The 576,716-nt window shown below is 42.6% G+C and overlaps 17 protein-coding genes, 1 non-coding gene and 2 pseudogenes across 26 annotated transcripts; 11 read left to right on the top strand and 9 right to left on the bottom strand.

The window, feature by feature from the left end:
- Positions 1–9,926: 9,926 nt before the first annotated feature.
- On the top strand, positions 9,927–31,001 carry LOC138612634 (protein inscuteable homolog). Its single transcript, XM_069685998.1, has 11 exons — positions 9,927–10,286; positions 11,036–11,088; positions 11,177–11,300; positions 11,660–11,773; positions 17,957–18,082; positions 22,803–22,974; positions 23,426–23,604; positions 23,829–23,895; positions 25,534–25,689; positions 27,018–27,094; positions 30,045–31,001. Exons 1-11 carry the CDS (start codon positions 9,927–9,929, stop codon positions 30,171–30,173), a joined length of 1,557 nt encoding a protein of 518 aa, XP_069542099.1. The 3' UTR covers positions 30,174–31,001.
- A 25,324-nt stretch (positions 31,002–56,325) lies between these two features.
- On the top strand, positions 56,326–86,911 carry LOC138613302 (ethanolamine kinase 1). The gene is made up of 8 exons (XM_069686943.1): positions 56,326–56,466; positions 61,385–61,647; positions 64,580–64,732; positions 71,850–71,998; positions 72,478–72,561; positions 73,593–73,753; positions 77,509–77,582; positions 86,842–86,911. Exons 1-8 carry the CDS (start codon positions 56,326–56,328, stop codon positions 86,909–86,911), a joined length of 1,095 nt encoding a protein of 364 aa, XP_069543044.1.
- Positions 86,912–101,275: 14,364 nt separating this feature from the next.
- Positions 101,276–234,286, bottom strand: LOC138612511 (transcription factor SOX-6-like). The gene is made up of 16 exons (XM_069685818.1): positions 234,028–234,286; positions 215,428–215,497; positions 190,943–191,162; positions 186,362–186,572; positions 166,578–166,667; positions 153,003–153,175; positions 148,301–148,369; positions 137,868–137,988; positions 136,570–136,649; positions 126,332–126,481; positions 124,955–125,132; positions 120,873–121,072; positions 113,508–113,616; positions 111,464–111,634; positions 107,477–107,690; positions 101,276–103,979 (listed from the first exon to the last, which is right to left on the bottom strand). Exons 3-16 carry the CDS (start codon positions 191,159–191,161, stop codon positions 103,637–103,639), a joined length of 2,328 nt encoding a protein of 775 aa, XP_069541919.1. The 5' UTR covers position 191,162; positions 215,428–215,497; positions 234,028–234,286; the 3' UTR covers positions 101,276–103,636.
- A 2,316-nt stretch (positions 234,287–236,602) lies between these two features.
- cunh11orf58 (chromosome unknown C11orf58 homolog) lies at positions 236,603–239,840 on the top strand. Its single transcript, XM_069685819.1, has 5 exons — positions 236,603–236,745; positions 237,408–237,491; positions 237,641–237,701; positions 237,928–238,037; positions 239,205–239,840. The coding sequence occupies exons 1-5, from the start codon at positions 236,692–236,694 to the stop codon at positions 239,433–239,435; spliced, it is 540 nt and encodes a 179-aa protein (XP_069541920.1). The 5' UTR covers positions 236,603–236,691; the 3' UTR covers positions 239,436–239,840.
- Positions 239,841–242,033: 2,193 nt separating this feature from the next.
- Positions 242,034–251,864, top strand: LOC138612510 (NLR family CARD domain-containing protein 3-like; annotated as a pseudogene).
- Positions 251,622–417,521, bottom strand: plekha7a (pleckstrin homology domain containing, family A member 7a). 4 transcript variants are annotated; one of them, XM_069685813.1, is made up of 28 exons: positions 417,376–417,521; positions 417,168–417,244; positions 416,951–417,008; positions 326,293–326,376; positions 305,652–305,769; positions 296,841–296,945; positions 294,623–294,695; positions 289,977–290,077; positions 277,589–277,770; positions 275,025–275,576; positions 274,351–274,906; positions 272,016–272,099; positions 269,270–269,323; positions 266,510–266,575; positions 264,805–264,885; positions 263,257–263,406; positions 262,719–262,820; positions 262,320–262,431; positions 261,531–261,661; positions 261,240–261,434; positions 261,020–261,116; positions 260,306–260,397; positions 259,645–259,917; positions 254,283–254,453; positions 253,873–254,006; positions 253,360–253,493; positions 253,069–253,109; positions 251,622–252,217 (listed from the first exon to the last, which is right to left on the bottom strand). In XM_069685813.1, exons 1-27 carry the CDS (start codon positions 417,456–417,458, stop codon positions 253,084–253,086), a joined length of 3,891 nt encoding a protein of 1,296 aa, XP_069541914.1. In that variant the 5' UTR covers positions 417,459–417,521; the 3' UTR covers positions 251,622–252,217; positions 253,069–253,083. The 4 variants fall into 4 exon arrangements, with proteins under 4 accessions (XP_069541914.1, XP_069541915.1, XP_069541916.1 ...); XM_069685814.1 differs by lacking the exon at positions 253,069–253,109; XM_069685815.1 differs by lacking the exons at positions 416,951–417,008; positions 417,168–417,244; positions 417,376–417,521 and adding an exon at positions 371,088–371,987.
- A 17,109-nt stretch (positions 417,522–434,630) lies between these two features.
- LOC138613355 (protein phosphatase 1 regulatory subunit 15A) lies at positions 434,631–439,367 on the bottom strand. The gene is made up of 3 exons (XM_069687019.1): positions 438,888–439,367; positions 436,436–437,799; positions 434,631–435,552 (listed from the first exon to the last, which is right to left on the bottom strand). Exons 1-3 carry the CDS (start codon positions 439,048–439,050, stop codon positions 435,343–435,345), a joined length of 1,737 nt encoding a protein of 578 aa, XP_069543120.1. The 5' UTR covers positions 439,051–439,367; the 3' UTR covers positions 434,631–435,342.
- Positions 439,368–440,360: 993 nt separating this feature from the next.
- rps13 (ribosomal protein S13) lies at positions 440,361–443,528 on the bottom strand. The gene is made up of 6 exons (XM_069686157.1): positions 443,483–443,528; positions 442,911–442,959; positions 442,726–442,804; positions 441,544–441,713; positions 441,049–441,149; positions 440,361–440,437 (listed from the first exon to the last, which is right to left on the bottom strand). The coding sequence occupies exons 1-6, from the start codon at positions 443,503–443,505 to the stop codon at positions 440,404–440,406; spliced, it is 456 nt and encodes a 151-aa protein (XP_069542258.1). The 5' UTR covers positions 443,506–443,528; the 3' UTR covers positions 440,361–440,403.
- LOC138613713 (small nucleolar RNA SNORA19) lies at positions 440,688–440,817 on the bottom strand. The gene has a single exon (XR_011309846.1). It is a non-coding gene; the product is annotated as a small nucleolar RNA SNORA19 (small nucleolar RNA).
- A 1,169-nt stretch (positions 443,529–444,697) lies between the features above and the next one.
- pik3c2a (phosphatidylinositol-4-phosphate 3-kinase, catalytic subunit type 2 alpha) lies at positions 444,698–497,096 on the bottom strand. Its single transcript, XM_069685954.1, has 33 exons — positions 497,012–497,096; positions 491,226–492,474; positions 478,277–478,374; positions 476,220–476,380; positions 470,820–470,940; positions 468,671–468,782; positions 468,346–468,425; positions 467,471–467,534; positions 466,640–466,786; positions 466,528–466,558; positions 465,954–466,194; positions 461,306–461,428; positions 461,020–461,187; positions 460,627–460,744; positions 459,829–459,968; positions 457,229–457,420; positions 456,894–456,987; positions 456,675–456,769; positions 456,235–456,415; positions 456,041–456,145; positions 455,088–455,180; positions 454,696–454,825; positions 453,222–453,358; positions 452,513–452,682; positions 451,285–451,441; positions 449,527–449,636; positions 448,800–449,007; positions 448,592–448,716; positions 448,132–448,249; positions 447,950–448,031; positions 447,208–447,314; positions 446,972–447,097; positions 444,698–446,452 (listed from the first exon to the last, which is right to left on the bottom strand). The coding sequence occupies exons 2-33, from the start codon at positions 492,390–492,392 to the stop codon at positions 446,270–446,272; spliced, it is 5,184 nt and encodes a 1,727-aa protein (XP_069542055.1). The 5' UTR covers positions 492,393–492,474; positions 497,012–497,096; the 3' UTR covers positions 444,698–446,269.
- Positions 497,097–499,186: 2,090 nt separating this feature from the next.
- LOC138613030 (nucleobindin-2-like) lies at positions 499,187–508,078 on the top strand. Its single transcript, XM_069686595.1, has 13 exons — positions 499,187–499,295; positions 499,819–499,956; positions 500,198–500,305; positions 500,399–500,531; positions 500,892–500,995; positions 502,268–502,453; positions 502,751–502,841; positions 502,948–503,006; positions 503,118–503,210; positions 505,081–505,170; positions 505,472–505,642; positions 505,873–505,927; positions 506,786–508,078. Exons 2-13 carry the CDS (start codon positions 499,819–499,821, stop codon positions 506,893–506,895), a joined length of 1,338 nt encoding a protein of 445 aa, XP_069542696.1. The 5' UTR covers positions 499,187–499,295; the 3' UTR covers positions 506,896–508,078.
- On the bottom strand, positions 507,894–513,885 carry LOC138613032 (uncharacterized). Its single transcript, XM_069686596.1, has 7 exons — positions 513,674–513,885; positions 513,473–513,597; positions 513,320–513,386; positions 512,532–512,685; positions 511,762–511,904; positions 509,439–509,549; positions 507,894–508,484 (listed from the first exon to the last, which is right to left on the bottom strand). The coding sequence occupies exons 1-7, from the start codon at positions 513,824–513,826 to the stop codon at positions 508,305–508,307; spliced, it is 933 nt and encodes a 310-aa protein (XP_069542697.1). The 5' UTR covers positions 513,827–513,885; the 3' UTR covers positions 507,894–508,304.
- A 288-nt stretch (positions 513,886–514,173) lies between these two features.
- On the top strand, positions 514,174–520,508 carry LOC138612633 (patatin-like phospholipase domain-containing protein 2). Its single transcript, XM_069685997.1, has 10 exons — positions 514,174–514,360; positions 515,477–515,709; positions 516,726–516,791; positions 517,994–518,203; positions 518,758–518,818; positions 518,952–519,053; positions 519,087–519,152; positions 519,229–519,349; positions 519,565–519,672; positions 520,196–520,508. Exons 1-10 carry the CDS (start codon positions 514,174–514,176, stop codon positions 520,506–520,508), a joined length of 1,467 nt encoding a protein of 488 aa, XP_069542098.1.
- A 1,383-nt stretch (positions 520,509–521,891) lies between these two features.
- Positions 521,892–525,946, top strand: LOC138613473 (patatin-like phospholipase domain-containing protein 2; annotated as a pseudogene).
- Positions 525,947–528,088: 2,142 nt separating this feature from the next.
- Positions 528,089–535,151, bottom strand: tdg.1 (thymine DNA glycosylase, tandem duplicate 1). 2 transcript variants are annotated; one of them, XM_069686381.1, is made up of 11 exons: positions 535,046–535,151; positions 534,327–534,401; positions 533,104–533,270; positions 532,579–532,880; positions 532,425–532,494; positions 531,349–531,484; positions 531,010–531,092; positions 530,818–530,912; positions 530,306–530,477; positions 529,840–529,992; positions 528,089–528,852 (listed from the first exon to the last, which is right to left on the bottom strand). In XM_069686381.1, exons 2-11 carry the CDS (start codon positions 534,383–534,385, stop codon positions 528,725–528,727), a joined length of 1,365 nt encoding a protein of 454 aa, XP_069542482.1. In that variant the 5' UTR covers positions 534,386–534,401; positions 535,046–535,151; the 3' UTR covers positions 528,089–528,724. The 2 variants fall into 2 exon arrangements, with proteins under 2 accessions (XP_069542482.1, XP_069542483.1); XM_069686382.1 differs by lacking the exon at positions 534,327–534,401.
- An 848-nt stretch (positions 535,152–535,999) lies between these two features.
- tdg.2 (thymine DNA glycosylase, tandem duplicate 2) lies at positions 536,000–542,017 on the bottom strand. 4 transcript variants are annotated; one of them, XM_069686466.1, is made up of 11 exons: positions 541,932–541,982; positions 541,626–541,693; positions 540,381–540,712; positions 539,723–539,925; positions 539,476–539,545; positions 537,906–538,041; positions 537,647–537,729; positions 537,440–537,534; positions 537,182–537,353; positions 536,894–537,052; positions 536,000–536,402 (listed from the first exon to the last, which is right to left on the bottom strand). In XM_069686466.1, exons 2-10 carry the CDS (start codon positions 541,679–541,681, stop codon positions 536,946–536,948), a joined length of 1,254 nt encoding a protein of 417 aa, XP_069542567.1. In that variant the 5' UTR covers positions 541,682–541,693; positions 541,932–541,982; the 3' UTR covers positions 536,000–536,402; positions 536,894–536,945. The 4 variants fall into 4 exon arrangements, with proteins under 4 accessions (XP_069542567.1, XP_069542568.1, XP_069542569.1 ...); XM_069686467.1 differs by lacking the exon at positions 541,626–541,693 and having other exon boundaries at positions 541,932–542,017; XM_069686468.1 differs by lacking the exon at positions 541,626–541,693 and having other exon boundaries at positions 541,941–541,971.
- Positions 542,018–542,563: 546 nt separating this feature from the next.
- uqcc6 (ubiquinol-cytochrome c reductase complex assembly factor 6) lies at positions 542,564–544,972 on the top strand. The gene is made up of 3 exons (XM_069686966.1): positions 542,564–542,668; positions 543,276–543,402; positions 544,453–544,972. Exons 2-3 carry the CDS (start codon positions 543,295–543,297, stop codon positions 544,570–544,572), a joined length of 228 nt encoding a protein of 75 aa, XP_069543067.1. The 5' UTR covers positions 542,564–542,668; positions 543,276–543,294; the 3' UTR covers positions 544,573–544,972.
- A 448-nt stretch (positions 544,973–545,420) lies between these two features.
- On the top strand, positions 545,421–546,921 carry efcab10 (EF-hand calcium binding domain 10). The gene is made up of 4 exons (XM_069687138.1): positions 545,421–545,523; positions 546,031–546,195; positions 546,375–546,465; positions 546,555–546,921. Exons 1-4 carry the CDS (start codon positions 545,421–545,423, stop codon positions 546,592–546,594), a joined length of 399 nt encoding a protein of 132 aa, XP_069543239.1. The 3' UTR covers positions 546,595–546,921.
- Positions 546,922–547,509: 588 nt separating this feature from the next.
- Positions 547,510–553,990, top strand: samm50 (SAMM50 sorting and assembly machinery component). 2 transcript variants are annotated; one of them, XM_069686497.1, is made up of 15 exons: positions 547,510–547,599; positions 548,969–549,079; positions 549,165–549,266; positions 549,352–549,439; positions 549,589–549,695; positions 549,833–549,963; positions 550,240–550,327; positions 550,639–550,767; positions 550,899–550,970; positions 551,071–551,157; positions 551,307–551,377; positions 552,609–552,676; positions 552,769–552,915; positions 553,157–553,298; positions 553,804–553,990. In XM_069686497.1, exons 1-15 carry the CDS (start codon positions 547,579–547,581, stop codon positions 553,847–553,849), a joined length of 1,410 nt encoding a protein of 469 aa, XP_069542598.1. In that variant the 5' UTR covers positions 547,510–547,578; the 3' UTR covers positions 553,850–553,990. The 2 variants fall into 2 exon arrangements, with proteins under 2 accessions (XP_069542598.1, XP_069542597.1); XM_069686496.1 differs by having other exon boundaries at positions 552,609–552,678; positions 552,762–552,915.
- Positions 553,991–554,540: 550 nt separating this feature from the next.
- Positions 554,541–563,853, top strand: api5 (apoptosis inhibitor 5). The gene is made up of 14 exons (XM_069686340.1): positions 554,541–554,821; positions 556,081–556,242; positions 556,454–556,547; positions 556,725–556,790; positions 557,321–557,472; positions 558,609–558,815; positions 558,991–559,095; positions 560,048–560,137; positions 561,176–561,357; positions 561,487–561,580; positions 561,705–561,761; positions 561,993–562,072; positions 562,204–562,346; positions 563,222–563,853. Exons 1-14 carry the CDS (start codon positions 554,750–554,752, stop codon positions 563,299–563,301), a joined length of 1,584 nt encoding a protein of 527 aa, XP_069542441.1. The 5' UTR covers positions 554,541–554,749; the 3' UTR covers positions 563,302–563,853.
- The last annotated feature ends 12,863 nt before the right edge of the window (positions 563,854–576,716 follow it).

Here is a 576,716-nt window from a genome sequence, read left to right as displayed (position 1 = left end):
ACCAAACTCACTTAATTTAATACTACCCCTTAAGGTCAGCGATGTCTTATGGTCGGCAATGGTTTTATACTCTTGTAGCACCCAAAACAAAGAGTAGAGTACTTCAATTAATAACTTGTGTAGTGTGCTATGAGTGTCACATGGCTGTTTACAGTAGTTTTGTTCAGTTTTTACACATTGTATTGTAAGTGACGTCAAAAGACAGACAGCTTCCCCAGCCAGTAGATGGCTTTATAAGGCCGGGAATATACTTGCTTTTTAACCTTGCATTCACACACACAACTGTCTACATCTTAATTGTTCACATACTTGTCTATGCACTCAGCGTGCTCCTTGAGGATACCTCTAGAGGGCATGCCAGAGAGCTCAGGCCGTGTGCAACTACCGTATGTGCGGGATGTAAACAACAGACACTCGAGGAGGATGTTAATTCTGAGATCATGAAGAGCACAGTCGGCACATTCCCTACTCTGTCTCTCCAACATGTTCCTCCCTGCACGCACGTAACGCTCCCGCACTTGTTTCCATTTAGTTCTGCAGGTTTCCACGGCGCCTTCTAAAACAGAACTTATCCGTCTGCAGCTGTTCTGACAGGCATGTTTGTCGCCGTGCAGTGGCAACGACACATCGTACAGATGTGGATAATTGTGGACAGCTTGTCTTCAGAACTTTCTGCCCTTGTTGTCCCTGCTGCTGTGTTGACCCTGTCACATCCCCTCTGTCTCTATGCTGCCCCTACTCTTCATGTGCATTTGCATGCTGCACTTACGTGTAGCGTTAATTTTTGAGGACGTGCAGAGCAGACGCTTCAAACAGATGTAGGACAGGCGTGGCAGCAATCATACGCACGCAAATGTGCAGTTAAATGCAAGTTTATCTCTGGCCTAAGAGTGTAATTTGTCCCAGGAGCTCAAGACATTTACATTTTTTAAAAAGGTGCCACAACAGGCATCTTAGGTCCAACAAATAACATTGAAATCCTGGAGACTATTATCTTGCTCTTGCAGTAGATGAACTTTATATCTCTGGTTCATGTATCAGGCATGCGTGAGGGCAGGAGTGTGAGTCAAAAGAGAAAGAGAACAAACAACAGAGAGAATTAAGCCAGATTTAGTCAGACGGAGAGACAGAGAGCAAATAGAAGCAGACTCAGAGTGTTCTGATTTAGGTGAGTCTGCTCTTGGCTGCACATTAGAGGCCGTCTGAAACATCTGGAAGTCAGATGTCTGCCTCTGCAGCCAGGATTCAGCTGTACCAGTCAGGGGCCACAATATCCCCTTACCAGGCGCTACTTCGGGAGGAACGCAGACTCGACCTTCGCTCGGAAAATCAAGGCGTGACGACACATCTAAAAGTACCATTAGCCATCTGCTTTTACCATTCGCTGAGCTCATCCGTCACCTCTTTACACGGCGAGGCAGCATGTTGGTCCTCCCTGAAGTTTTTAGCCGAGGTTCTGCTCAGCAGTACTCTGGTTTCTAAGCAGAAGAAGAATGCCTCAAAATCCCATTTGGTCTCTTTGTATATCTGCCTCAATATTTAATTCTTTCTGGGACAAGAGCGTCCTTGTTTCTTCCTCCAGCTGAAGCCAAAGCCACAATGGTCTGGTCCTCAAAATCTCGCAGCTCATTCTGCCCACATTTCCATTCCATTTCCATTCACTGTGCAGAGCTGCACTGCGGTTCTGTGGTGGTATTTGACAAAGATTTCCATTAGTTCAGAAGTGACATCAGGCGTCAGACTGTGAGATCCATGAAAACCAGACACTGGACGACATTGAAGGCCAGCTTACATCGTGCTGAATGACTTCCATATCAGAAAACTGTCGGGAATAAACCGGACACATTGAGTCAGATCGGGAAAATGAAATAATAGCATGAGCTAAAACATGATGTTCATTTTCCAAAACAGCTTCATGACGTCTGTGGACGATTGAGAATTGAAAACATGTTTGAAAACATTTGGTGAGGCCTTAAATCCAAACAGCGTTGCTCTGAAACTTAGAGCCCGCCGACCTCCTGTCTGATAAAAAGTGTTTGTTGGTTGGCACATTTTGTGAAGATGTGTTTTTTTTTAACATTAAAGATGACAACAAACATTGGTCAGCCATAACATTATGACCACCTGCCTAATGTTGTGTAGGTCCCCCTTTTGCCACCAAAACAGCCCTGACTGTCGAGGCATGGACTCCACTAGACCTCTGAAGGTGTGCTGAGGTATCTGGCACCAAGACGTGAGCAGCAGATCCTTTAAGTCCTGTAAGTTGCGAGGTGGGGCCTCCATGGATCGGACGTGTTTGACGATTGGATTGAGATCTGGGGAATTTGGTCAACAATAAGTCAACACCTTGAACTCGTCGTCGTGTTCCTCAAACCATTCCTGAACCATGTCTGCAGTGTGGCAGGGCGCATCATCCTGCTGAAAGAGGCCACTGCCATAAGGGAATACTGTTTCCATGAAGGGGTGCACTTGGTCTGCAGTGATGTTTAGGTATGAGGTACGTGTCAAAGTGACATCCACATGAAGGGCAGGACCCAAAGTATCTTCCTACCACAGTGCACCCTGGTGCCATGTCTCCCCCAGGTAAGAGACGCACATGCACCCAGCCATCCACATGATTTAAAAGAAGACGTTATTCATCAGACCCGGCCACCTTCTTCCATCGCTCCGTGGTCCGGTTCTGATGCTCATGTGCCCATTGTAGGCCCATCGGCGGTGCGCATGGGTCAGCATGGGCACCAGGAACACCCCACAAGAGCTGCGGTTTCCTTGTCCGAGCACAGTCACACAGAAACTGAGCCACACAGGGCGTCTTTACTTTAATTCAAAACACCAGTATGAAACCATTCATCAAACAGCCGACTGAGAAGAAGCAGACATTCCTCAACCTGTGCTCCTGATCTATGAAGTGTTGTGAATGAAGCCTGAATCACTTTCAGCAGGTAAAACACGCCTTGTTATGTTCGGCCACCCCTGAAGAACTAACTAGTTCCTGCTGTTCAGTAAGCGCCACACACGAGTGACAACAGGTGCTCCGCTGCTGTTTCAAACCTGCCGTCTGCCGCTCGCTAGCTAACGTACAAAACACACGGAGCTGATTCAGCGTGTGAGGCAGAGATGTGGCTATCACTGCGGGTTAAGGCTCATTCACGGTGTCATTTATTTTCCTTCTCTTCATGATGCGATTAGCAGACGAGCCACGCTAACAGATTAATGCTCACCGTGTTTTCATGCGGATGCTGTTGCTGTTTTTAGCCTCAAACAAACTGACTCACCCTGACATGGAATTCTGTGAGAGGTCCACATTTCTGCGCGTGTTTGCTTTCCCTTTACTCAGCGAGGTTTTCCCTCAGAGTAGAAACTCTGTCAGGAGATGATTCAGTCTCTAAAGCAGACGGATGTCACAGAGTGAAGGTGCACAGGGTTCCCCTAAGGTTATGGTCTGGAGGATTACTGAACGTTAATGTGTGTGTTAGCGCTGTCGCCTCACATCTAGAGGGTTCCTAGTTTGAACCCCCGTTCGTACGTTGTGGGCCTTCCTGTGTGGAGTTTGCATGTTCTCCCCGTGCATGCGTGGCTTCTCTCCGGGTACGCCAGCTTCCTCACACAGTCCAGAGACATGCTCGTTAGGTTCACTGGTGACTCTGGAATTGCTCGTGACTGTGAAAGGTTGTCTGTCTCTGTGTGTCAGCCCTGCGACAGATTGGCTCTGAAGTGGTGCAGATAATGGATGGATAGATGATCGGACGTGCTGAATGAAAACTACTAAATGAATCATAAACTTCCACAATAATGTTAGAAAGGGTTATAGACACGCTGGATGTGTGTTTGTCCTTTTGTTAATAAAGTTTATGGAAAAAGTAGGCGAGAGGAATACGTTTGCCTTGAACAGATTAGATTGCAGAGTACGAGTACTGTTTCCACTAGACAGCCCCTCCAGGATTGTTGCAGCCTTAAATTCTTGATTTTGCAGACGCTTTTTAAAAAAGTGCAATGCAAATGCAATTTGTGATGTTTTAAGGCTTTTTTTTTCTTTTTTACACATGACACATCCACTGTGAGCGACTGGGACTAACACTCCAATAAAACATCTATTGGCCGATTTAGCTGTTTGTCTTCTGACAGCACTTCTGGCTCATTTTCGTGTCGAGATGTTAAAAGAAAAAAAGTAAAAACTGAGAGATACGAGAGAGAAACAAGACAGTGTGCGCTTTTGTGGGCAATGTGTTACAAGGACTGTCCTTATGAGGCCGATGACAACGTGTTTGAACGCTGGTGCGCGCTGCAGACGTAGGTGAGGACAGCGGAGGAGCAGCAACGCCTACTCCCCGAACAAAGTATCCGGAGCCGTATAGACAGAGAGTCGTGTCAGTGGAGGTCCAATATGCTCCATGAACGGTATTGCGATGTCGCAACTCTCTCTCTCTACGGCTGTGAAAGTACTGTCAGTCAGTCAGTCACATACAGACCCGTGTGTAGGACAATATTGTTTTTTTTTTTTTTTTAAAGATTATTTTTTGGGCTTTTTTGCCTTTAATTGACAGGATAGCTGAAGATAGACAGGAAATGCTGGGAGGAGAGAGCAGGGGACGACATGCACCAAATGATCGGCAGACCGGGAGTCGAACCTGCGATCAGTGCAACGAGGACTGCAGCCTCTGTATATGGGGCGCCTGCTCTACCAACTGAGCCAAACCAGCGCCCCTGTAGGACAATATTTTGAATGTTTAAGAAGTTAGTTTGACGTGTTCGGGGGAATTAGGATGATTGGTTTAATTTGCGGAAAAGTTGCAGCAATTGGATGAATTTCTGTGAAATCGCAGGAACGCAACATCGCAGCTTCCTGTAGGGACTGACTAGGCCGTACCAGCACTGGTGCCACCCGGTGTGTTTTTAATTAGTCTGTGATGATGTTTGCTTTACAGATTAACCAAACATAATTTGGTTGTGTACCTACAATGACAATAAAGTCACGTGTTGCTGATAAAGGCCGAACCCATGATTATTGTGCCCTAAGGGGGAAATAAAAGCTCTGGATTGTTTGTATTTCATTAAACCAAATAGGCAGCCGATGGCACAATGCAAAGGCTATATCTGTGCAAAATGAAGGCGTCTGTAATCAATCCATCAGATAATATGTTCATTCTTACAGGCCTGCTTGTGTGGATCTTTTCTAAAAGCTCAGATATTTTGTGCTTGATAATATTAAAGTGTCTGACTACCCAAACACACATCTGCTCCACTCCGTGGTGACACACGCTCAGACAGACTTTCTCTTTTAGAGTGTTTGAATCAGAGAGTCGATTACGGAGCTGCACAGTCGGGGCAGCGGCCTCTCAGTGACTCATCCGGCAGAATAACTCCTCATGTCACAGACAAAGTTAAAAAAAGTGAATCATCTAAAAGCTCGAGTTCTCATTTTCTCCTGAAGTGTTGCGGGAAGAGTCGGATCGCTGTGACACAAACTCAGCAGCCTGATCGTTACGTAAATCTGCACACGTCAGACCGTCAGAGATCTGCATGTTCGGCATGTTTCCGTACAAACGTTATGTCATGCAGCGTGCTGATGTTTCTGTGTAAAGTTCAGGACATTACTTTGGGAAGGTTTATCATTGTTATGTGCAACAATGCTACGTCTTTGTAAGCTCCATATTTTGGGTTCTGTCAACAAACCCTGTGAAAAGACAAAAAACTGACGTGTGAGGATGTCTCAACTTTTCCGTCTTTCCTCATGTCGCTGCTTGCAAGACATGACGTTTTATTGACGGCTGTGTGGGATCAAAACTACAGGTTCCTTCACAAACCCCTCAGCCTTAGTTTGTTTGATCTGAAGTGTCATTTCGCGCGAGCATTGTAGGTAACTTTTCAACAGACACGCCCTTTGTTCTTAACATAATACAGTGTGAACATTAAATAGACGTCCTAGCTTGGTACAAACATGTTTAAACCTTGAAAAAGCATTAAAAAAACAAAGTGCATCTTCTTTTAAGCAGCTTCTGTCCCTCTTGTAGTCGTTACTCTGTTTCCTGACAGCCAGCAGCACATTTGAAAGCGTCATCTCTGCAGCATCCGTCTGGGATAATAGAGCTGCTGCCGCCTGACCCTCTCTCAGCCCTGCATGTAAATATTTGTCATTCCCTGCGAGCTGAAGAGCACCGCTTCCCCTCCTTTGGAAAACAAGCCTATTATTATCATCTTTGTCTCCCCCCGCGCGGTGAGGGGAAGGTTTTTGTGGCGTGATGGCCGCGTAAATCAAGACGGGTTCATCCTTATGTGCTGCAGTTATATAACTGTGGAAAATAGTTTGAATTGGCCGCGTCGGGTTTGCATATTGCTGCACATTTTAGATCAATTTGGTTTGTTTCCACACTGTCAAAATAACAGTGTCACTTTGGTGCTATTTAGTAATATATATATATATATATATATATATATAGAAGAGAAATGTATGATAAGCAAACGTGGACGCTTTCTGTGTGGGTTAATTGGGTGAAATGTTCAGGAAAATGAAGCCAATTAAGAGCTGAGAGCTTTATTCGTCTCCTCCTCAGCCGTGATCGAGCTCTTCGCGGCTCATTTGACTCACTTAATCTGAGTCACCGTGTTACTCACAACAGTGTGATTAATCCCCAACAACATGCACGGCTGCTGAGTGATTTCCAATGTGAGGAATAAAATCCTGCAGCATTAAGGTGATGTTAACTTCTTCATCATCCAGATTTAAACTAAATCTCATCTCTCATCCATTTTCAGTAAGAAGCCATTAACCCCACTTAGCAGAACAATCTCCATATTAATCATTACTATAATGTGCGACTGTGTGCAGTTAAATTTACAAGTCTACCTTCACAGCTAATTACATCTTCATCCTTCTCCAAATTGAGGGAGATTTACGAGGCAGAGAGTTTGAGCTTCCTTGCTCTGCGACCTACAGATGTGAATCCTCATCATTCCTCCTCCTCTCCTGACAGATGATTGACTGCGTGTACAATTTATGTTCATATATACAGTATGTGTATTTGTGCTCCCCGCTGCACAATTTCCTGTTTCAGGAAGAAGTGTGTTCTGACTAAATCTGAACTTTTTAAAACTTTATTTTGAGGTGAAGTCAGGTACCATGAACTGGTTGCTTATACGCATGAGAAGAGCTGCTTATTGGCTCTTTGTTTTAGTCCTAATAAAGCACCTCGTTCTGCATGACCGTATCTACACCTTCAAGGTAAATGGACTGAACTTATATAGCACTTTTCTAGTCTTGCAACCACTCAAAGCTGCTTTTACACTACGTGTCACATTCACACATTCACACACTGATGGCAAGGGTCAAGGTGCCAATCTTGGTCGATGGTTCTGCCACCGGGTGCAATTAGGGGTTCAGTGTCTTGCCCAAGGACACCTCGACACTTGGCATGTGACTGTAACAGTCAGGGATCGAACCCCTAACCTTCCGATTGAGAGACGACCGACTCTACCACTGAGCCACAGCCGCCCCAAGGCCTTCGAGGCTTTTCACTCATAACTTTATAATAACTACGTTTTTGTGACAATTAAAGAAGTTGTACATGAATTACCATCTTGATCATAATAATAATACATTTTATTTGTATAGCGCTTTTCACGGTACTCAACAACTAAAGAAACAAAATAAGAGGAACTATGAAAAAAACAAAATCAGCATCAGAGGTTAAAAGCAGTTCTAAAAAGGTCTTGATCAGAGATTTGAAGGAGGTCAGGTCGGTACAGTCTCGGATGTGTTGGGGTAGAGAGTTTCAGAGGGAGGGGGCAGCTATGGAGAAGGCTCTGTCGCCCCAGGTTCGGTGCTTGGTTCTGTGTGGCGGAGAGAGGAGGTTTGCATCAGAGGAGTGGAGGCTGCGGGAGGGATGTGCTTTGCTCAGTATGGCTCTTTTAATACCACAATAACTCTCAAGATTATGTTCTATTTTAAGGAAGCAAAGCACAAAACTACAAGTATTAATAGAGTCCAAATACATTTAAATTAAGTCTTTCTCACCAGTGTTAATTTTTACATGTAGTCTTTAGATGTAAATGTTGATTAGTTTTAGTCACATTTGAGTTTTAGTCTAGTTGTAGGCAATAAAAAGTCTTCTCTTAGGGCCCGGTCAGACAGAGACAAAAAAAAAGGCAGGGCGGTGCACCTCGCGTTTTACAGCCTGCAAACCGGAGGCTTCCTTCCATTCCTTCACGTGTCAGCTGAGTTAATCTGCTCCTTCATTTAATGAGACCTTTTTCTGACCTTAACAAAAACTCCGCATTGATTTCCTTCAGTAAACAGCTCCCCTCTGAATGGTTTGATTGTGGATTATACATAATTGGAGTTGTGGCTTTCTAATGATTCCCTCCAGTGTAAACGGCTCTGGCTAAAAGCTGAAACCAAATACCTGCTTTGACGATGTTGATATAATGATGTTAGCTCTTTTTGGTCGTTGACAAATCTTTGTTTTGAGTGTACGCGCGGCCACAATGCATCTCGTTAACCAGCTCAACAAACATTCAAGACCAGTGCAATATCCCGACTTCTCCAGTGAGCTGCCATTTCCCAAAATTACAGACAACAGAGTCAGAAGGGAAATATCAGGCGTCATTAGAGGCCCTTTCCTGTGTGTTGACTCAAAGCCGAGGTGTCTGTTTGTGTCCATCGACTCGTCCTCTCTCAGGGAGCTCTCGCTCACTGGGGGCAGGACTCTGGATTGCCCCTCTAAGCCTGCGTTCATTAGGGTCAGTCCTGGAGGAGGCTGCAGAGCGGGGAGTGTTTGCTCAGTGCAGGGTGTTGTTAAAGCCGCTTTCTCGCTGAGGGAAAATGTGGAAACTGGCAGTAATCTGTGCATAATTAACCTCGAGTACACATCATTGATTTTAGGAATACGGCTGTGTTTTAGCGTTTACTTTACAGCGGCTGTTTTATTGCCTGGCATAGATTAAATGTGACTTTAGAGAGGGTGAGAGAGGGTTTGATTTGCATGTATAAAGGCCCTAATGATGATTCTAGCAGGACTTCAGACTGCAGACAGAGAATTTTTGAGCAGAGAGATTAATTTTATTCTGATATTAAATTAACAACAAATCTCACTCAGATTAATTATTTTATAGCTGACTCTTTTCTTATCCCACAAGTTAACCATTACATCTGTTATGTTTCAAATTTAGTACTAAGCTAAGCTAAGCTAAGCAGCTGCTTTTCCGCTCTCTGCAAGTGTTGCGAGTAAACAGTAATCTACTATGGCTGAACAAACAAAGAAAAGATGGATGACTACAGATACAACTTCAACAAGAAGTGAAAATCCAAAGAAGAAGAAACAAACTCGACGCTCAGATGAAGCAAACAGTCTGAAAAGGAAAGCGACCGTCAGCCAGGAAAATCAAGAGTTACAACCGGAGCCAACCGTGGACGCCACACATGCAGCACTGTCTGGATATCTGGGAACTGTGCTCCCACAATTACCGTTTATCGCCAGTGGGTGGTGCTCAAGAGCACGAAACTGAAATCCTCAAGATTGTATCTTTAACACTCAAAACCTTTGGAAGCAGTGGGTCCTTGACTAAAGATAGCAGCCTTCTCACTTTGACTGAGCGTCTTCCATGATACCCAACTGTAACATATGTTTATTTTCTGTCAGCAAATAAATTAAATAGCAGAAAACAGATTTTTTTTCTGCATACACCAGTGAGTATAGATGAATGAGCTCTGATTATGTGGCTCAAAATGATGTCAGGTGGCACAGAGATAACTAAATACACAGTAACATGTACTGTACCGCATAGCTACGGTGGCTGACAAGGGCAATCTTGCTGCAACTGCTCAAAAGTCCAAAATACATGCAACAGACCTTCTGCTTTAAACACAATTTCCAAAGTGAATAACTCTGCTTTGCTTTCTTTTCTGTGCTTGAATCTCCCACAGTACCCGCATGCAGTCTCTCCAGGTGGACTCGGTCCAGCGCTGGATGGAGGACCTCCGCCACATGACGGAGGTGGAGTGTATGTGCGTCCTCCAGGCCAAACCCATCGGGGTGGAGGAGGACGCCCAGCAGGGAGAGCTGATTGTGGCCTCAGGGGTCGGTGCAGGCGACCACGTGGCGAGGAACAACCTGCAGACGCTCCTCCGCCGGGCGCTGGTGGTCAGCACGGAGCTCGGCAAGATGTTCCAGCGGCTGGAGAAAGGTCGCTGGCAGAGGGTGCACAGCACGGCCGTGAGGGCCAACTGCCATGTGCGCTCACTGGTGCACGAGTACAGCGCTGCCCGGAGTACTCCACCCGAGATGCAGAAGGTGACATGTGAAGCCTTATAAGCTTTTAAAACATCAAAGATACAAAGTAGGAATACGAAGGAGGATGTGACCTTAAGTTTCAAAAAAGACTCCCTGATTAAAGTATAATTTTCATGCTTTTTCATGCTGTGATGAAAAAAGTCTAACTTTAGAATCAGACCCATTTATATTACGCTCGGCCTCATCAGTGTGAAGATAGAACCTCTGAGAGCCATGACGTAGATGTGCTGTCACTGCTAATTAAACTTTAATTATCTAAACTTTTACCGAAAAAAAACTTGATTTCGCTCTTTACATTCATGCAGTTAAAACGCTGCAGTTACATTTCCTCCATCAAAATATGTCTGTTATCCTTCTTGTTCACTTTCACATTCAATTGGCCTTTACCTGTACTTATTCTTTAAACCCCAAATGTCAAAAATAAAGAGATACCTGCAGATTTGATCCCAAAGTGATCAACTTCTTGCAGATAAATAATCAGAAAGGATGTTTTCAAAGGGACAGTGAAAGCACCATAAGTTCATGACAAGAGGACGCAAACTTTTAAGTCTGAAACCAGTGTCGCTCTTTGAATCAAAATAGATCAGATTTTTGTTTGAAAATACTACTAATGTTTCTTTCAAAATATATTAATAATCAAGTTGTCATACCTATTAAATATGCTGTGACATAAAGCTCCACATCACACCTGGACACATTTATAGTTGATGAGTGCACCAGTTTAATTTGTTCTTTTGGTTTCGTTGCAGTATGAGAAATCTCTGCTGGAGAAATGCATGGAGCTCACCAACATCACAGAGAGGTATAACTAACTGAGCAGACACTCGTAATACATGATTGTTAAAGAAGGTATAAGTGGACTGAAATGCAAAATGTCCGTTCCCCCACAGGTGCCTTCACACTGACGACGAGTTCTTCCTGAAGTCCATGAGAGAGGCCATCCACGAGATCCTCACAGACGTCAGCGACTCCTTCAGCAACATGATTGACATGGCTTTGGCCAACGAGATCAGGGTACGTAACCACATCACAACCCTCCACTCTTGAAATACACCCTGCATCATCCGCCTGCATTTCTATTTGTGGTCCTCCACATGCGTTTCATCATATGTGGTGTCTATTTGAACACATGTTACACACATGTGAAGAGTAATAACAAGTGAAGGTCCGTGCGTACAGAAAGAAGAGAAAAAATGTAACAAAGAAAGTGTGCAACTGTTGTTCATTGACATCTGTATTGGAGCACTTTGAGTTTTTCTTTCTCTCTGCACACATTAAATCACAAGACGCTCAAATAAAACCATTTAAAAAACAACCAATCAAAGGTCGAAGCTACTTTCACCACACATTCAAAGTGTCCCTCTTTCCTGCAGGTCTTGATCAAACAGATCGAGTCATCGGACAACGTTCACACCATCGGCAGTGCCATCAGCAACCTGCTGTCCCTCACCCAGGACGGACCTCAGCTCTGCAGCATCATTGCCAAGGTACTGTGCTCACAGTAATGGAGATTAATCTAAAGAAAGCTAAAGCCAACATGCATCGTAATGCATGTGTCTGAGATGAAGCCGTCTCCTGTGACGCATTTCATCATGCACAAACCTGCCGTGGCAGAGATCCTGACGTCAGTGACGAGTCAGCAGCGTCACGTTTTTTATTCTCATGATTCTCCCACCCGGTCTTTGGCAGAGGCAGCTTCCTTTGATATCACATCTCCACCCCGTCCGTCTTTTAGACACTCCCCTGTTATGAGCCGCTCCGCCTTTTGCAGCCGACCTGCAGCTATCTCTTTACACCGCCTCTAAAAAGCTCTTTGACTGTGAGATAAGACCGGACGGAGCAGACAGAAAGTCTCAGTGCCACATTAGTTAGCCGACTGCTTCCAGGATGCTCTTGATAAGACTCTTCCTGATGGCCCACACACACACATGCACACAATTCCTTTGCTGCCAGATTGTCAGATCAATAGTGTCAGCTCCCATTAAGAGTGAGCATTGATCACAAGCGCAGGTTGCATCTTTACCTTTCAATCCGCTCCACCTTATTTAACTCTCTCTGTAGCGCCGTCAGCCGATCCCTCAGGAGGCGTCTGAATCAACCTGCCAATGGCTGCTAATGAATACCCAATACAAAACATCCTCCACCTGTTATCTGAATTAATTAGCTCGCACCAGTGTGTCCGTCACACTCTCACACACACACCCTGTACAGTAGTGTGTATCATCAGGGCCTTCACTCATTGTCACTTTCCACAGCTTCACAATTAGCCGTTTAAATATAAGGTAGTAAACAAGACATGTCCGCCTCTCCTTCTCTTTCACAGTGTTGCTGCTGACATGTGATGTTTAGAGTGATGTGACATGTATAGGGAGGAGAGGGGAGGTGCGTTAAACGTGTAGTAATGAAGATGAATCGTTGAACCCTCACAAGGCATAAAAAGACTTGAAGGTTTAATCCTGTTGCTTTTACCCTGAAGGAGGAACTGAACAATGTGAACTCTTTAATGGATACCAGAGAGTTTAAGGCGTTGGCAGCTCCTTCTGGGAAGTTAGAGCATTGTGTGATAATTAGATATTAACTTGTCACTTACATCCGTCTAACTTCCATCATTTGTTGCTAACACATTAGCATCCGTGGCAAAGAGGGTGTTAGCTCATTAAGTTTTCTGTCTCTTGGTTTTGTAGAAGAATTAAAAAGTAATGAACTGATAATGGAAGTTAAACTAATAAAGTTGTTATTAAATTAGAAGGGCGCTGGGAGTGCAGACCTCTGCCAAGGCCAGTGGTCCAGTATGCAAATCTACAAGCTCCATAACTAAATCTCGATATATAAGTTGGATCTGTTATTACTGCTTGTTTGTGAGTTGGAAAGCATGACCTCTTTTACAACAAACAAAAAGACATTAAACATTTTGACCGATTAGAACATAAAAATAAAAGTAGCTGTAGTAATAGTAACTCTCTTTCATCTCTGTTTTGGTCTCCACCAGCTTCAGAGGGAAATATCTCCCATGCTTAATGCGTTACTGTGTTCACCAGCTAGTCGCAAAATGTGTCTGCCGGCAGCCTGGTGGTAGCACGCTGCAGGTTAGCACACACTTTTTAGCACTGAGGGAAACTGCTGAGTCACATGCACTGCACTCCTCAAAGTTTCCTGACATTGTCCGTGTGGGCAGCATGTGTGAGCGCAAACGGCCGAATATTTCACCCCGACTTTATGCAGACTTTTTCCTGCCAGCCCCTCGTAAAATGTCCGCAAGGCTCAGGGCGAGCTGATGTGTGAACGCAGCAGGTAACAGTCAGGAACATTCACCGTGAGCGTGTGGGCTGGATGATGACATTTATATCGTGCAACCGCAGGGAAACCAGAAGAGCGATGACAAAGATGTCTGCAGACTGGAGCTTCTGGCTGTGAGTGCACGTGTGCACGTGTGTGAAAAGGGCTTATGATTGCCGATTTAGATGGTCTCTGTGTTAGATTAATTATTATAAAGTCGTCCAGTTTATCTTCTGATTTGGCTGTGAGATCTGACAGACCACCTGTCGGCCCCTGACCAATCACAGCTTGTTGTCTTTCAGAGTCTGTTTGACGTTTGAAGGAGCCGTTTTGGAGAAGCAGAACGTAAACAAACATCTTAATGTGTATTCTGGTATATACAGCTCATTTTACTAACAAGTATACGTTTGAAATACATAAAAAATGTCTAGAGCAGCTTTAAATAAACGTAATAAAATAGATTCTAACCAACTTTGGAAAGCAACAAAGAGAATCTTTTCAGAACTTTCTAAGGGAGCTAAATAAATCATATACTTTTAAAAGGTGCATTTAATTGTTTAATTTGTTTGCATATATTAAATGAAATGTATGCATGACAAATAAAACAAAATATCTACCAAAAGACGCGTACGTTCGGCCCGTGGAAGTGAACAAAATCGGTGCGTGACACCTCTCACCTCGTCTCCATTATGACTCATTTTTTAAAACACACCCGGCGTTATATTCTGCTCATGTGCCTCACATTGTATGTGTGGTTTATAATATTAACAAATGTGTGTGGGTTATACTTTAAAAAGGTTGTGGCTGCTTAAAGCACTTTGAAGTAATGGAGAATCAGACATGATCGTGACTGATTTGTCGTGGCTGAATGAACTGCAAACGTCTGGTCCACTGAGCAGGTCAGAACTCATCGTACAAGTGTCTGCTTTGATTTGTTTACCCACTCATAATGACAAAATAAAAACTTGTTCTTTAAGCCACCAAACAAGCAGGGCGAATCATGCTTTCAGTCGTTTTCACCTGATTTGAACGTCTTAGGACTTTAGGAGGAAGCAGAAGCTCATATAACTGACGGTGTTTAATACCGAGCCGTGCGCCGCTTCATAAATCAAACAGCTGCTGAAATATTAGAGAGCAACTGCGTGATGATGTACGCGAGTTTGCTGTCTCGCTGTTTACCTTCCTGTCATGATGGATACTGATCTGAGTGTGTCCGTGCTGGCAGGCTCCTCCTGTGCGTGTGAGTGTGTGTGTCCTTGTGCTTCTAACACTGAAGGGACTGCAGGGTGCGAGAGCATGACGTGGCAATGTCTCAGGCCTGGTTAGAGGCATCAGAAACATGTAGAGACACTGTGCGACAGATGAAGATGTCCAAGTGATGTCTGAAAAAGGCAAAAGGAAAGCGATCATCTCCGTCTGTAATTCTCTAGTTGGAAGAAAATCCAAAGGAAGTGTTTTTATTTGTCTAACAAGCGTCGTTGAACTCATTGAGGTCCTTGAGAGATTGGATAGAATTTAACCATCAGCCGTTTTGTTTGCAAATTAACAAGCCAACCGCCTGCAGCCTCTCACAACTCAAGAAGTAGAAGAGAGCAGAGCAGTGAGTTCAGATCAGAAAACTGTGAGATGGAAAGAAATTACACGCTGCGTAGGCCTTTACAAATGGCTAGAGAGGTATTTTTAGTCAAGTAGTCAAGTTTCACATGATTGTGTTTATGCAGCAAGTACTGAAATGCATGAGCGTGAGGATAAATGCATTCTGTGGGCTTCATTGCAGGAATGAGGATGAAGTCAGTGGAAACAACAGAACTGCAACTTGTTTGACGGGGAAGGGAATAAAAACCACCGACAAGCCCGCCGATGTGTGAAAGGGAAAAGCAAAATAGAGTCTGTAAGGAGGAAACAAACAGATAAAGACTGCCTGGTAGTCAGGCTGGAGGACTTGCTTTTCCACTTACTCATCTCGTATTTAGAGTGGAGTTAAGATCAAATTAGTTCACATCTTAAAAAAGACACGAGTCTGAAAGAGAAAAATGTCCACACAGTATCCATTTTATTTCTACTTTATTGAACTTTAAAGAACTGTAACTTTATCAGGTATGTCAAGGCTGAGTACTTCAAGCTAAATGCTAAGTTGGGCATGCTAACATGCTCACAATGACGATGCTAAAATGCTGATGTTTAGTTTAAAAGTTTGCTATTTTCTTACTGTCTTAGTTTAGCATATCCCCAAGCTAACATTTAGTAATTAGCACTAAATACAAAGTAGGTTGCTAGTCAAATTCCATATGTTTACATAGATGCTAGTGTAGCTAGTTTATCCATAACCACATAAATTAAGTACCTGAAACACCATGGTGAAGTAAAAACAGCCATCCAAGAATAGGAGTTGAAAAGGCCGTTATTTTCTAGAAACATAACAGAGTCAACAGTCATGCTAGCAGCTCATTGAAGCGTCTAGGCTTAGTACTTTGAGCTAAATGCTAAGTTAAGCATGCTAACATGCTCACAATGACAATGCTAGCATGCTGATGTTAGGTAATTTAAAAGTTTGCCATGTTCTTACTATCTTAGTTTCTTACATCTGGTAGCACTGAAGTAGGCTACAGCTAAGGCTAATGCTAGCTCACAGGCATTCTTGATTAACTACATAAAGGTTGTTGAGGTATTCTAAACTGGAGCAAAATGATGGAGAGAAAGACACGTCATCCATCGGCCAGGCCGCTAGTAAGCAAACAAATCAATAAAACATGAAGAAAAAAAAGTATGCAGTAGTTTTCCATTTTGATTAATTCTGCCAAAATTCTGCCAAACACTTTTCCCCATAACATTACGGTAATAACAAGAAGCCACTAGTGTAAAAATTTAAAATGTAGACGTCATGGTTATGTTTTGCTTCCTGGTTGTGTTATTGACAGTTTCCCTTGAACTCTTTGATGTCTCTGAGCTGTGTTTGTCGAACTTTTAAATTTTTAATCTCACAAATTATGAATAAATAATGTAAAGAACTGAAGCTCAAAAGTAAATGAAACTATTCAGAGATTTCCACAGACTCCTTTTTAAGATGATTTCTGAAAGCTAAAGCAACATTCGCGTCACAGAACTACAACAGGATCAGCAGCCTCTTCGTCAGCAGCCTGCAGGCCTCTCCGGACTTTTCAAAAGGTTTACTGAAAACTGTCTGTCAGTGTTCGCACTTCTTCCAGGTACGGTGGAGCAATATTGCGTAGGCAGCGAGCGGGGAGGAGCGGTCAGGCTGGAGGGCAGGATGATTATTCACTCCAAGCCCCTGCAGCATGGCCTTTACAGCATATGAGACATGCCAGCCCAGTATAATGGCCTTATTAGGATAATGGTCGGTAGTTACAGGCTTCGTCTTCCTCCAGGTAATTCTACCTATCTGCACGCTGAATAGGATTCAATACCTGCAAGTGTTTTTAGTCAGCGGGGCGCTTTAGCGTAGACACGGAGCCAGTACAGGAGCTATTTCTGTTTGTTTACACCTCCGCATAATCTCACAGAAAATGCTCGGCTATTATTGTAAATCATCTTTTTTTCTGCTCTGTGTTTTCCATTCATGAAATATGTATATTTGGGCTGTTTGTCTCTGACGTGATGGATTGTGTGAGCAATTTGATGGGTTCTGTGGTTGGCAGGCTCGCCGAGTAAAGCCGGCCAAATCCATCGGTCATTCGGGGTCTGCTGGACTCTCTAAAAGCAGCGCGCTGCTGTTGGCTTCGCTCTGCCGGACCTTTTGGCTCCCACAGCACAAGTCCAGCAAGGAGCATTTTGATCCGTCATTTTGCACAATCATGTATGCTTCAGGACAAAAGCTTGTTGTGACGTGTGGAGTGTAATTCAGTGGTATGAAGCCTAACATCAGGTCTGTGAAAGTACCAAAATAGTTCACAAAAAGTTTTGTTTGCAGATCTAACCACAGTTTGTCCTCTGTTATGATGCTGAAAAAAAACAGTCCTCATATGAGAGACAACTTTTTGTACCTCTTAATAACACAGCAGACTCTTATTTCACTGGTTGGTGGTTAACTGTATAAAAACAATATCACACTCGAGGTCCTGATGTGGCCTGCAACCTCGTGCCTACGACCAAATCACAGCCGTGATGATATTCAGTCACTCGCTTTCATGTGATATTGCTTACATATATAAATATGCAGCCTTGTCCCTTTATAAATGATGCTCTTATATTATTGGCCTTGTAGAAATACTAAATTAAATCACCTTATGTATCCAGTTCTTCTTCTTCTCTTTGGAGTAAAAGCGAATCAAGTCATAATTCTTTCCATAACAAAAAAATGACATCCACTTAAATAAATGTATCAATTTAGAGTCACAAATAAATACATTTTTAATACAGTTTGTGTTCCTCCCCAGGAAGGAGCTGTGGTGGCCTTGTTTAAGATCTGCAGACAGGACCGCTTCAGAGAGCTCTACGCTCACGCTCTGAGGACGGTGGCCTCCATCTGCTGCGTGGAGGAGGGCATCAACCAACTGGACAAGGTACACCTCCCTCTCTCTGAAATAAAGACACAGACATCAATGTGTTTTGTCTGTGAAGCATTTGTACAAATACATACCGAAGTCCAGATGTGTGTTAGTTGTTTAATAAAGGAAAATCTTTGTTTTTATTTCAGTAGAAATGGCTCATAAACACTCGATTTTCCCGTAATAGTAAAACTGATTCAGAAAGAGAGAGAGAGAGAGAGAGAGAGAAAGTGATGACATTAATCGTAAGTAGTAGAAGTTCTTCCAGTAAGGCTCCCTGCAGTCCACACACACTGTGTTCACTCGCAGCTGAAGCTGCGGCTCAGGCAGCAGCAGCAGATAGTCTGTCTACTGTTGGACACATTCAGCCGTGCTCTCACTTCTCATGTTATGACTGGGAGACTAGTTTATTTTCACTGGTGAATACGTGCCAACAATGGCAGCAGGAGGAGGAGGAGCGGCTGCACAGAGAGAAAGTGTGTGATCATGGATTTAAGGGATCAGCAGTTAAAAGAAAGAAAGGGATTTGTTTCTTTACCCGGCAATGAAATCATCTTTTAATTCTAAATATGTATACATTAGTATACAAAAATCCCTGAAACATGACACTATCTTGTTAAACTGTGATACACAAAGATGAGTCATGATTTACAGACATGAGATCATTATATAAGACTGGCAGGTCAAACATACAGTGACCCCTCCCTGCGCGTGTGTGTGTGTCGGGGAGAAACAGGGAGAGAGGAAGCTAACGATACCTCCTTCTTTGTTTGTTCTGTCGAGAATTCAACACAAAATAAACAGACGCACCTGTGTCAAGCGGCCGTTTACAGAGACAGATACAACCCGAATTGGGCGAATAATGATGCCACAGCGGCGTCTGTGTTCGCGTACAGAGCAGCTGGGACGGCGTGAATCATCCAAGTGTGAAAACTCTGTAACGGGAACCAAAGTCCGCCCCAGATTAGCAGCGTCGTCCCGGGAGAGGAGCTGTCAGGCTCCGCTCACCGGCGACCGCTCAGGCTTAAGAAACACACCTGTCACTGCTGGAGCTGATTGAGAAAAGAGGCCGGTACGCATCTGTGCTGCTCATTGGTGGATACACTTAATACCGCTTAGTTTTATCCCCAACTGGAACATTATGTAATCGTAACACGGTGAATGGGAAGAGTATTGATCAGGAACAGGCAGGAAAAAAACCTCCACATTTCATCAGACTAAAGTTTAACTTTGAGTTCATAGACTGAATGAGAGTGTTTGCCTGCTGGAAAGATGGTCGTTTTATAAATCTGTGCTTACGGCAATCTAAAAAACTAACATGTAATTTGACCAACACTAATAAACTGTGGTGTTCCCTTTGATTTAAAGGTACAACACCTACAAAAACCAGAATGCACTGGGTCCTTTGCCTTCCAAGGCCACTCCCACAACGAGACAGGCTTCTCCAACTCCGACTTTTGTTACGTTTAACTTAAATAGCACCATCTGGTAACAACCTGGGATAGTCTACAGCGGTGTGTCATCCTTAGAAGGACGTGTTCCACAAAGGATGAGTCATTCGTAGCCTGCGTAGACGCTAAGGCCGAACTGAAAAGAGACGTCCAGTTTGCGTCACCAGCTGTTCCCGCCCTTAACCCTGCGTCACCAAACGTGGCTTCTGACGCCTAGCAACAGGTAGCTAGCGGGCTAACTAGCAATCACAACTAAAGTCACATAACATAATTTATTTTAAGGCCGCTTTGGCTATTGGTAAAAGCAGGACGCATTTGTTAGCCGCATCTGAAGGAGCCTTCGAAATGGGACAGCCTTCGACATGCTGCGGCCTTCAAATGCATCCTTCAAAGGATGCAGCCCCTGAATTGGGACACAACCTATGTGCTAAGCTAGGCTTTTCCCTGTTTCTTTTTGAAATCCAAAAGTTTGTCTCAAGCACTCTCCTGTCCTCCTTGGCCTGAGTGAAATTTGTGGCAGCACAGCGACTCCAACTCTGTTTCCTTTGGTGCAGGTTGACTTCAGATGTCCCACCAGTTGTCCCTGGCACAGGGTCGTTCTTTGCAGCTATCTCGACCAGCTGGCACGACTTTATTCTCTGCTATGGTCACCTCTTCGTCCTCTTTATGCTGTAATTCCCTTGCGCTGTTTTCAAAGTTTCACCTTAAGTCCGATGCTAGCATTATAGTATAAAAATCTTAAATATCTACACTAACATCGACTACCAGTGGTTGTTTTGGACAGTGCCAAGACTGGTTTAGAGTAGAACTAGTGTCTTCTAACTTCAAATGAAATAAAAAGCAACATACTAAAAATAGGTCTCATTAACTCAGCTCTCAGTTGGATAGGGAATGTCGTGCTGCTCAGATTCAGCTCTGATGTCGTCAGTGATGTCGGCTGGATCACTTTCATCCTACATCGCTGATGACGCTGAATCCATGTAGCAACATGTTCCCCCTGTCCATCACTCTCTTTTATCTCTCTCTTTTTCTGCGTTTTATTTATCCAATCCATTTAGGATGAGATCGGTCCTGATGGTTAGGAAGGCGGTGCAATGATGAAAAGCAAAAATAATTATTTACCTCAAATGTATTAAAGTTAAAGTAACAATCTAGGTAATAAAAAGAGAGAGATATTTGGGTTAAAATGTGTTTTAAATGTTTATCCGTTTAAATGGTCCATTACACTCACAGTGAGAACTGCGTCCATAGCAACAGTTAACGCTGCCTTCTTAAAAAGAGCTAAGCTAGCTGTTTTTACTAACATTAAATGGAAACATTTGGGCCCGCAGGAATCAGCTCAGCACCTGATGGAGGTTTTATGTCTCGTCACCGTCAGAGTCTGTTCACCTTTTCTTTTCCATTCACCGTCTTTAAACACCCCCGTATCCCGTACTGTGTTCTGTTTAATGTTTACTTCCTGTGCCGTCTTCAGTTTTTTTTAGCGCTCTCTGTCTAAGCCTTCAGTTTTTGCATCGTTTATCCTTTATTGCTTTCTCTCCGCTGTTTTCGTCTCTTTTCTTTTTTCCCAAACAGACCGACGTCAAATTAACCGGATACTTTTGGTCGATTGATATGATTACAGTTAGTCCTCCGGATTGTGCGATCAGAGCCAAATCCCTAGCAACGGTCTGTTCTTCATAGCAACGGTCTGCTATTGAGAAATAGTAACCAATTAGAATCAAATGTTCAACACAGTTTTTTTAGTGATCAAATCACCCCAAGGAACCTTAACAAGGAAAGAAAGGATTTATAGGATAAAAACTACAGCCTTAACTAATAACACCTTTAGATTAAGTGCATAGTCACTGCCTCTGAAAGTATCCAGGTTGTTTCAGGATTTTAAATGCTACACTGACTCAACAAATAGAAATTGACACTGAATATTTCACCATATTTAAGCTTCTCACTTGCTCTAATTCTAACTTCCTGTGAATAGGCATCAGAAACTTTGTTATTACTCTTAAAAATGCAGAAAAGTTGCCTGGCATCGGCCCTGAGAATAAACTGAATGAGAAACATCCGGTAAATGAGGAGTTGGGGAATATCCTATTTTAGGGAGGAGGAGGAGGAGGAGGTGCAGGTAGGGACAGGAGGGGGGAAGTGGAGAGTGGATTGTTCCACGTCAGTGGGTCGCGCTGGCACACTGCTGCTGACGTCCACAGAGACAAAAATAGGGAATCGCCCTGCGAAGCTGAGCGCTGATGCTCGTCAGCAGATAAGACTGACAGGTGTGGCTGCCTGAGAGCTGACGGCTCGCCTCACTCTGACGCCTCGCTTCTAAACTTTGTTTTAGGAGGGTTTTGGTGGATGATGAATGAGCTTCAAAAACAGTCATTTGCTCTTTTTTTCTTAATGAGAGCAATAATGATTCTGACTGAAGAGTGTAAAGGAAAATCACACATCTGACACCAAGTTTGTTGTGGATTTTTTTGTAATTTAAAAAAGTAACTGCCTAAAAGAAACTAAAACATTTCTGATGAGTTTTTCACAGGGACCTATGAAGGAGCCCATAACCACCTCTCTAGATAAAGACTATGAATTTGAACTGATAGTATGATTATTTGTGTATGCTGATTTTTAACATCTGTGAAACTCCTGCCGACACACGCAGAGTCACAACCAGCAGCTTTAGTAAAGTCATGATGAACTGTGCAACACTGCCCCCAAGTGGATAAAGATCTGCTCTACATTATATCATTTCCCAAGGCCTCTTTATATAGGCCTCTGATATACAAACACACACAAGAAAACACAAACATGAGACAAATACACCCTCACGCCCCTGACTGAGCTCTCTTCAAACAGAAGCCCTCCTGCTCTTCTAAAAGTCTGAGCTCCTCTCTAAACCCGGTGATGCACTCACTCTGGGTCCATGCCAGCGGGAAGAGTTTCCAGGCGGCACATTCACCTCGGAGGTGGCCATTAAATTTGAGTGCTGTGTTTTAATTGTGATGGCTTTACGGGCAGAGCTGCGAGTTCCAGCCAAGCTGACACCATGGACACTTAACCGTCCGTCTGGATGGTAGGAGATGCTGCGGTTGTCTTGTCAGCCCTGCAGTGTCCAGAGAAAGTTTAGTCCAGCAGTCAGACCTCAGTGAAGGAGATTTGTACCTCTCTCAATTTGGTCATCAAAATAAAATCTGACCTGAGTCCTGAGGTTCTTACTTCTGGAACTTTTTGAGTAGTTTGGTGCATGTAACACAGATAAACAGTTCATATACTGATGTGTTTGTAATGTGTAGGTGGATGGGATCCTGTGCCTGGCGGACATCCTGACTGATGAGAGCAGCGTGGAAGCAGCGAGGGCGGAGGCAGCGGCGGTCGTGGCTCAGATCACCTCCCCTCACCACACGTCCACTCAGCACCTCGCCAGCTTCCTGGAGAGCATGCACGACATCGTCACCGCGCTCATCAGTGAGTGGACAGGACACTGATAATATTACCCTGACCTTTGACCTTTAGTAGGCCTGAACAACGAGGATTCAGATTTAAACAGTGCATTGGTTAGTGCTGTAGCCTCACAGCTAGAAGGCTCCTGGTTTGAATCCAGGTTTGGACGTAGGGGGAGTTTTCATGTTCTCCCTGTGCATGCGTTCCCTCCAGGTACTCCGGCTTCCTCCCAAAGTCCAAAGACATGCTCGTTAGGTTAATTGATGATTCTAAAATTGCCCATAGGTGTGAGTGTGAGCATGAAAGGTTATCTCTATGTGTCAGCCCTGTGATCGACTAGCGATCAGTCCAGATGTAACCCCGCCTCTTGCCCGATGACAGCTGGGATAGGCTCCAGCACCCCACGACCCTGAACAGGATAAGCAGAATAGATAATGGATGGATGTACTTAGTGAGTGATGTCTTTCTCTCTCAGAGTTGTGCGAGAGCGCCTCCTGTGGTGAAGTTTTCCTCCTGGCGTCTGCAGCTTTGGCCAACATCACCTTCTTCGACAGCATGGCCTGTGAGATTCTGCTGCAGCTCAACGCCATCCAGATCCTGCTGCAGGCCTGCAGAGACCGCCAGAGAGTCGACACTCCCTACTCCAAAGACCAGGTACGCATGTGGTTTATACAACACAAAATAGAAAACAGGAAAAAAAACACCAGATTTAAAAGTTAACATTGAAAATGTACATGGTTAACCCTGATTTACAAGCTGTTCTGTTGAAACCAGCAGAAGGTTGTGATCATGCAGAGCAGCTGAGACTGTGAACATGACATGCGTCAAACAAAGCTTTCATCATGTATTTTTTTTAATCACTGTTGCTTTAATCTCAGGTGGTGACGATCCTGGCAAACCTCTCAGTCTTAGAGCAGTGTGCTTCTGAAGTCCTGCAAGAACAAGGTAAGCTATTTTTCACTTATAATCTGTTTTTCTTTTTTATTAAATATAATGTTGTTTAAGTTAGTAATGTTTCTTTGTTTCACACAACAAAACACATGAAAATAAAATAAACTCACATGAGGGAGTGGTAGTTCAAAAACAACACATTATGAAAAAGTGCAGAATTTTTATCATAAAAAAAACAAATGTAAGGGAGCAACAGTATTTGCTGTACATAACTGTATGACCAAAAATGTCTTTTAGTGGTGATTACCAGTCTTGTGACCAAGTCAAGTCGAGTCTTTAGTTAAGGGAAGTCAAGTTTGGAGTCAAGTCACTTTTTTTATATAACCTGTTCAAAAAGTCTGACAGTGAATTGTATCTGTATTATCTTGGCACAGACGCAGCCATGATGATGGTCTGCTCTGAGACCGTATTGAGTAGTAACAAGTATGACTGATGAGGCTTCTATTTGGGGGCTTTGATGTTGCGTGTTGCCATAGCGAGGAGTTTGTCATCCAATCATGGCAATCACATACGGGGAGCTTTGTGAGTCGTCCAATCGGGATTGTTTGCGCTGCGTACATACTTGATAGTCAGACAGAAACTTGACAACATTGAATTTTATATTTAACAGATAACATTCAAACGTATGAACACACGCAAGTCATCCGAGTCATCATGCCTCAAGTTGAGTCTCAAGTCATTTATTTTTTGTCAAGTCACAAGTCATCAAAACAGTGACTCAAGTCGACTCAAGTCCAAGTCACCAAGTCTCAGGTCCATATCTCTGGTGATTACTGTTCCAAATGTGATGTTTTGGCAGTGATACAATGACACAGAGGAATTCATACAATTAGCATTTTCACTCTACAAGATTATAGGTTTAGCTTTATTTCATGCGTAAAACTACTATTGGATGAGTAAAATACACCAGCAGGTACTGACCTTATCACTGACACCCTTACTCTGATGTACAAAAAAGAAAACTGTGCAATCCTTCTTTATTCCTCAAGATGGCAGCATCAGATAAAATCTGTGACGCAGCCTGGACGAGCTTAAATAAAAGCAACAACTACGGGGAGCAAATATGTAACGCATGTTAATGTTCTGTTTTAATCACATTTCTTATTCTTCAATTTGTAGTTTCTGCTCTGACATTTGAGTCCACCTAGAAATTACATCCTGTTTTGATGTTTCCATGTCTTGGCCAATGAGTTTTTCCAAATATTGTGCTTAGTGATTATTTACATTATAAAATTATTCCTTTATAATCTGCACAATACATTTCAAAGTCAGTCTTTTTTCCTGCAATTGTCCTCAATCAGTGAACCTGAGCACTTGTGTAGACTAGAACAAATCTGAATGTATAACCACCTGAAGGCCTGCGTGACTGCTATTTTTATCTCTCTTAATCCTTTCTCACAGTGATGTGTTTCATGTCTGTTTTTTTCTATTTCACCTGAGCACTTTACATCTTTATTTCTACCTTTCTGTTTCCTGTCTTCATTTTTACACTAGTTTTTATTCTATTTTTAAATTTAGACGCTTCTTTTTGTCTGTGCTGTTTGTATCTCTGTTCCTGTTTTATCCATCCTCAGACCTTTGATTCTTTGGTTTCTTGGCTGGCTTATTAATACTAAATATGATGTCTTTTAGGAATAGAGCGCCTGCTGCTCCTGCTGGGAGAAAAGCCATCCTCTACCAGTCCATCAGAGGGCGCTGCCTGCGAGCGTGTACAGCAGAAAGCTGCTGTCACACTGGCCCGTCTGAGCAGAGACCCTGATGTGGCCCAAACAGCCATTCAGCTAAAAGGTAGTGCTGAATTAAAATTTAATTACAACACTGTTACACTTTTTTTCCTTCATGATGTAGTACTATTGACAGGTGCAGAACAATGAGAGAATTAAAGTCTTGAAATCTTTTTGTTTTTGGATTAGAGGAGTGAGGGGTTAGCCAACGCTAATAAACATGTACTAGCTTGGTTTGCTGGTGCATCAGTGATTTAAGGTTACTTTGATGTATCTGTTGGTATTAAAAAATTTGGCTTGTAATAAAACAGGCTTTAAAGAAAATGAACTTAGGGAAATATACAAATTGAACATTATGCTTTATGGAAGGAGACTTAAACTAGCGATTGGGACCATTAACTTTAAGTATGATGTTAGTGGAGGTAAAAAATCCAGTGAGAAGAAGATAAATTTTCTCATAGACTTCTATACAATCAGATTTCTTTTTGCATTCTTTTTTTAGTGGACCAGCTGATGAACAAGGGATCAAAAGAAAACGGTGTGAACGGCAGCACAGAATAAATATTTTAAATGAGAACAATTGTAGTCAACTCAAGTTTATTTTGACTGAGGCAGCTTGTGGCACCACAGACAGCAAAGGGCTCCTTAACACAATACCCTCTGTTCTGTTTTTGTCACTATTTACCATTATGTATTGAAGAACCCTAAGGTAATTATTGAATCTGATGGTTATTTTATGGTTTACCTGACTCTGATAAACTTTGAGGTAAAACAAATTTTGGGTCCATTAAGACGTATGAGTAAGAATACCATGAACAAAGAATTGGACAAAGGAAAATTAATGTAGGTACACAATTATCTTTTAGAAATTCTGAGAATCTTTCAATTGAAATAAATCTTAAATGATTTGGCCTACAGGAAGGTTAGTTTATTTCTAAGTATAATTACAATAAAGCTGGGCCTCAAATTGAGCCTTGAGGTACTCCGTTTGTAATTAAAAACAGAAAGACAAAACAATTGTTAATAAAATAATAAAGTTTCAATATCTATCAACTTTAAGGACAGAAGCAGTGTTTTAGATGATAAGACATCACTGGACAGAAAAAAACAATTCAAATGTACTTTATGTCCATCCCCCAGCAGACCTCGTCGTCTCATGGGAAGCAGCCCTCCATGAATGCTTTATGAAACCACATAATTTGATTGACTGGGTGGAAATTAACATATTTTATATATAAAAAAATAGATGTGATAGCAATTCTGAAATAAATCTATATAAAACACACTGAGTTGCTTCCCACACACAACCGCTCAGTACTACTGTTTATGGTAAATATCAGTGTCTAATAATGATACAAGCTTATGACTGATTCTGTTCTTTGCTTTCTTCAGCTGTTCCTCGTCTTATCGAACTGTGTCGCTCCCCTACTGAGAGAAATAACAGCGACTCAGTGCTGGTCGCTTGCCTGGTAGGTTTAAAGTGTGTGTGTGTGTGTGTGCAGAACCTTAGACACGTGTAAATGACTCCATGTCCTGAATACAAATATGTCATTCAAAGATTCAAACAGCCTATTTCAGTCATGCCCCCTGAAACACTATACATTCACAGCTGGGCTTGCGTTATGCTACACACTCTTTATATCACAAACCTGCACATGTAACATCAGTGCACCAGAGGACTGTCTAATTTAATGACATCCACAGGGCAATATCTGAAAAATGAAAATGTATCACAACCTCAGTGTCTTCAAGCTATGTTGAGATAGCTGACCGGTGCACATCATCTCAAACGTTGCATGATTAAATATGTACATCTCATGCATAATATCCCTGCGCGTTTTTTATCACTCTCATTCTGATCATGATTATTAAGACCAGTTCTTAGGGCCGATGAGGGGATTTGAGGCGTTATAATGGTCAGGAGGAGCTTAATTGGGCTGCCTCGCTGCACCGAGAAAAGCCCCCGTCTGCACTGTAACCACACGTGTCAGTCTATTCAAATTAATGTGATTCTATTTTATCCTTTTAGCCGAGGGTTAAGTAGAGCATTTGTAGGTGTTGATTTTTAACTTCAAAGGACGCTGAGCTTTCACAGATCCTTTCACAGATCATTTTTAATCTTAAATGTTAATGTTGGAGGCTCTCCTGGCTGAAGAGGTTTGAGATGTCACACGTATTAATTAAGATACTCACAAAAATATCTGTGTGTAATTGAAACAGCTCCCGGTGTGTTAGACCTGAATTAAGTACAGTATCACCTACAGCTTCCCCCTAATAGAGGAACAAACAGTCAATGAAAAGAGTCTGAGCAGACCAAGTTTTCATTTGGTTAGTAGTCAGAAAAGAGAAATGCACTCAATAAAGCACCTGCTTTACTCAACAGCTGTGTCTCACTTCAGGGGCTGCATCCTTTTGAAGGACGCAATTGAAGGCGTCACAGCGACGCGTCGAAGGCTGTCCCGTTTCGAAGGCTCCTTCAGATGCAGACGACAAATGCGTTCTCCTTTTCCCGGGCCACGAAAGATCCATCGGGTGCATCCCGAGATCCATTGCGCGCCAATTAAACGAGATGGCGGACTCTCAAATGGTCGAGGAATACACTTTTAAATGTTAAAGTTTTGGTTTCAACTCAATCAAATAGCAGCGATACAAAGAATAAAGAAAGGGGCCTCGAAATAAATTATTTTTAAAATAATAGGTTGTTATGTGACGTTGTTTATGATTGCTAGTTAGCCCGCTAGCTACCTGTTGCTAGGTGACAGGAGCTGCGTTTGGTGACAGAAGGTTAAGTGAAATCCTCTTTAGACCAGACCGTCTCATTTCAGTTTGTCTTTAGCGGTCTACGCAGGCTGTGAATGACTCTTCTTTCGTAGAGCGCGTCCTTCGAAGCCGCCGCATTGAGACAAAGCTACACTCTCACAACCATTCTACACTACTTAGCTAGTTAGCAGCTATGAGCTATGTCAAAGCCTATTTAATGAGCCTCAAAAATCAGCAGTCTTCCTACTATGGTTTGGAGGACTTAAGTGATTAGGGGCGAGGCTGTTATATTTCTAAATAACTGAATTCTCCTTGCTGGTTTTTCTGACATATTCAGAGTTCTGTTAGAGAACTCATGCTACGACCTCATCACTTCTTGCAGATTTGTTTTCACTTGCAGAAATTTGAGGTGTGATGAGATCTTATCTTAAGCCCCCATAGCCGGAGCCTGCAGGTGGATGCTGGGGTGGTGGTGTGGTTGAAAGTATGAGCGCAGTACTGGTGCAGGTCAGAGGTGGCAATGACAGACAGAGGAAGAGACCGGAAATCTTATATCTTAAATAGAGCAGAGGAAATGTTTGTCAGGTGACTGTGGAGAATGACGCAGGTCAAATGTGAAATCAGATTGACTCAGTTTAGGTCTGATGTTTATGTTGCTCTCTGTTAGCGTCGGCTTTGGCTGCGAGTGTATTTTCGGCATGTTGTTATACAGTATGCCTTTCCCCATAACTTGAGTCCCGTGTGGTTTTGTTCTTCGCGCTATGAGATCTCGTGGCCAAATCTCGTGCAATTTGAAGCCCAGTTTGTTTAATCAAAACCATGAGCCAGATGTACAGACGGAAGATCTGAGATGGAAAAAAAGTTAATAATCTGTCTAATTCATAACATTGTTAATATTGTGTTGACTGCTGTGTGTTTCTCATGTTAAATAAAAAGTACATGATGTAACTTCTTCAGGGTCAATTCTTATTGTATACATAAAGAATGTGATAATGCACCAGGTTAGAGGTGCAGTGATATTGTAAGTGAAATACCCCAAACACAAATCGAATTGGGACCCTGTGAATCGGAATCGAATCGAATTGAGAAATCCTTATTGATACGCCCTACGTTGCTCCATTCATTAACGTAACCATTTTTGATATTAGATTTTGTATTTCTTTGTAAAAGAGCCCAGTTTTAACTATGTTACTAATAATTGAAGGAGCTTTTTGGATTAGAAGTGTCAGGTCTTCAAGAACTTAACGAAGTGCAGTTGCCTTTTGGATTAAGCTTCGAGTTACTTAAAGCATTCTTTCCCTCAAAATATACATCAAGATACTTAAATCAATACTGAAACTGTGCTAGAATTAACCTCTGACTAATGTTTTAAACTTTCGAACACTTGTTGACTGTAAAAATCTTTAGTCAGTTGCAGCACAAGAAGGTAAAGTATGCTGCTGTTTTTTTAAACCGGGGTTAAATGTGCACCGATACACTTCCTCCCAGTCGTCTGCATGTGTGAGAACATTTACATGACTTCAATGTCTTTGATTTGTCATCACGGCATCATCTTGATATGTCATAATGCATATGTGTGTTTTTTTTCGATCCATGAACATGCATATTAATATAAATGTGTGTGATCTTGTGTTTGTGTGTGTGTGTGTGTGTCTCCAGGCTGCCTTGAGGAGGCTGGCAGCAGGGTGTCCAGACAGCATCGAGGCAGCCGACCACCAGCAGCTGATCAAACCGCGGCTAGTCGACTCTTTCCTGCTGTGCTCCAACATGGAGGAAAGCTTTGTATGACGGCCTGCACACCGAATACTGAGAGCTGAGAGCTGAACTCGTGTACAAGACCCTGCAACTTTACTGTTTCAAGAAACACGGGGGACTTATGAAACAGTTTCACTCCAAAATATCGCATCTATTTCAAGAGTTGAGTTTTGGTTTGTCCTGGGAGGATGCTGTCTGGATTTCGCACTGGACATCAAGCGTTTGGACGGATGGAAGGACATAAGTTTGTAAATGTACATAAATGTTTTCGCCTTGTGTAAGTCAGTGCTCGCATTAGATGCAGTGAATGTCGACAGTCTCCTAGAAAGAAGTGTATTTTATTCATGTGGGAATTCATTTCAGTAATAATATCAGTGATTTTTTGTACAATAGGTGCTACTTTTGAAAATGAAAGTAGAACCTGTTCTGAAACACTTTATATGCTTCCACTGTGCAATGTTTTTTTTGTTGTCTGAATATATTGTATCAAAAGCATTTCGGCTCCTTCACACAGCAGATAATACAGCAACATGTCCCTGACACTGATGATCCTCTGAAGTATTCAGTGCCGAAATACCAAGATTTTTGTCTGCTAAATTCTTCTCAACTTTTTTATTGTTAAAAAAGAATTAATATTGAATGTTTTTAATCAGCAGCCACTTTATTTGAAAAAACATGTACAACTAAATTATGAACGTTAGTGTTGAGGCATATGGCAAAGTGACGTTTTTGTCCTGTATATGGTTATATATATATGGTTTATAGTATGTGATGTTGAGTTATCCTTTGGAATGTTTTAATCTCAAAAATTCATATTTGCCACTGGAAAATGAATCTATAAAAAAATTTGAATATAGAAATGCTTTTTATTTAAAGAGAATTACCCTTATTGTATGCCATGCATGGAATAAAGGCAATCATCTATCGATGTATGCTTTATTTTACATGAAGTAAAACCACTGCAACAGCACGAAGAACATGAGGAACTGATAAGAACACAGAGTTGACGGTGAAAAATGTTCAATCAGCCATGAAAGTAAAATCAAAAGTGCAGGTCAAAAGAAGAAGCAGCCTTTGTAGACTGATCCTGAAAATGTGACAACAGCTGTGTCTCAATTCAGGGGCTGCATCCTTCGGAGGTCGCGGTCTACGAAGGCTGTGTCATTCGTAGCCTGCGTAGACTGAACTGAAATGAGACGGTCTGGTCTACGGAGGATTTCCTGTTTGCATCACCGGCTGTTCCCGCCCTTAACCTTCGCAAAGCACCGCTCTGGTTTCCTAGCAACAGGTAGCTAGTGGGCTAGGTAGCTAGCATAACTAACGTCACGTAACGTAACCTATTATTTTAAAGATAATTTAAAGTATAAAGGCCCCTTTCATGTTTTAATATTTCTATCTCTAGCTATTCAATTGAGGTGAAACCAAAAAACATTCAAAGTCGAGCTGAAACGGTATCTAGCTTCCGTATGGTGACGTATTTCTGAGTGAAACAGGACGTGCAGGCGGGACATATCATTAGAGGGATTTGATTTGATCGTTGAGAAGTGGGCGTAGACAGACGTTCTCCACAGCACAGTAGCTAGCTAACTGACCGAGCGTTCTTGGCGCTCTGCGGCTAAATGTTGCAGATTGATTGGTTGAAATTGTTTGGTGCTAACTTGCGTAAGCACGCGTGAGATTTAGTTTTACCGGAAGAAAAAATGATCGGATTTTGATATGAGAATACGAAGAAATGGATTTTCTGTATTTCTTTTGGTCAAATAGATGCACAATATTACCGGGGATGTGATCTAAAAGGATTAAAATTACATTTTTCATTTCACCTCGACTTTAAAGTGTATTCCCCGGCCGTATAAGAGCCCGCCATCTCGTTTGAATTGGTAAATAAATCTCGGGATACGTTGGGCCAAGAAGGATACACCTGATGGATCCTTCGTGGACCAGCCAAAAGAAGGCGAATTTGACGGACGCATCTGAAGGAGCCTTTAAAAATGGGACAGCCTTCAACGCATCACTGTGACGCAATCAGCCTTTGAATTGAACCACAGCTAATGTGAATCTAAAAAGAAAGCCACGCCCCTAATTGGTCATAACCATCACCCTGAATATTTAAATATGTAAGTAATATAAATAGTCCTACCCTTTTGTTTCAGGCTGTAAACGTATTCATTTCTGCTTCACAGCACATTTTAAAATGGGGCCTAATTGGGATTGACTCGCTTTTGGAGCCAGCCTCTAGTGGCCTCTGGAGGAACTGCAGTTTTTGGCACTTACATGTTGGCTTCATTTCTCAGCCTTGGAAATTTCTGCTTTGGTTATACAGGCAACTCACCTCTTCTTCCTATTCTCTGATGGACCAACCACTCCTGGGTGATTGTGTTACATGCTACAGCTCTTTTGATGTTTTACTCATGACAACATTCTTACTACTGAACTTACTACTGCTCTTTCACCATTGCACTGACATTTGACGTTTATTTAACTGAAATTCTTCGACATAATTTGAATGCAGTCAGCGTCCATGCAGGTTCCTTGTTGCCCCCCTTCCTCCAGCCATCTCAGAGGAACTGAGCTCACATATTCTGTCTGGTAACAAATGCAGGCACAGGGATGAGAAAGGCCTTTGGATGGAGCTCACAGACACAGACAGAGGCTAAGAGAATAAGAGGAGGTGGACCCATAGGTCTACCTGTTGCTCCTCTGTGGACCACCACAAACAGGAAGAACATTTGCTATTTAGGCCTCCAACTTTTTCCATAACATCGGGTCTCAGTGGGAGGACTATCGGTACAGAATGTACTTAAACTTGTCATGAGAATATTCAGAATGTATTCACTCACAATGGTTTGAAAAGGTTCACAAGCCCAAGTGCTGCAGAGTTTTTATACAATGTTCTCAGCCCACGAGTGTCTCGGACATGGTGCAGCAAGTGTTTGCAGAGAAATATGTGAGGGCCTGTGTGCAAAACTTCTCCTTTGTATTGTCATGTCTTTGATTAAAACATTCTCAGGTTTTTTTTTATTCCTCCATCAGCCTTCCTCTCCTTGGAGAGACAATTGAGGGTCTTCTTGCTTTCTCTGTAGCCTCTTTTTCACCTAAGGGCACTTATGCTGAGCCTGGACTTGTAACACTGCAGCCCAGCGTTGAGACAATTGAGCTGCTTTGTGTGCGCGCGTGTGCGTCGTCCAGCATACGCGTGGGACTGGCTTCAGAGGCCTTTGTGATAGAATATGCTCCTGCCTCGCTTTGTTGCGAGCCGATGAAATATGTATCGACACAGAGGAGAACTAAACAGACAGCCTAAAAAACACAGGTTCCTTTGATATTGTTTTGGTTGGACCATCACCATGACACAAGTGCTGCAGCTCCGAGTTCTCTCAGTTTCTTTCTCTCATGAACTTCCACCCTCCTCTTTCTTCATCATCCTCTGCATGTGAGCCGTTTCTGTCCTCATTGTTCTCATCCATTGGCAACTTGATCAAAGCTTCAAGGACGTGGGCACATCATGAAAATCAACCAAACAACTGAGTTTAATCCTTTCAGTCTATCAAAAAGATGATCCGTGCTGCTGCTTTAAAAATGGGAGATCAGAGTACAAATGAAGCTGAGTGTTCGCTAATGAAAGCGGCACTACAGAGATGTTTTCATCTTCACTGTCCCAAACCATAAATCAGAGGAAGAAAAGGATCTGAGGACGTGCAGGCTAATGCGAGAGGACACTTCTCTGTGACTCTCCTGAGACTTTAATATTTAATGTGTCACATCTTTTGCTTCTGCACCCAATTTTTTGGAAAAGTTTTGTCTGACTTTTTATTTCAGAGTGCTGAAAAAGACTCGTAGTCATTTGAAAATGCTTTCAGAAGTTGATACACTTTACTTTTGCAAAACTCACAAATGAGTGTGAACTGATTTGACCAAAATAAAACAAATTAAAATTCTCCTGGACAAGAGACAAAAGTCCGGACATGTTATTAAGGTTTGCACAGAGCAGTGTGGCCTCTTGTTTCCACTGTCTGCTGATGAACTGCACTTAAGATGCCCAAGGACTTCATCATCAACAAGGGGGTGAAGGTTGTTTTCAATGGGGCCCGAAACAGGAGCAGCTCATTTGGCTCATTATGAATAAATCTAATCCAAACGCACTGAAGGCAAAAAATGTGAAGTTGTGTTCTTGATGCGAGAAGAACCTGATATATTTTATTCACTTTGTCACAATATTACGTTTAGAATCTTATTAGACGTTCACGTGCAGATAGAAAGAAGAGACATCGCCCTCTGCACTGCAGCACATCACAGACTGCACATAGAAGTGGACGTAGCCACCGTGACTTATCGGTCAGAGGAGTGCAGTTTTGAAGCCAAGAGTTTGTCATTGTGGCAGTTTGCTGTATTTGCTCTCAAGACAAGTTTATTTATAAAGCACCGTTCATACATAGAGCGATTCAGAGAGCTTCACACAGTTAAAATATAAAACAGGTCCGGTCAGAACAAGGCAACAGTACTTCTACTGAACTATAGTTCCCTGAACTTTAATCATAACTCGTTAGTTAAACTTTTTCTTAGTATTACGAGAATTATTTTCCTCTTGGGTCCCAGACTCCTACTGCTGCAATATTCAATCTCCCAGTATATTTTAAAGACAGGAAATAGATTGAAATGTAAATCAATTAGAAATAACTAAATATTGATTATAAAGGTAACAGATTTAAATATATAATACATTAAAATAAGTCATTAATATTAATTGAAATAGTAGAAGTGCAGACAAAGGGTGCATAGGTTAAAAAATAATTAATCCATTAGAGAGTAAAGTAGGCAGTAAAGTAGCTTTGACTTGAAGGTGGTCAGAGTCGGGGCTTGTCTAACATCATCTGGGAGATTATTCCAGGTCTGTGCTGCACGATAACAAAACGCCGCTTCACCGTGTTTTATTCTAACTCTTGGGACGACCAGTAGGCCAGCCCCAGGTGTCCTCAGAGTCTTAGATGGTTCATATGTCACAAGCATATCAATGATGTATTTTAGGGCGCTTTCAAGGCCAGAAGTTTATGAAAGATTAGAGATGAGATCAATCAGGCTAGAAAAACCTAAACCAACCGTTTCTATTTGTCTTAAACAGTCAGTGTGATCACTGTTAGAATTTAACATGAGCACAAACTATGCATGCAGACTGTACCAGCGTCTGTCCGTGTGATCATTCAGCCTCTGACTGATCACAAATCGACAGACTACATCTTCCCTACAATCCGGGGAGGCATCTAGTCTGGGACCATGTCAGGTACCAATGTTCGGCCCAGATTATCTGTTAATGTGACGGTTTTACAGATCCAGTCTTTTTTGGGGGGCCTTTTTATGCCTTTATTTATAGAGAGGACAGTGGATGGTGTTGGAAACAGGAGAAGAGAGAATAGGGGTTGACACGTGACAAAGGGCAGAAGGTGGGAGTTGAGCCCAGGGCCACCGCATCGAGGACTGTAGCTTTTGTACTTGGGCCGCCGAGTTAACCACTGAGCTAAACCGGCGCCCTTAGATCTTTAACCTCCCCAACGGCTCGCAGACTCACCAGGGCTGCCCCAATATTTCCCCAATATGATAAACATCACTATTTACCCAGCTGGACAGCCAGTAGTGGTGATGGTGTCTCCATGCACGGCTATTCTAGCCCTAAGGCTAACGTTAGCTAGCATGCCACTGTTGACATAAAACTGACAGGTACAATCTCACCTCCAGTTCTCGCTGAAGAACAGACAACTTGTGTTAAACATGTCCCCAAACATTTGCTCATCTACATTTGTCAATCATTCTTCTTTTGTTTTTCCTCTGTGCAGAGCATTACTAAAGCAAGGCACCGTCAATCTTCGTTTCTGCTTCATTGTGAGGCCCATCAGATCGTACGAGTTATCGTGAGGAGGTGCGTTGTTCACCCTGGTGCCCACTATAAATAAAACATCTAAATTACATTGTTTTATTTTGTTAAGTCTCTCCTTATGTGTGTGATGCAGCCTGATAGATTAATTTAATTTCTTAACAGGAAGCGAAGTTGTTTCTGTTTCTCAAGTCCCAAGAAGAATTTCTTGTCTTTTATGTCTTTTTACTGACTTTATATTCAAACACACTGCCTCTAAAATTCACGTTAAGCTCGGTAAACTTTGACTTCTTTCTTTAAACAGCTAAACACACCCCAGCCCCACATTAGTATCCCCCTGCAGCGCATATAGACCTCACAGCAGAGAGACTAATTATGACTTAAGTGCCGTCACCTGTTGGACAGCCAATTAGGAGAGTAACACTCTTGTTTACTGATGCCTCTGGTGCAGTCCCCAGCTGGGCCCCATTACAGCGCCCAGTGGAGATTTTAATTGCTGAAATAAAACCACAACATTGGGTGTAAATTAATTTCAGCACTTTGCGGTCTCAACTTTTGGCCAAAAGTCAGTGAAGGGTAAAAGCTTAATGCCAAAAATGTTCAGGAGTTTGTGTACAGCGGTCACATGACTTTATGCTGCTGTAGCTGCCATGCATTAGTACATCATAAAGTGTAAAACCGCAGGGCTGAAAAAACCTCACTTCATGGTTTTATTCTGTAGGGTATGGGAAAAATATAGTGCATAAATACGATGCAATAAAACAAACGATAACTTGAATTTTGTTGTGTCAGGAATTACATTTAACAATTAATAAAAAGGATATTTAAGGTATTTAAATAAAATCATATAAAACATTAAATTAATATTGTTTTGTAATATTGTCACTGCCTTGAAAACACTAGACGGCATGGGACAGTCAAAGCTGCTTGTATAAACCGTATAATAACAGAAATAGGCACATTATATAGATACAGGTGACCCAAACTTACCAATGGTTTAACACTATGGGCCTTTCTCAAACCTCCCACTACACCTTCTACCTACACACTTCCACTCCGGTGGGTTCACCACATTGAGTGACATCCCAAACCCCTGAGTGTGGAGTGGGTGTGGGCTGTTAAACCCTCCACCAGTGAGCCTACACCCAATCCAAGTCCCGAGTGCTCAGTGCTGTCCCGCTGTCAGATCATCACGTGCGTGAGGGCTCTGATGCAGACTTTTCAACGCCAAATTGCAGACTTTCCGTGACTCTGTATGCCTTCAGACTTTCGTTTGGTAGTTACCCAGAGTTCATAGCAAACTTGGTGACGTATACAAGCGTGATTGTCCAGCCCCACATTAACTGTAAACAAATGTTTGTATTCAATAAAGTTTGATGAAAAAAAACAACAAAAATAACCATGCGCAGATATTTTTATCCGTGACAACTTGTAGTTAATCACGTTTGTGGTTATTTATATGACGTGTTTAGAGATGTTTGTGTTTCTCAGTTAAATATCTGCAAAGGATCAACATTGAGCCTTTCAGACTTTTGATAGTTTGTTTAAATATATAAACACTGTAATGCATGACACACAAATCATACTAGAGGTTTCTTCTTACTAGTTTTAAACTTGTTTTCAGGCAACGTGGTGTCATTAGTGTGTGTTTTTATGCAGTTCTCAAACCCTCAAGCACTGCACGCCTCAAGTCATGAAAGTCCATGGGGGTTCAGTGGTTAGGCTTTAGGGTGGAGACTGGGATTGGGCCAAAGAACCTTTGGACATCCTGCATGCACAAGTGACCTACACCTACCTATGGTCTGACACTATCTCATTTGTATTCTAACCACCTACAGATGGCAGTATTGTGCCAAAAAGTGCAGGCATGCAGGAGCAAAGGCAGTAAAGAAGAAGACTACAAGCTGGTTAACATGGATGAGAAATATGCTGGATTGCTTCAAGAAGAAGTCATTTAACATCGACAGGTAATACAGATCTTAAGAGAAAATAACTACAGCAGCTGTGTTCAAGTTTGCGATGCTTCTGTGTGTGCTTTCTCTACTGTTGCTTCTCACTACAGCTCTACAGTTTGGTGCTTCTTGTTGGTTAGCTAGCAGTCCTGTGTCCTGGTGTTAGCACCTTTTTAATGCAGCTTGGGAAGTCTTTTTTATTAACTTCAACTAAAACATTAATGAAACTAGAAAAGGAAGTGTGCTTGGATTCTCTGCCATTTTGTTTCTCCTGTTTGACGCCCAATTGGGGAGGCAAGAATGGTCTTTTGCTTCACTGAACAAGTTGAGAGAATTTATTTTCCAGTAAGCGTGGGATGTTTATTTTATTGAGACCCTGATGAGTTTTTGCTTTCAATGCTTTATTTTTTAGCTGATGTACTTTTCTTAGTCATTTTTAGTTGCTTATAAATGCTTCTTTTTATCCTTCTTTAAGTGTTTTGGCAGCATTTTCATGATTGGAAACGTATTCTTTTAATTAGCAACATGGTTTAGCATAAAATCTGGTAACTTGGAAGCGGGGGAAGGACACAAATGCAGAAGAAGGAGGCAGCAGAATTATTTTAGTAATTTATTTATTAAGTTAGCTCGAAGGACAGACACAAAGGAAGTGGACTGGTAGAGGGAGGAGTTGGCTGATGAGGGATTGAGGTGTAGGTGGGTCAACGTAATTTCATTAACAAAAATTTTGACATTAATGTTGGTCAACAAAATGACGAAGATGCCACGTTGATGAGCTAAAACTAGATCTTTGATAATAAGAACTCTGACGTTTTGTTTTGTTTTGGTTGACGAGACTAAAATGTTAGTGGTGGGCTGTCATACATTTAAAATCCATGATATTTCCTCCACTGTGCGTCTAATCTGTCCGTCAAAATACAAGAAATTAATTCCTGTAACAGTTTGAATTGGTTGAGGGGCGTGCAGATCCCCCTGAATCCAACCCAGAGAGAGGTGATGATGTCTCAAAACGGCAGCTTGACAACAACATGATCGCATCCACGCAAAACAACAGATGGACCCACTTTATTTACTTAACGCAATGCGCTGTATTAACGGGAGACGGAGAAACGCCCTGGTTACAAATTAGGTGGAAGAATCGGTGTGAGAGTCCAGATTATCAAAGGTAGGGAATCTGGAATAACGGTTAAAGTGTTAAGAGAGTGAAATGTTAATGGTATGACCTGTCACCTTGGTATCAATTTCTGAAACCTGTATTAGGCTCATTGAATTAGTTTAAAGAGAGAAAACGTTTTGACTAAAAGTAAAGACTAAAATGTGATGACTTAAAAGACTAAACTGGACTTAAAAAGTTTTCGTCGACTAAAACTAGACTAAAACTGTAAAGAGTAAAAAGGACCAAAATGTGACTAAAACTAATCCGCATGTTCGTCAAATAGCTGCTATAATTAACAGTGAGGTGGGGAGATGGCAGTGTTACTTTTAGTCGACAAAAACTTTTAATCATTACTTTTAGACAAATGTGGCCCCTCCTCCAGTATCTCTCTTTTCGTTTTTACCTGTTTGCTTCAGTTAAAATTAGCACTATAAATTTCAGCAGATCATCCGTACAGTAAAAGAACGATGAGGACACCGCATCTAAAGATTACTGTTCTTCATTGCTTCTCATTTAAACAGACTGACTGAAGCAGACCACCGATGATCGCTCCTTTTTGAGCGGAATGAGCGTCAAATGACGTGTAAAACGCCCCCTTTTCTGTGCGCGTGCAGAAAGCCTGAGGCAGAAAGAGTTGGCAGAGAAAGTTCGGGACCACCTTCATGATACCCGACAGATTAGACACACAGTAGGGGAAGATATGCATTTTGAATGTCCGACAGCACCTCTAACATTTCAGTCCCGTCTCGTTAATGAAAACAAAACATACGTGACGTCAGAGTTTTTATGATCAACAATCTATATTTAGCTCGCTAACGTCTCGCCTTTGTCGTGGAAAAAGATTGTTGACAAACATTTTTGGTCAATTTTTTCCTCAACGAAATTAACACTGGATGGTGGGAGTGACAGGATCTGAAATGAGAGGGGAAAAGTCAGATGACATCTAGTGGACAGGTAGAGAATAGCTAAGAGAAAAATTGTAAAATAAATCAATATTACATTTATGAACTCCCTGAAGGAGGCATTTCAATCTCAACATGAATGTAGCCTTTTTATTTATATATTGTGCATATATTTAAACACATACAGTTAATGATATGTGTTGTTTTCTATGTTACATTTTGTCATATTTTGCCAGCCTTGGTTATCATTCCAAATAGTTTTAAAGATATCAATACAACTAAAGTGAGCAGTAGTTTAAGAAGTGTTTGGGTTTGTATCAACGTAGTTACGATGGTTCAGGTTCAGGGCCTGGAATAAATAATGTCAGTAACGGTCCTCTCAAGTTTAGAGTTACAAGCGTGTTCAAACGAGATGTTGAGGGCAGTTTTTCTCTGCTGGAACTGCACCGGTCCCTAAAGAGCAGCAGTCCTCCCTCTCTCTGTGTCTCTCTAACACACACACACACACACACACACACACGCACACTAAAATGTTAAAATACAGACTTAATAAAAACACCCTTTGAAACTAACAAGACTGTGGCTGCTCAAATTTTAATCACCACATTTCATTAATGCATTCCTGTTTTCCACACGCACGCTGCTCTCCGTCCACCGAGCTGCTGCACGCCACGCTGCAGCTATTTTATCATGGAAAAGGATTAGAAATGTTCATTTTCTGTTAATGAAAATTAATCACCATTGTTTGTTTTGCACTTTATGCCATAAAAATTGAACGGCAGCCTTGAATGTGCTGCACATCCGATCAAGGCTGCACATCGTGGGACAGAAAGGAGCAGTGTGAGCCTCGGCGAGCGGCATTTATTTGAGAGTCAATTGTGACCCGCGCAGAGCGACCTCCCGCCGTCCTGCCTGGCATGAACAAATTAAGGTGCACTCAGGCAACAATGAACACATTCTTGGAAGTCGAGCAGGAATTCTGTCGAACACAAAGAAAAAGCTGATTTTGTTTTATCTTGAAGGTCTGTTGGAGTTGCGTACTGCCCTGCACAAATCAGCATGCAGATGCCTCATTTACTACGCTTAACTGATCTAGTTCAAGAGATGCCAGGATAACGTCATGATTTCTGGCTTTTGTTGAGTGGATGTTGGAGAAATGCTAACTGGGAAATAGGCTGCAAAAACACAAAAAAATGTAGTTTTCCTCTCTGAGTCCATTATCTGTTATATCAGAACACCAAATAGTGCATTATAGTGTTTATACCACAGTCAAGCAGTCTAACGAACAAAAACAGAAACATGATCGGTCTCTGCCAGCAGGTTGCAGCGCAGGAGACTGAATTGAGTTGCAAAGTTGGAGGCTTAATTTCAGGTATATCATTCGTATTGAACATTAGCAACTGCAATACATAAAGGTAGAAGGTAAGGTAAAAAAAAAACATGCACAACTACCAGTGTGCATTCAAGTAGGAAACAAACACAACACTTCACCGTCAGATTAAAATTCAGTTGCCTTGTCGACTGCAAGTACAAAACATCAGGCCACGTTAACTTGACTTACGAAGTCTGGGTCAATTTTGGATCAATTCTGCAACTGTAGTGCAGAGATCAACTCTCACTTGTAACAACAAAGTGATCAGATTTTTACACTAGACCTGCAATGGTGTCTGAGACTCAAAGATATCAACGTGTTTGAGCCGGAAAACAGCAAGAAAACCTTGTATATGATGTATGTGTGACTTTCTGATCCAACCACTTGTCTACTCCTGTGTATTTATTATCATCCAACATCCATTTTCCTCCATGCTACGATGAAGGCCACTAGGTGGAAATGTTAGCATGTTTGTCTGACACGGTCAGAGTAAATAGTTGAAATTGAGATAAATCAACTTAATCCTGTAGATCCGTGTGTGTGCTTCCTTTGACATTTCACCAGCTGTTGAAAGAAAAGATTCCTTCTCAGACACGGCGTTGAAATAATTAAAACTGATCACCACAGTAGTTTAAAGACTTAATATAACACGGTGACTCTGGTGTTGTGAAACACTGATGTAATCATTCAAATAAAAATCAGAGCTGCGTCTCCCTTTTTGCTCCTCCTCGTCCCTGAAGGAGAGCTGGAATGTTGGAGGAAAACGCCAGGAAGAGGCCCAGATAATAATAATACTTTTTTTTATAATATAGCGTGTTAAAATGTTCTAAAGGACACTTAAAAAACAACAGAGGCAGTAAAAAGTACAGAAATTGCAGTTAAATATATACTGTATGTATAAAAAGAAAACAACAATGACATAATGAGAGATCACAGATTAACAGCAGATTTAAACAGGTGGGTTTTGAGTGCAGTTTGAAAGAGGGGAGTGAGTTCCAGAGTGAGGGGGCAGCAAAGGGGACGGCTCTGTCCCCCCAAGTCTGGAGCTTGGATCGAGTGAGAGGGAAATATAATGGATCCTTTCCAAAAGTTTAGTTTATTGTTTAGTTTTAGTTATTGTTTAGTTTGTCAGGGACCATGTACGACATGCATTCATTTCAATTAATGAGAGGAGATGCATTGCACCAGATTTAACTAATTAGCTAACATCCTTCTGCAGTGCCTGGACAGGTAGACACACAAGCAATACAGAATACAATACACAATAAAAATAAATACAGAATATAATTAAGAGATAATAAAACCAGATGACATCATATCCACATTCCCTAACCTGAAACCTACCACCCTCCCAAGCATACTACCATATGTACCCACACATACACTCTCGCTCTCACACTCGCACACACTAAAAATGGTCTTGTGTGTACAGTACGAAATCATGACAATGGCAAATGGATACCGAGACATTATCAATTAAAATGTAACGCACACATGATTGGTTTTCTCAGAATCCACTTTTTCGTTTCACAGGAAAAAGTTAATAATTTAATTTGTACAAGTTTGTACAAGTTTTCAAATCTGTGGGGTTAATGTTCCCAACACTTGGAATACCTTAGTGAGCCTCTTTTATTGGACGTACTTTGATTGGGATCAGTTGCCACAAGGAGTAAATTGCAGCCCGTTTTATAGCTGCTAGCATGAGACGTCCTACAGGAGCAATTCCATAATGCTTTTTTAGTCATGCCCAAAAATGTAAAACAAATATTATAATAATAATATAGGGCAACAGGTTTGAAACTACTCTTTAACTATCTAACCTTTGACCCTTAAATTTCTCTTAAAAAAATGATTCTCAGTCCCATAACTTTCATATTAGTCTGCAAATAAAGAGACGTTCTAGGGCACACAGGAATATCCACCAGTCACGACATGGCAGCTACTTTGCACTGTTTTCCTGTCTATGCATATCTACTGTAACATATTATTATAGTTTAATATCATACATTGGTACATATACTGCATTTTTATTACCTCATCCATACTGTACAATTATGTAAGGTTATGTGCAATTTCTTCTCCTGTGCAGTTGTTTATTTTGCAATTTTACTCATTTACAACTTTACTCATCATCAACCACGTCTCCATGATACACACCATGTGTTTTTCACTTAACGTAACCATCCACAATAAGTGAAAGGTAGTGTATATATTTATTATTAATATTGTTACTGTATTATTTTTGACTCTTTTTACCCAGTCCTTTACTTTGAGCTGTTGTGAAGTGAATTTCCCCCAATGGGGGATCAATAAAGTCCATCTTATCTTATCTGTTATCTTAAATATCCACACACACTTTTACCAGCACATGCATGAAAAACACACTTTTACTAGCACAAACATACAAATATGAAAATGCACATATAGACAAAAAGTAACATTCAAATAGCCACAGACTCTTGCTTTCTTCTACACATGCTACACGCACACACAAAGTCTGTTCAGATCATTAAAATTAATCTCTTTTCCATTGTCTCTTTTAAAAACCATCAGGCCTGTACAGAGCAGCCTTACTTAACCCTGTTTACTACGTCTGTTAACACACTCATCTGTTCTTCAGCACACACACACACACACACACGTGCCTTCCCCTTTCTGCTCCTCTGAGCCCCTCTCTTCATTAACAGGCCACCGCAGCAAGCCTTCTCCATATAGGTCCACCAAACCCCCCACCCTTGCGTACACACACACACTAAACACAAACATTACACACACAGTCTCCTTTTTCCTCTCTCTCCGTGCAGCGTCTCAGAGGATCTTTGGACAGATAGTTCTCCTGCAGACGAGTGGCTGTAATAGTTTTTTCTGTCGTGCTGCCTGTAGCTGCAGACAGTAGCAGAGCGCCGGCCTGTGTGTGTGTGTGTGTGTTAACTGTCTGTATCATGTAACAGAGGATCTGTGGCCTTTAGCTTTTATACGTCTAACATCCTGAGTGTGTTTGACACCGTTTTGGATCGGCAGCAGCAGCTTCGAGTCTTCAGGGTGTTTATTTCTTCTGACTGACATGTCGTGTCAGGCTTTGTGCCTGCATGTTATGTGTCTGTGCTTTTTTAACCCCATTCACATTTCAGTTGTCATCTGTTGTTATTTGAGTTCCATTAAATTTATGATATTGTAAACAGATATTATTTATTATATTATAATTACAAGGTGACACCGACATTGTAAAATAGTTTTAATTGTCTTTACCTGCCACTAAAACAAACACAGTTGAAGTGACAGTTGGTCCCTGAATCTCTCCTGAAGCTGAAAGGTAAACACAGAGATAGTGTCACGTTTGTAACCTCCCGTGTCCTGAAGTGACACCTGGTTAAACATTAAGAAGGTGGCTGATTGAGTTTGCCCGGTTGGAGTGGATGTTTGAGCATGTGTGACTCTGTGTGTGCGTGTGCAGATATTTTAACTTGGAAACACACACGGAGTTTCCCTTTTCGAGGCTGCATCTGACTGTCAGACGTGACTAGAAACACAGACATTGTCTTCACATTAGCAGGAATATGAGTGGTTCAATTAAACTTTATTTAAACAGGCGGAACATTACAGCCTGAAGAAATTATGTGTGTAAGCCTGTAGAGGTTGTGCAATGGCTTCATGGTGTTCATGTATTTTATCACGTATCATTGCTGTGCATTATATGGAACATGTTATTAGTAGTTAATATGGCTGAAAGATTAAAAAGAATATCTAATTGTGATTATTTTGACTTATATTGGAATTTCGATATGATTTGTGACATTAAAGTGAATTATATTTTTTACATATGTATTCTCATTTTCATTGAAAACTATATTAAAATGATTACGGTGAGATTTCCTGCCGGGATGTGGACCAAAGAAAGATAATTTAAAGAATATTTTAACGCGCATTTGACCTTTAAAGGGCCAGCTCTCCAATTTTCTACCTCAGGTCTACCAAAAAAAAATTTGGAGGTCGGATCCACTTCTCCAATGGGCCCTGGAAAACCTCCGCCAGACGACGTGTTGTACCTCATCTGGCGGAGGCCAGGGAGCTCGCTAAACTAAACTTCCTCAATCTAGGATGCCCGCCTCCGAGGTCACGTCTGGTTCAAAATCATCAGGTTTGAAATGTAGACTGCAGACCCCAAGATTTTTGAAGATATTCTCGTCGTATTTCATATTCTGTATCGCTTTGAGCCATTACCTGCAGCGATCAATGTCCTTGACTGGAAAACGGCAGTATTTCACTCCAGCGTCTCTCGCTGGGCCGTTCCTTTCAGAGGGAGGGGCGTAGTGCATGCTGGGTGAATGTAGGAATGTAGAATGGGCGAAACCAGGAGCTGTTTGTACAACTTTCTCCACAGCTTCAGGGTGAAGCTGTGAAACATATCAGTCTTGTATCATGTCACTTAAGACTTTTATCGGCATTAAACCAAGACCACTTTCTTCGTCCTCGAGTGCTTTAAGTGCCTCTGCATGCCTTCGCTGTATTGATTGACATACTTCAGGCATATTTCTTTGAATAGCATGTGCTGTGGGAGAGTTATAGAAACATGCTTTCTAGGACACACCGTCGCAGGAATAGAGTTGCATCATGACATGACTTAAGAGAGACATTAAAAAACGTTCTCAGGGGCCGCTCTGAGTCAGGTCGTGGTGATGGAAAATTTCGATGGTTAATTTGGTGCAAAGGAGAAAAACATGCAAATGTTTTAGACATTAAAAACTGCTTTGAAAGCGCTCTTTTTTTAACTTTCTTATCCAAACTGCAGTGCAGCTGTACTGACTTAAAGAGCCTTGTTTATCCTGGTATCCCCCTACACTTTTTTAATCCCACTAAGAGCTATTTTTTAGAGCACCAACATAGTTTTTGACAGTGACATGTTGACAAACCTCAAATAAAAATGAGAAACAAGACCACTAAAATATGGTCTTAAAATAATAGTAATAGTAATGGTAACGCAATAAAAGGATCAGTCTGTCATAGCAGTAGGATCACATTTCCATCTCATGTTCAAAAATAATTTCTTTGGTGCATTTAACTTAAAATCCCTAATGCTTCTTTTATTTTCACTCCCGCTTCCCTCTCTCTCGCTCCGTCACGCAGACTTCATGTCACTCATCCCATTGAAACGTCTCTGTCGTTGGCGTAGCTGCTCAGCAGAGAGCGCTGAAGCCGCTGCCTCCTGCGCCGCTCCGTTCTGCTCCGCTGCCCTCCGATCTAACATGGCAGCGACATTACCATCTCCATGTAAATCTCTCTGAGCGTGTTTGTAAAACCCCCTCCTCCTCCTCCTCAAACACTCTGACAGGCGAAATTACAACAGCTGCCTTACTGAGGACTCGCTGGCCTTCTCTATTAGAGACTCTTGAAGACAGAAGAGTCTTTCATTAAGAGGGGAGGCGAGTGACTTTGTGTGAGGAGATTCTGCAGTCTCACAGGCCAGGCCGATATAAGATGCCATAGACTGTCCGCACCTTATTAGCACAAATACTACCCTCTTTAACTTTAACCCTTTTCCAGGCCTCTATTTAACAAGAGAAACACATGGATCGAAACCAGGTAAAGACGAGTCGTTATTAACGAGACAGAGCACTTGACAGATGTTTTTCAAATACAGTACAGCGCTTCTTCCCCCCCCATCAAACGAGACCTAACAGCCGCACAGAGGGCAGATCTGTGTGATTTTCCAGCAGATGAAAGTGAATATGTAATTAACACGCTGTAATTGCAGGCAGTCTCTCTTCTTTTTATTTCAAGATGAAATGATGCGAGCTCTCTCCCAAGCCAAGGTCAGAGGCCCGATCCTATGCGATACATATTTAATGCAGAGAGACAGAATGTGAACATATGTGACTGGATACTTCAGCTATACTGTAATTTAAATATGCTGCTGCTCATTTTGGGCCTGAGAAATAAATTGCGCAGTCAAATAAATCACTGTGTAGCATCTTAACACTGCATTATTTATTATTTTCAATGTGCCATTAATAAGACATGTTTTTTCTCTCGGTTTGCAGGGTCTCAGTTCGGAGGATGATTGTTCATTTCCTCCACTCCCAATAGCCAGACCACAACTAAAACACAGTGTGCCTAACATAAAAGTAAATGGGCTACCTCTGCCTCGTGTGCTGACGCGGTTTGGTGGCTCATTCTTCATTTTTTAATTGTCTCAGCGTTACTGCCACGCTCTGTGAACGCTCTCCCAGCCACCACGCTGCTCACTGCAAACAGCATCTCACGCACACGACCTCTGTAGACTTCAAACGTATAAACTGAGGATGATTTAGCTTCACGATGAATCCGCGCTGGCTGAGACAAGACAGCATTGTTGGATGGCGAACGCCCTAAAAGAGAGAGTGGTGAGCCGTCCCTGCCAATGGGATCAGATTAAGCCGGGCTTTCAGGGTCCGTCCGGTGCCGCCTTCGCGGATGACCTCATCACATGTGGCTCGGGTGGTTTGGAAGCGAGGGGCCGCGTGTAAGCTGTGGCAGGAGATGACAGAGAACACAGCAGAGACATTTTCTGCAAGAGGAGCGCGTTGGTGCAGACACTGGCAAAGGTTTGATGCAATTAAGTCTAATGCTTTGGAAGCATTTGGGGGTCTGAATCCTTGAGAATCAACGACATGAAGAAGTATTCACTTACTTGTTTCTACAGTTTATGGAAGTTTGTGCAGAGTGACAGTTTGCAAAAAGATACGTCACTTAATTTTTATGTTCAGTGAGGATAATAGACACATTTCAGCATCTAACGATGTTAATAATATTAATCTAAAAACATATTTTCATAAGACTGCAGAATCTGTGGACAAGGGAGAAGAAAATGTTCTGGTTTGTTTCCATTTATAGTCACAGTAGTACTGACCAATCAGGACTGAGGTTTCTTTGGTTGCATGCAGGGAAAGCGAGCACAAGAGGAGAAATGCACCGTCACTTTGTAATCCCTGAATCCATCAGCTATCTGACAACAACAGGGCTTTATAATCATCCCTATCAGCAGACATCTGCATATGAGTGCAGTCCTGTCGTAGACGTTGTCTGAGAGTTGCTAGTCTGACTCTAAACAATGCAGTGCACCTCAGATCCAGTATCCAGATATCAAACTGGCTTCGCGTTAAGCCTTGAAATATTGTCCATCGCCTGCAGAGATTAATTTGTCATCAGATGAGAACAGACGGGTTTTAAAGGGGACATATTTTAGCTATGCAATCAATTTTCTATTATCCTAATGTGTGATTGAATCACATTAGTAAAGTTTGTTCTACACAGAAACCTGCAGCTGTTCTGAACGGCCCATTTCAGAGGCGACCTTTTTTTAAAAATGTCATTCTGGAAAAACACAGAATTATGCAGTTTTCACTTTTTCACTGTGAACAATAAACACCCAAAAATGTGAAACTCATGAAAATATGAGAATATCCATTAAAAAGATATGGCCCCTTTAAGGTTGAGCAGAGACTGATCAAAAACAGCTTCTTGTGCTCAGAGGTTCGGGTCAAAAAGGCCTATAAATGGACTACTGTCATGTCTCTTGTGAGAGGTTACTCTTTGTAGATTACTTTAAAAAAGATTGAATTAGTCTTACGAAGAAAAAAAGTATTTTCCTTACCTACATTAAAAAAAATACCAGAACAAAAATATGCAGTGTTAAACAAATTACAAAACACTTCAATTAGAGCAAAAACATAAGTACAACGTGATTGCAATATTTCAAACCCTATTAACCTGATGAAAAGAAATCTTTATCCTGCCGTACAATTACATCCTGTAAATTGTCTCTCCTTATTCAGATATTCCCTCACGTAATTTAATGTTAAATTTTGAACACTTTTCAAGATGAATACCTCACACTGAAAGGTGCTCAAGGTTTGACATTATCATCTTGGTAAAGGAAATGTGACTTCTTAAAGCAGGGACTACAAAGGAAATACGCCCAGGATGTGATTATTCTACAGTCTGGTAAATGTTGTTTTATGTTTATTTACAATCAGATATTGTCCACAAAAAAACATCAGAACTTATTTATCAGAATTTAAACAAAACAGTGAAGTGGAGAATTGTTATTTTGATATGTTTGATTCTGAGGTTATTTTGACTTCACAAACCTGCAGCACATCTCGGAGACCGTCTAAAGCGCAGCGGTAAACAACACTTGAATGCAGTGACTCCTCCACACGTCACAGCATCTGATCCGTCATTGCTCGGGAACAATTAATTGCAGTTGCAAAGTATTTTTTTCTCCTTCATGTAAATCAACAGTGTCTTTGGCAATTAGCCCCCCTCCCCCGGGCTGAGGCCTGAGTCCTGCATGTCACCCTCTTCACATAATGAAGAGACGGCGGGTGTCATGTCTCGACTTGGCAATCTGCGAGTGACATGAGAGTTAGAGTATTAAATGGACTAACTGCTGGCTTTACGACGGAGGAACACCGGAGTCTGAGCCCGATGATTACCACCACCCCAAACAAAAATGACATTTGTCTGACAATAAAATTGGATACTAACCTGTCTGAAAGCAGTCTCCATTTGCCTAGAACAAACGTTGGCAAACAGTTTGACACACTTTCCCCTTGAATGCAAAGAGAAGGCGAACCATCCTCTGGCTCACGGTAATGGCCCCTCATTGTTGGCCGCAGAGGATGTGCCGCTATTCATACCGGTGGATGATTGAAAAGAAAATTGAATCCCTTTTGATGTGATAAATGTGTCTATTACTGCATTTGCACACAAAATGTCGGTGGAAATTATAGTGGGGAGGCAGGGCTCAGAGGAGAAAATACATAGGGATGGCATATTGGCTAGCTTTGATTGGAGCTGAAATATAAATATACTGTACCGGTGGATGTAATGAGTCCGAGCTCCCTGATTTTTCCACAGGAACTTCACAAATGAAAGGCCTTGACAGCCCCAATTGTAAGACTATATAAAAAGGTTAAATGTCTGCATAGCTCTCTCTCTCTTTCTCTTCAAAGAGCTGTTTGATAAAGGACACCAACAACTGTTTGCCTCGTGAGAAAAGGGAATTTTCTCTTTTCAAAAACTTGTGAAAGACAGCGAGAAGCCCGGGGAAGAAAGGAGCCACGCTTTTTAGTGCTGCATAAACGCTTTCGCTGCGAAGGACAAATTTATTCAAAATTGTTAAGTTAGTTGATGAAGTAGTTTGATGTACACATTTATCAAAATGTTTCTAAGTGGGAGAGGATTCTCTGTTTTTTGGCCATTTAGGAAACACTGAGTGCAGATATAAAACCCAGTTGTCCGAATGTACAATAACTAAACACCTTTCATCCACATATTGTAAAGCACACTGAGCTGACCTGTAATGAAATGCTTTATAAAAAAATTGCTACTGCTATATTGAAAATAACATCAATATGGTTCATTTCTGTTTGAAGGAACACTTAATGGATTACCTAAAATCTGTTCTTTTTCAACTAAAGATGGCTAAGCTTCTGTTGATAAATGGTATTTTAAAAAATCCCTATCTTAACCAAAAGTATTGTGCTGACTTCAGAACTAATTAAAATGTAAAAGACAGATCAAATCGGTAGAACAACAGGAACTTAGACACCATTTTCTAAAGAATGCGTTGCAACAATTCACAACAAAACACGATGTAGATTTGACTCAAATTCCTCAACTAACAAGCGCACTCTTTTAATACTTGGTATTGAAAGATCAAGGTCGGCCTCCATACACTGTAAAGCTCTGCCTCCCATTATGGATATGACAAGGCTGTGTTAAATACGTGATTCGAATTGGTTAATTACGGCATTCTAAGGTCTGTTATTTCTTGATAGAAGACCGTTGCTATGAAGAACAGACCGTTGCTAGGGATGCGGCTCTAATCACACAATCCGGAGGGCATACTGTAATCATATCGATATGCCGAAAGAAGTCAGGTAAATTTTACGTCGATCTGTTTACAGAGGGAAAAAAGAAAAGAGGCGAAAACAGCAGAGAGAAAGTGATAAAGGTTAAAAGAAGCAAAAACTGAAGGCTACGACAGAGAGAGCTACAGAACTGAAGACGGCTTGTGAAGTAAACATTGAACAGAACACAGTACGCGATACGGCGGTGTTTAAAGATGGTGAATAGAAAAGAAAACGTCAACAGACTGACAGTGACGAGACAGAAAACCTCAATCAGGTGCTGCGCTGATTTCCTGCGGTCCCGTTCACCCCGTCTTACTTCACCATCAGTGGAAATGTTTCCATTTAATGTAGGTAAAAACAGCTAGCTTAGCTCATTTTTATGTGATTAATAAAGGATAGGTTGGCTCATTTTAAGAAGGCTACAGTTACAATTGCTATGGACGCAGCTCTCATTGTCAGTGTAATCGACTAGCTTCAGGGTGAGACCTGCTCACCCGGTCAAGGTTCCATTCCGTGATAACAACCTGATCACTATACATTATCCCTTACGTATCCGACACATCCACTGCACACCGGAGAGGCAGAGGCTTTGTAATGGAACAAGTGTATTGTAAACATGCACATTTTTATTTTCTATTTCTCTGTCACAATCTTTTATTTTAATTCTTATGTTGGTATCGGTGCCTCTTTTCATCTTACAATCTTACACAACAGTTTGTAACATTAGGAGGACTTCTGTTGCTAACTTTATAAAAAAGGAAAGCCTTTCATTCTGTATACAGCTTTTAAGTTGCATCTCCAAGCATCACTGAGATTCTCTTTACATTCCAAACACTTCAATGTGAAATGTAAACAGAATTAGTTCCATTAAAGATGCCATTCACCTTTGTGAGGATCTTGCAGAGCACTAAGGATGATACAGTAGTGTCTGTAGGTCGTTAATGCATGTGCACATGTACACGTGAGCCCTAGTCATGATGGTGGACTATTTTGTTTAGCCGCCAAGGACGCGATGAATGCAGTATTTTTGTTGCAGGTATTTTGCGAAGCAGCTTCATGAAACTCTTTAGTACACTTTGTCTTCAGCACGACTGCTAAGTGTTCGCATACTGGGGTTTATTCAGAAATAGCTGTCATAATGTGCGACTAGGATGTCCCCTGTTTGTTTGCCCTATCCATTGGCCCTGACTGCTACCCTACGTGAACTTCAGTGGTCTTTTCACTTTGTTTCTGTTCTTGCATACTGATTCATGTGTCCACTATGGAGTAAGGATCCTCATTGACTTGCCATTAACATGTTTCCACTACACAGCTCTTATTGTCAGGTGCTACCAGCAGACTATTTACCTTTAAAACGATGTCAGGTATCTCTGAGAGCTCACTGTATTTGCCAGGATTCAGTCGGGACTCTCAGCTTGACAAGACAATTCTGGGACTGAAACTACAGAAACCAAGACTTACATGGTATGTGGGTAAACGTTAGCATGCTTGTAAGCTAATAAGCTAAATCTATTCTCAGCTAGCAAAGAAGTAGTTTTTAGACCAGAGGTAATTTACATCATGTGTTTTTATGGCTATTGTTATCAGTAGTAATAATACAGAATATCACCAGCCTTATTCTTTGGAATGAAAATGTGTTAAGGCCACTTCAGATCAATGACTCACAACGAGACTGGATGCAACTGCCAAAAAAATCCCTCGACATCTGAACGTTAACGTCCTAAAACTGGGCCGTTCACATCAAAGCAACGCAGCGCACACAGACGCAGCTGACCATCTCCATAGCAACGATGCACTGACATACCCCACTACTTCTGCATAATACTATAACTTTAGTATTAGGCCTAGATTACATGAATTATCTAGCTGGATTTCTATCATCGTTATAAAAAGAAGTGGACGACAGTGACAGTCACATGCTCACAATGTTAGCTGTAACATTGATTAATTAACGGCGAAGATGGAGAGATTGGAAAGAGAGGATCTGGAGCCGTCTTTGGCTACTGCAGCACCAGAGGCAGGGTGCCAACGCCAATTTATGCTGTTTCCTGATTGGCTGAAGTGAAATAGGTACATCTTTCAGTTCTAAAACTGCATTTGAAGATTTGGCAAGTCGAATCTTTTGCAACTCCACACAACGGCTTCAGACGCTCTGCAACTAACCAGTTCACACCGCTGCAATCTTCTCTGCAACATTCTAAAACTGTTTTGTTGCATTGCGAATCATTGATCTGAACTGGGCTGTCCCATGTCTTAAGTACAACCTGCTGATCCTTTCAACAAGAAGGTACGGAAGCCCTGAGTGGACATGCAACCATACAATGAATTTACTTAATTCATTGGCCCACACTAATGAGATAAGTTAAGCCTGTTTCCATTTGTTTTGTGCTTTTGCAGCCCTGGGGATACACGTTATGATCATCTGACGTTTCAGTGGTGCAGCGTTGTTATCTCGAGAGATAAATAAGTCGAGATATTTCGAAGAAACAACCAGGAATTTCTTCTTAACATGGACAAATGGAGTACATACAATGTATGTATGCATGCCCGCTTAGGGCTTCCATGAGAAAGAAAAATGGGTGTAACGGCAAGCTGCAACAGAGACATGGGATCAGTTTTGTTGCATTAAACCAACCTTACAACAGAAAGAAAACGTATTTTATCAGGGTACGTCTTTCAATGTCAGTTAATATATTTTGTGTTAAATGTTGTCCATCCTCTATTTTGTCAGATGACCTGTACTATATCTGCTCCGTGATATTCTGACCTCGCCCATAAAATATAAATGTAAAGTATTAATAGAAGTAATTGTGAGGACATATAATCGTCCACCAGCCCTAAAATATCATCATCAAATAATTAAATCTTCCGTTGCTCTGCTCGGCTTTTCTCCTTCCTCTCTTCTTATTTCCACATTTCGTTGAATAGCTGTAGCTCGTGTTTCTATCGCTCGACTTCAGTGAAAAAGACCCATCGTCTAAGCAGTGTCAAGAAGTCAAGAGAAACTCCAGCAACATTAACTCAGTTTTGTTACTCTTTCATGCCGTCTTCAACACAACCGGTACTTTGTTGATCCTTTTATAAATGATTAATTTTCAAGGCTCAAAGGCCCAAATGTTAATGTCTGCATTCTCCACATCAACAATCATGAGGAAGAAGAGAGAAAGGAAGCCAGACGTACAGTGAGTGAAGCCGTCTGAAAAGTGTCAGAACAGTATATTAATGCATGCATGGGTTATTGTCTGTGTCACCTCTTTTCAAGCAGCGCTCTTGTTCAGCCGTGCTTTTGAGGTACATGCAGCAACACAAACACTGACTCCACTACTCCATTCTCCAGCCTGACCCCTACATTTTTAATCTCGACACTCATCTCTCTTTCAATGCTCAACGTCTTTGATGATGAGACGCTCTTTGATGGCAAGTGAATTTCATTTGCGTCTAAAAGCTTGCAAAGTATTCGGTTCAAGATGATCACCGCGTTCGTGACTTCTAGGCAATTACTGTAATGATGCAAAATGGTAAACATTGGCCCTACTTCTAAATAATTTAACAGGCTGAAAACATGCTGCTCCAATGTTTATGAAACTCATTTTGTGTTTACACAGTGATCATGTTGAAATGTTCCGTGGCATTGAGCTAGCATAAGAGGTCATGTTTGAATGAGCTAATTGTATCATATTTAAATGGGTCCTTTGGATTTCACGACGACTCGGGTCAGACAATAGACTCCACCCGTGTAAAGTCTCTGCTGCTGCACGCAGGCCAAATGTAAAGCATCTGAAAATATTTACAGAACCAAAGCTCATCTTAATAGCCCCATTTTTTCTCGTATGCTTGCTTTAAAGCTCGAATGGAGTTCAATAAAGTAAACTGTAACCTAAATTCTCTTTAAACTCTGTGGGACTTTCTGCAGGGATGTTTGCAGCGTGCCCAGTTTTAATGTTAGAACTGCGTGGTGGGGCATTATGTATTAGAGAGCTAAGCTGAATGCCAAGAGTCAGTTTGAGGAGAGAAAATCTGCTGAGCTCAATCTGGAGTCAAGTGTCTCATCTTTGTGGCAGACAAAGTAGACATCTGTCTGAATGGGTTACAACATCCGGGGGTTGTAGGTTTGTTTTTTTGGTCTTGTAGTAGAAGATTTTTCGGGCCATTTTTTGCCTTTATTGATAGAACAGCTGAAGAGAGACAGGAAATGTTGGGATAAAGTGGTGGTGGTTAACATGCAGCAAAGGGCTGAAGACCGGAGTCGAATCTGTGGCCCCTGTGTCATGACTGTAGCATCTGTATATGGGGCACCTTTTCTACCCATTGAGCTAAACAGACTGTACATGACTATACTGATCTTGTTGATGTTGCTGATGATGATGATTATTATAACAAAACAACGCCCTGTACACTGCCTGTTTGCTGTGTGCTGGCACTTATTGACTTTGTTCCCTCCTGTCTTGATCGCTTGTGTTGTATTAACTCTCAGATGTACGTCACTTAAGCGTCTGCTAAATTAAATTGTAACATACTAACATTGTTGAAGTTATAGTTACTGGCATAATGGTTAAGTTAAGTCTGCTTAACTGAAGCAAAGTTATTACAGAGAATCAACATCAGTGTTATTTATCTCATTGAGATCTGTTTAGCACGTGCCTGTAGCAGAGCTCTGACCACCAGTGGTTAATGTTTAATCTCTGCAGCGTGTCAATGAAGATGCCCATAGGAACATTGGCCCCTGATAAGCAGGCCTGGCTGCTGAGTCACTGGACACACGAGTGGACAGTTTAGAGTGGACTCAAAAACCACTGATGGCTCTTGAATTATGATCTTAGAGCTTTTTTGTGGATCATTAGCGCCCGTCTGTCTACCTCATTTGGAGATTAAACTCACATTGGGCCATCCAGAATCTTGACAAATGTTTCATGTTTCATGTTTTAATGATCTGGACATAATTCTAGAACAGAGCAGGTTTTGGTTGGAAAGCTCCTGAACAAATTCTGGACTTCAGCGCAAAGGTAAAAATCTTTAAGACTTTAGAGCTGCATTGTTGGAAATGGACAGAAGGTCTGCTGGTCACGGGGAGCGACTTCTCCATGTGGACATCCACATTGATGAGCAGGAACCTCGCAGAGGAATTCTTGACCTCCTCAGCAGGCTACGTCCTCACTGGAAGGCAGAGGAAATTCAGATGAAGGTAAGTGAATGTTTGTTTTTCTGGGGCAATCTGTGATTCAAAACAGAATATGTATCTACATGAAAGAGAACTGCATTACAGTATGAAGCTTAACATATTCACACAACGGACATTGTCCTATGATGTTGCATGATGGCTGAAATCCTCAGATGTTCTTTTAACGTTGTACTGCTCTGTTTCAGGTTAAAGGTCATATAAAAGTAGAGAATCCAACAAGTTATCATTTCAAAGCTTTAAGATTCATCAGCAGCTATTAAAGGCAACAAATAGTGGTCAAGGTAAAAATATTCACAACAACAGTTTACTCTAACGTCAAACACTTCCTTGCTAACATAACTGTAAGCTAGGAAGTAACTCAATGCTTACATTACCATTTAATAGTGTTACAAGATCAGAAACAGAAACACTTTATTAATCCCTGGGGGGAAATTCGAGGTAAGATATGATAGCAAAAGCGTAAATCCCAAGCTAACAGTACTGTAAGCTGGAAGTGGTTGAATGCTAGCATTAACTAGTTAACATTAAACTTTCTCCAACATACCGTTAGATAGGAATGAACTGAAGAATACTGTTTGATGGTGTTAGAAGATGCGATAGCAAATGTGTGTATTCCAAGGCTAACAGTAATGTTAGCTGGAATTGGTTGAATGCTAGCATTAGCTGTTGTCTGACAGTAGGCTATAGCAAATACGTTTTCGCCTGAACAATTCCTAAGGTGTCACGCTCAGGTGCTCTGATTACATTGTTCTGCTTTGTAACAGTTTGCAAGTTGTGTAACCAAATAAAATTTGACAATTCTTTATCTAGCACTGCTTTGAGATGTATTAGCAACTTAAAAGTCAATAAATAAAGAGGAAAATCTTAAGGGACATCAGGCCATATTTCACGCCCACTCAACCTATTTTAAGTCATTAGCTTCAACAGTTTAGTGAACATTCAACTGTTTCCAACATACCGTTAGCTAGGAATGAACTGAATAATACCATTACTGTTTGATGGTGTTACAGGATGTGATAGCAAAGGTGTGAATTCTGAAGCTAACAGTAATGTTAGCTAGAATTGGTTGAATGCCATTAGCTGTTGTGTGATGTGGCATGTGACTTCAATAAAATGCAAAATATTTGATTATGCAAAAGTGAAATAATCGTTCTTTGCTGTGCTTGCTTCTTTGTAAAGGAATGTCAGAGTTTAGGGTTCATGTGTCGGAGTGCTGGTCTTCAATCAGAAAAAACCTTATTGGATTTGAAATGGGAACGCTTGACATCTGGATCCGGTGTTTAAACATTTTTACTCGACAACATTTAGGTTACAATATGTTTGAATTTAAGGGTCAATTTTATGCACTACATCACTATAGACCTTTATAGATTATTACATCTGCCGAGCTTTCGTTGACAATGTCACTGAAGAAGCAGAGGGCAAACTTTAAATGTAATACTTTAATTCGTTAATAATGTCAGAGCCCAGCTGTTTAAGTGCATTATTTAGCTTTCTGAGAACATTAAATGGATTTTTCTCATGTGTTATGTAGATACAAATGGGTCTGTAGATGAGACCTGCTAGGGAAGTCAGAGTAGTGAGAGAGAGACTATATTGCAGATTTGTTTTTGTCTTGGTGTATTGATAAAAGAAATATAACAAAAATATAGAAGATTACACGCTATATCCTTTTGAAATGTAAAGTGACCTTCTGAAGTAAAAACATAAAAAAACTGCATGAAAATTTGCATTTGCTTGTTGAATAGTACTGACACTGACACACATACCTTTCCTTTTTCAAAATAAAAGAACCCTGTGGAATAGATAAATTGAACGTGCACATGTTGATAAAATGAAACACAGTTTCCATACAGTGCCATATGAACAGAAGATATTTCACTCTTTAAGACCACCAGAAAAGCCAAGGTAACTGGACACAATAGTAGACGTTATTATTCTTTTAACCCTGGGAACAGATGGGCAGTGTTGTCAGAGCTTCTGTTCAGAACAGGATAATCCCTTTCTGGTCCCATGTGCAAACACAAGGTCCAATCTTTCAGAGAAATAGGGTTTATGTTTGTCAGGTGACAGAACATTGGGTGGGTGACCTCTCAATCTAAACCAGGTCCTGTTATGTACACAAAGGAGTAGATGTTTCCTTTCAGCCCTTAGATCCCAACTGTCCTTTAATGATGTATTGTGTTCATCTGTTTGGGATATAGAGGACATATATAGAGACTGTACAAGAGGAAGGACAGACAGCGTCTTCTGCTACCTCACTGCCGACTGTGTTTTTTAAACTATGTTTTATGTGAAAGTTGTGCTTTGAAATTACTTCCTGTTCTGTCTTGTTTTTCAAGTGTATATAATTTTGACTATTATTTCTTTTAAGCCATCTTATGAAGCACTTTGTCATCTGTTTTTGACAAATAAACCTAGACTAAAGGCCAAGTAAATACTTAATTCTGATTGGCGGCAGGGTGATACTTATTTCATGACAATTAGACACCTATGAAGCAGCAGAACTTACTGATATTTTAGATCAAATAAATGATCATCTTACATCCAATTCGCTAATAAACTCTCTACTTAAGTCTGCAGCCGACAGTAAATGAGCCAATGCTAACATACTGTCAGCTCTCCGGCTAATAGCTAAAGCATTCTACTAGAAATATTGCCAGTAGCCAAATTATAGTCATACTGGAGTAGTGAACAACATTTCCATTGCATAAAAACCTTACAGGCTGGTTAAGGTTTTTCCTGTGTTTACATTAATTGCTCGTATTAGCACTAGCATGAAACAGTTTAGGTGTTTAGGTAAACACTCCACAATATACAATCCTATATGATCAAAGAAGTGAGTACATCAGAAAACTTGTCTAACATGTAAAAACATGCATGTAAGAGACAAAAGAAACAGTGTCAAAGTTTCCCTTCATCCCTGACATAAATAGTTGATCGGATGTCGAGGTGCACATGTTTGTTCACTCTCCATCCTGATGAAAAGCTCTGCTGTGTGCAGAAACCATCTGAGGCTCAGAGAGCACCTTGGGGACTGTGGCAGAGAATGAGAGACTTTGAGAAACCACTCAATGACAACAAAAGCCCGATGAGGCCTTAGCAGGCAAACAGTGGTCACTGTGGTATTGTTGTGTACACACACAGAGCAGAGTGTGAGTGTGTGTGTGTGTGTGTGTGTGTGTGTGGGGGAGTTTGTTCTCTAACATCAACAAGTTCAGGCTGCAGCTCTCTACAGTTTTACATCTTTTAACTTTCATTAACTCATACCTGTGCTTTTTGTCTGTTTTTCAGCCGCCAGTAAAGTAAAGATTTTAATATTCAAGATAATGCATGTGCCTTGGTTTGTCAGGTTTAATAAAATAACTCTACAGCAAGATGTTATTCTCATCAAGAAAGAAATAAGTTAATTTTTTTTTTTTTTAATTTCTGCAGCCTGATGTACGTTTATTTTGTGCTGTTAACAACTGACTATATTTTAACGACTGATCCAAATGAATCTAGATCAGCACAGATTTACCTGTCCTTCTGTTTTTTGTCTTTGTTTATGTGCATTAATATTTCATTGTCATATTGGTGGTTGCATGTTTCAATATGTGCACATTTTTTCTCATTTGCATCTTCTTTGTTCTTGTGCGTGTTGCAAAGCCATTTGCTGAGCATGATCTTGTATTTGCACCTGTCAGCCCAACTGCCTCCTGCTCAGGTGTTCACAAATATCTGCATGTACTTAAGTGATAGCCTGTGAGCTAAGGGCTACACCCTGAAGAAGACTGCTTGTGCTGCTATGCGTGGGTTGTTACTCAGTCAATCGAATAAAGGCTTTTGACTTTTTTTCCCAGCAGAGGTTGTTTTTTTTTTTTCCACCTGTTTAAACTTCTGTTCCCCACCGAAGAGCAGCGTCACAACTCTTTGCTTAAACTTCTGAGCATTTTAGACTTTTTTTTACCCCATTAAACCACTTTGAAATTTTAAAATTAAAATATTTCAGTTCATTCACAAACACGTTGCTTCTGAGAGTTGTGTACTTTAACTTTTAATAGTACATTATGTCTTTCTGTACTGTGGTTTTGGTACCTTTTAAATACTTTTTGCCGACACAGTTGATCCCTCATGCGTTGCACATTTGGTTCCATTTTTACGTCTGTGAGGATCTTAGCATACTGTAGAAATTCAAGATTAAATGTGTTGTGTTACAAAGTACACAGGTATTTTCTCAAGTAAATGAGCCTCAGCGTTGGTAAATTAGCAGCCTGTCAGTTGATTTAGTACCAAAAGTTGTCCAGAGTGCTGAAACCAAACACAATGAATCTGTTGGCTGTGTTTATTTACCTTCTAAAGCCCAGAGTGACAGTTCTGGATAAACAGTAACTCAGACAGAGGATTAGTGGACTAACCAATATTTATATGCATATATGTCACTTGCACATTAGTGACAGAATATAGATATTACTGCCTCTTATACAGAAAGTTTGGCGCATGCTGTAATTGTGTTGTCAACATGTAAAGATTGCCATGAACTATGTCATAAAGGGCATTCCCCTCTTGTACAAGGTTGGGTTGTCACTGTTATCTGTGAAGTAACACATAATCACCAGTTGACAAAGTTCTTTGTAAATTAGTGTCAAGTCTTATGGACTCTGGAGACTATAGTAGGTGTAGATATGGTTTTAAAGTTATCTTAGGAATGTGCAGCTTCCACATTTATAAAGATAAATGAATGTCATCCAATGACAACACAGCTTTTCTTTTTTCTCCTGCTTTTATTTTGAAAGGTTCTGAAGCTAAATTTGATAGTTCAAATCAATAGTTCCTTAAGTCCCATTAGTCTAATTCCACTTTTGATAATCTAATACGTGATTCATCTCCTTTGTTCTACCTGAAAAGTCAGCTTTTATATCTCTGTGTCCTTCATCTCCAGACCTTCACAGAGGGCATCACCAACCAGCTGATCGGCTGCTTCGTGGGCTCTCTCCAGGAGCCGGGTTGTGTTCTGGTGCGTCGGTACGGCAGGATGACGGAGCTCTATGTGAACAGGGACCAGGAGGTGGAAATGTTCCAGGTGCTCCACGCCCACGGTTGCGGTCCTCAGATCTACTGCAGCTTCCAGAACGGCATCTGCTACGAGTTTGTGAGAGGAGCGGTGCTGGACGACGAGCTGCTCCGGCAGCCCTCCATCTACAGGTCTCTGCCAGAACAGCTCTCACAAGTTTGGTTTATTTCTTTATGTTCACATTCCTACTTTTTAAAAATGAGTGATTCTCAGTCTTAACACTTATTTTGCCTTTGAAATGATCTCTATTTCTTGTTGCCGTTAAAGATGTAAGCATTACAAAATGAGGGTTAAATAGTTTGGTTTTAAGTCTGACACTTAGACTAGGGTATTGGCCAATACAGAGTATCCCACTGATACCATTGCATGTGAATATACTTATTCTTAGTACCTGCATGTGAATATACTTATTCTCTTAACCTATTAAAACACAGATTAGTGCAATTTACTGCAATGTTATGCCTTGTTATTGTCAGATGATCTATAGCTGAAACCAGTTGATGTTTTGCTGGGTGTCTTATAAATGATGCTATTGGATTGACTGGCATACTCACAGATACCGCATTTTAGGCTGTATCGAGGCCGATACCGAAAACTGGTCAAATTAATTTATCACAATAAATAAAGTTCAGCTGTGTTATTTTCAAACGTCTACATGTATTTTGTGAGAGAAGCAAACAAGTAAAAATCCCCTTATAGATGAGTTCTAAAGTAGCTGCATCATTATAAATAATGTGCTTAGTTAAAGTCATAATGACCCATAAAAGTAATAATATAGTAAAATATTGGAATTAATTCAAAATCTATATTTTTCATGAAGGTAGAACCTAAAACATGTAGGCATTAAGACGTCAGCACTTGCTTTTTAACATCAGCTGAATGAAACAAAAACGTTTCAGCACGAGGAAATCGTCAGCGTTTCACAAACGTATGTGACCTTTTTAGACAATCAACGCCCGGTGACCGTGCAAAAAAATCATCATAAATGGCGCAGAAACACAATAGAAATAAAATACGGCAGATCAGTGAGCCATCACCAAGAAAAATCTTAAACACAGTTCTGTTTCAACTTGAAATGTGGCCTGAAGTTCCTCCAAATTTTCACTGTCCATTGTTACTTCAGTTTCTGATGAATAGTGGTAGCAGGAAAATAAGTGTTTGCCAGATTCCTAAATTACAACGTTGAAAACATAAATATATGACAGCGTTAGAGCTCCAAAGGCTGAGCATGACGTCCGAGTAAAAAAGCCTCCTCATATTTATTTTAAGTCTCCTCCATGGACTGCCTGTGATCCTAGCAAGAGTAAGAGGGCAATGTTATAAGAAATGAAAAGTATAAAATGCAAGAAAAAAGAACCACAAAAGCGATATGAAACAAGAAAATAAAAAGCTCCTCATTTAAGCCCAGAGGAAACTCTGTTTGTAGGTAATGAATCCAAAAGGCCTCCCTCTGGAGGAGATTCCTGTCTCGTCACCTCCCCTCAGTAGTGGCCCAACAGACAGACATCTTAAAGAGCAGCTCCAGTCAAGTTTTAAGACATAATAAATTGTGTCTGTTATGTTTTTTTTTGCAAATACGTTTAATTACCTTTAAAAATCCTCCCAAGGCATCTCCTCCTTCTCCCTCATTAAAAATTCTCGCTTTGTGCTACGTTTCTCCTTTTGTAAAATTACAGCCGGAAGCAAAACACGTCTCTGTCATTGTTTAGTGGCAACTTGTTGAAACTTAGCTAGCTTGAAGTGTAGTAATTAGTAGTATTAACATTAGTAGTCAGTAATGAGTTTGCAAAAATTACAATGGCTGTTACTGCTGGCTCATGCATCGCCGAAGTGGTTGCCATAGGTTACACATAATGATATGCATAGCGTCACCCCGTCCATTAACGGGATTGGCTCCTCAGGTTTGTGACGTCTCAAACCTGCCGATCTGAAAACGTGTTGTTCAGCCTGTCCTTGGTACACTGCAGTTTAAAAGCAGACAGGCTCAGCCATGGAGACGACTGCTCATGTTGTCCCTGATCGGTCTTGTAGCACATGAAGAACACCACATGGAGATGTTTACAAGGTTAAACACTGGATGTTCACTGCAGGTTCTTTAATGCTTCCAGTATTATCTTCGATGGCCTTTGTAGAGTTTTTGAGTTGAGCACAGCGGCTCGTTCTCTGTTTGTACAGAATTTAAAGAATTTGCACTTTATGCTGAATTATTTTGAAAATGTCTTGCTCTATAAAACATGTCTGTCCATTCATTTCGTTTGAGAAAGAAACCAAAACAAGGCACCTTTATAGATGAAGTATTATTAGATCATAAGGTAAAAACAGTATGTTTTGTAATCACCCTGAATATAATAATAAATCATAACATTGTAATTTATTACATTAACAGGGCTACTCATTTAAATTTAAATATTATAAGTTAACGCAGGATGTTGCATGTTGTGTTAAGGCAGGCCGCACGATGCCTTCAGTATCATTCTATATAAATAAATAGCTAAATAATATTACTGCAGGTCCATTCAGAGATCAAACTGTGTAAATTCATCAGGTTTATTGAGACTCATGTGAAACCTTGGACATTTGTTTTGTCAGAAAACAGCTGGTGTGTGTGTGTGTGTATGTGTGTTTATGTTGAGCATTTCAATTGTGCTGATGCAGGTGTTTTTTTTAATTATTTCAGCTGAGTCATGTTTCATGTTGAGCAATGTTGTTTAGCCGTGCCCCCGCTTTCATTCATCATCCTCATGATAACAGGCCGGCATCATAACTCTCTCTGCAGGACAGTAGGACACAACGCAGCCAGCCGGGGCTGAGCCGCCAGGGCCGCGATACGCATCAATCAGCCTCTGAGGGGAGACCCAGAGAACCGTATGTCGCTGCTAAGATGCCTCGAGAACAAACACTCAAGTAGTCAAAAGGTCACGAGTGCAACAAGGCCTATTTTTTAAAGCAGAGCAAGATAAGAGCGCTAAATGGAAAGGGAGTTGTGTTTCTGCTCTGATAATGGTTGTTTGTGCAATAACAGCGTCAGCCGGGCTCATCAGAGAAAATGTTTTCTCTCTGCAGATTGATCGCGGCAGAGATGGGGAGAATCCACTCCATCCAGCCAAAATGTGGTCGGCCTGTTGAACCTCTACTCTGGAGCAAAATGTCCCACTTTCTCACACTGGTGCAGAGCAGTATGAACAGCAGCCCGGCTGAGCAGCGCTGCACGAAGAGGTACAGCCACTGATCTCAATGTGTTTGTATATTAGTCGACTTGTAGTCAAGCGTTTCTGCATATTTACATTGCAATCACAACCTCTCACAGCCTGCCACTGAGCACCTCAGCTTTGATGACAAACCACATCTTGCAGGATTAGTTTTCCACTGTAAAAATAAAGGTGCATTGGATGTGGCAAGAACGTGGCCATCAAACCTAGTACCTGTACAGAGAAATACCATGATATAAAGCTAGAGCAAACAGCAACACAGCTGGTAACTTGTCTGATGTTAGCTAGGTTGAGGGTTAGCAAACTGTTGCTACAGTTGCCGCTGCAACGTTAACATGCAGGACGGCTGAGACAGCTTCCCAGAGCCAGCACAACACCTCCAGACAAGCAATACTCACAACTCTCCTGCTACTATGACTACAACTATAGTGGCTAACTCTGAGCTACTTCCATTTTCCATTTGCAGAGCCACAACTGTACAAACACCAGATTTTTTAGTGTGACTCTGAGCTACGTCGCCTGATTATCACCTAAGATGAATTAACAACGAGAAATCTATTTTAGTCAACCGTTCTACCCGCTCTGGGACATATCAGAGATTTACTTCTATCACTTTTATCCTTCTGAAACCAAAAGCATAGCATGGTCAGGTGTTCTTTCTAGTGGAGGAAAGGGTTCAAATACATGTATGAATGAGCTCTTAAAGTACGTCAAATACCTCTCGAGCTTGTGTCGGGAGTCTGATAGATTTTGTGATTCACTGTGATGGAAACCAGCAACGCTCTACACATCTTTATCTTTCAGGCAGCAGCTCTTCCACTGACGCCTTATCATCTTCTCACATGCGAAAAGCACATGTATCAAACCTGCTCCTCTCAGACCAAACCGACTCCTCGCAGCCTCGCTCATATTGTGTTGGCACATTCTCCTCTCCACACATGTGGACAAAGCCTGTCACAGCGAGCTGTCATTGGTCAGAGGGATGAGGCGGGGGCGTGGCCTCCGTGGCATTGACATTGCATTATCTCTGACAGAGGTCATGGGGTTAAAGGTGAGGGGGGGGATGGGGCTTCCAGACACTGCAAAGAAACAGAGCTGGAGCTCAGGCTTCCTGCAGAGCTCTCTCTTATCGGTCAAACGTTCAGACTTGTTTATGTTTGTGCAGAGGGGTCGGAAGTCCACAAAAACTCAGGCTCCAGAAACTTTTGAACAACTGCAGTTTTTTCTTTGAATTTTATCATTTGGACGAAGGCGTTCAGCTCCAGAGTGAGTCATCCATCACAGGAAGGGATTGTGAAGGAGACAGTCTCTTATGATAAGAGCTTTTAGGTTCCTGGATGCAGAGAGACTAAAGTCCCACAAGATTTAAGAGAGAGCTGGTTTAAGTTTTTAACTTTTTATTTAACTTTCTTTAACCTCTTTTTTACTGGAGAGAACTGGCCAAGAATAGCAGCAACACGTAGTTTCAACATAAACAAACAAACTACTGTAGGTTGAAGTAACGCTAAAATGATGTGATATTCATTTACACACAGGCAGCCTGGAGATATAAAAACATTCAGGGTAACTAGTTTTGAAGTTGAAGATCAGGTTGTACGTTGCAACAGGAAGTATGTGCAGAAAACCTGAAACTTTCTTCTCCAATTCGACAAGTTGCACAAAGTCAAGAGGAGGACGGTTCTGATTTGAATCCTTCAAGATTAACAGAGAAGCTGAAAGCAGGAATCAAATCTTAATTCAAAAGGAAACTGGACTTCTTTCACCTCTCGTCCGAAAGGCTTCTTCAGGTCTGAACTGACAGCTAGAAAAATAAGCCTCTGTAGGTAATTAATATGCTAATAGATGTTGTAATCAAATGAGAGTGGCTAACCTGGGCTGTTGACTCCGTATCACTGAGGATCACTCAGACAGAAGCTTGTCCAGCCAAAGGACAAAACACCCAGACACAAACAGAGTAATGAAGTTCTGTGGGCACCTGTACATCAGGGAGACAAAACAACCCCTCCACAAACACATGGCTCAGCACAGGAGAGCCAGCTGCTCAGGTCAGGACTCAGCTGTCCACCTACACCTACTCCTTTGAAGACAGAAGGGTTCCCAACCTGGGCCGCTGGTCGCTCTGTCTTCTATGTTAAGCTGGAGAAAGCATTCCTTAAAGGTGGTGTATTATGCTAATTACAAGCTTCATATGTCACTCTCTGATACCTGAGGAGTAGCTTAGCATAATTTACAGTTAAAAAGACAACATCGTTTTTCTCACACTGGTGCTCTGTGCAGGCCCTCATATGGCCTCTGCCTGAATTGACTCAGTCAGCTCTGTCCCTTTAAGAAACCCCGCCCCTACAAGCCCACTTTCTTCTGATTGGCCCGCTCTCTGAGGCCTGCTGAGGCTGCACTTTGTGACGTCACAAAGTGCAGCGTGTAGAATAAACTGTGTAAAACCTGGCGTTCACAGCAGCCTGCAGACTGAGCTAAGAAGCCCGGGGATTACTGCAACATACTTTTGTCTACAGATTTGAAAATTAACCCACATTTAGACTGGACATCCAACATTGTAACGCTAAATATATATATGTCATGAAAGGTGAGACTGAGAACCTTCACAGACTTGAAAGCAGGATCTACTTTGTTGAAACTTAGAATTTTACTGTATCATCTCAATGTTATATAAATGGATCATGTCAGGAACATAAAGTGATGCATGAAAGGAAACTGCAGCTGTAGAGCGAGTCAAAGACAATGAACTGGTGAGGAAGTGGACTATTACTTGAAATCTTTTGGTCAGAGTTTGTTCTTTATTAACCAAGGACTTTGTCAGTCTAAACTCCTTTTATTTCCCTTTGAGCTCCACTCTCACAACAGAGCCGTTTATAAGTATGACTCACAACTGCTATAAAAGCCTTAACTTGCACAATATGTTATTCTGTGCAAGCTACAATGTGACACCAGAAGTGTCGAGTTTATGGATGAATCAGGACGCTCTGTGATGCACTTGAAGAGGCAGACTGCACCGCATTAAGAGGCCCAACAGATGGTGCTATATTGTGAGACATTAGTGTGAATGAGGGGCTTTACAGTGTCCACCGCTGCTCAAACACAGACAGTCAGAACGACTCAAATGATCAGGGAAGTATAGATAATTTGGGTTCATAAAATAATGAAGAGTTCTGGAAAAGTAAAGAGCTAAAGCATCATTTATGAGAGGCTAATTTATCTATGGAGCGCAGTCTGTTTGCATTTTCACTGGTCTCTTGAGGGGATGTAAGACACACACACACACACACACACACACACACACACACACAGAGAAGCAGACAGAGAGGATTTAGAATGATACAAAAATGAGGTTTTAAACAGGCATCAGAGAAACTTTTGTACTTGAGAATGTATCAGTGCTCGTCTGAATGTGATCTTCAGAGGAAACGCTGAAAGAAAGGCAGAGAGAGAAAGCAGGAAGAGGCTGCACCTGCAGAGGAGGTCTTCAGCTCTCAAGCCACCCGCTGTGCAAAGAGAGAGCGAGACAGGGAGGAAGAGAGAGAGAGAGGGAGGGAGGCAGCTGCACGGTTCGGGGAGAGAGAGAGAGAGAGAGAGAGCACAGCCGAAGAAGTCAGAGATGGGAGAGAAAAGAGAGAAAAGCGAAGGAAAGCAAGAGTGCAGCGTCTCCTTCTGCTCCAAAAGGCCCCCTGCTGTGCCTCCCGTTTGCTCTCCCATGAATCGCATAAAACTGCGAATGGGGAAAAAAAATCAGCAGTGCTCGGCTGGTGTTTGAAATCATATGTAAATAAGGCACATTGATAATGAAGCGCCAGAGGAGGAAATTCCACTAATTACCTTACAGAGACTTGACAAGGAGCAGGAGGCGAACGCACTTGAAGCACTGTTCCGCATGAAAAGGACAGAAAAGAGAGAGGAAAAGATCTGATGGCAAGACGACAGGTCTCCATTTAAAGTCAATGCGACTCTTTCATTTAGCTTTTGACTCCGAGTAATCGTGGCTTTCTATGATAAAGTCAGTTTGTTAAGTTGAAGAAGAGGATCGGGTGAAAAGGAATCAGGGTGATTCACCGTCATACTGTGTGTTTGAGTTCATGTGAGAGAGCAGAGAGATGAATTATGCATGTCAGAGGGTCGATTTGGAAAACAAAGATTTCATAGGCAGTGAGATTTGAGTGGAGCACTCTGATAGATATATTCTGGGCCTCGATTTTAAAAAAGTGGAATTAAAATTGTCAGTTTTTGCACAATTAGCACAGTCAGAGAACTTTTTCTCAAGCAGAAAACTGCTGTTTTTGGCGCCGGTTAACTCAGCGGTTAAAACGGCGACCATGTGCAGAGGCTATAGTCCTCGATGCGGCGGCCCCGGGCTCAGCTACTTCCCTCGGCCCTTTGCCCCGTGTCATCCCCACTCTCTTCCCCTGTTTCCAACACTAGTCACTGTCTTAATAAATCTCTCAATAAAGACGCGAAAGGCCGAAAAAAATCTTAAAAGAAAAGAGGATACGTATATTTCTGCAGACTGGTTTGCAGGTTTACAGATAGATTTTAACGTGCTTTTATTCAATCAATCCTCCCTTCATCTGCTAATCCAGAGCAGAGAGGAAGAGTGAATGGACTGGGGAAGAAAATATACAGAAAATAGTAGACGAGGACGTGTAGGAGGGGTGGTGTAAAGCAGCAGAGCGTCTGTGTCACGACTATAAACACGTCTCGGCTCCTCTGCTTTTATTGTGCGTTCCTCACAGGCCTCACTAAATTATGTCTACAAGTGTGTATAATATCGGAGCGTCTGTTTGTTCTGTGAATAAATAGGTAGTGTTTAAATTACACTGTTTAAATTACCCTCTTATCGTGGACTGACGTCTCAAAAGGAAACAGGAAAATTAATTAGGAGACGGATGCTTGCGCAGCATTTATTCCAGGTGCATTCTGCTCTGACGTCCAAGGACGAGAGTGCCGTCTGAGATAGATGGAGTCATCAGTGGAGGGAAAACAAGCATGTGACCTCTCATCCAGGCTCGCTGCTCGGTACAACCATGTTGCTCCTGAAGGAAGAGTGTGCAGCTCAGGACAAAAAAATCAGCATCTGTAACTCTCACTCCCTCTCTCAGACAGTCTTGTCTCTTAGTCTCTTTAGCGTCTCTACACACGCATTCTTCATATGAAACCTTAGCTTTTTCTTTAAATTAAGAAACCATATCAACCCTGGGGGAATTCTTATGGTCAATATTTGAAGAGTCATGTCACTAACATAGTCTTTTGAAGTTAAGCATCATCAGATTTAAGAGTTTGCAGGACGTCTTTGTTTCCTCTGAAACATTATTTACAGTAACAACAGGACACTAACGCTGCTACAATCCAGACGGATCAAATTCTTTAAAGGTGACCAGGTCTCAGAGGCAGCTGAGTCACCGTGTGTCAGAGGAAACTCTGGCTAAATTGAGCCTTTAAAGGAACGTTTGGAGAAAAATAGTTTTGGTTTACAATGAGGCCCATTCACAAGTGTTTAAAATACCTCTGTATGAGCTTATGATGTTTATCTAGTCAGCATGCAATCATTTAAGTTAGTATTTAAAAATTCCTTACATTTATAATCTGCATGGATCATTTAAATGTGTAAAATGTCACTAGTAGGTTGGTGACTATATTGTTGCGTTCTATTCTGCCCCTTTAAGTGGCTTTGATCTGGGGGGAGAAGTGTGGAGAGTGGAGCCACACAGTTTTTTCACCTCTCTTTGCTCTCTTTTAGCCAACTTTAGAAATGGAGAATTATTCTGTACCAGCTGTTTATTTATCTAAGTGAACGGTTAAACTTTTAACCGAATGGTCCTGTGGATTTTTTGGTTTTGAATACAAACAAGGGAAACGTGAGAGCGTCAAGCTAAGACTTCATTCAGTGGAAACCTACAGTCTCTGGAGTTACTGTAAAGATTAATCGTGTCTTTTATAATTAACTTGGTGAACGTGCAACAGTCATTGTTTCTTTTTACATGAATCAGTTAAATTTTACATCAGATCAATTTTAAATATATTATAATATAAAGCATAATACTTGAAAGTAGCTCAAGCTTGACCAACTACAGCAGCAAAACATTGCTTCCACATTAATGCAAGAGGATCAATATTGCAACTCCTTTTTTTCATGACTTGCAATTTTTACTTTTCATTATGCAAAACTATCAATGTACAAGTACACATTATAAACTTCCCATGTAACCCCAAGAACAAGAGCATGGATTAGAGTTCCCTCAACCCGCCTATTTCCAACAAGATACAGAGTCCTTTAATCCGAGTCTGTGTAATATATTGGGAGCTCATTAGTAACAATGGTTAAGTGCATTCTGCTGATTATTATTCCTTCACAACTTTTACTCAAGTAAAATTCACACAAATCACAAATTTAATTGTAGAGGCAACTTTGAATAAAAACCTTCTTTGCAGGATGTGAGGTTTCTGACGCTTGCTCTCCAAAAGGCAAACTTCCACGTGATCCAAAAGACGAGAGAGACCGATATCAGACACGATAATAAACAAAAGTCGTCTTTCTCCTTACTTTCAACCTATAAAACAAAAAGAGGACAACAAGATGCCTGTTATCGTATTGGTAACTGTCAGGAAAACTGGTGCTCCCCGTCCTGCTCGCTTGAATGCGTCATTAACGGAGCGTGTGCCCACAGGTGCCACACACAGCGCTTTACCACACTTACGATAGCAGCATTAACAAATTAACAGAGCACAAATTTCCTTATGAATCTGCTTTGATACACATAAAAAATAAGAAAACAAATATATATACAGCTCAATGGTAAATACTACAGAACATAACTTACAGCTATACTCAAATGAGGCACAATCTCTTAATATAAACCTGATTTTCTCTGTGGCTCTGACATACATTTTGTGTATCCTCTCAGACTGATTCAAATGTCTAAATGAAAACCTTTCAGAGAGAACCTGAAGCTCTCGTGTCTTTGCAGCCTTTGTGCAGTTTACTAGCCTTGCCTTAAATGACTTCTGGGTGCCTTACACAGCTATGAATCACAGCCGTCCCTCTTTCATGTCAGATGATAATCTTTCCTTCTGCATTGTGAATAAAATATAGTTCCTCTGTCTTTTCCCTCTTACAGTCCCGCAGCTCAACGAGAGGTGCCCAGCTTTGAGACTCTGTCAAAGGAAATGGAGTCATTGAAGAGACACCTCTCGCAGATCGACTCGCCGACCGTCCTCTGTCACAATGACCTTCTTACCAAAAACATCATCTACAACCACAAAGAGGGTGAGGAGCGGCCGTGCACGGCGAGATTTGACTGATTGTAGCCGATTTCCATCATTCAGACGCTTTGAAATAAGTAAATGCTGTTAAAAAGCTGCAGTGAGTTTGTTACTGACACATTAAAATAGATGAATGTTTCTTTACATCAGAGTGAAATAATGCGACTCATGGAGTCTTTACACCGCTTCCTTTTATTTTACACACCCTTGGCAACCTTTGCACCACTGAAAACTGGCTCCTTTATCCAAATCTTACCTCATTTGTCGGCTCCTTTTATTACGTTTTCATTTCTCTCGCATATTTTACAAGGATGCCCGGGTTGACTCTGCGTCAAAAGAGACTCCTTGTTCCTTTGACTCCCACAAGGTTCTGTACTTTCAATAAAAGGAGGGAGACTTTTCAGTTTTTACGCCCATACCTAAGGAGTGTGTGTCATGTTGTCTTGGTAACGGCTGCTGCTTTCCCCTCTCCTCCTCTATCAGGAACGGTGAAATTCATTGACTACGAGTACGCCGATTACAACTACCAGGCCTTCGATATTGGCAATCACTTCAATGAATTTGCTGGTAGGTGTGTTGTGATGAAAATTTGCCTTCATGTTTGCCTAACATGAGTGCAGTAGAAGTTGCATGTGCAGAATCACTGTTTAGTCTGTGCCGATGATATCATTTATCTCTGCGCCGCTATGAAAGTGTGTCGTCCGTCTGATGCAGCCAGGACAAATTGCTGCATTCAGAGTGTTTTCTGCGCGCTGATAAAAGTGGCTTTGATGCACCAGCTGTGTCCCAGCAAAGCCTGACAGGGTTAATGTGAGCATGTGTGGAACAATCAGCAACTTCACCGTATAGTGTCAGATTTCATGTCAACACAACTCCAACTGATTGTATCTGAAATAATGAAATATTTCTGTGCAAACTCTCGCAGCTGAATTATTACGTGGCTGTAATGAGCCAAACGTCTTTCACAAGCACATGTTTTGCATTTTACTGTTAATAAAGAGCTAAAACAAACTTGGCTCTAGTCTGTCATTTGTGCAGAACAGATCACACATTTTTAGGTTTTCAAATACATTTTCCTGTGAGGGTTTTGTAGACTTCATCAAATGTCAATGAATCTTTTTTTTTCCTGTATTGTGTGCAGTTAAATGCACGGTTTGTGGTGGAGGAGGCGTTCAGGGTCAAGTCCTGCATTAAAAATTGTAAAAAAAAAGTATGTAAAAGTTCTCTGTCAAATCAATTTGTAGTGTAAAAATCTAAATAACCTGGTGTAGTAATTGCAGGAAATTAAACTACAAGTTCCTCAAATTTGCACTGATTCACAATAAATGTACTTGGAGTTATAAAACACCACCAACACTATGCCTTTAAAAATGAAGAATGGCATTTTTCACTAAGATTTTAAAGTTGTCGTCTTTTCCCGTGCTGCTTTGTCGTAACATGAGTTTTAATTTACGTCCTGTTCACACATGTAGATTATTTTTATGTGGTGTGTTAACAGAGGAGTTGAGCTGACGAAAAGCAGATCTTCAAATCCAAAATTAAATGTCATCACCGACAGTAGTTCAGCTAACGTACATTTGTGTGTTGTGTTTTTCGAGGTGTGAACGACGTGAACTACAGCCTGTATCCGAGCCGGGAGCTGCAGAGGGACTGGCTGACGGCGTATCTGGAGAGTTACAAGCACAGCTCGGGACGTGAGGTCACCGTTACAGAGGCAGAAGTTACGCAGCTCTACATTCAAGTCTGCAAGTTCTCTCTGGTGAGTGTCTGCTCCCTCTGCCTTCGCTGAAATGTAGAAATCTGTCATTATGTAGTGCCTCAAATCTTTGGAAAGAGTTTAAAAAGTGACAAATCTCTCAACAGTTATTTCCCTTTTTTAAGTTCTGCTCTTGGAGGGACTCAAATGTCTCAATATTATGAGATTAGTGTGTGCATTTCAACAATATCCATATGTGTGCAGAGCTCTGAAATGACAGGGCGGCTGCACCCCACCATCACATTTTAACAATTTACTTTTCCAGCACCCTGAAAAAAAACCCCGGCTCCCCAAAGAAAACTCGCTTGGCTCCACAGCTGACCCACCAAAGTTTGATGGACTCCATCTGAGTTGATTAAAGCTGCCGCAGGGAGAAATGAAAGACAGCAGCCAAAATTATTTCTCTTATGACCACAATTTTCATTCTTTGGTGGCTCAAGTGGTGCTGGCCTATCTGTCTGAGAGTGCTTTCATAGCTCAACACAATATGCAGAATTGCCCCACCAATTTTGGGCTGGTGTGAATGTCTCTTGAAATAGCCCATAAATGATGAGGAGGCATATTACTTTTTAAAATAACTCGCAGCTCGGCCAAAAAAACAGACAGGGAGAAGGGAGAGAAGGGAAAAGAAATAAAGGCTGGAATGGAAGCAGAGAGGCGATAACATCGTGTTGATTGAAATCAGATTTTCTATGACAAACCGAGGAGGACTCTCGACTCGAGGGAAGTGAGAGAAATTGATCACTGACGCCGAACAAGCCAAGTTTCCAGCCCGACTCGGTTTGACGAGCGGCGTGTCAAACTGAGGGAGACTGTTAATTGAGAAAATAACAGGGTCCATTTTTCATCATTCCAGGGAATTTATCTGGAGCGTCTCTGTTCAGAAATATTTACATGTAGCAACATTTCGCCCGCTAAATCTGTTTATGTGCTTTATTTAATTAACTGTCATCCTCAATTCTTTTCATGGCTTGTTTTTATTGTCACAAGTAAATGTCCCAAATACAAGAGACCAAATATGCAGAATCCAACATTTCTCTTCTCTTCTCATGATAATTAAACATTATGTTATGATTGTAAATCATACCACAAAAATCTCTTGTTCCAGCTTCTTAAATCTGCTTTTTCTTTGTAAGTGTATTATTTTTGAAGGTTATGAGAGTTTGAGGAAGAAAACACTGTGAGGCTCTGGGACATGTCAGTAATTCTGACATTTTATAGATCAGAAATTAAGCATTATGTTATTTCTTCAACTCTTTTCAATCCGAAGTGAAACAGTGTAGATTGTGCTTGACTTTTCACTTCCACCATACAGACTTCTGAGACTTGAAATGATGTTTCGGCACATCTGGCACAACCAGATGATGCACCGTAGTCGTTTCTGGATAATTGTCTTTGGAACATTTCCAAACCTGCAATAATTCTTGATTGTGGATTTTTTTTGTGTTCCTTCTTTTGTGAACAGGATTTTATCTCGTGTATCTCTGTCACGTCGCTTGGTAATTGCTTGCAATAATCACACGACATTGTATTCACACTATAGTTAAGTCTCAGTAGATGAGAACACAGATGAATAGTGAAAAAAACTCAGGAACCAATGAAAGCAGTGTGCTCTGAAGAAGCTGTGTGTCTGCGCTGTGTGGCATCCACAAAGCCTGGCCGGATGCCAGAGCTGTGCGGCGTGAAGCTGCCTCCTTCACATCGTAATCTCTGGCAGGCTGTGCCAAGTCGCAGTGGGGTCTTTACCACTCGTCCTCTCCTCGGCAGGGATCCCCCGTCATGTCGAGGCTGCAGCCCGCGGCTCTGTGATGTCACCCCCCACACGTCTCTCATCTCCCTTTTTCTCAATGGCTCCCTGTCACTGCTGGTCTCTGCTTAGTGTTAGACTAATGCTCTCTTAATGGAGAGCAGTTATTAATCATAATGGAAACACGCTCGATCTCTCTCCCCAACTAAAGACACAGATTAGAGATGAAAATCTGCCAGCGAGGGGAGAAAGCCAAGGGAAAACCGCACATCGCTCTTCAAGTATTTCATTCCACCCTTTATTTGATTATCAAATAAAAATGTGATTATATCACTGGGCCGCAGAACAGAGGCCTGTCTGGATCCTATTAGGACTTGCTATTAGTGGTCCTACCATGAAGATTTACAATAAGGGTGGAGAACAACAGAAATTTATGGACGCATGGAAGTCCGCAAGCCTAAGTGAGCAAAGCCATTAAGGAGGGAACCATTCAATACAGAGGTTTGTCATTCTGACTGAGCAGCGTGCAGCTGGCAGGCAGCAGCAGCAGTTATGGGAGCAGTTACACACGACAACTGGAGGTCACTCAACTGTGTTTTTACAGTTCTGCTCGATGGCACGGGAGAAAGTAGCACAGCATCAAAGATATCTGAAGTTAGGGGAAGCAAATGGCACCACATATTTTAAGACTTAATCCAGATATCACACTTTTTAGAACATGTCTTATGAGAGAAGCTGAATGCAGTTATTTTTGAGTCATTTAAAAAGATGTCTCCAATTCAGTCTCTGTGAGCAGGCATTTACCCCGCTGAAGTGTTCTTGAGAAGGACACTGACATCTGACCCGACTGTGACCCCCTCCCTGCAGGGGGGTTGAAGAATGTTCTTTTCAAGCTTTAATCAGATCATGAAAAAGCCAGTATGAGAATCGCATGTCAGTTACAGGTTCTTGTTAGACAACAGTATTGTACTGAGCATGCAAACAAACATTGCATTATCTTCTTTGATATCAGAGTTGTAGTTTTAGTAAACCACATACACACACACGGTAAAAAGTGCTTTTTCTTTTGACATTCTTATTTAATTACTACATGAAGTGCACTACTCAGTAACATTGACAACAATTACAGAAGCAGGGCTGGGTATTGGCGAAATAACCTCGTATCAAGTAGTATTAAAACTACTTTGGGTGTTTAATCCTTTAAGTACCCATTTCTATTTAATACACATATTAGATTAAATAAGATGTTACACACTTGCACTGCACACTATAACTTGGATTAAAAGTTATTTGTCTAATAGAAAACTATATGACTTCATTCCAAATTGCATACTACACTAGCAGTACGTATTGATTTGGCCAAAATATAGTATGCAGTATGCAAACAAAAGCCAAATTTACAGTACGCCAAAAATACCCAGACGTCGTACTGATTCGGAAAAAAATGTGAAGTATGCATTGGACCAATCTGCCTCGTCTCTACTGTATCCCACAATGCAAAGCGCTGCAACTTCAGCAGTTGAAATGGCAGACGACAGCAGCATTCGAGCAGAATAGCTATAGCTAAAGAAGTGGCGGTTTGCTAATGGCGGGCTATTGTTTATTTCTTTTTGGTGTACAACAAGGAAGCTGTTTAGGGCCACTGCTGTTCTCTATCTTCATGAATGATCTTCTTCTTGTTTCAGATCTAGCAAAAGCAGTCTGTATGCAGATGATACACCACTTAATTTACCAGCCCTATCAACTGGGGAAATGGAATACAAAATGCATTTGAGTAAAAACTATTTGGATTTGGAGGATTGGTGGTGGCGTTTTATGCAACTGATATCCAAAGAAGTAGAAAAGAAAGGTCTCAAATGATACTTGGTTGGTATCAACCATGCAGTGCAGTACAATTCAAAACATCTCAAACACTACAACATGCTTTGAAAAACTATTCTTAAGAATAAAAGGTCTTAAACAGCTGCTATGGTCCTTTAATGTTTTTTTCTCTCACTCTCTTCTCCACCAGGCATCCAACTTCTTCTGGGGTCTCTGGGCCATCCTGCAATCACGCTTCTCCTCGATTGACTTTGACTTCCAAAGGTTTGTATTTCCGTCAAAGGCTGCTTAAAAGTCCCGTGAAACAGAGAGGAAAAGCCCTCTCCATGTGGTGACCTCATGTCAGCAGTCGGAGGCGTGTGTCTGGGTGTCACTTTGCATAAACATTGTTCCAGTTTTCTAAAGCGCTCTGCTTCTGACATTTTGTACATTAAACGACATCCTCCTGTTGTGAAGCAACATTTACACATTAACACAACCTCAAAATATGTTGAAACACACGAAGCAACAAAGACTTACTATTTACTATTTAACATCATCAGACTTTAGTTAAATACTTTCAGATGGAAACTATATTCAAGCATTCTCTTCTTTACTGCAGTATTTAGAAATAAAGAATCTTCATTAGCATTGCTTGACAAGAATTATGTAAGATAAAAAATCTCTATCGACAGTAAACCTGAGCCCAGAGTGTGCAAATATTTGATGTTTTTCCACCAGGGTTGCACCCAGAATCTGGTATAAAAAAGTCTTCTGTTCTTCTTGTCACTTTAGAGAGCAGACATATTATTTAGGTATGGAATTCTCTGCGGTAGTTTCATTCATTTTTGAAAGTATTATGAGCCATACAAGGCAAGTTATCTTTAAACAAATCCAGGAGGAGACATTCCTCTCTTCCAGCAACCAGACAATAAAGTTCAGGAGGGCAAAATGTTTCCCTTCTCCCCCACTCTTTCTTCCTCTCCCCTCCTCTGCGCGCCCCACACCCGCCACAGTTGTGATCGTGATCCTAATCACTATTGACATACGGCACCCTCCCCTCTGTGTGGCTTTCTCTGCACGCTTGCTAGATCAGCGACAGGGCCCCCGCCTCATTTCGATCTGGACCTCGGAGGAAATGTGATCCAGAGGGGTGCCGAGGCACAGAGGCACTATTGTTCCCGTGCCGTCGGTCCTCCCTTACATATACGTCTCTCATCCCTGGCTGGGCCACATGCGCCTGCTAGACGTCTGCTCCTCTAAGCCGCCGGCTGAGGTTGTCCTAAAGTGCACGATGAGGGTCGGGTTACCTTTCTTCTGCTGGAGTGCTGAGCTGAAGTGAGCTCAGACAACAACAGTTATGTTAAGGAACCAGGTCTAACATTTGAATTACCCTGCCAACCTCTACAGCCCAACACACACACACAGACACACACACATATATATATATCTAATATCTAATTACGTCTGCTAACACTGCTGTGAGGATTCTTGATCTTCCAGGCTGAAAAGAAAGTGACAATGCGGATGGCAACGGTCAAGTTTGTCCTTGCTTTCATCCTTTCATTTAAATACATTTACAGAGAGCACACACCAGTCAGAGAACATAGTCTTTGGAAGCTGTCCTTGCCATTTGTTTAAATAGCATAAAGCAGCCGGCTTCATTTATATTGAATGGCAAAGCGGTAAGTAATGTTTCTTCTTTTTCATTTACAGGAAAAGGTCTTACAGAGGACGTTTAATTTAATTTATAAAGGGCAGGTCACATCAGGATTTACAATATAGTGAACTGACACTTCGCAGTTAGTAAGCTTGTCAGCTTTAAGAGTTTTTTCTGTTGTCAGTGGAGCAGAATGGTGTTCAACGGTGCACAGTACAGAGAAAGTAGAAAGAACCTGAAGGAGCTAACATGACAAGAATATCACGGCTGGTTTAAGCTTTGCTACACAAACACAGAAAATGATTGTCCTAATTGCCGTGTTTTCTCCATGTGTGAGAACGTAACATTAGGTTGTAAATTGATACGCAGGGGAGGGAAACGGTTACAATCTACCTGCTGTCCTGCTCACATTGGGGACAGTGATATGTGGAGCGCTGAGTAAATCGTCTGCCTAAATCCATGTGAATGCAGCAATAATGGCATTATAGAAAATGACGCTTATGGGAGTAAATATTGTAAAGGTGCGTTCGGTAACATTGGATATTTTTGTCGCATTAATTAACAAGTGGAATATTTTCCCAACTGTAGCTTCCATAGTTTTATGATGATGTCAGATCAGTGCTGATGGTGCCTACACGTCCCAGGATGCATTGGCCTTGTCTGCTTGTATACTCTTGCTCACATAAATACAGATAAATATGCAAAATAAAAGTCTAATAGAAAACAACATGTATTTATTCCAGCAGTTTTTCAAATGTGAAACAGTTACAATGCAGTGTACCACAAGGAAGCTGTTTAGGGCCATTGCTATTGTCTATCTTCACGAATGATCTTCTTGTTTCAAATCTAGCAAAAGCAGTCATGTATGCCGATGATACACCACTTTATTTACCAGCACTATCAACTTGGGAACTGGAATACAACATGTGTTTGAGTAAAAACTATTTGGATTTGGAGGATTGATGGTGGAATTTTATGCAACTACTATCCAAAGAAGTAGAAAAGTAAGTTCTCAAATGATACTCACAATCACTTTAATGGTGCTGGTATTGATATCGGCATCATCATTTTCAATCAGCCACTAGTGCAGACAGTGTAAAGACTAACTCCAAGCTAGTTTAAAGTATTTAAACTTTGCAATAATAAATACAGATAAATATGTGAATCAGCCACAACACTGTAGAATATATCCTCTTCCAGTTTGTCCTTTTCACTCATATTTGGGATTCCTTTATAGCGGTTGTAAACGTAGCTAGTTTGCAATAAAATGACACGACAAATCCAAGCTGTATTAGTCTTTAGTTGTTCCAGGCCACCATCTACATCAAATGATGGTACTCATTTGCATCTGCTCTGAGCTGCACCCCAGAGACACAGAGAGCATTGGCACCAACTGCAGCCACATTTTCATACTAGCCTTTAGCTAATTCAGATAGATATGAGATGCCTGATGCCAATGTTGGATTTTTTTATCCCAGACCTTTAATCAACAGTTTTATTTAGGTAGTGGGAGAAGCACAAAGTAACGGACAAAGATTCATACTTATAGCTTTAGCTTATGTTAGCTAATGTGTTAGCTCATCAGTTAGCCAATCAGTTGCATCAAAGTAACATTATTATCTTCTTGAGGATGTGTTTCAGGCCTTCTGGAGGATTCTAAGTCTCTCTATTTGTGACTCTGTTTCAGTCTTAAACAACTTCCCATAAAAAATAGCTGCTAAATATTTCACCTATGTCACCAGCCTGTTGTTAGCTGTCTCCTACAAAGGTGAAACATGGTTTTATTTCCATGTCCTGGGCCCATGTATGGTACCATGAATACCAACATTTGATATTTTCTTATTGTGGGGATAATTCTTCTCCAAAACGAGCTTAAACACAACAAGATATCTTGCTTATTAGATGCTTGGCTTTTTTTACAAGCTGTTGTTAGCTTGTAGGTGTAACATGCTGTGCAATTAATGTGTATTGACTGTCTGTATAAACTGTCCGCCTGCTGTTGAAATGAGCGCTGAGAGGCGGTGAGATTGAACACAATCGTAAATGTGCTATAAAATCCAGATTTGGGTGATAATACTCTGTGGCTTCATTACTGCAGGAGACCTTTTTCATATTAAACGTAGTCATTTGATTTGATTTAAAATATAATGATGAACGCAGCTTTAACCATAATTTACTTGTCATAACCACAGCCTTACTCACAGCTTAACCAAGCTGTTCAGTTCCTTTAAACTTGAGACAAAACCCAAAACGCACTTTTATTTATACACATCTGTGAAAAACAAAGAAAGGGATAGGAAGTTAGAGTTAAACCCTGAAAACGAGCGTGTGTGTGCGCGCGTGCGTCTGTGTGTGTTTATGTTTTCCTCCCACTGTTCTCTCCCTGAGCCAAATCCCTGCCGACTTCCCAACGAGTGACAGGCGTCGCTGAGGCCTTGTGCTTTAACCAGGGCCAGATGTAGAAGTGACAATAGGGAGCCACAGGGGGAATGCACGTCTCCCTCCCTCCGCTCTCATTATTTACTCTCTCATATGATTTTATTCATGTGTTGAAAGTGTCTGCGAGTCAGCGGTTTAGATTTGTGGACGCGTTGGCAAGGTGAGCCACTATTTGACAAAGACATTATTATGAGGAAATGAAGGAGGAGGAGGCCCTCTGTTTGGAGAAGCCTGACTGCAAAATGGAGGGAGCAGTGCACAAAAGCACATTGTGAAATGGAATACCTGCTTGGAGGGAGTTCAGTTTTCTGACTTCTGCTGAAGAGAGAAACGTCTCAGTTTCATCCGAGCTGATGATATATGTTAAGCACGCTAGTTTTAGGTGTCAGCCTTAATAAAAATTAGGATGAATGGGATCCCCTGTGAAGGTTGCTATTCTTTTAAATGACTATGACTCTCCTTATGGGTGCGGTTTGATGGGTAATTAGATTAACAGAGCAAAATGCTGGGACCTGTGATTAGCAATTTTATTTTATGTCTTTTTTGGAAACTCTGACATTGAAGTTCTTTTCGCTTTTTATTTTAATCAAGTGAATGTCCATTTAATGACTTTACTAATGATTATTTTGGATTTATCAAGTGCTGGTTAACTGTGTTTTTAACTTGCAAAAGTGCAAGACTCCAGCTACTCTAAGAGTCAATATTTTACTGTACATAAATATTATTATTATTTGACGTCTGAAAAACATATTTTTTGCATCTTTGGGTTTTCTTAACCAGTCGTCATTTTCTGCAAATAAAAGACCTGAATGAGAATATTTGATTTGGAAGTAGTGAGAAAACAGAAGTTCATTTCACACAAACACTGAAAAACATAGTTTTGCGGTGTAGTCCTGCTGTAGCTGTAGTCCCATTTAGGGCCGTGGGAATCTTGAAAAGTTTTGTCCAATCCATTTTTGCTTTACAAAACCATCTGAAAAAAAAGGATGGATTAGCAGAAAATGGGATTTCCCAATCCAGATCATTTTGATTAAACCGTTTCGAACAGCTGGGCCCAGATTGGCTGATAAATGCTCATCCTCAAAGTTATTATCTCAAAGATCTCAGTTTCGTTCTCTTTGGCGGCACCTATGGCGATAAGTGGTAATTGCAGGAGCACACTTCCCAGATATCCAGACAGTGCTGCACGTGTGACGTCCATGGTTGGCTCCGGTTGTAACTCTTGATTTTCCTGGCTGACGGTCGCTTTCCTTTTCAGACTGTTTGCTTCATCTGAGCGTTGAATTTGTTTCTTTTTCTTTGGATTTTTCACTCATTTTTGAAGTTGTATCTGTAGTCATCCATCTTTTCTTTGTTTGTTCAGCCATCCTCTCAACCAGGGTTGCCAGGTCTGTGTGACAAAACCAGCCCAATGGCCAATCGAAACAAGCCCAATACTAGAACGCAGAATGTACCCGTCAAACCATATACACTGCTTTTAAAGTGGAACAGTATTGCTATCATTGCCAAATGCATTATAAAATACACAGATTGATTAAACTCAGACGGTCATAGAGGTGGGTGAGAGGAGGATGCTATCAAAACTGGCATCCATCATGGACAACTCCTCTCAGCCCCTGTGATCTCGATTTTACAGTACTGACAAAAAGCTTTCGTAGTATCTCCAGCCACACGTCCTATCCATTCTTTGATCCTTTATCTCTTTACCAGTCCCTTGTGTGTTTCTTCCCGTATTTTTCCCACTTACCAGGCGTCATGTTTCTCCCGGATGCCGCTGCAGGTGTCACTGGGACAATAGCTGGCTAGCTGACTGCACACTGTTCACCGAACAGATACGGACTGTGTACAGTTTAAGTTCGCTAACTGTGTTGGGCAAAGTAGTGTGTGTGGCTTTGTTATGTGGGCATGCATGTCCCATGTCCATTGTGTGTAGTGCTGAATGATCTGGAGTCTGTTTAGTAGGATTAAGGTATAAACAAATTATTTAATATAAAATAATACTAAAAATTGAGGATTTCTATTTACAGATGGCCTATTATTCATGTAATTTGCATGCAGAACAGGTCTACCCAACCAGCGGACCAAAATTTCCACCCGCGGCAACACTTAAAAAGTAGCCCAGCGGGAAACACTTGCAGAGAGCGGAAAAGCAGCCTCTTAGCTCCGCCTACCCTCTCCCGACCATTGCTGGCTGATGGAAAACACGTCACTAACTGGGCGCCGCTTCAGCTTCTAAAGATGGCTCCAAAGTGAAGCAAAAAAAAGTCCAAAATGTTGCAGAGAGCAGACAACAGCAGCCTCTGACACAATAATTAGAGAGCAGTTTGCCCAGAGATGCAGGTGGGGAACAGAGTGATGGAACACAAGTAACTAAAAGGCATGTGTCAGAATTATCTTTTTGTCTCAGCGAGCAGAAAGAGAGAGAAAACTGATTTGGCATTGAGGAGTTCAGTGAAAGCACTGATTAAAGGACAAACTCCTCTCTGTGCCTCCATTTTCTGTGCTTTTCAAACTTCACTTAATTTCAAAGGGGATAGTATAATGGCCAAGGGCAACAGCGTACTCAGACATCAGATTTATTGAAGCCTTCGATAATATGGTTTGAACAAATACAAAACCACTTTTCTCACAGTTAAGTTCTGAAATGCGCTGAGGCTTTGACACAGCTTTCAGACTCTGTATTGAATAGAGACTTAATGCTATATTGTTATGCAAGTTTTGCTAATAAAAAAAAACATAGTGCCCACGTTGAGCTATTAGCAGGGTCGACAGTGTGACCTGCAGCTGACACAGGAAGCTGGAAACGCATTATTGTTAAGTCTGCAGCTCGTACTTGTGTGCATTATGTCTTTACATCTTTTATGTTAGAGACAAATAAGCTGACGTACGGATACAACGTGTGATGCATATTAGGTCTGCAACTAACAATTATTTTGATAATCGATTAATCTGTCGTGTATTTCTACGATTTATCGATTAATCGATAAAAAGAAAAAAGCTTTAGTTTTAGCATTATACTCAAAACACAAAAAATATGATATCTTGTTTTCTTGTACATTGCAATGTTAATATATCAATTATGTAACTTAATTAATATCTTGATTAACTTAACTACAATAAAAAAGGACATTGGGGATGCAGCCATGAACTATGAAGTATAATAGGGAAATATAACCAACCAAAATATATTTAATCAGATATTACTCAAGTTTCTGTTGTGAATAAATAAAAGATTCACTTTAATCCGTCTCTGACTAATGGCACGAAATCCTAAAAAACTCCATAACGTTATGTTACACTCCAGAGTCTCTCCCAACGCATTTCAGCTTATTAATTAATAAAAACGTGATGGACAGAAATGGTTTAATGGTTTAATGAAGCCAGACTTTAGCTTTATCAAGAGTTAGCGTTAAATTAGCTTTAACAGTGGCGTTCGCTTATTTTATAAGCTACGGTCTACTGTCCCCCGGCTATGGGCCCGTCACAAAACGGAGAGGAGAGACAAAAGACGGAGTTTCAGTCCGTTACGTTTGTTTTTAAATGAACGTTAGAAACGTAATCGTGCGTTTGTCCGTGTGAACAGACACTGATCTACCGGAGGCGGACACATCATCAGCACTGCACAACAAACGCATACTACTCATTGAAAAATAATTCATGTTTATCCGAAGACGGCGTTACTTCCTGTTATTCATCAAGTGAGCTACACAAGCCGCTTCATTGGCTGGCTGCCCCCAGTGACGTTTTCACAGTGCATGCTGTGCATGATAACATATACCCAACTAATCCATGATGAAATTCGTTGCCAACTATTTTAATCATCGATTTTAATCGATTTAATTGATTAGTTGTTGCAGCCCTAATGCATATTATGCGCCAGACTCTTTTGACATTAAAAATGTTCTCCCTCAGTGAATGGAAAGTTCTGGAGGTGACAGCATGTCAAAGGTCAGATACGGCAGAGAGACATTCAAGTACTGTAATTACCTGCAGCAGACATTATACAGACTGAATATTTGATTAATAGTATCCACTTTAATCACACTTCCTATCACACCTGTGGCAGCAGCATCTCTTCCTTTCTCTCGCATTCATTTATCAACCAAACTAAACATTAGTGAAGTTAGCTAGTTGTAGATGCAACTCAATATACCAAACTATCCCCTGCTGTAACAGTCATGTTAGTATAAATTAAATGCGACTACCACTCACCAGGTACGATGATAGCATCACTGTCACTTAACGTTACAGTAGCATCAACCTTACAACAGGTATCAGGCTCCCTTTCTGTACTTTCCGTAACGTTAGCAGTTTTAAAAACACACCTTAAAACAGACATAATAGGGTCACTTGAGACGGCTGCTTAAGTGTACCTTGAAACAAACACTTAATAAGATGTTAGAAATGAAGAAAACAGACAGTAGAGGGTAACTTGTCTCAACAGGGTACCAACCTTAAAACATAGAGGGTACCTTGACGAAGCTCCTCAATGCCACCTTGAAAAGTCACTAAAGGGTACCTCGAAACAGACCTAATTGTGTGTTAAAGGGGAAGGAAACAGACACTAGATGGTACCTTGAAACAGACCTTACAAAGGAAGAAAACATGCTAAATACTTATGGGTACCTTAACCTTGAAACTGACCTAATGTTTTAGATAGAAAGAAAACAGATCTTTCTTAGTCGCTTAAGGGTTCTTTGACGCAGCGGCTAAAGGATACCATCGACCTAACCACGTCTTAGAAAGCAGAGAACAAACCTTAACACGACTCAGTGTCACAGGGAGGTGTTAAGTTAAATCCAGCACACAGTAACCACAAGATAACATCCAGAATTTTGATGTTTGAAATGCTTCTTTAAAATCACAAAACTTCATAGTATTTAGAGAGGAAATTAAGAACATCTATAGTGATCAAGGTGACGATCACAATGAATGTTCTCCAGTCTTTTTTGAACAAATAGATAGATAAATAGACAGATAGACAGATAGATAGATAGACAGATAGATAGATAGATAGATAGATAGACGGATAGACACCGCAGAAGTCTATAAATGTAACATCACACTGGAGAGGAGAAAATGTTATTGAACTTTTGGATCGAAACTCTTTTGCTCAGATTCCATGTCTTCCTCTACCTGAGAGAAGTGAAGTAGTGATTCTGGCATCACCTCCATGAAGTAATTAATAAAAGGAGCTGCATGCCAGAGTCTGAACAAAGCTTTATCATCGCAGGTGCCTACTTCTCCTGGCCCTCACGAGTACAAAAAGGCCCTCCTTAAAAGTTCTGAATTTATTGAGGACAAACTTGTAGTTCGATGAAAGAGAAATAAACTTCATTGTGCCTTAGACGGTGATTATCATGTGTGTGGTAGACTAAACAATATGTCTTTAGATCTTTGTACAAAAATCTGATCAGGTTTTCTTACTCTGTTCTCTCCTCCCAGATACGCCAGGGCACGACTCAACTACTACTTTGAGAAGAAAGATGAATACTTTGGACTGACAATAAGCTAGAAACCGAGGATAAAGGAGCGGTGTTTCTTCAGCCAGAAGCCCCATTAACCAGCTCTGAGTCCAAGGAGACATCGTCCTTTGTCCCGTCGAACAACACAATTCCACAGTGGAAATGAAGGCATAGAAGAGCTCATGAATGTGCTCTTCATTGTTTGCGTTTCAGGCTGTAGTGTGAGTTCAGATGTTTTGCTATCACTGTGATTTTTAAAATATTTCTTTTAACCACATTCAGTATGCCGATAAGCCTATTTGGCATATTGAGACGAGGCTGATGCCAGAAACACATTAATTGTTCCCACATTTAGCAGAGTCGCATGAAGCCACAAAAACTGAGCCTGATCATAAAAGCCATGAGACGCTTATTTGCATGCTTATTCAGTGCACACCGCAGCTCTGATGGAAAACAAGTTTCAGCTTATTTACTTTAACTTGCCTCAACAACCTTTCTCTGTCCTGAGGAATAATGTTGTAAAGCTGCTTTTTATGTACCTCACAATCAGTCAGTGCATACGATAAAATATTCTGCAGATTCATCGTCTACTGGTTGTTTAAGTACCATCACAGTGTGTGTGTAACAACAATTGAAACAGTTCCAGCTCACTTCATTTTAACGGCGTGTGCATCGTCGTCTTCATATCAGTGTACGATTAAAATATAGGAAATGTAGCATGTAGGGGGGTAAATGGTAAACGGACTGCACTTCAAATGTCATGCAAGGCAACCAAGCAGCAACCTCCAGTGTTAAAAAATGAAACAAATGCTGAAGTGCAAAAAACACTGCAGTTCCTCAAGTGCCCACTTGAGGCTCCAGAAACCAAGAAATAACATTACAGCAGATGGGAAATTGGCCATTTTGACAGCAGAAATAAACATGTTTACAGGTACAATAATCGTTTTTGTTATTAATAGCTAATTTTACTGTTCAAGATAACTGTACGGGGGGGATTTTTTTTAATAACACCTGTTTTAATTATATTAAGCCTTAGAGGGGCGTGGTCACGTGACAGGTGGATGCTGCTGGCAGACACACAGTCACTGAACTTAACCGTGTTTGTGTAGTTGGAGCCTTTTGGGGATTTTTTCATTCAAAAAAATCGGAGAAACAATCTGTCTGTGATTTACAGGCCTAAAAGTCCATGAGAAAAGTTTGTGCTCAAGCTTTTCAGTGGCTTAAATTCGAGTAGTATGGTGTTGATATTTTTGCACGAAGTAGCAGGTATATTGTGCTCATGAAATGTTTATCACACATTTATTTATTCGTCGGCTAGTGCAGGAGACAGGAGTTACGGCAGACCGTAGTGATGAGAAAACCGGTTATTTTAAGTCGTTCTTTAGTCTGATAAATAAACACCTGCAGTCGGTTGCCACCACAAACAGAATCTCCTCTGTGGGAAACATGAAGTTAAACTAGCTCATTCAGCAGCTAATGGATCAGACACAGACACAGGCTGTTTAGCTTTGATAACTCTGCGTTTGCCAACCCCTCGCTCCTCTGCAGCATTACACTCGCATTCAAATTTGGTCACTTCAGGCTCCAGAAAACCAACATGGCAGTGGCCAAATCTCAAACTCAAGGCTTCATTTATGCAGTTGAGAAACCGATGGGTGACGTCACGATGGCTATGTCCATTATGTATACAGTCTATGGAGACAACTGATGACTTCAGGAGCCACTTGGCGTTCAGTATCTTGCCCGAGGATCCGTCGACATGTAGACAGGAGGAGCAGGGGATCAAACTGCTGACTTTCCGATTGGAGGGCGACCCACTCTACTTCTGAGCCACAGCCGCCCCATGCTGTAGTTTTTTTGGGAATCTTATATGGAATAAATATAAATATATATTTAAGCTATAGATTTCAGCTTCACCCTTTTACTTATAATTTAATGAGGTCACTGGGAGCAGCCTGGATGTGGTGTTTGTACAGCAGTCACAGCTGTACATTCTTTACAGTATAAAGAACTAAGTCATGCAGAGACTTTAGCCACATAGATCAATTATGCAACGTCTTATTATGAGCTCTTAATAAAACATGTATAGAATGTACTGTAACCACATCAGTATGCTTTAACGTGTGTTTCTCTTGCTTTTACATGTCAAAATATTTTCCATGAACGAGTCAATCAGATTAGAGGCAGATTAAAGATAATATTCTCACCACACCTCTGCCATCGGGGAAAGATGCCACAAGCTCAAGATCATGCTTGAAGCCTACAGATACAGTAAGTGATCCATACTTACCTTTGAACACACACCGACACCACCAACTGGATTCTGATTGGATGATGTCGATATGCGGCCGATATGCAGCAAACACCACGACTGTTGTAAATTAAAAATGCTTCAATTGTTACTGAAAAGGAATTACTAATTAACTAATTTCCCCTTTGGAGTTATGAGAGAAGCGTGCAAACTCTGAGTGTCCCTGAATCCCCTCCATCTCTATGTAACCTGATGGGAACTCGCATGTCAAAGCTTTGTTGCAGTCAGACGTTCTTCTTTCGGTGCAGTGTGTTGATGCAAATGAAAGAAAATGTTTTCTGCTCCAGGCTGTGAAATTAACAGATCTCCAAGAATTGACAGCAGGAAGAAAAAAACATTAGAATGCTTAACCTCTTGTTGAAAGTGGAGTTTCCTTCTAGAAATAATAAGTGTCAAGTGCTGCTCATAAGCTCCTCGTCAAAACAAATCTCAACTCACCTTCATATATACACTGTATAGCACCTTTCATACAATCTTGCAGCTCAAAGTTCGTCACATAGGAACAAACAAAGAATATACATCACAATTGCAACACTTAAAACGTATATCAGAATCTGGGTTAATTGCCAAGAACGTTTTTTCCACATACAAGGAATTTGTTTTGGTGTTTTGGTGCAGAATATCACTGAAACAATAAAATGTATTCAATAAATATAAATGAGTGAACAGTAAACATAGATTAAATAAAAACCAGGAAAAAACAATGTAATAAAACAAGACCCATGATGCATTCAGTGCTCTTCATTTTAAACAATAACCCTGTGACAAATGTCTTCAAACCTTTCTCTAAGTAGTGCTCTTAAAATGAGATGATCAGAATGAGTCACATTTGTATGCTTCAAACGCACGTTAAAGTGATGATAAATTATAAACAAATCAGCATTTAGAGACAGAAATGATCCGTGTAATTAAAAGGCTCCACACTTGTCAAATGTAACTTTCTACTAGAGGATCTGAGGCTACAAGACGTCTAAAGAACAAAGAGTTCTAGTCTTTGTTTGAAGATGGCTCACAGGGATCAAAGTTCTTTCTTATGTGGTTCATCCATCTCACCTGAATCAATAGGTGTGCGTATTTGAACATGGGGCAGAACTGCACAGGTGAATCACTGACACAACGATCTCTGATCCCATCGGCTGTAGTCTGACGACGATATAGCCTCTGGGCGAACATGGCGGGCGTGTAGCCAGCGGTGAGAGATAAACGACTTGTGCTTCATTGTCCACAGAAAAAGAAACCGTTTTTCTTGTGATTGACTTTATAAAACGGGTCTTACCTTCGCCGAAATTTCAACATCATGATGCAGATGAGTAAAAATGAAGCTCTCATTTGTTGAGTGGGGCTTGGATTGATCATCTCTGATGCATTCGAGGAAGTTGGGAAATATGAACGCTGAACGACTTTAATGACAAGCGAGTTTATCAAGTTGAATTTTAGACCTAGAACAGATTGTTAGCTGTTAGCATGCAGATGTCTGTTTATAGAGATTAATAAGAAGCTAAATCGTTGACAGACGACGCTGATGGGAGCCAGGATGTCGTTACGGTGCGTTACGTGACGTCTGCTGATGCTCTCCACACGGCCTGGTTGTCCTGCATACGCTGCAGCCTGCTGATACGTGATTGGTCAATTTTACTCGGACTACAAGTGTAGTACAAACGGAAACTAGAACAATTGCCATCCTTAAATCCCCGTCCCTGCCTAGAGATTACTGACACAATAACAATAAATGTCCATTACTGTGACACAACCACAACCTCAACAAAATCAGATAATTCACAAAGAAAACATTTAAGAGTTCTGTTAGTGCTGTAGCTTTTACAACATGCAAACAATAAAGTTCATCAACAAACGTTTCTGCAGTGCACGCTGGATTTTCTCTGAGTGTGCAGATTTGGAGCGTGTCCTGACAAGAAGAACAAAAGGCATTGGTTACTGCTCATTCAAAAATAACCAAAGTAAAAATAACCAATATTGCAACATTCAAGAGGAAGAGGAAGTGGCTTTAACTTCTAAATTAAGCAACATGACAGTCGACAACCATGCTAGTAGTTCCATGTTTCTAATGTTTACCATCTTAGATGAGAGGAAATTAAGTCATTCAAAAAACCCCTTTAGACCTGCACTTTATTTTTATTTTTTTAATGACTTCATTTCCTCTAAACTAAAATGGTAAACATTAAAAACAGAACTACCAGCATGGTTGGCTGGTCTGAAGGGGTAAATGACTAGCTCAGCTCTACAGAGACATAAACATGAAAAGTATGAGTAAATATCTAATATAGACATTTACTTAAATGTTGCATTGTGTTTGTTTCCTAACTAATTTGCATTTTGCAGAACATACGTCTTTATTATGTCTACTGAATGTTCTGCTTCGTTGCAAAATAATGCCTCCTTATAATACTGCTGAAAGACGTGGAGAGGACGGCAGCGTGGAAGTCTGAGTGCACACTGCTCATTAGTTTAACTCTCTAACTCTTGGAATCTGCGTTGACTTTTTCAAGACTGCTCCAACATCAAAATGTAACCCAGTGCGTTGGTTGCCTTCCCTTGTGATGTACTTGCCATCACCACAATATTTCCAAAGCCTTAACCAAGAGCTTTGAGTTGCCTAAACAGAATCATAAAGTCCTAAATCATGCTCGAGTTGCCAGGAGCAAAAGAAATGCTGCAGGGAAAACTCATGAAAAACTTTCACATTGAAGCGAGTTCATTCTTGACCTCTGGCAAACAGCAAGTCACAATCAATACCACCACGAGGTCCAGGGTTTAGTAGCTGCTCCACCGGAGCTTCTTGATGCCATAATGTTAACTTCATTACAGGATGGAGTTTGTTGTTTTGGCAGTGGAAACGTAGATTACGTTTCTATTATTCAGAGCACTTTGAGGACGTCTCATCATGTTTATTCTCACCTTTCAAGTTACAGCAGTTAACAAAGTGAATGGGTCACAACTTTGTCACATTTAGACTGACATGTTTCTCTGCTCTGCACACAACAATGTTCCCAGTGTGGCCTTGTGAGCAGAATGACTCATTGTAATTGCTCACTGAATGGTTAGGTACAAAATGCTTTGCCATCCTTATCACGGTAAGCAGTTAGCATACACGTACCATGTTATCAAGTGAGCATTTTTCGGTTGGTAAGATGTTTAAAAGGCGACTATGACCCCCGATGAAAAGACGTGAACGTGTTTTACCGACTATTTGAAGACGATTAAACATGTCTAAACTAGATTTCACCTGCTTCTGTCGCAAGATTCATCGCACATTCACACATATAATAACAGCGATTTTCGCATCTCATGTTTATTTAGGGGCTAAAATGATATATAATATAAGTGAGCAGTGAATCACAGTCACCAACATCAAGTTTCTTGCAAACACAGGAGTTGGATTCGATATTCAGAGAGCTGCATCCAAGCCAAGCAGTCACCCCTATCAGCCACTGAAATCTCGTAAGACTCATCTCCCCGTCAAGAATTAATCACCAACGTCAGCGTCCACGAGTCGTTCTGCCTTCATCGTCAGAGCTGCACAGCCGAAGTACCTGCACAGTCTACTTTTTCCTTCATCTGCGGGGAATGTTTTCTGATGACGTCTCTGAATCTTGTTAACATAACACAGCCCATAAAGCGCTGTATTTTTGATTTTTGTACGAAAAATAAAATGAGTTGAAATTACGACTTTGTGTAGACCGGATTTTGCCCACCGCTAGTGATTGATAATTTCCGTTCTCCTTTCAACCCTAAGGTGAACAAGTTAAAAGTACATTATAAAACAAAAATTAACGCAGAGTCGCTTCATGTTTGCAGAACCAAAATTAGCAGTGGGACACTTCTCCACTGATTTCAAGAGACGGACGGGAAAAGTACAGCTTGACTTTAACCTCCCGTTAGTTAAGCAGGTAGGTGAAGATAAAGGCTTAGTCCTCACAGACAGCGTAGGTTACACAAAAGTAAAATATGTGGCAGTGTCATGTTTGTTAAGTAAAACAAAATTTACTTTTTTACAGTCAGAAAGGGAGGAACATCTGATGAAAATGAAACATGCTTAATGACAAAATTCTGACATTTGGATTGGTGGAATGAGTTATTGAAAGTAATTGTTATTGGAAGTAATTTAAGTAATACTTTTAAAGCCTCACCATAATGTAAATAAGACCTAAATGACATATCTTGAGGAGTTAAAAACCTTCCAGATCAGCTGTCTGAAGAGGGGGATTATTGAGTAGTCCCAGCCCTACAGATTAAAACATTAAAAATATGATATGTTGAAATTAATTTAAATGTCACATTATGTTTGCCTCCTGTTTGCATTGAACTGAGATGAGAGTGAAACTTCCCATCCAGCACTGTTTGATCTGAAACCTCTTAACCCAAGGCTGTTGGTTTGTCTTGTAAACAAGCAGGTAAGCCTGAGGCATTCTGAAGAGTGAACAATACATTGGCACATCAGACGGTGCAAAATGGATGGATGCAATGTCAACGAGTCCGTTCCTCTGCATAACTGTGTCTCGGGGCCTTTGTCTATGAGGGAGGCACAAAGGAGAATGCGATTGTAAAATCAGTAGAAAGGATTATGGCGGGTGAAATGAGAGAGGACTGGCAACAATACACTTCTTTACCTCCTCATGGTCGCACACAGTTCTGCTCATCAAGGCTGCAGCCGTGTCTTTGAGTCAAACAATCCAGCCGCTTTCAAAGTGCATTTTTCGTTAAACATATAATATTTTAATTAGCGGACTAACGCACTTAGAAAGACCCAAGGACTTTGCCTCAAAAGGGAAAAATTGGCCTTTTGTCCATTGCCAGTCCAAAAAGTGCTGTAGATTCTTTCTTTCACGTCTAATTGCATCAAAAAAAAAGAAGCATAAGCCTTTATGCAATGTTTCAAAGACATTGAAACACAGACACAGCTAAAGCAACTCCTTTCAAAGCTTTTTCCCCCTTATGATTTCTTTTTATTCAGGTATTGCATTTAGCTTTTTAGTTATTGTTTAAGGCTCCCCAAGGCTGCTGACCCTTGGGATTCTAATAAGACCTTTTAATTTACAATTGTTATCAATTTTCTTTTGCTAAAAACTGTCGAACAGTGTATCCAAGGTGAGGCTGAACAATACACTTGCTAATGTACATCATAAAAAAATTAATTATTTAGTTTAATGATTACATGTACATTAGGAGAAACCTTTTGGTTACACATTATTCATTCAAGTGTTGCATTGAAAACTCTAATTAAAGCAAGTGCTTTATATTCCTGCTTTATATAAAATCCACCGTTTTAATTGGAGAATCTGAAAGCCGGCTGAAGCAAGTGCTAATGTAGTTACTCATAACTACCCAGTCGTGATTGTCTTTAGTCAGTATTAACTCCCATTGATGCTTCTATAAACTGCACTGTCTGTGTCGGAGCACTTCCAGCAAAACCAGCATCAGAGTCACTTTAGAAAGGAGACGCGCTCGTTGGGTCAATTCCTGTATTTGTTTCACGTTGGTAACCTGTAGAACACTGTGCTCCCAGAATGCAGGCCTGCTTTTGGTACCTAAATCCTCCCGGATTTCACGGCATTTTCTGTGATTGTTGTGGTCTAAAATGCCTGATTTCATAGCAGATTTTTTTTAAAAGTTCCGGTGCAGGTTGTGACGTTTTGAGACATTTTTTTCTGTGCAACTCATTACACATCCGCTGTGAGCGACTGGGACAAACACTCCAATAAACCCAACTTTTGAATAAGCGAACTGTTTGTCCTCTGACATCACTTCCGGTCGATTTCGAAGATACCAAATAAAATGAGTAAAAACTGACTACAGTCAATAGCCATGAAAAGTTTCGCACTGCATGTGCACATTTAATGTTACAATGTTACAATTTAATTTAGAAGACGCTTTTGTCCAAAGCGACGTACATCTGAGAGTTAATACGACACAAGCAACGATCAAGACAGGAGGGAACGAAGTCAGTAAGAGCCAACAAACAGCTTTGAGTGCGATCGGACACTGGTGCCAACAAACAGTGTGTAGGGAGTTTTTGTTTTGTTTTTGTCATCAGCAACATCAACAAGGTCAATATAGTCATCATCATCATCATAAATATCCTAGTCAACATAAACTACACTCTCAATGTCATCATCATTCACTCATGGTGGATTCATGTTGGGCCTTTCTTTAAATAACTTAACAAAGAGTCGGTCTAGACCTGCTCTTTCTGTCAAGTGTCTCGAGATAACCCTGGTTATGATTTGGCGCTATACAAATAAAATTTGATTTGATTTGATTTGATTTGATCATCTATAGCATCAAAATCATGAAGGTCAGAGGTGTTCAGAAAGAGCTGGGTCTTTAGCTTCTTCCTAAAGGTGAAAGGGACTCTGCGGACTGAATGGAGTTTGGTAGCTCATTCCACCACCGGGGGACGACTGAGGAGAAGGGTCTAGTTAGAGACTTAAGGCCCTCTTGTGATGGGAGTACCAGGCGCCTTTCATTGGCAGAGCGTAGTGGGCGGGATGGAGTGTAGACCTGGATGAGGGCGTTCAGGTAGGCAGGAGCCGTATTTGGAGTGGCGGCTGGGAGCCAGTGGAGTGACAAATGGATCATCTGCAGAGGTTTGAATGTGAATGCAGGAAGGCCTGCCAGTAGGGAGTTGCAGTAATCAATGCGTGATTTTTACGAGAGCCTGTACCAGCATTGTGTTGCATGCTCTGAAAGGTAGGGTCTGATCTTCCTGATGTTGTACGGGGCAAATCGACATGGCTGAGCAATCGAGGCCACATGAACCTTAAAGGTTAGCTGGTCGTCAATTATGATACAGTTGAGCTGAAGGTGGCATTCTTTCATCCATTAAGAGATATCGGCAAGGCATGATGAGATCCCTGTCGAGGCTGTAGTTCAATGGTTGTAGTACCCATTGAGCCTTTTTTTACAAGCCACGTAGCCTTCATTCTGACACTCTAATGGCATTTCTCAGATACCTAAATCAAGACAAAGTTTGCTAAAAAAAATTGCTCGAGACCTGTCTGTCTTTCGGCAACACACTCTTCCAAGATCTGGAAACACTCGTCTTCTCTCTTGTGCCATCTTGCAACCAAAATACTGTATACACAGAATCATGTTTGTCCTGTCTGTTGGTGTTTCACTGTCAGAACTATTTCTGTGGAGAGGAAAAAGAGACAAGGCCCTATAAGGAGACAGTAAGTATATTCCATTTCTTCTTATTGGTGTTGCCGGTAATGCTTAATCTTTGTTTTAGAGACTCTTTGCTTGCTGTAAAGCAGTACAGATGGCATCGTGGAACTGTAAAACACTTTGATCCACGCCAACATATCTAAACCATTAGAGAGCCAATCCTGTTTTTTTGTTCTCATGGTCCCCAGGGGATGAATCCTACTTTCTTCCGTGCCCCCCTGTTGGTTCTTGTACCATCAACATGAGGTTGAAATTTGTGGTGAAATGTCTCAACTTTCGGATGGATTACCACGAAACTAAGGGCAGAAATTTACTTTCCCCTCGAGACGAATTCAAAGAACTTTGTTTTCATCTCGCATCGCTTTGGTTTATGACTAAATACTTTCAAAATTAATGACATAACCATGAGCCTCAGCTGTATTTTGTCTTCATCGAGGATATAAGCGTTTTAGCACAAACTGGATTAGCTTTCAGTCTTTGTCCCAGCAAAGACCTACCAGAGAACAAAGGTTTCGTACAGTCCGTGTGTGTGCTGAGTAAATATGAAGTTTCAAGACTTATTATTTTTTATGAAGAATAAATGATAAAAAATACACCTAATGGAAAACACTACCGAAATGTACCATATACTTTGAACACAAGAAAAATTCACTGTGTGGCTGACCTCGACTGACCCCAGACTTTCAATGAACTTATTTTGATTTCATATAACGTCCACAAAGAATCCTGCCTCCTGTTGAAATGAATTGAAATACAAAACCTTGAAAAGACTGAAGTCTGACACTGTTTCACATCCAAACACACTTCAGTCATACAGTATTGGGTTCTACAAAGACGGGGTATCTTGCAGGGTCACTATTAATGAGACTACATTTAGATTCCTGTTCACATTATTAATATTTCCCATCCTGCTTTGGGTGGATTTTTACAAAATGGAAAACGAATAATGAATAAAAAACAGAGGTAGGTTTTGGCCACTGCTGCCCTTCTGTGCGTAGTGGTTTGCTTTGGTTAGCTGGGTTAGTATTAGAATCTAGCAAGCTGCTAGAGTGGCTTTTCATTCCTCCTTTCTTCAAACTTTCACTGTGTCTCAATTCGGGGGCTGCATCCTTCGAAGAACACGTTCTACGGAGTCATTACTAGCCTGTTCGGACCCCAAGGCCGACGGAGGACTTTCTGTTTGCCTCACCAGCTGTTCCTGCCTTTAACCTTAGGTCACCAATCGTGGCTCTTGTTGCCGAGCAACAGTTAGCTAGCTGGCTAACTAGCTAAGGTTTTCATGTAAATAAATGTCTGTTATGTCACTATCTGTCACTGAATGAGGCAACACAATGGTGACTTAGCCTATGGCCCACTGACGAAAGCCTTTGCATTTGCAGTATATCGTATTTTTATGGTCTGGGTGTCTGGTGCAAATTTCACAGAAAAAAATCATAAGAGGCGCCCAGTTAATGACGCTTTTCTATCACCCAGCAGTGGTTGGTATGTCCAGAGAGGGTAGGCGGAGCTAATGCAAAAACCGCACTTGTATGTAAAGCGGCAGTTTTTATGGTCTCTGCAAGTGTTGCGAGTAAACGGTAATCTGATACGGCTGAACAAACAAAGAAAAGATCGATGGAAGTCAGGACAACCGTGGACGTCACACATGCAACACTGTCTGGATAACTGGATAGCTTGCTCACGCAATTACGTTTTTTTGCCATAGGTGCCGCCAAAGAGAACGAAACTGAAATCTATGAGATTAGCACTTTAAAGAGAATTTGGTTCAAGGACCATTTAGTTTTTGGGTTTTTTTACATTTGTATAGCAAGTTATTGGAATAAGTTGAAACCAAAAACTTTTACATTTAAAAGTATTCCTGGGCAGAATTAGAGTCCACCATCTCGATTGAATTGGTGTGCAATGAATCTCGACGCATTTGTTGGCCGCATCTGAAAGATCCTTTGAAACAGCCTTCGATGCGCCGCTGTGATGCAATCGGCCTTCAAATACGTCCTTCGAAGGATGCAGCCCCTGAGTTGGGACACAGCCTGGTGGAGGTTAGCTCCAATGAAGCAGTAGCTATCACTGTGCACTAACAGCACGCTTACGTCCAATTATTGTGATACTTTCAGTAAGGACAGGGTGACACAAGCTCTTGTGTTCTAGTTTGTGACTCCATGGAGTTATTGGTTATTGACAATATTCATGTAATTTGCATGAGCTTAAACTAAAATCTATTATTAGATAATATTAAACATGTTTAGCTTTCACAGGATTTTATGACTCGATCGTCTTACACCAAATGATCGAGATTCAGATAAAACAATTGATTGAAACAAAATTGATAATAAAAACGTTCACTCTTAAATCAAAGCCAGATGCAAACTTTTAACCTTTAAATTACACAAGCAGCGCTCTTTGTAAATTATGATCAGCTAAAAATTAAGTACAAAGGTCAATTATACCTCTTTAAAGTCAAAAACATTTAATGATTAAGCATCATGAGCTCAAAGAGGATGGTAGCGTGTTGCTGCACTGTGACCACTCTGTGCACTTCAATGAGTAGTGGAGCCTCCGTGATCATAAACCAGTAGGCTTTGATGCCTCATTGAAAGAGCCTCTCCAACACGTCTGAAGGGTTCTCCTCCTTTGTAATAACAATTTATAATTCTCTTGATCTAACGGCCCGATTGGTGAGGACAAAAAAAGACAGATTTTGTTCTTTCTTCTCTTCAAGAAGGTTTTTAAGCAAAGCAAAAACTGAATGTGCCTGCAGGGCCTGAACGAGACCTTCCAGGAAGAAAGCGTGTCATTATCCCTCATCCTCCTCTAACACACCGAACCCACAAGAAGAGAAAGGTAAAATCAAAGCCTGCGTAATCACCGCTCGGTTTATCACTTTGTCCATTCCTCCCTCCCTCGAGAAGAACAATTAGCACGTTAGCTCGCCTAGCTGTACAACTCTGCAGCCAGAAACACAGTTTTAACTCTTTATTTTCTTTTTTAGCTGTTTTGTTTTCTGGTTTTAGTGATAAAAACTCAGTTTCACAAAAAAATCAGGGTCCAACCTGTAAAAGGAAACGTCTGATTAAATAACAGAAAGGACAAATGTCTTCTCTTAAGTTCTTCTAAGTGGTGCGAGTAAACAGTAATCTACTATGGCTGAACAAACAAGAGATGGATGACTACACATACAACTTCAAAAATAAGTGAAAATCCAAAGAAAAAGAAACAAACTCGACGCTCAGATGAAGTAAACAGTCTGAAAAGGAAAGCGACCGTCAGCGAGGCAAACAAGAGTTACAAACGGAGCCAACCGTGGACGTCACACATGCAACACTGTCTGGATATCGCGTGCGATCGTGCGCTCCCACAATTACCGTTGATCGCCACAGGTGCCGTCAAACTGAAATCTTCGAGATTACAACTTTACGACGTGTACATACCAGCATTATTTTGTACCATTGCAACAAATGTGGAGGCAAATCATTCTAATGTTTGTAAATTACTGAAGCTGGATGTGCAAACTTGAAATCTCTTGTGCACAAACCCTGAGAATGTAAATGATGGGCTGAATCTTGAAATGGTTAAAATAATTATTATAGATGAATTGTTTTTAAGGCTGTTTAAAGCGTTTGGGCGAAGCAAACCTCCCGGGACCTTCTTTGAACGATAGACAATTGGGCGCCAGTTTAGCTCAGCGGTTAAATCGCATCTTCATCTCCCACCCTCGGCCCTTTGCTGCACGTCGTCCCCAACTCTCTTCCCCTGTTTGCAACATTATCCACTGTCCTCTATCTCTTAATAAAGGCATAAAAAGGTCAAAAGAATCATTTTTAAATAAAAAATTAAAGAAAACTAAAAAATCCCTGAGTTTTTCTGACTCATTTCTTGCAACAGAACCTCACAGAACGGTTAGAATTATATGTTCAACTTGGGTCTGTTTGATTTTATGATGTTATTCAGAGTGCTTAAGTCTTTACGTAAAGCTTCCAGTAGCTTCAACAAACTGGGAAATCATCCTAACTGCAAGGAACATTGTGGATTACATCACCTCAGAGATGGATGAAGGTTCTATATATGTGTGTGTGTGTGTGTGTGTGTGTGTGTGTGTATTATTCAGTGAAACTATGACTGCACTATAATGAACTACGCGAAGGCGCTGAAAGCTTTGCGTTCACTCACACACAGAAACAATCTGTCAACGTGCAAACAGCTAAATGTTCATCCTGCAGAAAGCAAAAAGGAAATGTAAATTATGATGACTTATTTAACGAGATTAACATGGCAACAGCACAAGTATGATTTCAAACGCCCCTCCCAACGCAGAACTGTTGCACAGCGCACACACACACGTGCACACAAAGGAGTGTGTGATAAACTTGCCGGCGCCCCTCGCAGGGTGACGCTACAGTTGATTTGGGAATTACAATTAGATTTATGATGTGGCTGCATATGGCTGAGCTCTCTGTTTCTCTCTCTGAAATGCTGCTGGGATTGGCTGCAGCGAACACCGGCGCCGTGGCGTATACACCACAGCACAGTCAGAATGTGTGGCGTTTCCTCACACACACACACACACACAGACACACAATGGAACAATAGGCCACATTTACTGTAATGGGCCACCAAAATATAAAGACTGAGTGGAATAGCTCGGCGTAGGAAACAGAAAGCCTTGTGTTGGAAATTATTAGATCCCTGGAAAGTACGAGCTCCATTTAGAGCGATGGAAACTCGTGCAGCACTACCTGTAACTTGTGCACACTGCTTTCGCATGCACGACACAATACGTGTGCTTTTCCAGAAAAATATGCGACTCTCATCTTCCAACAAAAAGAGACAACACTTAAAAAGCAATGATGAAGGACAGACGTGTAAGGAAAATCTCAAGTCTTTACTTTTTATTTATTTATTTATTTTTTTGATTGTCTTTCTCACCAAGTTGTACTGACACGTTTTAGAGCCAAAGCTGGCTAATAAATACAATGAAATGTTAAAACGCACAATTGAATTTCAAATACAATACTCATCACAAAATATGAGCGTGACCAGGAGACGTGTGTTCTGCTTCTGCAGGTCACAACTGACAAGAGCATGAGGTTACCTTTTCAAAGAGATCAGAGGTGATGTGAGCCCCGTCAGGCGGCACGAGAGCTGCGGCAACGAAAACAAAATCAGTAATGAAATGCTTTTAAAGAAATGGCGATTTACTCGTGCCTCACGTGTACGAGGCTTCCTATAGAGTCTGAATATTTGACTTTTTACTGCTCTAATTTATCATCGTAAATCAAACAACTTCACATTAGTTAATACTAAAAAAAACATAGAATTTATATCCAGTGCTTAGGATGTGTGTGACACTAACAGAAATGTCTATGCATGAGGCTTTTTTCATGTGATGCAAGCAGTAACAACGTTCAGTCCCAGCTTGTGAAGAGAAATGTGGAGTCTACCGACTGAAACAGCGACTCAGAGCACCCAGAAACCACCCGAGGTCACAGGTGTGGGAAATGGAAACATGTTGAAAATGCAGAGCTGGGTGAAAAAAGAGAAAATATAATACGTCTTTAGAGAAAGAATGTGACATTTGAGTAAAATAGAGGAAAAAGCGTGCACACCCCGCGTGGTGCCGACCGCCGACTCACTTCAGACGGTGGAAAAACTTGTGTGCTCTGAGCTGAATATGAGAATTATGCACGTTTAATTTTTCCTCTATTCTTCTCTTAATAATTTACTCGTCTTCAAAATATACATGCAACGTAGAAAAAGGTACCCTTTTTGAAATAACAGACCTATTAAACCCACATTTTCATCTCTATAAACTCTTTTTTTTAAAACACAAGTTTGGTGTAACTTTCCCCCCGTGATGCTCAGAAGACATTTACAAATATTAACAGGCTGATAAAAAATAGTAACATTTTGTACATTTTTGTACCGATTCAAAACACAATTGAAAATACAGTGAAGGGATCCAGAACTAGAAACTCTTCTCCCACAGTAGGGCGCTCCTCCCCTTTGATATGACGCTGACTGAACAGAGTCGAAGGTTCACTTTTAAACACTCTTAAAGTCTCTGAGCACAAATTTAAAAAATAATATTTCTAAACCAGATTAAAAGGGACTGACTCGAATGTGTTTGGCTGCAAGGAACTATGGGCAATGTGGTTTGTGAAAGCACCGGTGCAGTGGAACTGAAGCTGTGTGAGTGTGTGATGAAAACACATCCTCCCTGAGCTCTGCCAGGAGGGGAGCCAGCAGTTAGCGAGAAAACACTCCTGTCATCAGATTGAAAAAGCTGATTGTGTAAGACTTTTTGCAGCATTGGAAGTTAAGACTACAACATCCCGAGTGAATGTGAATGTAGGTTTGGCACATTTGAAGTAAATCTGTACAACGCCTGGGTACTCACTTACTCAATAATAATAATAATAATAATAATAATAATAATAATGGTATATAAGGGATTTTGCTCCCTGTCTTTCATTGACGGTCTGAAAAGTCCTACCACTCCTTTTGTATGAAAACAAAACAAAAACACATTCACAAGCTGGCACATCATACCTGAGCTGGGATATTAAAAAAAGAAACAAACAGTAATGTAAGCAGTTTGTCAGAGAAATAAAAGATGTAGATGCACTGTATTGGTAAGAAACAAAAGTAAGACTATAAGATTACAATAGCTAGGATTTATATTAAAACTTTTCAGATTTCAAGTTCCGACAGTCCAGAGTTCGCACAGGCAGTGGCCTGTCAGAAGAGTCTATAGGACAAAAAACAAAGAGGAAAATAAAAACCCACAAAAAAAGTAAATACATAATGATAAAAACTAAATCACTCCTTAAACATTTAAGACCAAATAGCTGTTGAAGACCATTTCCTGATGCTTCAAAATCCATGCATGCTCTTTACAAACCACACAGCAATGTGTTCGTCGCTCGTCTCTTCTTTGTCCCATTCTCTCTCTCTCGCTCTCTCTCTCTCGTCTTCCTCTTATTCGCTTCTGTTAAGATTGTCAAAGTGTAGGAAGCTTGTCAGTTGGATGTCTTAATGTCTGTTCAGGTTCGGGTCACATTTCTCCCATCAGCCCTCTTCTTCAAACGGACTTCCATCAACGTACTCTCCAAGACCTTTCTGAGCATGTCCGCTGAGTGTGAATCCTGTGTGGGCATGCTCAGTGCATGACGCAACATGTCCTGAAAGTCTGCCTGAAGGTCTCTGTAATAAACTGTGTTTTTAAAAAGTGTCTCTGAGTAAACCAGGAGTTTGTTTTTTTCCTCTTTTTACAACAGCGTGCTCAGTTGGCGCTGACGGCCTCCCGCGTCTCGTGGTCGCTGCTATAGTCTGACTTGGGCTCGTCCTCAAAGTCCTCGTACATGTCCATGTCGTCGTCTCCGTTTGTGGGGTCGCTGGGCAGATCCAGCGCTCCGACCCCGCCGCCATTGCTGCCGCCGCCGGGCTCGGACTTCACGCCGTACGTGCTCTGAATGACGGGGATGGCGGGTTCGGGGCTGGCTGAGTTGCTGGAGCAGTCTGAGGTCAGGTGTGGCGATGGGGTGGCTGTCGTGGCCATGGTGATGGCGCCCGGGTAAACTCCTACACCGCCTGGGCTGCTGCCGAGAGGAATCGGGGGCTGCGGCCTGAGAAACGAGAACAGGGAAAAAAGGATTGTATTAAATGGATGTTTATTATTATGCAGCCTTTATATACAAACTACAATGAAAGGTATAGAAATGATTACAAATAAAACAGAACAGAGAAAGTGTCTAGATCCATGCTAGTAGCTCTGTGAGGCTGCATAGTGTTAAGCTAAATACTAGCATGTTTACAATCTGAAGACGACAATGCTAACATGCTAATATTTAGCAGCGTTTTTTCCCCCAATGAAGTTCTGATTAGTCCTATTTTGCTCTGACTGCTTTTCACGTCCACTTTGAGACCAAATGTTAACAGTGATTAAAGATTTTTACCCTCACATGATCTTGCTCAAACTTAACCCAGTAGTTTTGCTAGCTAAACCTCACCAAGCGGAGAGTTTGGGAAAGACTGGGGTGAGGTTAATGTGGACTTTGAAACAGGACACAGACAGGGGTCTCTGACACTCCTGGGTAACTCCTTAAGGCAAACATTAAGCTAAGTGTGCTGGCCACAGAACATTAGGGCAGGAATAGGCTAGCAGTTATGGCCGAGAATAGCCGGTTAGCATGCTAACATTTGCAAGCTAGCTCTAAACACAGAGCACAGCTTAAAATTTGGACCTCATGTTCGATGCTAGAGGATCAACAAGGTTATACCAATTTATCCTGAGGGGACGTTAATGTGTGTGACAGATTTCAAGGCAGTCCATCAGATAAATATTGAGACTTTTTATGCAAAAGAACAGACGTCAACCTCATGGTCGCCCGACAGGATGAGTCAGCTTCTGGTCCAAATTTCATGTCTATAAATAGCTGTTGAGATATTTCTGCCTGGGACGACTGACTGACTGAAAATGGTTTTGCAGCAATAAAATTATACGAATAATGTATGAATTGGTCAAAAGCAGCAGGTAAAACATGGACTGCTTCTGTACAAGGTGGATGGATCGGTGTTTGATTGATTCATGTAACCTCCTTTGAACAAACTGCTTTAAACAAAACATTAATTCTCAGGCCACTTAAGTTAACCGGCAGCTTGTTTCATCTGGCTGGGCTTGTCCTAACACGGATCTCTCCCTGCCAGCTCGCAGCAGCATCGGCTAAATAACCTGTTAAGATTTAGATGGAATGAGGCTAAACGCACATCACTCAAACGGGCCCTCTGGCTCCTCAAATGAGCCACATAAAGCAGGAAAACTGCTGTCACTTTTCTCACCTAACAGTTTCCCCTCCTCCGTCTCCTGAAACAATTACAGCGAGCGCTCTGACAGACTCATTTTCACATTAAACACTTTAAAAACAACACTGCTTCAGTTGTATGCAATGTGCCAGAAACTGGTAGCATAGCAGCTCCTGGTATTTGACTTTCGCTTTGATTGAAAGTCCAGGCGGAGAATTGTACGCTTTTTTGTTTTTTGCATGTGCTTGACCACACACAGTAAATGTGGCATTCAGCCTGTGACGTCGCCTCGCTCTGCTCCCTCTCAAACATCTGCTTACATTTCATATTCCACCATGTCTGTCTGTGTCCAATTTCAGTACCCGCAAGCGCCCGGCATTGTCCTAATTTAATAAATGACAAGCTATTAAAAATCGCTCCTATTGAAAGCCGTGGCCTCTGGTAAATCCATCTCAAACACAGGCTGCTGTGATGGCTTTAAACACATCCATGGCTGGTTCCCATTAAGACAATGCCACTGTTTTTCCCCTCACTGCACTGACTACACTGTAAAAAATATAGAGCGCTCTTCAGCGGACATTTAAAAGGTTTTGCAGACAGAAGCAGGGATCCAAAACGAAACCTTTAAAGGAGCAATTCTCCCCTGGAAAAAGCCTCTGTCACTCAAAGCTGGTGTTCTCTGTAATCGATAGAAGCAATAATATTTTAAATTGGCGCCATAGCTGTGGAGAAAGTTGTACAAACAGCTCGTGGTTTCGCCCATTCTACATTCCTACAACACCCAGCATGCATTGCGCCCCACCCTCTGAAAGGAACTGCCCAGCGAGAGACGCTGGAGTGAAATACTACTGTTTTCCAGTCAAAGACATTGATCGCTGCAGGCAACAGCTCAGAGCGGTACAGAATCCGAAATACGACGAGAACATACCGGTGGATCGTCTAAAAAATCTTCAGGTCTGCAGTCTACATTTCAAACCTGACGATTGTGAACGAGACATGACATCGGAGGCGGGCATCCTAGACTGAGGAAGTGTAGTTTAGCGAGCTCAATGGAAAGACTACGTAAAACGTGTCACCTGGTCGAGGTTTTTCCAGGGCCCATTGGGGAAGCGGATAGCGTCCTCCCAAGGCACAGAGCCAAATTGCATTTTTTTCCTACCATGATGGCATGATAGGACTGAGAACTGGCCCTTTAAAGCTGCTGTGAGGAACTTTTGGTTTGAGTCGATTTTGCTGCCCCCTGTGGACAAAGACGTACCTCTTATCTCTTTACTGATTTTGTCCTGTACATGCTTAAGTGTCGGGGTTTTTTTTGGTATTTGGCTTTTATGTACAGGACAGCTGAAGATAGACAGGAAATGTTGAGAGTAGAGAGTGGGGGATGACATGCACCGAATGATCTGCAGACCGGGAGTGGAACCTGCGATCAGTGCGACGAGGACTGTAGCCTCTGTACATGGGGCGTCTGCTCTACCAACTGAGCTAAACAGCGCCCCAAGTGTTGGGTTTCAACAAAAAATGTCATCCTGCTTTCTTTAACGGTCATATGTGTCGCTCGTTTTAAATGTCTGCCCTGGAAAATTTAAACAAAGGCAGTTAATCGCCTCGTCTGACACCTCGTCTGACACCTTATAGAGTCATAAGAATTAATTTCAGTCTGTTTCATAACCAGCGAAAACTCCTTACAGGACCTTTAATTAAAAAATGGATGGTCCATAACACCTGCTGGTCACTCCTCTGACCTCTAGAAAAATAGTTAAGACTATTTCATTTGGATTGATACTGAGAAACATTAAAAAAACTTGTATAACGTGCTCAGATGCTTGTGACCCATCTGAATTTAACACCTCCAAATCACCTTAATAATATATATATACATATGTATAATATATGTTGCCTCATCTTTTCTGATTGGGGAAACAGCCACAGTGAGGCCAAGGCGGCTCTCAGGATGGTGTTTTAGTTTAAGAGAAAGTTAAACAGAGAGGTCACAAGAGCGACATGAGTTTTTTAAAGGAGACAGTGAACCAAGACTTGAGGCTGTCAATGCACAAACGCTCCTCTTGAGAAATGCAAAAAGAAGAAATGCTAAATTCAATATCTGTAATGCTTCAAAGGACAGAAGTATGTCGAACAAGTTTCTCAGTGGAAATGTGCCTGTAATTACAAAAGGTTGCTGTAACAGAAATAATTCCTTTCCAAACGAGACACTTATCACTCGTTGTCGTTTTGCACATATTTTTTAACTTTCAAGATTCACTGAGATCTAAGAACCTGTAAAGAAAGTGTTCTGTGATGTTCAGGGACAACTTGAACTCACCCCACAAAGAACTGCCTCATCTCCTGGCGTCGTGACCGCATCATCTGCTTGTACTCTCCGATGCGCAGCTTCTTGCCGTCGATGATGCAGGTCCTCTTGGGCCGCGGCTTGTACTTGTAGTTGGGATATTTCTCCAGGTGGATCTTGCTCAGGCGGGCCTGCTCCTCGTAGTACGGCTGCTTCTCCTGGTTGGTCATGGATTTCCAGCGAGAGCCTGGAGGGAGTGATTGAGAGTTTAGTTTGTCATTGACTTTTGGTTTTTGCCGAAAATTAGTTTCAGTCACATTTTTACTTTATTACAGTGTTGGTCTTGATTTAGTCGACGAAAACCAAAACATTGTAGTCCCGTTTAAGTCTATAAAAAGTCATCACATTTTAGTCAAATCGTTTTCTCTCTGGAGTAAATAGGACCCTTCCTCCAGTCTCGTTTGCTTCAGGTGAAATTATCACTTTAAATTTCAGCAGATCATCCATACAGTAAATAAACAATGAAGACAGCCACAGCATGTAAAGATGACTTTTCATCATTGCTTCTCATTGACACATCAACTGTCACGTTAAAAAGCCCTTCTCTCTGTGAGTGCGCGCAGAGCCTGAAGCAGGAAGCCTGAGTTAACAGAGAAAGTTCACAACCACCTTCATGATGCCTGTTATCTCCAACCGGGTTACCCAGTTACAGGAATTCATCGCTTGTATTTTGACAGACAGATTAGACGCACAGTGAAGGAAAATATGTATTTTGAATGTCCGACAGTTTGTTTCGTTTTAAAAATTTGTACACATATTTTAATTTAATCATATTTCTGAGCCTCTCCTTCCTCCTGAAACAAACAAACTATTTTGCCATTCAAAGGTCGGACCTTAGTCACGATTGGAGTGACCGCAGGGCCCCTCCCCCACGTGTGTGATCCCACGTGGGAGAGCAGGCACGCTGCACTGTCACTCCAAAGTTGTAGAAAACATGGCTGCTCTGGGATCGGTTATTCGGCCTTATATGTACGAGCCAGAATCACCAGGAGGTATCAGAATGGTAAGCTGAAATCTTGACAACGACTTGAATACAAGCGAGTGCGAGAAGGCAGCCTGAGGTGAACGACGGTGAATGACGATTCTACGTAGAAACCTGCAGCTGGTCTGAATGGCCCATTTCAGAGGCGACCTTTTTAAATTATGCAGTTTTCACTTTTTCACTGTGAACAATAAACACCCAAAAATGTGAAACCAGTGAAAATATGAGAATATACATTCAAATGATATGGCTCCTTTAAGGGACAAAAATGTAAGGCTTCTTTTATTCAGGGACTTTAGGGATGATTTAAAAGGTTCTGACGTGTTTTTCCGAGCTGTTTCAATGACACCTTTGAGCACAAAGTTTGTGGTAAAATAAATGTAACGAGCTCTGAATCAGTCATCTGACAACGCTAACATGTTGTCATTCCAGCTGCACATTAATTCAATCACAAACGGGAGTTATATGGGAGGGTGGTACACACAGAGAAGCGTCAGTATTTCTGGTGGGCTCAGGTTTGATGTTGTCTCTAAGCGTGGAGGCTGTTTAAAGTCCGGAGAGCATCACACTCTGCTCCTCTCGGCCGGAGAAGAATGACACATTGTGTACTTCTCCTTTTCCCCGGTAAGAGGACCTTCTGAGCGAGTGGACAGGGCCATTACCGCAGGAACGCAGCACATCTGCGAAGCACTCTGACAGCTGATTATACACACTCCGCCTTGCCTCTCTGTTTATCAAGGTTTATCACAAACTACTCGTGTACTTTTGTGACACAGGAAACAGAGGGGAGGTTTTGTTAAGGCTGCCACCCACTCCTCGGAGTCCAGCTGTGTTATTATGTTGGAGGGACATGAATTGTACACATGACGGCACACACACAAACATTATTGTGCAGTTTGGATTCGACTTTTTGTTCCTTTTTCACCTCAGAGATTCAGAGGATAATAATCAGTTAATATCTGACTAAAAACCTTAAATTGCTCACAGCCAGAATGACTCATAAAAAGGACAAGTATTAGTTACATTTAGATCCTCTCTGTGAAACTTGCATGAAGAATAAATCATATAAATGCAGGAAGCATTTTGTCAAACACAATTGGCCCTCTATCAGAGCTCATTCAGAGCTCCTGCTCAGGAACACAGACCCACCTAAGAATCAGCAATTTGTAAATGTTGCTTTACATTCGGCGACCCTGCAGCTCCCCGCGTCGGACAGTGGAGGTCTTAAGAACGTTTCGCGAAACAACCGTCACGCTCGGCACCGTGTGAATGGCGATCTGTGTCGGGGAGGTTAGTATCAACACGGCTACGTTTTAACTGAATGCATCCATCACACTGGTGAGGCGGACACAGTGGAGCTCTGTGTGTGAAGCGTTCCAGGTTTTAAAGCACACTGATCCTTCTTATAGTCGGCTGCCTGTTGGTAGGAAACTCAGTGAACTGCAGTAATGTGCCGAACCAGATAGCAGAAGGAGGTGAAAGATTTGTGCCTCGATCTGTAAGGTGATGATACTCGGAAAAAAAGGGATAGAAATAACGGGATAATTTTCTGTCCATCTAGAAAACAGAACAGGCCGGTCACTGTGATATCACAGACCAGGACATGCCGTGCTGCCACTGCCCACACGAATGAGGTAAGTTAAAGGTTTAATAAGTAGGACTTTTCTAGAAAAATAAAATATAGACTTTTACAAACATAAAATAAATCATCACTTTTGGGCCTCTATACATGTGTGTTGGTGAGTGTGCGTGCAGACCCTTGTGAGAATCTTCCCTCTGCATCTATTCTGTTGCTCTGCTCTGCACGGGACGTTTTCAGGAGGAGCGCTGTTGTGGTTCCCTGAGCCAATCACAGCGAACAGGTGAGTGTGTGAGTGGTTCAAATTAGCAACTGGGCCCCATTCAGACCAGCGAACATGGAGAAAGAGCGATGCAGAGTTGGCCTTCTTTCTGTTGGACAGGTAGGTGCCTCAAACCGGGTAGGGCAAGCTAACTGGTGGTTAGCATGCTAGCGCAAAGGTAACCGTGATGCTATCTGTGTTGCTCAGCGGGGTGGGCATGTTTTGCACGAGATAGTGAGAGTGAACTTCTGGTGGCGAAGAGCCCAGGAGGAGGGGCCCAGTTTGAAAAACCCTACTTATTATACCTTCACGTTTGTTTTGTGCTTTTGCAGCTCCGGGGATACGAGTTATGATCATCTGACGTTACGGTTCATGAAGAGTTCACTATTATCTCATCTTAAAAATACCTGTTTCCATTGTTTTTACAGGCGCCTGGTTGTAATGCGGTAGGCTACTACCACCAGACGGTGGCTGTAGTGCATCTGAAAGCTGTTTGCTAACCGCCATTGGCCAGTAGCAACAGAAGACGAAAGCATTACGCTACAGCTGTATTAGGCAGCTTTAAAAACATGACAACAACACGTGACACAGCTTTACCTGGCTTCATTAGTTTTTATTATTTCATCTATCTGAGACTGATCAATTGTGGCGAGCAGGGTCTATACACACACATGATCTGAAGAGGAACGCGATCTTCGCGATCTTCTTCCCAGTGAATGTCGTTTAGTATTTTTGCTTGAAATGCCGATCCCTTGTTACGGTGGTGCAGCTTTGTTATTCCGAGATAAATAAGTCGGGATCTAAAGCCGCCAGAAATAACTCGTCATCACAGGAAATCAGAGTAGATAAAATGTCTGGATGCATGTCCGCTTGGGGCTTCCGTACGAACGCAGAAAGCGATTGCAGGTTGAGTGAGGTCCTCTTGTGCTCAGAAAATGCTTCAAGTAACAGAACGTTAAGAAACTTTTGAGCAAACAAGCTGCTGACTATGATCACTCTTTCAGTAACAAAGAGGTCATTTTATTTCTATTTTTGTTCTATTACTCAACACACACTAATAATAAATCCTTTGGGAAAATAAAACTATAAAACTAAAAAGAGATTGTGTTAGCACAGGTGTTGAAAACTTTCTCTCACCCAGGATCTTGCTGATGTTGGAGTTGTGCATGTCGGGGAAGGTCTGCAGGATCTTCCTCCTCTCGTCTTTGGCCCACACCATGAAGGCGTTCATGGGCCTCTTGATGTGCGGCTCGCTGCTGTTCCTGCCCCGTGCCTCCCTGAACACTCGCGCCTCTGTGATGTTATTCCCTGTGTGGCACAAAAGAAAGACACTCCTTACAGACCATCACTGACAGATTGATCCTTCATACCTACATGCTTGAAATGCAGGATATTGGACGGCTTGTTTCTTCACTCCTCAGGCCTCTTTGCCTCCTCGGGACAGGATGTACAGTATAACCGTTAGGGCGGTCTTGCTGGGATGCCCTAAACATGCTCAAACAAACACACCATAGTCCTTTTGCTTCCGCCTGATAATGTCCCAGTGCCTCTGCTGCCGTGTTTACTCCTCTGTTTCTAAACTAAACCACAATGAGCACTGCTCCACTCCTCAGCGCCTGTAAACAGTGGTGCTTTATGAGCAACAGGTGGGTTTGGAGGGGAAGAGACTTAAACACCAGGCCAGTGTCTGTAGCTGTTGTACTTCATGCATCAGTATCACTAAGTTTATGCAATACACAGAAAATTAAGTGGTTTCTTATTTGCTGGAAACCTCACGGAGCATTCAGGGCCTGTGTCCACTAACAGCGTTTTTTGCGCTGGCTGCACCCACGACCTTAAATTTCAGAGCGCTGCTCATCGGCGCTTACTGTTGCTAGGTTACGAAGGTTGGACATCGTGTCCTGACATCAGCAGCAGATCTACACCTTGAAACTGTTCCCTCGAAGAAACGAAAGGATTAGCTTCTCCTCCACCATTGTTGTTAACAAGTTGAAATCAAAGTCCCGCCCCTCCTTGATTTTGATTGGTCTGTGAGGGAGAAGTGACATTGACGAGCGCGGAGCTGTTCAAAAAGTTGAACTATTTTCAACTGAGCGCTGAAAACGCTGAACTGCACTGGTTATGTAGAGAAAATAGGCGCTGCCAGCACAGAGAAAAAGCCAAAGAAAACTTGTTCAGTCCATATACTTTTATGGCACTTTAAGTTTCTGTAAACTGTCTTGATGATGGGTTTAAATTAGGTGAAGTTAAGCTTGGATATTTATTATGAAAATTTGAGGAAAAGAAAAGTAACACAGCAGCTGTTTGGCTGTTTACACCGAGCGTTAGCGTCCTCTTCCGCCAAATATTGATGTCTATAGATAACTACCGGTGTCTTTTTTCAGCTGTGGGAGTTGTTGATTTATTTGTAGCGGCAGGTGTTCAGCGTCAGCACAGGAGTTTAGCTCAGCAATGATCGCACTAGCTAACAGTTCAAGGCAATCATTTACTTTTGCATTCACAGCTTTGAGAACAAGTGGAAGCATCACAGCTTACATGTTGCATGTGTATGTTAACTGCTGTGGATTGCTGCTTAAACGCGTTCGGTCTGATCGGGCCCTTAGGGCAGCACAGCGCTGATTGAGCTGCTGTTGTGTGAGGAGTTGGGAAGGACACCCCCCACGCAGTGTTGCGAAATGTTCGTAAGACTTTGATATCATATATGCACTTTTACTTCTTCAAGCTTTAACTCACACAGTTGTTTCCTGTGTTCTCCGGCTGCCGTTTGCATACTTGCACTGGATTGGATCTCTTGTCACAAACACTCGTCGTGTTCAGGCTCTTGTCATGTACTTGCAGGAATAATAACAGTGTGAATTTTTTCAAGAGTGTAATATGTTGACATTGACCGCTGTGTTTAGCTGTTGAGGGTGTCCTTCAGCGTCGCTTCCTGAGGAGCACAATAAATATTTGTGTTCGCTGAATACCTGCATGTTCTGGAAGAAGCCTTCTTCTTGTTTGAGAAGCGAGACCTCCATGTGAAGGAACCAATTTAGTCTGAACAGGATGCGACCGCTTCTCCTTCCTTTAACATCCCCTTAACCTCCTCTTTTGTGTCATCTGTATATCTGCACACATTTCTCAACTACCACGATTGTAAGCAACCAAAAGAAGGAGGTCCAGAGAAAGTGTCGGTGCTCACCATCCAGATCCTCTGGTCTCGTCAGGTCGATGACTCGATGGACCATCTTCCCAGCGTCCTCCCCGAGCTTCCCCAGGTGCTGGCTCAGCGTCTCGTAGTGCAGCCGCTCCTGCAACACATGAAGTGAAGAGAGGTCATTTGAAGCAAGCTGCGAATATGATGCAGCTGCAGCCATCGCTGAAGACATGTTAAAACCTTTAAAGTTCAGTTCTTATTACTTAATGTCTGGAGCAGGTCCCTGTGTGTGCCTGGCATCTGTTTAATTGGGTCACTGGGGATGACTTTGATGGTCGGGACAATAAAAGTAATGGCTGGGTTGAGTTGGCATGGAGGACAGTCCTGCACAGCCCCCCAGAAATGGCCTGGTGAATGTGTTCTTGAATGCAGCATTACTACTTTTCTTTTTTTGCAGGGTCTATGTTTGCTATGCGATAATCTAACGCACAAGTCATCTCTCCTTCCAGGCCATGCAGTCACCATCTTGCTCTCATCCTGATGCTGCTCTCTGCCTGCCACTCCACTTCTGAGACGAATCACTTCTACCAGCGGCCTGCCTCGGGGCCGTCCGGCTAAAATTACCCCACCACGCTCCCAAACTGCGGTGGAAAACATCGAAACCCTCCGCACAGCCGCCGCACAGCTCCACTCCTCCTCTCCTCTGCCCAGCCGTCCCTCAATCCCTCCCTTCCTCCCTCTCTTTCGGCTCTCCTCCTATTTTCTGGTGACAGAGGCATTTTGTTTGACGCAAGGAATGGTTGCCGGGTGAAGTCATGCCGCGGTAGCCGCTGGCAGAGTTGGTGGAACTTAGGGGCCGGCGTGTATGCGTTCATATGAGTGTGTGTGTGTGTGTGTGTGTGTGTGTGTGTGTGTGTGTGTGTGTGTGTGTGTTTATAGATGAGGAGTCGGCGCGGGCCAATGTCAGCACTACGGCAGGGCTGTAATCAGGCCCACCACAGAACATGTGCCTGGGCAGTGCCATGCTCACCGCAGGAAGCAACCGCCTAACAAAGGACTAAAGAAAGGAGAGAAAAAGAGAGAGACAGAGGAGAGATAGAGAGCGGATGGAAAACTCGTCCGGAGACAAGAATAAGTGCACCGAGAAGTCCTTTTTTAAGCGTGTGGTGCTAAACAATAGCCTGGGGGAAGAGCTCCTGATGATGCCTTCAGATTTCTGGAAGGCAGAGTTTGGTGCTCGAGGTTTAGCGTGGATTTGTTTTCTAGTTCTAAAAATGACGCTACACATGCCTGCTTTTCCCCGTTTGGTTAAATGGTCTGTAGGGATATTAGAGGAGAATAATTCCTACACATCCTGAGCAGTTAGAGACGTAGAAATGTTCCTGGTAAATGGGAGGAGACCGATGGAAAACCAGCACGCAGCAGCAGAGTTTGGAAAATGCAGCAGGACAGCATCAATAGAGGTGGACCGATCCAAAACACAGATTAACAGCAGACCTGGGTCACAATTTGCAAATGCTCCCTGCGGTTGGTCTACTTTTGGTCGACATGAAAGTTCTTGTGGCAGAGTCAGTAAGGAGCTGTCTTTGTTTTGTTTAGTTAGATTGAAATAGGTTTGGCCTGTGAGCCTGCTGGTTTGATGCTGGACGGCTGCCTCTTGGAGCAGCTTCTCTGGGAGTCCTTTTGTGTAAAGTGTTGCATTGTGCTCCTCTTCTGAAAACGACCTGGTTTAAAGTAATCATCTCGAAGATTTTCATGTAAATAAATGTCTGTCAAGTCTCTGTCTATCGCCGAATGAGGTAACACAATGGTGATTGAGCCTATGGCCCACTGATGAAAGCCTTTGCAGTATTACAGACTGGGTGTCTGTGGCGACTTTCACGGAAAGAATCACAAGCGGCGCCCAGTTAGTGACGCGTTTTCCATCAGCCAGCAGTGGTTGGTCTGCCAGAGAGGGTAGGCGGAGCTAAGCGGCTGCTTTTCCGCTCTCTGCAAGTGTTGCGACTAAACAGTAATCTACTATGGCTGAACAAACAAAGAAAAGATGGATGACTACAGATACAACTTCAACAAGAAGTGAATATCCAAAGAAGAAGAAACAAACTCGACGCTCAGATGAAGCAAACAGTCTGAAAAGGAAAGCGACCGTCAGCCAGGAAAATCAAGAGTTACAACCGTGACACAGGGAGCCAACCGTGATGTACTCGCGCAACTACCGTTTGTCACCAAAAAGGACAAAACTGAAATCTTCGAGATTGAATCTTTAAAGAAACAAGATCGTCAGTCACAGTAAAACTTTAACCCTGCTCTGCAGAATCTGAGCGGCTTTGAGACCCGACAATCGCACACTTGACATCACGTTACTATTTAACCCAGGCCTGAATTGGAGCAGAAACACGAGTGGCACTTGACTTCAGAGCAGACTAGTTGACTAAAAGAGGACTTTATTAATTAAACTCAATGAAGGACATGTGCAGGGGCAAAGATAAATGACGACAAGCAGACAACTGACGACTAATTAAAAATTAATTACAAAAAAACTGCAGAACAGGAGGGAACATCATTCGCTGCTATTTACTGAGCACAGAGGAAACAAATCACCTCCGTGCCGCTGCAGTGTGTTTAACACAGCGATGCTTTCACTCGCTCTGAAGTCCAACATGCTGCTGGATGTATATTTCTAAATTTAAGAGACACCCGACTCCTTTCGTTCCGCCTGGTCTCTCCTCTTCTTGGCGTTTCTGGTCTCTCCAGCGTTTCTACGGTAACGCTCCAAACATTTTTTTTTTAAAATCCACACCGTATTGAGCTCATTACCACAGTTACAACTCGCCTACCGCCAGCACGGCGTGCCTCCAGCTGACCCGCAACCGTTTACTGTCTCCTCCCGGACCAATCAAGTTTGGCACCCTCCTCCGTCCCCCCTCCCGCCGCTCTCCCTCTCTCTTCTGATTTTCTCCATCTTTCTTTCTCTTTTTGCCTCTCCAGACTTCGCCGTGCGCCGATAGAGCTGTCAGTCAGCCCCGTTCTGTTTTCTCCCCTCCTCCCCTCCGTCTCCTTTTCACCATTCCTCCTATTCATAGCCCTTAACACCCCGCCACCACCAACAGCGGCCCTCCACCCGCTGAGGCTCCAGCTCCATACAAGTAGACGCTCAACAGTCTATTTGCAGGTGCCAGACGGAGCTTTGTAGTGTACATTATTATAATGTATATCATTCAGGCTTCAAATCCAGCCACATTACGTCGACCTTTAATCAAGACTTGGAAGCGTCTGAGCTGTCGGTTTCACAGGCTCGCTTCCTACAAAGAGCGAGCTCACCAGCGGAGCCAATATAAACGTCTATACAACTGTTTCCTGCCTCGTCGCCGGCTTCCAGACTCACTCTGCTCCAACAACACAAACTGCAACTTCATTCAGGAGGGTTCAGACAAAACCCTCTGTAACGCGCAGCATTAAATTCAGAGGTCTGGTAAATTTCAAAACTGCAGAAAAGTTCAGAATAAACACAAAAGTATACAAAAGTTATCCTGAGAGGAGTGAGCATGCTCAGGAAACAAAGTTAAAGTCTATAAAGAAGATTGATACTTTCGTTAGCCTGGATTTAATTGCTTTCTTTTTCTTTTCTGTCATTTACAAACAAAAAGTACATATTTATTTATCTAAAATTCAAAGTGTCTAAACTCTAAACCCACTTCTTTTCACAGCTGCTGAGGAATCAAACATCTTTAGAGGAATACAGAAGATTTCTGCACATCCGCCAATCATATAAACTCTAATACATCCCTGTATCCACGTCATTCAGAGGTTGCATGTTTGGAATCGGCTGCTGAGGGATTGTTCACGTGCAAAGCACCATCAAAACCGTCGTCCTGTAGTTGTACCTGCTCTCAGTCTTTCATCACCCTCCTCTGGAAACAGGAAAAGTCGTCCCTCGTGGTTCAAAGCTGTTTATTATTTTGTCAGATTTCTTTTAAACTTTACGAAGCTCCTGTGCAAAGTTGTCACAGACTGACAACGTCAACATGTTACATTTATTTTAGATTTAAATGAGTGGCAGTCGGACTGAACGTCATGTCATGTGCCGATCTCCCTTTTACTCTAGGTTTCCCTTTAAGTGGTCTTCGGGAGAGTTTTGTGACCGTTTGCATGAAAATAAAATACACACAGGCTTTTTGCACACACACACACACACACACACAGACATACATGCACACACCCACACAGTCATACACAGTGGCTATTTCAGTGAGCTTTGGCAGCCGCAGGCCAGCTGGAAGCAACGTAAGCGTAAGGTGATACTCAACAATGCCACTAACTGGCCAGGCCTCTCGTCTGTACACCAGCTATAATGACATTAACATGGCCAAGGCTAGTGCAGAGCCAGGACACACACGCACACACACACACACACACAAACGCACACACACACACACACACAAAGGAGGCCAGGATCACTTTCAGCTCTTAGGGAAATGTCGTCTCTGCCTTAAATGAACGCTGCAGGACAAAAATACACAAACAGAAAGTGAAATAAAACTCAAACACGCGCTCAGACGTCAGTGCGCGGCTCCCTTTGACTCGAGTCAGCGCTCAACATTCAATATCACACTGAGATACTGTCTGCAGCACTCGTCTCATTCCCTCCAAAGAATATGCAGCGTTAGTACAATGTCATAAAACAAACAAAAAAAAAGGCTCGGGCAGAGACTCAAAGTGTCTGAGAGGAGGATCTGAGTAACAGATTTATTCGACGGACAGAAAAACACCAAACAAATCCAAGGTAAAGAGAGAGCCGCTCTCGCTGCCTCCCGAGGCGGAGCGGCTGAGTCACACTCGCAGCATCCAGCAAGTTCCATCCATGAATTGTTTAAGACAGAGCGAAGCCTTTTGCGCACTTGAGAAAAAAAATCACACACACAAAAAAACGTCTCGGTCCCGAAGAAAAAAATGATTTAAAGTGTAGAGAAAGAGTCTTTGAGCTGCAGTTGTTAGGTAACGAATAACAAACTGACAACAAACAGCGAGGCCTGCTGCCGTCCTCTAACCGGAAACAATTACTTTGAGACTTTCCAAATGAGCTTTTTATTAGCAGGCACTGAGCTATAAACCAAATTACTGCATTGCTTTGGTTTTGTTCTTATAAAGTTGGAAAATATAGAGCTTGAGAAGCACACAGGACTCTCCCTGTAACACACTCACCTTAATCTTTCAGCAAGAAGCTGCTTAAAGCACAAACTTATTTAGGGTTTCCTTTAAGACCAGACCTGTGGCAGACAACTCACATTAAATCTTAATTAACAATTTATTAGTTTAGGCTGCTGTATAATTTATATTTATGAGTTTCTCAGTGTTTACGAGTATAATGACTTATAAAAAAGCAACATGGGACTTCGGAGAAGCGCCGCAAATATATATTTTGCCAGATTTTGGGATGTTTTCCTCCTGAAGATGCAGCGCAAACAAGTCCAAAAAATTAAAAACAGCCTATCCTTGGAGTGCACCAATCATGACCTACTTGGGGGTTGGTGGGTTCAAAGTCTCCACCCCTAAAATATTCATGAGCTCCTCTCCTCCTCCGTCTCCTCATCCTCGCGAGCAGCATGGGATCGACTGGGCAGGAGAGGCGGTCTAATCACGTTCCCTGCTTTAGTGAACGTCTGATCCCTGGAAGCTGTGACGGCCTGATCAGACTGATTGAAGATGTTTTGGAATATGGATTTCCCTCTGGATACGAGATCCGGGTACAAAGGCCCTGTCTCCTTCAGCCCGGGGGGGGGAGAGATGAGCGAGGGGGGGAGAGGTGAGCATAGACGAGGGGGGTCCCTTCCCAGAGAAAGACCCTTTAATTGGGCTAAAACCCCGAGGCCGGGATCCCCCCTCCAGGGCAAGTGGAGAGCTGGACTCCATTATACACACACACACACACGCACACACACGGAAACACACTAATGTTAACACAATCTCCAAAAAAAACCCTCACCCTGTCCCAGTCAAGGCGCACACACACACACACACACACACACACACATACACACGCCAAAACCATCACTTGTCATTGGCCCAGCTGCTCCCTCTTCAAAGCTGTGGGCTTCTGGGTGGCCGTGTGGACGAGAGCAGAAAAGAGAAAAGTCCTCAAGAGCTGCAGCCCGGGCCAAACAACACCAAATATCATCCACGCACGCTCCCGGACTCGTGCACGAGCTCTGCAGGAACCCTGAACGCTCGCCTTGATGAAGTACAGGAGGAAATGTCGGACAAGGAGCGAGGCGCGATTCCTCCTCCTCCTCTCTACATTATGCTGTGTGCTCTTCTTGCTGTTTGCTGTTTGTTGATGTGATCACATCTTTAATTGAAGGAAAAGTAGTGATACCATAAAAATACTGCATTACAAGTAAAAGTCCTGCATCCAAAGTTATACGATAATAAGGATCCAAGAAGGCCGAATCAGAACTTTAAGTTCTTAAGGTCATATCTCGCACAAACCTGCACATCTGTACGGCTCTTTCATTACACCACATGTTGTATTATGTTGCTTTTTTATATTTTTATTCTATTTTTTATCTTATTCTACTTTAGTTCACCGACAGTAAGAGAACTATTGTTAAATAGCTTTTTACTTATTTGTATTCTACTTCTGTTTATTGTTCTGCACCTAAACAATGAGACACATTCTTTGTGTGTGAACCTACAAGAAACTTCTGATTATATAGAGCTGTATATTTTTTTTATAGCTATTTTTTTGTGACTGTTTTATCTCCGTTTTTTTATTATACTTTCATTTGTTATATGATTTGTTTTGTGTGCTTTTACTTTGGAAATTTAGCAGCTTCCTTTAAGTGTTTCTGAGCTGTTAAAATAAGTGAAAGTACAAAATAATGACGAGCAACAAATATTTAAGGATCAAAAGTAACTTGTTATTAAAGGCATGTCTCTTTCAAGAGGATTAAATAACCACTGATGAGGTATTTGGCAGTTGAACCTTGTCAAAATGAAGGTACTTAACATTTTTAATCCACCTTTGAGTCATTTTAACCTGAATGTGCGTCGGGTTTAAAAACTAGTCTCAGTTTTGGTTCTAAAATCTAAATATGAAAAGAAAAAACAGAGAAAAGAAAGAAGAAGGAAACTAACTGTTGATGAGTGTCACATGCATGGACAGTATGTACACCCTTTTGTGTAGCTCATGTGTGTGTGTGTGTGTGTGTGTGTGTGTGTGTGTGTGTGTGTGTGTGTGTGCATCAGCATTTCAATCAGAATTCTTTCTTCACATGAAAGAAATGCCTTTGAAAACTGCATTTAGACCATGTGATTCTTATCAGTCAAACATGTCCGTGCATCTTCTGATGTGCACCCACATGTGACCTGCCTGTCTGTCTGTCTGTCTGTCTGTCTGTCTGTCTGTCTAACCTTGTTGCCGTTGTTGAGGCTCATGCTGCTGAGAGCCGACAGCTTGGCTTCCAGGCTGTGGTGTCCCGGCTGCTGCTGCTGCTGGTGGTGGAGCTGCTCCCTCTGGATCTGCTCCCTCATGCTGCGCGCCTCCTGGATGGCCTTCATCACCGCGTCCTGGTCCCCGAACAGCGCCGTGGAGTTCAGGCTGGACAGGATGTCTGCGAGGGGAGGAGAGAGGAAGGGATGACTCGTCTGTCACTTTGATTGTCACTTAATTTGTGTCTCCTTTTCAAACCCAGATCTTTATTCTGTGGTTTTGTCTGTTTGCTGTATTTATTGTTTGAAAACTGCCCCCTGTGATGACTGCATTGCAAAATATCCCATTTCATCTGTGTTGGTCCAATGCTTTGCTGTCTGTTATACATGTTTGTAATGTTTTAAAGTTTTATATGAATGAAATGATTATGTATAAATACTGTATATATATTTCTTAACTTAAAACATTTGAGATTTAACCAGATTTGATGAACAAATTCTAGAAAACGTGAGCACCAACCGGAAAAACATCATCAGATTCAGACTCAAATGTTGCTGTAGTTCTGATTGGTGTACAAATGTGTCCGTTTATACCAATTTTTTTTTATTTAAAATAAAAACAGCAAAACTTTGGCAGGAAACTGTCAGTTATTGTGCGACTCTTCAACCTAAAACCAAGAATAAAAGTTTGCACGGCTTTTAAGCATCTTCCCCTTATGGAAGCCCAAAGCAGCATCCAAACATTTTTTACTCCGTTTTCCCGTGATGACGAGTAATGTTCAGTTGTTTTCAAGAGATCTTGACTTATTTTCCTTGTCACTTCCAGATAACAAAGCTTGTTTTCTCATTATGACTGGATAATTTTCTGTCGATCTATAAAACACACCAACAGGCTGCTCACTGTGATGTTACAGAGCAGGACATGCCATGCTGCCATCGCCCACACTGATGAGGTCCATTCAGCCCGTTTCTATGTTTGTTTTGTGCTTTTGCAGCTCTGGAGATACCAGTTTAGATCATCTGATCTCGAGATAAATAAGTCGAGATCTCGAGAAAACAACCACAAATGACTCGTTACCGCGGGAAAACGGAGCAAATAAATGTGTGGATGCATGTCTGCCGAACAGTTTTATTATGGTAAGGGGACATGTTTTAGTTATGTTTCTATTGTTATAATGTGTTTTTGAATCACGTTGGTGAAGTTTGTTTCGTTTTAAAAACTGTTTTGCCATTCAAAGGTGAGACCTCAGCCACGATTGGCTGACAGTACTAGCGTGTGTGGCCGCACAGCACTGTCACTCCAAAGTTGTAGAAAACATGGCTGCTCTAGGATCGGTTATTCGGCCTTGTATGTACGAGCCAGAATCTCCAGGAGGTATCAGAATGGTGAGCTGAAATCTTGTCAAAGACTTGACTACAAGCTCATGCGAGAAGGCAGCGTGAGGTGAACGACGGTGAATGACGATTGGTCGATTTCAGTGAAAGCGAGGTTCCACCTGCAGCTGTTCTGAACGGCTCATTTCAGAGGCGACCTTCACCTTTCCTTACAACAATAAACACCCAAAAATTTGAAACCCGTGAAAATATGAGAATATCCATTTAGAAGATGTGGCCCCCCCTGAATAATAAAATCCTTGTTATTTTCTGAATCCTTCGGTTATCTCGACAAAAAAGTACCAGAAAATGTTTCTTTAGACTTGTACCTTCACAGGTAACCTTCAGGGAAGTTTCATATGCCTCAAGTCTTAACGTTTCAGTATTCTTCATTTATTTGGTTTTAAAGTAACAGAGGAGTTTTCAGTTTTCAGACGGTTTGAAAAGTAAAATACAGAAGGTGCTGAACTAGAAATCTTACAGCTGCTTACACATTTAAATGAACAAAAAATTGTACATTTTATCTGGTGTTTTTCCAGTTTCTTATGGTGGCCAAATGTTATCAAAGTTGTTTTCCAGTGCACACAACGACAAAGCCTCCTCCCCCTTGTTTACGCGCCGTGCCTCACACTTCAGAAGCCGATGCACGCTTAAAGAATGAGGAAAAAAATAAATAAAAGGATGCAAAGTTTCCGTCGCCCTGCTCGTTTAATTAGCAGACAAGTAGGAAGCCCTGTATGCTTGGGTGGCCGTTAACATGGGCAAAAAATAACTTAGCAGGGAACACAAGCGACGCGTCCTCAAAGCCACTCCAGAGGAGCTGGTGAAATTGTTTTCTGGGGGGATATAATGAGAGGGTGTAGATTGGCCTTAATAACAGATAGCAGAGGTAGGGGCATAAAAGGTCTAGCGCGGGCAGACAATGATGTGAGGAAGCTCTTAAAAACCAAATAACGTGTGCTGGGTTTCACTGCTTCCGCTGCCGGGGTTTTCATTGGGGCTAAATACAGGGCTTTGGACTCCTGTAAAACACAAACACACACAGACACACACACAGACACACACAGGTCTCGTCGTGGGGTTGAGGTGTCTGCAGTCTATCAGGCGCATGCGACGCCGCTCGGTTTGTCTGTGTGTGGCGGGGAGGAGGGAGGTGTTTGGGTGGGTGATGTTTTTGTTTTTCCGGTCGAGGGGAAGGAATGGTTTTACACCGGCGCGTACAGTACAGACGGGAACAATGCGCTCGTGTATGAGAGTGTTTGTTTGTGTGTGAGAGAGAGCATGTGTATGTGCGTCAAACTTTCCCCTCCAAATTTGTTTTTGGCATGTCGAAGCAGCATTTAAACCGAGTGATTCTTATTGAACATGTCAGTGAAGCCAAAGTTAATGCACTTCTTTTTGTGAGGGTAACATTGCTTATGCTTTTAACCCAGTGGTAAAGGAAACACTGGTGTTACAGCTCATGTATAGCTGTTTCCACCGCAGGAACTTTCCCCAGTGACTCGGGTTTCTTAGAGGAACTTTGTGTGCTTCCACCGCAGGCACAGGCTCTAAATAAAGTCCTGGATGCCTAATTTTACCCCCTAAAAGGTTCCTGCTCTATGGGTAGTACTTTCTAAAAGTACAGGGACTTAGTTTTTGGCCTTGCAGTGCTAAACATGTCTGGTTGGTGGAGTACAGGTGTGGCTTTTTCACGCTTTAGGGGGAGACTTATTTGGCAAATCTTCACAGATCCTTAGACCGCGGTGGATATGGAGACAACAGAGGGATGGAGGAACCTTTTAAGCTGCATTTGCACCAAAAGGTGCTTTTCGACAGCAGGAACTTTCCCCAGAAACTAGGAACTTTTCAGTAGCAGGAACCAGGGTCTAAATTTAGTTCCCGGGTTATCGATTTACCCCCTGAAAAGTCTCTACTCGGGGGGGTAGTACTTTCCAAAGCTTTCACGGCGGGGCCTGCAGTGCTGATCGTTTGTGATCGGTCGAGTACGCAGCGTTTTATTTCACCCGCCATGTTTAAAAGACTGATCATCTTTCCAGTGTTGATTCAATGAATCTATTTGCAATGCAATAAAGAACGATCAAAAACAGTGCAAACAGCCTGTAGTGTCGCACAACTGGTGATAATGATGTCACGTTTCATGGCGTCATCTTTGTTGAATGGCCTTCATCGTCTTCTTACCGCCACCTACTGGACTGGCGGTGTAGAGCAGTCATTGCTTCTCCATACATCATTGGCCTGATTTGCATAATCTTCCCAGGACTTTAGGAGACAACAATGGGCCACAGGAACCATTCAGTTCCTTGTAGAGAAGTTCCTGGAATTAAAAGTTCCTGGTACTTTAATTCTAGTGCTAGAAAGTAATTTGCAAGTGATTAAAGGTCCCTCCAACCCAATACTGTCTGTGAGGAACTGTGAAGTGAAGGCAAATAAGTCTCCTGAATGCCGCAAGTACTCAACCAAGTCCCACCTGTACAATGAGAAAGTACTCCCCTCCTTCTAGCCCTTTTGCAAGGCTTAAAAAAGAACTTTATTTAGACCCTGGTCCCTGTGGTGGAAACACACAGAGTACGTCCCTGGAGAAACTTCCTGCAGTGTAAACGCAGCTTTAGTCCCTGGAAAAAGAATCCTCTGGGACTAAAAGTCCAGGTAGTTTTGGTGGAAATGTGGTTTTTGTGTTTGTAACGTACCCAGAGAGGTGTTCCTGCCCATGCTGGGGATGGGGCTCGGGATGCGGCCCTTGCCCATGCCTGAAGGACTGGACTTGTTTCCGGAGAACAGACTGTGTGTGGGGGACGTCGGGGAGCGAAGAGGGTCGGCTGTCTTGGGTCTGGCTGAGAGGTTCAATGGCTGTGTGGATCCCTCCTCCTGTTGGTAGAGCAGACGCAGCAGACATGTTAAATGGACATGCACAATATTTAACTTCTCCTTTGCACATGCACAGAAACAGGAAGTTCTCAGCGATCATAAGTTCACCAATATAACTTTTGCTACAAACAGCTTCAGAGAGTCCACAGTGCGACACAGACACATGTTTTCTGCTGTGAAAATGTGTCACCATTTAAAGTGTAACTGACTGAACGCAGCAGCAGATTTTAAATGATGTCCAAAGTCTCCCTTTAAGTTCTCTCAGCGACCGATGAGCAGATATCCCTGTCAGGCTTGTTCCCTTCAGTAAATGAATTCCTCTGCTGACCTCTGTGAACCTGACGGGGGGAAGATGCAGTACACCGTCTTGTTGTAACAATGGCACCTTTGTTTGTGCGACTCCTCTATTTCTAATCAAAAGCTCATGATCATCGATCCACTTAAAGAACCCCTGGAAAAAGTAAGACAAGAAGAAAACTCCCGCTGCACGAGCGTGGATCTGTGTGTTCAGGAGGAACATGGAGCACGGGGAGGGGAGTGGGGGCTGAGGCTGCGGGTGGCACGCCAAAGCATCGGTGGGTAGTCTGGGGGTGTGCGGGGGTAAGCGGCGGGCGGGGAGTTTGGAGGGCACAGCACTACTGTTTGAGTGCGGTGAGCTCTGACGCCGGTCTATTGTGACGCCGCTGCAGCTGTGCCCCACACACACACACACACACTCACACACACATGGCTTCCATTATTGCCTCGTCGTTGAGTAAAGATGAGGCGTACGCTCTCTCCAGTGAAGGGCTCTGGGCTCCTGCCAAACAGCAGCCAGCGCCAGTGTCAGTGTGTGTGTGTGTGTTTGTGTGACTTTTAAATAAGCTGTTTTTAATCGACTCCGCGCCGTCACGCGCTGAGCGTCGTTTCACCAAATTTCCAGCCTCTAACTTTAACTCCGCTGATCGTCGTCATTATGAATCTTGTGTGTTTTCCTTTCATTAATAACCTGGACTCACTCTTTCCTTTGTCTTATTATGTTGTCTGTTACTGTATACACCATAGAGACTCTGTTTGGTCCCATTAATATCCCTTGTGCTTGAATCTACTCACATTTCCTCCATGATGCTGCTCCATGATGCTGCTGTCTTTGCCGTCACAGAGACGTCCCCTCACTTAATTTCCACTCAACACAAACCACCCTGCAGCCGTGGACTCACCTTAATCTGAGCGACAGGACTGGATGCTCGCTTCTCGCTCTTCAGGGCGGAGGGGGAGAGGGGACCGGAGGAGTTGGGAGCCTGCGGGAGGGGAGTCATCTTGGCTCCTGGGGAGATCTGCATGCTGGCCAGCTGGGCGGCGTACAGCTGCTGCAGAGAGAGGAGAAACCAGCAAAACCGACAGGCTATTAACATCGCTCGCCAGCAGCTAGTCAGTGGCTTTCCTCTTTCATTCTCTCTCCTCTCTTCTTCTTCTTCTGAGCCCCCCCTGCACACACACACACACACACACACACACACCCTTGATCCTGTTGTATGTTTTATGTTTTTGGCTGCGTCCTCTCCCTGGTACCGCTCGCATCGTGGCGTGTGTCTGAGCCAAACACACACAGAACTAACGTGGAAAGAAATGCACACACACACACACCTCGATCTGAAACAGACAGGAGCGTCCCAAACAAATGGGAGTTTCATTCCAGCTAAACATTTTTATTTTCAATTATGTGCAATCCATCTCTGACACTTATTCTTTCAGCAGATGCTGGGAGCAGCTTGCATATCAATTTGCATCCACAAATACCTCCAGACAGAAGAGAAACTCTGCTCGTGTCCTCCTGAAGTTCAACACTGACCATCGATAAAATATGAGATCGTGTGTTTGCTTCTGCAAATTAACTTTTTAGACAATGTCTGGCTCAGGGATGCTAACAAAAAGGCTGCTTTCTTTATATTTCAAAAATCAACATGAACCACAAAGAAATGTTTTTGTCAGCCTGACAGTTTTCCAAAAGGTTTCCGAGCAGAGCCGCACTGATAATAGTCCAATAAAGTCAAGTCAAATTAGGAATGCAAACAATACTGAAGAGTTTCAAAAACACTTGAGGCTAATCTTGTCATATTTGGTTTGTCCTTGCATTAAGAGTTTCTTCACCGACTTCCATCTCTGAGACAATGGCGGACAATCGCGTTTAAGTAGGGTTAGTCATACTGCAATTACATCTCAGGCATGAGTCAATTGAAAAACACTTGAAAATAGCGTAAAAATAATAGAACACTTAAAAAAAGCCTTGGAAAGTATAAGTATGAACCATCTGCCTTCAGCGTTGGACGAAAACATTAAATGTAGCAAAGGAGAAAAAAATTGTAGCGATTTTCCGTCCAACAAAAATCAAAGAGTCAAATACTCGGCCCACAGTCCAGGGTCTTCTAAATCAAAGCTAGCTGGCCAGACAAACCGCTGCCTGTAACCACTGTCAACCCCTGTCTGAATGCATTGGAGTGTGAGTGTCGGAGTATCAAAGAGCCTGTCCTCAGGAAAACCACCCAGACGTGGCTGGCCTTCACTTAGACTCCCTCTTCTTCCTCTTTCTTCTCTGCTTTCCTCTCGTTCCTCTCACCTCATCTATCCCCCCCTCCGTCTACGTCTCTGTCTTAGTTTTGTCCTCCACCCGTTTGATCTCTCTCTCTCTTTTTCTTCTGTCTCTCAGATTTGCTCCAAAATCACTCTGCTCTGTTTTTACTCTCTGCCCCCTCGGCCTAAACGGCCCCCAGTGTTGTGAGATCTGATTTCCCTGTAGTCAAAACTGCAAAGCCTCCTGGGAGCAGAGATCCAAACGCAAAAGAGTGTGCAAAGGAGAGAGAGAGGGGGATAGAGAGCGCTGTTCTGCAGACACACGAGACCACCGTCGCTTCACCGCCGGAGCGCCAGGCTCAGCGGTTGAGGCCATGCAGAGAAATTGGCTGGCCCTCTTTCCACTTCTCTCGGAGCGATATTAAACACAAACAGAAGGGGCCTCGCCGCTGAAACAAAGCCCTGATGTCACACCGCTTATTTTCCTTGGAAGGCACCGGGAGTGCTCGGGCCAACCCCTGGTGATATGAGATCCTCGTAAGAATGTGCCTCGAATGGCTGCTGGTGAGGCCTCTCGCGTCAATCAAGCCGACCGCAGAGTTACTTCTGGTGATGCCTGATATTCTTACAGCTCAGAGGGGAGCAGACACACGAGTCTTTGAGGTAAAACGCACAGTTAGGGCCTCACACCCGCGGACCTGCCTGTGTGCAAACGCACCCACCGCTATTGTGCTGCTAGCAGCGATTCCATCAGCAGTAAGGAGAGGGAAATGTTGAACAAACAAAAGAGCTTTTACCTGATTTTCTCTGAGACACTCTGAGATTGATTGGCGACTGGGGAGGCCAATGTGCAGCGTAAACAACCCCAAGTAGAGCGCTCGCCGTCCAGACAACCCTCAAGGGAAGACAATGCCGCAATTTCCTAAATTACAAATTGACAAAGAGGGATTCAAACTACTCCGCAGCTGTCCGGACTATCTGACTGAGCTTTGGATCTTAAGTGCTAATTTGACCAAAATCCAAACCATTAGTCGCTCATTTCTTTACCCTGCTGATCCTCATCATCAGGCTTCTGCCCAAACTTGGCCTACTGCTTAAAAACACAGAGCAGGTGATGTTGTTGTTGCAGTCGGGGTGTGGGCAGCACTGTCTGGACTTTTGTTCTGCAGCCTCCTCCGTGCTCAGGCCGGCCCGTCCCATTAGGACCGAGTGGAGGATCCCTCTCGCTGGCCTCTTTTAGTGCCGGGCTGCTATCGATCTCAGGAGTACACAAACAAATGAGGTTTTGTCTTTTTCAGCAGGTTTGCAGGAGGAGGAGGAGGAGGAGGAGGAAGTGGTGAAGTGGATGGACTGCCACTGAGCAGGCCCACTCAGAGAACAGGGGTGGTATACTGCACTGGGAGGGTGAGACGGTGAGCGGCCGGCTGCATGAAGACAACCATTATCTCACTTCCAGTTCACAGAACAGATGCTTGGTTTTTTTAAGTGGAGGCATCTGATTGCCATCCAATCATTGTCCTCATTCTAAGACAAAGAAATCCATTCTGGCCTCATTACTGTATGTTGGCAAACAGGGCAGAACTCTTGGCTCTGGGGCACCGAAGTTTGTTCCTCACCGCCGTCTCCCCCCCGCCCCCCCCTGCCTCACACACAGCAGCAGACTCGCAGCGAGAAATGTCTTATGATTGGGAGAAGAATGTCAGCTAAGCAACTGTATTTCACTCGCATTAGCCGTGACAAAGGGGGGCTTTCTTCAGCAAGAATCCACTGTTTGTGTCGGGGGTCTGGAAACAATTGGCCTGATCAGGTTCCCACGCTGATAGCGCTGCATTTGTGCCATCAATACTGCGAGGTCGGGTTATGATCGGTCAAGCAGCCTGCGCCAAATATGTCGTCCTGCCGCTGATTTGATAAGTTTATTCAATTGATTAAAGCATAAAACTGAGGAAATTACTTCCAAGTGATGTAACTTTCTGAACTTTTCACCGACTCCTCTTCAAGCTTGTGCAGGTTCATGTTTTCACTGCCTGAGAATACGCTCCCACCGTGCGCCACATTTTGCCCGCTTGACCGTCAGTGCCAGCCAGCTGTCTGAATGCACGCTACAGGCAGAAACATCTGGAGGAGTCTGGCTACAACATCTGTCCATCCTGCACTCAGCACAGATCTGGCATTGAGAGGACTCGATGCCAGCTGGTGTGTACTCGACTACGGCATGCAGGCGAGGAGGAAGCTAACGTAGAACTAACAGGGTGTAATTGAGTATTAACAATGCTGTTTGAGAGGCTAATGCACAGTTTGGCCGCTGTGGAAGGAAGCGTAACTGAGACTAACACTGAGAGAACACATGAAAAAGACAAGATGTCTGTGGGTGCACTGGATCGTCGCCTTTACAGTGGAAGCTTATTTAAATCTGGACTGACTGAGGGAGAGGCCGAGTCGTTCGCTGAACAAGTAGCGTCTAATGATCAATGAGCCATTAATGCATGCAACTACTCGCACCCTACAATGCACAGGCCATAATGCAGACTGTAAGTGCATGTCTGATACACTAACAGAGTTCATCATCAACATCAGAACCGCCAATCAAAGGGTCAAAAGGCCAGAGACAGTTTCCATGCAGAATAACAAAAGCCACCAGACGTTTGTTAGCAAGGCGCCGGGTTAATGGACACTCACACGGGTTGTGAGAAATGCAGTCGTTGTCCCTCACCTCTCAAAGGCAGAGCCCATGAGGAAAGCAGAGCCCGAGCTGAGACGGAGAGAGAGAGCCACTGTGGCACTACAGCGTAACCGCCATGGCTACATGCAGGCCAGAGGGCTTAAGATAGTGCGGGGTGTGGAGACATTAGATGTCCCTGTTGTATCAGAGTCACATTAGTTCAGGGTTTCCTGCAGAATAATGGCACACCTATCATGAAATAAAGACCTCTGCCAACACTGGGAGAAACTACCGTAACATTCGGTGTATAAGACGCACTTTTAATGGGCTGCGTCCTAGATACCTCTTATTTACAATATGCTTGAGTGCTGTTTAAAGCGAGGAAAACTAACCTGATTGTTGCTAACGCTTCGTCACAGACATGCGGCGTCATGATCGCCAGTGCGGCCGCCACCCTTGCAACAATCAACGGTACTGTAGGCTGCCAGCTACCGCTAGCTACTGCACCGGTAGCTAGCATGATTGCAAACTCTTTTTTGAATTGAACTTTGAAAATGAATTGAAATAGTTTTGTAACTTTATTAATACATAGCTATAGAAAACCTTTTTCTCTCTGGGATACCCCCAAAAAAAGACTGTGTCTTATATTCTGTATTTTACCGTATATACCACGTGGTAGAATGTTCCTTATTCAGGTGTTTAAGTAACAAGATATTGGTTAAAGCATCCGCTGAGGCCTCAGAAGATAACGGACAGAGGTCAGGGGCAAGGGGGGATAGTACTCCCAAGGCTCAGGGTGACCCTATAACACTGTAGATCGTAAATCCTCCTGTGTGCTGATGAAGATATGCACCGTCCGCAAGTTGGCCTTCAAGTTATCTGTTGTTATGGACAGAGTGGCTCCGTACCCAGATGACTCCTCCTAACACTTGTTCCCGTGTCTTGCCCGTTTGAGGCTGTCTGTCTTATTTAACTATAAGTAAAATTCGGAGCATGAGGAAAGGTCTGTTAGAATTGACTTGGCATTACAGTGCTCCTCCATGTGTGTTGTTTCTGTCACTTAGAATATAAACTCTTCAGGTTAAGACACCTGAGTCTCCTGAGTCTTCTTCTTCATCTGGTTCATCAAGCTTAATGGATTCCATCACAACAAGCACAGTCCTGATCTGTCATGAGTCTGTTGTTTAGACTTTACTTTATATTCCACCTGCGCCACAGTATGTAACCAGAGATGTAACCGACTCATCAGGTTAGATCATTACACAACCTAACAAAGATTAATACTAGGCCTTTCAGAGCTCGCTCAGCTTCAGCGTCTACAGTTTGTCTGACGAGATCCAACAGTTCTTCATTTTTCCTGCTCACGTGTTGTTGTCGTGTATCTGCTTTTGTCCTCTTAAAGGATCAGTTTTATAGTTCAGAAACAGATATTTCCACAAGATTAAAAAAGTAAAAGCAAATAACTGATAGCTCATTTCCTGAGGGAAACCCTGTAGTTGTCACAGACGAACAGGAAGCTCACACACACACAGCAAAGACACTCCAAACACATGCAGCCTACATGATAAAAGTCTGTTAAGGAGCCGGGGTAATGGGGGAGAGGTTATTCACTTGTACAGCAGAGCTCTGAGCAGGTGTCTTTATTATTATCCAGATCCTGTTCTGCTTTGTTTTTTGCATCGAGCAGCACCACAGAACAAAGAGAGCTACTGTCTGAGATAAAGATACATAACTGAACAAGTTAAAGTCGTAAATCTCGTCATGATTGCTTTTGGCGTACGCATTGTTGTCAAAACAATGTCCAAACATGTGCTGGAAGCCAGCGCCTCCGTCTCGCAAAAATTCCTCAGATAATCACCCTTTTTTTCTCCCATAAACACTTCCCCACGCTGCCTCTCTGTCTTCCTCCCACTCCCAGGCTCCTGCTCCGTTACAGACAACGGCGTGATGAGACGCTTCCTCTTTCATTCAGGTTCCCCTCTGCCGCTCGTTCTCCTTGTCTCAGGCAGTGTTTAAATGTGAATGAGTTTGCATCTCCGACATCATTCATCCTCTTACCTCTCACAAGAGAGAGAGAGAGGTAAGAGACTCTTTTGATCATTTCAAAGCCAGGAGTGGAGACGGGCTGCGCCGGGGCTCCCATCCCCTCAGCGCAGCACGGCGCTTTGCTAAGTCAATAGCTGCTAATGAGGGCCTCGATAAGCGAAAACCACAATACAAATTGAATAAAGTGAGATAAGGATTCTTGTAACATCCAAAAGCCATGCTACGGTAATGACTGACATGATGAAGCAACATTGTTTGCAGTGAAAAAGCTTTAGAGGGCTTTTGTTCTTTGTACTGAGAGAAGGTAGAGCAGGAGGGGCGGCCGGGTCGGGTTGTGAAATTCCAAACCGCCTTCAGGGAGCAGCGATCTCAATCTTCTCTCCCTTTTGCTGTTTTTGTTTCGCTTCTTTTTTCAATGCAAATATGCTCTATGATAACCATTATGGGTAAGTGCTATTCTCCAACTACAGGTGTCAAGCTGCAATAAAATATTTGATGAATTGCCCGGGCCAGGTGTTGTGCTGGTGGGGCGGAATTCCTCTGTGGTTCATCATAACAGCTTTTGTCTGACACAGCTGACAGGCAGCAGATACGTATATGTTAGCGTCGCCCTATAGGGCTGCATCTTTATCCAAAGCGTCACGCTGTTTTATTGGGAAAGTGAACTCCATTATATCCAATTAAGAAATGAGCGTGTGATCTGAGCCGACTGATGTACGTATGCTGGGCCTCCTCCGGCTGTGTTCTCCTTTAACGACTTATTTCTTCTCTTATGGGTGTTTTTCTGGAGTTCTCGTGCACGTATATGCAACATGGAGAAGCTGAGAATATAGATTTGGTACACAGCAAACTAATGTAAAGAAATAATGATGCATGATAATTTTATGGCCAAGCATTTGCACGTTTCATCTGCAGACAGAGATAGGAAGTAGTAACTCGAATCGAGAGTTCTCAGGTCTCTGTAGTGTTTCACATTTGACTTTCACCATTCAGTATTTTCACACAAACATCTGTACATTGTACTCCAGGCTTGGGGAGTAACGTAATACAACAGTGTTACGTAATTAGGGTACAAAAAAAGGCAACTGTATGCTGTTACAGTTACAGAAATAAAAGAGGTCATTAGATTAGATATTTATTAAAAATGGGGATAACTATTTTAAAATACATTTTAAAATGAAGACGAAAGATGCTCTGTAACATCTGACTTCTCATTTCTGAACCGTCCGTCTGACCGTCTCTCTACGACACGTCAAGTCTCACAACACCGCTCCTCAAAGTTGCCGCCAACAGTCTACGGTTGCCACGGCAACTGTGGTGAAACAAATGGGTGGAAATGGGAGCAACATCGCAGTACAGCGCAAGTTAACAGCTTCCAAGGACTCGACATCTAATCTAAAGAAACGTTTACAGGTAAGGCCAACCGCAAACGTTAGCGGCACAGAATCCAGTTAGAGATGTTAGCTAACCTGTCGTCTTCTACTATAACTACTGAACAATAGTTTGTGACTCTGGTGAAGCCGTGGTCAGGATGGTGTAAAAACACAAGCCCCAAACTGGAAGAAGTTGATGGAAGTTCACTTGAAGTGGTGTGACCAGCAGAGTTAACAAAGTGCATTTAAATAAGCATAATTAATTTAAACGAGCATTCAGACATTACAAAGTATTGAAATGTCTTTCTCTCGTCTTTATTTGCAGATTTAGTGTTGAAGTCGTCCAAAACTGAATTAATCAGTGACGTTACTTTAAAACTGTGATACCTGGTTATTGATGACATATTTTAACAGGTAATTAGTAACCGTATCAGAGTACATTTTTAAAGTCACCCTCCCGACCCTTTTGTGCTCCTGACGATTTAAAAACAGCCTGGTTAATTGAATCATTGCACTCCGCCTTCCCAACCCCAATGGATGGAACAATAACACATGGGAAACATTATGTGTTTATCTCTTCATGCATATGACACAGGACGGACGTAACATCACTAACAGGAGAAAAAAAGTCGATCAAGACGAAACAGACGAGAGAGAAAGTTGACCACAGAAAAGAAGCGTCTATAGAAAGGGATAAAAACGTCCACACGTCATTACACTGTAAAAAAAGGATTTTTGAGGGTAGTAAATAAAATCCATGCAAATTGTGTAAATTATACTAAAAATAAGTCAGCAAGTGAAATATATTGAAATGAGTTAAGTTACAGTAAAAATTGCAACCCAAAATAACATTTTAACAAACGCTTGTTCTTGGCTGCAGGTTGAGGTTGGATTAACTGGTGTTCGCCGGCGTCGGTGTGCCATCGGGGTTGAAGTTAAGATTCCTGTTTTGTTGTGTATCATAAAATGAATGAAAGTGTTTATTTATTTATTAGTTAGATAAACCAGACGATTTGTAGGCGGCGTGTCTGTACATGACAAGACCTTTAAATGTGTAGCTCTCTCTTAGCGGCTGCACTGGCCGACTTAAATGAACACGAGCAGCGATGTTGATGATTTGAATTTATTTTTATTTGAGCATATTGAATTCCCAAAAGGCTGCACGGTGGTGCAGTGGTTAGCGCTGTCGCCTCACAATTAGAAGGTTCCTGGTTCAAATCCCGGTACCGATGAAGTGGGCTCGAGTTTGCATGTTCTCCCCATGCATGCGCAAGTTTCCTCCGGGTACTCCGGCTTCCTCCCGCAGTCCAAAGACATGCGTGAGTGTGAAAACTTGTCTCTGTGTCAAGAGTTTTTATTAAGTAATTAGTTGTGTAATGTAATGAGAAATGTTGAGTAGAATTTACCTAATTTATTTGAGTCTATCATAGCTGTTAAATTTAGGTACTCTTCACTCAAAACATAAAATGTACTCCATCAAATGAAGTGCAAACTGTTACCTCAGTTTTATTGAGTGGATTCTATAGGTCGTTTTTTATAGTGCACAGATGAAGCTGCAGGTTCAAGCAAAGCTAACGTTCATCGTTCTCTCGTTTAATATCTCGTTTCCCAAACATGACGTGACGTTCAGTCATCTCTGCACAGGAACAGCACAGGTAGAAACGTCCTTCAGAGGAGCCTGTGCTCTCTCTCTCTCTTCCTTCCGGGGGCTTGACTCGAGTCTGTTTCACACGTGTATCTGTACATCTACTTGAGTAAAGAATGTGTGTACGTTTGCGACATCTGTAAATCACACCGTGTGGCATTCCTCTCTCTGATTGTCTGGTGTTGTGTTGAGACCTCGGTCACGTTATATATCAAGCAAAATACCTTCCTCCTCTTTTTTATTAGAACACACTCAAGTTGGTTTTATAACTCACCTTGGCCTCCGCATTGTATGCAAAATACAAAAGGTTTCATGCACAGAGCATACATGTAACGGCTATTGTGCAGCTTCAGGTCGGGTATGGATAGGGAGCGTTAAAGGTTTGTTTTTTTTAATGGAAATCTTGCAAGTTTGCCCACTTCAACTCAGGGCGAGGTCATAAACAAGTAGGAGTTTCATGCAGTTTGCCAATGCTTCTTATCTTGACTGTTCTATTTAGCTCCTGCGTTATCTTCCGCTCTGGCCTGCTGGTTACATCCTCAGGATTAGATGTGTGCGTCCTTCTCAGTGTGCAAGCCCCTCACCGTTAGGCGTCTTTGTTCCCGTTGTGGGTCTGAACCTTGAGTTTATAATACTGCTGTTTATTTGGATGTGAAACTCCAGCCTTCATCAGAGTTAAGAGGCACGTCTTCAGGTTGCTCTGCTGGCATTTACTCCGTCTTCATAATCATGTGACCTCCTTTTTTCCCCAACGCTATGATAGGAGAAGTTAGACATTTCCTTTCGTTTAGTTTGAAGTGATGGAACAACAGACAGAGTTTTTTCTGAAACAACAAAAGCTATTTGAGGTTTTAGTTAAATGATGGAGAATGAAATAAGTTTCCTGGCTGCACGGTTTCTCTGTGTTACGGAGTGAACGCAGTAGCTTATAACACCTGCCTGCTGAACACCCTTACCTGTCACCACCTCATTGTCTGTGTCTGCTCGCTTCCACAGTGTGATCCTGTTGTCAGACATCGCTCGCTCTTTTGTGCAATTTCAATTCAAAAATATCGGTTCACGTTTAAACGTCGTCTCTGACTCATTTAGTGTCAGCCGCGCAGCTACTCCCGGCTTTGTTCGATGTTGTTTCAGGAGACCAGGTGTGCGTTTGAAACTTACCTGTAGCTGTAACGGGCTGAGTCCAGATGCCGCTGCAGCTGCCATTGTCGATGGAATGAACTGCATGGGGTAATTCTCACCTGTTGAGAAACCCAAACAACACAGGTTGTATAATGAGGAGAGACGTTACTGCACAAGAACTAACCTGCTCTTTACTTCCAGCCTCCCTCTCTCTCTCTCTGGCTCGCCCTTTGTCTCCTCTTTGCTCTCATGTTTTTATTCATGCCGAACAAAGGGTCACAAGTGTTTTATTCGAAGGTTAATAACGCGTATTGTTGGTACACATGGGTGCTTGAGTGCAGCGCTCCCTCATTGGGATGCACTCATGAATTCATATACGAGCACCCACTGTTCGTCCCTAAAAGGCTTTCCATGTCCGAGCCTTTGTTGCAAACGGACCAAAGTCAGAGGAGAGCGGACAATAATGGCTTTTTAACCCTTTCCTGCGTGCCCGCCTCTCTCTGCAGCCTCTCGGGGGTGCATGCTCATGCAGCAGGAATAAACACGGATTATTCTGTATGAAGTACGGGGCGGGGCGGGGGGGGTCAGCGGTGAGCGGCGTCAGGCGAGCACCTGGAGGAATGCATGCAAGACAGGAATGTGTGAAGGACGAGGAGGGAGGGAGAAAGCAGGTGGTGTCGCCAGTCCTGCAATAAGAAGACGACTGTGTGTGTGTGTGTGTGTGTGTGTGTGTGATTGTGTTTACTTGTTGTGCAGAACCCTTGTCGACTCCTGAAACATGCATGCAAATCTTTATGTGTGTTTTTGTGAGCGCATGCAATTTGTCTGTCTGCATCATCCCAAGCACTGTTGGGTCCCTGCGTACCAGGAGAACATGCTGGAGTGTGTGTGTGTGTGTGTGTGTGTTGTGTGTGTGTGTGAGAAAGTGTGAAATTCCATGTTGCAGATGTGTTGTGCAACTGACATGCTTTCAGCACGCCGTAAAAGAGACATTCCAGACTTCGCTGTGTCCAATGTATTGTTCCCGACGTGAACAAGCAGCGCTTGTAAATCTCTCCGCTCATTTCCAGAACATTCCTCACCTGACACACCTCATTAACATAGACTGGGATCCCAGTGTTTGTGTGCGCGCGCGTGTGTGTGTGTGTGTGCATGTGTGTCCAAGAGAGAGAGAGAGGGAGCTGCTGTTTCTTTATAGTTAACGAGAGCTGTCAGAGTTGTACAGCTTTTGTCCGAGGGAGGTTGTTGTTGGTGTTTATCCAGAAAACATAGATTTCCTTACACTCTCTGGTGTGTTGTCTAGTTCAGAACGTGTGTGTGTGTGTGTGCTTGTATACCTGGCTTGTAGGACATGCCCGGTGGAAAGAGGAAGCCTTGCTGTGCAGCGGCGGCAGCGGCCAGAGAGCGCTGGTCGTGAGGAAACACTGGGATCATCAGAGGAGGCATGTGGCCCTGCACCTGAGAGCGAGAGAGAGAGAGAGATGTTTGAAGCCGTAACATGAAAAATGTTTGGACAAGGTAACCAGAAGCACCTTGAGAACCATTTCTATCTCTACAAAGGCTACGCACACACGCAGACTACACACAATACACAGAATCCTTAAACACCAGCGACGGTGAAAAAAGACGGACAAACGAGAAAGACGAAAATAAAAAATGTAAAACGTACAAAAATGGAAAGATTATAAAGGAAGCAAAAGCCTGTCATACAAAAGGACAAAGAAAGGAGGGAGGGAGAAAGAAAAAAGAGGGTCGGGGAGAGAATAAAAAGGGTGAAGGGAAAAAGCAAAGAAAGACTGGAAATGAAAAACAGAAAAGAGCAAAGACAGAGGGACACGATAGAATAGAAAAACTGCGAACACACACGAGCAGACGTCCGACAGTTCCCATCAGCCGGGCCGAGGAGACCAAACAACACATAAAGAGGCGCATCCTTGAGAGGCGAGTGCAGAAACGTGAAACAAAATGCCGTTAAAACAACAGAGAGGGATAAGAGGCGCTTTCATGTTGGCTTGAAAGACTCTTAAAAAGTGAGGATCGCCCGAGTTTAGAGGCCGAGGCTCCGACTGACGAGAGCAAATCAAAGATGAGCCTGCGGGAGGCTATTAGCACTGTTCGTACTGTCTCACTCTCTTCCCCTCCATCTCATCCCTTCTCATTTCACTTTCATTTTCTCTCTCTCGTAAAAATGTTTGCCTGCGTCCCCCTCGTTTGTCTTTCTCTGCTCCTTTTCTTTTTGCTCGTTAAGCTTCTGTCTTCATGTTGTGACTTGATTTAAGAACATGCCGTTACTTTGTTTTAATGGATTTCAGTTCATATGTTTGCATTTAAAAAACAAGCAGCCAGCTCTCATTTCTTTTTAATTCTTCCCTTTTTATTAATTATATTTCCTCCACCTCTTTTCTCACGTTCTCTCATTCTTTGGCCTTTTTCTTGTTTTTAATGTCTCCTGGTTTCTCCAACTGACTCCTATTAGTTCTTATGAGAATAATGTCTGCTGCTTTCTTTGTCTGTTATCGTTCTCTGTCTTCTACTTTCTTTCTTCCCCTCACACTCTCACAGTTTTGCCGCTCTTCCTGTTTTCTTCTTCTCTCTTTCCTGTTTTAATCTCTGAGATGAAAGCTCGTTGATGCCTCTCTTTCCCTCTTTACCTCCGCTCAATGCCGTCCACCTCCATTCATCTCCTTTACTGCCAATTCATTAAGCGCGCTGACCCCTCCCTCCGTCCTCTGGGACACTTCATCATTAGAGCCCAAACTCATACAATCAGCATGTTGTGTGTTACTGTATTTCTTTGCATTTGCACTGCGCTGTTGAATTAGATGACTGTCCTGTGGGATGTTAATGGTGTGTGTGTGTGTGTGTGTGTGTGTGTGTGTGTGCGGGCAGTGAGGTTCAAAGAGCATGACTAAACAGAGAGAGAGAGATGAACAGGACCTCCCCTGACTGCTGCGTGTTTGCTGCAGAGCCGGACAGATTAGTCGATCTATAAGAAGATCAACAGGAAATTAAGGGACGACAAATTTGATAATTGATTAATTGTGTAACCTGTTTAGGAAGCAGAAAGAATTTCCTGCTTCTCTTCAAACGTGATGCTTATTTAGATATACAATTAAATATCTTTGGACGGCATCATTCGGATCTATGGCAACGTTAATATACGTCTCTCTTCCCGCATGTTCCCGTAGCGATATCTTATATTAAATAATGAGAGGCCTTGTGACCAAGGTTCGATGGGGAAGTTCAGACAGTGGTCAAAGTGTAAAGAGGTCGTTCTTCCATGTGCATCAATGTAAGCGTCTTACGTTATTCTTTGGCAGGTGATCAATGAAACAATTAATCAGTTTACCCAAACTACGACGGAGTCTGAGCGCCACGTGAAAGGAAAACTTTCCCTAACACAGTTACAAAGTGCTTGACAGAAAGATAAAAGGAAAGCGGTTAAAAAAAAGATACATTAGTTAAAAGTTAAAGGAGATCAGTTCCTGTAAAAGAAGGTTTTTTGTGGCCTGTCTTATTGTGATTGGCTGAGAGCTCCACAGTCCAGGGGCTCGGGTTGCAGAAGCTCCGTCACCTTCAGATACCAGTCGAGATTTAGGAACAACCAACAGAGCTGCATCCACCGATCTTAAAGAACATAACGGGTCAAAAGATCTATTATACATTTTGGAGCATGGCCATTTAGAGCTTTAAAAGTGAAGTAAAATCAAGACGTTAAAAGACGGGCAAGTACAGGAGTGATGTGCAGGTGTTTGTGGGTGCCTGTTAAAACTCGAGCGGCGGCGTTCTGGACCATTTGGAGTCGGTGGAGGGAGCTCTGACTGACACCAGTATAAAGTGCATCACAGCAGTGAACACTGAAAGAAATTGGGAGTGTGATTTACTTAGAAGAGAATTCTGAGTAAACTTAACAAAGGATATTCTCAGTGAAGTCTACATACGAATAAGCATTTAGTTTAACCAAGACTTTCTTGTGACGTTTACGGTGTTTATCAGTAGTTTTACTCAGACTTTTACTTACTAATTGCTTTAAAAATAATTGGTATTTTCCAAGCTTTTAACTGGCTGGATGTAGTTAAAAGTTTGATTAAGTAAACTACTTACAGAATTTAAGAGTACAAATTAAGTACATATTACTCAAAAAAAATGTGCTCATGAACACCGAATTTTGCTCGTAAACTTCACAGGAATGTCTTGGTTAAACGAAATGCTTATTTGTACGTAGACTTCACTGAGAATGTCCTCTGTTAAGTTTACCAGGAATTTCTTTGTGGAGATTGTTACCTAGGTTTAAATCACACTCCCAATTCTTTTCAGTGTAGGCCTGAAAAAATAAAAGCATGAATGACTTTTTGCGAATCAGTGGGAGACAGGAATGATCTCCCACATCAGAGGAGCAGCCTGCCGCCTGCACTCGTCGTGGTACTTGTGATGAAGCGGTGCTGATGAGCCAAACCAAGTTCAGTTTGTGAAACCTTAAGTATTGTCATGTAAAGCTGTTTAAAGAGCTTATGTAGGAGATCTCCCATGTTCTCACGAGGTACATGTATACTGTTCTTCAATGCTCAATAAATATGTGTGTTCAATAAGTGTAGCCTCAGCCTTCTGTGTAACGTATAACTTCACGAGATGCTCACTGTGAAGCTTCACACGTTCATTTCAGCGCAGGCGGCCGGCTGCTCTTCTGAGATTCCTCTTTAACATGTGCTAACAACAGAGGTGGGAAGTAATGAAGTATGAAGTATTTATTTACATATAACATTTTACTTTCACTCCCGACATTTGAACACAAAAATCTATACGTTCGACTCCTTACGTTCTCAAAACAGACTCATTAATTTAGTTTGAATTCACGTGAGGAGAATTATTTGTATCGTGGTCTCTGCACGCTGCCTTCCCAACAACAAGACTGATTTCAAAGCTGTAAAAAATGATCCAGGTGCTCATTTGGGACCTCAGTTCGGTTCAGTCTTTATTATTCTGTCTATAAACGAAGAAAACTATCCGAGTGTGCCGAGGACTGTTTTTGTTTTGCCCAGTTATCAAAAGAGGTGTCGTGTTGCTGAAGTTCAAAATTCTGGTGTTGTTACAACTCTAGCACAAATGTAATGTTCATTATTGGCAGCATGTAGTTTTATTCGTCTTTGAATGATTATTATCATTATTATTTTTATTGTGAGGTTTAGTTAGCTTTGCACAGAAGTCGGTAAAATGTCCTTTTTATTTTGTACACTTCAGAGCCTTTCTTACTTTTACTTGAGTAAAGGAGTTGAATCAGTACTTCTACTTTTACCAAAGTCTTTTTTCTGCCTAAGTATACAATGTGTACTTTTGCCTCCTCTCGATAACAATAGCCGAAAATTACGACTTTATTCTCATAAAATTCTGACTTTATTCTCTGATGACTTTATTCTCATAATGTTTTTTTCCTTTAATGTGGCCTGAACACTTCGTCGTACAAAACTGAGCTTCAACATCCCACAATCTCTAGCCGGGTTTACCTGTTTTCTAAGTCAATATGTATTAAAATTCAAGGCCAGTTAAATAATATTTTATATTTGTTTTAATCATTTAATATCCCCTTTTGGAAATTACAGCATTAGAATCCAAAACCAGGTTAAGGTAAACAAAGTCTCATCATTCAGATTAAATTCCACGCTCTTATTTTGAAAGTGCAGCACAAAGTTCTGTATATGTTCGGCCCTTTTTGAACATAAATGATAACTCTGAAAACGTATCTAATAATCACACTTAATGTTTTAGTTAGGTTTAGTTTGCTTTATTTGACTTTGAATTATAAGTAGTATAAAAAGAGGTTTGTAGTCCACGTCTCGTCTTGTATTTCTGTCTCTATGCGGACAAAGTTTTAGACCTTGATGTGAGGAGGTGTTTGCACATTTTGGTTGTGTTCTTTTAAGGGTCAAGGTCAGAGTTAGGGTCGTGTGTATGTGTGTGTGTTTACGAGCACATGATTGTGCAACAACAGGGCATCAGACATCTGTATTCTCCACAGCGAGCTTTGTTCAGTGAGCATGCCGTTACATGTGTTCATCACCTGACCGGCTCTTCAGACAACATTGTTTAGGTCACACTCGGAAAACGCAGATAGCATGTTAAGACTCACACACACACACACACACACACACACACACACACAAACACACATAGAAGAAGTTGAGGGTACGTTTGAGGCGTTCCCACACACACACACACACACACACACACATACACAAACTGTCCAACGTCTTGTGACACAGAGAATGAAGAGAGAGTAAAAACGAGTCTGTGTCCAAATTACTAAAAAAAAAGAAGAAGAAGAAGAGAGGGGGGGTTGATGTTATAGAGTGGGACAAAATGCTCCCATTCATTGTATTCCTTTGGGAACACTGGGACTGACTGGGGCTGCTTCACCAGCGCAAACACACAAAGATCTTCTTTTACCGAGACGAGGGGGGGCGCTGGATGAATGGACTGGTGAAGGTGGTGCTGCGGGGGCCCCTCTCTGCTCAGCCCCTAAGAAAACACAAGGCCCCTTCCTCTAACTGCCCACCAGACACATCGACATACACACCTAGGCACAAGGAACATGTGTACACGCGCAGACACACACGCACACTCAGAATTAATGGTGCTCTTGTGAGGGTGAGGGGGCAATGGGTACGTATGTGGTGCGTGTCTGTGTGTTGCTGTGTTTGAGGAGGAGAGAAGAGAAAGAAAGAAACGTCTGCTTGTGCAGGCGGCAGGTACGCACACATGATGTGAATGAGAGCGGCCCTTGTTTCTGTCCATCGCTGCACTCACACAGGTAACAGTCTGAACAGTCAAAGTCAACTACAGTCTACTAATTCTTCCTTAATGTCATACATGTAACATCTTCTAACCCTGCACTTATTTGTTGTTGCAATAACAGGAAAAATACTGTTAATGTGAACAGCCTGTCAAAGTCTCTCAAACTCCCACCCTCCACACCTTGCTGCGTGTCGTCCCCGTTCTCTCTGTTTCCGTCACTAACCGCTGTCCTCTCTCTGAAATAAAGGCATAAAAGGCCAAAACAGAAAGACAAAATGTTGGCACCCAACGAGCCAACTGTCATTTAATTGTAGCTAATAATGGCAGACCAAGTAAATATTGACATGATGGTCAAAAACGTCCAATTAATTCTCTTATTGCAAAGTATTTTTTTGTCTCGTGTACATTTTAACATGGCATTAGTATGTAACTGTTAGTTAAACACATGAACACACCTGAGCTGGAAGAACAACCTTCCTAACTTGGCAACTCTTGCCTTTTTTTCTTACCTGGACAGGGTGATTTGGAATTGTTTGCTGTTTTTGGAGCACCTATATGTCACTGCCTGGTTTTTTCAGGTGATTTTTTCCCCTACTTTTCCTTGTGTTTGTTTCTTTGCTTTAAGCTGTGTTTGAGTCTCCAATCTACCCAGTACCATTACAATATGGTAATATTTCATATTAGTGTTGATGCAGTATAAAACAAGTACTGTGTGAGTTAGCTAACTGTGATGCTCTTTCGGGTTTGGCTCATTTTTTCGTCACCATGCCTGCATGTTAGCTGTGTCTCAAATCAGGAGCTGCATCCTTTGAAGGAGACGGTCTACGGAGGATGAGTCACTCGTAGCCTGCGTAGGCGCTAACGCCGAACTGAAATGACACACTCTGGTCTACGGAGGATTTCCTGTTTGCGTCATCAGCAGTTCCCGCCCTTAACCTTGTGTCACCAAAACTTTTACATTTAAAGTGTCGCCTAGTCCTCGGCCGTTTAAGAGTCCGCCATCTCGTTTGAATTGGCGCGCAATGAATCCGTTGGGCCACAAAGGATGCACCCGATGGATCTTTAGCGGATTTGGGACACAGCTGTAGACTGTACTTTAGTAAAACTTTGCTCCAATAAAAAAACTACAGCCAGCATTCTGGCTCAAACAAGGCAAGCGTTCTATGGATATGGCTTAAAACAACAGCAGTTAGAAGTAACCTTGAAGTTGCTACTGAAGAAAGCGTCTTGCTAGCTTGGGACACATTTAAGCGTTAGCTTAAATAACAGTGCTAGTTAACAGTGGCAGAAACATGATTCCTGGATAGGATAAAATGCTGTTCCTACTTCTTGATAGCAGATGTCTAAATAGCAAGTGTTTGCTAGCATGTTAGCTAGCATAGCGACTTGATAAGCTTCCGATATAAGAGGCTTCTTTTAGATGTCGTGCTGGCCCCCTGCATCCTCGTAGTCAGACTTTGCTTAATGAAGCTTTAGGCACACAATATACCTACAAATAATTACTGCGCTCCATCTGGCTACGCCCCTGTGAACACAATGTAAACTCTCGAGTTAATTTTAATTGAAGCACACAGAGTTACTGTATGCTTATAGCATTTTTCTTTAAGCTAACACACAGGTTAATACACTGGAGTGAGGGCCATTGCAGAGTCAAGAGTTAGCCATTCTCCATAGCTGGTGAGTCCAATCGACGTTATGGGCCCTCCACGGCTTTCCGAGTCATTGTGTCTGCATCTGTATGTGCTGACGTAGGAGCTGCCTGTCGATCTAACGGCCATTTGCCTGCTCCATTAGCTCTTATGCATGTGTGTGTGTGTGAGTGTGTGTGTGTGAGGATTATTGTGTTTGTGTCTGTTTGTCCTAACACAGGTTTAGCAACCCAGACTATTTAGAGCCTTAGACAAACGTCAGCGCTTTATTGACAAGAGAAAAGCTTCCGGCTTTGAATCAGACGAGCGCTGATGAAACCAGAAGATACTGTAAAGAAGTTCAGCTGCGAGGATCTGATGTTTAAACCTCTGACTCATAAATACAACATTTTCACGTTGTCACAAACTGCCAGTTCTGTGTCCTAAACAACAAAAGCAGTGGGCTAATGACCTTTCAACAGGGGGCAGCACTCTGTAATTAAGGAACATGCTGTTGAATACATTATCCACACAAGAAAAGTGTACAACAAGATGAAATTAAAAAGTAAAAACAAAAAGAATACAACACTCTGGAGACAAGCGACTCAAAGAGAGAAGAGGAGGAGGGCAGGCGGAGGAGGAGACGGAGGAGTTATAAACGAAGAACAGAGAGAGGGAGGAGGAGGAGGAGGAGGAGTGCGGCTTTGCAGTCATTAATTAGCCTGTTAGCTAGGGCCCGGGCGGTGCGGTTAGGGCCTGTGCCTTTGTGGGCCCGAAGGAAATGGGCCACATATGAGAGCCATTATAGGGACTGACTTAACAAAGACACATGCCTGTCAGCCACCAGGCTGGGCTGGGCCGCTCTGCCTACGGCACACAAAGGGCCCACCACCGCTGTATGTGTGTGTGTGTGCGTGTGTGTGTGTGCTTTTAGAGCAAGTGTGTTTGTCAGGGGAATATATTTAAACTGTCCACATGTTTTGATTTATGCACAAATATCAACTGTCTCTGCTATAAGTTAACATCAGATGTCTGTTTGTGTGTATATATGTGTCTGCATGTATTTATTGTACTGATATCAGAAGCTCTGTCCTTGCGTGTTTGTGTGCATGCATGTGTGTTTGTGTAGCCATATCTATCGGAATGGGGCCTTCGGAAGCGTTCCTTTAACCCGTGGACATCCCCCGCTGGCCCTCCACACCATTTAAAACCACATGACAGGAAACCTGGGTCACTTTGAACTATGCCCCCCCTCCCTCCACACAACACCCTCGCTAACAAACACACTGACACCGTCCAGAGACAGACGGGAAAGAAGCAACAAGGCACGTCGGGGGAAACGGGTTGAAAGCAGCTCTCCGCTGGGTTTTCATCATCTCTGGTCATAAATCAGATCCCGATAAGACTCCGATTTAATGCCAGTCCATAAAACCTTCAAAACAGACGATAATAAGTCATAAAATTAATGCTAATTAATTGCTGAAGCTCGGTTAACTTTATTTGCAGAGATGATGCAACATATGCGCTGAACCCTGCGCATCGGGGAGTTGCAGCTTTTCCACTTTTACAGCAAAAAGGTTTTATTTGCTTTTCTTATATTTTCCATCTGGACAACATTTCAGGGTTTCAAATTAAGATATGAGCAACAACAGGCTCTTCTTAGAGAGCGGCTTCACCACACTGAGGCCTATTCTTCTCGGCTGAAACGGTAGCATTTGGTCAGCTCCTCAGAGTATTGGCCTGAGAGGAGCGCAGGTCTGGATTTGATAAGTGGAAACAGACCGGTGCAGCGCTGCCTGTGTGTTTAAAGCCAACACACATCCGACACAGCGTAAACAGCCCGTACCCCAGTGACTAAGCCCTGGAGCTTAGCCATAATAATTCCAAACCTCTGTACAGCAGATAGACCATATGCTCCTTACTAAGCCGGGTTTATTATCCAAGAAATGCTATTGTTTTAAAAATAACAAGAAGTTGTCGCACACCCAGCTGTTCTGCACATAACCTTCACTGAAAGCTAATTCTTTGTTTTGGTCTCTTTTGGGCATTAATTCCTTCTCTACACAGCAGATTTAAGTTAGCTAAATTAAATCATGAATAAGTGTGAAACAAGAGATACGTCGGAGTGGGTTTCACTTGAATTTACAGCAGATGCTTGTGAAGCTCGACATGATAACACGCTGCTCTCAGGAGCTATTTTCTGCGTGTCCCTTCATCCTCAAAACCAAACATGACACAGTATCCATGCTTCACAGCGTGGAAGAGGATCCGCGCAGGAGTAGGAGGTTTTTATGGTCTCGCTCTCCCCTGGGGCTCCGCGGCCTAATGAAGTCCGACTCGAGCTTTATTAAGATCCAAGGGTGGGGCCTCGCAGTAAAAAAACTGAAGAAGAAGAGGAGGGAGAAAACAAGCCCTCGTTAACTGGATCCCACCTCCGGAGCGCAGGGAGATCCAAAGCTCGAGACCAGTGGGGGGTGAAACAGGGAACTGGTCACAGGAGCAAGAGATTCACACACAAGCTGATTTAAATCTGCAAAAATACAACCACTTCAAGAAAAAAACAATGAAGCTGCCGAACTTCCCACTTCAGCCACAGCGTGCAAATTTAGCAGCACTGGCGCGCAGCCGGAGGTAGTTTTTGGTGAGAGCGACGTGCAGGGATCATGAGTCTCAGAGAGACTCTGAATGAGACAGAGAGTGATACTTAAATCTGCACGTCTCTGTCGTGGTGAACAATTTCCGCTTTTCTTTCTGTCAATCTGATATTGTTTTATTTTCCAAAGCTGCAAAAAAGATAAATAGAAGAGTCTGCAGAGGTGTAACAAGCGGACGTGTAAAGGTGGAATAAAACGCTTGATTGAGACAGACAGAGAGGCGAGAGCATGTCGGGCTGAAGAGGAAACGCATGTTGATAAATAGACGACTGGAGAAAAAGAAAAGAGTGGGAGGAAACCCAGAGGATGCTGGGATATTGATCCCTGAGTGATCGATGCAACAGTAAACGATCCTGCCATAACCAGGGCAATTACTGGGTCACTGTTGTGTGTGTGTGTGTGTGTGAGTGTCCGAGTATCAATGTAAGACTTGTGTGGTGCAACTGTCGAACCTCTCAATAGCAGGCAAAACATAAAAGAAAAGGTCGCGACCTCTCGTGTTGTTGTTGTTTTCCAATCAGGCAGGACTCAATAATAAAGGAAGAGGAGGAAAAAAAGACACTTAGATCATCCTGACGGACAAAAGACGAGAAGTTAACAGCCTCCTCACAGAGAGGGAGGCGGAGAGGACAAGACGATGGAAGACATGAGGTGTGTCTGCAGAGAGAAGAGGGAGTCCGTCTGTGTGTGCCCACTAACCTGGATCTGTTGTTGGAGAATGTTTATCTTGTGCTGCTGCTGCAGGAGCTGCTGCTGTTGTCTGGCAATCTGCATACGAAGAGAGAGAGAGGACATGTGAATGAACCATATCTTTTTCATATTTCAGAAATGGAAATATTTTTTTATCTTTTAATTTAGTTCATTTATGGGATAAAATTGTTTATTTTGCATTATGAGTGATACAGAAATGTTGATTAAAGTCGGATTATTCAAAGAAATCCCATTAAAATATTTATGCTCTGCAGCTATGTTGTTACACAACATAAGCAACATGTGAAAAATTCACATTAAAATATACAGTTCTTTCCCTGACACTTTGCTGCTCTTTAACCTACTGTTGCCCTTCATTACTTTTGATAAACCCCGCTCTCATCTGCAGTGAAAAACATGTTATTGCTCAACAAACAACTTTTGTTTACAAAAGTAAGTTTCAAAGGATCTGAATCTTCTAAAACGACATCAATCTTTTGGGGGAAGAATCGTAAAAATTAGAAAAAGAAAACATAAACGATATCGAATTTTGATTAAAAGAGTAAAATGGGTAAAGAAGTGATCAGTGTTTATTTTGGCAGCTATTTTAGATTTAGTCTTTAGACAAAAATGCTTATCAGTTTTAGTCACATTTTACTTATTTACCCTTCAGTTTTAGTCTTGCTTTAGTCGACGACAACTCAAAACATTTTAGTCAAAACGTTTTCTCTTTTTAAAGTAGTTCAACCAGCCTGATACAGGTTCAATCTGCTGTAAACACCTTACATTAATTATTTCCTTACGGTGTTCTCCATGGGTCATATAGATTCCCAGCAGAGGTTATATGTGTATATAAAAACTTCTGGAACGTAACGTTCTACATGTAAAGCCACAGAATGAAGCCGTGCAGTTACAGACGCACATGCTGCACATTCCTCTCTTACCCCTTTCCAAACTTAATTTACGCCGTTGACGCAGGTTTTTCAGACCCGGGAAGACCCGCTTATAAATGCGGATTGTCTCTGTTCCCATTGCCAGTGGAGTACACTCCTGTTGGTGACTGATGTCACAAACACTCATATTACTCATTCAGTCTATTTATCAAATTCAGCGCCGACACATTTGTAACAATGTTCGAGCGCTGCTCGGACTGTGACGGGTGGCAGCATTGCGCTGGAAAGGGCGCAGAGATTAGCGTGTCGCCCTGGGTTTCATGTTTACATCATTGCCGATCGGAGCCGAGGTGATAATTACCGATCTACTGCAAAAGTCGTTTCACCCGGTCTGAATGCAGATTGTAACCTTTCCCAGTAAGCAAAAAAAACCGGGTGTTAGCGGATTTTTTGACCAATGGGAAAGCGGCTTTATTTGCAGCAGCAGTGTTGTATTTTACCGTAAAAACGTTTTATATATTCATCGCAGCTTCTCATTTAAACAGTCTGACTGAAGCAGACAGTCGGTGTCAAGTGATGCGTAAAACGGCCCCTTTTTCTGTGAGCACATTTCAGTCTCCTCAGAACATACGTTTGTATTATCAGCGCTCTACTTTTAGCTCGTCAACGTCTCGTCTTCGTCATGGAAAAAAGGTCGTTGACTAACATTTAGTTAACGAAATGAACACTGCAAGTGATAGAGGAAAAAATGATCAGGTTACACATGTTGAAGGTCGTGTTGCATTCAAAGTCAAGTTCAGGAAGTATTTGACCCCGACAGGCAGAGAAAGTGGAGCAACCAGAGTCTGAGATAAAACCTGCAGTAAAGGTCAAACATGTCTTGACAGAGGAACAGTGGCAGTGAGTTAGGCGTCTGTTTGACCTCAGATTATTATCTCAAAGGGCCTCAGCGCAGTGTGATGGCTGCTACAAGGAATCAACGCAATTAGCAGCGGGAAAAGTTCCTGAACAAGTCTCTTAACTGACACTGAGTCTGTGAGATTGACATGTTTACTAGGTTACCCAGCATGCCTCTGGAACACCCCCTCTTATCAGCAGGAGGGGCGATTGTGTGTGTTTTCTTCCTCTGTTGTTTTGATGTAAAACGTCCAATGAAAAACATCTGAAGTCAAAAGTTAAAGGGCTACGTCTCAGCCAGTCGCGTGAGGTTAAAGTCCTTAAAGGGCCGGCGCGTCGACATTAAACCCCGCCCACTCTGAGTCAGAAAAGTAAAGCAGCTGCATCTCTTTTTTTCTTGAGGAGTCGTTTAGTGTATTTATTCTGAAATGTAATTACAGGCTGCTGAATGGGAGGCGGCGCCCCATTTGCACACATGTCATATTTCATTAAAGGCAGATTTCTCAGGGTTTGTCTGTAGGGCATTATCCTATCAAGTCTCAACAGCCAAATGACTGGCTGATATTGGAATCTGTCTTTCTTTTCACTCTCTCCATCCTCGCCGTTCCTTTGTGCAGCCGTGAGAGGTGGAATGTGTTGTGATGGGAGGTGTGGACTTGTCTAAACAGAGCCTGTCGTATGTCGACCTACAGTTACGTGTCAGAAAACCTGGAAAACAGAGAGCAGCTCACCTCAGTGCTCACGCTCTCTCTCTCCCTCTGTCACACTCTAATTACTTTGACACCTTAGACGCGTAGATTTCTTTAGGAAAGTATTTTTTCTTCTCAATTTGGGTCTTGTAGACGTCTTGGCCTTCATTAGTTTCAGCCATAAAGTCATTTCATAAACAAATAGCAACAGGACCACAGCAACATCACTAGAGCCAAGTCCATCAAGTTTGGACATGAACAGTCAGGAAGTCATACAGGTGACATATTATCTAATATATGGGGATATTGGATCCATACTCGGGATGGGTTATTATTTTTGAATATTCAAATAGTCATTAATTTATAAAAAGCTTTGTACCGGCACCTGGTTGTAATGCGGTGCTGCCACCAGATGGTGGCTGTAGCGCAAAAAAGCTGTTTACTAACCGCCATTAAATAACAAAAGAAGAAGAAAGCATTAGCACTAGGTGCCGGTTAAACGGGTGTAGGGCTGTGAGTTTCAGAACCGGAGAAAAATGCAGCCGTCAAATAGTTCTGTGTTGAACTACTTCAAAATAATTAATGAAAATGACGTTTAGTGCAACGTGCAAAGTCGACAACAACTGCAGAGTGAAATAAAAGCGACAGAGTAGTGAAAAAGTAAATGTGTCTCGCTCTCTCCTTATGTGCGGGTGTTTGCGCCACAGACTATAAAAAGATGGACGACATGACAGCTCTCTAAAAGTGAGTCCAAACCCTCTCTATCGCCCCCTGCTGACTGGCTGCAGCATAGGTCATAAAGCCCACCTCCTCCATGTTAACAGATGGGACATGAGTCAAACTATAAAATCAAAATACATGTCAAATACATTTTTCTCAAACATAGTTTCTGTCATTATAGTTCGTTCTTATCATGCTAATTTACGTCCAAGTGTTTATTTTTCTGACAAGTTTATTCTTAATTAGTTATTTGATGCTGTCAAAAGGATGATTGACAGCTCTGTTGATCGGCCGATCTGTTCCGGATTAGACTTAGACTTAGACTTAGACTCAACTTTATTGATCCCTTTGGGATGACTCCCTCTGGGAAATTCAGTCTCCAGCAGCTTATACAGTACAATACAATAGGAAAGAATCAGCACACAGAGGGTAAAAAATAAAGATCAAAATATATATATCTATCTATAGATAGATATATATATAAAAAAGTACAAAATTAGATAACAAAATATATAAAATATACACTCTTAGAAAATATACAAGTAAACAAGGATTAGCAGAGTAGAGGACGAACGGCGAGAGGAAGTTAAGTGTGTGTTTTGGTTAGCGAAAGTGGCTATGGCAGCGCCACCCGCCGATCTCTACTGCGCAGACTCTGGCTCCAAATGACGTCACCATCGCAAGATGGCAGCGCCTATCACGGGGGCTATTTTGGCATCACTATCGTACAATGGGAGCAGATGGAGTCATTGGTCTGCGCGCATGGGGGGTGTCTTTGAATAATGGTCGAATAGCTCCCAGTGAACATAGTATTTTTTCTTGAAAAGCCCATCTCTAATCCAAACAAGGATTTATGTGACAAAGCTAAAGTGGTTATGATAAAATTACCAGTGTAGAAAATAGGGGGAAAACAGATCTGGTAAACAAACAGGTCAATTTATACAATATTCTGCAAGAAAAAGCAGTGAGTTAAGTTTAGTTTTAATGCTGTATAGTCGTACCTGTTTCGGCCTTATGCATTCAGCTATCATAAGCTACTCTTATGGAGTCTTTTAAAGGCGGGAATGCTGTGCCTTGAGTCAACTCAGACAATGCAGCTACCGGTACTGCTGGAGCCATTTCTTATGAACATTTGAAGGACTTTTACAAATAATTAAGAACAGATTCCAACGGGAAAAATCTCCTATTTTTATGCATATTGGGTCTGAAAGAAACAGTCAGTCAAATTAGCAACGAATTTGAAACAACACGTCGAGTTGAAGCATCCGGCCAGTCTTGGGAAATGTCTGCAAGTGAATGATGACTACAAGAAATCATTACTACTACTAAAAGAGTCGCTTGGTGCTGCTAAAAACAACAAAGAACTGAATGTGAACCACTGATTTAAAAGTCTTTCTTAGAGGTCAAGACAATACTGACTGCAATAAGCACTGCTGTAGATTCCTAGGTCATCGAATGTGAACATAATATTCAAACATTTGCCCATCAGTTTCCTCATCAAATCCTCCGTACCTGCTCCTGCTGCTGCCTGGCCAGCTCCATCTGTTGCCTCTGCTTCTCCATCTGTGAGGCGGCCATCTTTTTCTGCTCGTCGTGGGCCGAGAGGAGCTGCTCCCTCAGACTGATGAGCTGACCGATCATGGTGGAAAGTTGGCGCTCCTTCTCCTCCAGTGACTCTGGTGTACCTGGACGTGATGCAGAAGGAGGGGTTATAATTCGAAAAGGGTCTGCTGAGACTTGTCTGTTATTTTTAAGAAGAGATACATGACACATAATTAAGTTATTCGTAATTTTCTTTGGCTCAATTGCCTCGGATATGTTTCATTTGTTAAAAGAAATCCCAAAATCGAGTGTTGGCCAACATACACGAGAAACCCTTTAGATCCCCACTTCCCATAAATCAGCCGGCTTGTACTAACATCTCACTACTTATTATCTCCTGTCTTGTCTCTACGTGCCATCAGCGTTTATCACTCTGTGTCTGCACCCAAGAACAATAAAAACACTTAGAGGTAACCTTTGGAAATAAGTAGCTGTTACAGGCTTTTGTCAGGTTTATGATTTAAACATTCTTGGGAGGTTATGGTTAGGAAGGAGGGGCGACGGCAGTGAGACAGATTAAGATCCTGTGGAATCAACTCCCCTCACATCGTTTCACAATCGTCACCTTTACACCAGAGCCGACTCGGACTACAGACAGAAACCAGAACAACGGGAGATATCCCTGTTGGATATCAGTGGAAATACTTGCTTTAAGTGAGGGCGAAGGAGGAGGAGTCTTCCGTAATTGTGACTGTTTCTAGGGTAATATCACGACATGAATACTGTTGTTTCCCCAAAACAAACACAAGAGTGGAAAACAATGTAGCTGCAACAGAGGAGAGCGATTAAGAGTGAAACTAGTGAACAACGTCATCATCCCGCCCACTCGCTTGCTGCGAATGTTCCTGCTGCATTCACACATCGGCTCACCCCGACTATAGTGTTAGTTTTGGCAGCTATCTTCAATCTTGAGACGGAAATGTTTATTTGTTTTCGTCACATTTTTGTCATTTACCCTTTATAGTTTTAGTCTGGTTTTAGTCGACGACAAGTCAAAACATTTTAGTCCAGTTTTAGTCAATAAAAAGTAACATTTCAGTCATTACTTTTAGTCTAAACGTTCCCCGAATCTCTCCTCGCTTTTTCTCTTTGCTTCAGATAAAATTAACACCAAATTTCCGCAGATCATCCATATGGTTATTTGTGTTGTGACGTTCGCGAACGGCTCTTTGGTGCGAACGAGGCCAATGAGGGCACAGCGTCTAAAGACACTGGATTATGTTTTTCCGCTTGGTCCAAACTTGTCATCATCGCTTCTCATTGAAAGAGTCTGACTGAAGCAGACAGCCGATGATAGCTCCTTTTTCTGTGAGCGCACACAGAGCCTGAAAGTTCACAACCTCTAACTGGTGCTCGAGGCTTTAAAATATCTTGAATGTCCGACGGACCACCGCGAACATTTTAGCTCCGTCTCATCTCGTTAACAATAAAAAAAACAAACGTATCGTCAGAGTTTTTATTATCAATAATTTATTCAACTTCAACGTCTCGTCCTTGCACGGAAAAAAACCTCGACTTCATGCAGACTTTTTTTACTCGGCTGCTGGCAGGAAAAAGACCGCTCAAAGTCCAGGAGAACTGATTCAGAAATGTGCGGCCACACATGCACCACTCCTGGACAGAGTCGGGAACTCCTCAGGAGTACAGTGCCTGTGTGAAAGGTGCTTAGGTCTCCATAAAACCAACACGATGATGGCCAAGATGTCGACCACAGACATCTCGGTGACTATGCCCATTATTCATACAGTCTATGGTGGGACCCAAGGCTGCCGGCGCTTGAGTAGGTCCATTTCAGATCAGTATGAGTGTTAAAGCTTCCAGCAGCATGAAGAGGGTTCAGTCATGTCTCCACCAAAGAAGCAACACGTTGTCTGAAGACGGAGCAGACGCCCTCTGAGGAGTTAGCATACACACGCTATACAGCACAGGCAGAACAAAACGGCCTGACCTGGAGCTACTGCTGCTGTGTGTGTGTAATTTGTCTCTTGTTGTGAGTGCAACGACCAACGTGATGAGGATCTCTTGATTGCCTGAGTGATGGTGTCTTCTTTATCGTGCTAATAGATGCTAACACAACATGCAAGTTAGTTTCGGTTGTTCGTGAGAGTGTCTGTGTGTGAGGGTGTAACATAAACTCCTACACATCCACTCTGAAGTTTAAGAAGTTCTCATTTTGTGTGTTTGTGTGTGTGTGTGTGTGTGTGTGTGTGTGTGTGTGTGTGTGTAAGGTCCTGCCCTGGGGCCATGTAGGGAGGTTGCAGGGTGGCCCCAACACTACCTGCATACTAACAGAGTCTCCATTGTAGTCCTGTCAGGCCCCTATTGTACCCCAGACTGGCCCCCGCACACACACACTCACACACTCACACACTCACTCACTCACACACACACACACACACACACACACACACACACACACACACACACACTCACACACTCACACACACACACACACACAGAAATAACCCCTCAGCACCCCTGTATCAAAGGCAACATTCTCCTCTTCTTGTCTCTTTTTTTCATGCTTTCATTCTTCCTTTTTTTCGGTTTTCCCCAAACAACCTCCCCATCAGTTACTCCACTTCCAAGTCCAGAGTCTCCCTGTGGCTCCTCCTCGTCTCCTGTTTCCTCTCCTCTTCCCTTTTCTCTTTTCATGTCTCGTCCTCTCCTTACTTATATCCTCCTCTTCACTCCTCCTTAACTTCTCTTTTCTCTCTTCTCTTAACTTCTGTTTCTTGTATCGCCTTGTTTCCCCATCTCTTCTCCTCTCCTTATTTCTTTCCTCGCTCATCACCACCCCTCTCCTCTCCTCTGTATCATGTCTGGCCTCCGTGTTTCCTTTCCTTTCTTGCTTTCCTTTCCTCTCTTCTCCTTTGATTTAATTTTCACCTCCTTGTCTCTCTTCTCTCCTCTCTTTCTTTCTTTCCGTCTTACTTTCCTTCTTCTCTTCTCTTCTGTTTTGTTTCCTGTTTCACATCCTTGTTTCCTCTATTCTGTTTTCTCCTTATTCCTTTCCTACTTCTTTTACTCTGTCTCCTCCGGTCCTCTCCTTTTTTTTCTCCTTTCCCAGTGCCTCTCCTTTTTTGTGTCCTATTTTGCCTACTTGTTTCCACTCATCTCTTGTCCTCTCCTTACTTCTTTCATAGTTTCCTTTTCTCTCTTCTCTTCTGTTTTGTTTCCTGTTTCACCTCCTTGTTCCCTCTCTTCTCTTGCCCTTGCCTCATCCCTTCTTCTCTTCTCCTCTTTGTTCTTTTGAGTCCTTCTCTCTTCTCTCATCTTCTGCTTTACGTCGTCTTCTCTACGACTTTCTTTTCACTTTTTTACATGTTTCCTCTCATCACATGTCCTCTTATTGTTTCTTTCCTCCTATCACTTTTTCTTCTCCCCTCTCTTCTCCTTTGCTCCTCTCTCTTCCTCTCATCAGCTTCCCATTTCCTCTCTTCTCAACACCTTTCCCATCCTTCCTTGTCTTCTCCTTGATCCTTTTCTTTCTTTACTTTCTTTTCATTTTCTCTCCTACTTTCCTCAATGTCTTTCTTATCCTCTCCTCTTAACTCCCCTCCTCCCCTTATCATCCTCTCTACCCTAAACCACTCATCTCTCCATCGCCTCCTCTTTTTTCCCCTTTTCTCTTATCACCTCTCCTCTCCTCCCTTCTTCTCTTTTCTCCTTCTTTGCTCCTCCCTAAGTCTCCTCGGCCAATTCAGTCTTAAGACACTGATGGATACTTCATAACACTGTCACGACACACACACACACACACACACACACACACATACACATTCCTCTCAGAGCAGTAAAGCCTATTGTGTAATAGCAACAACTGCGATTACAGCTCCATGATTCATCTGCGTGGATTACGGGTTGTTACATTCCGACCGCGACGTCTTGCGTTCCTTCAATGCTTCTGGCACCAAATAATCATCTCAGACGTTTTCCGCTTTCCATCCATCAGGATTATTCCCGACACCTGCTGAGGGCAGCAGCCAAAACACAAAGACTTTAACTGTTTTCTCCCTCTGCGTTTCCGTGATGGGAGGGATCTGTGTCTGAATCGAGGCCGTAGCACGATATCAGGAATCAAACTAAACCTCCTCAGAGTCACCCCAAAACTCAGGTGTCAAGTGTCTCCTCGGGGGAGCAGGGTACACAGATACCAAATGTAATCTGCAAACATGCAGGTTTACTGTTCGCTCACTCCTCCACAGAGACAGGATTATACATGAAAAATAAAAAGGTAAGATGTCTGATTTAAATGACGCTTGTATGACACTTTCTATCCATCTATTCTCATGAGGTTTCTGACCTCGTAAAAAAAATGTAAAGGTAAGAATTTCAAAATGTTTGTTGCTGCTTTTTGCTCTTACTTTAATTTAAGTAAGTGTGCAGAATTACATTTATATATGAACATTTAAATATAAGTGTGAATGCAGCCTTGAACGTCGGCTCTGCACACATACAATCAGCGTCGTGCAGCCTTTAATGTTTGAGCTGACTGAGTACTGAATACTTCACTTGCTCACTGTATTGTGAGCGACAAGATGCTTTGCCCTCCATATCATAGTTAGCAGTTAGCATACATAGTGTGCAACGTTAGCTGAAATGTCCCTCTTTGATCACAAAGCCACAAATGCAATGCTGAATGATGGCTGTGTCGCGTTAGCTAATGCAGTATTACTATAGAGCTGAAGTCCCTCTGCAGACAACATCAACAGCCGGTACGAAACTCCTGCAGCCCAGGAAAGACAACTGCTTTCTTAGGCAAGTCAAGTCAAGTAACAGGTTATGTCAAGTCAATGATATTATTGGCCAATTTATATAACCTGTTCAAAAAGTCTGACAATGAAGTGTATCTGTATTATCTTGGCACAGACGCAGCCGTGATGATGGTCTGCTCTCAGACCGTATTGAGTAGTAACAAGTACGACTGATGAGGCTTCTCTTTGGGGGCTTTGATGTTGCGTGTTGCCATAGCGAGGAGTTTGACTGACAGCCAGTCATCCAATCATGACAATCACATACCGGGGAGCTTTGTAAGTCGTCCAATCATGATTCCCAGTTTGCGCTGCGTACATACTTGATAGTTAGACAGAAACTTGTCAGCATTGAATTTTATCATTTTATATTTATCATTTTATATTTAACACGTTGTGACGTCACAAAGTGCAGCGTGTAGAAAAAACTGAGTGAAACCTGGCGTTCACAGCAGCCTGCAGACTGAGCGGAGAAGCCTGGGGATTACTGCAACATACTTTTACCTACAGATCTGAAACTTCACCCACGTTTAGTCTGGACATCCAACATTGTGACATTAAATATGTGTCTTAAAATGTGAAACAGCATTACACCCCCTCTTCAATCACATAATCAGATGGCTAATGAGGATTTAGGTTTCCATCGGCTTGTATTAAGATGTAGAGGCTTGAAATAGACTGCTCAAAGCAGAAGACAGAGTGGCTTAAACTTCTGTCAGCTAACAGCAGGATCATGAGGCCAAAGTGAGTAAATCATCACAAAACTGACGTGACGTGCTGACATGTCCTGCTGGAGCTGCACAGCGGTCTGCAGGAGAAGGCTGAAGTCATTCTGGGCTCATTCCCACATGTGTACGTGTGCAGCAGTGTTGTCAAACAGCATACGTGCAAGCCTTCCTTAAGAGTTAACAAAAGTTAGGCACTAAAAGTCGGGACACCTCGGTTAGTCCCCTAACTTTATGGAAATTAAAAAAAAAACAGGAAACCAAACACTGCATGCTGTAATGCTGCGGACCTTATTGTTGCTCCTCCTGTTTTTCATATTAGTGGGTGTTCAGTGCTTCTGTCAGCTGGATAACCCTTTGCCCTCGTCAGTAGTGAAAGAGCGGTGTGTGTACCACAAAGTCATGCCCTCTGCACACAAACTAACTCCAAAGCTCGACAAAGCACAAATACCTTGACCTCTTTTCCATTTGCAATTTCAAAGCAGTTTAAATACCTTGTTTTAAAAATTATTTAAGACTTTCTGTTTGTGGGGCTAATTTTCCAGTTTATTAGAGGGACAAAGTAATATGGTTAGAATGAATATTTTACCTACACTTTATTCTTATTTCAGAGCATTCCTATCCTCATCGATAAGGCTTTTTTTAAAGAAACTAGAATCCTAAATATCTCATTTTATCTGGAATGAAAAGACCCCAAGAATTAAGAAGGCTTTTTTGCAAAGCCCTAAAGGGGGTTTGGGATTGCCTTGCTTTCGTCTCTATTACTGAATCAGACCAATTGTACTGAAACCCGGAGGTTTTTTAAATTTGACTGATTAATAAAACAGCTCTTGCAAGTGTTTATAAAATTAGTTTTTTAGGTTTTTAAATTTAAAACGCTTTACTTTCACCTTTACTTTGCATACAAACAATAGTTTAATATTAGAAGTATGTGTGTTGACAGAATGTCCACAAAGTAGAGAAAGTATGGTCAAATGAGTGAACTCTTACAACACCTTATGGTCATAGTGCACTTTGCTCTGTTCAATTTTACAATGCATTTGAAAACTTTCCAATCAAAGTTAAAACAGTTGATACTCAGCAAACAGAGTATTTCATTCTATCATACCATAATACTTTTACTACATTCAACACTATGAGAAATACTTGACAACACTCTAGAAATCCAAATATACATAAAGAAAATATATTTTAAGAATTTATTTAAGTTTTGCCGAATTTATTTTATTTTATTTCAAATTTTTTAAAATCCAATTTTTGGTGTGGGATGGAACCGGAGCGCCCGGGGGAAAACCCACAAAGGGATGGGATGTGTGTGTGTGTGTGTGTGTGTGTGTGTGTGTGTGTGTGTGTGTGTGTGTGTGTAGGTGTGTGTGTGAAAAGGGGTTGGGGGTGGGGGGCGTTTTGGGAGGCTGGGGTGTTATTCCTGGGCCAGCTTCTGCCGCTTGTATTTGCGGCGGCTGTGTGGAGTGACAAACTTCTTAAACCTCCTCCAAAGAGAGATTGTTTCCACCCCCACTGTTGCCTGGACCATCTCAGGTGTTTCTTTTGCCATTTCCGGTGTCTCCTTGGCTATCTCAGGTGTCTCCTGGGCGATCACAGGTGTTAGCTGGACCATTTCCGGAGTTGCCTGGATCATTTCAGGTGTTTCCTGAAATATTTCCGGTCTTTCCTTGATGATCACAGGTGTTTCCTGGATGATCTCAGGAGTTTCCTGGACGGTCTCAAGTGCTTCCTGGACGATCTCAGGAGTTTCCTGAACGGTCTCAGGAGTTTCCTGGACGGTCTCAGGTGCTTCCTGGACGGTCTCAGGAGTTTCCTGGACCAGCTCAGGTATTTCCTGGACCATCTCAGGTATTTCCTGGGCCATCTCTGGTGTTTCCTGGGCCATGCTTGGAGAGTCGTCCTTTCTGGTTACCTCTGTATTGTCTTTTGGGAGGGAGGGCTCTGTGATCTGCTTTCGAAGCTCCTCCACCTCCATCTGCAGCACCTGACTGACCTCCTCCTGAGCTTTCAGTTTGGAGGCCAGCTCGAGGCCACTGCTCGTCTTTTCTTGCAGCTGATTTCTTAAGTTCTCCAGCTGCTTATTGTTTAAAATGTCTCTGTTGAAGACCTCTTCCTTGAGGAACTTTATCTCCTGCACAAGGGATTCGTTTTTCCTCTCAACGAACTTCAGGTCACTTACGGTCTTGACAAACAGAAGAGATCCTTTCAACGGTTCTTTTTGTTGGTTCTTCAACCTCAACATTTCAGCCTGCAGCTGTCCAGCTTGATCTGCAAGAAGATTTTGGAGCTTGATCTTATAATCATTATTGGACTTACGTAGCCCCTCCACCATCTTCTGCAGTGCCTGGCTGGTCTCCTCCTGAGCTTTAAGTTGGAAGGCCAGGCTGCTGCTGGTCTTTTCTTGCAGCTGATTGTTTAAATTCTCCATCTGCAGGGCGGTCATGATTTCTTTGTTTAAGGCCTCTTCCTGCAGGGCCTTAATCTCCTTCTCAAGGGCTGCTTTTTCAGCTGTTATGGTTTCATCCAGCTTTGGGCCACTTGAGGGTGTTTCCAGGAGCATGACATTTTGAGCTGCAATAATACCCATGAGCTCATCTTTTAATTTGTCATCATAAAACTTCATGTCCGTCATTATTTTGAAAGATGGATTCAGGTGCTTCAGCTGTTCTTTGAGCATCCTGTTCTCCTTTTCGCACTGAAGTCTCTCTTCACGCTCCACCCTAAACTTTTCACAGGCCTCCTTCGCCTTGCTCATGATGATGGCATTGTTGTGCTCGGCCGCATGCCTGCAGTTCCTCTCCTGTTGCAGATGAAAATGTAGGTCCATCAGCTGGGTGGTGCGCTCAGACTGGGTCGGGGGCTTACGCTGGGTGGTGCGCTCGCACTGGGTAGGGGGCTTATGCTGGGGGGTGGGCTCAGGCCGGGTAGGAGACTGCCCGTTCTGGTTTTGTTGGCAGCTGCTGCTGCTGGCCACCACATTGGCCCAGGTCTTGGGATTTAATTCGGCGTGTTGTTCCATCTATGTTCTTAGTAGAATCTTAGTAGAATCAGTGTCTCGGTGCTTCAGTAGTTTGAGAATGACTAGTTTGTTGAAGAATCTTACGAACAAATGTTGTGTTGTGTCTCAGATTGTAACTGGTAAACTGGTGAGTGTTTGTGGCTTGTCGGCTCTTGTAAACTTTTGGTTGTGTTCTATGACATTATTCTAAATGGCTTTCCATTCATAAGATGGACAAGGATCTGCTGGAACCAGGATCATATAGACCAATGAACTTATTGGATGTAGTTAATAAAATACTAGTACCCAAGCCTCGGTACAACAAGTAATATCGGTTCCAGTTTATCTCCCCTTAGTCGTTTTACTGGACAGGGATGCCCTCTGTCACTGTTACTGTTCGCACTCGCTGGTGAGCCTCTGGCAATCTCATTACATGCAGCAAAGGAATATGCTGGAGCTAAAAGAGGAGGGCCAGAAAAAAAGTGTCCTTATATGCAGACGATCTGTTACTGTATATCTCAAACCCTACAAAATCAGTACGGCTTATAATGACAATTCTGAAAAAATATTGTGCTATATAGAATCTGTAAATAGAGATTACAGTCATCGTAGTCCTTGCAAACTCACTACTGACTACTAACATTAACAATACTACTACTAATTACTATATTTCAAGCTAGCTAAGTTTCAACAAGTTGCCACTAAATGACGGCAGAGACGTGTTTTTTGTTTTTAGCTGTAGTTTTGCCTACACAGATGGAATTTTTAATGAGGGAGAAGCAGGAGATGCCTTGGGAGGATTTTTAGGTAGTTAAACCTATTTTGCAGAAGAAAACATATCAGACACAATTTATTATTTCAAGCAGAGCATTTTATATGTCATAAAACATGACTGGAGCTGCTCTTTAAACAAAGCGCAGTTTAAGTTCCACTATAATTTTTATTTTTTTTAGGCCTTTTTGCCTTTATTAGATAGGACAGCTGCATAATGACAGAACATGGTGAAGAGAGAGAGGGGGTGGCCAAAGGGCTGTGGATGGGGGTTGAACCCACAGCTGATGTGACGAGATCCGTGCCTCTATACATGAGGCGTCTGCTCTAATGACTGAGCTATACCAGCGCCCCAAGGACTTTTATTTTGAAAAGAACCCTCAAAATGACTCAAAGCTCATGTCAACTAAGGCTTGTAACTTATCACGAAAAAACCCGCAATACAAGTGTGTGTAGACAAGTCAGGAGGAAAGACGCTTTTGTGTTGCCTTATGGGAAATGTAGGATCCAGTGGTCTTTGGAGTTTAAACTGTATGTTGTATTATAAGCAGGCTGAAGTGCATCTGTGAAGACTAATGAACGTTCCAGTAAGAATAAAAAAAGGAGGTCATCAGTTTTCTTCACCCTAAAAATAACTGCGACTGAACAAATAGGTTCAGGTTGTTGTGTGAGGAGACACAGAGCAACAGTTGTGTTTGTGTATTTAGGTCAGCCAGGCCGGGCTTCATGTCAGCCGCCGAGACAGGAAAGAGTTTGACTCTTGAATTCAATCAGAACGTTCCTCTGGCCACGACGCAGCTGGACGAACAGAGACATCTGTGTGTGCATGTGTTTCCTTGCTGTGTGTGAGTTCAATTATGTGCATGCATGTACTGTTGCATTCTATATTTATGCATGTTTATTAGCGTCTTGAACTAACACACAAGAAATTGATATACTGCACATTCCAGCTTTATGAATAAGTCAGACACACAGTTCTCTCGGGTCTTGACATAACCTGTGACTGGACTTGACCTGCCCAAGAAAAAATGACTCGAGACTTGCTTGAGACTTGAGCAAAGATGACTTGGTCACAACGCTGGTCATGGCAGCGGGCTGCTGTGCTCACGACCACTAAGCGTTATGCAATTTAGCGTATGGCGTCATCTGGCGACTTCGAGCGACTTTTGGAGCTAGTGCTAGCTACATTCATTGGAATAAAGTTGTCAACACTGTTCTTTATGAGGCTACCTTTTTTCAAAGATATAGGATTACCAAGTTGTAATGTAGAGATATTAATATAAACTGTGTGTAGTTAAACACACAGACCATTAACGCATGCCTACCTGAGAAGCTAACCTCGGGGCAGAAAGTGCACTTAAAGACATTTCTTCCTTAGTTTCCTTCTCTTTCGGTTTTCAGACTTGGACTTGAGAAAACAATTTGAGCCCTGAAAATATGAGTGTTTTTACAAGCTAACTTCTGCTACGATGATGACTTCAGGGCCAACAAAGAATGCTAATTCAAGAGGGGAGAAAATGCTCTAAGAGGGTAGAAATAACAAAGAATGTGCTGTAAAAAATATGAAGTGATTTCAATTTTAAACTCATAAAGAAATAAAGTGTCATTGAATAATAATAATGTCAAAGGAAAACGACTTTTTATGAGCTGATAGAAATGAAGCAGTGAGGTACAAACTGCAAACAAAATGTAAGTCAAATACTGAAAGGCCTTGTGTGGAATAAAGCCACTATCAGCGTGTACGTTCTTTTTTTTGGATGAAGGACTTATCGACTTTTCCGATTCATTTCACAGAAGGATAAAGAGATATAAGGTGGAGGTTGAGAGGCAGAGGTCACCCGACGACAGCTTGTTCCGTTTGTCTTTTTCAAGAAGTTTTAATGTCTTCATGCCAAATGCACAGACATGTAACAATAACATCTAAAGGTCTGTGAGGAGAGAACTGATATCCCACTTCAACACTGTCAGCGGTTATTGACCCAAAGAGGAAGTGGAAATAGTTTGACTTGCTTCTGAATGAAAAGACGTCACATGAAGTGAGATTTTTCTTACTTCTGTATTCATGTGGAGCACTAATGCAGAGTGAGAGATCGCGTCGTTACAGATGCCAAGTGATACTCTGACAAAGTGTGTATGTGTGCGTAGATTCTGTGTGTAAATAGAGAGAGAGGGAGAGAGGAGTGGGATCTCTGTCCTGGAGTAAAAGTGAATGTCGGTGCTGTTCGGCTGCAGGAGCCTCTCTGTCCTCCCTCTTTTCCACTCTCCACAGAGGAAATGCTTTCCATTTCACCGGCAGACGATCTCTAACGGCTTCTCTTACCGAGAGGAGCTCCACTGCAGAGCCGTTAGCGACTTGTGTTACGGCACGCTGACAGAATTTTACCAGTGTTTCTTTCTTTTATTGAACAGGTGTTAGAGGGTTTTGAATCATTGAAGACGGCGTTCAAAACTGAAGCATTTTGTTTTTCTCTTTTAAAAACTCGGTCAGTCGTGGCTATGAAAACATGAACAGATATTGTTGCTCGTTTCGATCACTCGCCAACCAGACGTCTTCACTTCCCAAGGTTTTTAATTGTACAAATATTGATTTTCAGAACATTCATAATAATTCACAGTTAAAAAGTTCCTCTTGTAATAAGGACAGCACAGAATATGTTAAAAATGAAGACAGATGTCCTTCAGGTAAGCCGAACTCTGATGCAAATGACAGGCCTATTTGTTATCTTATCGACTTCTTTTTAATGCTAAATATATATATAATAGGCTCCTTTTCTTACATATAAAAAACAAAGATGATAATATGCCTTATCTGCAATATGATGATGAAAATTTGGATGATGAGGGACATGCATATAAAGTATTTATCATGTAAATAATCCCTATTATGTAAATCATTACTTAAAGCGGTGCTATTTATAAACAGAACAGTTTAGTTCTTACATTCAAACAGGGAAAGATTCTGCTTCCTCCTTTACTTTGAAAGGATGACAGGCCTCTCATTCCCTCCTGCTGCAGAACGACAGTTTAACATAAGATCCCCCACAAAGCTGCTGTTTGAATAGCAGAGCAGGAATACGTCTGCATCGCAATTTATAGCATCATAAATGCAATCGGAGCATGTGCAGCCTCTCCCTTCATACACACCCTTTAATCAAAGCTACAATTAGAACGTGTGGCGTGTCGAGCCGCTCTGTCTCTGTTGACAGGTAGGCCTGCCGAGCGTTCACTCCTCTGCTTTCATATGCAGAAACATGCTGAAAGTACACACGGAGGAGAATTACAGCATCTTACCCGTCTGTGTCTCTGTGTGTTCTGGTGGCCTTTTTGTGCTCAAACCATCGGCTGGTTTTATGTTAGCGCTCTCACTGAGTGTTTCCGCAGGTACGGATGAGAAAGTCTGACGAGATGGAAGTTTATGTTCTTTCTTTTTTTCTTTTCCACTTTCTTTCCTTCCTTCCTGTCTTTCTTTTTTTCAATTTCTTCCTTTCCCTCTTTCTTTCTTTCCTTCCCTTCCTTCCTTTTTTCTATCTCTCGTTTTGTCTTTGCGACTTTCTTTCTTTTTACTTAATCTCTTTCTTTCTTTCTCTATTTCTTTCTTTCGTTCTTTATTCCCCTCTTTCCTTCCTTCCTTCTTTTCTTTCTACCCCTCGTTTTGTCTTATTAAATTTCTTTCTTTGATTCTCTCTTTCCCACTTTCTTGTCTTCTGTCCTTCCCTCCTTTTCTTCCATCCTTCCTGTGTTTCTTGTTCTTAATCACTTTCTTTCTCAATTTTTTTCTCTTGCTCTCTTTCTTTCTCACTTTCTTCCTTTCCTCTCTTTCCTTCCTTCTTTCTTAATCACTTTCTTTCATTCCTTCTTTCCTTCCGTCCTTGCTACCTCTTTCTGTCTTTCTCACTTTCTTTCTTCCTCCCATTCTTTCTTTCTCAATTTCTTTCTCTTTCTCGTTCTTTCCTTCCTTTCTTCCTTCCTTTCTACCCTCGTTCTGTCTCTCACTTTCTTTCTTTCCTTCCTGCCTTCCTGTCTTTCTCACTTCCTGTCTTACTCGCCTCTTTCCTTCCTGACACACTTCCCTCTAACAGCCCACACGCTTCATGTTCTGCCCCTCTGCTGAAGAACACCATGCACAGTGAAGCTGAGAGTTTGTAACACACACAGCTGACCGTTTGTGTGTGTGACTGTGGATCTAGCTGCACTACATGCTGCTGTGGATGCCGGCCTTGATGTCTCTTACCTTTGACCTCCCCCAGCAGCTCGTTGGCGTTCAGGCGGTCCACACGCTCCTTCCACTCCTTGGAGAGGAGCCTTTCCATGCAGGTTGGTTCTGCAAACAGAGAGAAGACATCACCTTTACTTTTGATGCTTTTAACAGCTCAGACTCATCAAGAAATAAAGAGGTAAGAGGAAAAGGAGAAAAGAACCCACTCCTATGTATAAAAGTGAGAGCAGGAAGCATGCCCTGCTCCTCGGCCTCTCACAAAGCTCTGCAGCAGCGATGCAGCTGACCAGATGAGAATGTCTGCATTGTTCCGAGTCGGGCCGTCCTCTTTCTCACAATGTGTCTCATAGCCGCAGGATAATAGACATCAGCGACACGCGGTCTCATAAGATTCATAAGGTCTCATTTGTTCAATTTGGAGTCCTGCTGTGAACTTTACTCAGACAATGGGAACTTTTTAAATCCTCCAGCAGGCAGAGAGCAGAGGGACGAACAGGGAGAGATAGCTGCACGTATGCAACTAAAATAAAACTGATTTTTTATCTGATTGTTTGCATTTATTCTTCTTTGACTTTACTCAGCTTCAGATGGAATATTTTTTGCTCCATGACATTTATTTGACATAATTAGGATTTTACAGAACATATACAAAACAGATTTGTTTATAAGATTAGATAACAATGAGAGGATTCATTCTGCTGTACTTTTTCTTACTTGGACTTAATGTAAAGAAAAAGACTTTTAATACTCGAATGCAAGACTTAGACTACTTGTCTACTTGTACCTGCAACACTATTAACGATTTACACTCCTGTCCTTAAGATATATACATTATCAAAACCTTTTATAATCTAATTCATGTTCTAAAAATTGAAGTTTACAGTGTTTGCATTTCGTAAGTAGCTCACTATTAAGTGTTCTTTGCTCCTGGTGCCCACATCAGCCACAGCAGGATTCTGAGGACGTGCACATCCTGGATCCCGGCTGAGAGCCGGTGCATGCATGGACAGCATTAAAATAAAGTGTCTTCTTCAGGCCTTTTTTATGAAAACAACCTGACACCATGACTCCTCTGAGTCTGCAGTGTGTGTAGGAGAGCTGTAAAATGATGTTTAAGTCTGTCTTCCTCCAGTTTGACAGAGTAGTTGCTCATCCTGAGTTTGCTCCCCTCCATGGTCAAGTCAGACATTATTTCAGGTGAAGGCGGACCTGATGTTTCGACCAGTAACAACAGGTGAAATCAAGTTGAACAGGACAGGAATGTAAAAGGATAATTACTTAAAGATGTCCAGACTAAACATGGGTGACGTTTCAAATCTGTAGCTTAAAGTATGTTGCAGTAATCCCCAGGCTTCTCCGCTCAGTCTGCAGGCTGCTGTGAACGCCAGGTTTCACACTGTTTCTTCTACACGCTGTGACATCACAAAGTGCAGCCTCAGAGAGCTGGCCAATCAGAAGAAAGGGTTTTTTTTTTTAACTGTAAATTATGTTAAACTACTGTGCAGGTATCACAGAGTGAAACGTGAAGCTTGAAATTAGCCTCATACCCCACCTTTAATAAGAAGCAGAAACTTCCATTTTGGGTCGATTCTGGTGATACCTGCAGAACAAACTGTACGTCTTTTCTCTTCGCTACTCCCGTCCTGTGTGATATGTTAAGACAGATCTCTTCTTCTTCATCATCTTCTTAACCTGCTAACGTACTCCTCACTGTGAAACTCTGCTGGGGACATGGCAAAGCTTTTTTGTCCTGTAAGCTGTAAATCGCTTCGTCAGTCTTCTCCCTGATCGTTGCTTTTAATGGTTGAATAGAAGCATCAGTATTAAACTGAATCTGTATCACGGCCAGGTAAAAGCCCCTCACAGCACGTTGAAACATGAAATAATACTTCAGGTAAACAGTATTTGTATTATTGTGTCTGCATGAGAAACTGCTCCTTCCCCTGCCTGACTTTGTGTGTATGTATTCTTGTTTTGGAGGCCGCGGACGTGCCACAGATGGAGCCACGGTCACGCAGGGCCCCGTGCAGAAGCCTCAGTCACCAAGGACATCACAGAAAACACACACACACACAGAAAAAGGAGACATTCTTGGGTGCTGTGGAAAACATGCCCCTGAGGGCTCGCCTGATTTAGAATGCTTCAGTCAGACAATAGCTCATTTGTGGGGCCTTTATCCTGACAAAAGGCGCTATAGACATTCATAAGAGCACATGGCCTATTGTGAATGGCTTAATGTTTAGTTTGTGCATACGGGGCCATTGTGTGGTCAAGACATGCCGAACACAACTTCCTCATTGAGTCCATTAAAGCCGAGCGTGTTTACAGGCGGATTATGATTGTTGTAAATAAGCTAATGCAGTCTCCAGATCACATGTGATCCATGTAAACAAAGGGGGGGACAATGGCAGCGAGGAGGGAGCTACAAGATGAAGAAACTACTTAAAACTACAGGAACACATGATGCTCATTTTCTATATTTGGTAAAAAACTGCGGGAATTCCCAGACAGATTGCAGAAAAATACGTTAATTAAACGACTTCCCCGCCCTGAGGACAAAGGAATCCACACGATTCTGCACAGATTTATAGCACGAGCGGCTCCACTGGATATGTATTTGTGTATATTTGGTTCAGTGGATGATATTTACAGCCGGTAAAAGGGGGGAAAGCTGCAGGACGGGGTCAGGATGAGAGCCTTTCTTTTTCTCATCACAAGACCTAAAGACGGCGAAGTGCGCTCGCTCAGCGGGCCGCGAATAAAACAGAATCAGGAAGCGAGATTTATGGGAGCACTTAAGGAGGAAAATACAACCTGTAACTCCGAGATGCATCTGCATAAGTCAACCGTGTGTGTACTCGGCGCGCAATTTATACCCCCCATACCGGTAAACAGATGAGACGCAGAGACAGTGGGGGAGGTGGGAGAAGAAGAAGGAGAAGGATGGGGATGAGAGGGAGATGTTTTACCCTAGATGGCTCTCTATCTGTCCCCGCGACCGAGTCGGGGATCAAGTGCTGTTTAGATTGGAGGGTGGATAAAAATTCCTCGCTTGTCCGAGCACCGGCTCCTTTATCAAGTGGAGGAGAAGTGCGGAAGACGGGCGGTTTGAATAAGAGGAGAGGGAGAAGGGTAAATTAAAAGAAGAGAAGGAGAGACATTTGAAAGGAGGGAAGTGGGACAGATGTCGACAACGGGGAAGGAGAGATGAGGAGCAAGAGGAGGAAGGTTCAGGTTCATATTCTGTTAGCACAGAGGAATATAAGTGTGAATGGAAGGATGAGAGAGAGATATGGGAAATGTGGAGAAGAAGGAATAATAAAAAAATGAAGGGAAAGAGGAGATGAAAAAGGAAAATGAGAAAGCACGAGTGACATGTGGATCCACACTGATGATGAAAGTGTATCCTCATCTTCTTCACTCTGCTCCAAAATCATAAAAAAAGAGGACAAGCTAAAATTATTTGATGTTTCTAATTGATTCTTCTTCGACAGAAAGAGGCAGAGAGGATGAGTGTGCAATAAAATGAAGCAAAGGAGACACAGAAGGATGTGAGGAGGAGATAGGCGGTGGATAAAGAAAAGCGGGTTGTAATAAATCAGTGGCGTGGCAGTCGGAGCTGGTGTTTAGGGTAAACACACTTTTATCACCTTCTTCACGTCGACCTGCCAACACACAGTGTTTTGGGTGTTTTAACACGAGCCACAGGCAACTGATTCTGTGTGTTACTGTACGTGTGTGTGTCTGTGTGTGTGTGTGTGTGTGTGTGTGTGTGTGAGTGTGTGCGTGTGTGTGTCAGACAAGCATCAACCCTCCCAACCGTCCTCCGCCAACAACAACACAGAGTGCAACAGGCTTCCTCAGTCTGAGTCTCTCTTTTCCCTCCGTCTGCCTTTGACTCTCCGTGTTTGCAGACGTTAACTTCTTAATAAAATATATTTATTAGAGCACAGAGGGACTTTAATATTCATTTTAAAGTTTTCTTTAAATAGTATCCTTAATGTCTCTTAAAATATAAACACTGGACAATGATGCTACTATAAGGAACAAAATGTAAAACTGTGTTATTGCCACCTTTGGATTTTATTTCTACATGAACCATGAGCATGAGTTGTTTTTATGCCGGGTCATATGTACCTTTATCTTTTCCATAAATAATGCACAAGTGTTGTAGTTCAGAGTCCTTCCTTTTAAATTTCTTCTTCTGTGGTAATTCATATAAATTCCTTTAGCCCCATTTCCTCCCTGTAGGAAAGGTGAGTGCTATTTATTTAAGCTAATATATCTTTCTAATCCACCCCTGTATCTATCGTATTCTTTTGTATATTTTTATCACCCAGAATTACCCAGAATTCAGTCTGTCCTATTCTGTCAGCATTTAATAGTGATTGATAGCTATTTTCCTTGCTTAAAGTAATAGCAAAGTAAGCTAACTTACGTTTCGTTTGTTTATTAAATGTTCGTAGTGAAAGAGTGAGTGTGTTGGTAGTGTAAGGTGCTTAGGGTGATCAGAAGACGTTAGGTGAAGTCTGTTACTAAAATCACTTTTTTTGTTGCCTGTTTTATGAGGTTTCCTTGCAAGCGTTCGCCTAGCTTAAAAAAGCGGTTAGCTCTTCACCAAACTGACTTTAAGCTAGCTTACTGGATGTTAATGTTCAATGGGAGATGGAATTAAAGAAGAGTTTGACACTTTGGTAAAGAGTTAGGGCTCGAGCAGACAGAATGCGTTTTACAGCCTGCAAAACGCGAGGCGCACCGCACTGCATTTTTTGTTGAAGCCTACGGTTAAAAAAAAGAGCAGCTTGCTGCACCTTTTTTTTCTACTGTTGTTAGGGCAACCACCGAATCATTAGCTGTCATTAACCTAACCGTTATATTGTAAACTGACAGAAGGTCCGCCTCTCCTTTCATCCGATTGGACAATGAGAAAAATCACCAATGGCGTCGTTTTTTCCGCCAGCTGCTAAAACGCGTTCTGTCTGACAGGGCCGTTAGACTTTAATAACAGTCATGTCTGTATGCTCAACATGAAGCCAGAACCAGCAACTTAGCATGACAGCTAGCATAGGGAAACTGCCTACTGGCGCGTCTTAAGCTTATTAATTAACACATAACAGTTTGGTTGTTTAATCAATTTATTAACCAATGTGTGAACTACAAGCTGTAGTTCTACTGGAAGTTACTTTCTTGTCGCTTCCTGGTTTTGCTAGTGACCTGACAGTGACCTCAGTGCTACTTAAAGTCATAGCTCCCGGGAGTGTCAAACTTTCCTTTGACGTTCACCTTTTGATTTGATGTAAGCAGTCCTGTCTTTGTTTAATTAGCAAAAAATCTGATATTTTCTTGTACGGCTGCCTGTATTTTTTTTACTGATTATTCAACAGGAAAAGTTCAACATCCGTCCAAGCGCTGGAAATGCTCCAACTGTCATGTGACTTCTACATCTCTGGATATAATTTAAAGAAAGGTTTAAAAATGTCAAGAAATCATCACACATGTTGCGATCTTTATGTCCAGATAAGTAAAAGTCTTCATTGTGGCTGTGTGGTCAGATATATTTTTCAGTGTTTGACTAGTGAAAGTGCAAAATTGGAGCATAATTTAAACACACAATAGAACAATAACACGTCTGGAGAGAAACTTTCCATTTGTGTTCTGACACGCCGCGGGTTCTCCACTCAGGAAGCCCGTTTATTTGCTTTAAAGGAGCCTACTTAATTCACATTTTATATTTGATGACATTTCAAAAGTAGCCCTATAATTCACTTGACAGTTGGATGGAAACACAGCGTCTCTCTCACTTACTTCAACTCACACACACACACACACACACACACACACACACACACAATGTCGAGTGCCAAAGCTCAGGAACTCCTGAGTCTGCAGACCAACGCCAAGGTAAAGAGAGAGAAACATTAATCTGAAAAATTAGTTAATGTTAGAAATAACAAAGGCCAATGTTCTAGTGGGTGCCTGGTGTTTGTGTAACACATCGAGGGCTGAAAAGACCATTTCGTGCCTCAACTTTGCTACCGAACGTGTGTAAATGGAAGCTGACAGCTACACTTTGCACTTCCAAATTTATGTCAGTGGTGCGACTTCAGCTGCAGACCCCACAGCATCAGAGAGCGAGAGGGAGGGAGAGAGAGAGGGGAGAAAGAAAAGAAAATAGTACAGGAACCTGCAGAAACAAAAGACGGAGGACAGAGAGGAAGACTAAGTGAGGAAGGAAAAAAGAAAGAAGTGAGAGGCAGACCAACAAAAACAGACAGATAGGAAGAGAGAGAGCGAATGATAGAGCGAGAGAGAGAAATAGAGTGAGAGAGGCACAGAGGGAGCAGCTGTCCTAACAGCTGGCCAGCAGGATTGATGTCTCAGTGAAATAAAACTCAACATATGTCCAAACATGAGGAGACAGGCCAGCCAGGAGGAGGGAAACACACACACACACACACACACACACACACACACACACACTGATGTGAGAACACTCTGAAGCACTTAAACATACATGCACACCACACACACTGATTAAAGAACGCCGATACACTGCTGAGACGTTTAATTGCACAGAGAGTTTACAGCACACACACACACACACACACACACACACACACACACACTTTGAATGGCCTATCACTGCTCGCTCAGTGTTGTAAAACCATTAAACTGCAGAGTGGTTAGCCTGGCTGCGTGTTAGCACGGTGTCCGTTTCACACACACTATTTTCATCTGTCAGATGACACCCCGACTCTCTTGTCGCAGAACATGGCCTGAGAAAGCAGCCGACCCTGCTGGCACAGAGGGGGGGGGGGGGGGGGGGGGGGTTAGCCCTGTGTAACCCTCTTTTCATACATCAGCCCTTTCACACACACACACACACACACACACACACACCATCACACCATCACACACACACCATCACACACACACATTCTTTTGCTTTGCTGCCCAGTGACATTCCCAACCTACTCGTACCACCTGTAGGAGCCGCATGTTAGCTTAGCATTTAGCCTGCAGCATGTTAAACTGATGCTCTAATAAGTCCAATTGGCTTATGTAGATTTGACCAAAGGAATTAACTTTACAATTTATTTATTTATTTAATGTTTATCTGTATTAGACAAGTAAAGCGCTGCCACACGCTGCAGCTTTTATAGCCTCGGCTAATTTGCCCGTCTCTAGATGGGCCTTTAAAATACATAACAAGAGACAGTACCAAACAGACTCAACAATGACACAGATATAACAATACAGGATACAAAATATCCGACAATAAAACCAACCTATTCAAAAGATATGTTTAATTTTTAACACATTAGATGCAACAACAGATTCCTGTCGAATGAGAATGTGGCACAAAATAAGGAGATAAAGCTAAAAGCAACTTAAACGGACGATTAATAAAACTAAAGTAACAAAGAAGTGACGGCGTGAAGGGAAACTGAAAGTAGCTTTTTATTAGCAAATAATCTGCAGATTTTTTTTGTTTGTTTGTTGGAGTACTGGATCAATCAGTCGATTAATGAAACGTCACAATTTTGCAAAGTCAAAAACACATTTTTAAATTAATTGTAAATCCTTGGAGAAATTGGAAGCAGCACATTTTTGTTCTAAAAAATATTTCAGCTATTAAATGGTTAATAATATTCTTCCTGTGTTCTGGTTTTCTTTGTTTAAACTTTATAAACTGTAGACGTCCTTCATGTCATAGTAAGATTTTACTGCTGTCAATACTACTGTCCATTTACCTGACACAACTATTATCTATTAGGCTCTGTCTCTTTTGCATTAACCCACACTTTATATTTTCACTTAATACAAAAACACTTATATGTGTGTTTGTATTTTTTAATTTTGTACTTTATTTTTGGAGCGATCTGGCTCTATAATTTCCTTTGGGATTAATACAAATCAATCTTATGTTGAAGTGAAGAACGTCAGTACTTTTGGTTTTCTGCAAACAAGAGGAAAGCATGTGAGAACGAGGCGTGACCATGTTTCTATCCTGTCCTGACCACACCTGTGAGTCACACGCCGACTGCAGCACATCTCAGAGACTAAACTGCCAACGTGCTTCAATCCAGGTTCATCTGTAAAACCTTCAGAATAAATAAATGAATAAAACAACTTACTACAACAAAAGCAATAAAATATTCCATCACATTAACAGCTTGATGTATAAATCATAAAAGGGTAAAGGGCAAGTTATAAGCAGTTGTATTTTTTTCAGTCAATTAATAAAATAAAGTTTCTGCTTCTTCAACAGATCAAAGAAAGTTACTGACACAGAGAACGAAAAATGTCCACATTTTTAATTCAGAAGCAGCTTGAAGATCGCCTAATAGCAGCTTTCTCTTGCTCTGACCTTTGACCTTTACAAACAAAAATGAATGACTGTATTTCTCCTCACATGTTTGGGGATACCGTGCTAAAAATACTCCCTCCCTCCCCGCAGTGTGAAGTACTTTCTGTGATATAAGAAGGCGCCGGGTCGAAACCCTGCCGCCCTGAGTTAGACAAAGGATAGTGTTTCTCCTGAAGGTGTGAGCTTAATGCTCCAAAAGCCCGACTGCCGATCCCTGCTGTGCAGCCTGAGAGGTCAGGTCTGCCCCGCATCACAGCAGACAGACAGTGTGAATGTCAGGAGGCCGTGTTCGTCTTTAACACGACGCTCGCTGCGCTGATGGAGCTGCACAGTTACAGGTGAGGGGGCTCTAACTCGCTCAAGACAATCCTTGGACAGTTGATGCGTGCTATTATCGCTGAGTTTTTCTTATCGCTCGGTTTAAGAAGCAGTAAAAGCCCCAACATTTCTCAGATATTTTCCAACACCTCCGCATCGCCTCTTTGTGCGAGCGGCGGAGAACAATCGAGCGTGAGTGCGTGACGAGCTTTAAAAAGTCTACAAGCCTGGGCGTACGGTGCAGCGCGGCAGCAAGGTCACTTTGAATTTAATTAATTTAAAATGTAAAGTAAAACATCCATTCAATGGTTAATGACAGGCTTTTCATATTTATGTCTTTTTTGTCTCCGCGTGCATTTTTCAGGGTTTCATTTTTTCCTTTTTTTTTGTGGGAATAAACGTAAATGGTCGCTTCATGAAAAGAAATTACCTTCATCTCTGAAACCAAAGTTTTGAGTGATTTTTAATAGAATGAGAATCCATTTTATGAAATGTTTGATTTAAGACTGGATGGACCAAAAACATTAAAGAATGTTTTAATTTTAGTGATACGAAAAAAAAAGAAAGAAGCAAAATCAATTAAGAAAGACGCGCTCAAATGGCTCTGCATCGGCCAAGACACGTCGCTCTGCAGGAAGATAAGTGAGAAAAAATAAAGCAAACTGAAAACAACCAAAGCCAAGCTGCAAAATTACGTCTTTGTCAAACGCACGCTTCCAAAACACCGGTTCAAGACCCGAGCTTCTGGTTCCACTTTAGGCATGATATATGAAACCATACCCTGCTTAACACACACACACACACACACACGTACACGCAGCGCGATGTGTGGTTCAGACACAATAGGAGCGTTGTTTAGGCTCGGGCCCTCGGGGGAGAAGATGAGGGTGGACCCTGCGCTTTAGGTCACAGAGGGGAGATGTGGGGGCAAATATGAGCAGAGGGAGGGGGCTGTTGGCTACGTGAGCAACCGCTCCACATTTGACCGAAAAGGAGAGGAGCAGAGCGGATCCAACATGGCCGCCTGAACCCCCTGATCCCGATCCTGTCGTCACCTCCTTCAGGCTGAAATTGTGTGTGTTTCTGAGTGCCTCATTAATATAATAATATCATATTTTATCTTTTTACAAATGCACTGAAATTAGCTCTTTTATTACGGTTATCTTTTCATATATTTTCAGAAATATTTGGACACTTTTTCACCTTATTTTTCATGCTTTCACTCCTGCAAATGTTGCCGTGTTTCCTGCAGTCACCGTGGTTTATAGAAGAGAGCGTCCAGGGAAAAAAGCAAGAGAGGTTCAGATGATGTTCCAGTGATTTCTCTATCAAAAATAATCTATAAAAAAACATAATATGTGCTGCTATTTTCAATATTTTAGATAAATAAAGATACAGCTGTCAAAAACAAAAAATAATGACCTATAACTTACGAAGGAAAGAGCATTACAAAAGGCTCTTTAAAAATGATCAAACCAACTCTGGAGAAGTGGAAGGTCAATCAGAGAGTGTGTGTGTGTGTGTGCGTGTGTCATCACAGCAGATTAAAGATCACATCTTTGCCGAGCCGTGTCAAACGCGCTCCGCTGCCTTCAAACACGATCCTCCTCGTCTCTGGCACCGGCAGCATCTTTTTTTGTTCATTACAGTCGTATCATGTTGGTTTCTTCGCCAGATGCCGAATACATTTTCAGGCGAACAATTTGGCATTTAACTGCAATCCTAGTAAAAGGAGGAGAGCTCGATAAAATCACTATTTAATCTGATTCTTTTGGACGACATTCAAGTCTGTTCCGGCAAACCACACTGCGTGCGCCCGCACCATATGCCTGCTGGCCTGCAGCCAAAGTGAGCGGGAGAGGGCTACAGGGTGTTTCACTGTATCTGTAGTCAAGAGCCACAGGCTGTGGCTGATCATTAGTAAAGAGATCCCTATCGATTACACAGGAAGAGATTGAAACCAACCACAAAAGGTCCGGAGGGAGTCGGCCTGTTGGCAGCGCTGCGCTGACCACCAAACAGTCGGATATAAAAAGCTGATTAAAAGATCAACATTAAGAATGAAGTTTGTTTGGAACAAACCGAGCTTTCCTCCACACACAGCGCTGCCCTGTTGCCCCAAATACAGCAGGTTAGAACAGTGTTTTATACACCAGCGTCCCACATACTAATCTACACACACACACACACACACACACACACACACAAACAAAGCCTCTACCTGCACACAATCACAGCTCAAGCTGCCAATCCCATAGAGGAAGGCAAACATAGAGCCAGAGCCAAGAGCTTGTTAATTAGCCAATGAGCTTAACTCTCGGGCCCGACCCAACTCGCCTGTTAAGCTGTCATCACAACTACTTCCACCTGGGTGTATGAATACATAAGCCCTCACACACACACACACACACACACACACACACACACACACACACACACACACACACACAGACTCACTAACAGGTCAGGCACACAGGGCGCACGCTAGTTGGAAGTTCGCTCGTGCACATATAGCTTCAACTGCAGCTTAACCCTGCAGATGATTTAACCTTCAAACTGTGTCACAGACAGGCCCAGGCTATGAGCTAACATGCTAACTGGATCATTAGCCCCATTGTAACTAAACAAATCTCCCAGGTAATGTTTTATTTCAGGTGGAGCGTCACTGAATATCTGCCGAACACGGTGATTTGGTATGCGACAGGAGGATGCGCACCATTACGCATCACTCCCAAACCGCCACCTCGGCAGACCCCCTCCAGACGAGCACATGCGTTGCACAGTTTGAGTGGCGGGGGCAGCGGAGACGTTGAAACAGCCTGTCAGCAGTGCGAGAGAACAAAGTGAAGCCTGGCAGAATGTCTCTATTGTCACAGAGGAGCCGGGTTTAGAGGAGCAGGCTTGGCCTCGCTCTGACCTCCCCCCTCCAGCTGGAGAAGACATTATATGGGTGATTAGGTGCCCAGATCTGGCCTGGCCTCAGCTCAACTCAAGACACAGAGCAGACTCCTCCGACACCGGACAGCACGGGCTTAGACACGCAGCACCAGGACGAGGCTCGTAAAACGGTTGCATGCTGCCAGAGGATGCAGTCGGTTAAATGCAAACATGTTTCTGCTCACTGTATATTGGTTTTACCTGCTGTGTAGTGTGTCGTGTGTAGTGTGTGGATTATTTGTTAAATATACTTAAGACGCAGAGGAATCGACTCTAATAGGTAAGTTAAAAGTGAGCTACAAGATTTTAAAGCCCCAAAAAGAGTTGGAAAGTTAAGAACTTATTCAACCTGCTTCATCAGAGCCGTGTTGGCGCAGCGTGATCAGATTGGATTTGGGATTTCCTGGCAGTAACCAGCGCTTCAACATTTTCAAATATAAAGAGGTTGTTTTTTTTTTATCTCGTACCCCATTTCTCATTATTCCACTGTGATTGAGAAAACATGTTTACTTGGCCTTTAACCGAGCATCGCTCTCTAATCCGACATGTTTCCAGCTGAAACGGGACACCGGGCAGACAGAGGGGGAAAACGTCTTCAGTGTTTTGCACCTAATTTTGAGTTCAAGTTTCCGCAGAAATGAATCAATTGAAGACAGTCATGATGACTTCTGAAAGAGAGCTGGGTTCGTCGGATCCCAGAAATGCAGCGTCACATCGTGCGGCCACTAAAGCCAGATTGGAAGTGGTGATGTTTCCCATTTCCATGTGATGGGAGAGGCACGAATGTGAAACAGAATCATCTGTCGGAGGTTTGAGGGATACGCAGCGGCTGCTTTTAGGAAGCAACTGAAGCTGGTTTTCATTTTACACGTGTGTTTTTCTTCTGCTGCTTACGTGCTCTTTGCTTACTGTCCTTACATTAAAGTAATGTTCTCAAAGATTTTAAGTCTCTATCTATCACTGAATGAGGTAACACAATGGTGATTGAGCCGACGGCCCACTGATGAAAGCTGTGCATTTGCAGTATTACAGACTGGGTGTCTGTGGTGACTTTCGTGCGCCCAGTTAGTGACGCGTTTTCCATCACCCAGCAGTGGTTGGTCTGCCAGAGAGGGTAGGCGGAGCTAAGCGGCTGCTTTTTCGGTCTCTACAAGTGTTGCGAGTAAACAGTAATCTACTATGGCTGAACAAACAAAGAAAAGATGGATGACTACAGAAACAACTTCAACAAGAAGTGAAAATCCAAAGAAAAAGAATCAAACTCGACGCTCAGATGAAGCAAACAGTCTGAACAGGAAAGCGACCGTCAGCCAGGAAAATCAAGAGTTACAACCGGAGCCAACCGTGGACGTCACACATGCAGCTCTGTCTGGATATCTGGGAAGTGTGCTCCCGCAATTACCGTTGATCGCCACAGGTGCCGCCAAAGAGAACGAAGATTACATCTTTAACAAGCATTAGTAAATACAAATCAACAACAATTAAAGGAGCAGATTTACAATTACAGTCAGTCTCAATGCCGATGATTTAATCTATTTTCTTATATTATCATGTGCATAAAGCTGTCAGACACATGCCCCTCAAATATAACGGGAGACTGTCAAATAGTGTGAGTGTCTGTCGTCTGTGTGAAGGTTCAGTGTTCATGAAAAAACATGAGAGAGACGTCACATCACATCTGAGCCGTCCTGTCTGACGTGAATCCTCGTATCTATTCAGTCAGAGAGTGATATATTTATTTATTTATTTGGCTGTTTTATGCCTTTATTAGGACGACAGTGGATGGTGTTGGAAACAGGGGAAGAGAGAGCGGGGCCCGGCGCCCATTTATGTCATCTGTATTTGTGTGTAGCATGAAAGCTGATGTCACACACCACAGCGTTTATAACAATTAGAAATTGCTGTTAAAATAGATAAAAATTCAACAACAAATACCCAAGAGAGAGAACAAAACTGATTCATTATAAATACATGCATTGATAATAACACAGGACTCTGCAATGAGACAGACAGAACAATATGAGGGAGATAAAAGAACCGATGATGCAGCTCATTGTCCTGTTAGATGTTCCTCTTACGCATCTTGTGATTTAAAGATTACACAATAAGAGATGCATGAAACTATCTGCAGCATGAAACAGGAGACACTCTCTTTATCTCTGTGGATGTGTGTACATCTGCTTTTGCAGCCCTGCTCGTGCTTCTCGTATTTAAAGGGGTATCGTTCCTAAAATAGCAGATGTGCTTCTTCTATCCCCCGCAGCAGCCAGGAGATTCATCCTGAGTGATCTAGTTTTAGCTAAATTAAATGAAAGCGTCACACAGGTGTCCGTTTTATAACCCCTCTGCAGCCGTACAGTGCGGCGGTAATTGAGCTCGCTCATTTGCAAGTGAAACACGTGACTTGTACAGTAATTCAGACGGGCTCCGGTGTAAGCGGGGATTAGAGGGATGTTAAGTGTTTGCCAGGCACCAGAGCCGCTCTAGGCCCATTAGATGGCTGACTAAGTTGGCATGAGGGCACGCGGCCCATGCCAGGCCCCCGTTAACAGCGGCTCGGCCCCGGGGAGCCACAACAAAACAGATAATGATAATTTAGTCATCAAAACGGAGGCGGCTTGATTGCACACTTCACTGGCTTTAATGTCCATCAGGCTGCAGCCCATCCCAGATTAATGTGACCACTCCTCACTGCTTTGTACTGAGGGCTCGGAGAGACAAGGTGAATCCAGATTAATGGTTCCTAATGAGGCACCGATCACTGTTCAGAGACAGGTTATTGTTTGCTTTATTACAGCCTTTTATTCCCGTCCTCTCTTCCTCTTATTTTTAGCTCCAAAATGACAGAGAAGCGTTTCCAATCCACAGGATGTCTGCTGCGTTTTTCCCTCCGACGTTCCCCTCATCCTGACCTTGAGTGTTTCATTCAGTAACCAGCCGACCAGTTTAATAAGTGCTAAGTGCTTTAACAGTATATAGAGGAAGCCTTTTGTGTGCGGCGAGCCTTTGTGTCTAAACCTTCACACAATAAAGGCGTAACTCAACATAAATGCAAAATTGTCAAGAAAATGTGCGACCTTCACCCTCTGGGCTTGTGTGCTGTGAAAGTCCGTGTTTTCAGCGACCAGCTGTGTGGAGAAACGGCGAGCTGACGCCGTCTTGATAAAGCTTTAAGAGCTGAGGCGGCAGTCGGCTGAGGGAAAAAAGAAATCTCCCACATTGCAAAGCGAGGCCATGTCTATTCATTAGAACTGTCACAGGCACTTAGGGCTCCTGTGAGCGGCGGACAGCTAACAGTGTGCCGACAGGGGGTGAGAGCGGCGCGAAGGCTAACGGCGTCATCATCAACACTTTAGCTCAGGGCTGCGGTACACAGAGGGGTCAGCCATGTTAGGCTAAGTGAGCGCTCAGCGGCTAATAGGGTCTGTTCCATTTGATCATACAGCCGGTGTCACCTGGCAGAGCTCCATCGACTGAACTCTCTTCAGCAGGAGGCAGAGGACGAGGCAGGGACCACATTGTTCGGGCTTTGATGTGCTTGCCATTTGAGTGCCGATGATCAAACCTCATCATATACACCGAGAGGAGTCTGAACAAAACCATGTGTCAGGCGAAGTGAACACACGCCGCTGAAAAGACTTGTTGCAGAATGAACCTGCGGAGCGCTCCGCTGTGCCGCGCGCGAACACATGACCTCTCGTCACAGGAGAATCAGGATGCACGGCTGTTTACCGGGACGGCCTTGCACTCCTTAAACAAAACAAAAATCTGGAAAATGTGGATGCTCTGCGTTTACCAGTAACACACAACAAAGCTTAAAAATCAGGATGCGAGCAAGGTTGTCTGCTGTCCAAAAATGTGCCAGAACAGACTCTGAAAGGTTCCCGACGTTGCCGGAGAGAAAGAGACACAGAAACTGTCGTCAGCATCCAGCGAAGGACACAACGTTCGAGTGAAGCGAAGCATTATTTCATCAAATTAACAAACGAGACAGAGAAAAAAAGGTGTGGAGATTTATCGCTAAACAGTTCTGAATGTGTTTGTTGCTGAAGGAGACCTCACTTAACGAAGCATTCAGGCGCGTATTGATCACCTCGCCTCACTTTAACTCATTAGGGGGGGAGAAGCAGAGGTACTTGTCAATCTCCATGTGTGGGTTACATCAGGCTCTAAATGAACTGCAATACCACTGCAGCACATGAAAGACATTTTTACAATGCATCTTCAAGGACCACAGCAATTCACAAGAGCGTTTACAAGGCCCAGAGACAGAGTTATTATTCATGCGAACAGTGTATGATTCACTGTGCCTGGTTATGTTTATCTGCTCTGTTTTTGTCTCGGCTAAGTGTTTGCAGCGTGATCAATGCCACCAGTCCTCTGGGATAGCAGCCACGCTAATTAGCAAAGGAAGAGCCCGACTCAATGGTAAGCTGTGTGTGTTTTTTCTTTTCTCTTCTCCCAAAGAAAGGAGGGAATGAGCAGGATATGTGACGCACTTTTGGGCATCGCTGGGTGAAACATTACAGGCTGTATTTACAGAAGAAGAGCGGCAGTGCTGCTCATGAATCTGGGAGTTAAATCCACAACTAGAGCTTTTCTTTGTGGACACTTTACAGGGCAGAGTGCATGCTGTTTTCTATTTGTACAGAAATTAGAGCTGCAGAATATATCATTTAACAATTGCATATGTGTGCACACCGCAAGACGTGAAGCAAATGAAGTGAAACACGTCAAGCTGCTACTTTTCTGTTGCTCGGTGCAAAAAGAAAACTCACCGGTTTCTGGTTTCCCATCAGTGACCTACAGGGAAAGTCGTGCAGCTCTTCAGCAGAGCTCAGAGTGAGCCGGTCGCTGTGCTGCAGAGTCTGTGGCCCTGTTCACATTTGGTATTACGCATTTGTCCTGAGTGATCCGATCACAAGTGGTCAGCTCTAAGCCTGCCGTTCACACCTAACATTAAAGAGCCCCTCGAATGCGTCTTCAGTGACCACTTGTGATCGGATTTCACTGTCCCGCTCTGTGTGCAAATAAACACGGAGGCTCAGTCTCCTTCATTAGAGTCATCATATAATAATATAAAACATCATATGAAGGTAAGTGTGGTTCAGAGTCGCAGCACAGAGAGGGGGAGAGCTGCTGCGCACGAGCACAGAGGAGGGAGCGGGTGATGGCGGAGTGACAACGTGATTTAAAACTTAGAAAACGATAAAAAAATATTTTTCAGAGGCATGTCTGTTTGTATTTATGATATAAAGACATGTGTCGCTCCTCCTGAACTTGCTCTACTTATTCATGCCGGTGTCTCTGAACCAGGTGTGGTAAAAGTTTTGTTTTGCGAGAAGAAAACAGACTTAAAACAGGTATGATGTTTGTTTGACTGTTTATATGGACATAAAACCACGCTGCGTTTATCTGGTGTAACTTCCTGTATTTTGAAAAAATCGGAATAAAAATCTCAGAAAAAAAATGTCAGTGTTTTCCAATATCGTGCAGCCCTAATATAAATGTTGTTTCTGTTGCAAGAAGAAGAAGAAAAACACAAAACAGCAAATAAGAGAAGCTCTTATTCTGAATCTGAGGACGTCATGCCGCCTTCATTTTTGTCACACAGTGAATGTTTAGTAAAAAATCTCTTTGTGCGAAATTTAAGAACAAAAATAACTTAGGGCAATAAGAAAAACAAATTAACACAAGCTCTAAAAGAGGGAAAGAGTTACATGATCACTTCTCTTTAAAATATCACGGTGCAAAAAGAGACCTGGAAAATAAAATAAAAATAGGAGAAACCCTGAGAAAACTTGAAGAGGTTCTGTGCTTTAAAGCTGCACAAGAACAAACGGCAGCTAACAGGAACATTTGTGTTTTTACCTTTAACATACTGTAAGAGTAAAGACGCAGATTTCACAGCTTGTAGGCTCGAGCTGGATGGGAAAGGAGAAGACCTACATGAGATGGAAAAAAATGAAAGAAGACACACTGAAAGTTGTCCCCCAGCATTTCTTTCCACTCACGTCCTCTTTGATTTGACAGGAAGATGTCACAACACTTCTGAACACACACACACACACACACACACACACACACACACACACACACACACACACACACACACACAAGTTCCCTTTCAATCCAGTTTCCGTCGCGTAGATAAGAGGCAAAGCTTCCTATCTTTCAACTAGAGGCAGCGTGTGCTGCGTTTGGCCTCTGGCTGTCCCGTCCTGGCCCACTTTACTGTATCAATAACAAAGTAAATGAGAGAGATCAAGCGCTCCTCTGATATCATCATGATTACTATGTGCACATAACAGTCAAGAGGGGTGTTAGATGCTGTTAGATCTGGCTTGCTGTGGGGTGGGAAGGGGCAAGCTGAGGCATGCTGGGAGACCTGAGTGCTTTCCTGTGTGAGAGCTGCAGATCAGAGGAGCGACAGGAGAAAGGGAAACCTGTGTTTTCACTGATTGATATTGTGATCTAACGAGAGCGAGAGTTCTGCTGGTTGTAATTTTAGATGTTCAAAGATCCTCTGGAGAGGATGTGTTCAGAAAGGGAAAACAAAGTACAGGTGAGGCTGCTCTCGCTTAATGTGAGAGTAGAGGAGAGACAACGGCTTCCTGTCGGTCACATCAAACTGTTCAGAAAAGGCCTTCAGTCATTTTCTATACAGAGACACTGCAACTGTTTTGATTTCATTTATGAACACTGTCCTCTACCCTCTTTGTTCTGATGTGCAGTTGAAGTTATCTTATGTAGCATCAAGAGCACCAACGTCTGCTTAAGTAGGAGACAAATATAAACAGGACTTCTATCTAAGGGCAGTTTGCTTCCTGTGTTACACCAATAATCAACAGCCCTTTTTACACTGCGGTTCCGCCTCAGCGCCGTAACGAAGCTCCGCCATCATGCAGCCTTTGTCATTTTACACTGGACAAAGCAACGCCGGCGTAAAGTGGAAGCGGAAGCAAATGAGCACGAGGTGTAAACTGCCGGCTCGCCTCTGTTACTACCTCCAATGCCGGCTCAGAGGCAGGAACGACTTCGCCCCACCACTCAGCCTCCGTGTGGTTTACAGAGAAGACAGAGCGTAACTGAGGTGTAATAATGCTGCCTTGAACTGACTGTGTAAAAGGGGCTAATGTTTATGTAGTTATGTACGTTATGTACGTACCTTAGTTGTGTAACTACCATACGTACATTAGCACTCATTCAAACCCACATGATGCCTTTTTTCCTAAACATAACCAACCTGCGCCACACACTGTTAAAGGGGGATGTGCTATGCTAACTCAAAGCTTCATATTTCACTCTGTGATACCTGTGGAGTAGCTTAGCATAATTTTACATTTCTTTAAAGTCTTACCCGAAGTTGCAAAATTATTATCTTTAAATTGATCGCTTTATTTTGAAAGTCTAACCTGCATATTTTTTATTGCCTGGAAGTCCTGCAAAGCCCTGCCTGTGCACCTAGCTCGTCATGTTTTGAAGCACTGAGCCGCTGAACAAGCTGCTGTTGGGATTTTAGAACTTGTTGCTCCTGAACAGTCAAATGTTTCTCTGCTACTTCAGTGTGCAAATTAATCACTTCAATCAATGACAGTAGAAGGTTGAGGATATACTGATGCATGTAGATTTCTGTTAACACAACAGCATGTGATGACAGTACACGCTCTGCTCTCTCTCGGCTGTCTCTGTTGTACGTCCAACATCAGTTCAATAATGGATTTCAGCTGCACTTGAGACGTTTCCAAACAGCTGCAGCCGTCGTTTGAGCCGAACACAAGGACAAAGAGCTCTCCAAGACACTACTGAACAATCAGCCTTTCTAACACTGATATGACAACTGGTTGCTCCCTTATGCAACTATTGCACAATAACTTACTCAACTGAAAATGTAAAAAAAGCTTCCTGCTCTATTAGGTGAAAGGGTACAAAGAATGAACAAGTTGTCCTTTCCTTAAGCGCAACAGACCCTTTAATAAAGTATCAAGCCTCAAAGATTAATATCCAGTATGGAAGTCGATTATATCCCTGCCTTTTGTGGGGTTCATACAACTTTTAAATCCATCCCTTAAAGCCACTTTAGACAAATTCACAGCTATTCAACAAAAACACATTCGCGTATATTTTAGAGCTCCTTAAATCCAGGTCTCGGAGCCACAGGATAGTTTCCTACCGTCTTGCTCCGTCTTGGTCAGCTCCACGAGTTTCTTCTGTTTCAGTGTGTCCACCACGTCAGCCAGGCTTCCCTTGCGGCGCTCCGGCGTCCCAAAAGCGAGGCCGATCATCGACTCCCCGCGATCCCTGGAGTACTCCTCTGGCTTGGGTGGAGAGGTAGAGTTAGTCCGGTAGGAGTAGACTGAGCAGCCTTTGCTGCTCTCGTTGTCCTGAGAAGAGAAGACAAATAAGAGAGACTCGGTGAGATGTTTTGGAGAATATCAGCACAGATACTGGATTGATTGCTTGCCTTTGTGAGTTTATGACAAATGCATGCAAAGCAAAATCCTCTGGAGCTGATATGAAGCCAACATGGAAGTGCCAAAAAAGGTGCAGTTCCTTGAGTGGCCACTAGAGGCTGGCTCCAAAAGTGAGTCCATCCCTCTTAGACCCCATATTAAAATGCCAAACTTAACAGTTGAATTAAACATGTTTACGGCCTGGTACAAAAGAGAGTCTTTATTTCTCAGTTTGTAACAACTGTACAGGAGGTACATGTTTATATAACTCACCCATTGAAATGATTTAAAGGCTTAAAGTTATGCATAATTAGGGGCGTGTCGCTTTGAGTGACCAGTTCGAGCTTGTTGCTAGCTGTCTGCTAGGTGTTAGCTAACTCAGTCACTGAACGTTAATCAAAATATCCGTTCATCTCAGTGCTCACAAATCAAAGCGATCTGGTGTTATTAAAAAATGAAAAACATGATGTGTAGATGAATTTAAACGCACCATAACATTTGTTTTTCTTTGCTCCTCAGAGCCTGGACGTCTGATTGGCCTAGATTTAAAGTTTTAAAGACCCGCTCCAGTGAGATCAAGTGTTTAACCTTGTGAACATCTCCATGTGGTGTTCTTCATGTGCTACAAGACACATCAGGGACAACATCAACAGTCATCTCCATGTGGTGTTTCTCATGTGATACAAGACTGATCAGGGACAACATGAGCAGTCATCTCCATGGCTGGGCCTGTCTGCTTTTAAACTGCAGTGTACCAAGGACAGGCTGAACAACACGATTTCAGATTGGCAGGTTTGAGACGTCACAAACCTAAGGAGCCAATCCCGTTAATGGATGGGGTGACGCTATGCATATCATTATGTGTAACCTATGGCAACCACTTCAGGGACGCGCGAGCCAGCTGTAACCATCATCGTAATGTTTTGCAAACTCACTACTGACTACTAATGTTAACTTTACTACTACTGAATACTACATTTCAAGCTAGCTATGTCATGTCTGCACCTCGTCCCTTCCCCAGTCGTGTGCTCACCTGACTGTCTCTTCCCCAGCTGTGTCTAATCGCTCCTCATTACCTCTTGTATTTAAACCTCATGTCTCCCCATGTCTCATCGCCAGTTCGTTGTACCTTGTCGTCACGTTCCAGCATTCTCATAGCATTCTGATTCATGTAAGCCTTGACCTCGTTTGTTTTCTGACCTGCCTCTTGCCTCACGATTTTGACACTGTTGCCTTGTAGGTTTGATTGCCCGTGTACCGAACCTCGCCTGTTATTGTTTAAATCTGCTCCAATTGAGTCCTCCTTTCTCTGGTTCGAGTTCTTAAAAGTTTCAACAAGTTGCCAGTAAACGATGGCAGAGACATGTTTTGTTTTCATGAAGGAGGGGGCTGTTAAAAAATGTGCATAGTGGGCGGGGCCTATGCAGATTAGGGAATTTTTAATGAGGGAGGATTTTTACAAGGTAATTAAATGTAACTTTAAAATACAAAACTTTTTATTTTTAAAACTTTTATTATTACTGCTTTGTGATTTTTTGTTTCGTCTATAGGAAGAATCGTGAAATCACAGTCAGGGAAAACGTTTAAACACGTAGGAAATCCCACAGATCAACAGAAACCTTCCTGTTTGCACAGTCCTCCCCAGCTTTCCTCCTGCTCTACACTTATAGTCAGGTGTCTTAGTGCTAATTTACTGGGAGGGTTAACTCAACTGTATTCATCTCTCTTTGATCGATACTTGTTGATACTGCCTGATACATATCTAATGGGCCTTTTCCATGTCGTGCTGCATGACCGCTGTGTCTCCGTCCCACTGCTGTTTGCTCTGCAGGGTTATGAGTGGAGCGAGAGGCACAGGGATCTATATTTACAGAGAAGATAAGCCCTTGAAGACGACCACATTGTCCCACACAACAGACACTCCAGCACAGGTGTTCTAACACCGGGGCTATTTCTGGACGCTTTCTCCTCCCCTTACAGAGTGGGGGGATCTCCAGGAACTTTAGGAGGCTTATGTTTCAAAGACAAGGGGCTTTGGCTAACAGCGGGATCTTAAGACGCCCTTGAAATGGCTCCAGGAGGCCCTGTTGTGCACTTTGTCTCTAAGCGGAAGATGCCTCCGTAATGAGGATTAGGAGATAGTGTGTCACTCTTGGATTGTTCAGGTGTGTTTTTTCGGCTCCGTATAATGCCGCTCAGGAGTTACACAAGCAGCCTGATGCAGGCAGGAAGGCCTAATGGTCAGATCATGTTATAAAGCAAAAGGTCACACATTCATCATTCAGGAGACAATGAGTGTCCATGACGACCCCTGGGACGGTGTAAGTCGTCCTTGAGCAAGGCACTGAGCTCTGAGCCGGTCACTTGGAAGTCACCCGGCATACAAAGGCACCGCGCTCACAAGTACAAACAGCATGTTGGAGTAAGTGCTTTAAAAGTGAGGCTTGATTTGTTTCTAAAAGCTTTTCACTGCGACGTGAAGGCTTTCTTCACATCCAGGACTTTTTTAGGAGAAAATGTGAAACCTTGTCGGCTAACGAGCTCAAATGTTGTCCTTCACCTTTGTGAAGTTGGTGACAAGATGGAGAGAAACAGGATGTTGTTTCACCTTTTCATCCCCAGCTCCTCCCTCTTTTCTTTTCTTTTTAGCAGTATGTAAGGTGTTCTTACTTTACCCTCTTGCCAATCTCGGATCCCATCAGCTATACCTTGATGAGGACATAGCCTCTGGGGACATGCCGGGCGTGTAACCAGCGGTTTCCGGACAAGACTTTCTTTTCCGCGTGCTGCATTATTTACAGAAAAAGAACCAGTTTTTCTTGTGATTTACTCGTTATTAACGGCTCTTACCTTCACAGCAATTTCAACATGATGATGCAGATTTGTGAGAAGTAAAAAGCTTTGTCAGGTCTGTCCTCAAGAGGAAATGAAAACTTTTAAAATGAGAAGTTTGTTGAATGGAGGTCGGATGGATCTGATGCATTTGAGGAAGTTGGGAAATCTGAACGCTGAGCGGCTTACGTGACACAGCGTCAAGGGAATTTATCTCAAGTTGAATTTTAGATCTAGAGCAGATTGTTAGCTGTTAGCGGGCAGGTGTCTGTTTATAGGGATTAATAAGAAGCTAAATCGTCATCAGGTGACGCTGATGGGAGCCGGGATGTCATTACGGCGGATTACATTCCGCCTGCTGATGCTCTCCACACGGCCTGTTTTTCCTGCATACACCGCAGCCTGCTGATACGTGATTGGTCAATATTACTTGAACTACAGCGTATTATTTCTGTTTGAACAACGGAAACAGAAGAAGAAGACTTGCCGTCCCTAAACTCCACGTCCCTGCCTACATATTCTACATTTCAACAGAGATTACCCTCTTGCTAACTTTCTTAAACCAACTTTTTATACTCAACCTCTAAAAATCTCCTGTTCTCCTTCACTTGAAAAAAAGTACCTTTCATAGGTTCCTACCAGTCTCCTGTGGTCCCCCATGAGCAGCCACTTTCTGAGTGTGTACAGTGTGTGACAACTTAACAAAATACAGGTCCTGCTTAATGTATTCAGAAACATTCTGAGCCTTGAGGCCACTTTGCACCCTGACACGAAGTTAAGTGAACCAAAGTATTCAAGGATTTAAAAAGTAGTAAATAAACTGAGAATGCTTCTATAGATTTGGTTACGATATCAAATAATAGAAGCAAATATAATTTGTATAATCAAACAATCCAAGAGTAAAACGGCTAAAAAGTGAATGGGACTTTTGAATGGGAAATGTTAAATGTATTTTGCACTGATACCCGAGGAAACTTTCCTCTCAGAACTTTCACTTTCCTCAGAGGCTGAAGTCAAACACCGCTCTTACATTAGGGACCAACAGAACCTGAAGCCAAGCAACTAAAGCCTCGACACACACACACACACACACACACACACACTCACACACACATGAAAACAGGCTGTAGAGATGAGAAGAACCAAGGGCTACAAGTCTCTAGAGGGAGACCCTCGCTGGGCTGCCCTAAGCACTGCCTGCAGCACGCAGACCGGAGGAGACCACTGGTGAGTGTGCGTGTGTGTGTACATGCTTTCACGTGCGTGCACACTCAGTTGTGCACAATCATCATTATGCATGAGAATTTGCACACTCTGTGTACTCCGGCATGTATTTCATGAGTGTTTTATGAGTGCTGTGCCCTGAGTGTGTACACTGTGTACACACACTGACCACATTTGTTTTATAGATTTGACTTATAGCACATATCTCAAGATAAGATATGGACAGAGCGTAATTCACGTCTCACCATCGCAGCAGGCACCACGCTCTCCCACTCTGCATCCGTCAGCTTCTCTCTGATTGGCTGCAGCTCGTCCGGGTGGGGTTGGTCATGCGAGGAGGGAGATTGGGTCTCCTTTGGGCCGTCTCGCTTGTCGCTGGCCCAGGCCGCAATGTCCTGACCCATCGCTTCCTCTTCCTCAGACGGTGGGTGGAAGGGAGGCGTAGCTCGCATGGAAGACATCATTCTGTGAAGGAGAAGAGGACAGGGCGTTTTATTTTGTGGCCACGGAAGAAATCATTTCAGGCTGCTTAGGGAAACGGAGAGCAGAGAGACTTTAACACACTTTGTCAACCCTGACAAGATGAGACACTGATATCGATCGCTTGTGAGACTGGAAGCAAAACTTCTGAGGAACCATTGTTGAAGTTTTCAGGCAAAAAAAGCTGAAAGAAACTCTTATTTCTTCATATAAAGAACATTTTGTATGAAACGTGTGTAAAAAGTCAAGTCTCTTGTAATGTGTTTCCTTGCACTACATAAGAGTGCACGCAGCACTTAGAACGTAGGCCTTCACAATTACTATCATACTGTTATCGTATACGTTTCCTATTCTATTAATATTATACACTATTATTATTTATATTGCAGCATGCATTTAATTTGCCCTATCAAAAGCATGTTAGTGTTTATGCTGGTTCATTTCTATTTAATATGTTTGAAATGCAGAGTACACGCTGCACGGCGGTGCAGTGGTTCAGTGGTTCATGCTGTTGCCTCACAGCTAGAAGGTTCCTGGTTTGAATCCTGGCTCAGACGTAGTGGGCCTGTCTGTGTGGAGTTTGCATGTTCTCCCCGTGCATGCGTGGGCTCCCTCCGGCTTCCTCCTGCAGTCCAAAGACTCGTTACCTTCATTGGTGACTCTAAACTGCCCGTAGGTGTGAGTGTGAGCAAGGTTGTCTGTCTCTATGTGTCGCACCTGTGATTGACTGGCAATCAGTCCAGGTGTAATTGTTCTATATATATTATCTATTACTTATTTTTAATGTTATTAAACATTTTCCAGATAATTTTCTACAAATGTGCACTTTTTAAAAAGTTAATTCCTGCCCTTTTTTGTCCATAACTGGAAACACAGTTGAGCTTTATTATGTGCTGTTGTTACCAACAATTAGTTCACATATTAAGTATAATATCTATAAAGTTGTAACCCAGAGTAACGTGTCAGTGTTTCTAAACTGCTTCCTTAATCACAGCTTTAAATCAGTACTCACAATAATAGCACAAAAAAATGTATGTTGCTCTTCTCCTGGCATGTTAAGTCATCTAAAAACTGTGTCCAGCACCGTCTGCGTACTGAAACCACACAAGAAACGGTTTCAGGTTTCAGAATCATGTATTTGAATAGTTAATTTAAGACCGCAGCCTCATTTAAAATGCAGACACATGAATGCTGAAGATGGGATTACAGCTCACTCTCCCACAAGCCGTTCAAAGTACATCTCATAGTCCTGGCATTTAGCGGACACACTCCCTCTGAGCAGCTTACAAAGACTGCGACACATTCATGCTGAGTCTTCCTCACACACACACACACACACACACACACACACACACACACACACACACACACACATTAAGCACATACAGCCGCGGGATAATCTATTAATCTATTAAGCAGCAGCAAGGCCTCTCATCACCTCGGAGCTGTTAAAAAAGCAGAAGCTGTGCTGCTGAGGTTCAGTGGAAAAACCTCTCTTTCTCTTTGAGACGTACGCCTCAGGCTGGGAGAGTCATTAGGCTAATACATCATTTACTGTAATTACTTCCCTTTGTTGCACTATAGTTATGAGGACGTTCATTGACCGCATTTATTTCCTTAACCCTCCTCCTCCCCTGTAGCCAAACGTCCGCCCTAAATCCTCCTTTTGCATCCAAACATAAGCGCACTTTAAGGGATTTTTTAAGACATCTTTCTGTCTTTAAACGGCTAATTGTTGTTTGTAACACACTCAAACAATTGCAACAAAAGCACAATTAAGCTAGGTGATACCTGACGATGCAAATTGGAGCAAAAAGAGAATGTCCTGTCCCACCCGAGAACACACACACACACACACACACACAACTTCTGTGACGTACAACAGATTGCTACTTCAGTGTTAGCGCTCGGTAAATCACAGCAGGCTGTCCATCTCTGTAATATGCAGCCCCCCGGGTGCCCTTAAACATAAATCTGACCCACAGTCGAATGTCTGAAGAGGAGGAGCGAGGCTGCAGAGTGCATGTGTGCAGGGAGGCGGGGAAAGGTCAAAACACAACACAAGATAACTGAATGAAATCTCCTGTCGCCGTGAGATAAAGTGAGATGGAGAAATGAAGATGAGGCGCAGGCATAGATATCAGCCGAGTGTCTCATTTCCATGTGGTTGAATGCTGTAAAGTGACTCTGAGGGTCATGATGTTCTGTGCATGCCGTCTTTTACTATCTGTGTCAGAATGCAGCTTCCAGTCACTCTGTTATGCAGGTTAAATCAGAGGAGGGCTGGGCAGTGTCATGGCATGAAAACTGACACGCACTCCCCTCTGAGGACAAACATTCGTTTTAACCAATGTAACATCACTTTCTGTTGACATCCAAACAAATGAAATGCTTGTCTGATTCACTCTTTTCTTACGTTATGTGTTTCTCTCTAACATCTTCTGTACAGGAGCTCTGGATGGCCGTGGTTCTGACCTTTGCAACTTATGATAAGAGGATTAAAGATTATTTCACTATGATCTCAGTGTCAACTGGTCCGAATAAGAGCAAGAGCTAAATAATTCAATAATTTGTGGATCAATGACATGTTCTACAAATCTACAACTCAACTTTACTGTTTATTTTAACATCTTTAAGCAACTTTACTGATCATCTTAGCGTCCTTTAGCAACATTACTGATCCTCTTAGCATCTTTTAGCAACTTTACTTTACATTTTCGCATCTTTTAGCATTTTTACTGTTTACTTTAGCATATTTTAGCAACTTTACTGTTCATGTTAGCGTCTTTTAGCAACTTTAGTTTTCATTGTAGCATCTTTTAGCATTTTTACTGTTTACTTTAGCAGCTTTTAGCAACTTTACTTTTCATTGTAACATCTTTACTGTTCATTTCAGATGTTTTAGCATTTCCACTGTTTACTTTAGCATTTTCTAGCAACTTTACTGTTTACTTTAGCATCATTTAGCACTTTTACTTTTCGTTTTAGCACCTTTTAGCAAATTGACTGTGCCTTTCAGCATTTCTAGCAACTTTGTTTTGCAGTTTTTGCAGCAGAAAAGTTTATCTATAACAACAAGGCTGCAACTCCTGCTAGAAATCAGCCACTTGTTGAAATGATTACAAATGGCGACTATAGTTTCCTCCAGTCTAAGAGTATTCTGAGTTTGCCTTTGCAATTGTTTATGCATGTTAAGCATAGCCTAAATTGACTGATAGGAATAGATAGAACTGTCAGCCTGAGGTTTAAATTTCTCCAGACCTTTCGTTGTTCTACTCGGTGGTATGAGTACATGAGATAATAAGACCCCAGACAACCAACAAACAGCAAGTTTCTAATCCATGATCCACTCCTGCAATCCACACCGGAGCGATGAGAGAGCGATGGGGCGGGAGATGCAGCAGAGAGCCTATATTTAGCTGACAATATTGCTGGTGCTGTGTTTACAGGGGAGCTTAAGGAGAAGTTTCTTGGAACTGGTGTCTCATATGGCCAGGAATGCCCAGCCTCATAACTCGCTGCCACTGATACGGTTTCATCATGCAACAGTACGGGGGGTTTGTTGGTAAGGATGCCCCCGAGGCCCTTTGTGATTGGCTGGGACAGCAGCTCCATACACTCGTCATCACGCGAGAATCACATACCTTCTGTTGACTCCATTGTTAAACTAACAGAATCGCGTTTATAGACAATATGGAGTTTAGATGCATTCGTTTTTGTCACATGACCTGTTAGGGTCAGTATGGATGGTGTGGATTTGTTTTCAGTCATAAACTGTTAGAAGAAGTCAATGTAGCCACCGTGACGTCACCCAAAGGTTTGTGGACTACCACTTTCCAACATCAAGTTTGGCATTTTAGCTGCCGCCATCTTTGGAGCCAGAAGTGACCGTATTTGGATGAGGAGGTGGAGAGGCAATACTACGCCTTCATTCTCAGTGACAGGCCAATCAAAGATGGCCACATCCTCAAGCAAAACTCGCAGAAGAAGAAGAAGAAAAATACCCGAGTGTGAAAACAACTTTCTCATAAAACCATGTAAGAATGAAATATCCAAACATCAGGTATGACAATAACGGGCTGTAGAGGAGGGCCTTCCTTTCAGCCCATTCACATGTGACCATCAGTCTGCAGCTGCTGCTGCCATGACCTGAAGAAAACCAGAGAGGAGCGGAGCTGTTCTCTGGGATGTCAGCCTTCCCTAAAACCAGACATCTCTACATTCACAGAAAAACATTATCACTGCTTGTTTTCTTTACAGACCGAGAGTTTAAACATTTTAGACAAGCATTTTATGGTTACACGATGGTCCCCTTTTAAATCTCCAAAAGAGAACACTATAAAGATGGGCATGACAAAATCAGCATAGCTGTCTTGATGTCTTTGCTTGGCAATAATCGGGTCCTTCTCTGCTGAGATGTAAAAAGAAATGCAGTGAGAATATCTGAAAGAGGGCCATTCTCCCATGAGACAAAAGAATGACTTTAACTGTGTGGCGTCACTCTGTGGAAACAGTAACATGACGATAATGTTTCACTGATAGCTGAAAAGCAAATTCATTTGTACACACATTGCCTCCAGGCTCTTTAAAGCCTTTTTGTATTGTTCCACATGTAGAAAAACATCGGCCCTTTCCCCTGAAAGCCGTTCCCTGTCTTAAGACATTTCTTGGAAAATGACACTGGTGAGATTCCCTGCTTGCTTAAACTAAACAAAGCATGCTCTGTTAGGTGGGGAGTTTAAATTGTTCATGCTTTTACAGATTTTTATGAGCATGAAGTCAGGTTGGGAAGATCCACAAGGTTAACATCTCAGTTGGATAAGACCAGCACATGCTGTAACCTAATGTCATTATTAATCAGAATGAAGGCATGCTCAGCAAACTTGCTGTTCTCTTTGAGCATTATGGTCTAAGCTCCTTCCCTCCTGTGTTGCTTATGGAATTTCTAACAGCCTTTAGCTCAGAGACACATTCAACAAACAAACTGTTGCTGCTGGACAGCTAGCTAAGTCCTCTTCTTAATCGTGGACAGTAACTTAGAATCCCTTTGTGAGTGGAACAAAAACAAAAAACCGGGGTCGGAATTTGGCAGGAAAGCGTTGTTCAGATCTGGCCTGGAACCTGGCGACTTGGCAGAAACAATCAGGCATTGTGGAGCGTGGACGGAGAGGGACCTGTGACAGATGAGAGCGGGAGAGAGAGGGCCCCCTCTTAGAAAAACAGTACACAAAGCGCCATTCACAACCCAGGTCCCTTCTGCCACTTGTGGAGCGAGAGAAGGGCTCCGACAAAGGCCTTCGACTCGACCAATTGGGTGTAAAATCTCCAGCCGTCCCAGCTGGATAGAACTGAGGAAGTGGAAAATACCAAAGATAAAGAGAGACAGAGAATGAGAGGAGAGGAAAAACAAGAGGAGAAAGAAGATGGAGGACTTTCTTTGGAATTGTTTGTCTGTTGGACTCTCCCAACAAGAAAATACGGTGAAAGAGAAGCAATGCGAAGCTGGAGGTTCAACAGGAAAACAGAGGAGTGCTCTGTGTTAGCAACAAGAAAGATGGCACTTTTGATGGTATCCTTAAAATAGCACGCAACAACAACTACCATTCTGTGCCCTGAAGTTTTGTGGTTATTTAATTTCAATCTGCTCTGAAGTGGGCGATGGGTAGGGCAACCGCACCGTTCCCTGTAGCATATATGCTTATCTCAAAGCTTCAGTCATGCATGTCTGAGTACACAGTGGGAAGAAAGAAGCTGTCAGTTAGCTTAGCCGTAATATTAACGACTGCAGACGGGGGTAGAACAGATATGAATGCACCAACAACTCACGAGAGACAGCTCCCTTTAAAAACACCAGAGGCGGAGATATCCTGACTTTGGTCCTTTGAATGGCTCACGCTTAAAGACCGCTGTATCCTACACTTCCCATAATGCAGCGTCACGCTGTCCATCATTAGACCCCCTTCCTCCTAAATAGCTACTTCATTCCAAGCTAACTGCTTCAGAGAAGTTGTTTGGTCGCCATCAGTGAATGTTTGTGGTTGTATCGGGCCACTCCCAGGTGTGAATGAGTAGCAGGGCGTTGCTACAGAGAGCATGTGTGCTCCTGGATAAATAAATGAAAAAGAACTGGCCTTATATGAGAACCGCTCCGCCAGCTCCTAAATTTTGCGTCTGTCTGGACTTTCATTAGATCATCGCAGAGCGCTGCAAACAGAGGGCACTGTCATCGGTCAGACATGCGGAATGTGAGCACACACACGCTGCCCTGTTTTCTCCCAGAGATTCCCTCGTCCCGGCTCTTTGGCCCAAAATAGAAACGTTAAATACCAACGCCAGTTACCCCCAAACCAGCCCGTTCCGTCACTGCCTAAATAGCAAGAAAAGCAGTTTTGTTTTCTGAAATTCCAGCCCATTAACATGGATTTCACTGTAACAGGCAGCTCTGTTGCTCTGGAGCCAACAAGTAGCTGCTCTATTTCAAAGCTGTTCCTGCTCATTGCATGCGACTGCAGGTCTTTCTGACCTTTTCTTGACTTAAGTGGAACAATGAAGGGAGGTGAGCAGAAGGCGGATGCTGTGCACGATGGTCGGGTCAGAACCGAGCGTACATCAATCAGCTGTCACGAACAAATCCCTCCACGATTCCCAGGTAAACAGAAGTCATTGTGTGACCATCAGTGTGTTACACTGAAGAGCTCTATTGTGTTTACCTCTGTGGAAAGTATTTACAACTACCAGGCACGCAGAGGTGATGGCCAGGGGCAGCTTTCAGCCAGGGTACACAGTCAAACTGAAGAAACTCTGGTTGAAATGAGTTCTTTCATTCCAAAACAGCTTCCAACTTTTATACTCGGAATAGCAGAATTCCAGACATAATTCATTAAAAACATTTTATAACTCACAAAGATCACTTCAAAATGTGGTCGTCACGTTGGCCGTCAGGCGGCCGCAATACTTTTCATTTATTTAAAAAAGGAGTTTGATTTTCTGTGTCCATCATCAACTCTCCAGTCGCTGGTTTGGACTAAACAAGTGATTGATTTGGGGCATTTGTACGAGCACTGACTGTAAGTGTCGACCATTTGGCGAGAGCTGTTGAGTTCATGTTCAGGAAGCTCTAAGAGGCAGGCAACGTCACCAATTTAAGCACAATAACAAGGATTCAGCTGATTTTTGCACCAAGTATACCTTCATATGTCCAGTATGATACCTAATTCAAGCGTTTGTCCACCATTACTGTCTCCACCACTAACAAGACAAAGAAACAAGCCCTAAATCAACAGTAGAAAAGGTATGAAAGTATCACCTAAACTGTGTGACTGAGACGTGATCTCCTGGAGTTGCACTGAACCACAAAATGTTAGTCAGTGGGTCAGTGGTGCAGTGGTGTTGCACCAGATCCCACTGAAGACTGGTGATCACCTGGTGAGTAATTGGCTGACCTATCAGGTACAGTACATTGATAATCCTTGGTAATCAGTCTGGAGATGTTGGCGTCAGACTAGTTCAGATTATACATTCAGACCTTTTTAGACGATCCACCGGTACAGCTAACTGTATTATTTCACTCCAGCGTCTCTCGCTGGGCCTTTCAGAGGGAGCGGCGCAATGCACGCTGGGAATTGTAGGAATGTAGAATGGGTGAAACCACCAGCTGTTTGTACACCTTTCTCCACAGCTATGGCGCCAATTTCAAATGTTATTGCTTCTATCGATTACAGAGAACACCAGCTTTGACTGATAGTGGCTGTTTCCAGGGGCGAACTGCTCCTTTAATGAAGGTAGTTATTTTGTGAGAAATTGGTGGTAAAAACATACTCTTTCTTTAGAATTAATGTCTTAAAATAGGAAATTGCAAAAACATAAGACCTGGCTTCTACATAAAGAAAATGTAGATGGAAATTCCTTCAGAGTATTTCAGTACTCACAAACGTTGCAATTTTAAACATGTTGTCTTTCATCAGATGGACACCTGGAGCAAACAGGGGGTTTGATGTCTCCATTAGCCCTGCTGATGGAAAATCTCAATCAAACCAATGATGGGACACTGAAAAACTGATGAATGCATCGCTTGTACAGTGGACATAAACACGCAGCACCATGCAGGGTCTCTGTGTTCAGGGTCCCAGACCAAAACCACAGACCCCAAGAAATCCAGAAGTGGCCTTATTGACCAACACCCTCCCTTGTGCTTGTTATTTTTCCTGGCACGCGAACACACCCCTAGCTAACACAAATACAGTACACATATACATTTATCAACTTCATGGCAAGGATACAGAGCAAACCATTGAAGAAACCATTGAAGACCAAAGTCAACACGGGGGGCTCAAAAGGACTGTTTGTCTGCTACCTCTCGCCCAAGCTAGTTAGACGACCTGGTCAGTGTGAATATTTTATGTCTTAATCCTTAAAGTCAACCACATTGTCCAGGTAGCTTTGCCGTCATGTAAACAGAGAAATTCTGCCAATTAAACAACAGACCTAAAAAAAGTGCCTATTAGTAATAAAACAATAAAAGTGTAACTGCGTACTTTTGTATGTTGACAGTTACACAAGACTTAAACAATCAAGTAAAGATTGACTGGGGGTTACTCTACATTCAAGCATCTACAGGCCATTTTGTAATATTTGGTCATTTTTAAGATGCATAACCTGCTTTGTTTTTGCTTAAAGCCAAAAGACAATTGGTTTTCATTAGTATTTAAAATTATGAAGTTACTGCGCATCTAAAGCATGAAGTATGCCAGGGAGGTTTCTCTTGCAGAGACAGAAATCTCTATAACCTCAGCTTCTAACCTCTGTAACACTCTCGAACAAGAGGAAGCATAGGTAGACAAAACAAAGAAGAGGACCGAGAGCAGAACCCTGAGGAACTCCACAAGTCGCTCTGCTATTTGTAGACGTCTACCTTAACTAATAATGGCTATTTCCTAATCCAGTAATAGTTTCCAAGCCGGCAGAAAGTGTTTCCTAAACAAAACATTGACTAAATGTCTGTATCTAACTGATGATGACACTTGTTGTCTGCGCTACTTAAAGTCAACTGACAAACCTTGGCAAGTAAGGTGTTTATTCAAAGTCTTAACAACAGCTGAATTAGAGACGTTACCTTTGAGGATTAGGAGCCTTTATAAACAACAAACAAATGTACAGGTACTAAAGAGTATTTAGTGAGACGAGCAAAGAATGGAGCTTTATTTTCATTATTAATGATCTAAATGCCCATGAATGTCTTCATGTAAATCTCTCCAACAAAACTCACTGAGCAGTCCTTCCCTGTATCGTCTGTTTCACCTTACCTTATTCCACCTGTGATCTATATGCGCTCAAAGCACATACAGCTTGCCACTTGACAAACACCTTCCAGGAGGTAATACGCTTTTTATCAGCAGGAGCTAATGAAGCAGCGCACCACATGTCCTCTCACCTCAAGCCATTATCCTTATTATCCTGCTCGTTACCTTTGACCTCGTTGGGGACAAACATAATTCCACTGTGATGCGCAAAGAAGCTTGTTACACAAGTTTTAAGCCTGTTGTGCTTTAACCTCTTCATATAGGTAACAGTAGCTGTAAACAAGGAGAAAGCCTATCATCTTAAGAATATACATGAACTGCGGGTGCCCTTTTGTCATCAAAGACGTTTTTAAAAGCCACTTTCTATGTATTAAACGATTCCACACAATATCTGTCCAAAATTATTCTGCAACTTATAAAGTACGTAAGGAATTCCAATATGTTAACTGAGCTTTACATCAAATTAATTAAGCAGATTTAGCAATCAAAGCGGGTTAATTTTCCAAAGGGTTACGTTTCAAAAGTCTATTTCAGGGTGACATCAACGACGTCATGATGGAAGCCTCTTGAGATACGACAGCTGCCCTCACACATTTCTCACAGTGATTGCATTAGCCCTGAGGCTAGCAGCAGACAAAAAGTGAGCTTCAATAAGTCATAACGGGACTCAGGGGTCGAACTGCAGCATAGAACAATCATCAGACATCCGTGTTGAGTGTTTTATCTTCAGATGTTGTTAATTCATCGCATTTGTTTTCCTCTTTTCACATTTACGATGCAGAAAATGTTGAGCTGAGAGGACATGAAGGCACAGTGGGACAAACTTCACAAAGGGGGGAAAAACAGGGAAAAGGAAAAGAACAATTATGCTACATGATAATTAGTTTCAGTTGTTTTGGCGACACAGGCAATAAAATGAAAAGACATTATAGACCGTGCACATGTTCCGAGTTAGACTTCAAATTCTGCAATCTTAACAACAATTTCTGGGTGGCACTGTCACAGACACACTGACAGGAAATGTGATGAACTATGAAGCCCTGCAAAGGACCAGATCGACCAACCTTTAAAATGATGTATGGTTTATTTACAAACTATTTTTAAGAGTAGATTTCAAAGTTAGATTGTACCCTCATAATGGAATAAGTTAAATCACTTAAAAGTTCCATGTAAACAAAAGAATCAGGAGCAAACAAGGAGCTCTAGAGGGTAACATCATCTGCAGGAGCGTCCAAACAGGTGGCTTTTAGAGCGCCCAGGAGGCGCGAAAGCCTGCTAATCCCAGATTAAGACTGACAAGTCGTTTCACTGGATGGCCCCATTGTAATCCCAGTTGCCTCTCTATACCCTGACAATGAGCTTTGTTCCCCATCCGAGCAGCAGCTTTGAGGATTTCCTCAGCTTTGTTAGCATGAAATGGCTGCATTATTCATTGGCATGCTCCTTTCGGTCGTTTGAAAAACAACATATTTTTATTCAATTATTGACCGTCCTGAATGTGTAATGTGTGCAGATGCTTCGAACGCGTCTGAGCTCAGAGCAGAGGCTGTAACTTCTGCTCGGCGCGGCTGTGTGTGAGTCTGTGTGTGGGAATATAATCACGTTTTGTAACACACCAGGTTTTCATGTAACACTCTTATATGAGTGCAACTCTCCAGCAAGCTTAAATTCTTACTCCCAACAAAGGTATAAATAAGATTTGCAGAAAATCTTTAATATGACGTGTTTATATTAATTACAGCACTTGTGTCCATGACAGATTTATTCCCAGCTTGTTGTTCACCGTGAGGTCACTCTTTAATCGATTGAGACATTTCTATTAAAGTTTTGTATTTTTACTTATATGTAACTTTAATGCACGCTGATTTGCTGAATAAGAAGTGTATTCATAACTTCTTTCTAATTTGATTCTCTTCACCGTGAAGATAAACAAACCACAAGTTGTTTAAAGTAAGAAGTCGAAAGAGGAAATTTCCCCCAGAAGCATCTCGATGCCTCGTTAAAGAGACTTTTGATATTTTTTTCTTATTTTAATAATAAATGTTTGCATGTTTTCGCCGAGTACAAAAAATATTGATTTCTAAATCAGATTTTTCTTCGCAGAATTTTCACATCATGCTCCGTTGAAGGTCAGAATAAAAGTTTTGGCCACTTTGAGCTGGTTTCACACAGATTTATAAAAGGTGTTTACTTTGCACTAAAGCACATGTTGGTGATGTTTTCTGAGTTATTGTCTGTCCTAAGATCCAAGGAAGATCGCGGTGATCTGATCGATGTTAACAGAACATAACCGGGTCTTGTGTCTGCAGCTTTCGTGGTTGCTGATTAACTGATAAATTGTCTCATTCATCAGATCATAAATCTGGTGTCCAGATGTTTTGACTACCTCTTCTGAAGCTGCTGCATTCAAACATTTCAGATCCATTTATTCATTGATCTTAGACTGGCTATTAAAACTATATGCAAATCATGCATAAGCAGTAACGGTTAATGACTTGCTGTAAAGGAGGCACAGAGGAGAGGAGAGGGAGGTAATGCTGAAGCAGCATGAGGAGAACTTCTCCTCCCCTGCAGGAGCAGTTGTCTTGTTTGGCAGTCGGAGGCATGTCAGTGTCCCCCGGCATGTCGAGCTGTCACAATCCACACTAATCCTTTCCACGGTGTGTCCCCTGCTCTGCCCGAAGCCACTCGTCACAGAGTGCAGTGAGAGTGTGCGAAGCTGCGTGTGTGTGTATTATGGGAAACAGGCTGGCTGATTTGAAACAGTTATGTGTGAGTGGATAAGGTAAATCTGATACCGTAGACGAGTGGCCTATATTCAATAAACGCCGGCTGAGATGTTGAAGAGGCCGCTCTGTGGCCGGCTCGTACTAGCCGGGGCGAGGAAAGCGAATAAGTCACGCTCTACCTTTCTGCGGAGAACGAGCACAAGCAGGAGGATGTAAAAACACATGTACACATGCTCACAGTCACATTCTTCAGCCTGGAGAGGTGTGAGTGTGCGCTACGAGGTCAGAGCCTCTCTACGCCGCACAAGGTTTCCATTGTCCTTCAGCGGCCCACAGCGAATATACATTGTTCAAGACGCACAAGGCCTCTCTTCAAACCATGAAGGGTGTTAATCTAGCCAATCACAGCAGCCGCTTTTCACATGGACTTAAGCTCTTGAATCAGGGCAAATATTTAAGACTCAGGTGGGGTTGTTCAGTCCAACACGAGTGACGTCGAGCGTGGAAAGTCTGGCATTTGTGCATCAGGCAGTAAACCTTTCATATAAATACGCTTCTATTTTTCTGCTCGCTTTCACGACTTTAAAATGAAGCGTTTAAAGCAGGAGCGAATCTTTTGTGCAGACGTACAAGCTGCTACATTTGTACTGAAGGGCTGACGGTGCTCGGTGAGGGACAGCGTGGAGAGGAGGCGTGCAAGGCTGGACGCCTGAATAAAGTCTGGTCTGAGACATAAGAAACATTTTCACCTCTGAAGAACTACACACGTCCTCGCAGCTAACACACACCAACTATAGACATAATGATGGCACCAGAAATGCCTTCAGAGAGCGCTGCATGTTACCTTTACTTTAAAGACAGCGTTAAACTGGACCACATTTATGCTACATTTAAAGAGAGCTGAATAGATCTGTTACGTGGATAATGCTTGTGAGGTTAGCTTAATTTTTAGTGTGCAAAAAAACAATAATAAAACTGGAATACATACAACAACATATAAAAAGAAGGGAAACCGTGAAGGGGTGCTGGTTCAGCTCAGTGGGCAGAGCAGGCGCACCCTCTGCCCTTTGCTGCACATCCTCCCCTCCTCTCTTCTCCTGATATTTCCTGTCTCTCTTCAGCCGTCCTACAATTAAAGGCCAAAATATAAACCCTGAGGCTTGTAAAAGGAGCCCACCTTACATTGAAATCAAAGCAAAATTGTGATAAAAGTTAAATTACTGTCGAGGGAGGGAAGCCACCGACCTTTCCTCGGGCACACTCGCACCGAGCCGAGGATTTAGTTTAAAATGCCTTCATTGAATCGGGGCATCTCTCGTGATAAACATCAGTATCAAAGAAATAAACGCAGACCGGCTGTAGGAAGAGTCATGAAACAGTGAAGTCATCTTATTCCTTTTGTTTAGTGGACGTTTGGGGATCGTGTGATGCCTGTATGTCTGGTCCTGGTTTGTTTTGTGTGGGCGCCCAGAAGAGTAGCTGTCACTGCTGCAAAATCTAAGAGGTCATAAGTAAATCAATACATTTCTTTTGGCCTTTATTTATACAGAAGACAGTGGACAGTGTTGGACGCAAGGGAAGAGACACACAGCAAAGGGTGGAGGGTGGGAGTTGTCTCTGTGGACGGGACGCCGATCTAACCTGAGCTCAGCTAAGCCAGCGCCCAGTCAATTAATAATTATCCTGTCCCTATTCTGACCCTTTTTTGGGGGCTTTTTATGCCTTTTGTTTCAGAGAGAGGACAGTGGAAGTTGAACCCGGGGCCGCCGCATTGAGGACTGTAGCTTCTAACTGCTGAGTTAAACCGGCGCCCTAATCTGACCCTTCTTCTAATGTTCGGAGCAACATGCCGAATGTTTTCAGTTAAGAACAGAAACATGCACAGCGTAAAGAGAGTACAGCGCTGCTTCCTGGGACGAAGCAACACGACAGCAGCACTAAAAGAAGCTGGAACGGCTGGAGCTCCGTGTTGCTGGTCGGGCTGCGAGTGCGACTCGGCTCCGCGTCCAGCTGTTCTGATTTTTATCGTGTCAGACCCTGACAAACCTCTCAGGAGACTCACGCAAGAATTTCAGTTTCTGGAAGAGAGCGAGGTTTTTAATCCAGCTTTCTTCCTCCGCTGGACGAGGATACGCTCGTCCTCTTCCTCTCTCTCTCTTCAGCTCTTGCAGGCTGTAAATCACAATTAGGGGCTTCATTAGATATGGCTGATTTATTAAGTCCCGCTGCTTGTCTCTGGGCCTTTCAGCCATATATTAGCTGCCTACAAGATCTCATACATAGTTATGAGACATGCTGTTTACTGTATGGCATATAGGGTCATATGCCAATAGACATTAATTATTGAGTAAGACTCCATAGGTTAAATTAATGGCATCCAGATGATAAATCATGTGTGTATTTCTCTCTGCACGCGGCATATCTAAACGCTTCTCTTTCAATAACGACAAATTGGCAACGGCATCAAAAATCTGTCTCTATTATCAGCGAGCGATCCGGCGTTTGAAAGGGTGCCAAGCATTTTGGAGCCTCATCCAAAGGCTTTAACAAACACACTCCGGCGCTGCTCGCACTCTTGAACGCGCTCGCATAAATCTGGCCTGTGTTCACATCCCAGTTACTCCAGTCTTTAAGTGTCCCTGGCTCGCACAATACCGCTTTGTTCCCCCTGTAAATCAAAGTGCATTCATCACGCGGTGTATCAGCTACTGTCAGCCTGAGAACACAGGACGCAGATAAGCCCGCGTATGTCCTCCGTCATTCTCTCACCTACTGCTCCTGTTCTGTGAAAGCCTAATCCTTGAGTTTAGCACTGAAGATGAGGAAAAAAAACATCCTTAAAAACTCAATCAATCTTTTCATCTCACAAACATTCACATGCCGGGCCTGCGTCCAACATCATTCGTTTCTCTCTCTCACAAATACCAGCACTGCCTGCTCATCCGCTAGCACCTTATGGGCAGGATCATTGTGCCTCAAGGGTACGTAGAAATAGTTCTGGATTAGTTACAGCTTGAACAGGTGAGCTCGGACTTGTTCAGGCCTATTTATAGGGAGTGTGAAATCCTATTGTTAAGAATAGAGGAGGGTTTACAGACACCGAACAGAAGGGAGGAAGAGGAAGAGAGAAAGACAGTGTTCGATAACCCTTCCTGTTCTTAATCTCGACACTGATCTGGTCAAAGGAAAGATCAATTAGAGCGAGTCTGATAACTTATGCATGCTGGTGAAGTGACGTCAGATAAACGTCACCTCGCCGTCTGCCTCAGGTGTGTGTTTTTGGAAAAGCTTGTGTAAGAACTAAAATAAGGTGCCAATACTTTGATTTTAATCTGTTATTTTTAGCTCACCTCACAGAGAAGAACGAACTTTAATTAGCAAACAGATCCGCCGATTTTAAAGTGACAGTGTCAGATATTTTCCCTCTGCAGAGCTGGATAAATACTGCACCTAAATCACTTTCATTATGTATTTGTTCATAGAAAACGCCAAAGTTAGCATCTTTAAATAGCTTGTGTCTGATGTGTTTTTTCTGCAAAATATGTTTAATTACCTTTAAAAATCCTCCCAAGGCATCTCCTCCTTCTCCCTCATTAAAATGAATCTGCATAGGCCCTGCCCACTGCGCAAATTTCCAACCGCCCCCTCCCTCGCAAAAACAAAACAAGTCTCTGCCATCGTTTAGTGGCAACTTGTTAAACTTAGCTAGCTTGAAATGTAGTTATTAGCAGTAGTAACGTTAACGATGGCTCGCGCATCTCCGTAGTGGTTGCCATTGGTTACACATAATGATATGCATAGCGTCACCCCGTCCATTAACGGGATTGGCTCCTTAGGTTTGTGACGTCTCAAACCTGCCAATCTGAAAACGTGTTGTTCAGCCTGTCCTTGGTACACTGCAGTTTAAAAGCAGACAGGCCCAGCCATGGAGATGATGCTGATGTTGTCCCTGATATGGAGATGTTTACAAGGTGAAACACTTGATCTCACTGGAGGGGGTCTTTAACAAAACATGTTTGTTTATATTTAAGTAGCTAGAAGCTGTGAATTTATCGGGACATACTTTTCCATTTAAAATCACTTAAATGAATATTAATGATCAAATAATTCACATGTTGACAGTTACAGCTTCAGTTCACACGCCCATGAACTTCTAAGACACATATTTGCACAGAGCAGAAAGTGTAATCAAGGTGTCCAAGCCCCGGCTTGTATCCTCACACACACTTTCCTCTGCTCCATGACTAATTGATGGTGACAGAGAACAAAGGAGTAGATTAGGGGATTGAGCGTGTGACACACAGCCACAGGTCAGAAGGAGGTTTAGTCTCCAACTGATTACGGCGAGTGTCACCGGAGGACGCGGCGTGCGCCCGACTCCGCGACACCCCGCAGAGCCGCTCCATCCCGTCCCAGTGGGTCAGGTCTGCGGGGTGCACGGTGAAGACGTGAAAGACGTCGCCACCACATTCATCGTGTGAGTTCACCAAGAAGAAGAAGGAGTTCAGTGTAGACGTGACAGGCTCATGCTTGATTAACCCAGAGAAATAAACCAATTAAAAGCTGGCACCTCGTTTCGCTGCCTGTATTTTATTTTGAAAGGAAGAATCTCGCCGTGTTGTTTCCTGCCTTTCTGTTAATGAAAATCATTCTAATTAAGAGCCTTTAATAATCCTTCTTTCTGGGCTGAGTGTAAAAAGTTATTGGCTTAACAAAGTAAATAAATGACAGCTCAATTGTCCACTTGTTATGATGTGAGCCCCGTGAACACTGTGTCATTACTTTGAGTCGTCCGGCCTCTTTATCAGCGTTGCCTCTAATTGCTCGACGGCTCGGTTGATTTTGAAGCTAACCAGGAGCGATGTCATCCCTCCGCTCTCCCCACAATGGCGCTCATTGGATTAGGTTCGAGCAGGCTTTGTTAAAAGCTGGTGCAAATCTAATCAAGGAAGAGACCTCAATTATGCTAGCATGTACTTAAACTATCAGATCAGTGGGGACAGAGGAGGGGGTCGGCCAGTGTGGGAATGCAATCAGCGGCCATTAAGGCCGGTTAATTTTGGCTGATGGCAGCTTTAAAACCAGATGCAGCGTTTTTACTGTAATGAGAATACTGTAATTATGAGGAGGTGATGTCGCTGGGGTTTGGAGCTGTGCTGCGTTCAGGGTCAGTAAAACAGAGTTCATAAAAGGGAGCAGAAACAGGTGTTAGCACTGAAGCAGAAACAATGGTACAGAGGAGGTGCTTTGTGTTCTTTCAGAGGCATCTCTTCAGTCAAACACAAGCTGTTTAAAACTGTTTGTTAATGAAGTGTTGAACGCAGCCTGCTGACAATAACCGCTCTCCAGCTACGGCCTGTCGGAGAATGTGAGAAGGTGCGGAAGCGTATTGTTTGGAGAGAAGAGGATCACCGTGATCTAAGGACCAGGTGGCGTCCCCTGTAGCCCTGAGCACAACAGCTGAGATTGACCCTGACCTCTGACCTCCGTGACCCATGACAGTTAAAACAGGAAGCAATTATCCTGGATGTCAGCGCGTTTGGTGGCATTCCTCAACAGCAGGCCTGACGATCACAGTTGTCACCAGAGAAATGAGGAAAAGAGCGTTGCGAGTGTAAAACACACGAGCAGAAACACAGGCTGCGTGTGCGTCCAGCTCTTTGTGAGCAGCTGGAAACTTTTCTTAGAATCATTTCTTTTACACTTGTTTCTGTCCATAAAAGAATTCTAAAATAACTCAAAGACATTGAATTATTTCTTTTGTCATTTCTCGGAGCTGAGCTGCTTCTCACTGTTTCCACTTTTTATGCTAAGCTAGGCTAACCACGTCCTGACATAATAAATGATTGGTTGATTGAATAGTGAAAGAGGAGTTTATCTTGTCTGTACTGATGGAACTTTGCATTTTTATCTTGCTTAACTTTACCTGTTTTTTTTACTAATGTTAAATCTTTTACCTGGTTTTATTGACCTTGTTTTTACTGATGGCATATTCTTCTTATCTTTATTTTGTTTTTCGTCAGGGCTGCCCTTTTAGTTTTGAGCACTGTCGTCACTTGATGTAGCATGTTTTACAAGTCTGTTTTGTGCTGTCTATTGTGTGTGTGTGTAAAAGGAGGCCGACTCACTCACTGTAAACCAAATCTACCTACGGGTACAAATAAAGTAACTTACCCTACCCTGAGTCACTATCGCTGAATGAGGTAACACAAGACTGGGTGTCTGGTGACATGTTTTCCATCACCGAGCAGTGGTTGGTCTGCCAGAGAGGGTAGGTGGAGCTAAGCGGCTGCTTTTCCGCTCTCTGCAAGTGTTGCGAGTAAACAGTAATCTACTATGGCTGAACAAACAAAGAAAAGATGGATGACTACAGATACAACTTCAACAAGAAGTGAAAATACAAAGAAAAAGAAACAGACTCGACGCTCAGATGAAGCAAACGGTCTGAAAAGGAAAGCATCTGTCAGCCAGGAAAATCAAGAGTTACAACCGGAGCCAACCGTGGACGTCACACATGCAGCACTGTCTGGATATCTGGGACGTGTGCTCCCGCAATTACCGTTTATCGCCACAGGTGGCGCCAAAGAGAACGAAACTGAGATCTTCGAGATTACATCTTTAATGACTGTTCAAATATTTCTGTTAAAACTTTTCCTAAAGCAGTCAGGACACTTTTCTAATTGTTTTCTGGCATTCATGAACATTTCTGTAATGTCGGTCCATTAAAAATATTCTAAATATGATTAATAGTGATTCATCAGTCATCAGTATGTTACATAGTGAAAGAATAAGTCATAACTCAAATAACAGAGTCCTCGTCACCGCTCTCTCTCTTCACTGCAACATTTTCCCCGTTCTCCTCCAGTTCCGCTCGAGCCAATTCCCCGTGTACTACACGTCCCTCCACTGCCAACTCCCTCATTCGGCCTGGCCTGAGTCTGTATGTCATGTGCTTTTACTAAAGCAACATCACCAGCACTGAAGTCGCCTGCCATTTCTGTTCATCAGAAGGTTAATCCTTCACAACAGAACCGTGGTGAGAAGTTTCATGTTCCTGGTTAACAGAACGCTGGAGGATTGAAGAGACACGCTCTCGCGTCAGGGAGCAGAGGGAAAGTAATGCATGATTTCTCTATCTCTATCTATCACACACACATCAAGAGTCTAAACACAACTTTAGATCTTCCGTCTCGCTCCCCACACGGATGCTTATCTTCATGAACTTTGTGGAAAGCTGCAACCGTAACTAAAAGACACGTTCAAAATGAGCTAGCTTCACATTCAGTAGGCAGACTGTATATGCCCCGTGGTAACAGCACCTTTAAATGTCATCCCAACACTGTCCAATGTTTTTACTCTGCCCCATCAGATCCACATTTTACCTTCAAAGTTATAATCCCTCGAAGTATATCTTCATTTTTACTTTAATGGTTGCTGGTTTGAAAACAAGATCACTCAGGAAAGTCGCACAGCAACGACCTCTCCTGCCTCAGCTGTCGATGAGCCCCTCATCAAGGCGCCCACAGGTGCCGCAGCGGAGACAAGCCTCAGGCAACAGTTGATAACCAGTTGCACCAGTGACCCCTGAGTAGGTTAGTGTGTGTGTGCGGCGGCCTACACATGAAGCAGGGTGTTGCTGAAAAAGAGCATGCACCCCAGTGCAGCACCCTCTCCTCGCATAAATCAAAGGTTAAAAATATAGATCCGTCCTCACTCTGCCTCCTCATCCCGCCTGTGCATTACCTCATGAGAGGAGGATCTGCCTAAAGCCGCAGCGGTCGCACAACAGACAAAAGCGCTCATCTCCAGGAAGCCGCTGCCGCTGCCTGTGGTTTTGGAGAGCGGAGAAGAGAGGGGAAAAAGTGACTCAGCCCCACGGCTCCTTTCTTCTCCCTGCCGACTTAGGGATAAACGGAGGGATAAAGCACAGGGGGAGATAATATTTAGAGCAGGCCCCATTTCAAGGGCAATAGAAGAGAGAAAGTGGGGTATGAGCTTGGGTGGTTTGGGAAGTAGCCACGAGGGCCGCTCTATACTGTTGCTGGCAGAGGGCCTCGCACCGGGGATTAATGTGTAAGTGGGGAGGAACCGCTGCTGGCCCGGCCCGCCTTAAACTCCTGCACCGCTGCAGCTCCACGAGCCTCTTCAAAGCAAACCAGATGGGCCTCAGACGGGATGTTGATGAGGCATGAGTGTGCAAAACACAAACATGCATGCAAGCACAAACACAAATAAATTGACGCAGACACAGGCTGGAAAAATACATAACACACAAACATATGTACTTGTTGCAGATGTGCTGGCGAGCTGGCACGCATTAACGAATGTGCTGCGGCCGTCGCAGAACATTTTTCACTCCTCGTTTCCTGCCGCTAAATGAAGCTCCTAACCACAAACCTGCACTCTGTCCCCTTCAGACCAAAGTGGACTTTTCATATGTGGACAAATCAGATCAATTAACTAAACGTCCGATGCTCAGGAGGACAGTGTAGCTCACTGTTAACTGAGAAACGACACTAGATTCGGTTAGACGCTGCCCATTAGCGGCGCGGATCGGTCTCTCACCGCGCCGCAGGGAAGGTCACGTACAAACCTGCAGAAAACAGCAGAGAAGGTTTTTCACAGGAAGCCAAACAGGTCACCTCAGTGAGTTCATTAGCTCATTAGCTCATTAGCTTACCACAAATCAGCCCAGTGGCTGCTTGCTGTCTGGTCACTGTTCTAACTCTTTGCAAATGACTGCCATTACAGCGAGCATGTGTAATAACAGAGCTCTGCAAATAGGCCTGTCATGATGCATGAAGTCTTCCCCACTGCTGATTACAGCCGTATTTAAGACTCTGGAGGTTATAGCATACATATATATCTCTTTATGTGTAAATGACATGGCTGGGTAACACACAGGGCTAAATAAGCTGTGATCTTCGCAACACAAATATAAATCTGGAGCTCGTTCTCGATGCTCTGCAGGAAACCAAAAAGCTCCTGTTTTATTGTCGGATCATGTAAAACATTCGTCACAGACACACCCCAGCTCCTCTGATCGGAGCCATTAGATACAGCATGCACTGTTTAAGAAAAGGCCTTGAATTTGAAAGTCCTCCAACGCACAGCGCCCTCTTCAAAAGCCCCATAAAACAAAGATACCACTAATTGTCGCTGTCACGACAGGATAGGTATCCATTGAAGACTGTAATTTCGTTAGGAGGGTCCACTTGTCATCTCACCGCCGTGTAATTAGATTTGAAAAGCAACTCGCATGTTAAAAGACACAATAATGTGATTTTAAGTTTCCAGATGAAGCGATGAAATTAAAGGAATTAAAAGTGGTCCGGTTTTCCCCAAACGTTTAGGATGAAGGGCATTTATGAGGCCTGTTTTAATAACCTCTGTGTTTGCCTTGTTTTACGGCTGTCCGGTCATAAATTATAATCTTTGAAAGCATCAAAAATGATCTGTCACCAGATGTTACGCCAGTAAGATGTTCTAGAGCCGGGAATCCAGGAATTTTTGACTTGTGAACGATTAATTCACAGGCAGCAGAGGAGTCAGGGGGCTGGGATCGGGGGAGATACAGGGGGCTAGCTTGTTTTCGTTTTGTACGGAAGCCCGAAGTGGACATGAATCCATATATTTTATTAACAAGTAATTTCTGGGGTTTTTTGACTTATTTTTCTCGTCATCCCCAGATAACAAAGCTGGGCCGGTTTCACAAAGATCTTTTAGAGATCCTCAGGATGTTGCAGTGAGCATGTTCTACCTTTGTAGTTTAAGTTTTAACGTTACAAGAACTTTATTTGAAATGAGAAACATCCTTAAAACGTTCTTTGGATATTAGATTAAAACGTTTTCTTTCAAACGTTATTAGAACTTGTAGGTAATGTTAGCCAATGTTATGGGAACGTTCCCTGTTAGCTGGGTTACCCCCAGGCTAACTCAGCTCTAAGACCCATGTTACCATGGTAACAACTTCTTTGACGGTCCTTTCTATGGTCGGATTAACACTGTTTACTGTTGCTGCAATTTTTTCCATATTAGGGTCTTTTGTTGTTGTTACACTCTTGGCTGAATTTTATGCCCTTATAACCTCCAATACACAAACATTTTCTGCTGGGTAAACGGACTTTAGCAGTTAGATGCGGTTACTCGGTCAGCCATTTTTGTTTTGTTTTGAAAAAAGTCTTAATTTACCCAGAATTCAAAGCACTGCTAAAGATAGTCAAGAACTAAACTGTCTATCTGAAGTCTGTCTGTTATCTAAGCCACAGTCAAAGCCTATCTTTGTTTTCCAGTGTAACTGATCCATTCATCTCGTTTCTCTCCGTTCTGAGCTTTTGTAACTCTGTGGAGACGAGTTGTGATCATCTGTCGTTACGGTGGTGCAGCGTCATTAACCGCAGATAACGAGATAAATGAGTCGAGATCTCAGGAAAGAGCCGGGAGTAAATTAAATGTATGGATGCGTGTCCGCTTAGGGCTTCCGTATTTTTGATGCAAGAACAATAATAAATCAGAACAACAAGCATTTCACTTTGTGTAAAACGCAGGCACATTTAATTATTTGCATTTCTGTTCACACTTTCGAGTAAACTCCCACACACCAGCAGAAATACATTTATTTGCTTGCAGCGTTTCGCTGCTCGACCTTCATCAGGCAAAGTTTGCCTGAGATGTATTTTCGGACAGTGCGTGCTACATTTTATACTCGCAATAAGTGAATCTTGTTATTTGACTGATTCTTTCCTCTCCTACGCACCTGTCTTATGAAACAGAGGAGTGAAATGTTGAAATGTTTCTCCACACTGCATTTCTGTTCAAAAAGTATTTTAAAAAAACTCAATCATGACCAAATCTTATCTGAACCTTTTCTACACATGACAGGAAACTGCAAGAGAGGCTTTCCCGCACACGCAGCTGGACACATCAAATCACAGAAAAAGCAGCAAAGGTCAAAGGTCATTATCACTCACGTCACTGGAATGTCAATACGTACATTGCAGTTTTTATTCATACATTTTTGCCATCTATCCATCCATGGTTTAATATGTAGATACATTTTATAACATATTTTTTATCACAAAATTATTGAGGACGGGGCTCGGCCTATTTTAGGGGGGATTAAAAAACCTTCCGAAAAGGCAGCGTGCAATGATGCAACAAAAAGAACACAACTCAAAAGCATTAAGGTTAAATGAAGGAGCCTGTTCAGAAACAGTCAGGAGGAGATGTTCAGATGTTTGTGTTAAAATAAAAGCACAGATATCTAACATGTATTTGTCCTTAGTTCCTTCCCACTGCTGCGGATGAAAAGGTGCAAAATGTCCAAAAATAGAAGCTGAGGCAAAAAAAAAAAATTTATCTAATTGTGTGCAAGAGATTCCCTCTCACTTTTATCACCGGTGACCTCTCAGATTTGACCCCTATGTGGGAACTAGAGGTAAAGTCTACGATACAAGCTGCTGCAGGACAGAGGTTATAACGCTCAACAAGACACCAAAGCCTGACTGTGCACTCTGCAGGCGAGCTGCCAGTGAGAATCAAACGGGCCACTTGTTGACCTGGCCGTGGCTTGGCTCACGAGCCACTAGAGAGAGCCTTAATAAGTATTCTTAAACAGGGGGATTAGCCAGATGGTCGGATCGCTCTTTTCTTCCTCCTCTCCCATCTGTACGTTTCATACGTCTGCCGTCTCTGCTCAAACCATCGAGATCGTCCGCGCGGCCGCGCCAGCTTAATTCAGGCTAGTGTTACCTACAGCACGATTTGACTCCAGATATAATCTTTATTGCTCACAGAGTGAAAGTCCATTAAAAGGCATACTGTAGGTCCCGGTGCTGAAAGGCTCCTGGAGCGAGGCCTGTGAGACTCTTTAAAAGGCCCCTTTCTTCACCCAAGTGAAAGCAGCTATTGAGGGAGCACAGGCAGAATACTAACCCGAGTGGAGGTCTGCATTCGCTGCGAAACAAATCAAAAGCGTTCTGTATGTGCCGATGGAGGGGAGAGAGGCAGCGGACATACACTGGTTTGCTTACATGGACACACACACACACACACTAGCTCTGCAAACACAACCATCGGTGTTCAAACACCATGTTCCAACAACGATGCCTTCTCTACGACATCTTATTATCTGCCATGTGTTACAAACTATCATCCAAAGTGGCAAACAGCGGCACGAAAACATCAACAAGACGAAGCAGAAACATGTTCGGGGGAACTCACAGGAATAAGAGACTTCGACTCCGACACCCTCTTCTCACTTGTGGATGACTTTAAAATTCATGAACGGCACCTGAGAAGAGGAAAAACAAGAACAGTTATCAGCACGTTTTTTGTCATCATCAGCAATTAAAGGGCAGTCTCACACTAATTACAGAAAAGACAGTTTTTAAAGGTAAAGCTATGTATTATTTTGGGATGAAACTTTTGCTGTGAATATGTTTGTTTCTGATTTAAAGGCCAGGCTGAAAATTGCTTTCAGTTTCTTTACTTTGACTGATGCAGTGGAAGCCTTTAAAAGCATTTGATGCTTTAAACACGTTTTGTGTTCTGCTGAGAACGATGAGCCGGCTTTTGGTCATATTTTGAGTTAATCTGATTTGTTTTATTGATTTTATTTTAGGAGTTATGTCTCTTTTATATTTTTTTATTTTGAGCAAATAAAGAGGTTTATCGCGACCTGAATGTCTTTGCTGACAGCGGGACGTCTGAAATGAAAACAGCTCATCATCAAAGCATGCGGTATCAAAAGTTACATTTATCCATTATAATGAATGGATAAAATACAGGTTAAAACCTATTTCCTGCTACACACACAAGTTACTGAGGAGGACATGAAGACACAGAGATGCTAAAGTAATTTCTTCTTCAGTTTCAAGCAGCGATGACACAATAATCACTCGTTTGTGAAGAGAGAGATCATTCTGTCCTCATATAAACACATGAACAATCACATTTTAAATCATGCTCATTTAAATGAAATAAATCAAAAAGTCGTCCCACCAGTGTTACAACGAAAACTACGCCCTTGGTTTTGCCACTTATGTAGAGTGGTGTGTTTTGTTGTTCCAATACTGATACCAGGATCCTGAACGCCTCCTACACTGCACCCACCCCCCTGAATCAACTTGTTTCTTCCACTCTGACACAGCAGCCTGCACGGCAGTCAGGCTTCCACTAAGGACTGCTTTTTTAAAGCAGCAAAGAAGAACTGATTTTATGGTGAGCATAACAACCAGAGCAGTGCAGATCTCGGGGGAAATGTAACGAGTCAGCAATCAGTGTTTTTCCAGCAATGACGCATTGTTCTTTTTTCACCTGCGGCCTGGTTTCAGAGGGGGAGTCGGTGTTAAAACTCAAGTTTAGGTATCAGAATCAGTTTCAGGACGGAAAAAACATCCGTGGTGTTGAGACAAACAGGTCATTAAGTTTCTCACATCTCTTCTTCCAACCAGAACCTGAGAGCTGACCTTTAACAGTCACAGTTTTCACTTTAATTAACACAGAACGAGGACATGTTGGAGGTGGACGATGTTGCGAGCTCTAATAACCAAACTCCATTCTCTCCCATTGTGCGGGGTCGCAGGAGAACTTGGACAAAGATCTCTCAGAGCGGTGAGAACATGTTTATTTGTGCCGGACCGTTCAGAGGAAGAGCGTGTTGCCGTTGGAATCAGGATTCATTTTAACGAACACTGTCAGAATTCTTCTCATCCCGCCAACAAGCTGAGGTTTGACAAAGTATGAACGCTTGAATTGGAAAGTGTTTTTGTAGCGAGCGCCGCCTGGACCCACCTGAGCTCCCTGTGCAGCTGATGTGCAGGACAGAACAGAGGTCCTCTGTGAGCGGAGCCAGCGGCCGCTTACAGACAGCGTGATTCTTGTACGAGGCTTTGAAGTGGATAAATTGGCCACAATCGCACGTAATGCTGTTAGTGATGCCTGATATTTACTCTCATAAATTGATCTCGATGAGAGTAAGAAGAAGAAAGCTCTCATCAGATTGGCAGCGAGTCATTCCTGCGCTGCTGGGGCTTAAACGGACCGCTCCGAGAGCTAACCTGGGGTCAGCCTTATTACTGCCTCACACGCACACAGACACACACGACAAACAGCCCATTGCTGAAGCAGAGGTCACAGAAAACAAATAATTACATCAAAGAGGTCAAACTGCCGACGGAGCGCTTTGAAGACGCCGTGATCGAGACGGGCCGCGCAGAGAGGGCCCCAAATTGAGAGAGGATGGAGACGGTCGTAATGCAGAGTGGGAGGCGGCTAATTAAAGAAAGAAGTGAACATGATGGAGAGATGCTGAAGGAGAGAGAGGCTGCGTTCACACAGCCGGGCAACAACACACACCGCAGCAGCACTCCTCTGACGCGATGCAGCATGACGGCGCCTTAACGCAGCGTCTAAGTTGTACAAAGGGCAACACAAACACGCCTTTGATTCCACCATTTGAGGCTAATTGAGAACAATGAAGAAAAAAGCAAACACTGAGCATGTATGATCTTTTATTCATGTCCTTAATCAAGCAAATGATTCTCTCTTGGATGCATTTTTCCTCTCAGGGCACAATTAAGGGCAATTCTGACCACAACTCAAAGGCTTGTGCACGAAGAAGTTCTCCTGATAATAATGATGATAACAAATAATCGGCAGAAACGCACGCTGTGTGAAACATCCCTGCAAACATTTCTTTAAGACGCAACTTCTTTATTTCTTGCTTTCCTTCTTTTTTAAGTAAAATGCTGCGTTGCCAAAGAAAAGTTAAAAAGCCAGGCGTCTTGTAATCGAGCGACTGGAATCCCCTGAGCGCCGCTCGCACTGCGCGGCTTCTGATGACCCGTCTGAACACGCTCCAAATGTCTGCAGAACCAGTTATTCTCTTTTCTCCCCCCTTTTTTTTTTTTTACCCCCCCTTCCTTCCCTCCATTCCTCCGCTCCACATGCCCTGCCACTCATCTGCAGATGGCAGATCTGACACCTGGAGGATGCTGGGTAATCAGCGAGACAGCTGGCTGCCCAGCAGAGGAGAGTTGCTGCTGAACGCACGCACACACACACACACACACACACACACACACACACACACACACACACACACACACACACACACACACACTCGGCTGCAGCAAAACACTTACATGCATGAATCCTGCACAAACAGACTCATGCATTTGTGTTCCCACATGAACATGTGTGTGCATATTGCATATTGTATTTGGAGATACAATCAGGGAAGATAAGGTCCTAAATAATAGATCTATTAATTGTAATTATCTGTGTGCAGGAGTGTTTCCATAATGCTCTTATTAAGGGAGTGGCAGGTGAGTTCATGAATATAGATTTCAGTACCTGCCGCTGTAGATATTCAGGCTCCTACATGTGCATATTAACTCTGTGTGAACTTTGCATTTGCATGTTCGAAGCAGGAACAAAGAGCGGTAGAAAACAGGGTGGGACAGTCGTCATCGTTTGGCTTTAAGTGTAATTTACTGTCACGAAATGTTGTTGTTTTTCCACCATCAGCTAAAGGTCATGATGTCAGTAACTTCTGGTAACAAAGTGAGCTGCAAATGTTTTAGTTTGACACATGTAAGGATCGTTTCTGATGTGATGTGTTTGGTGGGTACAAAAAGAAAGCTTTCTAGAGCCTGTAAGCCTCATTTAAAGTGATAATCTGGAAGGTTTTCATTTAAATAAATGTCTGTTAAGTAACAATGGTGATTGAGCCTATGGCCCACTGATGAAAGCCTTTGCATTTGCAGTATTACAGACTGGGTGTCTGTGGCGACTTTAGTGGCGCCCAGTTAGTGACGCTTTTTCCATCAGCCAGCAGTGGTTGGTCTGCCAGAGAGGGTAGGCAGAGCTAAGCGGCTGTTTTTCCGCTCTCTGCAAGTGTTGCGAGTAAACAGTAATCTACTATGACTGAACAAACAAAGAAAAGATGGATGACTACAGATACAACTTCAACAAGAAGTGAAAATCCAAAGAAGAAGAAACAAACTCGACGCTCGGATGAAGCAAACAGTCTGAAAAGGAAAGCGACCGTCAGAGAGGAAAATCAAGAGTTACAACCGGAGCCAACCGCTGCCAAAGATAACAAAACTGAGATCTTCAAGATTACAACTTGTTCCATTTGTATGTTAATACTCTGATTTTGATCATACCAGCCTCTTACACAAATACCTGAAGAGTCAAAGAGAAAGAAGCTCTCCTGGCTTAGTGAGTCATTAACCAGCAGTCAAACAGACCCACACAGATAGACTCTCTATCAGACGACAGGCCCACATTTGTTCTTCTTCCCTTTGCATAAAAAGTCACACATTATTTTCCTGCATGTTCCTCCTCTTCAGTCCCTATCACTGCTGTGCTCATGCACCTCTGTCATGCTGACATGGGAGACGCACGTTATAAAGCCATTCCAGGCTCCTCCTGACAACTGCAGGAAGTAACAGCTACCTTTTTGGCCCGCTGTCCAACAGCTGTAAAACGGCACATGTTACCGAACCGTTAAAGCGGCAGCAGAGAAGCTCTTAGAGCGGCTAAAACAAAAGGCCAGACGCTTGTAAACTCATGATATCACAGAATTACTGACGGTAACAAGAGAGGGAAAAGACACGGCTCAAAAACTAGGAGATACACTGTATTATATTAAGAGTGAGTGCTGCACCTGCACAATGAATGCACACATTCACACAACAAAATATGCACAGTCCCAAATGTTGTCTTGTTGCAGCTGTCAATGCCACTTGTGCAGACGCGGACACACTGGAGGAAGAACAATGGAACTCTATGAGACAGAAGCTCTCTGAATGAGCGTCGCGCCACATGAGGCTCCGCGCTGCCACTTCCATGTCCGCACCATAGGAAGCAGAGTATGTTTCCAACCAATCATATGGGCAATTACACCAGAATGAGCCTCACTTGACCCATAAATGATGAGCTTATAACACACGTTCGGTATCAGAGGAGTGACGGCCATGTTGGACAGGCCTCGATTATGTTGTTTCTTGAGGGATGCAGGCAAACAACTTCTCTTCCTTTAATCAGTGAGAAAAGCATATCATATTACAGAAGCCACAATGGTTCAAGTAGGTATCAGGGCAATGTTCTTAGAAATGCATTCATAGCGTTGAATCGGTTGGAGAAGAAAGCTGCTTTCCCACTGGTCAAAAAGCCAGCTAACACCCGCTAACACCCGGCTTTTCTGCTAAGTGAGAAAGGTTACAATCATCATTCAGGCGATAATTACCCGGGTCAAATGACTCTGCAGTAGACCCGGGTAATTATCACCGTTCAGCATTGATGGGAACACAAAACCTGTGTGGACATGCTAATCTCCGCCCCCTTTCCGGCGCGATGCTATGCTCTGTCTGTAACTTCTGCGACTCCTCGCCATCTCGGCTACAAATTCCGCACGTCTCCGTCTGAGCAGTGCTCGAACATCGTTACAAATTTGTTGGCGCCAAGTTTGATAAACGCATTTGTGACGTCAGACGCAGCAGAAAAGAGGCCGACAGGAGAGTACTTCACTGGCAATGGGAAAAGAGACAATCGGCATCTATAAGCGGGTCTGAAAAACTGGCGTCAGCGCTAATTTTGGTGGGTATCCTGCATACTCTCTCACTTGCACACACCTTGTTAATCACTGTGCAAAGTGGGCTAGGCTGCAGGATAGGTGCAAGAATTAGGCTATTCAGGTAGTGTTGCACACTCCAAGGGTGGCTGATTGTCGGGTTTACAGCGTGCATGTGTGGTTGGGTTTCAGCTGCTAAAACACTTGCTTAAAGTTCAATAAAGATCAAGTTTCGATGTAGCTGCTTTGTGCTTGTGTTGATAGAAAAGACAGAGTAGCAGATATGCATGTGGGTGGGCAAAGTGCTGCTCAGAACACCTTTAAAAGGTGGAACCAGGGAAGTGGATGTTTGCATGAGTGAAAAGCCTTTGTGTTCCCTTCACAAAAGAGCTGGGTGAACATTACAGAGGCTTAAGTGACAACATGTATTCTTTCCTAAGTCGCTGTTAACATGAAATATTGCTAAAGTAAAGGGAGGGAGGGAGGGAGGGAGGGAGAGGGATGGTTGGGGCAAGCGCCAGCACATACATCTAAACCTCGCCCCTCTGCTCGCCTCTACCCCGAGGAGATTACATTATTGCACTCGGCATTGTCTCGCTCCTTCAAGACAAAGCCTGTTCCACTGTGCAAACAGCGCGCCTTGGAAAGATTGTAAAAACAAGAGGTGAATGTCAAAGGCAGAAGTGAATAGGATCTCTCCCTTCTTTTGTCGAGCTGGTAAGGTATGCACAAACACATCGCTGCGTGACAGAGAAGAAAGAAGGGCCTTGTGAGGGAAGGAGCCGGAAAAAGTTGAAGCGTCTTCACATGAAAAGGCCAATACCGTGAGAAGTCTCCTGGCTGACTCCTGGGTCTATAGAAACCCCCTCCTCCACAAGTATTTGGATGAAAGACCCCCAAAACACACAGAAGGCATGAGGCGAAAAGACGAAACAAAAGGCCTGGAATGATGACCTCCTGCGAAAACAGGAGGGAAAAAACGTCGCACTGCTTTTTCTGTAAGTGCAAAATAACATATTCTTCAAGCAAATAAAGCGTCTTCATTCAAAGTGATATCAGATGTATGAAGAGCAGCCAAGCACCGCGGCGCTCCCACCGTCCCAGCCCGAAGTCAACCCTGTCACGACCCAAACAAGGCTTTAACTGTCAGGGGCAATAATGAGCGCGACCTCGGCTCCCTCTAATTTACAAGGCCAGCGCCAGCCTGTAATTAATTGCTGCGTGCATAAATGTAAATGAGTCCACTGGGGGAGCAGAGGGAGAGGAAAAAAACGGCTGTCAGGCCAATATTCCAGCAGGGAGCAATCTGCGAGAGAGGGAAATGATTTAGAGGACAGCGCACAAATCTGCTGCTCCGTACAGCGCGGGGAGGACGCTGGATGTGAGGGGAGGCTCGTCGAGGTGGAGGCGGAAAAAACACAGAAACAACTGTAATAAATATCAAAGGTTTAATCCCAATCTTCTCCTCCTTCATACGTCGACGATTTGTATTCATAAAAGGAATCAAACATACAGCTGATCTCTGCACGACCCAAACTCCCCTCTGCTCGTGCTTGTTGCGCTGCGGTGACATGTTTTTATAAAGAATTAATATTTCATCAATTTTATTAACGAGCAGAGCACGACTTTTTTCCTTCACTGGATCTGTCCGCGGGCTGAAGCAGACTCTTCCCCGCTCGAGAGATTCAGTCAGAGAGAGTGATTACACGGCTAACAGTTATTGATCCGATATCCGCCCAGCCGCATTTTTCAGTCCTTGGCTTTTTATGATGCCACTCACATTTTGTGTCCCAGCTCAATTTGGAGCTGTTTATCAGGAGAGGCCATTATTTGTACGCTGTGATAATGAAAAGTGACGCAGTCAGGGCTGTATTTTAAGCAGCGCTGACACATTGACACAGATTTGCAGCTGGAAATGAACCAGTGGAACTCCACTGACACAAGTACACATGGAACTGGGCACAGATCTACATCAGATTCATCTGTTAGTGAAAAGAACATTTTTAATTGTTAACTGACTCAATGCACACGAGTGAAACAAGTCTGTTAAAGCCTGTGGAAAAGCAGCTTTAAATATGCTCACAGGCAGAGGTGGAAGTAACGAAGTACAAATGCTCACGTTACTGTTACTGAGCAGTCAGTCATTTTACTTTTACTTAAAGGGCCAGTTCTCCGATTTTCAACCTCAGTCCTATCATGCTGTGACGGGGAGCTAATGTCATTATGGTAGGAAAAAATGCAATTTGGCTCTGCGCGTTTGGAGGACGCTATCCTGTTCTCCAATGGGCCCTGGAAAACCTGCCAGGGAGCTGTTTGTCCAACTTTCTCCACAGCTATGGCGCCAATTTCAAATATTATTGCAGAACACCAGCTTTGACTGACAGGAGCTTTTTCCAGGAGTGAGTCGCTCCTTTAAGTATGTTTTAAATGAAGTAAAGTAATTCACTACATTTGTACATCCATCTGTTACTGAGGGAAATATTTATCTACGGATATTGCGAGCTAGAAAGAAAACTGACTTGGATCAGACGCCAGTCAAATGCATCGCATCGACAACAGGCCAATCAGATCAAAGTGTCATTCATCGCATCAAAAAAACTGCGGCGCTGAGTGCGAAGCGAAGAAGGAGAGCTGGGCTGCAGCTACCCGGGCCCGACGCATAACGTGAGTGAGCCATGAATGGGACAGGAAAGAGGAAGTTTAACCAGAAGCAGCCGTTAGATCGCTCTCTTCAAAGCCACCAGAGAACATTTATGTTACCTCGCAGAGCACGGGACTTGCTGGTCTACCGCTGCCTCGTTACACGTCGTAACACACGTTAATTCAAACCCTTTAAAACACAAACAAACTAACCGATCAAGGCAGCCGCAGCCCATCAGCTACTCCCGTGTTCTGTCAGGTTAAATTACTGTTTTTGTCAATGGAGTCTGGTGGCTGAAGAGAGCTCTAACTGCTGTTTCTGGTTAAACAAAGGCTCTTCTTTAACAAAAGGTCCATCTCAGGTTGTTTTGACACCTAAACATGTAAACACAGGGCCCAGTTTGATCAAAATCAGCGGGGTGGGAAAGTAACTCACTAACTAGAGTACTTTTTAAGTGAGCTACTCTTTCCTTTTTTACACAAGTAGTCTGCTTTTACTTTTACTCGACACCTCTGCATACAAACTATTAGAAAACCACTCGTCTCGCCCGTGGAGGAGTGGCTGATGGAGGAGTGGCTGATCACGTGCCTGCCTCTGCACGTAACGGCTCGTGTTACTCAGTGTCGTGCATGTTTGAGTCACCCGAGTCAGAATCAGAGGTCCTGCTGTCTGACAAATATCTCATGTAGCACTGGATGGTGAGTTACAGATTGCTTTTAGCGTTAGCCTAAATAAAAATAGATCGTGAACGGCCAAAACTTCCACAACATTCAACTGCAATCAACTGAACGCCTCAGACAGTCGGTAAGAACACGTAGACGAGGCTAACGTTGGGTGTAACGTTGTATTCCTGTTGCTATGATTGGTTTGTGGAATTAATGACCTCAATTTTCATAATCAAAAGCCAAACATAACCTCCCCCCAATTAAAGTTGGGCTCACAGAGGAGACGGCAATTAAATGGCAATAGTTTGAATTTGGTTTAAAACACATTTCTAGTACTTATAACACAAAAGACTTTAGTTAGAAGGCGTCTGTGTTATGTTAAACAGGTTGGATGTTTCAGTCTCTTCAAGCTGATGCACACACGACTGCCTCCTTCATCACTGCTATCTTGTACCTTATCCTCCACCATCAATAGTCACAGAGTTGCACAACGACAAAGAGCACACACAATCAAAGAGAGGCAGGCAGAAGAAATATGTAATCATTCACGGCAGCTACAATAGCAGCTCTCATTCATAAATCTCCTGCACAAAAGGCCCCTGCTTAACTCCCTTTGTGTGCACCGGGAACAAACAGGCACGGAGAGCATTGTCCATTGAAACATCACAAATGTGAGGAAAACACACGTGAAATCCACAATGTATGGGTCAAAGTATAGTGACACTTTAAGACAAACACACACACACGCGCACACGGCCGGCCCCGCAGCACCACAACAGAGTCTTTATGACATAAGCTCCTTTTCACTACAGTGCTTTACAAAGGCAAATGAGATTTTTCCTATAGCAGGCCTCCAGCAATAACAATTGACATCACAGGCCGGCCTACGTATGTTTCCCATATTAAACAGGGAGACACAGAGCGAGAGCGAGCAGCCTGCTGAGGCAGCGCTTTCCCTCCTGCAGCGGCCGGCCCTCCTTCAGGGAACCATCGGCTGCAGGGACCGAGGCAAACGACTGTTTTATTTGGTTACACTCCAGCTGGAGCCAAGACAAATGAACTACCTCTAACTATACTGTGGCATGGTTAAGCTGATTGGTTGTTTCCAATGTCGTCTCATCTCGGGCTGAACTGTTAGACAATGTTTGCTCCCACAACTTGATGTCAACAGTAGAAGTTTGAAAAACCCCAACAGGTGGCTCCCGTTTAGAGCCAGCAAATCTCTTCACACAACAGCACACATGAAGTCCATCGAGCTTTTCTCTCGTGTGTGTGAAACTCTCGGGCACAAATGTCAGCAGGCCACCGCGCTGCCGTCCGTCCGTCCGACCATCTTCAGTGTGTTAGATAACGTAGCAGAAACCTGAGGCCCGCGCCCCGTCAGCTCGATACCCGAGCCAGCGCGCGCTCCTCTGCACACCCCGTCATCGCCGGACACCACAATCCACACTTGCGCTAATCCAACAGCGTGCACAGAACATAGCATACCATATATACAAATAGACATGAGGCTGGAGCGTGTCAGGAGCATTAGGAATACGTTCCCAGGCGCTGTGCAGCCCTGGGAACTTCATGACACAAGGAATGAACCTGATGTGTGTGCATCGAGCAGACAGGCTGCTTTCAGAGCTGTCCGTCAAGCCCGACATGTTTATTCTGAGGCACACAGTAGATACGCTCATTCTCTCTCTCTCTCTCTTTCCTCTGTTCCTCCTGTGTTCTCCATCTCTCCAACGCGAGCCAACACACTCACCACCATCTCATGATGACAACGGCTCGATTAAAGGCTTCTTTACGGCCTGGAAACCATGGCAGCGCCCTGCGTAGACAAGCTGCCTGAAGACCAATTGGATTTGGGCTTCAGTGGGTGGGACCTCGGTATCTTGGCCCTCGCTGCTTCACCACAGGGACATTTCGGAGGCCTCGCGCCCCGCACCATGCTGCCACGCCCCATTACTCCAAACCACTACGAGTAAAGTGAAGGTTAGCCAGGCCGCTTTGAGAGGAGGGTGACACTTCTTCAGAAGGGAGGAGAATTATAAAAGCAGAGTAAACATGAGCTCAGAGAACAATCACGCCGGCTTGTTTGCAGCTGTTTGAAGTCTGTTTATCTATTTCGCTGTGTTTGTCGAGGTGGGAGCCAAATGAAGGCGCTCATCGACCAAAAGTTCTTTTAGTTCTTCAAGGAACTAAATGGTCTCTGAGGCCCGTTGTTGTCTGCGTTTTCACAGCGGCCTAAAGTCCCGGGAAGATTATGCAAATCAGGCCAATGACGTTTGGAGAAGCAGTAAAAGTAACTGCACTGCAGCGCCGGTCCAGTAGGTGGCGGTAAGAAGAAGATGAAGGCCGTACAACAAAGATGACGCCATAAAACGCGACGAACGGGCCGGTAATTAAACAAACTGGTCTCGAGGACAAAAGGAGGAGAGAAAGATGTCGGCCAATAAAGAGACGCTACTGAGTTGCATGATGGGAAATGAAGGATAAATGAAGGAATCAGGATATCTGGGCTTCTGCTGCTTCAAAGCTCCCCACATGTTGTGTGACTAAATTACATCAGTACAACAAAAAACTTGCAGAAGAGTTGAACAGAAATGTAGCAGGTTGTTTTTAACGCTCACATTGTTGCATGCACAACATGATACGTGTCATTGTAAAGGTTACTGATGCTCCTTCTGATACGTCCAATTACTCTCCCACCTTGTTTACACAATGCACCAGTTTAATGAGTCATGCATAATAGAGTGTAAAGAGCTAAGACAACACGTTATGGAAGACATCCTGCTTGAATCTTGTTGTATGCATAACAATGTGATGTGAGTACGTGCAGTTACATGTGCTTCTGATTGTTGGGGCTTCAGAGAGGCAGGGCAGCGCAGGACGCCTTCTCCTCCCCACAAACATCTCAGCGCGTCTCTTTTCTCCCTCCGTGTTTGAACACACTCATTGATGCTGGAGGTTCAAAAGGAAACCTGCAGTGTTGACTTGAACTACAACGCTGAGAAATGGCCCTCATGTTCAAGTGTGGCACCTGAGAGGGGTTCGTTGCAACATTAACAACAGACTATTATCAAAAGGCAGAGCAAATAATTTGTCTTTGTTTGTTTTAAGCTGCAGGGAGTGGCGGAGGGGTGGGGCTTATGTGTCATGATAATTCAGAGGGAGCGAGCTCGGCTGTCAGTCCCACAAAGGACGAGTAAATGTATCTTCAAACACTTTCATTTGATTGTCAAAACTTTCAGGCACTCGTATTGTCTCACACATCAAACCCCGCCCGTCTGGTTCTTAAGCAGGATAAACCAAACCAGCAGATGTTTGCTCATGACACCCACTTTCCCATATTGACTCCCTGCATTATGTTAAGCACACGGCAGGCCGAGTCGTCTCAGGAAGTCGATTAAAGAGAAGCGTGTAATATGTTAAATATTCCTGATGATGTTCTGCAGAGCTACAAACACGTCCCTGTTGAGGACAGAAGAGAAGTAAGATGGAAAAACACTGCAGCTCGCGGACACGCAGACATGCTCGCATGTGATTCTCTTTTCTGTAAAATCATCAGCAGCAGCGTAATCACCAAAGCATCTGCTGCTGCTGCAATCCAAGGCCGTGACTGGCAGATAAAGAGCCACTTGAGCACCAGTGTCAGTCACCTGGTCACCCTGTAGTCTTGTTAGAAATACCTGAAGTCTGCGCTCCCATTGGCTGAACCCAAGAGAACAACTACAACACTTTAATCTTTTAATTTATGTCCACGAATTAGCGAAGAATCGGCCGCGCTGCAGGAGGCTTCTCCAGGTTTGTTCCTGGCAGAGCGCAGACGTCCATCACGTGCAGAGGAGGAAGAACATCCTGAGTGATGTCTTCAGTGATTAAAGTGAAACAATAAAGTGACAGTGATGAGATTTCCATGAGCAAGCCGAGACGAAAAACAACTTTTGATGCCGATCTGTTTTTATATTTAAAGCTTTGTTTCTATGGAGGTCAGCGTTAAGTATTCAGATGGAGAGCAGAGGTTAACCCTGCTGCCGCTGTGCTTTAAGAACATTTGACTTTCTCTGCGTGAGAAGGAAAGTAAATGTACATGTGACGGCGGTGTAACTTTGTTGCACTTCAGTAATCGCTGTAATTTAAAGTAATAATCTCGTGTAAATGTAAATAAAAGTCTGTGAAGTCACTATCTATCACCGAATGAGGTAACACATGGTGATTGAGCCGATGGCCCACTGATGAAAGATTTTGCATTCGCAGTATTACAGGCTGGGTGTCTGTGGCGACGTGCCCAGTTAGTGACGCATTTTCCATCAGCAAGCAGTGGTTGGTCTGCCAGAGAGGGTAGGCGGAGCTAAGCGGCTGCTTTTCCGCTCTCTGCAAGTGTTGTGAGTAAACAGTAATCTACTATGGCTGAACAAACAAAGAAAAGATGGATGACTACAGTTACAACTTCAACAAGAAGTGAAGAAGAAGAAGAAACAAACTCGACGCTCAGATGAAGCAAACAGTCTGAAAAGGAAAGCGACCATCAGCCAGGAAAATCAAGAGTTACAACCGGAGCCAACCGTGGACGTCACACATGCAGCACTGTCTGGATATCTGAGAAGTGTGCTCCTGTAATTACCGTTTATCGCCACAGGTGCCGCCAAAGAGAACGAAACTGAGATCTTTGAGATTATAACTTTCAATTTGTTTTAAAAACTTTGACTTAATTTGACTTTTTCTACATAAGAAGTAAAGTAAATGCTCATGAAGAGGTCACTTTGTTTCACGTGTCTGACTGTTTCTCCACTTGCAGAGCTTCAGCTCCACAAAGCGTAACTCTTTACACCAAATGAAATCATTTTTATGACTAAACTAATTTAAGCCCGCACGCTGTCCTCCCTTTCTGTGCCTTGTTCCAAACAGGGACCGGCCTCGGGTGGCTTTCTGAGACGGTGCGGCGCGGCCCTTTCTGCAGACACTCTGATGAAGTCGCTGTAACCACACACGAGATAAAGCCCCGGCATCATTTAGCTTCACTGTGCAAGTGATTTAAAAGGATCCTGGCTTCAGCACGGAGGGATAATCCACCCTGCAGTACTTCATATGTACAAATATTATGAGTTGGATTTGTCGACTCACTGCAGGAATTAATGCTCGTTACTTAAATTGGTGGGTTCCCTGCGTTTTCATGAAGACAGCCCGGAGACGAGGCAGCTGGAGAGAGTGATGGTGAGTTTTTCCACAGAGCAGAGAGAGCGACGCCGTGTTGTTTAAACTCACAACAGAAGAAACAACATTTGAGACCACGTTCATCACCAGTCATCTTATATAATATATTAAAACGCGGCTCAGTTTCATGTGGATTTAAGCCACCCCTTGTTATTCTCTCTCGACAGGGCGCCAGCCTTGTGACTGTGCTAAGAGTGCAGCCGTCATCTGTCAAAGGCTCTTGTGTAAACCATGCATGTATAACTCTTACTCAGTCCACAGGTACATAATAGCCATTGTTAATGATGCAGTCATCGCACGGCGGTGACACACACCCCGAGCGGCTGAAGAAGAAAGAGTCAAAGGAGAAGAGAGGCGAGAAGGAGGAGGATGAACTCGGTGAACTTAGGCCGCACGCTGAACAAAGATTTAGTCTAAATACTGACGATGTGGAAGAAAGAGGAAGGAGTGAGGGGCCACTGGTGTGTCAGGTGAGCTCTCACTCTGAGCTTTGTAATTGGCCGGTGGGGAGCAGGTGGTGGAGAAGCAGCGGCAGAGAGGAAAGGTTAGCCCGAGCATTGAGAGCGAGCGGAGAGGAGAATGAGCGCGGCCCCTCGTTATTCTCCGCTCGGGGAGGGGGGGATGAAAAAGCTGCTTCCAAGGTTATGTGCTGGTGGAGAACAGAGGAGGGATCCACAGAGAGAGTACGCCCGCCCAGCAGGACACACACACTCTGTCACACACACACACACACACACACAGTGAAGAACATGCAGGCCTTAACGACGACGTTTAGACACACATGATGCAAAGACACACACAAGACAGAGAGATGCTTTTACATACACACACCGAGCTGTGCAAAAGGACATGCATGCACACGCACACACACACACACACACTTAAACATACTTGGACATTCAAACACACACACCTGGAAAAAAAACATACACTGACACACACACACACACATAAAACGACAAATTGCACTTGAGCACACTTATCCGCACAAAAAGGAACACATGACAGCTCTGTTTATGTCGACAGTCAAAAAAACATACACATTATATACATACACACACACACACACACACACACACACACCTAAGCTTGCATTGTGGTTGAGAAACTTATGGGCATCTGCCAGCGCGCTTCAAGTGCTCATTCTCCGGGGGCCTCAGCCTTTCTTTTACAGCAGCAACACTGCAATTTGGGTGTGCCGTCGGGCCAGAGATAAGTATAGGCTGACTAATATGCACTTAGGAGCCGGGGAGAAATACTTAGGGCTAAATGTTTAATTTGTGTTTGTACAACACATGTCCAATTTGGGAGCTGGTGTCTTTTTCAAAGAGCCCGACAACAAATAATTAGGACTCTCCGGATCGGCCACAGGCTTAAAATGGTGGAGCGACGGTTTTCCGATGAAGGTGAATGACATCTTGAAAAAAACAACATGTGGAAGCACTTAAACACCGAGCTGTGATGGAGGACGGCTCCACAGACAGGGGAGGAAGAATAACAGTGAAACATGAGGATGCATCCTTAAACAATTCTGATCCTGCAGAACGAGGAGCCTGAAAAACGTTGAGCCGGACGGTGACAGTCTCTAAATTCGAAGCAGTCCTCCCCCTCCTCTCTTTCATCTCACTCTCTGTCTCTCTCCTCCGTCAAATCTCTCCATCTTCAGTCTTTCCAACTGCCTGTGCCCTCTCTCTCTCTCTGCAGTGCCACACTGGAAAAGAAAGGCCTCTCTGAGTCCAGGAAATATATTTGCTATATTAGAATTAAGTGTGAGTAATGGAAGGATTTCTAAGTATGACAATTAGAGCCTGAGGTTTGCCTTGCAGTGCACTAACACGAGCATGCGCTCTGTCAGGGCAAATTAAAAGACATTTTCAGGATGGAATTTTAGTGTAAAATAAATGAAGGTGTTGATGCTGGAAAGGAACGTGTGTGTGTGTGTGGGAGAGATGTCAGAAAATGGAGCCTAATTGTTTTTATCATATCATAAAATTAAATTCCACGTGAGGCTCGTGAATTTTATTTTCAGCTGGCAAAAAGAAAAGTTGGATTTTTAAAAGCAGAGAGGACATATTTTCTTTCCTTTAAATCACAGGTGCGGATTAATCCAAACGTGCCAATGGGGGCATTTTACGCACCGCTCCTAATAGTGATTTCACGTCGCTGACAGACTCCTAATGGACCACACAGTGACCGGCCCGCCGCTGTGTTCAGGCCTGTCCGCCTGTTGTCAGCGCGCAGGAGAAGGAGGAGAAAAAAAAAAGAAAAAGTCTCGCTCAGACAGCGCAGAGCGCGCGAGCATGCAGCCCGGGACAATGTGCTGAATTGGCAGCCTATATATAAGTCTGCCATTTGGACACTCTAATGCCACTTTACCTTATGAGGGAAGTTCAACCCGCAGCACCTGCTCCAAACAAAATGCCACAGGAGATCAACTCCAGCGACCCCCACCAGCTCGGATTGTTTTTCAGACAGACACTCTCGCTTACAAGAGAGGAGGAGGAGGAGGGGGGAGGGGGGGTCTATAAATTGTTCTGCCACAGTCCAAACAATTAAACAACTTGTTGGAAATTGTGATTTACTGCGCAGGCCGGTGTGGGCACGTCTGTGTGACAGCTGGACGATCTGTGAAGCCGGGCGATTAAAAGTCTGAATAAAGGAGTGATTTGATGTGCAAACAAAAATGTGGACGCGTAAAACAATTACAGCTGCTGCTGGGGAAGCTGCACTTACATGCTAAACTTCAAACACAAGAGTAACGAAGATATAAAAGCTTTAATGTCTTCACAAATCAGAGGCACTTGTCCGGACTTAGCGCTTCCTCTTTAGCGGTTTTCAGACTCATTTTAGTCCAGCATGTGTGATCTCTCGCTCACTCTGTGTTTCTGTAAAAGCTCCTTATCTACAGGCGAGCAGCCGCTTATCAGAGAGCGAGCGCGGCTCCACACACGGGGAACACCCTGAAAAAGCGTCTATCAGTGTGTTCCAGGCCGCGATCGTGCGCCTTGTCCTCCTGTACCCCCGGTAACATCCTCACCGTGAACTCAGGGCAAACTTTCACACAGGAGGCAGACCCAGCTGATCGGCCGGGCTGCACGCTCTGCACCCCGGGTAACAAACGGTCCCTGCATGCATGGCTCAAGTTCACACACCCACAGTTCACTTCCTCCCTCGCTCCATCAGGCTGCTCAGCTAACAAGTAGAAAATAGAAACATTTTATCAGCGGAAAAGCGAAATCGCACAGAGCAAACACAACAAGAGGAAAGGCAATAACCGCGCTGAAAGCATGCTGGGAAATTAAAAAGAAACTTACACAATAATGTCTGTCCCTGGGCCGCGCACAGCCCTGTCCCCCTGTATTGTCTCCCAGTGGATCCGCGTAATAGGGCTCCGAGTCTATTTTAATTTATGACTCACGCATTCCTGTAGGGTCAGTCGCCGTGACCTCCAGGAGGGAAAGTTAACTCAAACCCTAAAGAAGCCTTTTTCCCCGCTTTCACTCCTCTACAGTCTCTCTCTCTTGTATTCCAGGGGAACACAGGGCGCAAACAGAAAATGTGCGTCTGTGGAGGTGCAGCGCAGCCGGGAACGCGCACGAGGACCACAGGCTGTCCGGCAGAGCGCGAGGCGTTCACGATCATGGACAGAAGGTTACCGCTGTGTGGCTGAAGAGGAAACTCCTAATGTCATCCCCCCCAAACACACAGCCCCTTTAAATGTTGAAAAGCGGCTTGAAAATAAAACTTCAGAGGTTCTTTAAAAGTTTTTAATTGTCCAGGAGTGATTTGCTGCAGCGCTTCTTCCTTCTGAGACTCTTTCTTAATGCCTCTTAATGGGCTCTGAGTCTGGAGAACTATCTTCTGGTGCCACAGAACCGCTGAACCTTTTCTGTTAATGGTGCGCGACAGGGACGGAAGATGGACACAGTTAAAGTGAAGTTAACGCGTCTGCTGATCGAGCACACAGTTGCTTCTTTTATGGCTCAAATTAAGATTGCATATTCATTTTAAGTGGAGGACGCAGCTATTAGAATAAACCGGGCGGAATGAGAGCATTAATTAAAACATGTTTCAAAGTCAGATTACATTTTTAGGAGACATATTAAATTTGATATATAAATATTTTAAGCATCCCATCAGCAGCTGTAACAAACGTCTCAGTGGACAAAGTGTGAAGAATATTTGCATTTTATAAAAACACGTCTTTAATTGTCACTCGGTTGCAGCTCATCTCACATGTTTTTAAGTTGTTTATTTTAGTTATTTTAAAGGAGAATAATCTTTACTCCGTATTGTTGTTCGTGTATTTCCCAGAGAACAACTAATACAATTGTAAATGTTGAGAATGAACTCTGTCAGTGGTCATTTTAATTGTTTTATTTTAAGCGTCGTGCGTTTCTGTTGGCAGTTTGTCACACTTGAAATCAATGATTTTGTTTGAAAGTATCTGTACAGAATACGATCTTTGTAAAACACGTTAAAACGGACCTTTTATTTTAAAAACAAAACGAGTCTGTGAGCGACTTTTTGCGGGTCATGTGGGGTCGGCAGAGATAATCACGGTCCACCTGCAGGTTTAAGGACACTGCTGCAGCCTGAATCTGTCATCGCTGTTTGTTGTCAGATAACCGAAGTGCGCACCGACTTTCAAAACAAGCAGCCCCAGCCAGAGCACGCGCCGGCTGGCGGTCCCGGTGCTGCCCACACTCATGCAACAGGACTTCTCTTACCTGGATTCACTTCGTCGTCATCCGCTGCTTGGTCCTGGCAAAACTTGAAACACAGTTGCGGGGCGATGGTGAAGAGTTTCGGCGTCGAGACCAAACAAGAGGAGTCAGTTCACACAGCCTTCAAATCCCGTGCGTAAAGTAACCATCGCTGGAGCGTGTCGGGGACTTTGGTAACTCCTCTGTTTGCGCTCCGTCGAGGTTCAGAAAGTGAAATCAAACTCTGCGGAGTGACTGCCAGGGGTGACACTGAGCGCGAGGAGCTGTCATTCGGAGGATCTTTAATTTAAAAAGTATTTAAAGTTATTCCGGTCCGGCACTATGTGGAGGTTAAGTGAGAGTGCGGGACAGTGTCGGGTAAAGAGGCAGAGGGAGGATAACCCCTCCTCTCTCCCCCCCCCCGCCCGGTCTCTCTCTTTCTCTCTCCCTCCCTCTCTCTCTCTTACTCTCTCTCTTTATCTGCCTCTGCGTGTCTCTGTCTACGTTTTTAATGTGCATTCTTCATTTAGATATAAACTGTTTACATTTTTCTCTTCTCCTCAAACCTTCATTTGAACTTTTTGTCTCCATTTCTCTGCTCGCTATTAAGGCCTATTTGTACCGATATAAGACTAAATGTGCACTAGTCACCTGCTCTTGGGTAAATAATTATTTTAATTAACCAGGTCTTGGTTGTTTTTCTTTTTGTTTTGTTTTTTTACATTGACAGGTATCGTCTGAAATTGAGATACATACAAAGAATGGGCCTGTGTGTTTGTTTGTGCTGAAAAAGCTTGTTAATAAAATAAAATAAAGCATCTTCGTTGTACCGTAATATGTGACGAATTTAATTAAAGCGATGTCTCAGCAGTAACAATTACAAGTACAATTTTTATCTTATTCTATTAGCTACCGAAAATAATTTGAGCTTAAGTCTGTGATTAAAAATAAATTTTATCTTTTCAAAAATGTCCTTTCACCTGCTCTCTGAAACAAAACTAACAAAGTCCTAATTTGATTATTCTTTATTCTGCTAAGGAAGAGAACGTGCAGGTCTATTAACACATTACATGAAGATTTTTGGACTCACCTCTTATAATTTCACAAACATTTTAAGCTCATTAAAATAGTCTCTTCTCTTTTTATATCTGACTGACTGTGTAGGAGAATCTGAGTTTCAGCGTCCTGTCAGACGTGAGAGCGCCTCCGGGCTGTTTCTCCATTACGCTTACTCTTACGCCACCTTTTGGTGGTTATAATGCATGACATCCAATGAGGGTTAATGTAACACTGTTCATGTCAACGACCCCACAAAGGAAAGCTTTTGGAAATAAATTGCTAAATAATAATAATGACAATAATTGAATGACTATATGCTTCAGAAAAGCAAACATCCAGATTCACCGGTGACATGTAGCAGAGTAGCCGTTACCGACACTGCATTCACGTGCTCCTCAAACACTTGTTCTTCCGAGCTCAGACGATCTTTAAGTCGCAATGTGGGCACCACGTGGAGGTTTACCGTACACGGTGTACAGCAACTACCGGTGATAACTTAGTACCACATCCGCATTAAATGTGAGCAGCAAATGATATGCATTACATAGGCCTACATGCGTAATAGTGTCTCGCCATCAACAAAACGTTTACTTCCGTCCGCCATTTTTCTGCGTAACATGACGTCACGTGCTTTAACTTGTAAACTCAGGCACCAACACATTTTTACAACGTTCCTACTGCTTATTTTGACTTGATGGTACGTTCAAGTCAACTGCTACAATCGGAAACTCATTTTTCCCATGACTCAGACAGCTCAAACAAAGAAGAAGAAGAAGAAGAGGACCGGAACCACCATTCAAACCAGATATTTTATTAGAAATTCAACAATCATTGTTCAGAATCCGCATATTGGCATAAAAGGCCCTGAAATTGCTGATAAATGTGTAAAAGAAGCTACAGAAAAAAAAACCCAATATTGATATAACAGTTGAAATGGAAATTAAGACTATAATCAAACACAAAACGAAGGAAAGGTGGCAGAAACATTAGGGGACAGAAAAGGAAGTTGGTTTTACAAAATCCAAAGGATAGTTGATAAGATAAGAAGCAATAGAAGAACAAGAAAAGAAGAAACTGTAATATCAAGACTTCGGTTTGGTCAAAGAGGATTAAAAAGTACATTATGTAAAACAGGAACACATCTTGCAGGATATTGTGATTTCTGTGAACAATATTAAACAGTAGAGCATTTTATTATGTACTGTCAAAAGTATGAGGCTGAGAGGTTATTGGTAATGAGACTGAAGGAAATTAAGAAGAGATTGGATTTATATGATATTTTACAAATTAATTCTGGTGATAAATGTTATAGTTTTTTATAACAATATCTAAAAAGTACTTATTTGAAAGACAGAATGTATATTATTATTATTATTCATTTTATTATTATTATTATTTATTTTTTAGTTGAAATGGTTAATGGCCTGTAAACTCCCGATCCACACTCCATTCCAGTTAGTGGCGGTAATGCACTATAAAGTTGTTTGCCAACCGCCAATAAAACAAAAAGAAGAAGAAGAAGCAGACCGGAACCGGAAGTGGCTGTGTAGACGCTTGTTGACAAACCCAGTTAGCATTAGCAAAGTGGTATGCTATTTCAGTGACATTTTACTAAAGCTCTCGTGCATAATGAGTTCTCCAGAAGACAGGCATGGAACAAAACGACCCGCTTCTCCAGATGAAGTAAGTATAATAAGCAAAACTTAACGTAATGCGTCGATGAACCTATGAATTACTTGGTTATGGTTAGCGTCGCGTGAGTATATTAGCTATCGAGAGGCTTCCAAAGCTTAATCGGGAAATCTGAACACGTTTTTGTTTGCAGTCCAGACAAAGTTCACTCGCCTCTAAAGGTTGACTTCAAACGTTGTTTCGCAAAACTTGTAATAAATTGTATAGGATTGTATCAAAAGTGATTAAAATGACATTGTATTGATTGGAAGTCAACTACCCATGAAATAATGCTGAGTAAGGGCCACCCAATAATTTTAACTTGAATTATCATTCATGAATTAAGAGCTTACTTTAGCTGCCACTTTTAGGTAAAATACTACTGGACTTTATGAACAAATATAAATTGACTGAGGTAATGCATGTTTAAAGATCAAATCATGCGTTGTGATTCTATTAAATTGGTCTTATTATCTATCCATGTTTATGTCTGTAATGATACCAGAACGTGTAAGTCATAAGAGGGTAAAGCGGCAGGTAGCCATGTGAGTTACAAACCATCTCTGTGGCTTTGTAAAAGCAGTCATTGTATAGATAATTTCATTTCATTTCATTGAAATTCTGCTCTAGTTCAGTATATCCTGAATGATAACAACCATGTTCTGCATTTGCAGGATGGGTCTACACAGTGGGCATCAGCTGATCTAGGAAGCAATGAAAGGAAACAGAAGTTTCTACGGTTGATGGGCGCCAGCAAGGTTTGTTATGTGTATTGTAGATCACAATACTTCAACTCAGTTAATTAATAAAAAAGCAAACAAAGTTTTGATTTACTTGTCACTGTCACTCTATAACCTTTGGAGAAGTTGTGACATTGATGTAAAACGGGATTGTATTTGTTTTCCAGAGAGAACACACAGGACGCCTCGTTATTGGTGACCACAAGTCGACATCCCACTTCCGCAGTGGTGAGCTTCTTTATTTAGCTCTTGTAAAATGATGTCTCTGTTGTACTCATGTAAGAAATGTCCAAACTACTGTCCCTTGCCACTTACCCCTTGCTGCCTCTCATCCTTATGCCCAATGCAATTAACCCGGCTTCCCCTACTACACATCCACCGCACAGATCTATCCATGCATGGATAGGCCTGTAATGGCTGGGTGTGCCTGCTGTGACTCGTGTCTCCTCTGCAGGGCAGGAAGACAGGAGGATGAATGAGCAGCTAGAGATGCAGTACCAGCAGGGCATGGATGGGAAGCTGTCGGGCCGGAACCGAAGACACTGTGGCCTGGGTTTCAGTGAGGTGAGCGGGTTATAAGAGCGACAAGAGAAGGCAGAGAGATTTTTAAAATAGATAAAAGTAGAGCTTTATCGTGCCAGGCGTAAATACATTTGATATATTTACTATTTATTAACTGTAGTGACTAAATCCAGAAGTAAGCAGACCACAGGCTGTCGATTGTTAAACTGACTAACAGCCTTTGCTGTGGTGTTCTAGTAAAACAATCTCCATCCATACAGCTTCCTTGGGTTTCTGTGACCATCTGATATCATAATTCATCCACCACTCATGGATCACATTGTTAGGCTAATTTAACAGGAGTGAATTATAGTTATTATTTCTGACGGTTCATTCATCATGTCAACAGAACTTCCCTGCTCTAAAGTACACAACAAATGTCCTGATCTTTTACACTTCCGAAAAACTGTTTGTTGACTTCGTGTAAATTGGCTTCTAACGTTTTTTTTAAGATGTAAACCTTTAAATAAAATAAAAAGCTTAAAAAACTTGAATGAACACGAATGAAAACAAAACTGCTTCATTACTTTTCAGGGGAAAATGCATGTGTTTAGAGCTTGACATCTTTGCATTACTAGTAATTTCCAATAAGAATTCCACTAAATAACATGAAGCAAGGAATTTTTATTAATGCAAAGTTTATTTAGTAAATATAAACCTTTTGAAAAATCCAAAGATAAAAATAGCATGTAGTTCTGGATGTAACCACAGGGTGGAATATGATGAAGGCCTAATAAAGACAGGGAGGAACACAGAAGAGTCATTAATATGCTGTTTCACTGTCTTAGCAGAACACTTTGAGATGACCTGAGCGGTGGAGAGATGGACATAGCTGAATTATTGCATCCATCCTTCCCAACACAGACACAACTCTTTTATACACACTCATGTTATCTTAAGCGTTTACTTTAATGTGTCAAACTGTGAGTGCAGAGTAGGGTGAGGCTGGGTCTTTGTTCTTCATTATGTAAAACTGAAACAAAAAGTCATTACTCTTTTGATTTTATATTCAGTGCTGTAGGAAAATATAACGAACATTTCCATCACGATCAGGACCAAAATGTAATAGACTAGATAGAATGTTTGGCTGAATTATTAATGAAAAAACAGGAACATTTGTTGTCAATCTGAGGTTTTAAGTAAATCATCCATCTGATCTCTTACCCACAGCCTGAGCCTGAGCCAGAGCCAGTGGTGTTACCCTCCCCACCAGTGGACAGCAAGACAGAAGCAACTGAGCCAGAGAAGTCCACTAGTGAAAAAGAACCCACAGACGCCCAAGACAAAGGCTGCGATCCTGACCCCAAAGAACAGACCTCAGAACGGACAGAGCCCAGCTCAGATGATAGCGATGAAGAACGGAAACCCGGCTACAAAATGACCTTTGTAAAGTCAGCGTAGGATCCAAAGCAGGAGTTAGTTTTTGTAATCTCAAATTTGTACATTTTGACATTATTTGTTTGACTGTAGGCAATCAGAATTCCCGGGGGGAAATTCGGGAAAGGAACTTCTCCTTCACCCATGACGTTGGTCCCTTTTACTGCAAAGAAAAGGAATCTCTACACAAGCACTCATCATTGAGCAACATCCAGGTGTGCATGTTGTCAGACGATCACATCTGCAGGGTTTGATGTCAACTTTAAGTTTCTATCATTTTAAGATCGCAAATGTTCCAGATTTTATTTAGTTTGAACCTTTTTAAAGTCAAAGTGTTGGATGAGACCGGATCACTTGTTGTTCAGCATGATTGGTATACACACTGTACATTTTGTGATTTCATGTTTGAAAACCAATAAAAGGAAGTGTCTGTTGTAATGTTTGTGATGTAAAAAGTCATTGTAGATGTCCAAAGACAAAAAGCAAAAGGATCAATACAACATAACATTACTCCGTCATTACTAATAGTCCTGCATTCAAGATCCTACCGTAGTAAGAGTGTTATAGGCCAAATCTACTTAAAGCACCTATGAAGAACTTTTGGTGTGTGGTGATTTTGGTACATCATGCGAACAAAGAAGTACCTCTTCTCTCTTTTTTGATCTGTACAAGTGTAAGGTGTTTTAAACAAAAAACTGCTTTCTTTTAACGTTCAAACGTATCACTTATGTGAATCTTTGCCGTGGAACATGTATAAAAAGGCTGATTTGGGAGCGCCTCGTCTGACACTTACCCCCCGGCAGTGGTTACAGGCATTAAAAATAACTATAAAGATATATTCAATCTTGTTGCTAATGGTCTCGTTTGCTTTTGTAGCTCATGTAGAGGCTTCAGAATTAATTTCAGTCAATTTCATAATCAGCTCAAAAGTCCCCACAGGAGCTTTAAAAAATGTAAGTAGTTCCGGTTCTATAGTAAAATCTCGTAAAAATTATTGATTATACCACTTTAAGCCTCAAACAGTTATTGAAATAAAACAATTTGAAGGGTTTAGGGGGAAATGTCTCTTTATTGAATTCGCCAAAAATCACATAGCCAGACATCCGAAGCATGAATCAAGAGGCTCAAACTACACGGTATTTTTTTTGACGGTTGGACTGGTTTTATCGTTAAAGTACATTTGTATTTTTAACTACCGATCTTTGTTTGTGTGTATATTTATTTGTTTGTTTTTCTAAACATTTTATTCTAAAAAATAATTTTCCATTTGAAATGTGTAAGTTTAAAGTAGCATAAGCAAAGAAATAGTCACGTAAATTAAGTACAGTACCAGTTAAGATGTACAGAACATGTGTTAAAACATTAAAGCCAAAGGTTAAGGTGAGATGAGTCACATGACGTGTGCCACACAGCTGATCATTTCATCCCCTCCTTTCTACTAGAGATGTCAACTCTCGTTCACTTCAGTGACCCGGATCTTCGGATCTCGTTCAGCTGAACGATTCGTTCATTACATTCGTTCACCAGGTCGTTCAGTGACATTTCCGGTTTACCCGTAACTCACTCTCACTCGTTCACGAACAATACGGCTCCCATTGCATTACTGGTCTTCTTGTTCAATCATCACAAAATAACAGTTACTTGGCCCAACTATATTAAAAAGAAAATATTATATTTATATAAAAATAAACATTCATGTGTTATCTCATCTTGCTGTTGTGTCAGTTTATTTTTGAGCTGTTGTAATATCGTTTCTAGTATTGTACTTTACTTTATTTCTTTATTTCAGACACATACGTCCATATCTGTACAAAACACAATACATAAAATAAAATACGAAGACTACAACTTCATTGTGCGATCAGTTCATCATAGTTTATAACGCAGCGCGGGGAGAACACAGACGTTTAATAACGTGGACCTGTGTTCAGATCTGTCTGTCAACAGAGACTGCAGTCCGCTGTGTACTACATATATTTTACACAGAGCTGTAGATGATCAGGCTTTATGATCAAACTTTTATATCTCGTCATCACTTCAGTCCGCGATGACCCGCTCCCCCCCTCCCTCTGTGCAGATGCTCTCTCCGTCTCAGCGCTGCGAGTCTGCATCACCGTTTTTATGATATGTTGTTTTTAAAGTTTAACGGAGGTGAATGAGGCTCCTTATATATTCACAGGGCCTGAGGATGTAATATATTTAATCAGAGTCTGAGTCTGTGAATTGACTTGTATGTACAGATGCACCTAATCAGGTCGCTTCGTTCAGTGAACGAGAGAGAGAGAGAGAGAGAGAGAGAGAGAGAGAGAGACATTCGGTCAAGCGATACGTTCAGTCACTGTCACTCGTTCATGAACGATGATACGTTCAGTCGTTCTCCTAACCAATGATGGTGATTTGATACATTAGATGTGATACAAACAGCCCTCCTCTGAAACGCAATTGGCTCGTGCTAACATCAATCAGTCTGGTTTCCTAAAAGAAGAAGTGGGGAGCCAAGTGAACGAAAGGAACGACTTTGATGCTTGAAAGTGAACGGATCATTCCGTTCACTGAAAAGATTCGTTCTTTTTGAACGAATCGTTCAGGACCGAAACATCTCTACTTTCTACTGCTTGGAAGGAGAAAAAGTGGCTCGCGGAAGTCTTAGCACCGCCTGCTACACAAGGTAAGACACAGCTGGTAGACGATTGGTTTTAGCATACATTAATAAATAGAGCAGAATACAGCGTTTATATTCATGTCAAAAGTTTTGAACCAGCGAGAAAATCAGAAAACATTAACTTCGTGTGAGCGCCATTAGTAAATGTTTTGAGCGAAATGAAACTCAGAGCGACCACGTATGAGCCAGCTCTGGTGAAGGTATCATTTAAGTTTACTACAACTAGATGGAATGTGTTAAAATGTCCATATTTTCGCGTTCAATGAAAACAGGATCTTACAAGGGTATTTTAATTGTAAGTAGACGTGAAAGTAGCGTGAACTTTGTCAAACCGAGAGTCGTCTGACCGCATCTGCCAGTCTAAGGTTTGTTGTATTCATCTGCTAAGTACACAGCGTTCCCTGTGCTACCCACACTAAAACACGTTTTAGATATGGAGGATGAATGTGAGAGTGTCACACCCGGATAGAGGCTGCTCGAAGCGTTCGCCTGACGGCAGCAGAATAAACAAACTGAGGCAGGGGTGCATATTGTCTCTCAGTATCATTCTGGCTCTGCACGGGCACCTTAACCCACCACATCACTGATGAGTAGGGGGCAGTACTCCTGCTGCCATGAGGGAAGGGGCGGAAAAAATAAAAAGGGCATCAGCAGGATGCAGCGGAGCACCAGCTGGCAGAAGTGTGTATTAGCACGTCGGGCAGTCTTGGAAATGTTAAAAGTTGTATTAACTGTAAGGGCACCCCAGGAGGACACACTGCACTTTCTCTATTGGAAGGGACAGCCTACCTTTAGTGCACTTTAGCCCAATCCCAATCTCCAGCCTAAAGCCTCAGCACGAAACAGTCACAGACTTAACTGACGTCAGGCGTGCAGTGTGAGTGTGTGACTCAGAACGGTACGAAAAACAAGAATGTGATGTAGACATGAGGGCTCAGAACGGTACGAAAAACAAGAATGTGATGTAGACATGAGGGCTCAGAACGGTACGAAAAACAAGAATGTGATGTAGACATGAGGGCTCAGAACGGTACGAAAAACAAGAATGTGATGCAGACATGAGGGCTCAGAACGGTACGAAAAACAAGAATGTGATGTAGACATGAGGGCTCAGAACGGTACGAAAAACAAGAATGTGATGCAGACATGGGTGTGTGTGTTCGTCTAATTTTTTTGATAATAAACTCTGAAGCTTTGTTGACCTTTGGTGTTGGGAATTACGGCTCTTTGAAGGGAGCTGGATCTTATGGGTCCGTTCCTTTCGGAGAGCCTAATCGTTTGCGAACTGGTGACATGATTCCACTGCACGTGACCGAGTGTAGCGGAGTTGCAGTTGAAAAAAGCTGCCTGTGGTCATCCGGCATAAAGAGGAGTGGATCGAGGGCGGGCCGTGAAATTTGGGCACAGCTATAAAAACAACGGCTCTCAACTACGACTCGGTTCCCGTCGTTTGCAACAAAGAGCCGTTCAAAAGAATCGGATCGTTCGCGAACGTCGCAACACTATCAACCTTGAAAAGTCAGCTGTTCTTTGTGTGCCACACTACAAGACTGTTAATTTCCTCTCAGCATGAATTATCATTGTTGTTTGAAATCAGCCAATGATGTTGAGTCTTGGTCTATTTGCACAACTGGAATCCTGCTGTTGAAATTTCGCTTGCAAAATGCAACAGGATGGAAATGATGTCATTGTACTTAAAAGTACTTTTCCACTATGACTGTATTGTTTCTGTTCTCATTATGATTTCAGTTTAAAAACATGTATTCTACAGTAATAAGCAAAGATTATCCAAGGTATAGTGAGTGAGTTGAATTTTGTTTAATTTACGTTATGATACTGAGTTAAGCCAATGTAGAAATACTAACTCACTAGGTGTTGCCGTCAAAATGGAAGCTTCTGAAGAGGCTGATTGGTCTCCTCATAGGCCAGAGCTGCCCTCCTCATCCTGCCTGTCCATGAAAAGTGATGCCTCCAAAAATATCATTCATGAGTTCACCAAGGACGCAGCTGACAGGTATACTAAGTCTACTCCGGGTCTGTGGTTGTGTAATGAGAATAAAACCCACCAACTCTTGCTCTATGTTTCTTTATCAGCTCGGTTAAGGAATCAAACTTGCCAGCCTCAAGTGACGCCTCCATAAATATCTATCATGACTTCAGCAAAGAAGCAACTGCAAGGTACAAAAAGTCTTATTTTCTATATTCACTGCTGAGTTTATTATGTCTACTACAGTTATTTACCTATGTATTTTAATAGCTCAAATGTATATTAGATTTCACCGTCTGATTTTTGGTCAAGGTTTTTAAATGTTAAATGACATAATGACGGCAATGTAGCTTTTTTCTGTCTGTTCGTCACTGGTCCTGGCCAAACAAAGTGTCGGCTGTTAAAAAACCTTTAACTTGGTAAAGATAACTTTGGTTCCAGAACGGAAGAAGGTATTGAAGTGCTGTTGTTACTTTCTCTTTGCAGTTCAATTCATTTAGAGAAATCAGACTTGCCGGCCTCTTCCTGCCTGTCCATGAAAAGTGATGCCTCCATAAATATCTATCATGACTTCAGCAAAGAATTGCCTAACGGGTATGTGAAGTCTTAATTCTGGGTCTTTAGCTGTTGTCGCCATGTGGGGATTGAAATGTTGGTTTAACATTGGTTTTATATCACAACAACTATTAACTATTAAGACATTGTCTAATGAGAATAAAACCTGCTGACCTTTACTATATTTTTTTATTTATTAGCGCACTTGATCGTGTAAATTGAGAATTTTGTAAATTCTTTCGTCATATTAACCTACTTATGAATTTTCATTATTCATATATTTAAAATGTCTGAAAATGAAACCAACAAAAATATGACAATGCGGGGAAGTTATCAAAGTTGACTTGTTAGTATTGTCGTCCATGTTTTTATCCAGTACACGTCATACATTGTTGTATTTCAGCTTTATTGCCACAGTAAGGAAAGACCAATGTCATTTACACCAAGGCAGTTCTATCACCAAGCAGACTTTGGAGGCACTCCATTTGAACACTTACCTGTTGTTGTTCATGTAACAAGGACATATGTTGTTGTTGCTCTCTTTGCCTGTCTCTATCCTGCATCTCCTTCTATCCCATTTTCGGCCCATCCAGTCGAGGCAGATGGCTGTTCAACATGAGTCTGGTTCTGCTCGAGTTTTTCTGCCAATGTGCCGAACATTGCTAAGTGCTACTCATGGTGATTCATGTTGGGCTTCTCTTTAAATAACATAATAAAGAGTCGGTCTGGACCGGCTCTTTTTGTAAAGTGTCTCGAGATAACTCTGGTTATGATTTGGCGCTATACAAATAAAATTTGATTGATTGATCTTAGAATAACATACTTCTCAATATTCATCTCAAGGGACCAACGTGATTGTCCAGAATCGATGGAGATGGATGGAAGTTCCATATTTAAGGTAAGACATGTCTCTTATGTCTGCACTGAAACCAGAATGGTTCAAAAGAATGACCTGATCTTTGTGCATAAAGTATGTTCACCATATGCATAAAGCAGGTGTTACGTTAAAGAAAGGTATCTTAGATGTCAGCCAACTGTATTACTTCTACCTTCTCCTTTGCAGTTGGTGGAAGAACACGCCAAGAACATTTTGCTGTGTGAGCTAAAAAGGTATGCACAGATGCTCTTTCCGAACCTATCGCAGTCGTCTGAGAGTGACAAGGTGAATCAAGACTGTTTGACCACTGAAGATGTGAAGCAAGATACCAGTGCCAGTGACGGGGCTCTCAAGATTACACTACATGTCTTGAAGAAAATCGGCCAAACAGAACTTGCTGACAGACTTGAGAAAAGTAAGTACCAAGAGTAGAACTCGTACACTAAAGTATGTCGTGTTTTCTCTGAAATTTGATGAGGAAAGAAATTTAACATGAACTTCTAGGCCACACATTCAGGGTGAGGTTGCAACCCTGAAATTGATGCACCAAAATGATTTCGTTTTTTCATTTTCTCCCTTCATCTAGACATTTATGGCGAGCTTGATGTATGCCAGCGCAAACTCAGACGCAAACTGAAAAAGTTTGAATACATTTACGAGGGAGTGGCACAGCATGGGAACCAGACACTTCTCAACAAGATATACACTGAGCTCTACATCACAGAGGGAGTCTGTGGAAGGGTCAATAATGAACACGAGGTCAGGCAGATTGAGGCTGCGACCAGGAGACGGGCAATAGAAGAGAGACCAATCAAATGTGAAGACATCTTTAAGCCCCTACCCGGACAAGACAGACTCATCAGAACAGTGATGACTAAAGGCATTGCTGGCATTGGAAAAACTATCTCCGTGCAGAAGTTTAATCTTGAATGGGCCGAGGGGAGAGTCAACCAGGATATCCAACTCCTAATGAATCTTCCATTCCGGGAGCTGAATCTGATGAAGGAGAACCACTACACATTGACGCAGCTACTTCATCATTTTCTTTCAGAGGCTAAGGAATCAGGGATTTCAAATTTTGGCAAATACAAGCTTGCCCTGATATTTGATGGGTTGGATGAGTGCCGGCTTCCTCTGGACTTTGACCACAACAAGCCCTGCTGCAGCGTCTCAGAGCCAACTTCAGTGGATGTTTTACTGACAAATCTAATCAAGGGGAACCTGCTGCCTTCTGCACACATCTGGATCACCTCCAGGCCTGCAGCTGCAAATCGCATTCCAGTTGATCTTGTTGACCGTGTGACAGAGATACGAGGGTTTGACAACCCTCAGAAGGAAGAGTACTTCAGGAAAAAAATCTCTGATCAAAACATGGCCAGTAGAGTCATCTCACATGTGAAGTCAATCAGGAGCCTCCATATCATGTGTCACATACCAGTCTTCAGCTGGATATCTGCCACTGTGCTGCAGAATATTTTAGAAGACACAGAGAGCAAAAGAGTCGAGGAGGATGGGAACAAAAGAGAGATGCCGGAGACTCTGACACAAATGTACACGCATTTCCTGGTATACAACTCGTTGATCCGATCTAGGAAGTATTCAGCAGGACAAGAGGCTTCTGAGACAGAGTTCCAGGCCAGAATGGATGAAGAGATGATCTTGAAGCTTGGGAAACTGGCCTTTGAGCACCTGATGAAAGGCAACATGATCTTCTATGAGAATGAGTTGAATGAGTACAATATCAACGTTCATGACGCTGCAATATACTCAGGAGTGTTCACACAGATCTCTGAAAACGATTTCGGATTTCATCTGGAGAAGGTCTACTGCTTTGTGCATCTCAGCATACAGGAGTTTTTTGCTGCGATGTACGTTTTCCACACATTCATCTGCTTCAATCAGAACTTGCTGGAGCCACAAGCAACCACCACTGCCCAGGAGTCTCCCAGTGACGTGACGCACCTTCTCCAGAGTGCAGTGGACAGGGCCTTGCAGAGTGACAACGGACACCTTGATCTGTTTCTTCGCTTCCTTCTTGGCCTCTCACAGACTTCCAATCAGAATTTGTTGAAGTGCGTCCTGACCACAATGGTGAGCAGCTCACCCAGGAACGAGCAAATGGTTGAGTACATCAAGGAGAAGATCAGCGAAAATCCCTCCCCAGAAAGATGCATCAATCTCTTCCATTGCCTCAGTGAGCTGAACGATCAGTCTCTCTTGGAGGGAATCCAGCACTACCTGAGCTCTGGTAGTTTGTCAGAGACCACGCTGTCACCTTCACAGTGGTCCGCTCTGGTCTTTATGCTGCTGACCTCAAAGGAGGAGTCAGATGAGTTTGACCTGAGGGAGTATTCAAGATCAGAGGAAGGTCTTCTGAGGCTGTTACCAGTGATCAAAGAATCCAGAGTAGCCTTGTGAGTAAAGAACATCTGTGCCAAAGACTAGTGTATTGTGCAAGTTAAATGATTTACTCATTCTAAATCTGAAACCTCCACAGTGGAGGCAGAAGCTGTTGTAAGTGATTGTCTAATTCCTTCATTATCATTTCATTTTGAAGGCTTAAAGAATCCAACCTCACGGACAGATGTTGCAGAGCCATTGGTGAAGTTCTAAGCGATTCGTGTCTGAGAGAGCTGGACTTAAGTGACAATGACCTTCAGGACTCAGGAGTAGAGCTGTTGTCTGCTGGGCTTGCAAGTACAACATGTCAGCTGGAAAAACTGAGGTTTGTGACAAGTGCTGAATCAGGCTTTGTTTTAATGCTGATGAAGCAACCTGGACTGAAGGTGAGTCAATATTGCATGCTGTTTATAAAATGTAAATGTTTTACTCTCTCCTTTTAGGCTACCCTTTTGTGGAATAACAGAGATTGGTTGTGGCTTTTTGGCGAGAGCTCTGAGGTCCAACCCAACCCACCTGAAGGAACTTGATCTGAGTTATAATCACCCAGGGCAACTGGGGATGGAGCTCATGTCCTCTTTGCAGGAGGACATAAAAGACCTCACTGTCAGGTATAACTGAGTTATATGCCATAACTTGTTGTTCATCATGGTATCGACTATCTCACAACCATGTTACATATTCCATATGTACAGGGACTGACCCAACTGGGCCACTTGATCTGCATATCACGTCCCATGTGGCCCATGTGGCCCATGTGCAGGCTATGATGTGAGAGCTGGTTTGCCTTTCTTTACAGGGATAGTTCGGATTTTTGGACACTAAGTTGTATGAAATACTTGCTAGTAGTGTAGTGGATGCAAAGCTATCAGCTCACTCACGAGTCCCGTGGTCACAGTTCTGGCCGGTTCCGATGGTCAATGAAAACATGGTAAATCTTCTTCTGCTAGATTTTGTGCTTTAAGGTGGCTGCTGGCAGCTCCGTTGGGGAGCAGGTGCTGGATGCTTCTTCTCTATAGACATTTTCATTGACCCATCTGGGGTTGGCCTTGCAAGCTGGCCATCTGAGCATCGTCTCTCCTTTCACACATGATCTCTCTATCTTGTGGGGTTTGACAATGTTTAAAGCATCGCCTGGCACCTTAGGTACTGGCACACAGCGCCTTGTGTGACTCACCAATAAATATTTAGTATGGCACACACTGCATAGAGCTCTCTGTTGGTGGGGACATCACACTTGAATACCAGGGTCAGGAATCCTGGGTAATATCTGAGGAACTGTATCTGCTCAGTCCCCTCTTGTGGTGTGTCTTACAGAGTTTCCATACGTGTGGAATATGTAACTGTGTGGACAGATATTCTTGATACAGTAGAGAACATTTAGGTACACTGTAACGGTCCATGTGTAAACCAAAATCAAAAAACGAATGCTTTTTCCCAACTACCGTTTATAAATAGGGGAAGAAGTCAAGTACCTGGACCTCTGACCTTGGTTTTCTGAGTGAAGAGACTACCTTTCCTTAGAACCTGTTCCACATAAGTTAATTAGTGAAATCATGCACACCTGGGCTTTTTAGCTGGTACATGTGAGTGTGGTATGTCCAAAAGAAAGATCTAATGCTCCTTTTAGTTCAGTCCCTTGAGATGTGTAATACATACAGTACAGGGACTGTGTGAAGTTATAGTCTCTAGAGACAAAGAGCAAAGGTAACAGTGTACCAGTGTGTTTTGTTCCTTTTCTGTAAAGTAACTAAGCACACTTTCAATGTTTTTAATGTCAGTGTTTGATTTTTGTAGCTTGAACAACAATGCAGAGTGCTACTTAAAATCATCTCTGAAGAAGTGTAAGTTTTTTTACACACAATTCAATGGACATTTCACGCATGCAGCCAAGTTATTCATTTTAAGATATATTACATATATTTTTGATTTTCTTCAGATGCCTGCCCACTTACTATGGATCTGAATACCGCCCATTCACTCCTGTCTATTTCCGAAGACCACCGAAAAATGATTCGAATGGAAACGGCACAGACGTATCCCGACAGTCCAGAGCGATTTACAGACTGGGGACAAGTGCTTTGTAAAGAGGCTCTGTCTGCTCGTTGCTACTGGGAGGTGGAGTGGACTGGGGAACGCACAGGTATCGGGGTGGCTTATAAAGGAATCAGCAGGAAAACAAAAGGTAACGAGTCTGTCCTTGGCTACAATAGTCAGTCCTGGAGTCTGCGCTACTGTCATGGTAAATACACAGCCTGGTACAACAGGGATGATGCGCCCATATCTGTCCCCTACTTTAACTCTAAAAGGGTTGGAGTGTTCTTGGACTGGTCAGCTGGCACTCTGTCCTTCTACGCCGTATCATCGAACGCCATGAGTCACCTGCACACCTTCCCCGTTAAATTCTCTGAGCCGTTGTATCCAGGCTTCAGGTTAGGAGTCGCAGATACTTCATTAGTTCTGTGCCAACCAGAATACCCTTAAATACAGTTAAATATTCAATGTACATGTTCCTGAAACATGTACATTGAACACACCAATGAGCTAATTGATGCTAACAGTATTGGGAAAATGAAGGCATATCAGATGTTTGTAACATGCTGCTTCTATCTGTAGTGGATCTAACATGATCTGTGTTGTGAAGTTAGTATTCAAAAAGAACTCTACCTTGGTGACTTTTAAATGTACTTTTTGTTGAAAATATCCGACTGAAAAAGCTTTTAGCTTCATTTTTCCTAATTCCGAAAGGCTACTTCTCCGCTTGCTAGCTTTCACCTAGCTAGCTGCTTTCATCTAGCTATCACCGCTTCTTTCCATTGAAAACATCTTAAACGCAAAGTTTGATTTCCCAATTACATACCAGAACAACATTTGCATTGTTGGACACCTAACTGATCTGCCTGTGGGTCTCACAGTCCATATTACCTTCACTGAATCAGATACTTCACTTGGGACAGCAACTTGTTCCACAACCAAGGAAACATGGAGGCCTCAAACATGGAGGTACTGACTCTCACTCTATCTGCTTCACACTGGGTTAAAAAGCACCTGAGTGTTCTGTGGAGGTATTGTAAACAGAAAGCAGCAGAACTATATCATTGTCAAGAAGCAACAAAGGACATAAGAGTAAGCTAGCTGTTAGCTTAAAGAGCTAGAATGGTTGAAAGCACTCTATTACAACAAAAACAGTATATTCCCCCGGTATTTTGCCTTTTGTACTTTATTTAATATCTATAGAATGTTACTATAAGCATAACACCACGTATCATATCATATATCGTGTCCTTATTTTTTATTTACACTGAAGTATTTTATTTTTTAAGCTAAGGTTTATTTAGCATCAGCTAACTTGGATTTTGCTAAGTTGTCAAGTGAGCAAACTGAAAGGCCAAGAGATTTGGTTTACAGTTATGGAGAAACACAAGTTAGAGGACTGTGTGATATGAATTTCTTTGTCGACATTGTAATTTATTGTATTCTTATGTGTTCTTATGTAGCAGTCGGAGCACCCTCCCCCTGGGTAAAATGGTGTCCTGCTCAGGACAGGTGAAATGATACAGCAATGATAAAATGTATTTTAATGTATTTATTTATTTGTTGTTTTTTTTGTAGGGACAGATATGTAGCAGGTAAAGTGATGCCGCACACCAAGGCAGTTCTAGCCTTAGATAATTTGCTATGTTTCCCTAGAGACAAATTTCAAGTTTATGACACAAAACATGTTTCAAGTGTGAGAAAAGAATCTTTATTTTGGAAACACAACAGACCGATACTGAAATGAAACAGACGGCAACTATTTTATCAAATATTTATTTTCTATAATGACGTTACTGTTGCCAGGTGTTTTATAAGTGTTATTGTGTCATGTATTGGAGTTGATTGACAGGATGTGATCATTGGGTGACAGTGTAAAGAAAAGTACACAAGCTGAACAAACATGTCAGGCCAAACAGTGTAAACAATAAATAAACGATTCATGTCAAACATCCTTCCTGTAATCTGAGCAGTTTGGCTTTCATCTCCTTCTTCTTTTATAAACTCATAAAAATACAGACCAAACGGCGCAACAGGTAAGTTTATAAAATCAGTTGTGTTATAAATTATTGGTACTTAGTTTTGCAGTGTAAGTGCAGAAGCTAGAAAACTCGATTCTATTTCAAAACTATGAATCAAAACTCTTTAAAAAATGTGTCTTTGTTTTAAAAATAGTGATTTGTTACAAGTGAATCGGTTAGTCGGAAACTGTTGATCCGTCGTCACGAAGAAGCTCCTCTGTTCTGCTGCGCTGGTCGTTCCTGTGGGTCAGTGCTGTGCAGCTGCTTTAGCTGAACAGAAGAAAACACAGCGAAGTGGTCAGTGTTTGTTCTCACTGTCAGGACATCATAGGTGCTAACAAATCTTTAATTTGTATCGGAGCTTTTTATGCAAATGAGACATTTTATTTGCAGGAGAATTTGGGATTTAAAAATGTTTACCGTAGATTTCACACAGACAAATTGTACACAAACTTGTAAAATATACAGTTTAGATGCATAGTGCATATGATACCAAGAAGAGACCTGACTCCAGTACTTTGTGCAAGCATAATGTGCATTTTAAATTGATAACATAAACAGAAATTGTCGTTTAATCTAAACGTATTTGACATAGAATTCTGCACTCCTGAGAAATATAGGAACCTCATTATCAACTGTGCACAAATAGTATGAATGTCTTTCAATTTAGAAAAAAAGCACACAGCTCCCACCAATCACGACTTTTCACACTGAGGCCACCACATTTCATCAAAACAGCCCTTTATGATACCAGAGCTTCACTGACCAGAACAACAGCCAAGAAGAAACAGAGGCTCTTAATCACCCCAAACACAGGAGCCAGGACTGAGCACAGATTAGCTTCAGAGACTTGATACAAATAAGGATGAATGTTTAGTCAAAGATAAACAGATTTCTTTTATTCTCAAAAATTTTATTGACATAACCTTGGATTATGTACGTGACCAAAATGAAAGTGAAACAGAAAATGTTCACTCAGGACACATTTTTAAGGATTGAGGGAGTCCATTCTGTCACCAATCTGTGCACATTCCTGGCCAAAACTTATCAGTTTATACAGACGCACACGAAACAGAAAGTACAATAGAGCACACGACCCGATGGGGAAATGGGTGGTATACCTGGATCAGACATTCTCACCGACTCTCCAGCGACTCAGTCTCTGCACACCAGGGACAGATCACATGTTTGTTTCTAGAGTCACTTTGTGTGTTTTGTACATCCGTCTTTAAAGTGATTTAAGAACAGCTGAGGTTCAAAGTGTAAAGAGAACATTTTGTTGGCCATATTTGGTTGCGTGTATGAAGCCTTACTTAGTTTATACTTAAGTGTATTATAGTGTAAGAGCTTATATAAAGCATGTACTGTAGCTGGGGATACATGTGTGTTAACGACAGTGTGAGTGCACTGACCTGCGACCAGCTTGCTCTTGCGTGAGGCCTCGGAGGCCAGCGCCTGGGACACGTTCATGATCCTCTTCTGCTGCTGCAGAGCTGTGTCCAGCTCACTGAAGTCCAGCGGTGCAGACGGCTGAATGTTCTGAACACTGTGGACACAAACACTCCGGACTATGAACCAGTGGATTCATGCGAAACACTCTGACTGCTGTCGAACTACCAACCATCCCTTGTTGACGCGATGTACACATCAACACTTTGAGAGTGCTTAAACATTAAACAGGTGTAGTATAAGAGTAACTGTACCTACACTGTTGCAATAAGGCCTTTATTTTCCCCTGTGATAGAGAAGATCTCAGAAAAGCTGCAGACATTTTGAACTCTTTATCTATCCGTGTGTTTGTCTATCTTACAAAGCAAAAACACTGAATATTTAACTCTTCTCTTCGCATACTTACACGGCCCAAGTGATAAAGTAAAACACCAAAATCAACAACAGCTTCAACCCAACCAGCGAGCGTGGTCTACCTGGATTTGGTCAGCAGGTTCTTGATGCGCTCGGCCCGGCGGGAGCGTTCCTCCTGCTCCTCTGGACTCAGAGGCTCGTCAGAGTCAGACTCTATGTAGCGCTCTGGGATGGGAACTTTTTGAGGTTTGGACAGCTGCATGTTGGACAGACAGGTAGTTCATTAGACAATTTAAGGACAGCCACTACATGTACAGACTAAGTAAAGTGCAGGTTTTCCAATAACCAAATATCGAACCTGTCATCTTTAAATTCTGCTCTTAAAGGGTTTCTAATAAATCTAATTGATTCTGTATAAAGATCTTTTCCAGCAACTTCCTGTATTTCACTATAAAGGCATGAACAGCCGCGAGCTGCTCAGCCTCCTGTATTTTCCATGACTGAGACAGAGGCTCATCAGGTGTGTGTCTACCTCGCGGCTGATATCCAGGTCAAACTCAAAAGGCTCCACGTCCACCTCTCGTATGTGCGCCGTCACCGTCACCCACTCGTCCGATTGGATCCTCCCTCTCTCTTTCACTTGGTGCCGCCCCTCATCGCTCTGACCCTCTGCGACAGGTCGTTCCTCCTGCCAATCAAACACCTGGAGAGGGCAGAAGTCAGGATTACACTGCAGGCATGGTGACGGGGAAACATCAGGTAACATCGTTAGATATGAGCCTTTCAGTAAATATTAAGTAATCACAGGGTTTCCCCCGATTAAACACATTTCTATGTATAACTTTACCAGTGTCAAATGTTTACATTTAATGGCAGCAGGTCAGATCCCTGGATATCTGCATGATTCATTTATAGGAACATTAATCTACATATGAGGAGCTGAAGCCTTTAAAGTTACACAGTACACATGATTTTTAGAGCAGAAACTATTAGTTGATTAATCAGTTATTCAACTTATAGATCATTAATTTGCAGCAAATTTTGAAATGGATTAATTAAAATGTGTAATTTGTTGATCGTCCTCGTCTTTGATAACGTTCGGCTTTGGGACTGTAGATCAGGAAACAACACGCAGGAGCACAGAGACAATCTGCTAGAGGCTGAACGCAGCAGCTTTCATTTGGAAATGTGAAAACTACAACTGACGTTTCCACTGTTGTTAAAGTGATAATCTCAAAGGTTTTCATGTCACTATCTATCGCCGAATGAGGTAACACAATGGTGATTGAGCCGATGGCCCACTGATGAAAGCCTTTGCATTTGCAGTGTTACAGACTGGGTGTCTGTGGCGACTTTCGTGCGTTTTCCATCAGCCAGCAGTGGTTGGTCTGCCAGAGAGGGTAGGCGGAGCTAAGCAGCTGCTTTTCCGCTCTCTGCAAGAGTTGCGAGTAAACAGTAATCTACTATGGCTGAACAAACAACGAAAAGATGGATGACTACAGATACAACTTCAACAATAAGAGAAAATCCAAAGAAGAAAAAGAAACAAACTCGACGCTCAGATGAAGCAAACAGTCTAAAAAGGAAAGCGACCGTCAGCCAGGAAAATCAAGAGTTACAACCGGAGCCAACCGTGGACGTCACACACGCAGCACTGTCTGGATATCTGGGAAGTGTGCTCCTGCAATTAGCGTTTTGTCGCCATAGGTGCCGCCAAAGAGAACGAAACTGAGATCTTCGAGATTACCAACTGATTACCATAGTCCCAACTATGGACTATTTAAAAGATGTTTACAAGGGTGAATCATTTCTCTAATATACAGCTCCGGAAAAAATTAAGAGACCACTCCAAATGTTCCTTAAATCAGCCTCTCTCTCTACATGTCATGGCCGACCAATCCAGATCTGAACGCCACTGAAAACCTCCTGAAGAAGACGGACGTCACAAGCCATCGGACAAAGAGCGGCCTAATGTCACCCAGCAGCTCTGTGACAGACTGGAGGAGAGCATGCAGAGATGCAAGAACGCTGTGATTAAAACCAGGTAAAAACCATATACTGACTCTGAACTCTTCCTGAGTTAAAACATTTGTATTCTGTCGTTTAAATATGAACTTGTTTTCTTTGCTTTGCTCGAGCTCTGAAAAACATCTTTTTTTGCATCTTTTTGTTTTCTTAACCAGTCGTTATTTTCTGCAAATAAAAGACCTGAAGGAGAATCTGTTATTTGGAAGTAGGAGAAATGTTGTTTACAATAAAACAAAAGCAAATTTTGCACAAACATAAACCTATAAATAGAAGAACCAGAGGATTTTTTCCAGAGCTGTATCTTGGTGTAAGGAAACGCTGCACACATAGAAGCTGTAAGCTCTGTGGTTAAATATGTCATGTCTCTGCAGCGAGTCGTGCCTCAGGTAGAGTCGTGCCTCAGGAACAATTACAGCGGGAAATTCATCCAGAGATTTGAAAGCATGACTTTGAGAATCGTTACCATGGAGAAGTCCCAGGTAGACGATAAGTCCGTTTCTGGAAGTTGTAATTATACACACGTACCACGTCCTTCTGCCCGGTTTACATGAGAACATTTATAATCTGACAAGTTTGTGTGCCGTGTGTGTGTGTTGAGGGGTACTTGTTGTGAGTAATCATCCAAGGAGTATCAAAGCCATGCATGCATCCCTTCCACTCCAGCAGCCTGCAGCAGGGTCTGATCTGGTGGTGTGTTCACATGCTCTGAGAAACACTGCATCCCATGCCTTGTTGTGCTCAGGAGAATCAGTCGCACACAGGAGGAAAGAGAGAGAAAAACACCATGCAGACACATACAGATTCATCAAACCCCCCCACACACCAGATTAGGAAGAACACAGCCAAGAGGAGGTTCAGAAGCAAGAAACTCTTTATTGTCGAGTGCAAATCTCTACATGATAGAAAAGAAAAGGGGAAAGAGTTGTGCGTTGCTTCTCAGATGACACAGAATTAGGCTGTGATTAGCTGTTCACTTCTCTAAGTTCTCTACTATATTTCTACTCTTCAACTGAGCAACCTCCTGGAACTACTTTCTTGTTGATCTGATATATTGTACCTAGCTGTGGAAGGATAAAAGCAATATGGCGAAAAACTTTCAAGATTAATACTCGTCTGAAAAACCTGGAGCGGACAACAGTGCCGTAAAGAACTACATCACCCTTAATCTGCTCTGTCCCCGTCCTTACTCTCCACACTGATTCCTCATGACAAAGTTGTCCATACTTATTTTTTATTGCATTTCCTGTCTTGTATATTTATGATGCATAAAACAGCACAGCATAGGCCACTTTAAAAATACTCGCACACGAGTACAGATTCTCTCCCCGTCTTTAAACGTGGCAATGCAAAAATCCACCACTGTCATACGATAAAAATAACCTTGTAGTCTGTACAAGAAAAGGCTGCATTAATGAGGACGTTAATTCAAATATAAAATGGTGTAAACACGTTTGATGCTGGTGGAGGAGAGAAAATAAAAGATGCTCTGGCGTTTATGGTTAGATGCTTTAAAAGAGGTGAAAAGAAGAAAATTACAGACTATGGCTGTGTTCGAAATGACATACTATATACCATATACTGTATACTGTATACTATATACTACATACTGCGACCTGCGGTAACATGTACAGTAGTGCGGAGCTGTTCAAATGTATTTTGCAGTAAGCTACGCCAGGTGCCAGCTGCCGCTTTTGGAAAGCAGGAGGAAACAACAGCCCGCCAACAGCAAACAGCTGCTTCTTTAGCTATAGCGCCCCCTTCTGCAAAGTCAAATGACTCTACATTAGACCCGGGAAATTATCGCCTCGGCTCCGATCGGCATGGATGGGAACACAAAACTCGGGTCGACACGTTAGTCTCCGCCCCCTCTCCGGCGCAATGTTATGCTCCGTCGGTAACTTCTGTGACTCCTCGTCATCTCAGCTACAAATTCCGCCCGTCTCCGTCCGAGCAGCGATTTTTGTCGGCGCCGAGTTTGATTAGACCTAACCACCGCAACATCCTCACTGTTTACTAACCCTGGCAATGGGAACAGAGACAATCTGCATTTATAAGCGGGTCTTCCCGGGTCTGAAAAACCTGCGTCAGCGCGTTAATTTCGGTGGGAAAGGGGTTTTAGTGTTTACATATTTTAACAAACTATCAAAAGTCAGAAACACATTATTGTTAATCATTTGCGAACATTTAACTGTTTCACTTTCAGATAAACGTGTTTGTGGTTCCCGTCACCGACTATGCTCGCATTGTTTACATTTATTTTTTTACATTTATTTTTTTGTTTGTTCAAACTGCATTGTATATTACTTCAATGTACAAACATTTGTTTACATTTAGTGCGGGGCCGGACAATCACGTTTGTATATGTCACGAAGTTCGCTATGAACTCTGGGTAATTCCCTCAGGCAAAGTCTGCAAAAAAGCGAACTTACGTAAAGTCCGTATAAAAAGCTCAGAAAGTCTGCGAGAGAGAGAGCCCTCATGCACGAAACGATTTGACAGCGGGACAGCCCTAAGCCCTCGCAGACTTAGCAGGAACGCGCCTCAAAGTCCGTACGTCCGTGAGCGTGGACATCGAGATTACTGGAGATTTTCTCCGAATCAGTTCGACATCCAGTGTTTTTTGGCAGACTGTAAATGTTGCTTCTGTTTGCATACTACATACTACATTTTGGCCAAATCAGTACGTACTGCTACTATAGTATGCCATTTCGAACACAGCCTATGTATTGCTCACTGTTACAGGGACATTTGATTTCAAGGAATTATGGGAAACGTAGTCTGATTACAGATCTCACAGCAGTCTAGTCATGAGTGTGTTAGTCTGTAATCAATACTTGTGAAATGTTACGTTAAAGGAAGACTTTGACATTTTGAATTATATCATATTATATACCTTTATTCACCCAGTTAGCATTGTTAGCATGAACCCAACGTGCACCAAAGTGAAAGCTCGGTTTAGTTTTCATGTCAAAGTTTTCCTTCAGGAGTTTTAAGCAGCAGAGTCCAGACGTCGTCCTGACTGAAAAGCAACCTTAAAGCTAACTCTTGCATCATTTCTGTGATTCAGAGGTGGAGACGCACGCTTAAAACATGATCAATCACAATGTTGATTAAGGAGGTAAAAGGCAAAAAGATCGTCAGCAAAACAAGGCACTTGGATTTCATTTGACGAAAAGAAAGAAGGGAGGTGTGATCATGATTTTTTGTGCCACTAGCATTGCCTCTTGATTCATTTCATCAACCTGACTACTCTTTATATTTCTCTTTCCAACAGTCCCCCACTCCTGTATATGCTCTATATACCAAATCTCTACAAAATATAACTGTACAGCTGTATACTGAAAAATACCTCAGTAAATAAATAAAAGTGTACAAGTACACGGTATGTAGATGTACATAAATGGGCTCTTCTCTCTACTTCCTGGTTTTAAAAACAGAGAAAGGGAGGCAGAGTGATGCCTTCCTTTCCCTCCTTTTCTCAATGGATTTACATTCAGAATTGTGTCAGTGAGGTCCCACCGGGGGGCAGTGGTAACACAGGGTTCAAGTGACCCCTGGAGTTTAAAAAAATAAACAGGGAGCGACGCTGTCCCAGTCCAAAACTAGCCAAACATTCCCCATAATCTCCCGCGCTCAATTGGTCTCCCAGTGTTCTTAAAGCATTAACCAAGCTAGCTAGCCAGCCAGTCAGTCCCACCCTTTAGCTTGTTAGTGCTAACGTTACACATGGCAGAGAGTGCTAGCGTGTTAGCATTCCTGCTAGGTTATTAAGTGGCCGGGGGCTGGAGGGTGGCATAGCAGCAGTGGTGGTGCAGGTGGTGCTCCCTGTGTCTGCTGCTGCTGCGCGGGGGTGGGGGGTAACGTACGGAGGCCGGAGGATCTGATGTGCTGGATGGCAGCCTGGACGAGGAGGAGGAGCGCTGGGTGGTGAAGCTGGAGGTGGAGAGGCCCGTGCTGGAGCGCTCGCCCTGGCTGAGGTTCCTCTTTCGCTCGCGGACCAGCGCCTTCTGGTGGCGCTTCATCCGCTCCAGCTGCTCCTCGGCGGTCATTCGCCCTCGCGGCTGGATGCTCGGGAGCTGTGGGCCTTCGGTGGGAGATGACAGACGCTCAAAGGCACTCTTCGGTCTCTCCTGGTGAGACTGGGAAAGAGGAAAGATACAAGGAGAATTGGAAAGAGGACGGGATGGGAATGAGAGCGGGGATGGATGGAGAGTTAAGAAGGAGAGTAGGCAGAAAGTAAGAGAAAAAACGACAGAGAAACGGACAGTGACGCAGTGTACTGGATGACAAGTGTAACAAAATGGTCAGAGAGAAATGGAAAACAACAATAATAAAAGTGACAGATTTAAACAACATACAGCAACTTCAAACTTGCATAAATGCACTGATACCAACTGAACACTCAATCTATCTTAACCTCTATCTAATACTTGTACTGCACACCTAAACTTGCCATTAAACATAAGATTAAACAGAACTCTAAGATACCCTGACTTTCTCCAGCTGATCACAGGTGTCTTGACTCACCCTGGCTGCAGAGCCCCCGGGGCCTCTCCTTAGGGTGACGTAGGACGAGATAGAGTTGGACTGGTTCAGTCGAGATGAGGAGCCTAACAGACCTAACAACGGGAGAAGGATGAGCACAGTTTGGTTTGTTTATTTAAAGTAAAATTATACAAATAATAGCAGTAAGGTAAAAAAAATACAAGGTCATACAGAATGCAAAGATGAAATATAAGTACAAAAGTGTGTGTGAATTATTACTCAATCTATCACATCTATCATAAATACCTCGACTTAACAGCTTTCCAATTAAATTGTTCACAAAACTAGATTCTGTATTTATTTACAGTTTTAATGACATTCCATACAGTGGACGTCTCTTTGAAACGTACGGCTCCTCCTGCCGGTTAAAACTAATTTAGTGGCAAAATAAATGTTTCATGTTTAAACTGAAGAATGTTTTCAGTCTGAGGAGACAGAAATTATTTTATTGCACATTCCAATCAATTTAATTAAATTGCTAATTACAAATATTTCTCATACTTTCATCCTTTTAAAAAGTTTCCAGTTAGAATCATGAACATTAGAAAAACCCGGTCTTGGTTTACACTCCCTCTTTAAGTGTATAAAAAAGGCACTAGAAGAGGATGTTTGCACTCTGTGCTGTTAAAAAACTAGCTACAAAGTCTGTATTTTATGTATAAAGTGTTTAAATTTTTCATGTTGCTGTTCGAGTACCTTTACTTTGGAAATACTGATAGTCAACATCAGACCCGGCGCTGTGGTGGCTCATTGCTGGCAGCTCTGGTTCACTCAGGTATGACCGCAAGTCAGTCTTAAAGTAGTAAGAGGTTAGACAAAAAGACAGTTTGAAGTGATGCACAAATATATTCCCAAAACTGCCTGTATATGACTCAACAGCCTCCAGAGATTGTTTTAGTACTTAATGAGAGCATACCTTACAGTCTCCATTGATAACATACTGCCCGCTCTCTCTGTCCCTCTTCCTCTCGTCTGATTGGCGTTTGAGCCCACGCACTGACGTGTGCCGGATGACAGAGGCCTCTTTGGGGAGCGGCGGCACCACAGGGGGCGTCTCCTCGTAGTCATAGAGGCGAGGCAGTGGAGGCCTGGGAGGGGCAGTGTCCTCCGCCTGGGCATTAACCAGGATGTAGTATTTTACAATCAGAATAAATCCTGTATTTATTCCTGAAACTTCAAGTTTTCTCAGCAGGAGGGTGACACTTACCCACTTTGGCACGGTGCTGTGAGGCAGAGTGTGGGAGAGGATGGTGGGGATGGAGCTGCGAGGAGGAGGCTGGACCTCCATGCTGTGAGAAGGCACTGCCGGGTCTGACACCGAAGGCACTAGTTTCCTCTCTGGCCGGAGTGTAAACAAACACAAATCAGAAATTCTCTTTTTAAAGGGCCAGTTCGCTGATTTTCAACCTCAGTCCTATCATGCTATCATGGGGAGCTGATGGCATTATGGTAGCAAAAAATGCAATTTGGCTCTGTGCCTTTGGAGGACGCTATCCGCTTCTCCAGTGGGCCCTGAAAAACCTCCGCTAGACTACGTAAAACGTGTCATCTGGCGGAGGCCAGGGGGCTCGCTAAACAACACTTCCTCAATCTAGGACGCAAGCCTCCGATGTCATGTCTCGTTTAAAATCGTCAGGTTTGAAATGTAGACTGCAGAAGGTTTTTTAGATGATCCACCGGTATATTCTCGTCGTATTTCAGATTTTCTACGGCTCTGAGCCGTTGCCTGCAGCAAAGCGGTATTATTTCACTCCAGTGCCTGGCTGGGCCGCTCCTTTCAGAGGGAGGGGTGCAATGCACGCTGGGAGTTGTAGGAATGTAGAATGGGCGAAACCACGAGCTGTTTGTACAATTTTCTCCACAGCTATGGCGCCGATTTCAAATATTATTGCTTTAATCGATTACAGAGAACACCAGCTTTTTCTAGAGGAGAACTGCTCCTTTAAAGCTGTTGAAATCGGCTCTTTAAGATAACAGGGTTGCCATTGGTACCGACCTGGGTTCTGGACAGAGTCGATGGTGATCTTGTAGTTGGCTTTGCTGGCACTCAGTCCGGCCATCACGTCCTCGATCCTCCACAGCTCGCGCTTCATATCAGCCTTCTCTTGCTACAGATGAACACATTTGACTCAAATCATGTTTTTTTTTTTTTTTTTAGCTTTCTTTTCTGATTTGCTTTAACTCTGATTTCAAGGTCACTGATACTGTATATAGTGATATAAGAAGTGAGGAGGGAACTGTTAGGTTGTGTAAGATGCATGTGAGATTGAAATAGTTTGGAGGACTTAAAAGCCACAAATACTTCATAGAAAACCCTTTGAGGAAACCTAGCAGCTGCTTTAACTTAAAAACCTGAGCTGACAGTTTGAAGGTGAGCTGCAGTACCCGCTCTAACCTGATAGATGGCGCTGTGGTTCATGTATGCCTGCAGCACCGTCCTCAGCTGCTCTACTGATCTCTCCAGCCGGCTGTACTCCTCCCAGGCGTGTGCCATCTCCTGCATCACACACAAAGTCACACATACAGTAAAGTCTTCAGGTACACAGTTAGCAAGATACCTGTGGGGGATTCGATGCATCCCATTACAGATCTTTGTATATACACACAAATGCCGTCATCAATGCAGTGTGCTGATTTGAGAAAGAGTCTTCTGAATGCTGCCAGAACTTGGTCAATCAGAAATGTTCAGTCCCGCCCTTAAAGTCCCTGTAACTTCAGAAAGTACCAATACTAAAGCAGGAACATTTCAGGGGGTAAAATAGAGTCCCTGGAGCTTTATTCAGATCCTGTTCTCTCTGGTGAAAACGTACTTTAGGAGTACCTCCATAAGTCCCTATAAAACACACACACTAAAACATACAGTACCAATTTAACAGCAGTACATGCAAAAAACTGTGCTCAATAAAAGCATGCAGCCATGCAGGTAAACATACGGTGGAGAGGCGTGATATTTGGGCCCTGATGGTGACCAGGTCCTCCTGCAGCAGCCTCTGCTGGTAGGCGATCTTGCTGGCATGGGCCGGCTGCTCCTGGTACTGCTCCATCTGCTGGTGGGACAGATCGAGTACACTCTCCAGCTTGTCCTGAAAGAGAAAGGAGTCTTGAGGTCAACCAAAGCGTCTCATAAAGAAATGTGGAGCACTATAAATTGCATGACCTTTGCCCCCGCTATCTGCTCTGTCTGGACGGATTCACAGAGCAAATTGCACTGATGATATTAAAGCGCAAACACGGCCATAAAGTTTGGCAGATCCGTACAGTTTGCTCTTGTCTGACTTTGGAGATGAGCTGCACCTCCACTCTCTGCTCTCATGCATTAATTGAACTCAACACTGATGGAACTGATTCCCGCCCTGCGTTACGGCTCCAGACCGTCTGCACACATGTGGACAAAGTGTGCCCGTGTGTCGGGTTGAGCCTTGGACAGCCCCAGACCGATTCATCCTCCTGATTATAAGAATAATGCAGAAATATTCATAATAATAATAACTTAGACTTATATAGCGCCTTTCACGGGACCCAAGGCCGCTTTACAGAGTAAATAACGAACATTATTATTAACACACTGTATTTATTTAGTTGTCGTCATGATCACTGGAAACTGACGGTGATATCTCACTCTAACTGCGGTGCTATTAGCCATGGTGTTTGTGAATGAGCAGCTTTTTGCCACGAGGCTCATTTGAATAGAAAGGGGCAAAATGTTCCCAGAATGTCTGCAGAATGACTCATTTAAATACGTGCAAACAGCATCGGAGCACAGAGGCGCTGTTTGCTCTGCAGCACAGTTTGGGGTGCATTTAACCCTTTGCATGTGCTTTGATAACTGGGCAGTCTTTTTAATTTATTTGCACAGGTTTAGCAGGCACAAAAAAAACACACAATCCTTGTGAATCCTTCCTAGTGAATTAGGCCCTTGGTGTGCAAATGTGCACAAAGACTAATTTAGCAGGTTACAGTCAATCCAGAAAAGCCTCCAGAGGGCAGCATGTTTGCACAGTCAATGATGAGGCACCATGAGATCTTATTTAACCTCCTCTTACTTACTAACCTTCTGAACTGTAAATAATCTGGCTTTAATTGGATACCTTACAGCAGCAACCCTTCAAGAATTAACATGATCTTATTGCCTTTAGATTGGGATTCTCTGTGTATCTGGACAGGTCTGCTAACAGCTAAAGCGATAGCAGCTTTCAGTGATGAAAATGAGCGACAGTGTGAGAACTGAATATCCTCACCTGTCCTTTTAATGGAAGTTCCTCTTTGACTGTGAATGTTGAATCTAAAACATATCTGTGAAGCTGACAGTGGAATCTGATGTACTGATATCTAGTTCGACAGCTCTATCATCAGTTGAAAGCAGCAGAATAAACTTTGTCCTTGAATGTGGCACCACACTGTAATATTCTGACTCATCGGTCTGCTGGTACAATGAGATGCTTAGACTGACTGAGGGTTCGTATAGGAAGCAGAGTGTGCACCTTGTCCTCCTTCAGGGAGCTGATCCTCGCCTCCAGATCCTTCAGTATCTTGTCCTGCTCACACAAGCGGCTCAACTTCACCTGCAGGGGGAGACACAGAGCTGAGTGGAGAGAGAGCAGGGGCCATCGTAGGATAACACACTTCTCTAGTGCAAAGTGTGTTTCTGTGTGTTGACCTCTGGTGATTAAGAGGCCAATTTACTTAATTACAACTTCCTCCTGTCTGTGCAGCTGTAGATAAATGAGTGTGAGCACGAGAATGTGTATCTGTGTGTGTGTTTGTGAGGTCATATATTGATTTGTTTGCTTCGGTGCACGTGCATTCACCTCTTTTATACACGTTTGAGTGCGTGCATGCAGGTTTGTATAACACTTAATATTCACAGTCCCGCAGCTCCCCTCTTCTTGTTCAGGGGTAATTACAGTGAGCGAGCCCATTACACAAAGTGGGTGCGACCCACCTGACACTTTTAATTACAGTGTCAGGGAGCCTGTTGTTAATTAATCAACAATTAAACTCTGCAAACTTCGAGGCAAAGGTTGGATCACTTTTATCCTCCTGTGGTAAAACAACAACACAGGATTCGTGTAATCAGGTTGCGAGTGAACAGCTTGATGTGAACAAAGTGCTTACCCTCGTACATTTTTACACTCGATACAGTTTTTATATCCCGTCAAATTAATTATTAATCCTGTTGTTTTCTCCACGGTGATGTTGTTGTTGGAGCTAATCAAATATTCATCGCATACAACGCTCTCATAAATTGTTTAAACAGCTGCGCATGAGGCTTTTATTGTGAAATACTTTCATAGGAGATATGAGACTGTTTGAAAAGCCGGAGGGAATTGTTTGCATAATCACTCTGGAGGAGTTATGACATTCACCTATTAGTACTCTGTTTTCTGCCCCTTGAAGCTAAGTGCAATAATACACCACCTCCTCCCACACTTTTCCCACAACGTGCATATTTTGTTTTGCCTTAATAGCCCTCACTTTTCTTCCAGTGGAGCTGCCTGTGTCGCTCCCTTTAACAAAACAACTAAAATTCTTATTCCCATATCTAGAGCATAGACTGTGTACAGGAAGTGGACGTAGCCTTTGGCTGTAAAAAGTAAAAACAAATCTGCATTCTTTATAAAGGCCAGCAGGAGATGACTCGACTGTAACCAGATGAGAAGGTGACTACTTCTCACATGACTTCATATCTCAGAAAAACATTTTTCATATGAGTTTATGTTTTCATTTGATAGTTTCAAGCAATGACATTTTTTGAGGAGTAAAAATCCAAAGCTAACATGCCAAACTCAAGCTTCGAAACAGTACTGCGTCTCGGTAGCTACGTCTACTTCTGATAGCTATATAGATTGGTCTAGAGTTAAAAGCAACCTAGTAACTCCACAAGGATATTTATTAATAATGACAAATGTTAAGAAATGCTTAAACTGTGTGTGAATGTGTGTTTGCATCAAACTACACACCTTAACAGAAAATCATTGTATCTTAACACACACTTTTGATCATGTTTCATCCAAGTAATAAAAAACATGACAAAATGTATGTTTAAATATTAAGCAGTGATTTGAACTCGCATGAAAACATGAAGAAACACTGAGCACTCTGTTATATTAACAACAGCAGAGAAGCAAACAGGAATAAACAGCCACCTTGACAGCAAATTTAAAAAGCTCTTCAGCTCGCACTTACATCCACATCACTTTCTGCAACCTTGACAGGTTTCCCCGACTCCTTCAGCGTCTGACTTCCAGCTACCTAGAAACCACAAAATGAACCAGTCCAGATGTTATTTACATGGTGCGACAGAGTGTCTGAACAGTGGTGCTTAGATCGTGGAGATACAGAACACAGAGACCAGCTACAAGCTACAGTATAACAAGGCTGAGACAGACTATCTGTGACACGCTCTCCTCGCCTCGTGTTCATGACAATATGAGTGAGTTTTGGAACACAGAATCAGCTCTTCAAGTGAAGAACATGATGGCTATGGACACTTTGAAGCCCTGCACAAATTGACTTGTCAATAAAACATGTGTCCCCTCCAGATAAACAAGTTAAAGGATATTTGTTTTAGAAACACATCCTATACTGTTTAGGTGCTCACATTAGGGCCTGTGTCACAAGCGCTTCTCGCCGGCGCTTACTGTTGCTAGGTTACAAAAGTTGTCTGGCGGCACTTCCACTTCCCTCGGTAGTGATCGTTAAGTCTGTTTTAAATCGCTCTGTATGCTTCATATTTACTTTTAATCATGAAAGCAAATATAAAAACGATGTAAAGGAATCGTGTCCTGGCATTAGCAGCAGCTCTACACCTGGAAATTGTCCGCGAAAAAACGAAACGATACGCTTTTCCTCCGCCATTGTTGTTGATAAAGTTGATACCTGAAGTCCTGACCCTTCTTGATTTTGATTGGTCGGTGGTTTACTGCAGCTCTGCCACAGAACAGACAACTTGAATCATAAATTGGGAAGACCCCGAGTCAATTCCCATTTGGCCTGTCGAATATCTGCCTTTCTTTCAGCTGCATTATTGTAAACAGAGCCATGCAGGAGTAACAGCATGGCAGGGGGTAAACTGCACAAATTAAGTCTCTAAATGACTCTTCAGTGTTTATCAGTCGTATTTTACCCGGAGCCAAATTATCCACAGAGGTTTCCTCCTCTCCACAAACAAACAGACCCGATGATTAAAACAGGAAAAACAAAGAATAAAGCAGTTTCTTTCTTTCTTTTTTAAAAGATTATTTTCTGGGCCTTTTACACACTTTATTTATAGAGAGGACAGTGGAAAGTGTCGGAAACAGGGGAGCTAAACCAGCACCAAGAAGTTTCTCTTTTTTTATAAGATTATTGTTTTGGCTTTTTGCCTTTATTATATAGGACAGCTAAAGAGAGACAGGAAACATAGGGAGTAGAGAGTCGGGGATGACATGCACCGAATAATCGGCAGAAGGGGAATTGAACCTGCGATTAGTACATCGAGGACAGTAGCCTCTGTACATGGGGCACCTGCTCTACCAACCTAGCTAAACCAGCGCCCCGCAGTTTCCTAATTAAAATCGAATCGAATTCGAATTGCTTTAGTCTTCTTTGTTCACAAGGTTTTTACCAGAATTACACGCAGAGGTCTCATCTTCTGTAAAACGATCTGACTGTGAGGTTGAAGCCGGTAAAAACACTCAATAAAGCAGTTTCATGTTAATTATCTTATTATCTGCAAGACAAGCTGATGCTAACTTTAGCTCGGTAGCGGATTCAAATCTTTCCTCCGAGTTAAAAACAATGTGGATGTGCCTTGAAACAATAGCATAAATGGAAAACTGGAAATGTTTTAATGTCCGGCCGACAGCAGCTCTTAAACAAGCTTTTTACAGGTGAAACATGAGACTCAAGTTTCCAAAACTGATTTGACTGAAAAACAGAGTTCTACTGGGCTAAAATAACTTCCTGAAACTCTTGGTTCTAGTCAGAAAAGCACTAAAAAACATCCAAATTGAGCAACTGTGCAAATTCAATAATAAGCATATCAGTAAATTAACTCTTAACAGCTCTGAATTGTGCTTGGAAATCCTAAGTTTAGGCCTACATGTGCTCTTTTTTGTAGAGAAACTAAAGACATGACACAGTAGAGCGCTGTGTTATTGTCAAAGAGGTGCAGCGTTTCAGAGACGATGGAAGAAGCAGCTGGCTTTACGACCACCGGGCCACAGCCACAGCCACAACACATGCACTGCCGAGCCATCCCATGCCCACTGTTTAACATCGCCAACATCACCACATGGGAGGAAGGGGGTGGAAGACAGGTCAAAGGTCACGAGGAGATGAGACGTTTGACTCCATTCAAGCCGTGAATGTGGTGCTGTAAGCGATGGGATGTTCTTTCTAGAACAAAGACTTTCTAAACACATGAACACACACACTCACAGACAGACGAAACACATGCATCCCTACTCTGTACACCGAGGGAACATGCACAAGCATAAATGCCCACACACACAATCACAGACACGCTACATCTCTTTTTACAGCACATACTGGCTACAGACACACGCACACATACACATTCAGCTTACGTTCATTAGAGGCCTGAGAGGCCCAGCAGTGCAGTGCAGTAGTAAACTGTGAACTGCGAGGATCAGGGGCTCTAGAGCTCTGATCTGGGAGTCAAAATCACAAAGAACACAGAGCCGGAGTCACAATATGTCGGCTGCTTTTCAAACCAGTTAGAGTTAGAAGTTCACTGGGGATATTTTGTCTCACACAGATGCCTGAACAACAACGCTAACGTCTCGGCTCAACAGTTCAACATGACTTTTAGAAGTGGTTGTCAGTAAGAAACACCAAGAGTGTTAGTTTGAATAAAGACTTTCATATCAGGGAAGGCACAGCAGAAATAAAAACACCTGGAATAAAGTTCAAACAACTATCAGGTTCTTCTTCGTTTCTCACCTTCAGGTCCAGATACTCCAAGTCCTTCTTCAGCTGCATGTAGGTGTCATCAGCCTGCAGGGTGACAAATATGTGAGTGCTGATTATTGATTTGTGTCCCCAGGCGTTGAATTATTCATCATCTGACTCATCTGAATGTGAAGAAGCTTCTCTGACAATCAGTCTAGCAGGATGTAGCAACGCGTGTGTCGAGTGTAAAGTGTGAACTGTGTCAGCATGCATCACAATCAGCAAACACACAGTAAAAAGTCGTTCATTCATCGTCTCAGAGATGTTTCCGTGTTCCTACGGCGACAGACAAAAACACCAGCACAAACTAGATCCGTCAGAAGCAGCAGATCGTGAAACATCGCTGAATCCAGCTCCGATTCAGCTCACATCACACGACAATGACAGAATCAGGAGACCAAACACATCCACAGCCAGCCGGTTAGCCGAAGCATGGGATGGCTTTGTGGACGTGGAGAAGTTAGCAGCACAACATGCTATGGACAGAGTCACCAGAAGCACGATATGGAAACTGACCAGCCAAGGACAGCACATGGAGAAGGAGGCGAATGGTTCTATGACGGCAGCCAGGACAGCGCTCACAGTTTAACCATGCCTGATGTCACATCACTGAAGCACGGGAGCTTTGGGGTAGAGGTTGCCACTGATATGTTGAGGCTTGATTGAAGTTTAAGTTTAGGTTTACTAAATGTATTATAGTATAGGTTATTTTTCACTATTTCACATTTAGACGTATATTTACAGTTGGATTATGTACAGGAACAACTGGGAGCTATGGAGGTGGCCTAAGAGTAGTTGTCCATGTGGAAGATCATGACTGCTGTGTTTTTGAATATGTTTAGTAAGTCTGATAAGTCTGATTGGGGGTAACGTGTTACAAAGTTAGAGTACTTTTTTGTTGTAACAAGTAACGTAACGCGTTACTTCTGCAATTCAAGTAATTCGTTACTTAGATAATTTTTCATCAAAAGTAATCTGTTGCCGTATTTCTCTTTTCCTTTTGTTGCCACAAAAACAGAAACTCCCTCATGCACTGTTTCGGTTTCTCTCCTCCTTCTTGGCAGGTAGCTGCGCACCAGCAGAAGGTAAACACAGCTGTGTCAGCGCGCATGTGTAGCTAGCTAACTCAGCTAGCGAGGTGTCAGAGAGGACAGCGTTTACTTTGTGTAAATATTCACATTATTCTGAATGTTTGGGTGAAAGGGACGAGAACAACATGACGGTGAAGTGTGAGCTGTGTCTGGAGGATAAGCTGTGAAGAGCTCGACTTCAAATGAGAAGAAGCATCAGCAGCTAAACACAGCTCCGCAACACTGGTGGGACTAAGAGCCCGTGTTGTATTGTTGTCATGGAAACTGCTGTGCCTAGCATAATAAATAGCTGTAAAGGTTATACTGCGTCTGTCATTCCTGTTATCAGGCTGCAGAGTTACAGATTATGGGCCGTAAACGAGGCGATGCAATGACGGTCGAGTCAATACATTCAAAGGAAGACGTACAGCAGGCTACACGCCGTCACGCCCACATGTGTAAAGAGTCGCAAAGGGGGTTTAATTTTTGGTAACGCAAAAGTAATCTAACGTGTTACTTTTCTCAGTCGGTAACGCAGTAACGTAATGAGTTACTTTTAAAAGTAATGTTACCCAACACTGAGGATAAATAAATATTACAGTGGATTTATATAACATTTTGAACAATTGTATCCCCTCTTGTTTTCCACACAACATTCGAGTATAACCACTAGAACTGCCACAGGCATTCTGACCACATTATTACCATATCATTTCAATAATCAATAATCAATATAAAACCGAAGGATCTGTAATTTTTGGATAAGAAAAGCAAAAGCCTCAGAAGAGGAAGTAATAAACATGAGGGCAGAAAATTTACACTGTTATTAATGTAGAGTTTTTTTTAACAACTGGAAAAACAACAGAACCAGAGAAGACAGGAATTAAATTTTATGTTATCTATTGAGTTCTTTGTAAAACTAAATCTCATTAATTCTTCATTGAATCTTAGGTTACATAACTCATAAAAACATCACCTATATGTATTACAATACATGTAGATTTAAGTGTAATGCAGAACTGCAATATGCTTAGTGGCAACCTCTACAGCGCATGGTAAAAAGAGGGGCGGGCGGACAGGCAGGTGTGCCCCCACCTGGGTGTTGTAAGAGCCCAGGGCAGCCGAGAGGCCAAAGTGTCCGAGGTGGGACACAGGAGAGGGGCCGGAGCTGAGGAGGGGGCTGGTGCTAGAGGTGGTGCTAGCAGAGAGGAGGTGGTTGTGGTGGAGGGGGTCTTTGGGACCGTTGAGCCGCTGGATCTGGGCTAACGTGTGCTGACGAGCGGAGGCCATCTTGGCCTGATGCCGGCGCAGCTGAATGAGGAACAGGGTGAGCTCCTCGGGCTGTCAGGCACCACAGGACAGTGAAACTGGCATCAACACTGACCACACCAAACCTCAGTGAAACTTTGAGTCTTTTTAAAAAGGAACCTTGCACTCATAGTGTTTGGAGCCAGGAGGATTAATGGTGTTGAAAGAAAAGGCAGGACTCAGGACACAGAATCAAACTGTACACGGTTAACAAGTTCTCCCCAATGTTCAGCTGCAGCCAAGTGCTTTATGACCACAAATCACACATCTGTTTCAGTACAAGGCTCAAGATATTAATATAATCACTGAATATTTGCATCACACTGAGGTATATTTTAGTTGTTATTTAAAAGACATACCGTTTTGCCGTGCAGGCTGGGTGCACTGACTGTGTGTGTCATGTAGCCAGATGGAGGCATCGTCCGTCTCTCAATAGTAGCAGCCTGACAACACACAGACACATCTTATATACACAGAGCTTAAAGAATAACATTAAAACATTCATGTGTGTTACAGCAGAAAAAGCAGAAAATTCCGGAAGGATCTGCCACCACAACTTCCACATCACTAAAAGCTACAATCTTTTCTGCAGAGGATAAAATAATTCACATGACCTTCAGAACTAAAATCAGTGTGTGTATTGTCTCCGGGCAGAACGAAGTTGTGCTGCTTGTGGGAGCGTCGGCGAGAGTGGGCGTACATTTACATATTTGTGGGTTTTTTCACTCACAAAATGTGATATGCAAATACTAATGGAGTTGTTCTTAATCACTTTGCATAAATGTTTTCTTATCAATGTAGTATATTTATTTGACATTAACCATAGAGCTTCTTTTTGACGGACAGCTGAGACAGAGGAGGTGATTTTACAGAGAGGCTGCATTGAGGATTTGTCTGCTGTTGTACCCCGTGGCACTGAAACAATTATTCTGTTCAGTGGAGCACAGTTCCAACACCCGCCCCGCACTGTCACAATGACTGACACGGTTCTGGATGGGAAACTATTCTATTTGATGTTTCTGCATTTGACTGTTGGAAAAAAAACATTAATGGTACTAACGAGCAGAAAGACGGAGTTCATACGATCCAACAGAACGCAGCGAGTTTTCATCCTCATGCCACTGAATCATACGTCTAATCAAGCACCTCTCTTTCATACATCACAATTAGTACATTATACAATCTGTATTATATTCCTGTTTCTGTTCTCTTATTATGACTTGCTTAAATAATTTGTGGACACGACTGTTTAACTACAAATTTGATTTTAACATTTAAAGTGAAGAACCTTCATTTTGGGCCTTCATTGGCGGCTCCAGTGGACAGAGTGGTACGTCTTGTCTCATCCTGCCGTCTACATGCACGCGCTGAGTTCTTGTCATGCTTCATTTTGCTATTTTAATGAATTGTAATTAATCTTACATGTTGACGCTCCTGTGAGGAGTTTTTAGCTGGTTATAAAATGGGCTGAAATCAAAGGTATAATAAGCAGGATTTTCCTAGAAAAATAAAATATAGAGTTTTACAAACATAATATAAATCATCACTTATGGGCCTCCATACATGCGTGTTGGTGAGTGTGTGTGCAGACCCTTGTGAGACCCTTCCCTCTGCATCTATTCTGCTGTTTTGCTTTGCACGGGACGTTTTCAGGAGGGGCGCTGTTGTGGTTCCCTGAGCCAATCACAGGTACAGGTGAGTGTGGGAGCGGTTCAAATTAGCAGCTGGGCCCCATTCAGACCGGCAAACATGGAGACAGAGCGATGCAGAGTTGGCCTTCTTTCTGTTGGACAGGTAGGTGCCTCAAACCGGGTAGGACAAGCTAACCAGCTGTTAGCATGCTAGTGCAACGGAAACCGGCAGTTAGCATGCTAGCGCAAAGGTAACAGTGATACTGACGGTGTTAGCTCGGCGGGGTGGGCGTGTTCTCGCACGTGAGAGTGAGAGTGAGCTTCTGGTGATGAAGAGCCCAGGAGGAGGAGGGGCCCAGTTTGAATGTGTTGTTGACAAAATGCGAGGAAAAATCCTACGACCCTTTAAGAGAAAAGTTCAGGGAACTAAAAAATACAAAGTTTAGCAGATGAGTTAACTTTGCAAGCAAATAAAGGCATTTTCTGCAAGTTGGACAGTGTGCGGGAGTTTAGTTGCAATATTGTCCTTTATAACAGATGTGTCAAGTTTTTCTTAACTTTTCCAACACTGTTGTACGAGTCTGGGACTCCAGGGCCTGAGAGAAAAAGAATTCTGGGAATTCTGCAAACTAAGTGAATTATAACTGATGTGTTATAATTCAAAGAAAGTAGACATAAGCCTGAGCACATACTGTTGTATTCTTCTGGCCAGACCTTTTCTTATATGTTGATATATTTTATATTTTGATGTGTTATTTTCCCTCATGTCACATTTCTTTTAAGGCTCGTAATGCTCTGTTTTTATCTGTGTCCAGCACTTTGAATTGCTCTGTGTATAAATGGTGCTTTATAAATAAACTTGCCCTGCCTTCATTTTAAAGATTTATCATAGTACTCAGTGCAAAAAGTTGCCAGGAAAATTGTCAAAAAGAAATCAAGGCATTAGTATGAACTTTATCTGAGGCAGCTTAAACTTTCTGTGAGGAAAACAGAATAGAGTGTGTGCCTAAAAGTTCAATGAAACATTTGTAACAGTTGTTAACATGTCATGACTTAATTTTACCTTGAGCATCTGAGATTTGCTCCTGCGCGGGGACACGGTGAACGGGATGTCCACCACTGACCGGTCACCCACCGGCCTGACTGTCACCCGCTCAGCCGGCGTGTGCGGCCTCCGTGTGGGCGAGAGGGTTCTGCTGGTACCGGGCGGAGGACCAGGCGGGGGGATGTCTGCAGATGAAGGTGGTACTGACACACAGCGGGGCGCCCCTTCAGACTTGGGTGCAGACGAGGAGGGTGGCACAGTGGATGGCGGGCGGGGGCCAAACGGGTAATCCGGGGCCGGGGTGTAGAGAGGCGCGGTGGGGCTGCCGTGTCGGAACTGGTGGCGCTGCTGCCACTCGTACAGCTGCCACACGGTGTTTGACGCCGGGCCGCCCTGCTCGGGGGTGAGGCGGAAGTGGCTGAGGCGGTCCTGGGCGTACTTGTATTCGCCGAGCCGGGCAGGGAGGGGGCTCTGACGAGGAGTCTTTGGCAGGGTCTGGTAGGAGTCCATGGTGGTGAACTTGTGCTGGGTGGGTGGTGTGCGACGAGGGAGGGTGTTCTCTCTGGATGGGGGGCTGGTGGGTGAGAAAAATGGATGTGTTGATTTAAGAGAGGACAGAGGAGTCGTCTCATCTGAACTTGAATTCAATTTAACGATTAATTAAGAAAATAAGACACATGAGAGTGGCCTACCCTTTGTGCTCGGCCTTCTGGACCTGGACCCACTGCTCCACCTGCTCCAGAGCGCTCCTCCTGTGCACTTGCTTGTGTGTGTCAGCAGGGGGCGCTGGGGCCCTCTGGTACGTCCCTGCAGCAATGCCGTTGGGCTCCAGGATGGGGCTGGGCGTGGACACGAGGCCGTTCCTCGTGCAGATGCTGGAGGGCAGTGTGGAGGCGGCTCGTGACGGCGCCCGCGACGGAACCCTGGACACGGGCGCTGAGGCCGACACGTGATCTGACTGCAGGAGGGCGGAGGGGGTGGGGTTAGAGGGGAGGGAGGTGTGCGTGTCCATCTCCAGGGTTGTGCTTCCTATTTGGTGCTCCAGCAGGTTGGCAGCAGGAGAGTCTTTATGGAAGCTGCAGCGGTCGTCTGCGTCGCGGTGTATGGGCTCCAGCAGAACCTCGTGGACGATGGGTCCGATGGTGTCAGCGTCTGAGGTTTTGGCTTTGTGGTGGTTCACGTGGTTCGTCTGCGGGACAGCGTGCTGCGGCAACATGTGCAACTTCTCAAACTTTTCAGACGATCTGTGGAGAGGAGAGATTACATGATGAATTTATGTCTTTTACACTCTCTTATGTGTACAATCAGAGCGTAAAAAAGTGTGAAATCTGTGCAGACGACCCTGACAGGAAAGGAAGGTTGGGGAAAGGTGAGGAGACAATCTGACACACCTATGAGCGAGTGTGAGGAGGGCCCTGTTGTTTAAAAGTGATCAGATCCAATTTTTGCTTTCAGATAGTATCAAATCTTGCGATTAATAAAAAACAGGATCCTAAAATGCTATTGAGGATGTACTCCCAGCTCTGGTTTTGATCTGGACCAAATCAGGGAAGGAAATGAAAAACAGGGTTTTTTTAGAGCTGAAAAGTAGAAGCTGTCTTCAGCTGGGTTTCCCTTCTGTCATTCACGAACATCCAGCGCAGTCTTGAGGGATTTCCCCTCCAAAACTAAAAACAGAAAGTGAAGGAGTACGAGCTCTGGGTGTCTGCGGCTGCCAGTGAATGATGGGACATATTTGATCTGCGCCACCTCCCGCCGTTAACACATGAATAAAACATGCGGAGAGCGGCTGCTCGTTCAGAAACAGCATTTCTCGACATCAGAGCGTTCTCTCCCTGAAAGGAGACAAACATGCAAAGAGATGCCCTGTGCTCGTATGCTATAGCTTTAAGACTGAGACAGATCTGTTGAAGCTGTAAGCAGCACAGTGAGAAAGTTTTCAAGGATTTAGTGACAAGAAAGAAACGCAAATGTCAGCTCATTCTAGGTGGCATGCGTTCAAAGGATGTAACAGCTGTAGCTCTAACATACAGTGAATTAACAAACACCTTCATGTCTCAACATAAGATTATTATTATGGAAGTATTTCTAAACATGCACGGATTTAAACGTGATAACACCATAGAAGAGAAATACAGATAAAGAAATAGATACATGATACAGATGGCAGCGGTCGTCATGGAGGCTATTGTGGCTTCAAATTTGTACAATGAGAGCAGATGGAGACGCGTCGTCCATCCTTATATACAGTCACTGGTGTTTTCAGTCAGGACTGTTAACTACAGTCACGTCACTTTATTAAAGCGATCATCTCGATGATTTTCATTGAAATAAATGTCTGTTAAGTCTCTATCGTCGAATGAGGTAACACAATGGGGATTGAGCCTTTGCATTGTGGGGCCTTTCGTGGAAAAAAATCACAAGCGGTGCCCAGTTAGTGACGCGTTTTCCATCAGCCAGCAGTGGTTGGTCTGCCAGAGAGGGTAGGCGGAGCTAATCAGTAATCTACTATGGCTGAACAAACAAAGAAAAGATGGATGACTACAGATACAACTTAAAAAATAAGTGAAAATCCAAAGAAAAAGAAACAAACTCGACGCTCAGATGAAGCAAACAGTCTAAAAAGGAAAGCGACCGTCAGCCAGGAAAATCAAGAGTTTCAACCGGAGCCAACCGTGGACGTCACACATGCAGCACTGTCTGGATATCTGGGAGGTGTGCCCCCGCAATTACCGTTTATCGCCACAGGTGGCGCCAAAGAGAACGAATCTGAGATCTTCCAGATTACTGCTTTAATGCTTCAGTTGATACAGAAAGTTTAGAATCGCGTCAGTACAGGTATGCAGGATTAAAGGAGTAATGCATAAAAAGCAATTATACATAATTAAATAAAACAGGGACAACACTTAAAATCAGAGCAGAGTTATAAAACAGGAAGTAGGTAGAAATAAATCAAACCAACAACTGAGAGAAGAGCAAGAGGAAATCACGGGGAAACATCACACAGAAATAAAAGAGAGAGCAAACAGGTGTGTCTTGAGAGACTGTTCCAGATCCTGGGAGAAGCACCAGAAAGAATTGTGAAGGATGAATGAAAACAGGCACCAAAATTCTGGTAACAAACACAAGAGGGAGCTCATGACGTAAGGTGGAGGAATCAATGTGTTCCAGCAGTCAAAGAAAAAGTCTGAATGCTGGCATTCTACAGTTACCTGGTGCTTGTAAGGTGTGTACTGCAGTGTGTGTGTCGGCCTACCTGATGAGTGAGTCCGTGTGGTTCTGCATCATCGTGGCCTGGTTCATGGCCCTCAGCCAGGTGCTCATGTCCTCCTGGGTGTCTGCGCTGAAGTAATACGTCCGCATGCCAGTGTGCTCCGCCTGCGAGCCAATCACAGAGCTCTGCTTGTAAATGTACGAGCGCATACCCGTGTGGCTAGCCTACAGGAAGAGAGGAGAGACGGGGTCAGTCGATGTGGAGGAATCAGCCGGTGCTTTGCGTCAGAGAGACGGAGGAGACGTCATGCTGTCCGTCAGGAGAAACAACATCAAGGGCCACATAAGCATCGACCGATACAGGAGAGCCAATGAAGGGAACCACACGATAGAGAAACAGACAGAATGCCAGCCAGTTACGACCAACAAAGCCACAACTTTGGACCAATGAGAGGAAAGATTCTCGGTAAAGTGGAGAATGTTAAGTGTCCTTACAAACCTGTGTGTTTCCTTATACCCAGCTTACCTCCTAAGAACATATAAAACCCTGAATAAGAGTGAAAAACACGCTCTGATACGGATTATTTCTGCTTTTCATCAGTGTAACGGCCAAAATAAGGAAGTAACATCAATGACTTGTCTTTGTCTGGAAGAGAAAAGCAGCTCTGCAGTGTGAAATGTGGCCTGATTAGGTTCCACTGCATGACGAGGTAATCGTACCCTGTGACTGAAGCGGCGAGCTCGTGACAGGCATACTCAAATTAAAGATGGATACTTCTTTGTACGCATGCTGATCAGGCCATTAGTCAGGTGATCTCAGACACTGTAGTACAGCTGCACCAATTCATCAGTGTCTGAGTGTCAGAACAATTATATCAAACTATACTGAACTGAAAATTTAATGTGATGATGAAGAACAATTTGGAGCCACACGGGGGAGACTCACTCAATTATACACATCACGGTTTCTTTAAACGCATGAAGTTACTCACACAATATTTCATCTTCCTGACTGATGGGTAACTAAACACTAAATCAATATGTAATCTGTTTGTCTCTTTTCAATCCAGTCTGACAGAATAAATGATCGATACCTCACCAACACTGACTGACATTTGTGCTTTAAAGATGCACTGATACACTGAAACAGCTGCGTCCCGATTCAGAGGCTGAATCATTCGAAGGAGTCACAGCGGCGCGTCGAAGGCTGTCCACTTTCGAAGGCTCCTTTGAATGCGTCCTCCCTTTCCTGGGCCATCAGGTGTATCCTTCGTGGCCCAACGTATCCAGAGATTCACTACGCGCCAATTCAAACGAGATGGGGGACTCTTAAACGGCCGAGGAATACACTTTAAATGTAAAAGTTTTTGGTTTTAACTCAGTCGAATAGCTAGCAATACAAATGTAAACAAAACCTAGCATGTGGCTGACCGCATCAGGTCAACGTGCGCTTTTGTGGGCAATGTGTTACAAGGACTGTCCTTATAAGGCCGATGACAACGTGTTTGAAAGCAGGTGCGTGCTGCGACCGTAGGTGAGGACAGCGAGCGAGCAGCGGAGGAGCAGCCCCGCCTACTCCCTGAATAAAGTATCCAGAGCCGTATAGACAGAGAGTCGCGTCAGTGGAGGTCCAATATGCTCGCAGCTCTCTCTCTCTACGGCTGTGAAAGTACCGTCAGACAGTCAGTCAGTCACATACAGACGCGTGTGTAGGGTTGACCCCGGCGGTCAGCCAAAAATAACGAGAGAGGCCTTGAAATTTCAAATGATCTTTGGAATAATAGGTTAAGTTACGCAACGTTAGTTATGCTAGATAGTTAGCCCGCTAGCTACTTGTTGCTAGGTGACAGGAGCTGCATTTGGTGACGCAAGTCCAGACCGCCTAATCCTCGTCCTTTGGAGGACGTAGCCCCCGAATTGAGACACAGCTAATGTGAAAGGAGGTGCTTAACTCATAGAGAGCTAACAGAGCAGATTTAACCACAGACTGTTTGTAAGAAGTGAGAACTAAGTCTGAAAGCCGCAATCTTTCTGATGACCAGCAGGGGGCAGCTCCGTAGGATGCAAGCCTTTGAGAAAATGAGACTATTCCTCTCTTGATTTATTCAGTCAGTGCACATTTTACTAAAGCATGTGTGGTCTCAAATGCTGGTTTTAAGACTTCTTAATTTTAAAACTTTGTAAATAATGGTGTCATTGAATGTAAAATAGACAATAAAGCAGGTTTTGTGTTAGAGCGTGGCTTATTTGTGACTGACAAGACACCATCAACCATGACAGAGGCTTAGCATTGTGTATTCATCCTCTCGTCCAATTATTATTTAACCCGGCCTCCAAAAAACAGGAAGGCAAAGGCCAAAATGCCAAACTCAAGCCTTTAAAAGTCCATAAACCAATCGGTGACATCATCATGGCGACCACTTCTTATATACAGTCTATGGATTAACCTAGAGCGCAGTATTTAGCTGGTAAACAAAGAGCAGTAGTCATATTTAAAGGGTTACTTTGTTGGAGAGGTGGGCAGTAAAACTACTAACATCTGAGTGACTGCAGGAGCGGGGCAGAGATGGAAAACGAGAGCTGTTTCTTTCTCTACGAGCACCATGTTCTGGCTGTGCTGCATCTCAGTCTGCGGGGACGGCCATCAGTAGCGAGGCTGGTTTCGCTGCTGCTCCGATTTCTGCCTGAAAGTTTGCTGAAATATGCGAGTCCAGAGAGAAGCCTTGAGATCGGCACTGTTCGATAATTCATAGAATCAGCGAACGTTCCTGCTACTGAACCTTGTTTTTTAACGTGCAGAAAAATATCTCAACATGTCACTAATATTAGAATGAGCCAGCTTTCCACACGGATATGCACACGCCCCATGAAAGAACAGACGGAGGAACAGTTCATCACTTACAGCTGTTTTTAATTCATAGCGTCTAAGTGTTTTGGGTCCTTGATAAAAGTGTCCTTGTTGTGAAAGTGGGCTTATTAAAGGCCCTTTAAAGACAGTTGCACTCCATCGAGCACCACTCTATAAACGTCCTACTTTCCCCTTTCTTCCTTCCTTCCTTTAGTGTTTCCGTGGTCGGGTTGAAAGACAAACGAGGGAACCCACTCGACAACAGATGCATGCAAATGAAAGGCAATTAAAGCTTAAATCTTCCCTCGCCTAATTTACTCTCTGAATAATGAATGCAGGATAATAAGTGTGTGTGGATTGTTGTGGTGGGATGCGCTGCGGCTGCAGCACGATAATATCACTGTGATGTCATTATTTGGTTTACGTGCTGATGAAATGAGTGTGATATCTCAGCAACTTGGCTTCTTGTCTGCACAAACCACACACAAACATGTGCTAAAACTAAACAAGTTCATGAATAATGCAGAGCAGATTGTCACTTCTGCTGTTCTTTCCTTGTTACTGTGAACTCTGAATAAACCCCAGCACACAGATGCAGACATGTACACAAACAAATATAAACGCTCCCACTCCTGCAGCCCTCCAAGGTTTCCTTACAGCTTGCCAAGTCTCCTCCCCTCTGAATGCACGGCTGTCTGGCTCCTGGAACAAGCTCACTCCAGAGGCTGCTGCTCACTCACATAATAAATAAATATAATTTTCTTACTCACGACGCCTGAGTACGAACTTGACCCTGATCCTGGTACATATTTTAAGAACTGGGAGTTGATTGCACCACTCTCTGGATCCTTCCAAGCCCAGATAACCTTGTGCACTGGCTCTTGGTGATGCTTGGATGAATGAGAAGGAGGAAGCAGTATGCATGAGCAGAAGCTGCTAATGTACTCAGCAATGCGCTTTTATTCTTTAATGTTCTCCAAACGTGGAGAATGATTGCATTCACTTATTTTTAAAGAGCCTTTCCACTTCTTCTATAGTCTGCTTCCTGTTTCAAGGCCGCTCCACATTATCTTCCTGGCACACCGGCTGTGAATTCATTCTACAGTAAGTGTCCTGAATAAGCAGAAACCTGGAGCCTTAGGAACGAGGTATGTACAGTATGTTTCATTGATCCCAGAGGACGCAGGTTAGCAGAAAAAATACCTCTAATGCCGTTTATGGACCCTTTCTGTAGTCTGGGCGACTGTATGCCGAGCCTTCCCCTTTAAAGAGGGTGGTGGGTACTACATGCATGCTCTGGAGTCTTCGCAGGTTTGCTATGGAAAGTGTGTCCCTTGTGTGGGAGTGAAAAAAAGTAAAAGGATGTACCAAGGACCCATTAAAGCAGCTGTGAGGAGAACTTACATTTAGTAGTCGAGTTTGGCAGCCCCCCTTTTTAAGGTACATCTTATCTAATTGTTGATGCTGTCCTGTGGATCTGCGTGTCGTATTCTTTAAAGACAAATCTCCTCTTGCTTTCTCAAACTGTGTCATGTTCGACTCACTGTGAAACTTTGCCGGGGAAAGTGTAAACAAAGGCTCTGTCTGTCTGCGTGCAGTACCTCACTGATCCGATGGCAGTGGTAAATGACAATAAAAATATGGAAATAGTCAAATCTTCTAGCTGATGGTCTTGTTTGATTTTGTGGCTCATGTAAAGGCCTCAGTATTCATGTTAGTCGGCTTCATAGCCAGGTAAAGACATTACATTTAGACCTCACATATAACTGGTGTCCCTTTTAAGCTACACTGGCTGGAGACACAAGTCAGGAAAGTACCAACTGCAGAAAAATCCATGTATGCATTAACTAGGATACTCTAAAGTGACCACAGACAGGGTGCGTACAGAAGTACCTGCAAACAAATGTGCTAGATAATAAAACTGTTGCATGATGATTTATGTCAATCACATAGACAACATAGTCATTTCAGTCTGCAAAAAACTGCCAACCTGATCATAGGGCCGACTGGAGATGGGGACGAATACTCGAGTACTCGTTGTTGACGTCATTATTCGAGTAACGTTACACTACTCGCGCACCCGCGCATGTGTTGTTTTCACGTAAAGTAGTTTAACTCAGTAACATGCACCATGTCAGCTATGAGCCGGAAAAGTGATGTCTCGAACTTTGACAAAAAAGACGACGATAACGCACTGTGCAGATATGTGGGGTTAAACTTGTATATCATAGAAATACTAGTTCCATGCATAACCACACGCGCTTAAAGCACAAGGAGAAGTCAGCGGAGACAGACAGACAGTCTCACATCACATCATCTGCTAGCCCTGTTAGCACACGTCGCTGTGATGATACCAGAGGGGAGAAGATTAGCCTGCTAATAACGAACATGGTGACTGGAGATATGCTCCCATTAAGTGTTGTGGAAGGAGAGGGCTTCCGTGAGCTGATGGCGTTTGTTGAGCCGGAGTACAAGCCACCATCAGGCCGGACAACAGCGACGAGAGTGGAAAACATGTATGAGGAAAGCGTTTTTTATTATCACCATCATCATTAAGTTCAACGTGTTATTCACGGCTCATCATCAGGACCTGTTAAGGTTGTTCAATAAAGCATTTGAAGTTGCTCTTGCTTTCTATTGTTGGAGGCATAGCCTACTATTTCCGGGCCGGGAGGTCCGTGTCTGACGTATGTTTGTTTAATGGTTGCGAGTACTCAATTAATTGTGAGGTAATCAAACTATTCGACTATTGAGGTGACTTGAAATGCCCATCCCTCGGCCCTGCTACATGCATGTAACACGTCTGCCTGTATTTCTGTATGGTCCCTTGCTGTTCTCCTTCAGTCATGCTGTGTGGCGTGTGTATCTGCCGTCAGAGCGCTGGTTCAGTAGAAGTGAATTTAAATCCTGACCCTGTCTCCTTCAAAGGGTCCTGATCAGCTTAACAAGCAGAATTAATGTTGGTCAAATTAAAAGTCTGCCTATTATTTCACCACAATGCCCCCCGGAGGAGACCAGCAGACGTGAACCGTGCACAGAGCTCAGTCAGCCTGTCAGAGGCGGCTCAGCAGATGTGCTCGGGTGCATTACATGGCAGGAAACAGGCAGGGAAACTATCAGCAACAACTCATCTTTAAAAAGAAAAAAAAGTTCGATGTAACCAAAAACAACCAAAAAATCCTGATGAAAGGAACGACAGCGTCCGCAGGAAGCAGCTGTTAAAACTCTCCCGCTCACTCAGCATCGGCTCCCTGACAGACGGCCTCTTACAGCTACATTGGGACAGGCTTCATGATGAGAGACAGAGGGCTGAAGCGCTCGTCAGATGTAGAGGCACGTGCAGAGAGATTGCCATGCATGTGCAGCGAACACTCGGTAAAGAAGCACAGAGACATTTGAGCTGCACACTGAATAAAACCAGATATCCAATCTTAATTCTAAGTCAGAATCATATTCCCGGGATGTTTAGGAGGGAAGAATGGATCAAATGTTATAGAAAATGTCACAAGTGCACACCCATACGACCTCCACCAGACCGTACACACATTTTTCCGTATTTAAGTTGCATCAAAACACACTTAAACAATGGCGGCAAAGTCCAACACACACCAGCAGCGGCCTAAAATAACATTGGCTCTCTTTAGCAGGAATGTTGAGTGGGTCACTGAGCTCTGAGTGCATGACCGACACACCTACTCACAGAATTCACACACAGCTAAGCCTCTTTCTTTTGTGTCTGTGTGGGAGCTGGTGTCAGTTTTAAGGGTGTTCCTGCTTATTTGTTTTCTCCACTGTATTGTTCCCTCTCTCTGTTTCAACCTGTCCTCTGTTTCACCGCGTCTGGCCCTCGTGGCTTCCTTCCTCTCCACCTATCCCTTCCTCTCTTTATTTGCCTTATATTTTCCAGCCCTAATCACTTCCTTCCCTCCTTCAGCCTCTCTTTTTACACAAGCTGAGGAATATCACTCACTACTCGCAGCCCAGAAAGGCTTACAATAATGCCAGCTTCTTTTTCCTGTGGACAGCCCCGTGGACAAACACACACACACACACACACACTTTGTCTGGGTGCTATTTAAAGAGTCATTGTGCTCATAAAGATAAGCCTCGGCAGCCAGGGCACCACAAAGCTCCTGATAAGGTAATGCTCTCCTAAAATGTGCAACAGAAGAAACTGAATTTACGCTGAAAAACATCTAAACTGCGTCAACAAGAGATTGCAGATGTCTGAGTGTAAACCATGTCTGCTTTAAGAAAACGATCCAGTGTTCAGAAATCCTGTTAGGCAGCAAGAAAATAACAGTTTTTTTCTCCTTAAGCAGCTGCTGCTTTACAAAACAACAAATTATTGTGGCCGAGGGGTTACGCAGCCTGCATCCACAGCGAAAGATCTCCTGCAGCTTTTTTATTTCTCCACTCTTCGTTTCTGGAACGGTGGTGTGAGGTAGCTCCAAACAACAAAGTGAAGTCTTTCTCCACGGCATCAGAAAACTGCATGCTGGTACAGTAGATGTGACAGATGGAGGAGACAGCACATAGATGAGCGATAAGCCCCACACCAGATAAGCAAAATACAAAGATTCAGATTGTGATAACGAAGATGGGGCGACAGAGAGAGAGGAGGGGGAGGGAAGGCAGGAGAGGGAATTAAATTAAAAAAACACAACCACGTCAGCCACAAAAACATGTTATTCTCAAAACATGCATCACAAACCATCAGAGGAATATACAAGGCTGCGATATTCTCTCATGTTTGGACCCAAAAAAGCCACACCAACAACAAGGATATATAACGTTTACACGTGGCAAAGTGAGAGCACATGAAAGGGTAGAGTACCTATTTTATGGGAGGACTGTCACTGGACGACGCGACACACTCACAGGGAGGGGAGGAAGTCCCGGTCGGGCAGCCAACCAAATTGGAACAAGAGAGGGAAGAGGATTCGGTGAATTACGGGAAGAGGGGTGGAGGGCGGGAGGTTCGTCGAAGCTTGAAGGTTTAATTTGTGGGGTCGTGATGTGTTTAGGTCAATTTGGTGGACAAGGGGTGCAGCATTCACAACATCAAACACCACCATATAATACCCAGCTGGGGTGGCTAACTGGTCCTGCTGGTTTGGATTACAGACACGCAGCATTTTGACTCATTTTAAACAGGCTGAAAGCAGAGTTTTGTGTCTGTTTTACACCTTCTACAACACTGCAGCAGGGTTAAAAGTGAAACCAGAGGACAAACATGAAGCTGCTGTGCTGATGTGCTTCACTAACTTGAAACTATATAGAAAAGAAAGAGACGGTTCACTTTCAACTGAAGCAACAGCCATCATTCACAGAGCTTTGTGACCATGTTAGTATAACATTGTTCATCTTTATTGGTGCATAACAGTTAACTTGAGCTGTGAATGTAAGAAGGCGAAAGGTAAATCGTAAGGCATAAAGTGTCAAAGATTTTGCTATCAGAAAATTAGATTATTCTAACTGAGAAGATCTCATGAAGATATTTCCCTTTTTCCGACCAGCCATAACATTATCACCACCGACAGGTAAAGTGAAACACATTGATTATCAGGCAGTGGCCTCTCTCAGCAGGATGATGCGCCCTGCCACACTCCAAACATGTTTCAGGAATGGTTTGAGGGACACGATAAGGAGTTCAAGGTGTTGAATCATCCTCCAAATCTCGATCTGAGCATCTATGCTGGACAAACAAGTCCGATCCATGGAGGCCCCACCTCGCAACTAACAGGACTTAAAGGATCTGCTGCTCACGTCTTGGTGCCAGATACCTCAGCACACCTTTACAGGTCTAGTGGAGTCCATGCCTCGACGGGTCAGGGCGGCTTTGGTTGCAAAAGGGGAGCTACACAACATTATGCAGGTGGTCATAATGTTACGGCTGGTCAGTGTATATTGACACAACTGTCTCAGCTAATGGGAGCTCATTTTCAAACCTAATTATTGTTATGCCATCATTTACCAAATATAATAAGTAAGAGACTTATTCTTATATTATGTCAAGAAAACCCTTTTTCACGATGCAATTTTATTTAATGGTTTGTGAAAATCTTGACTTCCCATTGAATGTTGAGAATAGTCTGGGTTATGATGTTTATCATAGCGAGGAAGCTACATCTACTTTTTTTCTGGCACTATAATTTAATTCGGAATACACCAGTTGGTGCGTCTCCATTTGACTTTATGATGTAATTGTTGCCTTTTTAGGTGAGCGGACGATGAACTTAAATTGGGTGTTTCAATCCTTAACCAGGATACAACCCAGTTGGTGCGTCAGCAGTGAGCCAAATCGCTGCCTAGCTAACGTTGACTTCAAGCTTCTCTCCTGTGACGTCTTATCCAGCAGGGTTCTCTTTACTTTCTTCCCCATTTGCCGAGTTACATACCTCTTCAGTCAGGCATTGCTAAACAAAAGCAAGGAAGCCTCTGCAACCGACCTCAACAGGGATCAGGCAAGGCAAGGCAAGAGATCATGTGATTTAGTCCTTAAAAAGACATCCATCCACTGTCCCATGTCACTGTAAGTTCACAGGGTTTATCGTGTCTTTTTCGGACCACAACACATCTGGACATTAAGAGGTACGTCCTACATGTGGAAACTGCAGCTTCCTTCCAACATCAACCTTCATCTCGAAAGCCGGGTATAGGTGTAGGTTTAGGCCTGTTGTTCAAGTTGACTGACCACTTTGTCCTTCAAACGCCAGCAGGGCTTTGTAATGGGACCATCTATACCAGCCTTGGGTAAGAGCTGTTTGGCTTCTTGGTGCCTCTTGAGTTGACAGCTGGAGTTGTAGTCAGCCCCTTAAAGTCCAAGGAGGTTGGTGAGGGAAGAGCATCATTAACTGACCACAACAGGAATCAGATATGGACATGTCTGTAATCTCCACAACACTGCCACCATGTTCCCTCTTGGGTAGCTCCCACTGCGCCAGGCATTCTTAGTTGAACAGTTGTTGATCTCCTTGATTCCTCCTCATGCATAGTAGTGCATCTGTTCCTTGCCCTAATGAATCAAGCAAGGGCCTTGCCATCCAGAGCACTGAATGTCCGTGATCACTGCAAGTTCCACAAGGACTATCTTCTTGTCTTTTTGGGAGCACAACACAACACCCAGACTTGGAGAGGTATAAACCACATCTGGAAACGTATTCCGTCCAATATCAACCTTCACCTCGAAAGCACTTTCCATTAGTAGTGGTGGGTTTAGATTTGGGCCTGTTGAATGTTCCTGACCTGGTTCCCTTCTGACAAAGAAGTCTAAATACCCTTAAGTTGACTGGCCACTTTGTCTGATTCTGTCTCCTTGCCCTTCTGAACAAAGCAAAGGCCTCGCTCTCCCGAGCACTGATGGTCAATGATGTCACACAGCTTCAGAGATCCTGTTGCCTGATACATCGATGAATCAGCCAGTTGATAGCTGATCCGTATCTCTAGCTTGGCACATAAATGGATCCTTTCAGTCTCTTGCTGTTGGTAGAGCTCTGCACTTTGCTACCCTGAATTCATCTACCAATGATGGTAATGGATCTTAAGCTGGACTGATGTAATTTAGGCACTCACAGGGGGGTGGGGGGTTCCTTCAGCTTCCATAAGTGCTTGCTGATTTTCCTCTTTGTGGGATGCATAATAACGTCTCAATACAGCTGGCATTTGGAAGCACTAGTTCCATTTGAAGATAACAATGTTTTCCAGTTTGCAGACTCCATTTACCATAGGTGACACTCATATCCAAAGGCATTAAAGCAGTGAGAAGGAAGAGGGTCCGTCTTCATCAAGGGAAAACCATGAACTCTCATTGTACTTCTGTGTTGTCCTGTCTTTGACCTGGACCTCACTAACATCTTGCATACAGTTTCAATCATTAGATTAGGTGGGATTACTAAACCGGTGTGCGCTACAGTTTGTCTGCCTCTTAACTTTACACATGCCGGGCTCAACTGAAAAAGTCTTGTGCCTCAGGGAACAGAGAAGCTTCATTCCATTCCAGAGCAGCTTGTCGGTCTCAGTGAAGACGGTGACAGACATTCAGGGGTAATAGACATCGCTACAACAGGTGCTGAGTGCTGCACAGAGCGGAGCGGTGGCTTGTTGGGTGAGCAGGGAGGGAAAAGATTGTTGGAGATACTGATCGGTTTTATTAACTCTAAAGGATTTCAAACATGTTTTTTTTGCCATTATTACAATATAAATAAGGCAGCTGTTAAGAAACCAATTACTTGAAAACTATTGTATTATTATTCTGAATTAGACGGATAATAAAAATGCTTCCTTTAACTGATCATTTTGTAAAAGCCTCTCAGAAACCAATTGTCCCTTTAGAGATTAATGAAATTGTGTGAATTGAATTGTTGCTGTTTGTTGAGAAGAGACGACTTTAACAATGTGAAGTTGTATAACTTATAAATTCAGCTTGACAGTGCGGCTCAAGGGGACATAGCTGCGTGTCAACATAAGTGCTGGTTGACACGCAACAGGTGTTCTGTTAGAAAGAGGCAGCAGGTTCTCAGATGGAATAGAAAGTGTATTACATCTAAACCAACTCTCTGTTAACATTTAGGACCATTACATTTTATATTTATATGTAGGGCTGGGCGATATGGCCACAATCCTAAATCACGATAGAATTTTTCATATCTCGATAACGTGTTTTCTGGTCATTTAACAAGTCATTATGAAATAACCACAAGGTAAAGCCTATTTTTGCATAATGCAATATTGCATAATTAGATAAAAAGTACTGAGTGTCCGTTTCCTCTGAAGCTGAGCCCGAGTCCTTTTCTGGACTGAATTGCGAGAATCAGAATGTAAAGCGTCAAAATGACGTAAAATTGCTGTAAAGCAGTTCAGCCGCTGGTTTTGTGACATCACACTAGAGATGAAAAAAACATACTTCATATTGTTTTAAGGATATATATTGTCATATTGCCCAGCCCTATTTATATGCATATGAATAATATATAATAACATATAAATTAGAATGTATTTACTAACTAAATAAACCGATTGGTGGAAACAAACATAATTTAAATAGCATGGCGGATAAACATTTTAGCATATGTGCCTGAGGTGGTAATTTTACTGAAGCCTACTGAAGGTGGAGTTACTTAAACATGAAACAATCTAAGACAAAGTTAATGACATCCAGTCACTGAACAGGTTCAACAGCATCATATGAGTAACTCTGAGGTTTCAGAACAGCATTGGACTCACTTCAGTCTTTTCACAAATGTTAGTCAAATCAAAAGGAAGAAATAAAACTGTGAGATAATAAAAAGTCTGATTTAAATAGGTTTATAACCTGTTTCTACTTTAATCATTAGTTAAGGAGCTGTGTTTGGTCTAATAAGGTGTCATGCCTTTAAGCAAATGGAAATAATGCTAAATCCTTGTTGCATTATTTAGATTTTTTAAAAAGCAAACATTCCTGTTTTGGTTTTGTTTTTGTTTTTCTGAAAGGTGGCTGCACAAACACTCCAAACAAAACTCAAGGAAAAACAGTCGCGTCTGAGGAGGTAATTGAAAGATGTGAATCAGCACGGAGGAGTCTGAAGAACAGAGAGAGGCATACCTTGAAGGCATACTTGCGGCTGATGTGGTCCTCAGGTCCCACGGGTGAAATGACATAGCTGGGCAAGGGGATACTGCCTAGGACCGATTCCTCTCTGCTGTCTGGAGAGAGAGAGAGAGAGGGGGAGAGAGAGAGGGAGAGGAAGGTGAGAAAAGGAGAGAGATATGGAGGAAAGGAAAAAGCATGAGAATAAATATCACTCATCACCCACTAATTTCATCACTGCCTGCCACCAGTATCTTAACACTCACACACACACACTCATATGCCGTCATTCATACCTCAGTGTTGTGCCAAACAGTAAACGACCACTCTGGTATCCCAGTGTCACAGAGCTAAAGCTGGCGCGGTCCACCTGGCAGCCTGCCGCCATTCCTCTGTGTGCCCCCCATCCGGTTTATTACTGAGATCATCGTGCACACACGCATTAGTCCTTCTATGTTTGTAAGGACCCTCACTGACGTAATGAAGTCCTCAACCTTCAACCTTCAGTCTCTCAAACAGCTCTTCCAAGAAGTAGACATCTAAAAATGTTCACACCTTCCAAAAACATCCTCATGCAGATAGACACACGAACACATCTATGCAACCAGAATGTCACGTCTTAATTACTTCACACGTCTTTAAATAATTACCTGCAGAGTATTTGTTTCTTTCTGTACATTGTGACAGCACGCTAGAATGTGTTTGTGTGTGTGTGTGTGTGTAGCAAACAATTACCACATCATAAAATGTCGTAATAGTGTGAAAGTATGCGTGCACGGCACCTGCTCGTGCGCGTGGGCGTGTGGCCGAGAGGTGATAAGGCGGCGCTGTGGATTAAAGGGGTAATTGGTTAAAAATAATTCAAGGACTTTTGGAGGAGACATTCTCTACATGGTGGGCGAGACGGTGAGCTCTTTTTATCTGCTCTGCCCCGTCGGTCACACTCAAAGAGCAAACACACTCACACTGAGCAGAGCGCGCCGTGACAAGTGAAGTTAGATAACATCCAGACAGCACAGGAGGGGCAGTATTTGTCACCGCATTTTGTTCGCCTGACCCCTGTTTTTCATTTAGGAGGAGTTTTTTTGACATGTAGAAAGATGCTGTACAGATTACAAAGCCCCTTGAGCTAATTCTTTGATATACGGCTGTATAAATAAAATTGACCTAACTGGACCTGGGCCTAGAAAAGAAATATAAAGGAATTAAAGGATTGAGATCATAAGTCTAAGTCACCACAACAAACTGTATCCTTTGGAAAAGGTTTTTTTTCTACTTTTTTTGGGCCTTTTATGGCTTTTTATTGAGATGGAGAGGAGAGTGGGTAGAGTCAGAAACAGGGGAAGAGAGTGTGAGTCGAACCCGGGCCCAACGCATCGACAACTGAGCCTCTGAATACAGGACGTGCGATTTAACAGCTGAGCTAAACTGGTGCACGTTTTTGACCCCAAACCAGTCCGTAAATCCGTAAATGGACTGATACGAGCAAATATTTTACATTTCTGATCAATCTGTAGATTGAAGTGCTTTTCTTCAGCAAAAATGGACACTCTTATTTCACATAGACATTTGTTTAATCTTCAATTGTTTAAGTCAAAACCCCCAAAACTTGAGTTACAATCATGTCTGATAAAGAAACCTACACATCTGAGAAGCTGAAATCAGAGGTGTGTTATTTCTGCTTAAAAGATGGCTGAAAGGATACATTAAAAATAGTTGCTAACTTATCACTTATTGATCGATTAATTAGTTAATAGACTCAGGGTGCTTCCAAACCTTTAGGTCGGTTCATTTGGGAGGCAGTAAAATATGATACATGCATCGATGCATTTTAGTTCTGGTCGGTTCCTTGTTTACACCGCTCTTTTATAAACAAACCAGGAGGAGTAAACATGAAGTTACACAGACAGGACGCATGTGGGGAATTCATGTGACTGACAGAAGTTAATGCAGCACTTTAAAGCTGCTGTGAGGAGTTTTTCACTGCTTATGAAACAGACTGAAATTAATTCTGATGACTCTGTATGACCTACTAAAGCAAAGCAGACCATCAGCGACAAGATAGATTATTTCTTTCTAGTTATTTTAAATGGCTGAACCTGCTGGCGGGGGGGTAGGTGTCAGACGAAGCGGTTAACTGCACGCTGCTTTTGTTTACATTTTCCAGGACACAACTTTAAAGCGAGTGATACATATGACTGTTACAGAAAGCAGGATGAGGTTTTTTGTTAAAAACCACCGCTTAAACATGTACAGGACAAAATCAGCAACAGGATGAGAGGTACAGGTTTTATACGCACCCAGGTTTGATTGACAGGTTTCACATCAGTCCAAATGAACAGCACTAATTAGGCCTGAGCTTGTTTCAATGGACTGGATTTACTCAGGTGTGATGGAGTGAGGTATAGTCAGTAATTTGTTCTTCCCAACATCCTCCCTGTTTTTATTCTTTCTGTCTATAATCACTCTTTAAAACACAACATGTGACAGGTAAACACCAGGCTGCTTTAACTCTCATAGCTGCAAAAACCAAACACAGACAAACAAATGAATGACCCTGCAGCTCTGACAGAAGGCAAACACATAAAGGTAATAACAAAGAAAGCAGAGGGGGGTGTGGTTGTTTGTGCAGAAACAGGAGATAAAGGGAGGAGGCGGGGGGGGGGAGCGGTGCTGCAGACAGATCAAGTGTTTTCATGTTGAGAGGAGAAACCTTTGAACTTGAGAGACGGACAAAGAAAAGAGAGAAACAGAAACGACAGAATTGATTTCCTCCTCCTGTCGCGGCGCGGAGGCAGAGCGGCGTGTCCTGAAAGGTTGGGTTAAGAATATGGAGATGAAAAGGGAAGGCGTGCAGAGGCAGATAAAGACGGATGGAGGGGGGAGGGGGGGTGGAAGAAGTGTGTGATGTAACTGTGTGTGTGTGTCTATATCTTTTCATGCACTTGAGCTGCAACCCACTGAGAGAGATCAGATTATCGCCCGCCGTGATTGAATGACTGGCTGGTTTGTCGTTTGCAGTTTACTTCAAAAGCAGCATCAGTTCGTATTTCTCAACTATGTCCAAACCTTTAATGTTGAGAGCCGTCATATCTTCACTATAGACGTCTCTGTTATCCACCAAAAGACAAATGTTTACCCTCGCAGTTAGAAAAGAAGTTGAATGTTTTGTGTAGCAAAAGAACTTTATCAGAAACATTTCACACAGTAACAACAAATAGTATTTTTTCCTAAATAATAAGGTGAAAATGAGCGTCCAGATTTGGTTGTTCGCTCATTGGCAACCGCTTGGTTTTAGAAGAGAAAGAAGAAGAAGGCGAAAGACGAAGACGAAGAGGGACGGAAAGAAGAAGCAGAAGAAGAAGAAGGAGAAAGAAGAAGAAGACAAAGAAGAAGAAGGACAAGGAGGAGAAGGAGAAAGAAGAAGAAGACGAAGAGGGAGGAGAAGAAGAAGCAGAAGAAAAAAGAGAAAGAAGAAGAGAAGAAGGAGGAGAAAGAAGTAGAAGCAGAAGAAGAAGTAGTAGTAGTAGTACTCGCTCCATATGTTGCGGCCTCGGAGCCGGTCATAACAACATGCTGTATTAATCCCTGAGGGAGAACTCTAATGTTTAATGGCTACATGGACATTTCACAAGACTCGGGATCATTTTACTTGTGCTGTAAATGTACATGCTTCTCACTGCCTGCTCCTGTGTGTGCCTCCAACAGGAGGAGATATCTTATAGTGAGGAAAACATTAAAGTGAGCAGCTACCACCGCCAGCGGCAGAAAGGAGAGAGGGGAGGCTGCTGCTCTCGGGCTCTTGCTGCATCTGGAGTTTGTTTGTCTTTTTCAATTTGTCCCCATGGCTCGCTGTGTGATCGAGGTAAACACAGAGAGGAGAGCTGTCCAGCAGGCGATAAAGAGAATATGAGCGACATCAATGTCTAATAACAAAAGTTAGCAAAACTTGCTTTGTCAGTTGCGTCATACTGCTGACCATTTCTTCTTTTTAAAGCCACAACCAGTTCTGCAGCTGCATGTGAGACTGTACTAAAGCAGGGTAAAGCAGCAGCCCGGGGTGTTCAGGCTGCTCAGGTCGCCTGGAGCTGCTGCAGGTTGTAAATAAAGAACACAGCGTTGCAGGTGGCAGCTGTGGCGTCTGAAAGCTAGCTGTCTGAAGGTGCTTTTCGACAGCAGGAACTTTCCCCAGGAACTGGGAACGTTTTGAGGAACTATGTGCATTTTTGACAGCAGGAACCAGGGTCTAAATTTAATTCCCGGGTATTTGATTTACCCCATAAAAATGTGTGTGTGTGCTGCGGGTGTAACCGCTAAGAGTAAACACTCCGTTGGTGCTCACTGGGATCTCAGATGCTTCATTTTCAACGCCACTGAGACACCTGCAGATTAACATACAGTCTACGACAGAAACCATTCAATATATTCAACAGGTGTTGATTTACTGATAAATAAAAAATGTAGTCTTTTATAAAGAATGTGCAGGTGTTGCTTGTTGAAGTGAATTCTATGGAAAGGTGTTTCTTGGCTCAGTTTGTGCAGGTAGAAAACACAAAGGAGGTGGAACAGGCTGTAAATGGGAATTTCAGCTATTTTCTCCACGTGTTGGCTTCAGTTTAAATTACACAAAAGGAACTTATTTTTCTCAAACAAAGACTCACCTTTGTAGTAGAACAGACAGAAATCAGCCAAGACGAACCACTTCCTCTTCCAGAGACGCATCCCAGAGCTGTCCTGCAGAGAGACAGAGGGGTGAAAAGAGAGTGAGCCATGAAAGGATGGATAATGAGACGGAAAGATTTGGAGAAGATAACCAGAAGGAGGAGAGAGAGAGAGAGAGAGAGGAAAGAGTCGCGAGGGATAACGGAAAAAAGTAAGAAAGCAGAATTAATGAAAACCAAAGTGAGGTGGATATGAGCCGAGATAAAGGAGAGAACACCAACGAGAGGGAATAAGGGAGCGATCATTTGTCCTCGTTCCCCGGCTCGCTGGGCCTGCCACGCCGGCTTCACTGCTCGTTTTGTCTTTTTATGATCTCCAGCTGAAAACGGTGCCGTTTGAAGAGCAGAGGGGACAGTAAAGGCAGGAGATCACCCCCAACACCGACTCTGCTTTAGCTTTAAGTGTAACTCGCTACAACCATGTGATGCTGTGAGACTGACGTTGTGTCTGAAACGTGTGCTCCCCTGCTAGCACTCCAAAGTTTGTCTTTTTTAAGACATAATTACCCTGCATATGAGCACACGTGGCTTTGCATTAAGCCGTGTGTGCGTTCCTGTCTGAGCCCGGTTGTATAAGTGTGTGTGTGTGTGTCTCTGTGTGCGGTCATTAAAACATAATTGCTTCGCAGTAACATCACTCACTGTTTGTCTTGTACTGAGGCCAAGTGTTTTCTAGTGGGACGACGCCAACTACAGATATTTTAAGTATTACTTCAAATGCAAATAGACTGCAGTAGTAGCCTGTCTGTGATCAACAGCAGGTGCTCCACAGTGCCAGAGCAAAAATAATTAATCAAGAGGAAAAGAAAACTGGGCCACCAGAGGAAATGTTACAGGAGCGTGCAGGCACAAGCTGGAGCTCGTCCCCGTGGTGTGTTAAAGAGACACCAACACAAACTGCCTGCCTGTCACGGATCCTGATCAGGCCATTCACCATATATGGCACTAATGTGTAGTGTCCCTTACATAACTGTAACCATCTGACTAACTGAGCAGATTTATTGACATACCTGTACGTCAAATACAATGTGGGACCTGAAGATGATATAGCCTCTGAGAGTGACAGGGAATTTTGCAGGCGTTCCGGTTTAGCCAGCATTTAGCGATAAACGACTTCCAGTCAAGACTTCCTTTTTTCCGTGCGCTGCATTGTTAACAGCCCAGTTAGCAACTTGAGTATGGCGCAGGATAAAAGTAAGACAATTGAGAGGCCGAGGGAGGCTACATCTTTGCCGAAGCCAGCTACTGATCTGGCCAACGATAAGCCAGCACAGGTAACTGAGCTAATGACCAGCCCAGCCAGTAGCCAATCCAATGGGTTGCTATGTTAGATGCATGCCGCCCTGGTCGAATGAATACCATTGGCCGGATCAGTAGCTGGCTTCGGCGAGTATATAGCCTCCCTCGGCCTCTCAATTGTTTTAATTTTGTCCTTTGTTATTCTGTGCCATAACTTGCATAATTTGCTCTCCTCACGGACTGTTTTCCTGCATACGCCGCAGCCTGCTGATACGTGATTGGTCAATATAATACCTATGCCACACCTTTCTATGTAGAATCTGTAAACAGAGATTATATGGAATATGTTAGTGATGCATGCCTAATGGAGGTGTCCGATCAGAGCTGTCCAAACTTTACAGACAGCCGGCCTGGAAACCTCTTTGGGCCTGTACTCTTTTTTTGTCACAGCGCCCTCTACTGTTAACAGGAAGTAAGTCTGACAAACTTCAGTGTGGTCGATACTTGATGTGCAGCAACATAATGCATGTTATAGCGTGAAAGGTAACACTGTTGAGGATGGCGGCACGTCCCAATGCATCAGCTATGCGCTCTTTATTGTTGCATAGATGCAGAGTTGCATGTTCAATTTCGTCGTACCTGCTGCAATGACAATAAAGATCTTGTCCTGTATTCTACTGGTGTGTTATTTTGCACCACATTGTACACACAGGAAGTGACCTAACACTCATTCACGCAGAGTCTAAAACACATTAACATTCATATCCCTGTCAACTGTTTGGTGTCTGCTTTCTACGCAGCAGCTGCATCACATCCTGCAGCTAATTTAGCAAAAGAACAAAAATAACACTTGAGCTACGACTGGAGTATTTTCTGTGTGTGTGTGTGTGTGTGTGTGTGTGTGTGTGAGTGTCCTAACCTGTTTGTAGAGCCATCCTCGGACCACCACGGGGACGTTTGGATTCCTTTTAATTGCCTGATCTCTCTTCCCAAAGCTGTGCACCTTGCCACTGGAGCGGGAGCCCTGAAACACACAAACACACACACATGAAGAGACTTTGAGGACATTTCGGAAGACAAATTCAACTTCCTTGGCCGAGAGAATGTTACAACAGTTTCATCGCATCAAGAGAACACGGAGCACACATGTGTGTTGCGTGTTATACTATCAGACTGATAATTGATTAGCAGGCAAACAATTTGCTCGGTTCGTTTTTACATCTCTAATCAGCTCAGCAGTAAAGTTGTGTGGTAAATTGTAGCATCTCATCATCATTAGCATTAGCGGTGCTGTATTAGCCTGGTTAATTAACTGCCTGATGGCACCAAAGATAATCAGCAGCCTTTAACAAGAGCATTTACTCTGTGTCGCAGAACTTCAGTTTAAAAGAGTGGGACCGAAGCGAGAGCGATCGGTGTGTCACAGTAAATGATGTTTGGAAACAGGCTGTGCTTCATCAGACCGTTCAGGCTGATTTAAAACATGACTGAATAGACTTTCACCCACACCGTGATTAGCCTTCTCTCAGGTACTCTCTCTTTCTGCCCCAGTTGTTACATAATTGGAGCTATTATTTGAGCACAGCCAATTTTCCACTGGACCCCCATTACACTGTCAGCCATGGTTTCCATGGCATTTGTCAGACATTGACAAAGCCTCTATAGACTATCAGGTAGGAGGTCTGAAAAATGGGTTTGTGACCTGCAGGTGGCTGGTGTGACTGCCAGACGGACACCTGCTGGACAGTCGGACTAGTGGACCTGAACAGCTACTATCAATCACCCGGCAGCCATTTTTACTCTGACGTCATGGTCAGGGTGGGAAGGTAGTGCTTATATACGATCATACTGCTGTGTAGTAAAAGCATAGGTGATTTCTGTCCAAGTGTTCATTTTTCTGGTTTATTTTTAATTAGTTATTTGATGCTGTCAAAAGGATGATTGAGCTCCACCCTCCGATCTCTGCGCAACTCTGGCTCCAAATGAAAATGACCAACGCCAGATGGCAGCGCCCGCTTCGGGATTATAATATTATTTCATGAATGCATCTTGTTAGCAAACTGAAATACGAAGGCTTTATGAAGAACCAGATTTTAAAACTACTACCTGGCCCGAGGCAGAGAACATGTTATGCTGCTGGGTTTGGCTTGTGCTTAATTTTTTATCCTTACTGAAAAGTTCTGAACAAAAACTTTGTGCATACAGATGGACCCAAGCTTCATCTTGGCTCACAACTGCTGCTCCAAAGTTTCTCAGCCTTCACAGATGGGAGAGTGGAAGATAGTGCTGCACATTTTATTCTGTGTAACGCATTTGTTGAACTCTTCAACTCCAATTTCCTCCCTCAATCCCTGCCCCATCTTCTCAGGTAGTCACTGGGTATTATATTCAGTATGTAGTCTTGGAAGGCTCTAATGTCGATTAATCTCTCATCACACACATTAAAGGAATGCCAACATGCCGGTGATCTCTCTCTCTCAGGAAACCATGACATTATTGCTTTATTATTGTGTTTGCATCTGTGTGTGTGTGTGTGTGTGTGTGTGTGTGTGTGTGTGTGTGTGTGTGTGTGCGCGCTGTATGAGCCTGCAAACATACTTATACACTGTGCATCAGATTCATTCATCCACTCTCCATTCCAGAGCTGAGAAGAAAGACTGCTTCCTCCACAGCATGCACACACACACACACACATACACACCTTCGTCACACTTTTATTGTACAGAAAAGTCGGCGTGACGGCTGCAGGTGTGTGTGTGTGTGTGTGTGTGTGTATGGACTGGCAGCAGCTCTGGGAGGCATCCACAGCAAACAGCAAACCCACTCGCTAATTAGAGGCAGGCTGTTTGGCCAAGCATGATGCAAAGACACAGAGCGGCTCCAGCACTGTCACATCACAGTCCCTCATCTGTGAATATATAGCATGTGTATGTCTGTGCATGCTTAATGTTTGCCTCGGCCTCTCTGTGTCGGCGGATATGTGTGAATGTGTGTGTGCGATCCGGTGTGCTATTTTTAGGCGGAGGGTAATTGCGTGGAAAAGGCTGTGGTCCCTGCTGCAGAAGCACTCTGTCTTGTAGGTGAGTGACTCAGCGTGCAGAGCAGCTATTTGTTACATTAATGGAAACCTAAAAAGCACAGAGAGGCCCGTCTGAGACCCGCAGGTCGCCGGCTCAAATCCCCAGCTAGGCCAGAATTATCTGGGAGGGTGAGATAATTAAGTAGGCTGGTGCTTTCCCCTCCCTTTACAGATCTGGTCGTGGTGGGCTGTATTTAGAAAGAGAAAATACCTCACATTAAAGTTAAATTGTGTTATTTGTTATGAAAATATTTCGGTTTTAGCTGGCTAATCGAGAGGTAAGTAAAGAGGCGGCTCAAGAACAAGCTGAAGCTTATGGCTGAGCTCTATGGGCGGGCCGCATGAATCAGCCAGCTATGGCTAAGAAGCTAGGCTATATGCTCCTCAGCGTAGCAAGCGGTAGACTGTAATGAATGAGCTAGCTTAACTTTCCAGGAGGAGATTCTGTTTGTGACGGTGACCAACTGCAGGTGTTTATTTATCAGAGTAAAGAAGTAGCGGACTCGCTGCTCGCATCACCAGTCTTCTCATCACTACAGTCCGCTGTAATCTCTTCGGGAAAAGTTAACAACACCTGACTCCTATTTACTGGCCGATGATTAAATACATGTTTGATATGGCTTCATTTTTCATCACCGGGGTTTGCTGCTTGGTTGTGTCTGGAGGAGAAGTGCTCGTCAGCTGTGAAGAGCTCGACTTCAAATGTGAAGAAGCATCTGCGGCTAAACACAGCTCCACAACACTGGTGGGACTAAGAGCCCGTGTTGTATTGATGTCATGGAAACAGCTGTGGTTTATATGCCTCTGCCCAGTTCACTGTCAGACTGTCAGCAGAATAAAGGTTATACTGCATCCTGTCATTAGGCTGCAGAGTTACAGATTATGGGCCGTAAACGAGGCTCTGCAATGACGGTAGAGTCGATACATTCAGAGGTAGACGTACAGCAGGCTACACGCCGTCCTGACTATATAACCCACATGTGTAATAAGTCGCAAAGGGGGTTTAATTTTTGGTAACGTTTTTCTCAGTCGGTAACGCAGTAACCTAACAAGTTAGTTTTTAATCTAAGTAATCTTGTAACGTAACTTTTAAAAGTAACGTTACCCAACACTGTGACAGAAGACAAGTGTTTAAAAGACATTAATCTGCTTCCATCCAAGTTGCGCACAAATTTACATAAAGTGATGGGGAAAAAAATTGAAATATTGCATTTTTTTAATACAATCTCACAGTCTTTCTGCGCAGATCTGATGTGTTTGTCTGCTGCTATTTTCATCCCTCCAGTGAAGCAAGGCCCAGCTGTTCTAAAAATGTAATCTTTGGTCATTTTTCGGTCAGGATTCCTTCAGTGCTCATCATTCATACGTTTTTCACTGGGAGCAGAATTATCCACAGAGCTCTCCTCTAATCCCAAACAAACAGACGTATTAATTAAAACAGGTAAAAACACTGACTTAACTTCCTCCTCAGATTAAATGATACACTGTAGGTAAAAAGACAAATGTTTCAATACTTCAAACATTAAACAGGAAGTCGGCTGTCCAACAGCTGGTGCTTATGGAAGCTCTGATAACTGAGCGTCTTACAGGTAAATCATGTTGGTTTACTGAGAAGTTGTTGTGGTGCTGAAAACAGAAATTAACAAACAGTCTGACAACATTTCGAGTCGTACAGCTCTATTAGTTCCAAGTATCGAGCCGGGAACTGGTGCGGCACACAAAGTTACATAAATTCATAACAGAAAACGAAGAAATGACAGGATCTCCTAAATGACTTTGACTTTGATGAATCCCAGAGAAGTCGTGCAGACTGGTCCTGAACACAACATCTCTAAATATGCATCCAGCGACAGAGAACACAAGCGCTCAAAGGAGTGATGTAACCCGAGGGAGGAATCTGTCTGGGCTTCGCCTCTGATGTTTGTCAGCGGCAGAAAGGATGTGACTTATTTAAAATGTGGATTCATTTCTTGATGGCGGCGTGCAAAGGGGGACACCATGACTCATCTTCCCCCTGAGAAACATTCTTCTGTTACAACTTTTCCCTGTCAGAATGAGGCTGCTGCTCTTTTTCCCGCGGTCGGGTGGCAGGGGTGATGAGCCGGAGCACCTGGGAGGGCTGCAGGCCAGGAAAACATGGGTGTGGAAACGGCGACGGCCGTCATGATGGATGCCCTGTCATCTCTGCACCGCGCCCGATGACACATGTTCAATCTTAGTCCTGAGGCACCTGTTGATGGGGCAGGATGAGATTTCACGCCACTGTGGATCTGCGGATGTGCGTGTGTGTGTGTGAGCGAGTGAAAATGGGAGGAAGATATAGACTGAAAGAAAGAGAAGGGAAGAAAAAGGAAGAAACAAGACTGAGAGAAAAGTTTTCTAATTCCTGAGACACGTCTCAGGCAAAAATACAAATACATGTGATGAGATGAGGTCTGCCTCATATTGGAATTTGTTAGCATTAGCTCTTGCCTTTATTTGATAGGACAGTGAAGAGTGACAGGAAATTAGAGAGCGGGGGATGACATGCACCAAATGGTCACAGACTGGGAGTTGAGTCTACGATCACTGCGTGGAGGACTGTAGCCTCTGTATATGGGGCGTCCGCTCTACCGACTGAGCTAAACCAGCACCCATTAGCATTCCTTATGCTGAATTGCATCAATAATTTCCATTATTTTGGCGGTAACAGCACATTGCCTTGTCAATGACAGCCTGAAGGACAGCCAGACACATGGGGAAAAGTGAAAAAGTACACGCTATAAAACAAATGTTTGATTGTTATTCTTCACACGTCCGCCCGACATTACAATCAGTTTATATTGGTGAGTGAGGGGGTTGGATACTTCAGTAAAGTCTGAGTGCAATAAACTGCAGGTCCTCCAGTGACCACTTGAGACTGGGCCCATTATCATTAACACCAGACTGTATAAAAAGATGGCTGACATGACAGCTCACTTTAAGTGAAGCCAAACCCTCTCTGTCGCCCCCTGCTGACTGGCTGCAGTATAGCTCATAAAGCCCGCCTCCTCCATGTTAACAGATGGGACATGAGTCAAACTATAACATCAAAATACATGTCAAATACATTTTTCTCAGACATGGTTTCATGGTACATGTCATTATAGTTAGTTCTTATCATGCTGATTTATGTCCAAGTGTTCATTTTCCAAGTTTAGTTTTAATTAGTTGCTGTTGCTGTTAAAATGATGATTGACAGCTCTGTCTTTAAATGGAAAAGAGCACTAAAAAGTAGGAAACAATATACTCATGTAAGCGTAATGGGTCTGAAATAAGAGCAAAGTAAAGGAATAAATGTTAAAAGTTCATGTGAAGTCACTTTTTCAAAGGTGATAGTGTTCGCCGGCCTGAATGCCTCAGGCCTGATTTCCCACAGTTTAGGGAGCCTGAGGGCCAAGGCGCAGCTGTCAGCTGTACGACAGACTGAGAGACTGTCAGAGGAGGCTGATGATCTGGCTGCGCCGTGGCTCATACGAGGGGGAGCTGAGATTAATGTTGGCAAACAAGGGCAGCAATCAGCAGACTGTAAGTCAGTGTAAGCTGCATTTTAAGTTTGTGTTGACTATTTGTTTTCTTACAAACATGAATACTTTTTTAAAGGGGGGTACTATGCTAATTTCAAGCTTCATAATTCACTCTGTGATACCTGAGGAGTAGCTTAGCATAATTTACAGTTAAAAAAACTGTTTCTCACACTGGTGCTCTGTGCAGGCCCTCATATAGCCTGAAACCTCTCAGTCAGCTCTGTCCCTTTAAGAAACCCCGCCCCTACAAGTCCACTTTCTTCTGATTTGCCAGCTCTCCGAAGTCTGCTGAGGTTGCACTTTGTGACGTCACAAAGTGCAGCGTGTAGAACAAACTGTGTGAAACCTGGCGTTCACAGCAGCCTGCAGACTGAGCTGAGGAGCCTTGGATTACTCCGACATACTTTGACCTACAGATCTGAAACTTCTCCCACGTTTAGTCTGAACATCCAACACTGTAACATTATATATATATATATATATATATATACATATATATATGTCTTTATATGTGAAACAGCGTAATACCCCCTCTTTAAGGAAGAAAACAGGAGGTGAAGGCTTTCACAGAGCTCTGTCACAGCAGAGCAAAGAGGTCTTCATAAAGGTCAGGAGTCGAGACATTTGAAGAAGCCCTTTGATGAAAAATTTAAACCAAAGGATTTACGTGACTTGAACATTGATTGAGTGTCAAAGATCAGTCCATTCAGTCTCTGTAATGTGCTCTCTTGTATGTTTCTTAAACCAAGATCCAAGTTTAAACAAAGTTTTTATTTCCAGCTTCAGCAGCTTCTGCTGTGATCTTTCATGACTCCAACCTTTGTACTCCTGCTTGGCAGTTGAGCAATTACAACAATCTATATTACTCAGGTATAGCAATTGACAGTGATCTGTGTAGCATTTTTAAGACATATAATCTTGATGTCCAGAGGGCAGGTGTAGACATTACCTGAGTTGTTCCTACACATATGAAGCATACAGCAGGAGATTGTCTGTGACATTCTTAACTACTGAAAACACAGCACAGAGAGTAGGGATGTGTATCGTCAGGATTTTATCGATACCGATACCACACAAAAAAGAAATACGTCTTTATTAGGGTGTCTGATCATGTGCCCCAGTAAGCAGGGTTTGCTCCTCTCCCTTTAAGAACAACAGTTAACGTTAACAGTAAATGTAATAAGAGTAACAAATGAATGAGCAGTGTAATAATAGTTTTCTGGCTGTCATGGCAACTCAAAGCTATCAGCAAGTTATCAGTTACTAGCGTACCTAAACAGATTTAACTCCACTATAATGAAGTCAATCTTTTACAATACTTGAACTTGTCAGTATTTCATGAGGCTGCCGGTGTTACCCCCTTTCAGACGCAACTACCTTTATAGAAAAATTGCACCACAGTTACATTTGGTAACGTGAGCTCAAACCATCGAACACTATAAACCTATTAGACAACAATGTACAACATCAAGCTGCCTGACGCCGTCATCACTTGTGGACGGATGCCAGCTGCGTGAGAATGAAACTTTAAATAAGATGAAATGTTAAACACCAACAGGAGCAACGTTTATCCATGAGCTTATCCGTACTTTGGCAGTACTGACCAGTCATGTACAATCATCCCTGATAGAGTGTGCAGGAGGAGGAGGATTCATCCACAGAGCTGATTTTTACTTTGATATTAAAGCAACATGTACTTGACCCTATTTGCAATATAAACACACAAGTGAAAAGCAACACACTGGCAAGCAGAAAGAAGTCTAAAGCAGCTAAACTCGAAAGCAGCAATGTCAACATCATCAAAGAGGACACTCGCTCTGTGTGAACTCCCCGGACAATTACCCGCTGCTTTCATACATGTTCCCAATCAGGCTGAAAACTGACTTAGTACGAGGGAGCTGGCAGGTTAAAAGTCCATCAAATGTCCAACTGTCAAACCGATCCGAACATTTGCATTCCCACATGCAGCTCCCTCGGGTTATGTCCGGATGAGTTCATGAGTGCAGTGCGTGCTCGAGAGGGGCTGCAGGAGACGGGTATGAATGAACACGTTTGCGGTGATTGGGTCACGTGGGGCGGCCAGCGGTAGCATCAGGGTCATCAGTGGTTCACAGGTTGGACTGAGTGAATGGAAAGAGAGAGGGTGAGAGGAGAGGTCTTACTTTGGCTGACCGCTGTCTCGCTGTCAGTGCTGTGAAGTTGATGATCATCTCTGGACACTTTGTTATTTATAAAACTACAAGGACAACCATTGAATCTGTGACTCATTGACAACCAGCGCCGTGGGCAGGTGAGTCTCTTCCACTTAGCATCTCGCCGACTTATTTTGGTTTTGGATAGCAGCCTATCGGGGCTTTGGATAGAGCTTAATGCTCGAGAACAAGGGGGCCAAAATCGGAGTCTGAAATCCATTATCTTCCGCTTATCCGCGGCCGGGTCGCAGTGGCAGCAGGCCCCAGCAACATTTTCCAGTTCCTCCTGGGGGATTCCGAGGCGTTCCCAGGCCAGGCGGGATATATAATCCCTCCAGCGAGCTCTGGGTCTGCCGTCGGGGTCTCCTCCTAGTTGGACGTGCACAGAAAACCTCCAAAGGGAGGCGCCCAGGAGGCGTCCTTACCAGATGCTCGAACCACCTCAACTGGCTTCTTTCGATGCGAAGGAGAAGCGGCTCTACTCCGAGATCCCCCCGGATCTCCGAGCTCCTTTCCCTATCTCTAAGGCTGAGCCCAGACACCCTCCGAAGGAAACTCAATTCAGCTGCTTGTATCCACGGTCTCTTTCTTTCGGTCACTACCCAAAGCTCGTGACCGCAGGTGAGGGTTGGAACGTAGATCCAGCCTTCAGGCTCAGCTCCCTCTTTACCACAGCGGCCCGGTATGACGCCCTCATTACTGCTGATGCTGCACCGATCCGCCTGTCAATCTCACGATCCATTTCACCCTCACTCGTGAACAAGACCCCGCCACTCGTGAAAATTATAGTGCAATGAGCAAATGAGACTGCAAGCGAGCAACACACAAAATGGCACTGAACCTCTCTCTCTCTCTCACACACACACACACACACACACACACACACACACACGCACACAGATAAACAGATGTACCTTGGAGGCAGAGGTGGTGTCCACGGTGGACGAGGTGATGGCAGTGGAGGCCTCGCTGACGGTGGTGCTGGACAGCTGCTCACCGGCGTGTTTGGACATCATGCGAGCACCCTGCGGCCTGGACACAAACACACACAGGAAGTGTAAACACACCTTTCTCAAATCTGATGCAGTAATAATAGAAGCTCCCCGGGGTGTTTATGATGAGTTTTCACCGCTCAGTAGTGCTTCATCACACATTTCTTTCTATTAACGGCAGAGTAGCGAGGCCGATTGTGCAGCGCAGCTCTGACTGTGACCACGGAGGATGTGGGGACTCTGCCTTTTATTACACCTCTCTGCAAAGTCTATTAATTAGAAACACTGGAAATATCACAGAGATAGAGGAGGAGAGGGAGAGGATCCCCTGCCGTAAATAAACTTTAATGTGAGGCTCTGAATTTGTGTTTCACAACCATCTGCAGCTCTTTCATTCAAGTCATGTCAGTCCGACCTTCTGACTGCTTACAGAAGCTTTATTGTCTGCTTGGGAGTTATCATGTTTGAACTACAGCTTATTATCATATCACAGTTATCAGGTACAATTCTAAAGTAACTGAAGACCCTTTTAGACAGCCTGTTCAAGACGCCTCGCCGTCTGTGTAAAAGGTACTGAGGATGAATTGTGGGGCGAAGTCGAGCAGCCTCTGAGCCGGCTGCGGAGGTGGCAGCAGAGGAGGACCGGCGTCTGAGTATCAAACGTCACGCCTCTTTCATCACACACTGGGACAGAGATACGACAACGTTGTGCTGTTCAGTGTAAAAGTATAAAGGCGGGGGAACAGTGGACCCTCGTCACGCTGCCGTTGTGGAATCTTTGTGTAAAAACAGTAAAACCCTGTGTGTGTAAGAGAAACTGCCTCCGGGGCAGCTGAATGACCTAAAGCGAGGTTGTGCTAAATTTTCTCCCTCTCCTCTCTCTGCCACACACCTCGGAGGGCAATGAATGAAGTATTTCCTGCTTGTGTGTGTGTGTGTGTGTGTGTGTGTGTGTGTGTGTGTGTGTGTGTGTGTGCGTGTTCGTGTGTGATAGATATATTTTCCTCCTGTGCCCTCAGGTTAGTGCAGAATTATCACCTTACATCACTGTTTCCCAACAGGAAGCTGATAAATGGACTTATTAGGCAGATTCACTGCAGAAGAAGAAAGCGCTCGCAGCAGCAGACGCTCTGATGTAACCGTGGAAACGTTAATGAGCAGCAGCTTTAATCCCACTGTAACATATGAAATATAGACACTGCTATGAGAGAGAAGACATGATGTCACCTTTACATTAAATGACCCAATGTATGAATCAATTGTATGCTTTAAAAGTTTGTGTCTGTCTTGATTGGATCTAACTGCTATTATGTGTTACGATGGGAAATCAAAGGAGGAGGAGTCTGGAAGGAGGCTGGGCTCAAACTGGAGACGTCCCAGGGGAGCACGGAGTCAGAGAGATGTCCTATCATTTAGAAATGTTAAAGATTCACAAATTATGGCAGCAAATCTTCTTGACCGACCTCACTGACACACATCAGACACAATTTCAGGATCTATTTCCTCCACACATTTCTACTGAGCTGGAACATCTGTCAATTTCAGGATTTGCTCACTAATGTAAAACGACTGCTCTTACATCGCTCTTTAAAGCCAGACCACTCAAAGCATGTTTACACTACTTTCACACACTGATGGAAAAGGCTTCTCCAATCAGGAACTAGATACCAGGCCCGGCCTTCAGCACGTTTGGGTTCAGGGATCGAACTGCCAACCTCCTGATTGGGACACGACCGACTCTACCACTGAGAGCCTATCCCAGCTGTCATTGAGCGAGAGGTGGTGACACCCTGGACTGCTCGCTAGTCATAGAGACAGCCAACCATTCACGCTCACATCCACACCAATTTAGAGTCACCAGTGAACCGAATCTCTGTTTACAGATTCTACATAGAAATGTGGAATCTCTAGGCAGGGATGTGGATTTCCAGGAAGGCAAATGTTCTTTTTAAACTACGCTTGTAGTCCGAGTAATATTGACCAATCACGTATCAGCAGGCTGCGGTGTATGCAGTCCGTGTGGAGAGCAAAAGCAGGCGGAACATAATCAGCCTTAATGACATCCCGGCTTCCATCAGCGTCATCTGACGACAGTTTAGCTTCTTATTAATCTCTATAAACAGACATCTGCATGCTAACAGCTAACAATCTAGAGCAAACATTTAACTTGAGATGAATTCCCTTGACGCTGTGTAACGAAAGCCATTGTCATTGTCATTAATTGTCATGTGTCATTAATTATAAGTAAATCACAAGTTTCTCTTTCTGTAACAATGCAGCATGCAGACGGAAAGTCGATAACTGCCCGGCATGTTCACCAGTGTCCCCAGAGGTATATCGTCTCAGACTATAGCCCATGGGATCCGAGATTGCCAGTGAACCTAACGAGCATGTCTTTGGACTGTGAGAGAAAGCCGGAGAACCCGGATGGAACCCACGCATGCACGGGGAGAACATGCAAACAGAAAGGCCCACTTCGTCAAAACCGAGATAAGAACTAGGAACCTTCTAGCTGTGAGACAACAGCTCTAACCACTGCACCACCGTGCAGCCCCGGGTTTAAATCAGGCTTGGATATTTATGACCAAAATGACTCAGTAAATTATTTTGCATCTTTAATGTTTCGAGCCAAACTTCCAATTTAATAACACAAGTTACACTATTGGATTTACAATGCTGCCACCTGAAAGCAGCATCAACAGCATGTTCTTTTCAGTAACACAATAAGGTAAGAAGTGTGATGAACTAAATCAGTCCTGAAACGTCTTCCGGCAATAACAAAGCAGCGTGAGTAAAGACCTGCTGAACAGATTCAGACCTGCGTCATCTGTGATAACAAAGCCGACTGTTCATGGATCAATAACGACGCAGATTTTCAGAGTACACTGGTTTACTGAGTCACGCTTTTCTCCAAAGAACCATCGAGACACACAAAGTTTTAAATCAACACGTGAAACTAAACACGGGTCTGCTTTAAATGTTTCCACTCAGGGTTTAGATTCCAGCCGCTCGCTCTGCTCTGCGTACCTACATCGATTTATAAGCACAGCTCGCGGCCAAATGCACCTCAAACAGATTTACTAACCTGCTGCACTAAAATATTAACACTTCTTCTCTTCTGCGGTCGTTCACGATGCTTATGAAACTTTTGTTCCACAATAAAAACACAGAACACAAAAACAGAAAGCGGCTGTCACGGGAGAACATGTTCTTATTTATTTTTAAGATGGGCGGCGTGTTTTGGACGGAGGTGTTTAGTCTGCTGCCAAAGATGCAGGTAAAGCACGAGGGCTTTAGGTTCTTTATTAATCATTAGAATTACCAGTACACAGCTACACAGCTTCAACTATCACTGCTGCTCCTCCTTTCTGTGAGACCAACATTGTTTCACTGCTGAAATCTTGTGCACAGTTTTTGGATCTTGCAGAATTTACAGTGCATGACGATTGTCATCACCAAAGTGAGATGGCTAGACGGCTGGGTCAGAGCATCTCAAACCTGCAGCTCTTGTGGGGTGTTCTCGGTCTGCAGTGGTCAAAAGTGGTCCATGGAGGTAAAACTGGTGAACTTGCGACAGAGTCATGGCCGGCCAAGGCTCATTGATGCACATAGTTAGTGTTACTTTGACAGGTACCAACTACCTAAAGATAGTTGGAGACCAGTTGGAGACTAACCCTAACCCTGACCACAACCACACCCCTTCATGGAAACAGTATTCCCTAATGGCAGTGGCCTCTCTCAGCAGGATAATGCGTCCTGCCACACTGCAAACATGGTTCAGGCATGGTTTGAGGAGCACGACGACGAGTTAAAGGTGTTGACTTGGCCTCCAAATTCCCCAGATCTCAATCATATCGAGCATCTGTGGGATGTGCTGGACGAACAAGTCCGATCCATGGAGGCCCCACCTCGCAACTTACAGGACTTAAAGGATCTGCTCTCTTCACAGGGGCACAAATTGAAAGTTCCTCACAGTAGCTTTAAGTTTACTTTCGTTAAGTCCTGCCCTTACTTTCCTTTACTTATTTGTAACCCTGACAGACGAGCAACATCTTTAAGGAAGCTATTGAATACAAAGACTAAAGCCTAAACATGAATAGGCAGCACTGATATCAGATACTCTGATACTCTTTACAGAGACACATCTCAGCGGAGCGCTGCTTCCTGCTTGTTGGCTGCACTCCTGAGCATCTCTGCGTGATGACAGGCCTGTTATCTCTGCTGTCTTTACCGTGGTGAGACAGATGAGACGTTCCACGCTGGATGTTTTATTGTCAACGGGCTGACACCAGGCGGAGCGTGCGTGTAAATCTGTCTGATTAGTTTCAGAAGGGAAAACACTGGCAGCGTGATGCATTCTTTCATCCAAGAATCCCACCTTATCACCGAGTACAATATTTCCCCGTGACACACACCCTGCGATCTTCTTCAAATAAAGACGGACATTTTTATTCCTGTAAACGCAGCACACATTTGTTTCTCTTTGAGACTTAAGTAGGCTCTAATTCCTTCTATATAAAACTACTTTGTGAATAACTCTGAATATTAGTCACCTTTTATTTTCTCTTACTCCATCTTTGTCTCTCACACATCACTTTCTGTTTCTGCCTCCCTGCGTTTCTCTCCTTTTCTCACTCCACTAAATGTGCTCTCATCTCAGCCTTTCATATTGCAGGCTACACTTGAACACATCAATACAGCCACCAGTTTCAGAACATTACCAGCTTCTCTCTGCAGATGCATAATGTCGATGTGGGTGGGCCGAGACAGCGTGAGAGAGAGAGAGACATTAGCTCTGTTTTCACTCTGCTGTCAGGAGAATTTCATGCAAACTTTTGAAAGGTCAGGAACTATAAAAATGTAAATGAGATGCATTTTCATCAAAGTCAAAGTCAAATAATGTCCAGGCCTTAAATAGAACTGGTTTAAAACATGAGGGTATCAGGGACAGTGCTTTGTTTGACAAAAGACAAAAACATGGATGCACTTTTCTTTGTGTAATTTCTCGACTAAAATATGACTCTCGAAACGTGTCTCTTCTGGGGGGATTTTGTGAAATGTGATCACAATGTTCAGCCCTCTGATTTGCAAGGAAGTTGTTAAAAGGTAAAAGCGGCTGGAGAGCGAGAGAACGACAAGAGTGTTTGCGACCTTGTTGTTGAAAGAGAAGGAAATCAGCAGAGCGGTAATAGAGTCGAAGCTGGAACGAGAGAGGAAGTCAGAGAAAAACAGAGCCTTTGATTTCTTCCCAGAAATAAATCAAAAACCAGACAAATTAGAGCATCGCTGTGAGGTCACAGGGCTCCAGTTTTCTGCCATAAAGGACACGATGTCGAGCAGGAGTCTGCTACCTGGCTGAATATAGGTGTTCACTTCACTCGGGAACAGAAAGAGATCAGGGAGCAGCACCTGAAACTCTTAAGGGACGTGCTCTGGCCTCGCTCAGGAGGGCAGCGGAGAGGAATGACCTCGCTATGCTACGACTGAATCCATATGGAACAAAGCTCGTGGAGCTTCACGAGGGCAAGAACCACTTAATTACTTCAAATGCCCAAAAAGGAAGAGGTCATCAGCTGTAACCTGCTTACGTCTCTGCTGCAGACAAAGAGGTGAGAGAGAGCATGAAGCACAAAGTCTGAGAGGAACAGGAGGGAGACAATCAGAGACAAAAAGAGAAAGATACGAGACAGAGGGCAAAGGGAGGGAGAAAGACAGGGCAACTCACGGTTACGATAATATCACGATACAGCGATAATTGATATATTGTAAGACAATCATATGATACGTCAAGATATCTGATTAACTTCATCTCTGGCCATTTAATTTCTGTTCACGTTACCCTCATTCATGTCACAAGAGCCACCTGAGGAGTCATGAGGTGACGCAGTGAGTCAAAATCGCTGGGATAATCTGTTCAGAGCACCGTATATTTGTAAATTAAATATCGATATTTGTCGCAAGCCTATCATTAATTGTATTGCACGAGTCAGGATGACGGTATATTGCTTTATCGATATAACGGCCCACCGCTACTCTACAGAGTGAGAAACAAAGCAAACGTAAAAGTGCCAAAAACTGCAGTTCCTCGAGTGGCCACTTGAGGCTGGCTCCAAAAGTGAGTCCATCCCCATTAAGTCCCATATTAAAACTTTACAGCAGAGTTAAACATGTTGACAGCCTGGTACAAAAACAGTGTTGGGCTCCAGAGCTCATTTCTCTATTCTGTTCCCTCTGGATGCTTCGAGCTCGGTGCCACCTCGGCTAATTTAATCACTGAACTCTACATCTGGGCTGTGTTTGTGTTGTTGGTGCCTTTTGGTGATTCTTTCATGCAAATATCAAACATCAAATAAAGGGTCTTAAAGTAATAATAGCGAAAATATTCATTTAAATGTCTATCGCCGAATGAAGTAACACGATGGAGATTGAGCCTATGGCCCTCTGATGAAAGCCTTTGCATTTGCAGTATTACAGGCTGGGTGTCTGTGGCGACTTTAGCGGACTTTAGCGGTGCCCAGTTAGTGACGCGTTTTCCATCAGCCAGCAGTGGTCGGTCTGCCAGAGAAGGTAGGCGGAGCTAAGCGGCTGCTTTTCCGCTCTCTGCAAGGGTTGCGAGTAAACAGTAATCTACTATGGCTGAACAAACAAAGGAAAGATGGATGACTACAGATACAACTTCAACAAGAAGTGAAAATCCAAAGAAAAAGAAACAAACTCGACGCTCAGATGAAGCAAACAGTCTGAAAAGGAAAGCGACCGTCAGCCAGGAAAATCAAGAGTCACAACCGGAGCCAACCGTGGACGTCACATATGCAGCACTGTCTGGATATCTGGGAAGTGTGCTCCTGCAATTACCGCTTATCGCCATAGGCGCCGCCAAAGAGAACGAAACTGAGAACATTGAGATTATAACTTTAATGTGTGGTTTATTGTACTAACTGGCTCTGTGCTCCAGCTTTAAGTGTTATTTCAATGATAATTTAGCACCTATTAGCAGGTATTGGTTTCTGTGCTCCTCTTACCGTCGCTTTTTTAGCTTTTGCCAACCCCTCACTCCTCTCCAAACACGGTCACTTCTGGCTACAGATAACTGACTTAGCGGTGGCAAAAATTATTAATCTGATGCTTCAGAAAAGCAGCTGACAAACCAGTGGGTAACGTCACGGTGGTTTTGTCCGTTACTTATACAGTCAAAGGTTAAAACTTTGCCCTTTCACAAATATTACAACTGCCTGTTATCCTTTCTGTGATGACTTTGTTGTGTGAAGTCCACTCGCTGTGCAGCTCACTTAGAGATTCTTATCAAGCCTCAGACCTCTTTGAGTCTAACTGAGCTAATTTAATTGAGAGGACAAAGAGACGAGAACAAGAGCAAACAGGGGAAAGATGAAGAGACGGAGTAATTGTAGAGAGAGCACATAAAAGAAGACGGTCTCACTCCAATAAACACTTTGTGCTGCAGCTTCATCAGGGTGGTGGCGATGAGAGAGAGCTTTTATTGTGAAAGAGAAGCAGATCGAAAGGTATTAATCTCAATTGATTTATGGGGATGATTTTATTATTTTTAAAACATGAAAAAATGTCTGATTAATAATGTGTTTGAGGACTGGACATCCAAGTTTTAGCAGCCTGACTTAGAGGCACATTGTCACACTACAGTCATCCTTTTGGAGCTAAGCACTTCCTCTACAACTTGAAATGTCAGTATTACAGCATACAGTAAGTTTTAAAAGCTAACATGGCACTGTGAGAGCCTCCACACACTGTGTGCTCCTGAGCAGTGCCGGTGGAGCAGCTCTGATTTAGGAGCTTCGCTGTCGGCTCTCTGATTGTAACTGAGGGGGCAAACACATTACTCGCTACAAAGGTTTCCCCAGTTGGTCCTATTACTGAAAATATCAAACACACAGTTACAGTCCAACAATTGTGACCTTTAACACAACCACACGCAGATTTGCACTGTTTCTATATTAGTATTTGACAACCTCTTATAAAGACTCAGACATGTTCTGTAAATCCAGAATAAAACACGTCCAATCAGAATTCAGAGCATCAACAGAGCCGTGTAAACCAGAAGAAGCAGCTTCATGCACAACAGTAATTATAGATGAAGCGTTACGTTATTGTAGCCTGGATGCTTTCACTGCAGAGCAGAGACAATGCTTTCAGTGAGGCAGGTGTTCCACCTCTGGCTGCAGCAGAGCTCACAGCTGAAAACTATTTAACGGACAAATGACACCAGCTCTTTAGAAAGTGTTCCTTTTTGTTCCTTTTGTTCTGACAAGCTCACAAAGAGAGCTGGGCTACCCAGAAGCCCTGCAGGATATGATGACAACCTGCAGTGTGTGTGAAAACATTATTCAACACTGCGATGACGACACGACGTGCGATAAGTGACAAATCTTAAAGTTGTAATCTCGATGATTTCAGTTGCGTTCTCTTTGGCGACACCTGTGGCGATAAGCGGTAATTGCGGGAGCACACTTCCCAGATATCCAGACAGTGCTGCATGTGTGACGTCCACGGTTGGCTCCGGTTGTAACTCTTGATTTTCCTGGCTGACGGTCGCTTTCCTATTCAGACTGTTTGCTTCATCTGAGCGTCGAGTTTGTTTCTTTTTCTTTGGATTTTCACTTCTTGTTGAAGTTGTATCTGTAGTCATCCATCTTTTCTTTGTCTGTTCAGCCATAGTAGATTACTGTTTACTCGCAACACTTGCAGAGAGCGGAAAAGCAGCCGCTTAGCTCCGCCTACCCTCTCTGGCAGACCAACCACTGCTGGCTGATGATAAACGCATCACTAACTGGGCGCCTCTTGTGATTCATTCCACGAAAGTTGCGCCAGACACCCAGCCTGTAACACCTCATTCAGCAATAGTGACTTAATAGACATTTATTTAAATTAAAATCTTCGAGATTATCACTTTAAAGTGTGCATATTAGAAAGTTAAAGTCTTTCTGCATGTCGTAATCGGTAGCTGTGTGTGTGACACGTCATCTCTCCTGAATCCAAACTCTCTCAGGTACACCAAAGTGCTGTTCTTTCTTTCTTTCTTTCTTTAAGCAGGTCTTCATCAACACATGTTCTGCGCTCTTCTCTCCTTCAGCCACTGGTTAGCTTTCTTGCAGTAGCCACCAAATTTGCACCCTAATCTGAGGGAGCTGACGGCTAGATGGGGCTTCAACTGATTGAACAAATGCTGTCAATGTACAGCCCATGTATCCACGGCTCTATGTTGCATGCCTGTGTGATAAAGCATGGTGCATGTACATAACATTCTTCTGTGGCTCTGGAGGAGATTTCCTAATGCGGATAACAAATACATCTGATGATTTCATCAGCACTGTCTCTGTTTGGACTTGAAACCAACAACTCCAGTTTACATAACAAAGTTTATACAAAACTCGCATCGCTTTTAATAAAACCTCCAGTGTGAGATTTGAAGGAGGTGCAATTAAAGATGCTCATGAAGTTTGACCTCCACAAAAGGCTACAAGTCAGTAAACCTGCTTTTTTTAAACAGTCTCTTGTGAATCCTGTAACTTTATTGAAGAGCAACACTTAATCTCTTGAGCACCTTTAATAACACTCGACTGAAGGATGAATACTAACCAATGAAAGGAAGTGATGAAGGAATGGCACCTTGTCTGGCAATCACTTCAGACGAATCAACTCATCTTCCCAAAATGCACTGGGCTGTTGTTTCACCCCAACTCAAAGACGATCCTTTGAAGTCACTTCAAAAGCAGGAAACTTAAAAATAAACTGTGCGCGCCGCACACACTCAGCCCATCATTAAAAAATACATGAAAACATGGAGATCTCACTAATGACGGCTCAAACACACAAACAGAGCGAACACAATGTTCAGCTTCTCAGGAATCTCTCACTTCATGCAAACATGACATTTTCCTTCTGGCTCTGCTAGAAACGCGTTGTTGTGTTCCGTCTCTGATGTGAACAAATAACTGATTGTGAGGAAGAAGATGAAAACATACTCAAGAATTTATACAAGCACTAAGCTAGGGCTGAAAGATTTTCCTGTTAGTTTAAGACAAAGTCAACTAGTCGTCCCACGTTTATGACATATATCACATTAGCTTATGTACCTTTACGGGGGAATCAGGACATGATTTGAGCTCCAGAGCTGAAATGAACGTTATCAATTACATTGTTTACACTGAGCTGCGCTACCAAAAATAGCATACTGTGATTTGAAGCCTTGCACAGAGCGAGCAACCTGCTAACGATAATGCTAACAGCAAACGTGCTAACGTCAATGATTCTGAATGTGTTGAAACTTTTTCTTCAAGTTTGTACAGCACTGTCCCTCTGCAACTTCAGCCCACCTAAATGTGTCGATGACTTCCTGTTTCTTCAGGGTGATTCAGTTAGCTTTAGCCTGGCTTGTAGCTGCTAACTAGCTAACCAATTAATGAAGAATGGAACACTTGGCCCTTTTCATAACCGCTGTACTCGAACCTGAGCTTCTCTGAACAATTTCTGCTGACTACTGTAACTTTACAAAACATGATAAGCAGATGCTTCACTATGTGGGAGGACAGTGGAGGAACTTCCTGCCGCTGGCATAGTTCAAGGACACGCCCACCCAGCAGCTCAGAGTGCCGGTTTTCACTCCACTGCTCTGATCTGCGCGTCGAGTTGGTTTAGAATGTGTTGGAGAAAGTGTTTCTTTGTCTGTGAAGGAAAAACATCAGGGTTTACTTTTCCAAAGGACGAGAGCAGCAGACATTCATTTCACATCGAAAAACTGAAGTTTACTCTTTGCTGATAACTCTATAACTCGGTCACAGGGTAGGAGGCATGCCTCAAACACTGAGTTCTGCCCCTCAGCAGGCTTCAGAGAGCAGGCCAATCAGAAGAAAGCAGGCCTGTAGGGGCGGGGTTTCTTAAAGGGACAGAGCTGACTGAGTCGTTTCAGGCAGAGGCTGTATGAGGGCCTGCACAGAGCACCAGTGGGAGAAACATGAAGAGATTTTTTAACTGTAAATTATGCTAAGCTACTCCACAGGTATCAAAGAGTGAAATATGAAGCTTGAAATTAGCATAATATCCCCTTTAAAGGGGAAGTCTCAGTCGGTAATACGGCAGATAGGTCTTAAAGATACGATCCGACAAGAAGGATGAAGTTTAAGGCTTTATGATTTTCTGTGACCAGACAACTGATAAAAAAATCTTCCATCGATTAATGTTTGGTCGACTGTCCCAGGGCATGTCAAATTGAAGAAGAGGTCAAAACCTCGTACGTGGCTAACCACATCAGGTCAGTGCAGGACTATCCTTATGTGGCCGATGACAACGTGTTTGAAAGCAGGTGCGTGCTGCGGACGTAGGTGAGGACAGCGGAGGAGCAGAACAAAGTATCCAGAGCCGTAGAGACAGAGAGTCGCCTCCAGAGTCCAATATGCTTCATGATCCGCCATGATCTCTCTGTCTCTACGGCTCTGACAGCACCGTTACTCAGTCAGTCACGTACAGACCCATGTGTAGGGCTGACCCCAGCATTCAGCCAAAAAGAGACAAAAAATACTCAAGGACTAACATTTAAGACAATCTCTTAGCAGCCCACTGATAGCATGACGGGGCAGGAACCGGAGATCTAAAGAATATTGCATGTTAATCTCAACCAGCCATCCTGCCATGAGTCAGCAGTGAAACCACAGTATGGGTTGGGGGGCGTTTATTGGCCGCTCATCTGTAAGAAGGCGCTTCACCTCCTCTTGCTCAGTCCGTGGGAGGAAAAAGGCGACCATGGCTACGAAGGAGTTTTAATACCAGAGGAAAAGTAATTGTCGGAAGGATTCTGACATTTAAACGGAAGACTTTTCCTCTATTTTAATGATACCGCCAAAAAGAAAACAAGGAAAAATCACTTAATACGCTTAAAACTGTGCAAACTCCCACAACAAACACATCTGCAGCAATCAGAGCGGGCAGCCCACACACCACAGCTGACATTTAAATACAGCCACGCTGTCACCGTATAGCAGCTTGAATTCAGCAGAGCAGAATATTCTGAATGTTACAATAAATTATCTGAGAGGAAAACAGAGGACCTCTGTCCTCAAACAGAGAGGAGATCATTATTCCAGCACTGACACATTCTTATAAACTATATCCCCTCAGATTATGTCAAACTAAAAACTCTCTTCTAAATATGTTGAAAGAAATATCCCCAGCTCCTCTTCCCACTTTATGTTTCTCTGACACGTCTGTCTGAGCGGATCATTCGGTGCGATCCTCCTCCGTGATGTTGATGGGGCTAAATTGTGTGAACGCCTGTAACTCTGCGGCGGAGCCTTTCACTGATCACTTTCTTTTTACTTGTTTGTTTTGCTTGTTTAAACTGAATGTGAGACTCTCTGTGGGCTGCAGACTTAAAGTTGATTTGAGGGTCACAGTTAAAAGATTTTTTTTTTGCCTTAAAAGAAAAGTTAGCGAAATAAAATAGTCAGTAACAGTCACGTCCTTGTATGTAGAACAAAGTGTTACCAGCACAAAGACTGGAGCCTGGGGAAAGCAGCCAGCCTGGCCTGAAGTTTAAAATCAACAACCACCTGTAACCTGTAGAGCTCACTTACTCGCGCGTTTATGTTTCATCCTGCATTTAAAACAAAGTTACTGGAACTATTTTCTGGTCCACCAGCCATGCACAGGGCTCATTATGAGGTTTATTGTGTTCTGTTTCTGCAGACTTCAACTACAAGGTTTAACAGTGAGGTCACAGATTCTTCATCGATTCAACAAGTGTGCCTCATGAAGAGGCCACAGTTTGTTTTGCTACATTTGTTTGGCCTTACTCAGAGAGAGGACAGTGGACAGCGACGGAAACAGGGGGGGGCGACACCGAGGCCGCTGCGCCGAGGACTGCAGCCTCTGCACACGGGACGCGCGACCCGACCGCTGAGCCCCCAAAAAGACATTAAGAAGTGTTTGTCGGGGTTTGTTTCTCTTTTATTTTGGACCTTGGACAGAGCACGGCTACAGTTTCCCACTGCTTCTGGTTTTAACGCTAAGCTGGGCTCATCGTGCCCTGAATCTGTCGCTTTGCACAAACATAAGACTGATATAAATCCTCTCATCTCTCAGAAAGAAGACACGTTTTTCAATAGGGGGGGATTTATTTATTGTATCCATTGTTATGTTATGTTAATGTTAAATATCATTCCCGATTATATGTGTATGTATGCATATATGTATATTTTTTCAGCACAATTATTTTTACATACAGTATATAAGTAAATAATGTATAAATCTATATATTTTTGTAATTTTAATATTAATTCTGTATTTCTTATTATTATCATTGCATTAATTGTTTTGAGCTGTTGTAACAAATTAATTTCCCCCAATGGGGGATAAATAAAGATCTGATCTTAATAGATCTTAATAGAAGAAATGTTTTCCAATATAAAATGAATTATACATTGTCCTGTGTGTCTCACCCAAATGAATGGAGCGTAAATCTCACTGCTCATAAATACTCAAAATAGTTGAGTTGAGACTCACTTTCCATCTCCAGCTGTATCCCCCTGTGTCACTTCCACACTGCTGCTAGGCAACAGTCAACCAAAGCAAGGCCATGCTGCACCCCTGGTGAAGCACCATGTGTGCACTCATCACATTGCTGGCGCTCACATCACCAGATCATATATCAGTGAAGTGAAATCAGTTCAGACTTCCATCAGTGAAATGGGAGTGTTTCACATATAACAGCTGATAGATAAAATAATAAACTGGAGGAGAAAAACTGGCTTTTAGTTCGTCTGCAAAAGTCAGGAAAACAGAGCTTTTAAAATCCACTACTTTCTGTGATATATGATTCCAGGTTTTCCACGACCGTCGAGCTGACGACAAGAGGAAAGACAGGTATATGTGGTGTGAACAGATTTAGACCCACTTCAGATGCAGACAGATACTGATACCCAGACTGCAGCAGCCAAGGAAGTTATTCCATCTCTCCTGCTGCCAAAATAAGAGCTGATACTGAGCTCCTACGAGCTGTAAAGTCCTGACACTTTAGCAACTTTAATCTGAGATAACCCCTGGTGAGCGAGGCCCGCTGACGCCGCCCTCCGCACACGCCGCACCCTGCTGCCAATAACACTCTCAGATGGAGCTTCAGCTCCGCTTTGATGGCCTGTGAGCTGATGCCTCCATCAAAGCTGACGTGGACATCAGACAAACAGCAGCCTGGCCGAAGCAGCCGGAGCTGGAACTGGAGGTGACAGATATATACTCGAGTTTGAGCTCCAGTGAACTCCGCAACGCGCGAGCCAGCGTGTGGCGTCGACAGGGTGGCAGAAATCTAAAGGTTAGCTCTGCTCCAGCTGAGAGGCTCAGCGGACGACAGAGGAAGGATGGATGTGCGTGTTAGCTTGTGAGTGTGCGGCAGGGCGAAGCTGAAAGAGAGCAGCGATCGAGGGTGCACAAACGCTCCATCCTTGGATGAATATTCGAGTTTTAAAAAGAGCGATGGCCTCGAGTGCTTCATGTTTCAAACTCATGGAAGCCTTAAATAGCAGCACTGTGGATGTTTTGGACTGTGCCTGGTGCAGCTGAAAGAGTTATCTCTCCTGTTTGCAGCAGTGCATGATTGGATGTTTTGGATGTCTACAGGAGGTCATTCTACATAAACGGGATTTCTCACAAATAACTGCTGATTAGAAAGACGTTGGTTAGAAGAAGAAGAGATTTATTCACCGCTTTGGACACGCACATTGCATTTTTGCATTTTGCCATCGACGGTTTTCAGAGTACCGTGATTCTACAGAAGAAGCTTACATAACTCTCTGGCTCCATGTTTCTTCTCAGCTGGTCTACCCTCAGGTACCTCACCACCTCCCTAATGACAAAATGCGACCCACATTTTTCAACCACTCAAATATATTTAAAGGAAAATGGTGCAGTTTGGACGTGAGACAGAACAAAACATCACAAAACACGAGGGGGTAGGTGGTCGTGCATAAGAGCAAAATATTCCCTCGACAAATCATTTAATTTGCAGCCTTTTTTTCAACAGATAGAAACTCAAAAACAGCAACGTAAATGGAGCAGGGCTCATCAAGTTTCAAGAATGTAAAAGTAACTGTAGCTGGGATTACCCAATCAGGTGATGTGAATAAACTACACGGCACGTCATAGGAAACCCATGTCCTTCAAAATAAGAGCGCAGCATCAACTTTATTTTTCAAGCACACATCTGTGACCCACTGATAACAGCTCCGTGACGCACCAGTTGAGAACCATGGTTCTACACACAGACTGTAAAAAAAGGTGGACAGCATGACAGCTCCCTAAAACTGAAGCCAAACCCTCTCTATCGCCCCCTGCTGACTGGCTGCAGTATAGCTCATAAAGCCCGCCTCCTCCCTGTTAACAGATGGGACATGAGTCAAACTATAAAATCAAAATACATGGCAAATACATTTTCCTCAAACATGTCATATAGTTAGTTCTTATGCTGATTTACGTCCCAGTGTTTATTTCAAGTTACCTCAGTCAGACGACTCACGTTGTAATAGTTTGAAATGTTTACAGCAGCAGCAGAACACAGCTTGTGTTTGCCGTCTCGGCTCCGACCTCATCACTCCTCGCAGATTTATTTTACGTGCAGAAATTGAGGAGTGATGAGATAATAATATCTTAAACCCCCTATTCGGAGCCTGCAGGTGGATGCTGGGGTGGTGGTGGGGCTGAGAGTGTGAGCGCAGTGCTGGTGCAGGGCGGCCTTGAGAATAACAGAGCAGAGAGAGAGACCGGAAATCTTGCAGCTTAACTAAACCACCAGTTGGGAAGTGACGCATATCAATTATTAAATCAGTGCGGCTCGACTTTTGGTTAGCCATAGTGGCTACGACGGCTCCACTCACTGATCTCTTCTGACGTCACCATCACAAGATGGCAGCGCCCGCCTCCGGGCAGTTTTTGTATCAATTTCGTACACTGACAGTAGATGGAGTCGATAGATATACAGTCACTGGTTCTACAGTATGAATCCAAAATGACTCCAGGTGAGCGTTTGTGCACCCTCGGTCGCTGCTCTTTCTCAACTCACAAACTAACACACTCCATCCGTTCTCTGTCGTCTGGTGAGCCTCTCAGCTGGAGCAGAGCTAACCTTTAGATACACCATGTGTAGGTTAAAATGAAACCTAAAGCAACTTTATAAAACAGCCAAGTGCAGCTGTGACGTGTTAGCAAAGATAGCCCGAAGGTTTAAGTTAAAAAAGCATTGATTTGTTTAAAAATGCAGTTTGACCTCATTTAACTTATTTTTATGATCACAAAAACAGCAGGACAGAAATAATGAATGTGCTCGCTGATGATTTATGAGTCGCTCTGCAGGTGGCCGGGAGGTGAGTTCACAATCTTTATTTTTCCCCGGCAATTTTTCATCATGAAGCTTCTTCGGTCAATATTCATATGTGCCGTTAACTGATCTTCCAAAGCTGTAATGTATTCCCCTCTAGGACGTTCTTAACTGTGAGTATGAGGTTTGCGCGTCGATGCTGATGATGGTGCTCGGCTCCCGCCTGCATAATCACAGCAGAGAATGTCCTCAGGTGAATCACAGCTACATAATGCCCTCGCCTTCTGAGTGCATCCTCTCCTTACTACTCCGTGCGCTGCAGAATTCAGCATTTATTTCCATGCCCACACATACACACACACTAATGACTGATGTGTTGTGTGTGTGTATACATGTGTGTTGCACTGACACATTATCATAGTGGCTCGGACAGGCCTGCTTCACGCCTACGTAGCTGCTAATAAGACAGATCCATCAGAGGGTAGCAGGGAAGATGTAACCTGGTCTCAGCTTGTCTAGAATGGACAGATGGACGAACGAAGAGGAGAGAGAGAGATATAATGAGAGGGGGAAAGAGGGGAAGTAAAAGAGAGAGAGATAAGGAAGCTCAGTGACCAACTGTTGGAGGATGAGGGCACAAAAAGGTGTGTACCCGTGGTCACAGGCAGACAAGACAAGCTGGCAGAAGTGCACTCCTGCCCACGTGTGAAAAAATAATCTCAGCTGAGCAGGCAGATACAGTCCCTACAGACACTAATACGTTAGATATTTGCATAATTCACAGTTTTTCATCAGGTTTTAAAGCCTCATTTTTATGATCGTCCCTTGATAAATTCTCTGGAGTGACGAGTTCAAAGTTATTGTGAGTGTGGCGCTTCAAAATGAAGAGGAGATTAGATTACCTGAGAAACCAGAGTCAATTTAAATGAATGTACTCATAATTATGTGAGAGAGAGAGGCATTCAGCTCCAGGTGCGAGGAATAAAGAGATATTAAGGAACAAAAAGGGGGATGAAGAAAAAAAAAAAGGAGAATATTCCGGAGAACGGAGCAATGATGGAGAAAATATGAACACTAAGAGAGCCGGAAAAGAAGACGGAGAGAAGCGATCGGGTTGGATGGATGGAATTAGACAGAACAGGAAATGGAACAGAAGAATGAAAAGAGAAATAGGTTGCCAGAAATGGAGTCCGTGCAGTGGAACTTCATTACATTTTAATGTGTTTCTTCATGAGACGAGCGGCTACAAAAGCAGCTTATAATTGTTCTCCGCTGAATTAGGGAACATTTGTGCGGGACGAAATTATAACCGGTAACTCTCGTCTGCTGCAGGGGAGATGAGGTTTTTCATCTCTATAAGTAAATCCATTTATTATCATGTTATTGTGTTAGCATTATTATTGTATCATTACAGATGATAAAATGTGTCAAACAGGCCTGCCTCTGTCTAAAGTCCTGTTCTAAACTCACACCCACTCAGGGTCCGATCGGACAGAGCGCGTTTAACAGGCTGTAAAACACGCAGAAAGGCCCCCTATGGACTCGAAACCAGGAAGCGGCAGCGCTAACCACTGCACCACCATGCAGCCCAAGGCAAGGACAGTTTTAGCAAAAAAGTCATGAGGTTAAATAAAAACTAATATTGCAGTTTGTTCCGTTCAGAGACTTTTATTTGTACGGTTAACAAACCTTTTACAGTCTCACCGCACTGACGCCATCCCCAGTTCAGGGATTACCTCCAAAACATATTCACTGTAAAGAACATGGTGGAACAGGCACACACGTTAGCAGCAGGCACTCACAGATCCATGAAGGGCAGCACAACCTCTCCACTCATCAACACACACAATGGCATTTCAAACTGTTACCCTGCTATGACCTAAAAGTGCAATTTCCATCACATGACGAAAGCTCATAGATCGCAAATCTGAGGGTCTCGGAGCTTTTTGCTGTTTTTCTGGTGCACTCAAAATCAAATATTCAACAGCACCATCGCTGCTGCAGAAAAAGGCTTGCTGCTGGGGGTTTATGCAGGTTGTTTTGAATAGCAGAATAAATGGAGGAAGTGCTCGATACACAGGAAATGAAACAGTGGACTAAAATACGTGGAAACAGCAGGAGCAGTTTGTTAGTTACATTCCACCTAAATGGTTTTACAAGAGTGCCAGAAGCAAAGATGCGAAGTTGTTTTTCTTTCCGGAAAACGTTTCTAAAGAGCTCTCCGAGTGAAGCAGCGCACGGCTCTCTCTGGGAAACGTTTACAAAAACTCACCTGTCTTTCTGACCTACATCACCATTTGGGGCAGCAAGAAAAATAGAGCGCCACCTCTCCTGTAACTGAGACTGAAAAGAGTCTCTGTGTTGTAGTGAAAGTCTGGTGTCGGGTTCAGTTACTGGCAGGAAATTTTTATCCAAACAAAGCCCTGAGGGTGCAACACACTCTCCTAAACAGCTGTGAGTAAGCACTCTGAGTGAGAACAAACAGACACTGTTTAAACTGTAGCACCCATCACTGTAAACACACAAACACCCCGAGGTTTAACATTAAAGGAACAGTTCCACGTTTTGGTAAATAAGTTTTCCGCTTGCTTGTTGAGCGACAGATAAAAAGATATATCCCACTTTCAGCTAAATATGAAGCTACAGTCTGCAGCGTGTTAGCTTAGCTTAGCAAACATACTGGACACAGGAGGAAACTGCTAGCGTGGCTCTGCTCAAAGGTAAGAAAATGTGACTTCAATCAAATCTGAGGCTCTGTTATATATATTTACACTATGCTGGTTTAGTAAATACAAAAAATAAAGTGTAAAAGCGACAAATTGTGTTTTTACAGGGGTAATGCGAGAAATAGTGACTTCCTGGCCGATAAATTTTACAAATTTTACATTTGGACGGAGTCAGGCTAGCTGCTTCTCACTCCTGTAAGTCTTTATGCTAGGCTAAGCTAACCAGCTACTTCTCAGTGACTCTCAGCAAACAGGTGAAATAGAAAACATCCGACTCGAAGTACGTTTAGTTGCACTTCTTAAATCCAAAGGGACAAACTGATTATTGTCTTGGATTAGTGACTTCCTGGATGGTACAGCAAGGGTATATTTTACATTTGGAAAGAGCCAGGCTAGCTGCTTCTCACTCCTGTTAGGGCCCATGTCCACATAGCGCCTGAGCGCCAGCGTCTTTTTTAAATTGTTCGAGAAGAAGCGCTACACTCAGCGTCTTTTTTTCGAATCGCTCCGCCTTGTTTGTGCGCTTCAAGATGAAAATCTCTGAACGTTTGAGAGAGAAGCTGGTGTCGTCAACCGCCGCTTTTTTTCAGGCAACCAATCAGATGTGGCGCCACTCGTCACCCTGGTAACCACCAGTCACGGAGGAGCAACTTATTTTGTCCGTTTCTGTCTACCGGAGCTGTACGATATGACAATGGGAGCAGATCAGCGGGATACTAAATGTTGCTGGTGAATGTTGTGCTTCGATCGCCCTACGTGTTATAAGCTTGTTGTTAGCGCTGTAGTAAGTAACTTATTGTTGTCATAGAAACAAAACCTGTGTGCTTGACGCACAAGCGCTTCATCCCAGCTCCGCCGAGTGCCCAGTCAGCGCTTTTCTTCCACAAAAAGTCTTTATGCTAGGCTAAGCTAACCAGCTACGTCTCATCCACTCTCAGCAAGCAGGTCTTAAAGTATATTTAGTTACACTTCTTAACTCCAAAGGGCCAAACAGGAAGAGAGACAAACATCTTAGTGACTCCTGCTAGGAAGGGAGAACACTCCTGCACGTCCTTGACAACACTTTCCACTTCCTCCCTCGCTCTTATTGAAAAAGCAGCTCTGGTGGAATGAAAGTCTCACATCTTCACTTAAAACAATGCTGAACTTTAAAAACTGCGATCCACCCACTCAGCAAAGAAGCATAACCAGCTACACCTGAGGGAAAGCATTCAAATGATGACTTTCAGGCATGTGTTGGATGCTTTCAAAGTCACTGTCAAGTAGAAGGTCGTGCAACAAGTGATGGAGCAACAACAAAGTGCACAACAGTCACAAATACAAAAGCTTTTTCTGCATTTTCTTTTCACATTTGCCTCATTTCAGCGTCATTTCACAGCTTTAAAGACAAAAACAGCAGGAGAAATGTGACCTTAAGTATCTATTTCTTCATTTCAAACACCAATATCATGCTTTATGACTTATATGAAGGAGCTGCAAACAAGTGACAAAGCCATCAACTCACTGTTCATGAAGGATAAAATCCACGTTCTCCGGGGAGATCTGTCCGCTCACAGGATGGCGGAACGCCGTCAACCTCTGGTTATGACTGTTGTGACAGAGGGAGGAGAGAGAGGAGACAAAATTAGCACCCTCGGCTGCACTGTAAACACTGTGAGGGCATCACTGTGGATTTCACCCCCGCCGCGTTCACAAGTACAGCGGACACGAGCCGATCATTCCCCAGAGGAGCAGCGGGCTTAGGAGCTGTGACTCTAACCCTCTCCACCCTGATGGGCCTTCGTCCCTGACTTTCCCAGCCCCGTGTAGAATGTGAGGGGTGGCTGCAGGATGCCCACCCAACCCCACCCGGCCCCACCCGTCCTCTACAGCCTGTGTGGAAGAAAATGTTGGGCTCAGCACAAAATGCTGGACAGTGCAGGCCTGGGCCTCCGTCAGTTATAGACTAAGTCAGTCACTCTAAGCCCCGACCACAGTGTGAAAGCATCTGACAGCGTAAACAACACGGGGAGGCATGGAGGGTCACAGTGTGTGTGTGTGTGTGTGAGAGAGAGCTTGAATGCTGCACAGCAGACAGTTAACAATGGCTCCTTTGGTTTATTGATGTTTGTACTAAAGTTTCAACAACTTTAAATGTACAAAGAGGAAATATTTAGGTGTTCATCGCCAACTGAAGGGACGCCTACTCCCATGAAATGAGTGACAGTTGACACACAGTTTAGAGCACTGGACAAACAAATATCAAGGTTTATTTGGGACAGCAAAATATACTACAGTCGCTGAGGGAGGAGGGGGGGGGGATTACTATGTAGCAGCACAATTAAAAGCAGTGATTCTTTGGTGTAACCATGAATATTTTCCCAACTGGAAAAACATTGAATTTTAAACACCAGGTCGACCTGTACAACCTTTGTTGGGCTGTCACAGAGTTATTTACTATGCAGAGTCAGTGGGCTTCTTTTCCATGTGGTTCAAAGCTTCAGAAAGAGGTAAAGTTACGTAGGCGGTCAGCATATGACCCACATGTTAAGATAAGGTCACATGTCTTCTTTAGTCAGGGGTGGGGAGTCAGGAGACTTCTGGTGTATGTCAGAAAATCTGGTTTAGAAAGACAGGATTGTTATAGAGACTTACAGATGTGGCACTGTTGTTTAACACTACATGTTTATTGTGTTAAACAATGGGAAAAGAGAAAGTATAGAACAAAGAAACAACTTATGGTTCCTTTTCCTGTATGACTCACTGATGGCGTGCCAGAGAAAGAATATTCCACAACTACAAAAAAAAACGGACAGGAAAAACTGAAAGTTGATTTTTGTTGAAAATTGTTGAATTGTGGAAACCTTCATGTCAGCTTGTTCATGAATATAACAGTGATGGAAAATTTGCTCTGGTAAGTTGATTAACAGAAAATACATCATATAAAATCTCAATTTTACATTATTTTTAATAACTGAACAATCTGAAGGCGTTGCCACATCGTTTTGATGGACAGACTTTTATAATGTGCTTCTAAAATATAAGATAATTTAAATAAGCTTTGTGTGCCAAAATACGGCAGGTAAACTATCAGCACCTTTGCAGATTCACGTAGCGAGCCCACGGAACGAGAACTCATGGGGCCAAAAATTCGCCCCCATTTATTGAGTCTTGCAAGCAGCTGATACGCTGCTCAAAGCATGCTGGGATACCTTGCCACGCACACCAAACGGCGCCACTTTCTGACAGCTTTTCTCCCTCACTGTGTCATAATCATTCATTTAAAGACTGATTTACTATTTACCTCGTTGGGTGTTGGTTTGATTGGAAAGACTGCTCAATTTTGGGTCACTAAGTATCCAGAGAGGCCAGGCGGATGCAAGTGTGGGCGAATTGACCGCGTGCAGTGACACTACATGTCAGCATTCACCCTCTCACACACAGTCACACACTAATGTAAGGCAACTAATCACTCACAAACATTCATCTTGGGCGACCCACTCTACCTCCGAGCCACAGAATCAGACTCTAGTCTCGCTGCTCTACAGTCGCCAACAGAAGCACAACACTGATGAGAAACAGCACACACACTCAGCAGACAGCTCGTGTGTGTGCGGTATCAGAGACCTTTCCCATCTCTAACAACAATCGATACGTAGCAACACAGTTTTCCATTCAGCAGCAGCGGCTCACGTTACTCATGCTCCACGCTCTCCTGCTCCGCGCAGCAGAAGATCAAACCCTACAGGACGGCACGCTTTCCCAGGAGAGCCGGTGACACGGCAGCAGCAGCAGGCTCCAGAGCAGGGACTCACACATCTGTTATTAACGCACAGTGTGAGTCCATTACACAAAGTGTCACATGAAGCTGATCAGATCAACTGCACACACCTTCTTTTACTGATCAGTGTTCCCTTTGGTCTTTGTGATCAGTGACCAGGTAAGCTTTATTGATTGATTCGTTCATTTTGTATTGTTGATATGTAGCTGAGTAACGTTAGGAGCAGCCTATAAAGAAGAAGAAAACAGGAATTCCTAATAATTAAAAGTACCTCAAATACACACAAGTACAGAACAGGCACACACAGCCTCTGGATTTCAATAATATTATTCAGTTGATGGAAATCCGTCATAGCAACGAAGAGCTTTAATCCTTGTGATCCATAAATCCCCTTAAATGCATTAAAGCTGAAGTAACGAGCCTGTTTTGAATATGTGAGCAGAAGAAAGTACACAGATTTTTATTAAACGTAAAATAGTGTCAGAAAATCAAATAATTAAGTAAAATACTGATATATAAAAACTAGGGCTATCAAAGTTAATAATAAGGCATTAACGCACATTCCCTTTAATGCCGCAATTTATTTAGACACGCGATCAACGTACGCACATTTTCTATTATTATGACCCTCCTCCCGCCCCATAGTTTGGGAAATCAGGAAGTGATGTTGGGCTTCTGTTTGCTATGTTACACCTCGATCCCACGGGATCAGTGTCCAGTGCGTTACGTCTGCGCCGCAGTTCTGGTCTGTCAGACTCGCCCTCGACCTCGCCCACAGGAAGTCTGTCTGATCCGCAGCGCAGTGGAGCGCTGGCCCGAGCAGCTGGATTCACAAGATCACAGGAGAATTGCAAAATCATGCGATAACATCAATGTGAGCAGAGCAACACACAAACAACAGTTCAGTTTGCACCTCCGAGGTTGATTATCTGCTCATTTGGCTCATCATTCCTTGATGCTTGTGCTTCTACCATGGCTGAGTACACTACTTCATTAAAAGTGTTCTTTTTTCCAGATTTCAGTGTGTTGTTGTTATGAAAACGGAAAAAAACAGGAGTCTGTACCGGTCGGTACAAGGTGTTTTATTTTGAAATGACCGGATGCTGTATGCAGTATTCATGTGTGACTTCCTGTTTGGAACGATCTGCTCTGTTCAGCTTGACACGTGCTTGAAGCGGCCTCCGTCAAAAATACCCGGCGTCGCTTCTGGGACGTGCCAGAGACGGGCCGCGGCGCGTGCTGCAAAATCAGGAGTATTGACTTGAAGGGGCGCGATCGACTCCGGAGGTCGCGGCGCACACGGAACGCGCCGGAGACGGATCCTGTGGAACTTGTGGAACATGTGGTTCTGCTTTCAGCATGTTTTTTGAGCATGCAGCACCTTTGAGGTTATTCTGAAGAATATTCTGGACAGTATTTATTGTTTTGGAATGTTGCAATAATAATAAACAACATTTGCATAAAGGAAGCATATTTGTCCATTCCCATGTTGATAAGAGGATTCTCTTTAAGGTACATTTACAACAGGTAACAAATGTGTGATTCATTTATGATTAATCGCGAGTTAACTATGGACAACCATGCGATTAATCGCGATTAAATATTTTAATCGACTGACAGCCCTAATAAAAGCTCTAATGAAGCTCAGAGAAACAGGTTTCAACAGGTTTTCTTGCACACTGCCTCCAGAATGAGACGAGGAACAGCAGCTCAACGCTTCAGCTCCGGATCCAAATCAAGAGAGAAGAAGAATCAAGTCGCCCCCTGGAGGCCGTTAGTAAGAATGCAGGTTTAAGGCACTTCCACATTGGTTTGAAACAAAGAGGCGTTACAGTCTATTCTACTTAATCCAGTCACAGTGGTTTGGTTCATGAAGAGCGATCAACAATACAGCAAAACTGTGTTTCTGAAAACAAGATTTAAACTTCTTTCTGTCAATGTTTAGAGAAGTAAATTCTGGTGTGGCTGCTGGTTGTTCATTTCTGTTCCTGCTGTGGTGTGGAGGACTTTCTCCTACAGCTGACTGCTTGATATCAACATTCTGAACTGCTGCAGGCACAATGCAGAGGGCATAATGCAAAAGAATTTATAGCTTTCATAATCCCTGACGAATGCCCTGCAGTGGCCTGGAGTGGACTGTACTCACTCTGACACATGGATGTCTGCCAGCCGGCCGTAAAAGAATCTCTAGAGAGTAAAAATGCAAAGACGGAGCATGAAGAACCTTTGCTCCCAATCCAGGAGGAAGGAGAGCCGCTCAGAGCTGCAGAGAAAGTGTTAGTCATGCTGCCAGAGTGTGTCGAACAGGACAAAAAAAACCCGGCGCTCTGGATAGTAGCATCCTCTCAGAGGGATACGCTCAGCGTTTCAACATAACAAGCCGCCCTGTGGCCCAGTCAGAGGCGCTCTGAGAATTAATAATGGTCTGTACAGGATGGAATTACAATCGATCAGTTGTAGCATGAAAAGGGAAAACAGATTGTCCTGACAGGCCCCAGAGTTATAACTAATGGCTGAGACAGACTCTGTGCAGAATATCTATCTGACCTGTCCCCTAACCGACCAGTGAGCAGACTGAGACCCTCAGGCAGGAACCTCCTGACTGTTCCCACGTCAGGTTAAAAACTAAAGGTGGAGAGTGTTTCCTGTTAGAGCTCCTCGCCTGTGGAACGACCTGCCCAAAGGACTGCTTACTGCATCAGTTTCTTCTGTTAAACCTCTTTAAGAAACGTTTGTATCAACTTTCTTGTCATTTTATATTTCATTTATTACATTTTAGGTTGTTCCTCTTTTGTTCCTTCTATCTTCCTGTTCTATTCGTGCATTGTTGTGTGTTTTCTTTTTGGCTTTCATGTTTTTTATGCTTTGCAAATACATTTTATTCTTCTGTCTTCTTCGTCTGTTTTCTGCTTCCTTCTTCATCTTCTGTCTTCTTGTCTGGTCTTCTTCTGTCTTATCCTGTCTTCATCTTCCTTCTTCTTCCTGCTTCTGTCTTCTTCTGTCTTCTTGTTCTGTCTTCATATTCCTTCTTCTTCTGTCTCCTTCTGTCTTCGTCTTCCTTCTTCTTCCTGCTTCTGTCTTCGTCTTCCTTCCTCTTCCTGCTTCTGTCTTCTTCTGTCTTCGTCTTCCTGCTTCTGTCTTCTTCTGTCTTCGTCTTCTGTCTTCTTCTTCTCCTTCTTCTTCTTCTGTCTTCTTGTTCGGTCTTCTTCTGTCTTATCCTGTCTTCTTCTTCCTTCATCTTCATCTGTCTTCTTCTTCTGTCTTCTTGTTCTGTCTTCATCTTCCTTCTTCTTCCTGCTTCGGTCTTCTGTCTTCTTCATCTGTCTTCTTCTCATCATCATCATCATCATCATCATCATCATCATCATCATCATCATCATTATTAATTTAGCTGTGAGGACTTCCACAGCTGAGTCTAAACGGCAGCCGGAGTGTGTCCGTACAGCTTTACTGATAAACTGCCACCTTGATGCAGGTGACGTCACGTGTGTGATGCATTCTGGTCCATCACTTCAGCATCCAACATCACACACTGAAAGCTTTTCCAAACACGGTCCATCACCGTTGTTTTCATGAAGAAATAATAACATAAAGAAGAAACAAACCTGTCTGTCTTCATTATGTGGTTGTGCTGATGTATTTTAAACAGGTATGAATATGGACCAGGTCTCAGGTGGATTGTATAAATGAATTACATTAAAATATTTGAATTCAATTTGCAGCACAATGTTAAATGTTAATGTTAAATTAATGTGGACATTAGCAGGTAACAGCATTAACACCACTGTAACATTAATGTTAATCCATTACAAGCAGTGCTGCTGAGCGAGGCACAGAGGACACGAGTACTCTCACAGGTGTGAACATGTGGACGAACGCAAACGCCTCCTGTGTCTTCATCAACATGTGACACAAGACGATAAATCAACACACGAGGAAAATCAACTGTTGACACGTCTCATTTACACTAATGTGTGAGAAGTGAAGGCTGCACGCAGAATTCATGTCGATCTGGTGAAACATAATGTGATATATGAACTGTGACTGTTGAGTGATAGAGAGGTGACAGCCGAGGACACAGGCACCTCTCTGCCTCTCCCTGAGCCGAGCGGTCGCCTCAGCCATCCATCGCAGACATTAAAACAAACGCTTGCTTACGTCTCAGCTGATCACGTGAAGCACAGACTGATAAACATCCGACCGCTCACAGGATCTGAATGGAAACAGCGTCAGAGTCCAGAGAAGCTGTTGATCAGCGCCGGTGGTTTTCATGCTGCAGCTGGGTTGAAAATAGTACGAGATATTATAGACGTGATGGTGTCATTTAAGAGGAGCTGAGGCAGTGCTGACCTCAGAGGTGACGGCAAAAAATGTGGAAAGCAGCACTAAAAGCTTTTTACGGCAGCCTTTTAACAAAGCCCTCAAACACGGGTAATAAAAGACCTTTTCACAATGCACCTCGCATCTCCAGCTCCATTTACAGTGCGCTGTGTTTCTGTATCTCACAGAGAGATGTGTCTCCTGCACATTTAATAGGTGTGAATAACATGAAAGTATCAGGATGTAAAGACAGGAAATCGATCCAGACGTAGGAAGAGTTGCCTTCACAGACATCAGAACCATTTTGCTACCTGAATATGTATATCGTATTTAAAGTTGTTAAATGGGTCGAATTCGCTGCTCTTCTCTGGTTATCTGATTAACTGAAGTAGACTTACACGAGGAGACCAAAGGAACAGTTAAACCTGCTTAGCAACATTCTCTTTGAACACGTGGTTACATGAGAGGCGTCATGTCCGGATCAGCCGACTCAGCTCTACAAAACATTTTAGGATCTTTCAGCTCAATGTTTTGGTTTCATTCCACACAGCAGGAAGAGTGTGAGCAGTGAAATAAGCTGATGATATTTGTCACATGTCTGATGGATGTGTAATGACGCGTTCACACCGAGCACGAAGTGAATATTCGCCTAGCGAGTTTGACCGCTGGATCAAAATTCATGTTTAAAGTCGAGGTGAAATGAAAAATGTCATTTTAATCCTTTTAGATCACATCCCCGGTAACATTGTGCATCTATTTGACAATATAGGCCAAAAAAAATACAGAAAATCAATTTCTTCGTATTCTTATATCAAAATCCGAACATTCTTTCTTCCGGTAAAACTAAATTTCACGCGTGCTTACGTAAGTTAGCACCAAACAATTTCAACCAATCAATCTGCAACATTTAGCCGCAGAGCACCAAGAACGCTCGGTCAGTTAGCTAGCTACTGCGCTGTGGAGAACGTCTGTCTACGCCCACTTCTCAACGATCAAATCAAATCCCTCTAATGATATGTCCCGCCTGCACGTCCTGTTTCACTCGGAAATACGTCACGATACGGAAGCTAGATACTCTCGAAATGCCGTTTCAGCTCGACTTTAAATAACAGCCGAGTATTCGCCCCTTCACTTCCGGAATGGAGGAGAGGAAGCGGGGCTTGTCACCATGGTTACCAACGGCATCAGGAGAATCTCGATGTTGATAGTCTTTCGCTACACCACATGGCGCGAATTCGCAGAGGAAGTAAAATCTTTTCAACTCACGCGAATTTGCGCCGCGATCACGTTCGGTGTGAACGCACAGGAAGAAAAAGAATCAGGGTTTATTGCCAAGTAGGTTTAGACATACAAGTAATTTGTTTTGGCGATTTTGGAGCAGAACAATTAACACGGAACTAGAATCAGAATAAGTAAAAGACTCAAAGTAAAAGAAAAATAGGCAATAAGAATACAAATATAAAAAGCAATATGTACAATACAAAATATGTCTCTAAATAATATTTTTAAAAAGAGTACAGTCCAGACCTGCTCTTTGTGTAAAGTGTCTGGAGATAACTTTGATTATTATGTGGCGCTGTACGTTGAAGGCTCTGAACTCAGAGCTTCTGCGCCTTTCGCTGAGTTCCTCATGTGTCACATCTCACATAATTTAGCTGTAGCTTCCTGTGTCTGAGAGGAAAGTGCACCAGCCTCACCTAAAAGTGTTCATCTTTAAATGTTCCACTTCACCCAAACATTTCAGTTTTCTCCATAAACGTTCATCTCCAAGGACGGCGGAGGCCCCGCTCCGCTCGCTCTCCAGCCTGAGAGACTTACGTAACAGCCATATCATTAAGAGAGCTCCCTCTCAAAAAAGCCCACTGGTTAAAATAGCCTCCTTCATGCTGACACTATGCATGCAGCGCTCCATGTAAGGTGTGCTGTTTACCTGCAGTGAAACAGTGACGACTCCAGAATAAAGTCTGGTGAGTCAGCATGCAGAGGGATGGGGACGGTCTGAAAACTTTCTGTACTGAAGCTGATAAAACACCCGAGTTTTAAGCCGATATAAAAACTTTTTTTACTTTTCTAGAAACTTATTTTATTTAACAAAAGAAGACAATGTTCTCATATGATTGAATTATGATGGGACAGATTTCCATTATATTTTTATGGTCAGTAGCAGAGTCAGTCCGCCCTGTGCTGAGCAGAGCTGCCCTTTCACACACGTCCCTCACAGCGGGGAGATTTTCCCTGTCAGACCGGGGCGGTTTCATGAGGCAGGACGTGACGTAAAAAACACGCTTGCTCTCTGCAACCGCCGAACACTGTCAGCCAGGAGCTCCTGAATCTCTTCATCTTTGCTGTCGTCTTGTAAATGAACCTCCTTCTTCAACCTCGGATGTTTTCAATCACCCTCTTACGTGTCGTTCTGGTTTCACAGCGGTCACATGAGGCAGGAAAAGGTCTGAATAAGTCTCTGCTAATCGGGAACAGAACGCTGCAGGAGCCCGATTTGTCAGTAGAGCTGTCAATCATTAGGCCACACCCCCTTTTTATAGCATCAAATAACTAATTAGAAGTAAACTAAACACTTGGATGTAAATCAGCATGATAAGAACTAACTATAATGACAGAAACCACGTTTGAGAAAAATGTATTTGACGTGTATTTTGATTTTATAGTTTGACTCATGTCCCATCTGTTAACATGGAGGAGGCGGGCTTTATGAGCTATACTGCAGCCAGTCAGCAGGGGGCGATAGAGAGGGTTTGGCTTCACTTTTGGGGAGCTGTCGTGTCGTCCATCTTCTTACACAGTCTGCGGTTAGCTTTCATCGTGTCCTCTCTGTCTGCAAACATATTAATCTAACAAATGAATCACACTCGCCGAGTCTCTCTCCCCGCTGGTGTCGGGGAGGATTTGTGAGGACAAATTCATCTCCATCTGTTTCAGCAGTGTTTCCGAGACACAACCAACAGACTATATTTGCAGCAATCATCTAAGCTAAGACTTACTGGATGTTGTACACAGATTTGTTTTTTATTCTAGCACCTGTTTCAGGAAACATACGCCTCTTTAGGAACAGTATTATTCTTAACTGTTTCCTGTCCGTGCACCTGAGACTGAAAGATAAACTTTTACACCAAGTGTGCGACCACTTTGCAGTCTGAGAAAAGCACCAGCGACATCCCTCCTTTCACACGTTTACTCTGAGACATTAATTTGGGGTTTTGTGATGCTGAAACATCTGAAAGAAGAAATCAAACCAGTGCTTTCAAGCTGTTTTCTTCCTGACCAGAAACCCAAACAAGCCGCTCAGACAAAGTGACTCATTACTTTGTCATCTGAGGAAAGCAAACATCCAAAGAGTGCTCTGCCTTTCATTTTTTACTCTTCTATTGATCTCCGTCTATCACAGCTTCCCTGCAGCTGAAGCAGACTTAGACAGTGACAGGCGAGACATTAGGGAATTATCCTGAACCTTCCTCTTACAGCACCGTTTGACCTCTGACCTGCTGTCAGCTGGTGGGCTTGACTTTCTGCCCCCGCCGACGTCCGCATGACATTTATGAAGGACGGGCGGTTAAACCTCGAGGGGTTACGTAAACACGACGCCGTCCACGACAGCATGTTCCACCTCTCATGCAAACACATACCACACATGACTCTGCACCTGCTGTGTCACATGACCCGAGTGTCACTCTCAAGGAACCCCAGTCACTTCACACATGTTTGTCCTTGTAGCCAAGTTACAGAAACAAAACAAGCCGAGCTGCTGACACGATTCATCCATCACACGAACACATGTGATCATTTATTGATTGTTGAAGCCATTTAAGAGGAAACCTGCTGGTTTCAGTTTCTCTGATTGATATCATTACAAGTTAATTATGTTGATCAAAAGAACTTTATCAGACAAAACAACCAGTTGGAAGAAATCTCTTTGGTTTCTTTTACATTTTAATATTTTTACTATTTTCTGACATGTTATAAACAAAGAAAAAAACAATCTTTACGCAGCTTTAAACCAAATTAAAATCTAGTTGTGTGTCTTCTTCCATCTTTGTCCTGCTGCCTAAAAGAGTCCCTTCAGAGCGTGTGTCAAACGGCCTCTATAGGCAGACACAAACTGTCAGCAGGGGATGTTTCACACTTTTATTCTGTTGCTCGTTCACACTGAGTCATGACTGGCTGACTGTAGACTTTGTAATTGCTTATTGATGACATGATTAGCTTGATAGGCAACATAATGTGGAGGATTAATAGACTGGATTGAAGTTAAGTACTGTTGTGAGTAGTTATACATTTGTTTTGTTACAGTGTTACAATTTCATTCAGCAGAAGCTTTTGTCCAAAGCGACGAACATCTGAGAGTTAATATAACACAAGCAGCGATCGAGACAGGAGGGGGCGGAGTCAGTGAGAGCCAACAAACAGCTTCAAGTGCGATTAGACACTGGTGACGACAGGCAGTGTAACAATCATCATCAGCAACATCAACAAGATCAGTACTGTCATCATCAGCAACATGAAAATCCTCCTCAGCATAAACTACCTCCTCGATGTCATCATCATCAATATCATGAAGGTCAGAGGTCATAAAGAGCTGGGTCTTTAGCTTCTTCTTAAAGGTGAAAGGGACTCTGCGGACCGAATGATCAAACCGGTCATTACCGGTTACCGGTTGATTAAAGACCAGCCGCGCTGCTGCGTTCTGGATCGTCTGCAAAAGGTTTGAATGTGCACACAGGAAGGCCTGTCAGGAGGGAGCTGCATGTTCTGGTTGTTGCCTTGTTTTGAAGGCTGCTCAATATATTCAATTCAATTAATTGAAATACAATCGTGTCACATTGTATTTCATTTTAAATTTGATCTAACTCGGGGGATTATTCATAAAGAGTTATCACCAGACCTCAGGCCCTAATAAGTATCTGCGTCTGAAATCACACCCTTGTCCACTCAGTCACTCTCACTATATAAGACTCCATAGTTAACACAGCAGGGTGCAGGAGGTTCAGATTTCACACCGTGCATGCCATTTAAACCGAGTGAATTTGTTTAAAGCGCTTCTGTTTTTACAGTTTCACAATCGCTTCCAGCAGAAACGCTCTTCCACAAGAGTCCGGCTAACGGGTGCAAGAACAGAAAAGGAGCAGGAAGACTGAAAAGCTCATAACACCAGTCACAAGTTCAAGATTACAAACAGCACACAGTACATTGAACAGCATTGCTGTTAAACAAAATGCGGCATCAGGTCAATGTGCGCTTTTGTGGGCGATGTGTTACAAGGACTGTCCTCATGAGGCCGATGACAGTGTGCTGGAGACGTAGGTGAGGACAGCGGAGGAGCAGTGGAGGAGCAGCCCCGCCTACTCTCCGTACAAAGTATCCGGTATTATCTGCAAATATGAACCTGAATCTATTCTGAGCATTCATGAAAGAAAGGTAAACTAACTCAGGAGCCAGAGGAGGTGAAATTAATCACATTTTTCCAGCAAAGCAGAGCAGGTGATAACATGACACGCAGTCTAAAAGAGGCTGTGCTCTCGTCCTGTGTTCAGTTACTGTCCAGCGATGTAGCTAATGTAGTAATGATTAACTCAGGTTAAAAAGCTCCGCATGGCACTCTGACATTTCCTTTCATTGATGACAATCTGATCGATGTGTCACCATCACCGATAGGCCACGCCCCCTTCTGGTGGTGACTGAACACAGAGCTGCTGTCTCTGACTGAACCCCCAGTAAATATGAGGAATGTGTCTTGGTTTTGTTTGTCACACCCCGCCTTGTGTTGGAACAGATGTGTGGCCGAGCAGACTGTTTTTAAATGATCGGGCGAGTGGGAGTTCTGCCAGTCAAAGGTCACGTCTATTTAAAGGGTTTTTTCCAGATGAAATGTGTTTGAAGTGCAGCGGGGGGGGGCGGGGAGGAGGGGGCGGAGCGAGGCCGGGGCAGAACAGGGAAACACAGCAAGGTCATTCCCATTCGGAGCGCACTGTACATGTTAAACACAGTGTGAGCGTGTAGGCACGAGAAGAGGCAGCACTGGGAGTGAAAGAAAGTTAGAAACAGGCAGACCACCGTGCATGTGTCTGCATGTGTTTGTGCATGTTTTATAACCGGTGAGTAAGCACGAGCTGTGTTCAAATATCTGCTAAAAAAAGCTAATTATAAAAGCACTCAAAGTTTGGAACACCGTGGCTACATGTGACCTTTCGCCGCTGAAAAGCAGAAGAGCGAGAGCACATTTAATTGGAAAAAATTACAATAAAAAGCCAAATGACTCTTCACTTCTTGGCAAAATGACACCACACTGCACAAACCTCCGCACGTGTCCCGTGTGAGGCCGATCTCTGACGGCCTCACGGACCAACACCAGCCACAGACTCACACATTTGCTTGGCACGCACACACACATCCGCACCTCTGCCAAGAACTAAATGACACTTCGGTGCATGGCCTAATGCGGAAATAAAAAGCAGATAATTGAGTTGCACGACGCCACAGCTGCAGAAGAGGTGCTGATTTGGCCGCAGCACAAAAGTAGGTTAAAACATCATCACTGTTGATTTTTTGCGGCCTGCAGAGTGGTCCGCTGGCACCGCGGCTCCGGTTATTTAACAGCTCCTGAGTGAGGCTGCTTTCAGCCTCCGGCTCGCAACAACCGCATGAACGTTCAGCTGGAACCAAACAGCAAAGTACAATCTCAGGATATGAGAGCTGAACAACTCATCAGCGCAGTGATTAGTCCGTTAACAAAAAGTAATAAGTGCCAAACATTTGCTGGTTGCGTCGACACAGGATGTGACAGACTGCTTTCACACGTGATTGTAAATTGAATACGTTTGTTTGAACGGAGCTCTGGGAAATCGTGTTTTACAACTCTCAGTTTTTAAATTGGAAAGTTGTTTGATTACCTTTTACAGTCCGATATAATTACTACAAGCAGCTGTGAGTGTAGTACATTATTTGTCTTAAATTCATACAGATACATGACTTGAATGTAAACTTAGCTATACAAATGAAGTGGGCTGGGTTTAAAATAACGATTTTTCCGGTTCAAATCTATTCTCATTTGGATGACCCAATATCGATTAATACATTTAAAATGTAAAAATATGTAAAAACGTGTCTGATCACTCACATTTCTGAGCGCTCCTGAATGCAGCACGACTCAGCGCATCATCTCGACGCACGGCAGTGAGGGAGACATGCCCGGACTTGTTTACTGCACCTACTTAGAGACATCAGAGATCGCCGACGGACTCTTTTTATCGTGTGTGCGTCCATGAATATGTGAGTTAGTTTAGGTCTGATGTTTATGTTGCTCTCTGTTAGCGTCGGCTTTGGCCGCAAGTGTATTTTCGGCATGTTGTTATACAGTGTGCCTTTCCCTAAAACTCTCATGTGGTTTTGTTCTTCGCGCTGTGAGATCTCTTTAATCAAAACCACGAGCCAGATGTTCAGACTGAAAATCTGAGCTGCAGAAAAAGTTAATAATCTGTCTAATTCATAAAATTGTTAATATTGTGTTGACTGCTGTGTGTTGGTCATGTTAGATAAAAAGTACATGGTGTAACTTATTTGGGGTCAATTCTTATTGTAAACATTAAACATGTTGATAATGCACCAGGTTAGAGGTGCTCTGATATTGTAACTGACCCCAAACACAAATCGATATCGAAGCAAATTGGATCGGGGCCTGTGATTTGGAACTGAATCGAATTGAGAAATCCACATCGATACCCACAAATATCCAAACACAAAAGTTGAGATCTGCAATAATAAAAAAATGATGGGACAAAGTTTGTTTGTCGTAGAATAATATCAAACATTAGCTTCAATATTTAATCTTTAATGTAGGCTTGTAGATCTTAGTTTAATATTTAATGTTTAAACGCGTGTACAAAGAGAGCCTAATCTCTTGCATGTGTACATACCTGGCCAGTAAAGCTGATTCTGATGATGAAAAGTCTTTGGTTTTATATTTTAAGACGTCAATTCGAGCGCTGGGAAATCATGACGTGCGTTATTTACAACTCTCAAACTTTACTGACATTTCTTAGAAATAATCTGCAGGTATAATCTGTTGCTGCAGCCCTGCACCACGCTGCATCGGGCTCTTTGATCTTGTGTCTATCAAAGTGTTGTTTCCTGAGACCAGGGTATATTTTGAATTCTTTGCAATGGAAGCACAGCGTATTTACACTACAAACACTTTATACAACAAAGCACAGCAGCAGGCGAGGTGCTGAGCGTCTGTTTTATTTTCTAATCACAGAGAGTTTAAAAGAAAAAAGTCAAATTTGGGTTAAGCGCTGCGATCATCACCGTCACTTTTGATCCAGCTGTTCAGGGGTGGTGCTAATACAACAGAGACCAACTGTCACATCCAGAGGGTATAAATGCTGAACGTCAGAGGATCTTCTTCCTGCTTTTCTCTGAGTCTCCATGTTTGAATCAGACGACATCTGCTTGCTAAGATATTTTCTCCCCCCACAAAAACCAGCGGGTCCGTCCTCACTCTGCAGGTGCTTCAACCTTCCCTGTGCCGACATCTTTACCTCCAAAGAAACCTCCATAATTCATCAACCAGACTGAACCAGAGAGACAAAAGCACGGCTCCTTTAAAGTACACCCTCAGATGATAGCAACTGGTAATGCCTGACCATGTCAGCAGCTGCCAACAATATGTAGACACACAACATTTACCACCAAACTACAGATACAAGTTCTGTGAGGGTCATTGAGGTTAAGACCAAACGTCACAGATCCTAGGATGAGGACAACGCTCAGTGATACTTTAGATGTAGCCTAGCCATTTTAGACATCCAGTGTTAGGCCAGAGAGAGAGAGCAGCACCAAAGCTTGTGCCTTGCCAGAAGAAACATTTGTGCTCTGATCTAAAAAAAACTTGCCAGAAAGAAAGAATGTGATTTGGTCTGAAGCTCATCACTCAGCAGCTGCAGGAAAGTCCGACTCTGTTTACAACTAATCAACAAATTATGACATTTAAATGTTATTTGGCAAAGCAGGAAACAAACTTTAAGTCCACTTTTTCTGACGCCTGCACTTTGCTGCATTTTAAAAAGCACTACAGAAGATCCTCTCTGGCTTCCTCCTGAGGACGACACTGCCGCTGTAAGCTGAAGAGTTGCTATCCTGACCAAAGCACAGCAGGGCTGCAGCCGCACAGAGAGGTACAGTATGCTGTAAAGCTATATTTGCACAGCTATGAAGAATGCTGAATACTATCTTTCCTAGAAACATCTGTGAGACACTTTGCACTGCTCTGTGTGGAGCTGGCAGCAGAGGCAGAGCAGCTCTGCCAGCAGCTGTAACATTAGAGCCCACTTCCACCTTGTTCTGCCGCTGGCACTGCAAAAACACAACTCTGGAAAGATGCAGGAAGCATGGAAGCTTTCTGTGTGCAATGAAAAGCAGGAAACTGAAAAGCCCAGACTGCTTTCTCTAATTCTATTTCTTGTTGCTGTGGTTGTTACCTGTGTCCACACGGTCACGGCTGCCGCTTCACTACTTTTGTCCCCTCCGAGCATGTGAGCGTGGGCGAGCGCTGCTCAGTCTGCACGCTCTTCCTGTCTGTGAAGGAGGAGGGAGCACCAGCAAGGCTAGCTGGATCCTATAACTGGCCGGGGGGTAAAGAGATGGAATACAATCTGACCACTACACACACACACACACACACACACACACACACACACCCACATTCAGTTACCCTGCTGGATTCCTCGCAGGCCGCTGCTGCCAGTAAATTCCTTCCTTGGCCCAGTGAGCGTGAGGCAGTGACACATTTGGTTCGGCTCCATGCTGCTGCCACCATCTCTTGTTCAGGTTTCACAGCCATCCACTGCCACCAACCCACACACACACACACACGCACACACACACACACACGCACACACACACGCACACACGCACACCCAGCACAAACACAAACAGCCTCTTTCATTTGATTTTCTCACAGTCCATCCCTCTCTCACGCTCTCCCCGTCACTCCATCCTCACTCCCACTCAGGCTGGAGCGCGCTCAGAAGCGGCTCCGTGTTTGATTAAATGAAGGTGTAGAAACGTCCACAGAGGTTCTGTCGGGTTAAAAACCCGACGAATGTGCCGGCGTATCAGAGTGTGAGCTGAACGCTGCCGGCGTGCCAACTGGCATGAAAAGCACGGTAATGAGTGTTATTATTTCACACCTCAGCCAATCAGGCAGATAAACAGGACCTATTATAATATTACCCATAATGCTCCTCTTTTGTTCCCTTAAATGTGATGGACACATTTTCTTTGCAGTAGTGAGGGCTTCATAACTGCTGCAACAGCATCCTCCAAACTCCTCAATAAACTTTAATACTTTCGAAACTCAGCTGCCCGTCTGCTCATCGACTCTCGCACCAGAGACCACATCACCCCAATCCTTCAAAACCTCCACTGGATCCTCATCAAAGAATCCAGTTCAAAATCCTTCTCATCACCTACACGGCCCTCCACAACCGAGCCCCCTACGACCTCATTGACCTCCTTAACCAATACTCGCTGGTAATCGAGTAATTTGCCGAAGCACAATGCCAGATCCACGCAGTGTAGTTATGTTAGAGCTAGTTAGCTAACCTTAGCATGCTCGCTAACGCTATGGCAACCAAAATACTATCCGAGTGTGTGTGTCAGTGTTGTCAGTCTAGCTTGACAGATAACTTCGCCAGCTAACATGAAACTAACCGGTCAATGAACACGACTCGTCAGTGACAAGTAAACAGAGCCGGTGAGTACGAGCGTACAAGAAGGTTGACTACAGTTCCCTCGTGTCGCTCGGAATGAGGACTTTCTGTCAGTTACATAGAGCACCTTTAATCCAAGTGTCAAGATGAAGTTTGATCCAAATAAATGATTCACTGACCCCTAAAGGAAAAGGTCCTTTGACATCGTAAGGTGGTTCGATGTTTAGTCAGAGCGACAGACTCTTCCACACAGATTTATACCGACTGCACCAGACTGTTATTGTTTAAAGTCAAGTTTTTACTTGACAAAAAACTGCATGGGTCTGTGGCAGCTCCATGTCAGCACAAATCGATGTCTGTCTTACACAATGAAAAACTTCTACCAAATGTTGGAGAGTTAAAATATTCAGCTGAGAAGAAACAAACCTTCTTTGATCTCAAAGACGTATATCATGAAATAATGTCTGGAACTGTAAACAGATGTGCTTCATCATCTGTCTCAATGTGCTAAAACATTTATAAGCATCACAAAGAATGTGAACGCTCTTTCTATTGTGCTGAAGGAACAAAGTGTTGTGAGGAAGGGGACATGTTGTTCTCATGATTTCAGCTGTCGTTGGAGAATTGAGCCAACTGTAACACAGAGAGGGTGACCCGTACATCCACAGCCCGCATGATGAAGCTTGCTCTTTAGCCTTGTCTCCCACTCACCTGGCTCCCTGCATCACCCATTGTTTACTGTTCAGGGAGCACAGGTGAAGAGGCGCTGCTACAACCTGGTAAAAGACCTCCAGGAAGCATCATTCTGCTCATTACATCACACCTGTTTCATGTCGCCAGGAACCCCTCTCGTCCAACCTCTGGTCTGTGACCCGGTAAATAAAGAGCATCTCCAGCAGCACAGAGGGGACGAGGGGGGACCGACACAGCCGGGAAGCCGCTCATCAGTGCTGGCAGACGGAGACCAACATGGTGCCAGTAATAACTGATGAGACACCAGCAACACTGGCATGAAGAACCTGCTGCCTCAGCACACAAGTGGCAACTACGAACCTGCAGTTTACTGCTCCATTACAAAGTGTTGTATTGTAGGTCATATGATTTTTATAGACACAATGAAACCACAATGATCCGCAACATTAACACAACTGACGGGGGAGAAAAAGTGATCGTTTATGGATGTCGTGTTCAAAGACAGAAAACGTCACTTTTTTAAGATTAGATCACTGAAGAAGTCGGTTTTAGATTCTGAGATATTAAGAGACAAAAAAACAGAACAATCCAGAGTTGCTCACATGATGCAGCTTTGAAGCAAATATTAAAACGTGTGGGGGAAATGAGACATAATCAGGAGTTCTCAAAATGCACTTATATACGACAGTATATATCAACATCAGATTGTCCATAAACACTCAGAAGGTGTTTTCAGATTTGACGACTTCTTTATGACGGATTTATTTCAGTGTGAACCTGAGACACTTCTATCTACAGCTGACACTGAATGCATCATAATCATTCAGCAAACAAAATCATATGAAGCCATTTGTTTCATTATATTTAGTATTTTCTAGATGTTTTGTTTACAAGACACACGTCCGGTGTGCAGAGGCTCAGTCCTCGGCGCAGCAGCCCGGGGTTCCACTCTGACCCTCGGCCCTGTACTGCATGTCATCCCCCCTCTCTCTACCCATGTTTCCAAATCTATGAACTGTCCTATAAAGTAAAGGCAAAGGCCATAAACATACAGTAAAATCTGGAATATTAGTCACACCAGAATATAAGACACAGTCTGTTTCTGGAGGTATCCCAGGAGGGAAAAAATGTTTTCTGTAGCTGTTTATGAATAAAAACGAGTTATTTTAACACTATTTCTATTTATTTCTATTTGAAACACATTCAAAAGAAATATATCTGTTGTCACATCCAGTTGCAGCCTGCTAGCCTCAGCTGCTCAGCCTACAGTAACAGTGATTGTTGTGAGGACGGCGGCTGCACTGACGATCACGGCTGCGCATGTCCGTGACTAGGCTTTAGCTGGATTGTAGCGCCAAGGTCTAACCTTTCTACACTGGTATACAGGACGCAGCCCACTTTTTAGATGAAGTAAAATGTATTAAAAGTCTTATACAGCTAATTTCACAGTATGTATCGGCATACTATGCAATCTGATTCATGTCTCAGTCAGTATAAACATGTGGTGAAAGAGAGTGTCCATAAACACTCAGAAGGTTTCAGATTTGATTCTTTATGATTCATTTCAGTTTCATCCTAAAACACGTCTATCACAGACTGATCATGTTCATCACATTAAGGCCATTTGTTTCATCGTATCATGACTCTCTCTCTCTCTCTCTCTCTCTCTCTCTCTCTCTCTCTCTCTCTCTCTCTCTCTCTCTCTCTCTCTCTCTCTCTCTCTCTCTCTCTCTCTCTCTCTCTCTCTCTCTCTCTCTCTCTCTCTCTCTCTCTCTCTCTCTCTCTCTCTCTGCCCATATTTCCGGCTCTATTAGACTGTCCATTCAAAAAAAGGCAAAGGCCAAATACATAATCTATTAAAAATGTATTAATTAATTGAAACAAACAATAATAATAAGTCCTGGAATATAAAGAAAATCAGAAACTGTTTTCTAACTATCAGGCTTCAGAAATCTTTTCCACCTGAACACAAGAGTTCTCCAACATCCAGCTCATTCATGTGACATCAAACATACTTGGTTCACCAGCAAATATCACCCATTCACACACACACATTCACACACTGACGGCAGAGGCTGCTATGTAAAGTGTCCAACAGCCCGTCAGTCATCATACTCACACGCTGATGGCTGTGCCACCAGGAGCAATGTGGGGTTCAGAGTGTTGCCCAATGACACGGAAGGAGCTTGGGCCAACCTGCCATTGAGAGAGACGACCGACTCCACCGAGCCGTAGCTGCTGCATTCATAACCTCATGATAATCATTTTCCCTTTGCAATAAAGTTAAAGCAGAGCATCCTCGAACACAAACATCTGTGCTTTGATGAGAGTCAGAAGTGTCAGATAAAGAGCGCGGACAGCTCTCATCCCTGTGCGCCTGTCATAACACTCGTCTCACAACATAAACACTTCAGTGCATCACTTTCTGTCCACAGCCCACAGAACGGCACGAGGACCGCAGAAGGCCTTTAAAACAACAACACTAATGCAACTCCAACGCATCAGCCAGTCCTGGCACGATACGTGTTTTTATGCTGCTGCTTCGCAAACATCACTGATGTGCGGAGACAGTGTAGGTTTGTGTTGGGGGGATTTACTGCATCATAAACCTTTAACATATGCTAAACCCTTTTCTGGCAGGTGTTACCGTGTCAGTTCGACTCCCCTCAACAGTAGATCACGCTGTGGATGAGCTCCGAGCGGCTGGAAAACAAAGTGTTTCAAACAACACAACCACAACAGTTTGAATATTCTGAAAAATACCAGAGGATTGTTTTCCACTTGTTCTTTGAATCGGAAAATGATCAGAATTCATTATTAAAAACTTTGCAACCTGCCGCGGCTGAGCGAGCGTGGGGCAGGCAGCGCTCATTATTTTCAATTGGAAATGTTAACAAGCCGCTTTAATTCTCAGCACATGGCTGCAGCTGGCTGCTGCTGCCGGATACGTCTGAAATCTGAAATGTGACTGCAGCGTCTCTGCAGAGGTTTTCATTCTGTTTATTTACTGCGGCTTCACACAGTCACTGTCGCTCAGGTGTCGTTCAAGCTACAGAGACGAACAAACTCATCTGCTAAGCTTCGTTTGAAGCGCTTTTCTGCTGCGGTTTTTGCACATTTCTGTATCTTGTCGACGTTGTTTTCATGGTGAACAGATGTTTCTGTTGTCCTCTGCTCTGAGTTACTGGCTGATTGATGCTGCTGCATAAAGATGGCTGCAGTAAACACGCAACTATTTTGCCCCACTACCTGTGTGGCTAAAGGGAGGCTGGTGCTGGTCTGCTTTGACGGAAATATCGTAACAACATTGTTTGTAGGCTTTTGTCGTCCCCAGAGGATGAATCCTGTCGACTTGTAAATCCCTGACATCGTGTTTAATAAAATGTTTTAAGCACCTTTTTACGGACTCAAATCGAGTAAAGAAAATCATTATTCCACCAAATAAACTGTAAAAAGTTCTGAGATTCCTTTTCATTTAGCAGCATCATAAGATGTATTATTGGATTTGTAGACGTTTTCTGCACCCGCTGCAAAACTAATGACATCGTTATTCAGCTTAACTTCAGGTAAAGTTACAAGGTAAGCAATGACAGTAAATATTGTAAATATTATACCTGCTAAATATCATATTGTGATTGTTATTGCAAGCACGTTAGCATTTACCTTAAAGGTGTGGTATTATGCTAAATAGCATAATTTACAGTTTAAAAAAAAACTCTGGTGCTCTGTGAAGGCCCTCATACAGCCACTGCCTGAAACAACTCTGTCCCTTTAAGAAACCCTGCCCCTACAAGCCCACTTTATTCTGATTGGCCAGCTCTACGAAGCCTGCTGAAGCTGCACTTTGTGACGTCACAAAGTGCAGCATGTAGAAAAAACGTTCACAGCAGCCTGCAGACTGAGCTCAGGAGCCTGGGGATTACTCCGACATACTTTGACCTACAGATCTGAAACTTCACCCACGTTTAGTCTGAACATCCAACATTGTAACATTATATATATATATATATATATATATATATATATATATGTGTCTTAAAATGTGAAACAGCATAACACCCCCTCTTTAAAGCACTACTGCATTGTGCCATGTACAGAATATTAGGTGTGGGAATTGCAACTCTCAACATCAGACTCGTTAGGCCTCTGCAAGTCACACTGTTAGTGATACAGTGTGCATTTACACTCACCAACCACTTCATTAGGTTCACATGTAAACTGAAATGTGTGTCTCTAACAATCTGCCCCCTCTGACACACTAACAACACCTCTAATTATAATGCATCCAGTTCAACTCCGTTCCAGCTACAACCTTAAAAATATAGATGTAGTTAAATTAATATCTTCATGACATCGTTAGACCAAACTGAACATGTGTCATATCTGTAAGGGCAGAATTAATGTCAGAGATGCGGCTCACATTACATCCTATTACGCTGCATTGCCAGTGAGTGCAGTGTATGTCTGCACCACAGTCAGGAGGGCTCCCTCATTGCACTCTCAGAATAAACCCATCTCTGAATGATCCAAACCACTCGCAGGAGCATTTCCTGACAGCTCCTCGGAAATCAGATCCCTGCTTGTTCGACACTTGTCCACATTCAAATCAGCTGTGACGTTTTGGCCCGCCGCCTCAGCGCCTGACTGACTCTAATTATAGCCCCTCTTGAATGGGCTGAGGAGCAGAGTGCCTATTAAATATCTTATTGCGGAGATAATGAAAATATTTTGCATTAGCATAAACGGGACCGGCAGTGGAATGAAGCCCTGTGATTGGGATGAGCATGCAGGAGAGTGAATAATGCTTAGGCTCATTACGAAAGTGCCTGCACTGCCTAAATATTAGCCTTCACACCGCAGTTTGTGCCTTCGCAGCAAATAAGACTCATTGTGAGTGTATTAGGAAGCGGCCTGAGAGAGGGAGGATTTTGGGAGGCTATTTAGGGGGCAGAGAATGTGCTGCAAAAGAAGCAATTTTATGGATTTCATGCTTCTGCAAGAGTCACACATCCTCTCTGTTATTGAACAATATGTTCATCAGTTACTGGACGATAATGAGGATAGAAAAGCAGCAGAGTGCAAGAACGTAGGACTTAAGTGCAAAGCTAATCAGCATAGTAACAAGGTATCCATCCAGTGGCTGCTCTTTAGCTGGGGCGAGGCGACGTGGGCGTAGGTCAACATCAAGAGTGAAGAAAATGTGTCACTGGTGTAACACAAGCTGCTGTTGTGATCCTCAGAGCTGCAGAAATTCTGCCTACATATGCAGAGATGTGATGCTGGATTGTTCCCTGTTGATCAGCCTCAGACGAGCTCTGCTGCAGCAGGCTGGGGACTGTAATGATTGCAATATAATTTAATTACACTTAAACTTGACAATCAATGGTAAGGACAAACAAGTCGTATTCTTGTTTCCTGCTTCAATTAAAAGACAATCATGTTTCCTCCTGTAAGAAAATAAATCTCTACAGCCACGCTAGCAGCTCTGTGAAGCTGTGTGTATGCATAGTGGTGCTTTGAGCTACATGCTAATGCCAGCATGCTAATATGCCCCCAGTGAACATACAGTCTCAACTGTATTGTCTCACATATACGAAGCTGTATAGAAGAAGTCGACGTAGCATTTTGGCTTCAAAAGTGAAGAGCCTTAAACCCGTGTTAATGTCCAGCAGGGGGCGACTCCACTGAAGTTGATGAGACAATGACCCTACTTCTTACTTGATTTATTACCTAAGTAAACATTCTCCTAATGAGTTGATGTTCATTAGAAAGGCTTAAAAAGAAACATCCGTCCACTTTCTATACCGCTCACCTCCCTCGCAACCCTCAGTAGGCAGTTGCGAGGGGGCAGGAGCCAACCCAGCTGTCATACAGCGAGAGGCACCACACATGCACTGGGGGAACATGCAAACTCCACACAGAAATGCCACTTCGTCCAAACGTGTGAGGCCGAGCAGCCTGAGTTCAAATATAAAACGTAAAATTAGTTCATGTTTTATGTTCCAGTGCTAATTTCTTTAACACTGCATGGCCCCATTTTGAGTAGAACAAACAATAGTTTCATAAGTTTTCCATGTTACAGGACGATACTGAGAATTTTTACTTGCCATTTTGATGTTGCTAGAAAAAAAGGCAAGACAAATACGACAAGCCACGACAAGCTATCGAACACAGTCCATTTAATTCAAAACCACCTCGTGATGGTTCTTGAAGAAACAACAGATCACGTCAGGCATGCAAATCATCTCTGCGCACCGTGAACGAAATTTAGAGACAAATCATCACATGAATTTAGAATGATTTGTCTTTGATATGCTAGTTGTGCAAAAGAAAAGGTCAGGGTATTAAAAAAGGTCACGAGGATTCATCGTCTTCGCACCGTGAATATCTGCACAAACTTCCATAAAGGGGACCAGCTGACTGACATCAGGATCCGTGCAGAAGAGCCACTAAGTGCTAGCCCTGCTCGCAATATACTGCAGCCTTCAAAAGCATGGTTAATACTGTATATTCACATATTTATAAGTGGTAGTGGTTTGTTGTTTGTTTGCTTTTCTTTAATTGGATCAGTACGTATAATTAGTATGTATGTAGAGGATGCATGGATGAGAGGGGGGACAAGGGGATAATGTTCTTACAGCTTCTTATTGTAATACCGGGACAAGCATGACTAAGAACTGCTCTTTAATCCTTTTAATTCTTTGACAGGACGACTTATCACCGGCACAGAGAAGGATTTAAGAACAAGAGAGGAGAGAATGAGACTGACAAATAGAATATTTCCAACATTACCTTTGTTAACTCTGAAGAACAGTTATCTGATCACTCTGCAGAGCTGAACTGTGACTAACAGCTTGTTAAGGACAGAATCTGTCGAGCACACAGACATCCATCCTCCTAACAGTGTGACAGCAGAGCGACAGGTAGCAGTCGTTCTGCTGCGGATGTACAATATCTCCTTCCAACATCTCTTATCCTGTCTGTCCTGACAACGTGTGGACATGGGAGAATTCCTCTCTTCAAACAAACTCGCTGGCTCAGAGTAAACAGAGCAGGAGCGCTGGAGCTGAATGTAAATATGCCGACAACATCAGAAAACGCTACTGTAGATAATACAAGTGGCGCTACAATACAAGGGAAGCTACTGTAGACATTACAAGTGAAGCTGCTGTAGATGATGCAAGTGAGGCTGCTGTAGATGATGCAAGAGAAGCTGCTGTGGATGATGCAAGAGAAGCTGCCGTAGAAGATGCAAGTGAAGCTGCTGTAGATGATGCAAGTGAGGCTGCTGTAGATGATGCAAGAGAAGCTGCTGTAGATGATTCAAGTTAAGCTGCCGTAGACGATGCAAGTGAAGCTGCCATAGACGATGCAAGAGAAGCTGCTGGAGATGATGCAAGTGAAGCTGCCGTAGACGATGCAAGTGAAGCTGCCATAGACGATGCAAGAGAAGCTGCTGGAGATGATGCAAGTGAAGCTGCCGTAGACGATGCAAGTTAAGCTGCCGTAGACGATGCAAGAGAAGCTGCTGGAGACGATGCAAGTGAAGCTGCCGTAGACGATGCAAGTTAAGCTGCCGTTGACGATGCAAGAGAAGCTGCCGTAGAAGATGCAAGTGAAGCTGCCGTAGACGATGCAAGTGAAGCTGCCATAGATGATGCAAGAGAAGCTGCCGTAGATGATGCAAGAGAAGCTGCTGGAGATGATGCAAGTGAAGCTGCCGTGGACGATGCAAGTGAAGCTGCTATAGACGATGCAAGAGAAGCTGCTGGAGATGATGCAAGTGAAGCTGCCGTAGACGATGCAAGTGAAGCTGCTGTAGATGATGCAAGTGAAGCTGCCATAGATGATGCAAGAGAAGCTGCCATAGACGATGCAAGAGAAGCTGCTGGAGATGATGCAAGTGAAGCTGCCGTAGACGATGCAAGTGAAGCTGCTGTAGATGATGCAAGTGAAGCTGCTGTAGATGATGCAAGTGAAGCTGCTGTAGATGATGCAAGTGAAGCTGCCGTAGATGATGCAAGAGAAGCTGCCGTGGACGATGCAAGAGAAGCTGCCGTAGATGATGCAAGAGAAGCTGCTGTAGATGATGCAAGAGAAGCTGCTGTAGATGATGCAAGAGAAGCTGCCGTAGATGATGCAAGAGAAGCTGCCGTAGATGATGCAAGAGAAGCTGCTGTAGATGATGCAAGAGAAGCTGCTGTAGATGATGCAAGAGAAGCTGCTGTAGATGATGCAAGAGAAGCTGCTGGAGATGATGCAAGTTAAGCTGCCGTAGATGATGCAAGAGAAGCTGCCGTAGATGATGCAAGAGAAGCTGCTGTGGACGATGCAAGAGAAGCTGCTGGAGACGATGCAAGAGAAGCTGCCGTAGACGATGCAAGTGAAGCTGCCGTAGATGATGCAAGTGAAGCTGCTGGAGATGATGCAAGTGAAGCTGCTGTAGACGATGCAAGAGAAGCTGCCGTAGACGATGCAAGTGAAGCATTGGAGAAGACGGCCCACATCTGATAACTGGCTAACATCCTACAAATAATACTCCCAGTGAGACGTGTATTCGGACGAGCCAGAAAGATTAAGTTTGACAAACTGAAATTTAATGGTAAACAAATGAATAATTCAGTTTTGATATTTAATTTATGATAGGATAAACAACGAGGTCTGAAACAAGGATGTAAAATTAAACATTTGTGGAAAATATTCTCACTGTGTTAAGTTTTATTACTGGTCAAAAGGGAAAACCAAGCAGAACTGTGCGGGGAAGAGTTCTTAGAGAAGTCAGTTCTGAACAAACGATATGAAAACGTTTTTACTTCTAAAGAGGTGAACATTCGTGCTCTGGCAAAAACAAATAAACCCAGAGGAGCCAAGAATCATGGACGGTCTGAACATGTATTTCAAGGGCAACTGAACAAAGGTTAAATCTGTTGGTTTGGACTGTATAAGGGAGTGGAAAGCTTTTAAGTGGGCCTTCAGGTAACATTAATACATTTAGCCTTTTTTTTGCTGTGCCATGCCAGCCTCAAAAAGCATTGCTGGGTGAACAACAAGAAAACAGACCATCTACTGTGTGATCACGGTGACACAATGAAAACTTAGATTTGTCTTTAAAAAAATAATTGAATCTAAATCCCCTAATTCCCAAAAAACGTTGTGTTACAGAAGCAGTGAAGTGAAGAATACAGGAAGCTGTGTTACCAGTTTAAGTAGTAGTGTTACTGTTTTCTGAATATAAAAGCTTTTAACTCTCTTACTGATAAAGTAGTGTAGTATTTCTCACATTAGCTACAATTATCAGGCATTTCTGAAGCCTTTAGCGCAGCAGAGCTTCCTGCTGAGGTCTGAAATAAACCTGATAATGATGCCACTTCCACACATGGATGTGTACGTACAGCCAACAGAGGTACTGAGGTACTGGCGTTTGTGTCAAGACTAACTTAAAGTGGGGGTATTATGCTAATTTCAAGCATTATATTTTACTCTGTGATACCTGTGGAGTAGCTTAGCATAATTTACAGTTAAAACATTTTTTCTCACACTTGAGATACTTGAGGGGAAATTCTATTTTTTCACTCTGTTAGTACAAACATGCTACACACACAAAGGCCCGACACGTATGCACAAGCAGGAACCAATGGACACGCTTTAGAGGAGAGATGCCAGAGTTAAGGGGCTGCACATGGTCCCTTTAAGAAACCCCGCCCCTACAACCCCACTCTCTTCCGATTGGCCAGCTCTCTGAAGCCTGTGACGTCACAAAGTGCAGTGTGTAGAAAAAACAGTGTGAAACCTGGCGTTCACAGCAGCCTGCAGACTGAGCGGAGAAGCCTACAGATTTGAAACTTCTCCCACGTGTAGTCTGGACATCCAACATTGTAACATTATATATACGTGTCTTAAAATGTGAAACAGCCTAATACTCCCTCTTTAAATAGATAAACAGATACAGCACATGCCAAAGTAAAGATGTAGAGAAAATAGCTACCAATGGAAAAGTTGAAAAGGTTCAATTACTCTGATAACGTCAGTAGTTCTTAACATTGACCAACAAGGGTACAACAAAACAAAGGTATGGTATATTCTACAATAATAGCACTGACTGAGCGTCGGTGTAGTGAAGATTCATCTAAGTTTGTTTTTCTCTCCTTTTTACTTCATAAAAATTGCTGCAATAAAACTAGTTTTGTTGGAGTGTCTCAGTTCGTTTTCTGACCAAATCTCTCTCCATATTTCCTGTCCCGCTCCTCGCTATTAACTATCAGATAAAGGCAAAGTGCCACAGATAAAGTCGACTATAAACTGTCCAAAGTATCGCCAAGGTTTTACGGTTCTAATCTTGAAATAGAAACTTGTGTTCGCTCCGCTGGTCTTGAAGAGGAGCCGGACATCTATCCTCTAAAACCACAATAATTAAATCTCTCGTGCCACATGAGTCACTGCCGTTGCCCTTCGTTTTGTGGTGATCATATTTTCATTGATTCCAGGAAAATCAACCTCTGTGCCCCTTAAAAGCAACGTATAAGGCTATTTATAGAGCGTCGGGCTGGGCTTGGCAGGCTAAGCGATACACAACAGCCATGACTCCAGCTCGTGACCTTTCTTGTTCCATCATACCTCCTGTTTCCTCTCCATCACAAACAGAATTTCACCACTTATGCTCTCTCCCACGCCTTTTACTGTGTTTTCTCTCCTTCTCCTCCCACTCTCGACTTTAAAGTCTGTTTTTCTCTTTCTCGTGGACCGGGTCGGAGCCAGCTGAATTTTTTTTTACACCATCTCCTTCCTTTTAACTTTTACGAAACACATTTGGTTTGAATTCAGCTCGGTATTTTAGACTAACTGCTGCCGTTTATTTTATCTTTATCACCTTTTATATCTTTATGATGCTGTCCCAGCTCATTTCTCATCGCAGCAGCTGCAGCCTCACTCCTCCCCGTCTCCTGGACGGCGCTCTGCAGACACACGCACGGGTTATTAAGCGGCCCTGACAGTTAATTGCAGCTCCATCAAGTAGCAGGATTGGGATTCTTCAGCTCTGATGAGCCGTTCTGTCTTGATTGTGGCTGTATTTTGGGAGGGGCTGGGGGCAGAGGGATGGTGGGGCTAGATTGTGGTGTAATGGAGATGTCCATCACAGCCAATCAGAAACCGCAGACAGAGCGGCGTCCACCTCTGTTGCTACTGGTGATGCCACAAGGCAGAGGCAAACTATCCTCCTGCCCTCAAGAGACTGCGCCGGGACATTTTGTTGCTATAGCAACATGGAGATGGGGCCATCTTTGGCTTTAAATAAGCTCACACTCTGGTCCTGTGCAATAAATATTGCCAAACAGCGGTGGGATTTTCGTAGTAGGATTTTGCAGAAGAAGAAGATTAAAGTGTTTACAGCAAACAACACCTCTTGTGAAAGTGTGTGTGTGTGTGTGTGTGTGTGTGTGTGACAGAACAGCAGATTTGAGCCGGACAGCGAGGAGGGACTCTGCATGGAGGACGACAGCCTGGCATGCTAATGGAAGACAAGTCTCGGCTGCATTCACATTCAAAACACCTCACAGCGTCCTGCCGGGCCCGTCTCAGAGAGGGGAAGGGATTTGGTGTGTGTGTGTGTGTATGAATGTGTGTAAGAATGTGTGAGATTTTGTGTGTGTGTTTGGGAATCAATGGGAGTTGAGTCAAAGCCAACAAGAAAGAAAGAACGAACAAAAGAAGATTGCAAACTGAATAATTAACAAAGCGGAGAATAAACAGAATGCTGGATGTGTGACGACAGGATGTTTGTAAAAGAGAAGAAGAGTTGTACATGAGCAGGTGAGGACTCAGGGCGAGCTCCAATGGCACAGTTTGAGAGGTTGTGGTATATGCAATGATCACGGTAATGATATATATATATTAGTAGTGGTAATTGTTCTGTAAAGATAGTTTAAATAACTCATCCTTCTTAATTAAATTTGTTTAATCTCTCTTTTATTTGGACCTTCAGCACAGACGCCTGCCTGACACGACACAGCACTTAAAGACTTAAAACAATCATTTCCTCACTAAGTCCTACAGGTGTTAAGGTTAACAGGTGCGATGCCTCCTCCTCCACGTCAGCCGAAATCACGTTACCTTATGAGGCAGGTGGGTTCACGAGATCACACAATGGACACTGTGCTGCCAAAACTCTACTGTTGGACACATTTCTATTGTAGCACAGTCAATAACATCCTATCACCAAACCATAGTTTATAAATGATGACAAATACACAATATATGTAATCTGTAGGCCTCCATGCTGACAACGTAATAACCCTGACTGAAGGTCTGAGCGAGGATATTTGTTGCCTGTTGGTGGTGTTTTTCCAGTTTCACCCAATCACTGTATATATAGATGGACGACGCGTCTCCATCTGCTCTCATTGAACCAAATTGATGCCAAAACAGCCCCTGTGATAGGCGCTGCCATCTTGCGATGGTGACGTCATTTAGAGCCAGAGTCTGCGCAGTAGAGATCGGCGGGTGGAGCCGCCGTAGCCACTTCCGCTAACCCAAACACACACTTAACTTACTGAAAAAACAGCACGGAAGGATCCCGCACGGCGGCGTGTTTAACAGCAGAACAGCTTCTTGTGTTGGTCAGAGGTTAACGTTCACAACTATGGAACGTTCAATGACTGTAGTGATTGTTTTAGTTACGTTTCCTCTCACCGTTCGTCCTCTACTCTGCTAATCCGGAACTGATCGGCTGCAGAAGCCAATCATCATTTTGACAGCATCAAATAACTCATTAAAATTAAACTTGTCAGAAAAATGAACACCTGGACATAAATCAGCATGATAAGAACTAACTATAATGGCAGAAACCATGTTTGAGAAAATGTGTATTTTGATTTTATAGTTTGACTCATGTCCCATCTGTTAACATGGAGGAGGCGGGCTTTATGACATATACTGCAGCCAGTCAGCAGGGGGCGATAGAGAGGGTTTGGCTTCACTTTGAGGGAGCTGTCATGTCGTCCATCTTTTTTTTTCAGTCTGTGGTTTCATCACAGACAATAAACCGTTAGCTTAGCTTGGGCACTAATAAAATATCTGTGTTGTGTTCGAGGCTCTGTGCAAACTTCTCTGAGTGCAGAGGAGTTCTGTGGCAAACAGATCGAGTGTACACACAGGAACAGAACTTGCTGCAGTGATGCTGGCGTGCTGTGTGTAGACAGAGAGTAAGGTCAACATAACTCCCCAACAATCCTGTGAATAACAGTGGGAGGAAAGGAAGCAGGAGAAAGCAACGGAATTGGAAATCTTACAATATAAGTGAACAATTGTAGATGACTGAGTTCCAGCGTAGCAAGCAGGGCTGTGAGAAATGTACATGAAGTTCTGCACACTGAGAATGGTAGTGTGTTTAAGTGTATAGCCCCGAGCTTTTAGTCAGCTCAAGATTTACTGAAGACAAAGAAGATAAAGCCTCACTCATCTGTCTTGAGTTAAAGGCTACAACCCAAATTTAACCTTCAGATAATCCCAGACGAACACCCCTCTATAAATATAAACCATCGTAAATTAAACACGTTAATCCACAAGTCATGTTTCAAACCTCACCGAAGGAAAACGAGTTTAGCAATTCATACTTTCATCAGTGTTTGCATCCGGCCACGACTGCAACATTTATCACTTCACTGGAACTCGGCTTCAAAGATGCGAACACTTCCTCCGCCACCAGGGACACGAGGATCTGCAGCAGCATTTATTACCCGAGAAGCAAACAAGCCTATAAACTATAAAAAGTTTGAGAACACAGCAGAGAATGAGGACAATAAAACATATTATCTCCTTGTTTTGACTCTCCAGTTGCAAATGTGCTCCTTTTTTAATTTCCAGGCTTCAGTCTGTGTTTGAAACTACTGCTGATGGCATATAAAATGCAGCCCATGGAGCACTGCGGGAAAACTCAGGTACACACTTTATGTCTCATTAGGAGCGTGAGAGAGGAATCCGACAGTCTGCCCACTGACACTGAGGAGAATCACTCCAGTCCCGCTCCGGCCCACGCTTCCCTCGCTGGGTCCACCCGAGACCGACGCGAGACAGACTTTCTTCTTGTTTGGAGTTGCAAACGTGGGAAGTGAAAAACATGCAATGGAAATGTGTTTGGGTCGTCCCATTTGTCCCACTTAACAGTTTTCCTCCACAGCAGATAGTTTTCTGCACTTAGCGCCTCGCAGCCGAGCCAAACATACTACAGCGGACTTCACAAAGTCACACAGAAAAGTGTTACTAAGACGAGACTTTAATTTATGAATATTTTGATTGGACCCAATGATACCCAGTGTAGAGTTGCCTAAAAACACGAGGCGTGACACTGGACCACATATTGCTGTAACTATTCTAGCTACTGTCTGATTAACCCCAGTAAGCACTAGTTTCCAGGAGTAAAGCTTTGTTAAACCCCCTTAATGCTACATGCTTTATGCTAACACTATTGTGAAGTTATGTTCTGGGAGCGTTTTGCTTACTGTGTTCGGGGAATTCTGCTCTTAAGGTTCACGTGGGGAAAGAAGCTTTGCTGATTTGATAACAGATATTAGGAAACGTGTCCTGGAGTTCATCCAAGGACTGAGGTCAACGCTCTGAGGACGGAATTACGGGAAGCATTGGGCCTACTCCGAGTAGCACTGGTATGCCAAAGTGTGCGTGTGTGTGTATTGTGAGATACTGACAATGTGTACCGGGTAACTAGGCAACGACACATGAAAGCACGTTCTATGTTTGTCCAGGTTTTTTGCATTAAACTCATTCGAATCTGCAAGTCGTCGTTTTTGTATTTTTCTTCGACTGATCTCCAAAATGATTCCACCTCAACACAAACAACAGACAGACAATTGTTGTTTCTTAATTCAGGGGCTGCATCCTTCGAAGGACGCGTTCTACGGAGGACGAGTCACTCGTAGCCTGCGTAGACGCTAGAGCCGAACTGAAATGAGACGGTCTGGTCTACGGAGGATTTCCTGTTTGCGTCACCGGCTGTTCCCGCCCTTAACCTTGCATCACCAAACACGGCTCCTGTTGCCTAGCAACAGGTAGCTAGCGGGCTAACAAGCAATCATTACTAAAGTCACGTAACTTAACCTATTAATTTAAAGATAGTTTTGTTTTTTTAACATTTGTATCTCTAGCTGATAGATTGCTGATTGAAAAACTTTTACATTTAAAGTGTGTCCTCTGCCGTTTAAGAGTCCGCCATCTTGTTTCAGTTGCCGTGCAATGGATCTTTGGATACGCTGGGCGCGAAGGATGCACCTGATGGATCCTTCGTGGCCCAGGAAAAGGACACATTTGACATCTGAAGGAGCCTTCGAAATGTTTCAGCCTTAGACGCAATCAGCCGTCAAATACGTCCTTTGAAAGGATGCAGCCCCTGAATTGGGACACAGCTGAACTAGCTCCAGCTTAAGACCCATATTCTTTAAGAGGTTTATAAAAGACCCACACAAAGCTAGCAGGAAAGGACAATATCATACTTCAATCTTTTATGTAGTCAGAAAAATGAGTCCAAAAGAATTATGTTATGTTGCTTCCTGATGAAATCTGGAAGCTGCAAACGGTTGGTTAACACTTATCTGCCAAGAAATAGCTCCAACATGTAACTCCCCCACAACCACAATCTAACAACTGTTTCCTTTTGCTTCCAGTTTTTATGCTAACTCGGCTAAACACATCCTCACTCCAGCTCAGTACATCAGACAGGAGACTGATATCAATCTCGTCATGCTGGTTTCAAAAAGAGAAACTTGTTATTCAAATGCAAACACGACGATGGTGGCTGAGCTGAAACTATTGATTGAACAGCTCTGCGGATGTCAGAATAGCAACAACTTCAAAAATGATCTTTAAAGTAAAGAAATGTCATCAAACTGACCAGTGAGAGTTTATCTCAGTAATCTGAGTCAATCTGCATCAAAAATTAATCAACAGTTGTGCAAAAACGAGGCTGCAGGCAGGTCTGAAAACGTCTGACATAACAGGGTCTCTTTAAGGTCATATTACATAAATATAAACATGATCAGACTGCTACTGAATCTTCGGTAATGCGAACAATTTCCTCTCGTGCCTGACACCGTTACAGAGTTAATACTTCATCTGTTGAATGATATAGGACGGATATGGTGCATGATCTTGCATGAGTTTCTTTCATGCACAGCCTCTTCATGCATGTACAGTGCATTCTTTGACTACACACAAAGCTGTCTCAGATTAGGCGGGGATTAGAGCTGTGCAGCCTACACGGACCGGGCCAGCTGGGGCCGAATGTGAGACCTGAGAGGCTGGCAGGCTCAAAGGGTTTCAGTGACAAACAGATGGAGAATGGGGAGCGGGCTGATATCAGAAACATCCAGAGAGTGGAACTTCTGCAGACGCCATCATTAAGAGACCACCGCAAAAATATGTTTCCTCTGGTTCTTCTATTATATATAAAGAAAATTTCGGGGATCCAAATAAAATATTCACATTTAGGTCTTTTATTAGCAGAAAATGACGACGGGTTAAGGTCCCGATCAAAGCTGCGCGCTGCTTTTCTGTTGCATCGTGTTTTTCAACTCGAGTGCCTCAAGTTGAAAAACTTCAACTCAAAGCAGAAAAGTGCCCGACATCATGGGCCTTTGTTTCTCATTGTCCAATGGGATGAATGGAGAGGCTGGCCTTCTGTGGGGTGACGACAACGAGTGATCGCCGTGATCTTTCCTCTTTCTGAGGGTCTCGTACCCACACGGATCTCTGCTTCCCCGTGTTTAATGTATTTGGGAACAGCTTCTCTCCCTCCATCAAAGCCAGAGCAAGCGCCCTCCGCCTGTCCATTTTTTACCGAGATTATAACTGATGCTAAAACGCGCTCTGTCTGATCGGGCCGGAAGATAACCAAAAGATGCAAAAAAGACATCAAATAATGCAAAGAAAACAAGTTCAAACAACAGAATACAAATGTTTTAACTCAGGAAGAGTTCAGAACCAGTATTTGGTGGAATAACTTGGTTTTAAATCACAGCTTTCATGCATCTCTGCATGCTCTCCTCCAGTCTGTCTCTTGGAGCAGCTCGGCTTTGTTAACATCCGTCTTCCTCTTGATCACATTCAGGAAGTTTTCGATGGCGTTCACATCTGGATTGGGCTGACCGTGACATGTAGAGCGAGACGCTGATTTAAAGATTAAATCTCGAAGATTTCAGTTTCCCCCTCCCTGGCGCCTCTAATGGCGATAAACGGTAATTGCATGAGTACACTTCCCAATTTAACCACACGTCCACAGTTGGCTTTCTTATGGATGTAACTCTTTATTTTCCTTGCTGACGGTCGCTTTCCTTTTAGATGTTCACTTCTTGTTGAAGTTGTATCTGTAGTCATCCATCTTTTCTTTGTTTGTTCAGCCATAGTAGATTACTGTTTACTCGCAACACTTGCAGAGAGCGGAAAAGCAGCCGCTTAGCTCCGCCTACCCTCTCTGGCAGACCAACCACTGCTGGCTGATGGAAAATGCGTCACTAACTGGGCGCCGCTTGTGATTTTTTCCACTAAAGACGCACCATAGGCTCAATCACCATTGTGATACCTCATTCAGTGATAGATTGTGACATTTATTTAAATGAAAATCTTTGACATTATCACTTGAAAATGTCTCTTATTTCTTTATGGAGCTGTGTATTTAAAAAAAACAGGAACAACAGCAGAGTTCAGGCCTGGTGTGTTTATTGTAGATTTTTAAATGTTATCTAACTTTCTTACTTTGCCTACAGAGTGCATCAAGGGCAGTCAGAGTCTGCAAAAGTTAAGTTTATCACAGTGTCTTAGAACTCCAAACTCTCGGCCATAGAAGCAAAGAGCACGCCAAGATATATTCCTCTCTGGCAGTAAATGTAGTGATGTGTATCCAGAGCTGCAACAATTCTGTGAACACATGTACAAACACCTTCGCTCGCTCTTGAAAATATAAGTGACTCTGATTCTCTCCTACCCACCGAGGCCGGAGCCCAAACTGAAACCAGCACTTCCCCAACAAGTGCTCAGCGTCTCTGCTCCGCTCAGATTCAGCCAGAAATCAACCGAGCTGGAGTCTTTGAAGTCAGCAGCCTTCAAGTCGTGCTGCAGGCTACGGTCTGTCCATCTGTACCGGCAGTTTGGCTCTAATGAAGCCACATCCAGCACGATTTCAGGAGCAATTTGACATCATGGCAGATATATCCTGGTCTCATCTCCTTCTGCAAACTGCCCGTGTTCATGGCTGCCTTCTGTTCTCGCAGACCTGATTGTCTCAATCTCCGCCGCAGCATTCATCCTACAGCTGATGAAACAAATTAAAAAAACACACATTAAACTAAACCTTAATGGCTCTTCAGGCGGGGATGAGCAGCCAAACCTTCAGTGAACTCTCAAGGTCCCTGCTACCTAAAGAGAAAACAACTTCATCCTCATTATTGAGGCAGGTTGGGATGAGGACAGATGTGGAATTTAAAGGAGGCTGACATTTGGAGATGGTGTCTAATCGAAGAATGTGAAATGAGCCTGAAAGGTTGGCCATCATACTAATTTAGCATCCAGGCCGGGCAGAATATACTGTAGATAAAGTGAGTTAATCTGGCTAATGAGGACGGGGAAATCGCCTACAATAGAGCAATGTCAGCAATGTCTGTTAGACTTTAATGTGAAGTGTGAGTTTACATTGTTCCCTATAGGACAAGACAGTTCTATTGCTCTGTGAGTGTATTAAAAACGCTTGTTTATTGTTTGCAGACAAACAAAGCTGTCACTGACACGATGACACTTTTCTTTGCTTTACATATTACTTTGTTAATATTACTTATTGAAAAGTTTTCTGCAAATAAACCAATAAATCCTGATCAACAGACGGTCGGAGACTCTGAGCTGCGGCGCTCGCGGGCTTGCGTTCCTCCTGCCGCTACACATACCGGCCCTGTTCGCCATCTTTCTCTGAGTCTTTTTACTTTCCCTCTCACTCTCTCTTGCAGCGTTCATTTAGGCAGCTATTTTAGATTTAGGCTTCAGATGAAAATGTTTAGTTTTAGTCACATTTGCTTTTACCTTTTATAGTTTAAGTCTAGTTTAAATGACGCGTAAAACGCCCCTTTCTCTGTGAGCGTGCACAGCACCTGAAGCAGAAAGCCTGAGTTAACAGAGAGAGTTCATAACCACCTTTGATAACCCGTTATCTCAAGCGGGTTACCCAGGTGCAGGGATGTATTGCTTGTATTTTGGCAGGTTAGACGCACAGTGGGGGAAAATATGCATTTTCAATGTTCCACAGGACCACCAACATTTTAGTCCCGTCTCATCTCGTTAACGAAAACAAAACATTTGTGTCTTCAGAGTTTTTATTATCAGCAATCTATTTTTAGCTCGTCAACATCTCGTCTTCCTCATGGAAAAAAGGTGATGGACGAACATTTTTCCTCATTATTTTTGTTAACGAAAAAGAAAAGTGTCTCACTGCTGCATCCCCTGATGAAACCTGACAGCATTCAGGTCCGACTGTTTTCTCCGTGCCCCCACAGCGACCTGTAAATGTGGTGTGTGGCGTTTGAGTAAAGGGGGAAAAAAAACGCGCTTCACTGCTGATACTGGACCTTTTATTTTTTAATTTTCACATTTTATTTCAGTTTCTATGAATCTATTGAACCTGGGTTTTAAAGTAAGAATCTCGAAGATGTTCATGTAAATAAATGTCTGTTAAGTTTCTATCTATCACTGAATGATGTAACACATGGTGATTGAGCCTATGGCCCACTGATGAAAGCTGTGCATTTGCAGTATTACAGACTGGGTGTCTGGTGCGACATTTGTGGAAAAAATCACAAGCGGCACCCAGTTAGTGACGCGTTTTCCATCAGCCAGCAGTGGTTGGTCTGCCAGAGAGGGTAGGCGGAGCTAAGCGGCTGCTTTTCCGCTCTCTGCAAGTGTTGCGAGTAAACAGTAATCTACTATGGCTGAACAAACAAAGAAAAGATGGATGACTACAGATACAACTTCAACAAGAAGTGAAAATCCAAAGAAAAAGAAACAAACTCGACGCTCAGATGAAGCAAACAGTCTGAGAAGAAAAGTGCCCGTTAGCCTGGAAAATCAAGAGTTACAACCGGAGCCAACCGTGGACGTCACACATGCAGCACTGTCTGGATATCTGGGAAGTTTGCTCCCGCAATTACCGTTTATCACCACAGGAGCCGCCAAAGGGAACAAAACTGAGACCTTTGAGATTCTTACTTTAAGTCAGCAAACTGTGGGTCTCAGATATTTAGAAAAAAGAAATAAAGAAGCGGTGATGACGGTCACTGGGTCCATCTGCGGTTGGCGTCACATAGCGGTACTGTAGTCATGCAGTTACCGTCACAGCCCAACAATAAACAGACCTGTCTTCAGTAAAAACAGAATGATCATATCCTCCTTTTATAACTCCAGTGGAAGACAAACAATACTTTGTATCATAACACACTAATGTGATCCCCCTGTTGTCTCTCTTCTTCTTGAGCTGGTTGTTGAAATGTTGGTTTCCTGTTAACATTAGAAACCAGGATTTTTCCTTCCCTGTGGTTTCTGATTGTTGTGAAAACAGACTGTACTCAAAGTTAACCCACACTCACCACATCACCACTCTCACAGACAAACCACAGCGTCAAAGAAACCACAGCCCTGTCAGCTCTATCGCTCTGCAGTGCAGTCCCACCCGAGAACGCTGCTGTGACAGCCCAGCACTTTGTGACATAAGGCCGCCCTCCCCGAGACTGACTGGAAGGGAATTCGTTTTGTCAAAGTGTCAGCTGCATCAAACATCCAGCCGCAGCAGTGTGTCAACACTCAGGAGGAAGAGGGGACAGCTACAGAGGCTGAGTGGCAGATTCTCCAGCAGGCTCCAGAGATAAACTGCCGGGTCAGATGCTTGGACTGAACTGTGCCCTTTTCTGAAACACAATAGGCATTGAAACGCGGGTGCTTAATCAACTTTTGGACATATTTAATCAAATTTTGTAGCAGCTAAGATTTGTTTTCTTGTTTCCTGGTACAGGCAGGCGGGGGCAGGGCCCATTTCCCTCCTTTTATGTCCAAAAATAATCCATGCTCCAACCCTCGATTGTCTTATACTCAGTTTATGCCGTTTGGTAATGTGAAGTTGGCAGACTCTCGAACGCCTGGCTGCACAATGCGAACATTGATACCGCTTCAGGCTCGGTGTTTGGTTGTTTTCTTATTAAAATCTACGCTTCTTTTGCCCAGATTGTTCTGTGCAAGGGAGTCTTAGTCAAACGCTCCCATAAATCCAACAGTACAGTGGCTTGTAGTAAAGAGCAGCTGCATTTAGATGTTAATACTCGGTGGGAACGAGAAGAAGCTGAACTGTGAGAAAGCCGATGGTTCTACAAATTATTAGGAGCATTAATTTAACTTCAAAAGGTATTTTAGGAAACTGTCAGGGGCATCTTCCCCTTAAGTGTCTGCTAATTTTTTGCCTCTGGACATAAGCAGAACTCCCTTTGCTACTTTGAACCTCTTACACCATTACAGTGTCGCTGCTGTTACAGTAATTACCTACGACGCTCTCCTCACAGTTATTCCTGCCCAGCCTTCCAAAGAAGTGAAGCACTAAATACTCTCATCTTTATTCCAGCCAGGAATCCTGCTACGCAAATGTATTTTATGACCTAAACTAAAGATGACAGGGATCGCACCGCTGTAATACATTTTGTTCTTGCTCAGTTTAATTTGTCACACATAATATTCAGTCCACGTTTAGAGATCAGCAGGCAGCCTCGCACACTTCGCCAACTAAATATTTGAGAGAGGCTGAGGTGGTGCTTCTTTAAAACTGGTTAATTATGAGCTGTTGGAATTAACATTTTGAAATGTTCGTCTTTGTGCGTAATTCTAGGAACATGCATGGCAGAGCACTCTTTAACTTCTATCTTTAAAGTTGAGGTGAAATGAAAAATGTCATTTTAATCCTTTTACATCACATCCCCGGTAATATTGTGCATTTATTTAACAATATAGGCCAAAAAAAAACACAGAAAATCCATTTCTTCGTATTCTTATATCAAAATCTGATCATTTTTTCTTCCGGTAAAACTAAATTTCACGCGTGCTTACGTAAGTTAGCACCAAACAATTTCAACCAATCAATCTGCAACATTTAGCCGCAGAGCACCAAGAACGCTCGGTCAGTTAGCTAGCTACTGCGCTGTGGAGAACGTCTGTCTACGCCCACTTCTCAACGATCAAATCAAATCCCTCTAATGATATGTCCCGCCTGCACATCCTGTTTCACTCGGAAATACGTCACGATACGGAAGCTAGGTACTCTCGAAATGCCGTTTCAGCTCGACTGTAAGAGGACCACTTTGATTTTTAACCTGCAGACTTATAGGACGCTTTTGGGAAGTAAGGACATGTTAAAGAAGCAAGCATCCCCTTACAGATAGCAACGTAAGAATATGTGTGTGAGTATTCTTGTACTTCTATCTTTGTGAGGACCAATTCGATTTTTAACCGCAGAATGAGGACATTTTTGCAAAGTGGGTCCATTGAAGGTTTAGACATACATTTAAGGTACAGGTTTCAACTCTGGGGGGGTCAGGCTTTTACTTTTGATTGTTAAGGTCAGAGTAAGAAGCTACGTCAACAAGAGCCCTCACAAAGGGAGCAGTGTAAGTACGTGTGTGTGTTCTTGTACATCTATCTTTGAGAGGACCAATTTCATTTATCAACCTGCAGAATGAGGACATTTTGGCAAAGTGGGGACTTTTAAGGTCCAGGTTTGGTTAGGGTAAGTGTTGGGATTAGGCTTTTACTTTTGATTGTAAAAGTCAGAGGGAGCGCACAATGTCAACAAGAGTCCTCACAAAGATAGAAGCACAAGTATGTGTGTGTGTTTGTCTAAGTGTGTGGGGATGAGACGCAAGCCTTCAGACAATCTGCTCCATTCACCCCCTGCAGGGTCACCAGCCCAAATCCATTTACATCCCTGATCCGTTGTGGGGCTGACAGACCTGCACGCACACACACACACACACACACACACTCAGAGTACAGTACAGAGAAAGCAGGTTACGTGCACACAGGTAGACACACCTCTGAGCTGTCTGGATTACTCTGCACATGCAGTGTTGTGAGTTTGAATCTGTGGCGTGACCTTTGGCCCTCTCATCACTGTCTTTTTTTATGGTTCTGTCCGATGAGTCACATCCGCAAACGCGCCTAAATAAAACGCTACACGAATAAACAGTTTGTTATGTTGCTCAATTAAAATCATTGATCAAGTTTGTTCAGCAAATCATAGGACACAGTAGATATTCCCGATAAGAGAGCATGTCGCGTGACCACTCCCCCCCCCCCCCCCCACACACACACACACAAACACACACACAAACACACACACACACACACTCACACTCACACAATCAATGCTGTGAGCACGCAGGCCCTCATTAAGCTTTCACGCTCACCTCAAGCCTCCGTGGTTGACTGACGCTGCGGGCTTATGCTGGATTAGCGGACCAAACAACGGACTGCGTCTCAGGACATCCTCTAACAGAGAGCGAACACTTTGTCATTTGAATGTAAACGCACTGGATTAAGCGGAGGAAGGAGGGGCGGAGTCTTGCGGTGTCAATAATGTGCCTGTTGACAGGTGAGAGAATCATTAACTAGAGCGTCCTGGGGATCTCTGAACTTTTACTGAGTGCACAGTTTGGGCGTCACCTCGCAGCCACCTCGTCTCTCTCTCTAATGCAAAGTAATACAGTTTGAATTTGTTATTAAAAAGCACACAAAGGAGCAGCAGTTTGACAGCTTCGCAAGAGACTCATAAAAAATAGAACATTTTATTATTTTATTAAAGTGACAAGTGCGATATTGAAACCTCATCACCTCTTCGTCAGAGAAAAAAGGATTCAATTTCAGGGCTGTCCTCCTCCTCGGATCCTTTAAAATGTTCCCTTAACGCCTTAACTGGAAACTGAAAAAGTATTTGCCCTTATTTGTCAGAGCGATGTCGGTGTTTAATTTAATATTAGTCTCAGCAGTCACTCTCCCAGTATGGAGAAGATGGGCCTTAATCTCTATTTATAGATTCTACATAGAAATGTAGACTCTGTAGGCAGGGACGTGGATTTCCGGGAAGGCAAGTGTTCTGTTTTGAACTACGCTTGAAGTCCGAGTAATATTGACCAGTCACGTATCAGCAGGCTGCAGCGTATCAGCATTAACGATTTAGCTTCTTATTAATCTCTACAAACAGACATCTGCATGCTAACAGCTAACAATCCACTCTAGATCTAAAATTCCCTTGACGCTGTGTCACGAAAGCCGCTAAGCGTTCAGATTTCCCTCGAATGCATCAGATCGATCCGACCTCCGTTCAACAAACGAGCATTTTAAACGTTTTCTCCTCTTGAGGACGGACCTGACAAAGCTTGAATTCTTACTTCTTACAAATCTGCATCATGATGTTGAAATGTCGGTGAAGTTAGACCCGTTAGCAACCAGTAAATCACAAGTTTCTCTTTCTGTAACAATGCAGCGGAAAAGGAAGTCGATTATCGCTTACGTTCACCTGTGATCCCAGAGGCCATATCGTCTCAGACTACAGCCGCTGGGATCTGAGGTTGAACGGGCCTGATTAACAGTAAAACAAGATGTTTACTGTTTCTTTAGCAAACACAAAGAAGAGAAGTAAAACTCTTAGTTAATATTCCATCTCCTGCAGCTATTCACTTTGTTTCTGCTGCATATTAAGCATGTCAAACATTGAATTTGTTATGCAGCAAACAGTCAAATTTGCCTCCAATCCAGGAGATGATTGGGCTACAGGTGGAGCATTCACAGGGTGAGTCAGAGCACTTCACCATAAGAGACCAGAGTGGGAGTGAATAGCGATGGTTAGCTTGTTTTGGAGCTCAGGGCAATTTCCTGGATTCCTGTTCACACTCTCTCTCTCTGTCATGAGCTCGCTGATCTGACAGGTCATTGACCTGCCCAGTGGTCTGAGCTATGACTCACTCATCAGCTAAATCCCTCTCCCCTCGGGCACAGACCACCCTCACTGATGTTGCCGCTGCTGCTGCTGGTGCACCAACACATATTTACATAAAGCATATGCACAACAACTGAGCTCACGTACGCGCCAGCACAAAAGTACACTTAGCATGTTGTATGTTTGCACTTTATCACGCTGTTCAGTTTTAAACTCCGTCCTCGTTACGCTGAGCCACACGGGGGTTTGATAGATAACTGGTGGTGAATCAGTATTCTGGTGGTTCAGCTCCAGCACTCTTTAGAGGTTAGAGACTATTACAGTATCCGACAGAAAAAGAGGCGTAGGCAGGGGTCCGCGCTCCCCTCAGGGAATGAGGATTGATGGTGTTCATTTGAGACTGGGTCACATCTGAAACCTTGTGATAAATGTAATGATGTCACTACAGCTGGGGGTGGAGGGGGGGCAGGGACATAATGGGAGAGGAACCGTCAACTCTTATGTAATCTGCTTTAATCCAGTGTTTTTAGAGAACAGACTATAATCATGTGTTCCAGCGAAATGCAGCTAATAAGCAAAACATCAGGACTGTGGGAGGGTTTTTGGGTTACACGATAACAGCTCAGTGCTTAACAGGGGTGGAGACTAACAAGGTAAATTTACCTGAGTATTATTTATTACTTTTACTCCACTACATTTGTATGAATGTTCTCGTTACTCGCTACTTCCGCTCTGAAGTCAGCTGATGACTTTTCTTTCCTTTTCTAAAATCCCAAAGATAATAAACTGTGTTTGTGTAGTTCTGCGTGTGGTTTGTCCAAGCGGTGTTGCCGTACCTGTACCTCGCTCATCTCCATGGTTGAATGTGGAGCAACTGAGAGCAACAGTTCATTTAGTGGTGGTAATGACGGCTACGGCAGAGAAGGATGACGATTGTCCACCTGAGCACCCATGGCCGAATCTTAAGCCCATGTTTAGAGATTTTAGTACTTCAGTATTTTTGTAGTGGAGACTGAATTTGTGTGCGAGTGTGTGCTCTGTTGTTTTGTGGATCTGTGTTTGAAGCAGGTGGAGCGTTCTGAATGGCTGAGGTTCGGAGAGTGTCGAGGGCAGCGGGATTGGTTGCCTGCACCCTTCTCAACTTTCAAAAAGGCCGTTGTCCTTCCAGACGCTGGAACAAACTCTGTCTCATCTCGGTGTTCCCAAATTGGTTAGATAATGAATTGATTGTGCTTTTATGTTTTTCGTTACACCCATATTTTTGTTTAAGAATTCCTCGAGCTAGAGAGGAACAGTAGGGGTGAACCGCCATTTTCTTTTGAATCATCTTTTTCTCCTGTTTTTGTTTAAGGTAGGGGAGTTAGGTTTAGAGATCGTATTTTGGTTTATTGGTCATATTTGACTTGTGGTGCCTACATGCAGTCAGCCACTACTGTCACACTGACCAACATACCAGCATAGTCACTCACTTCTATTATTCTGTGCAGGCAAAACCTGTTTCCTGGCTCTGTTAAAAGAAGGCACCAAACACCCAACCTGACAAACCAGTTTGGTCACAACGTCTGCTTTGAAAAGACACCGTGGATTAGTTTAAAATGAAATGCATTAACCGGACTCATTGGATCAACAACTGTCCCAACAACCATTTTCAGAAACGCAAGAAGAGCCATGACTGAACCCTGAGGGACACCACGGATTAAAGTGATTAAAGCCAAACATCCTTAAACACTTTCTGTATCAGCGCGGGAAGCAGAAGCAGAGCTGGGCTACATGACGGGGGTGTGACAACATACCTGCAGGGTGCATGGTAGAAGGGATATCCAGCATGAGGGATGTGATTGCAGTATCCAGACTGATTCCACATGGTGCTTTTTTTCTTCTTTCTCGTGATTAACGTTCACAAGTGGCGCCGCTGCTTCTTTCTACTTTCTATTTCTAGTGGCGGAGAGAGTCAGACCCCGGCTGCTGGGAGTCACATTAATCAGCGTCTCTCCTCTCGTCTCTCGAGTGGCTCCATGGGGAGAAAACGAGAGGTGGCGGTGGGTTCGAGAGCAGGGATTACTGAGAAGAAGATGAGGTGAGGAAATGAGAGTCCAAACACAGGAAGGAATGATGTCAGGTGAGTCACGTCTGGTGTGGTTTACACACCTGGAAATGAAGCAGCCCCCTCTTAACAATGCAACTACTCAGCAGAGCCTCAGACGACCGCCCCAGGTGAAGTCTGACATCACAGGTTATTCCTTTAATCCTCCCTGGAGACAGTCATTTTCCCAGGTGTAACCAGGTAGAACAGATGTCTTTGAGGTTAACCTTGCTGAGCTGTGTCTTTTGCCTGGTAAATCATGCGTCTCCAGCTTCCATCTTAATGATTTGGCTCACACTTCAAGGATGTTCGACCTCTCGAGCGCAGATCCACATCAGACAGCGGTTTAGATGAGCGGCAGATTTCAGAGACATTCGTTTCTCCAGCAGTCCCTGATGGCAAGAAGGGGATGTTTATGTCTTTTACACGTGCGGTCCATTCTCTGCAAAGTTCACAAGTGCTAAAGATCCATCTCCTCCTGACATGAGAGGGTTAAAATCCACAGCTCCTGCGTCCCTTCGCTGGCTTTAGTTTGTCTCTTGAGGTAGCCGGCTCCGGCACAAGCGCTTATTTCCCCAATCACAGGCTTCCCATCGGCTCTCCAGCCTCACAAAACAGCAGCGGGGCACGGAGCTGAATGACTGAGCATACTCACAGAGAGAGAGAGAGAGAGAGAGAGAGAGAGAGAGAGAGAGAGAGAGAGAGAGAGAGGGAGAGAGAGAGAGGAGGGAGGTGTCACAGAAAGAAAGAGAGAGAGAATGTGTCAGAAGTGAGAGAGAGTGAGAAAACGAGGAAGAGGTAAACAGAGCGGAGCTACATTCCTTTTCCTGCCTCATGCTCATCTGGCAGGATACACACTGAGAGGAAGAGAGAGGGTGTGTGTGCGTGTGTGTGTGTGTGCGTGTGTGCGTGTGCGTGGGAGAAAGAGAGAGAGAGAGAGGGAGAGACAATGACTGTTTACATGCACACAAAATGTGCTCACAGTGTAATATAACACCTGAATGCAAACCTGACAGAGTGCATGTAAACACCTCCACCTGTCCTTTTCCAGGACGAGTATGATGATGTCACTTGTGGTCGTGTAATCAAATGAAAGTATATAAAGTCGTGTGGTCGTGTAAACAGCGGCCAGAGGGAAAATGTACACCTTAACTACATTTCCTGAAGTCCAAAGATCAGACGGCAGCTGTCAGTACAGCAGGAAGTTTTCAAATGTGCTTATGTCAATCAATTCAAGTCTGATTAGTCGCTCCGGGAAGTTGCGATGTTGCGTTCCCGCAAATTCACACAAATCACTGCAACCTTTCCGCAAATTGGAGCAATCATCCAACTCACTCCTTCTTTCTTCTCTGCAGGCTGTCCAGGCTCAGCCTTACAGAGAGGGGAAGGAGCTCGGACATCCAGGGGGAGCTCGGAGTAGAGCCGCTTCTCCTTCCCATCGAAAGGAGCCCGTTGAGGTGGTTCGGGCATTTGATTAGGATGCCTCCGGGGCAAACCCAGAGCCCGCTGGAGGGATTTTATATCCCGTCTGGCTTGGGAACGGCTCGGAATCCCCCAGGAGGAGCTGGAAAACGTTGTGGGGAGAGGGACGCCTGGGTCACCTTGCTGAGCCTGCTGCCACCGCGACCCGACCCGGAGTTAGCGGGAGATATCAGCTGGGACACAGCTGATCGGTGTGATCGTCTCTCTTCCATGAGCTTCCTAATCCTGCCTCCAAGTCTTTAAAGAGACTCCATGCAGTGAATCCATGATAAACACTCGATGTCTTCTTGTGATCATTTTGTCAGCAGTCCACTTAGCCACTGTCAAATAGTCTCCTCAGTGAGGCCGTAATCCCTCTGTTCTCCTATCAATGGTTTTATTGCTGCAGCCAAAATAAAAAGTAGAACAGCGTAAATGTAATAATGTGTATATTCTCCTTTGCACATGTGCAGTGTGAGATGAGCATTCCGTTTTTACACATTTTATTTGTCCTCTCTTCACAGAAGTCAACAGGAAGTGATGTCAGAAGACAAACAGCTGGCTCAGCCATTAGCTGGCTCTATCACAGAGCATGTGTGACGTGTTCAACAAGAAAAAATAATCCTATTATTGTATTATTTCATAAACTAGATTTTAGTTTATTTTTACTATGTTTTTTCTTCTTCTTCTTTTCACCTCATATAAATCTGATTATTGATCATTATTTTGTACCACAGACACACAGTAGTTCGTTGTCTACCAACTGAACATTGAGGTTAAAGATGCAGCTTTAAACATGAACATCAAAAACCGCCAACGGAGCCATATTTGCTTTTTGTTGTTCCCTGACTTTCAATGGAATCACGTGATGACATGATTGTTTCCAATGTAACGTTTAGGGCTGGGTATCCATGTGGATTTCTCAATTCAATTCGATTCCGATTCAAAGGTCCCGATTCGATATCGATATCGATTTGTGTTAGTGGTCAGTTACAACATCAGTGCACCTCTAACCTGGTGCATTATCAACATGTTAAATGTTTATAATAAGAACTGACTAAAGAAGTGACATCATGAGCTTTTTATTTAACATGATTAACACACAGCAGTCAACACTATATTAACAATGTTATGAATTAGACAGATTATTAACTTTTGATTAAACGAATTGGGCCTCAACTTGCGCGAGATTTGGCCACGAGATCTCACAGCGCGAAGAACAAAGCCACACAAGAGTTATAGGGAAAGACACACTGTATAACAACGTGCCGAAAACATCAGTGCCAAACTAACTCACATATTCATGGACGCACACACGATAAAAAGAGTCCGTCTGCGATCTCTGACGTCTCCGTAGTAGCTGCAGTAAACAAGTCCGGGCATTTCTCCCTTCGAGGTGAGTCGTGCTGCATTCAGGAGCACTCAGAAATGTGAGTGATCAGACACGTTTTTACATGTTAAAGATCGATCTCGGGATTTATTAATCGATATTGAGAATCGATTTTTTAAACCCAGCCCTATTATGGTTTTACAACACTGTTCAAAGTTTACTATTAGTACTATAAAATTGTGCTTTTTTTTGGCCTTTCGTGCCTTTATTAAGAGAGAGAGGACAGTGTTGGAAACAGGGGAAGTGAGAGTGGGGATGACACACGGCAAAGGGTCGAGGGTGGGGTCGAACCCAGGGCCTCTCATGGAGGACTGTAGCCTCTGTATTTGGGACGCTTGATTTAACCGCTGAGCTAAACCAACGCCCTTTGATCTGGTTTTGATACAGAGCGACCAGTTATCTCTCTTTTCCACACAGCTGAACCGTTTTCTCTGTAAAAGTCACGCCCTGTCAAGTCAGGAGTTTCCTTGATTTGCCCAAACAGCAGTCCAAGATAGATAAACACTTCACCATCAGGCGAATCCTCACAACTGAGAGGCTGCAACTCGATCGCGTTTGACATTTCGTTTCTATTGATGAATCAGGTTATTGTTTAATTATTCATAACAGCTGAGATACAGTTAGAAATATATAAATACTTCAAATTGTCTGATAGTTCTTGTAATCATATCATTATACTGATGTTTTCCTAACAGTCACAGTCACAGTGTTGAGTGCATGTAAACACAGCCTGTCTGGAAAACACTGAGAAATTACAGACTGAGAGTGACGACAAGTGAAAAGGTGGATATTAGAAGCTTAAATGTGATGAGAACGTTCAAACAGATAAACAGAGAGCAGAGCTAAAAGCAGACAGCGTTTTAGTCAACAGCAGGTTTCATCACAGCCTGACTGCAAACCTCCCCGTCAGCACATGAAGCCTGCAGGTGAGAGGTCACCTCTGTGCAGCTAAACAGAGATGTGCCGTCTCCCCCCGGAGAGGTGGTCTACTCCGGTGCCCCACAAAGCAGAGCGCCGCTGTGACCCCGCTGAAAGGACGAGTCTGCTGCACCTGGGGAAAGGCTGCTGGTGGCACAGCCGCGGAGCTGGCAAAGTGACAGCTTCACTCACTGCGGGTCAAAGTCCGGACATGTAATCTGATATAAAAAGAGTTTGCACGGGGAGGCAGCGGCCTGAAAAGGTAAAAGAATGCAGCCACTGGATTAGAGCACAAGTGTTTGTTTCCTTCCTGTATTCACTGAAGGGATTTACACTTCACAACCCCGATAACTTGATGATTAAAGTTGTTAATTTGTGCAGAAACATGACATGACCTCATAAGGAATGTGCACTGCTTTGGCGTCTCCCTGTAGACACTCATTCATTTATGACATCTTACACCCTGTTATGGCACTCTTACTATCGTCTTGCATCAGTGTCCCGTGTGAAGTGAAAATCCCTCAGCCTAATGAGAGCCGGCGCTCGTTTCACAAGCCTGTGGCACTAGCAAGAGACGGTTTCCACCCATCCGTGGAAAAACACCGACACAGCCGGGGGACACTTGGTGATGTTTGGTCGGGGCATTCATCACCCGCTGAACCAAATGTAATCAAAAAGCATTGTATAAGTGTCCGTCCGGGAAGAGCTCATTTAATGCAAAAAAAACAGATGGACCGGCGAGCTCTGGTTGCATTTCACTGCAGATATCCGTCTGTAACTCTGACCCGACAGACGTTTACGTGAGGGCTGGGCCGACAGTCTTTCCCTTTCATTAGCAGAGGAAACCCTCACACCAGCCGACAAGTCTTGACTTTTAATTCCTTTCTTTAAGGTAAAAACAGACTTTTTCCGCACAGCCAGAGAAAGTAAAAGTGTGCTTCCTGCTCACATTTAGGTATAAACTCTCTGCGCACCGCTGCGTGTCTCTGCTGCCGGGCTGCTGACAGCGCTGTCAGATGAAGAGTCAATCACAGTGGACAGCAGCAGCGGAGGTGGAAATGTTACCAACGTCTGGTTTAGAAGGGAAGCAGCCAGCTGCACTGACAGTCATGTGTGCAGCAGAGGGTGTTTGGGGTCATGCTACTGTCTGGGGTCACGATGCACTGTTATTATGCTCTATACTCTAAATGTGTAATATACTTTCTGACTGACCAGTTACCTCCAAAAAATCTCAACAGATTAATAAGAACAACTTTGATTTGCAGCCGAACTGCTTCTTATAAAAGGCGGCTTTTACATATTTAATTTAGAAACAAACATTAGTGAGGTTCACTGTTTGGGAGGGTTTAAAGCCTGGTAGCTAGGGATGAGTATCGTTAAGATATTAACAGCATTACTACTCTGCTAAACGAGCCGGTACTTTCACGGTATTCTCATCAAAACAAAAGAAATTAAGAACAGAATTAAGATTTAAGATTTATCTGAAATGTAAAATAAACAATTATTCACAGCAAAAGAAACAGCAATGTTTAGAACAAATCTCTATTATAGATGTATGGAGGATAGTGGGCGGGGCTTATCAATTAACCCGGTTCGTCACGCATACTAAGTTTGCTGGGTAACAGCGTCCAGTGAGAAGTGTGTATATGAGACACTTCAGTCAGCTGTGAGGACAGATCGCTCGTGTTACAAGGAAGTGTTACCACAGTTCTCTCCGCCATCGTCACGGGCGGGACCTCTTGTGAGTGCGCGCTGTAGCGTAGCGAGAGAGATCTCTCTTCTGGATTGGGAATATGCATCACAGATGAAGGTCGAACTCTTATTGCAGATTAGAAACGGTTTGTGAGATTAAATGTGCAAGATCATGTTTTTGTAGCGACAATAAACAGGACATTTATTTTCTTTATTTCTCCAGTAACGAAAGCAGAACCGATAACATCAGAAGTTTATCAATACTGCGGTACTTCACAAGACTAAACCACCGACGACACAGCAATGGTTAGAAATCATAAGAGAGATTTTTACTATGGAAAAGATGACCTGTCAACTCAAGCTGAGAGAGAATGTTTTTAGTGCCACCTGGAAGAAATGGATGATTTACGACACAGTGTGAAATCCTCGTGGACTACCTGAAACAAACAATAAGAGATCAGATATGTTTTCTCCCTTCTTTGAGAATGGACTCAATAAAAAATAAAGTTACAAAGAAGTATAAATACCGGGTTTCGGTACCCATCCCTACCGGTAGCTGCGCTATATCAGGCGCAAGTTGCTGAATAACGTGTAGATCAAGAGTCACACATCTCTGTCAGGTGACCTCTGATATCATACAGTTTACAAAACAGAGTTTATCCACACAGACTGAAGTAGCATCATCGTCTGTGGTGTAATTGGTGAGTTAGGTCTCAGGGGAGGAAAGGTAGGAGAAGGGAAGATGTGGCTGAGAAGCAAAGGCAGGGAGGGGTGGAGATTGAGAGGGAGGTGGTGAGGGAGGGATTGGGAGGCATGAATAGAAGGTGGGAGGAGAGGAGGTGGGCCGGCCTGTATCCCACTGTTTGTATTTGTTGTGAAATGTAATTCCAGCACAATCTAACCACGCTAAGAAAACCTAAGGGGACCTTCTGCTTCCTTTGCTCCTTCCTCCTCTGTCTTTACTCTCCCTGTGTGAGGAGGCAGGTGGTCCGGCCCCACCTCCATCCACCCACGCACAAACATACACACACACACGAGAGGTGGACGATCTTCCGCACAGCCTCAGTGTCACACATCAGGTAAACACAGAGAGGTATTTATATGCACATTCATGCATGACACGTGTGCAAACAGCTGAGGCACGCATTCTAATAAATATACGCTGTATGCACACGCACAGCGCACATGCAGCGGTTGTCATCCTGCAGACAGTTGACAGCTGTGTTGAATCATTATGTCAGTGGGTGAGATGGCAGCAGTGTGATTGGGTCTGTGGTTCGGCTTATCAGGCTTTTACAGCCTGAACCCCTCCATAGCAACTCGCTCTTGAATGCACACACACACACGCACACACGCACACACGCACACACGCACACACACCTTCCTTACCAACCTCCACCTCCCTGTGCCTGCTGTCAAGGTCACATCTGAGCCCATATTACTAAAAATCTGTAAAAACAATGCTCAGCTGCAGCCTCTCAGTCTGTCTCTGGGTGCGACCTGCAGCCCGACAGCACAAACATAAAACATAATAAAGCTCGTTTTGGATCAATGCCATTGATTTTAGACAGAAGCTGATATTTCTGGCTTTAAAGTGCAGCTCATTCTCTGCTGTGGATGTGAAACCTCCAGGACCTGACATTTTCACCTCCACCAAGACAGCGCCGTGCATCCTGCAATCCGATATCACCAAAACAAAATAGTGTTCCAAACGGTACATCAGACAAGTGCTACCTGTCTGCAGGATGACAAACACTGTAGGTGTGTGTGTGTGTTTTAAGTACATACATGTTTTTAATGTGTGTCTGTTCTGTTTGCACGTCTGTGTGTGCATGACTGTGCAAATAAATATGGAGTCAAAATAAAGGTCTGCAGTTCTATTTCACGTTCTGTGTGCATGTGAAAAATGTTCCATGCAAGTATCTAAACTTGTGACTTCGTTGTCGTCACACAAGTTTTGCAAGAGTAGAAATATTTTGTGCTCACAGATAAGATTTGCAAAAGTGTGTAAAACCTTTTTGTAGCTGTAGAAACTATTTGAGTGTGTGTTCAAATTTGTGCCTCAATATTCCACAAATTTCCTTTCAGCATGTGTGCACCTTACACGTGCACGTTACTAGTTGCAAGCACAAATTTCACCTCCACGTTGTCCACTGCCAATCTGATCAGAGGAAGCTAAACTGTCCAATCAGGGCAAAACTGATTGTAGCGTGCACGTTCCTGATGGCCGACAAGAGGTTTAATATAGACGGGAGAGAGAGGGAGACGAGACATGAATTTATTCATTCTCAGACTTTGTAACGTGAGACGTTCATGTCTTAGTTTAAATCAGAAATAGATACAAAGCTTTGACTATTTGTTCCTTTTTTTATTGCAGCACCACACCAAACGTTTTTAGCCTTTGTTTTTAGCAACCATTTAACCAGTTGAAGGACTTCAAGCAGCAGCTCGGCTCACAACTGCTTCATTCCGTGTTTTAATTCAGGGGTTTGTTTGCTGTGGAGAGGAGGACACCTCTGCAGGGGCTGTACAGTGGTGCAGTGGTTAGCTCTGTCGCCTCACAGCTCGAAGGTTCCTGGTTCGAATCACTGTTCAGACGTAGGGCGCCTTTCTGTGTCGAGTTTGCATGTTCTCCCCGTGCATGCGTGGGTTCCCTCCGGGTACTCCGGCTTCCTCCCACAGTCCAAAGACATGCTCGTTAGGTTCATTGGTGACTCTAAATTGCCCGTAGGTGTGAATGTGAGCATGAAAGGTTGTCTGTCTCTGTGTGTCAGCTCTGTGATTGACTGGCGATCAGTCCAGGTGTAGTCCTGCCTCTCGCCCAATGACAGCTGGGATTGGCTCCAGCTCCAGCCCCATATTAATGATGATGACATCGGGGATGTAGTTTGTGCTGAGTAGGATTTTCATGATGATGATGACTATACTGATCTTGCTGATGCTGCAGATGATGATTATCATATTTAAAATAAAACCCCCTATACTCTGCCTGTCAGCACCAGTGTCTGATCGCACTTGAAGCTGTTTGTTGGCTCTCACTGACTCCGCCCCCTCCTGTCTCGATCGCCGCTTGTGTTGTATTAACTCTCAGATGTTCGTCGCTTTGGACAAAAGCGTCTGCTAGATGAAATTGTAACATCTTTTTCCTTCTGCTTATCCGGGGTCGGGTCACGGTGGCAGCAGGCTAAGCAAGTTAGAAAGTTTGTGAAAGTCTTCACATCACCCAAAGCTAAGAAAGTAAAGTGTTGATTAGAGTTCTGCCAACTTGACACAATTCTTTCCTCTACTGTCATTAAAAAAGTTGTTTCTGGTTCAGTTTTGGCTTCTCCCACGCACTCACTATCTCTTGTTCAGAAATGAGACACATTCACACTATCTCCAGCTGCCTCGTTTCCTCCAACTCGTCTGTGTTCATTCTCTGCCTGGTGGGACTTTATATTAGTTCCTCAGGAGAACTTGACCAATCGTATCACTGTTCACAAGTCGGCAGAACACAGCACGAGCTGCGTGTCTCTGGATGAGAAACGTTCGGCGCTGATCAGAAAGAATAAGTCAAAGACAAGTCTGTTTATGAGTCCGCAGGGAGACTTCAGAGACGGGAGGTTTGTATGAGCATGTGTGTGAGGGTGGGGGGGGTACGTGTGTTGTAACTGAGAGAGCGGGATGCACTCCTCTGGTGGAGACTATTATCTGGCTCATATAACTCGAGAACGTGCGCTCAGTCTCTGGAGAAGCTTTGCTGAATGACGCAATCAGCTCAGTGTGTGTGTGTGTGTGTGTGTGTGTGTGCCTGTATCCCCGGGGATCTTTTGATCCAGATTCTTCAATCTTCATTCACACACACACACACACACACACACACACACACACACACAAGACACAGTCCTACTATTAATACTCTGTCTCTGAGCTCTCTCCTCTCACGGTGCCTCGAGGCCTCGCATCTCTAAATCTCTCGAGCTGAAATGAGACACCACAATTAGGAGAAATCTTTCATACGCTGAATCAGATCCTCAGTTAAGAGGAAAGAAATGACACTCTCTTCAAAAGATTTGGATTTAGTGGATTTGATCGCCTGCCTGTATCTGATTAGCGGGGCGAGCTTTGGTGCTGAACAACAGGAGTAAAACAGAGCTTCACGCAGCCCGAGGCTCGTCTCTGCATTTTCAAATCAAACAGGGAGAGAATATTAAGAGAGGATGAGGAAACCTGTCTGCTGGCGATATTAAAGCACCTGCAGTGAATGTCACATCCTTCCCCTGACCAAGGTAAAGAGGAGATGAAGGGTTCAGGGAGAATAGCTGTGTGTTTGTTACCTTCATTCATTCAGGTGTCCACATTATAACGGCGACCTGCTGTCAGGTCGTATGTGGCTTTGAGAAACTTCTGATGCCTCGCTGATGATCGCACATGATCCAGGTGACAGGCGCGGCTTGAGCTGCTGCGAGCTTCACAGACGGCACCACTTCAGATGTGAAAGAACCACGAACAGCCTGTCGATGCACACCTACAGTACGTACCTGCTCTGTCACTTTAATGAAATTTAACAGCCACCTAGATGGTTAGCTGCTAACTTAAGCTGCAGTCATTTGGTGATAAATAATCTTCAAGCGAAGAGGTGAAGAGGAATGTTCCAGCTTCTTCACGGTGACGTTTTGCTGCTTATACAGAATATTTGTCTTTTCAACTGTTGGACAAAAAGAAGCAATTTGGAGACGTCTCGTTGGACTCTCTTGACTAAATAATCAATTAAATATTGTGAAAATTATTGTCTGATTAATAAATCCAACTATTATCTCTGCTGCTGATCAGAGCCCCCGGGGGCTGGAGCCTATCCCAGCAGGGGTTACACCTGGACCAATCTCCCTGCGGCGATAGTCTGAGACGATACAGCCGCTCTATATCGCTTGTTTGTTGAAGGGAGGTCGGATCGATCTGATGCATTTGAGGAAGTCGGGAAATCTGAATACTGAACGGCTTTCGTGACACAGTTTCAAGGGAATTTTAAATCTAGATTGTTAGCTGTTAGCTGTTAGCTGTTAGCTGTTAGCTGTTAGCATGCAGATGCAGAAGCTAAACCGTCGTCAGATCACGTTCCACCTGCTCTTGCTCTCCTCACCGACTGTTTTTCTTGCATACGCCACAGCCTGCTGAGTATTACTCGGACTACAAGCGTACTACAAACAGAACACTTGCCTTCCTGGAAATCTCCGTCCCTGTCTACTAAATACAATCTGTAAATAGAGATAACACCTGGACTGACCACCAGTCAATCGCAGGGCTGACACATAGAGACAGAAAACCTTTCACGCTCGCTCTCACACCCACGAGCAATTTCAGAGTCACCGATGAACCGTAATCAGTCAGTTGCCTCTTCTGCAAACAAGGTACCTGTTGATACTGACATGGTTATTGTTTATGGACGGCAGAAAGACGCAGTCTACTTCAATTTACTCTCAACAAAACGATACGGTGTAAGAAAACATCCAGACGCCTGCATGTATAAAACATTAACCAGAGTTTCTTTCAGTATTTTGACCAACAAATGCATCAGTTTAAATAAAGACAACTGGCCCTACCTGCCCAACAGAAGTCATTTAAACAAATACAAGTCTTCCACCTGGAAATATCCACAATATGGATCTTAAAACGATTTCTTGTTCAGCTGTAGATTAAAAGAAAACACAGCTCATCTCTGCAGCTTTTGAAGTTTCATTATCTCTAAAACACTTCTGTGTTCTTTTATTATTTCTGACTTGCAGACGTCTTTTGCAGAAGTGTCTTCCCCCACAAACACTCTGAAGCCACATTGGTATGCAGGCCGTGCAGAATCCTCAGAGACAGAATGACACTGTAATGATGCTGTTGAGAAATTGGCCTGTTGCATCAGTAAATAGTAATGAGACACAACAAGCAGCAGCTCCATATCAATGTGTCGGTAATGTATATGGACACAAAGGATAATTGTATCACTGCGTTGTGGATGTCAGCATGTATGTGTGAAAGGAAATGCTTTATCAGGTAGGACTATCGTAATGAGATCAGCTTCCGGCACAAACAGCTATTTAATGTGCATCATATTTATTCAGTCCAACATCACAATACTTTGTAATAACACATCCCTTTGTGCACTGGGAGTCTAACACAGAGGAGAGAAGAGTCTGCCCCTCCGTAAATCAAAGCACATAAGCTCATTGTCGCTCCATGAAGAGGCTCAGGTTCAAAGTCAAGCAGCTTTTACAGCCACACACACAGACGAGAGGATTTCACTCTTTCCAGCCAACAAAAGACTTTTACTGAAACTTTCCATGACACACAGAAACCTGAGAGACAAAAGGGAACAAAGATGAACTCAGTTTGTTAAGTGCACTTGGTGCACTCTTGGTCAAGACCTTTCTTCTTTATAAACGGCGGTCCGACACTCAGAGCCGACTGAGAGGTCTGCGTTTGAAATGACAGGTCGCTAACGGGGCACGAGCACAGATCCTGATCGGCTCTCTGAGGGCCAAACAGACACTCAGCCTGTGACTGCAGATACTGAACCTGCAGCCAAACTGCACCTGAACACAAAGTAACTGAGAAACATGAGTTATATATAAACTATGTTGAAAACCTGGCGTACCCTGGTTGCCAAGTCTCCCTGGATTTCCTGTTTGCCTCTTCACGTTCAAGGTTTCAGATTCATAAAAGGTAAAAATGCTAAACAAAAAGAAAATCTTTCCCAGGCTGAGTTAACTCTCTTACAAATATGTGGAAAACGGCCACAGAAGAATCCTGAATTTGATTTAATATAAAGTATTTCTGTATGAAAAAAGCTTTTCCAGCACAAGATTACACGCCGAATGATTTGATAATGAACAACTTGCTGTGATGAATTCTCCTGATTCATATTTCTGACAGGCATTCTCCTCTAAATAAGTCTAAATTATCCACATTAAATTTTTCTGAACCAGCAGTTGGTTGGTTTGAGTCACATCTCCAGAATATTAAATTCTCCTCACAGATACGTCTGCTAAATAAATGCGGTCATCTCTTGGTTCATTAAATCCCCCGGAGGAGCGCCCGTTCATCTGTCTGTGCTGAGTCTCAGTTTCACTGTAAACAGGAAGTTACACAGAGGCTGCACTCTGGCTTCCTCAGCGGCATGAAGCCCAAACAGAAACAGATTCTCTTGTGATCGACTTTAATTAACGGCTCTTCAGTTTGCTGAAAGAACAACATCATGATGCAGATTAGGAACAACATGAAGCTTTGTCAGGTCTGTCCTCAAGAGGAGAAGGAAACTACTTTAACATGCTGGTTTGTTAAACGGAGGGCGGAGCAATCATTTCTGATGCATTCAAGGAAGTCGGGAAATCTTAAAAGCTTTGCTGAGACAACGTCAGGTAGATCTGTCTCAAATTTAAATTTTAGATCTGGAACAGATTGTTAGCTAAACTTAGAGATTACTAAGGTAATATAATAATAAGATAACGAGCCAGGAGCCGGGATGTCATTACGACAGATTACGTTCTGCCTGCTTTCACTCTCAACACAGACTGTTTTTCCTGCCTGCTGATACGTGATTGGTCAATATTACTCGGACTACAAACAGACTACAAACTGAAAACAGAAAACTTCCCGTATTTAAAATCAACGCCGCTGCCTACAGATTCTACATGTCTATGAAGAATCTTTTCCCAGCTACTATTATACCACTCCCATTGAGGTGTGCTGAAGCCAGAAGTCTTCTAATCCTACATGTTGTCTGTAATAACAAGTTAACTGGCTCTTATTGCAGAAAACAGCCAATCTCAACTTTTAAATGCAGCTTTTAATAAAGAAAAATCATGCTATCAGTATGATCTTTCACATGCCCAAAGAAGAAGCTTTAAACGTGCGTCCTTTGAACAGAGCCAGCAGCTCTATCAGAGGCTCCGGTCCTCGCAGTGCAACAGTGAAGTTAATGAAACGTGAGGCGTCGCGTGTGACCACAGGTGAGTGATCAGTATAACTCCTGCCAGGGTCAGACATCCCTATCAGACCGTGTTTGCTGCTTCGGACTCGCTTGTCTCTGAAACCTGGCCGGAGCAGCAGCGTCACTTCCTATCCTCCATCACTGTCTAGAATCTTTTACCTTTAAGCACCTTACATCACGTTCTGCCTCCGAAATCCTCCTGCTTCCCTCATTACGCTCCTCTATTACCTCTAATTGGATCTTATTATTAAGGGGAAGAAAATCCCTTCAACCACTTACTCTCTCTTTGTGCTCTATCTTTTAAGGAAAAGGTGCGAACACGTCGGGCTTTCATTAAACTCCCGGGTGATTCTGCTCCATTTCTTCTTATCGCTGTGCCGCCATTTTATGGACATTAGTTAAATTAAGCTGAGTTTATTATTATTTTATTGCACTCGTCACTGGAGGAGAGATATTCACATTATTAACACGACCACTGATCTGCTTAATACGACCAATGATTACATAATAATGATCATCGTCCCCGTAGGTTCATTAGCTCCGACGATGCTTACTGACTCGGCAGTGGTGAAACGACGCCCTGCAGGGTCGATTTTAAATAAAAAACAACTCAAATTGATATAAATTGCAGCTCATTAACTTTGCCTCCTATTTAATATTATGAATTATAAGATCATATGAGTGTGTCCTCGTTATTCCAGCTTGTGAACTGGATGCACTGGGACTCTGATTGAAATGGAAATGACCAGCCCCTCGCTGCTTCTCTGTGACTGAGGAATGAGGCGGCTCAAACCCCCCGCTCTACCCAAAAGTGACCCCTTTCAGTCAGCCTTCAAAGGGCCGTGACAGTGAATGGGCCGACAGTCACCGCCTGGAACAGAAGAAGAGCTCACTGTCACTCCATCACAGGCGCTGGTGACACGAAAGGAAATTCAAGGTTGGGCTTTACTGTTACTGCCGGAGAGGTCGGAGACAATGTACAGTACGAGGGTGTCAGCGTTAGAATAAAACAGGACCAATGAGATTCAAACACAAGCAGCAGAAACAAGTAACGTATTGGTTGGAATATAAGACGTTTTTTTCCTTGAACTACATCTGAAAAAGTTGGATCGTCGTATATTTGGGGTCTAGACTTTAAAGGCCGATAGACGTTCACAACAGTAGACAAGTGAACCCCTCATGACTCACAAGTTCAGAGCCATGGGGATGAAAGACGAAGAGACGCGGGGATCGTCCGGAACAAAAGGCTCATAAATCGGGTTAATTTTTAAAGTTATAATCTCAAAGATCTCAGATTCGTTCTCTTTGGCGGCACCTGTGGTGATAAACGGTAACTGCGGGAGCACACTTCCCAGATATCCAGACAGTGCTGCATGTGTGACGTCCACGGTTGGCTCCGGTTGTAACTCTTGATTTTCCTGGCTGACGGTCGCTTTCCTTTTCAGACTGTTTGCTTCATCTGAGCGTCGAGTTTGTTTCTTTTTCTTTGGATTTTCACTTCTTGTTGAAGTTGTATCTGTAGTCATCCATCTTTTCTTTGTTTGTTCAGCCATAGTAGATTACTATGCAGCACTTTCAGAGACCGGAAAAGCAGCCGCTTAGCTCCGCCTACCCTCTCTGGCAGACCAACCACTGCTGGCTGATGGAAAACGCGTCACTAACTGGGCGCTGCTTGGGATTTTTTCTGTGAAAGTCGCCACAGACACCCAGTCTGTAATACTGCAAATGTAAAGGCTTTCATCAGTGGGCCATAGAGACTTAACAGACATTTATTTACATTATTACTTTAAGATAATTGTTGTCACAGAGTGTAATGTCCAAAAATGGTGAGCCCAAAAAGATCAGGGGCCACGTAGAGCTCCGTGCCCCGTCCTCCTGCGCTCTCAGTGGGCTAAGCCCGGCCCTCCACACCTTGGTTAAGCTCCTGGGAGTCTCCCAGGACCGAGCCTGCCCTCCCTGGGCCGACAAACCGCCGCCTCTTACAAATGCTAACAGTCTTAGCTAACAGATGCTAACAGAGAAAATCATACCGTGGTCCTTTGAGTGGTCACTCTCAAGAGACAGACAGGAGAGTGTGTTACTGAGCTGACTCCAGCTGTTTCAGGACTGCTCTATAAATAGACCTCACCTCGATAGTTCATGATTTATTGACATTTTTTAAAGGCCTTTTATTTTATTTAAATGTGACAATTTAATCTTAAAGATATTGAAAACATGATTTTATTTAAAAGGTCAAATAAAAGTATTTTCGAAAAACGTATAATCGTCTCTTAGTAACCAGGTACAGGTACATAAGACGAATTAAAATGTTCTTGCATGTGATGGAAGTGAAGAGGAAAAGTCGAGGAATACTTTGCATGCATTAGCCTTTAGTTTCTGAGGATTTTAATGTGTTAAGTGGCCTCATTTTTTACTAGCATTTACAGTGTGCATTAATGAGCCTCATATGGTTGGTGGCTGTTGTAATGAGGCATTCAGAATCGCATTACAGTAAGCGAAGGCAGGGAGAGTTAGGCCTGAACAAAGGCTTTTTAAGGGCAGTAAAGGCTTCAGCCTTGAGGAAACACAGGGAACTCTCCGCATGCTCATCTCTCTGTCGTCGCCTTCCCATTGTTTGGAAATGTCACATGGTCACACTGAGAAGGTTGACTTTTAATCTCAGGTAGATTACAAAAGATGAGCTGCAGAGGGGAGAAGTCTCGGTCCATTGCTTTAAATGTCTCCAAAAGACCAAGAGCGCATTATAAGACATCTGTGCTGATGTCTATTAAAATGCCAAAGACCTTGGTGAATGATGCATATATGCAACACGCAATACTGCGAGTGTACTCGGCTGGATTTAAAGCTGGTCAAATACCTCACATTGCATCAGCACACAGAAATGAACAAGAATGAAGGCATAGTTTCCAATTTAGCTGTGAGCAGAGTTTCAGGTCCTCTTTTCTAAAGTTTCTCTCACTTTTCAGCGCCCGCAGTCGGCCACAATAACATGTTGATGTGCCTTTGTGCCACTTGTTGTTTCAGTAAAGGTTGTTGGTGCTGTATCAGCGAGTCCTCTAAGTATTGCGACCACAGAGCTTGTTTGTTGCTACCCTGGAATAAGAGTCAAAGGATCCTTTCCATCCCAATCGATGGCAGGCAGCATCCTCATCCCTCACATGGACAAACAAGTGGAACAACTTTGTATCCCATATATCTTCCTGAACCACAACACTGGGGGACTCTATGTCACCAAATGTTCCAACATTTCTCCAATAATAATTACTCAGGCCACTAGAGGTTGCTGACTTACTATAAACTTAAGTTTGGTTCATAATAAGCTGTTGCACTGATCAATACGATCATATATTTGGGTCTCAGCTGTGTGCAGCCTGAAGCCAGAAGGAATACATGAAGCCAGGACTCGAGCTTAATGAGATGCAATGCAGACTTTGTTATTTGATTAACATTCTTATCTACAGCAGATTAACCGTCACGAAGATGCTTTAATTGAACGTCAGTAAAGAAGGGAGATAAGCATAAGATGAAAATACAACGTGATCTGGCAGAAAGTGTCAAAAAGGATTTCAGTTTGATGCATCAACATGTTTATACAGCTTTATACTGACAATGGAGCGACGGCCCACCAAAATCAGCACGGTAACGAGGGTTTTTCAGACCCGGAAAGACCCGCTAATAAATGCCGATTGTCTCTTTTCCCATTGCCGGCGGAGTATACTCCTCTTTTCTGCTGCGTCACAGCAAATGCACCGGAAACAGGGCCGCGTTCTCGACTTATTTCTTCTTCCCCTCGGATCAGAAGACGCTCTCTCACCTCGCTGTCTTGCCAGTGTTGCTGCATCTTACAAATTTGCCGTCGTTGTTGTTCTTCTTCTGTGTTTATGTGACAGCGGCCGGAACTTCTATGCGTGTCATAGCATCGCACCGGAAAGGGGGCAGAGATTACCGTGTCGACCTGGGTATTGTGTTCACATCAATGCCGATGGGAGCCGAGGCAATAATTACCTGGGTCTACTGCAGAGTCGTTTGACCGTGTTTGTTGGCTCAATTTTGCATCTATTTAAGCTGCGCTCATACTGTCAGCCGCACCACCACCCCAGCATCCACCTGCAGGCTGCAGCAAGAGGGGTTTAAGATATGATCTCATCACTCCTTAGATTTCTGCATGTGAAATAAATCTGCGAGGAGTGGTGAGGTCGGAGCTGAGACGTTCTGCTGTTGCAAGAAACATTAAAGCTATCACAACGTGAGTTGTCTGACTGAAAAACACAATTAAAAGCACAATAAAGAAAAAACTTTGCAGACTTTGACCAGAAGATATCAACAGGACGAGTGCAGCGCCGAGGCTTCATACATAAATTACTCGCTCACTGCTCTTGGTTATTGTTGTATTTCTCTATCAACATTTCCAATGCACGACACATGAGGGTGCACAAGTGACATAACAGATGATATAGTTTATAATAAGACAGTAAATCTCCTGCAGTCACAGAAATGTTTTTTCTTCTTTCTCGTCTGAAAATCAACTTTATACATTTTTTTTACCTAACGTATGAATGCATCTCAGTCAACCAGACATTGTGTGCAATCAAATAATAAACATTTACTCACAAAATACATCTGCATAAACAATTTGCATATGTAATTACGATTTGCATAAAACAACCAGTTAGGGAGACACATTATGTGGAGCGTCAGGACCAGAATAGCTGTGTGGAGAAACACGGCTGCAGTCCTTCACAGTAAAGACAACATAATGACGAGTCAGGAGTCCTGACATCGAAAACCTCCAGCTGAGAGAAGAATGTTCAATGATCAACACGATGAACTAGGTTGTGTATCTTTGTGTGACGTCTCTGAATAAGTCGGATGAACAGAGACGCAGATATTTTATTACAGCCGAAAACATCAGTCAAATATTTGTGCTGTGAGCTGTCCTCTGCCTCTGCTGCTTTTAAAATCTCTACGGCCCTGAGGTTCTTAACTGGAGCACATTGAAACACAGAGGTCTCCTCCTCTCCAAAACAAACAGGTTCTGTTCAGGTATTAAAGAGCAGCTCCAGTCATGTTTTAAGAGATATAAAATGCTCTGCTTGAAATAATAAATTGTGTCTGATATGATTTTTCTGCAAAATATGTTTTAATTACTTTGTAAAAATCCTCCCGAGGCATCTCCTCCTTCTTCCTCATTAAAAATTCCCAAATCTGCAGCCCACGCCTACTATGCAAATTTCCAACCGCCCCCTCCTTCGCGAAAACAAAACACGTCTCTGCCATCGCTTAGTGGCGACTTGTTGAAGTAGTGGGTTTGCAAAACGATGACAGTTACAGCTTGGTATGGTTGCCATAGGTTGCACATAATGATGTGCTTAGCGTCACCCCGCCCATTAACTTAGGTTTGTGACATCACAAACCAGTGTTGCTCAGCCTGTCCTTGGTACACTGCAGTTTAAAGCAGACGGGCCCAGCCATGGAGATGACTGCTGATGTTGTCCCTGATATGTCTTGTAGCACATGAAGAACACCACATGGAGATGTTCACAAGGTGAAACACTGGATCTCACTGGAGGGCGTCTTTAACACCTGTAAAAACACTCCTAGATTCCCAGTTATTGTCGCTGCTTCTCAATCGGAGTCCATGTGTGTTTTTACTGCTATTATCACAGCAATAAGTGCTTTTCATAAGCCTAAGTTGTGTCACACTCTCCAGTCCTGCGTAGTCTGTTAGCTTCAGTCTCTGCGGCTCTGTGTGCTCGACTGTTACCCAGCTCACTTTGCTTTCTTTCTATGCACTTCTGTTTATTTGTTTTTGTTTGAACTCCCACCTACAGCAGCCTTGGCTTTCTTAAAAGGCGTTATAAAAATCAAAGTGATTATTACTTGTATTATTATTGAATGAAAGAGCTTCGTGTGGTTCTTCAGTGCACTTAAGCAGACACAAGTGAGATCCTCCAGCCTGAATTATTTCTTAGATGTACTTATTTATTTGCCATCATAGTTCTGACTGACTCTCATACTCAATAAAGAACAGACGTTCTCTGTCATTCATCCTCTGAGCCAAGCAACACAAAAATAGGGGCGCTGGTTTAGCTCAGTGTGTAGAGCAGATGTCCCATACAGTGGCTGCAGGTTCACTCCCGCCCTCGGCCCCTTGCTGTATGTCCTCCCCCTCTCTCTTCTCCCAATATTTCCTGTCTCTCCTCAGCTGTCCTATCAATGAAGGCAAAAATGCCCCAAAACTTAATCTTTAAGAAAAACAAAGAAACACAAAAATAATATTCGGGCTGCCTTCAACAATCTTCCTCAGAGCACACAGAGAGCTGACCGCTGAGCTGCAGAGTCAGTGTGTACAAAGGCAGAACACGCCTGGAGACGGCAAACATGCACGCTGCTGCCGTCACAGACAATGTCGGGGGGGGTGGATCGAGAAGACGCTCTGTTACGCGAGCTGGCTTATAAGTGAGAGTATTCCCGTTATCAGTGGCACCTCGTCCCGGTGCTGGTTAATGCTGTGGCTATATAAACGGACCGTTGACGGAGCAGGCGTGTCACGCACACACAGCGTGAGGTTGTGTGTGCAGACAGGAAGTAGGAGACGGTGAGCTTTCCAAAGTCACCGTCACTGGTCTGATCACACTGATTAAACATAGATCTGAACACCGTTAGGAATGGTAGAAGACATACTGTATAAGACAACTGCAGCCCACAAGTCCGTTTGTATTTATATAAAGACACGTGTCGCTCCTCCTGAACTCTCTCTGCTTTTCATGCGTGTGTCTCTGAACCAAGAGTGATGCGAGGAGCAGGAGAGGAGTTTGTTTCGTGAGAAGGAAATAAACTTTAAAGTCCCAAATAAAAAGAAGTGCTTGTTAATTTTTTACAGGGACATGAAAGCACACTGCGTTTATCTGCTATTATTTCCTTTTCCTTTTTTTTACTGCAATAAAGATTGCAGAAAAAAAAGTTATCGCAAAGTCAGTTTTTTCCAATATCATGCAGCTCGAACCAGAGATGTGGACTTGAGACTTGGTGACTTGGACTTGAGTCGACTCGAGTCACTGTTTTGGTGACTTGCGACTCGGACTTGCAAGTTAATGACTTGAGACTTGACTTGAGGCATGCTGACTCAGATGACTTGCGTGTGTTCATAAGTTTGAATGCTGTTAAATATAAAATGATCAAATTCAATGTTGTCAAGTTTCTGTCTAACTATCAAGTATGTACGCAGCGCAAACTGAGAATCATGATTGGACGACTCAAAAAGCTCCCCGGTATGTGATTGTCATGATTGGATGACTGGCTGTCAGACAAACTCCTCGCTATGGCAACACGCAACATCAAAGCCCCCAAAGAGAAGCCTCATCAGTCGTACTCGTTACTACTCAATACGCTCTCAGAGCAGACCATCATCATGGCTGCGTCTGTGCCGAGATAATACAGATACAATTCACTGTCATACTTTTTGAACAGGTTATATAAATAGTAATATCATTATTAGACGAGCTGCTAACACCTTGTCTTTTCTCTTTATAAAGACCGGATACTACAGGTAACAGTGCTGGATCTGGGGTGGAAAAAAAGTGACTTGACTTGCCTTAACTGAGGACTCGACTTGACTTGACATAACCTGTGACTTGACTTGACTTGCCCAAGAAAAAATGACTCGAGACCTGCTTGAGACTTGACCAAATGACTTGAGACTTACTTGGGAGCTGAGCAAAGATGACTTGGTCACAACACTGGCTCTAACATCTATACATGGTTATTTGTTTACAGCTGATATTTTTTAAGTCGTATGAGAATCAGTATCTGAAAGGAAAAAATGGTATCATAACATCCAGCAAACACACAGCAGTCATATTCATATACTATAAACTCTACAATATACCTTGTAAACATATGCTGCATCAACCACTGCTTACGTCCACATGAAAGCTACATGCTAACAATCAAAATAAAAACATCCTGTTATCCGTCTCACTCTGGGGTGTGAGAGTTCTCTCTTGAACTGGCTGCTGCCACAGTGTGTGCTTTATCATCACAGCTCACCGGGGGCTTAGACAAAAAGCAGGCTTTTTTTACTAATGGTCTGCTTTATACTGCTAACCTGATTCAGTCAAACACACAGCGCTTGGCGGCGACCAAACAGCCGATTCACCACCTGAATACCAAACAGGTCGGCCAGCGAGCAGACGGCCTGACACAAACATGTGACTGAGAGGGGTTTGGGAGACTACTTTACACTACGAGGAGAGAGGGAGAAGAGACTTTTAAAAGCAGCTTAAAGAAAATATATGTTCCTCATGACTGTAACTCCGTCTGAAGCACCATTTCCTCTAGTTTCTATTCTCTGCAGAGTCATCTCTTATTATCTGCTATGTTTAAATTAAAGTCTGTATGCTGTATCTTTTTATCCAAGTCATGTTCTATATATAATCAATGAATCGTCTTTGTTTACATTATGTGTTATGTAAATGAATATGACTCTCGCGGTCCTGATCCTGCACAGGAATTTCCCACCCACACACGACACACACTACAGAAGCATTTCTGCTCCGACTACTGGAGCGACTGCATAAACAAATCTGACATCCTCCAGGTTAAACCCTTCAGGGAGACTTAGTGACAACCGTTTCCCATTTCTGTCATGATTAAATCAATATCATCGCCCTGAGGGAGGCGGGGAGCTGCACAAAAGGGCACCCGAGGCGGAGGAATGTGAGGAGTCTAACGACAAGCCTTCCCCATTCTGATTTTTACGGTAATCATCAGCGGTGTCACATCAAGAGAGCATTAAGTAGCTAAATCCTCCTCCTGAATAATTGACTACATCTCCAGATACAAAAGCAACAACCCTCCGCCCATGACAGACATTCAGGCTGACAGAATTAGACTCCTCCAGAGAGCGACTCCCACCACCGGAGCAGGGAGCGACGCACTCAGAACAAGAAGTGTTTCCAGTGTCAAACATGAAACCAGCTGGCTGTCGTACAAAACATTCAGTGCTTCTGATTAACCAAATATAGAATAATGCTAATTTTCTAGCTAAAATATTATATTATGCAGCCATCTATTAATGTGTGCTAAATGCCTCCGTCCTTTACATTTCTGTGGATAGGTCTGTCAGCTTAACGCCTACAGTAACTCAGGTTTCTGTGTGTTTAACAAGATAATGTGATGTATTAGAAAAACACCTTTTTAAACGCCTCTCTGCTGCACTACAATTATAGAGCGCTGTCGAGGATTTTGTCAGTCAAATCATGTGGCTCTGCAAAACAAAGCTTCGACCATTTGTCGCTTGTGTTTTTTTAGTTCAGCGTCAGCCTGAACTCCTGAATCAGACCACAGAGCGTCACGTTTAAGCTGCATGATGCACGCTGCAGAGAGCGCTTTGACTGCCAGCTGGACAATAAACATTATCGTCATTTTAATTATCATTTTACCAGATAAAGATTCGAGTTATCAAGTATCTTATCAGAAATATAGCTAAGGTTCGCGGTAGCTCAGCTTGCAGCCCCCAAAGCCCTGCTAAAGAGCGTATGAGAAACACAGATTCTATTTGTAAAACTGCCGTATTCAGAGTTTTAACAGTGTGAATCACCAGATCCTTTAGTTTTGGAGATGAGGTGTGACCTTCTGAACCATGAACGATGAATTAATTTTAAGCTAAAAACCAGCAACGCACCTAAAAAACAAGCTAACCGCAGCTTAACTGGCGGCTGCTCCTCTAAACCTGAGTGCGCTAAAGAATGACACTTTGTTCACTGTTGTAACCAGTTAAAATCACACTTTTCTTAAGGTTTTATAAATAATGGATTTCGGGTGCCGGTTTGGCTCGGCGGTTGGGTCGGCGACCGTGTACGGAGGCTGCGGTCCTTGATGCGGTGGCCCTGGGTTCGGCTCTCGCCCTCTGCCCTTTGCCCGAGTCATCCCCCACTCTCTCTCCACCCATTTCCGCCACTATCTACTGTCCTGTCTCTTAAATAAAGGCCAAAAAAATCATTTAAAAAAATAAATAAATGATGGATTTCAGTCATGGGATGTGTGGATCTGAAGTTATCACAGAAACATTCTAAGCTACAGCTCGGCTCACAGCCCCGGGAGCACAGAGTAAACTTCACAACCTGCTAGCCTTCTGCCTCTGCAGCGCTGCTTGCACAAAGGCTGAGCTGAAAAACCAAAGGGCAGATTTTTGACCACAAGTAGACTCGAGAAATGTTTAATACAATTTATTTTTATCTGTAAAGCACATTTCCGACACACAAAAACAAAATGTGCTTTACTGAAGGTTAAGATAAATGAGTTCCGGAGCGAGCATGCAAAAAGCAAAACACATGTATGAAATAACCTTGCACTAACACACACTGTACTTAAGTACCTGTTCACACTAGAGCGGACACACAGGACAACAATAGGAACACACAGGTGGGTCGCCCTTCAAGTTTTCTTCATGTAGTTCAGGGTTTCATGGATGCTGCAAAAACAGTTGTATGATGTGCTCTTGATGTCACCAAGGTTATTTAAAAAACCTGCTTTTGAATCCTCTTCAGCATGTTTTCCTTAGACTGAATTTACCTTTCATATGTGGATCAGAGAACACATCTCTCTTGCTGCCGTGCTGTGCACAGCCTCACACATTTCCAGCCACTGTGTTTGATTAAGAATAAATAAACCTACATTCATGACGGGTCATCAAGAGAGCTGGCATATTTAGCCTCTCAGCACAGCCTGCATGTTTACCATGTCTGGCTCTCTAAATGTAAAATAGAGCTTCTGTGGTCGGGTGCACACAGGTGTTTTGGAATTCAAAGTGTTTCTGGGGGCACATTTGGATGTTCAGTCTTTAGGATTCCATCTGGTTACGGTTGTTTAGTTCTTACATTAAAGAGCAAACAGCATCTTTTAACTAGAAAAGCTTCTGTTTGTGCATCCAGGCACTGAAAACCGTTAAATGCAGTTTGAGGACACTACCTGGGTTAGAGCCAAACTGATGGCAGGTTTGGACAATATGGGATTCATGTAGTATCGTTTCTGAGGCCCCGTGTCCATCTAGCGCCTTTTTCTGTCAGAAAAGCGCTGGCAGGGCGCTGGAGAGAGCGGGGATGTGCGGTTTTGTTTCTATGACAACTATAAGTTTAACTTACTACAGCAACAACAAGCTTACAACGCGTCGGGCGATAACAGCACACTTACCAGCAACATTTAGTGTCCGGCCGATCTGCTCCCACAAATGGGCTTTTCGCTCTCTTTTGTGAAAACCTACTGTTGTTTGTTTGTCGTATAGTACAGTTCCGGGTAGATGCAAACAGCCACAACAAGTTGTTCCTCCATGTTTGGTGTTAACTTTGTGACGAGTGTCGCCCCATGTGATTGGTTGCCTGTTAAAAAAAAAGCTGTGGAGACGACACCAGCGCCTTTCTGAAAAGTTCTCAACTGGAAGCGCTCGGAACGGCCGTAGCGTTCTGAAAAACGACGCTGGGTGCAGCACTTGTTCTCTCGGCGGCCGCTCGCAGCCGCATACGCTCTGTCCTCATTGGGAACAATTGAAAAAACACGCTGGCGCTACGTGGACACGGGGCCTAAGGCAATTCCTCCTGCTTTGCTTCGTCAGCCCGGCTCGTGTCTCACAGCAGGATCTCTAGAGAGTGAAGCTGAGAAACTGCTGAGCGAGCCAGCAGAGGCGTCATAAAGCTCTCGTCAAGCTGAAATAATCTCATGTTTGCATTCAGCTCGGGATCAGTGTGAGCGAGTTTCACAGTCAGGCCGCTCCCTGCCTTTGTGTGTTGTGTTCATTTGAAGCCGCTCACACACTCACTAACAGGTGTGTGTGTCTGCCTTTATGTCTCATATGTCCTGTTACAAACAATAAAGCTGACAAACTCCGCCACACACAACCTATTTTATTACGTGCCTGCAGGGCGATGCACTGTACCAACCGGGGAGCTGCGTTTCTCACAGATATAAAGAGCCAATGAGCTGCTCCGCACGCTCCTCAGGCGAGGCACAGAAAACAGCAGCAGGTCAACGCTTAACAATGCTTGGATTTAGTTTTTCATGACGGGCTTACCTTGTGTCACTCGTCAGATCCCAAGTGGAAAACTCATGATCGTGAAGGTTAGTGACCACTCTGGCCGTCCATGGCCAGGCGGCGTGACGTTTGATAGGAACCAGCTCGTGACCGGCCTCCTGCGCGAGGTCGCGGCTGCAGCAGGTACCCATCCTTTCACAATAAAAGACCTCTCTTTATCTCTCTCTGACACCTCACTAGCTGCTGGACACTTCTGATTTAGCTTCCTTTTTCCAAGATCTTCATGTCCAACCTACAACATTTCACTGATGTCTCTCTCACGGCTGTCTTCTCTTACAGTCTCAAATTTAGGATCACAAGAGTCTCAATAAAAGGTCACCAGGATCAAAGCAGATGGTTGAGCATCGTCTCTCTTTATGCTCCCTTCTCGGTCAGTTTCTCTCCACTGTCCCGATCAGTCTTCTCTCTGTCTCCGACCTCACATGATTTCTCTCTCCTAGCTGCATCGCTAATGTTTCGGCGGCCCGGCCCTCCTCCTCACCCTGACAGAAGTGTCACTGTCTCCCACCAGCAGCCAGACTTTAAGAGCCACAACATTGTATTAACCATCTTGTTGTTTCTCTCACTCGCTGTTTGCATCTGTGTCCCTCAATCCCTCCTTTGTGTCCGTCCTCGCTCTCTCAGTGTGGACCACAGATGGACCCCCTCCGCCTTTTCCACAGACAACATTCATGTAGAGCAGAGCGAGACCGGCCGGACGTACACCGTGGAGACGTGTGGGCTCGTCATGTGGAGAAATTAAGCCGGCTTCAGATGCATGTTTCCATTTGTAGGCTTCAAATATCAGGCATTTTTCCATATCTGAAGATTGTGTTACAATAGCACATCTGTGCTGCTAAAGCATGTGTGTAAACCTTTGATGAAGAATGCTGCACCAGCCAGTTCTCACTCCAACTCATGGATTACTGCAGCTTGGAGAGTTTCCCAAAGCTGCACAATAAGATGCTGTAGGAACTGCTAGCGTACGTTCTGGACATTATCTTGACCAAACTCTCACGGCAGCCATTTTTCTCTGACATCAGGCTCGGGGCGGGAAGCTTAAAGCCATCAAAATGTGATACTGCTGCGTTCCAGGTTTTAAGTGCTGTAAGTACAGGAAGTCTATTAGGATACTAATGACCGACAGAGGCTGATATTTCTAGCTCCGTCCACCCGTCGTTTCAGAAGTGAAGAAGCCTTTTGGATGAGAGGTGAAACGTCTTCACGAACTTCAACCAAGTCCACTTGCCTTTTGGATTAAGCTTGGAATTACCATGACCTGGCTGAGAATCTTCACGGACATATAGGAAGTATGGTTTCCTGATTCATCAGCACCTGCCATATTTCAAGTTAAAACAAAAGCTGCATCCTTCGGAGGATGTATTTGAAGGGTGATTGCGTCACAGTGGTGCGTCAGAGGCTCCTTCAGATGCGGCCGACAAATGTGTCCTCCTTTTCCCGGGCCACGAAGGATCCATCGGGTGCATCCTTCATGGCCCAGCGTATCTCAAGATTCAGTCCGCGCCAATTCAAACGAGATAGCTCTTAAGCAGCCGAGGAATACACTTTTACACTGTTAAACAAAACGAAAGGGGCCTTGAAACAAATGATCTTTAAAATAATAGGTTAGGTTACCTGACGTTGGTTATGATAGCTAGTTAGCCGGCTAGCTACCTGTTGCTAGACAACAGCAACATTTGGTGACGCAAACAGGAAATCCTTCGCAGACCAGACCGTCTCATCTCAGTTCGGCTTTAGCGTCTACGCAGGCTACGGAATGAGTCATCCTCTGTAGACCGCGTCCTTCGAAGGATGCAGCCCCTGATTCGACACACAGCTACGATATTTGAAAACCCACAGCTAGCGGCAGACCACAGCTAATGTTAGCATTCAGCCACAAGCGAGCTTGTTTAACAATTAGCCAAAAGTTGGATGAATGCTTACATTACTGTATGATGGTGTTACACAAAACAACACGAGAGGTGAAAATTCAAAGCTAAGGTAATGTAAGCTAGGAATCGGCCGAATGCTAACATTAGCTGCTGTCTGACAGTAGCCAACTTGTTATCACATTTGTTGTAAACCTTGAAATATGGCCAAATCATGGTCGTTTACAATGTCAACCACGTGTTTATTATTGATGCACTTATGAAGCTCATGAAATGTGAAAGCTTTTCAGCAAGATTTAATTTAAAGTCTATCCACATGTAAAATATATGTGGAATAAAACCAATGCTAACTAGTTACTAAGATTGTGGTCTATTGAAACATAGGGCCAGAGATGAAGCTGAGGTATCTGACATTTGATTGAGAACGTGTCGAATCAAACCAGCCTCATTGCAACATCCTGTTCTGCATAGAAACGTCAGAATTCTGTGCTTACTATTTTATTTGTAGTTTCTTTGCAGCCCATTTTCTGGTTCCATGAACTGACACTCTGAGTGACACTTTGCTTTCTCTTGATGTGGATTTTTAACTCAGCCACGTCTTTGGTTTCAAAAATCATGTTGATTTGTTTACAGCTGAGCTTCTTTCATGACCTGTCTCATGCTCATCGCTCCGAGTGTCACATGTATTCACAAGAGCTGCACAAATGATATTTGGAGAAGCAGATAAGACGGGAGAATTAAACCAGGGAAAAATCTAAGGAGGAGGAAAGGGAGTGCATAAGGTGGCAGGCGGTGGTGACTCACTGACACAGAGGTGACTTTAAGTCCTTAGAGAGGGTGTCAGCTGTTAAGAGGTTGCAAAAAGATGTGGCTAAAGAGACCGAGGACACTTTAGCATAAAATAAAGGCAGGCCGTCACAAGATTCATGTCAGAGGATCCAACATAACAGACACACAGGAGCCTTTCTGTGTGGACATTCACTGTTAGAGCTTGACAAGATTTATCGCAAATGCAACAAGCCTCTCGTTACATCATCTCTGGATTATTACTGTATTCATAGTATTTGACTGCAGACATCTAGGTAGCAAACAACAGGTGACAGAAATCAAACAGCAGCTGATTATCATTAAATGACAACTATAGGTAAGAGCTGCAGTCTTGTGCCAGACGATAGGGCAAACAAATGAGAGCGCCACAAACAAGAGCCAAAACGCACAGAAACAACATTAGTTTGCAACAGACTTTTCCCGACTTCCTCGAATGCATCACAAAGGATCGATCCGACCTCCGTTCAACAAAAAGTACTTTTCTTCTCCTCTTGAGGACAGATGTTATTTCAGCAAACTTAAGAGCCGTTAATTAAAGTACATCACAAGAAAATAGTTTTCTTTTTCTGTAAACGATGCAGCACGCGGAAAAGGAAGTCTTGACTGGAAGTCGTTGCCCAGAGGCTATATCTTCGTCAGACTATAGCCGATGGGATCCGAGATCGCGTGACACTGAAGACAACCGTTGTCATGACAACGCCGGCATGCCTGTGCAGAGCTCTATCGCGCCCCTAATAACAATTGAAACGACAACTAAAGCTCTGTTCCACTGCAGAACGTTAAAATCAACTCCGGACAAAAACCTGCCGGGCTGGGCTGAAAACATTTCGGGCTAAAGCCAGGTGTCGACGCCGATGTGAGTCAGCTCTGTGACTGACTGGCGATCAGTCCAGGTGTAACCCCGCCTCTCGCCCAGTGACAGCTGGGATAGGCTCCAGCCCCCCGTGACCCTGAACATGATAAGCGGTACAGATGATGGATGGATGCTGATGTAGGTGGAACCATTACAACAAAAAAAGGGGCGCACAGCAGGTATATAGATGGTTGGTACACGTGTCAAAAAGCTCCATCTTTACGCCTCTAAGCTTCTTTTCTAATGAACAAAATCATCTGTTTTTAGATCCCGTCTCTTTTCCGATTTTAAATTACGGTTGAGACGGAGGAATGCAGGAAAACGTGATTAATCAGCTTTCTCTGAAATGTAAAATAACTGTTGATAAAGCAAACGAGGGGAAATAACTTATATAAGTTCTTTCTTACTGAACGAGAAATCATCTGCAGCTGTTCCAGAGGAACGGCGTCACGCACACACACTGCGCTCTTCTGATGTGGTTGACATTTTAAGAGACGTTTAAGTGAGGAACCTCGCTTTGAGTGACATTTACCTGAAGAACAACCTGTCCCAGAAATCTGACTTTGACTAATATTTTAAGTGGTCTACTTTTTTAATTTTTGCTTCAGACGAGAGACGAGAAGCTGCTCAGGTTTGAACTCTTAAAGGAAGGAGGGACGAGTGGGAAGAACACAACAGAATCGCTGCTGAAGATGATCGAGCTGGACGTTTTGTTTGTTCTTTCAAAAAGGTTCAGAGAGGACCAACACTTCTTGTTGATCTTCTTGTTAATTCTTTTACATCAGTAGGTGTTTCTTTGTGGAGTTGTCTCTTCAAATGCACATTAATTATTTTGTTTCCTTCCAATCAGCTCTCAGACGAGGCTGGAAGGCTCGTCATTATTCTCTGATTAGCTCCTTGGCTGTTGATCATGTACCAAACCTCATCCTCTGTTCATCTATGTGTTCGTGCAGAAAAGAGCTGCAGCACGAAGCAGCACAGCACTTTTCCCGGCTTTATCCATACATCAGATCGTTTATACTCCCGCAGAGCAGCACGATAAACCAGCCTGATGGAGCTGTGTGGTGCTGAGAGCCTCTGTGAGAGTCTGTGGATTAATAAGGCAGCCTCTGGGCAAGGTTAAATATTCAAGACATCCATTTTCAGCCTATCTTCAAAGATCGTATATAACACACACACACACACACACACACACACACTAAAATTACCCCACAGAGTAATCTTTGTATCTATAAAAGTGTGAGGAGAGAAGGAGGAGAAGAGGAGGAAGAAAAGCTATAAAGACGTCTCCTCAGTTTAAAGAGCAACAGAAAACAAAGCAGTAAGAGAGTCAAGTCTACGAACAGGTGCATCAAACATCCAACAGATATAAAGAACAAGTACTATCATTGTTTTAAAAACTCCACAAACACTTTAAGACGAGCAAATTACGCCCAGATTTGTGTGATTAAGGGGAAGTGGTCTCCTCGCCCTCCTTACAGAGCGTTTTCATATGATTCCAAAAAGAGTTGTTCCCAGAATGCTTTGCAAGCTGAGTCAGTGTTTCACGGAGCGTTATTATTTTCCTACTGTAGCATCCACTTGTCATGTTTTCCACTTCAGACAGCAGAACAATAACATGCTTATCCCCACTTCAAAGGGAGAAACTAGAATTCAGTTCTGTCTGATTTCAGGTGAAGAGTTCTGGTCGCAGATGATGTGATATTCAAGATAGAGAGGTCGTCTCAGGCTGGGATCAAAGGGTACGACCTCGGGAAGTTTTCTCTACACAGATGAGGCAGTGCTGACGTTGTGTTATGTTGGTGTAGCAGTCGGGCTAACGTTAGCTTGTCGTCGTTGTTTTGGCGGTGTGGCTGAAAGTATCTCTGTGTCCAGGCAGTGTGACCGTTTCAGACTTTCTCCTGATGGTTCTGTGTGCCTGTGTTCTCACGGCTAAATGTTCACAACATCAGTGTGTTGCTGCTTAGTTGGGGCTGTTTGTTCCACAGTCTCTGTTCGCAAAGCTAAGTGCTGCTGGTTTTGCTAAACAGAATTAGCTGTAGATTATTGTTCACAGCAAAAGCACTGATTTCCGCTGGACTGGAGGTCGTGATGTTTCAAATTTTGAAGCAAAGTCTGCTCTCTTCTCCATCTTACCTCCGGCAGCTTTACGGATGTCAATAGAAACTTGTTTAAGAGACCGTTTCTAAGTGAGAGTCCAGTTATGTCCATGTCTTGTGTCTGAAGCTTGAAGAATAAGTCATAACGACTTGTGTCCTTGTCACAGGTAAAGACTTCAGTCCCCAGCCTCAGCAGCAGCAGGGTTAGAAATCTTTCACTTCCTGATGAAGGCTTGGATCTTAAAGTCTAATATGACCGTGCCTTCACAACAAAGGCCTTAAAGTTGTGTTAAAGGGCGTCTCAGAGCTTTGTTGTGGTTTGATCTCTCCTCTTAAAGATCCATTCGAGGGCACTCCAACACTAGAGTTCGGGCCGAGGGGGGCTGATTGGGATTTGGCCTCAGAAGCAGACCACTAAGACTACTAAGCTAAAAAAATATCCTCTAACGAGTAAAGAATTGTGATTAAAGGTCGACGTGAACGACACAACAACCCTAGATTATGAGACGGACGGCTCAGCAATGATCCCAACACCGACTCAGGTGATTCACTGAGTCCAAGTGGACTTAAAGGACTTTTCTTCTGACATGAGAAAAAGGAGGAAGGTAGAAGTTAGTTACACTGAGTGTGTAGACGTGTGAAATGACATCAGCTCCTTCAGTCATTTAAAGAGAATAAAAGAAGCCCAGAGTTTCCTCTGTTATCTGAGTTTGTACAGATATGAAACAATGAAACAGGAATGTGTTTGCCCACACACCCACACACACACACCCACACACACACACACACACACACACTCACACACACACCCACACACACACACACACACACACACACACACACACACACACACACCCACACACACACACCCACCCACACACACACACACACACCCACACACACCCCCACACACACACACACACACACACACCCACACACACACACACCCACACACCCACACAGAGTTATTGATCAGTCATTAGGCAGTGATGATGCAGAGCGAGCCTCTGAAGGTTTCAGTCTGAATACAGCGAGTCAGACATAAACACTGACTCACTGCTCGGTGCTCACTTCCTTCCTTCACTTAACGTCACTCCTGAACACCTGCAGCTCTCAGCTTTGAACACACGTTTTTAGAGACCTGAAACTTTAGCAAAACCTCACTCACTTTATGTCAGTTGCAAACCCTCAGAAACAACACAATGTCACCAATCGTGTTATCAAAAACTTCCCTCTTCTTCGTTTGTTGGCCACAGTGTCGGCCAGGTCGTCAGGTTGAAACACCTCTCTCTTTATTTCATACTGGTATGTTGGTCGCACCGGTTTGTAGGACGCAGCCCACTTTATAGATGAAAAAAAAGTATTTTGAGTGCGTCTTATACACCCAATCTTCCGGTAATATTTTGCTTTAATTTAATAATCTTTTAGGGTATAAAATGTAAAGAGACCATTAGGGTGAAGCGCTCCAAATTCTTTAAGCCAATTAAAAACAATGCAACGTAACTTTTCTTTGCCGAAACATCTTCGAGGTTACTTTAAGCTGATGAATTACTTTAATCAATAATAAATGATCAAAATTGCGATTAATTTTCTTTCATTTGAATAATCAACTAATTGTTTGAGCACCAACGTCAACACTTTCATTCTGACATGTTGAGACTGTAATCAGGAAACAGGGCTGTAAGCTGAAACCTCAGTGGTGGCTGTCAGAGCTGATTGAAGAAGGACTCTTCAGTCGCCCCGACCTCTCTGGACCCCTCAGACAGGAAGAGAAAAATAATGAGGTCTGAAGGTGAAAGTACAGCAGAGGAAGAGAGAAGGAACAGGACCGACCAAAAACAGCTTTAAGAGAGAGAGAGAGAGAGAGAGAGAGAGAGAAGCTGCCTCAGCAGATGCTATCTCTCGCTCTTGAAGCTTCCTGATGCAAAATGTTCTCGTCTCATTTCCAAAGTCGTTCACTACAAGAGGAAAAGCTCTCGTCCTTCAGAGGCAGGCAAACAAACATCAGATATTCCCTCCAGCATTCCTGCACAGGGTGTTTATCCTTCTGGCTTCATGCAGACAAAAGAGAGGCGACACGACTCAAACAAGACAAACCACAACCAGCTTCAATAACGTCAGGACGCGCCGTGATTTCTTAACAAGTACAAGGCTGTTCCTGACTCAGTCATATTTGGCTGTTCAATACAAAGCTCTGGCTACTCTCGCCTTTTATCAGCACAGCGCCACACCAGCTTACATCTGTCTAACTCTTTACCTGTAAGATAAAGTCTATTAGAGATTTTCCACAGACGCTGGCTTACGCTTTGTCTCACTGTACTTTTTAACTTCCTGACTTAACTTGATGAAGTGTTTTAGTTATGTGACGGCCTGATCTTCAGTTATCAGAGAAACAAGCGGAGCTAAAGTTAGCAGCAGTTCGGGTAGCAGCCCGCGAAGGAATCACATTTTTAATAAGTACTGCTTTATTCGGTGTTTTAACTATTTTATTCACCAAGTAAGTTTGTTTCAGAGAGGAAGACCCTTTGCAGATTATTCGGCTGCACCTCGCTTTTAAACAAGCTGAGCACCTAGAAACTCAGCTCAACTCGCTGCCCTTTCTGCAGCACTCTGAACGCTGAGGAGAACTTTACTAAGTGTTTTTACTGGTTTGATTTACAGGGTTTGTTTTGGAAAGACGGCTACTTCTGCAGCAGTGACTACCTTTTTTCCGTGACGAAGACGAGACGTAATCGAGCTAAAAATAGGTCTTTGAGAAAAAAAACTGTGATGACACAAATGTGTTGTTTCCGTTAGCGAGACGAGACGGGACTAACATGTTGTGGTGGGCTGTCAGACATTTAAAATCCAGGATATTTTTCCCCACTGTGCGTCTAATCGGTCTGTCAAATACAAGCAATTGATTTCTGTAACTGGCTGAATTGGCTGAGGGGCGTGCAGATCCTCCTGAATCCGACCCGCTGACAGGTGTCAGCCTGACAACAACACATGCAAAACGAACGGGAATCAGGAAGGTGCTTTCTCAGTAAACCCAGGCTTCCTGCTTCTGGCTCTGTGCACGCTCACTGAAAAAGCTTCTTTTTTTAGCATGTTTTGAAGACTAAATCTTCTTCTCCTTCTTCTCCTCAGTCGTCCCCCGGTGGTGGAACAAGTTACCAAACTCCATTCAGTCCGCAGAGTCCGTTTAAGAAGAAGCTGAAGACCCGGCTCTTTCACCTTTGACCTTAATGATATTGATGCTACTGATGGTGTCGACATTGAGGATGTAGTTTATGTTGATTAGGATTCTCATGATGATGATGATGAAGTATATTGACCTTGTTGATGTTGCTGATGATGATCATAATGTCGGCACCAGCGTCCGATCGCACCTGAAGCTGTTAGTTGGCTCTAACGAAAGCGAACATTGTAAATCTGAAATAGCTGCCTAAATTACCACTGTTAAGATATTTCAGCTGTCAGTAAAGTCTTGTACACAGTGAACACTGAGGAGTCAGTCTGAGATCCTTTGTATACCTGACATGTCAGCGATGCAGCAGTTAAACCTTTAAACCTCTGAACTCTGTGAAGTCACACTGAAGCCTTTAAAAAAGAAATTCCAAAGCCACCTCAAACATTACGTTTTGCAATGTGTGTAAAAAAGAGCCAGAACAAAGTGAGGAAATGATTCACCTCCAAACACCTCTGGAAGTTACTGATTTACCCGGATAATCTAAAGTCTACTGAAGGACGGACGAGCCGGTGAAATGCTGCTGCAGCGGAGAAGCAGGTGTTGGAAGCAAACATCAGGAGGGAGCATCATCAAGAATACAGTCAGTGAAATAATGTTTAACTTTCCTGCTGTCAGAAAGCAAACACAGAAACCGGTTAGCACCTTCAACCACTGACAACAACAGAACAGCGATTGTTGACCAAGCTTTCTCTTCCAGCCTTTATTTGTCTGCCAGGGAACTGTTGGTTCTTTGGTTTAGCCACAGGAAAACAAAGCCTCGTTTTCATCGGAGGACAAAGAGCGTTAGACGTGGAGCACAAACCCACCCTGTGTCCTCACGCCTTTAATATGATCCATCAGTTTTATCAGCAGGTTCACAGAGCGCGTCCACCAAGACGCCTTTTCTTAGGAACCTTCTGCATGTCCTTTCTGTGTGAGCAAACAACCTGAAAGCATCCATTCAGGTGGACTCAGTCTAATGCAGCATGGCCTTCTCTGCACACAGAGTCTATATTTAGGTCTATTCAGAGCCGTGTTCACCTGGGGACCACACACCTCTCATTCAAATCAAGATTTGAGAAAACAGCCGGCCAGCTCATATCCGACATACAGCATCTATCCAGGGACGCAGGAAGACTTTCTGCGATGACTCATCTCTTTGTTCTTCCTATTGGTTGCCTGCGAGGTTTATGACATAGTATTTCAAGGTTATCCTTCTGTTCATTGAGAGAGAGGGAATCAGCTGCTGTGTTTCTTTTAAAGAAGCGGAAAGGGAAGTGCTTTTAACCAACACCGCATTCATGCTGCGCAGTTTGAAGGACTGCCTGTGTCACAGCGAGCCCACACTCTGCAGACACAGAGCGAACCCACTCAGCGAACCTTTACAGGTTTAACAAAGTCATTCATTAAACCATTACAGGGCACAAGTTACCGCGGTGGTCTCGGTGGTATCTTCAGTCAGTACAAACACGGAGCTTTAAAGAGTCGGAATCTTTGAGGCCGTACTCCTGACATTATTGTAAGCTGCTTTGAGATAAGCCTCTTTGTCGCGGCTCGGTGATACTATCATTGTCCTTACTCCAGCAGTCATGCAGCGCTCAAATCACTGCAATGTCAGGGTTCTGCAGAGGCATCACCTCTGCACACTGCAAAGCCCTGAGTCATTCAGTCACTGTGAACTCTCATGAGTCATATGAATACTACATTTACATTTTAATAAAATACTCAAAGAAATCGCTTGTTGGGTTTTTTTAAAGAATTTTTTGGGCCATTTTTGCCTTTATTGACGGGACAGCTGAAGAGAGACAGGAAGTATTGGGTGAAGAGAGAGAGAGGGGGGAGGACCTACAGCAAAGGGCCGAGGCCGGGAGTCAAACCCGAACAGCTGTAGCCTCTGTATACGGAGCGCCGGCCCTCCCCACTGAGCTAAACCAGCTCCATAGAAATCTGCTTTTAACCCGTTTGTTTGGGACATTTTAGAATGAATTAGCTGAGGAATCGACTGATCAACCAATGAAAATGTGAGGACATTAAGGTGCTCTCACACCTGACAGCTTTGGTCCGGACATTCAAACTCTGGTGTGGACCAAGACGATCAGACGGCTCTCGGTCCGTTTCCAAATGAACCACAGTCCGGTTCGATTCAGGTGAGAACATTATCAGACTTAAAGAAGGACCTGATACGGGAAGCAAACCAAAACACAGTGCATTGTGGGTTGTTAACGGATGTTGACACTCGCAGAGACAGACACGCAGCCAGGCAGGGGGATGAGTGGAGGACAGACGTGGGGGAGCGACGAGGTGAGCGCGCTCGAAAGGCACAAGAACACGGAGGTATTCAAAGTGTTGAGTGACAAAGTGAAGGAGACAGGAGCTGATGGAGCTGACAGCAGAACATCGATCGTGTTCAGTGGGACTGAGGAGTGTGCTCTCTCTCTCTCTCTCTCTTTGTTTACTTCAGGGAGTTTTATCACGTGGACATTCTGACCAATCAGAGAGCAGTTTCCTTGTGCGTCAAAACTTTTGGTCCAAAAAAATAGTGTCCAAACATTTCTGAATATCTAATCAATGAATCGACGGATGGCTGCAGAACTACAACAAAGTGAAACCAGTTCCAATGTCAGTCAGATGTTATCAACTCTAAGGAGTGTAAAGTTCCTTTGAACAGAGTCAGTGGTGCAGCAGGGCAGTGACCGTGTCTCTCACACCTTCCAGATTAGCTGAGCTGGAGGATAATGACTGTAGACAGGGCTGAGGGCAAAGGACTGATCTTCTGCTGCCAACAGACCCCTGACACCTCTCACTCTCAGCCTGCCTTTCTCACGTTTGTGTCTCTTTCTTTCTCCTCTACTTCCTGCTGGCCTTAAATCCCCTTCAGTGAACTCCGTCATGCAGACGTTCCTGCAGAAGTTTTATCCCCCTTGGATCTAAACGGATGTACTCCCTGCTTCCCTGTGGCAGCAGCCCCCTACTGGGAGTGGCTGCAGGATGGGGAGGAGGACGACCCGTCTGGAGGCCCCTCAGAGGTAAAATGACACATCATGTGACACATCATGTGTGTTTGCATGTGCGTAGGTATGACGGTGAGCAAACACAAGACACAGGCACAGAAAGTGGGAAAGACAGAACATTCTAGACAAACAGACGTCACGCACACACTGAGGACAGAGGTATGTGAGAGGGGGTTTAACCAGCGGAGGTGGAAGCCGTCAAACAAACAACAGTCATACTTACATCCCACTTGTCCATGGGGGGACATAAGTGGGGGCTGTTAAAGCAAGCCCGGGCAAAGAATGACTGAGTCTGACTGTTGGGGAGGGAGAGGAAGGACGTAACAGGAAAACAGCCAGAGGCAGACAAACAGCCTGTTTGCTGATGTTGATGCTGCGTCTACAACGAGCTCATCAACAGTTCTGGGACTCTCAGTCACATTACACTAAACAGGATCATCATGCTACATGATCCTCACATGCTACATTTAGCAGAAAGGAAACATTGAGGTGAAAGTGCTCTGAGTATGTAGTGAGGATACGACCATTCAGACTGATTTAGCAGCAGTGCAGAAACAATTCATCATCAACAGAAGAATATTTCACATTTTGTCGTTTATAAAGCAAAAGTGTCCCTGGTTGCAGTTTGTGAAAAATAGCTTTTCTCCATTTCACATCATGAGCCTGGTTTTATTCCAGTATTCATACTTCTGCCTGAGATAACAGAATTATCAACTCCCTTTGCATCTTCAGTCTGAAGCCCTTTTTTCATTGCAATTCCACCACAGCGGCGTAACGAAGCTCCGCCGTTATGCCATGTTACACTGGACCAAGCTACGTGCACGAGATGTAAACAAACAGCGCATGCTTCACATACACGGCGCCATTTCGCCTCTGTTATGCCTCTGTCAATATTTCCGATGCAGCCTACGTTAGAGGTGGAACGACGTCGCCCCACCAGTCCACCTCCGTGTGTTTTACATAGAAGATGTGGTGTAACAGAGGCGTGATAATCCCACCTGAACTGCCAGTGTAAAAGGGGCTTGACATTGCCTTCACTCTTGTTTCCATGAGGGAGGGGCGTATCTGCTACCCAACCACTAAAAACCTACGCATCTGCCTGACTCTTAGGTTAGCTTTAGCTGAAACCGATGTGTAGCCGAGCCAAACATCCTGGTTAGACCTGGTTTTAAGAGTAAAAAGATGACATTGAGAAGATGCCACCTTTAAAAACACATCTCTTGTCTACAGTGGTCACCACTGTTTTCATTGAACATCGACACACAGCCTGATAAGGACATTAGTCTCACTTGTAGTAGGCAAGGATTATATTGTTACTTTTCCTCATTCTTATATCCTGTTCCTAGAATGTGTACATTTGTATGTAAAGTTTTTGAACATTAAGAGTAAACTTATAATAATGAATCAGTATGTTTTTATTGTACTTGACTTTAAGTTCAATATTTCATGTTTAGGTGTAGATACATTTTTTGATAAACACGTACTGTCGCTTTAAGAGAGGGCAGCCTGGCGCACGTACTCCTGTGAGGCTGTTGAACTGTGGCATCAAGTGGAGGCTAGACTAGCTGTTTTTATACCGTGTGTTAAGTTTTATAACATCCAGCTAAGAAAATTCAGTGGATTATCCAACTTGTGACACCTGTGGAATAAAGCTGTTTGTGTATTTGTAACACTGCAACGGACGGCGAGTGGATTAGTAAGACTACAGCAGTTGGAGAATGTGTCAATACGATACGTATCATGACACAGAGGTTACCATTTAATATATGGCGATAAATAATTGGGAATCTGTAAGTGAGGGGATTTATCTATATTTTTAAATCTAATAAACTTTAAGATAGTTTCCCTTTTAAAACAATTAAAACAACATGATCTGTATTTGTTTTTATCATCAGAGCAAAACTTCTTACTCGCTTTTTTCCCTTCGACTAACAAATATAAGAAGTTGAAGGATCAAGAAAAACAGATGGTGTTCTCCAACACTTGCAAAGGAAGAGGGTGCGACAAGATGACAAAATTAAGGGTGCAATTCAAACGTCAGCGATGGAAGACCGTGTGGAAAATCCAAAGACGGATCAATTATGAAAGAAATCCGAGTTGCGGCCCTGACAGGAAGATTAAGACGAGCCCCGCTGAGTGGTCAGCATGTCGTCACTTTATAAAGAAATATTCATCTTACATAAGAGATGAGTTATTATTTCTGAGGGCTCCAGACTCGGATCTGCCGGGTTTGTTTTGGTACTGAACCTCAGAGGATATTTGTCTCAGCACCATTAAAAATGATAAAAAGCATCTGAGAGACTATTTCAGTCCGCTGTGAGATACATACACAGATTCGGTCCTGTTTAAGAGCACGGAGTGAAATAAGGCTGCTTCTCTCCGAACGAGCCGATGCCAAGAGCTCTGTGAGCATCTGAAGACAATGAGAAACACGCAGACTCACAGGGGGAGCGGTGTTGTTCCTCTCTTGTAATAAAAACATGAAAAACATTTTTGGGATAGAAGAGGCTCCAGAACAGACAGAGGAGGAGCCCCGGGGGGGGTGCTGTACAAACATGGCCTCCAGACAAATAGTCCCCCGCCGATGTGAATAGGATATTGGACTTCAAGGTTGTTATTACTTCACCTTGTTATTAATGTTCAAGAAATACCTCTCATGCGCCAATTCAAAGTTTGGAGAGCGACGCGAATGTTCCACTCCGGAGAGTTTGGTTCACACCTGGAGACATGAAGCACCTGTAGATCTCTGTCAAGCTTTTATTCCACCAAGACACAGAGTTTAACCGTCTGTAGAGCCATCCAGCTTTATTGTTTTTACTTCACAGAAAGTCAGTAACACTTTACGGTTTTAGTTAATTATTGTTTCATTGTTTATTTATTTTTTCAATTCATCACTTAAGGTCATTCTTTTAAAGTTGATCAATTAATTAACTGAATGATAGAACATTTCTGAGGAACCTTTTAATTTCTGTTTCAAGCACTCGTTGGTTCCAGCTTCTCAAATGTGATGCTTTTCTCTGTTAGACTGTAGGTAAATAAAACCTCTGCAGGCGTACCCTTGGACTTTAAAGACAAAACTAATTAACTGATTAATCGAGAAAGTATTCAGCAGACTATTCTTAAAAGAAAATTATCCTTCAAACTAAAAGATACCTGATTTTTGGGGATATAAAACAAAATACAAGTATGCCAACACCATCTTTCTTTCACCATCTTATATTTCATAGTCACAGCATGCCGTTATTTAGAATGTTTGAAGTTTGCCAGGGGTAGGAAGTTCTGCTGTGTCTCGGGCAGATGCCCAAATATAGAGTTCCTCCACAAAGTGAAGCGTCTGGAGATGTCCGTCTGATAGCAAGCGTTCACAGGAGCCTGCAGAAGACATGCACAAACAGGAACCAATGGACATGCATTAACAGAGAGATGCCAGAGTTGAGGGGCTGCACATGGACATGCCCCCCGAGCAGTTGGGGATTCGGTGCCAGTCCCTACAGACTGAGCGACCATCTACCTCTGTGCAGGCCCTCATACAGCCTCCGCCTGAAACGATGTCAGCTCTGTCCCTTTAAGAAACCCCGACCCTACAACCCACTTTCTTCTGATTGGCCAGCTCTCCGAAGCCTGTGACGTCACAAAGTGCAGTGTGTAGAAAAAACAGTGTGAAACCTGGCGTTCACAGCAGCCTGCAGGCTGAGCGGAGAAGCCTGGGGATTACTGCAACATACTTTTAGCGACAGATCTGAAACTTCACCCACGTTTAGTCTGGACATTGTAACATTTTATATGTGTCTTAAAATGTGAAACAGCATCACACCCCCTTTTCAAAATAACCGTAAGGACTCTATAAGGACATATGGTGCTGTAAAAAGTTGTATCACAAGCGTATCACCTGTGGCTTCTCTAGCTTTAAGACATCAAGGCTGAAATTATTACATTTTCACAGATGCTCAGCAGCTTTCGAGCCAAACACCAAATGATGTCTGACATACCAAGAACAGCCTGCTAACAGCTTGACGGCTAATTAAACGACTGAATGTGTTTGAGAGTGTGCCGTCGATGAAAGGTTTCATTTAAAAAGAAAATCTTAAAACAGAAATTCAAAATGATAGTCACTACCAGTTTCATGTTTCAGTGATTCGGCTCTGGTTTATTGTTAGAGAAAGGCGGCTAAAAGACACACACACACACACACACACACAAACAGTCTGAGTCACACATGAGTGCAAAACACAACAGGAATTTAATTAACGTCCAACACTTCAAGATATTTAGCCATAAGCTCGGATTCCCACAGCTTTTATGCAAAGCAGCTTCCCACCAATGTTTATACTGCAACAGCTACCATCAACAGCAACATGAACGACCTTTGACCTATGTTATCTGCAGAGACACTTTAGCCTCCGTCGGCAGGTTCAGCTCGGCACAGAGTCATAAAACACTTGATCCCACCACTCAGAGCAACTGATTACCATCTGATGACCGACTGAGACAACAAATCCAACAGTCCAAATGTTAATGTTTGTCCGTCTCACGGAGGCTTCAGAAGACGCACCGTCTGAATATGAATATTCAGCTACTGGAGGAATCAATTATCCATCAAGGGGTCTTACAAACAAACCCACACACTGAAAAATACATGAAGACCAACGGGGGACGTAGAGGCTCAGCTGAGTCCAAATTTGCACTGAAAATATTCAACTTTGAGGATTTTTCTGTCCTTGTGTTTCCTGTACACTGTGAGACATTTCAGCAACCGATTTATAATAATATGTAGCTGTAATGACCAAACAGTGTTCCATCAGCAACATAAGTCCTCTTTTTAAATTGATTTTTTTCTTGTTTGCTTCTGGTAGCGAATCACTGTAGATGTGAGGACCCAGCTTGCAGTTTAAAGAGAAAAACCCTCTTTAGACTTCAGCATCTGACAATGCGGACGTGCATTTAACCTGCATTCTTTTTACTGGCCAGCAGGGGGGCAGGCGACTCCACTGGTAGCTGGACGTTTTCCTAACGAGTTTACGCTTTTAATGGCCACTTTCACCACTGCAAGTTATGAATCCCATGAACAGTGACATACCTTGTTATTGACAAGTTCCAACCATGAGGACTTACAAAATACTGTAACACTCTGCTGCATGAAAAGACACACTAAGAAGTCATCTGTTTATTCTTCTTTGGTAAGAATTACAAGTCTGTTTTTGCAAGCCAAACTGACATCCAAATGTGTTCCACAGCTACCATGAATCTTGCTAACCAAGCCAGGGCTACGTTTAGTGGATAATTTAGCATTAGCTAGCCTGTCGCTCCTCCCCAGCTCTATCCTCTCAGCCAAATCAGTTTCTAGCACCAAAACAGTGTTAACTTGTTCACGATAATTATGACGAAAAATATTCGTAAACGAGACTTGGAATAGATCTTTGATCATAAAAACTCTGACGACATGTTTTGTTTTCGTTAACGAGACCAGATGGGACTAAAATGTAAGTGGTGGGCTGTCAGCCATTTAAAATCCATGTTATTTTAAAGCCTAAGCACCAGTTAGAGATAACGGGTATCACAAAGGTTGTACTTTCTCTGTTAACCTTTCTGCTTCAGGCTCTGTGCGGGTGTTTTAGGGCCGGATCAAACAGAGCGCGTTTTGGCAATGGGGGGCTATTTGAATGCCACTTTTGCGTTTTTTCGCTCTGTGAGCGTCGCGTTTTTGAAGAAACACTCTGAGCGTCTCGAGTTGAAACAACTCAAAGCAGAAAAACTACATCATGGCCGCTTTTTGTCATTGTTCAATCAGATAAAGAGAGGCGGGCCTTCTGTCAGCCAGGTTAGGTTAGGTTAGGTTAATGACAGCTAATGATTCGGTGGTTGCCTTAACAGTAAAAAAAATGGCTAACTCAAGGCTTTAAATAGGTAGTCCAAAACCTAATGGACGGCGTCAATGTGGCCACTTCTCAGTCTATTATTGACGGTGTCTCTTCTCATCAAACTGTCACATACGAGACAAAGTCCTCATTTTGCAAATCACAAGTTTGGCTGAAAAGTCCAAAATCAAATCTTTTGTCAAGACTTCAAATTTAAAGTGAAAATTTTAAGTCCCAAAGCTCGTTTTTCAGGTGGTAAACAAGAGTTCTTCAGACACCATCCCCTCCTACCCGTCTGTGACTCAAGTACGTCCACACTTCTGTTGCTTTGTGATTAACTCGTCTAATTGTTGCAGACAATAGAAGAGACAGCGACAAGGAATGGCACTTCATTGACGTAACTCCCGGCGCAGCTACAATAGAGGTGTGTAGTCATTCAGTGACATAATAGATCAAGGTGAAAGAGAAAGGGCTTCTTTGAATATGGGTTGGTTTGCATAGATACTTGGCACAGACATACAAAGTTGCAGCGTGACAAGAAAACAAGAGAAACACATTCACTGACTAATACAGGAAAACATCCAGCCTGTGTGTTGAGTTTAGGGAACCTCGTTGTTCCTGGGAACTTTTAATGTGACTGTAGATTTATGACTTACTGAGATTACACAGCACTCGTTCTGAGCAATCTGCTCAACACGCCTGAACAGAAGAGAAAGCAAAGCATGTCCAACATCAGCAAGTGGACAGACTTTCACCACATTTCATCACAACAAGCAGCCATGCTGATTACTGGTGGTCCTGCTCCTCTCTCCATCTTTACACACTCATGTTTACCAAGTACAGCTACACAACTAACAAACTCTAATACAGCTGTGTAAATCATCCTCTACATTTTCTGTAGAACGTGTTGAAACAGTGACGTTGGAAAAAAATAAAAAGACACCTTTCAGTGTAGGGAAGTTTAACAACACAATGAACACTCTCTAAAATGATAATGAAGTTCTGTCAACAGTTCTCTTAAACTAGACATCAACTCCAACCCCAGCCCTCTACCCCAACACTTAAGTAGGGGGTCACCTTAAACCTGAGCGATTTATTAGCTTGAAAGATTATTAAAAAAAGAATTAAAGATCATTTGACCAGTTAATGTACGCTGTCTTTTTTTTCTGAACGATGTCTTATCTGTTGTCTTGGCCAGGACTCCCTTGTAAAAGAGATTTTGTATCTCAGTGGGATTATCCCGGGTAAAATACAGGTTGAATAAAAAAACATTTTGTAGCTGCAAAGTTACACATAGGCTATCGGGAGATTAAAATCAGGATTAAATATTTTAAAGACTTAAAGACTGGACTTTTCTGGGTCGAGGTATAGGAACATTAATTACAAACATTGACTCAATCCAGTGCTAACAAAGTAAAGAACAATCTTAGTAAAAAGGTTTTAAGACTGTCGGGTAACTCTGGCAAACACAACTATACAAATATTAATATGAGAGTTTTACATTTATAAAATATAATATGAGGAAATAATTAATTTTCAGGTCTCAGATCAGGACTTTGTGGTGGTTGAAGGTCTGCGTTGACTAATGAGTTGAGTACTTGTAAAATACTGTGCACTTAATTAGAGCTCCAACAATTAGCTCATTGCAAGTGAAGTATATGAGTCTGTGCTCCGTGTCAGCAGATAATAAACTACAAACTGCTGTACAGAAATGGTGCACAGTATTTTTGGAGGTTATCTGGAAACTCAGAGTTTGTTCACTAGAAATAAAAAAAATAAAAAACTTCAGTCACTATAGTGTTTTCAGAACTTTGTAACTCAAATATTGATATGTTAGCAGACTAAAAAACAACATCACTCAGCCCTAAAATAAACATTACAGAATATATACATGTGCTATGGCTGCAGGCAAAACCTCAGAGATCAGAAATAAGATGAGAAATATAACGGGATAAAGTTGGAGAGAAAGTTGAACATAAAAACAATTCATCACAAATAAAGTGTGGCATGTAAACTCAAAGTGAAGCCAAACTATTTGCATCAATGCAACTGTAGGAAGATCAAACATGCACTGAAGCTTAAATGCCTAAAGGCAAAACATGACGGAGCTGATACCTGTTTAATATGCACGGCGGCTAAATGAAAGCATGGGGTCATTAAAGGGTCAGCAGGCCAGTCCAAGTCACTCCCTGTTTAAACCCACACTGTCCCTGCGGTAATCAGACCTGCTAGTAGCGGGGAATTAGAGGCAGGAGCCATGTTAAGCCGCACGGTTACTCTAAGTAATGCGCAGGTGACCGTGGCAATAACACAGACAGCACAGGTGGTGATAATGTACTTACTTAATGAAGAAACTGCCCCCTTCGTCCGTAAAACCTTCCTCCCATCCCCGAGGTAAGTCTGAAATGAAACCACAGACTTGTTCGTGACACCTGAAAGTTTACTCTCCTCTTTGGGCAGGGCCCTAAATGCAACACTGAAGTTGGCAGTAAAGAGAAAAACAGTAAAGTCCAACATAAGGGCATATTAAACACACGTCTACCCGCCCTGCAGGGCTACCTGAGCGGATCATGTGTCCGGAGTTTACAGGTTCACCGGAGCGGGGATGCAGCCAGGTAGTAGTCCGCGTCTCATCGCTGCAGCCGCACACACACACACACAGAGAGGAGAAAAAACACCTGTTACACCACCGGGAAGGAAACATCCGCAGCTAACTCCCGGTAAACCGGGAGAGACGGTGCGGTAAAGCGCTCGTTGTTCCACTCACTTGATGAAGAAGACCCGGCCGTCCACGCAGACACCGTAAGACCAGTGTTCAGGTAAGGTGTCCCGCCCGAGAGGCGCCGCCATGATCCGGTCTGAAGTCCTATTTCATCTCATTCCCTCTCCATGGAGTCTCCCGGGAGCTCACTGATCACCGCCAGGGCCAGCGCTGCCTTCAGGGACTCCTCCGAAGCCCGTAAATCAGAGCACTCAAGCAGAACATGTTCAGACCGTAGACTGTATATCAGAAATATTAAACTAAGCCCGACCCTTAATAATCTCAGTCTGGCTCTTTAAACATTTATACTAGAAATATTAATTTTTTAACACCTTTATCTAAACATTTTGTATAATTACACAATCTATTACATTTACAGTTGTTTACATTGTTTGATTTTTAGATCATTTAATTAGTAATAACTAATTTAACAGCTTTATCTGTTTTTAAACAGTGGAAATGAGAGATAGTCAAACTGAATAAAAGATATTAAATCAACATTGTTTTTATTAAACCACAACCTACCTCCAACACATTAAAATGCTTCTAGCTCTAGCTTTACAGGTCAGACATAGGAAATGTAAAAGTCCAGTCTAAAAAAAAGTAATTGAATAAGCCTGCATATGATAACTTATAAATTAACTTTATATCATTATAAACAGCCTGTGGTTCTGCCACTGCAAACATGGTTCTGAGCTTAAATAGAAGGAAGATGAGATTAAAGTAAATTGTTTTTATTGCATTTACATTTGTTTTAAAAGAACTTTATACTTTATTTTGACTTCAACATTTACTGTAGGGAATTGAGGCCATTATCTAATAAAGGTTATTAACAGTAGCATATTGAGATAGGCCTACAGACACATACCCATATTACACATTACTCATTAGACTAGACATGATTGTTTTTTGGCCAAATAAATGAAAGTAATTTCACACCAGAATTACATATCAGGTTACAGACTATAATTATGTAAGATAACATTTACAGAAAATATAAATAAACACTTCAGGGGACTTTTCTTTTTTAAACACTCTAAAATGTTAACCAGGTTTGGTTGGTGGCTCGTGAATCATTTCCTGCTCGTGTGAGGTCCTGCCAGAGGAATTTGGACTTGTGACCTCAGTATTTCTCAAATCCCGGCTGCACTCTTAGCGATGTGACGTAAACTCAAACAAGAGGTGATCGAATCAGGTAGTGAGGTTGTAAAAGTGGCCTCAGGGTTTAAACAGACCAAGTCCAGTTAAGGCTCTCTCTTTATCTCCTGTCAGTCCTTCAAGGGGGTTGAAACTTCAACAAACTGATATTTATCAGGTGATAGTGTAACAGATCTACATTAGATTGACCCATGCAGCACAGGTGAAGGATTGTGTCAGTGCGATAACAGGAGCACCCAAACGCAAATGTTTAATGAAGAATGTTTCACATATTTGATCAGTTGAATAAAGCATGAAGGGAACGAATGGTTACATAAGCTGTGAATTGACTTAAAATCAGAATCTTAAAACTCACCTCATGATCGTATCGCTGAAACTAGAGTATCAGTGCAGACACCCACCTGTCGTGTCATATTTAAGGAGTTATTAATGTAAGACGTTCATAGTTACTACGTTTTCCTCAGAACTTAAAGGCATCACAGAACAGTGAGAATAGAGAGGAGGAGAGGAGCTGCTTTTTTCTCCAGCAGTAATTAGAAAATGTTAAAGAAAAAGTGCTGATTTTGTTCTCTTTAGATGTGAGCCACCTTTAGTTTTAACCAGGAAGAGCTGATTATGAGATTAAAGGCTCAATTAGGAACCTCATTAAGAAAAGCGTTGATTTTAATTACGCTACACTTTAATTCTCATACGATCATCTATACGTACATTTAGTTTGACACTTTATTTTGTAGCAACATAGTACTTAATAGATTATGTTAATAAAATACTTTAATCAAATCAAAAGGAAGGTTTATCTGATTCCACACGGAAGCCCTGAGTCAACATGCATCCAAACACTTTATTTACTCGTAATTTCCGGTTGTTATCTCGAGATAACAAAGCTTGTTTACCTGGGATAATTTCTGGCGATCTAGAATGTGGTTGCAATGTTTAACAGAGCTTTCTTGCTTTTTGTCTCGTCTCTCATTTCCCTCATTCAGTATTAAAGTTATAATCTCAAAGATCTCAGATTCGTTCTCTTTGGCGGAACCTGTGGCGATAAACGGGATAAAGCGGGAGCACACTTCCCAGATATCCAGACAGTGCTGCATGTGTGACGTCCACGGTTGGCTCCGGTTGTAACTCTTGATTTTCCTGGCTGACGGTCGCTTTCCTTTTCAGACTGTTTGCTTCATCTGAGCGTCGAGTTTGTTTCTTTTTCTTTGGATTTTCACTTCTTGTTGAAGTTGTATCTGTAGTCATCCATCTTTTCTTTGTTTGTTCAGCCATAGTAGATTACTGTTTACTCGCAACACTTGCAGAGAGTGGAAAAGCAGCCGCTTAGCTCCGCCTACCCTCTCTGGCAGACCAACCACTGCTGGCTGATGGAAAACGTGTCGCTAACTGGGCGCCGATTGGGATTTTGTCCCGCAAAAGTCACAGACACCCAGTCTGTAATACTGCACATGCAAAGGCTTTCATCAGTGGGCCATTGGCTCAATCACCATTGTGTTACCTCATTCGGTGATAGACAGAGACTTAACAGACGTTTATTAAAATGAAAATCTTTAAGATTATAACTTTAACTTAACTTAAAAACTTGCTCTTCTAAGATTCTTAAAGCAGGTGATATTTACAAGAAACCAAAGTTAAAATGAGGCTCAAAGGCGCCTAAAAAGGACGACTCTGAAGCTCTGCCAGTCAGGCTCTGATGTTTACATGCAGCAAATATGTTATTGTCGGTTTCCCTCAGTGGCTCATTAATGTAAATACGAGCCTCCGTCGGCTGTCACACTGTTTGTTCTGAGTCACTCGTCGGGAACGCCGAGCTCATTGGAATTTCTGTCTCCGAAGTGGCTCCATATCCAGGAGACGTGTGGCAGCGTGCTTATGACAACATCCTGACACGTTCTGCACACACACCTATTATTCGGAACTCCACACTTGGAAGTTGTTAAGTCCACAGTCTGCAGGAATTTCCTCCCCAAAAACAGTCATTTACAGACGACAGGGAAGAGCAGACAGATTATGTTGATAATCATCACTTTGTTCTTCATCGCTCGCTGCAGGAAGTTTAAAAGCATGCTGAACTTCTTGTGGTTCTTGTGTTGTCATCTTATTTTCATATAATCATCCGTTATTCCAGCTCCTGTTTCAGTACAATTTTCCCAACAGAATTCCTGACAATCTTGCCATCAGACTAAATTTGTCCGTTTATCCAAAAATACTCATACGCATATTTTTCACATCTGGTGACTTTTTTTGTGCATGTGTCTGATTTTTATCTCCCTTTTTGTTTGGTTTGAGTTGGCAGCAATCAGTTTGGAGGCACCTCAACACCAACAAAGAAAGACCTGACAAGGCAGAGGCAGCTGAAGGGCAGGTAAAGGCCGGGACACAAAGCCTCGCCCAGGGTTAGGGGATTTTTCCTCCAGTTTGGAGAGTCCTCGTGTGAGAAGATAAAGTGCTCACATAGTTGGAAGAACAATGAAGATTTTTGTGGCCTAATATCAGCACCTAACATGAGTGAATCTAAGCTAACAGTTCTGCAGTGAGTGTGTGTGCTAAACACTTGCACACACACTCAATGATGCCCTGTGATGTGATGACAGTGCATAGTGACTTAGGCCACGTCTGCACGTACACAGGTATAATTGAGTTTTTCCCTCCTTCATTTCCAAAAGAAACTCCGTCCACACAAGCGTGGTTATAAAAAATCCCTGTCCAAACAAAAACGCAAAAACACAACAGAAACTCTGTCATGAGAACTCCACACCAGCAGGCGGCGATATACTCTAGTCATGCAAAGAAGAAGAAGAAGAAGAATCGCAGCCAGTCAAAAGTCAACAGTGGACGAGTAACTGTGCATTTATGTGTACACATGTAAAAAGTCCTGTTAAGCATCACTGTTTACGTCTCGTCCGTCAGTTTGCAAGTAATGTCGCCTCATTAGTGATGCGTCACCATGGAGATAACAGTGCACAGCATGATGTCACGAGCTAGCATTAGCTCGGCGGGGTGGGCGTGTTCTCGCACGAGAGAGTGAGAGTGAGCTTCTGAGTGAGCCCAGGAGGAGGAGCTTAGTTTGAAGGCGTTGTTGACAAAATGCGAGGACTTATTTTACCTTTAAGTTTGTTTACACAAAGTATAAACTGTGCAGAAGGATTACTTTGTCTCGTGTACTTTGTAGTGTCACATTGCTGGAAGAGATGCTAGGAGAACAAAAGGAATGCACCTGGTAGAAGTCTTTGTTGTTCTCATTGATGCAGACGGCTGTAGCATCTCGCGCTCTCTGATGGAGCTACATCATTGTTAGCATACATGAGTAACTGTAGCGAATATTGTGTCTGTTGTTTGAGTTGTTTGTTCTGCGTTTGAGTCTCTGTGTTTGGTTTTATCTGAAGGTTTTATTGTTAATTGTGTTGTGTTTGGGGGAAAAGGCCTGTTTCAAATGCTAGTGCTGTTTATCATCCACAGCCATCACTGAACACTTACCAACATTATCAATTTATTTCAGGTCCTGTCTTTTGAACCAAACACACAGAAGTCCTGACTTCTGCATAATGAAACTCTCTCTCTCTCGTTCTGCCTCCTTTCTTTTCTCAGCTTATGTAACAGCACACAGTTCCATCAAAACACTCACAAGGAAAGTACTCTCTCTAAGTCGATGACTTCATTTCCTGGATTAGGGATTTCTCAATTATGGTGACCTTCCGTTATCCGTTTTGCATTTCGTATTATGTGTGTATTTTCAATTCACCAGATATTCTGAGCCGTGTGTGTCCGTGTCTCTTTGTGTTCAGTCAGTGTAACTTGGTTCTTCTCTACTCCAAAGAGTGCCGGGGACAGCAGTCTGATTCCCACGGGGTCGGGCGGAGGCAAACATTGTGCTCTCGCTCGGATGAGAATGTAGCAACACATGAAATAAGAAGTCTCATTCTGCATTATTTAACAGAAAAACAACACATGTTACAAAGCAGAGCGGTGTTAACAACCAGTGGGACATCCAGTGTGTTCGGTTGTGTGTCTGTGCGGAGCTGCTGAGAGACACGAGAGAGAGCAAACACACAAACAAAGTCGAGGAACAGGATTCAGGAGCCCCCCCACCCTCTGCAAACACTGCAGGGCCTCTGTCTGCACTGAAACTACTAACGCACAGAAGTTCAGGTGTTTTTTAAGGTCTGTTTCCTGGTTGATCGACAGGTTTTCGTCCCTTTTTCTGCCTTTTTAAGATGCAAAGTACAGAATCGTTACAATGCGAAATGTTTGGGCCTAACAGTTCTAGAAGTTGTCTTAACCCTGTTTGACCTGAACCATCAAATCATTTTCAGGTTTGCATAATGTTTGATGCATCGGGCATTTCTGTTTGGCAATTTACAGGTTAGATGTATGTTTTAAACAAATAACACACACATCAAACGTTTTTTACGTGCGTCTTTGAGCTAATATCAGCACCCACAAAATGTACCACACGTCAGTTTTAACCCCTTAAACTAACGCAAAGATAGCTCTTTAAATTCTCCCTTGAACATCTTCAAACTTGTAAAAAACATTTGTTTTATATTTAAAAAAATATAATGAATGGGTGAAAATCAATTGGCAAAAGAAAACTGAAAGCAGGAGAGCCGATTACTCATCCATTGTTGTGTATGTAAAAAATCATCACATTATTGGCATTATCAGCTTACACTCTGAATATGCCAGTTATGTCATTTACACCTTGAATTAGTTTAATTAAACAATCAAAAGCTTTATGGAATGCATAAAAAATAAATATTTATAAATTCACAGAAACATTATTTCAAATATCTGCTGAATTTGATCCTCACGTTCGACACGATTTTAGTATAAAATAAGTTTAGAAATATTCGGTCATTATCTGATGCTTTAATCCAGTAAATATTCCATTTAATATCAGTGACAACTTCAATGTTTTTCTTGCCTTCTGTAAAACCCTCGTATGAGTCACAGACTGACGACCTCCATGTTTGATGTCTCATCCAAAGCTCTCCTGGGTCTGAAATTCTGCCCCCTGGAGAATAATGCTTTCACTGCATGTGTCTGGTTGTATTCCAAAGGTTTTTCACGAGTAAAATGATCTCTCTGATGATGTAGAGGTCTCAAAAACGTGTGTATCAAAGATGAACGCTTGATCATATAGGTTCATTTAGCTCTGTGAAACTATTGCAGAGAAATTTCGTGAGTCTCTCAACATCACTGTAAGAAACTGTGACAAAGGTTTTGTATTAACCTTTTTGCAATAGAAACTTGATGTCTGTAATATTTCTATTGGGTCAAAAAGCTGCTTTTAACCGACAGGCTCATTTGGGCTGCTGTAAGTAAGAGAACAGAAACTAGAAAAGACATCTGAATCTGAAATTATGAGCTGTATGTACGGTGGCCGACAAGGCGGGCAATCGTGCTGTAACAGCCCTGACAGTTTCCATCAGAAGAAACAGGCTGCAAATTCAGAAACGATGCCAGTTCAGAAACACTTACAAACGTGCAAAACACACACGCAACCATGAAAACGTGCTGCAAATGAAACAAATGCATTAACATCACTGCAAATGCAGAAACAATGAAAGTCAAAAACACACAAACCCAGAAAACACATGCAAAAGAAAAACGCTGCAAATCCAATCAAGGGCCGCTCAGCGTAACAGCCAAGAGCAGGAGCTAAGTGCTGCTTCTCTTAGATGGATGTGAGTTAGCCGTGCAGCTAGTGGTATGTATGAAAAAGCTTTAAAAAATGCTTAAAAGTGGGCGAATGGCTGAGGAGGGGAGGGTGGTGTGTTAATACCACCAAGGACAGACTCTTCTCATACCGAGCTCAGCCAGCGTCACTCAGTTGTTGTCAATAAATTCTTTAAAACAGAACACAGTTTTTATTTGGCTGTTTTACATAACTGCTCATGCTCTGGTTTAAACAGGTTGATTTTGAGCGTCACAGGTTCATTCACATAAGACACACTTTCATCAGGTTTTGTTGTTTATGCAGCATTTTTGTTACGATTAACTGAAGGCTGGAACCAAGGGCAACACACCAAACACAGGAGCAGGTTTAAAGCAGTTTTATTGTCCAAAAAGTAAGCAGGAAAAAGAGCTGAAGAGGTGGTGGCAGGCGGGCAGGGGGACAAAAAGTGTTAGACTTTCAAAAAAGACTTTTCACAGAATAAGCAAAACTTGAATTCATTATCCAAGTGGCCGACTGTAACTACCACTGTAAGTGGGCAGACGATCTGGCAAAGAGTGGAAGAAAGGCCGGGGTTTTGAAGCTGCAGGCTTGATTGTAGATGGGAAGCGGGTGTGCGGCAAGGAGGAGGAGGTGGAGAGGCTTGACAAGGTAACGAGGAGGCAGGACTGGAGAGAGATGAGCCACACCTGCCACACAGACAAACACAGACAGGAACAGGCAGACACAAAGGGAATGGGGAAACACAGGGAAACACAGGGAAAGCTGAGGTTGCAGCCAAATTTTGTGTTTACATGGCTTTAAAGGTTCAGTATGTTATATTCAAAAGTATATTCAATAGTTTAAAATAAGCTGAGAATAAGAATCATTGCATCATCTGCAGAGGAACAAGTGAACTAGCTATAGAAAGATCTTAAACCCACTTGGAAGGGCTGCAGTTGGCATCAGGTTGCAATCTGCAATCTCACCACTAGATGGCACTAAATCCTACACACTGCCCTTTAAAGCAGTAACAGGAAACACAAACTGAAATGTGTCCTTCAGAACAGTTAAAAAGAAGATTCAAGGTGCTAACCGACTGAAATTGTTTTCCATCCATTATCTTCCGCTTATCCGGGGCTGAGGCGCGCTGACAGCAGGCTCAGCAAGGTGACCCAAGCGTCCCTCTCCCCAGCAACGTTTTCCAGCTCCTCCTGGGGGATTCCGAGGCGTTCCCAGGCCAGACGGGAAATATAATCCCTCCAGCGAGCTCTGGGTGAAATTGTTATTACAGAGAGAAACTTTAGATATATATCACACGAAGGCCGCATGAATACATTGAGTTCTGTAGTTGTTCTGGTTTCTTTATCCTTTTGTTTCTTTCTTGTGCATTAATGTTTCATGATCAAATGTTGCAGTTGATTGTGTGTACCTTTACCGTGCACTTTTGTGGGGTTTTTTGGGTATTGTTTTTATCTAACTTAACTTATTTACTGTCCTTCACCGGCCGCTGTGTGCCTGCTCTGTTTTGATGCTTGACATGAAATATTTTGGATGTTGTTTGTGAGCTTGTGACGGGGTAAGTTAGAAATGAATTGCCCTCCTTGGGATCAATAAAGTTGTCTGAATCTGAATCTGAAAGCTGCATGGTGATCATGTTGTTGTATTTGCACCTGTGACCCAAACTGCCTCCTGCTCAGGTGTTTGCAACTATCTGCATGTACGTGGCAGACTGCGAGCTGAAGAAGGCTGTTTGTGCTGCTACGTGTGGGTTACTTTCTAATATGACATGTCGGTGTTTTGTAGCATTTTCATGATGAAGTAGCTAATTGAATAAAGGCTTTTGACTGTTTCCAGAAAAGTGCTGTGTTTAATAAAAGTTTAAGAGTTTATGTGCTCAAGAGTGTAAAACAAATAGCTTCACTGTCATCTTGTTTCATGCCAAATATCCACAAAGGCTAATGCTCGCAGTTTGAAGCTTTTAATCATTATTTGTTGGACGAACGCATTTCATCATGGTGGAGGAATTCAGAAGAAATTCATGTCTAATCCAACCTGAGTTTATTTTGCAGCATCACAAGCCCTCTGCACACAGAGCCGTCACACACACACACACACACACACACAGAAACAATATCTTTCTTTATCTGGCACTCTCTCTTGTTGTAATGGGTAACCAGGGCTGTCGGGGATTCACTGAGGAGTTTGAGGGTCTTGGCCCTCGTCTGAATTGCGTCAACATCTGTTGGCAGCGCAGTGAAAACCTCAGGTGGCAAATAAAGCCATGGAAGTGCTCACATACACACACACACACGCTGTGGTTCTGCTGGCACTGTCGCTCCTTTGTGTCGTATGTAAATGTGGGCTGAGTGGTGCAGGGCAGAGCTTGTGACTCGCGTAACAGCCTGCGGGCCTGAGAGTGTCACTCTCACTGCTGTGACGTCCTACATTTTAAAGCTGAATTCACCTGAGGGAGACGGAGCCCAACCTGCAGCCCGCTAACAACAAGGGGAGGGAAAAGACTTTTATCGTATTAACCTGTTTAACTGAATGAACATCTCTCAACTCACTTTAAGAAACTAATAATTTAGACATAAAATACAGCGGCTAGATCGCACGCCCCGCGTACAGAGGCTCAGTCCTTGAAGCAGCAGTCCTGGTTCAACTCCCACCTCTGGCTCCTCCCCACGTGCCCCCCCCAGCCGCTCCTCCTGTGTTTCTCCATCCACTATCTCCTCTTCCTTCACACAGGTCATCTGTGAAATAATAAGATCACTTTCTTTCTCTGGACCTTTCTGCAGTGTTACAACTAAATGACCATATTTAAGTTATGTGACAACACTTGCTTGAGTTTCATTCCCTGCAGAAGGCCATGGGATGCGTCAAAAGCTTCACAATAAGCTTGAAAGAGAGATTCAGTGTTTCACTTTCAAAATGATACACAAGGAGTTTCAAAAGTTACCGTAGGTCTGTTTTTATATTTCCTCACGTATCTATTGTTAGTGATTGGTAACTTGAAGCTCTTTTAAAAAGCTCTTCAGAGCCTACAAACATATCTGCGACAATTTCTGCACAACTCTGTCTCCCTCTGCTGGGGTGTGCATGTCATCTTGCAGCGAGCTGAAGAGCAAAAACAAACAGCATTGATGTTGTACTGGTTTTATTCTGTCTACATTTAAAAAAAAATTAAAAAATTAAATGAAACAGAATTATTATTATTCCAACAGTTTTCAACACTTTTTTGCACAAAATTCCAGTTCAGCTGTTCACCTCTAGAAAAACAACAACCCCAAACCAAGATGCAGGAACGTTGGAAACACAACAAGGAGATCTACTGCAAAGATGAGCACAAAAAGTCGACATGATTTAGTGCATAAAGCCCGTTTTTTAACAGTCTGTGTGACTCACAAGTTAATCGACACTGAATTAACCTGATTATAAATCAATGTCCTCCCATGTTCACTCTCCAGGTCCTCACATAACAGGGACAAACACACAGAGTATTGAGGTGACACCAAGCATGGTATCCACCTGTCACTCAAAGCAGCTGCATCTTAGTTATGCAGTGTTTTCAGCCTTAATATAATTAACACAAAATACATGTTTAATGAACAGAGAAATATAGCAACAGAGACCAAAACAATTTTTATACCAGTCTGCAACATGCTTCATTCTGCTCTAAGGTGGCATTTCAACTCAGGCCAAATGGGGATTGACTCACTTTTGGAGCCGGCCTCTAGAGGCCGCTCGAGGAACTGCAGTTTTCGGCACTTCCATGTTTACTGTATTACTCAGCCCCGGAGGTTGCGGTCAGCCGTGAATTGTCCTTTGGCATTTGTTTTTAATGATGGTGAATATGAGGGGCTTCAGTCACAGCTGCTGGTGGTAAATATAATGTAATGTGTCCACTGAGTGAAGACTGAGAGCCGTCTGCTGGCTGGTGCCATTTGTTTCTATTTCCGTACGCTGGGCATGAAGCTGTTTGGTGACTAACATGACATTAATAACATGTAGCTAACTTTAGCATGCACCGCACAGACACCACCAGTCTGAGGGTTTAACACCATCCCAGAGGAACTATGTTGATTCACACTGACTGACAGGATGATGGGAACGGAGCAGTGATGTCACACTGAACAGCTTTTTATTTTTAGCCGATGACTACAAATTCCCCTCAGCGCTGAAAATCTCATCTGTCTGATGAAACACTTTAACAACCGTCTATAGAAGCTCCTGAACTCATCACATTCATAAGCTGGGGAGTTAGGGACTTTTAGAGAAACTCTGTGTTTGGGGACCAGGGTCTAAATTCCCTGGGACTTTATTTTACCCCCCCCTGTAGGTCCCTGCTCCAGGTAGTACCTTACTAATGTACAGGGATGTTTGGGTGGGCCTTGCATCACTGAACAGTTCTGTTAGGTGGAGTACAGGTGTGGCTTTTTCACATGTCAGCAGACTCATGTTTTTAACCTTCACACGTCTTTAAACATCAGTGTGCGACAATGTGCGTGAGGAAACTTTTAGTCCCCAAAAGAAGCTCCTCAGAGTTTAAGTCCTGAGTTATTGTTGGTGGAAATGCAGCTATTTTTCCTGAAAGATACAAAGATTTTGTCCAAAACAAAACAACAACAGGTTTAATCCTCAGTTGTCTTTCCCCAGATCATCCCAGGACGTCCAGAAACTTAATTGTTAGTTTTTTTGTGATCAAAAGCTCCTCAGAGATGGCCACTGCTGTAGTCAGAAGCTGGTCCGTCAGCAGGATCAGAGCGGGGAATCCCCCTAAAGCAGCTTAGTGGAGGATTACAGTGTAATTGTTGCTCTGTTTCATTCAGCTGCACTAAGATGATTTCCCTGTTTAGGTGATGTTCAGGGACCTCCTTGTGACATGAATTTTACCCTTTCTAAAGGAATGGACCTCTGAGTTTGTGTTGTAACCGTCAGTCAAATCCAAGACCTCATTCCTCCAAATGCCTCCACATCACTGCACAGCAGACCTGCGGAGGCTGATGCCACAAATAGCTGTCTTCTTCTACTCCACTGGATCTAACAGATACAGTAAGACAGGAAGAAGCTTAAGAAATTATCAGTAGGACGAAGGTTCACTGGAGCTGCCCATGTCTTTTTTTTCTTTCTATAAACAAAGTTAGATGTAAGAAAATGAGTAGAAACATGTCCTTTTGTCCCTGCAGTTCTCAATTTTAACACAAGAGGGCACCACAGTTACATAGTTGTTGTCTGAGATAATGCTTGCACAGTATGTCCATATATGGTCTTGTGGGTGCGGAAGGACGCTCCAAATATCACAGGCATTGTGACATAAACGGAGCTGTTTTGTTGCCATGGTGACAATAGTTTAGCGGCTGGACTAATATAAACAAATAAACAGTAAACAAGTTTATTTTCTAAACAATAACTATACAGTCTTAACAACCACATCTCTGTTATGATAGATTTATAGTTTTAATATTTCTGTTTATATATTGTTTTTCTTTTTATCAATAATCGTCTTTATTGTCTGAATTATTCGACTTTTTGTGTCTCTGATTTAATTTTTTACTTTAACTCAACTTAACTTTATTTCAGAAGTTAAAGTTACCATCAAAAAAAAATAAAATGACAAAAGATTTTAAAAATAAAATGTTAGAAATCGCTAAATTAAATTCCATAAAAGGTTAAATAAGACACAACGAATACCAGGGATAAAAAATACTGTGAAAACAATGATTACAAACTAAACTCAGACTTTATTTTATTATTGTTATTATTATTATTTATTATTGGCAGTTGGTATGTGACCACATTATGTACCAAGTGAATTAAGTCACATCAAAACAATACTGGTGAACATCCCACCCAAGGCAACTGCTGAAGTTCTCCATGAAATAGTTGCCAGGATAGAGACTAAACATCCGGAGGCACTTTTAATAATATCAGGAGACTTCAATCATGTGAAGAAGGTCGAGGCCGTTCGAAACAACACGGATCATCCACTTCTTAACTCCTCGATGGACCAAAGAAACAACAGTGGTGGACGGCTCCTCTCTCTTCGCTGCAGGACGGAGAGATACAGAAGATCTTTTGTACCCACAGCCATCAGACTTTTTCCTTCTTCAGTAAATAGTAGATGAAATGCCAGACGAGTGAATTTCCCTTTGGGGATCAATAACGTTATTGTTAATTCAAAAGCCAGATTAAACAACAGTTCATATCCACAGGCAGTGATCTTTACAGTTTAGGGGCCTAAAAACAAAAGTCAATTTTACTATTGTGGGAAACATTCAGAATATCTCAGATAAAATCAGATGTCTGATATCTTTAAAGCGCTCGGAGCTGCATTGTCATCACTGTATGAAGTTTATTCTTATAAGGCCTATATATTTATATATCACCTGTTGTTTCACTGTCCTGAATGAACATTTTATTATTGAATGAATTTTTACAACAATCGAAATCAAGGCTTTTTCGGGATAATTTTAAGGAAGTAATTTTTCTATAATAGGGACAATGTGTTGTAATCAAGCACCTATAAAGAGCATTTGTGTGTTTGAGGCGCAGCACGTACACATGTCGCCATCCCTGAGTAATCTTCATGTGTTTGTCGTGTCATCGTGAACATGAGGAGGTCGTGTCCCCCGGTGGCTCAAATGAAACACTACGCTTCAAACCCTCTGACAGAAACACACCGAGCAGTCAGAGCTCTGTGTTCAGGCTGGGTGTTGGTCAGACACACTCCTCCACATGAGCAGATGATGAGTGTTGGTCACATCCCGCTGTCTCATTCATAACGAGGGGTTTGAGCTGAATATTTGTGGATGTATTTGTGTTCTGGGAATGATGGTGATCATTCTCTGAAATTGTTGTTTTCGTTTAGTCTCTTAAAGTCCCAGTGAGTCATTATTTTACAGCAGGCTTCTGGAGCCCCTGAAGGTACCACAGGGGACGTTCAAGTCCACTTAGGTAATCACAAAGCCAAATGTGTTAAATCTAAACGAAACCCTGTGGATTCTAAATGTTCATAAGCATTATATGTAATTTAATGTCAGTCGTGAGGGGATGGTTCAAACCTATACAGTATAAAACGTCATGCAGAAGGATATTTCACACAAAGACGGATAAAGTGCAGCTTTTCCTGACACAGTGTGCAGACAGATTAGCTTTGCTGCTTTTTGCAGCTCATGCAGTCTTTCTGTGTGAGCTGGCGTCAGACACAATAGCTGCTGGAAGATTGCATCATCAGCTAATTGTGACCCAGGAGATGTCATTTCTGTTTGCATACGTCTGTTGTTTGTTCTTTATGTGAAACTTTGCAGATGCTGCAGTCTTTGCACAACAGATTTTGTATATTAAGGGGAACATTCCCGGTGAAATAAAGGTTAAATAAAATAAAAACATAACCTTCTCCGACAGGCGAGTGAGAGGGGCAACCCCATGTGTGTGTGTGTGTGTGTGTGTGTGTGTGAGTGTGAGTGTGAGTGTGTGTGTGTGCAAGAGAAACCCCACTGCCTCGGCTGCTGATTCTGGCGTTGCTGCTGCTGCAATCACCTGCAATCCTTTCAGCGCCCTCGCCACTCCTGCCGGTTGCCTGGAGACGGGGTCGCCTAAGCCACGGAGCTAATGATGCTGGGAGAGAGGATGAGGAGGAGAAAAGATGGAGACAAAGATACAGAGAGAGGAGTGGGTTCGAAACGGGAGAAGGGAGCGGAGAGCGGAGGAGAGAGTGGTACATTTCATGCTGCAGCTGGGAGCGCTGACACCATCACTTAGTCCAGAGAAAAACAGATGTTAGAGTTTGTTTTTCACTTCTCAGCTCACCGTTAAAGTCACTTTAAAAAGCCCCATGAACAAAGGCACTGCTTCTAGAGAATACACTCTTGGTGAAAATAGTCCCAGACTTGCAGCATGGAAAACCAAGATCGCTCTGAATAAATAAAAGATGCAAAAAAAGCTTTTAAAACATCAGCAGTGAAAGAACTACCTCGGGTTATTAATAATTCAAAGGGTCTTTTTATGAGCTCAGAGTGCTGTGAATGAGTCTATTCATTTATCTCTGTAGCCCGAAATCACTAATATTTACCTTCAACGGATTTACAAACTACACAGCCTACAAATCCCATCTTTCCTTAGACCATTAGTGCAGCAGGGGGCAAAAAACTGTCCTTCAACTTGTGCATGTATCTCTTAAACAGTGGAACGTGGCATTAATTTTTGTGCTGGATTAATCCTTATACCCTGGGCTGGACTCTGAGCTTTATGGACGGTTAAATATCCTGTCAGATGTCTCTAAATGTTGCAGCAATAATCAGATTAATTAGGAGTCAGACTAAAAACAGTTCCTTAAAAAATGGATCCGTCGCTTCAAACCTGCAGAGAGAAAAACTGAAAGAGCCACAAATAGACCCTTGAAATTTAGTGACATTTATAAAATGCAAATGAAGAAATAATGAATATTTAAGCCGCAGTGATGTCTCTTCACATTAAAAATTGAACAGATTTTTGATTTTTTTTGGGTCCCTTTCAAACCCTCACTTCATGTCTCTGTGTGCATCAGCAGCAGGAGATTAATTTACATCAGCAGCATGTGGGACAGAATCAGCCAAAGACCCACCGCTGGGTTGACACAGCAACAGTGTCAGCGATTGCTCACCTTTGCACCATCCCTGTAAACGTGTGTGTGCGGGAGGGGAGGGGAGCGGGGTGTTAGAGACCTGTTAATTGATTTCATCCCACTGGAAAGTCATTTCATCATACTCTGTGTTTTTAACCCTTGTCTTACGAAAGCCTTACAGCAGTCAGAGCACGGAGACTCACAGCCCCTCAGGGAAATCATAAGCTCCTGAGTGTGTGTGTGTGTGTGGAGGGGAGAGAGAGACAGAGAAAGATTAATCAAATGAAAAGGAAGCGATGAATGAAACCTTGTATTGTGTATCATTTGTACACGCTGCAGACATCGAACAGAATATTAATTATTATAGGAACAAAAGAGGGAGCAGAATCCAGCCCACCGCCCCCTGATATCACCACAGCACTGAACACAATGTGACTGACAACTGAACAGTATTTAAGTACAGTCATGTGCTATAACATTTAATATGCAAGAAAATCTAAAAAAGGTCACATCAATCAATTATTTATATCGCGCCAAATAATAACCAAAGTTATCTCAAGACACTTGACAAAGAGCAGGTACCGTACTCCTTATATTATTTAGAGAGAGGGACACGGCATGAATCCACCATGAGCAGCACTGAGCAACATTTGGCAGCAGTGACAGAAAAACGTCAACAGGCAAAAGCGAGCAGAACCAGGCTCGTGCTGAACAGGCGTTTGCTGCGGCCGGATGGGCCGAAAGGTGCGACAGGTCTACAGTTAGCTGAGGTGTCTGAGTGAAGAGCAGGCTTTTTAAGAAGAAGCCAGTTTAAATGACTGTGGTACAAAGCCTGTTAATAAAGACACACTGATCGTGTCTAGTAAAGAAGTGTTCACTACTGGAGACTAAGCAACGTAGTTGGAAGCTCACCATCAGGGTCGCTAGGTTCCCGCGGATTTGGGCTACTTTAGAAGAGCTGCTGCGGGTGGACATTTTTGTCCGCTGGTTGAATGGACCTTGTTTGCATGCAAATAACATGAATAAATAAAAATCCTTCTTGCAGAGCGAGTGTAGCCGTCTGCTGCTGAAGGCCCCCACAGTCTTGTGCAGGGCGTGAGAGGAGTTGTCCATTATGGATGCCAGTTTTGAATACATCCTCCTCTCACCCACCTCTATGACCATCCGAGTTTAATACGTGTATTTTATAACGCATTTGGCAATGATAGCAATGCTGTGTATGTGGTTTGTCAGGGGGATATTTTGAGTTCTAGTATTGGTCTGGTTTTTGGGGCTGGTTTTGTCACACAGACCTGGCAACCCTGCTCACCATGTCATCGCTCATGTGGAAGGCCACGGTGCAGTGTGCAGCAGTCTCAGTACAGGTGGAAGTCATGCTCAGGTGACAGGCACACTGGGTGTCCAAACTGGGTGAGAGGGGAAACTGGTTTGTTTGACCAGAGAGCCTCGAGGTGTTGTGTTACCTTCACATTGTTTCTCCAAACCTTACGACCCTGTCCTGCTTTCAGACACTAATCTAATCTGCTGTAAACTAAGATTAGATTTTTTTATTGATTCTCTCACCTTTTCAGCCTTATGTGGGGACATTTCTCAAGAAGGAGCTGGAACAAAAGGCTGACACAGCTGATATCTGCACGGCTGCGTTTTCTATTGAGGAATTTGATCCTGTGTGCTTGTTGTTCTCGTATTTCTGGAACTTTGTGTCCTCTGTAGGCTTCACTGTTACAAGCAAGACTGGACCTGAGGAAGAGAATTTACTCAGCCTGTCTTGTTTGCTTTTTCACTTTTGGTAAAGAAGAAAAGATCTTCATGATTTAAAACTTACAAAACAGGACGCTGATGTTTTGTGACAAACTTTTATTGATTTGACAAAAGCACCGTATGACAAAATTTGCTACCGAACATTTTCTGACATATTTTTACTTTTGGCTACGAGATGTTGCCATGAGAAGCGAGGGAGCGTTTGAATGTTTGCAGTCAATTTAACAATAAAGAAGTCCATGTCCACATTCAGTGCTAAAGGCTATAATGTGCCATTTAATAATAAAATACAAGACCAAACTTAAAAATTAACGACTAAAAGATTTTGACAATAAGACCAGAACTTATGATTTGTCTCCATCATGCTTAAACTAAACTTCCAAAACACTTTTCACCATAAAAATCAGCTTTTTTAAAAGATATAATCCACTTGTCACTTCTAGCTTCACCACTCTGGTTTGTTCACACATTTAAAAACACAATAACAAAAGGTAAAAAACAAACGACAAGCTCCATAGGGCATAAATAAGTTACATTACTAGGTCAGTATATAAGGCATACAAAACAACATTCCACACAGTAATGCTGAGGTTAATATAAGAAAGTGTCAGTCAGTGCACACAATGTATAAAACCTTCTGAGGTACAAAGGTTGTTCAACTCGACACCGAACATTAAAGGTGGCCTAACATCCAATTTCTAATTGGCCTAAATCAAAAATCACTGTTGCATTGCAACCAATCACGAGTCCTCATCCGAACAGGAAATGAAACATTCAGTGTTCATGACTTTTTTTATTTCAAGGCACCGTCCACGTACGCCCGGATCCTCTCTCTGTGGGGCTGGGTGAAGCAGTGACCGATGGCCTGCTCGGTCTCCTGGATCCGCCTCTGGAAGCGATCCTGGTCACGTGCAAATTCTTCCCAGTGTCCTTTGCGGGACGCCTGTCGAGCAAACTGCCAGCTCCGCATGACGTGGACTTGGACGAGAGGAGAAAATCGCACCTGAAATCCAGAAGAGTTCAAGACTGGAGGTCAAAACACTGTACAGATAGTAACATGAGGTTTGTTTGATCTATATACACATTTTTTTGTTTCTTTCTTTTACTTTCAGTTTGATTATCACCTGATGCATCGACAATATTGTCTCTATTACATGCCAATAAAACATTAAATTAAATGAGCTTTTTGGGTTTATAACCTGCTGCGAGTTCAGGTAAAGGGACGTCTAAACGTCAAATAAAAGTCGGTAAATCGTTGGTTATTAGCACTCAGGGCTCGGTCCGATGTGGAAATAACCAAAAGAGACGTAATGCTCTCCCAGCTTCACACACACTTCTCAGCCATGTTTGTAATCAGACATAAACTTTAATGTTTTATGTCTCTAAGTTATTTTTAACAGACTGATGTCACATTGCGTTAATCCTCAAGGTTTTATAATGACTTTGCAATACTGCTGCAACTTTATTTAGTCCATGAGGAAGTCAAACTCTCTGCTGAGTCCCCGGCGTCACATGACTGGCTTAGTCATGACGACCGGCAACGTTGCTGAGAAACAACAAGCAACAACACTGCCTAACAGGGTACGTGTCTGCTGGAGGAGGAACTAAATCTATCTTTACAGTCAGCCGGAGTCACACCCATGATAATAATGTTAGTATTAAAATAAGGCGTGCTCTTCTGTAGCTATGTGGGTCAATGAAACTAAGGGGAATGAAGTGAAATAGTTCCGTATATTTAACCTTTTGTTTTGCTAGTTTAAAGCCCATTTCAATGCTCTGTTGTATTTCCAGGAGTCTCTTAATATTTCAAACCACACATGGGTCTTATTTAATACTCAATCTAATTATTTCTGGCAGTTTAACAATAAATTGTTTAAGATAATGACCTTTTTCTGGGTGGTGCTCTTGCTTTCCTTCTTCTCCTCTGGCACTGTCATGGGTGTTTGTCCGGGTCTTTTCCAGGGCACCAGAGTTTTGTCTGGATGGGAGTGATGCTTCACCCCCCTCTGTGGCAGAGAGGGCTTGGTGGCTCGGGATTTTTGGGGTGTTTTTGTCTCTTTTTCACATTTCTTGGCTTTTGAAGGTGGACTTTTAGTGTGGGGGACATCAAGGGAACCTGGATCTTGACCAGACTGGAGTGTTGTTGTTGGAGTTGTTGGTGTTGTTGGGGAGCTCTGGAGGCAGGCCTTAAAGTTGAGAGGGTGGTACGGGTCGTCTTTTTGGCTGAGAGATTTCCACAGCTGCTCTACTTCGTCATCCTCAGATGAAGGAGGAAAGCTGCTCGTCTTCTCTTCAGTGTCTGTGTCCAATTTTGAGGAAGGTGCAGGAGATGGTTTAGAGACTGTGCTGCTGGTTTGAGGTGATGTGTGGCTAACTGTGCAGGCGGTGAAGCACATGGGGTTGTAGGGATCTTCAGGACTGCTGAAGAACTCCAGCAGCCTCTCGCTCTCCTCGTCGATGTCGGGGCTCGAGCCGTCTGAACTGGCCCAGCTACTCCAACTGCTCTCGCTGTCAGAGCGGCTGACCCAGATGTTGAGGCCCCGAGGCCCCAACATCTCCTCTGTGGCCTTGCTCACTGACATGAGGTCAGTATCGCTGCCGTCTCTCTTTCTGCTCTTACTTTTCCCCATGTTTGTGTTTGTTGAAATGCAGGCGGAGAAAAAGAAAGGGTTGTAAGGATCACTAGATCTTGACAGGGACTCCCAAAGCGCCTTACTTTCCTCACTATCAAACTCTACCACGTTCGGGTCTTCCTCGCTACTCCAGTGAGAGCTCCTTTCCTCTTCTGAAGTGTCCGGTTTGAAACCTGTCTCCTTTGAATATTCCTGTTTGAAGACTTTCTCACTACTCTTGTGGCAGCCGTCGCTTGAACTGTCGCTACTCGATACAAAGATGTTCCAGTCGCCGGGGAAGCCCATTTTCCAGCTGGATTTGTGTCCCAGGAAGATGTTGTCGTCTTTACCGGTTGTTCTGGACACAAAGTCGTCCACCAGTCCGCAGCACAGGTCGTCAGCTCGCAGACTGGACAGCAGGGCCTCGGCAGTTGATTTCCCAGTGAACGGGTCGCCAACGTCAGCACAGAAGTTAGAGAGCGTATTCGAGCCTCCGACCATCACGCCGTTTTCTCCGTCAAACAACGAGGAGAACAGGAAGGAATCTGTCTGGCTCGCTGTCGCGCTCATGTGCTGGATGTGCTGACCTGTCTCGTCTGTGATTCTCAGGTGAACCTCAAACCGGAACATCTGGAAAACTGGAAAATCAGGAGAAAAGTGTTAATGAAATGGAATTAAAAATAATGTGTTAAAGTTGCATTCTGCGTTAACATGATAAGCATATTAATAATAATAAAAAAACACTATTAACAAGCTAAAGTGTTTGCTTATTTGTTGACTGTTGTTTTAAATAGGAGACCCTGTGATTAAGCAGTATAATAACACAACCATCATAGGGCTGGCTGATAAGAAAATATACATGACTGTTATTGATATAATTACATACAGTTCCCTATATAATACCGATAAATAAAGTCTCACCTGTCACTTTAAAAAAACATTTAATCACACAGCAGAACTTTTCTTGGCCATTTGTAACATAACAAGTTTTCAACATCTAACTCCTCTCTGCAGGGACATTTCAGGGCATAGTATTGTGCTAAGCTGGGGATTACCATAAAGTACAATCATCAGATTAGGATGTAAACAAGACTAAGACCAACATTATCTTATGTTTCTGAGAATACAGAACTGGGCAAAATGAAAACCTAGTTTGACCTTGAAAGAAAAAGGGCCCAGATATTCAAAATGAGTCTGATTGGATAGATCAAATCTTGAAAATGGGTTGTTCAAAAGAAAGACTGGATTCTGATCTAATCAGATTTCAGAATCCCATTATCAAGATCCTGGTCCCTGGTTTTTCAACGTCTCTTACCTCGCCCTGTTGTGCTATTTGACTGTTCACCTGATGGTTTTCATTTGTATTTGTTTTCAAAATAACTATTTGTTCTCTTTTACAACTCAGAACAGTATATTGTTACCGCCATAGGGAATTAGTTTCTGTATACTCATGCCCTATCTTGATTTGTAAATTTCCCTGGTGTTAGATAAAAAGGGAAAACATTTCCTTTGAACAACTGGTCCCTGGTGTTTGAGTTTTTATAGAACAGTCGCAGTGTGAATGTACATTTTCTGTGAACAATACTTATATCAAAGGAAAGGAAGTTATAGTAACGCTGCCCACACAAGTCACAGGGGTAAAATTTTCCACAGAAACGGGGGCGTCCAAGCACATTTACGCAGCCAGACGAAAAAAGAAGTTTTGAGTCATTACTTTTCTTCCTACCTGACATGAAGGTGTAGTATATGACGTGAACCAGCAGTCGAAGCTGTTCCCACAGCACGGTGAGCATCTGTTTAGTCCAAGGCAGAAGCGCCATCCCTCCGCTACCGAACCTCTCCATCGCCGTCCGTTCAGAACCCTTCTCGGAACCAACAAGCGTAGCCATTTTAATTCTTATTCGCGGGTTATAGCGGTTATGATGTCAAAAAGTCCTCACGTATTCTGGTACTCCTCGTCAAAAACCAACGGATTTCTCGCGTTTGTCAGTGACCGATATGCGTCGATGTACTGTCGCTTCATTTTCTGGCAAGTCTGTGCCATTTTGTAATCTCCTTCGTCAAATGTTCTTATGTATTTTCTCCATGTTTCTCAGTCGTGTGTTGTCGTCGTCGTTGTAGTAGAGCTGAATGTCCCAATATTGCAACATGAGCCGTTAAAATAAACAAGCCTGACGTCAAGCGGCGCTGTGATAGGACGGCGCGTGTGTCACTCTCCAATCACGTACCCCACGTAACAAACCCCTCCCACCACATTGCGTAACGTCTGACGCATGGAAAGTGCCCGTAATTTCCTCAGCTATCAGGAAAGCCCGACTGATATGAGCCTCTCACGTTCAAGATATAAAAAAAGTTTTTAAAGCGAAATTGGTGCTATAAATAAACATTTTCAGGAAGTTCTCGAAACACCCCAAGCTAATAAACAATTTCACTTTTACTGTCCCATATTTACACAAAAATACTGCAGTTTCTCTGAATTAAAGAGAACCCCTTTATTACATTTTAATAGTTGTAATTGTAAAGCACAAATATAAATAAAGGGTGTTTATGGCAAGAACTAAAAACACCATAGCAACCCTTACAAATACAAAAACATTAAATTAGGTAATTACTTGTAAGTTATAGTAATGGAGAAGATACAAATATAATTTCTGCTTATGGCGTTTGATAGAGATTTTAAAGATAAAACTGATGTAGCTAGCCTCATTTCCTCTGTACCGCTGTACAAGCACCTATAGCCTTGAACCCTTACTGGAACAAATAAATGGGCCTTGTCTGAGGATTTTAGGCTGTCAATCTGTTCATAAACAGTTCAAATATATAATTACAGGCAAGAGCTTTCTGTGAATTAAAAGTCAAAATCAGTAAAATCTTAATGGTAGCAAATGCAGGTGTGCTAATAAACAGGGGCGATTGTCCCTACTTTAAGTAACGGGGCAGGCTGGGGAAGTGTGATGGATTTTTTTATGACGCAGGTTTAAAGAGATTTGGTCTAAGGGAGAGGATATAAAGCATGAACTACATTCTACACATTAGCATGAACTGCCCCTCTGGTTTCCCAGATGCTGCACTATGAGGCTCTAAACTTAAACAAGCATTTTACCATCCTCCAGAATTCTGGGATTATAACTTCTTAATTAAAAAAAAAAAATTAAGAATCATGGGTCTATAAAACAAAATAAATAAAAAAACACAACAATTTCCAATTTCAAATCGTTTTATTAATCCAAAAAGTGTGTGGTTTATGCCACCAGAGCAGAAGCTGTGGAGGACTCACTGTAAACAGAAAGAAGACATACCATTAGAGGGCGCACTTCTACATAAGGCAAAAAAAAAAAATGTTATATCAAATCTATGTTGTCCATCCTAACTGTCAGTATTTAGAGTTCATTTTTCTATAATCAGTTTGACCAATTATTCAAATACTAGCATGTAAGTTCAATGAATCAGAATTGACTCAATAGTAGCAGTAGGTCAAATGTTTAAATGTAAATGCACACAGTAGAAAACATGAAATGTATGATCTTATTGTATGAAGGGGACTGGCAGAGGTGGCACATGTAGCCACTCTGTTAATTTACCTCCAGCTTTTTCTAGCACAACAGAAATATCACAACTCTCAATAAAAGGGAAGAGCAGGACAATGATTTGTGCAATCAACAGATTCAACGCATATAGCCCACATGCAGACACTGAGTTCATGTTTCATTTTAACATAACTGAATTTTAAAAAGAAAATAATCCACATGATCTTAATAACTGAACGTGGTAGGTTGTAAACCCCTCAGCCACATAGATAACCAACCAATATCTTTGTACTGGCTAACTTTCTTTTCAAACCCAAATATAAGAAGGAAAAAGCTTCCCAAAGCAGATCCAATACGTACTACTTCCAGTTGGGGGCCAGTACTCTCTTGGTCTTGTAGTAACGGGCCAGCCTGTGGATCCTGCTCTCGATGAGAATCAGGCGGAACTTGGCATCTTTGTCCTTTAAGTACAATAACAAAATGATATGGTTATAAAGTGTAATAAATATGTGCATCTGGCATCAACTCACATAAAACCCAAAAAGTGCCAACAAAACATCTTCTCCTTGAGCAATTTGCCATTTTTTTTATAAAACCTGTATTCAAGTCAAATGTATTTTATTTCATAATTGCATCCTCAGATTTTAATAACCATGTAACAGCTGGCTTATCCGAGTTAGTTTGGAAAACGTGGTGGAGTTTAGAAAATAACAGTTGCTATATAATATACCTCCTCACAACTCAGTATTACACAAATGTAAATGGCTGACTTTTCTAATAATAAAAACAGCAGCTGCACCAGATGGCACTCAAACTTGAAAATGAACATCAGTACTGGTCTCAATATTAATATACCTTTCTGTTTCTCTCCAGATGCTTCCTGACTGCCACAGCCTTCTTGATGAGGTGGTAGAGATCCTCGGGCAGGTCAGGGGCCAGACCCTTGGACTTGAGGATCCTCAGGATCTTGTTGCCAGTGACAAAACGCACTTGGGCCACACCATGGGAGTCCCTCAGGATCACACCTAGACAAGGTCACAAACAGGATTGAAGCTTCGACATTTACAAACAGTTTGCTTTGTACATTTACTAGGCCAGCTTTCTTATGGACAAAAAAAGAAACAGCTGGAAGCAACAGGTATACTTGGTGCATCATCTACATCCTCCATCTAAACTAAGCAAAGAGATGCACAATGTTGAAAAAGAGAAACTGCTCAAAGGTCAGTAGCAAAATGGTTAATGAACCAGATGAAGGTTAGACAAGTCAAGTTGAGGTGGTGACGAGCAACAATACATTTCTTAAAAACTAAATACAGATACAAGTTGTTGGCCTAAAAGAGACATTTAACATGTTTTTTTATGAAGGGGGGACTTTTCACAGATACCAGTGTCCAGTGAAAATCATGCAAGTAGAGAACTACAACTTTAACGCAACAGTTAACACTAAACTGCCTGCAGAAGTCCTCAAAATATTCAATAACAAACCACTTAGGGATGTTTCCAACTAAATTAAATCTATTCTGTTGAATTAGTGAAGGGCTGTCGCAGCAATTACATATATACTGAGCCTCTAACTGCCAATAGGTTTTTATGGTATTGAAGGATAATGACAAGTAAAATAAGTAACTTTGTATTGACAAAGGTCCCTTATGGTCTACAAGACCTGTGAAGCACTTGTCAAGAAAGTCCCCCTTTAATTTACCAAAAGCAATGAGAAATGTACTAAAACTTAAATCACATATTAAATGTAATATAATTGATTTATTTAAAAAACACAACCATTTTGATACAATTGTTGCCAATTTAACAGCTTTGTTATGACACACTGTATGAAATAAGAAATACGCTAGCTCTGCAATCAACAATCTTCTCAGCTAATTCTGCAGAAGTTGAATTTTGTAGACGTGTTAGATGGTATTCACTCACTCATAAGAAATAATTTACTGTTAGTGGTCATGTTAAGTATTCCACACAAACAAGCAATTAAGATAGAATAGTTGGTTTCTGGACTTACAGTACATTCACAGGAACACTTACCGATCTGAGAGGGGGTCAGGCCCTTTTTGGCCAGCTTAAAGATCTGCTCTTTGACATCGTCAGATGTGAGCTTCAGCCACTGCAAGTAATGATTCAATAATTAGAAACTGAACGTGTCGGTCAAGAGATATTTTTGCTTCTGTCAAATTGAGGGGCTGAATCACATTTCTGTAAAATATACTCACAGTGGGAACACTACGCCTGTAAGGCAGAGCTGACTGGGACAAGCCCTTTCTGTAGGATAGAAATACAACTAGTTAGACACCTCGGCAGTTGAACATATTAACAAACACGCAAACATAAGTGTCATGTTTAAAAGCAATGAGGGAAAGTTATTCAGCTTCTGCAGACTGTGGTACTAAATGAGGGTTGCTAGGCCGGCTAATGCTAGCGTTACAATCGTGGCAGAGGTTCATCCTAAAACTCACAAGTAAAATTGTTACGTTGCAACGATTTGTTTTTTATCAGACAACGCGGGAGATATTACATTAGGGACGTTAACGTCTTTCTATTACTGTCATACTTGGAAGCCACGGCAAAATCGTGGTAAGCAGTCACTGCTAATGGCTAATGCTAACTAGTTGTTGGATGTCGATTTGAGGGTCCGTATTTGTAAGTTATTTTCTCACTTCAGGGTTGAATTAAACAGCTACATTTTGTCCTCGGCCACCCATAACATGTTCACAAGCTTTAACAGACCTTCAAAATTATCGAAAGATATGTTTTTTGAATTTTAAACGATAAAAAGAGAGCTCACCCGGGAGCGTGCATGCGACCCATGATGGCGGTAGAGGAAGAGAGGCCGCACACGCGACAGAAAATGGTATTTTGCGCTTGCGTCGGAAATGACGCAAAAACGTAAGGACAGACGTTTTAGACGCCGCACAACGCATTCAAGACGTTGAAACAGTTTTAAAACTCAAACATAAATGCACGCAGCGTCTGCTAAAAGCTAAAAAAAGACATAAATTATCAAACGGATAAATGCATGTTCTCATATACGGATACATTGGACTTGTAGCGAAGTATTAGGAGCATTTTTATTCCAAAATTTGATGTTCTTTTACTCATTCTAAAGATGATAAAATCTGTTTTTACTCTTGTTAGAGGATGCTGAATAGTCACAAAAGCTCCTCTGTGTTTTTTACCATACATATTTCAGATAATTATGAACTTAGTTAAAACCTTACAATCTAACAAAATAATAACAAAATTATTTTATTAGTCTTGCTGAGATAAAATACCACTTTAGGGGACCTAGTCCCAGGGGCCCTACAATTCACTGTGTAGAAGAGTTTTTGTTCTGTGGATGTTAAAGTCTCCAAACCTATTTGTAAACCCACACTCAATTTAGGGCTGCTTATGTATGCATATCTCTTGTAACTTCCAACAGATGAGGAACAGTTGGCAGAGTAGTGTTTATGTCTCTTGGTAATACATAATTCAGGTATTTTTCTTACCTACGTTAGTCACTGATACCATTCAAACTTCTAACAGCAGCATTGTTTCAATTTCATAGATGGAGCAGCTGTAGCTACTTTGGTATGGAGATGTTGTGGTTTGCTATCCAGCTAGATCTTTCTGCATCACATGTCAAAATGTCCTTTGTCCAGACAAGAGACCCTAAATTATTGGAAAAAATTGAAGTTGCTACTGTGTCTATGTGTGCCCCGGAACCATGTTTAAAACTGAACCTTAAATCTCAACTTTTCTTCCATTCTGCACAAAATATAATCATGACAGCCATGAAAGAGCCAACCTCACACCTGCTTTAATTAAGGTTTACACCTGCCAACCAAAGTAATGTACCTGGTGTGATGGAATACGAGACTTATTTGTTACACTCAAGTTATAAAACTACTAAATTTGATTAAAATAAGGCAGTCCAAAAAGGCAATGTAGTATTTCAGCATTTCATGCTATTCACAGATACCCAATACATTTTATATACAAGAAAAAACATCACATCATATTTGTTCCAAAAACATTTAATTTGCTTTAGGAAAGAGGGATTACAGTACACACTGATCCATTCGGGTTACAGGTCACCAATTAAGAATAAATAACTGGCCATGTTAATACAAACTCTGCTTGCTTTCTTTGTACAGTCACTAAAAGAGTGGATCAAGTCACTAATATTCATAGTGTGAGAGTTGCTCTTTGATCACAAATAACTTGTAGATCTCTTAAAAAAACCTTTTCAGATAAATTCATCTTAATTTCTTTATTAAACATTAACAACAATTTATAGTTAGCGAGTGGAAGGAGAAGCAGCTAATCTCTTGTACAGGATCTTGTTCCCTTTTTTGTGAAGATGTTTAAAGTTGCCTTTGCAGCGCTGATCTTTATTCAGCCTCCTCAACATTCAGAATGTTTTCTCACTTAAATATCATAAGACCTGGCTGGATCTGGACTTCACTGGCAGGTTAAGGTAGGAGTATTTTACCCAGTTTCGGCTTCATTGCACCACTGTTAGGCACTGGGAGTGAGTGTGGTATTGCTGCCTGAGCTGAAAAAGCCTCACATCCAGACTCCAGAGTCCATAAAATGCATTGTGAAAAGTCTGAATTGTGGTTTTGAACCACATGAAGGAAACACTGAACTGACTTAAGATCAGCGTTTTTTGGGCAACCATAATCTCTTCATCCAGAGCACAGACAAGAGTGTTTTCCAAAGCTTATGATACAATTTCCCCTTTAAGGTGTGCTGTGTGAAAAAAGTCAAGTAATACGATGAAAGAGAGACCTGGTAGTGTGCATTTAGTGGCAGTCCACTGTTACAAAATAAACCTGACCTGCTCTGGAAGAACTTATGATATAGCTTTACAGAATATAGATTTTTCTTTAATAAGGACATATCAGATTGTTAATAAAATATATATAGCAATAAGGCCAAGTTGAGCATTAAAAGAGATTGTGAGCACAAACAAAGGCACCCTGTTCAGCTCCCGACTCGGGAGAGTGGTTTGATTTGCCGTCCCTCTCGTTACTTTTGGCACATTCTTGGGGAATCATAAGGTCACTGTTGATTTCCTGGAATCTGGTGTGTTGGACTACTCTACCCAGAAGTGTCTGCTGCAAAGCAGGAAATCCTGATGCCTCCTATTTCTCTATATAGAAAATAAACAAAGGAATAAGTAAAAATGAGCCCCTTTCTATTCCTTAAAAAATAAATGTGTCAATCTATATATACTCTTCTGAAAGTAAGCTGTTTTGGTCCTCTAATATCAAAATGTACAAAACATTACAGCTCTTCGTTATAGTTTAGGAAAAAGAGAGACAACATAAGTGGAGATTGTTTGTCACAGAAACAATCTTGATTAGTTCAAAAGGGAAAGAGGAGAAAAAGAGCGAAGAATGGAGAGCAGGCTCCACTCTCAGGGTGTGTGAGTCTGCCTGTTCTGTCGTCCTCTGAGGGTGCGTCTGGAGGAGTTTTTAAGTCTGCATTCATGTCATATGGGAATAACCTTTCCCATACGAGGTGAATGCAGCTCTAGTCTGGAAAGGAGCAGTCGTTCCAAACTTCGGCACAGGCAGGAGGGAGGTTAGAAGTAGGGAACGGCCGTAAGCTTGTACCACTTGACCGTCTCCTTGCTGAGGTCAAAGTCTTTGAGTCTGAGCGTGATGCCGCCCAGGAAGTAGTTCTCACGCAGCGACTCGGCACTGAGCACGCTCAGCTGAAGCTCACGCAGGCCCAGGGTTTCCTTGCTGTAGCCGCTGTACACCAACTGTGGGAAGGAGGAGGGAGAGGGGATGAAAGAGTCTGCCATGAATAAACTAGATAACAGAATGGTTCATGATTCTTGCATTGGTGCCTTTAAGTGGGGCAGTTTTTTCTGTGTTCAAGAGAACCTTGTATATTTTCTGAATCGTTCACTATTTGTTACGTTTGGCGACATTTTCAGAAATGAAAGAGGCCATGGAAGTACATTTTTTGGTAGTTGGCATTTAATATATCTTCATTTTAATAGTGTAGTTTTTCTTCAGGATTATTTTTACGTCTGAGGAAATGGCGATACTCCTAACTGGCTAATCTTTTTCCTCTGTCATTATGCTTTTGCATTTCCTGCATTACATTACCGTCTTGCTCACGAGTCTTTTCGTCTCCACTGTTCTCACAACTTCTGGAACTTGAAGTGTGTTGTGTAAAAAACATCCAATTTGGTCTAATGAGTCTCATTTAAGGCAGTGGGTACAGTAAACATAAAAAATCTATAAAGGTAGGCAGACATTTTGTGTTTCCTAACCATCTCATTGAAAGTCGGGTTCCTGGTTTTCCTCGAGATCTTCGTCTTGCGTTTGGAGGTCTTGTGTGGATCTGGAAGCAGGTAGGTTTTCACATATGGGTTGGGATCTGTTCCGTCTTCAGAAACCTGAATGGGAGCAGATAAATTAATATGATGTCAGGAGATAAAGACACAAAAAATAACTAACTGTGAAGGCATCAACTTATTATATGTATAAAATTCATGGCTGTGTTTACCAGATCTCTGATGTGCATGACCATGATGAAGAGGTTGCTGTTTCTGTAGGAGATGGAGAGTTTCACTTCTCCTTCCACTCGACCAGAAGTGGGACTCAGCGGAGGCTCTGAAACAATCAGGCAACACACATCACATTTATTAAAGGGCCATGTCGCTGATTTTCAACCTCAGTCATATCATGCCATTATGAGGAGCTAATGCCATAATGGTAAAATGGGCCTTGGAAAACCTCCACCAGTCTACGTAAAACGCATCATCTGGCGGAGGCCAGGGAGCTCGCTAAACTACACGTCCTCAATCTAGGACGCCCGCCTTTTATGTCATGTCGTGTTCAAAATCGTCAGGTTTGAAATGTAGACTGCAGACCTGAAGATTTTTTAGACGATCCACCGTTATATTCTCGTCGTATATCGGATTCTGTACCGCTCTGAGCTGTTGCCTGCAGCAAAACGAAACGATAGTATTTCACTCCAGCGTCTCTCACTGGGCCGTTCCTTTCAGAGGGAGGGGCGCAATGCATGCTGGGTGTTGTAGGAATGTAGAATGGGCGAAACCACGAGCTGTTTGTACAACTTTCTTCACAGCTATGGCGCCGATTTCAAATATTATTGCTTCTATCAATTTCAGAGAACACCAGCTTTGAGTGACAGGTGAAAACAAAGCCTTTTCTTTAGGGTAGACAATCTTTTAGTTTTAACAAACCAACTGTGCAGGATGAGATTGAAAAGATCAGGTGTGTACCTGGTGCTTTGGGTGTGGCATCTAAACCCTCCGTCTTGTCATCCCGTGCGATTGGGTGAAAGAAGGTGTAGATCAGGTCGCACTAGAACCAGAGAAGGAGAATGATTCATAGAGTGATAAAGAACACTAACATTGTCTTATAGAGTTCACTGATTAGTCAGTATTTGCATGTGTATGTGTACCTGGTTGACCTCTGCGGAGCTCCTCATCAGGTTGTGGACGTAGTTGTTGAGCTCAAACTTCCTCTTGGCTGCTACTTCTTTGATGTGAGTGCGACCGAGCACCATCTTGTTTGGGAAACTGGAGAGAAGGAGAGGGTTATTTACTATTCCACTAGAACTGATGCAACTCTCCTCGGTGTTATTGTTCTGAGGCTGCATAGCAACACAAGTTTATAGAGGGAAAGGTAAGCTGGCAATGGGTTTAGAGATGTGAAGGAGAGATTCTCTCTTGCCAAAACATGCCAAGTAACATGCTAATCACTCAGGGATCCTTTGTGTTAGGTTGACAGACACTTCACAAAACAATCTGCGCCTGTCAGCATCTAAACACGGACGCTTATTGGATATTTTGGAGCAATTCCAAAACTATTATTGTACCTTCGAGTCATTTAGAGCACAGGTTTGAAATTCAGTGCCTTACCCTGGCAGCTTCCAGAGGGGGAAGAGGATGGTGAGTTTGTTGTGGAGCTCCTGAAACTCATCGAAAGTGCGGAAGACAAACTGGGGCTCGTTCTGACCCTCCCTCAGGAGCCTCACAACATACGTCTACACAGAGAGGAAAGGGAGACAGCCAATGTCAGAATGTTTCCAGTTTCCAGAGGGATGTAGAAATTGGTAAAGAAACTCACATAGTGCTTATCAGGGTTGTATCTCTTCTGGAAGGAGAAGATGGAGGCGTGGAGGATGCGTCCCTCCTGTTTCAGAGTGTAAGTCTTGGGGGAGAAAGACAGGATGGGCTCGTCGTTGGCTGGCAGGCCGGAGAACCGGAGCTGGGCGAGGTTGTGGATAAAGAAGTTGAACTTGGTGGCCACACTGCCCAGACTGGACTCTATCAGCCTGCAGAGGAGGAGGAGGAGGAGGATGTAGGGGAAGTTAGAGAGAGAGATGTAGGTGGAGGAGAAACAATTACCAATATAGTGTTTTGTTTTTGACCTTTGATTGTACACACAGTTTCAGACGTAACTCTTTTTGTCAACAATCTTATCAGACAGGTCTCACAAAGTTCCTCCTGATACTTGTTTTTGTGTGTCGGGAGGTTTTGTTGTGACACGGCTTCTTTCCTTTTCCTTCACTTGTCTTTATTGCCACCTGGTGGATTTTGAGTTTTTTGCAGCCACAAACAAAACCTTGAACTTACTCAAAATAACACATCTAACCAAACAGCAGCTCTGCACATGTGACTACTTTAGAGGAGAACAAATCTTCTAGAGTTCTTGATTTTACCTGTTTTTGTAATGCTTCCAGTTCTGAGGATGTTTCAGACTTTACTACATTTAACCAACATTAATCTCTTTATTGAAACAGACGTTAGACTGATTCGTATCGGTGCTTGCAGAACTGAAGTGAATGCATTACCTTGTGAAGAAGATGGTTGCCTCAGCGTCTGTGTTGTGGGGCTGCAGAGCATCAAACACATACTTCAGATCCTGAGAGCCGGTCAGCTCTGGGAGGCCCGAGGAGGTCATCTACACGGAAACACAAATATACTGTTATAGGAGTTGTTCATTTACAAACTAGCTTTGCTTATTTTATCAATAATTCATTTTGTACAGTAACATTATGTTATAAGGTTTACACATACTATATATAAGAATAGACTTAGGGCTACGTCTATATAAAAGCATGCTTATCTATGGACAATGATTCTAGCCAGAGAATTTCCAAATGCAGTGGAATACAGCAAAGAACATGTGTGGTTGCGTGTGTGCGGTTCTGAAATAACAAGAGAGAAAATATCTTCAAATTATATTCTTCTCTTCATTTGCAGTGATACATCTCAAATCTGTCAACAATTCTGGGTTCAAAGCTTTTTCTATATTTTACACCCAATATTCAGAGAACCACAGTTACATAGTAACCGAGCTTTAACTCGCAATTAAGGTAGCGCACCTGTTGGCACAGCGATAATTATACAAACAGAAACGGGAAAAATACACAAAGGTAGACTGTGGTAAAATGCTAACGGAGAATAAACCTACTTTTAAGTTAAAGACGCATAAGCAAGTTCTCACCTTCTTCATTCACACACAGATCAAACGGGAGAAGTTAAAGGGGGTTAACTGTCTGTGCTGATGAACTAAACTGCAACGTCACTGAACTGAAACTGATGCTGGCAATGTGTGTATCCGTGAGCTCCTCAGTGCTTACACCAGTCATCCGGGAGCGTGCACAGGTGCTTTTGAACAATACGGTTTATTAAAAGCACCAAACAACAGCACAATAATGTCATAAAACTGCTGTCATTTAAAATACAACATTTTTGGTTTTAGGTGTCAGATAATAAGCTAAGCTTATGATGACATTGATTTAATTTTCTCTAATTGCCTTTTACAGTTTTGGTTTGTTTGTAAGCACCTTGTTATTTAAAAAAGGCCAACAGCAGACATTTTGCTGTCACAGCCGTGTGTAGTATAAACATACTTTTCCAGGACAACAGTGAAGCACTGATTTATCATGAAGTCAAAACTGCTGTGTTTGCATACCTGGTGATTTGGCCTCTAGCAGGTGCAAAAGAAATAGTTCAGCTACACAAGGAGCACACTTTCACAAGAGGCCATAAATACTGACAAAGAAGAAGAAGGTAGAAACATGCAGCAAGAACAGGTATCTAGAACAGCTGCATTCCAACTACAGCTGCTGCACTTAGCAGCACAGCATCTATATTGTTAATCTGATAATTATACTTGTAAAATATCCAAGAAAATAATCCCCTAAAGGGGTCTAGCTCCACATTCTGCAATTTAACGATATGCTGCTTTTCTCTGTTTTTTATCGCGATGAAGTCAATGTCTTTCCAACTTTGGGAGATGATGAGATATTTTATGACACTCTCTAAAACAAAAAAATAATAAGAATAATGTCATAAAGGTTCTATAATGTAAAGGCTTGTTGATTATTAAATAACTGTTAGTTGAAACCTTAACTACTACAACCAAAGGCAAACTCACATGTGAAAGACTGTGCTGTACTCCTCTTTGTAAAGTATGTGTGTATATAAAGAACTTTTTTGTGTCCACACCTACAGTATGTGCGTGTGTGTGTGTGTGAGTGTGTGTGTGTGTGTGTGTGTGCGTGTGTGTGTGTGTGTGTGTGTGGGGGGGGGTTTCGTCTCACCAGTGACAACAGGTTGAGGAAAAGCCCGGAGTGCTTGCGGATGAGGTTGTAGGCCTGGCAACACAAGTCTACAAACAGCTGGAAACGACTGGTGGGACGCTCGCCTCCGTTGATCACGTACGCCATGTCAGAGGTCAGGACGAACGGAGCTCGGTCCCTGATGGGAAAGAAGGAGAGAGCATTTAAACCCAGCTTCTGAAGAGGGAATGAAGTGGTGGATGAAGAGTCTTTGGTTTAAATCCTAATTGGGAAAGTGAATGAGCCTCCTTCTCCAAAACACTAAACTACCGCAGGTGCATATTTAGTGGAGATGCTCAGAGGCCAAAAACTAAGGCTGTTGTTAGAGGGCAGCACATCTGGACAGATCTCGGCTGTGAACGAGTGCAGTGTGCGAGTAAAAACCAGGCCATGATCGTAAACAAACATTCATCCTACTCCTCGAGTTCAAGGACTTAAAGGAATTGTGGGAGATTGACCTGCTGATGAGCTTGCCAAAGAAAAAGAGGAGCCTTCTTTAAATTATTTCCTCTGAAGGCCCATTGTCAACATCGTTTTATTGCCTTTTTACTGTAGTACATAATGTAACCAAAAGGCCAAAGTACTTTATGATACTGTGTTACTGGAATCAGCTGGTGCAGGATCTTTATTATCTATTAACTACCTGGTAATGAAAGCAAAAATGGAACAGGCAGCAGGCATCTGACACACCTTTAGGGAATAATCTTGAAACCCTGATAGCGCCAAAGCATGTTTTATCTGACAAGCCCACATGCAAACACAAACACGTGCAGGCGTTGTTCACCATTAACAGGAAGCTATTTTCATAGCTCATCAGCTATCAGGGGCTTAAAAGGCGTGTACAGCCATGAAACTGGGAAAATGAGAAGACTTATGTAGGTTTTCTTAGTAGGTGTGGCTAAATGGCTCAACGGCGCCCCCTACAATTTTTCAAAAATTCAGCCCCCGCAGCACGTTAAACCTAGACTTATGAAATTTGGTACAGATATGTATCATACCTAGACCTACAAAAAAGCCTCTGGGACCAATATTGTAAAACAAACAGGAAGTCCACCATTTTTATTTTTGTTGTCAAAAACCAGTGTATTTTGCACCATTTCCAGGGGTCATACTTTAACGAACTCCTCCTAAGGCTTACATCCGATCCACCTGACATTTAGTGTGGGGCTAGATTAGACCTGAGAGAGACATCAGCAAATCTGATAGTCACCTCTTGAAGCTGCCAAACATCTGGGCGTGTCCCAGGAACTTCCCAAAGTCGATGTGGAACATGTGACCAGTGGAGCGCAGCATAATGTTGTCATTATGGCGATCACAGATGCCCAGGAGGTAAGTTGCCACACAGCATCCTGCACACGAGTAGATGAAGTTCTCTGATGCCTAAAAAGAGGAAGGAAAACAAAAGTCTTTAGGTTTTGTTGGTTGGCTGTAGAGCAAGAGCTGCATGATGTAATGTTATAATGACAGATTTTGTTAGGGAGGTCAGAACCTGAATGCTTTAAAAGGAAAAGAAGTTGCTGACTCAAGTATTCCCGACTTTTCCAGATGTTTCAAGTAAAAACAGAACTTCCTAAATTATTTCGCAGACTTTCCAAACTAAAAAAAGCACTGTAGCTGCAGCCTCATAAACAGCAGTACTCCAGGTTTGCATGTATCTAATGACAAGTTTATATCTGTGTGCTGCTGAAGTTCAGGGTCAGACTTTGTGCAGTAGATGTGTCAGGTCAGAGGTCAGGAGTTGGGAGTAAGGTTTCACATTTACAGGTGTCAAAGGTCACAAAGTTGTACAACTGCTATAAACTGCTAAGAGTTCACTTGCTGTGTGTTTTTAACTCCTTTGCTGCCGTGTCATTCTGTCAAAGTTTACGTCATAAGACTTTAAAATGCAGCTCAGTCGTGAGTACTCAGTGTGCTTCTACCTTCTCATACTCGTCCTCAGCAGGGTTGTACTTGCGGAGCCACTCTGCCAGTGGTTTGTCCTTGAAGGATCCGGTGACGCCGTACTCCACCTGGATCTTTCTCAGGGTGTCGGAGGACGGCACCAGCTCCACCATGCCTAAACAACACATCACAACCTTTATTAACACAATGAAAAATTATTGTATTGGCAAGGATGATAAGAATATGTACTGTAGTCATAACCTTGACATTGCAACAAGTCTACTTGTGAATCCTAATCAGCTCTTAAAGGTTTATAAAAAGTCGGTTCTGATCACAGGTTGATGAAATAAAATGCCTGTATTCAGCATTTCTTAACTCAGTCAAGAGCGTATGTCTTCTTTCCATGGCCATGTTGTATTTAATCACAGACAGGTGCTGTTTGAAAATGTTTGTTGAGTACAGTGTTTCAACAATATGTTTCTGCAAAGATGGCATAAATAAAGGTCGACTTCATTTGAGTGTGTCTGACCCTATCTACACTCTTGATGTGTCTTCGATGGACAGGATTGATATCAGATTTTTTAAAGTGTAAATGCATCCAAGAAAGCTTTTAGGAAAGAAATTAAACTGCTAAACCACATCTGGAGAAAGGAGTTAGATCCTGTGAGTTGATAACACTTTTCTCCTGTTTAAGCTTCATGAATAAGATTTATATTTATGTCTGTGTTAGGTTATGGATAATTGTACCCTGTAATAAAACTCCTTGTGTAGTAACTAAACCACCAATCTCAGAACTCATCTTCTATAGTCTGACGGTGATAAAGCCTCTGGGAGCAACAGAGAACCATCAGTAACAACAAGGACTTCCAGCCAAGACTTCCTTTTCAGAGCGCTGAACTGTTTACAGTCCAGTTAGCAGCTGGAGAAGCGACCGTGTGTTCAGATTTAAAGTGAAGTGAAATTCTCCCCTCCAGATATGTCTGCTAAATAAACACCATTATTTTTGGTTCATTAAATCCCCCCGTAGGAGCGCCCGTTCATCTGTTTGTGCTGAGTCTCAGTGTCACTGTAAACAGTTAGTTACTCAGAGGCTGCACTCTGGCTCCTGACTCCTCTGACTTCAGCGGGATGAAGCAGAAAAATAAACAGATTTCTTGTGATCGACTTTAATTAACGGATCTTCAGTTTGCTGAAAGAACAACATCATGATGCAGATTAGGAACATCAGAATCAACATCAAAGTCAACATGAAGCTTTGTCAGGTCTGTCCTCAAGAGGAGAAGAAAACTACTTAAAATGAGAAGTTTGTTGAACGGAGGTCGGAGCCATCATTTATGATGCATTCGAGGAAGTCAGGAGTCAAGTGAATTACCGGCTCCTTCTGGACCAATCAGAAGAGACCCATATATATGGCTGAGAGCAAATGACAGTGTCTTCTGGACTTTATCTGTTAAAAGAAACTTGTAATGACGGGTGTTGATGGAGCCTCTGTTTTTGTTGCTTGACTGTTACCTTTATCCTTTCCGGTGGAGATGCATTTGAAGTTGACAATGCGGAGGTCCAGCCCCTCCTGCAGCCAGATGCGGTCCATGATGCGGATCATCTGAAGCGCTAACATGTCCTGCCTCAGATCTTCTCCAACCTTAAACACAAACAAACAAACAAACAAACAGGGGGACAAATGACAACAACATTCTGCAATTTTGTTGTTACTACCTGGATTTTACTTCAGCCACCAGGGGGCGCAGTGTTCAGATGAGTGGCATGTAAACAACAGTGGCTACAACAAGTACAACAATGTATCTGATGACAGCTGCCCAGTTTAAACTTAGTGGAGTGCGTGTCAAAGATACTTTATAACCAGGTATGTCAGCACATTACAGGTCTGTGTGTGGGCGCCATACCTTGAACATAACATTGATCTCTTCTCCCAGTGGGTCGGCGTTGACCAGGGCCAGCTTGAGAGGAACTGCGTTGGAGTTGAAGAAGGAGCAGGCCTACACACACAAACAGATGATTTCATCTTCTACACCACAGCATGCTGTAATGTTGTTTTTCAGTTTCAGCTTCACAACAGGATCCAATCACGTCTTTCCTTGTTGTTTATATCTCTGATTTATGTGGAGCTATGTTTTTTAAAGTCAAGCCAGGTACTGTATGACATCACATGCTTCTCGAAAAGAGTCACCATCAAAGAAGAAGAGGCAATAACATTATGTTGGATAAAAAATATAGAATGTCACGTCTGGATCATATTAAAAAAGAGATACACTACAGTCACATAAAACAAGGCTCTACATTTACTTACATACAACACAATAAGTGCCTTAATCAAAGCCTGAGGTGTGCAAAATGATGGCCATGTAACCACGGTGATTCACCAGGCAGGAAGTAATCCTCTACTTATGTATTAAAGTACATGCTTATAGAGTATATGTCATATTTTTCAGAATATATGCAGCATGCATGTGTTAAATATTTTGGTTAAACTGAAGCTTAATGAGCATATTGCAACAATGGTTTGAACCACAGGTTTTACAGAGAACATTTCCTGACCAAAAGTTCAGTTGAGGTTTTTCTTATTCTCCTGATTATGGTTATTTTTTGGGCATTTTCAGCCTTAAACAGACAGAGATGACTAAACATAGACAGCAAACACATGGGTGAGAGAGAGGGGATGACATGCAGTGAATGGCCTGGGTTGTAATCGAACCAGTGTGGTGAGAAAGGAGAAAAGATTTACCTGCTACAATTATTAAAAATAGCTTAATATGGCAGAACTTGATTGGGTTAGAGTTACTAGCCATACTGCTCATCATTCATGGTCTATGTGTGTGTGTGTTTGTGAGTGTGTTACCTTGATGTTTAGCTCTTTGGCCACCAGACTCGGGCTGAGCGGCATTCTGCAGCTGTTCCTCTGGAAAAAGTTCTGAACGTTTTCAAGTCCCTCCTGCAGCGCCACCTGAACGCACACACACAAATATGCTTAACACGCACCCACAATAGGAAGTAAAACGCATTATAACAGTTAGATCACAACCACACACAAACCTGGCGTGTAGATCCCCCGGCTTGTCTGACCCTCTCCGCCACAGCTCCCAGGAGGGTCACCAGGTTAGACTGTTTCTCGAGCTCTGCCCTCAGCTTGGCTCCGCACAGGCACAGCAGAGCCCCCAGCACTCGCTCATAGCGCTGTCCCCAGGCAGGATCCTGCACAGCGTCTTTCAGCAGCCTGCAGCCATTAACACAACAGGTAACCCACTATTTATACACTATCCACAGAGAGCCTTAGCAGTGGAATCATACATCAAAAACCATAACTAATAACATGGTAGTTTAAGTATCTTTATCTTTCTTAAACAACACTTTTCTTCAGGTTTTCAGTGTTTTCACTTCAGCACCTTTCAGACTTTTGCAACAATTCGTTTTAGATATTTTTCGGGAAACAGCTAAGACACCTGGTTCCTGTTTCATTGCTGCTGTGGACTCACCAGTAGAGGTAGTGGGCAATGTTGATGTTGCCTTGTGCTCTGGACAGCAGGAACATGACGAGGGCGTTCTTTAGGTGACACTCAAACTTTAATGCCTGGAAGGGGGGGAAATAGAATATAGATGTTAAATAATAGATGAATGAAAGAGAGTAAATGAAAGTGAATGAACAGTGAACATGTGACGATGCATGACTTAGAGTATTCTTAAAGTGCCTGTACCTGTACTAACTGTGGGAGGTAGTCAGCAAGCTCGTCATCACTGCTCTTCTCAATCCAACTAACAGCCACACTCCTCACTTCTGTATCTGCAAACCTGCACACACAAAATATATGACAAGGACTCAGGAGTTAACAAAGAGACACCTTTCCACACCTTCTTTGGCTTCACCAAAAGAAACATTTAAACACACATCAGTTTGACAAGTAACTAAAATCACAAACTAAAAATAGAGTTCATGAGATCCAATTTATGTCAGAAATTGTATGATGTCTAAAGGATCCGTGGTGCCATAAACAAGTGTGGGTTTATGTATGTACAGTTAATATATGCATACTTTGCTTCCAGCATCTCCAGCGCAGTGACGGGGGGCAGAGGGGGCCAGTGGTGCAGCAGGGAGTGGATGTGAGCGATGCTGGCCCAGTCCCAGCTGGGCACACTGGCCAGCACCTTGGGGAGGCTGCTGGGGTGGTCCCTCCGACAGTGCAGCCTGTGGTCCCATAGAAGCTGGTGATCTGCCCGCTTTAGCCTGGAGGAAATGGATGAAAATGGATGGGATGGTAAATATATTTTATATAAAAAAATATACAGCTCCAAATGTTCCTTAAATCAGCATCTCTCTCTTCATGTCATGGCCAGCCCGATCCAGATGTGAACCCGATTTAAACATGAACTTGTTTTCTTTGCTTTACTCGAGCTCTGAAAAACATCTTTTTTGCATCTTTTGGTTTTCTTAACCAGTCGTCATTTTCTGCAAATAAAAGACCTGATGAGAATATTTGATTTGGAGGTAGGAGAAATGTTGTTTACAATAAAACAAAACACAAACATATAAATAGTAGAACCAGAGAAAAACACATTTTTGCAGTGGTCTCTTCATTTTTTTCCAAGCTGTATATAAATAAAGACATAAAGAACCCCCAAAAACTGTGTTTTATTTTACTTCATTTGTTCTGTTCAGTATCTATTGTCTGATTTGTCCATCATATTTAACCAACTCAAACTTTAGACACTTCCTAAACAGACAGATATATAAAAAAATAAACGAGAGGAAAGTGTTGAAAGGACTTCCAGGGAGCAGTTTACTTGGCAGGATCAACAATGATGGTTAAAACAGAAAAGAGCGTTTAAAGAGAATCACACAAAAGCAAAGGAAGTGAAGCTGACATTAACGTGATTGTTAAGTCACTACTGATAATAATCTCAGAAAAACTGATAAAAAGCACAGACAATTGGTTGAATTTAGCCAACTCAATAACTAAAAAACTTAATAATATCAAGACATACAACCCCTGTTGTTAGGACTCCTGTAATCTTCAGTAAAGTGTGTAGGAGCCAATTCCTTAGTTTGTATTTATCCCATTCCTTACTTATATGTTTACAAATGTTTACTAATGATTTTTAGCATGCGTAACCCAGCAGGTCAGCTCGGGCTCATAAGGAACGGTGCTGCAGCCTAGTGGTGCGGCTGACTGAAAGCATACAGTCTTATAACCTTGAGCAGCTTGCATGACCTCCCCATCGCATTGTTATTTAGTTTATATTCTCGTTTCCTTTATGTAACACTCTTTGAAGTTGTTAGAAATAAACAAGTGTCTTTTGATTTTTAATCGTGTGTGGACATTCCCTTTTTTCTCAAGCAAGTTACACAAGTGTTTTACAATATCAGTCGGCCTCAGAGTGACCTACATCAATGGACTACATAAAGGATATCGTGTTCACTACAGTGTACGATCTTGTAAATGTGGAAAACATTATCCTGACCAAACAAATAAACCGAATACAATAACTTTAGGACCCTTAAGAGTCATATACCATTCATGGCAAACTAGGAAACACAATCCCTGCTTCAAGTCTGACATTTCTTGGCTCTTGTCCTAAAGTGCCTCAAGAGTCTAAAAACATTATTTTCTCATTAAGGGACTGATGCAGTATCACACACAGCGGAACAACACACGACAGATGAGTGAAACTACAGCCCCACAAGTCTAGTGGAGGCTGGAGGAATGAATGGGGCAGGACAGAAAGCAGGCGGTGAGGCAGCCCAGTGAGAGAGCGCTCTGTGCTAAAAGACCGGTTGAGTCTCATGGATGTTGGCAGTGTGGAGGAGATTTGGCTGGCAGCAGGCATAAGAGAGCATTTAGCTGGGCCTGCAGCAGCTGGAAGAGAACAGACACGCTGGAGGAGACAACATACAGGCGTTTATGGGGGAAACTGAGTCTGGCAAAGTCAGTGGCATCTTTTAAAATCTCTTCTTAAATCTAGTAAGTCCAACGGATTTTGGGTGGTCTGAGAGACGGCCAAAAAGCTGAGGGAAAAAATGCACCTAGAAATACAGTTTCTGCGCTTGCTGTTAAACTCTCCTCGTGCAGAGTATTGTACATCGACAAAGAGCCACACCAGCTGTCAAAGGTCAGCAGTTGTTGAAGAACATAGAATCAAAACTTTAAAGTCTACGCAGCTTCTAAAAGTGTGGTTTTAATATTTTGAAAAGGTAAAGTGTATTCCATGGTTGGTAGATTTGTTACCTTGCACCCAAACTAGTTTTCATCTATGACAAACACTCCTACTATTACAACCTTAGAGATGTTGTCTGGCATACAAGACCTTAGGCTTATTTTCTGCACAGCTGTAAGCTGCAAAGAAGAATATCATTTCAGGTTTTGTTACATTTCTGTCTCCTGCCGATGGATGTTGAGAAGTTATTACACCTTCCAGCAGTTGTCTGTTTTGCACATCAACCACAGCTACATTAACACCCCCTCTGATGTCAGGGCTATCATTTGAAATCATTGCTTCAGGCCAAATTTCCCTCACAAACTCTTTGAAGTGATATGACAGAAACGGCAGAGTAGTAGTAAGAAATGCTGTGAGAACTACTCTCATATTGCAATCTCTGCTTTGTGGAAGTTAAAACACGGGGTAAGACTCTCCTACCCGAAATTAGAAGCTCTGCTGCAGATTTTCTCCAGTTTACGACGCAGATCAGGGTCCAGCTCTTCCACTGTTGGCTCGGGGCTGGGAGTTTCCTTAGGTCCCACGTATAAAACATCCACAGCTGAGTTGGGGAAGTCCACCTGAGGGAAACACAAATGTCCACAGTCAGGATCAGATTACTCCTCTTTTCATAAAAACTTTGACTGTTTTATAAGTAAAGAAAAGACAGAACAAAAAATGGCTCCGAATCAAAACTACAAGTTGGCAAAGTTACAGTTTGACAGGAACTGGCATTATCAAAACCATAGTACCATTTTCACTACTTAACTTCCAGGAAACCCACTTCTACCATTGTTACAATAACTATAAGATTTTAGTGCAATAGTTATTTACATATAGCAATAGTTGTAGCAATCGTAATCCATCCATCCACTCATCTATTTTCCTCTGCTTATCCAGGATCGGCTAGGAAAGCCCAGACGTCCCTCTCCCTAATAACATTTTCAAGCTCCTCCTGGGGGATCCCGAGGTGTTCCCAGGCCAGGTGGGATATATAATCCCTCCAGCGAGCTCCGGCTCTGCCCCGGGGTCTCCTCCCAGTTGGACGTGCCCGGAAAACCTCCACAGGGAGGCGCCCAGGAGGCATCCTAATCAGATGCCCGAACCAGGCCGGATGTCTGAGCTCCTTACCCGTCACCACTACCATAGGTGAGGGTTGGAAGGGACTTCTGCTTTTAATGCAACATGACTACTCACAACACGAATGCTACTTGTACAGATGTTAGAACCACCACCCACCTGTAGTACTATCCTCTCTGCGGGTACCCTCTTGCGGCTGCCTGTAGAGCCGCCGGCAGCAGCAGCTCCCTGGGCGGACGTCCACAGACACAACAACCTGCTGCCTCTGGCGAGCACCCTGCAAAAAACACAGCCAGCAATGAACAACAACAAGATGCAAAAACAACAATCACAGGAAACAATCTTATTAACTGCGGCAATGATGTAATTTCATGAAGCGATTGCTAATTGATCAATGTGAAAAATTGATAAAGCATGGACTTGATTAAACTCTCAGGCATTGCTGTTTTAGAACAGTTTCCCATCTAAGTGATTTTTTAAAATTAAGTTGGACTACCACTCAAATGACACGCACAAACATCGAGCCACCACCAGCTGCTCCTTCCTCCTCACCTTCTGAAGTCAAAGAGGGGCATAGAAACTTTGCCCAGCTGCTCCGGAGCTTTCCTCTGTTTGTTGGAGTCTGGGGAGCCGCTGGCGTTCTGGTTCAGCACCCCGAACAGAGTCAGGCTCAGTATGGACTCCAGTGGGAGAACGGCTACAGCTATGGGGAAGTTTATCCTGCCAGAGATGAGGACAGTGTTAAAGCATGGAAGGGCAGCACATGTAGTATGTCGCTTTTGTTGTTAAAAGGGAAATTTATGAAAGCTAAGGAGACGGGAAGAGAAAGATTACTCACAGTTCGTCCCATTTGATGTGGTAGAAGAAGCTCTTGTATGTGCCCACTCTCTTGGACTGGACTGGTTTAAACAGGTTCTTGCCGTTGTGGGTGAGGGAACACATCAGGAAGTACTTCTCATAACTGCAACAAAACAATAACAAATTAGGAATAGCTACTGGCTGATCAGAGGCTCTGTCAGACGCCAGGAGATTTGACAAAAGGTCGATAAGTGAATGCTCATTTGTTGCTTAGATACGGACATTAAAAAGTACTGTAAAAGGACAGTGACACATGTCACTTTAAAGCACTTTTGTGTACGTATAAATAGAAATGTTTCATTGAAGTTATAATCTCGAAGATCTCAGTTTCGTTCTCTTTGGCGACACCTGTGGCGATAAACGGTAACTCCGGGAGCACACTTCCCAGATATCCAGACAGTGCTGCATGTGTGACGTCCACGGTTGGCTCCGGTTGTAACTCTTGATTTTCCTGGCTGACGGTCGCTTTCCTTTTCAGACTGTTTGCTTCATCTGAGCGTCGAGTTTGTTTCTTTTTCTTTGGATTTTCACTTCTTGTTGAAGTTGTATCTGTAGTCATCCATCTTTTCTTTGTTTGTTCAGCCATAGTAGATTACTGTTTACTCGCAACACTTGCAAAGAGTGGAAAAGCAGACACTTAGCTCCGCCTACCCTCTCTGGCAGACCAACCACTGCTGGCTGATGGAAAACGCGTCACTAACTGGGCGCTGCTTGTGATTTTTTTCCGCAAAAGTCGCCACAGACATCCAGACTGTAATACTGCAAATGCAAAGGCTTTCATCAGTGGGCCATAGGCTCAATCACCATGTGTTACCTCATTGGGCGATAGAAAGTGACTCAACAGACATTTATTTATATTAAAATCTTCAAGATTATCACTTTAAGTCGGTTTCTAATTTATGACACTATACAGTGAGTATGTATGCTTCCCAATAACCTGCAAATGCAATAGCAACTCATAGGCATACAAAAAGAGGCAGCAGCAGCAGCATTCCTCAACAAGACTTTCCCACTGACTAATACTGCCTAGTAACAGTATTATTAGGCCCTGAACACCAACACAGCTGTTTTGAATTTTTATGATTAGACCACATTGATTCTCAGCTCGACTTTTCTAAGACCCCTTTTTAACTTGTATTTATCCATGGAAGCTACAATGTACCTGCACAAACACACCTGAGAGGAGGAATTATAGGGACACGTTATGGAAAACAAGTGTGAGGATGGAGCATGGTGGAGAAGGGGATATAAGACAATAGGAGTGATGCAACCACCTTTATAGTTATTATGTTGCACAAATATGCACTTGAAAAAGTCTAGTACAACCATGTAGGACAGTAAGGAAGAAGTGTCAATATCTATCAAGCATGGTCGATATTCCCAACACAAAGCTGGGAAAAGGTCTCATCAGGCAACAGTGAATGTGTGTATATACAGTACTTAAACCTTTATACAAATAGATGTCCATGCAATCGTAAATACATGAAAACACATTTGAAAAACAACACAACACCTCTAATAATCACAATTAAATAAAACATTTCCTCTGTTTAAATTGTATGTAAAGATAAGAGGCAGACAGGGATATTTATTTTCATGTGATGACACAAAGTATCCGGCAGCTCCTGTTAGCCACAGCAAAAACTTAAATGTGTTAGTTACAGCTACATATGTAAGTCTCTTAAAAAAACAACCACATTAGTAACAAGTTTTCACTACTACAGGCTCGATCCGCTGCTCAGTGCCATCTGTGTTGGCAGCTCCACCGCTAGTCATGGTGTCTCAATATGCTGACAGTGCCTCGGCATACACTGAAGCTCCAGATGGATGACACATGAGCCACAACAACGCCAAACGCTCAGACCTCAATAAGGGAGCTTTACAGTGACACCACAACACAACAACAGATATGCTCAGCTATTAATGTTGGCCCGGGGGGATACTGTACTCGCTGTGTCCCTCTGGCCTCGGGTTGTGAGGAGCTAAATATTTCTGGACGTGCTTTTGGAATGGCTGTCATTGCAGCAATGTTTGGTGCTGGCTTAAAATAGCTGCTAGAAGAGGCCGTGCTGGAGTAAATAGGCCTGTTATTAAGCAGTTCCTCTCTTCATGAAAGTGTCACGGGCCAACAAGAACATTACCATGGAAGGAGGGGGCTGCATTACACAGATTTAAAAGGGAATCCATCTTAAAGTCAGGGTTACAGTTCCTTCATATTTTCCATTTCACTTTGATTTAAATTCCTAACCACACATGGCCTTTGTCTGCATGCATCATGATGCATACTGACTGTGCTTCAGCACTAAAACTAACCCTCTATCTATAGCTCCGACTGAATGTGACAATGTTTTTTTCCCATGACAGCCTAGACTACCTGGGAGGTCCTTTCAAGTCTCGAGCCCTCCCTCTTTTCTTACCTTCACTTTACCTTTCTGTGTTTCTAGCGCGCTCACAGCTAGCCAACTCTCTGTGGAAGGGCTCGTCTGAAATGAACTGATCCTGGTCACTGACGCGTGACGGAGCCGGGAACGGAAAATTTGGCTCAGCTCAGTTCCAGACACACGCAGGAGATAAAGTCCGGGTGAAACAGGACACTGGCATGGAAAAATAAGACATGGGGAGCAACACAGGAGCCGTTTGTTTAGTAGGAGAAAACAAGACTAGCTGCTGTGACAACACAGCCTGCAGGACTCCCCGCGGTCCGAGCTGCTTACCAATAAATACTTACTGAATGAGCTTATTATAGACACAAAGACATGTTTTTAACCATCATTTTGGTGGTTGCTTATGAATGTAAGCCTTCTCTGTTATTCACATTAAAAATAAAGTGTGTATAATTCTCAACTGCCTCCTTTCTTTCTTTATGGCTCCACTGTGCAGAAGTACAATCAAGTGAAAGGTGGGTGGCACTAATAACAGTGAACAAGTGGGAGATCATACAAGAACACATGCATGAATAGAGGTTTTAATTATCCTGCAGTAAAGGATACATTCAAATATTCTGCAGCATAAAACATCCAACACATGCTTTATGTGCTTGTGCACCCAAATTTCATTATATAATAATAACACACCTATTTAGGGATAAGATTAACAGACATCATATAAAATGATCTACGATAAGCTGCCTCATTTTAATTTATTTTCCCCAGCCTTTGTAACAAAGCAGCTATATTTTTCTTGGGCCTCTCTCATTACTTAAGCTGCTTTCCCACTGGTTAAAAAAGCCGCTAACACACTTTTTTTTTGCTTAATGGGAAAGGTTACAATCTGCATTCAGACCCGGGTCAAATGACTTTGCAGTAGACCCGGGTAATTATCATCTCAGCTCCGATCGGCATCGATGGGAACACAAAACCTGTGTTGACACGCTAATCTCCGCCCCCTTCCTGGTTCTATGCTCCGTCGGTAACTTCTGCGACTCCTCGTCATCTCAGCTACAAATTCAACCCGTCTCCATCCAAGCAGCGCTCGAACATCGTTCAAAATTTGTCGGCGCCGAGTTTGATAAACAGACTGAATCAGTAATAGATACAATAAAGACCTAACCACAGTAACATCTTTACTGTTCATGGCGCGTTTGTGACATCAGACTGTGACGCAGCAGAAAAGAGTCCGAAAGGAGTATACTCCACTGGCAATGGGGAAAGAGATGATCGGCATTTATTAGCGGGTCTTCCCGGGTCTGAAAAACCTGTGTCAACATGCTAATTTTGGTGGGAAAGGGGTATGACTTACTCAGGGTAAAAACATCCAAGTGACAGTTTCTCCTTCTCAGTAAGGGCTGACTGTAGCTTTTGCTGGTTAAACTCAAAAATGGCAGACCGCATAAGCTGTCAGGAGCTAATGTCTTTCCATGACAAACTCGATGCCAGGCCAACATCAAACTTTGCTGATGTTGTCTTTGTGCACTCTCCACAAATTGAACTTAGACTGAAGTCTGTGCCCCTCCTCTACGATAGGCTGGTAGGGGGAGCAGCCAGTTGGGGTTAGAGGAATCACAATCCGGCTCAGACTTTAACAGTGCTGGGGAGCTTGTTAAGTGTTTAAGAAAAACTGATGAAAATTTAGGGGCACAGTACTTTTTAAAGAGGGGGTATTATGGGGTTAGGGTTAGCATAATGCTATCACATACTAAGACATATATATAGCGTTACAATGTTGGATGTTCAGACTAAACGTGGGTTAGGTTTCAAATCTGTAGATGAAAGTATGTTGGAGTAATCCCCAGGCTCCTCAGCTCAGTTTGCAGGCTGCTGTGAATGCCAGGTTTCACACAGTTTGTTCTACTGCACTTTGTGACGTCACAAAGTGCAGCCTCAGCAGGCTTCGGAGAGCTGGCCAATCAGAGGAAAGTGGGCTTGTAGAGGCGGGATTTCTTAAAGGGACAGAGCTGACTGAGTCGTTTCAGGCAGAGGCTGTACGAGGGCCTGCACAGAGCACCAGTGTGAAAACAATGAGGACTTTTTTTAACTGTATATTATGCTAAGCTACTCCACAGAGTGAAATATGAAGCTTGAAATGATCATAATACCTCCCCTTTAAAAGACAGGACGGTAATTCATCTGTGTACCTAAAAATAAGTGTAAGCGTGGAGCCCCGCACTCGTTCCTCCTCTGACTATTTACCTGCTGACCCAGTTGGCCGGGATTCCGTGCAAGGCAAAGAGAGTGAACTGAAGGTGGTCTGTGGTGCCAGAAGCTTCTTTGCTGCTCCTTCCCTCTACACTTTCCCCCTCTGCAGGCTGCGGCAGCGGAGGTGAGCTGAAGGAGGAGGATGGGGGGCAGAAGGAGCGCAAGTAGAGTTTGCCCAGGTTGTAGACGGCCTGCGTGAGTGAGGCCATGCACTCTTCCACAGGACTGGTGTGACCTGTCGGGGTTGGGTAGAGAACAGTGTGAGGTCACAGAGGTGTCACGGTCATAGTTGGGACCGCAAACAAAGGTAGGAGAAGATGTATGCCAACACTAGAAGAAATCACATGGATATAACTCTGCCTTTGGCCTATATTTATTTAGACATCGATGTACAACCAGACCAGAGTGACAAACATACTGTACAAGCTTCCACTCCCATGTGCTTCATAATACTTCCACAGTGCTGCTATGTTCATCATTTGAATACTGCCAGTACATTTGTTTTTCTTTGGAGAGATTTGGTTGGATGAATGGATGTTGTGTATGACTGTGCATGTGCAGAACTCACCATTTGATGATTGACCAGATGAGGACCCCAACTGAAATGCAAAACATGCTGGTCTTAAGAAGGCATCCTTAAATCTAAAATGTATATGCAATGTGTGTGTCGAAGCGTTCACCTTGGGCGAGCGTGTCCTGGGTAAATTGACGGAGTGTTTCAGCCTTTTGACGGCCTCTGTAATATGCTGTGTCTCCACCTCATCCAGAGCGCAGCACAGGTTCTTCATCGTCTGCACCAACCGGTCCACCGTCTTGTACTGGGTACTCTGAATGCACAGATACAGAGAGTTTCTTACAACTGCATCAATCATCAGATACTCATGGAAGCCTGTACTTCTGTTTTCAGCGTGTCTATAAACAGCGAAACCCATTGTTTAACACAGGAACAAAACATCAGGAGGTCAGCAGCAACAATACATCTGACAAATTCTCATCTAAACAGTATTTCTGAATCAAACCAGCCTTCTGTGTGAAGCGAGGCTCCAATAAAAAGATTTTGTATGCTACAGCTTCATTAATTACCTTGACATGATTTTTCCAAAGCTCACTCAAATAAATGCAATAGTGAGGTTTTAGTTGTGTTGAGGCTGTCGCGTGATTCTTACTTCAATCTGTGTTCAATTATTCCACTATAAGCTACGCTGGCTGAGAAACAGATGTGCCATTTCTAGAAAGTTTGCCTTCCAGGAATGTCCTGGTTTACCAACACGGATGTGTGAGGTATGTGAATCGTTTGTTATACTGTTCAGTCAAAGTACTGTGCCGATCATTTGGTCATTTAAGTAGCTGGTCAACAAGTTAACGTTGTTATCAGCGTTACAGTTTACAAAACCTCACTGATATTAAATCATATAGCTGATGGTCTAAGAAATGTTTTATGGCCTGAAAGGCATAAAAGTTGTTCAATCCTTTGACTGTACATTCCAGACCTGCACAGAAGCCATATGTACCTCATTTTGTAGACAGATGTTGACTTGATTGTGATAGCCTTCTAAATAGTCAGCCAGGCCTTGTCTGCAAGATGACACAAAAATACAGAGAAGTCAGGAAGCAGAAATGGCACGAGGAACTTCAACTGCGTTTCTCAGAATACAAAAAAAGATCGAAAACAGCTTTTTCTTAATAACTTAACAGAAAACTAATAAAACAAAAACACTGAGAGACAAAATCATGTAGATATCATAGTCACATTTTACTATAACTAATAACATTACTTCCAGAAGTATACTAAGTCATATCAATCTGCATTAAACCAACCAAAACAGATAAAAACTAGGTCATGGGCTCTTAAAGTGGGGTTTGGGGACTCCCAGGGGTCGTTGATGGGGTTAAAGGGATCCCCAGACATGTATTTGTACTGTAATTCCATCATTAGGTAACACAATGACAGATATTTTTGTCATGGTTTCATATAGTTTCTGTAATAAAATGTCTAAAAGCAAAAATCCTATCAGATGGGGGACAACATTTTATCAAGTAGCGGTTCATGGTCTGACTTGTTTCAGGATAGGGGTCCTTAAACTAGAAAAGTTATAAAACCATTGAAGTAGGTAAGGGCTGCACGGTGGTGCAGTGGTTATCGCTGTAGCATCCCAGCTAAAAGCTTCCTGGTTCAAATCCCAGCTCAGGGGAGTTTGCACAATGACAGCTGGGATAGGCTCCAGACCCCCCCTGACCCTGAACAGGATAAGCGGTATAGATAATGGATAGATTGATGAACTAGGCAACCATTTGTGGGATCAGACTAGAGGGACAGCCAAAAGAAAACTGAAACGGCAAAACTCTTCGATAGTGTTTCTTCTCGTCTGGTGTATGGCGCTCTTACCTGGTGACGTTCTCCCTGAAAGGCCTCTCCACTTGGCTCATGTGCTTCTCTAAAGCTATCGTAGAGTTGTCATCTTCAGCCTAAACAAAGGCAGTAGAGATTTACACTATAAGCACACAAGATAACAGGTATGCAGGTACCTGAGTAACAGTGATACATTATCCATGAGATCATTTCACTAAATAAGGATTTCATGTTGTTTTCATTGTTTGCAGCAGGTTTTAAAAGTTAGAAATGACTCTCAGTCGCACAACATGAAGTGTATTATGTCACAGCACAGTAAAGTTCATATGAGCTCATGTGTTCGCTTGATTGAGTGACTTACGCTGCGGGCCAAGTCCCTTCTCATGGTGGAGTGAGAGAGAAGCTGTAATGTGATCTCATTCTCCCACTTCCTGCAGTTCTGGACATACTCATGGCTGCCCAGGCTGTGTTTACTGTAGCACATGGCAACAGAGAGGCAAGGTTAGGAACATCACAATGTACGTAGAGGATAAGAATATGTTGTTATTGAAAAAAGGGCACAACACAGGGAGTAACAACACCTTCAGTTGTGTAGATTTTTTTATTTCAGCGTGGATTAGCCCTCTTAAATAAAGAGGAAAAAAAATGGGCAGGGAAGCGACCGGGCTTTCTTCAGGCACGCTCACACCGAGCCCAGAATGTAGTTTAAAATGCCTTTATTGAATCAGGCCATCTCCCATAAAAACATCAATATCAGAGAAATAAACGCCTTCACCATGATGACATCAGTGCAGGAGCCAGCGAGGGCGTACAGCAGGGAGAAGCAGCAATAATACACCACCCTTCTGGAGATTAAGTCTGCGTTGTTGAATCTGGGGTTCCTCGTCATCCTCCAGCAGTGATGTCCTCATGGTGAAGGCGTTTGTTTCTTTGATCCTGATGTTTTTTACGAGAGATGCCCTGATTCAATAAAGACATTTTAAACTGAATCCTTGGCTCGGTGCGAGCGTGCCTGAAGAAAGCATATTGGCTTTCCTCCCTCGACAGTTAACTTTTTAGCATTCAAGAGCACCTGGCAACAGCATGCTACCGTGAGCACCCGGTATCCCTCTTTTTATTATTACCATTGAATTTGTCTGTGATTTATGTCTCTGATGTCGTTTGGAACGGTCTGGAGACCATTCTTTGAGAGCTGCATGGTGACTTGAAAAGATAATGCTCACCACCAGCTAATCGGAATCAACAGCTCTCAGTATGGCATTAAGCTGCAATAACACCCACAGCATGTTAACAAATGAGCAAATTGGCATATCTACAGTGTCCAGATGTATCATAAAAACTGCCACAATGTCATGAAGAGAACTTTAATGAAAATATGTGTTGCATGTGCAAGATTGCTTGAGTTTAGGTGTTTTGTGTGGAGTCGATCTTGCACACAGTCAGCTTTAAATGCAGTAAGGGCCTGTGTCCACTAACGGCATTTTCAGTACAAACCTAGTGAAGTTCAGCGTCGTCGGCGCTAAAAGTTGAAAATATTTAAACTTTTGGAACATCGCTTAGTGTCACTTCTACCTCTCCAACCAATCTAAACCAAGAAGGACTTCAGATATCAACTTTGTAAACAACAATGATGGAGGAGGAGCTACTCCTTTCGCTTTTTCATGGATACAATTTCCAGGTGATGCCAGGACACAATTCCTTTTTATTGTATTTCGGAACTTAGCAACAGCAAGCATCGATGAGAAGCGCTCTGAAATTGGGGTTGTGGGTGCTGCCAGTGCAAAAAATGCCTTTAGTGGACACAGGCCCTAAATGAATCTCCAACCACAATCAGAGAGAGGCTCCTGTAGGGACTGAATTTGACTAAAACATGTGAAAAGCCTGTATACATGGCCTTCAACTGCTTCTGTTTTAAAAGTGAAACTGAGTGAATTCACTGCTAAGAACAAATATTACAAACATTTGGCAGATGTAACAGCTTTGGGCTACATCCAAAGAGGGCTGTCTTTTTTTACAACAGATGAAGCAATGATATGATTGTTAAACCCAGCAAATATATTAGGTTTTTTATACAACTATGGGACTCACTGTAGGTCTAAGGTTTTAAATGAACAAACAAAAGCAAAAGAGATCTCCAACTGTCTCTGTATGTTCGCACAGCATTCATCTTTCCAGCAGTTATAATCATGACGGATCACTTTTAAGTCCCAGTTTGGGAGTAACCATTCCCATGTATCCCAGATTAGAGGGAGAAGAGAATTTCCATGGTGGAGGAGGGCACAGGGTGAAATATAGAAACATCCGTCAGTCCCCTTTTTTTGTACAAGACTTTGAGAGGATGCCAAGATAAGAGTGGTCGAGATAAAGATAGGGAGAGGGAAGAGAGACACTAAGAGAGGGAGGGAGATTCAGAGTGCACGAGAAAACACATGAAACCGAGGAAATTTTTCGGTCAGTAGAAGAAAAAAGTTGTTTTCTTTAAAATAGTTGTTGTGTTTGCTTGTACTCACTTCTGCAGCACCTCCTCCTGGCCACAGACTTTGAGCAGGTAGCTGGAGAAGTCCACCTGGTCCAGGTCATCGTGGACCCAGCAGAGAGTCTGACTGATCAACAGCTCCACTGGAGAGCTCACTGAGGGAGGTGCACAGGATCGGAGAGAAACAGGGTGATGAAGACGGCAGCCATGGTGGCAGGGAGGGAGGGTGATCGTGGATATTGATGGGAAAAAGGGGAACCACATGAGGGAAAGGGAGTGATGGAAGAGAGAAAAGACATCATGAGAATGAGGTAAAATGCTTCTGAAAAAACAAACTTAAACCTCAATTACAGGAAACTAAAGCAAGTATGAAGCTACAATACAACTTCTATCAACAAGAGATGGCTCTGTAGAGGATCAAACACCAGAACCCACACATGTATGATTTTATAAAAGGGATTGGAGGTCAAGTATTGCTTCAATATCCAATTTTCCCATTTAGGAGAGACTCACATGAGCTGCTGTGGGAACTGAACTCTAGACCTCACACTTTCCTGAATGTCTCTGTAACCGCAAAGCTTCCTGCCAGGTTCTGAACGGCTCGTGTTTCATCTCTAACCTGTTCCCGAATCTGAGGAATACTTGCCGCGGTGTGTGTTGTGGAACGATATTAAGTGGGGGGATTTGGGGTGTTTGTATATGCTTGGATATCGGATTTGTCGGACCAAGGGAAGACTGGGTGGAGAGGGTAACCTGACACCTGGCAGATTATTTTGCTGCTTAGCTACGACTACAGGAGGTTTAAGACACTCTTAAGATCACAGATACACAAACACAAGCAGAAAGATACGAAGACAGATACAGACACTTCATTCAGAGCTTTACACACACAGGTTACTTTATAGGTATACTTCACAGGGAGGGAGACCACCCCCTAATGGACCTCCGCCCTTTACAGGAATGGTGCGTCTTTTCTTACTGCTCACACGATGTGCTTTAGCTTCCGGTTCCTGTATGCCTTTGTGGCTGCGGCAGGGTGGTCGCAGGGGTGATGCATGTGCTGCAGTGTTTTGAAACAAAGCAATTTAGACAGACCACGCCTCATTTTGTGAGAGCGCTGAGGTGGTGAGGGGATTCCCAGCAGGGCTTAAAAGAGGAGAACTCTCCTCCAAAGCGTGCTGTTAGGCATTTCACACATGGTTGGGGAATGGTGCTGGCAGGGTCAAATATGGGAACACACAATAATATTGATTAACACAAGCACACATGTAGGAACTAGGGGGTTAAAATAAATCTACCACTGCAACTAGTGTAATAAAAAACGTATGATACAAGATTCAGGTCCAGTCAGAGTGGTGTGAGATCCACAGAGTGAGGGCTGGCAGGAGGGCAGAAGGAAGCGAGAAGTCACTCAGCACTTGTGAAATCCACAGAACAACATATGTGAGATGTAAAAGAGAAATGATGTAATTCCTACAGAGCATGAATCAGAGAAAACAGGGGTTTTGTTTTCAGGAAGTCCAACTGTCAGACACAGATTCAGAGACAAAACAGAGACACAGAGGCAACAGGGAAACAGTAGTAAGAAGCAAAAGTTAAGGCTGAACCACTGAAATACATGCATAGTTTTAATAACAGCTGAAGTAACTGCTGATAGCTTATCTCTTGTGTTCATATCTTTTTCAGTTCAGCCATGTCAGCATTTGTTGCACTGAACTCTCACCCACAGCTGAAATCTCCTGCATGCACGCGACATGAATCGCAAACAAAGCTGCATGTTGTCCTTGAAAAACAACTTTGGAACATGTTGAGACAAACTGTAGCAGTTCTGGGTCTTTCTTTTAAAGGGCCAGGTCGCCGATTTTCAACCTCAGTGCTATCATGCTATTACAGGGAGCTGATGCCATTATGGTAGAAAAACAATGCAATTTGGCTCTGTGCTTTTGGAGCTATCCGCTTTCTCCAATGGGCCCTGGAAAACCTGCCAGGGAGCTCGCTAAACTACACTTCCTCAATCTAGGACGCCCGCCTCTGATGTCATGTCTTGTTCAAAATCATCAAGTTTGAAATGTAGACTGCAGACCGAAAACTTTTTAGACGATCCACCGGTATATTCTCGGCGTGTTTCGTATTCTGTCCCACTCTGAGCCATCACCTGCAGAGAAACGGTAGTATTTCACTCCAGTGTCTCTCGCTGGGCCGTTCCTTTCAGAGGAAGGGGCGCAATGCATGCTGGGTGTTGAGAATGTAGAATGGGCGAAACCACGAGCTGTTTGTACAACTTTCTCCACAGCTATGGTGGCAATTTCAGATATTATTGCTTCTATCAATTACAGAGAACACCAGGCAAAAGGTTTATTTTTTGTTAATAGTGTTTTAGAGAGGTCTTAAACTCTCAGACTTTAAGGCATTTCTTTTAGCTTGGTGTATCATGCTTGTGTATTTGGATCAGTATCTTTCTCCGCCAGTGTGGAAACCTAACACATTTTTGTACTGAGAATGAGAAGGTTCTGGGAGTAATTGGAGGTCTTGTCTTGATGGTGTTCCCTCCTTCCAACACCCTCTCAGCCGCAGACGGTAACCTGAGCCAAAGTCTCAGCACTTCTTCATTCTTCCATTCATTTTATCTGTTTTATAATACATCAAATCAAATTTTCTCTCTGTACCTCACCACTCTCTTCCTTCATAAATCACATCCTGTAATTTCCCTGTCTGTCTTTATGAAGTCATGTCTTTCCCACTTTCTCCCGTCTCTCCCCGCCCTCCTCCTCATTTCTTTCTATGCATTTATTTTCCCCTCCCTCACTCCCTCCATCTCCCCCTTCTTCAGCCACAGTATGTTAGGAATCCCCAGAAGCCTTATAGTTCACAGCCAAGCCCTGGAAGAATTGATTGTCTTTCTTTCTGCTGGCTCTTTCACAAAAGGGGGAAGGGCAAAGAAGACGCAACAGAATGATGCTCGCAATGACTACGGATATATTTCACAAGTAGATGCAATAACCTCCTGCAACATTAAGTAAAAGTTATATAAACATATCCACCATCACGGCAGATAAAAGTTAGAAGGAAAAAGAAAAGTATAAGTGATTTAAAGATAAGAATATAAGAGAGAGAAAAGACGACAGCAGAGGGAAGCAGGGCTGACATTATTATGTCTCATGTGTATCTGTGTAGCCTTTGATGATGACACGATCAAAAGAATTGGGAGGACAACAGAGCAAAGGAGAGAGGAAGAGGAGAGGAAGAAGGATGAGGAGATGCTGCACAGAAGCCAGGGTGGAGGGGAGTATCGTCAGGGAGATGAAAACAAGTAAGAGTGAGACAGTAAAAGTAAAACAATCAGAAAAGCAACAGAAAGAGGGCGGGAGATGAAGCGAGAGGGCGACAAGAAAGTCCTCTCTCTCTATCCTTCTGTCCAAGCTTTTTGCAGAACTGAGCCCTATTGTTCCGGAGAGCAGATTCCAGCAAAGGAATCCAAACAGCAATAATGTGGGTCAACACGCTGCTGCATAGGAAGCCAACCAGGAAACAACAAACTAGACAGCAAACTAGGAAAGAAGGAAGCGCATCTCGGAAGTGACCCGGGCAGCTAGATTGAAGGAGGTGAACTCAGCAGAAGCAGGAAGACGAGGTGAGCCAGGAGTCAGTGCAGGAAGCTAGGAAAGTACAGTTAGGATGCAGAACTAGGAAGGTAGTAAATATACTTCCTATAGGTTGTTTCTGTTGAACTAGGCTGCACAGAGTGGTGTCTGGGTCAGGAGGACAGTTACATAAACACATTACAGAGTGCTTATGCATAAATGTATGCAGTGGCTGCCGTAGCAGAAACAACTGTCAGATAAATATAAACTCAGACAGAGAAACAAAGAGCAGACATACTTACACACACAAACACAGCGGCCTAATGCTTATCCTAAGGGACACACTTAGACAGTGGTGAACTTGGTCGCACAGTTGGAATAATATGTCTAACAAAAAAAGCCCACTGGATTGGCAGACAGCCTTCAGTGTGTGTGGCTCGAGATCCCAAAAGACCTGCCAATCACACTGGTTGCACTTTTGTGTGTGTATATAACGAGGGGTTAGCCAATAACAGCGCCTCCACAGCCGGGTAAGGAGACCTTGAAAAAAAAACTCGACTCCAGTCGCTTTTGCCCAACATGGCTACACTATGGCGCAGGGACAAACCGTTATTTGTGCGGAAAAAGGAACAAAGTGTACTTCCCACGACAGGAAAAACGAAAAGAGAAAGAAAAAATGAGGTGGGGAGGGGGTAAAGAGTTTGGCAGCTGTGAATGTCGTTTCCTCCTTCAGAACTCACATATCTGCAATCTGAGCTGCTCACTCTTAAAGGCAAAGAGGGTACGAGGGTTCTGTCTGGGTGACTTATATGTGATGCTGTTACAATTACACAGAGGATTTCTACACATCTTAACACTTGGGAATTCTTCTAATTTATTGTATTTCTATTCTAGAATTAAAAAGCTGTGTTCAATATCTTTGAGAAATCGTTAAACTTAATTTTCATGATCAACAGCCATTAATTCAGATTCATCCTTTAGCCATTCGGCCCTTCTAGGAAACGAAACATCCTGACATCAGGATTTCTTAAATGTTTTATTTAACATTTATATAACCAGCAAAAAGCTAATATCTCTTTTTCAAGAGTGTCCTGGCCAAGACAGGCAGCAGCACATTAACAACGTTTCTGACAAGCAATGAGCAGCCTTACATTAAAACATGACACAGAATATGTGACTATGATACAATTAAATACATTAAATAACAAGTAAAACCAGCGATTTGTGCTCAGTTTTTGGTTGCACCAGGTGTTATAGACACCCTCCAGCGAACATCAAGTGTTTTACCTTGTAAACATCTCCATGTGGTGTTCTTAATGTGCTACAAGACATATGAGGTACAACATCAGCAGTCATCTCCATGGCTGGGCCTGTCTGCTTTTAAACTGCAGTGTACCAAGGACAGGCTGAACAACATGTTTTCAGATTGGCAGGTTTGAGACGTCACAAACCTAAGGAGCCAATCCTGTTAATGGACGGGGTGACGCTATGCATATCATTATTTGCAACCGATGGCAACCACTTCGGCGATGCTCGAGCCAGCTGTAACCGTTACTACTACTAATAACTAAATTTCAAGCTAGCTAAGTTTCAACAAGTTGCCACTAAATGACGGCAGAGACGTGACGGAGGGGGCGGTTGGAAATGTGTACAGTGGGCAGGGACAATGCAGATTTTGTAATTAAAACGTATTTTGCAGAAAAAAAACATATCAGACACTATTTAATATTTCAAGCAGAGTATTTTATGTGTCTTCAAACATGACTGGAGCTGCTCTTTAAAATTTGTCACATCCTTTATCCTGTTAAAAACTATTTCAAAGTTCATATGATGGACTTTTTCTGGATGCTTACCGTCACAAGTGAAGGTCACAGGCTGCTGGGATTCAGAGATTTCAATAGAAACCTTCACAGAGCAGCTGTTGTCACCGTCGCCATGTCTCTGTGTAATGACCGGGCTGAGGACGTAGCCGGGGTTGGTGCACATGTCGCCATGAGGGAACTTGGAGCGCAGACTGTTAGGGGGAAAAAAGATCACAACAGAGCAGAGTCAAGATTTCCTCCATGTATTTTCCCCCCACTCTGACATTTTCATTCATTTATCTTTTTATATTCTTGCGATCTTTATGTGTCTAAGGGTTTTTATTGAAGGGCCTTGCGGTTCAGTCATTGCATTTTACTGCCTATCTGTACGAGCATGTGACAAATAAAGATCTTGAATTTTAAATCTTGAATCTGTGTTTTGGTCGGTAAAGACACATCAGAGGCAGCCAGAGCCAGCCTGGCATGTTGAACGGATTGCTTGGATGAGACTATTGGATGCACTTAAGGCAGCATAACAAGAAAAACTGGATGGAGGGATGAAAGGGAGCATGAATGCACATCTAAAGTGATCACGCGGCCTTTAACAACGACTCTGATACTTCTGGCATGGGAAGTAAATTATTAAGAGTTTAAATCAAACTAGGTAGAGTTAGTGTTCACCAACTAGCAGGCAGTAAAGTCACTGGACACACAGCGGGCGTTGACTCTGTAATAATGAAAGTGGATTCCTTGAGCGCAGCTTCATCATCACTCCACCCAAACTAACTACTAAGAGTGAGAGACTCTGCACAGCCTCAGGACATGAATGCAGCTGCAAAACATGCAATTATGTGTATGTACGCATGAAAATGTGTAAGCATGCATTGACAATTACATACAAACATGTAAATTATGCTATTTCCAGACATGCTAGAGGCACCACACTGGTTTGGACATAAATATCTACAAACCTAGAAAGTTGATTGCCGTGACATTTCGTTCAGACATTCATGGTCTCCAGAAATTAATCTGAATGTCTTTAGTGAGCACATGACTTTTCCTCAAGAGCCAACAGCAAGTTTAAGCCTTAATTATCCTGTCAAATGTATCAACCTTTATCGGACGGATTGACACAAAACATGGTGCCAAAATGAAGGCTTCCCAGACGATGACATCTGACATTTTTGGGTTGAGTGAAATGTCTCAATACCCATGGAAAGGATGACCAGGAAATTTGCTACACACTTTAAAGTCACTCTCAGAAAAAATTGTAATCACTTTGATAATCACCGGGCTTCTCGTCTATCACAACCATAAAGCTTAAAGTACGACCACACAGTGTGACTAGCACAACGTGCAAAATCTGCAGCTACTGATCGCCTGCATTCGGCAAGAGCGTCACAATCGCAGCAGTTTCTTTCACTGTAGGGGGCAGTGTCACCAGCAAAAGGTTCAAACTGTCTATTTTTACTTTCTCTTCTTATAGGAGGCACAGGTTGGCAGCTCTGTGAGGTGCCCTAAACCAATATAAGATCATTATTAGGGATGCACGCTATTGGATTTTTTGCCGATATCCGATATGCCGATATTTTCCAACCCTTTTTGCCAATTGCTGATTTTGATACTGTTAAATTAGGCACATGTGTTTTTTCCACCTAATTGCAGAGAACATTAAGTCTCCCTGCAGTGGAATTGATATCATGCCCACTCTTATTGTAGTGGCCCACTGTCAGATGCAGAAATAAAATAATACAGTGCTTTTTAAAATGTACACATTCACTGGGCAATATAAAAAACTACTTAGACTTAAGTTACATACAAAATACCATATTTATTTGTTTGTAACATTTTCTTTTCTTTTTTAGGGAATCATCGAGCGTTTAGGGAGAATTAAAGTGTTGTTTTATCGGTGGAAAATATCGGCAGAAAAATGACATATCTGCCAATGCCGATATGTTATTTTAAAGCCATAGTCTGCAGATACCGATAACGTGCCGATAATATCCATAATCAATATGAATTTCAAAATGTTACAAAGCTCAGGAACAACCAAAGAAGGTCACAAATAGTCAAACGATGACTTTAGATCCAAAAAGTGAGGATCTTACGTTGCTACGTCTTCACAGAAGGCGACAACCTCCAGGTTTTGAGCGTCTTGTTCTTCCAGGGCGGCATTCCTCACCAAGCCTTTTCCTTTCCCCTTGTCCTGCAAGCGTGAAAAAGACAGAAGCACACAGTCAGCACTAGAAAAATGCACCTGATTTACTTGCTTTATATGTCAAACAGAACAGAAGCTGGTCAGATGGAGGGAGTCAGGACACGTATACATTAAGTCACTGTGTGAAGTTTGTCATTTATAGTGTGTCCAGTCTAGCACATGTGAACCCTGTATATCAGCTAAACAGGCCTCAGTGAGGACAACCATTCTTAGACGAAGTCTTTATGGTGATTTGTGTTTGAGGATTGTTGAGGGGGCAGTTTTATTAAAAACACCTCAGAGCTATGAATCCTAGAGTGAAAAAACAGTGGCAAGGGCAAAGGCTCTTCTCCACTTCTTTTATGCCTTCGTCTCGTTAAATTAAACATTAGTTTAACATTAAATCAAGGTTTGGGTTTAAAGCGTCTCTCTGCCACACAATTTACGATTTCATTTAACCGTGTGCACGCCGCAAGCTTAACTCTTTCTCCTATATCTAAACAAAACAAAGAGAAAATATAATTTCATTAAACCTTTTTTTAATTCATAAACATTTAAAGAGCTCAGGTGAAAGAGTTGAGTGTCTCTCTCACACACAGACTGACAACACACACAAAACATGATCCTGAGACAGCCCTCTTTCCAGGAGGCTGGCCTGCTGCCGGGAACTCACAGTTACACACGGCTTTTTACTGCTGTCTTGCTGCCAGCGGTTGAGGAATGCGCTTCCTGTGGCACAGGAAATTAGAAGTGAAAGAGCCCCGCCCCTTCCTGTGCCAGGCTCTGAGCTGTGTGCAAAAGTGCTCTGTCACGGCTCAGAAATCTTTGAGTCTGACATCACTCCCGCTGAGGGAGAGAGAGGTTTGAAGACCAGGCAGGACAGGAAGAGAGGAAAAGGGAGAGAGGGCGAAGGGAAATGTTTGGAATGTCAGGATTATAACTTCTTCCTTCTGGAAAGTTTTGAGTTTTTGACAATGAAAGAGGAAACATGTAAAAAAAGACCTGGAGGTTGTTTTGCCACATCAAGTTGTGCCAGGTTGGCTTGACTTCTACGTTTCCCTTTAACTAAAATTGAAAAGAAAAGAAAATTTGCTTCTGCTTACAGATTTATAAACATGGCAGAAGTTTTCAGTTCAGTAGATTCATGAGTTGTTTTTTTAATTTATCAAATTGTAGATTTCCTTTGGAATCACAAGGCACAAAACAGACGTTTCAAATTATTTAGTTTTAAGAACTTTAAATTAGACAAGCTACATAAGTAGCTTATAATGATGCTATGAGGATTCTCCTTAGTGACCAAGGTGGTGTAGTGCAAGTGAAATGTTTGTGACTGCTCGAGTTAATACTTTTCAAGCTGTTTTAAGAAACCTTGTGGATAAATGTATTTGCTCAGAGAACGTTATCATCTTGGTGTTGTCTGACATCAGATGTAGTGATACGCACGACCAATCTTCTTGTCTTTTTATCTGGACCTCGAGTCTGTGATAAAGCTTTGAAAAAGTGAAATATATATGTATGTATGACCTACAAAAGTAAACAACAACATCAGCAACAAGATTTATTATTTCTATATAGTTATTTTTAATGCCTGAAACTGCTGGCGGGGGGGTAGGTGTCAGATAAAGCGATTAACTGCACACTGCCTTTGTTTACATTTTGCAGGGCAAACATTTAAAGTGAGTGATACATATGACTGATGAAGAAAGCAGGATGATGCATGAGGCATGTACAGGACTAAATAAGCAAAGAGATAAGAGGTACAGCTTTGTCCACAGGGGGCGCCAAAATCAACACAAACCAAAGGTTCCTCACAGGAGCTTTAAATGAATAGTTAAACAAGACCAGGTCAAACCTAATATGTGGCTGACCGCATCAGGTCAATGTGCGCTATTGTGGGCAATGTGTTACAAGGACTGTCCTTATGAGGCCGATGACAACGTGTTTGAAAGCAGGTGCACACTGCGGACGTAGGTGAGGACAGCGGAGGAGCAGCCCCGCCTACTCCCCGAACAAAGTATCCAGAGCCTTATAGACAGAGTCTCATCAGTGGAGGTGCAATATGCTCCATGAGCCGCCATTGGAATGACGCAAGTCGTCTCTCTACGGCTGTGAAAGTACTGTCAGTCAGTCACATACAGACTCGTGTATGGCTGACCCCGGCGGTCAGCCAAAAATGCTAATGGCAGTTCTACAAGATCCCAGGGAAACTCTTTTACGTGCCACTTTGACCAACAATATACATGTAAATAATTATTAATTATAATAATTAATATAAACACAGATACAATAACTACCATGTCCCTGATTCAATTCCAGATCAGGACTCTCTGGTGCATGTGAAACCCATGTCTCAAACTCAAATTTCCTTTGAATGTCAAACCACAAAATCTCTAAAGAAAGAAGCGAAACAAAATGTGTATAACGTCTTATCTGTATCAAGTGGACTGATGCCACTATTCACTAAAAGCAAATACCAGAGAAATTATCTCCACTGACATCCAGCAGAGTTACTTAAGAAATCATTTAGACCATAACTGTGCCGCCTAAAGAGCAGAGACGTGTTGTTCAGAGCAGCGAGCTGACCTGACTTAACACCAGGAGATAGAAATCTCTAAGTCAGCATGGAGCGAGGAAAGGAGGCCAAGCCCGGCACCAAACCACCTGCATCTCCCAGCACGGGAGAGAGAGGACACCGAGTTCCTGCAAGAACAATTTCAGCCTCAAATTATCGCTGTTTTTACAGACTGGCTTTCAAAATGCAGCTAGTAGTTCAATAGTACATTTTGCAAATAAAGCTCAGGGAAGGATAGAAAAAGACAGAGGGTGAGAGGTCAAAAAACAAAGGGTCAAACAGGGAGAGAGAGAGAGACTGAGAGACAACATTAAAAAGCAGACGATAAAGGAGACTAACAGAGCGCGTTTGAAGTGTTCGTGTTTGAGTAAGGTTTGCTGCAGTGACAACAAACAAGGGCAGATACTCCAATGAGGTCGTGTTAGCTGACTGTCACAGTACAACACACACATACACGCACACAAACATACACACTCAGCAGGCTGTTCAGCGGGACAGGCCCGGCTTTGTTTCACTCTATCGATTTTTGTTGGACCCGGACGGAGAGCTCCTGGTGTCTGAAGTCATGGGAACGGCCTCATATGATTCACAGGTTGACTAATCCTTTTCTCTGCTTTCACTGTGATGTGTCACTGTACTGACTGTAACAACGGGAAAACACTGTACGACATAAAGGAAGATTATGAACCTAATGATGGCTGATCTTCAGGGTCATGGAGAGGAAGCGGTGGTATGTGAGCGTTAGTTGGACCTTTTTAACGACAGAAATCTAAACAGAGATGAGTATAATAATAAAAAAAATCCAGTATGAAAATGTGCCACTGGGTCAATAGTTATCTTACTTGGAGACTTCTAGTTTTACACATATAGAATATATATTACTGTTTGTCTTTGGTTAAGCCTTTAAATCTACACAACTGATGTGAATTTCCTCCAATTGTTTCATGATAGATGGTTTCCTTAATCCTTTTTGCAGTACTTCTACACAGACAAGACATGGAAAAATTATTCTTCAACACTTCCCTAAACCAGCTACAAGCTCTGATGTTACTGTCTTGATAGATGTCTGTATCAGCAGGGTTTCAATCTGTAAAAGAGGCGTTTTTGTGTCGACTCTCCTACATCACTTGTTGGCCACATTCTGCTCCAGAGTGAGACAGATTCAGTTATGATACATGTGACTTCTACAAAATGACACATTCGTCAAACTATTCGTGCTGTTTTTCTAGGGCAGCTTAACCTCATAGACTGGAGAAAGCTGTTACACAACCGTTCAGACATACTGAATGATAATAGTTTTGCTTAGGGGGACAGAAAACAAGGGCCCCAAAATGCAGAACTCTGGGAAAGCTTGAAGAGGTTTTGTGGTGTATGTGCAAAGGGTGCAACTTTCATAAAGATAAGATAAGATAATCCTTTATTTGTCCCACAACGGGGAAATTTACAGCGTAACTGCAGCAAAGTGGATAGTGCAACATTATAATAAAGGGCATATAAAAATAGGTAACTAAACAAGTGTATCCTAAAAAATATGGACAGAGTTAATAAGATAATACGCAACAGGCCAAATGACAAACTAAGTCAGCAAGTGTACAGCATGAATTGAGTACTGCACATTATGAGAAGTGAGATGGTGATATTGCACATTAATAAATAAAAGACAACAATAGGTATTGCACATGTAGATTATGGAGAGTTGCAGCACTCTTAACAGAGTGTTATTGAGCATTGTGTCCGTTTTGGTCGAGTGTTTACTGTTGATTATAGTCAGACCACGACAGGAAGAAAAGACCTGCACATCTAAAAATGAAAAGGTGCCGCATTTGAACGTGGTATACAGTTCTTCTGAAGACACTCATTTTGTTGAGTAAAATTTAATCTCAACAGAAATTTTGTTTACAAGAAAAATCTTGTCAAGGCTCCTTTACGTTAATGGAGGTTTAACATCTGCAGTTATGCCCCATTCTACCTATTTTTGGTAACGCTTTACATTAAGGTCCGTGTAATAAGCGTTAGCTAACAGGTAATGAGACCCTTATAAGATGCTTATTAAAATTAGATATATGTTAATAAGACTATTTAAGTGTTAATAATAGTATCATAATCATGTTAATTGTTTGATTATAAGACATTCATAAGCACTTAAAAGAAACTTGTAAACAGTTTATAGACAGCTTCAGAGCATTAATAAAAGCCTTATAAGTTTCTTATGATTGTTTATAATAGTATTACAAACTCATTCATTTAGTCTTACTCACTCAGTATGCCATTGTTAAACCTTTACTATGCTTGACTGTTGCTTTATTAAGGTTAAAGCATACTCTATTATGCAGTAATTAGCAATTAACCATGCGCTTATTAACAGTTAATTAACAGTTTTATTTGCAGCTACTGGATCTAAAGCAAGAACAGTGCCTTAGTAAGGTTAATAAATCCTTTAGTATGCACGTATTAACAGTTAATTATGCTTTTAAAATTAACAAAAACTATAACAGCAATAATAATAAAAATAATAATAATAATAAATGTGTAATAAAAGTGTTCAATAATCACATTAAATGTTTTTTGTTCATTTGTTTGAATTCATTAAACTTGTGTAATCAAGGTTTTCCTTATCTGAATCAAGGACCACCAGCTTCTACCCAACATCTCTCAAAAGCTTTTCAAGCTAGCTGCAAATCAAGGTCAAGTATGAAAAAACAGCAGAAAGTTTTAGCAAAAACTGTTGTTGTTTCCCTCGAGTGTAATATACAAGAACATGTCAGATGGAGGAAGTTTGTGTGTCTCTCCCATGGGACACACATGCATGCAGGCCTGACCGAGCACAGCGGCAGAAGTGAAAGACTGCAGCAACCACAGACACGTCTGGTGGCTGCTGGTAATTCCAATCCCAGCATCAGTGTTGAGTTACAGTACACATCTAGACATTAGACACCTCCGCTCTGTGCCAGCCTAATGAAAATTAGCTCCGGTTGTGCACAGGACACAACCTGCACTGTCTGTGTTTCACCAGCTTTAAATGTAACCAGAACACACACCTCCGATATTTAACAAGAAATGGAAAGAAGCATAAATGAGTATCAGAAAAGAAAATGTTTAAGATCAAGCATTTTGCTGACACTTAACCTGCAACATGCAAGTCTCAGCTTAGTAGGAATCAAACGAACTTCAGCTGCCTCAGGCTTCACTTTAAAACATAACAGTATGAGAAACGCTGAGCGATGCTTTCATGCTGATCCAGCACTTAGTGCAGGGATGAAGATTGATTTTTAATGGGATGTGAATACTCAGCAGCCTCTAAGTGTCTAAAATGTTTTTGGCTGCATCCATAAACAACATTTTCTCAGCACTTCTGTTTGGATACAGCCGCATCGATGAGACCTGGTGCCTGTGAGAAACTGGGTGGTTTAAATCAGAGGAACTAGCTACTCAAGAAACCTAATCAACTTCTCCTTTCCATCAGGAAGTAACCGATGGTTTACTTACTCACACTTCCTGTGTGATAAAGTGAAATCCCTGGGTTAAAAACATGCGGCTGACCGTCAAACAAACACTTTGATTAGTTTGCTATAAGGCGGGGATAAAAAACAATGTCAATAGGGGATTGCGATTAAATTAAGTTAATAACAATGAAACATTTTAGTCTTTATTAATTGGTATGGATACATCAAAGAGCCAATAACACAGGAAAAGTATCAACAACAGCCAGTTAGTCTCAAGTTTTTTGGGTTCGTGTGAAGTACACACCAGCGCACATGCCTACTTCCCATTTGAAAGCATTGTTTGAGCTGCAGGTGAAGAAGAAAGTGAACTCCTGTCATCCTCCAAAGAAGAAAATTGTTGTCCATATAATTGATGTCATGTTAACATTTTTTGTCGTTAGTGGCAGCTGGGCTCGCTGTCTCCTCGCCAGACATCCTTTGTCCCCTGAAGAGCGTCGGAGAGACGCTGATTTTAAACCTGAAACTGCTTCATTTAGTGTTTCTACTGGTTTTGGTAAATGGGTCATTTTGGAGGAGACCCCTGCAGATAACTCAGCTCCCACTAAAGCTAAGCTAATGTTAGCAGCAGCTATGATCTCAGGTCTCTGACATCCTGCTGTGTCTGTTGAAGAGCATCAGGGAGACGTTCGCGAGACTCCTTCATTAAGTGTTTTTACTGGTTTTAATTAAAGGGCGCCTTCATATTGAACAAGAGGAGACCTCTGCGGATAATTCAGCTCCCACTGAAAACCTTAAAACGATTACCACTGGAGAAATCCGATCCAAAAAAATAGCTTAGCTCCTGAAACAAGCTGCATTAATGTTTGCAGCAGCTTGGCTCGCAGTCCCTCTGCACATGCTGCTCTTTAGGCCTCCGTCATTATCAGGACACTCCTCAAACTGACAGCATTCTCAAATAAACACTGAAAAATATCAATGTAGGAAAAGTCAATATTGTTTGCTATATCGTCCAGCACCTGTTTGCTATTGGAAGAATTCTCAGTCGTGTGCAACCAATGTTGACACACTGGAATTTTTTCCCCAAAACATTGCATAATTCACCCAATTCCCTGAACACATGCTAGGACTGTTGTTGTTATGAGCATCAGTATCTGGTGTGAACCTGCTTCCTCGCTCCATCTTCCACAATATGTCTCCTGTTTTCTGCTAGTAAACAAGGTCAAAGGTGAGGAGACACAGAGCTGTTTGCCCAGTGAATCACAAACACAAACATCCCTGCACAACAACATTTCTGACCCTGCAACCTCTGTGAGGGAACAAAATTTAGAGGGTGTTAAGATTGCTGCTGATTCTCACACTTGAGGTGTAATTAGACGATCATAAAAGAAAATGGGGCAGAGTCTGGTGTGGGATGGTGCGGAGGTGTGAAAGATATAAAGAGGTCTGCGGGGGAAGGAGAGATCTGACTGCATAAGTAGGTTGGAAAAATGTACAATGCATGCTGGTAAACTGTAGTTTCAGTTATAGATAGAAAACCTTGAATCACAGCACATGCTCAGATAAAATCAGCCTGCGGGTTATGGTGATAACAGTGAAAGAAAAAGCAGGTACAGACATGCTCGCTTAGTGTGCAATAAAAGAGCCAGCAAAATGCTTCAGTGTGTGTATGCCACACAACATTTTATTTAGTCGTTAATGGGACTTACATAATCATCATTTTTATTAACAATACTAAATAGATCAAAAGACAGTTAGTCAAACAACAAACCTGCTGCAATTTCTCCTCCATATTTTACCTCTGCATAGCTTCACATCTACATACATTTGCTGCTAATGCATGCACGCACACTCCTTCTCTGGGTCTACTACACAAAACAAGGAACCTGAATCAAGTGTTACTACCTTGAAACTATTGGACGATAAGTACCAGAAGTTTGTGTTGCCTAACACCAGACATGGCGGAGCGTGATTAATGACACACTGTCTGTGCTGCTTTGCAAACAGGAGCCAGGTCTGAACAGGCGTTCGTGCTGTGAGGTGTGACGGCTGAAGTGCAGATAGAGTTATTTGTTTGACTACTCATTATCAGTAACCTACAACCAAAGGCAAAAGCAAGTGACTGGAAGCCAGGCAGAACAGGGAGTCGGTAAATGGAAGGACGGAAGAAGAAAGGGGGATAGCACTTAGTTATGTTATTCCACTGCTGTGTTAAATACTTGATTCCGATTGGTTAATTACGCATTCTGAGGTCGGCTATTTCTCGATAACAGAGTGTTGTTATGAAGAACACACCGTTGCTAGGGATTCGGCTCTAATCAGACAAAATAGAGAGGAGAATATATGTGATCATATCAACCTGCTGAAAGAAGTCCGGTAAATTTGACATCGGTCTTTTTAGGAAGAAAATAAGAAAAAAAAACAGCAGAGAGAAAGCAATAAAGGTTAAAAGAGGCAAAACAAGCTCTAACAGAGAGATGTGGTGTTTAAAGACACAAATAGAAAAGAAAATGAGGACAGAGTCTTGACAGCGACGAGACAGGAAACCTCAATCAGGTGCTGCACTGATTCCTGTGGTCCGACTCACCGTGTCTCACTTCACCATCACTGGGAATGTTTCCATTTAATGTGAGTAACAACAGTTAGCTTATTTGAAGAAGGCTAGAGCTAACCGTTGCTATGGACGCAGCTCTCACTGTGATTGTACTACTTTTAAATGGAAAAACGGAAAGACAATGATTTAAAATTATTTCCAAATCAGTGTTTTGTGTCACATTATTCATTTGGTAGATAGGTAGGCAGTGAAGTTCAGGGAAGAGACAGAATGGAAAGAGAAAGACCGATAGAGTAGAAGGAGTGACAACTGAAAGAATGTAAGAGATAAACAGACAGAACAGAAAGAGAAAGAATCATACAGTAGACGTGGTGTGAGTCCACTGTAGATAGTCCAGCTCTGACTAAGCCTCCAAGTTCAATCTCATTTGTTCCATTTTACTCCCCTCTGCCAGCATTACCACATCTTACACTTCACTCATGCCAGCCACAACAAGGCTTGGCAACTTCAGGCTGACTTACAGTCATCCAAAGACTCATCTTGGAATTTAAAAAAGTTTACCGAGGCAGATATTTACAAGTGAATCAACAGGGTGAAACAATTACAAACACGCAGAGGTCAATGCCTGACGAGTTCTGATTCAGTTTCTCCACTTCTACATCTACTTTTCTGGGGCGGCTGTGGCTCAGTGGAAGAGTGGGTGGTCTCTCAATCGGAAGGTTAGAGGTTCGATCCCTGACTGCTACAGTCACATGTCGAGGTGTCCTTGGGCAACCCCAAATTGCTCCCAGTGGCATAGCCATCGGGTATAAATGGGCATATCTGATTTGAGCTTGGCACTTAGAAATGTGTCACGTAGTGTAAAAGCAGCTTTGAGTGGTCGGAACAATAGAAAAGCGTAAGGCCTCATGCTAAGCCAGAATGCTGCTTGCTTACTGTTCGCTTCCTCAACTAGACATAGATTATAAAAACTGTTCTGGAGAGGTTTTATTTTAGTTGTAGAGAGATTATTAATGTGTCTCGGTTAAAAATGAAACCACCATATGCCTACAACCGCTATTTCAAACTGTGCTGAAGGCTGTTAGAGGATTTCATTTAGCTTTGAGTGGAAGGGTTAAGACGTGTCTGATGTCTGGATCTGCTCTGCAACTCAACACCAGTATCTCTAATTTATCAGCCTACATGTGGTGCAGATCTATTTATAGAACTCTGGTGGGTGTTTTCTCTCATCGCTGACGCGTATTAGAAGAACTCACTGCAATAAAGTAATTGCTTTACAATGCTATAATGAAAATGAAGTGCAATAAAAGCATATTAACACTTGGCTTCTTAAGGGCACAGTCAGAGTCGCATTATACTATGTCAGTGTATCCTTTTCTAAGTCCACAGGGTTTGATTTTCATACGTAGCTCATAAATGTAACGGTGTTGCAGCTAGTTACATAAATGCACCAGAATTCATCCAAAAACTCATATTTTGAGTTATTTTGCAAATAAAAAAATGATACGTCACAACCAAAGCTAGCTCAAGCAAGTTTCAAGTCTTTGTGAACTAAGTTGTACAGTTTTGAAGAGACATGAATGGAAACCAGAGGATGTCTAAAATGTTAGGAAAACCCCTCGACAACCTCCGACATAACAGCCTGTTTGAAAAATGTTTTTGCAGCCATGTTATTGCATAATGTGTGGGCAAGGACCATGCAAAACATTGGTTTGTTCTTTAAGGGAAGCAAGAGAAGAACTGTTTACACTGGACTACAATATTTAAGTCTTTTTTGGAAAGCAAGACCAAACCTCGACGTCAGTCTGTCCTCTGCCAAACTGTGTCATCACTGTAAACTGAGCTCTGTGGTCCGTGCAGGCAACTTAATGTACGTCTCTGTGGTCTAGTTTCACTCTTATGTTCCTGTGCTTGTGCCCATCGAACAGACTTTTGTTTCTCATGGTTCTCTTTTCTCACACTGTTGGCTGCTGCTTCTTCTTAAAAACCTTACACACGTAAACTACTGGGAATCTTTTGTCATGAAGCAGATATAGGAATAATTGTCCTGTTTCCCCGCATCACAGTATCTAATCATGTTGCTCAAAGGTATCCAAGGTTCACGGAAACAGCATCTCTCTCCCTGGAGTCTAAATTAGAGCAGAGCTGGCACGGCAGTGAATGAGGGCCGTTTCTTACGTCGTTCTGATGCTGCTGTGGGTTATAGGGGAGCTGTACAGGCTTGTTCCTGTTTACAACAACATGGGCGCAGTGTGCCAGGGCAAGCAGACGGTGCAAGGGGAGCAATCTAACTCACATATCATCTCAGACGCACATACAGAAAGGTTGCAGATAAAATGGATGCATATAAAGAAGAAGCAAGAGTGCAGAGGGATGTATGTGAAGTTACACCACAGTCTGACCAGCCAGCGCGGGCTAGACCTAACATATAGGCAAGTGTAAACAAACACGCTTCATCCTTTCAAAGACGCACACATTCCTCGTCCCTTGAAGACACAGCTGGGTGTGCAGACTGGACATGTTGCCTTTGATGAGTAAAATATATGTCTGTGAGTGCCACACATGAAACTAAAGACCTACAGGAACAGACGATAGAAATAGCACTCGGCTGGTCATGTTCATGACCTCTTCCTCAACATGTCTCTACGTTTTTTAGACTGTAACGTACCATAATCTTTCCGCCATGAGGAATCCTGGAAATGAGGGCCTTCCTTGTACAGTGCTGCAAGGTTAATTATCACCCTGGTGTGACGAACATACCACAGAGACTAATTGTCCGGTCATGACACAGAGAAGCACAATGAGCAGGAAGTGGGTGTCGTGAAAACCGCAAAAGAAATGACACAACGTCCGACAGAACAGACTGTCCAGACTTAAAAGTCCTGTGTGGCGTTTTTGAGAAAGGGCGGTTTGTATTGTTCTGAGGAAGAAAGAAAAATCTTTCATTGATTCATTTCCCAACAAAGGATTTACTCCTTCTGGTGAATCTGACGCTTACATACTGAATAAAGAGGAAGACTCACGAGGGTGACGAGTTCATGTTTGGCTGATAAACTCAAATGCTGCCAGCCAAGTGGCAGATGGTTGATTGGTTTTAGGGGGGAATGAAGAGATTTAGAGGCAACAATATCCCATGCCACTTGCCCATAGCACTGCCCCAAATGGATGCTCTCAATATTCATCTCAAGGAATTAGATCACTCGTGTCTTGCACGGCAAAATTAATCACAAAATGCGGTTCAGGGTGAATTGTGGGGTGAAACAGTGGGTAGCTCACCACGTGAAAGGCGTGATTACAGGGAGCAGAAGTAAAGAGGATGTTAGGCTTGTGCTAGGAATGACTGAGGAGTGTGCATGCAGACGGACTTTGATGGGTGTTTTGGTTGAACGAGAGGATCTACTGTGATCTGGTCTGACTGAACTTTACAGTCACTCGCTAAGAGCTGATGTTGTGTTTACCAAGTTCTGCGTACAAAGACAGATTGCTGTACTAACTAATGTTGCTCAGTGGCCAACAGCAGGAAGAAGTGACCTGTGCAGCTTCCAGGTGTGAAAATGTGTATATAAAAGAGAAAGAACAGGATGCAGGTGTAACTAATAGTCTCCCTGTTAGCCATCGCATCAAGTAATACTCTATAAAACCTCCTGAGACTGATACACATACATGTAACGCAGCTATCATTAAAAACCCTGAATACTAATAACAATACGTATCCACAACTAAACAAGCAACAATTAAGAGCCTGAGTGTGATGCTCTAAGACTTCTGCTTTATTGGAGCTGTGTGCGTTTTGTTTGATCAGATTTGATTGGCAGTGTCGAGTATAAAAACAGGATCTAATATTGGGTTCATTTCCTCTCCTGCCACTGTGGCAGGTTTCTCTGAAATCTAAGTTGAAGTCTTTGAACTGTAAACACAGAGTTACTGGTATCTGACAGTAGAAATATGCCATGTAATGTTTTTTTTTTCTTATCCTTAAAATTGCATTTTGCCAACAGAATTGAGTAACATCAGAGAAACTGCAATGGTAGCAGATGACCTAGAATTTGAACCTGCTCCGGCCAATATTTACATTACATTTGGCAGGTTTTAATTTCCTTCCCTGTATTCAAATATTGATTCATCCTGATGTGGTGCACAGAAGGGTGTAACATTCGTTTTGGACACCAGAGCACGCAGTAAAAAGCTGGTTGGAGTAAGTTTTCAGGCCCTTTTATCTAAATAATTTTCCTGCTTTGGCATCATGCCAAAAACTAAGCGGTAAGAAAACATTTTCCTGTGACAGTGATCTTACCTGATTGTTTGGTTTGTGCTGGGAGGAGGTCCCCGGGATGTTGAGCGAGTGACTCCTGGTGACAGCTGCTCCTGTTGAAGCTCTCCTGTGCTGTGAGCGCACTGACAGTGATGCTTTTGCCTCCGGTGTGGGGCTGCTGCTGCTTGTGCTGTTCCCTTCAGTCTCAAGCACTGCATCCCAAGGATCCCCGGCAGGAAGTCCTGGTGCTGCCTGTGCAGGGCCTCCTGATGCCGGGGATCCCTCCTCATTCTCAGCTTTACGCTTTGTAAGAGGGTCCAGATCCAGCCAGTCAAAGCGGCTGATGCTGGAGGATTCCGTTGCCGCTGGCTGCTGTGGTGGTGGGTTGGGTGCCAGAGAAGCTGTGCCGGCTTGAGAGGAATCTAGGTCAGTGCAGGCCGATTTGCCATTCTTCAAGTATTCTGAGGTGCTGGCAATCTTGTCAAACAGTTTGGCCATCTCCGGGTCCACGGCTGGCTGCGGGAAGACCATGGCAGCAGCAGGCTGGATGGGAGTGAACGCCATGAAGGATGCCTGCTGCGCCGACATGGCCATGAAGGGCGACATGGTTGGAGTGAAGCCATTCTGAAATGTGCCGGGTTTGGGGAATGGAGCTGAGGGGAACACTGGGATAGGCTGATGGGTGGGAGTGGACACACTGGAGCTAGATGGGGTGGTCAGAACGGGTGTCCACTGGCCGCTCTGGAAAGGAGATGAGCTACAGGGAATGCCCCCCGGGTAGGAGGCACTGAGGTTAAACCCCAGCAAGGATGATGGGCGAGACACTTTGCTGTTCGCCCCAAAGTTTTCATCCAGGAGGAGCTTTTCAAGCTCCTCATTGGTCAGCTTGTCCACATCAATATCCCTGAACTTGTCCTGCTCTGCCTGCTTCTTGGTCTCTGGGAAGACAATGAGGTCCTTTTCTGGTCTGTTCGTCGAGGGTGATGGTTGAGGAGCAGTAGTGGTAGACTTTGATGGTTTTGGTTTCGGGAAGGATGAGGATGCTGCAGAGGAAGACGAGGGTGCTGAAGTTGACAGGGTGTGTCTCTTATCCTTTCGCAACTTTGCTAGAGCCTCTTCCTCCATGCGGAGGGCTTCCTCTTTACCCACAACCCCCTTTGGCTGGGGGACCTCCATCTTGAACCCATTACCACTTGATATCTGGGCCATTCTGTCAACTGGAAGGTGCCATGAGTTTGACAGCTTTTAAGTCAGTGTGGCCCAAAGGGTAGCGTAGCAATCCTTCAAACACCTGAAAAAGGTGGAAAAATAACGTTATTTAAATAACATGAAGAGGAAGACAAACGGGTCGAAAGCAGTCAGTATATCATGTTGAACATTTGAAGAGTTACAGTACGAGCATGTTTTACCTAAAGGTTTCTCTGGGCCTTGTTGCTGTAACCGGCTTTGACTGCTTATTGAGCTGCCATTTGTCACGTATTGACAGCCAATAATTACTTGTGGCTGTTTTTGAGGCCAAGGGCACCAGTTAGGTTACGTAATCAGCATGCTCTATATAACTAGCATGTTCATGCTATTCATATGGATCAGCTTACTCACAGAGCGCTCTCCTCTTTTAGTGAACCTCTGTGTTGTTCACCTTGACATTGCAGTTGTTAAACCGAGCAGCCAGACTGACCACATACCAAAAAAAGACTTAAGAAAACAAGTGGTGTATAATAAGAAGGTGACATGACTCACACCACATATTGAAATGCAGACTTACAGATCTGTTAGCTACTGTGCAGCAAAACAAATAACTATGATTTTCCTCCTTTATTTATGCACCGATTACTTTCTGTGATCCCACATTGATGCAATCAAACTGCTTGTTTTTCCAACAGGCTCTCAAAAAGTCTTTGCCAAACATCTTTGACTCTTGAAGAACTCGAGCGATTTATACAACTACAACTGGAAGAGCCAAGAGTATCCCATATCTCAGCCCTGTCTCCTAGAAAGTGTTTTCACACTCAGCAAATATGCAACACGAAATACGCTCTGAAGGAAACTTTTCGAACAAAGCAGGCAATCTCGAAATACAGCATCCACTCGCAGTAACAGCAGCATTATTCCTATTTGATGTGGTTATTTTTAACGCAGAAAAAAGTCAGCCATGATTTAAGAATCTTTCTCAAAACTAAACCAAAGTGCTTTTATCGTCCAAACTGAAATAAGGTGTTTTTATTGGAACTCCACTGGTGTGGCAGTCCAGCGCTCTGTTAGCCCACCATCCACCCAGCCCGCCTCCTGGTGCGTCCAACACTCTACATAAATCGTGTGTTATATTCACTCTACAAACAACGCTGGTGGACATAATCCAGGCAGTGATTATCTTGTCACAATGAAAGAAGTTTAGTTATATGCAAACATAATTTCTGGGAGACAGGGTTGCACATGTATAACATGAGAAAAACATTGCTGCAAAGTGTTTTGTGGTCCTAAAATGACACGGCGCCTTCTCAAAGCAACCATTCATCCAACGATCACAGTCCCAGGGTTGAGTGAGTTCCTTCCCTCCCCAGGCGTCACGGCCTCTCCTGAGCTTCCCCTCCCATTGTGGTGCAGAAGGCTGGCTGTGCTGGGGCTCAGACTAGCCTAGCACTATTGTGCAGCTGAGGAATTTGGCATGCTAAGCAGCCTGACGGGTCTCTCTCTCTCTTTCTTCTCCCACTCTGTTAGCATTATGTTAGCACCATGGCCCAAGATTGTCTTATCAGCTGTGCTCACACCAGCAGGCAGCGACAATGTGGCTGCATTCATTAAGTATTCGACAAGGAGCGCTTAGTGCCAACTTCGCCAAGAGCACAGTCTTAGGACCCTAAATGAATAAGAAATAAGGGTCATAGTCCTTTAGAGTCTGCTGTCACGGATGGCTTGAGTCTGTGCAGAAACGTCCCATGGTCGGACCAAAGCAGTTCATCCGTATGTCATTGATTTTACTCACAGTGAAGAAGCATGTACTGAGAGATGGAAGCTTAGAAGTTAAGGTCACTGTTCCAGGTTTAAAAGGTCATAACCCCTGACCTGAACCAGACACTTGACAGCAGCTACTTCCTGATTCTGTATGTAAACACAGGGCCAATCTGAGAAACCATGTAACATGATTACAGTTCATACAAATGGGTCTTTCACTATAGACCTTAGATCGTTGTACGCTGTACGATGGAGATTCAACAGGAGGAAAGCTACCAAAACCAAGACTTAACACTAAAGATCCTAGATCAAGATTAGCCATATGCTCAAAGTCCATATATGGCAAATAAGACACGCACAAAGAATGGAGGAAAACTTAACTTACGGGAAAAAAAATAAAACTGCGGCCAAGACAAATACTGCAAACTCAGTTCCACTGACTGCAGCATGGCAAAGGGTGGCAGAGCCAAGGTCCTGTAAGAGCTTCATTCAACATCTGAGCAGGAAATCAGTGCTGTTTTAGTATTTTAAATACAACCGCAACTCAACCTTGTTTAAGTGAAATATTTAAGGATGCAGAGGACACAATAATAAATTACACATTTAGAGTGTGGACAGTTTGCAGATCACTTGACGCATCCAGAGTGTTTTTTTTTACTCCTTCCTGAACAGTTTACTTTAGTGTGGCCTTTAGGCCGCTTTAAGGATGGAAAATCATCTAATTTCATCCACACTATCTGACAGCATTGTATATATTCTTCATTTTTATCAGCTTACATATATATTATGCTATTCAAATCCTAGCTTACATGTTTTATGGCAGCATCAATCTGCTTGATTTGTCTAACTCAAGCTGCTTTAGGTAATCTCTGGGATGCATTTTGCACAGACTGTGGATTTTGACTTCCACCTTTTCCCCTGACAGGGCAAAATAAAGGGACCCGTTTATATCTAGCATGAGCAAGAGGAGAAAGGACAGCAACCCCCGAGCTGTTTCAATGTTCATATGGGCACCTCACTCTTGTTTGAAGACGGAATTGAATAATTGTGAACCGAACTTTTAATTTGGATTTGACCTGATAGGACTTAAAACGAGTTTTGTTTGTAACTGCTGTTAAAAAAAAAAAGTGCAGTTTTGACAAAACACTCTGCAGCTGAGCAAAGTACAGGGGGACATCTTTAAAGAGGAAAATAAGTAACCAGGTTGAGTTTATTGACTTGTAAGGAATGTTCAATGGTTGAACAAAGAGACAAAAAATACAGTAAAACTTCCTTTGAGTTTTTCCTGTACTGGCTTGAACAGTGTAAACATAAATCACTGTGTGAACAGTGATTTATTCATACAACTAATGGATCCTATGCATGCAGTAGATATATAGCAGCAAAATATTAACCCATTAGCCATCAGCTATTAAGTTGATTGCCAACTGTTGATAATTAGTGAATCTGAGTTATTTTTAAGAAAAAAAGTTAAAGATCTTTGTTTGCAACCTTTTAAATGTGAATATTATCTGCTTTGTTTACTCCTCTGCGAAAATAAACTGAATCACTTGACAAAACAAGACATTTGAGGACATTATCTCAGGCGATGAGACACGCTTATTGACATTTTTCCATTTAAGTTTTAGACAACTATTAGCCTACTTCAGAAGACAATTTGCTGCAAATAAGTGATAGTGTCCGCTGTACTTGTAATTTAAAATACATGGAAAGTAACATCAACTCAAAGCCAACACTTTCTTTATAACTTTTAGAAAACTCCTTAGACTTAGACTTAGACTTAGACTCAACTTTATTGATCCCTTTGGGATGACTCCCTCTGGGAAATTCAGTCTCCAGCAGCTTATACAGTACAATACAATAGGAAAGAATCAGCACACAGAGGGTAAAAAATAAAGATCAAAATATATATATCAATCGATATATATATATATATATATATAAAAAAGTACAAAATTAGATAACAAAATATATAAAATATACACTCTTAGAAAATGTACAAGTAAACAGTGGGTAATAGTTCCTCCTAATCCTTTTCCACGATTTACTTTTGGGGAAACAACGTGTTTCATCTGATCCCAAGTGTTAATGGTTAGCACTGGGATATCATCACGTTTTTAGAAGTCAATTTACTAGACAATAAAGCGACATATGAGATGTTTTGCTCAGTTATACAACCTGTAGGTCTCTAACGCTACAGAATAATTTCACGGACCAGTTTTAGGCTGAACAATGCACAGCAGCTAACTTGCATAATTATCTGTGTACATCTCGGTTAGCTAACTTAGCTAACCTGTCGGCTGATGCTCACCTGACACCAAATGATGCGTTGTGAAATGTCAGTAAGTCATGAATGTTTGTTTTTCTCATATTGTACACACACACACACGCGCGCGCGCACACACACACATAAGAGCTAGCTGTTTGTTAGTTTGAGATAACAGTGGGTTTGAACAGATAATAAGACAGTAATCCTGCTAAGTAACCCGGTTATCAAATTCAAATGTCACTTTTTGGTACTTTTGATAGTCGCTGGAACTTTAACGTCTGACTTTGTTGGATGCTAAGTTAGTTAGCCGCTAAACCTAACAACACGGCACGCTAAATAGGAAAAAAATGTCGTTCATATAAACATAACGCGACTAAATTTAGCAACATAAATAACTTACATGTCTGCTCCGTACTTTTAGGGGCACTGATATATTATTTCTAAAGCTGCTTTAGTCCTGCCAACTGCCCACAACAAGGAAGAAATGCAGGTTTTGTCTTACGGAAAACAGTCGCCTACTACGGATGCCGAAACCGCCGATTTCAGGCAACTAGAGGATAAAACTTTGACTCGCAGTCATTTACTGCATATAAGGTAAGTTTCTCACCTTTTAGCGGTGCGGTGTTTGGAGCCATTTTTCCTGCAGCTGCATTTTTTTCCATCAACTTGTACCGAGGGGACGTCAGTTCCTGTTGAGGAGGTCGGTTGGAGTTTTGGTTGGATACTGTCTCTGCTTGGATGGGTTGCTGAACTAAGATTGAATGGGACAACACCGCCATCATGTGGACAAATATGGGTATTGCAAAAAAAACAATCAAAAAAGCTTAAGGTCCCTGTGAGGAGTTTTTCACTGGTTTTAAAACAGACTGAAATTAATTTGGATTACTCTATATGACCTACAAAAGCAAACAACAACATCAGCAACAAGATTTATTATTTCTATATAGTTATTTTTAATGCCTGAAACTGATGGCGGGGGGTAGGTGTCAGATAAAGCGATTAACATTTTCCAGGGCAAACATTTAAAGTGAAAGAAATATATGACTGTTAAAGAAATCAGGACGAGATTGTTTGTTAAAAACCACCACTTAAATATGTACAGGACAAAATCAGCAAAGAGATAAGAGGTACGGCTTTGTCCACAGGGGGCGCCAAAATCAACACAAACCGAAAGTCTCCTCACAGCAGCTGTGATTATGTACAAGTTATTATATGTTTGTTTATTTTTATCTCCTTATCATATTTCACAAAGTGCAGAAAATTGTAAGTAATATTTCAATTGATCATATTGATATATGACTATTGTAACATCTTGAATTCAAGCAAGAAACAATATTATGAAATAAAGAATAATATAAAATGAAAACACATTGCAAACAGTGAGAGGGTTATGAAAATGTAATCATAAATTAGATTATGAGATAGATTAGATAATTTTTTCTAATATTTTTTTATTTCTTTATAGCTTTTTGTTAATTGTTATTTTGCACACAGAGTTAAAAACATGTTGGATTTTGATTCAAAAGAGATGGATGCTAGGTGTGGTTAGAAGCAGTCTAGTATTGTTTATGTGAAATTTTCCAAGAAGACAGATACTGATTGAGATTGTTAATTTGTATTGCATTTCAGAAACAGGACCATGTCTTCTTAAATTGGTATTAATCAATAAATATAATCTGAGAGGTTTCTACCAACTGTTATGAGTTTCTCAAAGGGCAATAAAACAATGCAGTCTGGAGGGATGCAGTGAGGGAGTTCAGGATAAGTTCAGTGAGTTAAGTTCACCATTAACTTCTAACGTTATATCACTACATTGAGTCAGGTTAAGTCAAGGTTAATTTTATCACACAGTAAGTCTCAGAGGGCTGTAAATAATTCAAACAGTAATGAACAACTTGAGTAATAATAGGAATGTTTATTTTTCTCTTATGTTTTACATTTTTGTTTCATTTATTGTTTGAGATCATATTTTTCTCTGTACTATTTTACGTCAAGTAATTATTTGAGGTTCATCAGAATTGTTGTTATAAGTAAGAGGAAATTACACTGATACAATTATTGATGATGTAATGTGCTCTGGATCTAAACCCATCCCTCAAACGTTGTGTATTTTACCTTACATAATTAACTTTAACCAAATATCACTACACTATTTTGTACATACATTAATAAAATCACTGCTCTATGGTACAGTGTTGGTGTACTTATACTGTACTTGGGGTTTTCCTCTTTAATTCTAATCTATACTGCACACTCCACTATGTTAGAGATAATAATTAATAATAATAATTATTAATACAATTAATTATAATAATATATACCTGTAACGTTTTATTATTGACAGATTATTTTAACTTTAGTTAAAAAAAGTCGTTTTTTGATTTTGTTTTGCTGCATCTTTTGAAATTCAGATTACGCTCAGTTAATTTAACTTGCACTGGCACATGCTGACGTGTACAAACATATTTATGAGTATGTGTTATCAGTTTTATAGCTGTTAATCTATTTCTTTTTCTTGCATCAAACACTGACTCCGCCTTCGTCGGGGGTTGTCTGAACGCCACGTACAGTTTGGCTCAGAGCACCTTATGCTAAGAGCTGACAGTTCGATACACTTTGATTGAGAGGTTAAGCGACCAATCAGCTCTCAACGCGACTGTTTTACAAAGTAAGTATACTTTTTCTGACCAATAAGAACGTCCGAAGGCGGGGCGTTGCCATGGTGAGCACAATCTTTTTTTTCTGTAGGTTGTAGCCATAGGAGGCTTGTAGTGTTTGTAGATAACAGTTATAAACAGGCACCACGGAAGCTCCGGCAGTTTGAGGGTAACTGAACGGTGAAGCGCGATAAAGAGTCAAAAGAGGAGCACAAAATAAGGACCAGGTTACAGGTAAGTGCTATTTTACATGTTTAGTAGCTTTTTTTGTATATTTTCTACTTCGAGATAAAAAGAATTAGCTATCTTCAGTGAACCATTCTCATTGAACCATCTGTTCTGTAAATCACACCGTTGGCATGTTTGTACGTATTTGTTCTAAAGTTACAGATTTACAACACTCTTCTATATTAGGCTTTGGTAGAATATTTGTCTTAAAGTAAGCTCCCTTTATTCACAAAACACGTGTTTTAAAATTGCACAGTTAACGGAAGTAGTTGCTTTGGAGATTAAGACTTGTATAACATCATACGATATTATCTTTAGGTGAAGCTGTATTATGCATCCTTTCTGTAAAAGTAAAATATAATGCTATTATTAATGCTGAAAAAGCAGCTGCACACACTGTAATGGTTAGACATTTAAGCCCAAGACCATTTTCAGTCAATTAAAATGCTTCAAAAGACATGTACCATATTCATTTTGCATCACAATGAACTTCTAATTCTTCTTTTTCTTCTTTTGCCTTTCTAACCAGATGGTGAGGGGTAATGCCTTGGCCCATTGTGGGCTGATTCTGCTGAGTTTGTGGCTGTGTATCCAGTCAGTGCCTATCAGTGTCGACAAGACGAAAGAAAATCCTCAAAAGGAGGAACTGGGGCCCCCAGAGAGTGCTGTAAGTCAGATGGACGGTGTCAAATATAGTCATTTAAAGGAAGGAAACCTTTGGGTCAGAAATGGGCTGTTGCACATAATAAAGTACTGTTGCTTTTAGGTAGAGAAAATTCTGTGTCATTGTTCATTAGCAAGAGTGACAGAAAAGTTTTCTGTAATGACTCTAAGTCAAGTTGGAAGTTATTTGTAAATTTTAGTCCTTTAAGAACAAACGCTGATATGTGGTTCTTTTTATTCTACAGGAAACTGGGCTGCACTACGACCGCTACCTCAGGGAAGTCATTGAGTACCTGGAGAAAGACCCCCACTTTAAAGAAAAGCTCAAAAATGCCAACATGGATGACATCAAGGTATGCTGCAACAAACTAAACATGGCATTCATTTGTTAGCTTCTTGTCGAACATTGTGTGTTGACCTTTCTTGTGTTTATTTATTGCTTGCAGCATGGGAAACTTTCCAAAGAGCTGGACTTTGTCCTCCACAATTATCGGACTAAGCTGGATGAGTTGAAGAGGGAGGAGATGGGCCGGCTTCGGATGCTCATAAAAACCAAAAATGACATCCAGGTGGGGAATGGTAAGTATCCTTCATGTTGTGCTGACGTGTCTCCGACAAACGCTTCTTGAAGTTGAACAAGAAGTTTTGTAATACACATCAGCAGTTGGGTCATCACTAATTGTAGGATGTGGCTCTTAGATGCAAGAACATGATGTAATACAGCACCAACCTACAGCAGTCATACCCAGACTCATACCAGCACGGGCTGCTGAATGTTAGGATGAATTGTATGATATTAGATGGCAATGTGCAAGTGTAGTTGCAGTGTAGTCATTGTATTTCAAGTTTCTTTAACATAATGCTCAGAGATATTATATAAGAGAAGTTGGACATTTTAGTGGTCTTACATGAAACTTTTCTTGATTCCTTTACTTGCAGGTTGGAAAGTGGACCACCAGGCACTGCTGAAACAGTTTGACCACCTCAACCACATGAACCCAGACACTTTCGAGGTGGAGGACCTGGACCGACTCATCAAATCGGTACAGGCAGTGGTGAAAAAACACCCGAGCACTGTTCACTAAATATTTCTTTTATCTTTATATCTTTTCTTTTTAGTTTTTTGTACTTTTTCTATCAACAGTTTTTACTCACAGACCATATGTAGTTGCAGTTCCTCATTCATATGAAGTTAATCAGCTTAGGTTGTTGAGAAGAGTCTTTTTTTTATGCCTTTTTTTGGGGGCAATTTGAGGAACAAACATCAAACACAGCCTAAATAAATAGACGGCTCATTTCAGAGGGATAACCGTTGTAGCCTCTGGACATATTGACTGTTCAAGTAGCACACATGAACAACCTCTCACATATACACATAAGTGACCATGTTCCTCTGCTGTGGTAACTGTAGTGCTGTTGCTCGTAAGTTACTGCATTACAGTCATACCCATAATCACAGGAAAGAACATGTTGCTTCATATTATTGCTATAATTTAGAGTATGTACGAGCCGAGGTGTCAAACGGTGAGCGATGTTTCTCAGGACTGGATTTAGAGGTAATAACGCGGGGGCAGTGGCAGTTTTAAATCCTCTGCTGAAGAGGGCTGGTGCGCTAGAGATACATTTGAGAGGAAAAAAGCGTTTCCTGTGGACTAAAGAAAACAAAGGGGAAGTCAGCTCACTGGGTTTCCGTGACTCTCTGGTTTACAGTTGACAGTTAAATGCATGTCAATCCTCACTAGGTATCGTCATTAATTACTTTTTTAGGTGTGTGACAACACTGATAAATGAGTGCTGACAACCATCAGCAGCCATAACATTTTCATACATTGTAAACCAGGCGAGCACCAGCAGGGCTGTAGCATAAATGGATAGATCTTCAGGTTAAAAAACAAGTCCAAAACTGTTGTCTCACATTTACAGAAATCAGCAGGTTAAGACTGCACTTAGGACATTTTGGGATAATCAACATGCATTTATAATATCATAAAGGTACCTAAGAAAAAAGAAATAAATGTTGGAATATGAGTCAACATTTGTCTTCTGTACTCTCAGTTTTCCTACCCAGGATGTATCCGTTGCCAAGTGGATTTGTAGGGCAGAATACAGGTTGCACAGTCAGTTCCCATTAGATTTATTTATCCTATTGGCACTGAACAAGTTGTGTAACTTTGACTAGATGAGGTAAACAACAGGACCATGTTTGATCGATCCTGCCTGGGACAATTTTCCTACCTGTTGTAACTCTTGTTTGCACAGTCTGCACAATCCAGTTGTAAAAATTCCCCTTCTCTTTTTAAAAAAAAAATTTGCAGGCAACTAACGACCTTCAGAACTTCGACAAGGACCGCCACGATGAGTTCAAGAGGTACGAGATGTTGAAGGAACACGAGAGGAGGGAACGTCTGAAGACGATGAACGAGGAGGACCGCAAGAAGGAGGAGCAGCACTACGAGGAGATGAAAAAGAAACACGCCGACCATCCTAAAGTTCACCACCCTGTAAGACTCCTGCTGCAATTAAGTTCATTTATGCAAATCAAGATTACAACTCATAGAAGCATTCACACTTATTACTTTGTATATTATCAGTTATATTATAGCTCTTAGTTGGTGGAAGTATTTGAATTTTCTTGTCTATGCAGGACAGGATTATTTGGGGTACATAACATTTTGTACAAAATAAAAACTAAATGGAGAAGAAAAAAAGAGAACTGAAACAGACCACGGTGTGTGTGTGTGTGTGTGTGTGTGTGTGTGTGTGTGTGTGTGTGTGTGTGTGTGCTTTTGTGTGTGCAGGGCAGTCAAGACCAGCTGAAGGAGGTGTGGCAGGAGACGGACGGTATGGACCCAGCTGACTTTGATCCAAAGACCTTCTTCAAAATGCACGGTAACCACAGACTATATATGTGTCCAAAGAGAGAAAGAGGGTGATCAGAGGTTTCCACTGTTGTTATCCTACAATCCAGTGAAAAATTAGTTGACTTGTGTTGCAGACAACAACGGAGACCGCTTCTTGGATGAAGGCGAGCTAGAAGCTCTCTTCACTAAAGAGGTATTTATGTTAATATATTTATGTCTGGCTCACCTGGTTCTGTATGTTTTAGTATTACAGAAATAAAGAAGCCTTGGAGTTAAGGTAAAACTATCTGTCTTTGTCTTTCAGCTTGAGAAGGTGTACAACCCTGAAAATGAAGAAGACGACATGGTCGAGATGGAGGAAGAGAGACTGCGAATGAGAGAGCATATTATGAATGAGGTGAGCCACCACACGATAACAGAATATAGAGGCTCTTTCGTGTGTGTTACAGTTATGATCAGGTCACACCAATGATAAAGGCATCATTTGAAAGCAGTCAGTAAAAAGATTCAGACTTTTTCTATTGGAAGTTTAGAAGGTTGACTGTTAACCTTGCATTCACAGGGTGTCTGAATTATCAAGAAATTGATTTTTGGACTGGCAAAATTTAAGTAAGGGCTCCCTCAAGGTAGAGAGAGAGGTTGGTAGGTAGGCAGAGAGAGAGGGAGGAAGGGTGGTGAGATTGTAATAGCAGCTTTAAAGTAATAATGTCGAACTTTTTCATGTAAATAAATGTCTGTTAAGACTCTATGTATCGCCGAATGAGGTAACACAATGGTGATTGAGCCTATGGGCTACCGATGAAAGCCTTTGCATTTGCAGTATAGTATTATTATGGACTGGGTGTCTGTGACATTCGCGGAAAACATCACAAGCGGCGGCCAGTTAGTGACGCATTCTCCATCAGCCAGCAGTGGTTGGTCTGCCAGAGAGGGTAGGCGGAGCTAAGCGGCTGCTTTTCCGCTCTCTGCAAGTGTTGCGAGTAAACAGTAATCTACTATGGCTGAACAAACAAAGAAAAGATGGATGACTACAGATACAACTTCAACAAGAAGTGAAAATCCAAAGAAAAAGAAACAAACTCGACGCTCAGATGAAGCAAACAGACTAAAGAGGAAAACGACCGAGCGATATAAATGTTAAGTAATAATAATAATAAGAACATTTATATTTATAGTTATAATATCACATACAAGATATGATAGGATATATTATAATATAATCTAGATTATATCACACATTACACAACCTAATAGATAGTAAATATTTATTGACACTTTCAAGTGTTCAAGTCAGACGCACAAAAAAGGCAGAGCAAATAGTGCAAAGATATTAAGTTGGAACAACAACTAGAAAAAAGAAATAGGACCAGCAGCGAGACAACTAAATGCAGCATCGAAATAGAAAACATAATTTGGGCTGCAACTAATGATTACTTTCATTCGAGATTAATCTTTAGGTCTAACGATGTCTAAAACAAATTAAATAAATGATAACTCATCACAACTTTGCAAAGTCCAAGGTGACATATTTTCAAAATTCTTCAACCAAAACCCCCAAACTTATAAATGAAGAATAAAAGCAGCAAGTCCTTACTTTTAAAAAGCTGAAACCAGAAATGTTTTTGACATTTTAACTCAATTTATTAAGTTATTTATTTAATTAACTTAAATGATTAAAGGCATTTGGTTAATCATCATGACTTTTTGCTCACTTTTATTTGTGCAGCTTATACAACCATCGCTGTCATGTTTACATTTCTGTATGTGAAGTCGCTGTACCTATGTCTGTGAAAAGCGCTATATGAATACATTTAACTTACTTACTAAAATTATTAATCTATAATAAAAAAAACTAGTATTCATTTACTTCTTCTTCTGGTTAATTCATAATTTTATCTATTTATTATTGCATTCTAGTTTCAAGTGCAATGCCTTTCCACGCTTAATAAAAGGCACAGTAATTGGTATCTAAAATATGTTTTAAGTCTTAAGTTATAGCACGCCTATTTCATCTAAAAGTCCAAAGTAGATTATCCGTCCGTGCAGTGCCAAAATTAGAAAAGTAGTGTGTCAGCTTTCCCTCAAACTGTTATTGATGGACCCATTGTTCCTCACACTGAAGTGACAAATTGCACACAAGCTCGTGCAGACATTTTCAGTGGAACATCAGTGCAAGATGTTGAGGACAGGCCTTAGCAGGAAGTTTAAAGGTCATCTGCTGCCAAGGATTCATCTTGATTAAAGCAGCTTCATGTGTTGATGTTCAGGTGGACAAGAATAAAGACAGACTGGTATCGCTGGACGAGTTCATGGCAGCCACGAAGAACGACGAGTTCTTGGAGAAAGACGAATGGGAGGTAAGAGCTGGATTGAGTCGGAAAAGTGCTGCTACATGCTGACAGAAATGTGAGGTTTGTCTTTAGAGGATGTTTGCCAGTCAAGATTTGTTTGACCCCTCTGTCATGTTAGTTTGTTTTATTAATATCAAATTAAACTAAACATCAGTTGAGAGCTATTTTTGTCTAGAGACCATAGTTAGCTGTAAAATGATCAAATAAAAGCGTAACAATTGCAAAGTGGCTAAAAGGTATTCGCAACGTTGTATCAACAGAAAGTCATCCTGTTGTTGATTTTGTTTACTCCTCCGTGCCTCCACAGACTCTCGGTCACAACGCCTTGTACACGGAGGAGGAGATGAGAGAGTTCGAGCAGCACTTGGCCAACGAGGAGAAGGACATCAACAAGAAGACGGCCGAGCTGCAGAAACAGAAAGAGGACCTCGAGAGAAAACAGGAAGAACTTAACGCTCAGAAGATGGGGCTACAGCAGGTGAATTAAAAGACAATCTGCAGTCGCTTGAAAGGGGCAGTAGATGGAGTAATATCCGCACAGTGATTGAAGTGCTTGATTTGTTGGCCTGTTAAACATTTACTCTAAGTGCTGCTAACTTTAAGACGCAGGGAGCAGGGTAAAACAAACAACACCAACACTCAGCTGTTCAGCAGAGTTTCCTTCTTATTTGGTGATGGTCTGACATGTTTCCTCTTCTCTCTGCTCAGGCGGTAGAAGACATGGAAAGGATAAAAGCCCAAGGCACAAAAGCTGAAGACAAACGTGAGTATTGCAGTGATTGTACAGTGATACAGTAGCTCTCACAGTTAAAGGGGCACTCCAGCCAAACAGGATTGCACTTCTAGAAACATAAAGAGACATACATTTTTTTTCCCAAATCATTACATCTTTATTATAGATATGAACTCTCGAAATCTAGAGCCACAGAAGAGATTATGCAACTTATTTAATAGATTGAGTAGGACTTGTGATACGTTACCTGAATTTTAAATGTGAAAATAACCGAAGTGCCCTTTTTTAAAGAGTTATTATGCAGGAATAAAACATTTTCAACCTCCGTGCACCCAGAAGTAGCAACCAAAACAAGACTCATGTTCCCCAAAGATGGTTAGGGGATGAGGGGAGTATCAATAAAATAAAACCCAGGAAAAATAAGGAAGCAACAAAGTAAAAGCAAATATAAAGGATTTGATTACAAACGAAGGCAATTTTGCAACACAAAACTAGAATATTACAAAAACCAACCAAAGAGAAGCAGATCTACACGTACAAAACACTAATAACAGCAGAATGACCCACTGGCCCAGGCTGCCTCCTCTCTCTGCTCTTTTTATACTCTCTCTTATGCTAAGCTACTCCACAGGTATCACAGAGGGAAATATGAAGCTTGAAATTAGCGTAATACCCCCCCTTTAATAACCTGCTGGAACATACACCAACACAACAAAACACACGTAACAGCTTTACAGCCTCAAGCAGAGGACGTAACAAATAAGGAGGGAAAAAGAGCTCATCAGTCTGATATATGAACCAAACAAACTCACCCTCCTTTCATCTTGTACTTTACCATCATGTGCATAAACTCCTGAACCTCATGAACGACATGACTCCATGTTGCAGAGGTGGGAGCTCCTGACGCTGAAGGTGAACACCGAACTGTCATGCCAGGAAGCAGTCAAAATCTGATGCCTGCTCACCAGCAAGATGTCCCGGTGTCAGGCCGATCTTAACAGGATTCATCAACTCTGTGTGCTGTGTGAGTGCCAGTATGAAGGATTGCATGTGTGTTTGCCTTGTTCTGGTTTCTATTTTTTTGAAGGATTTTGAAAAACACCACTTAAACATATAAAAATGTGATTTCTGGCTTCAGATTCGGTGCCAGCGCTCGTTGCGCTGCATAGATCAGACTTGAAATGTGGAGCTGGTGCAGTTTTCCTCATGGACAATCAACCCTTAAGTTTTTTTGTAACTTGGATCTTTTATCCCGACAAGGAGCTTGTTCTAAACAGGAAGTACACTGTGGGGAAATGAGGAAGGATTTTGGCCTGATAAGTTTAAGTTTTGTTTAGTGCACACACTGGAGGAAATACTTTATGTCAGGGACTTTACTGTAGTGTCTATGTTGTGCTGCTGCCTAATGAATGAAATAGTGATGTTTTTAAATGTATTAATATATGAACGTAACATATTCTGCTCATTTCTGGATCCGTAAAATAATGTTCTCTCTTTTATAACTTGACTTTAACCATGTTCATTTTCACGTTTCTTTATGGTTTCATTTTCAAATATGACAGGGTTCATTTAAAGAGTCTGCTTTCAATCAATATTTCAAATAAGAGTTTATTTTTTTCCTGTTTAACCTCTTAAAGGCTGCAACTGTTCTCTGCACACATGACTTTATTTTGCTGTTAAATAACTCTATTTTTTATACAAAATTATACCAACAGAAAGAGTTATCTTTCTACCTAACACAGGATGAAGAGCATATTTATTTAAAAGAAGTTTCATATATTATATATTTAATTTAATATAATTGTGCTGGTGTTAGAGAGCGTGTTTGTGAGTCAGTGCTTGTGTGTGTGTCTGTGAATTATTTTTCAAGATGGAGAACTTTTAATTTATTTATTTTGTCCACCGTTCATGAAACTGCAGCAGGAAAAATGTAACCTCGTCTCTCTGACGGAAGATGGATAAGCTGAATTAAGAGTCACAGGGTGTTCATGGCAGATTAATGCAAAAATAAAAGATAACATGGACACAAAGTCAGTTAATCTTAAGAGGAAATGAGAAACAACAGGCCCGCTGATATCATTTATTTTTTTATGAAGGTAAATCTGTCCAACAGCCAACATCCTGAATTAATGAAGTGTTGTACAAGGTTTGAATGTGGACAATAAAGTGAATGAGCTCGCAGGTTTGTGTCTCTTCATGTTATCATTCATACATTCAGCTCAGTGATTATCTTAAAAACACAATTGTTCAAAAAAGCAAAAGCATGTGGGATCCAAAGGGAAGTGTTTATATTTTGATAAGAGTTCATTAAGGATCAAGCATGATTAAAATCCTTCTCAGGCATGTATTAAAAAGGTCAGCAGGACTAAAGGACCAACAACAGTTGTGTGTATGAAAGTAACTAAATTCAGTTTTGTCCGTACGAGTCGTTGAAGCGCTCGATGAGGTAAGCGCCTCCTGTGACAGGAGGATATTTGTTGGAGCCGTCGCAGCAGGTGATCAGGGCCTCGTCATCGGGATGGACGAAGAAAGCCATGGACTGACGTGTGCAGGAGTCTCCAGCAGGGGGCAGCAAAACTCTGTGGAGCTGAGCGACAAGAAAAACAAGAAGAGCCATGATTTTCCATGATATTATTATTTTAATATGAAATATATATTTTTTATTATAGGTTAATTTTACACACACAATTATTAAATCTTTTTTTCAATCCTTTAAAACACTGAAAAAGAAACCTTCTCTCTCAGGACCTGCATCACCACACCTGACCAAGCCACTCCCCCAACATTATAAAGCCAGCCCTCCCACCTGTCCACATCCATATCAACAGCTTACCTTCCACCTGTTAACCTGCAACTGCAATAAGATGTTTAAACGGCACTGGAGCCTGTGTTGGAATGTGCAAACACCAGTTGTTGCCTGAACAAATGATGGGAACATCAAAGCAAAAAAAACCCCATAAACTAATGCTAATCAAATGTGATCATATTTTTGGTTTATTTTTTATCTTTTGTATCTGTGCCACAGGTCTGTTTAGATCTCTTATTAATCCTGTTATTCAGTATGCAAATTCATATCAATAAGTCATTACATTCTGTAGATAATTCTGCCTTTATGGATGTTGTAAAGTCTTTTTATTGCACCAAACCCAACACCTTGGCTGTTTCCTCTCAAGCAAAAAGAGCAGTGCTTGGGGACAAGCAAAATGCACATACTTGTGTCCTCAAAGCTATAATTCTAGTTTTTTTATAAAACAAAAATCCACCAAAGTGGGGTGCTGGTTTAGCCCAGTCGGTAGAGCTGGTGCCACATATACCGAGGCTACAGTCCTCAATGCACTGATCGCAGGTTCTCGGTCTGCCGATCATTTGGTGCATGTAATCCCCCTCTCTCTACTCCCCACGTTTCCTGTCTCTCTTCAGCTGTCCTATCTAATAAAGCCAAAAAATAATCTTAAAAAAAATAAAATAAAAATAAATTCACCAAAGCTTGTTCATTTAGTAGTGGGACATACAGTATCTGCAATAAATCATCTCAACTCACCACAGAGACAAACCGATCGCTGGTCCAGCGCTGCATCAGGTCAGCGATGTTGAGGAGGACCGTTCCGGGGATGCTGGGAGCGTTGATGAATTCACCTGAGCAACTCAGCACCTGAGAATGAACCGTTTTTAATGTTGGTACTAATCACATTTTATGTTGTTTTTAATACATCAACCTTTAATGATTTTTATGTTTGTTGTCATTTTGTTTAAGGGATTCATTTGTTAACATAAGTATTATTATTTAGAAAATGTGAGTATTTGTTTTTGTTTTTAAAGAACTGGGGGGTAAACTTCAGGGTTAACTCCGGTTTGTCAGTACTAGGAAGGTGGTTCACTCTTTACCATGGTAGATCGCCATGGTAACATATGTTGAACACCTAACCTGGTCCGGAGCAGGTTGTGGTCGAGATAAGAGATCACCCTGCACTAAACACCACCTACTGACCAATCAGGTCTCTTGATTCAGGAGCTTTAAGAGCAGAAAAATAAGATATTCATCGAGCTTTACTGATATACATCTCAACAGAGACTGATAAAACCACGGAAACCTTGCACATGTCATATTTATAAGATACTAAAGTAAAAATTGTGGTTTTATATTTATTTCATTTGCTCCATAAGTCCGTTTGATACGGCTGGGATCAGAGAATAAGTCTAAATCTGTCATAAACACCACAAAAATACATCTGTGCAATGGATTAATTTAATGTGTAAAGTGTTATTATAGTCAATATACAGTGGTGGAAAAAAGTTTTCGGACACCCCATGCATTTGTGAAATATTGCATTAGGAATCACTCTTAGGTCTTCAAGTGCAATTTCTTTTAGTACAGTCACAGCCAAATTACTAAAAGAATCCTAAAAAAGCCATTAAAAACTTCAAATGGATTGGTTCTATAAACATATATAAGAAATGACTGCATCCTGATCCGCGTGTGCAGGGAAAACTGCCGAAAGACATCACAGGAGCTTCAGCAGCAGTGGTCAAACCAAACTGGTGTCCAGTGTTCCACCCGCACTGTACGTGGCCGACTTTTAGATCATGGCTTTAGGTCCTACATGGCTGTCAAGAAGCCCCTGATCAATGAGAGACAGAGGTTAGCCCGGCGTCATTGGGCCTAAGCACACAAGAACTGGACAGCCAGGAATTGGAAGAAGATTCTGTGGTCAGATGAGTCCAGTTTCCAGCTTTATCTTCCTCCTGCTAAGGTGAGGGTACGCAGAAGGCCAGGCGAAGCATTATCTCCAGCATGTACAGTACCTACTGTCAAGAATGGTGGAGACAGTATCATGGTTTGGAGAATTAAAAGAATTAAAAGCAGTAATTCAAGAAGAACGGGACAAATTACCCCTCAACAGTGTGAAAGGCTCGTGGGGAACATGCCAGCCAGGATTAGAGCTCTACTGCGTGCTAATGGCAGGACTACTAAATATTAATTTGATGATGTGATGGTATATTTATTTTTTGTCCAGTTTTGAACACATTCTCTGTTATTTGTTGACTAATTTAGTTGTTAGTTTTTCTTGTAAACAATAAACAAAAAAAACATAATTTGTATTTGTTTGTGTCTAATGCAGCCACACCTTTTGAAACACAAAAACGATTTTTCCACAAATATTTCATGATAATATTTGAGATTGTTTAAAATGTTAAGGGTGTCCGAAAACTTTTTTCCACCACTGTACTGTGCTCTTATAATGAAGCAGTGATATTATCGACTTCATTTGGACATTAACACAGTCTGTTGTCCTTCCTGCATCCAGCAGCTGCAGCTGAGTGGATTTCAGTCTGGATGAACTTCTTCATATCTTCCTAATATCAAAGTTTGCTATGAGTTTGTCAGCAGACTTGTCCCTATGTGTGATTGGTCATGTGCTACAAACAATGCCCCTTTTACGTGAACGCACTCAGAGAAACCCTGGTTTGACTTATCGAGGCGATAACCAGCATCGTAGACACTGGGTAAATATATACATAGGTAGGTAGGTAGGGATGGGAAGGCACTGGGAAGGGTGTGTGGTTTCATACCAGGGCAAGAAATATAGAAGACGCCATTGATCTTTGTTTGCCTGAACAATTACATTTTTGATCGAGCAAAAGTTTCACTGACTAGGTGCCACAGTGGTCATTTGATATTGTGTTTGTTGTTTCATTAGTTGATTTAAGGAGAAATCGCTACAACCAAAATCATCACATACCTGTTTTAAGCTTGTGCTACATGACTTAATCAAACCAAAGTACTCCAAAGGTTTCAGTCTGTTCTAAAATCTAGTTTGTAACCTCTGTTTCGTCCACATAGTTGTAGGTGTTGGTGGCGTTACCTGCAGCCCCTCAGAGCTCTGGAACAACAGCGTGATGGTGCCGTAGTCTGAATGCTCTCCACATCGCACCTGACCCTCCTTGGCCTCCTCACTGTTCACAGGTGGGTAGTACAGAGAGCGCAGGGTGCTGCCATTCTCGTTAGCTGGAGGGGACACAACATCACTTGCATTTCCCAGCTAAACCAAAAGGCATTTTTAATAGTTTATTTTTCCTAAGAAGTTTTTCAACCCACAGGAAACACTTACGACTTAAAATCATCACATTTAAAGACATATTTTCACTTGACAGGTAACTAAAGCTGACAGACAAATGTAACAAAAGAACATTTGCCCCTGAGATGCAGCAGAGTTAAAGTATTGTTTTGTTAAATAGAAATACTCCTGAAAGGTCCACACACTCACAGAAGACCTCAGAGTGATAAACAAAGGATCGAGTCACAGCGTTGCCACATATCAGCTGATTTTGACTCACTGACATGACATGCAGCTTGAACTCAAGAAGGAAATACCAAGAAGCACAGTGTGTGGGGTATTTTGCACTAGAGCTGCAACAATTAGGCGATTAATTGTAAACTACAACTTAGTTTTGTTGTAGTATTTTGTGAAATGTTTTTGTGTTTTGACCTTCAGGGTCACCGTAGGTTGTCAACAAAACAAGACATACGAGGGCTTTAACTTAAACATTTATATATCAAAAAGACTAATTTAACAATCTACAAAATAATCAACAATGAAAGTAACCGTTGACAGCTGCCCTGTTTTTGACCCACTTCCTATATATCGGTGAGCACTGAAGAACACCTCCGGGTCCAGATCCAGACTGTGGGCAATCACCCTCAGCACCCGCAGACTCAGCTCTTTACAGCGCTGAAAGAAAGACGTCTGGATCTCCTGGAACGACTTCACAGCACCTGACGGCCATTTCTACAGCAGAAGAGAACACATTTATAGTTTAATGAAATCTGAGGCACTAAGGTAATTTTTTCATGAGTTATATGTTATATGTATTAATTTATCAAAACTTAATTTAGTTTACATCCTTGTTTTGTTGACTTTAAAGTGACATGGTTAGCATGTGTCAGAGTCAGTAGCAGTTTCTCAATTTCGGGGGCTGCATCCTTCAGGACGCGTCCTATGGAGGATGAGTCACTCGTAGCCTGAACTTAAATGAGCTAGCAACAGGTAGCTAGCTGGCTAACTAGCTATCTATCATAACTTTATTTTCAACTGTCCCTGATCAGTGTATAAACTCTCCCCAGGATCTGGATTAGTTGCAATATCTTGACTTGACTTCTTTGGTTCAAATAAATATTGTGAACTAAATGTCATATTTAATCATCTTTTAATTGAATGGGTAATTATGACACAGATGTAAGTTTAACAAATTTGGTGACTGTAGTCCAAAGAAAGTGTTGTAACTGTCCCCAGTCTCCCCTATTTGTATTTTGCCCACACACTGATAAACACAGCACAAAGTGGGATTACATTTGCTTCTCTTAGTCTTAGTTATGTGACCAAACGATAAACCTGAAGACAGACTTTGACAGGTAATCATTACTATATCCGGGTGAAGTGAAGCAACGTTGAATGACTCCTTTAGGTCTCCAGGTCGACGTGGATTCAACCTGACAAGCATTTAAATTCAATTAATAAAAAGAGTTTAGCGGGCAGTTCGTTTAAAAAGTGCTGTGTTTAATAGTCTGACTCCTACCTCTCAGTCTCCAGGGAAACCCAGCCATGGTTGGGGTTTTTGTCATAGCTTTTTCTGCTGAATGGTTGTTTCAGTTCATCAGGTTGCAAGAAGAATTTCTTGGATATGTCCATGACACGACCCACCTGTCAAAACCAGTCACAATCCACCTTTAAACGATTACAACCAAACTTAATTCATCTTTTCACATTCTTTTCTCACCTCCTCATTAGTAATCCCAGTGTTCGTCAGAAAAACAAATCCAACTTCTGTAAACGCTGTTTTCAGCTCTTTGCTCAAGCTCTGCAACTGCTCGTCAGAAACATCCTTCTCACTCAGGCTGTATGCACCAAAGTCCACTACAGGAATGCTCATTTTAAGAGAGTGTATAAAAATGGATGAGAACGAATCAACATGCAGAGATGCTGGATGAAACAAAGGCAGCACAGGACTAAGCTGTTAAATTTCCGCTAGTGGTGGTAGCGACCTAATTTTGCTGTCATGTGACCTTTCCTGCCAATAGGAAAAGAGCTACGAATGATACAAATTTCCATCAGTTAACTTGTCACCTGTGGAAAGTGTTTACGGGTGGCAGTGTGCCCAACAGTGACCCCCCACACTTTTAATTTTTAAGTTCAAGAAGTCACGATTTCACTGGTTCGTTTGTGTGGGGGATTTGTACAGACTGTAAACACTGTGTTAGTGGAGTCGCACATGAGAACATGTTGGATTTGCAGACAGAATGGGGCATCTCCTTTGCAGGATGCGGTTTTATGGGGATTTATTATGTCGGTGCCAGCAGCTGTATCCTGGCACGGTCCCCTCGCTTCATACAAGACGCCTCGAAAATCTGCGGGGCGTCTTCAGGTGCTCTCATGGCTGCTGTTCTCAGTCTTGGAATCCCCCTGGGTGAGTTGTGGGTCTAACCCTAACCCTCTCGACAGACCAAACTCCATTTGAAAAACTGCCAATTTAAGGCTAAAGTGGTTATTTGCAACTATACTGGGTGAAATGAAACAATATTTAACATGTAATTTAAATTACAACGTTTACTCTTTAATTCGGCATATATTAATTGTACAAAGCACCTTTGTACTTTGATAATATAAGATATTGATTGTCTAATGCATCTGAGGGTTGTTTCCTTTTTGTCTTCCATGACAAATTCCAGAAACCCTTTGCTAAAAAATTAACTGTGGATTTGTTTTTTTTGTGTTTTATCTTATTTGGAAAACATTGGAAACATTTGGAATTTTCTTTATCTTAGATTACCTTCCATTGCACAGTGTTGGGTGTGCTAGAGATAAAACATGATATCAGCAGAGCTATTTCAGAAATAAAGTATTGCTTTGATATGCAAGTCTCATTAGACCGATAGCCTACCTTAGGAAAAAAATGACAGCACGAGATTCCAAGAAAACACGATTTATTTTAAAGCAGTAGAGGAGATCTAGATTAGATTAGATTAGATTTATTGTCCCTGAGGGAGGTTTGTTTTCAAAGAGAGTTGAACACAGAGATGCACAGATAAAAAAACACAGCAGCACACACATAAAGAAAATATCTCCACAAAGACATTTAAACAGCATGTCAGGATTCCTGTTTTTAGTGTATAACTGCTGTTTTGCAACATATTTTTTAAGCTGTGTAATTAAATCAAATATATTGTATTTTATAGGGAGAATGCAATTTAAGTAATTAGTAGTGCTAGTTCATTTTCGACTCTTGTCTCTATTGGGCCTTTAACACACACTTTAAAACACACCAATACAAATATTCCACATCAATATACCTAAGTTATTTAAGATACAACAAGTTAAAAATGTGTACAGCTCTGGTTTACTTTTGGCCAGCACTTCATCTTTGTTGTGAAACGTTTTATATGTTGGATTTATTTGATTGAAGTTGGTGATGCGTTCAAGTTTTCTTTTCTTCCCGTAGACCCGTAATTATAGAATTCTAGTTCAGCATTTCGACTTTTCCATTTATGCACTAACTGTCATTTTCCTTTATCGCTCTGTGCAGAGAAATGCTGTGCTGATTTGATGTTCATGGCCAAAGAGGCCAGGAGGCACAGACTGGGTCCCCTGCACCCGGCGTACAGCCTGCCGCAGGTTGTCCAGGACTCTCTGCTGAGGTGTCTTCCAGAAGACGCTCACGTTCTGGCCTCCGGGAAGCTCTGCGTGTCCCTGACCAGAGTGTCTGATGGGAAGAACGTGCTGGTGTCAGAGTTTGACAGCAGGGAGGAGCTCATTCAGGTCTGTAGGTGCAACATTTCAGATCTTCATCTTTATGATGATAAATTATAACAATACCTTATTGTCAGACACATTTTATTGTCAGCTCCGTTTGCAACATAGAAATTAAAGATAAGAAACAAAGACATCTACATTATAGATCACATTATGATCCCAGACAACAGTATTAAAGGCCCATGTACTTTTTTGCAAAAATGAAGCTTCCTTTTAAATTTTAGGATTGACTGGTGCACTAAAGCAGTGCTTCCACTGCTTTTTTCCTTGGAGCCCCCCCCTGCTTGTACCTAAGTAAGGCTGAGCCCCCCCTAGCCCGCACACACGTACACCAAATTTTAATTCACTGTTCATAACATGGTTGGAATGAGAGACAATGATGTTGGGGAACCTTGGGGGTTGTTATTGTGTTCTTGACACTTGTACCATCTACTTCATTGAAAAACATTTAATACAGCAGAAAGAAATACCTTGTTTGTCTTTTTGATAATGACTTAAATTTGGTCTTTTTAGGATAGAAACTGGTCAATCATTATGCAGAATTTAAATGAAGATACCTGCTTCATAAGAGAGAGACAAGTTACTCTTTTTGATCCTAACGTAATTAGTAACCAAAAGAAAGGAGCAGGTTGCATCAGGGATACTACAGAAATCCTTCTCTTGTCTTTAGGTGTAAGATTGTGAGAAGCTGACTTGACAGATGTGATTTGTAGTTCAGGGAAATGAAGGAATATCTGGGAGAAATTGAGTAACTGAGCCCTGAGCAGAACTGATTCTGCGCTCTGCTTCTTTCTGCTGCCAGGATGACGGTGAAGAGGTCAGCTACATGTTCTTCTTTAAATTCACCACCACATCTGATGTATCTCATACTTGTTAGCTGGGATCCTGCCTCTCTTGCAAAATGATTTTTATAAAATGCTGAGTGGCCTTTCTACACTTTTAAACCTTTTTTTCATGACTTGTGTCAGCACAGGATTTAAGGGCTCCTGTTTCTAACATACAGTAATATCTGACTTTTTCAGGCCCTTCTGTGCAGCTGCTTCGTCCCTTTTTACTGTGGTGTTATTCCCCCCACCTACCGCGGAGTGGTGAGTGAACCAGCCAGCCCTCACACAGTGCACACACACACGCACACACACACACACACTATAGGACATGCAAGGGTTCTCCCTAAAAAAGATGTTTTTGTATGATATTTATAATTGTACAGGAAACATGTTTAATTTTTCGGGGCACTTTTTACCCTGAATCATCCCAGTCACAAACGCATTTCCAATTGTTCCAATACCGCCTGCAGGGTTTGGCAGACATTTAATGCAGCCTCTCTGTTCTTAAATACAATTTTTTTTTAAAAAGGAAAGACATTAACTGGTTTCAAAAGACAATTCAAAGTGCTTTACACAGAACAACAAAGGCAAAGAAATATTTTACAACAATTCATTAAAAAGCAAAGTGAAGATAAAATATAAAGTCTTAAAACAGAAGCTAAAATTTAAAAAGACAGTTATAAAATATAAGAATAAAAGTTACAGTGCAGATATAAATAATTAAAATGATTTAAAAATATATGTATCAAAATAATGTAATAAAAGGCAGCTGTGAACAGGTGAGTCTTCAGGCTTGATTGAAAAGAAGTGTTTCAGCAGACCTGCATGTTTCTGGGAGTTTGTTCCAGATATACGGAGCATAAAAACTGAACGCTGCTTCTCCATGTTTGGTTCCGACTCTGGGGACAGAAAGCAGACCTGTCCCTGACGACCTGAGGGGTCGGGATGGTTCACACTGTGTCAGTTGATCACAAATATATTTTGGCCCTTGACCGTCCAGCGCTTTATAAACTAGCAGTAGTTTTTTGAAGTCTATTCTCTGACAGACAGGGAGCCAGTGTAAAGACCTCAGAGCTGGAGTGATGTGATCTACTTTCTTGGTCTTAGTGAGGACTCGAGCAGCAGCGTTCTGAATCAGCTGCAGTTGTCAGATTTTTTAGGGAGACCTGTTAAGACACTGTAACAGTAGTTTTAGGCCTGCTTTTATTACCACATATGGATATTGTATGATATATTATTTGCTTCTTTTAATCAAGTCATTGTAACTTTTAATTACACCAGAAATATGGGAGACACTCTCGCATTTTAATGTAATGCTATTCTCCAAACTGTATTCATCCTAAAGTGGATCCATTTATCGTTCATCTTCATAACAGCATTCATTAATCTGAATATCTGAGAACATTTGGTTTGCATACATTTCTGCTTCCACCCACTGATCATCACTCTTCTTTTCCCCTCAGCATTATGTGGACGGCGCCGCCAGCGACAACCAGCCTCGATGTCACGTGAAAAACACGATCACGTTCTCCCCGTACGCCGGCGAGAGCGACCTCTGCCCTCGAGCGAGTGTGCTCAGCTTCCACGAGGTGCGCTTCAAAAACATGAGCATCCAGGTTAACTTGGAGAACATGTACAGAGTGACCAGCACGTTCTTCCCCCCCCAGGCTGAGGTGAGTCACACAGAGGCGTTTTATGAGCTGCAGCAGTCAGAGTGATTATTATTCTAAATATAAATGTGTGTTTATGGATAACAGACATTTTTTAAACCGTATTTTAGGTATACTTCAGAATTTTGCACAGAAAAACATTAACACAACAGTGCTATTTCAGACAACAGACAGAAATATATAAGCCTTCCTTTTGGAAGAGAATTGCAAATCAAAAGTGGCCCCTGTTGCTCAGAGATAGAGTGGGTCCCCCATTAAACTGAGGATTGGCTGTTCGATCCCCAGTTTCTCTTGTCCATATTTCCCCCGCAGGCATAGCCATCCATTTGTGTGTGAGTCATTAAATGAGAAGAGCAGGTTGGAATTGGCAATCAATTTATTTTGACGTCTCATTTCTGCCCTCTGCTGGTCAGAATGAGGCTATTGCAGCCTGTCATGTCCTGTATATAGCACACAAATTCAGGAGCAAGTCTCCCATTTACTTTGATACCAACAGACAGGGAATTAATTAAGTAAGTGTAGCTTGCATCCTCTCTAGCATCTTTTGAATTTTGCAGGAAATGGCTGAAATCTGCCAGAACGGCTACATGGATGCTCTCCGCTTCCTGCAAGAGAACAGTAAGGAAGACTCTTAAATATTCATGCAAACAAAAGTAACCTCTTTTAATGATTCTACTACCCGCAGTTGCTCAGGTAGGTAATAGATACGTTCTTATTGCATAAATAAGTTACATCTGAATGCCCATCACAGATCTGATCAGCAGCGAGTCTCCCCTGAGAAGCCTGGAGACGGATGCACCTCACCCTGCATGCTGTGCGCCGGTGAAGAAGCCTGCTGAAGCTGAAGAGTCCAGTGAGAAAACGCAGCAGAGCGAACTGGAACCAGCTCAGGAGGAGCACTGGTGGCTGGATCGACAGCTCATAGAGAACCTCCCACTCAACATTAAAAAGGGTAGGACAGTCATTCAAGGGAAATCAGTCAATTTAGAGCAGAAATGTATCATAAAAACTTAATGTGTTTGTGTCAGCGCTGTGTGAGGCCTGCAGAGAGACGCATACTGCTGGTGGTCTGTTGTCCCATGTGACCGAGTACCTGCCAAAGATCCCTCGTATTCTGCCCGTCGACTCGGCCTGTTCTTTAGCTCAGAGGTACAGTCTACTTTCCAACCTGTTCCTTCCTCCCCTTTGGAACCAAACTGGTTTCTTCTACTCAATGAGATCTTTCGATCTTGACCACTATCAATTTTTAACATTTGCAGCTTTCACTCAAGTAAAATCTCAATGCTACATTTGCTGAAGTGCTTTTTCCTACCACTGCATATATGAGCTGATTTGACCTCCTGTAACTTAACCCTTCCTCTTAGACTTGTGAACTGGATCCCGGATGTACAACAGGACATTGGCTGGCTCTACGGCATGGCTGGTAACATATACAAACAAGCTTGCAAAGGCAAAGAGGAGGACTATGAAAGGTGTGCAGTGTAAATTTGTTCTGTCCACATCTACATAAATGTGTAGACTTAGTCTCATAGCTTCTCTGTAAAGTACAATGCCCTGAAAGCCATCGTGCACGGCTGGACTTAAGATGAGGAAATTGTTTCCCATTCTGGTCAAACCACAGATGAGTGAAAATGTTGTCCTAAAGGTCACATTAGGTCAAGATATTTAACTCTGCAGCAAAGTGGTATCTGACAAACATTTCCACCAAAAGTACCCCGAACTTTTAGTCCCAAGAGTCCCATCACAAATGTTCCGCTCTGCATGGCCAACTGCAAATCACAGTATTTTTGGAAAGTACAAACCCCCCGAGCAGGGACCTTTTGGGGGGGTAAAGTAAGGTCCCCGGGATTTTATTTACACCCTGCTCTCCTCAGTGAAAATGCACTGAGCTCTTGTAAAAGTCCCGAGTTCCTGGACTAAGTTCCTGCAGTGGAAACACAGCTTCTCTCTCCTCTTTACGATGAATCCTCCTGTCCTTTCTGTGCCTTTTTCCAGTGAGCCACACCGCAGGTGTAAAAGCCTGCCATCGGGCCTGAACCTGCCGAATCAGAGACAAGAAGACTCAAACGCTCTCCCGATAACCCCAGAAGCCACTCCCACGTCCCGTCTGACGTTCACCCTGAGTACACAGTATGAACTGGACCTCATGCCCCTGACTCCGCCCCCTACACCCACCTGCAGCCCCACCTCTGGGTTTGATGAAGTCGCGTCAGAGTCCCATGAAAGCGCAGGTAGAGGCTGGGGTTTGGGCAGAGCTGTGGGATGGATACGAAACATTGCATCGGAGCAGACTTCAATCCTCAAGTAAACAGTTGATTCGACGTCAACTGCATTCAAGTAAATGTATTTAATATTGCACTGAAAGAGAAGAAGTAAAAATAAATATTGATTGTTGTATAAAAGAACACAAAAATGTCCCTTTTTTGTGTCGCTATCAAATAAAATATCATAAATATATAGTTCTCTGTCAGATGCAGCAAGTCACTGTACAGTGCACTAAGTGCACTATCATATTACAATCCTGAGATATTTCTAACATTCATCAGAGGGACGGAAACATGGCTCCAAATATTCCTCTGTTAAATATCAGCACGGCTGTGATTATCAGTCGAGTGCCTATGACTGAATCAAAGCCATGATGATATGAGGGGTGGATCCAGACTTTTTTGACTGGGGTGTTACCAGCAGCCTGTTGCAACACAGCCCAAATAGATGATTTTAATGTAAGTCCCGCCTCTGACAAGGCAAATAGCCAATCATAGTTTAGGATTTTGGTGTGGCACGTGGGGCGGCCAACCAGATTTCAACGGCCACCCCTGGCCACCCCTGTGGATCCACCCCTGGATGATATTCAGTACATCACTCCCTCTCGTGTAATATTGCGTATTTGACATGTCTATGTTTTATTGTCATGTTGTTCTGTTGCCCCCAGTCAAAACAATAAATAGCAAAACATAAGAAATCTGTAAATGCAGCTTGCTGTAAATGCAGTAACTTCTACATTACTGGATGTCAGCATTAAGACCGTTTAACAAAGTTACAAGAAAGAAAACCACTGGAATTAATTTCAGCTGTTTCTAGAGAGCTACAGAACAAAAAGAAAGAAAACTGGGATAAAAACACATCAAATGATGCAATATTTATAGACTTGTACTGATTAATTATGATGCATGATTTTTAATTCATCTTTCATCACATGTAGTCCATCATAATCATCCTACAAAAAACATTCAGAAGCAGATGTAGTTTGTGTGATGTATTTTTTTCCCCTAAAGACTTTCATTTTTGGCCATATATAGTTTTTAAACCTGTATTTTTCTCTTTTAAAAATCCTCTCACTCAGCCTGCTGTCCCCTTGCCCCTCTTAAGTCCCCCTGTTCTTCTGTCCACAATTTACAGTTGATTAAGTAAGTTCTGGAAGCTGCATCACATGTCCTGCAGCTGGCCTCTTCGCTCTAAGCTACTCCAATGCTCTGTTTTGAAACGTGACATTTGAGCCTAGTAAGTTGCGCAATCACATGCCACAGCCAACAACATAGCATAGTTGGTTATGAAGCAATGACGCACTACCCCACTCGAACTGTAAGTGTGGTGGAGATGAGAAAGTTAGTGTTCATGTTGATGAAATATTGAAGAGAGGCCAAATACAACAGCCGATTGAAAAGACAATAAGAGAGATGAGGTTTTGAGTTGATGGGAGAAGATGTTTAACTGGGACGAGGAGTGGAACATTTCTTTTGCAGGGTGTGGATTCAGGAGTATTTACTACCTGGGGGCTTTGAGCTGTATCCTGGAGCGGGCCCCTCACCTGGTTCATGGAGCCTCCAAGATCTGTGGAGCTTCTTCTGGTTGTCTCGTGGCTGCAGCTCTGGCTGTTGGGATTCCCATCGGTGAGTTCAATGTACATAGAAGATTAAAGTTTTTGCAGCTCTTCAGACTCAAATCCTGATGTATTATAACTTAAGTGGGTATTTTTGATTTGATCTTTTTGGCTAAAACAAACTGTTTTTATGTCATTTGTTCGTCTCATTCTGATCACTTCCTAATGCATGAAGGTAACAGATTTATTGCCCATATTTATTGCACTATTATACAACGCAGCGAGTCTGGTGTTTTTCTCCCTTTTGAGTCTATAAGAAAGAAAACCTGACCCAGGCTGTGCAAGTAAATAAGTTAAATAACTTTTCTTTGTGGGTTTCGGTTGTTTCTGAGACCATTTGACAGCATTTCAGTATAGATCTGTTCGTCAAAAAGAGATTGTGTTTTAAAGTAATACATTTTAAAATTTGGATGTTTTTCTTGTTCGTTTTTTTGCCTGACATGTTTACGACAAGTTCATTCATCTGTAATTGAACTTCATGGCCTTTCAGGGATATGTTATCTAAGAGTAAACGCTTTGAATGATACTTTGAGTAAACATTGTACATGGCAGGTTCACTGACACACAAACAGTTCAGTTCATGCAATAGTGAGAGCAAACTCCAGAGTCCACACAGAGTTCAAAGTCAAGTGAGGCCAAGTGTGGGAAAACATCTATCACTCACTGCCTCTGTTTTTCCACTCATCACTTACTCACAAAGTAAAGAGGACAGGATTAGGGACAAGCAAAATAATAATTGACAACTTAATTCTCAAAATGCAGAATAAAGAAAAGATAACCCAAGAAGTTAAGAAGCCTTTATTGTCATTATATACAAAATACAATAAAATTGCGAGTGCCCCTACCAGTGGTGCTTAAAAATACACACACACAATCACTCCTATTCCACAACACACATCAATCATAAATCCACAATAAGACAATAAAACAATAAAACAAGGCAGGTAAAAGTGCACTGATGTAAATTGCCAGACCATAGCATTGCAAAAACATATAAAATATATTGCACAGATTGTATAATGAATGAAATAGTTTTATAGTAAATAAAATGTAATAAAGTTTTAAGTTTTTAATGCGGGTTGCAGAGTCGCTGTGTGTGTTTGTTGAGAGATTGTATGGCTTTAGGAAAGAAACTGTTCCAGAGTCTTGTGGTTCGGGTTTTAATTGACCTGTATCACCTCCCTGAGGGCAGGATGTCAAGCAGGCGGTACAGGTCAGTTAGCTCAAAGACCCTTTCAATACAGAGTGACAATATGTGAATTACTGCCTTTGCTGAGCACTGCTAATGTATTGTTTGGTGTAATTTCTGCTTTTCATGCTGCGTCTTAGCCAGAACTCCTTTGTGAAAGAGATTATGTACCTCAATGGGAGTATTCCTGGGAAGGTTAAATAAACAAAAGTTAAATATAATAATAATTTGCTTTATTTTCCCCCTCAGATGAGTTCTGTGTTGATGTTTTGCTGGTAGCGAAAGAGGCCAGAAAACACACACTGGGCGTTTTCCACCCGACTTTCAGTCTGCTGCGGACTGTGAAGGACTCTCTGCTGCAGAAGCTTCCAGAAGATGCCCACCTCCAGGCCTCTGGGAAGCTGTGTGTGTCCCTCACCAGAATAGCTGACATGAAGAACGTTTTGGTGTCAGAGTTTGAGAGCAGAGAGGAGCTCATTCAGGTAGAATGGAGAAGAAATTCACATCTGTGCTGATATCATGTCTGCAAAGTGTCAGGAGCTAAAGTCTGATATCTGAAGTTTTGTCTTTCCTTTGCAGGTTCTCATGTGCAGCTGCTTTTTCCCTTTTTACTGTGGTTTCACCCCACCTTCATACCGAGGAGAGGTAAGTAGATTGCCTGTGCGTTTTTACAAGTTAAGGTATTTTTTAAAGGATTAGAATTCATTCATTCATGCTATAGTCTCTGAGAAACGTAAGGTGGATTTTCATTTAACTGAATAAGCATAAGTATATGTGCAATACTCCTTTTTACTTGACCTGTGAAGATTTTCGATGATTGATGTAAACTCCTCAGTACTACATGGATGGAGCCCTGAGCAACAACATGCCCCTGTTCGAGCAGAGAAACACCATCACTATGGCCCCTTTCTCAGGCGAGAGCGACATCTGCCCCAAAGAGGGGACATTCAACTTCTTTGAGTCGCACATTGGCAACCTTTGCATCCAGGTCACTACTGCCAATGTGCATCGCATCTGCACCTCCTTCCTACCTCAAAAAAATGAGGTGAGTCCTCGTCCAGGTTGCTTACCATACCATTATCTTCCAGAGTGGCAATCTGTAAATTACTGCCTATAATGTCTTTTCCTCTTCAAATTAAAAAGTGCATGCTGTAGTTTATTTAAAGTTTAATGAAAATTTCAGTGGCTTAAGCAAAGCATTACAAAACTGTATCATCCCCATAAAGATGGGTACTTTAGTGTGAACAAGAGAGGACCCAGTACTGAACCTTGTGGAACGCCTTTTGACATAAAATACAGAGGGATAATTTTCCAACATCACACATCCTCTGGTATGTAAAAGTAGAGCAAACATACCTTCATGATTTCGACTTTTCCTCTTGACAGAAATTGGCCGAGATTTGCAACAACGGTTACACAGACGCCCTTCGTTTCCTGGGAGAAAGAGGTGAGCTCCTCCACCTTCATCCTCCTCTCCACTCTTTCATTTTTTAAAACATGTTGTAAGTCAACTGTCTGTGACAGATCTGCTTGGACCACAGAATCTTCCCCCCAGTTTGCAGGCAGTCAAGCCTGCTTGTTGTGAGTTGGTGGAGTCTGAGAAGACATTGTTGAATGGAGAAAACCCTCATCAGGAAGACCATGAGTGGCTGCACCTGAGAGCCATAGAGAACCTCCCTGTTAGCTTTAAGAAAGGTAAGGATGATAGCTTCGGCAGGTCAAAGGTTTTCAGTCAGAGAAAGGGTTTATTACGCATTAAAAACTATAATTGTAAGATATAGTGATATATTGGAATACAACTTGTTCCTGAAAGGGCGTGGGTTCTATTATTCTATTCTATTCTATTAATTATTCTATTATTTCTTTTGTTTCGTTCTGTCATCATTTGAGGGTTTTATTAGGTGATGTCTTGTCCTTGTCATAACCCCTCACTATAAGTTCCCCTCTTTTTTTCTGTGCTTATGCACTCAGCAAAAAGGGATAAAAGAATTATTAAAAATATACATATAAATATAAATATAAAAATATAAAGTTGTTATAAAATTGACATTTCGTGTGTGTGTGTTAGTGCTGTGTGCGGCGTGCAGAGACAGCCATGATGGCGGCTCTCAGCTCTCTGAGTTCCCTCCTGTGAAAGTGGTTATGTATCTGCTGACCCTCCTGGTGCTGCCCATTGAACTGCTCTTCTTGCTCACTAAAAGGTAAAGTGGTGTGATGATGCAGCCAGAAAGTAATTAGTTGCATCATTAGTTAGTTGCTTTGATTTTTATACTTATGAAATGCATATTGGTCTTTTATTGTGACAGCATAATATTATCAGGCTGCAGACTGTTGATGTTGACTTCAGATCTCTGCAGGCAGACGTGGAGCAGCAGAGGTGAGGACTTTCAACCTTGAGATTATTAAGTGAATATCTCAGTTCATGGTTATTCTTTACATATATAAATGTCTTTGTCACTACCATGTACTTGCTACTGTTGTACTCAATTTCAGACCTCAGAATCCAGACAGGAAGAGACAAAAACATCAACCTTTGACCTCAACAATCACCACAAACTGCAGAACTCCTCATTGAGATGACAGTGGAAACCTGGACCTCTTCTCCCTCACCTCTACCTGTGCAGGTCCATCCAACCCACTGATACCAAATACACCTGCATGTGGAAGGTTGACTTGAAAACATAGAAAGGACACTTCATCAACCACAGATCAAGCTGAACAACTGTTTAAAATTGGATGAATATTAGTATATAGTTATCACTTGTTACCTCAATCTGTAATAGAGCTGCTAAATGTATATTTATTTATGATTTCTGAACATTTATTTTGTTTGTTTATATTGGTTTGACTATTTTATGGACCAATGGCTTAACCCAGCCATAAATCAAGGCTTAACTTTTCCCAATGATCATAGTTTTATAATCAATAAAATCCTTCCTTTGGGTAAAAGTTTACAAAAACAAATTGAAATGCAAAACACTTTGCCAGTATTTTGTTTTCATCTACAAAGTGTAAAAAGTGTTTGTGGTCTTTTTTGAGGTTCAGCTTACAGATAGCTAAAGCCTATGTTGTATGACACCTCTGTATAATTTAATGCACAATTTTGTTGTTACAGAAACATTTTCATGAGATGTTATGAGTATTAAGTTCAGTAGGATATCACAGAATGTATTTTTATATGAAGTTTACAAGGATCTTCACTTTATCTTTGCAAGTTATTTCAAGTATATGGAACCGCTTTGTATTTTATAGAAGGGCAGTAACAAGCCCCAATGTTGGAGATTGTTTTGAGGCACTGAAATCTTTCCATGCAGAGCACCTTGTTTTTATGGAGGATCTCAGTGAGGACTCATTAACACGTAGAAAGATTCCTGTTAGTGTGTCTAAAAACATGTTGATGTTGAGACATTTCTTTTAGCTAAAGATCTGGCACTCCAGGCCCAGAATTCAATGCTGTAAAATGTTCTTTAAGAACCAATGAATGAGAAATATATGATAAAAAGTGTCTTTCTTTCTTAGCATATGTTAAAGGGCCAGTTTGCCAATTTTCATGCCTTTATGGTCGCTCTGTGCCTTTGGAGGACATTATCCTCTTCTCCAATGGGCGCTGGAAAACCTCCGCCAGACTACGTAAAACGTGTCATCTGGCAGAGGCCAGGGAGCTCGCTAAACTACACTTCCTCATTCTAGGACGCCCGCCTCCGATGTCATGTCTTGTTTAAAATAGTCAGGTTTGAAATGTAGACTGCAGACCTGTAGATTTTTTAGACGATGCACTGTTATATTCTCGTCGTATTTTGGATTCTGTACCGCTCTGAGCCGTTGCCTGCAGCGATCAATGTCCTTGACTGGAAAACGGTAGTATTTCACTCCAGCGTCTCTCGCTAAGGCGTTGCTTTCGGAGGGAGGGACGCAATGCACGCTGGGTGTTGTAGGAATGTAGAATGGGCGAAACCACGAGCAGTTTGTACAACTTTCTCCACAGCTATGGCACCAATTTCAAATATTATTGCTTCTATCGATTACAGAGAACACCAGCTTTGACCAACAGTGGCTTTTTCAAGGGGAGAATTGCTCCTTTAAGATCAGCTGGTATGGAGATGACAAAAGATGTTGAAGTTATGTCCAACATTGTCAAAAGTGTTAACTATAGCTGTGTCTCAATTTGGGGGCTGCATCCTTCAAAGGACGCAGGCTACGGAGGATGAGACATTCCTAACCTGTGTAGACTGCTAAGGCCGAACTGACAGGAGACTGTCAGGTCTACGGAATATTTCCTTTAACCTTGCGTCACCAAATGTGGCTCCTGTCGCCCAGCAACAGGTACCAGGTCACATAATATGACCAACAATTTTTGCAAGATCATTTATTTTAAGTCCCCTGTCGTTGTTTTTAACATTTGTATTGCTAGCTACTCGATTTGAGTTGAAACCTCAAACTTTTACATTTAAAGTGTATTCCTCGGCCGCTTGAGAGTCCGCCATCTTGTTTGAATTGGCCTGCAATGAATCTTGGGATACGCTGGGCCGAGAAGGATGCACTGCCTGGAGCATTTGTCAGCCGCATGTGAAGGAGCCTTTGACGCCTTCACATACGTCCTCCGAAAGATGCACACACAGCTCAAGTTACTCTGACATCGTATTTCAGAATCAAGTGCACAACTTCTGTTGCATGTATTCCCTTCTCTTTTATGTTGGTCTCCACTTTTTCTTTTCTTTGAAATTCTCTACAAAATTAACACCTCAGTTATTCTCACTGTTCTGTTGAGTTAACCCTTAACACCAGGTAACCGACAGGTAATCCAATAATATAGAAAAAGCATCATCAGGACATTTTAATGTACATAAAGTTTCATAAAATTCCTTAAGAATGACATTTTCATTAAGATACAAAACGTAACTCTAAATTTCCGAAAGTAATAAAGTGATAAAAAAAAAAGAAGCTGTTTGAGTTTTGTAACATTATTTTGAAAAGGCTCGTCAGAAATTCCTTCGTCAGAAACTCCTTCGACGAGTCCAGTTTCATCCAGTGATCACTTTGCATTGTGGTCAGTTCATAGCACCATGAAAAGAAAACATTAATGCTAAATCCTCCATTCACCTGGGGGATCATAAAGGCTCACACTGATCTGTCCTTATCTGAAGTTTTATCTACTGTCAAACAGTAGACGTGAATGTTTACACTTACTGCACCCCAGTGCAGTATGTTACAGTACAAATGTTTAAATACATGACCTTCTCCAAGGACAGTCGAGCATCGTCATTGTCAAGTCCCTGATTTCACATTTTTAAAAAGACTGCCATGAAGATGATCAAACATGTACACAACACCATAAAACAGATAAAAAGTGCAGAAAGAATGTTCTGCAAATTCTCTAAGAAGTCCATCTACACTAATAAAAAGGGAAACATCCTAAAAGCTGACAGGCCTCTGCTCGTCAGTGCAGTCCTTCTCCTCATACACCAGCGTCCTTTGGTCCACCGCTGATGTCTGGGATCTGGTCTGCGAAGGACTGGGTCATCCACTGTCCGTCTGGGAGCTGGCCTTCTGCTATTTCTGACGTGCTCGCCTCCTGTGCTCCTTCTGGAGACAGAGAACACACAGACTGAAGCCCTGTGCTGAGGATAATGTGACTAAACTAAATCTTACATGTGATGACTGTTACATTGTCAGAAACACAACAGCATGGATACGATTCGATGTTTGTGATATCGATGCACTTCAGTAGGACAATTCATCAATTCAAGTGGCTGTGTGGCTCAAACATTGAATGGTAAATTGTAAATGGACTGTACTTATACAGCGCTTTTCTAGTCTTTGCGACCACTCAAAGCTGCTTTTACACTACATATCACATTCACCCATTCACACACTGATGGCAGAGGCTGCTATGTAAAGTGCCCAACTGTCAATCAGATATCACATTCATACCCGTTGCCTATGCCACCGGGAGCAATTTGGGGTTCAGTGTCTTGCCCAAGGACACTTCGACATGTAGCCTGAGGGAGCTGGGGATCGAACATCCGACCTTCCGATTGAAAGACGACCGACTCTTCCACTGAGCCACAGCCGCCCCCTGAACTAACCAGAAAGCTTTTTGCACTGGATGAACTTGACTGATAGAGCTATTGTCAAAGTCTATCAGGTCTCTGATCCTCTAACCTGTTACAGACACTTGTTACTTGTTTCTCATAATACCTTGTCATGAAGTGGCATTCGGTCAATAATGTCATTTTTAATGCAAAGTTGACATTGTTTGAGATCAATTTGAGATAAACTTTATTGACCGAATGACACGTAATGACAACAGTCATGAACATTCATAAGGACTCATTCATGTTCACGACAGGTGTCATGGCAGTCTTATGCACACCCCTTCAAAGAAAGAGTTACCGCTGGCTGTAACCCGGTTACTTAAATTCAATCATAGCTGTATAAGAACTCAGAAATGAAAAGTTATATCTACACTGACATATGGTTGAAATGTGTGTTTAATTTAAACAACCTATAATGGATTTCACATCAGTAGACTGTGAAGAAGCAAAGTGTTGCTAACTGTGTGTGTGTTACCTGTGTTTTCTCCGGATGAGAATGTACAGTGGCCGTTGGTCTGTTCTTGAGCCTGGCCTCCTTCAGCTCCTCTCTCTGCGTACGCTCCCCCGTAGGCATCTTCATAACCAGGATCGTAGTGCTCCTCCTTTATCGCCATCCTCTTGGCGTCCTCTGTTGATGAAAAAAATAACACAAATACCAAACATGATCAGACCAGGAGTCTAATGACGAGATTTAATATCAGGATGTCCTGAAACAGAGTTTCAAGCCAACAATGCTGCTACTTTGAACGCCTTTTTCAAATAATGTTAATTCTTCATTCAATATTCTTCTACATTAGAAGTTGGAAATCTTATTTAAATGATGGTTAAAGCTGTCATAAGTTTTTCTCTGTATCACAATACATAATTTCACTTAAAGAAGAATGATTTATGAGGTGGTTAAAAACAGGTTAAATAAGAATTTAAACAAAACCCGTTCTTACCCTTGGCCAACTGTAGATTAAACGAGTACTGAACCTCCTCGATCTCTTTGCTTTTTTGGACGCCCTTCAGCTGATCTCTGAGCTCCCTCAGTTTGATGTAGAAGTGGACTTTGTCCTGAGCACGAGGGAACTGAGCACAGCGAGCGCTGGATGAAGGCATCAGGTACAGAGCCTGTTCAGGGGAAATGACTGTTAGATTAACATTTTTTGGCCTCTGCCTTTATTGACAGGACAGCTGAAGAGAGAGAGGAAATATAGGGAAGTGAGAGCATGCACCAAATGGTCATGGGAGTCTTACCCGGGGTCAAACAACAGAATTTGTGAGTATGTAATACAGTCTATTTTTCAGTGCTGACATTGATCCATTATATTTACTAATCAGATGAGACTCAAACCATTAGTCTCTGTGTTCAACCAAACAATGTAGAAAATCAGTTCATCTTGAGAGGCTTGTTTGGAAAACGAGGCTAACTGTCATCAATATTTGAGGAATCCATCGTGATGATGCTTACCACGTCACAGTCGGGGATCTTGTGTGGCTGCAAACCGAAATCAAGCTTTTTTGGCTTTTTACCAAACATCTCTCTGCAGAACATTTCATAGATACCTGAGGGGTGGCGGGGAGAAAATGGGAAACTGTTACTTTCAATCACTTTGAGGAGTAATTCAGGGGGAAAAGGGGTGTAAAGTAGAAGAGTTCTCACATTTTCCATTAAAAACAGCAATCAGAGGCTTGAATTTCTTCAGCTTCTCTACGAGAATTTTGCCTCCTTCACGTAACTCTTTACTGTTGAGATGAAATCAAAAAGGAAAATGGTTACAACACAGTGTTACAAAACTATTCATCAGCTCAAAGTGAACGGGCTTTTCCGTAGTTATGACTCCTTTTTTGCTTGTCCAGCTACAGCACGTCAGAATACACCCTCTTTGCCCTACAAAAAAAAGATTTCTGGCTCCAGTAACTTCACGCATGAATGCGATCAAATCAGAATCAATGAGTGATGACACGAGAACAATATTTAATGTTATTTTTTTCAGCCTACCTTGAGAGGTCTTTACTCCCTGGTGTCGCCCTTTCCACCATGTTGGTGAAGCCCATTTTGTACTTAACAGGCAGGGTGCTGTCATGCATGTGGTTGAGTTGCTCCTCAGTGAATCCAGACAGAAACAGGCACTTCCCTGAAATAAAAAAAAACAGGGTTCATCACTATAAAAAAAAAAAGATAAATCTTTATTGATCCCACATCAGGGAAATTTCAGTGTTACATTGAGGTGTCACAGAATCCAACTTAATTTTCATATCTATTAAGAGAAGACAAAGTGATATACATCTTTGTCAATTAAAGTTATAATCTCGAAGATCTCGCTCTCTTTGGCGGCACCTATGGCGACAAAACGCTAATTGCAGGAGAACACTTCCCAGATATCCAGACAGTGTTGCATGTGTGACGTCCACGGTTGGCTCCGGCTGTAACTCTTGATTTTCCTGGCTGACGGTCGCTTTCCTTTTCAGACTGTTTGCTTCATCTGAGCGTCGAGTTTGATTCTTTTTCTTTGGATTTTCACTTATTGTTGAAGTTGTATCTGTAGTCATCCATCTTTTCTTTGTTTGTTCAGCCATAGTAGATTACTGTTTACTCGCAACACTTGCAGAGAGCGGAAAAGCAGCCGCTTAGCTCCGCCTACCCTCTCTGGCAGACCAACCACTGCTGGGCGATGGAAAACGCGTCACTAACTGGGCGCTGCTCATGATTTCTTCCCGGAAAAGTCACAGACATGCAGTCTGTAATGCTGCAAATGCAAAGGCTTTCCTCAGTGGGCCATAGGCTCAATCACCATTGTGTTACCTCATTCGGCAATAGATAGAGACTTAACAGACATTTATTTAAATGTATCACTTTAAGCCTGTAACCTCACTTTACAAAACCGTCCTCACTCTAAAGCTGAAAATGGGTCTTACAAAGATAGAAGTGGGATCACACACTCGTACATTTCTAAAAAACCTTTGAGCAATCAAAACTTTTTACCTTCCCTCTGATCATTTTTGCAGACAAGCTAAAGACAATTTTTTTTTTTTTACTATTATCCAACTTCAAATCATTCTTGTCACATTACTTACAAAAATGATTTCCAGGACCTGGAAACCACCGTCCAATAAAAGCTGCCATCAGTCCTGGATTGATACCAATCTGGAAAAAATACAGTGCATGTTTTTGAGTCGTACAAACACAAAAAATATTCCTGACTGCAAACATTTGAACAGAGAATCTTACAATGACATAGTCCAGGTTGTAATCCAGCAGGTCTGGCAGAGTTCTTTTCATGACTTCCTCCTCTGACATTCCCTTGAAGCGGTCGATTTTCCTCTTCACCTTCTTGAAGCTCTCATCAATCTTCTCTTGCTTCCCGTCTGCCTGAGCCTCTTTGGCCTTCTTGGGCTTAGGACCGGGTTTGGCTTTGGGTGCATTTGGGTCTTTAGGTGGCTTTGGTGGCTTTGGTGCCTTGGGGACTTTTGGTGGTTTGGGGGGCTTGGGTTCCTTCGGTTGAGCTGGTCTACCTCTTTTTTTGGCTGGGGCTATGAGGGGAAAACAGAGGTGATTTCAGAGGGAAGAACTGCCTGAAGCTAAACTTTGCCCTTACACTTTTAAAAGTCTCCATCTTTATTTGACTAATTCCTTAACATTACCACTTAATTACATTTTTTGAGTGTCTTAAACACGGCATATCAAATGTCCCAAACCCAGAACAAGCACATCTATAAACCATGAGTATATTTTATAGAATAGGGATTTTAGTACGTTTGGCCAGGCTGGCAAGCTCCTGCTGATCCATCATGGGTTCCGGATTAGCCATGTGTGCCATGGCTCCCTCCTCTGCCCGCCCCTCCGGGTAGGGATACTGATGGTTGGGGCTGAAGCCTGAATATTGGGCCTGGAGAGCCTGAAACTGCTGTGCGGACTGAACCCTGTGGTAGTCAAATAATGAAACAGGAAAAAGAACCAGGGACAATAAATACAACAAGAAAAATGGCTCAACCTCAATATGCTGCAGAGTTAAAGATGAGTTGGACCAGTTCGTTGTCAAAGCTTATGCTTCACAAGTTTTATTTTCTGTATTTGATTGAGTGTTACACAGGGTTGATTAATTATTTGGTTTCATAAATTAAAAAACAGAAGTGACATATCGTTGTCCTACAATTGTAAACGGTAAAAACCAGGCTCACAAAATCATAACTTAAATTGCACCTCACTGATACTTATGTCACTCTACAATACTTCTATCTCTTCCTGATTACTACCTGTTACCTTTTTGTTTTTATATTGTTTCATCTCTTACATATATTTATACATAGTACTGTTTATTCCTGCATACATCATATAATGCAAATATTTCAAATCCATTTTATCACACACCTGCCTCAAAAGCATTATATTTATCTTTGCATCACATTTGTATTTCTCTTTTTGTTCATGTTATTTTCCTTCCTATCTTAAATACCATGTTCATTCCCTATAATTGAAATGTTTCTTTCTATTTTAAAACAAATTTCTGTGTAATTGTTCTGCACAATAAATAACTTGTTTTGGCTGACTGCATCCAATGCATTAAGTGTATATTAGTCGTGAAAATATGCTTTCTTTGTACCTCTATTATCAGAATGTGGAGGAAATACAGATCACTCTGAATTGGTCCATTCTGTTTGTTTACGGTCAACAATGGTTAGTGAATTAAAAAGACTTCAGTATAAATTCACACAAGATGTTTTCTTTGTTCTCCTTGCATTAAAACCACAGTTAAACGCCAACAAGCTATAATGAAACAACATTCACAGCACTGCAAATCATCATTAACGTTGCACAAAGCAAATGGCATATAACATAAACAATGGTAAAACAAAAGTCAAAAAGGGAAACTGGGCGCACATGCTTTCATTTCATTTTCATCACACTTTGCCATTAAGAGGTTTGCTGATATAATCTGACTCCTCTATGGCCACATTGTGGTGAGGGCGAAGACTCACCACTGATGAAGATACTCCGGGGAGACAACAGGGAATGATCCATTCAGCTTTTCCTCCATCTTTTGGGTGGTTTGACTTTATAAATAAATCAATATGCACGTTGAGGAAACAAGGCTAGATGATGTACACTTAATTTGAGCATATTAGGAGTCTGGCAGTGTATGAAACTGAATGCATGTGCCAGGGCATTGATTACAAACTGTGGAGTTGGCAACAACAGATAAAAGATAAACATAAACAAAACCAACAAAGGAAAAATTAGATGGTGATTACACATTAAACAAGATTAAAACAATCATATGCACATCCTATTTTATGAAAAATACGTTACAACAGAAGTATGTACAGTAAACACTAAACACCCATTACTAAATGTTTCTCCCTTCTTCCAGAGCTAATGGGATGCTAACAAACTAGCTTCACGAGATTTAAAGCAGCGATTAATTTGTCCTTTTTAAACCGGTTTACAATGCATTGTTGGTAGGTAATTGTATACGTTGATAGGAAACTCATTTCGATGAAAAATGTTTCGTATGCAGGGTAATGGAATTAAAGGGATCGGCAACAGCAATTCGGTAGCGGTGCCACAAGTGCAGGTACTGTTAGCCAACAGCTAGCTGCTAAGCTAACTTAGCATGGATGAATGGTTTCGCCTTCACTGAGATTTCTCGCAAAAGAAGTTGCACACAATTTACCAAAATATAAAAAATAAAACTAACCTGTTGTTGGCACGGCTTAAATTAGTATCTTCCGTACAGAAAATTGTTTTATTCCCATCTATCCCGCTCTTCTATTCACAACATCCGAGCTACAACTGAGGCAACAAAGACATGACAGCACTGCCAGTCAACTTTGACACCGGAAGATCTCAAGTCTGAGACCCAAGGGGGGGAACGGGAACATATCTTTGATTTTACAGGAGGAAAAAAATACTTTTAAGGGACACATTTTTAAATGTTTCACAGTATAACTTGTTACCTTATAGTCCTGTTTGGAGTTTATGTGTATCACATTAACTGCGTAATAAAATAGAGAACAACAACGACAAAGGAATAACACCTATTTTTTAGTATTGGTATGAGCCACTCGACTTTTAAACTCTGTAGGATTGGTTTTCTATTGGCTGAAATCCTGTGATGTTTAAAGGGCCATGTTTACAATTTATACACAAATAGTAACTACAAGTTTTTTTCCTATTGTTTCATTGTGACTTTTGTTTCTTTTCATTTGTTTTATGTGTATTTCCTCTAGCTGTGCTTTATCCAAACTATTGATCAGGGTATTAAGTGCACCGCTGAATGGGCTTTTTTTCACAGCGGACATTTTAACTTCCAACAGGAGGAAAAGCACAGGTGTTAATAATAACTTTAACAATGGTTCTGTTCTATTCAGGTGTCTCAGAAAGCCATGACAGACAGTCAACATGCACACAACCTGGGCCATGAAACTGAAGAAGCTAAATGCAATACAGCCATCGTTAATGCTACCATAAACACCTGTGCTTCTCCTAATGTGACATGCTGAAAAAGTCTTCGGCCTATAGAGCATTGAAAATTTGACTCTCCAAGCATAATCATACTTTGTGATGGCTTGTGTGTGTCCTAATGTTGCAATAATATACAGTATTTAACAGCATCATATTAATAACTTACACATTAAGACAACATACCGGCCTAAGAAGAGATTTAATAACTCTGTAATTACAGATTAGAAAATCAGAGAACAGTTACATATTTATACAGCTGATAAATCATAAAATGTCATTCTTTGAAAAATACAAAAATAAGTCACTGGACACACATACCATACAAAATGCAATAAATAGTGATAAAAAATAACACCAAACATGCACAGTCTGTTTTAGAGTTAGAAAATGTAACAGTTGTGGGGACTTGGGCCCTTGTGCGTCACATTGTGAGGCCTCTGGAAACTGTAAGACTCCTCTTCTCCTGTGGTGTCATCAGAGGGTTTCTCAGCCTCATTGATGCATTATGCTACTACTACAGCTGATTTCTGATATCTGTGGAGCGCTCCAGCTGCAGGGGTTCTACGTCACGGTGTTCGCTACGTCCATGTCTGCAAGATACCAGAATAAAGATGGATTTTGGTGCTAGCAAAGGCAACAATACATTACAGGATAGTCATTCAACAACATGGTGCAGCCAACAATTGTTCGACAAAGTGTTTTACTTCTTGAAACCACCCAAAAGATATCTTTAAGGGCAGCCACAATGTTTAATGTAATTCTCTGCAAATTGGGTAAACAAGCAAGAATAACAGCCTTCATTCAGTGCGATTAATGCGTTTCCTTCATTGTAACACACTTGCAAAACGGACTTCATTTAATGTTGGAAGCTTGCATTGTGGTGAGCAGTCTTCCTTCGTCCTGCCTTTAACTGATGCATTAATGCATATCTTTGTGTGTTACCAGAACTTGTCCTTGTGCATGTGCGTGAGGAAAACCGCTTCATAGCAGTAACAGAGGTCAAAAACTTTTAACCTTTAATTTTACTGACAACTTTTCACACCATTCTATAATTTTTATATCTACATGGTAGCAACACTACCTTTGTGTTTCAGCAGAAAGGCCTGTTTTTTCACTCCTCTCCTCCGTCTTGTTTAGTTGTAGGAGTTGCTGCTTTGACTGGCTTCATCGTTCAGTCGACCACAGCTTTCATACTCTGGATCCACCTGCTCTTCTTTGATTGCCATCCTCTTAGCATCCTCTGCAGAGCAAACAAAAAAGTACCAAAAAGCCATTCAATCTTTGAATCCAAATAAGCAACAAATTGAATTTAAAGCCTTATATTTCATCTGTGCTACACAGCATAGCTAAAGTGAATTGAAGTGTTTACCTTTAGCTAGCTGCAGATCGAACGAGTACTGTGTCTCTTCCACCTCTTGCCTGGGAGCCAGCCCTTTCATTTGGTCTCGCAGTTCCTTCAGCTTGATGTAGAAATGGACCTTATCCTGTGCACGGGGAAACTGGGCACAACGGGGGCTTGACGATGGCATCAAGTAGCACACCTGGATGACAGGAAACATACTGTGAGGATTGTTTTTTGTATTATTTAGTATACTTTAAGAGAAATGTAGGTACTGGTTCAACATACTGTTTCAGTTTCTGGGATTTTGTAGGGCTGAAGACCAAACTCAAGATTCTTTGCCTTCACACCAAAAGTTTCCTTGCAGAAGATTTCATAAATACCTGCCAAGATAAACAAATATCAATACACTGTTAAACTGATTTAATGGCTTCAGGAAAAGCCATCCAAACAATTAAACTGAAGGGGGTGAAATACAGTTGTTGTTGTTTTTACCTTTTCCATTAAATGCTGCTATTAATGGCTTGTATTTCTGCAGCTTTTCAAGTAATTGTCTTCCTCCTTCGCGAATCTCCTTACTGGGACAGAAACATAAAACCACAACATTATTGTCTATGCGTTTTTTTGTACTTGCACTTAGTCTGAATCCTTCTGCATGCAAGTATCAGCTAAAAAAAGAATCGTTAGCAAGTTCAAACAACATTTTATAAATAAAACTACATGTGTGTATTTAATAGATAGATGTGTTTTTCACCTGGACAGGTCCTTGCTGCCAGGTGTGGTCCTCTCCACCATGTTGGTGAAGCCGATGCTGTAGCTCTCTGGCAGGCTCTGGTCGTGCATGTAGTTGAGCTGCTCGTCAGTTAGACCAGAGAGGAACAGACATTTCCCTGGACATAGGAGAAGAGTTTACATTTTCAAACACTTGACGATTAGTTGTGATATGACATGTCTTTGAAATGTATTACTGTATACATAGGTTACATTTCTATCCATTCTAATGAATGGATAGAAATAATGTATAATATACTGTATATGTCATGTACATTTCCCCCCAAAATAAGTCAGGATTAATGTTCTTTGTCCACTATGTGATAAGACTCTATTTGACTTGAGAATAAAGGTGTGATTGTAATGTGGTTTGTTTTTGTAATGTTAATAGAATTGCCCTTACACTGATACTACGTAAAATGATGAACGTAAAATGAATGATAACACCAGTATCAAATATGCTTGGCTGCTTTACCAGCATAAAAGGAAAATCTAAACATTAAATCCAAACATGTGTAACAGACAAGATCCATTTCCTGCTTTCTACTTTTAGAAACAGTTTATAGCAAACATTCTTGAGGAACTGGAGGTAAAAGCTTATAAAATCATTGACCACTCTAATGTCAGCAACCTCTCATCTTGTAAACGATTCTTGCAAAGCCCTTCACTGAAGATAAATATGGAAATGGCATGCATAAATCGTACCACACAAGAGAGAATGCTGCAGCTCGTCTTTTAACTGGTAAACGTGGGCACATCTCCCCTGTTCTGGCTCCCTGCACGTTTTAGGATTGATTTTAAGATTTTATTATTAACTTTATAAATCGTTAAATGGGCTCTGACCTCTCAGACCTTTTAAAACCACATCTTTTATCAAGCACGCTCAGATCTACAGACCAGTTGCTTCTGGCTGTCCCAAGGTCAGAGTTGAAGCTCAGGGGTGAACGAGCCTTCGCAGTCACAGCTCCAAAGCTCTGGAGCGCTCTGCCTCCACAAATTCGGCTGTCCTCCACTCTGCCTGTTCTCAAATCAAACCTCACAACACACCTTTGGCCTCTGGCTCTGCATGAGAGTTACCTTTTTATTCTTGCTTCTTTCCCATTGGTCTTAATGCTTTTTACTACTTATTGTCCTGTTGTTTTAAAATTGGTCTTAGGGTTTAATTGTTTATGTTTGACTGTACAGCACTTCTGTCAACACTTGTTTTTAAATGTGCTTTATAAATACATCTGCAGTGGATGCTGTGCCTCCTGGTTTCTGCTTGCTGCAGATACATCATTTACATACAGAGCGATATATTCAAACCGAAGACTCAATTTTTATGGCTGCATCAACACATCAAGATGAAACTTATAACATCTATTTGGATGCTTTTATAGCATTTATGTGTTGCTCAGCATGAAGCTTTGTGGTTCTCTCTTTGAGGTAATGAGTATGGACAAATATGAGCAGCATAAGAAGTGTTAATAATGATCCAACTGTGTGAAAGAAGTTACAAGTGAAGGCTGGTGTGTGTTCCCTGTAGTAAGTAATGAAATTGAATTTCAACATACAGAAATGGTTTCCTGGGTTTGGGTAATGGTGTCCTTTGAAGGCTGACAATAGTCCTGGGTTAATTCCAATCTGAGGAGAAACATGAAGGTGTTACCATGGCAACAGACATTTTTTTTGTGTGTCTGAAACCGTACAACATGGACACAACGACTGTGTGTAAATTATTCTCTTTACAACTGGCACATAAAGTATTAATCCACTACTTATACACATTATCAAATATACGAATTCTAGTACAAAACTCACTATCAGGATGTCCAGATTGTAGGTAATGACGTCTGGAAGGGTTTTGGCCATGACCTCAGCCACCGACATGCCATTGAAGCGGTTTAGAGCCCTCTTGGCTTTTTTGGCAGCTTCCACCTCATCTTCCTCCTCCTGAGTCTTTCCATTCTCTGACTGCTGCTGCTTAGGAGGCCGGCCTCTCTTCTTCTTCACAGGCGTCCCGGCTAGGAGAAAAAGAAGGGAAAGTTTTGAGGTATTAAAAACACTGTATGAAGAAAATCTCACAAGCAAAGTTATAGATAAGGGACGGAGGGTGATTACATTTAATGATCTTTTTTCCCCCCCTGAAATTGTTGGGTTCAACCTTAACCAAAACAATCTATCCCTAAACTTAACCCAAGAGCCTTAATTACCTAAACATAATCGTAATCCTTTCTGGATGTATAAATTAAGTGATTTTGTTTCTTAAACCTAACCACTGACCAGAGTGTGGAAAACTCAAGACAATTGTGTGGCAGTCCAGCACTTTGTACACTTTGGGAACATAATCCAGGCAGCAGTTCTGTTGCCATCTTAAGGTAATAAGGAAAACAGTTTTATGCAAACCTAACTTGTAGGAGACAGGATTGGCCTGACCGATGTGTTGCACGTATGACTAAAATCTAAAGCTCCTTCATACCTTGAGGTGGAGCAGCAGGCTGAGGTTGGTGCTGAACATGCGGCTCCTGCTGCTGTGTCGTATGTTGATGCTGAGGATGGTTCAGCTGTGCAGGATGCTGCTGCTGCTGATGATATTGCTGCTCCCTGATGTTCTGCTGGTAAGGCGGCTCCTGGTAGTGGTTTTGGGCCGGAGGGTAGTTCTGATAAACAGGTTCCTGGTAAAGAGGTGGCTCCCGGTGGACAGAGAGCTCGGCCATGACTAGCTCATCTCTGGGACCTTCTGTGTAATGGCCCATGTTGTGATAGGGCATCCCATGCTGCGCCTCAGGGTGCTGCTGGCTGGACTGGTACCTAGAAAAGAGAAGGTGAGGATGAGGAAGAAGACGGTTAGAGAGAGGAGGCAAAGGAAGGTGCTCAAGAAAAATGGACCTGGACACAGCAGGAAAAGACAAATTATGCTGGCGTTCAATGAGGTGCGTGGAGAAGTGCGTGAGGCAAACTTACAAGACACAATACTTACAAACATGCGCTGACATTTACCTGTTTGTATTCTCTGCATTTCATCCATTGTATGATAAGTCAAGCTCTTTGATTATTGTTCCTAACTTTATAAGACTATACGATTGGTTTTGAGCACATAACCGAGGCCACTTACTCTTTGCACACACAAATAGGTCTTTGAACACCACCCTTGTTTTGCTCTTAGGTGAAACTGACAAGAATGGAATGAAGATATACAAACACTTAAAAGGAGTTGCAAAATCACTGTGATTGTGATTGACATGAAGCTAACTACAGGTCAAACATGTGGAGAGTTTTTTTTTACGACTTTTTCACTCTACATTAAGGCTGAGTCAGTGTATCTGCAGATGTTGTATGACCCCTGTAGCAAGTAATGGTGTAATAATACTTGATAATGTAGTAATACGCGAACAAATATTCTTTCAAAGTTGTAAACACAATGCAACATAATCACGTTATAAAATGAACTGTCAATTATCATATTTATACTTACACACAACTGAGGTTACTTCTGATTCAAGCTATTTGTCCAACATTATTTGTATTTTATTACATTTTGACTGGTTATAAGCCTTAATAATTAACTTTACACAATCACTTGCTACAATTCGAAATATCTATAACAGATGTGTATGAAATCCTGTGTAAATGTTGTTTCTTTTTCTCCTTCTCATGCATGAAAATGAAGAGGTGAGAACAATGATAAGTTTCCCAGGACCTGCCACCTCCAGCTCCAACTCACCACTGCTGAAAATAATCCGTGGGAACCGTCAATGAAGTATACTGGTTTTCTTCCATCTTAACTGTTGACTTATTTAAATAAATTGTCATTCATTCTGCTGCCAAATGCATCAATACATTTCAAAGATAATTGGTGTGTGTGGATTATGGTACACACGGTACATTGCTGGTACAAAGAAGACGGATGGACGCTGCTACAGGAAGCTAACAGCAAGCTAACAACATTAAGCAGACCTAGACCTGTATTTAAACCAAAAGAGACTTTTACATTAACGTAACATAAGGGTATATGAGAAAACTAACGTACCTGTCATACATTTTTTTCTGTAGTATTTAATTGAGAAAACGGGAGACTTGGAATCCTCCCAAAACAAAGACCATTTAAACGCTTAACAGTTCCCTTTTCTCCGGTTGAGTGAAGCCTTACCGCCACCTCCTGTTTGGGAGTTGTACTGCATTAGTTAGACTGAAATAATGATTTAGGATAGTTAGTCACATTACCCTATACTATTACAACCAACCGTCGATCACTATCAAGTAAAACTGTGCGTATTATTTATTAATTTAAACATTATAACGATACACACAGATAAGTTCATACAAGCTACCGCTAGACGGCGACAACTCTCGTATGTACAAAATCACCAGCACAAATTTACGTAGTAGAAGAATGTAGCAACCAAAGATTGTTTTTAATATTAAGCTCATCACTCCATTGTAAAAACTTGGGCCCATTAGAGCATACTAATGGCGTGAAAAGTCAATGTTTAATTAAACCTTACAATAATAATAATAATTAAGAATCCACCCGAATAAATAAACATAATATATACATTAACAATAGGTGACGGGATACGTTATATTTATCGTTTACGTATCTGTGACTACTGACAGAGTGAGACCTCTCTTTCTGATTATATGATCTCCGTGTTAGCAAACAGCATGACCTGCTTGTTAGTCCCAATGACAGACAGTTTGGTTTAAAATGCTAAAAATCAGCTCCTCGCTGCGGCTATTTATGTAACTGACGGTGAATTTGACAAGGTAAGGTCTGACTAGCGCCACTTTATGTCAGTTTAGTTTTCTTCTGCTCTTCACTAGTTTATATTTTTCAAACCTTTACACAGTGCTAGCTGCCAAGTCAGGGCTAACAATGTTGACATTTCTTCTGTGCAGATGGTTAGCAGCATATTATACATTATGTGTGATATGTGTGCATATGAAATGTAATTGGGAACTTTACTTAGCTAGAAAACCCTAATGGTAATGCATACCCATAGTAGCTTTATATACAGGATTCAAGCATTCAGTGTGATTTATCATACTGTCCAATTATATTATGTATTACTTATGTATTAATATGAACAATTATTTGACAGTTCTAATAGTAGTAATGGGAATTTGGGTACTTTTCAGAGAGCCAAATAATGTGTCTAAGATCAGCAATATTATTATCAGCTCTTTTGGTTCCCAAATGGCTCAACTTGTGGATGTTACAATTGAGTGATATTAAACATTCTATTGACCTATAAATACTATTTGGGCACATGTATAACTCTTCTTTTATAATGACTGTTTGCCTTATAATTTCCCTCTTTCTGGCATATTGATTGATTGGCTGGTTTGATAATCTCTAACTCTTTCTGTCCAGGTAAAGGACTTCTGTGAAGATGCCAGCAGGTGTGTCTTGGCCTCGGTACATGAGGATGTTTGGTGCGTGTGTGCTGGCCATGTTTGCAGGAGCACAGGTCGTCCACCAGTACTACCTGCCTGATCTGGTGAGGGAATCTGACTGTTTTATTATTAAATGTTTATTTGTATAGGGACAAGAACGAAGCAAGTAAACCGATGCCAAACACTACAGCATTTATAGCCTTGCCTAATTTGCAATGCTCTTCCCTAGATGGGCCTTTAAAATACATCAAATTAACAACAAATACACAAGAGACAAAACAGACTCAACCATAAAACAGATATAACAATACAGGATACACAACATCCTACAATAAAACCAACTGTAAAACAAGAAGCACAAAATCATACATGATTACATGACTGAGCCCTCTTCAAAAACTGTTTCAGTTTGAGCTCTGCAGGTAAGGCGCTCCACATTTTGATCCCCTGAACAGAAAAAGCGCTTCGTCCAAGTGATAATTTACAAAAGGGCACCTTACAATCTCCGTTCGATGCTCCACATGTTACAGAGCCTGATACTCTCAGTGGAACCACAAGGTCACTGAGGACCTGAGGAAGTTTAAGATTAGAAAATTAAATAAAATGATCAAAACTTAACATATTAAATTTTTTATAGAACATCGCAGTGATGTGATCTTATCTAAAAAGCGTTGGGACGCATTAAAATGATAATGCAGATTGTCTGGCTTTTGAGAAGTATGGGAAATCTGAAAATGTCTTCCAATGGTGTACACACAACTGGCTGACACTGTGTCGGGATACTGATATTAATAAGTAATGTGTTGTTAGCAAAAGTATTCTTCAGCTGCCATTTATTAAAACGCATACTATACAATTTTTGTTTTCCTTCATTCCCTACGACACTGCATGTGTAAAAGTATTGCTTTTACTCAAAGATTGGTTTATTGGCACTCATGCAGAATATTCATGAAGAATATTCTCCATAAAAAACTCTAAAATCTGACTTTTGTTTTAGATTGCTGAAAGTTGTTCTCCAATGTGAAAATAGCTGCTGAATTTTTTTTTCTGTGACTTCATATATTATCAACAGGGGAATGGATATGCATGGAAATTGAGGACAGGCCCTGTATGGCAGTTTGTTTAAAGGTGCTTGCCGTTGTTGTATCTTCCAGAGTATACCAGAGATTCCACCGAAGCCTGGGGAGCTGCGAACAGAACTGAAGGGCTACAAAGCCAGAGAAGATGCTGCTGCCTTGTTAGAACAGCTTAAAGCAGAACAGAAAGTGGACTGATGAGGAATGATACATCCTTTGGGTGATAGACTGTGTCCAATTTTTGCCAACACCTAGACGCTGCTTCATGCCTTGGAGTAACGTCATCTGGGACCTGGCATGTAGATATTTTCTGTGTTTGGTGTTTTCTTCTCGTGGAGAAAGTAAAGTGGAATAAAATGCTACACTGTTGGCGTCGGGCTGCTCTCGAAATGGATCTTACCTGGAACAAGATCATTTGGTTTATTAAACTGTTGACACACCTCTTTGTATTTTTAGACCGAGTGATGAAATATGTAAGAGAGTAAGAGAACGCTTCATGAGCACACAGTAACTGCTGAATTCACAAAGCAATTATTATTCAGCTAGCTGAAAAATGTAATTTGAAATAAAAATATCCATTTAAACTTTGTGTCATTACTTTGTGGTAAATATTCTAATGTTAAATTAACAATTTTAAGCAGTGATTTTACTTTGAAAGTTGTTATCATGCAAATATGATAAACATTTTTGGTATCCAGCTTTCTGTTTATGTCTTTCTATATTGATAATTACAACTTCAAGACAACTTTTTTGTCTCTATTCAATTTGTTTTTACATCTCTTATATATCAGCTCGTCGTTAATATAGTTTACGATTCATCAATAATGAAAAAAATTCCAAGATACATTCCTAATGAAGACAATATCATTATTTTTTTGATCAACAAGTGATTTTACATCTAACATTCCGCAACTTTGACTAGGTATTATGTCTGTGAGTGTACAAACAAATGGCCTTCAAACCTGAATGCGTGTTTGTGCTCGCGCCCAACTGTTGGCTGTTGGCGTATCATAGCAACCAGTTGAAACAAAAGTGACACGGTGAAGATGGCGACGCAGAGAGAGAAAGAGGCCGCTGATTATCTTCAGAAACACAAAATAATGGAGCTCTTGGACAATCTGACCAGCATGCTCTTCTTTAACAGACCTGGTAAAATCCTATTCTTTTAATAGTAGACTCAAGAGCTAAAACAAGGCTGTGTAACAGCTAGCAAGCTAGCCCAATCACAGACCATATCAGTTAACGTTAGCTTTTCAGTCAAACATTGTAGCGTATCAGTGTATGTGCTGGGTTAAGATTGCACTTTTGACTCCACTGATGGTGGATTTACACATCCCTTGATTCATACTGTGAAGTGATTCTGTGCAACTATTTCTTTATATTGTACAATATTACCAAAATGCTACACACAGTTAGTTTTTTAACATTACTTGTACTTGTACATGTGTACAGTATAGTATAGTTTTTATTCTTATTTTTAGATTTTGTGTTTTAATTATTGTTTTACTGCTGTTATATTATTTCATTATTGTTTGTATATTTCTCTACGACTTGCTGCAACCTTTTCCTTTTAACATTCACTAATACAACCCTTATAACGGGAAAACACCATGTCTACCTTAGCAGTAATTTTTTGGGATTGATTCTGTCTTTCAGACAATCCTAGAGAGTTCCTCGTGGAGCAGCTACAAGAGCTGAAGCTTTCTAAGCAGAATGGTGAGAAGGGGCCAAATCTTTTCGACAATGCCAACGTTGATGCAGTCTTCGGGATTCTGGATCCAGCTAACCAGAAGTACATCACCTTTGCCCAATACAAGCAGGGTGAGCACAGGACATGGACATGATTAGGCTCTTTGGACATGTATAATTGTAAGATCATCCAAGATAATAATCAACAGCATTTTCATGCAATTGTTGTCAGGTATTTTTATTGTCATACTCAAAATACTTATAGACACTGTGGACTAAAACAACCACTCATAAAGTTGTTTTTCTCACAGCTCTGACCACACTGGGCATAAAAGACATTAATGAATGTCCTGAAGGTGTAAATGAAGACCGAATATCACAGGAGACCTTCAGAACAGAAGCGTAAGAGCAGCTCATATGATCAAAACTGCACGAAGTAGACTTTATTTAACAGCATGTATTCATTTTTTGCGTCTTTGTTGTTGTTTCAGGATTCAAGGACTACAGAGATGCTCAGCAACATATCTGTGAACTCATGTTTGATGTTTTCTTCAACTCTGCTGACATATTATTATAATATTATTAAATTAAATTATAATTATAATTATATTATTTTATATTTCAATTTTGATGTTGTCATTGGAATTGTGCTGGAGCTGTGTTTCATAAAATGAACACATTTTATATGGTTATTGTTGTTATTAAACTGCTGATGTTAATCTGTTCTTTGCCTCACTAAATTACACCAGTGTAGATTTATGCGTCCAAAAGTCTACATCCTTTCTCTTCATCCAAGTTCTGGAGGACATTTACCTTCCTACTCTTGTAATGAAATAAACCACATTTCCAGGGTTTAAGTTTCACCCCATTAATCACTTTAACACTGACCTTACAACATGTCTGGTTTACTCCTTAGTAACAACTACAAACAACATTTTCATTAGGTATTGTGAAGATAAAAGGCTGTGATAGCTGTCTGAAGTTTTCTTTTATATTGTGATTTTGTAAAAACTGTAAATATGGATTAGTTGTTGAGCAGTACATAAGGGGTAGAAATAAATAAGTGTATGGTTCATCCTACTTTTTGGAGTTTTCCAATTGAGATTATTGTAAAGGGTTTACTGTTCATACTTTTATTTTTATATTGGTTTTGTTATCACTACTTTTAGTTACATGTTCTAAATAAGAATATCAATCAATCAAAATATGATAATAACAGATTACATATAAATGCAATATGATTAAATACAACATAACAACTGTAAAAGCATTCGTTATAGCAGAAATAGCAGCAGAATACATATATTTCTTCCATATTTTATGTTTTACTCATTTGGCAGCGTTGATGTGTTGAATGCGCAGCAGAAGATGGGCGTGGTCCGGAAGTGACATGGCCGCCTCCTTATACGGAGCATCGTCGCCTTTCTCCGATTACTTGTAGGTTAAAGTAGTTTGTCTTTTTCCATTCAGAAGTTTCGTCCATATTTACCGGGACAGCGCCCTGCGGAGCTCAGCATGGGCACCGTCCATGCCAGGGTAAGAGAAAGTCCGGTGAACGTGTTCACGAGGACTTTGACCTCTCTGTGTGTTCAGTGAGATATCTGACAGAGGAGCTACTGTGCTGTGACAAAAGGCCCACAGTGTACATGCAACAAGGTCCATACGGATCAGACAGGCAACTCTGTATCAAGAAACTTGAATTATTTACTGCAGCGAGGTTTTAATTTCACGATATAAATAAAAAACACGGCCTTATGTGTGTTATAGACACAAGTTTACAGTTACGAGACGCTAGTGGTGCCTCCACTCGTTGTGAACTGCATGCAGCTTGTTAGTTATATACTGCACTCACTGTGGACTTGCTGCATGCAGCTTGTAAGTAACACACTGCAGCCTTAACAGTAAATAATGTTTGTACAATTTTGAAGCTTGTGTTCTATATTCGTATCATTTGGTCTTAGTAGTAAGCAATACCCTACCTCATTGGAAGTCATATGTGAAGCCCTGAAACGGACAACATGTAGTTCCAGTCTATCGGACAGAGCAGACAAAAAATCACTAGCATACATGTATGAGTATTATTGTTAGTTGCATAATTCAAATGGTCTCTATGAAGTAATATTATACGTTGTAACCTTCCTTTAATCTGCAATCTCTTGGTTGAATATCTGATATATTAGCCTAAATCGAGAGTGACAACATTGTCTGTGTTTTTTTTGTGTGTATATACAGAAATATCACGTACAAATTGTTCCTTAATATGCTATAGAGTGGTGTAGAAACAGTTAATCGCTCAGTCAACACAACCAGTGACAGATAATTAGTCAGCAGCTTTTTAAATTAGCAATCTCAATTTTAATCAAAAGGTATTTTAACAAACAAAAAAGGCAACCAATTTCTTGTTCCAGCTTCTCCAATATGATGCTTTGGTTGCTTTTCTCTTTATTACATCTCTGTAAATAGAATAATTACTTTCTGCATGTTGGTCAGAGAGTAAACTAGATATTAGAAAACAACAACAACAGTTGTAACGGCTTTTTAAGAACAAAGGATTCATGAAAAGAATAATCAGGACATTGTTGCAGCCATAGTTTGTAGTTAGGCTTTAATTGTTGTAGATAATAGTATTAGAATGAGATTAGATTTAGCGTAAGAACACCTTACAGGTAACAGGTATGCGTGTAATTGGAGCATTTACACACTCGTCTTGTCAAAATGAATCCTCAGTAGATCTTCTCCTCAGTGACCCCAGTGCAATCTTACTCCCTGATCTTTATTAACTTTATTTGTAAAGCACCTTTCACGCAAAGATGTAACCCAAAGTGCTGAACAAAATCTTGTAGTCACTTTTAAACTTAAGATTATGTGATTCTAATTTTTTGTTTTCTCATATTTTGTGTGGCAGAGCCTGGACCCTCTGCCCATGCGGGGGCCAGAGCTGGGAGTTCAAGCTGACGATATCGAAGCTCCAGAGATCGAGCAGGACGCAAAGCAAGAAGTTCTTGAAAACAAGGACGTATGTGCAGCTTTTGTGAACTTTTTTTTTCTTTTCATACAATACTTTTATTTTTTTAATCCTGTTTGTCTGTCCTGTATTTCAGGTTGTAGTCCAACGAGTGCACATAGATGGGCTCGGACGAACCAAGGAGGACCTGTTGTCTTATGAAATCGCAGGGGTTTTCCGGGCAAAGAATTTGATTGATGTATGTACATGTTAATACAGTAATTAATATTATGGTTTTAATCAGCTGTCACTTGCATAAGAACAAGCTTCAATTTGTTTTGCAGGTGATGCGAAAGTCCCATGAAGCCCGTCAGAAGCTGCTGCGCCTCGGCATCTTCAGAAAAGTGGAAGTTGTTATCGACACGTCACGAGGTACTGTCGACCACTGCATTGTCCTGGGAAAAAAAGTTCTTGTGATTTAAATTGTCCAATAAATGTACAAATTACTTTTACATACACTGTCACATTGTTTTAATCTTAACATAAAGTAATCTTGATATTCTGCGCTCTCCTCTCTGTAGGTGAAGATGCTCTTCCCAACGGCCTCGACGTTACATTCGAAGTCACCGAGCTGAGACGACTGACGGGCAGCTACAACACCATGGTTGGAAACAATGAAGGAAGCATGGTGAGCGATGTGATGGTTTATGTTGCCATATATTGCAACACTGATTGATTGAGTAAAAATTTCTTCAACATTTGATATTTTATTATCCTATAAATACAGAATTTCACCCCTAATCACCCTGTTTGTTTTTATTTCAGGTACTGGGCCTGAAATTACCCAATGTACTTGGACGGGCAGAAAAAATGACCTTCCAGTTCTCCTACGGCACCAAAGAGACATCCTACGGCCTGTCCTTCTTCAAACCACAACCAGGACACTTTGAACGCAGGTAAGCTATGACCACCTTCATCAAATACAATCAAGTCTAATCACCTTAAAACATGGTATGCATCTGTATCTGCTGTATCTGCAAGAAGACTGATTTTTTTTTTTGCTAGAAGTTATGCAGTTGCCATACTGACCTCATTAGCATGACTCTCCTGGTACTTGAGCTTTAGATTTGAGTCCATCTTTGATGTCAATCAGCAAATAATGCAGTTACATGCTTTATGTTTCTAGGGAATCCTTACAGGGTAATGATATTTCTATATTTTTTATTTTTCAGTATCGCCCTCAACGTGTACAAAGTAACTGGTCAGTTTCCCTGGAGTTCCCTGAGGGAGACGGATCGTGGCGTCTCGGCAGAAATTAGCGTAAGACTTGCCTCTATTTATGTGCCTATTTTTTTTAATTTTTTTTTTACATTTTGTGCATTTAAACATTGGTTTAGAAAATATGTTGTCTTAATTTTCTGTCACATTTATGTAGGGAACTTGTATACCCTAACATTTACGTAAATAAATTAAGAATGGATAACCAAAGATGCCTATTAACAAAAGCTTTTCACAGAGCCCTGATTTCTCTGTTTTAAGGAAACATGAATTTATGTTACAAAAAACAATGTATTCTTTACAAACTAAAGTATTGAACTGGTGTCTGATTATAAACGACTTGCCACTGACAGTTCCCCGTGTGGAAGACCAGCCAAACCCTGAAATGGGAGGGCGTGTGGAGGGAGCTGGGCTGTCTGGCACGCACTGCATCGTTTGCCGTCCGGGAGGAGAGCGGCCATTCCCTCAAGTCCTCACTTTCCGTATGTCTCATATTTTACATCAGAGATTTGACTATGCTTTTTAAAATTGTGTTTGTTTTAATACAAATCTTCTGTTGGATAATATGTGATAAATCTCGCAGTTTTATGAACGGTTACATTTTGTTTTTCAGCACGCTATGGTCATCGACACCAGAAACTCCTCCATACTTCCCAGGAAAGGCGGTCTGTTAAAGATCCATCAGGTTTGTCTTTTAACACTAACCACATCTTTTTTTAATGCTGTGTAAAACAGTAACACTGATGATGTACTCCAGGTTCATGCTTTGTGTTGTGGGTGTGTAGGAACTTGCTGGTTACACTGGGGGAGATGCCAGTTTCCTGAAGGAGGACTTTGAGATCCAGCTCAACAAAACACTCTTCTGGGACTCGGTAAGTTTAAACAAATAACATTTCATCCTTTTCGCTCATTATCTCATCACAAGACAACTTAGCTTTATGCATGTGTGAAGGCCTAAAGTGTAAATGAGAGGATAAAGAACTGCATGAGTTAATGTAACTTATCTATTTAACTCCTCCAGGTGCTTTCTGCCTCAATGTGGGGCGGTTTACTCCTCCCTATTGGTGACAAGCCAACAAGTATAGCAGACAGGTACAGTAGACGGTGCACCATCCCATTACCATAATCCACAGGACCTGGGCCCAGTTGTTCTAATGATTTAATCTGGATCACAATTATCCGGATTTAGAAATCCCACGTTCTGTGGCGCTTTTTCAAAGCAACGTTGGATTGAATCACCATGAGCCAGATACAACCTTTACAAGATTACCTAATCCAGATTACCAGTGCAATTAATTAGACTGCATATCACTATGTAGGCTTTTAGCTATGTAAAGAACAAGAAGTTAAACAGTCAGCACAGGGGCACTGCAAGTGCTTTTATTTGAAAGGACCGAGAACATGAGTAATCACTTCTCCAATTTCTGTTTAACAGCCAGACCTCCTGACATGATCTCATCCTATTTCAGGATCCTTTTACATTTTCAGCGACACATTTTCAAGATTTGCTCCAGTCAGTCAGATGACTTTTGAACAACTGGGCCCTGGTGTTTGAAGTTTGACTTTACGTTGCCGCAGACAACTTCAGCACCAGTTTTAAAGCCTTGTTGTTTTCACTGTGTCACAATGGCACCATTAAAACATATGCCAAATCAGCTAAGAGCAGTCCTGTTTACACTGTACTTACTGATGTGTAAAAAATACACTGATATTGAAGAAAACTTAAAGACCAGCTTCAGTCATGTTTTAAGACATAGTAGTAACATTACCGTTAGTAGTCAGTAGTGAGTTTGCAAAAATTATGATGACTGTTACAGCTGGCTCGCACATCGCCGAAGTGGTTGCCATAGGTTACACATAATGATATGCACAGCGTCACCCCGTCCATTAACGGGATTGGCTCCTTAGGTTTATGACGTCTCAAACCTGCCAGTCTGAAAACGTGTTGTTCAGCCTGTCCTTGGTACACTGCAGTTTAAAAGCAGACAGGCCCAGCCATGGAGATGATGCTGATGCTGATGTTGTCCCTGATATGTCTTGTAGCACATGGACACACCACGTGGAGATGTTTACGAGGTTAAACACTTGTTCTGGAGTTAAAAGAATCTATTTTTTCTAGAATATGTGAATTAATTTATAAACACTTATTCGAGATGGACACCCATGTGGGGATGTCCACAACACAGTTTGAAAACCTCTGGACTAAACCAGCAATAGCCATAAAGCATAATGAACTGTAGGATTATTTCTGTGTTCAGTTAAGAAATCTCATAACTTCATATCATATAATCTGTGTTTTGTTTGTCTTCGTTGACCTCCATAGGTTCTATCTCGGCGGCCCGACAAGTATCCGGGGTTTCAGCATGTACAGTATGGGCCCACAGAGTGAAGGTGAGACATTCACTTGGCTGTGTTTTTTGGTAGCCAGACTGAAGTGTGCTTGTTAATTTAAGGGTTGTGTGCTGGTATTACTGGTATGGCAGGTGACTACCTGGGAGGAGAGGCCTACTGGGCTGGAGGCCTCCACCTCTACACGCCTCTACCCTTCAGACCAGGCCGGGGGGGCTTTGGTGACCTCTTCAGAACGCACTTCTTCCTCAATGCAGGAAACCTTTGTAACCTCAACTATGGTGGGTAGTTTGAAACAGAGTCAACAACAATTTAATGACGTTAAACTTTCATGTTTTATGGACACGACTTTGACATTTATAACTGAATTTTATTTGGTATGATGGGTCAATTTGAAATTTTACTATTTTCTAATTCATGTTTGGAAAGAGCTCTACCTTGTTCGGTGTAGCAGAGCTCAAACTATTTACACACGATTTTGTTTTCTGTGTGGCTGATTTGTTTACATTTGTTTGTATTCAGGTGAGGGGCCACAAGCACATTTAAAGAAACTGGCAGAATGCATCCGCTGGTCGTATGGACTGGGCATCGTGCTGCGTTTGGGAAACATTGCCAGGCTTGAGCTGAATTACTGCATTCCCATGGGAGTCCAAAGTGGAGACAGGTAGGGCTGGATCAAAAAGATAAAGATAACATACTTATGTATTTATTCCACAGGAAATTGTTTTGCCAGCTTTGTTAGATAATTATGTTTGAGATTATTTTAAATTTGAGAATTTAAGATTTGAGGTACACAATGTCGTTATTTACACTAGCCCACCTGCAAACGGATGATGGTTGATGAATATTAATTACATAAGACCATCACAGAGAAAACAATAACATTGAAACTGGTGAAAAAGGTGAGTTTCTTCACTTCAGTCGTTGTAACTGGCACATCTGTTTGAATATGTACATTTTTCTGAGGGGCTTATCAAATACAGTTAATATTTAGCATTGTCAAAACCTTGCCCTATCAAAGCAGAACCTTTCAAATTAAACAACAGGAATCTATAATCATGTAGATGCATATGATAAGATAACATGCACATGGTGAGTGCAGTCTTTGGAATCTGATTCCTCCGTTGTTTTGATGTTGATTTCAACTGATTTTATGCATTCCCTTGCAGGATATGTGACGGGGTCCAGTTTGGAGCAGGAATCCGATTTCTGTGATCCACCTTTCTTGGATCTGTAGCTTCCATGTGTTTAAACATTCATTTTATGCCAGAATCATTTTATTGGAAGGGGAACCCGCTTGTACAGAATTATTGTTACGACCCATTAGTTCAATAAACGGGTTTGCACTGACATTAAGTATTGTTCTGTCATTTCTTATTTTCTATAGAAGGTAAGATACGGTCACACAATGCAGAGTTCACAAATGATTGTGTATAACAAACAGGTCAAATGCAAATACAAAGCGCTACATCTACCAAGGATTTAGGGGCATTATAGCATTACAAAATGCCAGATACATGTTATTGTAACAATCACATTGCATTATACAGTAGATATATTTGAAACAATTAGAAACATTTGTTTTTTTTATTAACCTTACATTGAAATGTGTATGTAAATATTATGGGAGCACTGTTGAATAAAGTACATAACATAAAATAAAGGGAGGTTTTTTTTTTAATAACTCACAATATTGCATTTGCTTTCAGGGAAAACCCAATGTTTTTATAAAGTCTATGGAACAAACCATAGACTGTATAAATAACAAACCCAAAACAACGTAGTTTTATTGCGCACCAGTTTAGCGCATACTAGTGGTCACGTGTTTTGTGGTTCTCCACGCGATTGGCTAAACCCGCGCATGCACCGTAGTCATTGTTCCGTAGCATTTTAGCCAACACGCCATAGAACAGTGCGGGAAGACGGGCAGTGGAGGGTTCATTCACAGGCTTCTCGGAATTTCATCTCCCCGTTCTGGAGCGCACATACCCCAAACATACGATTTTCTGTGTGCTACAGTCATCTAAAACGGAGTAAAAGTGACCCCACAGGGTTTTTTCTGTGGTTTTATCGGCGGTCTTATCTGTGAGCGGTAGGCATCCGGGACGCACGCTGATGGCGGTCACTATCGAGGATCTCTATCGTAGCTACGGGATCCTTGCTGATGCAAAGGACAACCTCAGCCAGGTAAATAGAGGCAAACGTGTTCCATATGTTAACACTGTTGATACGAAAGGTTTGTTTCTTTGATGGAGCACATTGTTATGCCTACAACCATGCTAACGTGTTTGACTTAGGCTACATAACATTGTTGTGTTTGTGCTAGGCTAACTGTAGCTAACATTAGCTAACCTAACGATAGTGACCGGGCTGATGGTAATGGCCTCACCATAGCGACCCTGACAAGAGGAGCCACTAACTCGACTTTTACTAAATTCATTCCATCAAACTTTCACTTACTCACCAGTAAACGCTTTTTAATTCAAACTAAAATGCAGGGCAACGGGAATTTGTCCCGTGGTTGGTGATTGAAAATCATCGCAAGACTTTGCTTTCAAGATTATATTTTTATACAACTTGATAGGAAGTTTATGTTGTGGTCGATTTGTTGGCTTGCATCACATTAGGTCAAATTATTAACTCGACCTCAAATTTGAAATTTGACTTTGAATTCATGGGACGTGGAGCTCACAATAAACATTTAGAGGTTAGTGAACTGAAGTCTGCATCCAGCAGTAACTTAAATGCGCTTTTATTGTCCTCAGATAACTCAAGGAGACACATTTCTTATCAGGCTAGTGACTATTCCAGTGTCTTTAGTGCATTTTTATAGCGTTAGGGGGTTCACAAGAGTGACTAAGAAAGTAATGCAGCAGACAGAGATCTAAGCTAAAAGAGCAAAAAAGCTTCAATGAAGTAATTGTTGCCTACAGCGTAGCGTCTTTGTTATGGTCCATTCTCTCTCCAACTTTGCACCCAGAGAGGTTATAATGCAAGGTTTATGTTATATTTTTCTAGTCTACGAGTTAAACTCTGACTTCAACAGGGTTGAATTCCCAGACTTTAAAGCTCCCCTCAGAACTACGTAGAACATCACTCAAATAGATGTTGTCACACACTGAGGAGCACTCTCCATGTCTATTGAAATGAACTTAATTTGCCTTTGCATGCCCATTCAAGTCATGACTATAAAAGAGAATGGAGAGTCCATGATTTGGCCAGTGACCATTTTGCTTTTAGACAGACTTCAGTCTAGACTAGTTTTAGAGCATTTCCTCCTCACTGTAGTAAATGTACACACATGCATTGGATTCTGCATATTTAGATGGCCATAAGATATGTGCAACAATGTTACATTGAAATCTGGAATGTGCATGAATCATATTATGGTGCTGCTTTTGCATACCTTGCAATTTCTTTATTGATTTGTTCTTTTTATTCTGCAGCACAAAGATGCATACCAAGGGATCTTGGATGGCGTGAAGGGTGGACCGAAGGAGAAGCGCTTGGCGGCACAGTTTATTCCCAAGTTCTTCAGCAGCTTCCCTGAACTGGCTGATGCAGCCATTAATGCTCAGCTCGATCTTTGTGAGGACGAGGATGTGTCGGTGAGTATCAAATGACACACGTGCATACCTAATAGACTGGAAGCTTGTTGCAGTGTTTGACTTGTCCTTTTTGATTACTAGGAATTGATATTTTGTTCCTCAGATGATGTATCGTTGTAGTATAGTATAGTCTTGATTAAATGGATTCACAGTAGTAATTTTATTCTATCATTACATCCTCCTGTGTGTTTGTGTACTTGTCTTTGTCCAGATTCGACGGCAGGCCATCAAGGAGCTCCCACGGTTTGCAACTGGAGAGAACATCCTCAGAGTTGCAGATATTCTCACCCAGCTCCTTCAGACGGGTAATGGATTCCTCAAGCTTAACACTCACGAGATTTAAAATATCCTTTGTGGTGTATTTGTTTTGACATGCAGCCTCTTTTAAACGGTGTCCTGATTTTGATGTGATTTGATGATAATACTAAAAATAAATCTTAAAGAATGACTTCTGAAGGATCTGTAATTGTTTGTACTTTCAGATGATACAGCAGAGTTCAACCAAGTGAATGCAGCACTTATTTCTATCTTCAAGATAGATGCTAAAGGTAGGTGCACGTTTGTCAATTAAGTATCCTTGTTCAGAGCTGTACTGGAAGAGGACACAGAGAAAAACACCTCTTACTCTTACTTTTCCCACTTTGGATACACTGAATACAATTCCTTCTACTTGTTGAAAAGGTTTGTTGTAAGCTTTTGTTGTTTAAGCTATTACGGGCCATGTCTTTGGCTGGTTTTAAGTAACTGCCAGAGAACATCCTTGCATCCTTATATTCAGATATCTGTGTAAATTGACCCGAACAACATGATCATTCATCCACCAAACCCAGTAGATTTAAAGGATTCTATTTTATTCATGAAAAATGTAGGACTGTGACCACAATATTATTATTTCCTGTTTGTATTCAGGGTTTCTTGGCCTGATCAAACATATATAATGATGGTACTGTTTTTATAAACATGAGATGTCCCTCACTACGACTCATAGCTTCTGTAATATGGGCTTCTGATCACATTGAGATTGAAAGAATTAATTTGCTTTGACGCAATTCCATCTCCTGCTGTGTTTGTTGTCCAGGTACTCTCGGAGGCCTCTTCTCTCAGATCCTGCAGGGAGAGGACATCGTGCGGGAAAGGGCCATCAAGTTTCTGTCAGCTAAACTGAAGACTCTGCCAGAGGACGTCATGACAAAGGAGGTGGAGGATTACGTCTTTGCAGAGACAAAGAAGGTAAGCACGCAGTGTGGGAGTGATTAATGGTCATTGATCATAGATGAAAGATCTAATTGTTTGTTGGCTAAATGTGACAAAGGTAATTTACATCAAACTGCATTTTCTAATATGATGGCCTATGAAGGTTCTGAGTCATCCAGGTCATGGTAATTCTAAGCTTAATCCAAAAGGCAACTGGACTCGGTTGAAGTTCTTGAAGAGGTTTTACCTCTCCGCTCTGTTCCGCTAAAGATACGCGTCGGGTCTATTTTTGACGGAGGCCGCTTCAAACACGCGTCAAGCTGAACAGAGCAGATCATTCCAAACAGGAAGTCACACGAAAGCAGCATACAGCATCCGGTCATTTCAAAATAAAACACCATGTACAGACCGGTACAGACTCCCGTTTTTTCTGTTTATTTTAAGATCAACACACAAATCTAAAAAAAACCCCACTTTTTATTAAGTAGTGTACTCCTCCACGGTAGAAGCACAAAAATCACGAAATGATTTCCAAATGAGCAGATAATCAACCTCAGAGGTGCAAACTGAACTGTAGTTTGTGTGTTGCTCTGCTAACATTGATGTTATCGCGCGAGAATTGAGAAATTACGAGTGATCTTGCCAATCCAGCTGCTTGGGCCAGCGCTCCGCTCCAGGGCTCGCGCCGTTGACAGACCAGAAACGCGGCGCAGACGGATCCTGTGGGATCGAGGGGTTATATTTCTAGCTCTGTCCACCAGTCAGTTTAGAACTATAGAAGCCTTTCAGATGAGAGGTGAAACATCTTCAAGAACTTCAACCAAGTCCAGTTGCCTTTTGGATTAAGATTAGAAGATGGCCTGAAATCAAACCTGAGACTGGCCAAACCTGATTGTTGTGCTGAGTTTTCCATGTAGGTGCAGCCTGAAACTTCTTTTGTGTTCTGAAACTGGTATTTGTTAATTAAATTAGTGAAACTAACTTGTTAATTTGCGAGTACATCAACCACTCTCGCAAGGTGTCATTTAGGCCACGTGTTCAGCTTTTGCCTTATATGCTACTCTGGCTAAACCTTGGCTGGCACATGGCTCCCCTCATGTCTAGTTGGGGAATTAACTCTGTTATATTGAGTTCAAATCAGACAAAGACACATGTTGATGCTGCCTCCTCAGGTGCTGGAGGATGTGACGGGAGAGGAGTTTGTGCTGTTGATGCGTGTCGTGTCGAACCTGCGGGTGCTGCAGACGGTGAACGGGCGGCAGCAGTTGGTGGAGCTGGTGGTCCAGCAGGCTTTCCTGGAGCAGGCTCTCAACCCAGCTGACCCAGACACTGTCGATCGCCTGCTGCAGTGCACGCGCCAGGCGTTGCCCCTGTTCTCTGTGAGTACAACAAGTTCAACCATCAAACATGGTCTTAACATATTATAGCAGTTGTTGTATGTCCACTAATTGACAAATCATTGCAGCTCTACACACTTTACATTTTCTCTGTTTACACTAGTTTAAGATACAAAACCATTATGAAAAGTAATCCTGGATTATTTCTGTCCTTTAGAAAAATGTCCATTCCACGCGTTTTGTTACCTACTTCTGCGAACACGTCCTGCCCAACCTCAGCGTCCTGACAAGTCCTGTGGCTGAGCTGGACATTCAGTTGGAGGTGAGCATTATTTTTACTGTCTTATGGGAAAATAAGTTATTTATTGGTGCGACTGGCTGATTCCAGCAGGCTGCTGTAGTTTGTTGAGAATATCTGGACTCTCACACATGGCGGTAGTTTCAAGGGCTGGTATCTTTGTTTGTGATATCTGTACTAGATATGATGTAACTTTTTCATGACCTTAAGCCAAAGTCTTTTGCATTTTCTGTTGGGTGTATCTGCAGAAAGGAAAGCTTTTAAGTATTGTTCAAATAACTGTAATTCTACCCTTAAAACAAGCTGCAGCTTAATTCAAATCCCCTCTTAAATCTGGGTCAACAGAGCATGAAACCAGTGCCACTGGTTTCATTTTCGTTTCTGACTTGCCTCTTCTCTGTGCCAACTATGGCCGTGGCTCGTTGCTATTGGAGTACTTAGACCCGTCTGCCTTGCCATAACGTCGGACAACACGTTATTTCAAAGTAAAATAATTAGAAGAGGGGAGAGTTCTGTGTTACTTTGTGAGGTAACATTTAAGAATAATGCTTAACAAATGAGTTTAAATTGGAATACAGAATTTAAATGAACCTGTCGAGAAGTAGAAGCCCCTCCCACTTAACTTTACAAGAACTTTAAGTTCCTTATCAGTGTTTCAGTTTCCAAACCGGTTTAGAAAAGACTAGTTTCCAAACCAGAGTCTGTTCAGCATGAATCAGCACTTCCTCTCCTGAGGGGCCTGACCAATATGGCCGCCGGTGTGAGGTCGACTATCCTAATGTCTGACATTTGGCGAACGGTTGTAGTAGTAAACAAAGTCAGCGTGGCAGCCACCTGTCAGAGGTGTCAGCCAACTGCATGTTGTTAATGGGTCATTAGTCTGCACCACGCAACACTGTTTCTCATTAGTAATGCACATTATACTGTGTGAGGGGATCTGCTGAACTGTGTGTGTGTTTTTTATTTGTGTGTGTAGGTGCTGAAGCTGCTGGCTGAGATGAGTCCGTACTGTGGAGACATGGAGAAACTGGAGGCCAACCTCAACATGCTGTTTACCAAGCTGCTGGTGAGAACCCGGTGTCCTGTTTTAGTTGGACATAATAGATTAGGAGTGAAAACACACGAGCAGTTTTTGATCTTGTTCTATTCTTAGTATTCTCTCTTTAACACTTTATTGCTTTATATTAATATCATATCTACTGAAGGCACCTGGCCAACTGAAGATTCATTTTCTGGCTAAGGATCCTTTAATAGCAGTTGGTGGGACAAGAGAGAGCATGACTTGTTCACTGTCCTTGGTCAGATTTTAATATAACAGTCCTTCTTTTGTTGAGCTCAAAACAGGCAGGAATTTACTGAAATATGCCACCTATATATCTTTAAAAACAGAGAGGGTGGAGGAATCAACTCTGGGAACTTCAAATGTTGCCATTTTAGTAAAAATTAACATATTTCATTTGCTTATTGTAGAAGTCATAGCCTCCATCAGGGCTTCAGTGACAAAGGCAAATACGTGTCACCGTTTGTTCTTAAGGTCTACATGACGGACGCGTGACAAAGTTGTTTTAAAAGTTTAAAAAGAGAGTGAGGGGCGCTGGTTTAGCTCAGTGGGTAGAGCAGGAGCCCCTTATACATCAGCTATCGTCCTCAATGCAGCGGCTGCATGCTCAGCTCCCGCCCTCGGCTCTTCTCTGCATGTCATGCCACACTCTCTTCTCCCAATATTTTCTGTCTCTCAAGTTGTCGTATCAATAAAGGAAAAATGGCCCAGCCTGCTTTAAGTTTTGTTTCTTGTCACCTTTTTACTACTGAAGAATTTGTAGGACTGTAGGAATGTTTTTAGCAGGTGATAAGGAGCTGATCTGAACAATCTTCTTGGATATAGGGCCACTCTGGTATTGCTCCACTACATGGGTCACAGATTTATCACCCTGTTCAGCCACCTGTATGTTTAAAGTTGCTGCAGGTGAGGCTGTGTCTGCAGCACGAGAAGTGGAGTTATTTATTCATGGGTTGTAAACAGCATTGAAATTAAACCTTTAGCTGGTGGTGACAACAAAAGGTTCCAGTAATAATTTCTTCCATGCCCTTTCTCTTTGTGTAGGAGTACATGCCTCTGCCACCAGAGGAGGTGGAGAATGGAGAGAACCCAGCAAACGAGGAGCCCAAACTGCAGTTCAGCTACGTGGAGTGTCTCCTCTTTGGCTTTCATCAGCTGGGCAAGAAGCTGCCAGACTTCCTCCTCGACAAAGTGGACGCTGAGCGCCTCAAAGATTTCAAGATCAGGTGAGGAAGTGATGCTGAAAGAAGTGTGCTAAAGTCCAATTAGTGCAATGAACGAGCTTATACCATGGTGTGTAATTATACCCCGATTTGCTTTTCACATTGGATTGAGAGTGTTTTGTGTTTCAACAGGTTACAGTACTTTGCCAGAGGCCTGCAGGTTTACATCAGACAGCTGCGAGTAGCACTGCAAGGCAAGACGGGAGATGCTCTAAAGACAGAAGAGGTAAGGCATACTCTCAGTTTAAGTCTGCATTTTTGTTGAAAGGATGCAAACATCGCTGAGACGTGTAAGCTGTGTCCGGCTGTAAAATATCTCAAACACTAACATGTCTTTTGTGTTCACTCAGAACAAGATCAAAGTTGTTGCCCTCAAGATCACAAACAACATCAACGTCCTCATCAAGGTAAGGTGTTGGTCATGAACACTGAGTGACCTGAATGATATCATGCTATAAAATATGAGTTCCTATCCTGAACATTGTTCAGGTTGTGTTTTGGTGGGATTCAGGCTGAACTTTGTGATGTTGGAGCACTAATTTGCAATATCTGGTTACCTGGTGAATCGGGGGAATACAATTCTTAATTGCAACAAATAGTTCTCTTAATTAAATTTGTGTCTCATCTTTATATTCCAGGATCTCTTCCACAACCCTCCGTCTTTCAAGAGCACAGTCACTCTTTCCTGGAAACCCGTCCAGAAGGCAGAGGCAGTAGCGTAAGTCTGCTCCCTCTTTTTGTTGCCTCTGTTTGTGTGGTAAAACACCTTTTGATTAAGCATCCAGAAGCCATACACAAAAACGTAGGGCCAGTCTAGGTAATCATCTACTTTTTCTTTTGTGTTTGTAGACCCAAGCGTCCGTCAGGTGAGGAGATGGGATCCGGTGGCGGCACAAAAAAACAGATCTCTACTCAGCCCCGGAGGGACGCACGTCAAATCTACAACCCCCCCAGCGGCAAGTACAGCGCCACTATTGGCAATTTTACCCATGGTGAGGAACACTTGGTGACACCTTTTTGTTTTTGTTCTGCAGCATGTTCACCTTTTATTTGTTATATTGCACATTGGGCTATTTAGCTCACATTTGATTTAACTAATCAACGACAGTTACAAAGTTTTAATCACATCTGTGTCTGTAAGGACTCTAAAGGTTCCGTTGAACATTTTCATAAAACCTTCACTGTTTACGGGAAAGACATACATTGAATATATGTCTTTTAATTTCAGTTAAATACTCAAACACTTTACTTTAAAAGTAGGTCCTTAGAAGAGAACAGCAGCTCTATTCAGCTTTGATTCACAGCAGTTAAATGGATTGTACTGGCACCTCAAAGTCCAGTACAATCCAGAAAAGAAAACAAGGCATCAAACCTCTCTAAAGATGACTGCAGCATAATCAACATCTCACATGTTGATCTGACGGTCCATGTGATTGTTTAAAATATCATTCTGACTATAAATAGCTTTATGTTTCTTGGCTACAGAGCTACAAGATGTGATTGTGTGATATTAATAACGTTAACGTTGATTGTTGTGAGGGTTCGTGCAGCTGTACTGGCTGTACTGGCTGTACTGGCTGTACTGGCTGTACTGGCTGTACTGGCGGTCATGGCGTTACACGTCCGTGACTTAGTGTTAGCTAGCTTATAGTGCCATCGTTTGGGTAAAATACTGTAACACAATAAAATGTACTCAGGACGCAGCTAACTTTTTAAAAGTGCGTCTTATACGTTGGATTTTACGGTGGTCATCCAGTAAACACTACTCAAAAAGATAAATGGAACAGATATTATTTATGTTATTATTGACTCAAGTTATGTGGCTTATATCGTGTCTAACTGATCGCATCTGTTTTGTTGACTTCAGAGCAGCGTGGTGGGTTCAGGGGCGGCCGAGGACGAGGCTTCGGAGGCAGAGGCAACAGGAGCCGAGGCCGGATCTACTGAGACACTAACGCACACAAAGTACATATTGCTCATTGAACTGCATCACATCGAGATCTTTTCCTCACCAAGTTGGACTATTTGTCACCCACTCTTCTGTTTTTTTTTAACTGGTCTCCACATCTTTCACTTTCCAATCTACACATCATGATTTTTTATTTGTTGTTTTGGAGGGCGGTGTGGGTTTCCTGTCTTCAGACATCGGGCTCAGACTTTTTAACATTTACTCCCAGTGTTCCTCTTGGCCGAGATTATAGTTCAAGTGAAATGTTTGGTTTTTTTTCCCCGTTTATTTTTTAAACATTGTGTATTTTTGTGGAACAAAAGACTGCCAAGTTGTAACTGATGAATATTTTTGTCGGATTGTTGTAGGAAAAGTTAAAGATCCTCTTGTTTTGCAACATGTTGATGAATGCATTTCTTTCTACCTTTTTATTTAATCTTGTTTTCTTTTTTTATTAGAGCTTAAGTTGAATTGGCTGACTATGCTACTTTGTATGAATCAATGATGTTCGTTCATTGGATTTTTATCATAAACTTGTATGGAAGTATGAACCTTTTGTGTTTTACTTGTTTTTGTAGAGTTTTGCAGCAGTTACTCCACAACTTTCTGCATGTTCCAAACCTTTCCCGAGCTTACCTCTCTCCTCCCCGCCTCCTTTCATTCACCCACCCACTCATTCATCCCATTTATCCTTTCCACTCCTCTTTCCTTTCCCCCTCTCTACACCTATATCTACCAAAGCAGAGTGATTCAGGGTTATTTTAGCCCACAATCTGGCTTCTACTTTTAGAATATACACACGCCTCCTCTGCGGTCTACATGTCTATACCCCCCCTCGGACCAATAAGTCGATAAGTGTGTGTGTGTGTGTGTGTTGAGGTGGTGGTGGTGGGTGTGCTGGCTTTGGAATAGAAGAAGAATCAGGCTTTCATTAAGTGACAGGACCATAAGTAGTTGCTGCCATGTTTGGAGCAAACGTTTCAGCACGTTCAGTTGTGTGCACATTTCCTGCACACATTGCTCTAATAGTACTAGTAAGGACATTTCCTTGATGAGATTTATGACACTTCAAAGTTAAGTTGGACCTGAAGCTTTAACTTGGCACTGATACAAAGTCTTTGCTGTTATTCTCAAACAGTTAAATTATATTTTAATGGCAAACATAACCTTTAGCTATAAAGTTGTATAGTTTGCATTAAGTTTTATATTTGCTGTCTCCAAACTATTTCTAATAGAGCTGAACTTAACCTGGAGCCTGGTCCTTAAAGTGTCCTCATTTTTGTCTTCTCACTACATTTACATCTGTTTTTAATAGGTACTTTTGTATGCATTATTTTGGGTTTAAATCTCTTATTATAAATAGAAACACGATTTAAAAACTCCCAAGTACATCCAAATTTAAACTAAACTGAACCTCTGCCCGTGTAAAGCCTAATTTAATCCAAACTATAGTCCTTTATAGCATTCAATCCTAAATTAAGATGCATTCTGAGTCTTCCCATATCAGTCTAATTCGATTACTCACTCCATAGCCAAATGTTATTCATGCAGAAATAAAACCAAAAGGTCCAAATTCGGCTCTCATAAAGATAGAAGAGACACACACTCACAGAGAGAGAGAGAGAGGATCTCTCAGTGGGTGCTACAGATCTGCATGTGGAGACACGTGTGCGCTGGTGTGTGTAGGTGGATGCTCTGGAGGAGGAGGGGCGCTCAGGCTCTCAATTTTCTGAATCGACTGTGGCAGCGTTCTGCAGAGAGGCAACTCAGGAAAACAAACTCTTCCTTTGGCATTAATGTAACATTAACATGTCAATTAAAAGACTCAAATGCAGCCTAAGGTTGTTTGCTTCAACACTATAATGCATCGATGCTTTTATTTTGATATATCCGCTTTAGTATGATATAATCCTCCTATTTATCGTCTTTTGCACACAGACGTATTCCAGCAGCCTATTTGTTTTTAGACAAGCACAACTAGCCTACAATTGAAACGGGAAGTGTCTCAGTCTCTGAAAACGTGGTATTTGCAGAAAAGAAAATGAATTACTTCCTTCTTTGTTTGCACACCTGCACCTTTCTTGCAGGAAATAGGAGATAAAAGAAGAATTTCCAGCCATATATTGTTCCGTGTCTTGACAGAGTCTCCCCTCTAGAGGGCGATCCAGACCAGGGTTTTCCTCGCAGAGCAACCAGATCTATTTTTAGCCCCACCGAACGAGTCACTTAAAGCTTTCATGATGTCTTTTTGTCTCTTTGTTTTCCTGCTCGGGTTAAGGCGCATGGAGGAACACCGTGATCCGGCCGAGCAACACAAATACTCAATAATCTCCTGTTATTCATGAACCGGGACGACAATATGTAGTGGTTAAAAACCGAGAGTAAATACAAATACAAGGATGAATCAGTGCTGGAATTATTAAAGCAAAGTCACTACAGTTTTCACATTAGTTGGATTCAATATCTGTGTATTAATGTTTATACCCTGTTTCTGTTTTAAAACTCAATATATTCTCTAATACACTGTGCTGTGCTGAATTTTGCACAAACTTCTTTACGTACTGCATCAATTTACTCCACTTAATGCTTTGTTTCACATATTGCTCCTTTGTTTGTTTTTGCAAAGATACTGTACATCTTTTGGCACAAGCATCATGGTGCGTTTAAGGTCTGAGTGTAAATTCTCATTTCAGGACAGTAGGGGGCGGTATGCAACCAAGATATAAAGCTTCTCGTCATTGATCGTGACCAGGTATTTCCCAAACCAGCCCGCCAGCCAGCCAACCAGCCAGTCAGCCAATGCCTGGCACATGCGTTTGCACACACACACACACACACACACACACGGCTGAGCTGAAAATAATCAAGTGGTGGAGGAGGAGTGGGCGGCAGCAGCGGGAGAGGAAGCGAAGACGACCCTCAGTGAGAGAAAGAGGAGGAAGAAGCGACTGTACGAGTCCATGTGAGAGCAGAAGTGAAGGTAAAGAAGGTAAATCAATAGTCCTGAAGCACTTGGTGGAAGTCAATGGGTTTTCCTCACTTTATAACCAACGGTTGGGAGGAGGGGAGGCTGGTGATGGTGAAATACGGCCTTCACACTGTACCCAAACAGACCTGAGGCTAAATCAACACTGGCATGAATGGGTGTCCCTTTTGTCCTGCATATTTACTACATTTAAAGACGCTTAATCTCATGATAGTGTTGACGTCATTGTGGTTTTACGCCGAAGAGAATGAGTGTAATGTTGCAGATTTCAGGCCAAACTACTGTGTATGTGGACGGTGCGTTCACTTGTTAGCCTACTCTCGTTGTTGTCGTGTGTTGCGTTCAGTGCTGCTATTTTGTTGGAAAAAAACAGCTCCTACAACATTAATCCTAGACAGCTGTCCTGAAAAGGATGATGACTTTAAGTAACATGCACATTATAGAGCTACACTTTAAACACACATGTGTGTATGTTGGTTTTTAAAAGCAAACTGAGCTAATATCCATGTTTGAACTGCTTCACCCTGCAGTGCATTCATGAATGTGTTTACAGATTTAACTTGAAGTTTCCTGGTTGTCTTACACAGCACTTGATTTTAAAACCATCTCTACAGCATATTGCAACATTTTCTCCTTCAACCCCAAACTTTGCTGCTGTGCACAGAAAATTCCTACAGCACCTGAACATAACTTTTCAGTCTTTAGAGCAATAAAGACTACCTGTAGCTGAGATGGTGTGACTGCACATTGTCCTAAGCTGTGTTTAATCAATTTAAAGTGAGAATGCTACAAATTTTGTTCCAAGTATAATAACTCAAACATTTTCAGAAAATAAATGTTTTTTAGAGTCCAGAGGAAGTTCATTTAACTTCTCAGAATGCTTCTAACTGAAATGTGCATCAGACCATTATAATGGTGAGAAAAACAAGCTAAATTCAACATGAACTCAACTATTTATGAAAGAGGACTAAGAGTGTACGTATGCAGCTGGGATGAGAAACAAGTTATACTGTGGAGCAGTATGTTTGGTGAGTAAGCCTCATACCTTAGATAGATAGATGATTCAGGTTGGTATCCATGTTTAGAACTGCTCAAACTCACTCACACTACAAAAAAAGAACATCAACACTTTCCCACATACCGGTCTTTTTAGTCTACAACAGCTATCAACAAAGAGAAAGGAGATGCTATTGCCTGTTAATTGTGTCTGCAATATTCTGTTCGTTGATGCACATGTTTTTTTTTTGCGTAACATTAAGATTTGTCCAGCGAAAGTGCACCTGCGTTTTTACTTAGTGTCACAGTAGTGTTTTTCAGAACACTTCATGACTCCCGCTTTACATCCCTGACATCATGACCCTTTCTCTTTAATGTCCAGCAGAGATTGTTAGCAGAGAAAAAAAATCAACTCTTTCTGGACCATGGAAATGTAGCTCTAAGTAATGGGAGCTGTCTGTGGTGCTGAAAACCCCATAGACTTAAACAGGCAGGGTTTGCTCAAAATGCACCTAAGGAGAGCCTAGCTTGACAAAAAACCTTTAGACAATAAAATTCATAAGACTGCAGCATTTGCTTGAAGCACTGAGGAACTTCCTTCTTTAGGAAAATACATTAAAATGTTCTAAGACAGCTTTTGCCAGACTCCGGTGTAAAAAGCCTCAGTATGTTATTTTACCAGTATGTCAGGATTTAGGCAGCTTGAAAGTATTTATTTAGAGTTTCATGAGATTGAAGATGATTGGAAAGCTTTTTTTATTCATTCAAAGGTCAGAGGTCAAGGTCAGCGCTACCAAGACAGGTACATTCAGCATCATCAGCTGTTTCTGTTCAGGCATTTATTCATCACAAATCCAAACTCTTCCCATCGCCCTTCACTGCTGGGCTCGTGATTTCTTTTAACTGCGGTGTCCCTGAGCTTATTTAGCATCAGTAGCGGATAGCAGACTCGATAAAATAAAATCAATTGTAACAAGGGAACTTTTTTCTTCCCGCTTTATAAAAAAAAAACAAAAAACCGCACCGTCCGCCCCCTCATGTACAATGCTGGGAATAGTAACAGCACTGTGAGGCTGGGCTAAATATAGCAGCCAGTGAGTGTTAACATGTCAACTTCAGCAGGAGTGCAGGGAAGCGGCTGCTGCACGTGTGACCGCCGTGGATGTACACAGTAACGTTGAAAATGCTAACCAGCCTCTCTTTATATATTACATGCTGATCATATAAAAAAAATAAACGCGCTTTAATTCCTCTGATGGCTACAAGGAGATGTGCGCGAAAAGAGTAGCCTACGGTAATATTCTGAAGAGACGCGACAATTTATACCTCTCCAGTTGTCAATAGAAAAAAACTACAGCAAATTTAGCTCATCTAGCTTAAAAGTAAGGTGTTCTTGAAATAAAAAAAACGTCGATTTAACAGATTACTAGCCGGATTTCTGCCCAGTTAGACTCCAAATCACCAATAACGCGCAAACTATTACAGATAATGCGATATCAGATGATCATGCGCATCATCTGCTGCCCTCCTGATAAATATTTACACGATTCCGTTGATCAGAATTCAAATTTTCTGATGCTAACAGTGAATGGGGGTGGATATAGATTTCGGGAGGGGAGGGGGGTTAGTTTATTTATATCACGGCTGCCTTTCAGAAATAGAAGTCAGTCTAAAAAAACAGACCTCATGAGCTCTTCTCAATCAAAGACGCTTGTGCAGCAAACCGTGCATTTATTTGTGATGGAAGGAGACTTTAAGCACCCCCCCAACCACTCCTCCAGCTTTCAACTCCAACCGCCCCCCCCTAACCACAACTGTGTTACGTAATATAGCATGTGAATGTCAAGAGACAGAGCGAGTCGTGGAGAGAGAAAGAGAGGCAGCGAGAGAGAGAGAGGAGGAGGGTTGTTTGGTCTATGCATAGAGCTCCCAAAAATCATACCCAGGGAACACAGTGTACAATACTGTCCCCTTAGACTTATGTTGCACACCCCCTCCCCCGCCCCACGCACGCGCTTACAAGTTGGTGATTCCAACTGTAGAGAAGAAGAAAAAAACTATAATAACGGCAGCAAACAGAGCAGCAACAGAACAGGTGGCTTCTCACATTCATCCCATTTGTCCGTCCATTCACAAACTCTGCGGGAGGAATTGTGTGAATGAGTGAGTGGGAAAGTGATGAATGAATGAATGACTGCACGAAATGAGTGAATGAAGAGCAGAAGAGGCTCGTGTCTCTCTCAATGGGGTCCCTTTCTCTTTAGTTTTCTTCTCCTGCAGAGGGAAGTACGGCTGCACGCGCAATAACCAGGCATGGAGAGCAAACACATACAGTACACACACATACACATTAAGGGAGGAGGTGGGCGGGTGTGGGGGCGCATGCGCGTGCGCGCACACATGTGACAAAGGCGTTCATAAATATTCAGCGGCTCGATTCATGCGGATTCTTCTCTTGAGGTGGTTTATTGTGTGCAGCAGAGCTCCAAACCGAGCATGTGATGCTAAGGATGGTTGGTGATGTGTGTAAGGGGGCAGTGTAGTGTGTGTTCGTGGTGTGTGTATGTGTGTGTGGAGGGGAGGGGAGGGGAGGGGTGGCGTTCTATAAATAGCACAATAGCTCTGCTTCCATTGACATCATTTAGGCAGGAGAGATGGAAAAATAAATAGGGGGAGGGGAGGGAGGAGAGAGCGCAGGGTTCCTTAATCTGGGCCTGAAATTCAAACAAAACCTGTCCAGCCATCCTTCTGCACACACTCTCAACAAAATGGTTCCACCTGGAACACCTGGTGAGGGTTCTTCTAGACTTGGAATCAATCTTTTCAAGCTTCTCTTTCCTTTGTAAAATAATCATAGACCGTGAAGGTGAACCCGGAGACTCGGTGGACAAAGAGAAGTCTTAAAAGATTAAAGATCTCAACAATGTAAGGACCCAAAATCAGCTACTTTTTTAAGAAGCTGATTTTAAATTTTTTAGATTTCAGAATCTGCTTTATTGTCCATGAATGTGCACAGACAAGGAATATAACTCCAGTTTTACATTACCCTCAATTTTCACCAGAGACATAGACGAATATAAAGATTAACAACAAGCTCGACAAAGGTATGAACAACAAACTACTCTGTACAGGCCTACAGATGTTAATATACATCAAAAGTATTGATATATATCTAGATACGAGATATATATATGACACAACAACAATAACACTTGTAGACAGACAAAAGTGATGAGGAGTGCAAAGGATGCTGATATAAATATGTTAACAGGTGATTTCAGGTTTCAGATAAGCAGCGATGATATTTACATGATATAAACAGGACAATGAGAAAATATAGTACAAGGAGGCTTTACAACATGGCATGTTAGCTGGTCCTGGTGATGCACCATGTTTATATTATGTGCCATGTTCACTGTACATCATTTGAGATAAATACCCACATTCTGCGTTCCCGTAATGTTCTGCCTCTGCCTTCTTGCTTATGGCCTGGACCGCTCCCAAGGTCACCCTTACATTGTGTTAATGGCTCCATACGTAAAGCAATACCCGAGAAAAGGTTACATTTAATCCCTCTGTTTTCTGCGTGTATGCACTACTGGGGCCCGATGGTAAACATCAGACCAAAACACCCACTGTTTCCTAGAAAGAAGCAGCCTGTGAGTCGGAATGGAAACCCACGAGGCAGATGGGAGGGGACATCAAACAAATTAAAAGGACCTGTGTGTATACAATCCACACACACACACACACACACACACACACACACACACACACACAAGCAGAGATCCAAGTGAAAAAGACGGGCGGTCACACAGCAAAGGCAAATGTTTAAGAGGGTTTGTTATTGTATTGACATGCTTTAAAAAAAAAGGAAAAGGTGGAGCGCTGGAGCGCAGCAGGCCGGATAGAAGGAGTCACATTATCATATCCTTATCAAGGCGAACATTTCCGCTCAAACAGGCCGACTGACTCGTGTGTTTATGTTATTATGGAGGAGGGAAGCAGGACAGCACACTGTTTTTCCATGGTCAGAGTGTCTTAGTCACACCCAGGATCTCTCTGCCGCTCATACTCTGTCGTCAGCTTTGGCACTGACCCCTGAATGCTGCGTGACTTCCATCGGTGCTGATGACGTCCTCTATGATACATTTCTCCCCATGTGGGTCCCCCCACCTTTTTCCTGCTATCACACATCTCTGAGTCCCACAGCTTGTACCTGCAACAACACTTGTGTACTTGTTATTGTTCCCTTTTTTTCCCAATCTTTAGTGATTCCTGCATTGATTTTTGTGTGAAAACTCTTTTTCACCTTCATTCACAGACATCAGCTGAAACTACGGAGCCTCCTTGAAGTTCCAGGACTCGCTCAAGGGTACTTCAAGGCCCTTCAAAGCCAGCAGTTTGCTTGAACCCTGGAAAGACACCCACTGTTTGGACCTGCCATCTTTTAATCGCATTAACCTGAGCAGGTGAGTGGCACATTCATGTATTTGGAGCATCTTTCCTCTCTGTTGTTGCTCACACACCGCCTCCAAAACGGCACTCACACCCCTTTTTTTGTGTGTGTGTTTGGCACATAATTCTCACAGCAAAAACCTGAAAGGTGTAGTGCTAAATTGCTACCAGACGTGAGATAGAGCGTCCTACGACATTTGAAATGTGTTTCTCAATTCAAGAGGATGAATCATAAGGTCTAATTCAGTCCTAATGGTGAAGTATTTTTGCCACAGTCTCTCTGCTTGCCGCTCCCCCTCCCTCTTTGTATTTATCGCCGTCTCTCTTCTTCTTCACTCTTTTCTTTCTTTCTCTCTGTAGGTATCACACACAGAAACACAATCTCAGCAGGTTGGCTGAGTTTTTTTTTAAAGCAGCCAGTCTGAAAATTCAGAAACAGGTGGACAGGTTCCAAACCAGTAGCCAACATCTACAGGCACGATGTGTGTGTGTGTGTGTGTGTCTGGGAGAAAGGTGCAGTTGACTAATTTCAAAAACCGCATGCCTTCTTAGATCACTGATGGTGCTCGTACATTGTGGACATAAAGATAACAGCTTATAATTCAAACACTTGTCTCTTCAATATGAATAAAATAACTGGCTAAGAACACCAGGTGTAAAATGTTTCGGTTGAAATTTCTGCTGGTTCTTACTTGGAAATTGCTTTCTCATCTGCTCATCCATCGCCTTTAGCTTATTATCTCACGTATTTGTCCTTATAACTATTTTAGCTATGTACCTCATGTGTAACGCTATCTGTTACTATCTATTGAATAACGTATCCATTGTTTTATTACTCTTTCCGAATTCATCCAATCGCTCTCTTTCCAACCTTTTGTGTCATACTATTAGCTAACTGTTTCATTATTCAGCCTTTTAAATATCCTATGAGCTATTTTTGTCTCCAATTTTAGCTTTTATTTCAGGCATTTATCCCTGACTCTTTAGATGTCTATGCTAGTTTGCTAAATCGTTCCTGGAAAGTCTTAAGTACATCCAAAGGTGTTCTGCAGCTGACTCACTGTGTGGATTGTTAAAAGTCAAATCATAATTTCTCTTTTCTCAGAGAGTCTACTGAACAGTTCTTCTATGTACCCTCTGGCAGCTGCAGAAATACCCCCTTGGGTACAAGTGCCCCTGGCTGGGAATCACCGCCCTAGAGCTCCAGATCCTTCGGTTTAATCACGGTGACGAGGTGGGTAAGTTCTGCAGAATCAAACCTCTGACCAGTGGGTCAAAGATTGTCACTCAAACACAGGGATGTACGCAGAGACGAAGGAGTAGAAGTGCTGCCGGGTCTTTGTTGTAATCACATACAGGTGCTGTTCGGATACTTTGAGTTTGCGGTGGTTAATTCATCTTGTGGAAGTTGTATGGGTGAAAAATCTCCTGAAAAAAGGCACTCTGTAGCATTTCTGTAGGATTAAAAAGGCTTGTTGTTTTTCAATTCATACAGTGGTGTATTTATTTAGTAATCTGTAACCTCCGGAAAAACATAATTTACACCCTCTCAGAAACGTTTCTTACTTTATGTAATCCAAACCAGTTTCGTTTACTTTGATGGATGCTGATACTCTGTGATACCACATGAACTGTTTTTCCCACTTATATTTATGTTTGTTTAGCTGTTCACTCTCAAGTTTAATGGTTTAAAAGTGACATTTGACATTTGAAACAATAGATTTCAACTGAAAATCATATATTTAAATCTGTTCTTTTCACTGAAGATGATGAAAACTTGCGATTTCTTCTATTTGTCTCCTTGCAAATGTTCCAAATCCCTTTCTTTGAAGATGCTTCTTTTCTTTGTGTGTAATCTCTGTGTAATCCCCTGTGGTTCATGAAAAAGACATGCAAATTGCCGTTTTGTTGCGTTTGTAGTGAATGTCTTGCCACTTTTGCTCCGTCATCCTCATTATCAATTAGCAGTCACGATATCTTCCTGGGCAGCAAATGAGTCAGAGGCCTGTCAAAATAATAGCAGTAACACAGTTTTCCAGAAGCCACTCCTCAGAACATTTTTCAAATAATTGCTTTAACAACACTGTGTAATGGCTCTGCAGAGACACAGGCCTGAACCCAGACGCACGACTCAAAGACGGGCAGGTAGTTAAAACGTTCACATTTACTCGTCGTCAACGGCGAGGCAAAAGTTCAAAAAGCAGATAAGGGGATCAAACAGGCAAACTCATCCAACGGGGTGAGACAGCGAGGCAGAAGAGAAGGCTGGAAAGCTGCGGAATAAGCACAATCTGACAAAGAGTGATTAGCAAAGGGACGGTATATTTACTGTAACACTGATGGGGGAAATGGGAACAGGTTGGCAGGGGAGGTCAGGGGGAAGAACAATCAAATCTAGAGGGTTTAATGACACTTCAGCACCAAGGACAGCTCCTGAGCCAAACCCATAATATGCAATAGTGAACTCTACCTCTAAATCTAAACACACTTACCAGACTCTCATTTACCTGAAGATAAAACCACCTCTTCTCTGAATAGTAAACATCTAAAGACGGATGCCTGGAGGTTATTTTTAGACTCCAAGAGGCGGAGAGGCAGAAACAGAGAGAGGCTAACCTAATTTAATCTGATTAAAATGATTATTATCTAAATTAGTGTTTATTTAGGCTCTCTTTATGCACCTTCCCATGACACAGTGACCAATAAACATATATGAAATTCATCTTTTGGGCTCCACACTGAGCTCTTGGGCTTTAATCTTCAAATATCGACGTGTCTGGCCCAGCTCTCCACCCTTGTCGGTGTAGAAATGGTGGTCGTGCGGGGAGATTTGAAGGATTGTTGAGGGTGGGGGTAAAAATCTCAAAATAAAACCTGCTATCCCCCCACTCCCCACCCAAACCCCCTTCACCCCAAACGCCCCAACCCCAAACGCTCATAAGCCCCACCCCTCTCTCCTTGCCAGCTGAATTAATTTGATACTATTTTTGAAAGTCAGTGTTTCTAAGGGAAACCTAATGACGCAATGACGTCAATGCAGGTCAATAGCACACTGCTGGAGAAGAGGCGCGGGGAGAGAGGGAGAGACAGATAGGGAGACAAACACAGAGAGGTGGAGAGAGAGAAAGAGAGGGAGCTGCAGGTCTCGTCGTCGAGACACTTTTCCAAAACCCTTCCCTGTGTTGTGACATGAACGACTCTCTCCATCTGGTTATTTCTTTTAACATGAATTCCCAGTCCCTTCCCGCGTGCATATTCTTGGCCATGGTCCTCGTGCCTTTTTTAACTGAGCCCGATATATTCGCTTCCCGGTGGGATTTGCACCGATAATAGCGCGGACTCTCAGTCGTGCCTCTCCTGTCCCATTCATGCTTTCCGTCTCTGTCTGGCAGTCATTCACACACACACACACACACACACACACATGCGCGCACACACGCACACACACGCACAGTAAGAGAGATAAAGAGAGAGAGAGAGAGAGAGAGAGAGAGAGAGAGAGAGAGTGTATGCAGTGAGGTGAATCGTGTGGCGCGCCTCCCCAATTGCGTAAAGTCCCCCTGATTTGGCGGGCTCTTTCTATCAGCTGGCTCACATTTGTAACTCTGTGTGCTTCCCCTCCTCTCCAACCACCACCGCCACCTTTCCACTCCCAACCTCTTCACCCCTCCCAACACCACCACCACCACCACCACCCAAACCAACCCAACCCACTTTTCCCTGTGAGCTGGCTCCCTGAATCCTGAATGGCTACAACACCAAATATTTCAGTCTCCGACAGAACAGAGAGACGACGCACACCGGACTGACCTGCTTTCTCCATCCTGACGCAGGAGCGCAGACTGTTGGCTGCCCTGCTTTCACTCTTTCTCTCTCTCATCTCTGTCTCAGCCTGCACAAAACCCTTCTTACAAAAAAGAGTTTAAATACAGAGAGAACCCAAAATCTAAATCACAAGGTAAGTGATTTCTCTTGTAGATGGCGTGAATCCAGACCCACAGTGTGCTGTACTCGTGAGCGAAGTTTGCAGTTGGACCATGCGGAGATATTTTGAGACTCAGAGTCTCGGTGATTACCGGTTGATGTGAAGACTAGGGCAGTAGCACTCAGGAGCAGGAATAGTGACGGGGAGTGAGGTTACCCACCGTTTCTAGTCTGAATGCATCATTTTGACACAATGATCTAGATTATGTGAGGATCTCGGATGCAGACATTTGTGCATTTTTGCGAACACTTAGCGCAGATTCGTGGATTCTTCCTTCATAGAGCTTCTTTACAGAAGCTCATTATTGAGCATCTTTCTTATTTGCTTCACATGGAGACTTTATTCAGGATCATCACAGGGCATGACGCCGTTCGCACGCGCTTCTGTCTCCGGGAACTATCAGACGAGGCTCTGCACACAGCAAGGGAACTGTATTCAGGATTTCTGTTTTTGTGTATGTGTGAACATTGGCATCGGAGGGGATTTTGCAGACACTCAAAGAGAGCGGGCTGCAGTAAAGCGTGGGAGTATTCACGTGTTGGGGATCCTCTGCTTTAGGCTGCCTGCTCTGCTGAGATGCCTAGTAACAAGTAAGAGAGGGTTTCAAAGAGGAGGAAACTTTGGGGAAATATATATTTCTGGTCCGAGTATCCCTTTCCCTCTGATGTTTCTGATATATGTGTCATATATTACTCCACTGGTTTCTTGCGTGTCGTGCCATTAAAGCAAATGTGAGTGTCTAGAGAGAGAGAAAGCGTGACAGCACCTCACTCATTTGTTACAGACAAAGCTTAGAGGTAAGGCGCCTTTAGTGTCCCACTTGTAAACAACTTTGCGCAGCGGACTTGCGTCAATCACACGTGTTGCCACCTCAGACTTGCATGTTGTCGTGTCTTTTTCGTGGCAGCAATGCAGCCCAAATCCTGCAGATTCCCTAACTTTCCACTTAAGGAAGCATAACTTAAACTTACTGTATAATATGCACAATC

The sequence above is a fragment of the Semicossyphus pulcher genome, unplaced genomic scaffold (genome assembly GCF_022749685.1).
Source record: "Semicossyphus pulcher isolate SPU_LCO1_2020_fin unplaced genomic scaffold, fSemPul1.0.p SCAF_8, whole genome shotgun sequence".
Lineage (NCBI taxonomy): Eukaryota > Metazoa > Chordata > Actinopteri > Labriformes > Labridae > Semicossyphus > Semicossyphus pulcher.
Note: the sequence above shows the minus strand (reverse complement) of the source record. Positions and strands in the feature narration are given on the sequence as shown.

What these genes read in the sequence shown, in the direction of transcription:
- LOC138613355 (XM_069687019.1), bottom strand. Translation starts at nt 439,050, where the DNA reads ATGGCTACGCTTGTTGGTTCCGAGAAGGGTTCTGAACGGACGGCGATG. An exon ending in ATACTACACCTTCATGTCAG is followed by an intron (nt 437,800 to 438,887) that starts GTAGGAAGAAAA and finishes CTGATTTTCCAG; the next exon opens with TTTTCCAGATGTTCCGGTTT. An exon ending in AGAGCACCACCCAGAAAAAG is followed by an intron (nt 435,553 to 436,435) that starts GTCATTATCTTA and finishes TCTGGATTTCAG; the next exon opens with GTGCGATTTTCTCCTCTCGT.
- plekha7a (XM_069685813.1), bottom strand. Translation starts at nt 417,458, where the DNA reads ATGGCGGCGCCTCTCGGGCGGGACACCTTACCTGAACACTGGTCTTAC. An exon ending in GGGGGCAGTTTCTTCATTAA is followed by an intron (nt 326,377 to 416,950) that starts GTAAGTACATTA and finishes CTGTCACAACAG; the next exon opens with TCATAACCAGAGGTTGACGG. An exon ending in CAGAAGGCCGAGCACAAAGG is followed by an intron (nt 274,907 to 275,024) that starts GTAGGCCACTCT and finishes CTCACCCACCAG; the next exon opens with CCCCCCATCCAGAGAGAACA.
- samm50 (XM_069686496.1), top strand. Translation starts at nt 547,579, where the DNA reads ATGGGCACCGTCCATGCCAGG. An exon ending in GCGTCTCGGCAGAAATTAGC is followed by an intron (nt 550,328 to 550,638) that starts GTAAGACTTGCC and finishes TGCCACTGACAG; the next exon opens with TTCCCCGTGTGGAAGACCAG. An exon ending in TGGGCCCACAGAGTGAAGGT is followed by an intron (nt 552,679 to 552,761) that starts GAGACATTCACT and finishes GGTATTACTGGT; the next exon opens with ATGGCAGGTGACTACCTGGG.
- uqcc6 (XM_069686966.1), top strand. Translation starts at nt 543,295, where the DNA reads ATGCCAGCAGGTGTGTCTTGGCCTCGGTACATGAGGATGTTTGGTGCG. An exon ending in AGTACTACCTGCCTGATCTG is followed by an intron (nt 543,403 to 544,452) that starts GTGAGGGAATCT and finishes TGTATCTTCCAG; the next exon opens with AGTATACCAGAGATTCCACC.
- LOC138613032 (XM_069686596.1), bottom strand. Translation starts at nt 513,826, where the DNA reads ATGAGCATTCCTGTAGTGGACTTTGGTGCATACAGCCTGAGTGAGAAG. An exon ending in TGCTCACCGATATATAGGAA is followed by an intron (nt 511,905 to 512,531) that starts GTGGGTCAAAAA and finishes TGTCCCCTCCAG; the next exon opens with CTAACGAGAATGGCAGCACC. An exon ending in GCGATCGGTTTGTCTCTGTG is followed by an intron (nt 508,485 to 509,438) that starts GTGAGTTGAGAT and finishes CTTGTCGCTCAG; the next exon opens with CTCCACAGAGTTTTGCTGCC.
- rps13 (XM_069686157.1), bottom strand. Translation starts at nt 443,505, where the DNA reads ATGGGTCGCATGCACGCTCCCGG. An exon ending in CCTGACCCCCTCTCAGATCG is followed by an intron (nt 441,714 to 442,725) that starts GTAAGTGTTCCT and finishes GACCTTGTCTAG; the next exon opens with GTGTGATCCTGAGGGACTCC. An exon ending in CTGGCCCCCAACTGGAAGTA is followed by an intron (nt 440,438 to 441,048) that starts GTACGTATTGGA and finishes TTCTGTTTACAG; the next exon opens with TGAGTCCTCCACAGCTTCTG.
- LOC138613302 (XM_069686943.1), top strand. Translation starts at nt 56,326, where the DNA reads ATGGACAGAAGGTCTGCTGGTCACGGGGAGCGACTTCTCCATGTGGAC. An exon ending in CGGCAGCCCTCCATCTACAG is followed by an intron (nt 61,648 to 64,579) that starts GTCTCTGCCAGA and finishes TTCTCTCTGCAG; the next exon opens with ATTGATCGCGGCAGAGATGG. An exon ending in TCACTTCAATGAATTTGCTG is followed by an intron (nt 72,562 to 73,592) that starts GTAGGTGTGTTG and finishes GTGTTTTTCGAG; the next exon opens with GTGTGAACGACGTGAACTAC.
- LOC138613030 (XM_069686595.1), top strand. Translation starts at nt 499,819, where the DNA reads ATGGTGAGGGGTAATGCCTTGGCCCATTGTGGGCTGATTCTGCTGAGT. An exon ending in ATCCTAAAGTTCACCACCCT is followed by an intron (nt 502,454 to 502,750) that starts GTAAGACTCCTG and finishes TTGTGTGTGCAG; the next exon opens with GGCAGTCAAGACCAGCTGAA. An exon ending in GAGAGCATATTATGAATGAG is followed by an intron (nt 503,211 to 505,080) that starts GTGAGCCACCAC and finishes GTTGATGTTCAG; the next exon opens with GTGGACAAGAATAAAGACAG.
- api5 (XM_069686340.1), top strand. Translation starts at nt 554,750, where the DNA reads ATGGCGGTCACTATCGAGGATCTCTATCGTAGCTACGGGATCCTTGCT. An exon ending in CAAAGGACAACCTCAGCCAG is followed by an intron (nt 554,822 to 556,080) that starts GTAAATAGAGGC and finishes TTTATTCTGCAG; the next exon opens with CACAAAGATGCATACCAAGG. An exon ending in CAGAAGGCAGAGGCAGTAGC is followed by an intron (nt 562,073 to 562,203) that starts GTAAGTCTGCTC and finishes TTGTGTTTGTAG; the next exon opens with ACCCAAGCGTCCGTCAGGTG.
- pik3c2a (XM_069685954.1), bottom strand. Translation starts at nt 492,392, where the DNA reads ATGGCCCAGATATCAAGTGGTAATGGGTTCAAGATGGAGGTCCCCCAG. An exon ending in CCAGGACACGCTCGCCCAAG is followed by an intron (nt 466,559 to 466,639) that starts GTGAACGCTTCG and finishes TTTGCATTTCAG; the next exon opens with TTGGGGTCCTCATCTGGTCA. An exon ending in AGCAGAGCTTCTAATTTCGG is followed by an intron (nt 457,421 to 459,828) that starts GTAGGAGAGTCT and finishes CATTTCCTCCAG; the next exon opens with GCTAAAGCGGGCAGATCACC.
- tdg.1 (XM_069686381.1), bottom strand. Translation starts at nt 534,385, where the DNA reads ATGGAGGAAAAGCTGAATGGATCATTCCCTGTTGTCTCCCCGGAGTAT. An exon ending in GGGAGTAAAGACCTCTCAAG is followed by an intron (nt 531,093 to 531,348) that starts GTAGGCTGAAAA and finishes TCATCTCAACAG; the next exon opens with TAAAGAGTTACGTGAAGGAG. An exon ending in CTCATCCGGAGAAAACACAG is followed by an intron (nt 528,853 to 529,839) that starts GTAACACACACA and finishes CTCTGTCTCCAG; the next exon opens with AAGGAGCACAGGAGGCGAGC.
- LOC138612511 (XM_069685818.1), bottom strand. Translation starts at nt 191,161, where the DNA reads ATGATGTCTTCCATGCGAGCTACGCCTCCCTTCCACCCACCGTCTGAG. An exon ending in GCTGCTGGGGGAGGTCAAAG is followed by an intron (nt 153,176 to 166,577) that starts GTAAGAGACATC and finishes CATCACGTCCAG; the next exon opens with GTACACCAGAGTCACTGGAG. An exon ending in GCCTCAACAACGGCAACAAG is followed by an intron (nt 113,617 to 120,872) that starts GTTAGACAGACA and finishes CATGTGTTGCAG; the next exon opens with GAGCGGCTGCACTACGAGAC.
- LOC138612633 (XM_069685997.1), top strand. Translation starts at nt 514,174, where the DNA reads ATGTTGGATTTGCAGACAGAATGGGGCATCTCCTTTGCAGGATGCGGT. An exon ending in CCCCCACCTACCGCGGAGTG is followed by an intron (nt 516,792 to 517,993) that starts GTGAGTGAACCA and finishes TTTTCCCCTCAG; the next exon opens with CATTATGTGGACGGCGCCGC. An exon ending in AAAGAGGAGGACTATGAAAG is followed by an intron (nt 519,673 to 520,195) that starts GTGTGCAGTGTA and finishes GCCTTTTTCCAG; the next exon opens with TGAGCCACACCGCAGGTGTA.
- tdg.2 (XM_069686465.1), bottom strand. Translation starts at nt 541,714, where the DNA reads ATGACAATTTATTTAAATAAGTCAACAGTTAAGATGGAAGAAAACCAG. An exon ending in GGCAGCAAGGACCTGTCCAG is followed by an intron (nt 537,730 to 537,905) that starts GTGAAAAACACA and finishes TTTCTGTCCCAG; the next exon opens with TAAGGAGATTCGCGAAGGAG. An exon ending in AAATCCCAGAAACTGAAACA is followed by an intron (nt 537,354 to 537,439) that starts GTATGTTGAACC and finishes CCTGTCATCCAG; the next exon opens with GTGTGCTACTTGATGCCATC.
- LOC138612634 (XM_069685998.1), top strand. Translation starts at nt 9,927, where the DNA reads ATGCAGTCTCTCCAGGTGGACTCGGTCCAGCGCTGGATGGAGGACCTC. An exon ending in GCATCAACCAACTGGACAAG is followed by an intron (nt 18,083 to 22,802) that starts GTACACCTCCCT and finishes TGTAATGTGTAG; the next exon opens with GTGGATGGGATCCTGTGCCT. An exon ending in AACAGCCATTCAGCTAAAAG is followed by an intron (nt 25,690 to 27,017) that starts GTAGTGCTGAAT and finishes TGCTTTCTTCAG; the next exon opens with CTGTTCCTCGTCTTATCGAA.
- efcab10 (XM_069687138.1), top strand. Translation starts at nt 545,421, where the DNA reads ATGGCGACGCAGAGAGAGAAAGAGGCCGCTGATTATCTTCAGAAACAC. An exon ending in CTTTGCCCAATACAAGCAGG is followed by an intron (nt 546,196 to 546,374) that starts GTGAGCACAGGA and finishes TTTTTCTCACAG; the next exon opens with CTCTGACCACACTGGGCATA. An exon ending in GAGACCTTCAGAACAGAAGC is followed by an intron (nt 546,466 to 546,554) that starts GTAAGAGCAGCT and finishes TTGTTGTTTCAG; the next exon opens with GATTCAAGGACTACAGAGAT.
- cunh11orf58 (XM_069685819.1), top strand. Translation starts at nt 236,692, where the DNA reads ATGAGTTCTCCAGAAGACAGGCATGGAACAAAACGACCCGCTTCTCCA. An exon ending in GACCCGCTTCTCCAGATGAA is followed by an intron (nt 236,746 to 237,407) that starts GTAAGTATAATA and finishes CTGCATTTGCAG; the next exon opens with GATGGGTCTACACAGTGGGC. An exon ending in GGTTGATGGGCGCCAGCAAG is followed by an intron (nt 237,492 to 237,640) that starts GTTTGTTATGTG and finishes TTTGTTTTCCAG; the next exon opens with AGAGAACACACAGGACGCCT.